Below are 576,716 nucleotides of genomic sequence, written 5' to 3'. Positions count from 1 at the left end.
ATGATATACAAATAGACTTATTTATTCACAAGGAAAGATGACCACAATAGGTTAAGAGGAAAAAAAAACCAGATCTGAAAGCAATATGTAAAGTAAGACCATGTTTTTGTAAAAATAAATGTGCGTATACACCCTTATGCTTATATATAACACTGAAAAAGTCTAAAAGAACAGAGAATAAACATAATTATCTCATGATGAGATTATGGTGACTTTTTGTATTTTCCATATATCATAATTTTCTTAGAAATGACAAATAGTGTATTTATTACAATGAAAGAAGTAAAATATTGAAAATATTCTGATATGTCCAGGCCTAGTCTCACATGAGCCAGGGTGGCTCCACAACTGTATTTAGGATTTCATTCACAGTAGACAGTGGCAGTGCTACTGTGTCCATATTTTTAGATCAATATTATTTCTCTTTTCCTAAAAGTTCTCAATAAACTTACCTACAAATTCTAAACAGTGGGGAAAGGCTTAAGTAATTTTCATTTTTACACATTATCATAAGACAGACAATTTAGGAGTTCCCGTCGTGGCTCAGTGGTTAACGAATCCGACTAGGAACCATGAGGTTGTGGGTTCGGTCCCTGGCCTTGCTCAGTGGGTTGACGATCTGGCATTGCCATGAGCTGTGGTATAGGTTGCAGACATGGCTCGGATTCCGCGTTGCTGTGGCTCTGGCATAGGCCTGCGGCTACAGCTCCGATTCAACCCCTAGGAACCTCCATATGCCGTGGATGCGGCCCTAGAAAAGGCAAAAAGACAAAAGAAAAAAGAAAAAAGAAAGACAATTTAAAAGTTATAGAAACTAAAAATTCTTGCAGGAGGGCCCACATCAATATTCAACAACAGAGCAGGGGAGAGAGATGAATAAATGTGACACTGCAAGATGTGTTGGAGCATAGAGGAGGGCTCCTCAGAAGGTGCTCCACCTGGACCTGTGGGCCTTGCCCCCTCCCCCATTCCTTGGGGATTCCTGGGAAAACTCAGGGACTGAGGCCTCCTGAAGGAAGAGCATGTCTTGAAGTACTTTCTGATACAGACCTGAAACAGAGAAGCGACAGGGACACCACACCCAAATAAGCCTCATTCTACTGACACTTCATAGATAGTTCACACACATTATCATCTGAATAACTTCCTCTGCCACGTGGTTTGGAAGGCTATGCCTGGATGCAGTGCAGAGTGAAGGATCTCTCCCCACCTGGACGCCTGATATATGGAGGTTGCTGGATGCCCTGTAGTACAGACAGATAGGCTTTCCATCTATAGACCAGAGAGCAAGTCCAGGGGAAGTAACAACTCTTGATTTGGAATCTTCATCTTTCTCTCTTCTTGTAACATACACACACTATATTCTGCAAAATGGATGTACTGTAGCCTATGCTTATTCATGAGAGTTTCTCTAATTACTGCAAAATCCCAGATGTAAATCTTACTGCTGCCTGGGTGATTATATTAAAAAGCTTCCACACTCTTTGTGCAGTTTCTCACATTGACATTAGCGGTTCATTAATATTAAAGAGACCTGCAACACCGTGAGTATTAGCTAATCACACTGAAGACTACCTTTAGAATTTGTCAAGCACAGACCTGGCTTCTACTTTTACAGCTTGACGTACTCGATAGGCTGATCTGACTATTTTTAAAACTATCAATCGCATTTTGACAAGAAGAAAATTGTCTGCTTTAAGATGCATATTTTAGCCAAGGTGAATAGCACCAGAGAGTAATATAATTCGAATTGCTGTTTCTGAGAAATAAAACATAGCAAATACGTATTCTGTTCAGTTCTCCAGACTCTTGGACCAACTTTTGTATGTCCTCTGGAAGAGTCCGTGTAAGGTGACAGCACAGAGAATGCCCACCATCCATCAGGTGCCATGTAGCTCTGCTGCTCTCCCTTCCACTGGTGCAGGTCCATTTAACATGTGCCTGAACATTCCTGTGCATGTGGAGTTGTATCTATGATCCCCCATTTGGTCACATCCAGGGACCTTCAGAAATTAACAGAAGAACGTCAAAGTCAGAGTGTAGAGTGTATCTTTGTATTGTCAATTTCATCCTCTGATTACTGCACATATAGAGAAAGGACTTTAAAGATTTCTCAGTCAATTCATAGTATTTACTATGTGAGAGACCACTGCTCTCATCGCCAATAAGAAATCAACCATTACCTAATGTCTGCTTCATAAGAAGCGTCCTGCTGGACCCTGTGGGAAGATCAAAAAGGCCGAGAGAGAACCTGCTTGCAGGCCCCTATAGCTTAGTTGAGAGACAAGAGAGATGCTGGGCCCATATTAGCAGAAGACCTGGGTGGATGGTGTCTGTGGACATCAGGACAGGCTTTGTAAGGGTAATAGATCTTGTAAGATATTAAGCAAAGAGACCAAATGTTGGTGTTATCTTACACTGTTTAACTCTCCCTGAGCCTTAGTTTCCCTAACTTCCAGGAAGCAATTCCCCTGTGTAATACAGCCAGTAAGTCAAGAGCCAGGACTCAGATCCTCACTCCAAAGTCAGAATGCCTTCATTATTTGGAAAAACGGGGCTTTCAAAAGAAACACGCTGCCTGTAGCATCCTTATTTACTTTATAACAGGAGGGATTATAAAAGGATTTAATCCTCCATAAAATGTCAATGTTAAGTACCGATTGATAACAGATAATGTTCAGCACAAGCGCAATAGCAAAATCTGTGAAGAAGAAAGTTTTATAAAGTTTGTTTTAAAATTTTACCCTAGGAGTTCCCATTGTGGCTCAGTGGAAACGAATCTGACTAGTATACACGAGGACGTAGGTTCAATCCCTGGCTGTGGGTTAAGCATCCAGCATTGCCGTGAGCTGTGGTGTAGGTTGCAGACACCGCTCAGATCTGGGGTTGCTGTGGCTGTGGTGAAGGCCAGCAGCTACAGCTTTGATTGAACGCCTAGCCTGGGAAACTCCATATGGCGCAGGTGTGGCCCTAAAAAGACAAAAAAAAAAACTTAAAACTTTCCCCTAATGTGCTTGTCTCTTTAATTCTTATAGTTTATGTTTAAGGTTAATTCTTACCATTATTTTAAGGCCTTTAATTTAAAAACAAAAAATTTATGAGTTTAGAAACATTTGTCTAATTTCTGATATTTTAAGACTGCTTTATTAGCTGGTGTTATAGCCCTGGTCTTCTGGAAGGCATAGTCCAGGGCAAGGATTAAGTTGCTAAAAGTTTATTTGAGAAGTAGGAGCCCAGGGAAGTGAGTAGAAAGGGTAAAGGAGAGAGAAGAACATGATGGAAAGCATTACTCACTGGCTACAGCTCCACGTCTGGCTCTGGGCCCAACTTCTCCAGAGATTATATAAGTAGGATGTGCCCTGGGAGGTGTCCACACACCAGACAAAGGATTGGGGGTTTTTAGTCCACCTCCTCCCATCTCTCTTTTCCCTTTGAGAAAGGTCCCCCTCTCGTTAGAGGCTAACTTCCCTGAATTTTAGGGTTGCAGCAATCAACCCCTCAGTGGATCCTCAGATTCTATGTAGCCCTGGAGTGACTGCCAGCCATGCTCCCTGCAGTGTGATATTTCATCCAAGTCCAAAAGTGGAGCGCCAGCCAGTGCAGGAGACAAGGCAGTAGCTTGGAAAGTTTGCAAGATTTGTGTCCAATAGAGATGGTTTACACAACATAGCTTTAATTTCTCATAGCACCTCTCATAATATTGAACATATCTTTTAAACAGTAAGTACTCAGTAGCTATAGATTCAATCTCATAAAAAGTATAAGTCACCCTTGGGTTTACTGGTGTCAATCACCAAAACTTCAGGTTCAATATCTGTACCAGGCAGAATAACAGTCCCCCAAGATGCCCTTGTCCTGATCCCCAGAATCTGTGAATACGTTACCTTACACAGCAAAGGGTATTTTGCAGATGTGATTCAGGTTAAGATGGGAAGGTTATCCTGGATTGCCTAGATGAGGTCAGTCTTATCACAAGGGGCCTTAAAAAGTGTGACAGGGAGGCAGAAGTTAGGTGAAAATGTTATGGTGTAAATACTCAACCTGCCTTCGCTGCTTTGAAGGTAAAGGGAGGGGCCACCAGCCAAGGAGTGGAAGCAGCCACTAGAAGCTAGAAAAGAGAAGGACACAGACCCTACCCAGGGCCTCCAAAAAGAAACCTAGCCCTGCTGACACCTCAATTCTAGCCCAATGAGACATGACAGATTTCTGACCTACAGGGCTATAAGATAACAAAATATGTTGTTTAAGCTGCTACATTTGTGTTAACTTGTTATGGGACCAATAAAACACTAATACAGTGTCTGGGAGGGGGAAATCAGGCACTTTATTTGGGGCTGTTCTGTCCTTCCATCACAAACCTTAGTTCATGCTCATCATATGATCACTTCCTTCAAGAAATATGACTTAAATGGGTATGTTTTTATGTGATTTAGCTTTTATAACCTTTATAATTAGTTGGAAAAGTAACCTGTTATAATGTTTTATAGTGCAAATTAAAAACCATCTTCATTAATAGAAGGAGCTGTAGTAGGTGAACTTCTGAGATGGTGAAAGAGCCATAAGGGCCAGAAGTAAAAGAAAACTTGCAAATAGCATCATTTTTGGTCCGATGTATTAAATCTTGAAGAAAGGATACTTTCTGGGGGGCAAAGCAAGGAGGGAATTTGGTACAAGTAGATCCGACCCAATGTAAGAAACAATTTTCTGAAAAATGGAGCTCCACATACCAGAAACAAACTTAGGAGATGGCAGTTGTTCAAACACAGCTGATAAATATTTGAGAGATATTGTTACCAAAAGTTGAGTCCGATTGCTTTCCTCTCTAAAGCCAGTAAAGAGGCAAACTTGGTGGAAAAGAAAGATTGCTTTATTCCAGAGGCTGGCAACCAAGGGGAGAGGGCAGACTCCAAAGGCTGACTCCACCCAATGACAATCAGCGGGCAGGACCTTTTAAAGGAGAGTTTCCAAGGTGTATAGGCAGAGGGAAGGGGCTACATGCAGAAACGGCACAATTGGCTCAGACAGTCATTTTGAAATTGTCATGTGGTGGTCTGATAAGTGTCATCTTGATTGTTTTAAGTACAACGGGTCTTCAGTTCCAGGGTCCGTTTGTTCCCATTTCTTTGAGATCAGTTCTTGAAATTGCAGCAGCTTATGCCATGGCTACAGTCTGGTCATGATGTAGTTAACTTCTTCCTCCTGGGGGGTTTCAGTATCTATAAGGCAGCTCACAGGCTATGGCTCAGAATACTATGTAAAGCCCTTGAAAAGGAACTAAAGGTCCTTAAGTTTGCTTAATGACTAAGCTATTATTATTTGGTCTTGTTTGAGTGTTTTCCTTTGCTTCTGTACTTTCTCATTTCTATGATTATTCTTTGACTAAAGTTTTTCTACAGACAAAAGGCAAGGCAAAGGATATGGGGGGAAGGAACATAGGGTCCTGCTCTGTTTCAGTATGGTCAAGGAAATTCAAGCTTCCAGTGGGTTATTGGGCCGGATGACTTTTATCATTCTCCCAACCTTGAAATCTTGTGATTAATCTCGGAAATAATTTATTCATGATCCAAAAAGGAGAAAGACAGAAAAACCGAACCTAGATACCATGAATATGTCTACAGTAAAATGCACAAAGAGAGAATAAAAAGTCAAGCTGAGATAAGAAGAAAAAGGAAACTCTAAAATGAAATGCCTATCACACCCGTCATAGCTGGAAAAACATATTAAGATTGATTCCTTTGCAGTATCTCTCTAAAAGAAAAACAACAAAAAAAATGTGCCATATTCTTGGGATTACAGAGACATTGTTAAAATAAAGAAACAGTAGTAGAGAAGATTCAAAATATCAAAGAGCTGTGTATACAAAAAAGACAAACATGACAAAGAGGAGATGGATGGCATTAACGATGATGGATGACACAATATTTTATAAGAGAAATGATGATATTAGAGTTCTGGCTGACAAAAGGAAACGGTTTTGGCAAAACTTGCCATATGGACAAAAATAATTCAAAGATAATTCTTATACATGATAACATGTTATGAAGTGCATTTTAGGATAGGTTTTCCGAAAATTGTGAAAGATACAGATGACAAGACCATTGATCGCAAGAGATTTTAATTGACCAGAGATTGTTGAAAGGCTGTGCTATAGAAAAAATTAAGGAAAATCTGTTTCCTAAATGTTCTGAAATATGTTTACAGCCTTACATAAATTATTGAGCAGTCAAACATCCTCAAAGCACAGTCACGTTTTCGTCCTTGGAAATGAGTCTAATGTGTGACGAGGGCTGGAGTTGAGCTGCTGTAAAGTGATTCCAGCCTGTCAACATTTACAGTCTAATGGGCTTCATGGGATTAAGATGTGGCTCAAAGTTTGACATCACTAACCTCTTTATGTCTCATCTTTTTCTCTATGTAATAAAGGGTCTAAGTGTTTCTTACGGGCCCAGAGTAGAAGGTAATTGTTGTTGGTAAGGGCCATATAATATTCTGTTGATCCCAATCTAATTTTTTTAACTTAAGCCTCTCTGTGATAATTTATGCTCACATCTTTTTTTTTTTTTTTTTTTTTTTTCCTGTTTTTAGGACTACACTCGCAGCATATGGAAGTTCCCAGGCTGGGGGTCAAATCTGAGCTACAGCTGCTGGCCTACGCACAGCCACAGCGATTCAGGATCAGAGCCATGTCTGTGACCTACACCACAGGTCATGACAACACTGGATCCCCAACCCACTGAGCGAGGGCAGAGATTGAACCCGCATCCTCATGGGTACTAATCAGATTAGTTTCCACTGCACCACAACCACCTATGTTCATGTCTTTAAACTTCCACTTATAATCATTTGAAACATCCCTCTTTCTTCCACACTCAAACTTACTAATTCTTTGGCCTGATCTTATATTTCACAGATTATTTTTAAGGCCCCATCTAGTAACTGTACTCTAACCTGAAGTTGTTTTCTATTTCATTTATTCCATCACTCACGATTAGTTCAATAGTCTCTGGACCACAAGTAAACCTTTGAATATGTATCAGTTCTCTATTGCTGCAAAACAAGCGTGAGAAAGGGGCCTGCAATGAGGTGAGAGTGTAATAGGGAAAAACAAATATGATTCCATATTGGGTCCATTTCTTTAAATTTTGCATTCTGTTGCTTTGGCTACATATTAATCTTTAAAGGGATGTTGCCTATAGCTTAAAGTATACAAAATGGCCCATCTCTGGAAACCCTGCCTCTAGTGCCTGAAGTTAAGCTAAAATACCTTTATTTAGCTCTCAGGAAATATCTGACAAGGCCCACACATGACTGACTGCAGGAAAGAAATTAACATATCCCCTCTGGAGTCTGGCCGAAACTAAGAAATATTTGCAACAATTATTGTCTTTTTTATTTACCTCCACACCTCCTCTTCTTTGTGCTATAAAAGAACTTACCATCCACGTCTGCACACGATGGCTCTTCAGAACGCTACTACCATCTTCTGGGTCTGCTGGCTTTCCAAATAAGATCGCTATTCCTTGCCCCAACAACTCATCTCTCAATTTATTGGCCTGCAAGAGCTCGGAGGCCAGGTTCCTTGAAAGTCTGCAGAGGCCAGATTCCAACCCTGAGCCCCACCCTTTACTCCTCATCCCCACTCCAGCACTAAGAGCACCATTGGGGTGTTTTATACCTAGGCAGGCGGTGGGCTTCTTTATAAAGAAATTGCATTAACCATCTGGGAAAGCTAAGGCTACGGGTGTGCACATTGGAGCTAAGTTTCTGCCACACAAACCCTCTGAGATAAGTTCCTTCATTATCCCCACACTACAGATGGGGGGCCTGATGAGGCAAAGTAAGCTGTCACTTGGCCAAAATCACAAGGCAAGTCAGGGGCAGAGAAGCACAGGCAGGATTGGAGCACAGGCAGCGAAAGACAGACATTAAACCATCCCTTGAGAGTGTGGGAGGGGTCATGAACAAGTACAGGTGGTGTGGACTCAAGGCACAGGGGTCAACCCAGTGTGGAGAGCCAGGAGAGGCAAATTTGCTCTCATTTCTCCTTGCCAGTTGTCCTTTTTAAGTCTCGCCAGGAGTGCTCCCCTCTGCTCTGACAGATTTGTTCAGCTATAACCAAAGGTCCGGTGTGGTCCAGGAAAATATCCCTTAATGTGTCTCGATTTGTAGCTCAAACCTTTTCTCCCTGGTCAGTACTTGATGGATTTCCTCCTCGTTAAACTACCATCTTCTTTACTTGCTTTCAGTTTCTTAATGTCTATTTATTTAGCTTATCTCTATAAAATTAGTAACACTTGATGGTACTGCTTCATATTACTTATTTGCTACTAATTGCCAGGAGAATGTGACGCCCAAGGCACACTGCAGTCAGCCTGATCAGAAATGCATGCACACAAGTTGGGGGGGTGGGGAGTGGGAGGAGAGAGCTATTGCATCCTTAGAGCCAGTTTCCTTTCCCTTCAGTCATTTTTTTTCTCCCCTCTAACTAATCCTTTGCATTGTTAAGAGGCTTTGACTAAAGGTTTATAGATCTTGAGTTGCCTGTGGTCAGTTCAGCAGATTTTATGGCAAATGCAATTTATTTTCTTTTTCTCCTAATAATCAGGAAATAACACAAGAAATGAATAATTAAAAGTTTCTAAGAGCAAATCCTGCTGTTAAAAGATATGAGGCTAAGAAACATGAGACGTTCATAATATCTTTTCAAGGAAAAACAGCTACCCATACTGAAAAAAAATGTGCTTGCAAAGAAAACCTACAGAAGGAGTACAAGTAAAAATCACAATTATCCCTGACTTAAATACACTAATTTTAAATTCAGAAACAAGCACGGATTCATACAAAATATCTATTGTAAAAACATCTCCAGCATAAGCATTTCAGCATAAGGAATGTCATTTTCCATCAAGCTTTGAAGTGGATGTATTCTCTTCCTAACTGCTATGCAGAGAGAGAAAAGGCTGTTTTCTGCAGGGGAAACAGGTGTGGCCTGGATTGTAACCTGTGGGCCCATTTCTGAGGTTTTAGCACGTGTGATCTGGAAAGCCCTGAGTTAATAGTTAGGGAAACATGGGTTCCGGTTGTATGTGAGTCAGTAATTACTAAACAACTTCAGTGGTTAATGTTTATGGGCCTCAGTCTCTTCATCTGTAAAGTGAAACCATGTATTCATTTTAAAAATTGTATTGAAGTATAGTTGATTTACAATGTCATGTTAATTTCAGATGTACAGGACATGGCACAGTGATTTAGTTATACATATATGCATACACACATACATCTTTTTCAGATTCTTGTCCATTATAGTTTATTATAAAATACTGAGTATAATTCCCTGTGCTATACAGTACATTCTTGTTGATTATCTGTTTTATATATAGTAATATGTGTATGCTAATCCCAAACTCCTAATTTATTCCTCCCCCTCCTTTCATCTTTGGTAGCCATAGTTTTCTGTCTGTGGTCTATTTCTGTGTTGTAGATAACTTCATTTGTATTTTTTTAGATGATCTGTGAGGCCCATTCCAGCTACAAACCTGATTATCCAATCAAAGCAGAGCCCTACTCTTAGGACCTCATTTGACCCAGTTACCTCCTTAGAGGCCCTTTCTCCACATACAGCCACACTGAGGGGTTAGAGCTTCAACATATGAGTTTGGGAGTGGGGGAGGAACACAGTCAGTCTATAACAGATAGATGACTGACAGACAAATAGATGACAGATCCACCACGTCTGTCCCTTCTCCACCTGCTGACCCCTCATCTCTGTTCTAGCCTCAGCATAGCCCTCACTCATTTGTGAAACCTTCCTTGACCACCTTTTCCTATGGGACCCTCCCCTGTTCCTCCACCTGCTTCTTGGATGGATTACTCACACTGTATTGATGGATGTGGCCAGTTACCGGTTACTGGCTCTGCGTCCTCTTCCAGTCAGTGAGCTCTTTGAATAAAGAGGTGCTTGCTCATTATTTAGCCCTATCCTCAGCACAAGTTAAATACTCACTGAACATTCTGTGATCAAATGAATGAAAAGACATGGGTCTCAGAATTAGTCAAGGCCTGTGTATCCTCCTTTTACTGCTATTTCTTAGCAGGGTGACCTTGAGCTAATATTGTTTTTTGGATGAGGATTGAGAAAAGCATGCATAGAAGTGCCCAGCACTGGACCTGGTGTATTTTAAGAGCACATTCTCTTCTCCAAAGAGAAATGGAAATCTGAAATTGCATTAATCAACAAATAGTATTGAATACCAAGAAAAAAGTACAAAGATTAATTCTTTGTTAAGTTTATGAAAAGTAAACAGGATGTATTCTCAGGCGCTGTGGCTAATCTAGAGGGAGACAGAATTTCGTATTTGATACTTTGAAGAATTGTGCTAGTTTTTTGCCTGAAGAAATAGTTGCTATACATACAACAAGGATGAACTTGAAGTTAAAAGGAGTTAAAAGCACTCTAAAGAATCAGTATTTCTTGTTACCAGTTAACTTAGCCAATTGAGGCACAGCCTGAAGGAGTCTTTTAATGGAGTTAACTAAAAAAGTCCCAGGCAACATTTTTAAATGCTTGTAAGAAGGAACATCCCAAAGGGACAGATTTTTAAACACTTAAGGGTATATGAATGCGCAGAGTGCAAATGAGGTAGGGATCTGGCAACCATCCAGCACAGTAAGTTCTCGGCTGCAGAAGCAACCCCTGAACCAGCAGAGAGCGGGCCTTCCTGACAGAGTGCCCCGGTGCTTCACCACTACACCTCCCAGTGCTGACTTAGCTCCCTGTTACAGAGGCCAGAAACCCTCTCTGGTTAATTCAGACAGCAAGTGGATGTTTGGAAGAATCTATAGGAAGCCCAGAGAAGTGGGATCAAGCAAGGAACAAAGCAGGGAAAGGCACAGCCTAGACTCTACCACCAATACCTCCTTGGATGGCCACCACTGGACCCTGGCCACTGGCCCACCTGGACTCTAGGCTCTGCCTCAACTAATGTCTAACGTCTCTTCGAGCCTTTCCCTCAAGAATCAGCAGTGCTCTTAGGAAGCAATTAGTGGTTATTTTCAGCAACATCTACTTGCTGCCTGGGGTTCTGGCTTCCACAGATAAAAAGACAGGAAACATTTTCCCTTTGCAGGGAGGAAGGGATCATGTCTCCTATCTATTTTGGGAATCCCTCAAAATTTAAAGGCTAACTGTCCATTGAAGGTCCTGTTATGTGCCTGTTTTACAGTTAAGGAGACTTGCCAGGAGAACACAGAAAGTGGTGGAGGGGCACCTCACACCTACACTGTACACTTTTCATTGCACTCACTGACTAATCAAGTTTTATTTTCTTAATTGATTAAATTTATCAGCTTGCTGCCAGATTGTTTTCATTGTTCTGTAAGTACATTGCCTGGGATTTATAATTGTTACAGTTCTTCTAGCCACTTAACTGCTTTTATTTTCCCTTTTAAAGGCATTTCCAGGTACAACAAAATCTGAGAGCCTGCATCTTCTTTATCCAAAAAAAGAAAAAGAAAAAAAAAAAATCACAGTGGGTCCCTTCATGGCCCAGTGGTTAATGAACCCAACTAGGATCCATGAGGTTGTGGGTTCGATCCCTGGCCTCACTCAGTGGGTTAAGGATCTGGTGTTGCCATGAGCTGTTGTGTATGTCGCAGTTGCAGCTCAGATCCTGCATTGCTATGGCTGTGATGTAGGCCAGCAGCTGTAGCTCTGATTCAGTCCCTAGCCTGAGACTGTCCATATACTGTGGGTGTGGCCCTACAAAGAAACAAACAAACGAAAAAATCCCAGGGTCAATACCCTCAAGTTGTTACTGAACCAAACTTGGGTCCTGCACAAAGTAAAACCAATATACTGACAAAGGGTTTTTAGTGAAGAAAAGTACAGCATTTATTGCAGGGTACCAAGCAAGGAGTCCAGGGAGCTAGTGCTCAAAAAGCCCAAACTCTCCCATTGGTTTCAGGGAAGCATCTTTAAAAGCCAGGTGAGGGAGGGGGGTTGCAGGGTATGTGATCAGCTTGTGCACAGTTCTCTGATTGGCTCATGGTGAGGTAACAGGTGGTGTCACAGGGGTTAACATTATCTATCTTCAGGCTCCAGTAGGTCTGGGATCTATGCACTCATGGTCATCAGGCAGTTAACATCTTCCGTTTGTGGTGGGGGGGATCTTAGCATCTGTAAAACAACTCAGGAAATGTGCATCAGATACTGTTAGCTAGGAGTACCCATCGTGGCACAGTGGTTAACGAATCTAACTAGGAACCATGAGGTTGCAGGTTTGATCCCTGGCCTTGTTCAGTGGGTTAAGGATCCGGCATTGCCGTGAGCTGCGGTGTAGGTTGCAGACGTGGCTCGGATCCCACGTTGCTCTGGCTCTGGTGTAGGCCGGCAGCAACAGCTCCGATTAGACCCCTAGCCTGGAAACCTCCATATGCTGCGAGAGCAGCCCAAGAAATGTCAAAAAGACAAAAAAAAAAAAAAAGATACTGTTATCTAGGTATATCAGGAAGGAGCTACAGTGATATCGCCTTAGACATAATCATTTTCATAGTGAAGATGAAAGCAGTTAGAAACTATAAGACGTTTTACAAGCATGAGTATATTGTAAGCCACTGATTTTTACAATGGTAGTTATTCTGATGTGTAACCATCCCATTTACAAGTTCTAAGGAACAAAAATTGTGTATAATACTTGTTTTTGCTAAGAGGTCAAGATATGTTCATTGGTACTTATTTAGGAAAGCAGAGGAGGTCATTTCCACTTGAGCAAAGTTTTTCTTTAATGAATCAAAGTCAACAATACTAAAGGTTTTGAATGATTCTAATTTCTCACATATTAGTTAATTCTATCAAACAACAAATAGTTCCCAGGTGGCTGCTATAGTCCAGCCACAGACGCAGCACCAAGGAACACAAAGCAGTGGAGAGTACTGGCCTTCCCCCAGGAAACTGATCCTTAAGTTGTGGAGACAAATTTGGTGCACTTGAAACAAACAGAAAGCAAGATAAGACAAAAGAGAATTTATGCTGAGTGCTGTGCTGTAGATAACGTAAGACTTTAGGAAAGTAGAAATAGAGGAAGACTTTATCAACACACAGGCTACTTTATGCACATGGACCTACAAGATATGCATAAATTGGTGTTTTCATGATTTAAGTATACATAGCATTCAGTTAGTGACTCAAATAGGGTGGACATTAAAATAATGCATGCATAAGAGGTGGGCGTGCATTTGAACAGAGTATGTGGGCAGGAGGATGTGGAGAGTGTCTGATCTTTTGACTGTAGATTAGAGAGCAGCACACTGAGAGGTTTAGTACAGTGTGACCAATTCCATGTGTACAGAGCTCTCACAAAACCTCATTGTTAAAGTCTCAAATGCATCCCAAGTATCTTATTTGTTTTTGTTTTGGGAATCTCAGAGTTAAACATATTTGAGCTCAAGTATTTTTAAAATATAAAGTTGCAAGTGAATTTAAAGCTAGAATCTCTTAAAGTTGTTAGAGGCAGAAGCAAATGTACATTTTCTCTAGGGAAATGTAACAACATCCTAAGTGTCAAATTTTTCTACAGTTTTGCTAATACAGTGCCTAGAACCTCAATCAAATGTAACCAAGCAGTACATATGTTCACCAAATTATATTTACCAAAGATATTCTTAGCCACACTGCTGTTTAAAACCTCAAACCTCAAACTATAAACAATGCTAAATATATTGTGGCATAGGAATTCCTGTTGTGGCTTAGTGGTAACAAATCCAGCTATAATCCATGAGGATGCAGGTTCAATCCCTGGCCTCGCTCAGTGGGTTAAGGGATTGAATTGCTGTGGCTGTGGGCATAGGCTGGCAGCTGCAGGTTCAATTCGATCTCTAGCCTGGGAACTTCCACAAGCTGTTGGTGCAGCCCTAAAAAAATTAAATAAATAAATAAATTGTGGCATAAACACAATAGAATACTTAATAGCAGTGGCAATGAACAAGCCGCAGCTGTTACATGAAATAGTGTGGATTAAGCTCACAAAAATAATGTTAAGTGAAAAAAACCAAAACGCAAAATAATACACACATTTCATATAAAGTCCAAAAATCAGGCAAAAACTCACCTATGCTATGACATGACAGGCATGTCCTTGGGTGGGTGAAGGGGGAGAAAAGAAAAAGGTGGTTTCTAGAAAGCTTCAAAAAGGGCTTCTGGAGTGTGGGTAATGATGTTTTTTGATTTAGGGAAAAATTACATAAATGTGCTTAGTTTTTCAAAATTTATCATGCTGTATGCTTATATGTGAACTTTTTTGTTTAAGTAGCATACTTCAATAAAATGTTTAAATGAGGTGTATGAGAGCATAAGTGATTAAAGTATGATTAAAACCCTGAAAAAAGAAGAAAAATATTTATACCCACAGAGGCCCCAACCAAATATTTTTGTTATCAGACATAGACTTTATTTTATTTATTTATTTATTTATTTTTGTCTTTTTGTCTTTTCTAGGGCCACTTCCCATGGCACATGGAGGCTCCCAGGCTAGGGGTCTAATCGGAGCTATAGATGCTGGCCTACGCCAGAGCCACAGCAATGTGGGATCTGAGCCACGTCTGCAACCTACACCACGGCTCATGGCAATGCCAGATCCTTAACCCACTGATCAAGGCCAGGGATCGAACCCACAACCTCATGGTTTCTAGTCGGATTCGTTAACCACTGTGCCACAATGGGAACTCCATCAGATGTAGACTTTAAAATGGTTCAGGTTTAATGTTGAAAGAGATAAAAATAAAATTGAGGATTTTTGTGGAGTCCTGAAAACTGTACAAAGAAGAACAAAATGAGAATTCTACCCTGAAAAATACAAAAACCAAAATAAAGCATTCAATTCATGGATTTAGCAGAAGATTCAACACAGATGTATAAAGAATTAGTGAACTGGTAAATAAATAAGAAGAAATTATTCAGCATAAACCATGGAAACTCAAAAAAAGATGAAAAATACAGAAGAGAGGGAGAGACATAGGGATACAGTGAGAATTTCTAGCATAGGTGTCTATGGAGTACTATTAGAAGACAGAGAGTAGGTTAAAAATTGTATTTGAGGAGGTGATAACTAAGAGGTTATTCTAAAATTTATTAAAAACATCAAGCCTGAGAAAATATTCATAAGGTTGATGTCAGAGAATGTTTTGCCTATGTTCTCAGCCAGGAGTTTGATGGTGTCTTGTCTTATATGTAAGTCTTTTAGCCATTTTAAGTTTATTTTAGTGCATGGTGTGAGGGTGTGTTCTAGTTTCACTGATGTGCATGCAGCTGTCCAGGTTTCCCAGCAATACTTACTGAAAAGACTGTATTTTTCCCATTTTATATTCTTGCCTCCTTTGTCACCTAATTGACCATAGGTGTCTGAGTTTATTTCTGGGTTCTCTATTCTGTTCCATTGGTCTATATGTCTGTTTTGGCAATGTTCAACATCCCTGATTATCAGAGAAATGAAAATCAAAACTACCACGAGATACCACCTCACACCAGTCAGAATGGCCATCAGTAAGAAGTCCACAAGTAACAAATGCTGGAGGCGGTGTGGAGAAAAGGGAGCCCTCCTACACTGTTGGTGGGAATGTAAGCTGGTACAACCACTGTGGAGATCAGTATGGAGGTACCTTAGAAAGCTATCCATAGAACTACCATATGACCCAGGAATCTCACTCTTGGGCATATATCTGGATAAAACTTTCCTTAAAAAAGACACATGCCCCCACATGTTCATTGCAGCTCTATTCACAATAGCCAAGACATGGAAACAACCCAAATGTGCATTGACAGATGATTGGATTAGGAAGATGTGGTATATATACACAATGGAGTACTACTCAGCCATAAAAAGAACGAAATAGTGCCATTTTCAGCAACTTGGATGGAACTGGAGACTCATACTGAGTGAAGTAAGTCAGAAAGAGAAAGACAAATACCATATGATATCACTTATATCTGGAATCTAATATATGGCACAAATGAACCTTTCTATAGAGAAGAAAATCATGGACTTGCAGAGTATAGACTTGTGGTTGCCAAGGGGGAGGAGGAGGGAGTGGGGTGGTTGGGGAGCTTGGGGTTAATAGATGCAAACTATTGCTTTTGGGATGGATTAGCAATGAGATCGAGCTGTGTAGCACTGGAAACTGTGTCTGGTCACTTGTGATGGAGCATGATAATGTGCAAAAATAGAATATATACATGTATGTGTGGCTGGGTCTCCATGCTGTACAGTAGAAAATAAAAATTGTATTGGGAAAATAACCTTTTAAAAAAAGAACCATCAAGCCAAGGGAGTTCCTTGCGGCTCAGCTATAACAATCCCAACTAGTATCCATGTGGATACAGGTTCAATTCGTGGCCTCACTCAGGCTGGTGTTGCTGTGAGCTGTGGTATAGGTCACAGATGTGGCTCTGATCCTGGATGCTATGGCTGTGGCGTCACAGCCTGGGAATTTCCATATGTTGTGTGTACAGCCCTAAAAAGCTAAAACAACAAGAACAACAACAAAAATCAAGCCAAAAACTCAAAAGCCCTACAATTTCCAAACAGGATAAACGACAACAACATTTCATCACATCCTAATAAAACTGCCAGAGAAAATTCCTAAAAATAGCCAAAGAGAAAAGACTGATTAGCTTCAAATAAACCACAATTAGACTGACAGTTTAGTTCTTAACATAAGAACAAACAATAGAAGCTAGAATTAAATGAAATAATGCATTTAAGCACTAGAAGGAAATAAGTGCTAACCTATAATTCTATGTACCATAAGAATAGTAAATGTAAATTTAAAAATATGTTCAAAGATCTACAGACACATTCTTCAGGCACAGAGATGTTCCCAATGAAAGATCACGGATATAAGAAGATGTAAAAAGCAATGTAAAAAGAATAATGGACAAAAAATTAATTAGATATTTTTCAAAAAAAGAAGCCACAAAAAGCAACACATGGCCTCAAAGGGCTCTGGTGGGGTAGGACTCCTCTCTTCTTCCTTGCTTCTGTCCTCATGGATAGAGCGGGTAAATTCTCTCAAATTCCCCTTTCTCATCCTCAGGGTTGTACTGCTGTAGACTGTCGGAAAAGTTCTCCATCAAACGGTCAAATGTGTATCCAAGAAACATCTCAGTCTCTAGAATGGTTCAAGGCAGTTCCAGGTCAAAGACCCCAAATAAAAGTGATTTCCAGAGGGAACAAGTCAATATCTCTGACATTCAGCCCCTTTTGGGGGAGCAGATGTGAGCAACAACATCATCTGCCTCCAAGCAGCATTTATTTCATTCCAGCCACTGAATCACTGGGGAGGAAACTGCCAGTGAAGTGAAGATAATGATGATGCCCAAGAAGCCCATCAAGCCAGGCGCCAAAACCTCCCCCAAGACATTGGTTTTCTTGAGCAGGTCCAGTGAGACCTGTGCCTCACACAGCTGGTTCTCCTCACACTGCAGCCCAGCATCCAGTACCAGCTGTTGTGCTTTGAATTCCCCATATTCCTTCCAGTATTCCTTTTCCTCCTAGTTCAGCATTTCAGTTTTTACCTAAATTTCTCAAAACTGCCTGTCAATTTTTTATGTTTCATTTCCACCACCTCCAGTTGTTGAATCAGCCTTGCTCTCTCCACTCCATCCACAGATGCTAACTTTCCCACTCATTCCTAAGTGTCTTGATTTCCAAAAAATATTTATAACTCTGATACTTATCTTCAACGACAAGAAACCAGGTGTCTTCTAAAATGTTAGCACTCCTCATAAGGGGATTATTCACATCTCTTTGACTTCATAGGAAGTCAGATGATATCCCCAGGAACATTCAAAGTGGAACTGAGATATCAAGGATGCATTCTTCTCTGATTACAGTGAAGCTGCTGAGAAGTATCCAGGCATCATCCCCCATCCGCATCTCAGATGGGTCATCCAAGGCCAGATCCCATAGGCACTGGGCTTCTCCCTGGAGTTAGACCCCTCTACCCAGGAGTTAGGGTCAACCTCCAGGGCCTTCTCTAGCTTTTCCTGTACCACACTGAACCGCTCCTGACAGATGCTAACCTCAGGCTCCTGACACCAGCATCCAGTTTCAGTGGCCGGCATAGCACTGGCAAATGCCATGAGCACAGGACAAGACAGACTACTAGATAACTACTACCTCATTTTGACCCCAAGCCTCCTCTGGTTCTTTATTCCAGATCTTTTATCTCCCCTTTTAAAACAGCAATCATCTAGAACCTTAATCTTACAAATATTATCTTAACCGTCTCCCTTAAAACTAGCAGGGCTTGACTTCCCTGGTGTGTAACAGTTAAGAATTTGACATTGTCACTACTATGGCTCAGGTTCAATCCCTGGTATGGGGAACTTCCACATGCCAAGAGTGCAGCCCAAAAAATTCTTATGTTGAAAAAAAAAAGAAGAAGAAGAGGCAGCTAGCAATGCTTTCCTAGTTCTGCACTATTATGCCCTCCTCTGTGCCTTCTAATCCAGGATCTTTCTTTTTTTTTTTTTTTTTTTTTTTGGTTCTATTTATTTTTATTTTTTTAATCACATCTGTAGTTGTATAATGATCATAACAATCCAGTTTCACAGGATTTCCATCCCACAGCCCAAGCACATTGCCCACCCCTCAAATTGTCTCCTCCGGAGACCATAAGTTTTTCAATGTCTGTGAGTCAGCATCTGTTCTGCAAAGTTCAGTCTGTCCTTTTTTCAGATTCCACATGTCAGTGAAAGCATTTGATGTTGGTGTCTCATTGTATGGCTGACTTCACTTAGCATGATAATTTCTAGGTCCATCCATGTTGCTGCAAATGCCATCATTTCATTCCTTTTTGTGACTGAGTAATATTCCATTGTGTATATGTACCACATCTTCTGGATCCACTCCTCTGTTGATGGACATTTAGGTTGTTTCCATGTCTTGGCTATTGCAAATAGTGCTGCAATGAACATCAGAGTACATGTGTTTTCACGAGTCGTGGTTTTCTCTGGATAGATGCCCAGGAGTGGGATTGGAATCTTTCTAAAAGGGAAATCTGATTCTGATCATTTCGCTGCCCCTAAAACTTTCTTTGAATCTCTTTTGTGAAACAGAATGATCTTATTTCTGAAATGGACATCTGTGCTGGCACTCCCAGCATCTGCCTGCTCAGTGTCCTCAGGTTCAAGTCCAGTTTTTATCATTCAGGCCCCTACTTTCCTGTCCAGCCCCATCTCTTATCATGCTTGACTTCTCCACTCACAGCCTCCTCTTCTCCACATCTCATCTAGGCAGAAGTTATTCAAAGACTCCACACTATTCCATCAATCTGGAACACTGTTTCTTCTCCTCAGCCTGGCTAACTTCCACTTATCCTTAACTTAGATATCACTTCCTCCAGGAAGTCTTCCCTGCCCTCCAAATCTACTTTAAGGCAAATAAGCATACTGTACCTCCTTTAACACACTGATTTTTTAATGGATTTTTTCTTTTTTTAATTTAAGTATAGTTGATTTACAATGGTATGTTAGTTTCAGCGAAGTGATTTGGAGATATACACACACAGGTATACACACACAAGCTTAGTTTCAGGTTACAGCAAAGTGATTCAGTTACATGTATATACATATCCTTTTTTATATTCTTTTCCTTTATAGGTCATAACAAGATATTGAATGTAGTTCCTTGTGCTTTACAGTAGGTCCTTGTTGGTTATCTATTTTATATATAGTAGTATGTAAATTTTAATCCCAAACTCCTAATTTTTCCTCCCCTTCCCCTTTGGTAACCATGTTTATTTTCTATGTCTGTGAGTCTATTTCTGTTTTGTAAATAAGTTCATTTGTATCTTTTTTTAGATTCTAGATATAAGTGAAATCATATGATATCATGCTCTTTCTCTGACTTACTTCACTTAGTACCATAATCTCTATCAGGTGGAATCCCACCTAAAAAGGAACCATGTGTTCCTTATAAGAGAGCTTAGGAAATAGCAAAGTAAGTTCCTAGTATTTCTTGAATTTATAATGCAGCACACAATTTTCCCATCTTCCATAGGAGATAAGTGTGCTCCTGTTGTATTTTGCTCATAAGAAGTCTTGCTTATATTTATATATAGAAAGTCATCAGAAAAAAATAATTGCCCCTAAATGTCCTAAGTTCCATGTCTATATTAAGGCCTACTTGTCTCAGCTCTTTAAGAACCGGAAGCTAAACATAATATTCACTTAATAAGTACGTGGTGTATTCACTAAATATATAGCATTTTTAGCTTAATGATGGTGTTCAGGTTTTCCTACACCCTAATTCATCTGCTGCTCTGCGATCTGACAGTTTATTCTTTGTGTGTACTTACATAGGAACTGAAGTGCTCTGAGGAGCATACATTACCCTCATTTTAAAGAGTTAGATAATGAAGGACCCAACTTGGGTCAGAGCCCAAACTTGGGTCAGAGCCCAAATGTTTCCATTTTGGTGAGAACATTTCCTTATCTTCTGGTAGGTCCTAATGAAACGTTATGTTTAGATGCCTCTGAGTGGCTCTTATAGACTATCCTACGTACCTCCTATTTCCTTGCTTTAGTTGAAAGAATGTCCTCAATTGAATTGTGATGAATAGCAACCCAAGATTGGTTTCCATAGAACAAAATAATAAGACCTCAAGTGAAAACACTTCCCTTTGTTATCCTATGTCGTGGCAGGTGTTACTAAAACTCTTTGGTTTCCATTTAAATAAGATGCTAATTTATGCCTTTACATAATTTTTATGAGAAAATAATAACCCTAGAATTTTCGAGATCATTTTCTAATCTGTGGTTTAATATTTGCATACTTGAAATGCTATTTTGCTTCCAGTATCTGTTTCCAGATATGCTATCAAGCCCAGTTTTAAATAATAAAAGAATACGTCCATCTTTTTTTTTTTTGCTTTTTTTTTTTTTTAATGGGTACACCCTCAGCATATGGAAGTTCCCAGGCTAGGGGTTGAATCAGAGCTACAGGTGCCGGCCTATGCCACAACCACATGCAGGATCTGAGCCACATCTGTGACTGACACCACAGCTCATGGCAATGCGAGATCCTTAACCCACTGAGCGAGGTCAGGAATCAAACCCTCATCCTCGTGGACACTAGTTGGGTTCATTACCGCTGAGCCACAATGGGAACTCCCTGTCCATTTTATTTTGTGATTTTTATTTTTTCCATTATAGTTGATTTACAGTGTTCTGTCAATTTCTACTGTATAGCAAAGCAACCCAGTCATATATATATATATGTATATATATTCTTTTTCTCACATTATCCTCCATCATGTTCCATCACAAGTGACTGGATATACTTCTCTGTGCTATACAGCAGGATCTCATTGCTTATCGACACCCATGCAATAGTTTGCATCTATTAACCCCAGATTTCCTGTCTGTTCTTTTTCATAGAAGCAAATTCCAGTTCTTGCTCAGTAACCATCTTAGAAGACCTGAAATACAGTCAATGAAAATAGATTAGTCATTTTGGCATTTATTTTTATACACAAGTAGAAATGTTTGAGAATTTCTTCCTTGAAAACATAACTGAGTTTTTTTTTTTTTTCTACATAAAACAGGAGATTTATGAGTCAGTAGGAAATATAAACTGACTGCATAATACTGATGGGCTCTGTCCAGATTGTCAAATATTACAAAATGAGATCTGTTCACACAATAGTTTAGCGTAATATTTAAGGACAAAATAGGAGTTCCCGCCCTGGCGCAGCAAAACAAATCCTACTAGGAACCATGAGGTTGTGTGTTTGATCCCTGGCCTTGCCCTGGGGGTTAAGGACTTGGCATTGCCAAGAGCTATGGTGTAGGCTGCAGATGCGGCTTGGATCTGACATTGCTGTGCCTGTGGCGTAGGCCAACAGCAACAGCTCTGATTAGACCCCTAGCCTGGGAACCTCCATATGCCGCAGGTACAGCCCTAAAAAAACAAAAGACAAAAAAAAAATACAAAATATATACGATATGCTTTATATTATATATGTATTTTATCACATACTCAATAAGGAATGCTGAGGTGCTTAATCCATCCAATAAAATTACAAATAAAAATTTTACATTTCTTTGTTGGTCAATATACAGAGTTCTGAAGGTGGATCTTGAACTCGGAATGATAAATCAGTTTTTGAGGAAAGCCACATAGTCGGTGAGTCTGGCTAACTAATCATAATCACCTCGTGCATATACCACATGCCTGGCACTCTGAGATTTTTTTTTTTAATTTCTGAATTTATTTGGATAATCAAAGGGTGAAAAAAAAACTACTAGATTTTTCAATATTTATTATTACAACAGTGACTCAATATATTAATCTGAGGTTTTGGTTTCACCAAGACAAAAGGAAACAAACCTCAGTTTCTGTCTATCCATTGAATCTATATCCCCCAATGTCAGTTGCCCTCAGTTTCTTTAAAAGGGTAAAAAGGAAGCCTTGAGGGCTAGAAGCCAAGGAAAGCTATATATTGAAAAGCAAAAGTTGGGTAAAAAGATAATTGAAAAATGAAAGAAAAATTAAAACTGTGACATTCACCAACAACCAGAAAATATAGGATTTTTTTGTTTGTTTTGCTTTTTAGGGCCGCAGGTGCGGTGTATGGAAGTTCCTAGGCTAGGGGTCAAGTTGGAGATGCAGCTGCTGGCCAATGCCACAGCCACAGCAACGCCAGATCCTTGGCCCACTAAGCAAGGCCAGGGACTGAACCCACATCCTCATGGATACTAGTCGGATTTGTTGCCACTGCGCCACAACGGGAATTCCCAATCTAGTTCATTTTATTTCTGAAACTTTTCAGTTTGATCTCAAGTACTTGGCTATAAAGTCATTTTGACACTTTATGACTAAAGACTAAAACTTCAAATCTACATCCTTTTATATTAAATCGGAGCAACACAAATTGAGCTCTGACTGAATTTGCCATTTATATCACACCTTTTCAGAATTTTGAATATCCATAATGACCATATTTGAAGGGAGAGTGTGTAAATTAAAAAGTTAATAGTATTTTACCATTCCAAGTTCTCATTTGCCCCCTGAGATAAGGAGGCAGGGATTTCACCAATTTACAAATGGAAAATCTAGAGCGCCCAGAGACCTGCTTACTGTTTTACCAAAGGTCACGCCATCTGTGACAAAGCCAGGCCCAGAAAGCCACATTAGTCTTCCCACTCACATATATTTTCTACTCACTCCCAGGTTTTGGCTTATCATCTTCCTTCAGGTTTCAACACACTTCAGTGCACATTTAATGATGATAAAAACATATGCCATCTTGATAAATAAAAATGCACTATGGCTTTGCTCAGACAACCAGGTCCTTTCAGTGTTTGTGAATCTCCTCTCTCCTCTGCTCCCTGCAGAAGAGGGAGGTATTTAATACCAATCAAATATGCATTTAATACCTCTCACTAATGCTGGGCCATCTGTTACCAGTTCTGTTCAACTTACATTTCTAAACGAATTTTCTTTAATACCTGATTTGTACACCATTTCAGAGCTCATATTTATTCACCATCATCTTAGAAATATAATTCTAAGTTTATCCATACTACAACATAGGAGCTTGCTTGATATATCAAATTTATTTTTTTTAATTTATTTTTTTTATTTTCCCACTGTACAGCAAGGGGGTCAAGTTATCCTTACATGTATACATTACAATTACATTTTTTCCCCACCCTTTGTTCTGTTGCAACGTGAGTGTCTGGACATAGTTCTCAATGCTATTCAGCAGGATCTCCTTGTAAATCTATTCTAAGTTGTGTCTAATAAGCCCAAGCTCCCAATCCCTCCCACTCCCTCCCCCTCCCATCAGGCAGCCACAAGTCTCTTCTCCAAGTCTATGATTTTCTTTTCTGAGGAGATGTTCATTTGTGCTGGATATTAGATTCCAGTTATAAGAGATATCATATGGTATTTGTCTTTGTCTTTCTGGCTCATTTCGCTCAGTATAAGATTCTCTAGTTCCATCCATGTTGCTGCAAATGACATTATGTCGTTCCTTTTTATGGCTGAGTAGTATTCCATTGTGTATATATACCACCTCTTCCGAATCCAATCATCTGTCAATGCACATTTGGGTTGTTTCCACGTCCTGGCTATTGTGAATAGTGCTGCAATGAATATGCAGGTGCACGTGCCTCTTTTAAGTAGAGTTTTGTCCGGATAGATGCCCAAGAGTGGGATTGCAGAGTCATATTGAAGTTCTATGTATAGATTTCTAAGGTATCTCCAAACTGTTCTCCATAGTGGCTGTACCAGCTTACATTCCCACCAGCAGTGCAGGAGGGTTCCCTTTTCTCCACACCCCCTCCAGCACTAGTTATTTGTGGATTTATTAATGATGGCCATTCTGACTGGTGTGAGGTGATATCTCATGGTAGTTTTGATTTGCATTTCTCTTATAATCAACGATGTTGAGCATTTTTTCATGTGTTTGCTGGCTATCTGTAGATATATCAAATTTAGATCATTATCTAGGCAAAAAGACTCTCACTTTTCAAGAGGAGATGAAGGGAGAGGTTTAGAGAAAATTGAAAAGTGAGAAGGGACCCAATTAGTCTGTGGAATTAATTGAGAGATGAAATGAGAAACAAGTCCCTTCCTCCCAATGTCTTTAATATCGCTCTTTCATTACCAACTATCTCCTTTAATAGTTTGAGTCACTGGTGCCTGCCTTTCCTCATTTGCTTATTATTTCTCTAACTTCTATGTCCTTTTACATTGTATCACCCCTTGTTGTTTCCTCATCCTTATTAAACATTTGCTTATACTATCATTTAATATCAATTAATGATGACTTGGTTGGAAGGAAATACTTTGACTAATCTCTGAAGGCTGAAGCTGACCTCAAATCTCACCTCTAATGTGAAACCATTCCTATTACCTAGCTCACAAGGAGACACACTGACACATCCCTTAAGGGGGCCTGAATGTGCAAAAAAGTACAAGAGACCAGGAGAGAAAATTTCTTTCCAAGTTGCACCAAAAAGGGCAGGGAGCAAGAGCCAGGAAGATGGTGAAAGGATGAGGACTCTTTGATTTGACCCCTCCTTGCAACCCCTCAATTCTCAGAAGAGTTACTAAAATGAATGCAATGTTGGAAATCAATGTTATCAATTAAAGGACTGGGCTTTGCACCCAAAGGAGTGTGGCCAGGACTGAGGCAGCATCTCTGGACACTGTGGGACTGAGAAGGAATGGGGAGAAACACAAAGAATGCAGCCAATATCGGGGGGGGAGGCTTTGGGTGGGCCTCAAAAGCTCTGAAGATCTGGGCTGGGGCCAGGTGCAAGCCACTTTCCTGGAGAGCCAGCCACTGCACAGCATAGCTGCTATTGTCAACCAGTATTAGCCCTATGCCTCTCCATCATTTGTCCCTAACCATCTCTGTCTCCTCTGTCTTGGAAGCACAAAACTCAAATGCACCTATTGACACTCCACACACCTTTCTGCCTTGAACTTTCAAACAACAGTGTGAGAGGGTCCTTCCAAATGTGGGAAAAGGTCAGGGAAGAATAAGGAAGATAAAGGCAACACTGTGAATATTACTGTCTACTCAACATTATTTTTAAGTAATAATTTAAAGTACTTTGAAGACTTGCATATGTTTTCAGGAAAAACATTTATATATAATTTCTATATATGATTATATACTATATACATATACACACACATATACACACATACATACATATATATACACATATATATAGTAGATAAATATACCTGCAAAGAAAATGCCCTTTGAATTATCACTTATGACTAAAGAAGGAATGAAATATAGTAGATAGACATTCCACAGTAGCCTCAGAGTGCTCCCCGCCTCCCTGACCTTCTAATTGTTTCCATCCACTGGCTCTTACTGAGGACAATGGCCCTGTCACTTCACACATATGTAGGACTACGTTCTAAACTGCATGACCTGGTGCCTTGGCCAAGATGGTTAGACCAAAAAGACACCAGGTAAAGGGCAATTAGTCTATAAGTATCCCAGCCACCTAGAAAGGAGACTGATATGAAAATTCTTCCTAAATTAATCAAGGAAAGAAAGAAAATGGGGATTAGATGGACCTATCAGAGGCCCTCCTATAATAATCCAAATTTAATGACAGGACGAAAGTTGGGCAGTAGATAGAGGCAAATAGAAATGGCAGCACACAGGAACAGAAGGCAGTATGCAGACTTCAGCTGTAAAGAAAAGATACCTAACAGAAAAAAGGTCAAATGGGTGTGCAAAAGAAGGATGAGTAAAATCCTATAGGGCAAACTAAGTGGCAATGTGTTCAGTGAGTCTTCTTTCTAAACTTGTCTTCAACTCTTTCCCACAGATCATGTAATATTCTGAGTGGTAATTTGCTCCTGCTTTTTAAGTACACATTCTGAGGAAGTGGAGGAGTAGGTATACATGGACAAATGAATGAGAGCTCAGACATTTCCTTTAGAAAATGAACAGTTTGTTTAATTATTTCCTTTGCTACCGTTAATCTTCTTCACAGGGAAACAAAAACCCTTATTTGAACGTTTCTGAATGGCTAAAATTTGAAATCAGATGCTTTGGACCTACTTAGTTTTCTATGACGATGCCCATGTGCTACACAGTAAAAAGGATATGTTTGCCCAAAATTGAATTATTGTTCCTACATTCAGCTTATCATCTCCCTTGAAGATTTCATAAGTTGCTCCTGCAATATTATTGAGTGTTCAAAGTTTAAGGATAAAGCTGACATTTTCTTGTCCATGTGGTGCAGCCTGCTCCTCCTTCCAGCTGTGGATTCTTATCCTGGGAATCGAATTTACTTTACCGATCCTTATTGAGCACTCCTATATGTAAGATATCCTGCTCAGTGCTCTGGAGAACTTTGCCAAACTCACCTGGTTTTAAGAATCAGCCAGAGCACTTATTTAAAAAAAAAAAAAAATTCCAGAGGTCCAATCCAAACGCACTGAATCAGAATTTCCAGATTGCAAGGGCCCCAGGTTATTCTGATCCCCGAGGGGGCTGGAATGTTTCAAAGGATGGAAGGGCAAGTACAGAGTCCGTTTCAAGGATGGAAAGAATAAGCTATGTCTGAAAGCTTCGACTTAGGACCGAGGAAGGAGATCCTCTGTGGCGGGAGCGGGTGTTAGGATGAAAGTATCACAAGTAGGTTAATGGATTTCTAATGGCCGACACTGGCTTCACTACACATATGCAGGCAACAGCAGGTACACATGTGAAAAAGCATGAGATTTGCCTGGAAAATCCAGAGGTGGTCCAGCCTAACCGGACTTCAAGATTGAGTTTGGCATAGCATGGCGGAGTATTGACTCAAGGCAGAAAAGCCAGAGTACCAAGGAGAAAAGTACCTTACCATGCAGGGGAGTAATGTGATTCACTATTTCTTAGAAATATGACTCTGCCAGAGGTAATTAGAAGAGTTTGAAGTAATATAAGTCAGTAAACCAGATGCCCTAGAAGGATCTCCTTCCAAAGGACCAGGGGACAGGTAACGAAGGGTGGTGAGGGTGGACTGGAAAGACCATCATTTATGAGTGGTCCCTGGAGCAGTGCTGGTACCTCATCTTCACTGTCCTATTTCTTTTTCTATACAAATGTATTCAGCATTCATTCCACACTTGATCTTAGCCAAAAGGCCAAGAAGTGATCAACATTCATTTCAGAAATACTCAGGGAGCACTCACCGTGAGCCAGACACTTTGTATAGCCTTGGGACCCCTGCTTTTACCTGCTTGCAGACAGGCTACAATGCAGACAGAAGAAAAACCAGCAAGCACAGCACCAGAGCAGGGTCAGCGGTTAGGAGAGGAAAAGCAGCACCTTATGCCAGTCCTGCTGTGGATGTACCGCGTGAGCATTCTCTGCTCTTGACGGTCAGTATGGAGAATACCTTCCTTTTTTCTATGATCCTATTAGTCTCAGTCCACCGAAGCTGAAATTTAAGAGAGACGGCTCACCAGACCTAACCTTGGAGAAAGCCTGTGTGGCCTGTGATGTCCCTAGACCAGACACCACTGTCCTCAGACCCCAGTTTGTAAGGGCTGCTGCTTCCTTGGCCTGCCCACACTGGGCTCCTGTTAGCCACAATTTTGTTTAATTCCCATGATCCAGACACCTTTCTGAACCACACATGAATGGGTTTTTCATCCCAGTCTTAAAAACAGTCCAACACAAAAGGTGATGACCGAGAGCTAGTTGAACTCTACTTTTCATGGAAAATGTTAAATGTACTGAAAGCCTGTATGTGTGGATATAAATACACACCCAGAGTAACCACACCCAGTGTTTCACCACAGGCAGGAGAGTGTAGTGTTCCAGTCCTGCCAATCAGAGCACTAGTGATCCCTGAGCTTGAGTTACTGCTGACCTTGCATAAACAAGCTAAGGACGCATTTTGGGTCAGTATTGTTTAGTACCATTATTGTGCACAGCTCAGCAGGGTTCTCCCCGCCACAACAGTGCCAAGCACCATCCTTTTTCATTGGAGAAGACTGGCTATCCACACAACATCCTCAGTCTCTGCACGCTGTTGTTCGGATCTCCATCCTTCTAGACTTGATCTCTGCCTGTAGGAACAGATGCTTCAAAAAGACGCCCTCAAGCTGCCTGGTGCAAAATACCTAATAGTGTCTTCTGTGTCCCTGCTCCTGCCATGGTGTGTGTGGAAAGCAAGAGCCTCCAGGCCCTGGAAGTCCCAGCCTCCTGTGTCACCACAGGAAGTGTCCTCCACTGTAGCAGCCAAAGTGAAAAGCAAGTGCACTGAAACCTAGCCAGTCCTTGTGAACACCTGGATTAGACATAGAGTTGAGGAAACAAAGTAGTTAAGGGGACCTAATAATTCTATTAAGTGGAAGAAAACCACCCTCTGTTGAATTATTTAGAGATTTTTTTTCCTCTTTTTACTTTCCTACACGGTTCAAATTTTTAATTTGTCTTCATAATGAATATATTGTTTTAAAGAAACAGACTGTGTTAAAGGGGTATATATTGATTTTTGCATAAATATACTTGAAATTTATGGAAGAAGATGCAAGAAACCAATAACATGATTGTCTATGGAGAGAGGAGCTGGGTAGATGGAACACAGTGCAGGGTGGGAGGTGGATTCACTGCATACCTTCTTGTGTCTTTTGGGTTTTGAACCATGTAAATATATTAAGTGGTAAAAAAAATTAAATTAAAAATCAAATCATTAGGTAAATAGGAGGGTAATGGGGAGAGAACATTTGGACATTCATTCAGCACACACCATTGACTATTCATGCCAAGCACTTCCCTAGATGCCAGGGACATAAAGATAAATTCAACAGTGGCTGTTTCCCCAGCCCACAATAACTCCAACTTGGAGATGATGCTTCCATAGTGCCATTTTCTTTTTTTGCCATTTGAAAACCAGTGAAGAAAAAGCCTCAGAGGATTTTGACACCCCTGGTAGATAGAGAAATATCCATGCTTTCCCTTCAAAGCTAATTTCCCTGGTTAAAGGCAACTTGGCCTTGCAAAATTAGGCTAGCTTCTTCATGACTAAAGAGGCATCTAGGATTGTATGAAGAGCCTGGCTTGGGCCATCAGATAGGATTTGAGTTAGACTCTCAAATTTTTCCCCCACTCTTCCCTGAGTGACTCTGTGTAAGTTACTCCATGCTTCTAAGCCTCCTATTGTCCACAGAATAAAAATTCTTATGATACCCAGCTCATGAAGTTGTTGTAAGGATTAAATTTCAAAAATCTGCCAAGTTACTATTATTGTTATCTGGAGAGGAATCTTGGCTTTTCAACAATAAAACAAGTCTACTCAAAATCTCTCACCAAGGTTTTTTTTAAAGAAAACAGGATTCCATTCCTGCTGGCAGATTCCTCTCCAAGCTGCCTATTTTTTTCTGTCTATGTCTTTTTGCTCCCCAAAATGAACATTTGGCTGAAAGCTTAGCCAGAACGCAGAATGGCTCCCAGGGAGAGGGGGGCATCTTCCAAAAATCCATGATAAATATCCTTCAGCTTTCTAACTCCACAGGCTTAGGTCCTACTTCATAGCCAGGGCCTGGAGCATTAACCTTTTTGGCAGCTTCAAGCCACACACTGTGCAGAAATCAATTTCTCTGGGGGAAATATAATACGCATTGCAGCATGTCAAAAACCATGATTTTTATGCATCTTCTGCAAGGCATTTTTTTTTGTACTTTAACTTAATATTTTAAAAAGTTGAAAAAAATAAAATAAAAAGTTTTAGTGCCATGGAATAAGTCCATGAAATAAGAGATGGATACGTTTCACTATATACCAAAAAGGAGCACATCTGCATAGCAAAAGAAATAAATTGAGGGAAATGTTTACCACTAATATTCAAAGCTAATCTTTCTAAAATATAAAGAGCTCCCATAAATTGAAAAGAAAGAAATCCAATCAAGTAAAAAAAGGCAGACAATTTGAACAGACCATTCACAAAAAAGGAAATGCAAATAACTCTTAACAACAAAGAAAGTAGCAACCTAACCTAATATATCAATTTTTATTTAAGATATTGGCAAAAAAAAAAAAATACGAAAGTTTGATAACACATGCTGCTGAGGCTGTGAGGAAATAGTCACCCTAACCTATCACAGTTGGACTGTGAATTGGGAAAATCTCTATGGAGAGCGATTTGGCAGTATCAATCCAAATAAAGATGCATATACCTTTGATCCAGCAACTCCACTTTGGGGAACTTATCCTCCAGATATATTTGGATGCCACTGAAATTATGTACAAACAGCATTATTCATTCATTACTGTTTGTAATACAAAAGATTAGAAGCAACCCAGATGCCCATCAGTAGGGGATAGATGAAGTAAAGAAATTATGGTACACAATAGAATACTGGGAAGCTGTATCAATAGACAGATAGATATTATAATTTTAAAAAAGAAAGTTCTCTGGGTACCATTATGGAAAGAACTACTATATATTTTCTGGTGAAAATAGTGAAATTTTGGAGTCTGTCTTCTCTGCTACCTTCTTTTTTTTTTTAGGGCCGCACCTGCAGCATACAGAAGTTCTTAGGCTAGGGGTCGTATCAGAGCTGCAGCTGCCAGCCTACACCATAGCCACAGCAACATGGGATTCGAGCTGCATCTGCAGCCTACAACACAGCTCATGGCAACAGCGGATCCTTAACCCACTGAATGAGGCCAGGGATCAAACCCACATCCTCATGGATACCAGTTGGGTTTGTTACCACTGAGCCACAACAGGAACACTTCTTTGCTACCGTTTATGTTAACAAATTGACATCCAATAAAAGCCAATATTAGCATTTGCTTGGATGTACACATAAAGTCTCTGAAAGAATATATATTGCAACTAACAGCAGTGATTAGGCAGGAGCATGTAGGAACAGAGTAGATCAGGGCAAGGATGGGAGGAGAGAAACTGAACTTTTTTTTTTTTTATATTTTTTGACTTTTCAACCCACAGGAGCTAAATTTTCCCTTGGAATATTCTTTCACTCTTTTCACAAATTATGTTCAAAGATAACCCCACATGCCCACTGTGGGTGCCTGCTAGAAAGACCACTGAAGTTGAAGGGGAACAATCACTGAAGTTGAAGGGGAGCAACCACTAAAGTTGCTCCCCTTGGATCAAGGCCAGTCACCTTATTAGAGAAACAGTTTCAGAAGTAGGAGATGGTGTGACCATCCTTTTGTCCCTGCTGGCATATGCAGCCCTGTTGAAGCCACTCTCCCTTTCTTTGTGATGAGAACTGTCTGAGGATTAAAGGCTGGGGGCTTACATCGGCACACTGAATGTCTGAAGGGACCATTTCTGAGGGCATCACATGACCACAAGTGTGTCATTTGTAGACAATGTGACTGGAAACAAGGGGTGTGTCATTCCTTAGAAGATTCTGTAACATTCTGAATATCCTTTAATAACCCTCCAGTTTTAGTGTCAGAGTGAATTTAACATCAGTTCTTTCCCATGATTAAAACTTTTTTTTTTAATCTATGGGCTTATCAGGGATATGTGAGTGAGGAATTAAGAATCTGAACTCTGCAGCCAAACTGCCTGGGTCCAAAGCTGGCTTGACTTCTCCATGCCTATGTGACTTTGGCTAAGTTCCATTTTTCCTCTGGGCCTCAGTTTCCCCACATGCATAACAAGGACCACAGTGTCATGATCTCATAAGATTCCCACGAGGATTTATCAGAAGTCTCAGAAGGCAGCCTGGACATCAGGAGCTGCAGGGAACACTTCCTGTGCACAATAGGATTCAAGGTCAGCCCAGAACTGACACAACCAGAGCAAAAGGAACTCAACCCTGAAGGAACACACGATTCTAATTATATACCCTCCTTGTGCTCATAGTGACGAAAAGATTCACTTACTTCCTAAAAAGATGTAACATCTGATCAGAATCTACTACTTAAAGCAAAATCACTTACCTTCCTAAAGCAGTATCACTTCCTGCATCCTAGAAATGTCACCACGGGTCAGGTTTGAACTGGAGAGCAGAAGGGCCAGAGTACAGGAGATTCAAAACAGTAATGAGTTCACCGTCTTTTCATCCTCGTGCCCTGGTATACAGACTGGATGGGGACCTAAAATACCTTTCCACTTTGGAGCCAGAGAAACTAAAAGGAGAATCTAGCTGCGGGGGTGGAAGATGCTCAGCTTTCCCACCTTCATGTGCGGGGTGAACTCTGGAATTGTCAACACTGCAAGCTGGGAATTGCTAGGCTTGCTGACTGCCCATGAAAAACAATGGAAGGCCATCTTTTCTTGGGCCTTATAAAAGACACGAAATCCTGCCTGCTACTTTCCACTAATATTAATTATTCTTAAATGCCACCTGTAATTTTTACTGTTACAAATGTTCCAGAGGTGATGCTATTATACCTGAATTCTAACATAAGTCTAGCCAAACAATTGTATTAAAGTTGCATAGTAACACAATGAATAAAGATATATTCATACCAATATGTATAATTACAAAAGAATTTGCAGACAAGCCTGAATGTCATTTGGAATGCATAGCAACTTCAGAGACTAACGTCTTGGAGTGAACCCTGGCACTTTACGTGATGCTAATGGAAAACCATGTAGGTGATTCCACATCCTGTTATATATTGAGGTCAGTAATCAGGGACAGCATCGAAATCAAGTAAGTGGTTTTTAAATTATTGTGTAGGAAGATATTATTTAGATTTACTATGCTTAGATTTTCTGATCAATTAACAGGTCATGACCAAGCAGAGCTTACATTATTCCAAGTGCCGCAATGAACGATTTCCCTCATTAATAAAATGCACCCATCCTAAGTTCATTCAAGCAGCTGTTGCATTTATCATACTTATATTTACAAATGACGATAATGATCACATAATGTTGTTATTATCACTTTTTGGAAAGGATCCAGGATTTGTTTTCTTCGAACTCCTGTGGGCCCTTCCATTTCAAATATAAAATACATAAAATATTTAGTGTGTTTCAATTGAGGAGTGGAAGTACATTTCACCAATTATTTAGATGTAATAAATATACAATAAGCCAGACATAGAAGCTCAGTCCTTTCAAGTCCCATTTATCACAATAGACTATCATAGGAAAGATTAAGATTCAAAGTTGGGGGAAACTGACTTGCTATTACACTTTCTAATAGCTGGGGTGAATATTTTCAAACACTTTAGACAGATTCAAACACAAATGAATTTATGTTACATCGTAATTCTGGAACCTAAGTATGGTTTACTGCTCACCTGCACTTCCTCGCCACTCAACAGCCACTTTTGTTTACATCTTGTGGACTAAGCCTGAGTCAGATGATTCCACATCTTGAGAATTTCAACTCCATCATAGTCCATTTCACTGGAAACTAGAAATGTATCCCAACACAATAGGCCTCATCATCATCAACTCACCACATCACTGACATCTCTACAGCACAAAACATTTCCTCTTTAAACTAAAACAAATGCTGATGATAATGGGGCAGTCAGAATTCAAAACTTCTTTCTATGTCTTAAATAACTACATCTTGCATAGCCTTAAATTACATTGTGATATGTTTTTACACATACAGTGTAAAAAAATAGCTTTATCATAGAAATGTATCAATTCAAGAAGAGGGGAAAGAAAGGTTAAAGTGTTTATTTGGATGAAGCAGAGGTTGGTGACGAAAGAATCACACAATCCCTACTGGAATTAACATGATATAAATTCCTCCCCGGGTGGGGCCGTCTCTCTTCCTTGCACTTTTTTCTCCCCTTAGGCCCCTCAACCACCAGCAGAGAGTTCTTTCATACTCTTCCATATGTTCAGGCAGCTGTTCAAGACAGATTATTTTGGATTTATTGATTTCTTTATAAATTAATCACTCTGCAACAAGAATATAGCAAATTAAATTATCCTATCCATATAGGCTTCTGTGAAAGAAAAAAATTACATACACAGACACACAAAAGCATTCCTCCCTCTCCCTAGAGCCTCCTTCCCATAGCATATGAATTATTTATGATTCTGTATCAGTCAAGACACTTCAATAATGAAAATGCCCAAGCAATGGTATTTACAAAAGTTTTTTATGGTCATTGTTTTCACTAAAATGGTTTTGCTAAGGTGGTTTTTGATCCTTGTATATGTAGTGCACTATAAAAATCTCTATTTTAAGACTTACTAACATAAGACACTAAATATATATGTAGCTTTAACTCAACAAGACAGTATTTTTGGGAGATGGTCAGAGCATTATAGCTTTTCCAAAAAACAACTCATTAAAGCTGATTTTTAGAACCCAAGCTACAGATGAAATTTGTTTACTCATCACTTATTCAAGACAGGAACATTGTCTTAAGACTAGTAATTAAGCAGTTACTTCTTCAGTTTGTGCACTGAATATTTTATTATTCAAATTTATTATCAGTCTTATTGTTTTAGTTGCAATAATAAAGGATCCAAATCAAATAAGCTGATGCCAGCATAGAGGAAGCAGATGAACTTGGGAAGCAATACAGGATGTTACATCCCTTGTATGAGAGAGATGGGGTAAAAAGTGGTGGGTTCCTGTTGTCATTGTGGTTCCTCTATGGACTCTAACACATCTTTAAAAGCTACTCCCTAAGAAAAGTATATCAGCTGTCTTGTGATCATTTGAGGTACAAGGAGTGAGAAAAAAAAATACATCCAGAAGAAAAAAATTGGGGTTTGCTTCATGTTGTTTCAGGGCACAACCCAAAATGTGCAAAGATGAAAAATAGTGACATTAAAATAATGGCATCACATGTGATTTGAGACTCAACTCTTACTTTGACATTCAAAATGGGCAGATGCACACTTTTTACTGATTTTATTCAATTCTTATTAAAGTTACTTTGAGTGCTAATCTATTACCAATCCTATGTTCCTGTTTATACTGAATATGTTATATCACAAGACCCTGTTGAGCTATAGAAATCCAAAATGGTATAGTAAGGTTGCCCATACACAGGAAAGAAAGCTGTGGAAAGAACTTGCAAAACAGGATGTCAAGACCATTTGAAGAGTTATTTTGCTGGCTATCTATACCTACATATTGTTCATTGATCGTCGAGGAATAGTGAATGCTCTTGGCAGGAAATTTAATATTCTACATGATGCCGATGAAATACCTATGAATTCTTAGACATAGCCCCTCCTTCTCCATGCACTGACCACCCCCCCCCCCGCCTCTGCAAGCATAAAGGAGACCACAAAGGCATATAGAGTGTGTTCATACATACACAGAAACAGGGGACTTCAGGCAGGCTGGTTGGTTCATTTGTTGGTTGGATGAATTTTAAGTAAAATATTTTCCCTCCTATATAGAAACTTGTCAGTAAAGTCTCCAGATAGGAAATGTTAATCATCACATGGAAGAAAAAGCCACCAGCTTAAATATCCTTTCTGTATGGAGCAGGTCACCTAACTTCTTAGGGCCTTAGGTGCTTTGATTAAAATGAGGAACTGAACTCTATAGTCTGTAAACTTCCCTCCAGCTCTGCAGTTCTAAATCTAGATCTATTACCTCCTTAGCACAAGACCTAAAAGGTCTGAATTCTCTTGTAACTGATTTCTCATTTTACACCCAGACCAGAGCGTGTGACTGTGAGTGTTATAAAGAGCCACTTGGGTCCTAGAAGTTACAACTAAGCTCTGCTTTAGAGATAAGCAAAGGGGCTCAAAAAGGACTTCCTTTAATTATCTGAGGCTATGATAATTTCCAAGAATCTACATTCATCAGAGCACATATTGGAAAATAGGGCTTCCTACTTTCCAGATGGCACAGAGGGTGATTGGGGAATAGTTCTAGAGAATAATGCAAGTTATGCTCAAATGGGGCCCTTTCAAAGGAGGGGGGACAAAGTAATATTTTTCCTCAATTATAGCTCTCTGTGCCAATTCCTGTATTTTACATACCACAAGGATGCAAATGATCCTTTAGGGAGGAATGTTATCAAGCATATTGGAAAGAAAGGATCACAAGGCTGGGGTAAAGACTAGCTATTTTAATAATACAAGGGGCCAATTGCTTATTCTTTGGAGAGTGACTATAGCAAGCAATTAAATTCCTAAAGCCTCAATAAAATGAATGTTGATTACACCTAAGAATCTGTAATAAAACAGAAACAACTTCTTTTTTCCCAGCATATAATTTCAAGCTTGTGGCTTAGGTATTATATATGTTTATTTTCTATTTTTATAAAATAAGACTAGTTTTCAGTTATTAGCAAGAAAAATTAAAATCCTGGTTTTAAGAGAATCATCTTCAAAGATGGTAAATTTCTTCTGAAACAGTTGTAGTTTTGTTTTCTATCATCCAAGTCTTAATGTTCTCAAAACATGGGCAGGACTTTTACTTTACCTAATGTTCCAAGTCAGAATTTCTACACTTGGGCCCTAAAGCAGGCACATAGGAAACTTTAATTTCATTACAGGGATCTAAGCATTCTGCAGTTTCCATGGCTCAAAAATGTAAGATAGAATACTTGCTCTTTCATACCACTCCTTCCAAAAATGTCTTTTGCGTGACATTCCAAATTAGGCCTTGGAAATCTAACTGGGTACTTTTGAAAATGAAAATACGCTTTATGAGACCAGAGATTGTAGATAAAGAACAATTACCGCAATCCTAAGAAATCCTAAAAAGCCCAGGGTAGGAGTTCCTGTCGTGGTGCAATGGTTAACGAATCCGACTAGGAACCATGAGGTTGCGGGTTCGGTCCCTGCCCTTGCTCAGTGGGTTGAGGATCTGGCGTTGCTGTGAGCTGTGGTGTAGGTCGCAGATGCGGCTCGGATCCTGCGTTGCTGTGGCTCTGGCGTAGGCCGGTGGCTAGGGCTCCAGTTAGACCCCTAGCCTGGGAACCTCCACATGCCATGGGAGCGGCCTAAGAAACGGCAAAAAGACAAAAAAAAAAAAAAAAAGCCAGGGGTATTCTTCTATTAACTTACTGGCTGAGGTTGAAAAGAACATTTGCCAGCTAAATCTCCAAAGTCAATGCCCAAAATCTGGACGTGTGAAGGAGAAGCTTTAATGTCCCCTGAGCAGTGCTGAATATAGTGAGTGGCCCACACGGGGGCTCAAGAGAGAGTGAGTTTTGAAGAAGGCAGGGAAATGGTTTGGTTTGATCTGAGCTTTTATTAATGTCAACATGGTCTCTGTGATTGCTAGTTTCAGTCTGGATATTATCTTTTAAGAATCTTTTGCTGAGCAGTACAAAAATGCGATAATACACAAAAGACTTCGCAGTGCTAATAGTATTCAGTGCGAGTCTTGTTACTTTGCAGTGTTGTAGGGGAGGGTGTTCAGAGACTTTTATATGTATTAGCTCTTCCATTTTCAAAACTCTATGAGGTGGATAGGAAGGATACTCTCACTTTTGTTTTACAGATAAGGATGGTGAGGTGCACAGGGTTAAGAAACCAGCTCCAAGAGACAGGGTTAGAAATTAGTTGACCAGAAGGCCCACCCAAGCTCCTGTTCCCATCCCCAAATGCTTCTTACTACCCTTCCCTTCTGCAGAGTTTCTCAAAGGGTCATTCTCATCTTCCTTAGGGGGAAAAAAAAAAAAAACCTCCAAAAGAAACAACGTATCAAGTGTGCAAAAATCTAAGATTGGAACATCAAAGATTCTGACTCCCTTTCATTGAAAGCTATTTGTCTGAAAAGTCTCTTGGACTCTCTTTCCAGTGACCTGATCCAAATAACGTGAGAATCACTGTTCTGTTTCCCAGTATCATGGTCTGTCATTTTTCATTTTGAAAGCTTTTTTCCATGGTCAGGTACAGGCCATGGTGGTAAATAAATTATGTATTTGTCTGTGTCTGCTTAAAGGTGGACCCATTCCATGCGTATCCCAGCAGCTCATTACCCAAGAGAGACAAGAGTGTTGGTGGCTTGTATGACCTCCTTTTCCAGATGCACTGCAGTCCGGCTAACCCTTTAGCTCTCTGAGCCATCTCATGGTGAGGCCAGCTCAGAGCACAGGGTGCCTGCGAGCTGGCTGTGTTAGACAGCTGCATTCTGCCTGAGCCTCTGCAGGCCAGGAAGCCAACAGGTCAGCTCTGTGTGGGTCTGAGCAAATGGCATCTTTGGCAAAGCTGATGGCAGAAACCGGTAATGTGCCTGGTAATTGGTTCCAGCAGGATTTTCTGGGGTAGGTGTCTAATGGTTGAAATAGTTAAGGCTTTCATTTCTCTGTGCTGGTTCCAGCAAGAGCCAGAGCCGTTGGAATCAAAGCTTGCTCTGTATCAAAAGGTGCTCTTTTAGTAACTTATTTTTATCACTTGACATTAGTTTTCAAAGAATGATTCCTTTTACTCTCACCCTTCACATTCTTCCTTTGCTCTTGAAACCTGTTATGCTTTATACCTGAGGACAAAGCAGCTGGAAATAAGAGTCATTTCCATTCTCCCACATCCCTCCCCTTCAGACATAAAACACACAAAAAAGGAAGGCTTCTGTGAGTGAATTGTTGCCACAGGAGTTTGATGGCAATGATTCCCTTGATCACAATTAAAAAAACACAAATAGGGATGTGATGGCAGGCAAGAGTACATGCACACGCACACTCCCGCAAATGCATATGACCTATAAGTAATGTCCTCTGAAATCAGTACGAGGAGATCATAGGTCACTTTTTCAAGGAGAAGAAAAGAGGCTTTCTTAAATGGAGCACTTTCAATAGCTCTTTGACATCCCTGAAGCAGATTTCGTCAAAAAAAAGAGTCAGCCTGAAAGCACCCCCCACCCCTCACTGGCCTGCACAGGCACACACACTCCAAAAACCCTGCTTAATTGTGTGGTGTTAATTCTCTCGCATATTCATAAAAATCATTGTCCTATTCAGGGAATTTTCCCTGCTCCATTAATTTCTGTGTGTCAAAGCTAAAAGGGAACAGTTCTACCATCTTGTTCTTCACATGGGAACCCACATGCATATGGGGCGGGATGACTTTGCCAAGGCCCCGTGAAGGTGACGACTACGCTTTGCATCTCAGCCCAGTCTACCTTTTGGGAACCAGAGTCTGAAATGTTTCATTCCTTCCACAGGTACTTACTGGCCAATACTATGGGACCCTAGAGAGGGCCGAGGGGAAAATATGAAAAGAATAGGTAAGTACTAGTCCTTAGGGGTTGCCCAGTTCTTAATCGTTTTTGTATTTAAAGAGAGACACTAAGTAACAAATATTTTGTGTAAGATGAAAATGTTAAAGTTATATTTTTTCCTATTTTTGTTAATGTTAGAGAAAACTAACATGTAATATCCACATAGATACCACCCCTAGTGTAGACACTTGTAACAAAATAAATGTCTTAGAAGGCTAAAAAAGAATAAGTTTATGGTATTGTAGAGAGTTTTCAGAAATTTTTCGAAAAAAATAGTCCATTTTGCAGCAACATGGATGGACTTAGAGATTATCCTACTAAGTGAAGTCAGTCAAAGACAAATATCACATGATATTACTTATATGTGGAATCTAAAATATGATACAAATGAACTGATTTTCAAAACAGAAACAAACTTACCGCCAAAAAACAAACAAATTTATGGGTGACAAAGGGGGAAGGAATAAATTAGGAGTTTAGGATAAACAGATACACACTACTATACACAAAATTAGTAAACAACAAAGTCCTACATGTTGCACAAGGAGCTATATTCAATATTTTATAATAACCTATAGTCAAAGAAAATATGAAAAATAATATATATGTATAATTGAATCACTTTGCTGTATACCAGAAACTAACACAATATTGTAAATTAATTATGCTTTTATTTTAGAAAATATTGCACGCATTCAATTTGTATTCATATATGTTTATGAATCTAATGCTAAATTATAAGCATTCAAATATCTTCCATTTCATAACCAAATTATATCATAAATATATGGACATAAAATATTAATGCATTTAGCTTCCCCAGGTTCTTTCCTGCTCTAATGTTCGGAAAGGTAGAATGCATTGGGCCCATTAAATTTAGAGGAAAATCTACAGGTACCACGTTTTTGTTTCTCCTCTCTTCTTTTGTGTTTCTAAAGTCCTGTATGAATAGAGAGACATTCTCTCACTGTTATAGGTAATGCCAGACACCTTGAAAATTGAGCACCCATGTTTTTCCACCAGTGGAGTCAGGTTTGAAAGACTTGTCTTGTGACTTACTTCCCTTTTCTTCCGTGCACTCCACTTTTGATCATCTGTAGTCTCAGCCTCACTTTTGAGTGGCCCTGGGTTCAGTGAGACAGGCAAAGCATTAAATTCAAAACAGTAACAGAATCTGAATAGGCCTTGGGTGACTGACACATCACCTGAGGATGCAATCTATTTCACTGGGGGAAAAAAATGCCACTCGTTCTATCTCCGGGCTCTTTGAAGGTTTTTCCCATGAATAAAATCTGTCTGCTGAGTACCTGTGATAGCTGGTGACCCACAGCAGAAGCTGGCATATGGATGCCTTTTCTCCTGGATATGCTTTGCTTTTTTTTCTCCTTCTCACTGTCGTGGCCCTTCAACAACCCCACAGCTTTTCCTTTTTAATTAGAACAATAGTAACAGTGACCAGTATTAAATATTTTCTATGTGCCAGCACTGTGATAAACACTGCATTTCACTAAAACTGCACAAATGTATAAGGTAAATATTTGTATCCTAGTTTAGACAAGTGCTTTGGTAACTTAACTGATGTCCTATTAATAACAAGGTAGGGAGTCCAGATTCTAATGTCCTATGCACATAATCACTAGGCTTACCCCATAGTGATAGCTAAAGCTTTTCTAGGTTTTTCACACCAACTTTAAATCCCAAATTGGCTTTCCACTGTCACTGAGCCCTGCTTTAAGGCTGCCTCATCCATCCAGTGGGCTCAGTGTATTGTTAAATGATGTAAGGAAAGTCCAATTAATTTTAGAGAAAATCCTGGGACAGTTTTCTCTTGTTCTTTAACAAATTACCGCAAATTTAGCGGCTTACAACAATACACATTTACTATCTCACCATTTCCAGGGGTCAGCCATTAGTGCAAGTTAGTTGGGTCCACTGGTCAGGGTCTCCTAAGGCTAAACTCAAGATGTCAGCTAGAGATGTCCAGCTAGAGTCTGGACTAGAAAGAGTTTCTTCCAAGCACCTGCAGGTTGTTGGAAGAACTCATTTCCTAGTGGTTGTGGGACTGAGGTCCCATTGCCCTGCTGGCTGTCAGCCAGAGAATATGCTCAGCTCCTAGAAGCTGCCCTCAGCTCCTTGCCACATGCCTCCCCATCTCATCAGAGAGCACATCCCTCACAGAAACTCCACCTAGCACAGCAATCACAGCTTATTTCTTAATATAGTCCATTGTTCTCTTCCTTTATTTGAAGAACCAAAAATATTAAGAATGAAATTCAACCGTAATGGAACTTATGTTCCATTATGTTATGTTTTTTATTTCAAGTTAAATTTCAAAGAATGGATTTTAGAAGCCTAGCCTATCAAGGTATTTCCCAAGTTCAAAAAATGGTACTATTGCCCCCCTGATACAGCTAACTATGAGATAAATTGCTAAGGTGTTTCTAAATAAACTTCTTCAAATAAAAAAGAATTGGAAAAATGCTTTGAAGACCTAAAGTCCCAAATGTATCTAATGTGTTTGATCTACATACATTCAATTTGAGAAAGTGTTAGCAAACTTAATTCAAAAAATGGAAAGTGTATAAACTGGGAGGTAGGGACCCTGGATTTTAGTTCTGATTCTTACTGGTTACCTTAGCTGTAAACTGAAAGGGTTAATTTAGACAGGTTCCAGGGGGTTAATGCAAATTATCTCTTTGGGATGCATGGTGTGCCACTGGCCCCCAGCTGCCAGGCCAACATTCTTCTTACTCTAGTCTTCTTTGTCAATGGGAATGATCCTCAGCCAACATGACAGAACAGCTGTTAGGAGAGACTACAGGCTTGACGAAGACACAGAGATTGTCAGACAGCTTCTAGCTGCTTTAGGTGGGCTTAAGTCTTGGGTCCTGATGAATTATGTCCCAGAACGTGGGAAGACCCACAGATAAAGTCCCTGACCCACAGCCTGGGCTTAGTGCCTGAAGATGGGCAAAAATTGTTTTGGTTTTTGTCAAAACTAGAAACTCTATAAAATGCAGGCATTCATCCTACAAACTGCAGCTAAACTATAAGATCAATTCTCAAAAGGAAACCTGGGTTACAGGGAACCACTGTAGATTCATGTAAGAATAAGTATTGATTGGCTGACCATATTTCCCGTGCAAACTGGGTTTCTAGACTGATAAGGAAAGGAGATAATAGTGCAAATCTTGCATCTGTGTAACAAGAATTCCCAGAGGGATTTGGGGTGAATCTAGATGGGGGGGTGGCAGAGAGTCAAAGGAAAAAAACGGGGAAAGACAGGAACAGGAAGGCAGGCCTTAGCAGAAATGAAGCCGGGGCGGGGGGTGGACCTCAGACCTGGGGAAAGCGCTAAAGAGCTTCTCTGCAGAGAATACACCCTGAGGCAGCCAGCACAGACCCCAGAGAGCACCCCCAGGTGGCCCCACGTCCTGGCGGCGGAAACACAGGAGGGGTCTTCATAGATGAAGGATGGAGATGTCCGACCCACCCTGGCTTGGGGTACACAGGGCTCTGGAGAACAGCGGGCTACAGGGATGGGACAAGCAGAGTCAGGGGCTGTGGTTGCCATGCCTGGAGGCCAGGATGCAGACAGCACCTAGTGCCCCACCTGGGCTCCAGGGAGTTGTTTCTGGGCATAAGGGAAGAATAGAACCCCTTTTTTGGTCAATTTTAAGAAGATTCACACATTCTCATTACTCCCTCCAGGAAGTGTAAAACTATTCTACTGAGGTTCAGATGCCCCTCTGCCTGGGGTTGAACCCCTACTCTTCTATTTGCCATCTGACCTCATGCACATGTCTTACTTCCCCTAAGCCTCACACTGATGTACCTTTCTCCGCAACAGGGATGATGGGAGGATTCAATGACATTTACCCATGCTTAATAAATATCAGACGTCACTAATACACCAGCTCAAGCTGATAGTGCCTGAGGAAATTATGACAAAGTCTCTCTCATTAAATTTGTAGACAAGATGGAGAAATGAGGAAGAGGCAGAAACATGATTTTATGGCTTGTAACTGGTTAAGCAACAAAACAAAAGCCTACAAATTAATTCAAGAATATCAGTCTGAAGAATTTGTAAATTACCCAAGACCTCCTAGGAGTCTTCAAAGTGTTCCCCAACTGCAGGTTCTTGCTTTGATGCTTAGAAACAAATAAAATGACAAGCAATTCCATAGAGTTGCCTTTTTATAGTCTCTGAAGTTACTTACAGTAAATTGCTAAATTTGAAATTTGCAAACCAAAATGAGCCCATTATTAAGATAACTGAGGAAGCTAACTCCTCATTCTCCAAGAGGCCTGTCCTAGGAACCAGATAACACTGAGCTGAACTGGGTTGTTTGCACCCCCCAGGCACAGAGGCAAACCTCAGAAACAGGCATTTTTATTCTAGCATCATCAGGCATATCCTGACTTGGTAGTTTTCAAGTGCTGCTGTATGTGGCATTCACTGATATAACACATCCCATCACATGTGAACAAAGGCCGGAATCTGAGTCTCTCACTTCATTCATCTTCTCACCTCCATCTTAGTGCATCTTCAGTTGATAGGATCACTAAGAATGTCCCCACAATGCTGCATGGTTCCATCTCTGAAATGTAAACTCTTCCTACCACGCCATTTCTCCATCCAGATTTCTCCTCTCTTGCTCCCTTGTCCTGGGGGCCCCTAAAAACCTCCATTTCCTCCCAGTAGAACACACCTCCTTATCTGTGCCATCCTCTCCACCTAACACAGGTTCCCCATCCCCCTCTCCATCCACTCTTTCACTGTATCAGTTGCCTGTGGCTGCTATAACAAATCACCACAAAGTTGCAGGCTGAGGAAGACAGACTTTATTCTCTCACAGTTCTGGAGTCAAAAGTCTGAAATCAAGGCACCCTCCAGAGGCTCTGGGCGAGAACTACTCAGTGCCCTTCTCCAAGTTTCTGGCAGCTGCAGGCCTTCCTTGATCCGTAGCCACATCATCCTAGTCTCTGTCTCCACCTTCACGCTGCCTTCCCCTCTGTGTATCAAAGTCTCCCCAGACCCTCTCTTACAAGGATAAGTGTGAAGACACTTAGGACTCATCTGGAAAAATCCAGGCTAAGCATCTCCTTTCAAGACCCTTAACCACATCCTTTACTATATAAGGTGATATTCATGGATTTCAGGAATTGGGGAGTGAATATACCTTTAGGGAGCTTTTTTATTTTATTTTTTTGAAGTGCAAAAGTTTTTAATTTTGACTTTAAAAATCCAATATATCTATGTTTTCTTTTGTTCCTCAATGCTCTTGGTGTCATATCTAAGACTCCTTTACCAAATATAAGGTCATGAAGAATTGACCCTATGTTTTCCTATAAGATTTTTATAGTTGCAGTTCTAATAGTTAGGTCTTTGATCCATTTTCAGCCAACTTTTGTATATGGCATAATATAAGGGTCCAACTTCATGCTTTTGCCTTTAGCTATCCAGTTGTCCCAGCATTTGTTGAAAAGAACATTCTTCCCCGTTGAATGGTCTTGACACCTTTATCAAAAGTCATTTGAGCATTAAATATATGAGTTTATTTCTTTTTTTTTTTTTTTTTTTTTTTTTGCTTTCTAGGGCTGCACCTGCAGCATATGGAAATTCCCAGGCTAGGGATCCAATTGGAGCTATAGCTGCTGGCATGCACCACAGCCACAGCAATGCAGGATTCTTAACCCACTGAGTGAGGCCAGGGATTGAATCTGCAATCTCATGGTTCCTAGTTGGATTCATTTCCACTGCGCCAAGATGAGAACTCCAAAGATTCTTTTTTTTTTTTTTTTTGGCTTTTTAGGGCCACACTTGTGGCATATGGAGGTTCCCAGGCTAGGGGTCTAATCAGAGCTTTTGCTGCTGGCCTATACCAGAGCCACAGCAACGTCAGATCTGTGACCTATACCACAGCTCATGGCAATGCCAGATCCTTAACCCATGGAGTGAGGCCAGGGGTCGAACCTGCAACCTCATGGTTCCTCGTCGGATTGGTTTCTGCTGCGCCACGACAAGAACTCCAAAGATTCTTGATATGATTTCAATTTTCTTTTTTTTTATTTTTTAAATTTTTTTAATTGCTATTTCCCCAATTTTTTTTCTACTGTACAGCATGGAGACCCAGTTACACATACATGTATACATTCTTTTTTCTCCCATTCTCATGCTCCATCATAAGTGACTAGACATAGTTCCCGTGCTACACAGCAGGATCTCATTGCTTATCCATTCCAAAAGCAATAGTTTGCACCTCTTAACCCCAAGGTTTCAATCCATCCCACTCCCTCCACTTCCCCCTTGGAAACCACAAGTCTATTCTCCCAGTCCATGATTTTATTTTCTGTGCAAAGGTTCATTTGTGCTATATATTAGATTCCATATATAAGTGATATCATATGATATTTGTCTTTCTCTTTCTGACTTAACTTCACTCAGGATGAGAGTCTCTAGTTCCATCCATGTTGCTGAAAATGGCATTATTTTGTTCTTTTGTTCTTTTGTATGGCTGAGTAGTACACCATTGTGTATATATACCACATCTTCCTAATCCAATCATCTGTCAATGCACATTTGGGTTGTTTCCATGTCTTGGCTATTGTGAATAGAGCTGCAATGAACATGTGGGGGCATGTGTCTTTTTTAAGGAAAGTTTTATCCAGATATATGCCCAAGAGTGAGATTCCTAGGTCATATGGTAGTTCTATGGATAGCTTTCTAAGGTATCTCCATACTGATCTCCACAGTGGTTGTACCAGCTTACATTCCCACCAACAGTGTAGGAGGGCTCCCTTTTCTCCACACCGCCTCCAGCATTTGTTACTTGTGGACTTCTTACTGATGGCCATTCTGACTGGTGTGAGGTGGTATCTCGTGGTAATTTTGATTTGCATTTCTCTAATAATCAGGGATGTTGAGCATTTTTTTTCATGTGCTTGTTGGCCTTCTGTACATCTTCCTTGGAGAAATGTCTATTCAGCTCTTTTGCCCATTTTTCCATTGGGTTGTTGGCTTTTTTGCTGTTGAGTTGTCTAAGTTGCCTGTATATTTTAGAGATTAAGCCCTTGCCAGTTGCTTCATTTGAAACTATTTTCTTCCATTTTGTAAGTTGTCTTTTTGTTTTCTTTTTGGTTTCCTTTGCTGTGCAAAAGCTTGTCAGTTTGATTAGGTCCCATTGGTTGATTTTTGCTTTTATTTCTGTTACTTTGGGAGACTGACCTGAGAAAACATTTGTAAGGCTGATGTCAGAGAATGTTTTGCCTATGTTCTCTTCCAGGAGTTTGATGGTGTCTTGTCTTATATTTAAGTCTTCAAGCCATTTTGAGTTTATTTTGGTGCATGGTGCAAAGGCATGTTCCAGTTTCATTGATTTGCATGCAGCTGTCCAGGTTTCCCAGCAATACTTGCTGAAAAAACTGTATTTTTCCCATTTTATGTTCTTGCCTCCTTTGTCAAAAATTAATTGATCATGGGCATCTGGGTTTATTTCTGGGTTCTCTATTCTGTTTCATTGGTCTGTATGTCTGTTTTAGTACCGGTACCACACTCTCTTGATGACTGTGGCTTTGTAATATTGCCTGAAGTCTGAGAGAGTTATGCCTCCTGCTGGGAATACACTTGACCAAGGGGGTAAAAAACTTATATGCCAGGAACTATAAAATAATAATCAAGGAAATTAAAGAAGATGTAAAGAAATGGAAAGATATTCCATGCTCCTGGGTTGGAAAAATTAATATTGTAAAAATGGCCATACTACCCAAAGCAATCCACAGATTCAATGCAATCCCTATCAAATTACCCATGACATTTTTCACAGAACTAGAACAAACAATCCCAAATTTTATATGGAACCACAAAAGACCCAGAATTGCCAAAGCAATTCTGAGGAACAATTTTCTTAAACTTACTGAGGCTTGATTTGTGGCGCAGAATGTGATCTATCCTAGAGAATGTTCCATGTGCACTTGAGAAGAATGTGCATTTTGCTGCTTTCCAATGGAATGTTCTATAAATATCTATTAAGTCCATCTGGTCCAATGCATCATTTAAGGCCTGTGTTCCTTGTTGATTTTCTGTCTGGATGATCTGTTCATTGCTATAAGTTTGTGTTAGAGTCCTCCACTATTATTGTGTTATTGCTGATTTCTCTTTTTATGGCTGTTAGCAGTTGCCTTATATATTGAGATGCTCCTATGCTGGGTACATGTAGGAAATTATTTTTTAACAGCTTACTACACTTACCAATATTCTCAACTCCTTTGCCTCCCTGGTCCTTTTCTGCTGTCCAGTGAAGAGTCAACCTTCTTATCCACACCTGGGCAGCTGCTGGACAAATTACACTCCCCCAGCCAGATGCCACTGGAAATTCCCAGTCTCCAATCCAGGAAATCAGATTTGTCACCCTCCCTTCTAGATGAGGCCACACCATGGAGTCAAGTCTAGTGTTGTAAATGGGCAAAAACAAGGACTTGGATTCAGGTCGAAGTTATGTATCCTTTAATTTATTTCAACAAGTAGTGCAAAAACTGCAAACAAGGTCAGACACAGTCCCTACCTCCTTCCTTTTGTCTCATGGAGGTAGACCAGAAGTATTGTGTCTTAACAGCTAGGTAGAGAGAGAAGGCCGTGGAGGTCCAGGACAAAAGGACTGTGGGCTCACCCCCTTTCATGTGCCTGATTCAGTCAGGCTCAGAACAACCTATATTACAGTGTTAAGCTGTATAAAACCTTCCCAAGAGCTGTGTTACTTGTCACAGGGTCTGGCAGGTCTCCCCCTAGAGGCTTCCCACACCTACTTAGCAGAGTGTACAGCGCTTTTCCATTGTCCTCAGAATAAAATTCAAGCTGCTTAGTGCGAAGACATCAGATTCCACTTAGGCCTCTTCTTTCATTTCCCAGGACTCTCGACCAATAATCCTCAAGTGCTTAGAGTCCCAAGCATTCACTTTTCTCTCTTGCACTTGCTAATCTTCCTGCCTTCCATCACCCCTTAGGAGCCAGGTCAGCTCCAAGTCTTCCCAGAACCACCCCCAGCCCCCTGCTTCTCCTCCAGCCCCACCGCCCCATCACCACTACCGCCAGCAGGTGGAGGTGCCCCTCCTCTGTCTGACTCCAGCTTTCTTCATGCCACTTTCTGATGAACCAAAGTCATAGTGTCTGACACATAATGAGAGCTCAATCATACTGAATGTATACATCAGTATCATTTCATCAATGTGAATCACCTCTAGGCTTTATTTTTAGTTTTTATTGAAATATAGTTGGTTTACAATATTGTGTTAGTTTCAGGTGTACAGCACAGTGATTCAGTTATACGTATATACATACAGAAATATTCCTTTCTAGATTCTTTTCCATTAGAGGTTATTATGAGATTGGCTTTAGAACCTAGAGTTCTTCACTGTCCATGCAAAATGAAATATCAGGAATGGTAGGTAGGTGTTAAGTCACTCCCCACCCCCCAGTACTCTGCACTAGTCAGGCTAGCCATGATATTCCACATGTGGTTACCACCCTTCAAGGAGGGAGTGGATCCTGGGGCACATCTGGTGAAGCCCAAACAGAACATCAAAAGGCTGGAAACCAGAAAGCTAAGGAGAAGCTGGTGATGCTTACCTTGGAGAAGGGAATGTCAGGAGCTGCCTCCATGAAGGCAAATTTCAAATACTAGAGACAGTGCTAGGAGGTTCCAATGGAACAGAACCATGTTTCAGAAACTCCACCAGTCAGAGATGAAAGGGGCTGTTTTCCTTAGAACAGGAGAGGGGGATTCATGGGCCTGGACATGTGAGCATCACAGGGCACTCAGACTAGAGGTTTTCTTTTTCCTTTTTTTTTTTTTTTTTGTCTTTTTAGGGCCACACTTGCAGCATATGGAGGATCCCAGGCTAGGGGTCAAATCTGAGCTATAGCCACTGGCCTACACCATAGCCACAGCAATGCCACATCCAAGCTATGTCTGCAACCTACACCACAGCTCACGGCTATGCCAGAGCCTTAACCCACTGATCAAGGCCAGGGATTGAACCTGTGCCCTCATGGATACTAGTCAGATTCATTTCTGTTGAGTCATGATAGGAACTCCTAGAGGTTTTCTACAGACTCTACCACCCTGACATTCCAAGATTCAAATTACTTAGCACATCGGGCATCTGCTGCTTAGCAGCTCTGGAACAGCCTGGCTCTTCCCAGCTCTGTGGGTGGGCTCTGCACTGAGGAAGGCCCCCCAGCCTGGCCTATCTCTGCTACTTGAGTGTGGACATTCCAGGCAAATCTTTCAGGATGATTGGATTTCTTCTCCCTTCCAACTATCTGTCAGTGATTACAAAATTATATATTTTGCTTTGTAAGACTGTGACAAACTGCGTTAAAAGTTATGCAAAAAAAAAAAAAAAATGAACAAAGAGCAGCTACTTATTTTCCTAAGAAACCTTAGAGTAAGATTCTGGCCACTTTCTCAGCTGATATCATGCTTGCTTGTTTGTATATAACGTTATCATTATTTTCCAGCTGACATGTTTGATTTATGGTTCTTCATATCTTTGAAGTAATGCACTTGGTAATTATAGTCACTCTATTGATTTTCATAAAGCTAATTTTTTTTTGCTGCAAACCACGTCTAGAGCCAGTGAATCACATACTCTCCATCTCCAGCTGCTTGGGTGATCATATAAATACTCAAATAGGGCTTGCTGCCATCTTTGGACACTGTTTACTCGATCTTTAAATTCTATACCCTTAAATTCCTTAATGAATCTATCAGTTCCTAATTGTGTGTTACTAACCAATTCATACAGCCTTGCTTTGACTATTTCCAGTATTTTATGTGTTGAAGGAAAAAGATGTTGCAATAAAAATGGACTAAAGAAGGAATTAACTTACCTTCTGAAAAAACACATGCAGTTATTATTTTATGAAAGGAAGATCAAAACTGCTAAGAAAATGATACAAACAGACATAACATTTAATCTCTGAGAGAAGCCATAGTCCTTGCTCGAGATGAATTTTCCCAGTGTATTTCAAAGGCAGTCAGCTGCTGGGTTTGGTCTCTATTTATGCATGTATGTGTTGCCCTCTAAGGCTTACCGACAGATTCAAACATGCTGTCATCCATGCTTAATGGGTGTGGTGTACCTGCTGCTCTTTGCCCCACAGTTTGCTTAGCTCACCACGTTGAAAACACAGCTTTGTGGACCAGACAGCGAGGTCCATCCATCAGTACCATTATGAAGGTGCAGAGTCTGGACCCTGCCTGACCTGTACCAGGCTCCACGCCATCAGCTTTGCCAACACATGCTAATCTGTTTTGCCTTTCAATGCCCCAGAACAGCCCTGCAACAGAAGTCAAGGAATGGGCTTCACCTCCGGCTTCACCTCCAACTCCCCCAAGGACCAGCTGGGTTATAACGGTCAAGGCAGGCTTCCTTCAACCACTGCCTCCCCACCTCACCAGATGGCTCTGAGAACCCAGGAATACAGATGAGAAAAGCCCTCTGTAAGTAATAAGACACTGATCCCACCTGCAGGCAGGGAGTTTATCATCCAAGGTGATGGGGGGAGATACTTCTCACTGAGCCTGGTAGGAAAAGGGCTGTGCTGTGCAGGGGAGAATTCACATGTAAACACACATAGGTCCATGTTAAGTCCACAGGAATTTCATGTCATTTAAATATGGATTAAACATGGGACCTTCACAAGCCCAGAATGGGCATCTCCCCAGATTGTACTAATGACAATTACAGGGATACACACACAGCTACGCACAATCAGAATCACAGAAGAGGAGGGACTGGGAGGGCACGTGCTCCAGGTGAGCACACCAGCCTGGTCACACTGCGTCAGGGGATTGTATACTGGCCACTTCTCACACTTGCTGGGAACACTGTGAGGACAATGACTGTGTCTTTCCTACTTACTCACCCACAGCCCCTCGCCAGTGCAGTTTCCTAGGCTGCCAGTGAGCAGAATCACATGACTCTGTGTCCAGTGAAACTAAGAGGTGTATGTACATCCAAACTATAATCTTTTGTTTTCACACCTTCAAAGAGTCTACTTATACCTTTATTCACTTCAATATGTATGACTCCATCACCAGTTAAAAATATTTCTGTGGACAAAGCACTCTATGTTCCCATTTATTGGTCCATAAAGATGAAAGCATGTAAAAAATAATGTCACAGATGTGAAAACTGATAGATATTTCGACCCCAAACTATAATCTTAAGGGAAAGGAAGCTAAATGCAATGCAAGTCAGACAGGGAACTGGGAGATGCAGACAAACATCCAGGCCCATGAAGATGGCAGATCCCCAGCCCCATCTACACCCCCATCCCCAGACCCTCTCACAGTGGGGCTAAGAATTCACATGTTAAAAGCTCCCTTAGTTGAACATAAGTTGGTGCAACTGCTGCGGAGAAGAGTATAGAGGATGCAGATTCCTCAAAAACTATAGTTTCCATATAACACAACAATTCCACTCCTGGTCATATATCTAGAGAAAACCATAACTTGAAAAGAAGCAGGCATCCCAGTGTTCATTGCAGCATTATTTACAATTGCCAAGACATGGAAATAACTTAAATGTCCGAATGGATAAAGAAGTTATGATGTGTATATATATGTTACTCAACCATTAAAAAGAATGAAATAATGCCATTTGCAGCAATGTGGATGGACCTAGAAATTATCATACTAAATGAATTAAGCTAGACAAAGGCATATAGCATATGCTATCACTTATATGTGGAATCTAAAATATGACACAAATAAACTTATTTACAAAACAGAAACAGACTTATAGACATAAAGAATAGACTCGTGGTTGCCAAGGGGGAGGAGGAGCTGGGGAGGGAAGGATGGGAAGTTTGGGGTTAGCAGAGGCAAAGTAATATGTATAAAATGGATAAACAACAAGGTCCTAGTGTATAGCACAGTGAACTGTATTCAATGTCCTGTGGGAAATCATAATGGAAAAGAAAAACAAATGAAAAAGTCAGTAAAAGTTTATTGGTCATTCTTAGAGACCCGGAGGTTGAGAAGCATGCTGTTGTGGCCAGTCTCCAAATGCCTCATAGCCAGTTTAGTGAAGTGAGCACAGAAGAGAAAAAGACCTGGGTCTGAGGACAGCTTCCACTTCCTCAGGAGCACAACAGTGGGTGAGTCATTTAGCTGAGGTGGGAATGACAAAGCTATCCTCACAGGGGTGTTAAAAAGGGCAAAGAGGAAGAGGCATGTCAAAGGGCTGCATAAACGACAAGAATCCACCCAAGGATGGGTGCAGCTGCATTTGTCATTGTTGGGTGACGGCTGCCTGAACCCTCAGACACTGGCTGGCAGAAAAAGAAGACCTCGGATCGCAGCTCCAGGGTGTGGGAGGGCAGCCAGGTGAAATGATCTTGCAGCTGTGGGACAGCCCCTGCTGATCCTCCCATTTACAGGCTCTCCTCTGATGTCTAGTATCAAGATCGGGGCCTTCTCATTAGCATTTCATTTAAAAGATAGGATCCTGCCTTAATATAACATTCATAGCATGTATTTACTAAGTACTACTTGCCAGACACTTTATGTACATTACCTAATTTGCTCCTCCAAAAACCCAATGAGGTAGTGGTATTGGCATCTTGACCCCCTTTTTATAGAAGAAATTGAGGCACAGACAAATGAACTTGCCCCAAATCAAGTATTTAGGCTGGAACCCAGGCATCCTGACCCAGAGCCCAAGCTCATTAGAACTGCATTGCCCACTCATCAGAGGACAGTGCAGAAGGCGTCCTGGCTCCTGCCTTTCCTGTCTCCTCTGAGACCCACAGACAACCGAGGCACTGAGGGACAGGACCTAGACTTCTACCAGCCTGGTCAGCATTCCTCCCACCACACTGAGCTGACAGCTCCCACTGTGCAACCTTTTAAAATTTTTTTTCCTTTTAAATTTAGAGTGTAGTTATCTACAGAAGTAATAAAAACATAGCCTTGATTGTATTAGTCTCAGTTTAGGAAACCAGTGATGTGCATTCACATAAGAAAATTACTAGAGAACCATTATGAGTTTTGCAGCTAGAATGTCATACCTTGAGTGCAAGAAATGCATGGAGTATAAGCCTCTAGATGAAGTGAGCTGGGAATGGAAAACGGACTGGCCGTTTCCCAAGGAGAAAGCTACAAACTCTTCTATTGCTAGATATAAAAATACAGACCTTTTAGATCCCATAGCTCCCTATCTAATTAGGTTTCTCAAGAGTGACTAAAAGTACCAACACATTCTCTTGCTTTTAAAGGGCGAGGTTTTGTTCATCATCACTGATTAATACCCAGAGGCCTAACTCATAGTCTTACCTAGCAGGCAGTGTTGGTGACACAGATGGCAAGGGGCTGAACCACAACAACAGAGGCAAGCCTGGGAGGTGGAAAGGAGCCAGACATGCGCCCAGGATTAGACCATTCCAACAGCAAAGTAAGACTCCAATAGACAAGTTTTTCCAAGTTTTGGGCAAGTCAAGGTGGCAGTTCTTCTTCTCTAAAATATCATCTAAAAGCAATAAGGACTGTGAGAGACAGAAATGCAAATTCTATCTTCAGTGAAAGATATTGAAGTAAGTGGCACCATCTGCCAGGCAATGTCAACAGGAAGGTGGGTACAGGAGAGTGGAAGGGGCTTACCTAATTTGGCACAAAGGAAAACTAGAGAAGGTGGGAGTGAGTAAAGCCTCATACAGAGAGTCTGGAAACACAGGAAACAGTGGGTCAGTGAGATAGGATGAAGAGACACTAAAACAATTCACACATATAATTCTATAACTTAAGGAGAATTCCCGAAACACGGTGCCATGAAAATGTTGCCATAAGACAAATGAGGTTGTGGGCAAATATATCAGCATGAATTCATAAACGTATTAAGAAGCAACTGCCAGGATAAAAGGGGAGCTCAGAGCAGAGCCAGGACTCAGATGAAGCCTGGAGAGATGGCAGAAGGAGTAGCAGCATCCAGGAGAGAAGAGAAAAACAAAATCATTACCAAAATGAGGCCACAGCAGGAGCAGCCCAAAAGATAACAAGGCTCTACTAAAATCACCAACATGGACGTGGAGGACAGGTTTGAGAAACATAAGCAAATAAAATGGAAATGAAGAGTTAAAAATAATTACAAATAATAAACAGAAATTTTTAAAAGTAGATCTAACATGGTTCTCTCTTTTAAATGAAATAATAGAACAGGAAAGATACAATTCAAGACACTTTTTGAAAACAAAAGCTAGATTTGAACCTGCATTTGAAGATATACCCCATATTCCAAGGAAAAAAAAATTCAACAAAACCATGAGCACTGTGACATAGCCTGGAAATGTGATTATACTAAAGAGACAATGAATGAATTGTGTGGACCTCTATGTAAAACATTCAATTCATCTACCAAAGGAAAAAAAATATTTTGACTTGAGACACTAGAAAATAGTATAATATTCCAAAGCCCCAAAAGTTACTAAGAAAAGAACACATGACCCAAGAATTTATACTCAACATGTTATCGTTCAAGTATAAAAAGAAAAAATTCCCAGAGGATATAGCTTCCACAAGCATCTCTTGAAGATATTATTACAGGACAGCTTTTAGCCAAAAAAAAAGAGGATGACAAAACTACAACGGATAGACTGGCAGTAAGTCCTAAATATATCTGTAGGAATAAAACTAAAACAAATGTAGGGATTATGGTTGGAGAACAGAATTGAAATTCTATAAATAAGGACAATATTACTACGATATAATTAATAAAATTTAGGAGGAAAAGAACCAAATGGTGAGAGATAAAGTAGTACACTGAATGGTGAGAGATAAAGTAGTACACTGAATTCCTCATCTTTTACAGATAGGGATAAAAACAGCAATTAAAGATGTTGAACCAATAGGAAAAGGTATGTAAGGGTAAACATGTCATCAGCATAAAAGGTGGTGGAAGCAAAAAAAGAAAGAATGGAGAAAATGGAAATAGAGTAATTTCATCATTTCTCACAAAGATAAAAAATTGAAGATTAAAAATTAACCCCTTTGGCAAACTAGGCATAGAAGGGAGATTCCTTAATCTCACTAAAACTATATACAGAAAAAAATACATAGCAAATATACTTTATCCTAGAATGTTAAAAACATTACCTTTGGGATTAAGAACCAGGGATGCCTACTATCACCACTTCTATTAGACTTCTTCTAGAGACATTAGGATTGGAAAGGATGAAACAAGTCTGCCATTATTTGCAAATGATATACTTCTCTACACAGATAACACAGAAGAATGTACACCCTTGCTAGGTACTGAGCCACTATTAAGAAGTCAAACATGGGAGCTCCCTTTGTGGCTCAGGGGAAACGAACCCGACTAGTATCCATAAGGACCAGTGTTTGATCTCTGGCTCTACTCAATGGGCTAAAGATCCGGCGTTGCCATGAGCTGTGGTGTAGGTTGCAGATGGGACTCAGAATCCATGTTGCTGTGGCTACTGGTAGGTCGGCAGCTGCAGCTCCAACTTGACCCCTAGCCTGGGAACTTCCATATGCTGCGAGGGCAGCCCTAAAAAGCAAAAAAAAAAAGTCAACGCTTTTCTACTCATCAGCCACAATTAGTTGGAAATGGTTTCTAAAGCAACAAAATACAAATTATTTAAGGAAAAGTCTGAATGTGTGAAAGCCCATCTTGAAAATTTATAAATTTTATTTTAAAGCAGTAAAGTAACATACATATGTTATTGGGTAGGAAGACTCAATAAAGACGGCAGTCCTTTCCCAATTGATCTATAGATTAACTGCAATTCCAACCAAAACCCAAGCAGGATTTTTTGAAGACTTGATAGAGTCTCAAATTTCTATGGAAGAACAAGGCACCCAAAGAGGAATAAAGTGGAGGAACTGGTCCCACGAGATATGAAAATTCATGAAACTATAGAAATTAAGACCATGCAGCATTGAGCATGGTCTTAATTTAGCAAATATACTTTGTCCTAAAATGTTAAAAGACAGGTCCAGACAGGTTGACCAGGAAGATGGAAGGGAGCACAGAGCAGATCCACACATACATGAAAACTTGAGCTATGATAGAGAGCTGAAAATCTATGGGAAAAGGAGGACTATTCAATAAACTGCACAGTAAAAAGTAATGGGCCAATTATTTATTCATAAAGTAAATACGAAATGGGATTCCTACCTCTCACTATATAAAAATTTAATTTTAAGCACATCAAAGACTTCATTATGAAAGACAGAACTGTAACATTTTTTGTTTTGTTTTGTTTTTTTAAGGCTGTACCTGTGACATATGGAAGTTTCCAGGCTAGAGGTCAAATCCGAGCCACAGCTACTGGCCTATACCATAGGCACAGCGACACCAGATCCAAGCCACGTCTGCAACCAACACCATAGCTCAAGGCAATGGCAGATCCTTAAGCCACTGAGCAGGGCCAGGGATTCAACTCATAACCTTATGGATGACAGTCAGGTTTGTTACCACTGAGCCACAACAGGGACTCCAGAACTGCAACACTTAGAAGGTTGTATAAGACTCTACCTTTTTTACATTAGAACAAGAAAGCATTTCATAAATATAAAAGGAATGAATCAAAAAGTTCAGTGTTGATAAGATTAAACAAATATAAAGTTAAGAACTTTGTTCATGGAACGATATCATAAGGAGATTAGAAAGATAAGTCACAAAGTTAGGAATGATTTTTACAACACATCTACTTCACAAAGAACTAGTATCAGAACATTAAAAGAAAAAAAAAAAAAAGACAACCCAATAGAAATTGGGAAAAAGACACAGCTGGCATTTCATCAGTGAAGAACCAACAATGGACCATGGGCATGCGAAAAAAATGTTCAACCTTATTAGTGGTTGGAGAAATGCAAATTAAAACCACTCTGAAACATCATTCCCCTTCACCTACTGGAATAGGTTAGTAATCTGAGAGTACTAAGCACTGGCGAGGAGGCAGAAGGCCACCCCACAGATGGACACTACATCATGAATTCAAATATAGCTGCACTCCACAATCCACTCATAGGTAAAGATTCTAGGAAAATTGTTTGTCCCCTGTCAGAGCGGCAGAGAGCCATAAGTTCAAAGATCCACAGACTTTTATACATGGCTGCAGAAGCATAAACTGATACAACCTGCATGGAGAGAAATTGGTGCATCTATTTCTAAATTAAAATGTTACATTCTCTTAGAGCTTGCTTTTCCACATCTAAAAAATATTCATAAATGTGTGAAATTATGTGCAAGAAAGAAGTTCAGCAATGTCTGAAATATCAAAATATTAGAAATAATCTAAATGTCTTTCAAAGAATACAGTAAATGACTATGAGGCCCTTAAAAAGAATAATTGAGCCCAATGGTTACTGATATGGAAGAATCTCCAAGATATATTCCTAAGTGAAAAATGAGATGCACACACTTCATGTGAGTTTTTAAAAACATGAAAAACATACATGTGTGTGTGTTTGTGACTGTATATGTTTACACATTTACATGTGCATGTGTGTGTGTATACACACAACCATAAAATATCTATGGAAGTACATATGAAAAGATAATTAAGAAACTAACTTCAGGGATAAGTCCAAGTGAGTCAAAGGCAAGGTTTAAAGGGAGGTTCACTTTTGAGTGCATGCCCTTTCATATCTTTTGAATTTTGTGCAATGTGCATTTACAACCTAGCCAAAAAAAAATTTTTAAAAATAAAGCAGTCATTGGTTAAGGTGGACCCTAGAGTCTGGAATCGAGGGATCAGTACAGGGGAGGAGCACAGCTGCTCCTCTAGGTCAGACCCAGGTAGGAGGACAACAGGGGAAGATGCAGACAGCAAATGGCAGGGCCAGCACAAGTCTACAAGGATAAGGAACTCACACTGCACTTCGAGGAGAAGCCAGATGCCAACTGTTGTGACCCTGGGCACAAGCCTCATTCAAGTTCTTGGTACTGAGACAACACATGGTCTTAATAAGGATGCTTTCATGTGCTGCCAGGACCAGGGGGCAAGGCTCCACCTGTAGATAGCCAGGGATACTGGTGGAGAAAGCTAGGATAGGCCAGCTGAACAGGAAAGGAAGAAACAGGAAACTGGCCATTCCACAGGCTGCAGGGGCCAGTTACAGAGTTTCCAGGGCCCACTGCAAAGTGAAAATGAGGGTCCCTTGGAGTTCCCCAGTGGCTTGGGGGATTAAGGATTCTGCATTGTCACTACTGTGGTGCAGGTTCAATCCCTGGCCCGGGAACTTGCAGGTGCTACAGGCATGGCCCCAAAACAAAACAAGAACAAATAAAACAAGGACTCCCTGCGTGTAGAGGAAGAAATGACCTTCACTGTCTTTTATTTTAAAAAAATCAAAAAAAGAAAGAAAATGAAGGTCCCTTGTTCAAAAGGCAGAGGGAAATCATAAAGCTTTTTGCTCCCACACTTTCTCTCTTGATTTGTCATGGTGCTTTATATATGCTATGTAATGTCATTCTAAGCAAAGAAAAATTAAAATTTTAAATTACTGGCATTCATTTTACTATCCATCTTTATATCACGTGATGCCAGTTTAAATGCAAATAGAAAAGCATTTAACTCATTTGCTGAATCACTGAAATCACCCAATTCATATTTTATAGCTCATGCATGCATATGTATTTTGTTCTCACCAGAACAGTGGAAATGCCACATAAAATTAACTCAACTGTTTTATTTATTAACATGCATATATTCCATCAACACTCTTTACCTTCAGCTTCTTGATGAGTAAGGAAGCACTCAAAGGAAAGGAGCTGTGGGTCACCCAGTACCTCCCTCTCCTTGTGTCGTTAGTACAGCTGTGAGTGGTTGGCTAACACAAGGAAGTGACATGAGGGAGAAGGGTACACTTGGGTTTGTTGGTCCTTCGTGGACCTGCCAGTGCCTTCTTTCTGGGCTTGAAGCACTTTCTGGTTCGCTTCTTGGGGCCGGAAGCATCCTCATGTGCTCTGTCAGATGCAGACCACACTCACCTGCTATTCTTTGACTCCCAAAACCCCACATATATGGGCCTCCAGAATTCTCTGCTTCTGGTGTATCACCAACATGGCATGCAGGGGGACCAGGACCCACCCAACAAAAAACAAGTTCAGAGTTGTTTTTTTTTTTTTTTTTGTCTTTTTAGGGCTGCACCTGCAGCATATGGATGTTACCAGGCTAGGGGTTCAATCGGAGCTATAGCCGCAGGCCTACACCAGAACCACAGCAACACAGGATCCAAGCCATGTCTGCAGCCTACACCACAGCTCACAGCAATGCCGGATCCTTAACCCACTGAGCGAGGCCAGGGATCAAACCCATGTCCTCATGGATGCCAGTCGGTTTTGTTAACCACTGAGCCAAAATGGGAACTCCCCAGAGATAAAATTATTAAGAATTTCCTGATAATGACAGTGTTACTGAAAGTGGGGTCCAGTTTCTCACCACTCAAAAGCCAGTACTCAAGAGGCAAGGTTGGAGGAAAAAAAATTGTCTTTATTCTGTAGGTGGACACCTGGGGGGAGAGGGCTGACTCACGTCCTAAGGCTGACTCTCCACACTGACAACCAGTGGACAAGATATTCATAGGTGGAAGGAGGGGGCTACATGTAGAACAGCACAGTCAGCTCTGAGTCATGTTAAAATCAGTCATGCAGTGGTCTGACCAGATTCATCTTGACTGTAAGTACAGTTAGTCTTCAGTTCCAGGGTCAGTTTGTTCCCATTTCCTTGAGGGCGGTTCTCAGAATTGTGGCAGCTTATGTCATGGCTACAATCTGGCCATCATGTAGTTAACCTCTTCCACCTGGTAGGGATTTCTGTCTCTACAAGACAGCTCACAGGACATGGCTCTGAATATTATCTACAATCCTTGAGGAGGAACTAAAGATCCTTCACTTTGCTTAATGACTAAACTATTATTATTTTGTCTTGCTTGACTGCTTTCCTTTCTCACTTCTCTGATTAAACTTATTCTTTGGCTAAAGTTTCCTACAGATAAAAGGCAAGCAGAGACCACAGGGTCCTGCTCTGTTTCAACAGCAGGGCTCTGAACCGAGCAGTGGGCCCTTAGGAGCGCTGGGCCCGGAGCAAAAGCACAGGTGGCCAGGCCATGAAGCCAGCCCTCCATCCAGGAATTTGCTATTAAAACAGAAAATCAGGATACACAAAGCTGGCTCTCCCTTGCTGGCATTTCTCTTATTTATTTAAAATCATAATAAATGTCTAGGAGGTACATTATTAGAGTTGTCATATCAAAAATGTCCAAATGACAAGCATTATGTCATAAAATTTGGTTTTCCAAGGTCCTATTTTTCAGTTCATTATCATCCTGTCTCTGCATGAGAGAACAGAATATCTTCTGAGGGTCCTTGGTGACATTGCTACTGAATTCTTATGATTATTAATGCAGGATATGGAAATTTCCCTTCAAGAATTAAGAATGAATTCTTAAGTCTGGAATTATTCTTCAGGGAATAAATTCCAGTTGATGGACTCTGGGGTTAGTGCACACTGGGCTCAGAGGCATACCTGCTCTTTGTCAATCAGCAGTTTGTGGAGAATGTCCTTGGTTTGCTCTTCATCATGGGTTTTGGGGTGTAACTGAGACCACACAGCTGGAAGAAGATGTTTCAACTGTTGTAATATCTATTTACTGAGAGCTTTTCAAAATATAGTGACTTCCAATTGTCCCAGAACCAATGTCAGCTCTAGTATAGAAAGTGACCAGATGTGCATTTCAAATTTACTGGGCCAGGGATCAAATCCATGCCACAGCTGTGACCCAAGCCACCGCAGAGACAACACCGTATCCTTAACTATATGCCACAACGGGAATTCCTCTTCCTTTTTGATAAGCTGTATTGGGTGCAGCTTACAGAAGACACCTTCTATAGGTGTCTATAGAAAGTGTCCTTGTAAGTGAACTGAGGCAAGCCACCCAACTTCTCAAGTGTAAAGAGGCTGATAACAATAGTATCTAGCTTATGAGCTTTGTGTGATTCAAAGATATGAAAAACGTAGCCCAGCGCTTGTGCAGATGAAGTGTTCCTGTTTGCTATTATTTATTAGCTGTTGTTCTACTCATGGTAACCTGCTCATGTCAGTCATGTTAGAGGAAGAGATGGTGACAGCAACCCACATGCTCCCCTCTGGCCACCCTGCTTCTGTCCTGATGGAATTGGAAATAGACCCATACTTATAAGGCCAATCAATTTTTAATACATACTAAGCAGTTTGGTATAATTATTTAGTTATTTTTTGAGAAAGCTATTTACTATTAGTATGACCATTTGATAAATTAGGGAACAGAGAGATTATATAACCAGCCACTGTCACACAGCTAGCTAGTGGCAGGGCCAGTCTTCAATGCGAGATAGACAGCACCAAGAATTTATAATCTTAACTCAGTATGCTGTTCTGCTTATGTAACAAGTGTTTCATTATTGAGTCAACATTATAAAATCCTGGGAAAGTTTATAATTAAATGTATAAATGGTGACATAAATCAAACCTATAGTGTTAATATTCTGAGCTATGTTTGGGGGAATTAGTAAATATTTGGTGTTTTTAAATATTTATGATATTTAATGACAGAATAATCAATAGATAAGCCTAAAGACAACTAGATTAATAATTTTTAATTGAAAAGTAAAAGAGAAACTGGCTAAGATTTTAAGTAGTTTGGCAACACTAAAGAGAAATTAAGATGAGGTAGAAATACTGAGAGGCACAGATGGTAGGAATGGTCCAGCCCAGTGTGGAGGGGTGTTTTAGCAGTTATTGTTAGCACGTCGGTACATAATGATAATAAAAAGCAGACTAATAAACATTTTATTGGTTTTATTATTGTTTTTAAATTCTCTACAGATAATGTACTTCTTTATTGTCTGTATCCAGAGCAGGCCACATTTACCAGCCCTATTACTATGCCACTGCTTAAGACTCCCCATGTTTATAAATTTAAGGGTTTTTTGTTTGTTTGCTTGTTCGTTTTTGCTTTTTAGGGCTGTACATGCAGTATATGGAATTTTTCAGCCTAGCGGTCAAATGGGAGCTGCAGCTGCCAGGCCTTACGCTACAGCCACAACAATGTCAGATCCTAGCCACAGGTGCAACCTACACCACAGCTCATGGCAGTGCCAGATCCTTAACACATTGAGCAAGGCCAGGGATTGAACCCACATCCTCAGGGATACTACTTGGGTTTGTTACCCCTAAGCCACAACAGGAACTCCATAAAATTTTAGATTTATGAGATTTATTTAGGTATTTGATATGGTTTGTTTATAGACAAATGAATTCCTTAAAGAAAATAAGGAACCCTGGATTTATAAATGAAACAGAGCACATAAGATTAAGTTGTTATATTACAGTTTATAATAAGAAATATATATCTGATCTTTTTCCCTATTCTGTCACAGATCTCTAAAACCCTGGAATTTTCTAAGAGTGCTATAAAAGTGTCATTTTCTGCATTAATGAGGTGACTTTTGAACTGTCCTTGGGTCTCCTAGGGATGGGGGCTGTTCACCAGAGGAAACAACCAGGTGATTAGAGGGTTGAAACTTTCATTCCCACCCTTGACCTTCTGGGAAAGGGGCAATCGAGTTCTATTGGCAATGGCCAATGATTTAATGAATCCTGCCTGTGTAACAAAACCCTATAAAAACCCAAAAGGATGGCCCTGAGAGCTTCTGGGTTGGTGAACCTATAATGGGAGCTGGAAGATGGCTGCCTTGAGAGGACATGGGAACCAGCGCCTTGCCCCATGCATCTCTTCCATCTGACTGTTCCTGAGTTATAAGCTGGTGATCTAGTAAGTTAACTGTTTCTCTTAGTTCTGCGAGCCCTTCTAGAAATTAATCGAATCCAAGGCGGAGGTGATGGTTGGAATCTCTGATCTACTGGTCTTTAGTCAGAAGCAGAGGTGACAACCTGGGCTGACAACCAGCATCTGAAGGGTGCGGGGAAAAGGGAGCAGTATTGTGAGACTGAGCCCTTAAACTGTGGAATTGGATGCTATCTCAGAACTGAGTTGAATTGTAGGATGCCTGCTGGTGTAGGAGCATTTCTTGGTGGTGTCGAGACACCTCCCACACACATCCCACATCCTAATTGGTGGGCAAGTGATTGTTAAAATTTGATAGACTTATAAACAGAAAGCTAAGACTTATGAGCTGAACCCAAAGGCCTAAGGAACAGTGATGTACACGCTTTCTCATGTGCCAGGCCTTTTCTAAGTGTTTTTCACACATGACTCCTGTATTCCTTACAACTCCTGATTAGTATTCCCAGTTTAGAGAAGTGGAAACAGACTCAGCTGGGGATAATAATGACATCTATACTGGGTTGTAGGGGAAAGTAAATGAGTAGATGTCTACAAGGACAAGGCACTAGTTCAAAGGTTGGAGTTAGTAAGTGGTACCCAGCTGAAACTCAAACACAGCATCTGTCTCCTGAGTCTAAGCTCTTGAATTTTTTAATTCATAATTTTAATTATATTGAATATTAATTTGAAATGCCAAAATGGTCCCTGAAAAATCTTAGCTGTGCATAAAAGCCATCCTCAAAAACACCAATGATGCCAGAAAGCACATGGATAATGGCAACCCCCAATGTAAGAGGTTATTGTTATGGAAAAAGAAATTTCTTTGAGGTTGAATTGATTGAGGTTGAATAACTCACCTTAAGGTCAACCCCCTACTAACAGGCCCAGTATTGCATCTCGAGTCCATCTAACGCTGAAGGCAGTCCTTTCAACCAGGCTGACAGAGGCCTAGCAACTTGCCGGCAGTGTGGTCCACAGACCAGCAGCACTGAAGCATCACTTGACAGCTCACTAGAGATGCAGATTCTCAGGCCCCAGAAAGAATCTGAATCTGCATTTTAACAATATCCCTAGGTGATTCCCATGTACTTCGAACCAAAAAGCTGTGCTCTTATTAACCTGACTTCTAGCTTCCAGCTCTTTGGAATTTCCTAGGCCTCTGAACACAGCTAATTTACATTCCAGTGGTATTTTCTACTTAGACATCCTAGCCAAAGGGCAGAAAGATAGCCAATTGGTGGGTGTCAGAAAAAAGAGGCAGGAAATAAAAGAGGAGAGATGATTTTGAAGTACCTATGAATGTTTCAACTAAAAACCTCTTTAAATCATTCACTTTGTTATCATTTCAAGAGTCCTTGTCTTATCTCCCCAATCATATTTTAAGCGTATTATAAGTACTGTGTATGTGAGTAGTAGGTTGAGTAAATTTTTTTAAGTAGCCCTGATTATGTGAACTCTGATCTCCACTGGCTCTGCTGAAATAGAAGAGAAAAGGAAAATGGGAGTCTTATCTTCTTATGGCTTAATAGTTTTTTCTTTTTTTAATTGAAGTATAATTGATTTACAGTGTTGTATTAATTTCTTTTGTATAGCAAAGTGATTCAGTTATACATACGTATATTCTTTTTCATAGTCTTTTTCATTATGGTTTATTCCAGGATGTTGAATATAGTTTCCTGTGCTGTACAGTAGGACCTTTTAGTCTATGTTTTATATATAGTAGTGTGTATATTTTAATCCCAAACTCCTAATTTATCACTACCCCCTTCCCCTTTGGCAACCATAAGTGTGTTTTCTAAATCTGTGTATTTGTTATCTGTTTCCTAAATAAGTCCTTTTGTATTATTTTTTTAGATTCCATATATAAGTGATATCATATGATATTTGTCTTTGACTTATGATACTCTCTAGGTCCATCCATCTTGCTGCAAAGGCATTATTTCATTCTTTTTTATGTATGAATAATATTCCTGTGTGTGTGTGTGTGTGTGTGTGTGTGTCTGTGTACACACACATGCCACATCTTTATTCTGTCAATGGACATTTAGGTTGCTTCCTCTTAGCCATTGTAAATAGTGCTTCAGTGAACACTGAGGTGCATGTATCTTTTCAAATTAGAATTTCCTCTGGATATATATACCCAGGAGTGGGATTGCTGGATCATATGGTAGTTCTATTTTTAGTTTTTTAAGGAATCTCCATACTGTTTTTCCATAGTGGCTGCACCAATGCACATTCCCACTCACAGTGTAGGAGGGTTCCCTTTTCTCCACACCCTCTCCATAATTTGTTATTTGTAGACTTTTTGATAATGGCCACTCTGACTGGTGGCACCTCATTGTAGTTTTGATTTGCATTCCTCTAATAAATAGCGATGTTGAGCATATTTTCATGTGTCTTTGTGTGCATGTTTTCTTTGGAGAAACGTCTACTAAGGTCTTCTGCCCTTTTTTCAATTGGGTTGTTTGGGTATTTTGTTGTTATACAAGCTGTTTGTGTATTTTGGAAATTAAGCCCTTTTGGTCACATCGTTTGCAAATCTTTTTTCCCAGTCCATAGGTTGTCTTTTCATTTTGTTGATGTTTTCCTGCTGTTAAAAAAAAAAAAAAAAAGCTTATAAATTTGACTAGGTCTCATTTGTTCATTTGTTTATTTTCGTTTCATTCCTATTGCCTTGGGAGACTGACTTAAAAAACTCCAATGATACAGAGTTTTTCATGATGATAAATGATATGATTTACATTAAATGATATATTTTTGTCATACAATATGATTTACATCAGAAAATGTTTTGCCTATGTTCTCTTCTAGGAGTTTTATGGTGTCGTGTCTTACATTTAAGTCTTTAAGCTATTTTGAGTTTATTTTGTGTATAGTGTGAGAGAGTGTTCTAACTTTATTGATTTACATGTGGCTGTCCAAATTTTCCCAGCACCACTTGCTGAAGAGACTGTCTTTTCCTGGGTGTATGTTTTTCCTCCTTTGTCAAAGATTAATTGACCATATAAGTGTGGCTTTATTTCTGGGTTCTCTATTTCTGTTCCATTGATTCATATATCTGTTTTTGTGCCAATACCATGCTGTTTTGATTAGTGTAGCTTTGACATATTGTCTGAAGTCTGGGAGGGTTAAGCTTATGGCATAAAATTTAAAGCAGGCATATATCATATCAGTCCTGCCACAAGCCATTACTTTCCCTCAGTTTAACACAGATACTGTATTATTCTCATTCATTATTCTTTTCTTTCTTTTCTTTTGGCAATACTTCAGGCTTAACATTACCAAAACTGGATTAATCATTTTTCCTTCAAAAATTGCTCTTTACTTTATAGTATCTCACCTCACACCAAGGCTTCCCATGCAAGGACCCCAGTGTTGCATTGCACACCATTCCCAGCACCTCCTCCTTCACCTTTGACATGCACTACTGTCCCTACTTACAATGACTTCTGCCCCTAAAGTCTTTCTCATTTTGCTCTTGCCTTTTCACCTCGACTACCATGGCCTTAGTGAAGCCCCTCAACGTCCATCCCCTGGACCATTGAAGCAGCCTCTTCGTTGCTTTCTCTGCTTCTGGTTCTCTGTTGAAATAGTAGATGATTTCCTTTCTAGGAAACAAATCTGATCTCTCCACTCTCCTGGAAACCCTCTGAAGTCTCCACACTGCGAAAGTGCCCAGACTCTGCACCCGGCAGCCAAGGCCCTTCAGAAATACCCAGCCTGTAGTGTGGGCCTCCTTCCCATCCCATCCTTGTGCACCCAAATGTTGACCACCACCAGATGTGCCTTCTCACATTATCTCTGCCTCAGAGCCCTCTCCATCAACCAAACTCCTAACATTTATCACACATCTCAGCAGAGAAGTCACAACCTGCTTCTCCACCTTTAAAATAGTGGCCTCCAGACAGACAGCATGGCATGACCTGGAAACTGGTTGTTACTGCAAATTCTTGGAATTCACCACAGACCTACTGAAGCAGAACCATGGGTCACAAAGATCTGTAGTTTAACCAGGTGATTCAGGTACATGGTCAGTTTAAGAACTGCTATAAATAAAGCACTGTGTTCATGCCAGTGGCTGGCCTCAAACTACATTATTATTACATGTGCTGCTTTCTCCCCGCTGCTTGGCCAGGAGTACCTCACATGCTGGGAAACTCATCCTTATTTCCTCAGCATCTGGAATACTTAAGTCTATCAACCACTTCTGCAAATCGAATAAAAATTAAGTTCTCAAATTCCTGGCTTTTTATAGTCCTGTCAATAACACTTTTTTAAAGGCCACTACAATTTTTTTCTCCTGCCACATTTCAGCCTTCCTACATCATCAGATTCTCCATAGATGTCAACTCTGGAAAGGTTGGTTGGACGCCTGCTCTTGTCCCCAGAGAGCAGACTGTGAAATCCCACTTATCGGCTTATCGAGTCAGCCAGGTAGCCCCAACACCAACTCCTCTTCCTTGGCAATGGTCCTTGGAAGCAAGCTTTCTAGAACCTGGCCCTTGCCCAAGGGCTGAGGACTCGATAGTCATTTGTCAGAAATTGCTCCAGGTTGGTTTTAAAGGACAATTGCCACAGGAAAACCTTGTTGAATTCCCAAATATTTCATGTTTTCAGTAAGGAAGAAATCTCATGAAAGATTGACATAGGAGAAAAACAGAACAGCTAAACTGAAAGTGTTTGGTTCTTGTTTCTCTTTTGAGACATATTACACCACAATGGTATTTTAATGTAATTCTAGAGTGTGTTTACATTCCCTAGGGGAGCATCTGGCCCAGGTAGGCCCTTGATAAATAGCTACCAATGGCTGATGCCCCCCCTCCTCGGTCCTAATTATTCCATTTTTTAAGTTAAGTAAGAGAACCCACATGCCATAAATACGCAGTTTTCACATTCTTTTTATGTAAAGAGAATTAATGACCAGCCCCCTTTTGAACTACAAAATGCAAATTCATTTAACGTTTTGTTTAGAATTCCTCAGGCTCCCCAGCCATCACTCTGGAGATTCAGGACTTCCCATCTTTAATGATCTGCTAGCTGAAGCCTGGGGCATAGCTCCTCCTGGGCAACTTCCCAGCACATTGGTTGTTAATAGTAACAGCTGATACACTGCTTCCTGGCTGGGAAATCAGTAGTTCTTTGTTGATTAATAACTGATCTCTCCACCAATCAAAATGCACAGATCAATGCACTGCCCCACTTGGCAGCAACCTCCCTGTGCTCCATGGAGCGAAACTGTTGTTCCTACTCCTGTTCCCTCCCACTCAGATGATGACTGAGGCCCTCCCCAAGGAACAGGAAGGTTGGACCGCACCTGGAATCTGGCTTTCAAATTTCAAAATTTCCAAATGCATTACCCCCCTACTTCCTGTCCACTAGATGGCGCTGCAGACCCACGTCTGTGACAGTTCACTGAGCTTGGAGGAGTGAAAAATACAGGCAGGTGAAATAATGTGGAATGCTTACATTTATGAAAGTCAGTCCTTTCAACATTCTGGCCTGTGCATGTGTCTTGGCAGGTCTTTGAATAAAAGGTCCATCCAGATGAATGGAAATATACAACATGACCATTTATTTATTATACTGGCAACCTGGGCATCCACATCTTCCAAACAAGCACCTCCTGGCACCTCTGTGTGTAAAATAAAGCAGCTGTTTACTCACCACATAGCAATGAATGTGCTTGCTAAAGAATATACTTTATGACACTGAATATGGAAGAGAATGTTCTTTGATCTTCTGAGGCACTGCTCAGTAAAATCAGTGGTTTGTCAGACCTCAGACTCATTCTTGTTCTAGTATCCTGACACCAAGTATAAAATTAGTAGGAATTTAGTCAGAGGTAAGACTTTGTGTTTCCAGTAATCACCTTTTCCTTATGACTAAAGGTCAAATTCATGGTAGAATCCCAGTTATTCAAGGAAATCTTGGGATTTCTTTGGACTATAAAAGAACTTCCCCTCTGGTTATTGCTACTCACATTTGGCTAAGGGAAGAGGGGAAGATTAGCTTGTAAATGTGGCTTATTTGAAGAGCAATCTGAATCCTCTTCTGTTAAAAGGCTAATTGTGTTTTTCAGTTGCGTGCTTTCTCTTGGTGGCCCTGAGAGCCTCACTCTGCAGTAACATAAATCAAGTGTGTTTGGCTTGGAGGCAGCCATCAGCTTCCTGTCCACATGACAGAATGGAGTTAACCTCATCTGCAAGTGGCCATCCTCTTCTCACTGATTTTGAATTGTTTGGTTAACTTGCTCTGGGAAGGAGTATCAATAATTCAGCATTAGCGGGCTGGCATGTCACCTTGACAGATGGAAACAGCGACAGAGCCATCGATTCCAGGGCAGTAGAGAAATCTCCTCTCCAGCTCAGCTCTGTGGGATGAGTGAGAAGGAGGGATGGTTCCAGCCCAGTCAGGAAAGCCTGTCCAGGACCTCAGGACCACAGCCAAATATGCACCTGCACTGGTATGTGCTTTCTCCTCCTGGAGAGAGATGAACAGACCTGAGGGGGACCTGAGCACCTGAAGGAGCATCCCAAAAAAAGCTCTGAGCCCAGGACCACCCCTCAGCCTCTGATCAGACCCTCTGGGGCGGGTGCCTAAGTGGTGAACAGGAAGGAAAGGGGAGGGTATATCAAGAGAGGAGAGATGGTAAAAGAAAAGCATGGGCTTTTCATCCTCCCCTGGTTTGTCCCTGCTTGTGAAGGTGAGCGACCAGCAGTGCCATCAGCTTGGCATGCCTCTCTAGTGGCTGAGAGCCTTAAAAAAATGTGCAATGAAAAAGGTGGGTTCACCAATGTGATTGAAATAAACCTATTCCTGTTTTTTGCTCTATGTTTCAGCCCTCTTTGGATTCGTACAAATGAATAACTCCATAAAGACTCTAATCACACCATGTAGTGTTTCTGTTCTTCATCTTCCAAAATAGTGTCTTTGAAAGTGATTAGAAACATATGGGTATGAATATATTTCTGTTTAAAAAAAACGAAAATGTTATTGTTGACGAAAGTGTTGTCCATTCTGGGTGCCTAGAGACAGTTACCTTTGGTTGGTTCCTCTAGGTATCTTTGCTGTGTTCCCCGGATCCCCTGCCTGCCTGTGTTCCAGAAATGTATTTGTTTCCAGAACTGCTGCTCTGCCCCAAGCATCCTGTCAATGAGCAGCACCAGTGTGTCCATGTCCTGGGAGTGAGAGCACTAGGGTATAATGAGTGTTTAGCCATTTCATTTCCCCTCAGCTAGAACCATCTCTGAGCCTCCCAAATGAGGTGATCAAGCCTACTGATGATTTGCTTGACACAAAACAGCCTTCTGCCTAATACTAATAACCCACAATTACACAAAGTTTTAAAATTTGGTTAATGTTATCTCGCTTAATCATCACAAAACCCTTTGATAATATGTTGCCTTAAAAAAATGATGAAAACTGGAGCTCCTATCGTGGCTCAGTGGTTAACAAATCCGAATAGGAACCATGAGGTTACGGGTTTGATCCCTGACCTCACTCAGTGGGTTAAGGATCCAGCATTGCTGTGAACTGTGGTATAGGTTGCAGACACAGCTCAGATCCTGCGTTGCTGTGGCTCTGGTGTAGGCCGGCAGCTGCAGCTCCGATTTGACCCCTAGCCTGGGAACCTCCATATGCCGAGGGAGCGGCCCTAGAGAAGGCAAAAAGACAAAAAAAAAAAAAGATGAAAACTAAGGTTCAGTGGAATTCATGATTTGGCTAAAATTTCATGGCTGATAAAAGGCAGGGCCAGGTCATTTGATTCTAAATTCCATGTTCTTTTTCCTGCCTCTCTCTTAATAATGGAATTCACTGGATTAACATTGCTGAGTTAATTACCTGATTGTGTTGGAAGAATAATGGAAATAAATTCCAAATGTCTTGCAAAAATATTGTATAACTCACAAGTCTATGGAGGTTCAACAAGAATAAAGTGGGATCATAGCAGAGTGGAAATAGCATGAGATTTAGGGTATAAAAGCCTGAACTCCAGTCCTTACTACCCACATATAAAGTATTCAACAACCCTGGCCCTTTTTTTTCCTTTATAAAATGAAGATGATAATTCCAAGCAAATACACTTTGAGGATTAGAAATTTTAACAAATATGAAAGAGTGCTCATTATATTTATTGGCTCCTAATAAGTACTATAATTAACTTTAATGTTTTTTTTATTAACTGCAACATCATTATCATAAAAATAGAGATTTAATACAATTTCAGGATAATCTGTGATCTTAAAATGATATGAGAAGGTATAACCATACAGAATAACAGAAAATTGGTCTTTCATCCTCATGGGTGGTAAAGACTGGTCAACTGGCTCTAACAACTTAATGTTTTTCTGTCCTCTGGATCCTGAAAAGTATTTTATTGTCTGTAAAAACATGCAGCCATAGAAACAATTATTTTCAGAAATATGGAGACTCTGGAAGTCATTGGGCAATTTGTTTCCTTAACCGCCTGCCAGTGATACACCAAACTCGGTGTCTGCTTCCCCCTCATCCCTGTCACTGTCGATTACTTTGTACTATATCAGGATTTGGAAAACAGTTAATCAGGTTGGATTGTAGGCAGCCTGGAGTCTGCCTTTGATTTAATCACAAACACAGGCTGCTGCATTCATCAGTTTTCCTTTTATGTAAGCTTCTTCATTATTCTGATGCTTTACCACCAACCATGGCAAATGTGTTTGCTGACTTCCATGTCAGAGACAAGAAATATGATATAAACAGAAGAACCCATGGGAAAGGGCAACCAGAACAAAGGTGTGGAGTGCATTTAAAGATGTAACTTAGCAGAAAATCCAACTAGTCCAAATCCATGAAATCTGTGTAAGAAAATGTGATCCATCAAGAGACAAAAACAGCAATGCCTGTATTCCACCAGAGGGAAGTGTGGTGAAAACATGAGGAAGCGTTTCACAGATGGGCTGAAGATATCAACTGCGGGGAGAAGAACAGATATTGTGCACTTAAAAATGTGTTCAGAGCTTAGAGCCCATTAAGTGTTCTTATCACAAAAAAGGGAGGAGACGAAGATTCTTGGAGGTGATTGGGATGTTTGTTACTTTGATTATCACCTGTGGTGATGGTCATATGAGATAAACATATGCCCAAACTTATGAAATTTTGCACATGAATTATGTGCACTTTTTCTATACCAGTTACCCCTCAATAAAGCTGGGAGGGGAGAGGACATACATTGAGAACTTTAAAAAAAAAAAAAAAAAAAAGGAATGCATGGAGACCATGGCAACATTCTGTTATTAGGCTATGAGGCTTTACAAAATAGAGCTTTCCATTTTTTTATAAGTGAATTTAATGACAGTAACTCTGAGTACATCTACATACGAACCAGGGGACTCGCCATCGCTGATCCTTGCTGAACTGTGGCCACTTCACTGAAAAGGGAGCATGATGCTCTGTTTCCATCCTCAGTGGGCCTCCTGCCCCTGGATATCCCCCTGGTGCTTTAGGGGTACCACTGTCTGTTAACAACAGGGAGTTTTTAGACTTCTAGAGTCCAACCCACCATGTATAAATGTCAGAGCACTTCCTATTAGCACACTGATTATCTCTTGGGACACCCATCTAGGCCTCCTGTCGGCCAGGAAGGTCTAGTTATCTCTACTTAGCCCATAGAGGAATGGTTTTCTAGCAGCCACTGTCCATCACTGTGCTCCTAGGCTGGTCACCCTGAGGGCATCAACCATGCTGTCAAAGTTCAATCATTTTGAAAGAGCCTTTGGAAAAAATTTACCTGACACACACATCTGTCTCACTTTGGTCAAATGGTGCATATAAAGGAGTGGGTGTTCACACATGCCCGTGTATGTGCGTGTGTGATGTTACCAAAACACATTCTTTCAAGTTTGATCTTTACCACATTCTCCTATTTTGAGCCATATCATTCTTCTGCTGAAGAGGAGTTGAGAGCTAGCATTTGTGGCCATTAGAGCATGTTTACTTAGTCCTTGGTCCCTGAAAAGTAGCTCTTATCACCACTACTAATAACTGAGGAAACAGAGGCCCAGGTAGGCACAATGGCTTGGTGGTGAGTGGGGAAGCCCAAATAATGACCTACTCATTTGGGCTTAAAAGCCAATATTCTTTGGACCACACTCCTGAAATTCTGGAGGTGACAAAGTTCAGTTTGGAGGTGTAAGTTTCTTTTTTGTGATTATAGATATATAAAATATATAAAATAATATATGTATGTGGTTATACATATATAAAAAACTATAAAATACTTTTCCTATATAGGAAACTATAAGATATTAAATGGATTTCCCTGTGCTATACAGTAGGTCCTTGTTGGTTATCTCCTTTATATATAGTAGTGTGTATCTCTTAATTTATCCCTCTCCCCTCCCCTTTGGTAACCATATATTTGTTTTCTATGCCTGTGTGTCTATTTTGCATATAAATTTATTTATATCATTTTCTTTAGATTCCATATATAAGCAATAGCAGATTATATGTGTCTTTCTCTCTCTGATTTACTTCACTTAGTACGATAATCTGTAGGGCCATCCATGTTGCTGCAAATGGCATTACTTCCTACTTTTCGTGGCTGAGTAGTATTCCATTATATATGTATCATATCTCTTTTACCCATTCATCTGTCAATGGACATTTAGGTTGCTTCCAGGTCTTGACTATTGTAAATAGTGCTGCAATGAACATTGGAGTGCATGTATCTTTTCAAATTATGGTATTCTCTAGATAATATGCCCAGGAATGGGATTGCGGGATTATATGGCAACTCTAATCTCTATTCTTGGTTTCTTAAGGAACCTCCACACTGTTCTCAGTGGTGGTTGTACCACTTTACATTCCCACCAACAGTGTAAGAGGGCTCCCTTTTCACCACACCCTCTCCAGCATTCATTATTTGTAGACTTTTTGATAATGGCCATTCTGATCAGTGTGAGATGATACCTCACTGTAGTTTTGATTTGCATTTCTCTAATAATTAGCAATCTTGAGCATATTTTCATGTGCCTTTTGGCTACCTGTATGTCTTCTTTGGATGGAGGTATAAGTTCTGATACTGTGTATTTTTGAAATGAATTAAATTCCTTTATAATCATTCCTTATATTTCAAAGATGTCATATTAATAGGGACTTTGGTGTCTATATAGTTCAATGTCATTTCTTTTTGTAACAATACTTCCTTGGTTTCCATTTATCTTATATGGCTTATACAGTGTTACTTATATCCTTTTATCTGAATTAACTAACAGGAAAACCCAAAGTAATTCTTAGCAATCTAAGTGATTGTTTGTCATTAAAAATGCAAGCTGTCAAAAACCATACCCAAATCTGAGCAGACCCTGCTAACTTCACCATTCCTTTACCTTCTGAGTTGCCACAAAACATTTATCCCATTAGGTTTTCCCACTAGTGAAGAAAAAGGGAGAACCCTTTTTTTTCCTTTGCCATTATCAATGTCTCATTACAGAAAAGGAAAATATCAAACAGATTTGGTAGGGTAGTAGCTTTTATAAAAGGATGTAGGGCACTGAGTTTATCAGGCAGAACAAAGAACTTTAACAAAAGCAAAAGACTGGGGAACAAAGAATGCATTCTGATTAAACACACATTATTCACTAGCTCAGCTCAAGTCTGCTATTAACCCCCATGAAGGCCTTTCAAATGACACACCTGGAAATGAATGAAAAGAAACATTCTCTAAAGATGACATCCACTTTTTAAATCAAGGCAAATGTTTAAAATAAAATATTAAATTGTCCCAGGCATCAATCAGTGCTTTTTTCAGTGCTTACTTACTGTCTATGCATGACATGAACATGGCAACACCTTTTGGAGGGAAGCTGTGAAAAAAAAAAATTTTGACATGGTTGAATATGTTTTGCTGCAAACACAGACATACTCAGAGGCAGTTAGCTATAGAACTTACAGATTGTTAAGGCATATTTTCTTCTTCCTTAAACAGTAAAAGAGTAGTAAACATTCTTTTCAGAGACATGACCTCAGGTGTAATAAACCTAGCTTCTCCAAAAAGGCAAGACATGATAATATCCCTACAACATATGTCTCATTTACCTTGGAAAATACATAAATCCCATGTATTTATTATCATTAGAATGTTGTATTTGGATAAATAACATATTAGGGAAAGATGATCACTGAGAAGATAAAACATCAGCATAAACACAGTACAAGCAGGCATACTCACTCTAGAAAGAGATCTGCCCATCTGTCTGGAGAACAGTCTAATTCAAAAAGATACATGCACCCCAATATTCATTGCAGCACTGTTTATGATAGCCAAGACATGGAAGCATCCTACATGTCCATTGACAGCTGAATGAATAAAGAAGATGTGGTTTAGATGTACAATGGAATATTATTCAGCCATAAAAAGAATTAAATAATGTAATTTGCAGAAATATTCCATGTTGGACCTAGAGATTGTGATATTAAATGAGATAACTCAGCAGAGTCATATCTCATATGACATCACTCATGTGGAATCTAAAAAAAATGATACAGGAGTTCCCGTCATGGTGCAGTGGTTAACGAATCCAACTAGGAACCATGAGGTTGCGGGTTCGATCCCTGCCCTTGCTCAGTGGGTTGACGATCCGGCGTTGCCGTGAGCTGTGGTGTAGGTTGCAGACGTGTCTCGGATCCCGTGTTGCTATGGCTCTGGAATAGGCCGGTGGCTACAGCTCCGATTGGACCCCTAGCCTGGGAACCTCCACATGTCGTGGGAGCGGCCCAAGAAATAGCAAAAAGACAAAAAAAAAAAATGATACAAATGAAGTTATCTACAACACAGAAATAGACTCACAGACATAGAAAACAAATTTATGGTTATCAAAAGGGAAAGGAGGGGGAGGGGTAAATTAGGAGTTTGGGATTAACATATACAAACTACTATTTGTAAAATAGATAACCAACAAGGATCTACTGTGCAGCAGAGGGAACTATACTCAGTATCTTATAGTAACCCCTAATGGAAAAGAATCTAAAAAAGATAGATATATGTATATATGTATGTATAACTGAATCACTTTCCTGTACACCTGAAACAAACACAGCAGTGTAAATCAAAGATATTTCAGTGAAATTTTTTTAAAAAAGAAAACAATTATGACTACCTTATCAACCTCAATTAAGAGGAAATAAGTTTATGTTTTAAATATGAATTAAAAATGTAGTTAAAATTATGAAACATTCAAAAAGGAATGAGGTCTGTCCAACAGGTATGCACCCCTCTGCCTTGGAAACCTTTTCTTGACCTCTCATATTGTTGTGATAGACTTTGGTCTCTGTATATTGTGTTTGGTTCTCAGCGATGACCTTCATTGCCGTATTGTGTTATTCTTAGCTTTCTGTATGTTAGGATGTCTTGACATCTTAATGAACCCCTCCGCCTGGGGAGAGATTGCCCTCCCAGGGTGGCCAGTTCTTAGAGCAAAGAGCCCAGTAGGGAGCAGATCCTTGACATGCAAACCAGTCACTCCAGAGCCCACCTCCTCTCTCTGGCCCACACACCCCTGCCTTCATCATCCCAGGGCCAGGTACCAGGCAAGTAGACATATCCTTGTTGTCCTCTTGTCATCCTGCTCCTGATCACTCTGTTGCCTTTCCCACACAGCCCTGCATGTGTGTATCTCTTGCCTCTACGACCTGCGTGTCTAACAATCTTCATTTTCCTGGGCTCTCTTCCATCTCCTCCTATGGCTGCCCCGGACTGACCATCATCTCATGACAAATTAGAAAATAGATGCTGATAAAGTATGTAAGCAGATTTCCCTACGTGACCATATTCATCTAATTGAAGATTTAGCTCTTCTCTCTGTCCCAGTGGTTGCCATCTCTCAAGATGTCGACTCCCCAGCCAAAGGCCCAGCACCACACGTTCACCCACATGCCCAAACCAGCGAGATCTCACACTCACAAAACAGACACTGTCCCCCTATCCCTCATGACATCAAATTTCCTGCCTTCTGAAACCTAGGAAGTCCTCAAGATCCCCACCTTCAAGCTTACTAAATTGTTTTACACAATGCAAAGGGTATGCAGAAGCAGCTTCCAATCCCATCTTATAGAATTTGCTCACCCTTCAGGGGCCCCTCCTACTTTATCTGGAATATGTAGGGATGTGGGGGATCATTGCAAATGTCAGGTGCCCAACCACCTCTCCATCCAGTGTTCAGCTGAAATGTCCTTCGTGGTTGGAGACTAAAGGTCCTCACTGGGATCCAATTATCCTATACGTCGGCAAACAAGATTCCTTTTTGTTTGTTTGTTTGTTTGTTTGTTTTTTGTCTTTTTGCTATTTCTTGGGCCGCTCCCACGGCATATGGAGGTTCCCAGGGTAGGGGTCGAATCGGAGCTGTAGCTGTAGCCACCGGCCTACGCCAGAGCCACAGCAACGCAGGATCCAAGACACATCTGCAACCTACACCACAGCTCACGGCAACACCGGATCCTTAACCCACTGAGCGAGGGCAGGGACTGAACCTGCAACCTCATGGTTCCTAGTCAGATTCGTTAACCACTGCACCACGACGGGAACTCCCCCACTTTTTTTTTTTTAATCCTCTTCTCCACAACATTAATGTACCGTTTCTTCTAAAATTACATGACTTGCTTAAAGTAAAAATTCCCAAGCAGTATTTTACCGAGTTTTATTCCACTTTAGAAAGGAGTGATCTCATTCCTAACAGTACCGCCTCAGCCCCAAAGCTGTGAATAATAAGATCGTAATCAAAATAATTAATCGGGCAAAATGACCTCAACAAGAAGTGTTTAATTAAATATTTGTGTTTCTTTGTGAGGAAGTGGTAAGGGGGGTTTGGCTTACCGTCAGTCACTCTGAGGAAAAAGAAATGACAAAAAAAACCAAACTGAGAGATTTAATTTCTTTTGTTAGATCAATTTACAATGTGTCCTGGGCTGCAAATGCAGCCTCATCTCTTAAAACATAAATGCCTCAGGAGTTCCCTTGTGGCACAGTGGGTTAAGGACCTGGTGTTGTCACTGCTGTGGCTCCAGTTACTGCTGTGGTGAAGCTTTAAACCCTGACTCAGGAACTTCCACATGCCTCGGATGCAGTGGAAAAAAAAAAAAAAAAGTAAATACCATAAACATCTCTGTTTATGGCCCAACCCAAATAGATGTTCATAGTGACATTCCTGGCCATTACAAGAGCCCTGATTACCTCAGAAAAAAATCAATTATTTTTGGAAGTTCAGTACTTTCCACTCTCTAGGGTCCAACAGCAGCAAGACAAATTTAAAAAGCTGATTAACAAAAATTGAACCAAGCAACCATTTTCTGATTCAGCTGACTTAATTATGGGGTGCACTTGACCAGAATTGCCTCTTTACCAAATTAAGACCAATCAAAATCTTGTCAAAAGTTTATTCCCTCTTAAAAGTATTTTTGTATTGTTCTCAAATGTATCTATCGTATTTGTGCTTTCTTAAATTTGTTTACATATGACCTATCTAGTACCAGAAAAGATGATTACTTATAAAATTCAAGTAACACAACCAAGTAAAATAAATCAAAATAGGCTTTTAAAAACTGAGGCACAGATATAATAAAAGTAGGAAGGTCAAGCTGGGACCAGAAGCGAGAACACACAGTCCCAGGATTGCTGTTCTAACTTTGTAAAAAACTTAATTGTCTTTAAACTTACCCCCAAAGATCAGTAAAACCTTAAATAACTAATTCTAATTCTTATACTAAGGCCACGAAAGACTCAGTGCTTCACACATAAACTTTCATGGTTCTTAAGAACATTAACTTCCTATTTTACAGCATTCTGTTGCTGTGAGTGTCTAGATGTACTGAGGAATATCCATGAGAAACCATCACAAAGCTGTTAAATTAGCCCTTTTGACAAAAGAATCACATCCTAGCTTCCTAACTGAGGTGCTGCTAAATTGGCAATTCCAGTCTCTGTTATGGTAAATTTTGCATTTAATAGTTACAGCGGCTCCCTTTTCATGAAATAATTAATTTATATACAGGGGAGTGAATTGGCTTTGCAGCCCAGAAGTAGTGCAATAAGCAAATGAAGCAAAATGAAACTTGATTATAACAAAACTGATATAGTAGACGACATATTTAATAAAACTCATTGCTCTTCACAGATAAGGAATCCCTAATATAGATGTGTCAAATAAAATGTTAATTGTGCCTCAGGAGAATTATACAATATCTCATCGTTAGTGGAAAAGATAGGAAGACTACATAATTGCTTCATTGAAAAATTAAATAGTATTATCTCCCTTATAAAAAATTATGCCAAGAATCTTAATAACTTCTTAGCCTACCTTTTCAGAAACAGTGTATTTTATTTTTAAGTGGTACAACACAAAGCATCTTAAATAGATGAAATAAGTATTGGAAAACCACTTGAGAGTCATATTTCCAAATGGCAGAACAATTGCTAAATGAATTTACTTATTTCGCATATTTTTCCAGTATGCTGAATCAAATCATTGTAGGGATCAAAAAATTGACTTGAAAAGATGAATTACTCTTCTGGTCTTAACATAAGTTAAGGTTCAAAATGGATTAAAGACCTAAATATAAGACTGGATACTATAAAAAACTTTTAAAGGAAAGCATAGGCCAAACACTCTCTGACAGAAACCACAGCAATATCTTCTCAGATCTACCTCCTAGAGTAATGACAATAAAAACATAAATAAATGGGACCTAATTCAACTTAAAAGTTTCTGCACAGCAAAGGAAACCCTAAACAAAATGAAAAGACAACCCATAGAATGGGAGAAAATATTTGTAAATGAAACAACTGACAAGGGATTAATCTCCAAAATTTATAAACACCTTCTGCAGCTCAATACCGAAAAAAAAAAAAAAAAAAACCAACCCCATCAAAAAATGGATAGAAGTACTAGACAGACATTTCTCCAAAGAAGACATACAGGTGGCAAGAAAAAAAAAAAAAAAAACACAGGAAAAGATGTTCAACATCACTAATTGTTAGAGAAATGCAAATCAAAACCACTAGGAGGTACCAACTTACTCCAGCCAGAATGGCCACCATCAAAAAGTCTACAAACAATAAATGCTGGAGAGGGTGTGGAGAAAAGGAAACCCTCTTACACTGTTGGTGGGAATGTAAATTGGTGCAACCACCATGGAAAACAGTATAGAGATTCCTCAAAAAAATTAAATATGGAGTTACAATTTGATCCAGAAATTCCACTCCTGGCCATCTATCCAGAGAAAACCATGACTCAAAAATATGCATGTACTCCAACGTTCATTGCAGCACTATACAATAGCCAAGACATGGGAATAACCTAAATGTCCATCAACAGAGGAGTGAATAAAGAAGATGTGGTACATATATACAGTGGAATATTTCTCAGCCATAAAAAGGAAATAAATAATGGCATTTGCAGCAACATGGATGGACCTAGAAATTATCATGCTAAGAGAAGTTAGACAGTGAGACACCAATGTCATATGCTATCACTTATATGTGGAATCTAAAAAAAGGACACAATGAACTTTGCAGAACAGATACTGACTCACAGACTTTGAAAAACATATGGTTTCCAAAGGAGACAGGTTTGGGGTGGGGCAACCTGGCTGGGGCTTTGGGATGGAAACACTATAAAATTGGGTTGCGATAATCATTATACAACCAGATATAATAAAAATTCATTGAGTTTAAAAAATAAAATACACAGAAAAAAACATAAGGTTAAATTTTGGATAACCGAAAGTATTTGTTCAAATTTGATCCTGAATTTCATATTCTTATTTTCCAATTAAGTTGGAATTCAGAAATAATTTTTCCTAGAGGTCCATTTTAGTTTATTTGTATCTTAATTTTCCCTAAAAATTATTTGCAGTGATTTGGAAAGGTACATATAATGTTGCAAGATAAAATTTGATGAAGAGGAGTTCCCATCGTGGCTCAGCGGTAATGAACCCAACTAATATCCATGAGGACACAAGTTTGATCCCTGGCCTCGCTCAGTGGGTTAAGGATCTGTCATTGCCATGAACTGTGGTGTAGATGACAGATGCGGTTTGGATCCTGAGTTGCTGTGGCTGTGGTGTAGGCCTGCAGCTACAGCTCCAATTCAACCCCTAGCCTGGAACATTCCATATGCTGCGCATGCAGCCCTAAAAAGACCAAAAAAAAAAAAAAAAAAAAAAATTGATGAGAATGAAGGAAAAGGCAAATAAGAGGAAAGTAGTGTGAAATAAAATTCACATCTTATAGCAAGACAAAAATTTAAACACAAAAAAATTTTCCCTGCCCTTTGGCCTCCTCTCTCCCAGCTATGCACCGTGTATCTGCATTATGTATCCACCAGCCTCTCCCATTGGCAGAAATACTTGCTCAACCATAAAGAGCAACATTCTCTTAGCATTAATGGGACAACTCTGTGAAAGAACAGTCTTTCTTGATCTTTTGAGGGGCCACAATGACGGTTAGATCTGAATTATGTAAACTGTAATATATCATATGATATACAGCCCATATAACTGTGCCTTGACTTATAAGGAGCAGAACAGCTCCCAGAGCTTTCTGATATGCAATTCTTGGGTTATAATCCTCAAATTTGGCTGGAATAAAATTTTCCATTTCTTTCTTCAATCAACGAATTAATTTTTTGTTGATAGCAATATGAAGCCAGAGTAGGGTGCATGCATGGCCACAGATTTGCCTGTAGGGTTTCTAATTAGTTAGTATGTATATTGGACCACATGTCAGAGACTCTTGTGGCCAATTATATTTTCCCAAAATGGACATAGCAGCATTTCCCTCCTGCTTCTCTAGAACTCTGCTCCCGATCAAGAGGTGGAATCTATCCACCCTCTTGGGCCTGGGGGATGACTCTGAGCTGCCCTAACACATGGAAGGCAATAGAAGTGATGCTATGTGATGTCCATGGCCAGGCCATTAAGGAGGATACAACTCCTCCCCAGCTCTCTTTCCCTTTCTTTCTCTCTGGGGATGCTCTCATACTTGGAACCCAGCCACATACAAGGGAATGTGTGTGAGGAATCCAGGCCATATGGAGAAGCCACATACAAGGGTTTCAGTCAATAGCACCAGCTAGGGTCTGAGCCAAAGCCAGCATTATGGAGATGGAGCTCACGGAATATTCCAACCCCTAGCCTTTGGGTCTTCCAGCTGAGACCCAAAACATTGTGGAACAGAGACAAATCACCCCACTGTGCCCTGTTGGAATTCCTGGCCCACAAACTTCATAAGCATAATACATTATCATTTTACACCACTAGGTTTTAGAGCAACTTATTATGTGGCCATAGCCACTGCAGTAGTCCTTTAGAGGAAAACAAATCTGGAGAAGCTCAACCATTGCCCACTCTGAGACACTAGAGACAAATTTCTGTGTGGACCTTCACTGAGCGAACACTGTAATGTAGGGAACAAGGCTCTCAGCAGGGTCTCCCCTTATAATAATCCTCTATTAGGCTGATTGCAGTAAGAGGCAGTGTAGAAATGCAAAGACAGGAAGGGAGCATAAATACAGTTCACACTTACAGCTCTCTGATGGCCTAACCTGCTGCAAAGATGGGTTATGATGGGTAAAGTATGCATTTAGCTGTGACTCAAAGACACTAGTACCAGAGGAGTACCGGGTTTAGTACAGAGGGGTGGAGATGCTGGTGGCTGGGGTAGGTAAGATAAAAGTGGAACAACAAGGAGCCTTTAGTTCCTACTCCTTACTGGCTATTTGAAAATTTTACCCTAATCACGTCCTTACTTTAAAAAAAATTAAGAGTTAATGAGTTTTTGAGTCATGTGAAATACTTCTACTCTTCCGAATTTGTCCCCTTTTTTGGATTTTTTAAAAATAGCCTTACTAATGTATTTGGCCCTTGTCATTTTCTCTCCCTAACAGAGATATTTGGGGATGTATATAATCTTTTTTTCTGTTTGTCATAACCACAGGCATGTTGACCCATATTAGTTGACCCATATTACTAATGTAGTGCTGAATTAATTACCACTATCCTTCAGTTACTGAATTCTGAGAGCTGGCATATGTGTGATGACCAAGGAGTAACCAGGGCATTGTAGAGCTCTGACTGGTTGAATTCCCTGGTGTTCTAATTAGTCAGCATCTCAATCTGTGATGCTTCTTCCCAACGACCAGGTTGTGGTAATAGCCCTTCCAGTAAATGTCATGATGCTGAGTTCATTTTTAATTTTCAGTGGCACGGAAGAGTGTTTATTTGTTCTAAGTAGCTGGCAATGTCTAGTTGCACAGATCCTAAAGATTAATAACAGAGTCTCTCCCTACAAGATAGCAGACACTCTGTCTTTGAATTTATTTTACAACATGTGCACTCCTGTGACTGAGAGAGGAGCAGGTCTAGCTGAGCACCCCAGCCAGGCAATGCCACTAGAGGTGGCCCAGCTGGCTTCATAGGATGTGTGAACTCCGCATCTATCTGGCCATCCCCCATAAGCATCCTCTCTCTCAGCAGAACTGTTGATTCATATAAAGCTTGAAATATACCCCTTGAGAATTTACCTGAAATGCAACTACTCTATGTTACAATTAAGTTCAGAGACCATATTGGCATCTTCTTCCCAAGATGGGATGGGATGGGATGTGGTGCCAATTATGTGAATTTCCATTCCACCTGGGTGACTCGCCATGACCCAGACTGTTAACATGACCCTTGGTAACTGTTCTGGTAAAGGATTTAACCTTACCCAAGGAGATGTTTGGCTTTTGCCTTTGGAGCATGAGAGGTAATCTCTAAACCCTTGGGGTGTTTGCTGATAAAATTGTATTTGTTTATCTGGAGGCTTTGTGCCACACCAACAAGGTGAAGGGAAGATTCAGTCAGTCGTATCAGCTTGACCTCAAGAGGCTGGAGGTTGAGGTCAGCCTTGCAAGTGACCAACCAGGTTTACACGACTGAGCCCTGTAATAATCTGGACACAAAGCCTTGGGTAAGCTTACCTAATTGGCATGAACTGAACTCCATGCGTATGTTCAGTCAACACCAGGAAAGTGACTCCATGAGGAAAGGACAACAGGAGGCCCTGAAATTTGGAACTTTCCAAACTCTGCCCCATGGGCTTCTTCTCTCACTGATTTTAATCTGTATCCTTTAGATCTAATAGACCAGGACTGAGTCTCACTTTCAATGAGTTCTGCGAGTCCTTCTTGTGAAAGATTGGATGAGGGTGGTCTTGGACCCTCAAGTTTGCAATTGGTATGGGAAGTAGGGTAGTTTTGTGGACTGAGATCCTTCTCATGTTGCAACAACAGGAAATCCTGTAACTTTCTTGAACCATATCTCTGGCACTGAGCAAACAATGAAAATGAGCAAGGATTTATTTACAGAGAAGACAAGATAGGAAGAGGCAGTCTGAACCTGCATGCTGAAGAACAGTTCCTCAGTCAGAATCGATAGGACTTCCTGGGGCTGGCAGGAGGTTTCTACAACCAGACTGATCAGAAGGCAACTGAACAGAGCCCATCATGGGGACTATTTTGTGAAAGAACCCACATATCTACTGGAAGAAAAAAATGCCCAAGTTGGAGACTTGGTCTAATCTTAAGGTGCTGTACTCTTCAGAATGCTACCAAAGGGCTGGGAACACCCAGTCCCAGATGCCTGCCAGAATTCTCATGTCTTTCCTAGAACTGCCAAAGCCCAAGGCTTAGACCTGCCCTTCCTTTCCTTTATAGCCTAGTCTTCTGAGAAGGTTTGAGGAGGCCCAGTTTAGATCCTAATTAGTGAAGGAAACTACCCAGTATAGGCAGAACTGAGCTAGTTATTCAGATTTAACTCTTGATCAAACCAATTTCTTAGGAAGAGACGTCATGGAGGGAGTCCTATGCCAAGACTATCATGGCTCTGCCATTGAAGGAAGTGGCCACTGTGAGAATAATGTGTAGAGTCAGGACACACCATAATACCTGAGCTGGCCCTTCTCCATATCTATCCAGGTTCAGCATCAATTGGTCATTGAGTGTCTGTGCATGGAAGTGTGACCTCTCCCCTGCCCATGTGGGTCATGACATCATGGACCAATTTATCCAAATTTCAGTGACTTAAGATACCATAGACCAAGGATTTTAAAATACACAATTGAGATAACTTTAGGAGACATCATAGTTCCCTAAGAACAAACCCATCCATAAAAAGATTTCTACCCACAGATCTCCTGAGACTTGGAGGCATTTTGAAGAAACTGCTCTGAGCATGGTGGGAACTCAGAGCAATGCTTCCTGAACTGTGGTCCCTGGCCCAGCAGCAGCATGAAGGACCTACTCAGATATGCAGACTCCCAAGCCCTCCAGACCTGCTGAATGGGGAACTCTGGAGGTGGGACCAGCCACCTGCATTTTAGCAAGCCCTCCAGCCAGCCAGCTCTGATGCACGCTCAAGTTCAAGCACCATTACCATTGAGGGAATGGGAGGGCCACTGCCAGAGTTGGGGAAAGAGGGGATGGTGAGTGGTTTCACCTCTGTCCCCCGCATCTATTTATCCCACTGACCATTAAAAACTGCTTTAAGAAATGAAGAAAAGTACAACAGAGTAGGAGGAAGGGAAAAATTTAAATAAGATGATAAAGAGAGGGGGTAAATTTAACAAAGAGTAAACAAGAAATCAAGGGCAAAGAGAAGGAAGGAAAACATAAAAGGAGCAAACCTTTTAAAAAGGAAATAAAAAACAGGACAGAGGCAGGAAGCATGAACTGAGAAGAAACAGGCAAATTAAATGAGGTAGAGCTTCAAGTCATGTGCTTGGTTTAGGGAGGCCTGTGCTCACATGGCTGTTCTACTACTTCCTAGTTAAGTGACCTTTCTAGGCCTCAGTTGCCTTATCTATAAAACGGGTGGTATTGCTGTGAGGATTTAATGACATAAGACACGTTTAAAGTGTTTAGCATAGTGACTGATGCATACTAACTATTGAATAAATACTAGTTCTTTTTATTGGAAATAAAAATCTATTGCTAAAACAACAGCATCACTAAACCATGGTAAATGCTGATGTATAGAAAGGCGTATTTATAAGGAGACAAGTTGAAAAGCAGCAGGGAGAGGGGAAGAAGGAAAGACAAGTGAGGAAAATATTAAACCCAGTTGGACCAGATGATTGGGACCCCATAAGGTCTTGGGTGGGGCTGGTTGACCCCCCTGCCTGGCTGCATCCAAGCCCTTTCAGAGGCCTCAGCTGAGATTGCTAACATCCCTTCAGCTGCATCTTGTCTCCTGTCTTGTTTGGGAAGAGAAACTCGCCAGGGCTTGTGCCAGACTGCTCTGACGGAGCAGTTCTGATCTGATTGGTCGGAGACCAAAACTTGGGCCTGTACCTCAAAAGCACCACCAGGCATTGCGTCCCCTCTCTCTTGGTTCACTTCCCACCCCCAGAAGGAATCCAGGTGGCCAGGCAGCCAGCCTAGGCAGGTAAGTCATCTCCCTACCCTCTCTCCAGCTTGCAGTTGGTGGGGAAGGGACTAGTGTTCTTGGAATTTAGCTGGCTTGTTTCCTTACCACCGCCCTGCCCTTCAGCTGTGCCTATGCTGAAGGTCCCCAGATTTCCATGGAGGGGGTGAGGGTCCCTTTTCAAAACTCCCAACCTAGCTGTGTATTAGAGCTCAGCTCCGGAATATCAGTCGTTGCCCAAGTATCAGTACTCATGTGTTTTCATTCTGTTATTTCTTGTGTAATGAGGGAATCCCTAAGAGAGTCAAGCTTTTGGGGGTCCCTTGCCTTAACATGGACAAAATGTCATCCTTATACCTTATAGCCGAGACTGGCTCTTTTGAGAGGGGAGGGGATCCCTGTCCAGGAAAGTCCTGCCCCCTTCAGGAAACAGTTCTCTATCTTTGAAGTTAGCAGCCCAGGCATCAAAGCAGCAGGAGTGCTCAGCTGTGTGCCTGAAAACTTGGGTCATTTACCAGTGCTTGGACTTGAGGCTTTAATTGTTAATACTTATAGGATGCATCTATATGGCGGTTGAGTTCATTCTTTCGATGTTTCTGGAAATTTGTTCATTCATTCAACAGGTATTTATGGAGTGTCATTACAGTGCTGGCTTGTGGGGGCAGGAACCCAATCATAGAGGAGCCTTTTCAAAACTATTTGGGTGTACCTTGATTCACAGAGTCCTTGGGGTGGGGACCTGGTTAATGAGAAGAACATAAGAATTTAATTCCAAATTTTTAGGAATTATTTGGAAGTTCTAACCTTGGGGTCAGAGCTAATGACCTGATTTCATTTCATCCAGCTGCATGCAGGCATTCCTATCTGTGCCTGCAGTGAGGGTACAATAAGAAGTAGTGTTATAAAACCTTACCACCTGGCCTTGTGTGGGTATCCTGGGATTTGTTTAGGTCTGGGACTGTAACTCTGTCCTCTCTCCCCCACATGTATTCATGCATACTTTCCACCTTCCCTTTTCTCTAGCTCAGCATCATTCAATAGGGACATGATGAAGGCCATGGATGTGTTTCAAATTTTCTAGTAGATTAAAACAGTAGAAAGAACAAGTAAAATTAATTTTAATAACATCTTATTGACCCCAGTCCATCCAAAATATTTCAATGCATCATCAATGTCAAAATTAAAAAGATATTTTACATTCTGGTTTTTGCACTAAGACTTTGAAACCCTGTGTGCATTTTACACTTACAGAAGGTCTCAGTTCAAATGAAGGCATTTCAGGTGCTTAAAACCATGTGCGCTGGTCTGTGGCCACTGCTGGACTAGGCAGCCTCGGCCACAGCTCTTTCTGGTTTTCCCCTTTCCTCTCCATCCTCAACTGTCCATCTGCCATGGCTGCTTCTCTTGTGTAACTTATAAAAAACATCTTTCTGTAAGTGTTCAAAAGTTTTTCAAAGGCATTGTTCTTATAACTTGTGTCAGAAACTTAAGATTGCTCATTACCCATCACGATACATAAAGATATATAAAGTGTGTTGGCAGACATTAACAAGGATCACCTTCACAGCAGCCCCCAGAGCAGTCAGAGCTGGCTGGGATTACTTGCTCCTGGCTTAGTCCTTTGGGGCTGCTTTAACAAAATACCATAAAATGGATGGCTTACCAACAGACATTTATATCTCATAGTTGTGGAGGCTAGACGTCTAAGATCAAGGACAGCATGGTCAGGATCTGGAGAAAGCCCTCTTCAGGGTTGTGCACAGCTGGCTTCTCCTTATAGCCTCACTTGTTATTTTTCATTTTTAAATTTTATTGGGGTATAGTTGATTTACAATGTTGTGATAATTCCCGCCACAACAACATGATTCTGTTATTCGGATATACATATCCATTCTTTTTCAGATTATTTTCCCATGTAGGTTATCACAGAATATTGGGGGAAGTCTCCTGTGCTATATAGAAGGGCCCCATTAACCATCCATTTCACATACAGTAGTGTACATATGCCAAACCCAAACCCCCAATCCATTCCTCTCCTCCATGTCCTCTTTTGTAACCATAGTTTGTTTTCAAAGTCTGTGAATCTGTTTCTCTTTTGTAAATAAGTTCATTTGCACCTTTTTTTTTAATTCCACATATACGTGATATCAAATGATGTTTGTCTTTCTCTGTCTGACTTACTTAGTAGGATATCCTTACTTAATGAAGCAAGCTCTTACCTAGCTCTTTATCCCCTGATAAGGGCACTAATCCCATCATGAGAGCTCTTCCCCTCTCACCTCATCCAAATCTAATCATCTCCCCACAGCCCCTCCTGCAGATATCATCATTTAGAGATTTGCTTCAACCTGACTTTGGAGGGGGACACAATCATTCAATCCAGAGCATCTCTCCTGGTAAATTTCTCTAGAAGTAGCAATAATAACACTAGCTAACACACAACACTTACAAAGCACAAGCACTGTTTGAAGTACTCCACTATATCAACAAACAATACGCTAATTAATATTTAAAATTTATGAGACCTTTTTCCCTAAGAGTCAAATGCCCTTGTTAAAAGGGGGATAAAAAAGAACTAATATTCTAAACCCATGCTTTGTATGCTGCATTACATGAGTTACAGACTGTGTAAATACCCCTTCTTCTATTGGCAGCAACAAAGAGAAAATAGGAGTATCAATAAATCCTTAGGCCCCAAAGAGATTACCTTCTCTAAATATTAACTTATCATTTCTATAGTGTTGTACCAATTACTAATAGAATCTCACATGTAGTTGAAGTTAATCCTCATGAAAACCCCCAGGCAGTTCTTGTTTTAAGTTATAAAATGGGAAGGGCCAAAACTTGGACCACCTCCCCTCATCTTCTGACCTCAAGCCTAGGTCTCTTTCTCCTACCAATTTGTGCCTTTGTATAACAATTTTTGTCACTTGATTACTCATTTTTTTGAATGTTTGTAATCAGTCCTATGTAATTGTCACCGACTCACTGCATTTCCAGAGGCCAAAAGTGCACCATATGTGATAATGCTGATCATTATGATAGCAGCAGCCACACTTACTGAATAGTTACCAAGTTATTGTTCTAAGGGTTTGACACCTATCAACTCATTTAATCACAAGGACTTCAAATGCTGAAATAACTTACATTTACAGATCTATTATGCATTTAACTCTTTTACATCTGTGGAGAACAACTATAGCAGAAAGAATGTTGGCTGTGGAATTTTTATTTAAATTGGATTTGAATTCAGTCTCCTATACTTAATTGCTGTATAACCTTTGATAATTTTCTCACTCTCTGTACCAACTCTGCAGGGTTGCTATGTTGAAGTATGTTTGGTGCCTTGAATAGAACCTGCTTAATGATAGTCCCTACATAGCATCTCTTAATTTTTATGAGCAACAGCAGAAGGTGAGTGTTGGTATCATATTCATCAAATGTATAACCAGTAAGTGGATCCAGGCTATGGGTCTCCAGGTTTTGGGTCTCCTTATTCTGAGATAACTTTTTCCTGGGTGCCATGTGCCATCTGCTTGACAAGTTGACCCAGGTCTCAAATGACTTCTAAGCACTGAGGCCACAGGGCTGGCAGATAGCATCCTCACGCTTAGGTTTCTGTGATTTATTACTGCTACCTTCTAAATAATCAAGTGCTACAGAGAGACAGTGCCTTGACTGTGACAGCCCTGACACCCAGATGCTTGGATTTCATGTGGAATTTGAGGGCTTTTGGTTAGGGTTAGCAGAAATGGGACTCTAAGCAATTATATCATCGTTTGGAAGTAATGATTGCACTGGCTTAATTGCATTTTATTTGAATAGAATTCCAAGCACTTTTCGTGAAAAATAATGGACTCAGCATTGCAGCCCTTATGCTATTTCTGCTTCAGAATCAAGAGCTCTTAATGAGCTTCTTTTCTGACTAAATCTATGCGAGTAAATTCTCATACTGAGGCTAGAAACTCCTGATGGGAAGAAGAATAAGGGCACAAACTCCCTTTTTACTTTATTTAAAGGATTCATATTTCTTTTTTTTTTTTGTCTTTTTTTTTTTTTTTTTTTTTTTTTTTGTCTTTTGTCTTTTTGTTGTTGTTGTTGTTGCTATTTCTTGGGCCGCTCCCGCGGCATATGGAGGTTCCCAGGCTAGGGGTTGAATCGGAGCTGTAGCCACTGGCCTACGCCAGAGCCAGAGCAACACGGGATCTGAGCCGCGTCTGCAACCTACACCACAGCTCACGGCAACGCCGGATCATTAACCCACTGAGCAAGGGCAGGGACCGAACCCGCAACCTCATGGTTCCTAGTCGGATTCGTTAACCACTGCGCCACGACGGGAACTCCTAAAGGATTCATATTTCACTTAGAACCCTGAATACATGTTGAATACAGGTCATACTTAATTTGGCAAAAAGAAACAGAGACTAATAGGTGTAGGCACCTCACTTGTCCAACTGTAGGTTCACAAATTAACTTGTTATGAAAATAGAACAAATGAATTCAAGCCAATGGGCCACCATATTTAGAAAAAAATTACGCTTAAAACATTGACCATATTCTATTATTTTATTTCTCATTTTTTTTGGTGGTGGTATGCTCATATATAACTTTTTATCTTCAAGATTAAGATTTACCTTTAAGACGGAAAGAATATCTTATTTAAGAAGATACTGCAAGTTGTCTTTAACCTTGTGCAATGTACTAAATGTTTGTGTCCCCCTCAAATTCATATGATGAAATCTAACGTCCTAATGTGATGTTATTAAGAGGAGGGGGTCTTTGGGTGGTAATTAGGTCACAAGAGTAGATATCTCAAAAATGGAATTGGTTTAAATCTTAAAAGACCTCATCACAAGAAAAACATTGTAACTCTGTATGGTGATAAATGTTAACTAAACTTACTGTCATGACACTTCAAATATATAAAAATATTAAATCATTATGTTATACACCTGAAGCTAATATAATGTTTATATCATTATAATGTCAAGTATACCTCAACTGAAAAAAGGAGTGGGATTAAAACTTTTATAAAAGGGAACTCAGTGAGCTCTCTTGCTCTTGTTCCTCTCATTTGTAAAGATACAATGAGAAACAAGAAGTAGGCTCCCCCTCAATCTGCTGGCACCTTGTTCTTGGACCTCACAGCCTTCAGAATTATGACACATAAATGTTTGTTGTTTAAGCCACTTAATCTCTGCTACTTCAATATAGTAGCCTGATGAGTGGCAAAATGTGCCACCACTGGAGTTCCCGTCGTGGCGCAGTGGTTAACGAATCCGACTAGGAACCATGAGGTTGTGGGTTCGGTCCCTGCCCTTGCTCGGTGGGTTAACGATCCGGCGTTGCCGTGAGCTGTGGTGTAGGTTGCAGACGCGGCTCGGATCCCGCGTTGCTGTGGCTTTGGCATAGGCCGGTGGCTGCAGCTCTGATTCAACCACTAGCCTGGGAACCTCCATATGTTGCAAGAGCGGCCCAAAAAATAGCAAAAAAAAAAAAAAAAAAAAAAAAAAAAGAATGTGCCACCACAAAATATATCCCTTTGGCATAAGGATAATTTTGAGCTAAGGCGCTTGAAAGACAGCAGGTACAAGACAGATGTTCTGATCCTCCCCTTTTCTTTGTGAAAGCAGGAGATAAAGCTCCCCTGTGAAAGATGGGGAGGAAAGAGACAGTCATAATCACCAGAGATGATAAGATGAGGTCAAGAGAATTCTGTAAAAATAGACCTTGTTAAAATAATTTGTATCTTCCTTTAGCCTCCCCATATATTTTATTTTCCACAATGCTACTTCTTTGGGATCATTTCCTTATGAGCAGCGCCATATCACATAAACTTATACACTAGATAAGTTTAATGTTTTTCTCCCATTAATCAGTTTTTTGTCTATTTAATTCTTAAGGTCAGTCAGAGACCTTAGGCTTTGCTTCCCCCACAGTTTCTGGAAAATGAGGATGTGATCTTAAGCAGGGATACCTCACTCCTACTCTTTCCAGAGCCTGTGTGCAAGGTCCTGGGAGAATTGACAAAAACCAGCAGAAGGTAAAAATTCTTAACAAAGCCAGTTCTTCTGAATCTCTGGTATCACTGGTCAAGAGGAAGGTAAAAATTTTCTTCTTGTCTCTTCCTTTCCAAATTTAGATTGGCAGGAGAAAATATTTGTAAAATAATTTTTCTTTGTGTTGTGACTCCTGTGAGTTTGGTTTTGGGTAACCACTGATGATTGATCCTTTCCCTACCAGGGACACCTGTGCTTTCCTCTGTCACGTATGGTACCAGCACAAAAACAGACATATAGATAAATGGAGTAGAGGAGGGGCCTAGAAATAAACCCATGCTTATATGGTCAGTTAATCTAGAAAAAGGAGGCAAGTATGTACAGTGGGATAAGGATTGCTTCTTTAATAAATGGTGCTGGGAAAACTGGACTACCTTTTCATACCATATACAAAATAAATTCAAAATGGATTAAAGACTTAAATGTAGGACCATAAAATACCTAGCGGAGAATATGGGCATTAAGCTCTTTGTCATCAGTCTTAAAAAATACTTGTTTGGATATGTCTACTCAGGAAAGGGAAATAAAAGCAAAAAAAAAAAAAAACAAGAGTTCCCATTGTGTCACAGTGGGAACAAATCTGACTAGTATCCATGAGGAGACAGTTTCAATCACTGGCCTCAATAAGTGGGTCTGGGATCCGGCACTGCCATGAGCTGTGGTGTAGGCTGCAGATGCAGCTCGGATCCAGTGTTGCCGTGACTGTGGCGCAGGCCAGCAACTGTAGCTCCAGTTCAACCCCTAGCCTGGGAACTTCCATATGCCACAGGTGGAGCCCTAAAAAGCCAAAAATAGGAGTTCCCGTTGTGGCACAGTGGTTAACAAATCCGACTAGAAACCATGAGGTTGCGGGTTCCATCCCTGGCCTTGCTCAGTGGGTGGTTGGGGATCCAGCATTGCTGTGAGCTGTGGTGTAGGTTGCAGACGAGGCTCGGATCCTGAGTTGCTGTGGCTCTGGCATAGGCCAGTGGTTATGGCTCCAATTAGACTCCTTCCCTGGGAATCTCCATATGCCGTGGGAGTGGCCCTAGAAAAAGCAAAAAGACAAAAAAAAAAAAAAAAAGCCAAAAATAAATAAATAAAAGCAAAAATAGAAAATGGGACTACATCAAACTAAAAAGATTTTGCACAGTGAGTGAAACATAGAAAGTATGAAAACAGGCATCCTACTGAATGGGAGGATATGTTTGCATTATATATTCAGTAAGAGATTAATATCCAAAATATGCAAAGAATATATTCAACTTAAAAAAAACCCAAAGAACCCAATTTAAAAAGTAGGCAGAGGAGCTGAATAAACATTTTTCTAAAGACACACAGATAGCCAACAAGTCCATGAAGAGATGCTCAACATTGGTAATCATAAGTGAAATGTAAATCAAAACCGCAATGAGACATCACCTCATACCTGTCAGAATGGCCATCATCAAAAAGACAACAGATAACAAGTGTTGGCAAGAATGTAGAGAAAAGGACAAGTTCATGTACTGTTGATGAGATTGTGTAGCTCCTAATGGAGAACCGTATGGAGGGTCCCAAAAAATTAAAAGTAGAACTACCATATGATGCAGAAATTTCATGTTGGGCGAAACACTAACTTGAAAAAAAGTATGTACTCCAGTATTCTTAGCAGCATTATTTACAGTAGCCAAGATATGGAAGCAACCTAAATGTTCATTAAAGGATGAATGGATAAAGAAGGTTATACACACACATGTATGTGCACACACACACAATGGAATATTGCTCAGGCATAAAAACAAAAATGAAATCTTGCCTTTGTGACAGCACATATGGATCTAGAGGGTATCATGCTCAGTGACCTAAATTAGAGAAAGACAAATACTGTCTAATCTCACTTATATGGGGAATTTAAAAAACAAGACAAATGACCAAACAAACAAAAAAAGTCATAAAGTACAGAGAACAAACATGTAGTTGCCAGAGGATAGGTGTGTGTGGGTTGGGCCAAATAGGTGATTAAAAGATACAAACTTCCAGTTATAAATAAGCCAGGAGGCTATAACAGATAGCACAAGGCTTATGATTAATAATATTGTAATAACTTTATATGGGACAGATGGTTACTTGACTTATGTGGTAATAATCGTGTGACATATGTTAAGGTCAAATCACTATGGACTACACCCGAAACTTACACAACATTGTACATCGACTTATTTAAAAGAAGAAGCAACGACGTTTTTCTTATGTATGTTATTTCCCAGTTTTGTCTTTAAAATCTTTTATTGTCACTGTGCTTAGATAGATAAGTAGATATTGCTTTGTAGTGTTTTGTGATCTAAAAAAGTGTTCATACCTTTTTAACATTTTTGGAGAAACTTCACAAAATCAAATTTTAAATGAAGTCTCTATGCTTGGGACTTCCTAGAGGGTCCCTGGAAAATCTCAAAAGATTTTTTTCTCTTTCCTTATAGAGACATTAAACTAATTAGGTTATATGATATGTTAAATTACATGGGAAACATGGTTAAATAAAAGTAATGTTTAACCTTCTTAATATTTGTATGAATATATGCTACTAATATTAGTGTTTCAAAATTGTATAAAATTCCTAAAAATGTCCTTACTATCCATATAGTCAATAATTAATAATTACCATTATTATCTTAAAATGTTAAATACCACAGAAATAACCAAATTTCCTTGCCAATTACACTATAATAAACTCTCATGAGATATTTAACCAGAGCTATTTTTGAGTATTTCGTCATTCACAGATAACTATTTTTCACTCTGATACTTTCTTGGAAACTTTTGCACTTAATTAGGAGTTCCTGTCGTGGCTCAGTGGTTAATGAATCCCACTAGGAACCATGAGGTTGTGGGTTCGATCCCTGGCCTCACTCAGTGGGTTAAGGATCCGGCTGTGAGCCATGGCATAGGTCGCAGATGCAGCTCGGATCTGGCGTTGCTGTGGCTCTGGTGTAGGCTGGCGGCTACAGCTCCGATTAGATCCCTAGCCTGGGAACCTCCATATGCCACTGGTGTGGCCCTAGAAAAGACAAAAAACAAAAACAAAATCTTTTGCACTTAACTATAAACAAAAGCATTTTCGAAGAAATTCATGGAAAGGACTTGAATAAATGTTGTGGTAAATGAGTTTCTTATAACTTTAAAATTATACTGCTGAAATGGGTAAGAATTTCTAGGAAACTAATGATGAAAGAGATTCATAAAATTGCTAACCCAAGATCAAGCAAAATAAGAATTAAATGCTAGAGACTTAATAAACTGATTATATTTTAAAAATTAATTTTAGTTAAAATATTACTAGTTTTTTAACCTTTTGTTTTCCAGATTTAAAAAAATTCATTTTCTCTTTTCTCTTGAACTGTCTACAACTTAAGCTATTTTGTAAATTATACCTTTGTACACAGAATTAAAGCATACCTAACTGATCCTTTTATAATTCAGAAACTCTTATTGATATCCTCATTTTCATAACAACATAGCTGTTTGCACAAGTTTAATAATAATCTGTTCTCCTAGTAACAGGACATAGTTGGAAATATTGTATTACCAAGACACTGACTGGAAGGTCATATTTGAAAATGATATGCATGGAATTAGATATGGCCAAATAGATTTAAGGAACTAAGGTTGACTTTATGGAGACAAAATTATAAAATCTGTTGTAATACCAGCCTGGTACCTTGCTTACAGGGTTCACAGTCTTACAGGCAAGTGAGGAAAATAAATTCCTGGCAGATCCAGAAAATTTAAAATACTTTGGGGACCTCCAAAATAGCAGAATTAAGCCCAGTCTACAGGTACTGCAGGTAAAGGCTGGTGGCAAATACCTGACTTTGCTTATTAACCTCTGTAGGTTTTTAAAAGTCTAATCTGAGATTCCTTTTTATTTTTATTTTAATAAATTTAGATTCATTTATTTTTGTACAATTTTTAAAAACTACTTTCCAGGTACAGTTATTACAAAATATTAGCTATATTAAGCCTAACCTTGAGCCTACCTCTCTAACCTCTATATTGCCCCTCCCCCACCAACTCATAACCACTAGTTTGTTCTGTGAGTCTGATTCTTTTTTGTTATATTTATTAGTTTGTTATATTTTTTAGATTTCAAAAATAAGGGATATCATACATTATTTGTCTTCCTATGTCTAACTTATTTCATTTAGCAAAATGCCCTCCAAGTTCATCCAAGTTACTGCAAATGGCAGAATTTTGTTCTTTTTATGGCTGAGTAGTATTCCATTGTATATGTACACTACATCTTATTTATCCATTCATCTGTTGAAGGACACTTAGGTTGTTTGTTTCCATGTCTTGGCTACTGTAAACAATGCTGCTAGGAACACCAGAGTGCAGGTATCTTTTCAAACTGGTGTTTTTTCTTTTTTCAGATATATACCCAGCAGTAGAATTACTGGGTCATATTGTAGTTCTATTTTTAGTTTTTTGAGAAACCTCCATACTGTTTTCCAAATGGACTGCATTAATTTACATTCCCATCAACAGTGTAGGAAGGTTCCCTTTCTTCCACACTTTTGCCGACATTTGTTATTTGCATTCTTTTTATGATAGCCATTCTGACAGGTGTGAGGCAATGTCTCACTGTGGTTTAGGTTTACATTTCCTTGATGATTAGCGATGTTGAGTATACCTTTTCATGTGCCTGTTGGCCATCTGCATTTCCTCTTTGGAAAAACATCTATTCAGTTCCCCTGCCCATTTTTTAATCAGATTGTTTTAGGTTTTACGATGTTGAGTTGTATGTGCTGTTTATGTTATATTTGATATTAATCCCTTATGTGTCATATCATTGGCAAATATTTTCTCCCATTCAGTAGGTTGTCTTTTTGTTTTGTCAATGGTTTCCTTTTAAGTTCATTAGGTCCCATTTATGTTTGCTTTTGTTTCCTTTGCTTTAGAGGACAGATCCTATATATATATATTGCTGTTTTATGTCAAAGAGTGTTATGCCTATGTTTTATTCTAGGAGTTTTATAGCATCTGGTCTTGCGTTTAGGTCTTTAATCCATTTTGAGTTTATTTTTGTACATGGTATTAGAGAATGTTCTAATTTCATTCTTTTACAAGTAGCTGTCCAGTTTTCCTAGCACTACTTATTGCAAAGGCTGTCTTTTCTCCATTGTATATTCTTGCATCCTTTGTCATAGATTAATTGACCATAAATGGGTTTATTTCTGTGTTCTCTATTCTGTTCCACTGATCTGTGTCTGTTTTTATGCCCATACCATGCTGTTTTGATTACTGTGACTTTGTAATATAGTCTGAAGCCTAAGAGTGTGATCCTCCAGCTCTGTTCTTTCTCAAGATTTCTTTGGCTCTTCAGGGTCTTTTGTGTTTCCACTAAATTTTGAATTTTTTTGTTCTAGTTCTGTGAAAAAATGTCATGGGTATTTTGATAGGAATGGCACTGAATCTGTAGATTGCCTTGGGTAGTATGGTCATTTTAAGGATATTGGTTCTTTCAATCCAAGAACATGGTATATCTTTCCATCTTTTATGTCATTTTCAGTTTCTTTTGCCAATGTTTTACAGTTTTCAGAGAGGTCTTTTGCCTCCTTAGGCAGGTTTATTCCTAGGTATTTTATTCTTATTGATGTGATTATATCCTTAATCTCTCTCTCTGATGCTTCATTGTTAGTGTATAGAAATGCAACTGATTTCTGTATATTAATTTTGTATCCAGCAACTTTACTGAATTCATTGATGAGCTCTCATAGTTTTCTGGTGGTGTCATTAGGATGTTCTGTGTATAGTATCATGTCATCTGCAAACAGTGACAGCTTTATGTCCTTTCCAGTGTGGATTACTTTTATCTCTTTTCCTTCTCTGATTGCCATGGCTAGGATTTCAAAAAATGTTGAATAAAAGTGATGAGACTGTGAAGTTCCCATTGTGGTTCAGTGGATTAAGAACCGACTCAGTGTCCATGAGGATGTGGGTTTGATCCCTGACCTCACTCAATGGGTTAAGGATCTTTCATTGCCACAAGCTGTGGCATAGGTCACAGATGTGGCTCAGATATAGTGTTGCTGTGGCTGTGGTGCAGGTGGACATCCCCAGCTCCAATTAGACTCTAGCTCTGGGAACTTTCATATGCCACAGGTGCGACCCTAAAAAGAAAAAAGTGGTGAGAGTGGACATCCTTGTTGTTCCTGATCTTAGAGGAAATGTTTTTCAGCTTTTCATCATTGAATATGTTAGCCATGGGTTTCTCATATATGGCCTTTATTATGTTAAAGTATTTTCCCTCGATGCCCACTTTCTGGAGAAAATGTTTCATCCATCATAAATGGATGTTGAACTTTATCAAAAGTTTTTTCTGCATCTCTTGAGATGATTATATGGTTTTGTTTTTCAGTTTATTTATGTGGTATCTCACTTTAGTTGATTTATAGATCCTGAAAAATCCTAGCATCCCTGAGATAACTCCTAATTGATCACAGTGTATGATCCTCTCAGTGTATTAATGGGTTCAGTTTGCTAGTATTTTGCTGAGGATCTTGCATCTATGTTCATCAGTGATTTTAGACTGCAGTTTGTGTGTGTATATGATATTTTTTGTCTGGTTTTGGTATCAGGGTGATGGTGGCCTCATAGAATGGGTTTGGAAGTGTTCTTTCCTCTGCAAATTTTTGGAATAGTTTCAGAAGGATCAGTGTTAACTCTTCTCTAAATATTTGGTAGAATTCACCTGTGAAGCCATCTGGTCCTGGACTTCTGTTTATTGGAAGTTTTTAAATTACTTATTCAATTTCATTACTGGTGGTCTATTTCTTCCTGCTTCAGTCTTGGGAAATTGTATCCTTCTAAGAATTTACCCATTTCTTCTAAGTTGTCCATTTTATTGGTGCATAGTTGCTTGCGGTAGTAGTCTCTTATGATCTTTTGTATTTTTGGGGTGCCAGTTGTAACTTTTTCATTTCTGATTTCATTGATTTAGGCCATCTCCCTTTTTCCTCTGATGAATCTTGCTAGAGGTTTATTGATTTGATTTTCTTTATCTTTTCAAAGAACCAGATTTTAGTTTCATTGATCTTTTCTCTTGCCTTTTTTCAGTCTTTATTTCATTTATTTCCTTCCTTCCTTCCTTCCTTTTCTTCATTGTTTTAGCACTGCACACACATCATGAGGTTCCCAGGCTAGGGGTCCAGTCAGAGCTGTAGCCACTAGCTTACACCAGAGCCACAGCAATGTGGGATCTGAGCCTCATCTTCAACCTACACCATGGCTCATGGCAACTCAGGATCATTAACCCACTGAGCAATGCCAGGGATCAAACCCACATCCTCATGGATATTAGGTTCATTAACCACTGAGCCACAACAGGACCTCCGAGAGTTTTCTTATTTCTTGAGGGAAGCTTGTACCACTACAAACTTCCCTCTTAGAACTGCTTTTGCTGCATCACATAGGTTTGGGATCATCGTGTTTTTGTTTTCATTTGTCTCAAGGAATTTTTTAATTTCTTCTTTTTTATTTCTTCAGTGCTCCATTTGTTGTCTAGTAGCATATTGTTTAGCCTCCACATATTTGTGTTTTTGCAGGGTTTTTTCCCTGTAGTTTATTTCTAAACTTATAGCACTGTGATTGGAATAGATGGTTGATATGATTTCAATTTTCTTCAACTTATTGAGATTTATCTTGTGGACTAGCATGTGATCTATCCTGGAGAATGTTAAGTGTGCACTTTAAAAGAATGTGTATTCTGCTGCTTTTGAATGGAATATGTTATTTACGACCTATGTTTCCTTATTGATTTTCTGCCTGAATAATCTGTCCACTGATGAAAGTGGGGTGTTAAAGTCCCCAACTTTATTATATTTGTGTTGCAGTTGATTTTTCCTTTTATGTCTGTTAATATTTGCCTTACATATTGAGGTGCTCCCATATTGTGTACATGTATATTTACAATTGGTATATCTTCTTCTTGGATTTTTTCATTTTTTAATTTTATTACTCAATGAATTTTATTACATTTACAGTTGTACAATGATCATCACAACTCCATTTTATAGCATTTCCATCCCAAATCCTCAGTGCATCCCCCCAGCCCCTAACCTGTCTCATTTGGAAACCATAAGTTTTTCAAAGTCTGTGAGTCAGTGTCTGCAAAGAAGTTCATTGTGTCCTTTTTTTAGATTCTACATATGAGTGAAAGCATTTGATGTTGGTGTCCCACTGTCTGACTGACTTCACTTAGCTTGATAATTCCTAGATAATTCCATCCATGTTGCTGCAAATGTGATTGTTTCTTTCCTTTTATTTTATTTAATTTATTTATTTATTTTGTCTTTTTGCCTTTTCTTCAGCCACTCCCATGGCATACGGAAGTTCCCAGGCTAGAGGTCTAATCAGAGCCATAGCCCTGGCCTACACCAGAGCCACAGCAACTCGGGATCCAAGCCATGTCTGTGACCCACACAACAGCTCATGGCAATGCCAGATCCTCAACCCACTGAGAAAGGCCAGGGATTGAACCCACAACTTCATGGTTCCTAGTTGGATTCATTAACCACTGTGCCACGATGGGAACTCCTATTTCTTTCCTTTAAATGGCTGAGAAATATTTCATTGTGTATATGTACCACATATTGATCCACTCCTCTGTTGATGGACATTTAGGTTATTCCCATGTCTTGGCTATTTTATATAGTGCTGCAATGAACACTGGAGTACATATTTCTTTTCGAGTCATGGCTTTCTCTGGATAGATGCCCAGGAGTGGGAATGCTGGATAAAATGGTAATTCTATTTTTAGTTTTCTGAGGAATCTCCATACTGTTTTCCACAGTGGTTGCACCAATTTACATTCCCACCAACAGTGTAAGAGGGTTCCCTTTTCTCCACACCCTCTCCAGCATTTATTGTTTGTAGACTTTTTGATGATGGCCATTCTGGATGGTATAAGGTGGTACCTCCTAGTGGTTTTGATTTGCATTTCTCTAATAATTAGTGATGTTGAACATCTTTTCATGTGTTTTTTGGCCATCTGTATGTCTTTGGAGAACTGTCTGTTTAGTTCTTCTGCCCATTTTTAAGGGGTTTTTTGGTTTGTTTGTTTGTTTGTTTTTGGTATTGAGCTGCAGAAGGTGTTTATAAATTTTGGAGATTAATCCCTTGTCAGTCGTTTCATTTGCAAATATTTTCTTCCATTCTGTTGTTGGTCTCTTCTTGGATTGAAACCTTGATCACTATGTAGTATACTTTGTCTCTTGTAATGGTCTTTCTTTTAAAGTTGATTTTGTTTAAGTGTTGTTACTTGATCTTTCTTTTGATTTCCACTTACACGGAATACTTTATTCCATCCCCTCACTTTCAGACTGTATAAGTCCCTATATCTGAAGTGAGTCTCTTGTAAGCAGCAAATATGCAAGTCTTATTTTTATATCCATTCAGCCAGACTTTGTCTTTTGATTAGAGCATACAGCCTGTTTGCAGTAAGGTAATTATCAATGTGTATATTCTTCTTGCCATTTTATTAATTGTTTTTGAAAGTCTTTTTTCCTCCTTCCTTCTTTTGTTCTCTTCTATTGTGATTTGATGACTATCTTTAGTGTTATGTTTGGATTCCTTTTTCTTTGTGTCTGTATATCTGTTATAGATTTTTGGCTTATGGTTACCATAGAGTTTTTGTATCACAGTCTATATACATACATACATACATACAAGACTGTTTTAAGTTGCTTATATCTTCATTTCAAATGCATTTTATTATTTTTTGCATTAGAAATTTATTGCATTTAAGAAGAAATACACTATAAAAATTCTATTCTCATGTTCCCTTTTTTAAACATTTTTTATTGAAGTGTAACACATATAGAAAAGTGCACAAAACAAATTTACAGCTAAAGGCATGTTTACGAAGCAAATAATCTTGAAAAATTAATTTTATTGCAGTATAGATGATTTACAGTGTTGTGCTAATTTCTGCTGTACAGAAAAGTGATTTAGATATACATATGTGTTGTATATGTTTCTCTTTCTCACTCACTTCCCTTAGCATGATAATATCTAGGTCCATTTGTGTTGTTGCAAATGACATTATATATTTCATTCTTTTTTATAGCTAAGTAATATTCCATTGTGTGTGGAATATTACATGTCTTCTGTATCCATTCTTTTGTTGATGGACATTTAGGTATTTTCCATGTCTTGGCTATTGTAAATAGTGCTGCTATGAACATTGGGATGCATGAATCTTTTCGAATTATGGTTTTCTCCAGATATGTGTCCAGGAATGGAATTACTGGGTCATATGGTAGTTCCATATTTAATTTTTAAGGACCTCCTCCCCGATACTGTTTCTCATCGTGGCTGCACTAATTTATATTCCTACCAAAAGTGTAGGAAGGTTGGCTTTTCTCCACACCCTCTCAAGCATTTATTTGTTGACTTTTTAATGATGACCATTCTGACTGGATTTGAGGTGATACCTCATTGTAGTTTAGATTTTCATCAAATACATTTTTTAAACTCTGCATTTGTACTCTCGTCCTCTCAAAGTTACCATTTTGATATCATATTTTATATTTCCTTGTTTCAGGTGTCCCTTAACTGCTTATTGTGAATATAGAAGATTCTGGATATAGACAATTTTACTACTTCTGTTTTTTAGCTTTCCTACTATCTCTGTGTGTGGATGATTTCCTACCTTTACTCTATGTTTGCTTTTTACTGATGAGCTTTTTCATTTTATAATTTTCTTGTTTCTGGTTGTAGCATTTTCTTTTTGCCTATAGACATTCCTTTAACAATTGTTGTAAGGCAGCTTGGTGGTGCTGAACTCTTTTAGCTTTTGCTTGTCTGTAAATCTTTAGATTTTGGCATTAAACCTGAAGGAGAGACTTGCTGGTTACAGTACTCTTGGTCGTAGGTTTTTCCATTCATCACTTTAAATATATTGTGCCACTCCCTCTGGCTTGTAAAGTTTTGCTGAAAAATCATCTGATAGCCTTATGAGAGTTTTCTTGTATGTTATTTGTTACATTTACCTTGCTGCTTTTAATATTCTCTATTTATTTTTAATTTTTGTCATTTTGATTTCAATGTATCTTGTTCTTTGGGTTAATCCCATATGGGACTCTCTGCACTTCCTGGACTTGAGTAACTGTTTCTTTCCCCAGTTTAGGAAGGTTTTCAGATATTACATTTTCAATATCTTCTCAAGCCCTACTCTCTCTTTTCTAATTCTGGGGACCCTATAGTATGAATGTTGGTGTGCTTGACATTGTCCCAGAGGTCTCTTGTCCTCATTTCTTTTCATTCTTTTTTCTGTTCAGCAGCAGTGATTCTTTCATCTCACCCACTGATCCATTCCTCTGTATCATTTAGTCTGCTATTGATTCCTCCTGGTGAATTTTAATTTCAGTTATTGTCCTTCATATCTGTTTGATTGTTGCATTTTCTTTTTCTTTCTTTTCTTTTTTTCTTTTTTTGTCTTTTGTCTTTTTAGGGCTGTACTCACAGAAGTTCCCAGGCTAGGGGTTGAATCAGAGCTACAGCTGCTGGCCTACACCATAGCCGCAGCAATGCGGGATCCATGCTACGTCGGCAACCTACACCACAGCTCATGGTAACACTGGATCCTTAACCCACTGAACAGGGCCAGGGATTGAACCTGTGTCCTCATGGATACTAGTTATGTTTGTTAACCACTGAGCCATGATGGGAACTCCTGATTTTTCTTTGTATTTTCTAACTCTTTGTTTAAAACTTCTAACTCCTTACTCTATGCATCTATTCTTCACCCGAGTTTAGTTTTGTTTTGTTTCTCTCTCCTGAGTTCTTTGATCATCTTTACCATCATTACTCTGAACTCTTTCTCTGGTAGATTGCCTGTCTCCATTTTGCTTAGTTATTCTTCTGGAGTTTCATCTTGTTCCTTTGTTTGGAACATATTCCTAGACTCCTACTTCATTTTGTCTAAGTTGCTATTTGTATTTTTATGTATGTGGTAGGCTGGTTACATTCCTTGACCTTAGAGAAGTGGCCTTCTGTAGGAGGCATCATATGCATCCTAGTAGTGCTTTCCCCCTCTCATCACCCAAACTATATGCTCTACGAGTTCCCTCTGTGAGGACTTTGAGGATCCTTCTATTGTGGCAGGCTGACTATCTGGGTATCTGGTAGGCTCTGTTGGCCCCAAACACTGTTGGTTGCTAGGCCCTGCCTTGTTCAATTGCTGCTGGCTGCTATTTAGCAGGGCCTGGTCATATGGTGGCTGGCTGCAGAACCCTCAGAGCCCCAGACTAGTAGTGGCTTACTGGTGGACAGAGTCATGTCCTGAAAACTCTGGGGCTGTTGATGACCCACTGGCAGGTAAAGCCAGATCCTGGGGTTAGTTCCAGAGTACTGACACCCAGGGCTGTTTCCTGGAGTCTGGCTTCAGAGCCCAGGGATCCCAAAGCTCATTTCAGATCATTGGGGTGCAAGGGGTGGGAGGGAGAGAAGCAGTTCCTGACACAGTTGGTATGGGGTCTGGGGTGATGGAAGCTTGCATTGGCCTGCTAGGTACAGGGACAGGACCCAGCTGATTCCAGTGAAGAGTCTAGCGTAATATGGTCAGGCTAGCTCGGCAGCCTGCAAAATTTTAATTTCTTATATCTGGTGTCTATCACCCCCTGGTGGGTGAGGTTGGTCTAGATGCTAGTACAGGCTTCCTGGTGGGACTGGACAGTGCCTGCTTACCGGTGGGTGGAGCTCTGTCTTGGTCCTCTGGTGGGCAGGCCATGTCCAGAGACATGTCTAGAGCTGGCTCTGGGCTCAGGCAGTCTTTAGGGTGGGGCCAGGCCTTGGTGCTGATGAGCCAAAATAACAGCAGTCAGCAGAAGTATTCACATGGTAGAATATTCCCAAATATGGCTACCACTAGTGTCTATGTCCCCAGGGTGAGCCAGAGCTGCACCCCCACCCCCACCTCACCTCCCCAGGAGATTTTGTATGTGATGTTTAAGAGCGAAGTCCCTATTTCCTCCAGTCCTGTGGAATTTCCTAAATTAAGCTCTGCTGGCCTTCATAGCTAAATTCTCTTGGAGATTGTCTTTGTGGTGCAGGACCCCTGAGCTGGAGAGCCTGATGAGGGGCTCAGACCTATCACTCCTCTGGAAGAACTTCTTCAATATAGTTATTTTCCTGTTTGCGGATCATCTTCCTAGGGGTATGGGATTTGGTGATATCATGAATCCACCCCTCTTACCGGTCTCGTTGTGGTTCCTTTTTATTTGGGTAGTTGTAGAAGACCTTTTTCAATAGGTCCCATTATATTTCACTGATGGTTGTTAGGCAGGTAGTTGTGATTTGGGGGTATGCTCATGAAAGGAGGAGCTCAGGGTCTTTCTGCTCTTCCATCTTGGCCACTCTCTCAAGATTCCTTATTAAAACTATTGCAAAGCAGCCTTTAAAATAGCCTATTTGATAAATCACTATTCTTATTGTACTTATGTAAATAATCAAGCCAAGTTTCCTGAGAGTAGACCAAATTAGTCTTGCTTCAATTATCTTTGATAAAATTGAAGGTGATTGCCTGGGGAAAATTCTGTTTCAATAAAAGCCATAATACACTCTTGTGGTTGTTGAATAGTGCCATGTTCACTGACTGAGCTGCTTTTCCTCTTTGAATCTGGCTCCTGCAATTTTGTACATTTTGTACAATAATTAATGTTTCTAATTTTTCTCCCATCCTCTTGACTTTACAGCACTAAAAACTAAAACTGCTTTTTTTTTTTTGAAATCCTGCAAGCCAAAGCTGAATGACTTGATATAAATTTCTAAGAAGTCACCACAACAGATCATATGTAGACAACATTCATGCCTGCTATAGGCCACTTGGAAATTTCACCATGATATATAACACCTGATGCCATCACTAGAGATGGTCAAATTACCAAAAAAAAAAAAAAAAAAAACCATTGAATTCCTACTATCTGTGCTCTCTCTACCATCTAAAGATGCTTCAGGTCTGACATCTAAAAATTGTCCTGACTGACTACCTACTGGACTCAGAAATTGAGTTTATAGTTTGTGTTAAGCATTAACATTCGTTTTTCTTTTGTTTCCTTAGAAATGCTCCTTATTAAATGACTATTACTCCTACTGTACAAAGGCCTAATTTAGATGTTCCCCACCCCACAACTTCCACCTACACCATTTCCTCATGAAATAGGACATAACTGTTTAACTTACTTAGTCTCAGGCCTAAGAGACAGATTCAATGAGATATGGAATAATCTGCCTACCCAGCTTCTGGGTCCAGCAGTCCCATCCTGGTAAACCGACAGCAGTACATAATCACTTATGGAGTTTAACTTTTAATTATGGAGAAACTGAAACTTATAAATAGGCCCAATAATATCAGGAATCCCCATGTGTAATACTCCAGCTTCCACAATTTTCAACTAATGGCCAATTTTGTTTCATTTCCCTCTTCTATTTTACATGCATAAACTACAGTGTTTTAAATACTTTCATCTAGAAGTCCCCATCATGGCTCAGTGGTTAACAAACCCGACTAGTATCCATGAGGACAAGGGTTCAAACCCTGGTCTTACTCAGTGGGCTAAGGATCCTGCATTGCGGTGAACTGTGGTGTAGGTTGCAGATGCTGCTTGGATCCTGTGTTACTGTGGCGTGGCATAGACTGGCAGCTACAGTTCCTATTCAACCCCTATTCTGGGAACTTCCATATGCCTCAGGTGTGGCCCTAAAAAGACAAAATAGTAATAATAAAAATAAAATACTTTCAACTACATTATTTCTTTTGATTCACATGACAACTGCAAAAAGTAGATTATGCAATTTTGCAATAAAGTCCTGTTTCTAATGAATGACCACTTTAATGTAAATGCCAATATTTAAGATGAGGGAAAAAAATATAAAGGATGCCATATACCTTTATAATGTTTTATTAGTTTTTTGTGCATCCTAATTAATTAATAAAGAGAAAATGAGGAACACTGGCATGTTATATCCTCAGCTGTTATTGAAACTAAATGAAATTATTTTTCAATAAAATTGTTAGGATAAATTCCCAATTTCTTTTTTCTTTTTTTTTTTTGTCTTTGGTCTTTTTTAGGGCTCTACCCATGGCACATGGAGGTTCCCAGGCTAGGGGTCAAATTGGATCTATAGCTGCTAACCCATGCCATGGCCACACCAATGCCAGATCTAAATGGCATCTGCAACCTACACCACAACTCACGGCAATGCTGGATCCTTAACCCACTGAGTGAGGCCAGGGATCGAACCTGCATCCTCATGGATCCTAGTCGGGTTTGTTAACCACTGAGACACAACAGGAACTCCCCAATTTCTAGTTTTCTAAAAAAAACCACTTTTACTGAATAAACTCGATCCCAATCCATCCTATAAAAATAGGGTTTTACTGACAAACTACCTAATGTCACATTTGTACATAATAGCTGCAAATGTCTAAAGTTTTAAGAAAGCACTATAATTTAGAATAATTCTAAGGCAAAATGACATTTGAAAAGGATCCAGATGCATTAAAATCAACTAAACCAAACAGGCCATTTAATTTGTGGTTTGGATGTCATTTTTCTGACAGTTATCAATGAAACTGTCATGTATCTCCAGAATTTGGGACCATTAGATTTCTTTTGACACCATTCTTTCACATAATTGTGTCTATTTTAACAAAATATGTGTTCACATGCACGTGGGTACTGATTATCGATATCTTCACATTATGTTATTACTCCCACATGAATTAGTTAATTCTTTTTATAACATGATGTGCATACCCATATTATCAGATATTTACAAATACTTAATTGTAAATATATTTTTTTCTTAATCTCCTTCTGACTTGACTAAGAATATCAAGGATGTCCCCAAATGCTACTTGAGGGTTGATTTACTCACTCTAGCAGAACCACAGGGTCAAAAGTCAAATGGGATCAGTTCTATACCTAGCACTAATTAAGCTGAATTTTTTTTTTGCTGCAGAAGTCACAGTTGCATATTACGCATCATGGCAAAATGAAAATGGTGATTACATTATTTGTTTTTTATTAACTTCCCAGATAAGGGATTTTTTTTTAACCTCTGTTTGTTTATTTGAGAACAACAGCTGAATGCTGAAACTCTGTAGCTGATTCCAGCAATCCAAGGCTTCATTAGTACAGATGGAGCAATGCTCACTTTGTTACACAAATAATTACAGAGATTAAATGAAAGTAAATACCAAGAGGATGTACAGAAGCTCTTAAGTTAGGTAATCATTTTAATCACTCTAGTGACTTTCACCAACCTTCATTATTAGCCATAGATCACGTTTAAATTGTTTTATGTAAGAATATCATAAACAATGTGGAAAAAGTACTATAGCTACCAGTGATTATGCTTCAGAAAAATGGAATTTTCTTCATGCCTCCATTTAAATAAGCTGTTTCCATTCTAGAACTGATAAGTTCTCTAAATATTTTAATAACATGATACATTTTTGCACCTGAAAGTGTTTACCCTGGTTTTGTGCTTCCAATGGACATTCATAACAATTTTTGTATTTTTCTATCTTTGCTCAGATTTGATCATGAAAGATGTTGGTCCACATTTCTGAGTCACTGAAAGAAAAACAATATAGCATATTCAGTTGTTTGAAATAAATGTCACTTGGAATCATGCCATCCTTCTTGTATGACAAGGGGTAACTTGTATTTGGGGTAAATTAATTTCCTTTCTTCCCCTTCCCTTCCCAATTCAGGAAGCCGCCACCATACCCACACTAACACCTTCTCCACAGGTGGGGGCCCTATTTCAGGGCAATCTCATGACCATCATGCAGATCCCCTGGGGTAAGATGTGCTTCAGAGGAAGTGTTACCTCTGTTTACCATTTGTTGACTGAATAATACCAGCTCCTCTACAAAATACTTTAACTTACCCTGTTTAATCCTTACAAGATTTTGATGGAGTATTTTTTATTAATTCCATTTTCCACATGAGGAAACAGGCTTTGAAAAGCTCATTGACTTTCTAAAGTTGCCCAAGCAGCCCAGCTGGGAACTATGATGATGCCAGATGATTGGATGAGGGAAACCTGGGAGCAAACGCTGACTAAGGATAATGGAACAGATGATCCGACCTCCTTGATGTGGATTGCTAGTTAAGAGTTGTATTGTAGGACACCTGTGAATCCTGGGCCACAGTCAACATCTCAAAATTCCAAAATTTGATTTTGAAAGTATCTCATCTCTGAACAGCCCTGGTTGCTGGAAAAGAAGCAATTTGGAAATAGGTTTTATGGTACAGTGGGAATAACCGAGAGCTCCCTATTGAAGAAGGTTGATGAGGCTTTATGTACAATTCTGGAACCACTAGAACTTTATTGTTGCTAAGACACAAGGCATTTCTCTTCAACTACATTAAACAATTCTAACAGGATAAAAGAGACTTCAGAAACCTTTGAAGGGTGGGCAGCATGTGCGCTATTTTCCAATATTTAAGAAAAGCCTCTACTGAATTCCCTCCCCCATCCTTGTCGCTCTGCCTCCAATATGCTGACATTGAATTCCTCCGCGCCCCTGACCCAACGCGTTTTCCCTGAGGTTTCGTTATTTTCAGAAGCCGGTTAAGCTATCCTAGAATACCAGAAGGAGTTTGATGGATTCACTGCTTCCTATGTTTGGGGGACACTGGTCTGCCGATGTAAAGTATGAGTTAATAGTAGGTGATACTGGGAGGTGGAGCAGAAGGTTAGCCCTTCCGAGGATGGCGGACGGGTTTGGATCCAGAAATTTCACTCTCAGCCTTCGGATCAAGAGCTTGGGGAAATTCACAGACGCGCCAAGGTCGGATGCTAGGCAGGAGCGGCCAGGGAAGGGCTGAGAAAACCGGGAGCTGCTGGATGCAGGGGCATCCGCGCCAGAGCGCTCCACGCACCGGCACTCAAGAGTGCGCGATCCGAGAGATTTGTGAAGGGGAGAACAAGACACAGCGAGGGAAGATGGGCTCAGGAATTATTCATTATAGGCTTGGGGGCTGGGGAAGCTTCCCTGCTGTTTTTTCAAGCACCTCCCCAGGACGACGTGTCTAGGGAACCTGGTCGCTCTTCTTTCATTCCAGTACATCAGACAGCCAGGGACTCAGCTAGCAGGGCCGCTCGGATAGGAAAAAAAGAACCCCATACTAAGCGCCTATGTTTACCCGTGTCTGCTAGACGCTGTCATGGTTCCACATGTCATCTACGGTCTATTGGGTTTCCAATGCACCATGTTTACATCCTGGAGGGCCAGCCTTCCGGTGGGGCTATGCAGGCCGCGCGGTGAGGCAGCCACTGGCTAGACCTGGGGCGAGGGAGACCCACGTTCCATTTCCACTTGGCCATTGCCACTGACCTTGGAGAAATCATTTTAAACTTTGAGCCCCAGCTTCCTCATCCAGAAAATGAAGGTGATTCTTCCCAGGCCTCCTTGAAAGGATCGTTCACAAATGTCCCATGCTTTCATCCTTTTATCTCAGTTTGGCGTTCATATTCCTCAGACGGAATACTTTTGATGGCAGTGAAGTGTAAGGAACTGTGACTAAATTCCTGAAGAAAAATGCTAAACATACTCAGCTGGAGTTTTAGGAATTTTCCCGCAATGATCTAACTGCAGTCGGGCAGCAAATGTTCGGATCGATTCTTTCTTCTGGGCCATCTCACATGCCAAACACCCGTGTAGGCACCCCTTGGTCTCCCAAAATTTCTACTGATTTCTGCCTTTTTGTCAGCGCTATTCTGTCCACCCCTAGCACACGAACCCCTGCGGTCAGCAGCCAAAGAAGGTATCCTTTGCCCCCTCTCGCCTCTCTCTTCCTCCCACTCCCCACCCTAGGTCTCCAGAGTTTTCCTCACGTGCATGGGTTTTCCTGGCTGATCACCAAAGACCTTGCAGCATTTCAGAGAGCTAAGAGCGCGCGGAAATGGGCGTGCGAGGATTCCCCCCACCTCCCAGCAGGATTCCTCCTCCCGCTCCCCCTAGGCGGTGCCGCAGCCGCCTCCAGAGCTGGCTCGCTGGGCCGTCAGCATCAGGGCCGGGCCCCCTCCCCGCCTCCCCCTCGCAGCCCCTCTCCGCCAGTAGCAGCGCTGCTGTCTTCCCACAGGAGGACTGGGAGGGAGGACGCCGGAGTCTGCAGCGCCCCCGCCCCTTCGCTTTTTCTTTCTTTCCCGGCTTTGGGATCTTGCTGCCGGTGCCGGGAGAGGTTTGAGAAGAGCAGAGTAGCGCGAGGGACCGGAGTGCAGGCTTCCGCTGCGGCGCGCGGACACAGCTGGGCGCACTACATCCCCGGCGTCGCCTCCGGTCCTTGCTGCCCCGGCTGGGCTGTGACGGAGGAGAGCCCCCGGCTCTGGCCTCCCGCCCTCGAAGGTGCCCCCCGAGAGCGGGTTAGGGGCTCACGGCTGGCGTCCCTTCGCCCGCAGCGCCGCGGGACGGCGCCCAGCTCCCGCTCTTCGGAAAGAGTGCGGCGGGATCCTCGCCTTCCCGACGCGGCCCAACTCCGGGGCCAGCAGCGGGAGTCTGGACCAAGTCCCGCTTCCCGCCGACCACCCGGAGTAGAGACATCAACTACCCACCCGCCTGCACTCGCTGTAGCCCTAGCTCCTTGGCACCTGCGCCAACCCGCCGCTCCCGGCTCCACGCCCTCGCAGCGCCCAGCGACCCCATGGCTTCCTGAGCGCGGGCGCCGCCACGGTCCAAACTGAGCGCTGGGGTCCCCCGGCTCGCCCCAGTCAGGGGCGTCCGAGAGGCTGGGAGAGAGCGCACCATGAAGTCTGTGCTGTTCAGCCGCTTCTTCATCCTCCTGCCCTGGATCCTGATTGTCATCATCATGCTCGACGTGGACACACGCAGGCCCGCGCCCCCGCTCACCCCGGGCCCCTACTTCTCTCCCTACATCGGGGGCCGCGGGGTTTCCCGAATCCCGCTCCGCCGGGGCGGCCCCGGGCGCAGATGGGGGAAGCGCAACGAGTCGCGGCCGCAGCCGCCGCCTGAGCCGCAGCTGCCCACCATCTATGCCATCACGCCCACCTATAGCCGCCCGGTGCAGAAGGCCGAGCTGACCCGCCTGGCCAACACGTTCCGCCAGGTGGCGCAGCTGCATTGGATCCTGGTAGAAGACGCGGCGGCGCGCAGCGAGCTGGTGAGCCGCTTCTTGGCGCGCGCAGGGCTGCCTAGCACGCACCTGCACGTGCCCACGCCGCGGCGGTACAAGCGGCCCGGGCTGCCGCGCGCCACCGAACAACGCAACGCCGGCCTGGCCTGGCTGCGACAGAGGCACGGGAACCAGCGCGCACAGCCTGGCGTGCTCTTCTTCGCCGACGACGACAACACCTACAGTTTGGAGCTTTTCCAGGAGGTAATGGCCGGCGCGTCCCTCCCCCGCCCCGGGGCAGGCGGGAGGGAGGGACCTGGTCCTGCTCTGGCTGCACTTGACCGCGTTCACTCCCGGGGCGCGCTCTCGGGACTCTGCGTGGAGCGCCGGGTAGTTCCCGCTGGCTCCCAGGGGGAAAGTGGTGGGGGAGAACCACTGTGAGTCCAGGAGGGAGTCTCGCGGGGCTTTGCGATTGGTCCGAGGTGGTGGCTTAAGTGTGAGGCGCGGGAGTGATTTCTAGAAACCCAGCTCTGGGCTGGCCGGTGGGGCCCGCCTGCAAGAGAGATTGGGGAGGGACCCAGCGCGTTGGGGGTGCGTTGATGGTCTTCGAGGCCTTTCAGCGCACACCGGTGTGATTCTGAGTCTGGAAGCATATATAGAGGACGGCGGAAATGGACATTGAAAATCAGCTCAGAAACATGTTTTTCTCCTACAGTCGGCTGGCACGGAAATGGTTGTTAGTGAGAACCCAGACTTCCAGGGCGTCCTCCCTCCATCTGTTCCCGCACCCCACAAAGACCCTTCCTGACTAAAGATGACCTCCTTTTCAAGGAAACCCCCTGGCAGCTGGGTTGAGGCTGCCCTGCGGTTCTGTCTTTTCGCAGCCCCAGCCATCTGCTGGAGTGCCCGGTTCCTTTTCCTGGCCCCTCTCTAGGCCCCCTTTGGCCATTCTTGAACCGGGCGGTTGCATCCTGGGGCTCACCGTGAGGTCTTGGGCGCGGCACAGCCCGTGCTGCTGAGATGGCACAGTGTCCCTGGGAGACTACAGGTGCACAGAGCCGGCGGCACGGGGTTAGAACAGGTGTTAGTTTTCAAGGCGGGCATTTTGCAGCCTGAGTATGTGCGTGTGCTTGCGCGTTGCAAATGAGGCTCAGCTGTGTGAGTTTTTTTTTTTTTTTTTAAGTTTCCTTGTTCCTCCTCCACAAATATAGAGGAAAAAATCTTGGATTTTGGGGGCATCCCGTCGAACTGTTGCCTTCCTCTCCCCCAAATTCCTGACCTCTTCCCTCTAAGACTCCATCATCCCTCCCCTTTCCCCAAGTAAACGGGACGATATGTAGGTCTAGAAGTCGCAAATATCCCATGCTTTCATCCTTTTATCTCAGTTTGACTTTCATAACCTCAGGACAGAGCTACTCTCTGTGCTTCCACCTTAATTTTTCTGCCTGTGTGGCCTTTAAAAAAAAACATTTCTTAAGGGCAATTGCTGCCTTCATTTCTATTCATCCTCTCCTGCTTCTTGAATAAAAGGACCAGTAAATTGCTCTCCATCTCTCCTTTTCCATGCTTTCACAATGGAGGGCTTTCTTTCCAGGTTTTTCTCTCAGTCCATGGGCATGGGGGGAAGAGAAGATGAAAGAACAGAAGGTGAGGACAAAAAATTAGTTTTGGCCAGGAGGAAACTATATAGGAAAAAATGCAAAGCTTTCAAGACACTAACATTTTGTGCAGTTGTAAGTATTAAAATATCCAAAATAAACTTAAAAGCCTGTGCAACTATTATTTATGGTAAGGGGCCAAGAATACAATATACCCAACAGAAGTTTTTTTTAGAGCTGAACTCATGGCATATGGAGGTTCCCAGGCTAGGAGTCAAATCAGAGCTGCAGCTGCTGGCCTATGCCACAGCAACATTAGATCTGAGCCTTGTCTGCAACCTACACCGAAGCTCAAGACAATGACGGATCCTTAACCCTCTGAGTGGGGCCAAGGCTCGAACCTGCATCCTTACAGATGCTAGTCAGGTTCGTTACTGCTGAGCCACAATGGGAACTCCAACAGAAGAGATTTTTAAAAGCGTGATACACACCATACACTTGGAATTGAAGTTCTCTAACTCCTAGAGGGTCCTTCCAGATGGGAATTTTAGGACTAATCCCCTTCTCACCCATCACCCCTTCCCCAACAGCATTTTTGGACAGAGTAGGCATCTATCTGTCCACCAGGCATATATATTGGGACATTGAGTTTTCTTTTTTACAGCACATCCTTTTCTTTGCATGGCAAGCAGTATTGAACTCTCTAAAAAGTCAAATTAGTGAAATTTATTCATCCTTAATCTTGTGCATTAATGGGTTGACCTACCCTACACCAATTCTAGGATTAATCATTCCATGTGACTTACAGTCTAAATGTTGCTCTCTTGGAGAAAAGGTAGGGCCAGTTGAAACATCTAATACCTACAGCTCCTTGGGGGAAGGAAAAATGCTGATCAGTGATGCAGTAGGGCTCAGGCATTTATCTCAGCCCTTTATATTGTGCACACACAAATTAGTTTTTAAGTAATTCACAGTACTTCAGGAAAGAATGTCCCCAGTCAGACTTCATCTTTTATTTATGGTGCCGCTAATTTCCATGCTTGATGTTAATGTAGATAAGATAAAAGGAGGAAAATGAAGCAGGTACAAATTAGCTCACTAAGCATTGGCTGCAAATGAAGGAAAGTAAAAGATGAAAGGTCTCCAAATTAAATTAAAGGCGCAACAGGCACTCTGTGTTCAATTATTCCTCCCTGGTCATCAGGATGGAGCTTTCTTCTATACAACTAGCCAGTTTTCAGGCTCCCGAACCGAGCTGTGCCACCAGGAAAGAAATATTTGCATCAAACAATTCTATGTTTAATAGCCAAATCCATTTGCAAATGAAGCTCAGTGTGAATTTTAGGCACAGAAGCTGGACTGCCCATTGGAGAAGTGGTTGGAGTTGTTCAAGTTTCCAGGTCTCCGTGATGACCCTCTCTGTGGCACTGATGGGATTTTGCACTTTAATTCACAGGTAAACCTGCGCACCCCATCGATCTCGTTTTCTGGAGAAGCTTATTTGCCAAGGATTTACACGACTTTCATAAAAGCGACAGCTACAGACAGACGTGACTGTAGCTGGCCACATTTTCAATAACGCTATTGATCAGATTTCTGTTTTTTGCTAGGAAACCTTCCAAGCTTTCTTGAGTTGAAAGCAGAAGCTTTGCCAGGGGAAGCTGCTTTCACCTTGGGAAATCGGTGGAATTGAAAGGTTAAAAACTATCACTTTCCAGGAAAGGAAAAGAAACTTTTAAAAGTTTCACTTTAAATTTAACGAGGTAAGACTGTAACACAAGCCAGCTTTGACACACTTTAGGGGCTCAGGTCAGGGCTTAGTTAATGAGGCTGCATTTGGAAGATGTTCCTGGCAAGCTGTGAACTAGAGAGGGCCTTTGTTTTGACAGACGTTGAGCTGTTTGTGTGCTGGGCAGGCGGAGGGGTGAGGCTTAGTTTCCTCCTGCCCTTTTCTGACCATTTATATGTTCCTTCCTATATTTGCAGCTCATTGGAGGCATAATCCAAAGGATCTTCACATTTGCAGTGTTTGGCACCTCCTTCACTACATAGTATATTCCGAATGTATTTGCTGAAAGGAGGCAGGCGATCTCTCTTTCCTTTTACCCTTGATCCAGTTACTTAAAGTAGGCTAATTATCTTTGCAAAGTAAAGAAACCTCAAAGTTTCTCTTAGGGGTAGCATCCAAAGATGATTTTACCTGAAATGTGCTCCTGGTGTTTTATGTCTTCCCATCTAAAAGTGTATTAACAGTCATGCCGTAAGTCTGATCAAATGTGAGAATTCTGTAAAAATGTGTGTATAAACCTACAGGCAATTTTCTTAGGCAAGCGATGTCAAATCTGCACATTTTCTTTACTCCCCCTAGGTGTATAGTACTTGCGTTATAGCTAAGTTTGGCAGGGTTTTCCATGAACACCAGCAGTTTTCATGTGGATTCTGATATTGTAATGGACCAGAAATAACTATTTGGATTTAAAAGGTATTCTCCTTCTTCCTATTGTCTTTTTTTTTCCCCCTGTCTTTTTGCCTTTTCTAGGGCTGCACCTGCGGCACATGGAGGCTCCCAGGCTAGGGGTCTAATAGGAGCTGTTTCTGCTGGCCTATGCCAGGGCCACAGCAACGCAGGATCCGAGCCGCGTCTGTGACCTACACCACAGCTCATGGCAACGCCAGATCCTTAACCCACTGAGCAAGGCCGGGGATTGAACCTGCAACCTCATGGTTCCTAGTCGGATTTGTTAACCACTGCGCCAGGACGGGAACTCCCATATTGTCTTTTTTTTCCCATCATTCTTCATCCTCCAACCTACTTTTCTCTGATTAGTCTTTCTTATGAATAGACATGAAGACATGTCCCGGTGATTGTTTGGTGCAGTGAATGTGTCTTTTAAGCTTTTAGACTGTTGTCCACTGCTTTTTGGAAACTAGGAGTGTGACTCCATTTTTTTCTGTCTACTCCACTTGCTTCTAAATTGCAGGCTGGTAAATTTTCTCTTGTGTGAAAAGTAATGGAATAGTAATTGCTTCCAAGGCGTTCTCCAAAAGCAAAATAGAACTCAAGTCAGCCTTATTTACTAACTATTCCAGGTGCTCCTCAAGTAGTGGGGTTTTCTGGGTATAGAATTCAATCATGTTCAGATACATCTGTTTAAACCTTTTGGTTTGATCTGCATAAATTAAGATAACATTATTGATATTTGATTTGCAGTGCTATTGAAGCATGAAATTTAAGTTTTGCATGGTGCTCAAATCCCCTCCCCTCCACCACCAAAAAACAAAGTTGTCGTACCAGTTCATAGGTAGGTAAGGCAGGCTACTAAGTAGGTAGGTTTAGAATCCACTTCCAATGCATAGGAATAAACTGCGGTAATCCATTGTTCATACCAGGTAATTTTTGTAAACAACTTTAAATGTTTAAAATATCCTTTACCGTGGATACAAGCAAAATGAGCACTTACTGTGGGTCAGGAACCATATTTAGGATTTTCTGTGTATTAGCTTATTTGATCCTCACCACAGCCCCTGAGGAGAGTTCTAGGACAGCCCCCATTTTCCCCCACCCTGATGCTGATGTTTAGGCATGAGCACATTTCTTTGATGAGTGCAGAACTTTTTTAAAAATGCAGCTAATATAGTCATTAGCCCAGTCTGTATAAGCCGTATCTCCATTTTGTGGAAGAGCTGCAGTAGCAGGAAGTTAACTTAAAAGGGCATGCAGCTTTCCAGAGGCAGGCAACCCTTGCCAATGTCACATTAACTACTAGGTGGTGAAGCTGGACTTGAACATGGGTCTGTTTAACCCCAAAGCTCCCACCTGAGCTCCCCACCAGCCTCCAGCCTCTCTCACAGGGAAGAGGTCTAATCCTTCTCTCCCCACCTTGATCCACAGGGATGCCTTGCTATGGACAAGTGTTCATGGACTTCTCTCTCTCTCTCCCTATTAGCGCTGAAAGCAGGGGCCAACTGATCTTCCAGTTGCTATTTCAATAGCCATATTATCTTAGATACATGACACAGACTGTTATCTGAGTCTCTGTGCAGGGCCTTTCCAGGAACAGCTTCTTTCGGGAACAGAGTCCCTCAACTCCCAAGCTTCCTACAATCCACTCCTTCACTCAACAGATATATTTAATGAACATTCACTAAATGCTGGACACAAGAGACACAGCAGTGAACAGAAGAAAATTGCTCTAAATGCTGAACTATAAGTTAGTTATAAATATTCTTTTCCCCTTGTTCTCCCTGTGGGTGGTCGCTCTAGTAGACAGGTCTACCAGAAAGCTGTACTGTCTCACTTAGTTGGATGCCTCTAAGTCCTCTGCTCCTGAAACCTGGACAGTGTTTCTGGAGGCCGGGAGGGGAGGAGGAGGTAGAGGTGCTTGATCTTCCAAAATTAGTCTGTCCCAGGTGGAGCTGGCAAACTGGGAATTTTAATTACCCACTGGGTTATAACAATGATTCAAGAGACACGAGCTAAATAGAGCTTGTCTCTAAAGGGTCCTGGGAGGAAGTGAGGTGTGAGAGTAAACAGCATCTCAAGGACATTTTAGACTGGGAGGAGGTAGAAGGGTCCTTCTTGTGGGTTATGAGGTGTGAGGCTGGTTTGAGAGTGTGTGAAAGCTCATGGGTGGCATGCTGGGATCTCAGAGCAGGAGCTAAGCCCACTTCCTGCAGGCTGTATTGTTAGTGACTGTTGTTATCCCAGCTCCTGGCATGGACTATTACATGATAGTCTTTCTGGAATGAGTTAATGAATGAGTCGATGTGTCAAAGAGATAGTGTGTTTCAAAGGAGAGGGCAACTCAATAGGAATGAAATGAATCTATTTTTCAAGCACTTGATTAGAAGCAACAACGTGGAAGTTCCCTGGTGGCCTCGCAGTTGAGGACTCGGCAATGTCACTGCTGTGGCGTAGGTTCAGTCCCTGGCCCAGGAACCTCTACATGCTGCAAGCATGGCTTAAAAAAATTGGAAGCAGTAGCTCAATATTTAAGGTCGTTTGCTGGGGTGGGAAGGTTAGGTGTACTCCTCGACCCCGCAGCTATATCCACAGCAGAAGCAGGGAGGATGACTTGACTTCTCTCCCTGTGCCCAGCCCCCTCCAGCCTTGACTGAGACACGAAGGGCAGCAGCTGACTGGCACTTATTGGGAGGTCCACCCTGTGCTGGTTTGTCATTGTTTCAAATATTTCTTAAATTTTCTTACATAAGAACATTGTAAAGCTCATTTCCAGCCAGCCTGGGGAAGATAAAGCTATTGCAAAAGCAGGTATGGGCACAGGCCCCTGGGTGCCTCCTTGGCTGTGTGGACAAAGGGGTTCTCTCCTGTTCCTGTTCTTGCTTCACAAACTGTCATCCAGCTTGATCTCAGACCAGAAGTGTAGTCACAGCTAGGGGTCCCCAACATTTTCTATTCACGTAACTCCTGAAAGAATTTCGTGAAGTTACATACCTTCTAGGATATTTTCAAACTGATATCTAAATTCATTGATACTCTGTATCATTGATGAATATTACTTATTGCTAGAAAGAGGGTTCAGTGTAAGTTTGGTTCCCATTAGGTTAACCTTGTTTATGTAAAGAAGTAAGTAAGATGGAAGGCATTTTCTTCTACCAGGGTTCTTCAGTTTTTTTGAACCCTCAAGCTCTAAGCCAAAAATCATATGTCGATCTCTTAGTAAAAAGGATTTTAATAATCTGTTGATGACATTAATTCTTCAGTTTTGTTGAAGATATAATTAGAAACTCCCTGTCTTCTAAAATGATTTATCACTCCTTCATTGGAAACATTAACTTTCTTTTTTCCCCAGTTTTTAAAGTTTTATTGAAGTATAGTTTGTTTACAATGTTGTGCTAATTTTTGCTGTATAACAAAGTGATTCAGTTATACATATACACATATCCATTCTCTTTCAGATTCTTTTCCCTTCTAGATTATGGTAGAATATTGGGTATCATTCCCTGTGTTATAGAGCAGTTCTCCATGGCCAATCATTTCATACACAACAGTGTGCATATGCCAGTCCCAAACTCCCAACCCATCCCTCCCAGCCACCCAGTCTATCCCCTTCAGTAATTGTAAGTTTCTTTGCAAAGTCTGTGAGTGTTTCTGATTTGTAAGTTCATTTGTATCCTTTTAAAAAAAATTATAGGTGGTGATATCATTAACTTTCTTAATAAAGGTAGCAATATTGATCTCTCTCTTTTTTTTTTTTTTTTGGCCATGCCTATGGCATGCAGAAGTTCCATGGCCTGGAATTGAACCCATGCCAGCAGAAACCTGAGCCACAGCAGTGACAATGCCAGATCCTTAACTGTTAGGCCACCAGGGAACTCCAAGAGGGCAGTGTTTCTAATTACCTTTGCTGGGCCCTAGAGGTTTAACCACAGTGCGATGATACCTTTAATATGATCCAGCATGGGTGTGAAGCTGGAGCAGGGCGACTGAGATGGGCAGAGGAAAGGCAGGACCTGCCCTCCATCCAAGAGGTCCAGTTTAGAGGACCATTTATAGAATTGCCAGGGGCCGGGAACATATCCCCTTAAAACTGTCTGCGCTCACTTACTCTGTGAGACCTGTTTTGGTAGAAAGAGCAGTAAGTTAGGAATTGGGAAATGTGGGCTCCAGGCCTGGTGGAGCCAAAGCCCTCAGGACCTCAGGGGAACTAACTTGACTGCTGGGTTTTGAACCTTGGCTGTGCACTAGGTATTTAGATGTTTAATTTTCTTAATTGCTGTGAGTTTGGAACCACGATGTCCTTTTTACAGCTGAGGAGAAGCCCTAATGTTCAGCTTGCTCACAGCCTGAAGGTGCTGTGTACCACTGTGAGGATGGCATCCAGTGGGTTAGAGGGCTTCCCCCTACCCCCCGCCCAGATGTCTGCTCTCAAGAGTCCAGCCCCAGGAGCTGAGGAGGCTCCAGAAGACAAGATGTCACCAGGCTCCTTGCTGTCGCGCTGCAGGATCCCAACAACCAGCCCGTGGTGGCATGAAGCAGGCCTGCGTGTGGACATGCTGTCTTCTAGATAAACTCGGCATTGCGAGATAAAAATGTCAGTGCCATTTTTAAAGGTCAAGTGACAGTTTGGGGTTATTTCTGTAACTTTGAAAAGTTCCTCTGCTGCGTCTGTTCCCACTGGCCGAAGTGCTAGAGGCATCCTGGGAATGTGTTCCTGCCAGGGGAGCTGCAGCCTTGCTTTGCCTGGGTACCTGCAGCCATCAGATCTGGGGTCCCTCATGCCCTGGCTGTGGCTTATTGCCTCTGGTTCCTTCTGCGCACACTGAAAAGACAGGCTTTGTGACTGTACCTGTTCTGATCTCGCTTTTCCCCTTTGTTTACAGATTTTAAAAAATTTGGAGACAAACATTAAGAAGTCAGGTTGATGATGGTTGTGGTTTCTGTGGGTGATGGTTTGGGGTTTTAACAGCAACCCAGAGTTTCCTCTGAAAACCAGTTGATTGTCCTATAGATTAAAATACAGGTGTTCATTTGGTTGACTCTTGTAAATCCAGTGACGTTTAGAAGTAAATGTCTGTCCTCTGCTTCTTATGTCTCTTTTCCTTCCTTGTGAGGGACCGTGGGGGGGAAACACAAATTGAGTACTCTTGTTATCATTTTTATTGTGGTAAAATATGTACAGCATAACATTTACCATTTTAACCATTTTTAAGTGTGCAGTTCAGTGGCATTAAGTACAACCACTCTGTTATGCAACCATCACCACCATCCATCTGCAGAACCTTTTCATTATCCAAACTGAAACACTAGATCCTTCAAACAGTAACTCCCCATTGCCCTCCCTCCAGCCCCTGGTAACCTCTAGTCTGCTTTCTGTATCCATGAACTGGACTATTCTGGGTACCTCATAAAACGTAGAGTTGTGCAATATTTGTCCTTTTGTTTTTGGCTCATTTCTCTTAACACAGTGTCTTCTAAGTTCAGCCACATTGTGGTATGCATCAAAATTCCATTCCTTTTTAAAGTTGAACACTACTCCATTGTATGTATAGACCAAATGTTGTTTATCCATTCAACCTCCAGTTGGTACTGGGTTGTTTTCCACCTTTTGGCTCTAGTGAATGAATGCTGCCTTGGACGTTCATACACAAATTATGTTTGAGTGTCTGCTTTCAGTTCTTTTCTGTGCACATATACAGGAGTGGAATTGCTGGATCATATGGTAATTCCATGCTGAAATTTTTAAGGAACAGTCATATTTTCCAAAAGGATTTCTTTGTTGTTTATTTTCCATAATAGCCATCCCAAGAAGTCTGATGTGATAACTCAGTGTGGTTTTATTTGCGTTTCCCTAAGGAAACCAAGATGCTGACCATCTTTTCTTGTGCTTACACTATTTGTATATCTTTCTTGGAGACATGTCTATTCATATCCTTTGCCCATTTTTTAAATTGGGTTGTTTGTTGCTGAGTTTTAGGAGTTCTATATATATTCTGGATGTTAATCCTATATTGGATATGTAATTTGCAAATATGTCCTCCCTTTCTGAGGGGTGCTTTTTTATGCTGTTGATAATGGCCTTTGATGCCCCAAAGTTTTGAATTTTTGATGAAGTTCAATTTATTTTTTCTTTCATTGCCTGTGCTTTTGGTGTCATGTCCAAGAAATTGTTGCCAAATTCAAAGTCATAAAGCTTTTCTCCTATTTTCTTCTAATAGTTGTGTAATTTCAGTTCTTTTGTTTAGGTAATTAACGTTGATTCATTTTGAGTTAATTTTTGTACACAATGTTACATAGTGTAACCTGTGGATATCTCAGTTTTTTCCAGCACCATTTGTTGAAAAGACTATCCTTTCCCCATGGAATGGTCTTGGCACCCCTGTTAAAAGTCATTTGATTGTGTGTGTGTGTGTGTGTGTGTGTGTGTGTGTGTGAGAGAGAGAGAGAGAGAGAGAGAGAGAGATTTAATTTCTAAGCTCTTTATTCTGTTCCACTGGTTGATATGTCTGTCTTTAAGCCAATTCCATACTGTTTTGATTAATGTTGCTTTCTAGGAAGTTTTCAAATTGGAAAGTACAGGTCCTTCAACTTTCTTTTTTAAGATTTTTTGGACCATTTGGGCTCCCGTAAGATTCCGTCTGGATTTTAGGGTGGATTTTCCTATTTCTGCAAAAATCATTGGAGTTTTGATAGGGGTTGCGTTGAATTTGCAGATTGCTTTGGGCAATATTGAGATCTTGATAGTATTAAGTCTTTGAATCTACCATCATGTGATATCATTCTATTTATGCCTTCTCTAATTTCTTTCAGTGATATTTTAATAGTTTTCAGTGTACAAATATTTTGCTTCCTTGGTTAGGTTTATTGATTATTTTGTTCTTTTGGATGTTACCTGTTAAGTTTTAATAAGTTAGTTCTGGTCTCTGTCCCATACCTGAAAATGTTATCAGATGCTACTAACAGAACTGAAAAAAAAATCCAGGACTGGACTTTAGGTATACAGAACAGAATAAATAGATTTTTAAAATATGGAACAGCATGGAAAATACAGTGTAAAGATCTATGCCGTGATGCCATTTCTGTATATTTGAAATAGTGCACACAAAGTATTACACATTTCACAAGGACACACACAAATAAGATAATTCAGGGTTTTCTGAGTTGGGTTCCATGCAACAGTGGTATCTGGTGAGACGTTTCTAGGCATGATTTTAAATGACTTGATTCTTACTCACATTCATATTCAAGACTGACCTAAGGCGTGTATCAGAGATTCAACTTGTAAATCCTGAAATACAGAAGTGGGGCATCTCCTAGTCCAGGACTGGATTTGTGGAATTTACTTGGGGCAGTTTTTCCTAGAAAAATAGGTGTCTTTTGTTTCCTAAACAAAGAAGAAAAGGGCTTCCCTGGTGACAGCTCCCTGCGTCTAAGCCACAGTTGGAGAATATGCCCTTGAGCAACACATGGTGATGGTGATGGTGACAGTGTTGACAGCAGACCCTGATACAGCTCTTACTTATGTACCAGAGTCCTCAGTACCTTACACATTTTAACTCATCTAATCTTCAGAACAGCCCTGTGAGATGATACTATGATGTTATCATACACATGTACATTTGTGGAAACCAACCAGCACAGAGAACCTTACTAATGTGCCTGAGACCTCACAGCTAATTAGTGGTGAAATTGAGATTTGAATGCTAAGAGGAGGGGTCCCAGATCCAACTTTTCACTTTGTTTTTTTCTCTGCTGCCCAACTCTAATTCACTTATTTTTTGGTTTCATTTTGCTGCAATATTTCCTGCTTTATTTTTTTCTCTTCTGATTTATTGAAATGAAAACATAGACCTTTAATTTGTCTACCTTTCTTCTTTACTAATATATGCTTAAAGCACTGTTTCAGCTGCATCTCACAAGTGTTATTGCTGAACTTTCATATCTCATTCACTTCAAAATATTTTCTAGTTTTGGAAGTTCCCTTTGTGGCTCACTGGTAAGGAGCCATGAGGGTGTGGGTTTGATCCCTGGCCTTGCTCAGTGGGTTAAAGATCCGATGTTGCTGTGAGCTGTGGCATAGGTCATAGATGAGGCTTGGATCCGTCATTGCTGTGGCTGAGGTGTAGGCCAGCAGCTTTAGCTCTGATTCAACCCCTAGCCTGGGACCTTCCATATGCCCAGGTGTGGCCCTAAAAAGCAAAAGAAAAATAATTTTTTTTTCTAGCTTCTATTGACTTTTTCTTTTTTAAACGGCGACATTACAGCATATGGAAGTTCCTGGGTCAGGGACTGAATCCGAGCTGCAGCTGTGGCAATGCCACATCCTTTAACCCACAGCACCAGGCCAGGGATGAAACTCACACCTCTTTAGCAACCTGAGCCTCTGCAGTTGGATTCTTCTCTCTTTTTTTTTTTTTTTTTTTTTTTTTTTTGCGGGGCGGGCGGGTGGGCGGGCACTCTGAGGCATACAGAGTTCCTGGGCCAGGGATCAGGTCCGAACCTCAGTGTCAGCCTAAGCCAAAGGTGTGGCAATGCGGGACCCCAACCCACTGTGCAGGGCTGGGGAATAGAACCTTTGTCCCAAGATGTTACTGCTCCCATTGCACCACAACAGGAACTTCTGCAGTTGGATTCTTAACCTCCTGCACCATGGAAGGAACACCCTTGACTTTTTTTTTTTTTTTTTTAAGATCTTCTTTAATAATTTTACTAAATAATTCAAAGCATGTTGCTTAAATTCTGAATAGTTATAGTTTTTTTGTTTTTTTAATTTATGGTTCTGGAATTTACCTTGTGGCTCAGCGTGTTAAGAGCCTGACGTAAGTGTCCATGAGCATGCGAGCTTGATCCCTGGCCTGAATCAGTGAGTTAAGGATCCAGCATTGCCATAAGCTGCAGAGTAGGTCACACATGTATCTTGGATCTGGCATTTCTGTGACTGTGGTGTAGGCTGACAGCTGCAGCTCCAGTTCAACCCCTAGCCTGGGATCTTCATTAGCTGCAGGTATGGCCATAAGAAAAAAAATTTCTGGTTCTGATTTCTAGTTTAATTCTTTGTGGTCTGAAAGCATAATCTAGTTTGATTCAATTGAAATTTATGAGATTTGCTTTATATTCCAGCATATGGCTGTTTTGGTGCATGTTCCATGTGGACCTGAAAAGAATGTGTTTTTTTTTTTTATGTTACTGGGCATAGACTTTTATGTTTCAATTAGTTGACTGCTGCTTAAATTCTGTGTCCCTGATGATATTCACTGTGCTTACTATATCAACTACAAAGAGAACTGTGTTAAAATTTCTATGACAGTGAAATTTTCTTCCTCCTTTTAGATTTATTTTTTGCTTCATGTATTTCAAGCTATGATATTTGATGCATACATCTTTAGATTTGTTATTTTTTTGTAATGAATTGACACTTTTGTCATTATGACTTGTTCCTCATTATCTCTGGTAATCTCTTTGTCTTGAAAGCTACTTTGCCTGATATTAATATAGCCACAGTAGCTTTAATATGCTTAAAGTTTACATGGTATTCCTTTTTCTATCCTTTTACTGTTATCCTCTCTCTGTTCTTATATTTAAAGTGTGTCTGTTGTAAATAGCAAAATGTTGGTCCTTGTTTCTTTTTTTAACCACTATTTATTTTTATTTATTTAAAAAAAATGTAGGAGTTCCTGTCCTGGCTCAGCGGAAACAAATCTAATTAGCATCCATTAGGATGCAGGTTCAATCCCTGGCCTTGTTTCATGGGGTTAAGGATCCAGTGTTGCTGTGAGCTGGGGTGTAGTTTGTAGACACGGCTCGCAACCTGCATTGCTATGGTGTAGGCCAGCAGCTACAGCTCTGATTTGACCTCTAGCCTGGGAACCTTCATATGCCATGGGTGTGGCCCTAAAAATACAAAAAGACCAAAAAAAATTTATATTATAGTTGATGTACATTGTTCTGTCAATTTCTGCTAAGCAGCAAAGTGTTGGTCCTTGTTTATTTATCCATTTTCTTATCTGACACTCTTCTCCCAAGTTAAGGACTTAACAGTCTGTAAATAAAGCCTTATTTAAATAACCCCTGTTGTGAATCTTATATGAGCAAACAGCCTCTGGATTTTGTTGTGGACTGGACTTTCTGAATTAGGTTTCCTTTTAAGATTCACCTATATCTTTACTTTGGAGTATCCAGTAACTTCGTAAAATAACCTTTTACTGAGGCTACAAAGAGTCTTCTTTTTACTCTAGGGAATATTTTATCATATTTCTCCTTTTAAATACTTTCTGAGAGGGCTTAATTACTTCTGTAATCTTAGAGGCTTCCCTCCCTCTTCCTCTTTTATTCACTTGTCACATATTCTGTATATTTTTTTCCACCAGGAGAACCTGAAATTTTTTTCTTTTCCTTAGAATTCAGGTACAGAGGTAGAGTTGATCATACCTCTTAGTCCTAACCTGCTATAAACATTGTCTTATGCAAGTGTCCTCTCTTGTTCTGTTGTTTATTTCCTGTTATCCTTATCATCAGGCATCTATTCTATTTGTACATGCTATGGGCTATTTCATTTCTATGTACCCTTATTAAATGTATAGTGTTTGCATGCAGCATTTTAAATGTATATAAATGGCATTGTAGAATATATTTTTTCCATTTTTCCCTGCTGTATCATGTTTTAAAGATGTATTTTTATTGTTGTATGCATCTCTAATCCATTGCTGCTAACTGCGAAGCTTTTTTTGTTTTCAAATAGGAATTCTTGTAAATGCTCTATTTATTTGGGAAATTGGAATTTGTCATGAGGTCTTTGCTGTATTGATCATCCTAGCACTCTAGTGCTTTATTAATTGGCAAAGACAATTAAACTCCAAACCTGCTGCTAAGAGACTATTTAGCCAACGAAACTAGCAACGTGGAAAGTTCCCACTTTCTTGTGAATTAGGTCCAGATAAATGTGAGTGTTGTGCAGAGATGACCAGCACCTCCAGCTCCTGGACCAACTCCCCAAGGAAAGTGCTCCTGCTGCTCCTGGTCCCCCTTCCACTCAGGTTCACATCTTTGTTAGATGCCTAAGGTTTATCTTCATAAAAGCATACCACACTTTGCCCTGGTTCAACAATTAAAGCTTTTATAACCCTGAGCCAAACTAACAGCCCCAAAGAGCTACATGAGGGAGCTCTTGTCAGGGAACCTCACTTTGGGCGCAAATGTGAAGAATCCTATGTGTTCTTAAGACTTCTAGTCCAAGAACATGGCAAGTGTGACAAACACAAAACTTTTAGCTACAAGTTACAAAACCTCAACTTAAACAATTTCAAAAAATGGGCTTAAATGATAAGCACGTAGGAGTTCCCATCATGGCTCAGTGGAAGCAAATCTGACTAGTAACCGTGAGGACGCAGGTTCGATCCCTGGCCTCGCTCAGTGGGTTAAGGATCTGGCATTGCCGTGAGCTGTGGTGTAGTTCACAGATGCAGCTTGGATCTGGTTTTGCTGTGGCTATAGTATAGGCTACTGGCTACAGCTCCGATTCAACCCCTATCCTGGGAACCTCCATATCCTGGGGTACAGCCCTAAAAAGACCAAAAAAAAAAAAAGATAAGAATATATATTGTCTCACTTTATTAACTAAGTACTTAATTCTGGCTACTACAGCAGACAGACTGACATCTGAGAAGCTCAATACAGTAAAAGCTTATTGGTGGTTCTGCAAAGTGTGCTGTGGCTTAGTTACTCTAATAGGTCAGGCTGGTGACTCAGACACCCCACTGCTTCTGTCTTGTCACAGCGCCATCCACTAACACATGGTTTGTAAAATCACCCTGGTAAGGGAGGAGGGCTGGTTGCTCCAGTTATTTTTAAGGACCAGAGAGGGAACTGACTTATTTCTGCCTGTGTTCCCCAGCCCCAAGTCAGTCATATGACTGCAAGGGCTGCTAAGACAGAGTCTTCCTTTGAGCCTGGGAAGAGAAACTGTGGGAACAGGAGCTGCATTCCCTCATCAGGAAGTCCAAATGGAGAGCAGGTGACAGGGATGGCTGATTTAGAAACCCAGTGGTGTCATCAAGGCCCCACAATCCCACCTCTCTGCATGCTGCTATCCTCAGAATGTCTGCTTTGTGTGTCACCTCTTCTCCTCTTGGTTATGACATGGCTGCCACAGTTCCAGCCATCACATCAAGACATGGCTATGTGCTGAGTTCCTTTGGAGTAGGGATAACCTTTCCAGAAGCAACCCAGTACGCTTTCTCTGAAGACCAGCACTGCCAACATTCAAACTAATCACTGACAAGTTAGAATTTTGCTCCTGCTTTTGGGAAAGGGTCAGCCTCTCCTCACTCATGTTTAGGGGAGGGATTAGAGAAGGCTGGTCACTGCTGAGTTAAACCGAAGCTCAGCTGGTGAAGAATAGGAGAGAGTAGGTATAGAGCGTGCAACCAGCAGTACTTGCCTCAGTCAGTCTCTGTCCTCTTTCACATCATTTCCATCCTTAGTGAAGGTGGTGATTTTCTTCATGTGGTTCCTACACTGTGCTCAGTAGCATTACTTACCTGCCCTTACTGTAGTGGCGCTATTTTCTATGATGTTTGCTGGTTTATGGGGAAGCTATTTGTTACCACTCACCATTGTTCAATTTTTTTTTTAATCTTTTTTTTTTTCCCACTGTACAGCAAGGGGGTCAGGTTATCCTTACATGTATACATTACAATTACATTTTTTCACCCACCCTTTCTTCTGTTGCAACATGAGTATCTAGACAAAGTTCTCAATGCTATTCAGCAGGATCTCCTTGTAGATCTATTCTAAGTTGTGTCTGATAACCCCAAGCTCCCAATCCCTCCCACTCCCTCCCCCTCCCATCAGGCAGCCACAAGTCTCTTCTCCAAGTCCATGATTTTCTTTTCTGAGGAGATGTTCATTTGTGCTGGATATTAGATTCCAGTTATAAGTGACATCATATGGTATTTGTCTTTGTCTTTCTGACTCATTTCACTCAGGATGAGATTCTCTAGTTCCATCCATGTTGCTGCAAATGGCATTATGTTGTTCTTTTTTATGGCTGAGTAGTATTCCATTGTGTAAATATACCACCTCTTCCGAATCCAATCATCTGTCAATGGACATTTTGGTTGTTTCCATGTCCTGGCTATTGTGAATAGAGCTGCAATGAACATGCGGGTGCATGTGTCTCTCTTAAGTAGAGTTTTGTCCGGATAGATGCCCAAGAGTGGGATTGCAGGGTCATATGGAAGTTCTATGTATAGATTTCAAAGGTATCTCCAAACTGTTCTCCATAGTGGCTGTACCAGTTTACATTCCCACCAGCAGTGCAGGAGGGTTCCCTTTTCTCCACACCCCCTCCAGCACTTGTTATTTGTGGATTTATGAATGATGGCCATTCTGACTGGTGTGAGGTGGTATCTCATGGTAGTTTTGATTTGCATTTCTCTTATAATCAGCAATGTTGAGCATTTTTTCATGTGTTTGTTGGCCATCTGTATATCTTCTTTGGAGAAATGTCTATTCAGGTCTTTTGCCCATTTTTCCATTGATTGATTGTTTTTTTTGCTGTTGGGTTATATAAGTTGTTTATATATTCTAGAGATTAAGCCCTTGTCGGTTGCATCATTTGAAACTGTTTTCTCCCATTCTGTAAGTTGTCTTTTTGCTTTCTTTTTGGTTTCCTTTGCTGTGCAAAAGCTTTTCAGTTTGATGAGGTCCCATGGGTTTATTTTTGCTCTAATTTCTATTGCTTTGGGAGACTGACCTGAGAAAATACTCATGATGTTGCTGTCTTCTCAGAAGAGAGTGTTTTGCCTATGTTTTCTTCTAGGAGTTTGATGGTGTCCTGTCGTATATTTAAGTCTTTCAGCCATTTGGAGTTTACTTTTGTGCATGGAGTGAGGGTGTGTTCTTGTTTCATTGCTTTGCATGCAGCTGTCCAGGTTTCCCAGCAATGCTTGCTGAATAGACTTTCTTTTTCCCATTTTATGTTCTTGCCTCTCTTGTCAAAGATTAATTGACCATAGGTGTCAGGGTTTATTTCTGGATTCTCTATTCTGTTCCATTGGTCTGTCTGTCTGTTTTGATACCAATACCACACTGTTTTGATGACTGTGGCTTTGTAGTATTTCTTGAAGTCTGGGAGAGTTATGCCTCCTGCTTGGTTTTTGTTTCTCAGGATTGCTTTGGCGATTCTGGGTCTTTTGTTGTTCCATATAAATGTTTGGATTGTTTGTTCTAGTTCTGTGAAAAATATCATGGGTAATTTGATAGGGATTGCATTGAATCTGTAGATTGCTTTGGGTAGGATGGCCATTTTTACAATATTGATTTTTCCAATCCAGGAACATGGAATATCTTTCCATTTCTTTACATCTTCTTTGACTTCTTTGATTAAAGTTTTATAGTTCTCGGCATATAGGTCCTTTACCTCCTTGGTCAGGTGTATTCCGAGGTATTTGATTTTGTGAGGTGCAATTTCAAAAGGTATTGTGTTTTTGTATTCCTTTTCTAATATTTTATTGCTGGTATACAGAAATGCAACTGACTTCTGAATGTTAATCTTATACCCTGCTACTTTGCTGAATTTATTAATCAGTTCAAGTAGTTTTGGGGTTAAGTCTTTAGGGTTTTCTAGGTATAGTATCATGTCATCTGCATACAGTGACAGTTTTATCTCTTCTCTTCCTATATGGATGCCTTTTATTTCTTTTGTTTGTCTAATTGCTGTGGCTAAGACTCCCAAAACTATGTTGAAGAGCAGTGGTGAGAGTGGGCATCCCTGTCTTGTTCCAGATTTGAGTGAGAAGGCTTTCAGTTTTTCCCCATTGAGTATTATATTTACTGTGGGTTTATCATAAACGGCTTTGATTATATTCAGGAATGTTCCCTCTATACCCACTTTGGCGAGGGTCTTGATCATGAATGGATGTTGGACTTTGTCAAATGCTTTTTCTGCGTCTATTGAGATGATCATATGATTTTTGACTTTTCTTTTGTTAATGTGGTGTATGATGCTGATTGATTTGCGTATGTTGAACCATCCTTGTGAACCTGGGATGAACCCAACCTGGTCATGGTGTATAATTTTTTTGGTATGTTGTTGGATTCGGTTGGCTAAGATTTTGTTGAGAATTTTTGCATCTATATTCATCAATGATATTGGGCGATAGTTTTCTTTTTTGGTGGTATCTCTGTCTGGTTTTGGAATGAGGGTGATGGTGGCATCATAGAATGTCTTTGGGAGTATTCCTTCTTCTTCAACCTTTTGAAAGAGTTTAAGGAGGATGGGCACCAATTCCTCTTTATGTGTTTGATAAAATTCACCTGTGAAGCCATCTGGTCCTGGACTTTTATTTGCAGGGAGTGATTTTATGACCTCTTCAATTTCATTTCTAGTGATGGGTCTGTTCAGTTGGTCTGTTTCTACTTGATTCAGTTTTGGCAGGCTGTAAGATTCTAGAAAATTGTCCATTTCTTCCAGATTGTCAAACTTGTTGCCGTATAGTTGTTCATAGTATTCTCTTACGGTTTTTTGTATTTCTGCTGTATCTGTTGTGATTTCTCCTTTTTCATTTATAATTTTGGTTATTTGGGTTCTTTCTCTCCTCTTTTTAGTGAGTCTGGCCAGGGGTTTATCAATTTTGTTCACCTTTTCAAAGAACCAGCTCTTGGTTTTATTAATTTTCTCTATTGTTTTTTGAGTCTCTATTTTATTGATTTCTTCTTTGATCTTTATAATTTCCTTCCTTCTGCTGACTTTAGGACTTTTTTGTTCTTCTTTTTCTAATTCATTTAGGTGGAGGGTTAAGTTGTCAATTTGGGATCTTTCTTCTCATTGTTCAATTTTAATGTCTGTGTATCTCTGTAACCTTCCTTATATCCTATTTGGAGTAATATTAAATGTTAATTAAATGCTAGGAAAGAAACCCAGAGGTGTAAGGATCTTAAATGGAACAGGGGACAGGATTGAAGAGTAAGAATGCAGAGAATATTTTATTATGTTCCATTTCAATGAAAAGAGAGTTTATATCTCATTGCCTGGGGGATAAGTGGGATTGTGTGTCTTTTTCACAACTCTTTTTAAGACAGTGCTGTGTGTGACAGGAGAGGTGTGATCTCTTTAATGTCCCAGAATGTTATACCTCATGCTGAAACTGGATGGTGTATAAACCACATCTTTAAGAATATCTGATTTAAGGACCTCTTTTCTCTAGTATTCTCCCTGAGAAGAATGGGAGATGGGGAGTTGGTTTTCATACGGAGAAATTAACAAACAAATGAAAGAATTTTAATTTCCTCACATACTCATAGTACTGAGCAAGCCAGGGTTAGTCCTTGTTCAGGAAAATAGTTTGAATATGGCCAAGACACAGCTGTAGCGGACTCTGCCCCTCCTGTACAGGGGTTGAAAAGTCCAGTATATGCCCTCAGTATCTACACACACACACACACAGGACCGCAAGACATGTTCTGAGACCATGTTCATTTTTTAATGTTTCAAGTCAGCATCATTAATTCACAACTTTTTTGAAGTGTGAATTAGCTTCTTTGTATCTGAGTCTGTCTGTTACTTGAAAAGGCTAGTGGACTAGTGAGACCAGACATCAGCTTTAGGTTGGAGCTATGGATGCTCACGCTGAGTGAACTGTACATTTGAACACTTCTTTTATGTGGTGGACACACTGCCCAGAGGGGAGCGATATGCTGTCGGCCATTAAAGAACTCGGGACTCTTAAAACAGGGTGGGGAATGAGTAGCAAAAGGAGCAAATTTTAAAGGGGGGATGACTACTTAGAATATTGAAACATATTACCATGCTAATTTGTAGAAACTTTCTACAAACCTAACCATATGTTGAGCTTTTTTCCTTTTTTCAGTTACTATTGACTTTTAAAAAAAATTGTACAATTTTTAAAGGTTGCATTCCATTTACAGTTATTACAAAATACTGGCTATATTCCCTTATTGTACAATACATCCTTGCAGCCTGTCTTAAACCCAATAGTTCATACCTCCCACTCCCCAACCCTCCTGTCCCACCCCACCCTCCAGTGGTAACCCCAAGTTCATTCTCTATACCAGTGGGTCTGCTGCTTTTTGTTTTATTCTCTAGTTTGTTGTATTTTTTAGACTACACATAATACCATATGGTATTTGTCTTTTTCTTCCAGTATTTGTCTTTCTCTGACTTATTTCATTCAGCATAATGCCCTCCAAGTGCATCCATGTTCTTGCAAATGGCAAAATTCCATTCTTTTTTATGGCTGAGTAGTATTCCATTGTGTATATGTACCACATCTTCTTTATCCATTCATCTTTTGATGGACACTTAGGTTGCTTCCATAACTTATACATTTGATTGTATATAAAGTTTTCCTTTTTGATATCCAAATAAGGAATGCCATGGTTGTTGGCAATTAATTGTGTTTATATTTTCAGTGACTATCAAGCATATAGGTCTATACAAAGAATAGTGGAATAGATGAAGCTTATTTCAATTTTTTTTGAAGGAATATATCTTAACATTGATGGCAGAAGAGAGGATGGACTCATGGGGTGGGGGGCTCCAGAGTAGCAGCCCTTGTATCTCCTTGCCCAGTGTTGTCACAGTAGCATTATACTCTTAGACTAGCATTCTTTTCTTCAATGGTGCCTACTTACCTAGAATCCTTGAGGAAAATAGACATTTAAACAGTTACAGATTTGGCTATGTTAAGTCCCCATAGACAAAAGAAAAAGTCATCTGTTTCCTCTTTAACATACCCAAGCCAAACCTTTTTTAGCGAGAACACCACAGAGATGATATTCTCTTCCTCCTCCTGCATCCAGTGAGGTGGCACAAATGGTCAGATCATTGTATGGATGGTGATGCCAAGCTGGACCATGTGGCCAGGGTAGGGACTGCCAGATCTCTCCGTGGTAAAGGCACATTTTTCTTTTGTAATTAATAGGTAGCCCATACACTGATACTCTGAGACAGTGTGAATATCTTGTTTCCCAATGACTTTTACCCAAGAGTTACAGCATCCAGTGATGATTCTTGCTTGAATTACTTATTGCTGTACCTTGGGGGGTATCAAATGGTGCTTTTCCTATTATGTCCTTCCTTTTGCACTTACTAGCTGGTATTCTCCTTAAAGAACAGCTTCTCTCACACACTGCCCTCAGCCTATAACCATAGACCTTGGGGTCCTTTTCTCCCCTAAGTGTGTTTTAATCTATCAATGTCAATCTTTTTTGCCTTGCCCACCTCACTTGGAAGTTCCCAGGCCAGGGATGGAACCCATGCCATGCAGTGACAACACAATATCCTTAACTGCTCAGCCACTGGGGAACTCCCATTGTCATCCATTTTCTTTATTCTGTTCCACCAGTTTGTCTTCCAACTTGCTTATTCATTCTTCTGCCTCTTGTATTCTGCTATTGGTTCCTTTTAGTGAATTTTTATTTCAGTTATTGTGTTTTTTTCATCTCTGCTTGTTTAATCTTTAAATCTTATATTTCTTTGTTGAATGTTTCTTGTAATTTATTGATATTTGCCTCCAGGTTTTTTTTTTTTTTTTTTTTCTGAGGTCTTGGATCATCTTTACTATTGTGAAAGTCTTTCAGGTAGGTTGCTTATCTCTAGTTCACTTAGCTGTTTTTCTGGGGTTTTGTCTGGATCCTTCTTCTGGCTCATATTTCTCTGCCTTTCCATTTTGTCCAGCTTTCCCTGTGGTCTCTTTTTTGCAGGCTACAGGGTTGTGGACTCTCTTGCTTCTGGTGTCTGCCCCCTTGTGGGTAAAGTTGGTACAGGAGCTTGTTTCAGGATGGTACCTGCCCACTGGTAGGTGGAGCTGATTCTTATCCCTCTGGGGGGACTTTGTCTCTGGGTGTGATTAGAGATGGCCCTGTGCCTGAGAGGACTTTAGGCACCCTGGCTGCTGATTGGTGAGACTGCGTTGCAGCCCTGTTTGTTGCTTGGCCTGGGGCTTCTTAGCCTTGATGAGTGGGGCCAGATTTTTCCAAAGTATCAGCCTCTAGGGGAGTTCACACCCATGATTATTGCTTGGACCTCCGCCTCCAATGTCCTGCCCCCACAGCAAGCCATCCCCCTGCCTTCCCAGGAGACATTCCAAGACCTGCAGGGTGGTCTGACCCAAATTTTTATGGCATCCCTGCTTTTCCCTGGGACCCAATGCACATGAAACCCTGTGTATGCCCTCCAAGAATGGAGTCTGTTTCCCCCAGTCCTCGCTGGCCTTCAGTGCCAAATGCACAAGCCCCGCTGGCCTTCAATGCCAAATGCTCTGGGGGCTCCTCTTCCCAATGCCAGACCTCCCAGACTGGGGCACCTGACATATGCCTTGGAGAACCTCTGCAGTGTAGTTATTTTGCCAGTCTGTGTGTTGCCCACCTGGTGGGTACGGATGGTGTTGTTTATATTGCAGAAGCATCCCTCCTACCATCTCAATGTGGCTTCTTCTTTGTCTTTGGGTATAGGATATCTTTTTTGGTAGCTTCTGGTCTATTTTCTTGGTGGTTTTTTAGCAAATGTAATTTTGGTGTTTTTGTGAGAGGAGGTGAGCTTGAGTCTCCTGGGCCATCTTGTCTCTGACTCCAGTGTCATTCTTTTTCATGCCAAATTGCTCACAGCTTAGCCAGCAGCCTGTCAGACCAGCTTCTGTCTTTACTGTTGATCTTTTGAGCACTTCTTTGCTTTTTTGGTGTGAAACATTCTGAACTCATCTTACAGTTTCCCCATGCCAGACCTGCAACCAGCCAGTTCTCTGAGGAGCCCTGGTTCCCTTTAGTGGAGAATGGTATTTGCAAACCAAGATCTAGAGATTTATTGCTAGTGGGGTGTTAATATTTCTAGGCCCTTTAATCATGAGTTCATCTGAAAAGCTACTAATTTTGTCTTTATTTTGTCTTTAAGTCAGCTCTATTGAGGTGTACTTTACCTGTAATAAAATGTACTCATTTCAAGTGTAGCATTTGCTGCATTTTACACACATACCCTTTTGTATGTATCACCTTCCATAGCTGTTTACAGTCCGTTTTTACCACATGTGGCCTCTAACCTGCTTTCCATCACTGAAAATGAGTGCCAGAGTTTTGTGGAAGCGGGGGAATACAGTATGTAGCCTTTCATCTGGTTTCTTTCACTCAGCATTATGTTTTTGAGATTCATAATGTTGTTATGAATATCAGTAGTTTACTGTCTTACTGCTGACTAGTAATCCATTGTTCGACTGTATCATAATTTGTTTATCTGTTTATAAGTTGATGTACGTTTTCTGCCTTAATGGCTGTTGTGGATAAAGCTGACATGCCATGTAGGTACAGGTTTTTGGATGGACATAATGCTTTCATTTCTCTTGGGTGAATACTTAGAAATGGAATTACTGAGTCATTGTAAGGATATGTGTTAACTTTATAAGAAACTTGCCAGTTGTTTTCCAAAGTGGTCGTATCATTTTACACTCCACCAGAATGTTATTCTACCTCTGCATTAACACTTGGTATTGGCACTCTTAATTTTTGCCATTCTAGTGGGTGTGCAATGGTGTGTGATTGTGGCTATGACTTCTATAATGACTGAGGATATAGAACATTTTTTCATGTGCTACTAGATCATTCATTGTTTGTTGATGAAATGTCTATTCAAATCTTTGTCCAATTTTTAAACTGGCCACAGTGCTTGTGCTTTAGGCATTTTAAAATTGACCTATAAGAGTTCTGTATAATTTGAATACAAAATCTTCTGTCACATTTATGTACTGGATATTTTCTCTGAGGTGGTGACTTAACTTTGAAATTTTATATCTTTTGTAGAATAGGAAATTTTCATTTTGATGAAGTCTGATTTGTCCTTGTTTTAGGGTTCATATTTTTGGACCTTTCTAAGGAATCTTTGTCTACCCTAAGACCACAAAGAATTTCTTTTATATATTTTCTTCCACAAATTCTATAACATCAGCTTTTGCATTTATGTCCCTGATTCCATTTTGAGTTAATTTTTATGAATATTGTGAGATATAGGGGTTGAAGTTATCTCTTCCTTCCCTTCCTCCCTCCCTCCCTCCTTCCTAGAAGTCTTTTTGTTCCAGCACAGTTAAAGATTGTCCTTTCCCCAACTGAGTTATCTTGACATCTGAGTTAAAAAAAAAAAAAAAAAAAAAAAAAACCAGCCATCTGTGAAGAACTGTTTTTGAACTGTCGAATCTCTTCCATGTATCTACGCTGATACTACACTGTCTTGATGGCTGTGGCTTTATGATAAGCAGAGCCCAGCCGGCTCCCCCCAGACGTTCCAAATGAGGATTCACAAATTCATATGCCTTCAAGCACATAACATAATTAAGCGAAGCTGGCCATGTGTAAGCAGTGTTCCTTTTTCTGTGTTAAAACATAAAGGGCTGAAACTTCAACCTTATTAATTTTCATTTAGTAAGGTTTTTAATTATGTCCCTTGCCCATCTTTTTCTCATGGTCCTTATTATTTCTCACGGCGTCTTTTAGACACGTTTTGCATATTAAACATACAGGAACAGTCCTCATTTCTATCTATACAACAACGTCTCCTCCCTGTTTGCTTGAAATGCATGGCCTCTTCGGTCCGTTTTTCAGTTTCTCACTTTGGACAGAGGCACATCCCCCATGACCAGCACAGTCATGTGAAAGAGTCATGTGAAAGTCATGGGAAAGAATCGTATGTAAACTCAGCTTTGGGGCTGTCAAGGGGTATGGTAGGGGCTCTGCAGGGAACAGGGGACGGGGGGCGCTGCTGATAAACACATGGCCTCAGGATGCCCCCGTTGCCATAAAGGAAGGCCAGCCTAGTGTACCAAATTTTCAGAGGCCAGAAATATCTGGATTTTTCACACATCTCTGTTTAAAAGGCAGAAACTCTTTGTACACCAAACCAAACTTTCATATGGGGCCACATATGGTCAGATGCTCCAGCCGTGACCTCTGGTCTGCACAATAAATAAGGGCAGAGAAAATGAGTGGAAAAAATGACCCCAAGCTTGGAGTTCCCATCATGGTACAGTGGTTAACGAATCCGACTAGGAACCATGAGGTTGCAGGTTTAATCCCTGGCCTTGCTCAGTGGGTTAAGGATCCGGCGTTGCCGTGAGCTGTGGTGTAGGTTGCAGACGCGGCTCGGATCCCACGTTGCTGTGGCTCTGGCGTAGGCCGGAGGCTACAGCTCCAATTCAACCCCTAGCCTGGGAACCTCCATATGCTGCAAGAGCGGCCCTAAAAAAGGCAAAAAAGACAAAAAAAAAAAAAAGACCCCAAGCTAGAGAATAAGTCTGCATCATAACCTGATAGGGCAGGAAGTGAAGGAATAGTCACCTTAGGCACTTTGAAATGGGATTTTTTTTTTAAACAATAGACTTTATTTTTAATATTGTTTTAGATTTACAGAAAAACTGAGAAAATACTAGAAAGTTCCCGTACACCCCACACCAACTCTCCCCTCTTGTTAACAAGGTACTTTGGTATGTGACGTGTGTTCTAATGAATGAATCAATATTAACTAAAGTCTCTTCTTTATTCACATGTCCTTAGTTTTTACCCAGTGTCATCCTTCTGTTCCAGAATCCTATTCTGGGTACACACCACATTTAGTCATCCTGCCTCCATAGGTTCCTCTCTGGCTGTGATGGTTTCCCCAGTTTTCCTCGATGACCTTGACAGTTTTGGTCAGGTGTAATGTGGTAGCACACCACTCTACTGGATTTTTTTCTGAGGTTTTTCTCACAACTAGAATGCAGTTACAGGTTTGGGGGAAGAAAAGTGCTCTTTTCATGATGTTGGGTTCAGACATACTACCAACATTATAGCTCAGATTGCTCTGACCCCTGGGAGCTCTTTCGATGGGCCATGCTCTTTTGACAGACGTCCATCAATGTGGACTTCTGTGGGATCTTTGTTTTTAAACACCTCCTTGCTTTCTGGCACCAAAAGATGATTTAGGCTCATCTTGCATATTTCCCTTCCCTGTCCTAGGATGAGCCATTTCTCCCAGGAGTCCTGGTTCCTTTTATTAGAGAATGGTCTTAAAAAAGAGCTCAGACGTCAAGTGCCACTTTCATTTCAGCACAGCATATGAAGGGGACGGTACTGTCAACGTGGCTTATCACTGAGGATGCTGACTGTGGTCCTCCAGCAGGGGTAAGCTGGTCGGGTTTCTTCACTGTAAAGTTTCTTCCATCCTGTTCTCTTTAGCAGGAAATTGCTATGCAGCCTACACCCTAGGAATGGGGTGTTAGCTCTCCCTGCTTGGGTGGGAGGAGGCTTACCTCGTACATAATTTATATAGTCCCCATCTGCTTACTTATTCAAACTTTTGTTTACATGCTTTGGTTGTATTCATGTTCAGCATTTATTTTATACTTTCGTTTGTAATCTAATTTTGTTGCTCAGATTGTCCCAGTTCTTGCCATTTGTTAGACTCCCATGTGGTTTTTTTATATGCCCCCATCAGCATGCATTTTGCAGGGCTTATTTGTGTGTTTTTGAGTGCTTCCTTCCTTTCTGGCTCTAAAGATACACCAGGATCATCTTGTGTATTTTCTGCTCCAATCTTAGAGTCAGCTACTTCTCCAAGTAATCTGGTTCCCTTTATTGGAGTATGGAATTAGGAACCAAGATCCGGTGGTACGTGCCTCCTCGTTACTGGAGTTTCACGGCTTCTAGGCCCTCCAGCTGACAGAGCAAGGAACTGTATATTAACCAGCGTATGCACACACAGCTATATATAACCACCTCTGTTTTAAGCTAAACATGAGTTCTTCCTTGAGGTCTCCAACTCTAATCTATAACTATGTGGATCATGCTAAATGTTTCTGTTGCTTTGTCTGTAAATTCCTCACTCCAAGAGTCAGAAACCTGGTACCCAGCAGTCGCTTGTTCAAAATGGGTCTGTTTTTACTAAGAATGTGATGAAATGCTCCTGACTAGGGCCTGGCGCCCTTGAGTTTCTTTCTTCCTTGGAAGTTTGGTCTTCCTCTCTGCAGTGGCCAGTGCTTCTCAAGCTTTAGGCTTAGCTCAGGTCCATGTCCTCACAGAGGCTTTAGCAGGTCCCAGGTCTGTTAGATTCTCTGTAACATGCCTCTTGGTACCATCTGCTTCCCTGAAAGCCCTTATCAGCATTGATTCTGAGTAGCTCAGGTCTCAGTTGGTTGTGTAACTGCCTTTTTTTTTTTTTTTGTCTTTTTTTTGGGGGGTGGAGGGGACGCACCCATAACATATGGAAGTTCTCAGGCTAGAGGTCAAATCGGAGCTGCAGTTACCAGCCTACACCACAGCCACAGCAACACTAGATCCAAGCCACGTCTATGACCTACACTGCAGCTCATGGTAACACTGGATCCTTAACCCACTGAGTGAGGCTGGGGATTGAACCTGCATCCTCATGGATACTAGTCAGGTTCCCAGCCACAATGGGAATTCCTGTTGTGTTACTGATTTTTCTTTCCTAGGACATTGGCTTTGTAGGCAAGGACCTTGTGTGCCTTGCCCAGAGGCTAGCACTGGGCACATGCTAGGTATGTGATCAGTATTTAGTGAGAAGATAGAAGAAGTATGCAAGAATGTTAAATGTGATCCTCTCAGTCTTCTACCCAGTGACACAGGAGAAGGGTTGAGATTATAATGTTAGGGACGTTTCTGCTTTCTCAAATTCTTAGCTCCTTTAAGTAATTGGCTTATGCACCTTAGAAGTTCATGCCGTGGGAGTGGTGGTGTATGAAAATCAAAATTGGCCAAAAAATAAAAAGATGCAGGGCAGGGTACAGTTCTGTGAAGTGAGTAGCACTGAGCCAGGTAACAATTAGTTGAAGGAAATGTATGGTGAATCATTAGGGAGCAGATGCTAATTAGGGAGAGAAAGCAGATGTTAATTTTCAAACTTCTTCCAAAGAAAATGTAGGGGTGTATTGGATCATGTAAATGTAGCTTCGGTGTTTTAAGTATCAGATGTTTATGCATAATGGTATTGGAAAGGACTTTCAGCTCCAAGTCATCACTCTTGTATTTATGCATCATATTTGCGCTGCTCTTTCCTTTCTGTCTTTAGTTCATTATATCCTGCATTTAGGGGAATTTTTTTTTGTTTTTGGTATGGGGTGTTTTTTTGCCACTGAAATTAGTTTAAAAAGCAGGATACGGGGTGTAAAATTATTGTAATTCTGCTCCTTGAGGCTGCCTATAGCATTTTACATTTCATAAGATCAAGAATGTTGTTCCTTTCCCTGTAGAAAAAATAAAACAAGATTTCACCTACTGGTAGGTCTTCAAGGAAGCTAAAGGCATTTGTTTAACTTTTCCTGCTTTACTCTAAGGACATTCTGATGATCACATATGTATGATCTCTGAAGTGTTCCAGTCCCTGGAGCTGGCTGCTAGCTAGAGAGGGGCCAAAGCGATGCAGCCTGAAGCTGCAGGGAAGACAGTTGGCTAAAGAGACAGGAGCTTGTTGAGGGTAAGGTTCCCAGACATGGGAGCACATGATAGTTGCCTGCCTCCCTCCTTTCCTGGAGAAGATGATGCAAATAACAAACACTGAGTGCCCTGGGCAGTCTAAAAGGCATTTAGCCGGAAGGGGGGGTGGAGATTGTACCCATGTATCTTGTGGGCCTTTTAGCCATTTATTTGGTCTGCTGGTGATTTGGGCTGGTAGCTGGGAAAGCCCTGTTCCCATGGTTGGGGATCATGGCAGGAGGAGTTGATGACAGAGTATGACTCCAGGGTTAAAGAAATAGGAAGAGAATGCCTTAGGGAGCCAGCCCTGTTCTAATATTGTGGGTCTTACAAATGTGTGAATTGCTTACTGTTTCTCTTAGTATCCAGTGCTGTGCTCCTCCTTGTTGGGCTAGAGCTGACACCAGGCACCTGACATCGTCCCTGTTATATAACTGCTATTTTGTGCAAAGAAAGTACCAAAGCTTTTCAATGTTGAGAATCATTTAGTTATAGGAAAGTGCTTTTACATCCCCTCCTCTCAGAAAAGAAGGCGGCTGTAGAGGAATTCTTACAAAGCATAGATTGAGTGAAAAGGACATAGAATGAAGCACAGCTCCCAGGGGTGAAGTGAAGACATTGTGTAAATAGCTATGCTGTTTTCCTTCAAAATGTCTGGCACACTCTTTGTGGTGCAAGGGTTGTGTGATGAGGGGCCGTGTGTCTGCCCCTGTGATGACAATACCCACACGGAATCTCAGACCAGTGCGTACATGGCAAGGTCATATGAGCTTTCTGAAGTTTTAAACCACAGCCGTCTTTAGGTATCCACCAGGAATTGGTTCCAGAACCTGCTGCAGATGCCAAAAATCTAAGGATGCACAAGTTCCATCCTAGGACCCCATGTCTGCAGATTCAACCAACTGCAGATCCATTGTTTAAAGGATGTGGAACCTGATGATATCACAGGCTGACTGTATTTAAACAAGAAACTTTAAAAAATCTAGTGTACTTGGAAATCTAATCCATCCACATCCCCTGCATATAGTCACTGCTTCTCCTTTAACATTTCCACCCTCTGAAAAATTAAAACATGAATAAATGTCAGCTCTGAGCTGCTTTAGAAATTTGGAGTGTACTGGGAAGTTCCTGTCATGGCTCAATTGGTAACAAACCCGACTAAGATCCATGAGGATGTGTGTTTAGTAACTGCTCTCCTTAAGTGGGTTAAGGATTTGGCGTTGCTGTGAGCTGTGGTATAGGTCGCAGATGCAACCTCCTAACCTGTCTCTTTTGGAAACTGTATGTTTTTCAAAGTCTGTGAGTCAGTATCTGTTCTGCAAAGAAGTTCATTGTGTCTTTTTTTTACATTCCACATATAAGTGATAGCATATGACATTGGTGTCTCATTGTCTAACTTTACTTAGCATGATAATTTCTAGGTCCATCCATGTTGCTGAAATGCCATTATTTCATTCCTTTTTATGGCTGAGTAACATTCCATTGTATATATGTACCACATCTTCTTTATCCACTCCTCTGTTGATGGGCATTTAGGTCACTTCCATGTCTTGGCTACTGTATATAGTGCTACAGTGAACATTGGAGTACATGTATCTTTTCTCTGGATAGATGGCCATGAGTGGGACTGCTGGATCAAATGGTAATTATATTTTTAATTTTTTGAGGAATCTCCATACTCTTTTCCATAGTGGTTGCACCAGTTTACATTCCCACCAACAGTGTAGGAGGATTCCCCCTTCTGTACACCCTCTCCAGCATTTATATTTTGTAGACATTTTGATGATGGCCATTCTGGTTGGCGTAAGGTGGTACCTCATAGTAGTTTTGATTTGCATTTCTCTAATAATTAGTGTGATGTTGAACATTTTTTCACGTGTTTTTTGACCATCTGTATGTCTTCTTTGGAGAAATGTCTGTTTAGATCTTCCCATTTTTGATGGGGTTGTTATTTTTGTTTGTTTTTTTGATATTGAGCTGCAGGAAGTGTTTATAAATCTTGGAGATTAATCCCTTGTCAGTTGCTTCATTAGCAGATATTTTCTCCCATTCTGTGGGTTGTCTTTTTTTTTTTTTTACTTAGGATTTCCTTTGCTGGGCAAAAACTTTTAAGTTTAATTAAGTCCCATTTGTTCATTTTTGTTTTTATTTTCATTACTCTGGGAGGTGGATCTGAGAAGATACTGCTGTGGTTTATGGCAGACAGTGGTTTGGCCTGTGTTTTCCTCCAAGAGTTTTATAGTATCTGATCTTATATTTAGGTCTTTTATCCATTGTGAGTTTATTTTTGTGTATGATGTTAGGAAGTGTCCTAATTTCATTCTATATGTAGCTGTCCAGTTTTCCCAGCACCATTTATTTTTTATTTTATTTTATTTTTTTGGTCTTTTGTCTTTTGTTGTTGTTGTTGCTCTTTCTTGGGCCACTCCCACGGCATATGGAGGTTCCCAGGCTAGGGGTTGAATCGGAGCTGGAGCCACCAGCCTACGCCAGAGCCACAGCAACGTGGGATCCAAGCCGCGTCTGCAACCTACACCACAGCTCACGGCAACGCCGGATCGTTAACCCACTGAGCAAAGGCAGGGACCGAACCCGCAACCTCATGGTTCCTAGTCGGATTCGTTAACCATTGCGCCACGACGGGAACTCCCAGCACCATTTATTGAAGGGGCTGTCTTTTCTCCATTTTATATTCTTGCCTCCTTTGTCATAGATTAGTTGGCTGTAGTGCGTGGGTTTAATACTGGGCTTTCTATCCTGTTCCACTGATTGGTGTTTCTGTTTTTGTGCCAGTACCATATGGTTTTGATGACTGTGGCTTCGTAGTATAATCTGAAGTCAGGGAGCCTGATTCCTCCAGCTCCATTTTTCTTTCTCAGGATGGCTTTGGTTATTATGGGTCTTTTGTGCTTCCAAACTATAAGATATTTTATTCTAGTTTTGTGAAAAATGTCCTTGGTAATTTGATAATGATTGCATTGAATCTATACATTGACTTGGATAGGACAGTCATTTTTACACTATTGATTCTTCCAATCCAAGAGCATAGTATGTCTTTCCATCTGTTTGAGTCATCTTTGATTTCTTTCATCAGTGTCTTATAGTTTTCAGAGTACAAGTCTTTTTTCTCTTTAGGTAAGTTTATTCCTAGGGGTTTTGTTTGTTTGTTTGTTTGTTTTGATGCAATGGTAAATGGGATAGTTTTCCTAATTTCTCTTTCTGATCTTTTGTTGTTAGCATATAGAAATGCAGTCAATTTCTGTGTATTAATTTTGTATCCTGCAACTTTACCAAATTCATTGATGAACTCTAACAGTTTTCCGATAGTGTCTTTAGGATTTTCTAGGTATAATGGCATCCGCAAACTGTGATAGTTTTACTTCTTCCTTTCCAATTTGGATTCCTTTTATTTTTTTCTTCTCTCATTGCTGTGGCTAGGACTTCCAAAATCATGTTGAATAGTAATGGCAAGAGTGGACAGCCTTGTCTTGCTTCTGATCTTAGCAGCATTCTTTCAGCTTTCACCATTGAGAATGATGTTAGCTGTGGGTTTGTCATATATAGCCTTTATTATGTTGAGATAGGTTCCTTCTATGCCCAATTTCTGGAGTGTTTTTATAATCAGAAATTGGTGTTGGATTTTGTCAAAAGCTTTTTCTGCATCTATTGAGAGGATCGTATGGTTTTTATTCTTCAGTTTGTTAATGTGATGTATCACACTGATTGACTTGCAGATATTGAAAAATCCTTGCATCCCTGGGATAAATTCCACTTGATCATGGTGTACAATCCTTTTAATGTATTGTTGGATTTGGCTTGCAGATATTTTGTTGAGGATTTTTGCATCTATGTTCATCAGTGTTATTGGCCTGTGATTTTCTTTTTTGTGGTGTCTTTGGTTTTGGTATGTGTGATTGATGCGGGCCTCATAAAATGAGTTTGAAAGTGTTCCTTCCTCTGCAATTTTTTGGAATAGTTTTAGAAGGATAGATGTTAGCACTTTTCTAAATGTTTGATAGAATTCACCTGTGAAGCCATATGGTCCTGGACTTTTGTTTGCTGGGAGTTTTTTAGTCACAGTTTCAATTTCAGTACTTGTGTTTGGCTCTTTCATCTTTTCTATTTTGTCTTGGTTTAGTCTTGAAAGATTGTCCATTTCTTCTAGGTTTTCCATTTTGTTGTCATATAGTTGCTTGTAGTAGTCTCTTATGATTCCTTGTATTTCTGTGATGTCTTTTGTAACTCCTCCTTTTTCATTTCTGATTTTATTGATTCGAGTCCTCTCTCTTTTTTTCTTAATGAGTCTGGCTAAGGGTTTATGAATTTTGTTGATTTTTTTCAAAGAACTAACTTTTTGTTTCATTGATCTTTTCTATGGTTTTCTTCATTTCTGTTTCATTTATTTCTACTCTGATCTTTATGATTTCTTTCCTCCTACTAACTTTAGGTCTTGTCTGTTCTTTTCTCTCTAGTTGCTTTAGGTGTAAAGTTAGATTGTTTGTTTGAGCTTTTTCTTGTTCCTGAGGTAGATTGTATTGCTATAAACTTCCCTCTTAGAACTACTTTTGCTGCATCCCATAGGTTTTGGAGTGTTGTGTCTTTGTTTTCATTTGCTTTTAGGTATTTTTAAAATTCTTCTTTGATTTCTTGAGTGATCCTTTGGTTGCTTAGTAGCATGTGCTTAGTCTCCATGTGCTTGTGGTTTTTTTGCAGTTTTTTTCTTATTGTTGATTTCTAGTTGTATAGCATTATCCTCAGAAAAGATGCTTGATATGATTTCAATTTTCTTAAGTTTACCAAGGCTTGATTAGTGGCCCAGATATGATCAATCCTAGAGAATGTTCTGTGTGCACTTGAGAAGAATGTGTATTCTGCTTTTGGATGGAATGTTCTATAAATACCTATTAAGTCCATCTGGTCTAATGCATCATTTAAGGCCTATGTTTCCATGTTGCTTTTCTATCTGGGTGATCTTTCCATTGCTCTAAGTGGGGTGCTAAAGTTCCCCACTATTATTATTGTCAGTTTCTCCTTTTAAGGTTGTTAGCAGTTGCCTTATATATTGAGGTGAATCTATGTCGGGTGTGTATATATTTACAATTGTTATAACTTCTTCTTGGATCGATCCTTTGATCATTATGTAATTCCTTCTTTGTCCCTTTGATAATTATGTAATGTCCTTCTTTGTCTCTTATAAATAGTATTTTTTATTTTAAGGTTACTTTGTCTGATATGAGTATTGCTACTCCAGCTTTCTTTTGATTCCCGTTTGCATGGAATATTTTCTTCCATCCTCTCACTTTCAATTTGTGTGTATCCCTAGAAATGAAGTGGTTCTCTTGAAGACAGTATATATATGGGTCTTATTTTCGTATCCATTCAGCCAGTCTATTTCCTTTGGTTGGGGCATTTAGTCCATTTGCGTTTAAGGTAATTATTGATATGTATGTTCCTTTTGCCATTTTATTAACTGTTTCGGATTTTTTTGTTGTTGTTCTTTTTGCTTCCCTTCTCTTGTTCTCTTCCCTTGTGGTTTGATGACTATCTTTAGTGTTGTATTTGGATTGCTTTTTTTTAAATTTATTTTATTTATTTATTTATTTTGACTTTTTTGTCTTTTTAAGGATGCACCCATGGCATATGGAGGTTTCCAGGCTAGGGATACAACTGGAGCTGTAATTGCTGGCCTACACCACAGCCACAGCCACAGCAATGCCAGATCCGAGCTGCATCTGCAACCTACACCACAGCTCATGGCAATGCCAGATCTTTAACCCACTGAGCGAGGCCCAGGATTGAACCTGCAACCTCATAGTTCCTAGTTGGATTCATTTCCACTGCGCCATGACAGGAACTCCTGGATTGCTTTTTCTTATTCATGTGTGTATCTATTGCAGATTTTTGGTTTGCAGTTACCTTGAAGTTTTGATATGAGTCTATATATACATACAAGACTGTTTTAAGTTGTTGCTCTCTTAATCAAAAGTACATCTCCAGTGTGCTGCATTTGTACCCTCCTCGTCTCATGATTTCTGATCTTTGTAGCATATTTGTGTGTGGATGATTTCCTACATTTACTATATGTATGCTTTTACTGGCGAGCCTTGTCATTTGTAATATTTTAGTTTCTAGTTGTGGCCTTTTCTTTTCCACCTAGAGAAGCTGCTTTAGTATTTGTTGTAAAGCTGGTTTTGTGGTGCTGAAGTCTCTTAGCTTTTGCTTTTTTGTTAAGCTTTTGATTTCTCCTTCAAATCTGAATGAGAGCTTTTCTGGGTAGAGTAATCTTGGTTGGAGGTTTTTTCCCTTTTATCACTTTAAGTATATCATGTCACTCCCTTCTGGCCTGCAGAGTTTCTGCTGAAAAAAAATCTGCCTTATGGGGGTTCCCTTGTATGTTACTTGTTTCTTTTCCCTAACTGCTCTCAGTATTTTCTCTTTGTCTTTAATTTTGGTCAGTTTGATTGATATGTGTCTCAGGGTGTTCCTCCTTGGGTTTACTTTATGTGGTATTCATTGTGCTTCCTGGATTTGAGTGAGTGATTCCTTCCCCAGTTATGGAAGTTTTTGGCCATTATCTCTTCATATTTTCTCTGGCTCCTTCTCTCTATCTTCTTCTGGCACCCCATAATATGGTTGTTTATGTGTTTAACATTGTCCTAGAGTTCTCTTAGACTGTATTCATTTCTTTTCAATCTTTCTTTCTCTTTTCTGTTCTGCATCAGTGATTTCCACTAGTTTGACCTCTGCCTTGCTTATTCGTTCTTCTGCCTCCTGTATTCTGCTGTTGGTTGCTTCTAATGAATTTTTTATTTCAATTATTTTATTTTGCATCTCTGCTTACTTAATCCTTAAATTTTCTATTTCTTTGCTCAGTGTTTCTTGTAATTTATCAATGTTTTCCTCCAGTGTCTTTCCAAAATCTTGAATCATCTTTACTATCATCAGTCTAAAGTCCTTTTTTGTGGAGGTTGGTAATCTCCAGACCACTTTTCTTTTTTTCTCTGTTTTTTTTTTTTTTTTTCCTTGCTCCCTTATCTGGGTCATAATTCTCTGCCTTTTCATTTTGTATAGATTTTTGGTGTGTTCTCCTTTTTGCAGATAATAGAGATGTAGCCTCTCTTGTTTCCGATGTTTGCCCCCCTTGTGGCTGAAGTTGATGTGGGGGGCTTATTGTAGGTTTCCTGATGGAAGGGACTGGTGCCTGCCCACTGGTAGGTGGAGCTGATTCTTATCTCTCTGGTGATTGGTCTTTGTCTCTGGGTAAGATTAAATGTGGCTGTGTGCCTGGGGTGGGGGTGGGTCTTTAGACAGCCTGTTTGCTGGTGGGTGGGGAGCTGTGTTCCCACCCAGATTATTGTTTGACCTGGGGCTTCTCAGCCTTGATGGGTGGGGCTAGATTTTTCCAAAATGGCTACCTCTAGAGGAGCGCACACTGATGATTATTCCCAAGACCTTTGCATCCCTTTCCCCCACAACAAGTCACAGTCACCCCTTGTTTTCCCAGGAAATCCTCTTAAGGACTGCAGTCAGGCCTGACCCAGATTGCTATGGATTCTCTGCTTTGCAGAGATTGGGACCCAGTGCACATGAAAGCCAATGTGTGCCTTTCAAGAATGGTGTCTCCATTTCCCCTGGTCCTGTGGAGCTCCTACACACAAGCCCCACTGACCCTCAACACCAAATGCTCTGGGGGCTCCTTCTCCCAATGCCAGATTCCCAGGCATGGGGACCTGATGTGGGACTCAAAATTCTCACTCCCGTAGGTGAGTCTCTGTATTATAGTTACTTTCCAGTCTGTGGGCTACCCATCCAGTGGGTGTGGAGTTGCTTATATCCTGTAATCGCCCCTCTTACTGTCTTGATATAGTCTCCTCTTTGTCTTCTGGAGTAGAATATGTTTTTTGATAGTTTGTAGTCTCTTTCATTGAAAGTTGTTCAGCAGTTGGTTGTAACTTTGTTGCTTTTATAAGAGAAGGTGAGCTCTAGTCCTTCTACTCTGCCATCTTAATCCCTCTGCTCACCAGTTTTTCAGATTTAAAAATTTAGTGCCTCAGGATAAAGCAGTTTAGGAGCTGAAAACAAAAAATTATTGTTATTTTAAACAGATCTCCGAAAAAGCACACAGCACTATTTTCAGTGCCTTATTAGATATAAGACCATTCTGTCATTGTAAGAAAAATACAGATTAGATTCAGTTTGGTTCCTTAGTATGTTTGGCATATTTGAGATAAAGCAAAAATTGAAATATTTTCATTGTCTTCATTGTGAGAAGGAACAGGGGGCTGAGGCAGAATGAGTTGAGGAAAGGGCTGTATTTTTGTGAAAATTTTAGTGAATTTTCTGAATTTTTTTTCCACCTATGAAGAAGACCTGTGACACAAAACCATTAACTGTTAAAACTGATTCAAAATTAAATCTCCAAAACATTGCTGAGAGAAATTAAAGATCTAAATAAATGGAGCGAGAGATCATGTTCACAGATGGGAAGACTTGACATTGTAAAGATGTCAGTTCTCACTGAATTGATACATAGATTCAGTGCATACCAATCAAAATGTGCCAGAATTTACAGATTGACTCTGAAAGTCATAGGTAAACACTCAAAATAACTCTGATAAGGAACAACAGATATGGAGGACTCATACTACCTGTTACAACAGTTGTAATAAAACCGCATAAATCAAGACACTGTGGTATCAGCATTGAGATCACCAGATGGACCAGTGGATCAGAGGAGAGTGTCCAGGTAAACTCACACACATGTGGCCACTGACCTACAAAGGCACAAAGGCAGTTCAGTTGTTCCAGGGCAGTTAGATACAGTTGGAATGGTTGGATACCCATATGCAAGGAAAAAAAAGAATTTCAATTGGTATATTCACAAATTAATTCAGAATAGATCATGATCTAAATATATGACCTAAATATATAATTAATTTTAGAAATGAGGAGAAAACTACAGGTTAGGATACACTATTCTCAGATACGATACCAAAAGCATGATTCATGAAAGAGTAAAAGGATAAATTGGACTTCATCAACATTAAATGCTTCTGTCCTTCAAAAGACACTATTATGAAGATGAAAAGAGGAGACACAGATGAGAGGAAAATATTTATAAGTCACATATCTGAGAAAAGACTTGCATGCAGAATATTTCAGTAACAAAAAAACAGTAGAAAAGAAAGAAACAATTTTAAACGCAGGTAAAAGGTGTGAACAAATATTTCACCAAGGAAGCAATACAAATGGCATATAAACACATGAAAAGATATTCAGCATAATTAGTCATTAGAAAAATGCAAATTAAAACCACTAATACCTATTAGAATGGCTAAAATGAAAGCCTAACTATACTAAGTGTTGATGAGGCAGTGGAGTAACTGGAACTGTCATACACTGCTGGTGGGAATGTAAGATGGCACAACCACTTTGGAAAATAATTTGGCAGTTTCTTAAAAAATTAAAAGTACACCTGCCATGTGATCTAGGCATTCTACTCTTAGACATTTTTCCAAAAATAATGAAGTCTGCATAAATATGTACACAGATGTTCATAGCAGCTTAATCTGTAATGTCCAAAGACAGATGTTCATCAACAGGTAAATGGATTTTTTTAAAAAACCCAAAACTATGGCATATCCATTCAATAGAATACTACTTAGCAATGTGAAGGAATGAACTGTTGATATACATTGTAGCATGGCCGGAAATCCATATGGTTATGCTGAATGAAAGAAGCCCATTTTTTATTTTTTATTTATTTTATTTATTTATTTATTTATTTATTTTGTCTTTTTGCTATTTCTTGGGCCGCTCCCGTGGCATATGGAGGTTCCCAGGCTAGGGGTCGAATTGGAGCTGTAGCCACCGGCCTACGCCAGAGCCACAGAAATGCAGGATCCGAGCCGCATCTGCAACCTACACCACAGCTCACGGCAACGCTGGATCGTTAACCCACTGAGCAAGGGCGGGGACCGAACCCGCAACCTCATGGTTCCTAGTCGGATTCGTTAACCACTGCGCCACGACGGGAACTCCAGAAGCCCATTTTTTAAAAACTGTATACTGTAAGATTCCATTCATATAAAATTTGGTGAAATGCAAACTAATATATAGAGACAGAAAGGGGATCAATGATTGCCTAGGAGTAGGGGATGTGGAAAGTGTGAGAAGCATGGATTTTTTAAAGATCACAAGGAAGCTTTGGGAGTGATGGATGTGTTTATCATCTTCATTTGGGCCATGGGTTCGTGGTGATTGGTGTATGTCAAAGTGTATGAAATTTCGCCCTTGAAAAAGTGTGTTTTATCCTTTCAGGAGTCCCTAAGACTGCCACATGTTTGATGATTTACTAAGACCCCCTAGTACCCAGCATGTGGTTGTGCTCATGGTTAGGATGCATTACCATGACACAGTAAGGATCTGTAGCCAGATCAGTGAGATGAGACAGCGAGTAAGGATCTGTAAAGACAGTTAAAAAAAAAAAAATTAATGTATCTGTAAGTAAAAAAAGAAAAAAGGATCTGTAAAAAAAAAAAAAAAAAAGTAAGGATTTGTAAAGGCAGTAGAAAAAGGATCTGTAAAGTAAAGACAATAAAAAAAAGAGTTTAAAAAAAGTTTTTAAAAAAAAAGATGGTAAAAAAAGAATCTGTAGGAGTTCCTGTCATGGCGCAGTGGTTAACAAATCCAACTAGGAACCATGAGGATGCGGGTTCGACCCCTGGCCTTGCTCAGTGGGTTAAGGATCTGGCATTGCTGTGAGCTGTGGTGTAGATCGCAGACGTGCTCGGATCCCGTGTTGCCCTGGCTCTGGTGTAGGCCGGCAGCAACAGCTCTGATTGGACACCTAGCCTGGGAACCTCCATATGCCAGAGCAGCCCTAGAAAAAGCAAAAAGACAAAAAAAAAAAAAAAAAAAAAAAAAAAAAAGAAAGAAAGAAAGAAAAAAAAGAATCTGTAAAGTCAAGACAGTAAAGAAAGGATCTGTGGGAGTTCCCATTGTGGCTTGGCGGAAATGAACCTGACTAGTAACCATGAGGATGCGGGTTCTATCCCTGGCCTTGCTCAGTGGATTGGGGATCTGGCATTGCTGTGAGTTGTGGTGTAGATTGTAGGCATGGCTTGAATCTGGTGTTGCTGTGGCCAGTGGCTGCAACTCCAATTCAACCCCTAGCCTGGGAACTTCCACATGCTGACAAAAATAAAGTGGGGGCGTGGGGGCGGGGGGGTGAGATCTGTAACTACAGTGTAAAAAAAAAAAAAAAAAAACTCTAAGACAGAAAAGACAGTTAGTAAGGACCCGTAGCCAGATCAGTGAGAAAAGACAGGACGAAGGGTCTGGGGGAATCCACATGGGGCTTTCTGTGTCCTCTCCCTTCCATGAAGGGACTTCCGAGCACACCTTTCCTCCAGCAGCAAAACTAACCACGGAGGTATGGTTGTTATGCCACTGAAACCCATTCAGGTTCAGGGTGTTTATTGGAGGCTGGTCACACAGGCACCTTCTGCCCTCTAGTATTTCACATTCCCAAAAGGAAAACATATTTAGTGGCCCCAGCAGGCAAAACAACCTTGTCAGCAAGGGAACTGCTTCAAAAGCCAGATCACACTCAGGACTTCTAACCCTTTTCTGCAGTTACATCTCAGCACTTTTTAAAAATTATCATTCAAGTGAATATGAGCTAGCACAAGACCGTGGTGATTTATTGAAGTGATAGTCTACAAAAATAGTAATTTCAGATTTGTGTAAGACCAATAGAGTGGAATCTTCATTACCTGGATTGCTTCATACTCTAAAATCATCTCTGGGGTGAGGTGGGGGTATGGGAGTTCCCTTGTGGCTCAGTGGGTTAAGTATCCAGCATTGTCACCGCAGCAGCTCGGGTTGCTGCTGTGGTACAGGTTCAATCTCTGGCCCCGATCTTTCAAGTGCCGTGGGCATGGCCAAAAAAAATATACAGAGCCTCCCTGGAGTGAGGTGGGGTGGTAATAAAGAAGTAGAATTGGGGTACTTGGCAAATGGGAGCTTTGAGTTATTTTCATTATTTAATAATGTGATTTTACACTGGAATTGTATTTTGAAAAATCTTTCCCAAGTATATAATTTTTCTTCCTTGTATTAAAAAATTCCTTGATGATAATCATTATTTTAGTCATCGGTTAATTGACCATGACCGAATTCTGTAGCAAATAAAAGCTAAAGCCTTGGTGTTGGAAGTATAATGACCTCCACAGTGGGCCCCCCTGCTACAGCTGTGTGGTTTATGTCCTGCCCAAGGGCGCCTCCAGCTGGAAAGAGGAGGAGAGCTGAAATCCAGCCTGTATTTTGATGGTCAAGCCAGGGCCCCAGCACAAATATGTCTGCCCAAGAAAGGGGCACATCTTTCTAGTTTGCACAGAGGTACCACATGGGCTGATTCTGGCCGCAGCACGTGCCCTGGAAGGAGTTGATGGTGGTAGTTCTCTCCCAAAGTGCTGCCCCCTATTGGCCAGCTTTGTTGTGACCATCCTTTTCCCTTAAAAAAAAATCCAGAAGGTAACTTTCAGTTGAGGGCTGTCCTTAACTGGAACTCCCCCAAGTACAAGAGCGTCTCCTAGGGGAGGACCAGGGAGTCTAGCTGCCTCCATGGGGCCTTTCCTCTCTGGTGTGGTCCTACTCCCTTTGAAAGGCAGATGAATTTAGGAACATGTGTCTTTAGGAGAATGCCTGGTGTCTGTTCTGTATTTGGCTCCTGTTATTAATGTCCCTGGCCATGATGTCTCTGTGTTTGTAACAATTTAAAAAATAAAATCAGAGAAAGGCCACTCCTGTGGCATCTCCGTGTGAAATTGGGTAATATTTCCTAAGGGGGCAGTAAACCTCCTTATGTCCAGAGGAACCAAGTATTGTTTATGATCCACTTTGAGACAAATAGACAATATTTGACAGTCACAACTTAGCTTCACATAAGTGATGTTCAGACACTGACAACTTTATCTCTCAGCTATGGGCGTCTGGCCGAGTCTGACAGCACGCAGCAGTGGACCTGGGCAGCCCAACAGAGGTGAACTGGGTTATGCTCTGTCAGCAGAGGGGGTCTCTTTGGAAATTTTCACCTTTTGTAAATCTATACCCCCCTCATTTCTTCCATGTGGCTCACCTTCCTTCCCTCCCTTTAAGCTCTTTCCCCTAAGGAACCTTAAACCACATCTTTCTCCCCTCTTTATAGATGCGAACTACACGCAAGGTCTCTGTGTGGCCAGTGGGTCTGGTTGGTGGACGCCGCTATGAACGTCCATTGGTGGAAAACGGCAAAGTCGTCGGCTGGTACACAGGCTGGAGAGCAGACAGACCTTTTGCTATCGACATGGCAGGTAAGGCATGTGGGTGGGTCATCCTGCTGGCTTTCCCATGCACTAGAGGCAGGGCGCTCTGAAAAATTGCTTTGGCTAAAACCTGGGTGGTGGTATTTCAGCAAGTGAACTGTTTAACTAAATCTTCAAAGGCGGCCTTTTGGTTGATTCAAGGAGAATGGGATTTTTGGGGTGATTAGAAAATGCTCATTCCATTCCATTTTGTCACCTGTCCACACCACCCTTTACCCAGCAAATGTTGATGTGCTGGCTGGTGAGGAGTTGAGTTGTGGGAACCAGAGCTGCCCCCCCCCCCCAGGCCCTGTGGCCTGTCTCTTTCCAGGTCTTGTTCTGCAAGTCCATTTGGTTATAATATATTACATGCTTATTGATAAATTTAATAGTGATAAGGTATAGGTAAGCTCATCATTTTAGTGCTTATTGATCCATTTAATAGCTAATACATAATATCAGATGACTGGTTTTTCCACCATGTATTAATGTTGAGTATAATAGCTGTCTTTTAAAGTTCTTGTCCTCTGACCAATTGAATAAAACCTGTAATAGATCACAGATTCTAAAATGCTGCTTTATCTTAAAGTGACTCATTTTCTGAGAGTTATATGAAATGATGGTTGTGATAACTGTGGAAGGATGCAGTTTGAAACATGAAGCTTGAAAGCAAGAAAAAAACATCTAGAAGATGAAGGCAGAAAAGCTTCAAAATTGATCTCATCCATCTTCAGCTCTGAAACAGAGCTCTGTCAGCCTATGCTTGGCCAAACTTTTGTGTGTGTTTCCCAGCTGCAATCAGAATCACTATGCTCAGAATTCTGATGGGATGGAGGCTATGTTCTGAACTGGATTCATTGCTTTTATTCTGACAATAGTTTACATTTGAGGGAGCAAGGTTATGAAGAGGGAATAAGAAGTGCTGGGAATCTTTGTGGAGGTCCAGTCAGCTACCCTGCATCATGGGAGAGGACAGATTAGGATATTTTAACTCAACACTTAACAGCATTTCTTGAGTGCCAACTTTGTGCGATCCTGTGTCATGGTCTCTAATCAAAGGTCAGTCTAGATCTCTGATCTCTCCTGCATCCCCTCTCTGTATCCTGACCTCTCTCTCTTCCAACCCAAGCCTTGCTCCTTAGTCCCCAGTTCTTGCAGCCCCACAGCTGAGCTAGCATCTCTACCAACACATCTTCCTGAAAACAGAGAGGCAGGTCAGCTATACTGGAAGGTCCCAGGGATTCTCAAAAGAGTCATCTCCTCAACCAAGACTGAGTTTATGGCTCTGAAAATAACAGGGCTGACTATAATGTGTCTTTTGAGAATCCAGTTTTTTGCTGCTTAGAAGTATTAGTTGAGCACAAAACTAGAGGAGCATTGAGGCAAAATCTTGTTCTCTTAGTTTCCTTGAATAGAATGAGGCAGTGGCATGAATGAGCACTGAGGTCTTCTCTGATACATCCTTCCTTTCCCTGGATTCCCACCTTGGGAAGCTCAAAAGAAAGTCCACATCTCTGGCTTCTAAGTGAGGATACGACTGCTAAAGTAGCCAGCTGGGAGATGTTTGGTCCTTTCCTTTCCCAGAGCCTTGCCAGAACTCCTCAGGAGTTTTAAGTCTCCCACATGGGATCTCTACCCTTCACCCTGCAAGACTGTTTCAAGGTGGGATATGTGGATAAATCTTCCTGGATTTTGCTATAAGAACTTGATATAGATGATCACGTATCCAGTAGACCCACTGAGTATTTTGCTTTGTTCTCCCCAGAATTTAGCTCCAAATACATATACCTAAAATTCAAGAAAGGCATGTGGGTTTTGTGAATTAGACCTGGCTGGTGATAAAATATTTGATACTCTTACAATGCCAAAATCTCTGGGAAACTTTTCTCCATGACATGACTGAAATTTGTATTTTTCTTAGCATTTTAATATATTTTCAAGGCATAATATAAGAGCGATCATAAAATATGAATGATTTGCTTATTTTTTATTAACTATCCTTATTTTAAATAGGAATAGAATTTCTATCTCAAAGAAAAAATCTTTTGAAACATTGAATTATTTTCTTCACACATGAATTTGCTTGGTAAATTAGTTTTCAGTAAATTATTGATATTTTTTGGAATGCTTTAAGAGTGATTTGGTTCATCTAGATAAAGATCTGAGTTTGTTCTCATTCTAAAACTTGAAATTTCACAATTTTGTTTAGATTCTGTATGATTCATTTATTCTTAGTGGGAAAAGAGAGAAGACTTGTTGGATGTTTATATACAAATGGTACTTCCCACCTTGTTTTCAAGGGACACACATAGATACACTCACCATCTCTAGAAGTTTGATCCCTGGCCCAGGAACATTCATATGCCATGGATGCAACCCCCCACACACACCAAAAAAAAAAAAAAAATCACTTCCAATGAATAGACACATTAAGATTGAATGTGAGAGTATGGAAAAAGGTATTCCATATAAACGGAGATGAAAAGCAGGGATGGCAGTAGTTATATCAGCTAAAACACTTTAAAACAGAGACTGTAACAAGTGAGGAAAGATATTATATAGTGATAAAGGATCAATCCAACAAGAAGATATAACAGTTGTAAATATGTATGCACCAATTATAAGAGTACCTAAATGGAGTTCCCGTCGTGGCGCAGTGGTTAACGAATCCGACTAGGAACCATGAGGTTGTGGGTTCGGTCCCTGCCCTTGCTCAGTGGGTTAACGATCCGGCGTTGCTGTGAGCTGTGGTGTAGGTTGCAGACGCGGCTCGGATCCCGCGTTGCTGTGGCTCTGGCGTAGGCCAGTGGCTGCAGCTCCGATTCGACCCCTAGCCTGGGAACCTCCATATGCCGCGGGAGCGGCCCAAGAAATAGCAACAACAACAACAAAAGACCAAAAAGACAAAAAAAAAAAAAAAAAAAAAAAAAAAGAGTACCTAAATGCAGAAAGTAAATATTAACAAACACAAAGGGACAAATTGGTAGTAATACAATATTAGTAGAGACTTTAACATCCTACTTACAGACTGATCATCTGGACAGAAAATCAAAACAGAAAACTGGCTTTAAATGACAGTAGATGGGATGAATAGATACATAGAGAACATGTCATTCAAAAACAGAACACATTCCATTTGAGTGTACACAAAACATTCTACAGGATAGATCACACAATAGCCACAAAATAAGTCTCAGTATATTTAAGAAATTAAAATCAGGATTTCCCATCATGGGTCAGTGGCAATGAGCCCAATTAGTATCCATGAGGACACGGGTTCAATCTCTGGCTTCATTCACTGCATTAAACGATTTGGTGTTAAAATGAACTGTGGTGGAGGTTGCAGACATGGCTCAGATCTGGTGTTCCTCTGGCCGTGGTGTAGGCCAGCAGCTGCAGCTCAAATTCAACTCCTAGCCTGGGAATTTCTATATGCTGAAGGTGCAGTCATAAAAAGCAAAAAAAGAAAGAAAGAAATGAAAATCATATCAAACATCTTATCTGACCATGGTGGTTTGAGACTAGAAATCAAGCACAAGAAAAAAATGCAAAAAAAAAAACAAAAAACAAAACAAACAAAAAACCATGTAGAAGCTAAACAGCATGCTACTAAACAACAAATAGGTTTTGAAAAAAAAATCATGGAGGAAATTTAAAAAAATACCTGAAGACAAATAAAAATGGAAACATAAAGTACCAAGATCTATGGGACATAGCAAAAGCAGTTCAAGAGGGAAGATCAGAGAGATACAGGCCCACCTCAGGAAATAAGAAAATTGTTAAACAACCTAACATTTCACCTTGAGGAGCTACGAAAAGAACGAACAAAACCCAAAGTTAGTCAAAGGAAAGAAATCATACAAATCAGAGTGGAAATAAATAGAGACTAAAAAAAAGAAAGAAAACATCAATGAAATTAAGAATGGTACTTTGAAAAGATAAGCAAATTGAAAAGCTGTAGCCAAACTCATCAAGAAAACATACCAGGGGATCAAATAAATACAATCAGAACTGAAAGAGGAGATGTTACAACCAACATCCACAGAAATACAGAGGATTGTATGACATTACTAAAAAAAGTTATATGCCAATAAAATGGACAACCTAAAAGAGATGGACAAATTCCTAAAAATGTACAATCTCTCAAGACTGAATCAGGAAGAAATAGAAAGTATGAACAGACCAATTACCTCTAATAAACTTGAATCACTAAGTTAAAAACTCTCAACAAACAAAAGTTTAGAATCAAACCATTTCATAGGTGAATTCTACCAAAAATTTAAAGAGGGCTAACACCTATTCTTCTCAGACTATTCCAAAATTGTGCTTCCTGATTCATCATGTGAGGCCAGCAGCACTCTGATACCAGACAAAGACACCAGAAACACCACACATACTCAGAAAAATTTTTCAGGCCAGTGTTACTGATGGATATAGATGCAAAAATCCTCAACAAAATATTAGCAAACTGAATTCAACAATACATTAAAGTGATCATACATCCTGATCAAATGAGATTTATCCCAGGTATGCAAGGATGGTTCAGTATCTGCAAGTCAATCAGTGTGACACACCACATTAACTAAATAATAAAAATCTTATCTTAGTAGATGCAGAAGAAGCTTTTGAAAAAATTCAACATTCATCTATGATAAAAAACACTCTCAACAAAGTTGTAGAAGGCATAGGAGAAACATACCTCAATATAGTGATGGTCATATATGACAAAAACACAGCCATTATACTAAACAGTGGAAGGTTTAAAGCATTTCCTCTAAGATGAGTAAGACAAGGATGGCCACACTCATCAACATCGTATTAGAAGTCCTAGCCATAGCAGTCAGACAAGAAATAAAAGGTCTTCAAATTGGAAGGGAAGAAGTAAAACTGTGTTACTGTTTGCAAATGACATAAAAAATCCTAGAGATGCCATCAAAAAACTATTAGAAATAATAAATGAATTCAGTAAATTTCCAGTACACAAAATTAACTGTTGCATTTCTACATGTTAATAATGAACTATCAGAAGCAGAAATTAGGAAAAAATACCATTTACAAGTGCATCAAAAGGAATAAATTGCCTAGGAATAAATATAACCAAAGAGATAAAAGTCTTATACTCTGAAAACTATAAGAGATTGATGATAGAAATTGAAAACAACACAGACTACTGGAAAAATATGCTGTGTTCATGTGTCAGAGGAATTAATGTTGTTAAAATCTGTAGACTGTCTACAGATTTAATATAACCCCTATCAAAGAACTAATAGCATTTTTCACAAGAGAATACTAAAATTTATATGGAACCACAAAAGACCCCAAATAGCTAAAGCAGTCTTGATAAAGCAGAACAAATATGAAAGTATCATGATCCTTGATTTTTTACTGTGTTACAAAACTACAGTCATCGAAATGGCATAATATTGGCAGAAAAATGGATCTGTAGATCAGTGGAACAATAAAGGAGAGCCTAGAAAAAAATACTTATATAGTTAATTAATAGCAAAGGAGTCAAAATATACAATAACATACAAATCATTAAATGATTTTGGGAAAACTGGGCAGCTACATGACAAAAGAATGAAACTGGACTACTTTTTTATACCGTATATAAAAATAAACTCAAAGTGGATTAAAGACAAACATATGGCCTGAAAACATGAAACTAAAAGAAAACATAGGCAGTGTGCTCTTTGACATCAGTCGTAACAATATGTTTTTGGATCTGTCTCCTGAGGTAAGGGGAAAAAAAAAATGAATGACTGGGACTACATCAAACTAAAGAGCTTTTGCACAGTGAAGAGAAATATCAAGAAAATGAAAAGGCAGCCTACTGAAAGGGTGAAGATAGTTGCAGATGATTTGTTGGATGAGGGGTTAATATCCAAAAGAAACAAAGGAAAGAAAAAAACGGATTAAAAAATAAGCAGAGGACCTGAATAGACTTTTTTTTTTCAAAGAAGACATACAAATAGCCACCAGATCCATGAAAAGGCAGTCAGTATCACTAATCATTGGGGAAATGCAAATCAAAACCACGATGAGCTATCACCTTCCACCTGTCAAAAGACAACAGGTAGCTAGTGTTGGTGAGGCTGTGGAGAAACGGGACCCCTTGTGCACTGTTGGTAGCAATATAAATTGGTGTACCCTCTGCAGAAAACAGTATAGAGATTTCTCAAAAAATTAAAAATAGAACTGTCATGTGATCCAATAGTTTTACTTCTGGATATTTACCTGAAGAAAACAAAAATGCTAATGCCAAAGGATATATGGTCCCCAATGTTTATAGCAGCACTATTTACAACAGCTAAAATATAGAAACAACAGAAGTGTCCGTCAAAAGATGAGTGGATAAAGAAGAGTGTGTGTCTGTGTATGTGTACACAATGGAATATTATTCAACTATAAAAACAAAAATGCCATCTTGCCTTTGTGATAGCATGTATGGATATAGAGGGTATTGTGTTAAATAAGTTATAGACAAATACCATATGATCTCACTTATATGTGGAATCTAAACAAAACAAAACAGAACAAAATGAAAACATCTTGATAGATACAGAGAACATACCGGTTGTTACCAAAGGGATGGGGTGGGAGGTGGCAAAATAAATGAGGGGGATTAAAAGATACAGTTCTTGGAGTTCCTGTCGTGGCAGAGCAGTTAACGAATCTGACTAGGAACCATGAGGTTGTGGGTTTGATCCCTGGCCTTGCTCAGTGGGTTAAGGATCTGGCATTGCTGCAACCTGTGGTGTAGGTTGCAGATGTGCCTCGGATCTGGCGTTGCTGTGGCTGTGGAATAGGCTGGCGGCTGTAGCTCTGATGGGACCCCTAGCCTGGGAACCTTCATATGCCGTGGATGCAGCCCTAAAAATTAAAAAATATAAATAAATAAAAGTATAATTCTCTAGTTATATAAGCCATAGGAATGTAATATACAGCATAAGGAATATGGTCAATAGTGTAATAACTTTGGGGACAAATGGTTACTAGGCCTAGATCATGGTCATTTCATAATTTATGCAAATCTCAAATCATTATGTGGTACACCTGAAACTATCATCACATTGTACATCAACTACATTTCAAAAAATTTTTTATTAAAATTGATTTACAATGGTCCATCAATTTCTGCTGTACAGTGAAGTGACCCAGTTTTATATATATATATATATATATATATACACACACACACACAATTATTTCTCTCACATTATTCTCCATCATGTTACATCACAAGTAATTAAATATAATTCCCTGTGCTACACAGCAGAATATCATTGCTTATCCCCTCCAAATGATACAGTTTGCATACTAACCCCGAACTCCCAGTCCATTCTGCTCCCTCCCCTTCCCTCTTGGTAGCCATAAGTCTGTTCTCCATGTCTGTAAATTTGTTTCTTTTCTGTAGATAAGTTCGTTTGTGCCATATATTATATTCCAGATATGTGATATCATATGGTATTTGTCTTTCTCTTTTCAACTTACTTCACTTGATATGAGAATCTCTAGTTCCATCCATATTGCTGCAAATGGCATTAGTTTGCTGTTTTTCGTGGCCAAGTAGTATTCCATTGTGTATATGTACCACATCTTAATCCATTCATCTGTCGATGGACGTTTAGGTTGTTTCCATGTCTTGGCTATTGTGAATAGTGCTGCAATAAACATAGGGGTGCATTTATCTTTTTGAATGAAAGTTTTGTCCATATATATGCCCAAGAGTGGGAATGCTGGGTCATTTGGTAGTTCTATGTTTAGTTTTCTGAGGTACTGCCATACCATTTTCCATAGTGGTTGTACCAATTTACCTTCCCACTAAGTGTGTAGATGGGTTCCCTTTTCTCCATATCCTCTCCAGTATTTGTTATTTATAGACTTATTAATGATGGCTGTTCTGACATGTGCAAGGTGGTACCTCACTGTAGTTTTGAATCAGTGATGTTGAGCATTTTCTCATGTGCCTCTTGGCCATCTGTATGACTTCTTTGGAGAAATGTCTATTCAGGCCTTTTGCCCATTTTTCAATTGGGTTGTAAAAATGATTTTTTTTTTAAAGAAACTAAAAAAATCCAATGTATTTCTTAAAAAAAAAAAAAAAAAAAAAAACACCATGAACTTAAAGAGCCCATATGTAGCATTTCCACATCTCTCTTGCTTTGACGGATTGAGAATACATTCAGTAGAAGCCCCTCAGAGTCTGCCCTGTTTATATTTCTGTGAAGCCACAGCCTAGCCCCTCCTCAGAAGCTTATTTGCATGTCAGACATTGGAATTGGAACACTTGTGAGACCTGTGAGGGCAGGGACCGTATCTGTTTGTTCATCACTGTATATCTGTGTTATAAGCTCAAATATGTACAGGGACTGGCTAAAAATACCAAGTGAATGAAGTTATTGGGTAGGAAAAAGGTAACAGTTGGCAGTGGAAGTGGTAGGGAGTGGTAGGGACCCACCAGCTGAAGCCTGCTGCGGACAGCTGGTTATCTCCTGCCTGGCAGCATTCTGATTTTTCTAGAAAAGTCAGAGACCTGGATTTTTATAGGAGACCTCCATTCGTCTTCTTTGTGGCTAAGTTTTTCAAATACTTTGCTAGGAAATACCACAAATCCTTGAGGTCTATCCAGATCACAAATTACCTTTATTTATGCTCAGTGTCAGTTACAGGGCAGACCCTAATAGCAATAAAACTGCCCAGACAAGTGCTATGTACCAGACACTGTTCTAGACACTTGACATGTATTGACTCATTTCATCCTCACAACCACCTTGGGAAATAGGTATTATTACTCCCCCTCATATTCCATGTGAAGGCAGTGAAAAACCAAGATGTTAGGGAACCTTCCCAAGGCCACACAGTAAGTCATGGAGCCAGGATCCAGTTGAAGTGGTCCAGCTCCAGATTTGGTGCCGATAAGCTTTGTGTTCCAGTTCCTGAAAGACAAAGGCGCCAACATGCACAGGCAGACATGGTGTATAAGGAGTAGGAACGAGCCAGATTTTATGTAACCAAAGAGTCTGGTTGAAACAGGTATCCCCAGAGATGTTCCTCTGAGCAGTGAAGATGGACACCACTTCTACCTCACTTCTGCCATATTTCTGAGGTCTGGGGTAACCACTGTCCTGGTTAACTTGACCTTCTGTCCCTTTTAGCACATGTCCGGGATTTTTAATCTTTTAAAGTTTTAGAATTTTATTAAAAATAGTTTTTTAATGGAATTTTATAGTGTTTTAAATACTTATGGTCAAAAAATGTTAATGTAATTTATTCTTAGTACTCTCTTTTACTTCTCAAGAGGTGTCTTTGAATAGTTTTTTTGTGGTCACTCTCCCAAGTGCCCAGCAGAGTGCCTGGTACATGGCAGTCAGTCAGCCACTGTTTGAACTTATCCAAAAAGTGTTAATTAAATTGTGGATAGTAGTTATTTTATTGGAATAGTGATGCATTAAGATGAAAATAATGTCTTATCAATTGCCTTTGTACCATGTTGCTGGGTCTTTGATGGGAGCGTTGTTGGTCTCAGGTTTTAATCTTTTTAGAAAAGAACACAAGTACAATGAAAAAAATTTTAACTTTTCCTTGTATATTATTTTTGAGACTCATAGCATTTCTGTTAAATTTTAATCTTTAAATATACATACAGAAAATTATTTTTTCAAATAGCCTATTGAGGCTATTACCGTTAACAGCCTATTGAGGCTATTAATATCACCATTACTTTTTAACTATCATGCAGGAAGACAACCAAAGAGACTACCTACCTCCCATCTTGTGTGTACAAAAAGCCATTTGCTTCGGATATTTTTCTATGTGAAAATCATATGGACTTCTATAAATATTGTTTGTAACGGAATTCTATATTTGTAAATTATAATGTGAACTGGAACAGATTTTTTTTTCCTAAGAAAGTACACTGAATGCTGGAAATCACATGAAATAAACTTTTAAGTGGGATTTAAAAAAAAAGATTATACGTATTTCTTTAAAAAAAAAAAAAAAGAAAAGAAAAGAAACATGAGCTTAAAGAAGCTCATGTACAGCATTTCCACAGTTGTCTTGCTTTGAGGGATTGAGCATACATTCAGTAGAAGCCCCTAAGGGTCTGTCTGTCCTGTTTATATTTCTACAAAGCCACAGCCTAGCCCCTCCCCAGAAGCTTATTTGCATATCAGACATCAGAACTGGAACATTTCATGTCCTTCATGGAGTCTGACTCTCTGTCTGTCTTTATTTTTCTATACTGAACATTGCAGATGCTAGTTTTGCTCTGAGATGAGGAATCGTGGTTCTGAGATTTCCTCGCACGCACAATGGTAGTGGCGGAAGTGATTATTTCTCTTGTGTTGGGACATAATTTTAAAAAATTCTAGTGATTACTACTGAAAAAAGAATTAAGATACTCACCCACAGGATGGAAAGAATGCATCAGAGACAGCCCTTGGCCTGGCTGTGGCATGCAATTGGCTTCTGCAGTTGATCAGTGGCCACTCTGCTCATCCAACACAGGGAGACCTGGGAGTATCTCTATGGTCTGAGCCTCAAGCTTTAATTCCTACACCTCAGGCATCTGGTCACTGGCTAGTTCTTAGTGCCGAAAAGCAAGGCAGTCCCCCCAAAGTTTTTAGCTCTTCAGAGTTCCCATCGTGGCTCAGCAGAAATGAATCTAATCTGTATCCATGAGGATGCAGGTTTGATCCCTGGCCTTATTCAGTGGGTTAAGGATCCAGCATTGCCGTGAGCTTGTGGTGTAGGTCTCAGACGTGGCTTGGATCCCATGTTGCTGTTGCTGTGGTTGTGGTGTAGGCCGGCGGCTACAGCTCCGATTTGACCCCCAGCCTGGGAACCTCCATGTGCTGTGGGTATGGCCCTAAAAAGACAAACAACAACAACAACAACAAATTTTTAGCTCTGTTTTTGAAGTCAGGGAATTACTTTCAAGTGACAGACTCACTTTGGCCACTTCCAAGTTTTCAATAAGTACTATCGATTGAAAGGAACTGAGCTTGGGGTAATCTTCAACCTTGCTAGGAGGTGTAGATTTGATCAAATTCAGAACTTAAGGCTGAGGTACTTATTTTAAGTTTTCAACATGTGAAACATTTTGCATGTAACTTATTCTTAGCTCTGGAGGCATGCCCTTCTTGAAGTATATAAAGTTCCCAGTTGAGTCCCTGGCACACAGTAGGGGCTTTATTCAGGTAAAAATCCAACTGGGCATCCTGTAGTTCAGCTCTGGCACTAACCGTCCAGAGCTGGCACAGACCAAGTTACAGGGTATGGTCTCCAACCAAACTGCGCTTCCTTTAGACATCAGCACCACTTTGGGGGTCCCAGGACATCTGCATTTCTAACCTGTGGGCTATAAATTTGACATTTATGTGGTTGTGTGGTTACCTTTACCCTTTGGTAACCATAAACTTGTTTTCTGTATCTGTGGATCTATGTCTATTTTGTAAATAAGTTCATTTGTATCATTTTTTTTTTGATTCCACATATAAGCAGTATCATGTGATATTTATCTTTCTCTGACTTATTTCACTTAGTATAATGATCTCTTGGTCCACCCATGTTGCTGCAAATGGCATTATTTCATTCTTTTTTATGGCTGAGTAATATTCCATTGTTTATATGTACCAGTCTTCTTTGCCCATTCCTCTGTCAATGGACATGGAGGGTATTTCCATGCCTTGGCTGTTGTAAATAGTGCATACTAGAAATTACACGAAATAAACTTCAAGTGGAACAAAATAAGTGAACATTGTGGTGCAGGTATCTCTTCAAATTAGAGTTTTTATCTTTTCCATATGTATGTCCAGGAGTGGGATTGCTGGATCATATGGTAATTCTTTTTTTAGTGTTTCAAGGAACCTACACATTGCTCTCCACAGTGGTTGCATCAACCTATAGTCCCACCAACAGTGTAGGAGGGTTCCATTTTCTTTATACCCTCTCTAGCATTTATTTATGTAGACTTTTTGATGGTGGCCGTTTTGATTGGTGTGAGATGAAATTTCAATGTAGTTTTGATTTGCATTTCTCTAATAAGCAATGTTGAGCATGTTTTCATGTGCCTTTTGGCCATCTGCATGTCTTCTTTGGAGAAATATCTGTTTAGATCTTCTGTCCATTTTTTCATTGGGTTGTTTGCTTTTGTTGATATTGAGCTGCATAAACTGTTTATGTATTTTGGGGATTAACCCTTTGTCAGTCACATCATTTGCAAATACTTTTCCCCATTCTATAAATTGTCTTTTGATTTTGTTTATGATTTCCTTTGCTGCACAAAAGCTTTTAAGTCTAATCAGGACCCATTTGTTTATTTTTGGTTTTATTTCCATTACTCTAGGTGATGGATCCAAAAAGATATTGCTGTGGTTTATGTCAGAATGTTCTGCCTGTTTGCCTCTAAAAGTCTTATAGTATCTGGTATTATATCTAGGTCTTTAGTCCATTTTTAGTTTATTTTTGTGTATGGTGTTAGAGAATGTTACAATTCCATTCTTTTATAGGTAGCTGTCCAGTTTTCCTAGAACCACTTACTGAAGATACTGTCTTTTCTCCACTGTATATTATTGCTTCCTTTGCCATAGGCTAATTGACCATAGGTGCATGGGTACATTTCTGGGCTCTCTATCCTGTTCCATTGATCAATGTGTCTGTTTTTGTGCCTGCAGCTTTATAGTATAGTGTGAAGTCAGAGCATGGTTCACCCTACTGATGCATTTATTTCTGCTGACTTGTAGCTTCTCCATACCTTACAGCTCATCACAGATTCTAATTGGTAGTAGTTTCCAGTCTCTGGAGACACAAAGGGCCCTTTGAAAGCAGGAAAGTGAAGCAATCACACCCATGATTTAGAGGAGACCTTCAGGGGAATAGAGTGGACAGTGGGCACAGCGGTGGGGTGGGAGCCACCTGAGAAGCAGGAGGCTGGCTATTCTTTCTAAGAATGTGGCAGAATTGAGAAGGGCAGAGAGGTGGCAGCAGTTTCAAGAGGCAGGAAAACTTTCTTTTTCCTTTAACAATAGAGTAGAAGTTGAAGTTTTGAGATACAGAAGGTAAGTGTTGAAAGTCCCCAAGGAATGGAAGTGACGGGGACTGAGTATCTTATATGGAAGAGTTCACCTGGGCAGAATCACTCCTTCCTCCCAAGTGAAGAGATGGGATGGACAAGAAAAGACCTGGGAGTCTGGAGGGCCAGAGGGCCGAGTATTGGAGGCCAGGCATCTGCCATGGTCAACAGAGCAGAAGTGACAAGGGACTGAGTTGCACAGAGGCGAGTCAGGGTGCAGGGCCTGCTACCTGGAAGTGCACATCCAGCAAAAAGCACGGGAGTGACAGTACATAACTGACTCCATTGAGACGGAAGATGAGGTGCAAGTGAACAGTTTGGGTTTACATTTAAAGGGCTGTTGCGAGAGGTGGCCATGAGGGGTGCCTTCCACATGGACCAGATCACGGCAGCACGGTCACTGTGGGGTGAGAACCACAAACCCCCTGGGGTGTGGCTCTACGGGAAAGGGAGCTGGAAGGCAGATTGTAAAGACTCATCTCCGTGGCCACTGGAGTATCTATAGAATGTAGAATGTTCTGAGCAGGGACTGGAGCATGGCAGCCGAGCTGAGCCTGGAGGCTGCTGTCAAATCAGCCCCAGCGCAGGATGCTGAGGCAGAGGTAGGGCCTCAGGAGACCACGGGAGGTCTCAGGGACAGCTGTCGGGGACTTCGAAAGTTGTAACCAGCCATTTCAGATTCTGCTCTCCGGTCAGCAGAAATTTAGATCTTTTTTTTAACACTGTTGAATGGTGTGGTGGTAATGGAGAGAGTCAGTTTAATTTGGGGTTGTTTTAATTGGTGTAATCTATTGTGTTATCCTTTGGGTTGTAACTTCTGTGCAGAAGATGATCGTAATATTCTGGGTGATCGTAATATTCTTGGGTGATCGTAATATTCTGTTGACCAGATACCAGTTATTTTATTTTATTTTATTTTATTTTATTTATTTATTTATTTATTTATGTCTGTCTGTCTGTCTGTCTGTCTTTTTGCTATTTCTTGGGCTGCTCCCGCGGCATATGGAGGTTCCCAGGCTAGGGGTCCAATCGGAGCTGTAGCCACCGGCCTACGCCAGAGCCACAGCAACGCGGGATCCGAGCCACGTCTGCAACCTACACCACAGCTCACGGCAACGCCGGATCGTTAACCCACTGAGCCAGGGCAGGGACCGAACCCGCAACCTCATGGTTCCTAGTTGGATTCGTTAACCACTGCGCCATGACAGGAACTCCAATACCAGTTATTTTAAAACAGGAACCATGTATTAAGGGAAATAATATCCCATTCCTGGACTAAAGTTTATGGGTGGTCCTGGAGGGCTATGGAGTTTGGAAGGGCTGCAGATAAGGGGAAAGAGACCTGGGGCCCTGCACTGCTCCCTGTGGCCCCTGCTGGGCTCTGGGGAAGCAGCAGGGTGGAGGGGAGCACTCAGGAGGACAGAGTGGATGCCTGCAGGCCCCTGCTTCTGTGCTCCTGGGGTGATGGCCTCCTTCCCTGCTCAACAAACACGCACAAAGCCTCCCCCAGCACTGCTCCATCTCCAGCACATCCTACCCCAGCCTTGGGGCCTGTACATCACCCAGGCCCAGGGTGTTCTTTCCTGATTCAGCCCTGCAAGCCTTTTGGTTCTCAGCTTCAAGGTCACGCTCTCACAGAAGCCTTCACCAGCACCCAGATGGCTTTCCCTCCCCCATTTATAAACTCCCAAGCTTCTGCTGCAGAGCACTTCCTGCAGTGGTGCTACCTCTTCAACTGTGACTGTGGAATGCAGCCTCTGCAGGGCAGAAGCCTCTGCTTCCTGGTCTCTGCTCCATCCTCTATCCTGGGTCTTGCAGTGGGCTGAGGAATGCCCTGCACCAGGCTCTCTGCAGCACTGCCTGCTTCAGACCTTTTTAAACAAGGGGTCATGGGGGGACAGGGGGGCAGATATCTCTGCAGATAAGCACCCTGCAGGACCTCCTTTCTCTGGGCACTTGTTGATTTGGGTTAATTTAGTTGGCAAACTTTCTTGGTAGATAGCATAATAATAAACTTAGGCCCAGCTCAGATCCAATGACCAACCAGGCCAAATGAGTGTAGCCATAATTGACAGTTTTATTTGCTCTGTGAATATAAATACTGCAAGAAAATGGGGAGAAAAACCTTCTTGCCACTTTGGATCCATTTGTAATTGGCGGTTTTCAATGCATAAATTTTTTTGTACAAAACAGATAAAATTATTGAGTGTTCTCAGTAGAGGGACTCGGTGAGTCCCGTGGGAACTTTTGGTGCAGGATCTGGGGCTCCGACATGGACTTTGCCCCTAGGTCCATGTAGCGTGGCTGTCCCTGCAGTGGCGAGCAGGATCTCTGGGAGACCATTGAGGGAGCCAGTCTTGACAGCGGGCAGAAAGGGTGGGGATGGGGGCAGAGGTGAGGGCAGTGGGAAGCCATCTGTTTCTCGTCCATCTCCAGACTCCTGAGGGGCATCTTCTGCAGACTTGCAAGCACTTGCTGGCTGCAGTGGCGTGCTCAGTGCTGTCCACATACACCATGGCTGTCTGGGCAGAGGTGGGTGTTGGGGGGAAGGAGCACCTGTGTTCTTATAATAGGGTCCTTTCCTGGAGTGGCTGGGGATGGGTGGCATGTTGAGGCCGGGGGAGGGGCTGTGGCTACAGGGGAAGAGGGCAATGGGGCTTCCAGGGCCCTATTCCCCACTTCAAATGTATTATTCTAATTTCCCATATTATTTTCCTATATTATTCTTTATTTCAGTGGAATAAAGCTTTCATTTAAGACTAAGGCTTTTGAAAACCGTAACTTTTTCCGGATAGCAGAGTTAATAATTACTGTGTACGGAGCACTTACCAGGCAGCAGGCATTCTCAGACGCTCATGTGCTTTCTTATTGAATCCTCACCCCACTCAGTTCACATTATTGTCCTCATTTAAATATAATGAAATAGAGACCTAGACAGGCTGAGGAACTTGTGCAAGGTTGCACAGTGATTAAATGGTAGAACTGGGGTTCAAACTCAGGTCCAGAGATGGCCATCCCACAGGGCTTGGAATCCCATCTTACCTGCTTGCAGCCAAAGGACCCTGGATGTCTGAGCCTCTGCTGTCTTCCTCTGCACATCAGAGGACGTGGAATTCTTCATAGAATAAGACATCCTACAGGTCACAGCACGGCAGACACCCAGTGAGTGGGCTATCTGGTAACCAGGAAGCAGGATGCACCCAGCGTGGCAGATGTGGAACTGTTTATGGTAGCATTGGACCCCAGCAGGCGGCCTGGGGACGTGTGCTGACTCAGGACCCCATTGGGCACAAGCAGGCTGTGCCTCTGGGTCTCCTCACCCATAGATTAAGGACCAGACTGCCTGCTTTGGGGAACATGCTGAGATTAAGAGGAGAAGAGATATATGCAGTTCCTGCTGTCCTGTGAAGATTTCAATCTGCACCTGTGCATGTGTTTCAGATCAGCCTTGAAGGCAGTACTCCTTGCTTAGGGCTTTTAAGGAACTGCTTTTCTCCCCTGGCTTGTGGACCTGGACTTACTATCATTCAGCGACTTAGCTCAGTATGCAAGCTAGCAAGTTGAGAGAAATATAGGCCCTAAACTTTAGAGAGAGGGGTCAACAGGAAAAAAAAAATCGTTTAAAAATTTAGAAGCAGATATGTGTTCATTTTTGTAATTTCCCAGTTGAAAAACTAAGCAAACAAAAAGCATTTGAACTTTCAAAAGAAACTGCCCCCTTTGTGAGATGTAGGTTTGCAAAGTGGTGTAGTTTCTCAGCTCACTTGCTGTGAAGAGGAAACACTGTTCTCTGTCCAAATTGCTCACAGCTCCTGGGGAAGGATTTACAAGATGATTCTCATGTTTTCTAATCAAGTCCCAAGAGGATGGAGTAATGTCCCTTTTACCACTCTGACTTTCCTAAGAGCCCCTAGGAGAGCATCCAGATACAATTTTTACCTGGAATCTGTTAAAGACGTAGATGGTTTATTAGTGGAAGTAGGAATTAAGGACTGTTGCTCTGCGCTGATGGCTTGCTGGGACTGGCTTCAGAGGTTAAAGACAGCTGGCATTTTTCCTCCACCCCAGACCCTCTCATCTCAAAATCTCAGCCACCAGGTCAGGGAGCATTGCCCTAAGCTGGTGAGCCTGGGGGAACGATAGGTGGCATACTTCACCCTGCAGCTGACGTCACCATCTTCTCATGTTTGCCTGACTAGTTTCTGGTTGCCCCTGCAGACCCATTAGTGCTGCTGGAATCAATTCCCCTGGGAAGTTCTTCCTGGTTTTCCCCCAGTGCAGGTGCCAGATGTGCCTGGCCTTCAGAGCCCTGCACTTACATGCTTGTCCTAGAGGTGGCACTCGCGTGGGAACTGCTGCCCCGCCCCCTCAGTCCACTTGGGGCCTTGCAGGGAAGGGGCCATAGGTCTCTCTGCTGCCTCTCCAGATGTGACACCATCCCTGATAGTTGTAGCTTCAGTTAAGTTCTGCTGGATTCATGAGTAATGTCTTCCTTTTCTATTTTACGGATTATCAAAATTAAAAATTATACAGCTTTTTTATTCTTTCTGAGACCACATTGCCATTATCTTTTTTAAAATTTTTAAAAGTTTTATTGTTTAACAAAGTTGTGGTAATTTCTGCTGTATAAAAAATGATTGAGTTATACACCTATCCATTCTTTTTTAGATTCTTTTCCCATGTAGGTTATCACAGAATTTTGAGTAGAGTTCCCTACTACTACCCAACAGCAGGTCCCCATTGACCATACATTCCATATACAGTAATGTGCATATGCCAAACCCAACCCCTGAATCCATCCTTTCCTTCCACCTGACCCCTTTGGTAACCATAAATTTGTTTTCAAAAATCTGTGAGTCTGTTTCTGCTTTGTAAATAAGTTCATTTGTATCATTTTTTTTAGATTCCACATATAAATGATATTTGTCTTTCTCTTGTCTGATTTACTTCACTGAGTATGATAATCTCTAGATCCATCCATGTTGCTGCAATGGCATTATTCTATTCTTTTCATGGCTAAGTAATATTCCGTTGTATATAAGTACCACATCTTCTTTATCCACTCCTGGGTCGATGGACATTTAGGTTGGTTCCATGTCTTGGCTGCTATAAATAGGGCTACAGTGAACAAGGGTACATGTATCTTTTCAAATTGTAGTTTTCTCTAGGTATATGCCCAGGAGGGGGATTGCTGAATCATAAAGTAGATCTATTTTTAGTTTTTTGAGGAACCCCCATACTGTTTTCCATAGTGGTTATATGAATTTATGTTCCCACCAACAATGTAGGAGGCGTCCCTTTTCTTCACACCCTCTCCAGCATTTATATTTGTAGACTTTTTGATTCTGAATGGTGTGAGGTGATAGCTCATTGTAGTTTTGATTTGTATTGTTCTAATAATTAGCAGTGTTGAGCACCTTTTCATATGTTTTATGGCCATCTGTCATCTTTGGAGAAACATCTTTTTAGATCTTCTGCCCACTTTTTGATTGGGTTTGTTTTTTGATATGGAGCTGCATGAGCTGTTTGTATATTTTGGAGATTAATCCCATGTCAGTCACTTCATTTCCAAATATTTCCTCCCATTCTGTGGATTATTTTTTCGTTTTGTTTATGGTTTCCTTTGCTACGCAAAAGCTTTTAGGTCTACTTAGGGCCAATTTGTTTATTTTTGGTTATTTTTATTACCTTAGGAGGTGGATCCAAAAAGATTTTGCTGTGGTATATGTCAAAGTGTGTTCTGCCTGTTTTCCTCTGCCCTTACATTTAGGTCTTTAATCCATTTTGAGTTTATTTTTGTGTATGTTGTAAGAGAATATTCTAATTTCATTCGTTTATAGGTAGAGGTCCAGTTTTCCAAGCACCACTTATTGAAGAGGTTGTCTTTTCTCCATTGTATATTCTTCCCTCCTTTGTGGTAGATTAGTTGCTATAGGTGCTTAGGTTTACTTCTGGTCTCTCTGTCCTGTTCCACTTATCTATATTTCTGTTTCTGTGTCAGTACCATACTGTTTTGATAACTTTAGCTTTGTAGTATGGTCTGAAGTCAGGGAGCCTGATTCCCCCAGCTTCATTTTTCTTTCCCAGAATTGCTTTGGCTATTGGGAGTCTTTTGTGTTTCCATACAAATTTTAAAATTATTTATTCTATTTCTTTGAAAAATGCTGTTGATAATTTGATAGGGAGTGCACTGAATCTGTGGATTGCCTTACGTAGTAGAGTCAATGACAATATTGATTGACAATATTGATTCTTCCAGTCTAAGAACAAAGTGTATCTTTCCATCTGTTTGTGTCATCTTCATTTTCTTCCAACAATGCCTTCTAGTTTTTAGAGTACAGGTCTTTTGCCTACTTAGGTAGGTTTATTCCTAGGTATTTTATTCTTTTGATGGAGTGGTAAATGGAATTGTTTCCTTAATTTCTACCTGATCTTTCATTGTTAGTATATAGAAATTCGAGATTTCTGTGAATTAATTTTGTATCCTGCAACTTTACCAAATCCATTGATGAGCTCTAGTAGTCTTCTGATGGCATCTTTAGGATTTTCTTTGTATAGTATCATGTCACCTGCAAACCGCAAAGTTTTGCTTTTTCTTTGCCAATTTGGATTCTTTTTTTTTTTTCTTTTCTGATTGCCATGGCTAGACTTCTGAAACCATATTGAATAAAAGTGGGGAAAGTGACACTTTTCTTGTTCTTTTCAGCTCTTCACCATTGAGAATGATATTATCTGTGTGTTTGTAATATATATGGCCTTTATTATGTTGAGATAAGTTCCCTCTATGCCTTCTTTCAGGAGGCTTTTTATGATAAATGACTGTTGGATTCTATCTAAAGCTTTTTCTGCATCTATTGAGATGATCATATGGTTTTTATTCTTCAGTTTGTTAATGTGCTGTATCATATTGATTTGTGGATATTGAAAAATCCTTGCATCCCTGGGATAAATCCCACTTTATCATGGTGTAAGATCCTTTTAACATATTGCTGGATTTAGTTGGCTAGTATTTTATTAAGGATTTTGCATCCACATTTATCAGTGATAGTGGCCTGTAATTTTCTTTGTGATATCTTTGTCTGGTCTTGGTATCAGGGTGATGGCGGCCTCATAGAATGAGTTTGGGTGTGTTCCTCTCTGAAATTTCTTGGAGTACTCTCAAAAGGATAGGTGTTAACTCTTCTCCAAATATTTGATAGAATTCACTTGTGAAGCCATCTGGTCCTGGACTTTTGTTTTTTTGGAACTTTTAAAATCAGTTTCAATTGTGATTGGTCTGTTCCTATTTTCTACTTTAGTCAGTCTTGGGAGATTGTACGTTGCTAAGAATTTGTTCATTTCTTCTAGGTTGTCCATTTTATTGGCATAATTGCTTGTAGTAGTCTCGTATGAAACTTTGTATTTCCATGGTATCAGTTGTAACCTCTCTGTTTTCATTTCTAGTTTTATTGCTTTGAGTCTTCTCCCTTTTTTTCTTGATGAGTCTAGCTAAAGGTTTATCAATTTTGTTGATCTTTTCAAGGAAGCAGCTTTTAATTTCACTGATCTTTTGTTTTTGTTGTCTCTATTTCATTTATTTCTGCTCTGATCTTTATGATTTCTTTCCTTCTACTAATTTTGGGTTTTGTTCTTTTTCCTCTAGTAGCTATAGGTGTAAGGTTAGGTTGTTTATTTGAGATTTTTCTTGTGTCCTGAGGTAAGCTTGTATTGCTATAAACTTTTCTCTTAGAACTATTTTTGCTGCTTCCCATAGGTTTTGGATTGTTGTGTATTCATTTTCATTTGTCTCTAGGTATTTTTAATTTCCTCTTTGATATCTTTAGTGGTCCATTGGTTGTTCAGTAGCATATTGTTTAGTCTTCATGTGTTTGTGGGTTGTTTTTTTTTTTTTGCCGTTTTTTTCCCCCATTGTTGATTTCTAGTATGTAGTTGATTTCTAATCTTACAGCAACTGTGTCAGGAAAGATGCTTGACATGATTACAGTTTTTTTAAATTTATTGTGACTTGATTTGTGGCCCAGAATGTTATCTTTCCTGGAGAATGTTCCATGTGCATTTGAGAAGAATGTGTATTCTGCTGCTTTTGGATGGAATGTTCTATAAATATAAGTTAAGTCTATTTAGTCTAATGTGTCATTTAAAGCCTTATTACCTTTTAAATTTTCTGTATGGATGATCTGTCATTGCTGTAAGTGGGGTGTTAAAGTTACTGTTACTGTGTGATTGTTGATTTCTCCTTTTATGGCAGTTAGCAGTTGCCTTATATATTGAAGTACTCCTGCATTGGGTGAATATACATTTACAGTTGTGATGTCTTCTTGGATTGATACTTTGATCATTATGTAGTGTCTTTCTTTGTCTCTTGTAACCTTCTTTATTTTAAAGTATTTTGTCTGATATGAGTATTGCTATTCCAACTTTCTTTTGATGTCTATTTGCCTGGAATACCTTTTTATATCCTCTCACTTTCACTCTGTATGTGACCCTAGATCTGAAGGGGTCTCTTGTAGTCAGCATATGTACCAGTCCTGTTTTGTATCCGTTCTGCCAGTTTATGTCTTTGAGTGGAGCAATTAGTTTACATTTAAGTTAATTATTGAATTATGTTCTTATTACCATTTTGTTAATTCTTTTGGATTTGTTTTTGTTCGACTTCTTTTCCTCTTTTGTTCTCTTGTGGTTTGATCACTACCTTAATGTTGTGTTTGGGTTGCATTTTCTTATTTGTGTGTTTATTATAGACTTTCGGTTTGCAGCTACCATGAGGGTTTTGTTTTTGTTTTGGGGGGTTTTTTTTTGTTTGTGTCTGCTTTTTAGGGCCACACCTGCAGTAGTGTAAGTTCTCAGGCTAGGGGTTGAATTGGAGTGGTAGCCACTGGCCTGTGCCATAGCCCCAGCAACACCAGATCTGAGCCACATCTGTGACCTACACCACAGCTCATGGCAACACCAGATCCTTAACCCACTGAGCAGAGCCAGGGATTGAACCCGTGTCCTCATGGATACTAGTCAGATTCGTTGCTGCTGAGCCACAACAGGAACTCCCACAAGGTTTTGGTATAACAGTCTATATGTATACAAAATTAAGTTGCTCATGTTAATTTCAAATGTCTTTCCAATATCCTGTAGCCATATTCTCCTCTTCTCATGATTGCTGCTTTTGATATCAAATTTGTGTGTGGATGATCTCCTACTTTTACTCTGTTTGCCTTTATTGGTGAGCCTTCTCATTTGTAATTTTTCTTGTTTCTAGTTTCCTTTTCTTTTCTACCTAGAAAAGTTCCTTTAGCATTTCTTGTAAAGCTTATTTGGTGGTGGTAAATTCTCTTAGCTTTTGCTTGTCTGTAAAATTTTTGATTTTTCCGTTGAATCTGAATGAGAGCTTTGCTGGGTGGAGTATTATTTGTTGTAGGCTTTTCCTTTTCATCATTTTAAATGTATCATGCCACTCTCTTCTGCTCTGCAGAGTTTTGCTTTAAAAAATCAGCTGATAACTTTATGGGAGTTCCCTTGTATGTTATTTGTTGCTTTTAATATTTTCTCCTTGTCTTTAATTTTGGTCAGTTTGATTAATATGTATCTCAAAATTTACTTTATATGGGATTTGCTGTGCTTCCTGGACTTGAATTAGTGTTTCCTTTCCCATGTTAGAGAATTTTTGGCTGTTATCTTTTCACGTATTTTCTCAGAACTTTCTCTCTGTCTTCTCCTTCTGGGACCCCCATAATGTCAATGTTGCTGCATTTAATGTTGTCCCAGAGATCTCTTTTAGACTGTCCTCATTTCTTTTCATTCCTTTTTCTTTATTCTTTTCTGCTTCAGTGATTTCCACTAGCCCATCCTCCATCTCACTTATTCATAGGCCTCATGTATTCTGTTATTGATTTATGCTAGTGTATTTTTTTATTTCCCCAATACATTATTTTTTTTCTATTGTACAGCATGGTGACCCAGTTGCACATACATGTATGCATTCTTTTTTCTCCCATTATCATGCTCCATCATAAGTGACTAGACATAGTTCCCAGTGCTACACAGCAGGATCTCATTGCTTATCCATTCCAAAGGCAGTGGTCTGCATCTATTAACCCCAAGGTCTCAATCCATCCCACTCCCTCCCCTTCCCCATTGGCAACCACAAGTCTTTTCTCCAAGTCCATGATTTTATTTTCTGTGGAAAGGTTCATTTGTGCCATATATTAGATTCCAGATATAAGTGATATCATATGGTATTTGTCTTTCTCTTTCTGACTTCACTCAGGATGAGAGTCTCTAGTTCCATCCGTGTTGCTGAAAATGGCATTATTTTGTTCTTTTGTATGGCTGAGTAGTATTCCATTGTGTATATATACCACATCTTCCTAATCCAATCATCTGTCAATGCACATTTGGGTTGGCTATTGTGAATAGAGCTGCAATGAACATGTGGGGGCATGTGTCTTTTTTAAGGAAAGTTTTGTCCAGATATATGCCCAAGAGTGAGATTCCTGGGTCATATGGTAGTTCTACGTATAGATTTCTAAGGTACCTCCATAGTGGTTGTACCAGCTTACATTCCCACCAACGATACAGGAGGGTTCCCTTTTCTTCACACCACCTCCAGCATTTGTTATTTGTGGACTTCTTACTGATGGCCATTCTGACTGGTGTGAGGTGGTATCTCATGGTAGTTTTGATTTGCATTTCTCTAATAATCAGGGATGTTGAGCATTTTTTTCATGTGCTTGTTGGCCTTCTGTACATCTTCCTTGGAGAAATGTCTATTCAGGTCGTCTTTTGCCCATTTTTCCATTGGGTTGTTGGCTTTTTTGCTGTTGAGTTGTCTAAGTTGCCTGTATATTTTAGAGATTAAGCCCTTGCCAGTTGCTTCATTTGAAACTATTTTCTTCCATTTTGTAAGTTGTCTTTTTGTTTTCTTTTTGGTTTCCTTTGCTGTGCAAAAGCTTGTCAGTTTGATTAGGTCCCATTGGTTGATTTTTGCTTTTATTTCTGTTACTTTGGGAGACTGACCTGAGAAAACATTTGTAAGGCTGATGTCAGAGAATGTTTTGCCTATGTTCTCTTCCAGGAGTTTGATGGTGTCTTGTCTTATATTTAAGTCTTCAAGCCATTTTGAGTTTATTTTGGTGCATGGTGCAAAGGCATGTTCCAGTTTCATTGATTTGCATGCAGCTGTCCAGGTTTCCCAGCAATACTTGCTGAAAAGACTGTATTTTTCCCATTTTATGTTCTTGCCTTCTTTGTCTGACCATAGGTGTTGGGGTTTATTTCTGGGTTCTCTATTCTCTTCCATTGGTCTGTATGTCTGTTTTGGTACCAGTACCACACTCTCTTGATGACTGTGGCTTTGTCATATTGCCTGAAGTCTGGAAGAGTTATGCCTCCTGCTTGGTTTTTGTTCCTCAGATTGCTTTGGCAATTCTGGGTCTTTTGTGGTTCCATATAAATTTTGGGATTCTAGTTCTGTGAAAAATGTCATGGGTAATTTGATAGGGATTGCATCGAATCTGTAGGTTGCTTTGGGTAGTATGGTCATTTTTACAATATTAATTTTTCCAACCCAAGAGCATGGAATATCTTTCCATTTCTTTACATCTTCTTTAATTTCCTTGATTAATATTTTATAGTTCTCAGCATATAAGTCTTTTACCTCTTTGGTCAGGTGTATTCCCAAGTATTTGATTTTTTGGGGTACAATTTTAAAAGGTATTGTATTTTTGTATTCCTTTTCTAATATTTCATTGTTAGTATACAGAAATGTGACTGATTTCTGAATGTTAATCTTATATCCTGCTACTTTTCTGAATTTGTTGATCAGTTCGAGTAGTTTTTGGGTTGAGTCCTTAGGTTTTTCTATATATAGTATCATGTCATCTGTGTACAGACAGTTTTACCTCTTCTCTTCCTATTTGGATGCCTTTTATTTCTTTTGTTTGTCTGATTGCTGTGGCTAGGATTCCAATACTATGTTGAATAACAGTGGTGAGAATGGGCATCCTTGTCTTGTTCCAGATTTGAGTGAGAAGGCTTTCATTTTTTCTCCTTTGAGTATTATATTTGCTGTGGGTTTTTCGTAAATGGCTTTGATTATGTTAAGGTATATTCCCTCTATACCCACTTTGGTAAGAGTTTTGATCATGAATGGATGTTGGACTTTGTCAAATGCTTTTTCTGCATCTATTGAGATGATCGTGTGGTTTTTTACTTTCCTTTTGTTAATGTGGTGTATAACATTGATTGATTTGCCTATGTTGAACCATCCTTGTGAACCTGGGATGAATCACATTTGGTCATGGTGTACGATCTTTCTTATATGTTGTTGGATTTGGATGGTTAAAATTTTGTTGAGAATTTTTGCATCTGTATTCATTGAAGATATTGGCCTATAGTTTTCTTTTTTTGGTGGTATCTTTGGTTTTGGAATTAGGGTGGTGGTGGCATCGTAGAATGTCTTTGGGAGTGTTCCTTCTTCCTCAACCTTTTGAAAAAGTTTAAGGAGCATGGGTGTAAGTTCCTCTTTGTATGTTTGGTAGAATTCACCTGTGAAGCCATCTTGTCCTGGACTTCTATCTGTAGGGAGTGTTTTTATGACATATTCAATTTCATTTCTCGTGATTGGTCTGTTCAGTTGATCTATTTCTTCTTGATTCAGTTTTGGCAGGCTGTAAGTCTCTAGGAAGTTGTCCGTTTCTTCTAGGTTTGTTAGCATACAGTTGTTCATAGTATTCTCTCATGGTTTTTTATATTTCTGTATCATCTGTTGTGACTTCTCCTTTTTCATTTCTTATTTTGTTTAGTTGGGTTTTTTTCTCTCCTCTTCTTAGTGAGTCTAGCCAGAGGTTTGTCAATTTTGTTTACCTTTTCAAAGAACCAGATCTTGGTTTTTTTTTTATTTTTTCTGTCATTTTTTTAGTCTCTAATTTATTGATTTCCTCTTGATGTTTATGATTTCCTTCCTTCTGCTGGCTTTAGGTTTTGTTTGTTTTTCTAATTCATTTAGGTGGTGGGTTAAGTTGTTGATTTGTTTCTATTTTGATGAAGGCCTGTATTGCTATGAATTTCCCCCTAAGCACTGCTTTTGTGGCATCCCATGGATTTTGAGTGGTTGTGTCTTCATTATCATTTGTCTTGAGATATTTTTAAATTTCCTCCTTGATTTCCTCGTTGGCCCATTGGCTTTTTAGTAGCATGTTGTTTAGTCTCCATGTAGTAAGTTTTTCTCATTTCTTTTCCTGTGGTTGATTTCTAGTTTCATGCCATTGTGGTCAGAGAAGATACTTGAAATAATTTCTATACTCTTAAATTTGTTGAGGTTAGCTTTGTGCCCCAGTATGTGATAAGTTCTTGAGAATGTTCCATGTGCACTTGAGAAGAATGTATATTCTGATTTTTTTGGATGTAATGTCCTGAAAATGTCAATTAAGTCTAACTTTTCTATTGTGTCCTTTAGGATCTCCATTGCCTTATTGATTTTCTATCTAGAAGATCTGTCCATTGGTGTGAGTGGGGTGTTAAAGTCTCCTATTATGATTCTATTCCCATCAATTTCTCCTTTTATGTCTGTTAGTATTTGTTGTAGATATCTGGGTGCTCCTATATTAGGGGCATATATATTTATGATTGTAATATCCTCTTCTTGAATGGATCCTTTAACCATTAAATAATGTCCTCCTTTGTCTTCCTTTATGGTCTTTGTTTTAAAGTCTGTTTTGTCTGTTATGAGTACTGCAACTCTTGCTTTCCTGTATTGTCCATTGGAATGAAATATCTTTTCCCATCCCCTCACTTTCAATCTATATGTGTCCTTTGCCCTAAGGTGAGTTTCTTGTATACAGCATATTGAAGGTTTTTGATTTTTTATCCAATCTACCACTCTGTGTCTTTCGATTGGAGCATTCAGTCCATTGACATTTAAGGAGATTATTGATAGATATGTATTTATTGCTATTTTAAATCTTGTTTTCCCATTCTATGTTTCTCTTTTCCTTTTTTTGGTTTGATGGTTTCCATTTATTTTATGCTTCAGTACTTTCAGTTTTTTCAATGTGATGTTCAGTTTTGATTTGTGGTTGCCCTGTTTTTTAAGTATGTTAACCCCTGCCTATATCTGCTTGCTTTAGCCTGATAATCATATAGGCTCAAACACATCATTAAAATAAAAAAAAAGAATCTATATTTTCTAACTTTCCTTTTAAGATTTTTATGTCTTTTTTTTTTAACATCTTTAGATCTGTATGCTGCCTTATTTAAGTGACTACTTTCCAATTGTGGTTTCCTCCATCCTAATTCTTATTATTTTTTTTTTAATTTAGAGAAGTCCTTTCAGTATTTCTTTCAGAATGGGTTTAGTATTGCTGTACTCTTTTATTTAGCTTTTGCTCGTTGGAGAAATTCTTTATGTCCCCTTCTATTTAAAATTATATTCTTGCTGGATAGAGTATTCTAGGTTGCACGTTTTTTTCCTTTTAGCACTATAAATATCTCTTGCCAGTCCCTTCTGCCTGTTATGTTTCTGTAGAGAAATCAGCTGATAGCCTTATAGGGGTTCCCTTATAATTAATGCTTTGCTTTTCTTTTGGTGCCTTTAGAATCCTCTCTATCTTTTACCATTTTTATTATAATATGTCTTGTTGTGGGCCTATTTGGGTTCAACTTGTTTGGCAGTGTCTGTGCTTCCTGTATCTTGATATCAGTATCCTTTAGATATGGAAAGTTTTCAGCCATAATTTCTTCAAATATATTTTCAATCCCCTTTTCTTTTTCTTCTCCTTCTGAAATTCCTATTATGCATAGATTGGCCTGCTTTATATTATCTCATAGGTCTCTTATATTGCTTTCATGTTTTTTTCATTTGGTTTTCTGTCTGCTGTCCTGATTGGGTGATTTCCATTATTCTATCATCCACTTCACTAATTCATTCCTCTGCATTATTCATTCTGCTCATTATTGCCTTTAGCTCAGTTTGCATCTCTGCAAGTGAATTTTGTATTTTTTCTTGGCTCCTCCTTATATTTTCTAGTTCCTTTCTAAAGGAATCTGCATTACTGGTCATATCCTTTCTTAATTCCTTCAGTATTTTCATTATCTCCCTTTTGAACCCAATGTCTGTCAGACTGCAGAGGTCTGTTTCATTGTTGACTGCTTTAGGTAAATTCTCTTGTTGCTTTAACTGGGAATGGTTTCTGAGCTTCTTCATCTTGCTTGTGTTTTTCTTTTTCTGTGACTTTGGGTAAGCCAAACTGTAGGCTTGTAAGGCTATTTCTATGCAAGAATACCCCTTTGTATTTTGGGGGGATTAGTGTTTATTTTTGGTGTAGGAGTTTGAATATTTGCTGTCTCTTTTTTCAGTGTGAGCAGGCTGTTATCCCCAGGATGCTCAGTGTGTTTTCAGGGAGAAGGAGGCAGTGGGTAGGGCCAGCAGTCAGTGGCCCTGACCCAACAGCAAGAAAGGTGGCACAGGCTACTCCTAGTTGCAGGGCCCTGGGAAGTGGTAATGAGCTCTAGGCAGATCTACATACAAGGTGACCAGAGCATTTGGCAGTAGCAGCAGCAGGGTGTGTGAGTTCCCAGGGGACTGAGAGCAACAACAGCTTGTGTTTGATTGCAGTGCCCTCCTCTGAGGTGATTGGAATCACAGGTGGTGCCTGTTTAGGGACCCCTAGTGTTACCGGGCCATGACTGTCTCTAGGGTCAGTGATAACTGTGGTGGTTTGCCCCTGCCACCTGTAGACCATGCATGAAGCAACCTGTCTCACTTAGCCCACATAGGAGGTGCTGTACAGGCTGCTCCTAGTTGCAGCTTCCTTGGAAGTGACAGAGATCAGGCATGTGGGTACTGCCCAGAGCATTTGGCAGTGGCAGCAGCAGGGCGGGTGTATTCCCAGGGAGACTAGAGCATCAACAGATGGTGTTCAGTCACAGTGCCCTCCTGTGTGGTGCCTTTGAGGTGAATGGGGCTGCAAGTGGTGTCTGTTCACAGACCCCTAGAGGTGGCGAGCCACTCCCACCTTTGGAGCCAGAGATAACTGCAGTGTTTGCTCCCCGCCTCCTGTAGACCATACCTGAAGCTCCTTGTCCTGCTCAGCCCCCACAGGAGGTGCTGCACATGCTGCTCCTAGTTGCAGGTTCCTGGGAAGGGACAGTGATCACACATCTGGGCACTGTCCAGAGTGTTTGGCAGTGGCAGAAGCAGGGCGGGTGTGCTCCCACAGGAGTGAGAGCAACAACAGGTGGTGTTCTGTCACAATGTCCTTCTCTGTGGTGCCTTTTGAGGTGGTTGGGGCTGTGAGTGATTTTTATTCAGGTATCCCCAGTGGCAGTGAGCCATGCCCACCTCTGGAATCAGGGATAACTGCAGTGGTTTGCCCCTGCCAACTGCAGACCATGCAAGACTCACCCTGTCCCACTTAGCCCATGCAGGAGGTGCCACACCAGCTGCTCCTAGTTGTAGGGTCTTAGGAAGGAACAATGAGCAAGTGTCTGGGCACCACCCAAAGCATTTGGTAGTGGCAGCTGCAGGGCAGGTGTGTTCCCCGGGGAGTGAGAGCAATAGCATATAGTGCTTGGTTGCAGTGCCTGCCTTTTTTTTTTCTTGCCAACCCCTGAGGTGACTGGGGTCGCAGGTGGATTCCACTCACAGGCCGCCAGTTGTAGCAAGCCATGCCTCCCTCTGGCCTCTGAGACAACCATGGTCTTTCCCTGCCACCTGTAGATTGTGCAAGAGGCACCACATCACACTTAGCCCCCTGATGCCGTTAGCCCACACAAGAGGTGTCTGGCCGCCGGTAGCCTGCACAAGAAGTGCCCTGTCTCCCCTAAATGAGCAAGAGGCTTCTTGCCTCCTGTAGCCTGCTCCAGAGCTGCCCCGCCCTCCGAGAGCCCACAGGTGTGCACACGCATTAGAGCACCAGGAGTTTCCTATGGCGGTCCCCTCCTCCTCCTCTCACCCTCCCCAGCCACAGTGGCTTGCCTCTCCTGTGGGTCCGGACCTTCTCCCGGGTTCCCTCTGCCATGGCATTCCCCTCCTCAGCCCATGCATACCACTCCCTGCCTGTGGCACACTGTTCCATAGCCCCTCAGGCTGTCCCCACACAGCCAGCCCCAGTCCTCTCCCCAGGACTGACTTCCAGAGCCTAAATCTCAGCACCCAGCCCCTGCCCAAGCGTCTCAGGCTGTGGTGTCCGTGCCGGTGGTTTAGATGATCTGTGTGGCTCTGACTCTGCTTTGCTGTTCTCAGTCCCGCTGCTGCGCCTTTCTCAGCAACTCTGAGGTCTCTCCAATTCAGCTGATCTGTCAGTTAGGCGGCTTCCCAGGGTGTGGGTTCCTTTTCTCCTTCACATCTCCCTCTCAGGAATGCTAGTCCCGTCCTGATTCCTTTTCTCTCTCTCTCTTTTCTTTCGTTGTACCCAGTTAGGTCAAGAGTTTCTTGCCCTTTTTGGAGGTTTAAGTTCTTCTACCAGCATCCAGTTGATGTTCTGTGCAAGTCGTTTTACATGTAGATGTGTTTTTTTGATGTGTTTGTGGGAGAAGGTGAGCGCGACCTCGTACTCCTCCACCATCTTGCTCCGTCCCCTCTAGTGTGTTTTTCATTTCAGTTATTGTTCATCTCTCTTTGTTCTTTGAAACTATTTCTTTGTTAAACATATTTTGTAACTTCTAGATCTTTGCCTCTTCTTTTTTTCCTGAAACATTGGATCATCCTTACTATCATTACTCTAAGGTCTTTTGCATGTAGGTTGCCAATCTCCACTTCACATAGTTGTTCTTCTGGGGTTTTATCTTGTTCCTTCATCTGGGCATTTCTCTGCTGTTTCATTCTTTCAGGCTTTCTGTGTTTGCGCTCTCTTTTCTGCAGGCTGCAGGGTTGTAGCCCCTCTTGCTTCTGGTGGCTTCCCCCTGGTGAGTGAAGTTGGTCCAGGGATTTGCACCAGATTCCTTTTGGAACAGTGGCTGCCCACTGGTACAAAAGCACCCCTCCTCCTGTCTCATTGTGGCTTATTCTTTGTCTTCAGGTTTAGGATATGTTCTTTGGTAATTTCCAGTCTATTTTCTGGATGGTTTTCAGTAGTTGGTTGTGATTTTGGTGTTTTCAATAAGAGGTGAGCACCAGTCCTACTCTGCTGTCTTGTCTCTTACCCTTCTCCCCCTCTCTTAATTGTGAGGGTTTTTTTGTTGTTGTTGTTGTCTTTTTAGGGCCACACTAGCGACATATGGAGGTTCCAGGCTAGGGGTTGAATCGGAGCTGTAGCTGCCAGCCTATGCCAGAGCCACAGCAACACCCGATCCGAGCTGTGGCTACAACCTACACCACAGCTCATGGCAACACCAGATCCTTACCCATGGAGTGAGGCCAGGGATCAAACCCGCAACCTCATGGTTCCTAGTCAGATTCATTTCCTCTGCGCCATGATGGGAACTCCACATTTTTTTTTTAAGGGGGAGAATATTGAGCTCTACTCCAGAGAGCTCCTTAAGGAGGGTTTCGTTCAGTGGTTCTCAGTTTGGCTACACATCAGAATGACCTGAACACCCTTGAAAAATTACCCAGACCTAGGCTCCATTGATGATCAGTTAAACCATCACTTCTGGGTATGGGCCTGGTATTGGGGTGTGTCTTAAGTCTTGAGGTGATTATCAGTGTAGCCAGAGATCAGAACGCTGACGTAGGTGGTCAGAGGTTACATATCCTTCCTCTGGTTCATTCTAGTCCCTTCTGTAAGCATGGCCCCTCCCATGCCACCCACTGAGTCAGTTCTTGGTGTTTCAGGCAGGATACCCCAAGCTACGAAAGGTTGGAGAATGCTTAAAAAAATTATTTCCTTAGAAAACACTTTCATTGGTCAAGGAAGAAGAGACCTGAGCCCAGGAGAGTAGTTTTTAAAATCTTACCAACTGAAAAGCACCATTAACAATATAAAGACTGCCCCTATTCACTGGGAATGCAAGTTTAATTTTTTTATTGTGGTAAAATATGCATAAAAATTACCATTTTAACCATGTTTAAGTATCCAGAGGCATCAAGTACATTCGCATGTTGTGCACTGATTAGCACTGTCTGTCTCCTCACAAACAGAAACTCTGGACCCATTTATCAACAGGAAAAAAAAGCACAACTAAAAGTTGAGAATTATGTTTCAAGGAAATTTTTGAGGACTATAGCCCAGGAATAAGCCTCTTAGATAGCTCTGAGGAATTGCCCCAAAGAGTTAAGTTGAATTGTTTGCAGATGCCAAGTCTGGATGGAAAATATTAGTTTTCTAGTTTTTAATAGATATAATTGACCTTGACATTATATTCCTTTCAGATGTATAACAATGATTTTTGTGTATATTACAAAATGATCATCATAATAATTCTACTTAACTTCCATCACCCTGCATAGTTGCAGTATTTTTTCTTCTTGTGAAGGGAACTTTTAAATGGCTATTCTATTAGCAAGTTTCAAATATACAATATTATTAACTATAGTCGTCATGTTGTACATTACATCCTTAAGACTTATATACTTGCAATTGGAAAGTTATACCTTTTGACCACCGTCATTTGTTTAGCTCACCCTCCACGTCCTACTTCTGTTTTCTCTTTCAGTTTGATTTTTTTTTTTTTTTTTTAAGGATTCACATATAGAAAATAATGAGGGAGTTCCCGTCATGGCTCAGCAGTTAACGAATCCAACTAGGAACCATGAGGTTGCAGGTTCAATCCCTGGCCTTGCTCAGTGGGTTAAGGATCTGGCATTGCCGTGAGCTGTGGTATAGGTTACAGACGGATCCTGCGTTGCTGTGGCTCTGGTGTAGGCCAGCAGCTACAGCTCTGATTAGACCCTTAGCCTTGGAACCTCCATATGCTGCAGAAGCAGCCCTAGAAAAGGCAAAATGACAAAAAAAAAAAATAATGATAGCATATAGTATTTATCTTTCTCAGGCTTAACTACACTAAGCATAATGCTGTCAATGTCCATCCGTGTTCCTGCAAAATGCAATTTTGTTTCTTTTTAATGGTTGAATAATATTCCATTATATGTATATACATACACCACATCTTCTTTATCCATTCATGTTTAGGTGAACACTTAGGTTGCTTCTGTGTCTTGACTGTTATAAGTAATAGTGCAGTGAACAGGGAGTGCATATATATTTTCAAATTAATGTTTTCATTTTCTTATAAATACCCAGAAGTGGAATTGCTAGATTATATGGCAGTTCTATTTTTAATTTTTCGAGGAACATTTATACCAATTTACATTCCCACTAGCAGTGTATGAGGGTTCCCTTTTCTCCTTATCCTTGTCAACATGTATTTCTTTTCTTTTTGATAATAATAACTATAACAGGTTTTAACTTGTGTTTTCCTAATGATTAGTGATGTTGAGCACCTTTTCATGTTCCTGTTGGCCATCTGTATGTCTTCTCTGGAAAAAATGTCTGTTCAGCTCCTATGCCCAGATTGTTTTTTTATTTCTGTTTTATGAGTTCTTTATATCTTTTGGATATTAACCCTTTTACAGTATATATGATTTGCCTTTACCTTTTGTTGATGATTTCCTTTGCTGTGCAGATTTTAGTTTGATGTAGTCCCACTTATTTATTTTTGCTTTTGTTCTTATGGTACCATATCAAAACAAACAAACAAACAAAAAACCCAAAAAACCTATTGCCAAGATCTATGTCAAGGACCTTACTACCTATGTTTTCATCTAGGAATTTTATGGTTTCAGGTCTTATGTTCAAGTCTATTCCATTTGGAGTTAATTTTGTTTGTGATATAAGATAATGGTCCAGTCTCATTCTTTTGCATGTGGCTGTCCATTTTTATCACTTATTAAAGAGACTGTCCTTTCCTCATTGTATTTTCTTGGGTCCTTTGTAGTAAATTAATTGGACATATACACGAGGATTTATCTTTGGGCTCTCTGTTCCATTTCATTGATCTGTGTGTCTGTATTGATGCCAGTCTCATACTGTTTGATTACTATAGCTTTGTAATATAGTTTGAAATCAGACAGTGTGACTCCTCCAGTTTCATTCTTCTTTCTCAGAATTGCTTTGGCTATTCAGAGTCTGGTGTGGTTTTATAAAAATTTTAGGATTGTTGTTCTGTTTGTGAAAAATGCCATTAGAATTTTGATGGGGATCGTATTGAATCTGTAGATTGCATAGAATGGAAATTTTAACAGTATTAATTTTTTCAATTTATGAGCATGAAATATCTTGCCATTTGTGTTGTTTTCAGTTACTTTCATCATTGTCTTACAGTTTTTTTTTTTTTTTTTTTTTGTCTTTTTGCCATTTCTTTGGGCCGCTCCCGTGGCATATGGAGGTTCCCAGGCTAGGGGTCGAATCGGAGCTGTGGCCACCGGCCTACGCCAGAGCCATATCAACGCTGGATCCGAGCCGCGTCTGCAACCTACACCACAGCTCACGGCAACGCCGGATCGTTAACCCACTGAGCAAGGGCAGGGACCGAACCCGCAACCTCATGGTTCCTAGTCGGATTCGTTAACCACTGCGCCACGACAGGAACTCCGTCTTACAGTTTTTAGTGTACAAATCTTTTACCTTCTTGGTAATGTTTCTAGGTATTTTATTCCTTTTGATGTAGTTTTTTCTTAATTTCTGTTTATGATAGTTTGTTATTAGTGTATAGAAATGCAACAGATTGCTATATATTGAGTTTGAATCCTGCCATTTATTGAATTTGTTTATTCTAACAGTTTTTTGTGGCATCTTTAGGATTTTCTCTATAGTAATTTCATGTCATCTGCAAATAGTGACAGTTTAACTTCTTCCTTTGCAATCTGCATGCCTTTTATTTCTTGCCTGATTGCCCTGGCTAGGACTTCCAGTACTGTGTTGAATAACAGTGGCATTCTTGTTTTGTTTGTAATGTTAGAGGTAAACTTTCAGCTTTTTACCAATGAGTATGATGTTAGCTGTGGGCTTGTCATATATGGCCTTTATTATGTTGAAGTACATTCTCTTTATTTACTTTGTTGAAAGTTTTGTCATAAATGGATGTTGAATTTTGTCAAAAAGCTTTTTCTGCATCTATTGAGATGACCATAGTGATTCTTATTTTTCATTGTGTTATTGTGGTGGGTCACACTGATTTTCAGATGTTGAGTCATCCTTGCATCCCTGGAATAAATCCAGCTTGATCATGGTGTATGATCTCAAAGTGTATTGTTGGATTGAATATGCTAATATTTTGTTGATGTTTTTGTATCTGTGTTCATCAAGGATATTGGCCTGTAATTTTCTTTTCCAGTGGCATCCTTCTCTGGTTATGATATCATGGTGATGCCTCATAAAATACATTTGGAAATAGTTCCTCCTTTTTCATTTTTTTTGGAAGAGTTTGAGAAGGGTAGATATTAATTCTTTTAAAATGTCTGCCAGAAGTCACCAATGAAACTGACTGGTCCTAGGCTTTTTGTTTGTTAGATTACTGATTCAATCTTCTGCTTATAATCAGTCCATTCAGATTTTCTGTTTCTCCATAATTCAGTCTTAGTAGATTGTATGTTTTTTGGAATTTATCCATTTCTTCTAGGTCGTCCAGTTGGTTGGTGTATATCTATTTTTAGTAGCCTCTTGTGAGTCTTTGTATTTTGCGACATCAGTTTTACTATGTCCTCTTTCATTTCTGATTTTATTTGGGTCTTTGCTCTTTTCTACTGGTGAGTCTAGGTATAAAAGTTTGTTAATTGTGTTTACCTTTTCAAAGAACTAGATCTTATTTATCTCTTCTGTTGGGCTTTTTTAAAGTCTCTATTTCATTGATTTCTATGTTGATCTTTGTTATTTCCTTCCATCTGCCAACTTTTGGCTTCGTTTGTTCTTTTCCAGTTCTCTTGGGGTATAAAGTTAAATTGAGATCTTTTTTATTTATTGATACAGGCATTTATATCTATGAACTTTCCTCTCAGAACATCTTTTGATGCATCTCATTAGTTTAGGTTTTGCATTTCCACTTTCGTTTATCTCAAGTATATAATAGATATGTATTATATATACTTATATTTTATAAATATATTTGATTTTATTGGCCTAGAGTTGACTTACAATGCTGTGTTAGTTTCAGATGTACAGCAAAGTGAATCAGTTATATATATCCATTCCTTTTCAGATTCTTTTCCCACATAGGTCACTAGAGTATTGATAGATTTCCCTGCGCTATAGAGTAGGTCCTTGTTTCTCATCGATTCTATATATAGTAGTGTGTGTATGTATGTCAGTCCCAACCTCCAAATTTATCTCTCCCCTCCTCAGCGTTTCCTGTTTGGTAACTACGGGTTTGGTTTGAAATCTTTGAGTCTGTTCTGTTTTGTGAAAAAGTTCTTTTTGTCATTTTTATTAGATTTCACATATTAGTGATCTCATATAATAATTGCCTTTCTTTGTCTTACTTTAATTAGTATGATAATTTTTTAGGTCCATCCATGTTGCCAAAAATGGCAGTATTTTGTTCTTTTTTATGGATGAGTAGTATTCCACTGTATATATGTACCACATCTTTATTCTTTGTTGGTAGACATTTAGGTTTTTCCATGTCTTGGGTATTTTAAATAGTGCTGCAGTGAACATTGGGGTGCATATATCTTTTTGAATTATGATTTTCTCTGGGTATATGTCTAGGAGCAGTATTGCTAGATCATATGGTAGTTCTCTTATTTAGTTTTTTTTTTTTTTAAAGACTCTTCATACTGTTCTCCATAGTGGTTGTACCAATTTATGTTCCCACCAGCAGTGTAGGAGGATTCCCTTTTCTCCACACCCTCTCTGGCATTTATTCTTTGTAGACTTTTTGATGATGGCCATTCTGACTGCTGTGGAGTGATACCTAATTGTAGTTTTGATTTGCATTTCTCTGGTAATTTGTAATGTTGAGCATTTTTTCATGTGTTCTTTGGCCATCTTCTGTATGTCTTTGGAGAAATGTCTGTTTAGATCTTCTGATAATTTTATAAATCAGGTTTTTTTTTGTTAAGTTGTATGAGTTGTTTGTATATTTTAGAGATTACTCCATTGTCAGTCGGATCATTTACAAAGATTTCCTCCCATTCTGTGGGTTGTGTTTTCATTTTGTTTATGATTTCCTTTGCTATGAAAAAGCTTTTAAGTCTACTTAGGTTCCATTTGTTTCTTTTTGTTTTTATTTTCATTACTCCAGGAGGTGGATTCAAGAAGATATTGTTGTGGTTTATGTCAAAGAGTGTTCTTCCTATTTTCCTTGAAGAGTTTTATAGTATCAAGACTTAAATTTAGGTCTTTAATTCATTTTGAGTTTATTTTTATGTATGATGTTAGAGAATGTTCTGACTTCCTTATTTTAAATATAGCTGTCCAGTGTTCCCAGAAACTGGACTTTCTTTTCTTTGAAGAGACTTTCTTTTCTTCACTGTATATTTTTGTCTCCCTTGTCGTAGATTAGTTGAGCATAGGTTGATGGATTTATTTCTGGGCGCTCTCTCCTATTCTATTGATTTATATTTCTAGTGATAGTACCATACTGTTTTGATAACAGTAGCTTTGTAATATCATTTTAAGCCAGGGAGCCTGATTCCTCCAGCTCCATTTTTGTTTCTCAGGATTGCTTTGGCTACTGGGGATCTTTTGTGTTTCCATACAAATTTTAAAATTATTTGTTCTAGTTCTGTGAAAAAATGCCATTGGCAATTTGATAGGAATTGCATCAACTCATATATTGTCTTGGATAGTCTAGCCATTTTGACAATATTGATTCTTCCAGTCCAAGAACACAGTATATCTTTCCATCTATTTATGTCATCTTTGATTTCCTTCATCAGTGTCTTATAGTTTTCAGAGTACAGGTCTTTTGCCTCCTTATGTAGGCTTTTTCCTAGGTATTTTATTCTCTTGATGAGATTGTAAATGGAATTGTTTCCTTAATTTCTCTTTCTGATCCTTCATTGTCAGTTGTAGAAAAGCAAGAGATTTTGTGTAATAATTTTGTATCCTGCAACTTTACTGAATTTATTGATGAGCTGTTCTTGAGTTTTCTGATCGCATCTTTAGGATTTTCTATGATATAGTATTATGTTATCTGCAAAAAGTGATGGGTCTACTTCTTTGCCAATTTGGATTCCTTTTATTTTTCTTGTCTCATTGCTGTGGCTAGGACTTCCAAAGTGAAGTTGAATAGAAGTGGTGAGAATGGACCTCCTGATCTTAGCAGAAATTCTTTCAGCTTTTTGCAATAAGAATAATGTTAGCTGTGGATTTATCATATGTGGCCTTTATTATATTGAGGTAGGTTCCCTTATGCCCACTTTCTGGAGAGTTTTTATCATAAATGGGTATTGAATTTTGTCAAAAGCTTTTTCCAAATCTATTGAGGTGATCATATGGTTTTTATTCTTCCATTTGTTAATGTGGTGTATCACAGTGATTGATTTGCAGATACTGAAGAATCCTTACATCCCTGAGATAAATCCCACTTGATCATGGTGTATGATCTCGAAGTATTTTAATTCCTCAGCAGTTGTCCATTTTTACCCTTTATGCCCTATGTTACTATAGCTTCTTCTTCCATGCCTATCCACATCAAAGGATTTTAATGGGATTTGGAAAGAGAAAGGAAGTGACATCATTGGTATTGGCAGAGTAAGGACCTTTGAATATTCTGAGCTATATAAAAACAATGAGAATACAGCAAGAATTGTCAAAATCAACTTTTTCAAAACTGTGGAAATTAATCCACAGTGTGCATCAGTCTGGAGAGTATTTATTTGAGAAAAATGGGTAAGTCTTGGTAAGAACAATGAGTATTGCATTGTTTCAACTTTCCCTATTCCTACCCATTCTCCCCAGCTCCACAGTATCCTTAAAAACCAAGAGCCTTACAGTCATGGCAAAAATCAATACCTGCTGATCCTAGCATTCACTGGGAGGAAATAACAAGGTTGTAACTCATTTGAAGCTCTACTCTAAGAGAACTGCAATTATTTGACATAATGGTTCTCTAGAAAATCCTGTTCACAAAACTTTCTTTTTATGACCTCACTCAGACCTCACCCAGGGCAAATGGCCTTTTTCCTGGGGGCATTTTTTCAGAAACAAAAATCAAACACAAATCCCTCAAAATAAAATCAAAACAAAGCAAGATAAATAAAAATGGGAATAAAAACAAAATAACGATTTTTACCATCAAGCTCCCTGAAGCAATGATAATAGTCATGGCAAACATTAAGCTAAGCCATATATAGAAAAAGTTGGGGAAATGTTTTATTCCATAAGAGGCTTCAAAAAAGTCTGACTTATTACTGGAATTCTAGGAGGTCGTATGTATGTGTAGTTCTGTGTTCATGCCCAGAGATGTGCATGTGCTTAAGAAAAATGTTTTAAGGCCCTGAGTTCCCATCTCTAACTGATTGAGCCACTGTGCAAGTAGGAAGTGATGAAGGTTAAGGCAGAGTTGTAAGATGCTTGGCTGAGTGTTGAAAACAGGCCCAGCATGCACACAGAGCCCCATGGCAAAGACTAGGAGCTTCTTTGGTTCCAGGAATTTAAGGAAATGTGTCCAATATTTAACTGACCTCTAAGCTAACAGGGAAGAGACTTCAGTGGCTACATAGCAAAGTATACAGACTTTACAAAATTAGCTTAAGTAAAAATTAGTAACAACATGTGCTAGAGAGGTGAGACTATCTGATTCCCAGAGTTGCCACATTTGATTACTTTAAATGTTTGGTTTTCAATAAGAAATTATAGGACATGCAAAGAAATAAGCCTGACCAATACACAAGTTAATAGAAATTGTCACTGAGAAGGTCCAGACATTAGACTTACTAGACAAATACTTTCAACTAGCTATTTTAAATATATCCAATCAACTAAAAGAAACCATGTCTGAACAACTAAAGGAAAATATGAGAATGATTTCTCATCAAATAGGGGGTTTGATGAGAGGTAGAATTTAAATTAAATAATTTAAAAAGTAAAAGAGAACCTAGTAGAAAAGGTGGAGTTGAAAAGTATAATAATGAAAATGCAAAATTTACTGGTGGGGGGTGGTCAAAGCAGATTTGAGCAGATCAGTGTACTGTAAAGATAGGTCAGTTGAGTTTGAAGAACAGAAAAGAAAAAAGAAAAATTAACAGATCTTCAGGGACCTATGGGTCAAGAGTACAAACATATGCATACTGTGAGCCCCAGAAAAGTAACGGCTAGAAAGAACATTTGGAGAAAAATGGTCTTCCCCAATTTGTATGAAAAGCATTATTCTACACATCCAAGTAGGTTAATGGACTCTAAGTAGGACAAAGAGAGACCCCACCTAGATACATCATATTCAAACAGTTGAAAGACAATGATGAAGAGACTCTTGAGAGCATCAAAGAGAAGTGACATATCAATAAGATTAATAGCTGATTGCTCACAGGAACCATGGAAGCCAGAAGGCAGTGGTTTGACATATTTAAAATTCTGGAAGGAAAAAACCTGTCAACCAACAATGCTATGTCTAGTGAAATTATCTCTCAAAAATGGAGAAATTAAGATATTTCCAATATACAAATTTCAAGAAAATTCATTGCTAGCAAATATATTCTATAAGAAATACTATAGGGAGTCTTTGAGGCCAAAGTGAAAAGTCACTAGACAGTAACTCTAATACACATGAAAAAAAAAAGTGCAGCAGTAAAAGTAATCCTATAGATAAATTCAAAAGACAGTATTAATGAAGTTTTTACCTGTAACTCTTTTTTTCCCTTTTCTGATTTAAAAGACAGCTACATAAAATGATAATTAGGAGTCTGGGTTGAGAGACAATGTTTATAGATGTAATTTCTATAATAATAGCACAAAAGAAGGGAGAAAATGGAGTTATTTAGGAGCAAAATTCTTATATACCAATGAAATTAACTCTGCATTAATCTGAAACAAGATTGTTAGAAGTTAAGATGCTAATTGTAATCCCCAGGGCAACAGCTAAGTAAATAACTCCAAAACCTATTGTAAAAGAATGACAAATTGGAGTTCCTCTGTGACTTAGTTAAAGACCCAGCATTGTAACTGCTGTGACTCCGGATGCTGCTGTGGTGTGGGTTTGAGTCCTGGCTCAGGAACTTCCATGTGCTGTGGGTGCAGCCAAAAAGACAAAAAAAAAAAAAAAAAAAAAAAAAGGAATTATGAATAGCAACGTTACACTAGAAAATACCTGCTTAATGCGAAAGAAGATGGTAATGGACAAACAGAAGAATGAAAACACATTGAAAACAAATCACAAACTGGCAGATGTAAATCTTAATTTATCAGTAATTACATTACATGTAAGTGGATTAAATAGTCCAAAAGGCAGATGGGCAGAATGGGTAGAAAAATATCCAACTAGATCGTATTATATACAAGGCAAATATTTTAGATTCAGAGAAACAGATTGAAAAAACAAAGGAATGGAAGAAGACATAATTAAATAAGAAATCCCCCCAAAAGAGCTGGAGTGGCTATATGAATAACATACAAAATAGACTTTACGACAAAAATTGTTACTAGTGACAAAAAAGGTTGTATTATAATGATAAAAGGCAATCTAGGAGTTCCCGACATGGCTCAGTGGTTAACGAATCCGACTGGGAACCATGAGGTTGCAGGTTCGATCCCTGGCCTTGCTCACTGGGTTGAGGCACCAGCGTTGCCATGAGCTGTGGTGTGGGTTGCAGACATGGCTTGGATCCCGCGTTGCTGTGGCTCTGGCATAGGCCAGTGGCTACAGCTCCGATTAGACCCCTAGCCTGGGAACCTCCATATGCCGCGGGAGCGGCCCAAGAAATGACAAAAAGACAAAAAGACAGAAAAAAAAAAAAAAGGCAATCTATCAAGAAACTGAAATAATTATAAATGTATAATATCTTAAAATGGAGACCTAAAATACGTAAAGCAAAAACAACAGAAGTGAAGGGAGAAATAGTTCAATGATAATAGCTACAAATATCAACTCATTCATCTCTTAATAACAGAATAAGCTAGATAGAATAGCTGGAATAGAAGACTTGAAAAGCACTATAAACCAACTAGACTTTAATATCTATAGAACATTTCACGCAACAGTGAAATACACATTCTTTTCAAATGCACAATTGAATATTCTCTAGGATAGACCACATTGTGTTAGGTCTTAAGTCATAAATAAAAATAAACAAAGTATGGTTTTAGGCCACACTGGCAGGAAATCAGAAATCAATTCCAGAAAGGAGTTTGTGGAATTCAGAAACATGTAGAAATTAAATGGCCCATTCCTAATTAAACAAGAAACCAGAAGAGAAATTGGAAAATACTTTGAGATGAATGAAAATGGAAACAGGAATACTAAAACCTATAGAGTGGACTCAACAAGTGCTTAGAGGAAAATTTATAGCTGCAAATACCTCTGTTAAAAAGAAAAAAGATCTCAAACCAATTACCTAATTATTTACCAGGAGAAACCAGAAACATTAGAACAAACTAAACCCAAAATAAGCAGCAGGGAAGAAGTAAAATTAGAGGAAAAATAAATGATATAGAGAATAGAAAAGCAATAGAGCATATCAGCAAAACCAAAAGTCTTATTTAGAAGCATAAAGAGTTGGCAGTTTTTTAGTTAGACTGCCCAGGAAAAAAGAGAAGCCTTGTATTACATTAGAAGATAATGTTATTGATTAGAAAATTTATTAATATTACTAAAATGACAGTAATCTGCAAATTTATCTAAAGATTCAGTGCAGCTCCTATCAAAATTTTGGCTGCTCTTTTTGCAGAAATAGACATGGTGATCCTAAAATTCATATGGGAAAGCAAGGGGCTCAACAGCCAAATGATCTTGAAAAAGAACAAAGGTGGAAGACTTACACTTAACATAACCCCTTATGTGGCAGAGGCACCCAGAGCCTCAACTCCCTTGCCACCTTCTATGCTCTCTTGCGGCTTAGAGCTCATGACTCAGGCAACCCTGGAAGCAGTGGAGGTGCCCACCTTCCCAGAGCCCCAAGCTGTGATGCTAGTGACAACAGTAATACTGGCAACAGCAAAGCAACATGCCCCCAAGGACACAAACAGCAAGGAGGGCACCAAAAGACATGGCACAGGCAGGGGAGGGTGACGTATTCAAGGTACTGAAAGATAAAAACTGTCAGCCAAGAATACTCTATTAGCAAAGGAGAAATAAAGTCTTCCCCAGACAAACAAAAAACTGAGGAAGTTCATCATCACTAGATACACTTTATAAGAAATATTGAAAAGAAGTTTTCTAGGAGTTCCTGTCATGGCTCAGAGGAAATGAATCTGACTAGTATCCATGAGGATGTGGGTTTGATCCCTGGTCTCACTCAGCGGGTTAAGGATCCCATGTTGCTGTGGCTGTGGTGTAGGCCAGTGGTTATAGCTCCAATTCAACCCCTAGCCTGAGACCTTCCATATGTTATGGGTGCAGCCCTAAAAAGACAAAAAGAAAAAAAAAACTTTTTCTACCTGAAATGAAAAGGCCAGTATACAGGAAGCTTTGAATATGATGATAAATAGAAAATAGCAACTCTGTATTACAATAGGTTGTTAGACAATTATAGCATGCAGGTTAAAGGCAAAAAGCTATAAAATAACTATTTCAATTTGGTCACAAATTCACAACATAAAAAAGGGATAGTTTGAGACAACAAAAACATAAAAGGGGAAGAGAAAAAGGGTGGAATTGCATAGGCAAAGGAGGATAAGATGCTATCAGAAGAAAAAGGACCTAATTTGTTCTTTTTGTTTACTGTTTGTTGTTTGTTTGTTTTAGGGCTGCAGGTGTGGCATATGGAAGTTCCCTAGGGGTCAAACCTGCATCCTCATGGATACTTACAGGGTTTGTTACTGCTGAGACACAATGGGTGCTCCGAAAGGACTTTAATGTATAAGACGTTTTCTAAAATTCTCATAACCACAAAACATGAATGTAGAACAGAGATACAACACATAAAAAAGGAGGACCTGAGAAAAACGTCATAGAAAACTACCAAATTAAAATGGCAGACAAACACAAGGACAAAGAAGCAATGGAGATATGGAGCAACTTGAAACAAAAGATAAAATGGCAGAACTGAGTCCTCATTTATCAGTTACCCTATATGTCAGTGAAGTGAATTCACCAATCAAAAGACACAGAGTAGGGAGTTCCCATTGCAGTGCAGTGGAAACAAATCAGAGTAGTATCCATGAGGATGCAGGTTCGATCCCTGGCCTCATTTAGTGGGTTGGGGATCTGGCGTTGCTGTGAGCTGTGGTGTAGGTCGCAGACGTGGCTCCATCCTGCGTTGCTATGCTATGGCGTAGGCTGGCAGCTGTGGCTCTAATTCGACCCCTAGCCAGAGAACTTCCATATGCTTCAGATGTGGCCCTTAAAAAAAAAAAAAGACACAGAGTAGATGACTGGATTAAAATTTGTTGCCTCTCAGAGACTCATCTCAGCTCTGAAGACAGAGGTTCAAGGTGATTGGATGGAAGATGATACTCTAGGAAAATGGCGGCTGAAAGAAACCAGGTGTAGCCATACTCATGTCAGACAAAATATACTTCAACCCAAAAGGGTAACAAGTGACAAAGATGCTAAGGATATAATGATAAAGGAGACAATTCATCAAGAAAACATAATAGTTAATAATGTATGTTCACCTAACATTTAGGAGCACCAAAAAATATAAAGCAATTATTAACAAACCTAAAGGGAGACATTGACAGCAACACAGTAATAGCAGGGACATTAACACTCCAGTTACATCAGTGGATAGATCATCCTTACAGAAAGTCAACAAAGAAACAGTGGCCTTAAGTGTAATATTAGACCAGATGGCTTAATAGATTTATACAGAACATTCCATCCAAATGCAGTGGAAGACATATTCTTCTCAAGTACACATAGAACATTCTCAAGGAGACAGCATATGCTGGGATACAAAATAAGTCTCAATTATTTAAGAAGACAGAAATCATAACAAGCATCTCTTCTGACCACAGTGGTATGATACGAGAAATTATGAAAAGCAACCTGGAAAAATCCCAAATATATAGAAACTGCTTAATACGCTACTGGGTAACTCTTGGGTCAATGAGGAAATCAAAGGAGAAATTTTAAAAATATCTCAAGAGATATGAAAATAACATACCAAAATCTAAGGTATGCAAGCAAAAGTGGTACTAAGGTGGAAATTTACAGCAATATAGACCTACATCAAGAAACAAGAAAAATCTCAAACAATCTAACCTTACACTTAAAGGAACTAGAAAAAGAACAAGCAAAGCCCAAAGTGAGTATAATAAAGAGCAGACTGGAAATCAATACGGAAGTTCCCGTCGTGGCGCAGTGGTTAACGAATCCGACTAGGAACCATGAGGTTGCAGGTTCGGTCCCTGCCCTTGCTCAGTGGGTTAAGGATCCGGCATTGCCGTGAGCTGTGGTGTAGGTTGCAGACGCGGCTCAGATCCTGCGTTGCTGTGGCTCTGGCGTAGGCCGGTGGCTCCAGCTCCGATTCAACCCCTAGCCTGGAAACCTCCATATGCCGCGGGAGCGGCCCAAGAAATAGCTAAAAAGACAAAAAATAGAAATCAATACGGACTAAAAAGACAATAGAAGAGATTAAGAAACTAAGAGCTGGCTCTTTGAAAATGTAAAAAAAAAAAAATTTTGAAAATGACAAACCTTTAAAAACCATTATTAAAAAACCATTTAAAAAATGACAAAACTTACAGGGAAAAAAAAAAGGAGGCTCAGTAAGATAAAATTAGGAATGATAAGAGGGAAAATTGCAAAGGATACCACAGAAATACAAAAGGTTTTAAGTGAATACTATGAATAGCTACATGCGAACAAATTGGACAACCTAGAAGAAATGAATTCTTAGAATCATACCACCTTTCCAAGACTAAGTCACGAAGAAGTAGAAAATATGAACAAACCAATCACTGGTACGGAGATAGAACCAGGTATCAAAAACCTCTCTAAAAACAAGTCCAGGCTCAAATGCTGTAACAGGAGAATTTCACTAAAAATTCAAAGATTTAATACCTGTACTTCTCAAATTCTTCCAAACACCTTGAAGAATAAGGAATGCTTCATAACTCATTTTATGAGGCCACCATTACCCTGATACCAAAGAAATACAAAAAAAGAAAATCACAGGCCAATATGAATGCAAAAAAATATTAGCAAATTGAATATAATACAGTACATGCAAAAATATGTGCAATAGATGCAAAAATGTTAGATGCAAAATATATTAGCAAATTGAATATAATACAATATTAGCAAATTGAATATAATACATTAAAAAGATCATATACCATAATCAAGTGGGATGTATTCCAGGGATGCAAAAATGGTTCAACACCTCCAAATTAATCAATATGATAAACTACACTAACAAAATGAAAGATAAAGATCATATCACCTCAACAGATGCTGAAAAAGCATTTGACAAAATTCAACATCCATTTATGATAAATATTCTCAATAAAATAGGTACAGAAGGAACATATTTCAACTTAATAAAAGCTATATATGACAGACCCACATCTCACATTACATTCCACTGTGAAAAACTGAAAGCTGTCCCTCTTTAAGATCAGGAACAAGAAAAGGATGCCCAGTCTTGCCACTCTTACTAATATAGTATTGGAAGTACTAGCAGAACAGTCAAGAAAGGAAGGAAGGGAAGGATGGAGGGAGGAAGGAAGGGAAAAGAAAAGGCGTGCAAATTGGAAAGAAGTGAAACTCACTATTTATAGATGATATGATATTATAAACATAGAACCCTAAAAATGCCACCAAAAAAACCATTAGAAATAATAGCCGAATACAGTAAAGTTGTAAGGTACAAAATTAATATATAAAAATCTCTTATGTTTCTATACACTAATGAACTGTCAGAGAAAGTAAGAAATGCCATTTATGGAGTTCCTGTTGTGGTTCAGGGGAAACGAACCCGACTAGTATCCATGAGGACACAGGTTCGATCCCTGGCCTTGCTCAGTGGGTTAAGGATCTGGCGTTGCCAGGAGCTGTGGTGTGGCTCAGATCTAGTGTTGCTATTGCTGTGGTGTAGGACAGTGGCTACAGTTCCAGTTCAACCCCTAGCCTGGGAACCTCCATATGCCGTAGGTGCAGCCCTAAGAATACCAATAAAAAAAGAAAAAGGAAAAAAAAAGAAATGCCATTTGTAATTTCAACAAAAAGAAAAAAGTACCTAGGAATAAATTTAACTGAGGTGAAAGACCTGTACACTGCAAGCTATAAGACAATGGCAAAAGAAAAGAGAAAAAAAAAAAAAAGACAATGGCGAAAGAAATTGTAGAAGACAACAAAAATGTAGAGTTAATCTATGCTCAATCACTCATTGGAAAAATTAACACTGTTAAAATGTCCATATCACCTAGAGCAATCCACAGATTCATTATAATCTGTCAAAATACCAATGACATTTCTCATAGAAATAGAAAAATCCTAAAATTTATATGGCATCACAAAAGATCTCTAATAGTCAAAATTGTGAGGCCAAAAGGAGCTGGAGCTATCACACCCCTTGATTTCAAATTGGCAGAAAAATAGACACAGATAAATGGAACAGAACTGAGAGCCCAGAAATAAACCCACATGTAAGTGGACATTAATTTATGACAGAGGAACAAAGAACATGCAATGGAAGAAGGACAGTCTACTCAATAGTGTTGGGAAGACTGGACAACCACATGCAAAAAAAAAAAAAAAATGAAACTAGACCACTATCTTAGACCATACACAAAGTCTACCCAAAATGGATTAAAGACTTGAATGTAAGATCTGAAACCAAAACACTCCAAAATGAAACATAGGCAGTATACTTTTTAAGTCAACTTTAGCAATATATTCCTGGATATGTTTCTTCAGGCAAGAGAAACCAAAGCAAAAATAAATAATTGGGATTACATCAAACTAGAAAGCTTCTGCACAGCAAAGGAAACCATCAACAAATGAAATGACTGCCTACCAAATGGAAGATGGTATTTTTAAATCATTTATCTGATAAGGGGGTAACATCCAGTATATATAAAGAACTTATATAACTCAAGAACAAAAACAAACACCCTGATTAAAAACTGGGCAGAAAATCTGAACACTTTTCCAAAGTAGACACACAGATGGCCAAAAAGCATATGAAAAGATGTCCATCACTGATTATTAAGGAAATGCAAATCAAAACCACAATGAGATATCACCTATTATTTAAAAAAAAAAAGATCAAGAAATAATGTGTTAGAGTGTGGAGAAAAGGGAACCCTCTTACACTGTTGGTGGGAATGTAAACTGATACAGCTGCTATGGAAATTAGTATGAGATTCCTAAGAAATTAAGAATGATTAATTTTCTAGCTATTCCACTTCTGGGTACTTATCCAAAGAATAGGATAACACTAATTTGGAAAGATATATGCCCCCCTATGTCCACTGCAGCATTGTTTACAATAGCCAAGATGTAGAAATAGCCTAAGGGCCCCTCAGTGGATGAATGTGGTACATCTATAAATGGACTACTACTCAGACATTAAAAAAAAAAAAGGGAGTTCCCGTCGTGGCGCAGTGGTTAACGAATCCGACTAGGAACCATGAGGTTGCGGGTTCGGTCCCTGCCCTTGCTCAGTGGGTTAAGGATCCGGCGTTGCCGTGAGCTGTGGTGTAGGTTGCAGACGCGGCTCGGATCCCGCGTTGCTGTGGCTCTGGCGTAGGCCAGTGGCTGCAGCTCCGATTCGACCCCTAGCCTGGGAACCTCCATATGCCGCGGGAGCGGCCCAAAGAAATAGCAAAAAGACCAAAAAAAAAAAAAAAGGAAACCCTGTCATTTGTGACTTGGATGAACCTTGAGGGTTATTATGCAAAGTGAAATAAATCAGTGAAAGACAAATACGATATGACTTCACTTGTTCAGAATCTAAAACAAATGAACTAAACAAAAACACAGTAGCGGCTACTAGAAGGGAGGGTAGATAGGGGGTGGCCAGTGGGTGAAGAGGGTCAGCTTTTAGTGATGAGCACACTGTAGTGCATACGGATGTTGAAACATAATTGTTGTACACATGAAACTTGTTATAAACCAGTGTTACCTCAGTAAAAAGATGAATTTTAAAAACGTTTAGTGCTTCTAAAAATAATCTTTCACATAAGAACTGCTTTAGAGGTATCTCAAATTTTGATGTCGTTTTTGTTTTCATTCAGTTTACTTTTTTTTCATTTCTTTATTCGTATGTTATCTAGAATTATGTTGTTTAGTTCCCAAATATCTGGAGATTTTCCAGGTATCTTTATACTGTTGATTTCTATTTTAATTTTACTGTGGTTAGAGATATACTTTGTATAGTTGGAATTCTTTTAAATGTATTGAGACTTGATTTATGACCCAGACAATAGCCTATCTTAATAGTGTTCCAAGTGCACTCAAATGTGGATTCTGCTGCGTTGGGTAGAGTGTTTGGTAAATGTCAGACCAAGTTGGTTGATGGTGTTAAGTCTTAAAAATCCTTACTGGAGGTTCCCGTTGTGGCTCAGCAGTAACGAGCCCGACTAGTATCCATGAGGATGCAGGTTCGATCCCTGGCCTCATTCAGTATGTTAAGGATTCAGTGTTGCTGTGTGCTGTGGTGTAGGTCGCAGACATAGCTCAGGTCCTGCGTTTCTGTGATTGTAGGCTTAGGTCAGCAGCTATAGCCCCAATTGGACCAGTAGCCTGGGAATCTCCATATGCCCCAGGTGTGCTCTTAAAAAAAAAAAAAAAAAAAAAAAAAAGCAAAAAACAAATCCTTATTGATTTTTCAAATTTGGAAAAATTTCACGTTACTTCTTCAAATATTTTTCTGTCCCCTACTCCCACGTTTCATTCTGTTCCCATGTCTCGTGTGTGCACGTGTGTATGTTGGTGTTTTCCCTTTTTTGTTTCCTTTCGGTGGTTTCTGCTGTTTACTATCTTTTACTGTTTACTGATCTTTTATTCTGCAGTGTCTTTTTTTTTTTTTTTTTTTTTTTTTTTTTAACAGCCACTCCTGCATATGGCTAGGGGTTGAATTAGAGCTGCAACTGCAGCCTACGCCACAGCCGCGGTAACAGTGGATCCAAGCCACATCTATGACCTATGCCATAGCTTGTGGCAGTGCCAGATCCTTAACCCACTGAGCAAGGCCAGGGATGGAATCCATGTCCTCACAGATGCTAGTCAGGTTCTTAACCCGCTGAACCACAACAGGAACTCCTATTCTGCAGTGTCTTACTGGTTTTTAATCTCATCCAGTGTATTTTTTTGGCTTTTAATCCCATCCAGCTGAGCCCAGAGTGGGCTCAATTTAGGTCTTTTAAAAATCTTCCATATTCCTACTTAACATGTTCAACCTTTCCCTAGGTTTTTGTCTTAAGCGCATTTATGTTTTAATGTCCTCGTTCTCGTACTTCTATCATCTGTGTCATTTCTGCTTAGTTTTCATTATGGGATTATAATTTCCTGCTTCTTAGTACATTGGTCATTTTTATATCTTAGGCATTTTAAATTCTGTTGCTAAGTACTAGAAAAACTATATACATATATATAGTGTTTAGTTATTTATATGATTGCATTTATATATATAAAATGTGTAGCAGGCATTTATTTTACATATGTATATACACACATAATTATACACACATGGGTGTGTATATGTGAGTATAATTATATGCTTGAATTATATATATATATATTTATTTACTTTTGGGTTTTTGGGGGGATACAATTAAGTTACTTAGAAATATTTTGGGAGTTCCCGTCGTGGCGCAGTGGCTAACGAATCCGACTAGGAACCATGAGGTTGCGGGTTCGGTCCCTGCCCTTGCTCAGTGGGTTAACGATCCGGCGTTGCCGTGAGCTGTGGTGTAGGTTGCAGACGCGGCTCGGATCCTGCGTTGATGTGGCTCTGGTGTAGGCCGGTGGCTACAGCTTCGATTGGACCCCTAGCCTGGGAACCTCCAAATGGTGCGGGAGCGGTCCAAGAAATAGCAAAAAGACAAAAAAAAAAAAAATTTTTTTTTGATTCTTTCTTGGCTTATTTCTAAAGTTTGTTAGGCAAAACCAGATAAGCCTTAATTCCATGGCTGCTCTGACCATGGACTGCTGCTGTCCAAGCATGTTTACAGGTGTCCCACTGCAGCCCCACCTTGATGGGCACCAGTGCTTGACTCTCCAGCTTCTCTCCAGTGGTTCCTTTCTTGCCCCAGAGAGTCTCACAAGCATTTGCTGATCAGACGAGGTGGGCCCGAGGAGAGCCCTCTACAGACAGCAAAGCTCTCCGCTCTCCAGTTGATGTCCTGTCAGTTCCAGCTGTCTTGGCCGCCCCAAGTTCCCGATTGTGCTCCTGAGTTTGAGGAGACTGCAGAGCTGTGTGTTCCCCTCCCAGAGGAATAGCCCGGAAACACACATCAGGCTGGAAAGTGGGGCGACACTAGGGCTCACATTTCTCTCTTTTCAGGGTTTTCTGTCCTGTGGTGCCTCTTTGTCAATATGTAGAAACTATTTTTTCAAATATCTTGTCTGATTTTTAGTTATTTAAGACAATAGGGAAAAACCAGTCCTTGTTGCTTCTGCATCGTAAGTAGAAATGGCTTTGATGGACTATGAAGAGCACTTGTTCATCAGGAAGCATACACAGAGGTGGCTCAGTCCTTCTGACTGGGAGGGAACATGTCTCCACCCCTACCCCACTCCACTCGAGGAAACCAGGAGGTCCTGCCTTCACAGCCATAACCAGTGTTCATTTGCGTTTTATTTTTTACACAACTGGCCAGGACAGAGGCTCCTAGTACCTCAAAATCTTCTGAAAACACCTTTAAAGCTAAATTAGTTTCACTGGAAAAAGGGAAGGGTAAATGTAATACTTGAGGCATAAATGCTTGGAAAATGAAGAAAACTCGATACCCATCTTAGGTTGGAAGCAATGGTTTAGAAGCTAAAGGCTCCTTGCCTGCTTTCAGAGGCAGGATTTTTTTTTTTTTTTTTTTTGTCTTTCTGTCTTTGCTATTTCTTGGGCCACTCCCGCACCATATGGAGGTTCCCAGGCTAGGGGTCCAATCGGAGCTGTAGCCACCGGCCTACACCAGAGCCAGGGCAACATAGGATCCGAGCCGCGTCTGCAACCTACACCACAGCTCACAGCAATGCCGGATCATTAACCCACCGAGCAAGGGCAGGGACCGAACCCGCAACCTCATGGTTCCTAGTCGGATTAACCACTGCGCCACGATGGGAACTCCAGAGGCAGGATTCTTAAGCTCCAATTTCACAGCGGGTCAGATGACTCCCCAGAAGGCAACTAGTGCTCAGCCTGGTTATCATGTGGGTTCTGCATTGTCAGCTGTGACCCACTTTCCTTGCAGAGCTCAGGGAGCGTTCTGGAGAAGAAAGTGGAGGGAGGCAGTGGGGAGCATCTGAATTATCCCCTCTCTCTTTTGTATTATATGAGCCAGCTGCCCGCTCAATCCCTCTCTGCAGGCTGCTGGCCTCCTAGGGGCAACCTATTCTCCAGTGAAGCCAGGAAAGGGCCTTGCAGCAAAACAGCATGTAGCTTCATAACTGGCTGTCAGCTTCACCTGAAGTGGTAGATTTTTGCCATGCAACTGCTTACAGAGCTAGAAGGATATCCCAAGCCAAAGAAAAGCAAGAAGATGCTCTTACTCTGAATCCTTCAGTGGTCACGATGATCAATGTGTCAGTCTTGGGGAAGAATGAAGGAAATCAGATCACAAGTGGCTTCACATAATTTTCTCAATGACTTCTGCAGTTTGGATCCTGTTGTTTTATGAGAATGGGGAAATAAAACCAGTACCTTAAGCAATGTGAAAAATATACCAGGAGCTTCAGTGTGACTGAAAAGGGCAGACTCTCAATTAGAAGAAAAAGATGAAGCTTATTTATAAGCACATGAAAAAACCCAGAAATCTTTTGATCCTAAAATCAGAGTTTATCTATTAGAAGTCACTTTCTTGTATTAATTTGAACCTTTGGCCTTTTATATTTATTTATTTATTTATTATTTATTTATTTATTTTTGAGCCCCTTGGCTGTTGGAGCTATATTTGAGGAAGGCTTCAGACTTGTTGGCAAAGTCAGGTGAAATGCGAGTGGCCTAGAACTCTCACGAACCTTTTCCTATCATCACTGTCTTCCAGTCATACATGGTGGCTAATACCACCTCCCCTCATAATGGTATTTATAGGTGTTTGTATTTATATATTTTAGGGTTCATTGAACAGCACTTTGCAGTTAGTGCAGACTTTCCATTCACTATTTTTTTTTTAATGGTCATAAAAACAGTATATAGAAGTTCCCAGGCTGGGGATCAAACCCACACCTCCACAGCAACCCAAGCCATTGCAGTCAGATTCTTAATCCACTGTACCACGGCATTCACTGATTTTATATTGGACACAAGGTGAGGAGCTGTCACTCCTCTCTTGCAGATGAAGAAATTGGGAAGTTTCAGAAACAAAGTTTAAGTGCCTTGGCGGGTTCTCAGCTGCAAGGGCCCATGAAAAACAAAAGCCTGCTAATTCTGAATTCTGCCAGAATGTGCTGCCCACTCCAGGACTGGTGGGGATAGGAGTAGAGTCCTGAAGATAATCTTCTGTAGTCTCTGTTCTGCCTCACTCAGCACCTGCTGTACCAAGTTGTCTGCAGGTAGCTTATTGGTGAGAAGTGCTTGGAGGCAGCAGAGTCAAGAAACATGGGGCTGGTTCAGACTGGCATCTGGGGAGGTTAGGGGACGCTGGCTGTGGTCTGCCCACAGTTCCCCCAGTACAGACAGGTATCATTTGGGGTTTTTTTTTTTTTTTTTTTTTTTGCTACCTATACTTTTGCAAAAAGAAGCATAAATCAACTCAGTTAATGTAGGGAAGGGCAAAATGTTGCTAAGAAATGTTCCTGGAGATTGGTCCTCATAACTTTGGAAGGGTGTCTAGCTTTACAGTGTCCGCTTAAGTCATTCCGAGCAGAGGTCCAGGGCTCCAGACTTTAAAAATAATTACGATAGTGGTGACAGCTGCTTGCTGAGATGGCTTGTGGAATACTTAACGGCTAAGCCTTTAACACACAGTTTGTTAAATTCAGATTAAATAGTAATGATTTTTTATAAGACCAAACCATTCAAGGAAATTAACACTAATTTGTTTCCTTGAAAAATGAAATATAAGAAACAAATTTATCAAATGGCCCGGTATCTCCTGTACTGACTTCCAAATCCTCTACCCTTTTTAGATGGAATCAAATTGGAAACTTATACCAAATGACCAGAGTAGCTAATTGACTTCTGTTCTTCAGTCTTCTAAACCCAAGGTCCATCAAGCAGTGCTGGTTTTAGTAAAGTACACACGTGGGCCCTCAGACCCAGGGACAGTTAGGGTGTGTGGTTCTTAGTTATTCCCAGAGTGTCAAACATAGAGACTTGGGTGTTATGACCTCTATGAAACAGCAGCTTATAAAACACACCCTTTATTATCGATAGACTCGACTTCGTATTTTACAGCAGACCCACCTGACCCTTCATGCACACACCTCGATCACAGCACCAAACGTACTGTATTGTAATGATGGGTTTTCCTTTTGAGATATGATACAGGCAATGCTTCTGTTAAACTTTGGGAACCAAGACATGGCATACGGTAGGTATTTTAAAACCTGTTTCTGATGTGACCAAAATTATATAGAAAAAAAGAGAATACACCAATATTTTAAAGACTTTTTTTTTTTTTTAACTTTTCACAAAGGATTTGCTGTAAGCCTTCAAGTCATCTTGTCCAACCCAAAAGCTGTATTTAAGCGTCGTGGATCCCAGCCAGGGATGCAGGAATCTGACTTTCTAAAGCAGATCACAACAGTCGAAGAACTGGAACCGAAAGCCAATAACTGCACCAAGGTATTCCTTTTCCGTGTGCCCCTGCCCCTGCCCCTGCCGTGTCCACATGGAGAGCATGGCTACCCACCAGGCTTCCTCCCCTCAGGTCCTCGTGTGGCACACTCGGACAGAGAAGGTTAACCTAGCCAACGAGCCCAAGTACCGCCTGGACACAGTGAGGATCGAGGTATAAATTGAAGCCACCACGGGTGCCGCAGACGGCGTGGACGCAGAGGAGAACAGGTGAGGGCAGGCTGTGGGCACCCAGGTACCGTCCGCTCTGCTCAGCACAGCAGCCAGATCACCACCTGCTGGACACCTGCTTACAGAGAGCTGGTCAGTTCCCAGAAGCTAAGTGGATGGTACAAAATGTATGCTCTTGTCCCCATTTGTTTTGCATGTTCCCCCATATAACCACCTGGAAGGTCTTCGCGCGGTACAGCTAATGGCACCGCAGGGTACCATTCTGAGAATCTTAAGATGCTTTTCTCCCCATTTGGCCTTATTATACTTGGTGGAACTGAACAGGTTTTACAGATGACAAGTATTTTGTCAACTACACATTTCCAATTCTGAAGTAATTTTTGTAAAACTGGTGGCAGTATATACATCATAGGAAATAAAACCCACAAAAAACCGGTCTATGGATTCATCCGTTTAATATAGGGATATAACATCTGTCAGTACTAGGCACCATAAAATGTAAACACAATTACCATCATGGACCTGGATACACCTTCAAGGACTGAAGTGGCTTGTTTAGTTACCCTGTTTGCATCGAGTGCACAGAAGGTCTTCATGTTAGCACTGTGTGGACACAGGAAGAGAGCCAAACTCTGAGAGAGGCAGGTACAAAACCTGACTTCTTTGAACATTTGCTAAACTAAGTTTTGTAGTGACATCCAGGTTTATCTTCCTTTCACTAGCCACGTTCCCTGTTAAGCACATCATAACAACAGCACAGTAAAGTGACTGATGGAATAAAAGAATCTGGCTACACATGGGAGCAGTGCTCAGTGACACACTTACATTCTATTTATATGATTAAACATTTGATCATACAGTACCTTCCTACAGGATTACTGGCTAATTTGGGGGTGGGGTTATACTGTTAGAAGTATTACTAACATGATAACTACTGCCCTTATATGCAAACGTTAGAGCTACAGTTGCATCGAGAGTGAAACCCATTATGCAGGTTGACTGAGCAGCTTCTCAGATAAGGTGTCTATGACATCATGGGAGTTACGGGCAAAGGCGCCCTTGATATGAAATGGTTTCTCAACCTGCTTTTCACCACATCAAATTTAATCAGCACAGACCAACACGGTCGATCAGATAATTCTTAATATGAACAAATGAGGGGAAAAAAATATGTACATGAATGAACAGGGGAGCTGGATGCGTTGCAGCAAGAAGGCCGCGGGCGCCCTGGAGGAGGTGCTGCGTGCTCACTTCCACAGCTGTGTGCTGAGCGTCTGACCCGACGAGCTCCCTGCCCAGCCCGCTGTGGTGCTGGGGGGCTGGCCGAGGGCCCCCGCGGGGGCCGTGCTGCCCAAGCTCAGGCCAGACATTTGCTGGTTCACCTGTGAACATATAAAAGGTTTCCTTCACTTTCAATTCTTGTATCTTTTGACACTGTTATATATTTTATGTTACTCTATTTTATTATAAGCTGCCTTTATTTGACATTGATTTAGTCAGAGAGGTACTAAGGTTGAACAGTAATTCTAAGTATTTTTCATCTGTGTGAAAAGTAGTCTGAACCCTGGGGTAAAAGCAGACGACCACACAATGCTTTTTCTACAGAAAGCAAACAGCTACTATGCTACTTGGTCTTTATTTTCTTCCACTTTTTCACCATAAAGTGATCTTAAATCCCATTTTCTGGACAATTTCTTGTCCCCTAAAGATGTACCAAAGCAATCTTTGAATTTGTATCTGGATATACCAAGTATGCTATTCTAACTTTCAACTATACTAGGATAGACTACTTTAACTATTAAGGACTAAGACAATGCTTCAAAGTAAAATACTCCAAAATTATTAACTATATATATGATGGCAATTACTCTGCTTTTATTAAAACCTTAAATGCCTCTACATACCTTCTAAATATTAAACAAGGTTAAAGAACATTTTTTCTTTTGCTTATCTGCCAACCACATAAACATCTAAAGTTAATTTTCATTATATAAGGTTTAAGAGTACATGTATTTTTCTTCCAGACTGGAGTCATGTATGTACATAAGCATCTTAACACTTCTTCTATGGTACTCTTACTTCTAAGATTGATGATAAATGAGGGAAAGGCAAGAAGATCACCACAAAGTAGAGGGGATTCAAAACCTACTATTGCTCAGGGCTGGATTGTATTAGTAAAGTTCATTTTGTTTGTAACTTTTCAAAGACACTAATATTAACCACATCACTGATGGGGCCTAAGTGTCTGGAGGGCAGCTAACTTTTTCCTAGGTACTAAAGGCTGTTTTGAGAAGATGCCACTGAGGGAGTATTGGAGAACAACATCCCCCTTCGGGCTGCCTGGAAGTAAAGCAGTGTTAATTCCTTACCGGTTCGTAGCACCCCAGCCTGAGTTGCATGTGCTTAAGCACTCTGGCTGCACAAAAGCTGACATTCAATACTTACAATTTCTGAGATGCCCAGAAAGCAGAGACTGATGTCATGCAGATATTCCTTTAAATAGTGATAGTAAAAATAACCTGGAACACTCATAGTGGTTTTGCTGATGTCAGTTAGAAATCCCTATATACTATTCCCTGAATGCTGACTGGAACAGAAATCAAGGTCACTAAAATACTAGAGAAATCAAATAGGAAGTATACCAAGAAGAAGAGTTGGGGCATGAACCTAAGTCTGAGGGCCTCTGTCTGTGGAGCCAGAGGGGAATCAGGATGGATCTCAAAGACCTAATACTAAAACTTTGTCTCCTGGCTCTAACTCGGGTAGAAGAGTTTCTAATGTGAAGGGGTATCTGACACAACTATGGACTTGTTCTTATCTTACAGGAATTCTTGAACTAGTGGGTATTCTTTTTAAACATAAATGTGATTATAAGATTAAGAAGGAAATACAACTTTACATTTTTGATCCAAAGCACTTTTTATAAATCCATGGTCAATAAGCCATCCATGGAGAATAGTCTAGCTCTCTCAAATAATAGTGCTTTGAGAAAAATTTTTATAATTTGTGAAAGTTACCAAAAATCCCCCAAATTATTAGTGAAAATAGGGTGGTCTATAAAAACACTCCACCAGGAAGCTGGGTTAAAGCCTGGTGCTTCAAAGATATCCATGGTAATTTCTAGCTGTTACAGATTAAGGATATTCACCATTATAGCTGTGTTATAATCTGAAATGAAAAAAGGCTTAACATTTCTCTACAGAATATTCTAAATACAGGAACAATGACCACTCATTTGTCTATTCAGTTTTGACCTCTTATTATCTCTACTCAATTATTTCTGCTAGATTGTTAGATTTAAATACAAATAAAACCATTTAGAAAACAAATCTGGCTTCTTAGGATTTTGGAGCAGCTGGAGAGAAAACGACCCCTACCTGTGAGAGATTCCACTGGGGCTGCTGTGCTGGCGGCAGGCCAAACTTGCTCTGGGGTGCACCCATCTGTCCCACCATTCCTCCGGGGGGGCCAACCACACCTGGGGGAAGCGGCAACACTCCAGTCTGTGCGTTTCCCATGAAGCCGTTGGGCATGGGCATGCCAGCCATCATGCCTGCGCTCTGTCCCATCATGTTTCCCACAAGGCCGGGAGCTGCAGGCACAGGCACGCCCATGGATGGAAAGCCTTGAAATGCAGTCGGTGCTTGTGAGGTAAACGGTATATTTGTGGGTCCCATAAATACTCCTGTATCATAAACACCATTGAGAGAAGATGAACGAAGGAAAAAGGGCTACTGTAAACAGCTGCGCTCACTTCTATAAGCACAGAAAAAGGATGACTATCTTTCTGAGCAGCAAAAATTTTAATTGTGCTCTAGCTGCTCCCACTGCTCAGACCAGTTCACATCTACACCCTCAGAGCTGGTTGCTTCCAGAATGAAGACAAATCAGTTATGAACCTGAGCAGATTTAATGAGAATAAAAAGATCTTGTGCAATAGCTACATAAAATATCCATTGTGAAGACCAAACTACACAGCATGAGATTGTGTTTCTACTGATTTGCACCACTGGTCTCATTACCAAATAAACAAGTCAGAGTTGACTGTGTCTGGTTTTTATGGAAGCAGCTGGGATGTCATGTAATTTCAACTCATAAGTAAAATGCAGCCCATTATTTCAGAGGAAATGGTCTGACAGATTAAAACTGTAAATAAATCTTAACAGTGCTAGTATTTATAATTATTGAAAACTCAAAAGCTTTTTTTGATTTCATGTGACAGTTCAAACTGTTTGCATAAAAAAATACCCATACCACAGTTATAAACGTTATGCAAATAAATTTTTCAAAAATAATCCATGTCCTATAAAGCTTGCGAAATGATATTAACTGGCATATGCCCAGCTTGTTGTTATTAAAAGAATAAAGTTTTTTGCATCCTGTATGTGCTTTTTAATCCTAATGCTCCATTCATTTCAGTTTTGTAGTTGTGTAAACTGCAACAAGAGCACTTGTTACACAGGGCAAACAGGGAAGAAATATAATTGACATTATGTAGCAACAAAGGATACATTCTAGTAATGTCATTGCAATTCACTGAAAGCAGACTTCAAAATGCATTATTACCAGGAGCACTCTGCTGCTGGAGAGTCCCTGTGCCATACAGAGATAAGATGGAGTCTTTGGAGAGTTGTTTCTTTGCCACCTCTTCTGACTTTGTAGTTTGCTCAGTGAACAGATCCAAATCCCCAGATGTCACTGTAGACAGAGGAGCAGCTGCTGGTACAGAGGACGTCCCCTGAGACAGATACCAAAACAAGCTGTTGAATTCAGCATACTAAAACATAGCTCATCCATTACTTGAAACCCAAATGAAGTTATGAAATTAGAAATTAAACAATTGTAGAAGGTAAAAATGGTAACATTAAAGGGAATCATTTACAAGCCCAAGAAGCAAAGTCAACATCTAAGATAAAAGTACATTTCCGAGTTTAAAATCTGCTAACGTAAAAGCAGCAGATGAAACTTCCTCCCTGATAACTGTGCTTGTGCTGGACTGATACGGCTTTTGCCCATCTCATCCTGACCACAGTGGGTTCAACAATAGGTATGTGGTGATGCCTTGGGTATCACCATCCTGGGAGATGCTCAGGCATCTCCTGCAGCAATTACTGCTTCAAAGGAACTGGTATCCCTTGGAATAAAGAACATTTCTGCAACTACAGCAGACCAAGAGAGTGCTGCAATAACTCATTTTGTCGTCTTTGGGGGAAAAAAAAAAAGTTTTTGAAGAGCTATATTGTGATATTTTTATGAACCTCATCTTGTCTGCTTTAACCACAGCATTAGAATGCTTCCAGTCTACTCAGAAATAAGGTACAGCAAAACTTCAACCACCTACACTCTCACCCATATCTTGTATTCCACTTGTGGATGGGGTAAATGAACACAAAAACAAGAATTTTCACTTAATCTCCAGTATCCTGCACACAGACACTATTAGTCACAAGCGACTAATACTTGGACAGTGCTCACATGGCCAGTTGTCTATTCCAGGGGTGGGGGTGGGTGGTGTGCATGTGCTCCATCTGCCAGCACTACAGCTCCAAGGTTAAATATTCACTTGCACTGTATATTGGGAATTGACTTAGATATGAAGTGTTTCAAAGAATTCTATGAAGACTAGTAAAAACAGGGTAAGAGTCCTCAAACTCTAGAATAAGGTCAGCAGCAAGAAGTTAAATCATGTATAATCATGTATATGGTTTGGCTTTAATTTTTAAAAATTCAAATATTTAATGTCTGTTAAAAAACCTTCCAACAAATTCAATCCAAGCGTTATGCTCACAGACTAAAACAATATTTTGAATCTATTATGATGAATTAGTAAGAATTTTAGGACAGGGGGGAAAAGCCACATGATTTTGCAAAGGATCTGATACATGTAAGAAATCAGACATGATGGAATACCAAATAGAACAGTGTGCTTGAATAAAATCTATCTGAACTCCCAGTGAAGGAGCAGAAGAGCAGAGGCTGAGAGCGTGGAAGCCCCCTGCGGGACCAGAGGTCTGCCTGCCCTCACCACGGGGCCCTTGGCCAGTACACAACCTCCCCGTGAGCGCGCTCCTTTGTGGATGGGGCTTTACATGAAAGCAGGGTGAAGCACACAGGGTTTACTATTAAAGCTGCCAGGTAACAAAGCAACCCCCTTCCCAAGTGATCTTTCGTCATGTAGAGTTCCGTTCAATCTAAGATCTTGCTCAAAACCCTGGGGTCTATTCCCTGTGGAGGAGATATAACCTCAAGAAAACCTAAAGTGCTTGGAAGAGCCATCACTCCAGTCTCAACCGAGTGCTCTAGACACGGATGTTTCCTCTGATGAGTACCTGCCTCCACACGAACAGTCTGACCAAGCAGCATGGCTAGAAGTGCTCACATGGCTGCCTGTCTCTTAGGGGGGTGGGGTGTGTATATGTATGTTCCACTTGCCAGCACAACTCCAAGGTTAAAGGACAGCTTCTGCCCATCAGTGTACACTTTCGGAGGCTGCAGGACCCCTAACCAAAGGCCCCCTGGCTGTCTGGGGTCTTAGGGCTGAACCAAGGACAGCCCACAGCACTTGAGTAAGTAGGGCCAGGTACTGTGGGTGTATGTATATTATAGACAGATCAGGAAAAGGATGGCCTCTTTGTGTCACCTTTGGGGACAATGAAATGCCTCCCCTTTACCCCCAGTTCACATGTCCTCTCCAATCAGCTGAGTGTGTCCAACCCCTCAGGGAAGACTGCACAGCCAGGTACGAAATCAGATAATGACATCAGTCCAGCGCATACTCACACAAGTGGGAAAGCTTTTACTGGAATTTGTATGACACTCACAAAATAAAATGAGGAGTGAAAGAAGAAAGGGTTCAGAGTAACTCCTGCTGGGGTCCATTCAATTTCACGTAATAAAACCTCACCAAAATTAGTAAATTATGTGCCAGTGTGTGCAGAAAATGTGTACTTCAACCCACCCTCCCCTGACTTTCAAAGACATTATTTTGAAAACAGTTTAGATGGAAGGTAGTTCTGTTCACCCAATTATTTCAGAGGGCTCAATAAAACGGACACGATTTTGGTCCAAATAAATGGTTCCAGAAAAAGAATTAGGTGTGACTTTTAAAAACTGCTCTGCTGTCTTCTCAGTTACGATGCAGAATGCCTGAAGCATGAAGGCCGGAGCAGCCCCTCATGAATGAGGAGCTGCACCCACAGTTTTCCATGAGAGAAATGTCACTGTTGCACTCACTGCCCTGACTCTGAACAAAGCACGGAGGTAACTGAGGCCTCAGATCTGGGGCTTTTCCTCCAGGCTGCCTGCAAATAAGCCCTCATACCCTTGGAATCTAAAGAATCTAGCAGATGAGCTGGCCTCACCAGAACGCTCCACCAATAGAAATTGCTTTTTATGCTCACATTGTCAAATATCCTAAATACTTCTTTTTATAACCACAATATTAGCATTAGAATTTTTTTTACCATCACAGGCATACCCCATGCCCACACACTTTCACAAGGTAATTAATGTTAATTGAAACAACAGTAGCAATACTTAGTCCTTCTTCATATGTGCTGGGGGAGGGAGAAGGGGCAAAGCCATAAAATACAGCTATCTTCTCTGAAAATAAACAGTAATGCTGCAGATAATCTGGATAAAGATCCACTTAAACTAATGATTCTTAAGAAATCTATTGGCTCAACTCTAGTGTTAATTATGCAATGACTATCATTATGACAATAAATATAATCTAATAAAAACATGTATAATTAGTCATCTTTATAAGACAAAGCATAGGTTCTTGCTAAAGCTTTCCATCCAAACAATTCCATTTGGCTCAGTTTTTCTAGAGAAAAGCAAATACTTCACCTCAAAAATTATGCTGAATTAATAGTAAACTCATTGCTTATCTGTAAATTTAAAGTAGAATCTTAAGTTGTATGCTTAAGAGTAACCTACAGTCCTAAAACTTTATACATTTCACCTTAAAGATAAATACTGCATGGTATCAGTTATATATGGAATCTTAAAAAAAAAAAAAAAAAAAGTTCAACTCATAGAAACAGAGCAGAATGGTAGCTACCAGGGCCTGGGGAGTGGAAGAAATATAAAGGTAGAAATGTTCAGTTATAAGATGAATAAGATCTGAGGATCTAATGTATAACAGAATAGCTATAGATGATTATACTGTACAGTATACCTGAAATTGGATCAAAGCAGATTTTAAGCATTCTCGCAAAAAAAAAAAAAAAGTAACTGTGAGATGACAGATGTGCCAATTACCTTGACGGTAGGTAATTTTCACAATACATATATCAACTCATTACATTATATGCTTTAGATATAATTTTATTTTTCAATTATACCTCAATAAAGCTGAAAAAATACTTAAAATATTTAACAATTTACAATTCTAAAAAAGGAATAAAGGCAAAAAAGAAATTTTATATCATGTCAAGAAGGCAAGTCAAAATTTCTTTACTCATTTTTTTTTTTTTTTTTTGCTTTTTAGGGTAGCACCTGCAGTAAGTTCCCAGGCTAGCGATTAAATCAGAGCTACAGCTGCGGGCCTACACCATGGCCACAGAAATGCCAGATCCGAGCTACATCTTTGACCTACACCACAGATCATGGCAATGCCAGATCTTTAACCCACTGAGCAAGGCCAGGGATCGAACCTGCATTCTCATGGATACTAGTCAGGTTCATTACTGCTGACCCACAACGGGAACTCCCAACTGATACTTTTTAAAAAATTCCAATCATTAATATTATTTTCTAAATAGTTTTTAGAAAGTCATTAAAATAAAAAAAGAAATGTAGGTCTTAAGGCTAAAAAAATATTCTATCTTCAAAAAAAGAGTATGAGTACTGACTGAGTTTGCTACAATTTCTTGTTCTTCATTTTCCTGCAACCAGAAGGAAACACTATCTGGGGGATGCCAAAATAGAGCACAAGAAAAGAACTACTGGCTCCCAGACGATGTTTATACATTCACAGTTTAAAAACCTCTTAAGTAAGTATCCTTGTTGATCACAATCAAGGTTGAAATTGTCTGAGTTTTCCCAGACAACTAAACACTGTCTAAAGCAAGGGGTTCGAAAACTTTAGACAGTGATTATTTAGGCTTTGTGGGTCATACAATGACGCAACCACTCAATTTACTTTTGTAGAGTGAAGGCAGCCACAGACAATGTGTCCATAAACTGTAGTGGCTGTGTTCCAATAAATCTTTATTGGCAAAAACAAGCTGCAGGCTAAGTAAGTTTGTCAATTCAAGGCCTAAAGATCAAGAGGCTTTCAAATCCGAAACAATTCAAAATTAAAACTTCGTAACTTCCCAAAAAGAAAATAAACAGTGATCCTGTAAAACCACATTCTTACCACATACCTGACCTGGGGGCATGACAGTTGTGGGTAAGGGATTAGAAATCATGGGTCCAAAGATGTCCAGATCATCATTCAGGGCTGGCACCGTGGCTGTGTTCCCATTTGTCACTGGTGCTTCGGCAGGCCCATCTGAAAAGAAATTCTTGTCTTAATGATTATAGCATCTCTTAAGTTAATTGAAACATGGCATTATTTTAAAAATTGGATTTCCCTTCTGGCACAGAGGGTTAAGGATCTGGTGCTGTCACTGCAGCAACTTAGGTCACTGCTATGGCATGGTTTCAATCCCTGGCCTAGGAACTTCCACATGCCTCAGACTTAGCCAAAAAAATAAATACATAAATAAATAATGTATGGTTAAAAGTTCAAAAAGTTAAAATATATGCCTTCTACCCCACACTCTCTCCTCTTTCCCAAAGAAACCACTTCCAGTTTTATTCTCACAGAAATATCCTTTAACCCTCTAGTTTCTAAGTATATATACAAACTCCTTTTTTTTTTTTTTTTTTTTGTCTTTTTGCCATTTCTTGGGCCACTCCCGCACCATATGGAGGTTCCCAGGCTAGGGGTCGAATCGGAGCTGTAGCCACCGGCCTACACCACAGCCACAGCAACTCAGGATCCGAGCTGCATCTGCAGCCTATACCACAGCACACGGCGACGCCGGATCCTTAACCCACTGAGCAAGGGCAGGGACCGAACCCACAACCTCATGGTTCCTAGTCAGATTCGTTAACCACTGCGCCACGATGGGAACTCCCTATCAGAAACTTCTATTTAAACAATTCACAACCTCATTTGATCTCTCTTTGCTATGTCACACACTCCTCAGGGGTAAATCAGGCATCTTCTAAAACTTCATCAAGGAAGGGGATGGATGTCTTGTCAGCATAGGTACTCAAATATTTGACAAATTTAATGGAAGACCTACCATGTTCTGGGTATTTATATCACACCCACAGAAACTCACAGGTTTCTTCTCTTTTTCGAAGTATAATTATAGAAATTAGTATCTTTTGTTTCTCTAAGTTTCAGTGAAAAATTAAGTTCAATGAATAAACAGTCACAAGAAAATATTCTTTACTACTTAATTTATAAAAGTGTGTATGACACCCATAAAGTGTTTGGGAGAGACCAACTACAAATATTTTCAGTTACTTTTCAGTGATATTACATTATCAGAACCATAAGAATAATCAGTATATATCTTTATGTGTTAGGTATGTTATATCTCTATCAAGCATTGCAAACAACTTAAAGGTAAAGCAGTAAAATAATGCAAATGTTATTACTAATTTATAATATATGGAATTATATATATGTTAATATTAATATTTTATAAAAATATAAAATATTTTTATATAATATATAGAATTTTAAGCTCACAAAAACTGACATAAAATATGACTCACAAAATGAAAGTTTTTTCCATTTCTACCTCATTCAAAATGGCAATATTCATTTTGAAGTTAAACCTCTTTGAAGAACTTTTACACTTTCCGGTCCTTGCCACACTCTGCTTACCTGGTGTGAGGTACATCACGTAAATATGAATCAAAAATAAAGTATTTTGGAGTTCCCGTCGTGGCGCAGTGGTTAACGAATCCGACTAGGAACCATGAGGTTGTGGGTTCGATCCCTGCCCTTGCTCAGTGGGTTAAGGATCCGGCGTTGCCGTGAGCTGTGGTGTAGGTCACAGACGCGGCTCAGATCCTGCATTGCTGTGGCTCTGGCGTAGGCCTGTGGCTCCGGCTCCAATTAGACCCCTAGCCTGGGAACCTCCATATGCCGCGGGAGCGGCCCAAGAAATGGCAAAAAGACAAAAAATAAAAAAATAAAGTATTTTAGAAGGACAGGGTATCTACATTAAAAATATAACTAAAAGGAGTTCCCGTCGTGGCGCAGTGGTTAACGAATCTGACTAGGAACCATGAGGTTGCGGGTTCGGTCCCTGCCCTGGCTCAGTGGGTTAACGATCCGGTGTTGCCGTGAGCTGTGGTGTAGGTTGCAGACGTGGCTCGGATCCCGCGTTGCTGTGGCTCTGGCGTAGGCCGGTGGCTACAGCTCCGATTCAGCCCCTAGCCTGGGAACCTCCATATGCCACGGGAGCGGCCCAAGAAATAGCAACAACAACAACAACAGCAAAAGACAAAAGACAAAATAAATAAATAAATAAATAAATAAAGGAACATCTTCTTTGTGGTATTCACAACAACTCAGTAAAGAAACTCAAACAGGGATTTCCTGTTGTGGCTACGTGGAAAGGAATCTGACTAGTAACCATGAGGATGCGAGTTCGATCCCTGGCCTTGTTCAGTGGATTAAGGATCTGGCGTTGCCGTGAGCTGTGGTGTAGGTCACAGACACAGCTTGGATCCCATGTGGCTATGGTGTAGGCCGGCAGCTGTAGTTCTGATTGGACCCCTAGCCTCAGAACTTCCATATGCTGTAGGTGTGGCCCTAAAAAGAAAAAAAAAAAAAAGAAAGAAACCAGGCAAAGTGTATTCTTTAAAAAAAGAAAAAACCCTCAAATAACAATGCCACGTAAGCCAGTGGGGCTTTAACCCATACACTGTACAGCTGAGGACCAGGAAAACCACCTCATCAAACAGACTTGTGCAATTTTATGACATGAATAAAGAAGCACTTTATTAGCAAAAAATATGACTATATTACATGCAACTTAAACTCACAAAGAGAAGTACATGTCCTCCAAAACAAACCACAACTGAAAGAAACAAAAGTAAAAAGAAAAAAATGGGAGTTCCCACCATGGTTCAGTGGTAACAAACCCGACTAGTATCCATGAGGATCCCTGGCTTTCTCAGTGGGTTAAGGATCCAGCATTGCTGTGAGCTGTGGTGTAGACCGCAGATGAAGTTCAGATCCCATGTTGCTGTGGTGTAGACTGACAGCTATAGCTCAGATTCAACCCCCTAGCTTGTTAATTTCCATATGCCACAGGTACAGCCCTTAAAAAAAAAAAAAAAAAATGACAAGTTGAATGTAACTATTTATAGTTTTTCAGTAAAACATTTTCCCTGTTTAGACAACCCACAGAATAAGAGAAAAATAGCTGCAAATGAAGCGACCAACAAGGGATTGATCTCCGAACTATACAAATAGCTCATGGAGCTCAACATCAGAAAAACAAACCCAAAAGTTGAAAAAGGTGAGAATCTGAGTTCACTGAAATTTACAAGTTCTGTTTTTCAAAAGATACCATTAAGAAAATAAAAAGATGGAGTTCCCATAGTGGCTCAGTGGTTAATGAACCCGATTAGCATCCATGAGGACCAGGTGAGCTGTGGTGTAGGTCGCAGATGAGCCTGTATCCCGTATTGCTGTGGCACAGGCCAGCAGCTACAGCTCTGATTTAACCCCTAGCCTGGGAACCTCCATGTGCTGTAGGTATGGCCCTAAAAAGCCAAAAAAAAAGAGAGAGAGAGATGAGAAAAGAACAAGGCAGAAGGCATAACCCTCCCAGATTTCAGGCAGTAGTACAAAGCTACAGTAAACTTAACAGTGTGGTGTGGTCACAAAAACAGACATATGGATCAGTGGAACAGAATAGAAAACCCAGAAATAAACCCAGACACCTACTGTCAATAAATTTTTATCAAAGGAGGCAACAATATACAATGGAGAAAAGATAATCTTGAACTTCATTCAGCAAGTGGTGCTGGAAAAGTTGGACAGTTGCATGCAAATCAATGAAGTCAGAACACACCCTCATACCATACACAAAAATAAACTCAAAGATTTAAATATAAGACATGACACTATAAAACTCCTAGAAGAGAACACAGGCAGAACATTCTCTGACATAAATTGTACCAATGTTTTCTTAGGTCAGACTCCCAAGGCAAAAAAATAAAAGCAAAAATTTAAAAATGGGATATAATCATACTTACAAGATTTTGTACAGCAAAAGAAACCATAAACAAAAAAAGACAACCTATGGACAGGGAGGAAATATTCGCAAACAATGCGACCAATGAGGGCTTAATATCCAAAATATACACATAGCTATACTGTTCAAGTATTTTGGAAATTATACAAACCCAATCAAAAAATGGTCATAAGTTCTAAATAGAAATTTCTTTTCAGATTCACCTCCTTAGAGTAATGAAAATAAAAACAAAGATTTTGCACAGCAAAGGAAATAAAATGAAAAGACAACTTACAGAATGGGAGAAAATATTTGCAAATGAAGTGACTGACAAGGGATTAATCTCCAAAATATACAAACAATTCATATAGCTCAACAACAAAAAACCCAGTCAAAAATAAGCAAAAGTTCTAAAAAGACATTTCTCCAAAGAAGACATACATATGGCCAAAAAAAAAAAACCACATGAAAAGATGTTCAACATCATTAATTATTATTAGAGAGATACAAATCAAAACTACTATAAGGTACCTACCACCTCATACCAGCTAGAATGGCCATCATCAAGAAGTCTACAAATAATAAATGCTGTAGAGGGTGGGGGGGAAAGGGAAGCCTCCTACACTGTTGGGAATGTAAATTGGTGCAGCCACTATGGAAAACAGTATAGAGGTTCCTTAAACTAAAAATGGAAGGACCAGATGATTCAGCAATCCCACTCCCAGGAATATACCTAGAGAAAACTATAATTTAAAAAGATACATGCACCCCAATGTTCACTGTAGCACTACTTACAAGAGCCAAGATATGGAAGCAACCTAAATGTCAATCAACAGATGAATAGATAAAGGTATACTATAGCATTTATGCATATATAACAGAATATTTGCGGCAACATGGATGGACTTAGGAGATTATCATACTAAGTACAAAAAAGATATCCTATGCTGTCATTTATATGGGGAATCTTAAAAAATGATACAAATGAACTCATTTATAAAACAGAAACAGACTCCCAGACATAGAAAACAAACTTGTAGCTACCAAAGGGGATAGGGGGTTGGGAAAGGCATACACGCACTGTGGTATATGGAACGACTGGCCAACAGGGAGCTGCTGCATAACACAGGGAGCTCTACCCAATATTCTGTAATAATCTGTATCAGCTACACTTCAATAAAAATTTTTAAAAAAGCAAATGAAAAGATATTAAAATATCAAAAATTATTAGAGAAATTCAAATCAACACTACAATGATGTATCACCTCACATTCAAAAGTCTACAAGTAACAAAGGCTGTGAGAGGGTGTGGAGCAAAGGGATCCTCCCTACGCTGTTGCTGGGAATTTAAATTGGTGTAACCACTATGGTGAACAGCATGTAAGTTTCTTTAAAAAAAAAAAAAAAACTAAAAAAACTAAAAATAGGAGTTCTTGTTGTGCCTCAGTGGGTTAAGAACCTGACACAATGCCTGTAAGGATGCAGGTTTGATCTCTGGCCTCGCTGGATGGGTTACGGATCCAGCATTGCCACAGATGCAGCCTGGATCCAGTACTATTGTAGCTATGGCACAAGCTGGCAACTGCAGCTCCAATTCTCGACCCCTAGCCTGGGAACTTCCACATGCTTCAGGTATAGCCCTTAAAAAAACAAAACAAAACAAAACAAAAAAGGAGTAGGAGTTCTTGCTGTGGCACCGTGGGTTAAGATTCTGACCACAGTGGTTCAGGCTATTGCATCAGTGCAGGTTCGATCCCTGGCCTGGCACAGTGGGTTAAAGGACCCAGCATTGCCACAGCTGTGGCATAAGTCACAGCTGCAGCTCAGATTCAATCCCTGGCCTGGGAACTTCCATTTGCTGCAGGTGTGGCTATTAAAAAAAAAAAAAAAAAAACTAAAAAGAGAGCGAGAGCTACCACATGATCCAGCAATCCCACTGCTGGACATACATCCAGAGAAAATTCTATTTCAAAAAGATACATGCACCCCAATGTTTACTGCAGCACTGTTTACAATAGCCAAGACATAGAAGCAATGTAAAAGTCCATCAACAGAGGCATGGATAAAGAAGATGTGTTATACATATATACAATGGAGTATTACTCAGCCATAAAAAGAATGGCAAAATGCCATTTGCAGCAACAGAGTTGGACCCAGAAATCATACTAAGACAGAGAAAGATAAGTATATGATATCGCTTATATGTGAAATCTAAAAAAATGATAAAAATGAACTTATTTACCAAATAGAGTCACACAAAACAAACTTACGGTTTCCAAAGAGGAAAGATGAGGGGGAGGGATACGTTAGGAGTTTGGGGTTAACACAAACAAACTACTTTATATAAAATAGATAATCAATAAAGACCTACTGTACAGCACAGGGAATGTACTAAATATTCTGTAATAACCTATATGGGAAAAGAATCTGAAAAAGAGTGGATATATGTATAACTGAATCACTTTTCTGTATACCTGAAACTAATATAATATTGTAAATCGCCTATACTCCAATATAACATAAAAATTAAATTTGAAAAATTTTCCTGTTTCTGGGAGTTCCCATTATGGCACACTGGAAACAAATCTGCCTTGGAACCATGAGGTTGCAGGTTCGAGCCCTGGCCTCGCTCAGTGGGTTAAGGATCCGACACTGCCATGAGCTGTGGTGTAGGCCTCAGATGAGGCTTGGATCTGGCATTGCTGTGGCGTAGGCCAGCAGCTGAAGCTCTGATTCGAGCCCTAGCCTGGGAACCTCCATATGCTGCAGGTGTGGCCCTAAAAAGCAAAAAAAAAAAAAAAAATCCTGTTTGACATGATAGCAAACACTAACAATTAGGACAAATTTATTTAAAAAACCTTAAGCATGAGATAATATTAACATTATTATTGTTATTAATTACTACTATTTTGGGTGAATTGAGCAAATGTTCTCAATTGATTTTTTTTACCACTGGACACGCCAATTTATACAACACCAGTGAACTCAGGATGAGGTGTGTGAAAGTACAGTAGTAAGTAGAGGCTCATATACTACAGGCAAATAACCTATTTTCATTACTTATATAAACTGTACATCTTTTAGAAATTCTAAGTCTGTTCTAAGTGGTATATTATACTCCACTAAGAATACTAACTTACTTATGCTTTCAAATGTAAACCTTATTCAATATCTAGTAGTACATTACCTGACCTATAAAACAACATGTGGCACTTTATTTGGTTTTCAAAGTCTTATTTTACCTTTCACACCCTCAGATCACATATGTGACTAATAACAGCCAACACTCAGAATAGTGCTGGTTTTGTGTCAAGCCTAAAAAAATACAAATAAACATGTAAATACATGAATACACTTGTTTCATCTTTATAAGACACTATGAGAGAGGTACATTTAATTACCCTCCTTCACAGATGGCAAAAAATGTTAAACTTGTCCAGTGTCACAAAGCTAAAACAATGTCTTAGACTGTAATCTTAAATACAGTTTTTAGTATAAAAGCAACATACTCGTAAAAAAAATGTAAACCTTGCAAAAATTAGCTTTTTAAACCTCACCATGGTATGATGGTTGCACAAAAATGTGAATGTATTTTATGCCACTAAACTGTACACTTAAAAATGATTAAAATGGTAAATTTTATCTTAGGTGTATTTCACCCAACAAAAAGCCCCTACCATTCATTTTCAATGTTTATAAACATATTAAAAAATGCTTAAAACAGTGTATATATAAAAATAGTTTTAAGTAAAACTGTGTACGTTATGTGGGGGAGGTAGATTTTATGCACCTATAATAACTTATTCAATCCATGATTCACTGCTGGCATTCAGATAGTTTCCAGGCTCCCATGATTGCAAAAACAGAGCAGTAGCCATCCACAAGTCCTTAATGTAACGTGTGCACAGCTCATTTCCTTCACTGTAAGATAACAGGACTTGTTTCCACCACTGCAAACAGCTCCATTGTCTCCTCCATTAAAAAGTATGTATTTAAAAACTGGCCTTCTGAAATCTCAGAAAGTCATTCCACACAAACAACAAAGCTGGGCTTCTTTTGTAATCACCCACCACAACTGGCAGAGCTGCCATGAAAATCAACTTATCTTAGCCCAAGGGCTTTGGAATCCTTTAGAGTGAGACAGAGGAAGCAGCTGCTTAGGAACCACGATCTCCGTGGCAAGACTGACACTATTTTCAAGTGTCTGGGAAGGTTTTCTCTTAGCTCCAAGAACCTAAAGTGAGGAACTCTTTCCCACGACTGACCGAGGTTTCCTTCTGCCCAGCCTCATGGTGAACACCTACCTACAACCTACCTGCCCTCTTTTCTCTCTCCCTCAGTCTTCTCCCCATTCAGTCCCCTAACACAACTGATTAAAACTCCCATCAACTTTCCATTTTACTAAAGAGGCCAGGCATTCACAGAATTGTTGAAAAACAAATCCTCAGCCTAAATGAAAATTTCTCAGCCTTGCGTAATCAGTACAAATTCCCAGTGGGTTCTCCCACTGGATTTCAATGTTTGCTAATATGACTTATTACATTTGGCTTGCTAAACACCTTCTAAGGACTGTTTCAATTCATTTTGAAACACATTTTTTGATTTTCAGTATTTGAAAAGGACAGCTAAAGACCAGTTTTGTTACCACTGTCATAAGCATCACCTGCTTCCTGGACTTTTTAGAAGGATGTTTTACATGTTGTCCTTTCTGTCTCCATGAAAGAGGGGAAGGGCATCTCCTTCCATAATCTCCATTTATAGAAACTGGGGCACGGAGAGATTAGACTCGCTCAATGTCACTTCCCGACCTAAGTAGTAAAACCTTTAGAACAAAGTTTTCTGACCTCTAGACTACTGAATGCTCTTTTCTTTAAGCCACATTTTATCAAAAGTCACATAATTATAGCTGTACATAATTATAAAGAAATCACTTAAAACTCTGAAAATTAAAAGCTACCTTTAAATAGTTATAATTAATTGTACTAAGTTGGAGAAGCAGTGAATAAACAGTTCAGAAACCTTTCCACACCACCCTCCCCATCATCCCCCACCCCACTGGCCACCTGCCAAGCTCAGCATCTTCTCAGCCTATAATGAGAGAACCAAGTGGTGTGGTCATCATCGAGGAGCACACTGGACCGGAGGTGGGGGGGCGGTGAGTGTGAAATGCAGTCAGCCCCAGGGCACAAACAAGTGGTAGCTCAAGGCAGCCTTTTTCATCAAGTGCCCAGTAGTAGCATGGTTTGCTGATTAAAGAAAAGCTGATGGGCTACAAAAGCCATAAAATACCAGGATGTTAAAACAGTTTTCCAGATAAATATGTAAGAATGTAGAGAAAAGTCTTTTTCTAATTAAATGACTTAAATACTGTAAATCACTACAATTTAAGAAAAAATAATTAAATCCACATTAGTTACATGTCGTGTATACAGACATGTGCCCCCACCCTACACACCCAGACAAATGGAAACCTCCTCTTCCAGGCAGAGAAAGCCAAGGACCAGGCACACAGTGCCTCCATGGGAAAAGTGGATGTCTATACAAACAACTCATCAGGATTCACCACAGGCAGCACCTCTGCTAGTGCCAGGTTCCTTGCCAGCTGCAAAAGGGTGGCGGGTGCAGCCACATGCAGCAGGAGGAGGCAGCCCCCTTTCATCAGTATGCAGAAACAGTAGCTTGTGGACAATAAAAGTAATGGGAGCGCCAGAGTACAAGAAAAGCCTAAGGCAAATGGAAGAAATTTAGCTGGGGACAACATCATAAAGAACCCCTTGAGAAGGTAATGAGCAAACAAAAGAAATTAGGACAATGCAGTAAAACAAAGAAGGAGTTTCAATCTTAAAGGCAAGATATCAAGCCTACAGTTAGTTGCTTGTGGATATCTATTTTCTATGTTACCTTAAGATTCCAGGCTTGGAGTTCCCATTGTGGCTCAGTGGTTAATGAACCCGACTAGTATCCATGAGGATGCAGGTTCAGTTCCTGGCCTCGCTCAGTGGATTAAGGATCCAGCATTGCCATGAACTGGGGTGCAGGTTGCAGACGCAGCTTAGATCCTGCATTGCTGTGGCGGTGGTGTAGGCTGGCAGCTGCGGCTCCAATTTGACCCCTAGCCTAGGAACCTCCGTATGCTGCGGATGCAGCCCTAAAAAGACAAAAGACAAATAAATAAATAAATAAATAAATAAATAAATTTTACAAAAAGATTTCAGACTGATGTTTTATTTGAAATCTCAGGTGGTAGCTGGTAGCTGACTGATTTACACTGCACACATACCAGAAATTTACAAGAAAAGATTCAACGTTTTAGGCTAAAGAAAACAAGTAGTTAAAAATCAGTGCTACCTCGCACATGAACAGAAGGCATGCCCAGCATGCAGTGACTGGCCTGCTGCACATCCTGACACTGATAGATGCTTAAAAAGAAGGTAGCATTTCACTATGACAAAGTCGTGAAGGCCAGCCTCTATCATCTAGAAATCTTCAATGCAGCTGTCGATTCTGTTAACTGTGACTGTACCAGAACTCATCTAACACCAAAAATAAAAATGAGTAAAGGTACACAAAGTATTTAAGCAATATTCAGTGTCTTCTTGGCCCATCCCAAGAGACTTTGAATGATAACTTATAAACTGAAAGGAAATAAGAATGTAACACTTTGGACTTTAATAACACATTTTTTAATGATTTTTATTTTTTCCATTATGGTTGGTTTACAGTGTTCTGTCAATTTTCTGCTGTACAGCAAAATGACCCAGTCACACATACATATATACATTCTTTTTCTCACATTATCCTCCATTATGTTCCATCACAAGTGACTAGATATAGTTCCCTGTGCTACACAGCAGGATCTCATTGCTTATCCACTTGAAATGCAATTGTTTGCATCTATAAACCCTAGATTTCCAGTCCATCCCACTCCCTCCCCACCTCCCTGGCAACCACAAGTTTGTTCTCCAAGTCCATGAGTTTATAATACTAATATTTTTCAGTTCTATTACCAGGTACACTGACCACTGCTTTACATATATCTAAAGTATCTCCGTTTAATCCTCACATTACCTCAAGAGAGTTTTTAAATAGTAAGACCAGGATTTCAACAGAAGTCCGGTGGCAGACCTGGAAAACTCAGCTGCTATACCCATTCTGAGAAGCTTTTTCCTGGTTCCCCCCAAACAGAAACAGTGTTCCTTCCTCACCCAAGGTTAAAACAGGCTCTGGGGCATCTGCCCACCTCCCTAGAAGAGGGCAATGAGGGCAGGGCTGGCCTCCCGCCCAGCCAGGCCACCATCCTGAAGGACTCCTGAGCCCCGGAAAGGCAGCACCACAGCACTGCAGCCACACCACCCACAGCCAGCCACCAGGCCTCCTGACTTCTCCAATTCCAACTCCAACAGCTATAAAGGCCCTAGCCAAGGGCCTTACTCATTTCATTTTTAGTTCCTAATGGCATCTGAGCAGGCTTAGTCTGACAGGCCTGCCCAGGATGCCACACCGTGGCCCCAGGGATACAGCCTAGAGCCCAGTCCACGCTCTCTTGTCCTCTCCCAGACAGCACTGGTGGCTGCCTCCTTAATTAGCGCCTGGCACACAGCTGGGGCTCAGCAAGTGGCTGATGAACTGAAACGCCTTCTGAACACAGACGATTAGAAGATGTCTTAGTGACAGCAGACCCATGGGGAAAAGATAGGGAAGCAATACTACTTCTTTTGGGAGAAGAAGGCAAATAATGACCCTAATTCTGAAAAGCACCAGTGCTCTGGTTCCAAATCCCTCTTAGTCTCTGCTCTACTCTGCCACCCTCTGGCTCAAACAGCTGTTCTCCTACAAATCTCTTTTCAGTCCAAGTTCTCCTAGAGACCCTGCAACCGCTGGGTCCATTCCCTTGCACTCCTCTAGCTGTCCTCACAGCCACAGTTTGCACACCCCAGTCTGCCTCGGACACAACAGCTTCCTGCCCAGAATCCCTGCCCCAGGCTCCTCTCTCTAGGCCACAGGGCGGCGGCAAGGTAGGATTCTCTCTCTAAAGCAGAACCTCATTCCCATGCGTGACTCTGTCCAGAGGAGACCAGAGCAGCAGCTTGGTTCCCACTCCTCTCCCACGGCTCTATTCTCCATATGCTGTCACAGCCCCTGGCAGGTCCTCCAAAGCACTCTGCTCAGGAAGATGCAGACAGAATTGAAATCACAAGATGCTCTACAGAGGTAAGGCACAGTGAGCTGGTTTATCATGGGAGCTGCTTATCTTTCCCAGAGGTCACTCACTCTAAAGATGACCTCCAGGACACAGGAGATTTTGCTTGGTATAAATTTTCACAGTACAAAAAACTCATCTGCTCCTCCTCTGACTAGCAGCAGCAAGAAAATTAATCCCACAATTGAAGAAAAGAAAATGTAAATTGTGAATGTTGCATTCTACCAGATTTCAAACTTCACTTCCATAACCAGCTCTCTTCCATAATCACACTCTTCCCTGAGTTCTCTGTCTTCTTGTACCCAGACTGCGACTTGTACACACCCCGCCTGATGCACACACAGAGCTGCATTCTCTGGTATTTACTAGAGTTCCATGAACTCTGTTGGAGCTCAATAAATATTAACTGAATTCCTCCTTTACTTGAATGTCAGAGGCATTAGATCTGGTCATGATCTATTTGCACAAATAATGAAAAATGTCAAAGAGCAGCATGAGATTTCGTGTATTACTAATCTAGGTTAAAGCAGATAAGAATATGATAAGAGGATGTTAATGTTTTTCATTACTGTTTTTGACTGAGCGTGAACATTCAGCCTTGAGTACACCCTTGCTACAGTGAAAACTGCCAAGTCTAATTCTTCATCGATAACTACTGTGGCATCATGCTAAAAAGGAATGAATGTAAAGTGGAAACAGCACTGATTAAAGAGGCTGCTTCCATGAGATGCAGTTGTGCTCTCCTTAATGGCAAAACTTCTTCTTAAAGCTTTATTATAAATTTTCACATTACTCAGAGAACCCTTTTTATTTTCTACTCAAGGAATTTAAAGGTTTTTCCTTAAGAAAATGTGACTTGGAATTCCTCTGTATTAAAATACACACTTGCTTTATGAAATGAAATAAACTCCCATATATGTTACTTTGTAAATTCAAGTCACAAATGTTCCTTTGAACCATAGCAAAAATTTCAAGCTTCACACTGTTTTCAAATGCTTAAAAAAGATGCCCAAGAGTTAAATGGAGCTATTCAATTTTAATTTTTAGTTAATTTTTCTTACTGTTAAATAGGTGGTAGCTAAGCTAATTTACTAAAATGATTCAAGTGGCCTTAAAAGTTGGTCTGAACCATTCCTGCAATCTGGCTGACTTCAGAACAGGGAGATGCCACTCTAAGCGGGCATTACAGTACTGCAAGGAGCCTAGCAGTGTCTTTCAGGGGACACACACACACTGATTCAGAGCTGCCATCTGAAATTGCTGAGAAGTGGTATAAAAGGAGTAAACTCCAAAGAACTCACTGGTTTTTTGTTTGTTTGTTTTTGTCTTTTTGCCTTTTCTAGGGCCACTCCAGCAGCATGTGGAGGTTCCCAGGCTAGGGGTCCAATCGAAGCTGTAGCCACTGGCCTACACCAGAGCCACAGCAACACGGGATCTGAGCCATGTCTGCAACCTACACCACAGCTCATGGCAACGCCGGATCCTCAACCCACTGAGCAAGGGCAGGGACCGAACCCGCAACCTCATGGTTCCTAGTCGGATTCGTTAACCACTGTGCCATGATGGGAACTCCTGTATTTTTTTTTTAAATGATGTATATATGTATATAATTTAAAATATATTTGATAGGTACCTCAAATACTTCTGTACCACTTTATAACCTCGAAAGACAACTACCTAAATAGGATTCAAACTGTATAAAACATGTTTTTCTAAATATTTAACACAGTGACAAGTTAGATTTCTTTGAGGCCACCCGCTTTCCTCAGTGTTTCTATGGAGCAGCAAGTCCTCCACAGGCCCTACGACCCGTTTCCATCAGGAGCCCCAGGCTGCTCAGCACAATCTGGACATCTCCTCCACACGCGCAGACAAACGACAGTTTACTGCCTCTAACGTCAATGCGGCCACCTCTCTACTTGACAAATGGGTCTAGTGTCTGTTTTGTTGGCCACAATGTTACCTGATAGTCTTAGATTTTCATTTTCTATCAGAGCTCAACATAGTGTAATAGTTAAGGATGTGGATCTGGCTCTGTAATCTACTAACTCTGACTTTGGGCAACTTAACCTCTCTGTGCCTTAGGTTTCTTCAATTGTACAATGAAAACAGTGACAGTTCACCAACTTGAGGGCTGTTGCAAAGATTCAATGAATAAATATCTATAAACACTCAAAACAGTGCCTGGTACACAGTATGCACTATCTCAGTGTTTCTTAAAGTAATAATAATTAATACTTGAGTCAAGTCACACAGGTGCTTCTTGCTGACAAAGCCAGACTCGCCCTCCAGAAGCTAAACGTTGTTTCCTAGCCTCTCCTGCAACTAGAGAGATGTCATATAATCCAATTCTGGCCAGGGGGACGCTGAGAACTCTGCTGAGGGTAGTTTTCTGGGAAACATTTCCCTCCTGAGAAAAGAGGCTTATGAAGAGAAACCATGGTCTGGATGTGGTCCTGTGAAGCTGAGGTGCTGGGAGCTGCACCACCTACATGCTGACGGCAAGGATGAGGATGTGGAGAAGGAAGAAGAGCCTGGCTCCTGGCCTCAGTATTCATCTGAGCTGCCAGGCCTCCAAATTTCTCAACCAGTGCAATCATTAAACATCCCCCATGTGAGCCACTTTCAGGCTCAGTTACTTGCAGTCAGAAGTCACCTCACATACAGGTTATCTGGACTCCTTCAAACATCTGAGCACCCTCTATCCGCTGTCCTGTCCTGTTGTTGGCACAGTTCCTGGAAATCCCAGGCTGCTGCAGCACCACTGCCAAGCTGTGCCACTTGCTGACTGCCCCAGTCTGAGAGAGCACTGTGCCCTCCTCCACCTATTTCTTTTTTTTCTTTTTCTTTTACAGCTGTACCTGTGGCATGTGGAAGTTCCCAGGCTAGGGGCTGAATTGGAGCTGCAACTGCAGGCCTGCACCACAGCCAGGGCAATGCCAGATCTGAGGCACATCATCAGCAAACTACAACATATCTTTGGCAATCCCGGATCCCTAACCCACTGAGCAAAGCCAGGGATCAAACCTGCATCCTCACTGACACTATGTCAGGTTCTTAACCTGCCGAGCCACAACGGGAATTCCCCTCCTCCACCTGTTTCTAGGGCCATTTTTCCAAGCCGCCTGTCTGTTGCCCTCTGCTGCTGGGACTCAGGACCATGTGCAAGCAGCTGTCTGCAGTCAGTTCTCTCCCAGCAAAGTATCAACCACCTGCATGTTCTCTCACCACAGGTATGACCACACAAAATAAAACCAATTCTGTCCAGAGGAGGTTATTCAAAAGGGACACAGAAAAGCAAGAGAATTCGAGAAGATGACTCAGTCATTACGATTATTTAGGGAAGTTTGTCTGGCTAGTGAAAGGTCAACTGTAGATGCTGAAGCTGTCCATAAGTTGCTGACTTTGATTGAGGAATTATAGGCTACACTGGAAGCTTTAAGTTCACTTTTGACAAAGGTGGTAAATTCAGACAATACATTATGATCTAATAAACTTTATTTTTTAAAAATGAAAAAAAAAACACCCAATTCTGAAGATGTCCTATTGAAAAGGGTAGTAACCGTCTGTAATCGTACACTGAACAGAAATGATACAAATTTTTATTAAGTTTTAAATCATATCTGAAAAACATAATAGACTATACAATTACTTTGGGCACTTGTGCTAGATAGAGCACTCCTCTTCCTCACCCCTCCCTGGAAAGAATGGCATGCACACAAGCACACAGACTTCCCAGGGATCTGTTCACTGCATGGTTCCTGGGCCACTGATGTGTCCAGGGCTGGGCTATGCATGCACTGAGTTAGCTCAGTCACAAACTTGTTTTATTTTATTACTGTGTGGACTTTGAAACAGAAGTTTTCCTGTAGGGATTTCTGCTTTAAAGGTAACTGGAGAGGGAGGGAGAGTGAGCGGGATGGCCTGGGAATCTGGGGTTAACTGATGCAAACTATTGCCTTTGGAGTGGATAAACAATGAGATCCTGCTGTATAGAACAGGGAACTACATCTAGTCACTTACGATGGAGCATGATGGATAATGTGAGAAAAAGAATGTATACATATTCGGGATTGAGTCACTTTGCTGTAGAGCAGAAACTGACAGAGCACTGTAAACCAACTGGTTTCAGTGTTGGTTATAATGGAAAAAATAAAAATTAAAAAAAAAAAGAAAAGAAAAAAGGCAACTGCATAAAACTGAATTATTTGTTGTACAGCAGAAATCATCGCAACATTGTAAATCAAATATGTTTCAATAAAACTTGTAAAAATGAAAAAAGTTAACTAGAGCGCTTTCTGTGTTTTATCCTTTGTTTCTGTGCAGAAAAAAAGTTTTTTAATTTATTTTATGGCCACACCGTGGCATATGGAAATTCCCAGGCCAGGGACTGATTCTGAGCCGCAGCTGCGACCTACGCCTGATCTTTATGCTATTGCCTTCAGAGACTCACAGATGACTGAGTGAGTGAGTCAGTGAGTGAGTGAAAGAAAGAAATGTTAACTGCTGCCAGCCACAGCTATCACAGAAACTGATACCAGAGAGAGGTGATGCCTTCGAGACTGGGTGGCAGAAGACAGGGAAACACTGATAAGAGCTTGTAAAGTGGAGACATGAGATGTGATGGTGAAACAACCAGAAGGTAGAAAAACCAAATGAATTTCTAGCAGAGATGCACCAGAAATTGGCAGAGAGTTTACTGACGTCAGATGTCAAGCTCTAAGAGTTATGACTACACAGAGTACTATGGCAACAGCTGAGTAACTGCAGCCAGTCACTCCATCTGCCCCCCCACACCCCATCTGCTCCCTGATATTCAGGAAATCACTAAAGTAAATTTTCTTGTCCCAAATTAGCAGATTGATCTGCTTGTTCTACAAGTTCATTCCCAAAGAGTAACATCTGATAATTTCCACTGGTCAGGCTCTATTTTTAATATATACGCAGAACCTGACTACACTTCTTTTAACTCCCAACATCACCACTTGCCCTAAGCTATCATCCCCTCTCTCCTGTTTTACTGTAATACTTTGCTCACTGGTCTCCCTGACTCCAGCCCTGCCTTGCTACAATCTATTCTTAACATAGTAGTTAGAAAATTCTTCAAAAACTCAAGTCAGATGAGGTACTTCTTTGCTCAAATCCCTCTAATATGTTTCTAGGACACTCAGAGTAAAAGCTGAAGTGTGTCACAGTGTGCCAGCCTCTCTGGTCACTACGCTCTCCAGACCACCACCTATCTCATCCCTCTGGAGCCACACGTGTTACTGACACATGGCTGAGTGTCCCACTTCCTCTGGTCTTTGCGCAGTGAGCCCCTCAAAGCCTCCACCCTATTTAAAATTATAACCACTCTGTTTTATCTTACTTTTGTTTTTTTAGGGCAGCACCCAAGGCATACAGAGGTTCCCAAGTTAGGGGTCAAATTGGAGCTATAACTGCCAGCCCAGGATCTGAGCTGTGCCTGCAACCTACACCACAACTCACAGCAACGCCAGATCCTTAACCCACTAAGCGAGGCCAGGGATTGAACCCTCGTCCTCATGGATACTAGTCAGGGTTCGTTACTGCTAAGCCACGACAGAAACTCCATAACCACTATATTCATCTATAGCACTTACATACATGACCCATGATACAGTTTACTTAATTGATTCTTCACTGTTTCCCCAGACAGAGTGAAAGCTCCAATGCCTGGTATTTTCATCTGTCCTCTTTCATACCTATGTCCCTAGTGCCTACCATGATGCCTGGGCACTTCATGAATGAGTCTGCAGGGTAAGAGTCAGGTCAAGTTTATATCTCACATTTCTAAGTTATACACTGATAAACCACGCAGGCACTTAGACTGGAAAGAAAATGCTGCAGTGCAGACAAATATGCCTATACCCTTAGTAAGATATCTTCTTCCTTTGGTAATAAGTCTTTTTTCTTTTCTCTCATTTACAGCACAGAAAACAAAACACAGAAATTATGAGGACTATATTTCATCATAATTATATTTAGAGCCTTTGGACTGAGCCCTATTTTCAAAATTACAAGTTTTTTTTTATTATTTTTCTAATATATCACTTATTTTCACCACCATAGAAGATTTTTACCTATAGGAAGTGTATCTGCATGATATACCAGCTTCCTAAAAAATGAATAAAACATTCCATTGTAATTCTTTTTTTTTTTTAAGGGCAGCACTCAAGGCATATGGAATTTCCCAGGCTAAGGGCTGAATGAGAGCTGTAGCTGTCAGCCTACACCACAGCCACAGCAACTCCAGATCTCTGACCCACTGAGCGAGGCGAGGGATCAAACCCACAACCTCATGGATACTAACTGGGTTCGTTACCGCTGAGCCACGATGGGAACTCCTCAATTGTAATTCTTAAAACAGAAAACAATCTACTCAAGAAGAACAAAGATTAATTTTTAGAAAAGCAGTATATGAAGTTTCACTCTACCCTTCAACTATCTTTCACTCTTTTGCTTTAATTGTTCATCTTTCTCTAAACTACAAAAAAAAGTTCTAAATTAATTATTGAAGGCTCAGATATTACTAAAAATGACAACTTATCAAGCTATTTTAGAAGGAAGAGAAGGAAAAATAAAGCTGACAACATTTGTAGATAAGGACAGTACAAGCACTCCCTGCATCGAAGCCAGTTGACCTACCAGGCAGACAACATGTATCTGTCAGCCATGAGAACTTAGGCAACATTAAATTAAAATGAGCTCTTCTTATTGTCATCAGACATATAAAATGAATCTAGCCACTAGATCTAGGTTTGAAATGTTTTGCTTTCGTTGACCAAATTAAAGTTTACTTTAAAATAGCACATTTTACAGTAAGGCTACTCAATTATTTTGCCAAGGAAACCTCCCCACCGCAATGAAACTAAATAAAGGCGTGGGGGTGGGAGGAAAAAGAGAATCTATTCTTCATTTTAAATGTTGAAGTGTCACAGTCCACCAAGCCTTTGAAGATGACTTTGATATCTCCTCTTTCCCCAAGGACTCATTACTTGTACTTCTGTGAAGGCAGTGCTGACAGATACTAGCTCCCTCATTAAAGACTTCCTTTTTTGTGAGAACTCAGCAAACTCATCATACCATTTTCAAATCCAGCTCACAGGTATCTATTGGCATACAAATGATAAAGCCACTGTATTCACTTCAAGTAAAGGTTTCAACTGATTTGTAACCCTAAGAGTGACTTATATTTTTTATTACTTACCAAGTCCTAAAAGATCAACAGTGGGCTCTGCAGCTTTTTTAGGGCTGGTACTTTTTTTAGGCTCCAATTGCTGATCTTCTTTCTTCTGCAGCTTTAAAGTAAATAATCAGATGTATTACTTTTTTTTTTTTTTTTTACATAAAGCAACCAGGACTTTTAAGCCCCAATTAATTACAGATATTTTCGATAAAGTTAGTGTAATGTAGCATATGAAACATAGTTATAGAAATAAAGCAGAGAGCATTTATTTGTTATAAAAAAAAAACTAGCAAACACGATCATTGAACTTGAAATAATACACTGTACATATTAGGCCCCCAACAGAGAATATACAAATTTAATCTTAATGTAATTGTTTTCAAGCATGTAATAAATCCTTTATGTGAACATCCCACACTTCAGAGTACTTGCCCACCCCAGCTGACGGGGCCTGTGAACAGAGGTTGGGCATGCCCTGGGGTCTCTATGAGCAAATTAGCTGCACCTCCTTCTGTGGCACCACTGGCCCACAGGACACCCTTTGCTGATGGCAGGTTATCTAGCAAACAGGCAGACCTCATTGTACTGCACTTCCCTATAAGGTGCTTCACGGCTAGCACAGTGCTTACAGATCAATGGTATATGGTGACATGAGTGGAATGAGACTACTGGCACCATTTTCCCCCACAGCATTTGCTCACTTTGTGTCTCTGTGTCACATTCTGGCATTCTCACAATATTTCAAACTTTTCACTATTATTTATTATTTATTATGGTGAGCTGTCATCAGTGACCTTTGATGTTACTCTGTAATTATTTTGAGGCACCATGAACCACATCAATATAAGACTGTCAACTTAAACCTTTTGTGTGATCTGAGTGCTCCACTGACCGGTGGTCTACAGTCTCTCTCCCCCTCCTCAGGCCTCCCTCTTCCCTGAGACACAGCAATACTGAAATCAGGCCAATTAATAACCTTACAGGGGACTCTAAGTGTTAATGGAAAGGAACAGTCCCATGTCTCTCACTTTAAATCAAAAGCTGAAAATGATTAAGCTTAGTGAAGAAGACATGCCAAAAGCCAAGACAGGACAAAAATAGGCCTTTTGCACTAAAGAGCCAAGTTGTGAATGCAAAAAAATAAATAAAAGTTATTGAAGGAAGTTAAAAGTGCTACTCCAATAAACACATAAACGGTAAGAAAGTGAAAACAGTCTTAGTGCTGATACAGAAAAGGTTTTAGTGGCCTGGATAGAAGATCAAACCAGCTAGACCATTGCCTTACATACAAGTCTAATCCAGAGCAAGACCCTAACTCCCTTCAGTCGTATGAAGTGTGAGAGAGGTGGGAAGATACAGAAATTTGAAGCCAGCAGATATTGGTTCACGAGGTTTAAGGAAAGACACTTTCTTGGTAACATCAAAGTACAAGGTAAAACAGAGAGCGCTGATGTAGAAGCTGCAGCAAGTTCTCTAGAAGGTTGAGCTAAGATAATTAAAGATAGATACACGAGCAATAGATTTTCACTGTAGATGAAACAGTCTTCCACTGGAAGAAGATGCCATCTAGGACTTTCATAGCTAGAGAGGAGAAGTCAATACCTGGTTTCAAAGCTTCAAAGGACAGGCTGACTCTCTTGTTAGGGGCTAACACAGTTAGCAATTGTAAATTAAAGACAAATCCTCATTTACCATCCCCCAAACCCCTAGGACTCTTAAGAAGTATGCTAAATCTACTCTGCCTATGCTGTATAAATGGAACAAAAACAGCCTGCATGACAGCACATCTGTTTACAACATGATGTATTGAATATTTTACACCTTGTACTGCTCAGAAAAAAAGATTCCTTTCAAAATGTTACTGCTCATTGACGATGTACTTGTTCTGCCAAGAGCTCTGATGGAGATGTCCAACAAGATACGCCTGGTAACATAACACCCATTTTGCAGGCCATGGATCAAGGAGTCATTTTGACTTTCAAGTTTTACTCTTCAAGAAATATATTTCCTGGAGTTCCTGTCATGGCTCAGTGGAAACGAATCTGACTGGCACCCATGAGGACACATGTTTGATCCCTGGCCTTGATCAGTGGGTTAAGAATCCAGTGTTGCTGTGAGCTGTGGTGTAGGTCACAGATGCAGCTTGGATCCTGTGTTGCTGTGGCTGTGGCGTAGGCCGGCGGCTACAGCTCAGATTCAACCCCTAGCCTGGGAACCTCCATATGCTGTGGGTACAGCCCTAAAAAGACAAAAAAGAGAAAAGAAACATTATTTCCTAACACTACAGCTGCCATAGTGATTCTTCTGATAGATCTGGGCAAGGCCAGTTGAAAATCTTCTGGAAAGGATTCACCATCCTAAATGCTATGATAAACATTCATGATTCATGGGAAGAGGTCCAAATATCCACCTTCACAAGAGTTTGGAGGAAGCTCAAATCCTCATGGATGACTCTGAGGGGTTCAAGATTTCAGTGGAGGAAGTAACTGCACATGTAGTGGAAAAAGTAAGAGAACTAAAATGAGAAGTGGAACCTGATGATGTAACAGAATCGTTGCAATCTCATGAAAAAATTTAAAGGATAAAGAGATGATTCTTATGGATCAGCAAAGACAGTGGTTTCTTAAGAAACCACTCAAGATCTTAAGATGGAATCCACTCCTAGTAAAGACGCTGAGAAGACAACAAAGGATTTAGGTTATGACATAAACTTAGTTGATAAAACAGCAAAAGAGTTTGAGAGGATTTACTCCAATTTTAAAAGTCCCACTGTGGGTAAAATGTTGTCAAACTGCCTCACACTGTACAGCAAAATGGTTTGTGAAGAGTCAATCAATGCAGCAAAATTCATTTTTTTCTTATTTTAAGAAATTTCCTAGCAATCTCAACCATTTGCAACCACCACCCTTATGATCAGCTAGTAGCCATCAACATCGAGACAAGACCCTCCACCAGCAAAAAGATTATAACACACTGAAGGCTCAGATGATGGTGAGCACTTTAGCAATCAAGTTTTTAAAATTAAATACAGTGCTTTTTTATTGTACACTTAACAGACTACAGTATACTGTAAACATGACCTTTATATGCACTGGGAAACCAAAACATTCACGTGACTTGCTTCACTGCAATATTTGCTTTACTGCAGTGGTCTGGAACCCAACTTTCAGTATCTCCAAGGTATGCCTATATGGTCTCCTCATGAGTCCACACTATCAGCTGCATTTTAAATATAATATTTTTCTAGTTCTCAGGAGCTCAACAGAAACTATCTTGCTCGTTTTCACTTATACAAAAAAAAAAAAATGCTGGGCAGGACAGGATGCAAAGACCTACATCTACTGGATTCTCAACTTGAAAGCCTAGCCCTCTTTTTTTTTTTAGATTGTCTGATGTAAAATGTTATATTGAACCATAAAATAATGGTTCAATATTTCTGTATATTGAGATATAATCACCACAGTAAGTCTAGTTAACATTCACCACCAGTATTGTTACACAAATATTTTAATGTGTGAAAACTTTTAGAATCTACTCTTATAAACTTCCAAATATACAATATAGTATTATTAACTATTCACCATGTTGTACATGACATCCCCATAGATTACTTATTTTATAACTCCAAGTTTCTACTTTTTAACTCCCTTAGCCCATTTCACCCACCTCCCACCCTCACCCTTGTTTCTGACAACCACCAGTATGTTTTCTGTGTCCATGAGCTTGGTTTTTGTTTATTTAAGAGTCCACATATAAGTGAGATCATAGGTACCTGTCTTTCCGTTTGACCTATTAGCATAACATGATCAAAGTCCATCCATGTTGTTGCAAATGGCATGGTTTCATTATTTTTTATGGCTGAATAATGTTCCATTGACTATATAGCATACCTCTCTTAAACCAAGAAAATAAAATATTCTATGCATTCACTCATTCATTTCTCAAACCATTCTTACAAGGTCATTTCTTCAACCAGCTAAAGAATTCATAACTTGGAGTTCCTGTTATGGCTTAGTGGGTTAAGAACCCAACTAGTATTCTTGAGGATGAGGATTTGATCCCTGTCCTCGATCAGTGCATTAAGGATCCAGCATTGTCGAAAGCTGTGGCACAGGTTACAGATGCGGCTTGGATCCAGTGTTGTTGTGGCTGTGGTATAGGCCAGCAGTTGCAGCTCCAATTCGACCCCTAGCCTGGGAATTTCCATATGCTGCAGATGTGGCCCTAAAAAGAAGAAAAAAAAGAATTCCTGGAGTTCCCGTCATGGCTCAGTGGTTAATGAACCCGACTAGCATCCATGAGGATGCAGGTTCTATCCCTGGCCTCAGTCAGTGGGTTAAGAATCTGGCATTTCCTTGAGCTGTGGTGTAGGTCGAAGAGACGGCTCAGATCCTGTGTTGCTGTGGCTCTGGCGCAGGCCAACGGCTGCAGCTCTGATTCGACCCCTAGCCTGGGAACCTCCATATTGCTGCAGGTGCAGCCCTAAAAAGACAAAAAAAAAAAAAAAGAATTCCTAACTTAGTTGTTATATGAGTTCATTTTTTGTTAGCTATACAAATACATAAATTTTTAAGAACTACCCTTACTTGTATTTGGTCATTACTGTCTCTCTCAATCATTTTTTAAACTAATTAGCCTACCATTAAAAGTACCAATTCTTTAATAACATTCTCAAATACATAATTATCAGCCTGTAACTATATATAATTCTCAGATTAACATAATCTATTTCACATTCTCGAACCTCCAATATAGGCAAGATTTTGCTAAGCAAAATCATTTCAAAGAAAGCACAGATTGTAGTCACAAAGCAAGCAATAATTTTCAACTGAATATTTAAACTGATAGACATACCTTCCTTTTTTTAAACAAAAAACAGGACAATCTGTGTTACTACAAACACTCAAATCTGGAAGAGAATTGGGGGATTAAATGGCCACAAGCACACAAACTTCAAATGCTCCTCGGCTGGCTCCTGGCAGCTTCCTGGAGCAGGTTTTCCCTGATCGTTACCCCTGGCTATAATACTCAGATATACTTATCTGTAAGTGTCATATGTTTAGTAGGCACTTAAAAATCTAATTCCTGGAGTTCCTGTTATGGCGCAGCAGAAACAAATCTAACTAGTATCCATGAGGATGCAAGTTCAATCCCTGGCCTCACTGAGTGGGCCAGGAATCCAGTGTTGCTGTGAGCTGTGGTGTAGGTCACAGATGTGGCTTGGATCTGGGGTTGCTGTGGCTGTGGCATAGGCCAGCAGCTGTAGCTCTAATTTGACCCCTAGCCTGGTAACTTCTATATGCCGAGGGTGCGGCCCTATAAAGCAAATAGATAAATAAATAAAAATCTAAGTCCTGCTTTAACTTAAAATCAGAAAGGCTTAAAGTCAAAAATAAACTTAGATAATTTGGCCAGACTCATTCATTCTGTATAGAACACAGAATCTGCAAAGGGATAGAGTAACTAAAATTTACTTTCTGTCTCTCGATTTAGAATGATTTCTTTGGTTTATTATTTCACTGATTCTTCTTCCATGGAAAGAAAGCAAAGGACAAATCTATGAGGGATTCCTTCCTATTCACTTTCCACAGTCCAAGAACACAGAACCTCTTCAGGCTTAAATTACTTCTTTTTAAAAATTCACATTCAAATTCTGGTTATGAGTTATAACTTATAAACTAACTACCTTTCATACTGCTAGATATGAACTTATCTCTTTAATCTTTGCAAAGGGGAGAAAAGGCCAATTCAAACAATGTAGAGATCCTCTCATAACCCCAACTCCCACCCCCAGAAATGCCACAGACAATCTGGATAACATCTTTCCTTTCAGAAGTTACACATCTCTAAGTGTCCTAAGAGTTTCTCTTCCTCAGATTTTGATTTCAACACAGTTTAAATGGGTGTTTATCAACCATTTCCATAGGAAACTATATAACAGAAAAACATGTCAATGGGCGTGTAGGATAAAGAGAAATGTGGAAGCAAGAAGAAGGAAATAACCTAAACAGAGTTCATCAAACTGCAGATGCAGCCCACTACTGACTTTTGAAATACATTTTATGGACAACAATTAGATTTTTTTTTTGACATTAAAAAAAATGAAGTAGAACAGAAAAGAGAGTTCACTGCACAAAGAAATGATGAACTGTTTTTGCACATTTGTGTACACATGTGAGTGCATGAAGACCAGATAATGTAAAACTTATTTCTTACCACAGTCACGGGCTGAGAAACACTGTTCTAAAGGTGGTCTGCTCCTTTGCTTTGACAATGGGTTAACTTACATGAGGGAGGAATGTCTGTGCCTTAAACCTTACCAACTCTTACTCCAAATAGAGTTGGCTTCTCTAGAGGGATTTCAATAATTCAGACATGAATTACCCTGATAGTTGGCATCTCATAGACTGTCTCACAAATCAAAAAGGACAAAAGAGCTGATCATTTTAAAAACTGTTTTGCATCCCTTCAGTCTCAAATCTTGCTGAGGCAGGATCATGAACACTCAGATGAATGGCAGAGACCATTCTCCTATAACTTTATAGGAATTCAAGTACTGCCTTATATACATAAGTGAGAGTTACAAAGACTGAATTCAGAAGATGCTCTTCTTTGCCTGTAAAGGTAAACATAAATTAACTTCATTGTCTTTATTTTAAAACAGTTTAAAGTTTGAGGTCAGATGTACCAAAGCACCTACATAGGTAAGAAATCTTCCTGAAATTATAGCCAGAATAATACTTAACCTTTTAGAGTTAAATATCCATAAAATGATTTTAATTTTCTATTCAATTTCTTTGAGACTTTCCAATAACTAAAAATTAATTCTCAGCCATGTTTTTAATTATTTTTATAGATCTTTCTGTAAAATGACAGGAAAAAGCATTTATTTTCCTAGTCTTAGGTAAGCAATAATGTCCAAAAAGTATAGACCTAGGAGATTTCTTAAACATTTGCTTACATATTAAAATTACAACGGTTCAAAAGGTCTCTAAAACAATCCTCTAAATTCTTTAAATTAGGTAATCCTCTAAAACAACGACAGACTCAAATTTTTTTTTTTAATTGTATGGCAGTACCCGATGAATATGGAAATTCCTGGGCCAGGGAATGAATCTGAGCCACAGCTGCAAGCTATGCTGAGCTGCAGCAATGCTGGATCCTTTAACCCACTGTACCAGGCCAGGGATTGAACCCACACCTCTGCAGAGATCCAAACCCCTGCAGACAGATTCTTAACCCACTGTGCCACAGTGGGAACTCCTAGACTCAATGTTTTTAAAAACACAAACTAAAAGTATCTAGGTATTGCATTTTATTCCACTGTAACATATATTTAAACCCAATACCATCAGAAACAAGTTGAGAGGCAAAGCCTATTTGAAAAAGATACTACTTCCAGCCATTAAACTGTGCCCACCACTGTGGCCACCCAATCCTACTGTAGTCTAAAAGCTGACAAGACACCTACTCAGTGTTGACTTAGGAGGAAACTAATGGGAAGGCTTCAGATACTGGACTATGAAGAAACAGACAAAACAATCTCCTTTCTCTACCACATTGTATAATCCAGCATTGCAAAGAAGAAACATTTAAAATGATCAATCCTATCTCAAGAAGTACAGAAGCTGATGTTACATTTAGAATGCATAAGCAATGAGGTCCTGCTGTACAGCACAGGGAACTATATCCAACCACTTATGATAAAATATGATAGAAGATAATATGAGAAAAAGAATGTATACATATGTATGACTGGGTCTCTTTGCTGTATGACAGAAACTGACAGAACACTGTAAATCAACTATAACAATTTTTAAAAAAAGAAGGGAGTTAACAAAATAGTTTTCTTGCATTATAGTATCCATAGCAACAAGGCAATGTGACAGCCTTTAAATAGCCTTGATTTATCATGAAGAGAGTGGCATCCTGAGTTCATCCAGAAAATCCTGTCTAATGGCCACACTGAAGTTTGCTAAAGTCTACTTAGTTTCTACAGCTAAACTTGTCATTACCTATCTTTACATAAGAATTTATACGTATATGAAAAACCAGGTTAGTGTCAAAGAACTACAAAATTGGATTCTCACAATGTATTCCAGTTAAACACAAACAGATAAACAAACAGATGTGTTAACATATTACGTCTTCCTGAGCAAGCTCTTGTGAAGTAGAAAAATCTCCAAGAACAAATATCAGACCTAATTATAACACAGGAAGTCCTATTTATTAAATAGTATCAGGATACAAAGACAGTAAAGCTCAAACAAAAATACTTATACACAAACTATTAATTTGACCTTTTGTTCTTATACTGCACGTTAGTAATTAGTTTTAGTATTATTAATATTAGTATTAATTAGTATATTAGTAACTAGAATTAGAATTATCTGTTATACCTTGCAAAGAATGACAAGATAAAATTGAGATATCCGAAATAAAGCTATCATATAAACTACAAAATTTCTTAAAGATTTTAGAAGACTTAAGAATGAAAATACGGAGTTCCCGTCGTGGCGCAGTGGTTAACGAATCCGACTAGGAACCATGAGGTTGTGGGTTCGGTCCCTGCCCTTGCTCAGTGGGTTAACGATCCGGCGTTGCCGTGAGCTGTGGTGTAGGTTGCAGACGCGGCTCGGATCCCGCGTTGCTGTGGCTCTGGCGTAGGCCGGTGGCTACAGCTCCGATTCAACCCCTAGCCTGGGAACCTCCATATGCCGCGGGAGCAGCCCAAGAAATAGCAACAACAACAACAACAACAATAACAACAACAACAAAAAAAAGACAAAAAAAAAAAAAAAAGAATGAAAATACTATTGTATTGTTTGCACGTGGGGACAGGGATGGAACAGTGTGAGAACAGTAAGTCAAGACCTTGACAAACACATTTTCCCTGCTTACGACTATCACCCTTTTGATAGTCCATACTCAGCTCAAACATGTCAAGCAGCAAGTCATTCCACCTTATTTAAGTTTTTAATTTTTTTGGCTACACCCACAGCAAGTGGAAGTTCCTGGGCCAGGGATCAAACCCGTGCCACAGTTGTGACCTGCACTCCAGCTGTGACAACACTGGATCCTTAGGCCACTGCACCACGTGGGAACTTCCATACAATCACTCCACTTTAACTTCTCCTGCTACAAAAACATCACATACGGAATTTGCCTTTTAATAAGTGAAGAATGCAGTCAGCTGCCAATGGACAAATCAGGCAATCTATAATTTATTAAACAAACTTTCGCAACAAGCAAGAACAAAGGTCTACTTAGAGCAATATTATAAAATGTAATTTCCTTAGATTCATATTAAGCAGACGTCTCATATTAAAATTATTAAAGCCTGTGTTAGCAAAAGCTTCACCAGTCTTTTTGTAACTCATAAAACCACAGCACAGAATATAAATGAATTAAAACTGCTTAATTTCCAACTCCTAAATTTGTTATCATTTCCTACCCCTTTAAATATATAAATAAGAGCTGAGTCTCTAGAATGGGATTCACTATTCTTTAGTTGATCAATTAACGTAAATAACAGGGTTACTATGTAAAGACAAAGAAGTTACATAACTTTCTAAGGTCTAGACAGAAGTATTAGAATTCTTCTTTAAGAAAATTTAAGACTACATCTCAAATTATGCCTTTATTAGTTTGTCTATAATCAGTTTCCTTTAACATTCGTAGACTCACACTACTAGATGGAACAAAAACACTACATTCAATTCTCTCATTTTAAAGTTAAGGATATTAAAGCAATGTAAAGGCCGTGATATTTATGTTGAGGTCTGAAGGGAAGACAGGAAGGAGTCTCATAGGTAGGAGTATGTAAAGGCACCACGTGGGAGGGTGGGAAGGAAGCGGACTTAACTGCCTGGCCTGTGAGTCTAAGTTTAAGGAACGCAAATCTGAAAATGTCAGCTGGGCCATACTGTACCAGGACCTAAACAGCCCATAGGAGCTGGTAATCAGACAGGCTGTGAATTTAGACACTCCTCCTAGGGAAGAGCTCTGTGCCTGTGCCCACGAACAGCACCGAGAGGAGAGAGTGACCAGTGCCCTTGCAGGCACGGCATGCAGCTGCCACACGATTAGAGCGAAGCTTAGGAGGATGAACATGGATCCACTGCCTCAGCACAACCTGAAACCTGAAATACATTTTCCAACAAGCAATGCAACAACACACAATTTCCAAAGTACCACCTCATTTGGGTGCCTTGAAATCTTAGTAGGATTTAACCTGCACTAAAAATTTATGAATGATGAGTTACTAAGAGCTGCTGGGTTGTATATCATCACATAGTCTACTCTTAGGTAGAAACAGAATTAAAAGACTATGGAGTTCTTGTCGTGGCTGAGTGGTTAACAAATTCGACTAGGAACCATGAGGTTGCGGGTTCCATCCCTGGCCTTGCTCAGTGGGTTGGGGATCCGGTGTTGCCGTGAGCTGTGGTGTGGGTTGCTAACGTGGCTCGGATCCTGCGTTGCTGTGGCTCTGGCGTAGGCCAGTGGCTACAGCTCCAATTGGACCCCTAGCCTGGGAACCTCCATATGCTGAGGGAGCGGCCCAAGAAAAAAAAAAAGACTGTATCATCCATGTCATTCACATGCTAAAGCCACTCAACTGCATAAGGGCAATAATTAATACATATCACCATCTTACACTCCTACTCTATTCTGATAGCTGTAATTACTGTATGTTTGATGTGTGTGCTCTTACAACCAAATTATATACAACCTGAGAAGTAAATCTTGCACATAACTCTTGTTTATTCCTCAAATCTTTTGTTTTATTTACTTGGAAACTTGTTAAAGTTTCCCTTTTTCTTTACCATTCTTTGTAATACACATACAGACCTTTTTCACATTAGACCTGTCAATACACAGGGTATTCTAGTTTTGAATTTAACACTTTTTAAATTTTTTATTTTTATGGCCACACCTGAAGCACATGGAAGTTTCCAGGCTAGGGGTTGAATCCAGCTGCAGCTGAGGCCTATCCCACAGCCAGGACAATACCAGATCTGAGCTGCAAGCTGCAACTCACAGCTTGCAGCAATGCTGGATCCATAACCCATGGAGCGAAGCCAGGGATCAAACCCCTACACCCACAAAGTCAGGTCCTTAACCCACTAATCCACAGCAGGAACTCCCTTAGCATTCTTTCTTAAATTGTCTTTTAAGGGTTCAATTTGGAACTGTAATCTACATTTGATTTCCTTTTAGTAAATGGCTTTTACATTTGATTTCCTTTTAGTAAATGGCTCTCATAAAATTACAATTCCAAATATTTCCCTGGGCTGGATAATTAGCAAAGATTTATACACATTTCAGAATAGGAGGGGACCGTGCGAGACATTTACTCAATTCATTATGTGTGAAACACCACCAGTGGCCATCTCATGAATTTTACACGACCCCTCTAGAATTCTCTCTGGAAAATTCCCTAGTAGTATGGAATCATTGGATATAATTCTACGTTTAGACAATCTAAATATTAAGAGTTTCCTCTTCAGATAACCTGTAACACCTACCTACTTTCCTCTATTGCCCCATGACACTGCCCTACAGAAGAGAAGTGAACGCTGTCAGCAGCCAGAGCAGACCACTACTTTACAACAAAGCTCCTGTCATCCAAAACTCCCTGACCTTTTCTTCTGTGCTCTATATTCAGGGCAGTTGAGGTTACGCTGAATTTATTTCAGAATTTTTCTGTTACCCAGTTTGGTGGTATTTCATGTTTAAGATTTTCTGAGGAATTTATTCTATCATACAATATCTTAAATAATCTTTGTTGCCTGGTCATTCGAAGATTTGAATGACACTGATACATTCAGTTAAAAAAAAAAAATGCTGAAAAGAATGAAGTCCAGGACTGAACCCTGAAGAATACAGCAAACCGCTCCCCCTACCCCCATCCCCGTGCCTCAATACTGACATAAGTTCTCCTGGACTTCTCTGGGCACAACTGTCCATCCAACTCACAATCCATCTCCAACCTGCTCATCAGGCCCACCTGTCAACATGTGGACCAGGAGATCTAAGAATCTTGACCAATAAGCTTAGTCTGAAAGAAACTATTCTTAAGCAACTCATACAGGCAAATAATGAATGCTGCTAGAACTTTGAAAAAAAAAGAAGGAAAATATTAACAAGAAAATCCCCTTTGAATCTGCACAGAATTCATATCAGGGAGTTTCCTCTGCGACTCTGCAGTAATGACCCTGACTAGTATCCATAAGGCCAGGGTATGATCCCTGGCCTCTCTCAGTGGGTCAGGGATCAAGCACTGCCGTGAGCTGTGGTGCAGGCTGCAGATGTGGCTCAGGTCCCATATTGCTGTGGCTGTGGTGTAGGCTGGCAGCTGCAGCTCTGATTAGACTCTAGCCTGGGAACTTGCATATGCCACAGGTATGGCCCTAAAAAGCAAAAAAACCCAAAAAACAAAAAAAGCACATGGGTATACAAAGTTTCTCAATGCTCAACACAAACATCAAGTGCCTACATGGGTATGAGTTCCCTTAAAATAATATTGTGCAGGATTTTTGTGAGAATTAAAAAAATAGAGTCCTTTTCACAGTAGCTGGTGCAAAACAAGTGTTTCAAAACTGGTAGTTGGGAGTTCCTGTTATGGCTCAGTGGAAATGAATCCAACTAGCATCAGTGAGGATGTGGGTTTGATCCCTGACCTCGCTCATTGCGTCACTGATCTGGTGTTGCTGTGAGCTATAGTGTAGACTGCAGATGCAGCTTGGATCCCTCATTGCTGTGGCTGTGGTGTAGGCTGGCAACTGTAGCTCCAATGCAACCTGCAGCCTGGGAACTCCCATACGCCGAAGGTGCACCCCTCAAAAGCAAAAGCAAAAACAAAAACAAAAACTGACAGCTGGTGGTGGCACCTTTTATAAATATGTGATAGCATCTGTAAGCACTAGGAACACAAAGATGAGTAAACATGGTTCCTAATATTACAAAGTTTGTATCTAATCAAGCAAATGGACACAAACATAATTCCAGATCAGTGTGGATCATTGCAATGATGGCATTAAAATAAAATAAATGACATTCTCTGCAAGCTCAGAGGAGTGGCCTGCTGAGGCTCAGTGTGTGAATGATGTGTTATAAGAGAATGACTCTCTGTCCCAGTCTGCTCTGGATAAATGCACTTAATGCTTGTGATTTTAACTTAACGGCTAACAGTGCCTGCTTTCGTTAGTATCCAGTGCCTCCTAAGTATCCAGTCTGGAACACCCATCCCAGGTTTTCAGAGGAGGAAAAAGAAGGCAGTTCCTGATAATTACCACTTAACTATTTTTTTTTTTTTTTAAATAGCCTCAGATTTTATTCAGGTTCTCTTTCTGCTATTTGGTTTAGAAGAACCACATTTGTTTCTCTAGGCATTGTTCTTTAAAGCCTGATGCCAGAGGCAGGAGCTCATTTTCCAGAAAATCTCATGATTTCTAATTCAATCCAGGGAGATTTATTTTTATTTATTTATTTTATTGTTATTTCCCCAATACATTTTTTTTCCTATTGTACAGCATAGTGACCCAGTTACACATACATGTATACATTCTTTTTTCTCACATTCTCATGCTCCGTCATAAGTGACTAGACATAGTTCTCGGTGTGTAACTATTAACACAAGTATAAAAGAAAAAAATAAAAGTATAAAATTAAAAAATTAAAACGGCACTAGTGCTAAACACTCACAGAAGGCTGCTTTCCAGTTGGGGCTTCCCTCATTGTGACCTATTGCAAGTCACAAGGGTCTGGAAGGAAGGAAAGCAAGAAGAGAGAGAGAAAGAAAGAAAAAGAGAAAGAAAGAGAGAGAAAGAAAGAAAAAGAAAGAAAGCAAGCCAGAGAGAGAAAGGAAGGAAGGAAGGAGGAAAAGAAAAACATTAGCCAACACCAAGTTTTAAAACCAGCTTGGACACTTCCTGCTTAAGTGACCTCAAGCAAGTCACTTAATATCTCTGAGCAGCATTGATTTATGAATGCAACTCACACAGTAACCTGAGCCCCACAAGAGGTGTGATACTCTGATGTCACATTCAGCAATTCTTCACTGTATCTTTGTGCACACACAGCAGGACAAGGGAATAGAGACAGGATGTACCCACGATGCTCCAGCCAAGGACTGCAGGCACTGACAGCCTTATTTCCTTCCATCCACAACTTACTTCAAAGCAGAAGGTGGTAATGGCTCCTCCCTATCCTCTCTTATGCAGCCAGCCATTTACTGCGAAACAAGGACAGGGGAGGAAAGAGAAGGGCCCATCCATCAGATAATCACGGTAGTATAAACAGAATATGTATGGATCAAGAAGTGAAGCCTCGAGTTCCCATTGCAGCTCAGGAGGTTAAGAACCCAACTAGTATCCACACGGATAAGGATTCAGTCCCTGGCCTTGTTCAGTGGGCTAAGGATCTGGCGTTGCTGTGAGCTGTGGTATAGATCACAGATGTGGCTCAGATCTGTCATTGCTGTGGCTGTGGTGTAGGCCGGCAGTGGCAGCTCCGAGTTGACCCCTAGCCTGGGAGCTTCCATATGTCAAAGGCGCAGCTCTAAAAAGCAAAAAAAAAAGTGAAGCGAAGACAGCGCAGTGAGTTCTGTGCACTTTTCCTACGACCAGCTGGGACATCTCCCTAAGTAAGAAAATACAAAAAAAAAATTCCAAGCAACTAAAAAATAACTGCACACATATGCAGCTGAGGCAATCATGACCATCAAGATACAAAAAGGTCACAAACCACCTGATACTACTGAGCAGCAAAAGCAGGGTGCTGGTCATGACCTCTGCACACAGCACCAAGAGGGTGGGCTGACCGCCTGAACTGCGCCCCCCCACTCCACCCAGTAATGCATCCTCATCTTAATCAACCCCACTGAAGGGACCAGGCTACCCTTAACCCCAGGAGAAAGCAAGGGTACCTATTTCTTGTTTCTGCTCCCTGAAGCCCCAATAAAGCTTTGCCTGAATTTCTCATCTGGCCTCCTCTATCCCCTCGAAAGCAAGAAAGAGATCTCCCTACACCAGGATAAAAAGCAGTTAGGAAATTCAAGGCTAAGAAAGTCGCATAAACAAACTTTGTTACTACATCAGTCTGTTACTCCAAGCAGAAGACTCTTTTAATTTAAATCTTCACAAGTAATTGTTTCTTTATCTAAAAATGATATATTAACAGTCTGCTTTGGTCACTTGGGTCTCATTTCTATGAGACTTCTGTGCATATGAATTAAATTGGCTGTTTTCCTCCTGTTCATCTGAGTCCATTCTCTTTTGAAAGCTGGGCCAACCTGGAGGTTTCCTCCATTTGGGAGTGGAAGTAGAATTTTAGACTACATCTCCTCTGACTTTCTGTCCGTGTGACCATAGCTTATTTGTTGTTTGTGTTTTGTGTGTATCATTTGGAGATGAGCCATTCATGGTCCATTCTCTTTCTGGAGGCAGGCTGCTCTGGAGGCCTCCGTCTGGGAATGAAGTGGAATTTCTGGGCTACTCCTTGTTTGTGTGTGTGTTGTAGTACCTGCATTGGTCAGTTGAGACGTCTTTGGTAACGGAGTTCAAATGTGACGACACCAGGTATCATTCTCTATTGCACTGGGTTTCGCTTGTGAAGGAGCATTGGTTGGGGCTTTCTCTCTGCAATGGATGGGGATCTCCCTTTTTTGGTGCTAGAGACCTGTGATCCTGCGAGACCGTTTTGCATTGCATCTGTTTGATATTTGATATTACCTGCCATGATAATCAGAGCTCTATTCCATTTGATAGAACCCCCTAGGGTACGTTTTGTAAAACTGGAAGATCTTTAGTATGCTTCTAGAAAGAGAGAGAGATTTTTTTTTAACACTGCATGACCACTATATTGTTTAGACTCTGGAGAAAATTGGTTAAGATGAAACTATTGAAATTGCAAAACTGGTTCTTTTTGCATATGCAATCAGAGAGAGCTGGCTTGATGACTTCACCCAGGTGTAACAGAAGTAAAATCTTATTTTATCTACAAATTTGTTAACAAGAAAAATAACTTGGTATGATGAAATTTTGTGAGTGAATTAAACGCAAACAAGAAAAAAGTGTTTAGGTAAACTCTACAGGAATAACTATGCTTTAAAAATGTCCATCTAAAACAGTGTCTCCAGATTTTGGAAAAAAACTGCCTCTTGGTTTTCACTAGAAAATTAAGGTTTTTGAGAGCTGAGGAATCTAATCTAAATATATAATTAAAGCTACTAAAAGTGATAAAGGAAACATTCCACTATATTTTAGGAAAATAGCATATATGTTTTGAGTAGAAAAGGAATTTTCATGTATCTCAGGCTGAGATTAGATTAAATTTAATTGGGTAAATGGATTTCGTTATTAAAAGCAGACTGGTACAGGGCTAGATTTGGTTCCTCTCTGCTAAAAGTTTATTTAGAACCTGCCTGGTTGGTCGACAGTAAGCCTCCTCAGGTTACACAGTATGAATAAATGTTATTAATATAGATATTCTAGAAATTATATAATGTTTCTATAATTTAAATATGTCCAGGTATAAACGTTATAATTTTAATTATTTTTAAATGTTGTATGTCACCGCAACTTGGATAAGCTTTCAAGAAGCACTGTGATCAGATCTTTAATCTTTTTTTCTTTTCAGTCTTTAATAGAGAGTTAAGCTGATGCTTTGCAAAAGCGCCACATTTTCAAGAAGGACCTTTTTCAAAAACAGGTTTCTGATAGGTTTTAAGTCATAATGCTAAAACTAGGTAAGATATTTTGAAAGTCTAGTGAAAACTCTGATTTCATAGAACTGTTGGTAAGAGGGATTGATTATGTAAGACTGAGTAAATTGATGAATAAGGTGATGATTTATGGTTTTGCCTGAGATATTACTGCTTTTTGATCTGTTTTTTCCAGATGTGGGGAAATCTTTCCCCTCGGGTTAGTTGTAACTTGCAGTAGTTTGGTGGATTATGCCTTTGTGGGCAAAGTTAAAGCATTTGTCTTTTCTCTCTACCTAACCTCTCCAAAGACTGGAAACTCTTAAATTCCCAACGCTGTTTTCAGATAAAACAGGAAGGCCACCTTCTAATAGGTGTAAAACAGAAAAACAAAAACAAAAACAAAACCCTCAAGTTATTCTGGGGACCTCAATAAAAGGGATGAATCCACCCAAACTTGTAAGATGAAATCTGACAATTTCAGACTGGCATGGCTGTCCTGGCCCATGAGTGAGGCTTTTTAAAAATTTCAGTCTGAGATTCCTTATGAAAAAACTTCCAGCACAACCCATATAAAAGTATAAATTACGATTAATTGGACTCATTCTGAAAACAAACTAATCTTAGTTTGGCTGTATTTGATTTTAAAATGAGGATATTTTTAGAGAGAAAGACCATTTCAATGGATACCAAATTCTGATTCTGTTCACTGAGGTCTGCATATACTATTTAAGGCCCACCTCCCAGATGAGTTCCTTCATTATAGGTTGAGAAGCGTGAGTCAACCTAATTCTTTAACCTTGTTCAGGAGAACAGCATAGGAATCTAGCATAGCTAAGACACAATCAGAAAGTTAACAGACAGGTATGAGAACTAGAACCAAATGCATAAGTCCCATTACAAATTAGACAACAGAGTTAAGTCTGGTTCAATAATTGTAGATAAATAAGGAAAGAAAATTGTGCTCTTTACCAAAGATTCTAAGAAATATTCCCAGCCCAAGGCTGATCACTTCCATTTGACAATCACCCCCCACAGCCCCAGTTCAGCAGCAAGTAGAGAAGTCATCGCCCCATTTCCTAAAAGACTGTGGAATGGACAATGACAGTGGGAAACTGTAGTAGGAAACAACAAATGTGAAATGGACAATGACAGTGGGAAACTGTAGTAGGAAACAGCAAATCTGATTCCATATTAGATTCACTTCTTTCAGGTGAACCTTTGTAGAGCTTATACATAATGGTCCATCTCAGGGAACCCTGCCCCCATGCTTGGTTGTTAAAAATAATTTTGTTCTTATTTGTTCTTATCTGGAACATTCTGACCCAGACCACCTGTAAATGGCTGCAGGAAAGGAGAAATCAACACACCCTCTCTGAAACCAGGAGATATCTGCAACAACTTAAGACTTCCATTGCCTGTTTTTTACAAAATTTTTGTTTCTTGCATTAACAAATGTTTGACTGAGGCTCTGATAATACATAGTTCCATATAAGATATTAATGGTGACATCTGCTTTGGCCATTGAGAGAAATGCATTTAGAAGTAAAAACGGAGTAGCTCTGCCAGACTCAGATACCACCAGCCACTCTCAAAGCAGTGTCTGCTGGTAAAACTGAGCAGGAACCTATGGGTACCTCTGGCAAATTTATGATTAATGTCTTTATCTTAACTTTTTTTGTTTTGTTTTGTTTTGCTTTTTAGGGCACCTGCATCGTATGGAAATTCCCAGGCTAGGGGTCGAATCAGAACTACAGCTGCTGACCACAGCCATAGCCACAGCAATGCAAGATCCGAGTCACATCTGCAACCTACACCACAGCTCATGGCAACACCAGATCCCTGACCCACTGAGCAAGGCCAGGGGATCAAACCCACAATCTCATGGATACTAGTTGGATTCGTTTCTGCTGCGCCACAAGGGGAACTCTACCTATTTATCTGAACTTTTATTCCTTTTCTTGTCTAACATTTGTTCTCCTCAAGATTAAGTAGTGTCAGAGAAAAGGGGGGAACTGTAACTGTGCAGGTCCTTCCCCCATATCCTCTGTTTTAGCTCCTCTCTTAAGTACAGCATGTATTTTGTTGGTGACCTGACCTCTATGGACAGCTGTAAGAACAAAGGATTTCTGCACCAAGAAGCTTGCAACAAACAACCAAGCCCCTCCCTCATCTTGTCTTTAAATATGCTTTGCAATTTTGGTTTGGGCAGTTTGGGATATTCTGGGAGCATGAGCCACCCTTTTCCTTGCATGGCCATGCAATAAATCTTTCTCTGCTCCAGACTCTGACATTTTGGGTTGTTTCGGTCTCACTGAGCATCTGGCACATGGACTTGCACTAACATGATGGGCTCATCAGTAGACTGAACATGGCTGAGGAAAGGACCTCTATATTTAAGGGTATGTCAGCAGAAATTTCTGGTATGAAAAAGACTGAAAAAAAAAAAAAAAGGAAATATCAAAGTGGGACAACTATCGAAGGTATAACATACACATACTGAGAGTTCCAGAAAGAAAGGACTGAGAAAAAAGGAACAGAAAAAATATTTGAAATCATAATGACCAAGAATTTCTAAAAATTAAAGGTGGGCATCAAACCACAGATCTAGAAAGGACAGGGAACACTTAGCAAGATAAATGCTTAAACAAAACAAAACCAACAAACAAAACACAAAACCTTACACTGAGGCGCATATCATTTTCAAACTACACAAAATCAAGGATAAAGAGTCTTGAAAGAAGGCAGACGGGGCAGGGTAGCTCAGTTAAGAGGCTTCAGAGGACAAGGTCTGAGGAGCTCGGCATCATCCTAAGTGCAAGGGGAAGACACTGGGAGGAACATGATCTGATTTACATTAAAAGAGACAAATCAGAGGAAAAGGAAGACCGTTTAGGAGGCTACTGCAGAGACCCGGGGAGGGGGGTGGATAACGGTGGCTTGATGTAGGTCAGAAGCAGGGAGGATGGAGAGGGGCAGCCACTAGGATTTACTGATGGAAGGAGGTGTCAGAGATGCAGAGGAAAGAAGGAATTACGGCAGCTCTGACTTTTGCCTCATGCAACCCAGTGAGCTGATGAGTGATGTGGTTTCATGAGATGGGGGGGTGGAGGGCAGCACACAGAGAAGGATCAAGAATTCTGTCCTGGCCATGCTCAAGCCTAAGACATCTGCCATGTGGGGTTGACATAAAGGCCACTGAACACAACATCTACAGTCCTGAGCTGGGTCAAGCCCATATACAGATTTGGGGGCCACTGGTATATCCAGGACAGTGAAGCTATGGAGAGAGTGTAGAAGAAGGGAGCCAGCATGGAGCTGGGGAATGACATCTTGGGCCCTGGCAGAAGAGACAGCCAACAAAAGACACTTAGAAGGAACAGGCAATGAAGTGAGAATAAAACCAGGAGAGTAGGGCTCATGGACACCAAGACAGGAACATGCTAGAAGGAAGAGGAAGTGGCCACCTGTACCGAAAACTGATGAGAAGAAAGAAAATTGGAAAATCCACTGGACTTGGCAACACAGAGGTAACAGGTGACCTGGATGTGAGGAGTTTGTCAGGATGGAGATGTAAACAAGTGAAATAGGATGCAATAAGGAGAAAACCTTGAGTAAGAAAATGTAAAAAACGATCCTTTCAAAAAAGGTGCTGGCTAGAGGTGATCACAGTTGGAGATAATAAGATATATAAGGAAAAAACTGAGGACGCTGGGCAGGGGATGAGGGTGGCATGAAAGCACCCTGAGGCTGACCCACTGGTGGGAGAATCGGGGTTACCTGAAGAACTCCGGTCTTCTCAGATGCATGAGTATAACCTCAACTGAAATAAGATATGTAATATGTTCACAGAGAAGAGAAAGCATGAAATAACTCTTTGGAAAACTAGTAAGCAAACATCCCAGAAAAGATAAAAGTGTGAGTGGATGGTGAGGCAACACTCATGCACCTGTGAGCTCTGCAGCTGTGAAATGGAAGTGAGGCCAGGCACAGCCAGCCTGCTCACCCGTGGGCGGCGGACAGGCCCGACAGGACAGCCAAGGCAATGGAGCAGAACGAGACCACAGGTCTGTTCAGTCAGGAGCACTCGTTAAATCTTTCTATTTTGAAGCACATCTTCAGCAACTTGATCTCTCCTTTGGTTGCTAACCGGCTAACTTTTATCAATCCCTCACTGGACAGCGGCACTGCCCGCCATGAGAGCAGCTTTCCAACAACATTATCTGCATGGGATCTTTTCACACCATGACTCGATGCAGTGACTGGACAGAGGAAACTGTTCCACAAGAAACTCCTAGCTAAGATGGCTGGTATACATTGCAAACATCAGAAAAGAGGGATGGCAGAAAAGTGGCACTGAAAGATCATATAACATTAAAGCAGATGAACCAGAAAACAAAAACACACCAATCACCTCCTTTGCTCCCTTCAAGGAATATTTGGGTCAGGAAGAGGGAATGACCACAAAGAAGGGACTGTACAATGAGCCTCACACCCAGGCTTGTAGGGTCTGACTAGTTTCTACGGAAGGAAAGAGTGGAGGCAGGGATGTGGGAGACACCAGCGGGAGGAGACAAAAGGCTTCCTCAACTTTCTCCCAGACTATAAGCTCCCAGTGGGTACTTAAATTTTTCTGGTGTCATCTTTGCACCACAAATGCTAAAAAATAGGACTCGTCAAGTAAAAGATGCTCAATAAATGTGTAATGAACCTAAAACACCTGTACAAAGATATAGAAGGATTAATGGTCCCAGAAAAAGCTACTACAGATAGGCCCTAAACCACCTTCCTTCCTAGAGATTCTTAGAAATGACCTCCTTCCATCAGGTAGACTGGCTCCTGACCTATCAAGTTGCCAGAATGAGAGCAAGGAGGCAGTACCAAGAAGATCAGTTTCCCAAGAGCAAATCACAACTAAGGACATTTGATAGACGGTAAGCTATAAAGGGCTGGAATTCTTGTCTAATTTGTTTACTGCTGATCCCATGAGCCTATCCCAGTGTCTGTCACAGCACAAGCACCCCTCACACATTTGTTGAATAATCTGGGGGGTTTATCTTCAGGACTGGGTAAGTGAGCGGCCCATCCAAAAATGCTTATAAACTATGATTTCTGAATTACCATTTTACAATTAAATTTTAATCACAAATACTGAGGTCTGGGAGTTCCTGTTGTAGCTCAGTGGTAACAAACCTGACTAGTATCCATGAAGAAGTGGGTTTAATCCCTGGCCTCGTTCAGTGCGTTAAGAATGTGGCATTGCCGTGAGCTGTGGAGTAGGTTCTAGACACGGCTCTGATCCTGCATCTCTGTGGCTGTGGCATAGGCCAGCAGCTGCACCTCCAACTGAACCCCTAGCCCGGGAACCCCATATGGCACAGATGTGGCCCTGAAAAGCAAAGACAAAAATGAAAAACAAAACATTGAGCTCTTTCTGACTCCAAAGTCCCTATTCTTTTCAGTGTACTGTGTTGCCATTATTTAGCAGAGATGGTATGCTGAATCACTCCAAGACCACTCGTACTAGAAAACCGTGCCTCAGATATAAACAGCTTGCTACTTCCTGATGGGTATCAGCAGTTAAGTTAATCCACAGCAGATATTCATGGGAAGACAAGACAACAGTGACCTCCTTTTTAGAAAGACCTGCTCTGCCAATAAGTGACCCTGGGTAAATTTCACTCTCTGAATCTTTATTTCACCTTTGTATAAAGACTTATGAAAACTGTCTAGGCTTTCTGTGAGAATTAACTGGCACACAAAAAAATGCTGCACAACACAAGGCACTTAGAAACTGAGTTAGCCCCTGGACATTTTTCCACTTTTGGCTGTAATTGTAATACACTGAGAGGCCATACATAGTTCAGAGCAAATACTCTGAAGGTAGGACATTCAGATTCAGATCTCAATTTGGCTACTTAATAGCTATGTGACCATGAATAAATTACCAAAGCTATGTCTGTCAGGTTCTCATCAGTAAATGAGGATAAGAATAATGCCAAGCTCGGAGTTCCTGTCGTGGCTCAGTGGCTGACAAATCCCATGGGTTTGCAGGTTCGATCCCTGGCCTTGCTCAGTGGGTTGAGGATCCGGCATTGCCATGTGGGTTGCAGACGCAGCTCAGATCCCGCGTTGCTGTGGCTCTGGTGTGGGCCGGCGGCTACAGCTCCGATTAGACCCCTAGCCTGGGAATCTCTATGTGCCGTGGGAGCGGACCTAGAGAAGGCAGGAAGACAAAAAAAAAAAAAAAAAAAAAAGAATAATGTCAAGCTCATGGGGTTGTGAGGGCTATGAAATAATACACATGGAAGGCTCAGAGCAAGGCCTATGATAGTTAGGAACCCAGCAAGCACTGACTATCTGTATTACTGTCAATGACCCATCAAATCTAATTGTGGATCCCTCCAAGTTGGCTGTAACATTCTTAAGCACAGTCTTTAACTTAGTAAAAATACCTTTCATCAAAGCATTTATTGAGGGAGTATTTCTCTTTTTTTCTATTTAAGGAAATTTTTAATTTACTGTAAGGGACTGTAACGCCTACATGCTTACTGACCAAAGTTTTCCTTTCTTTCATTAAATACAAAATGAAAGCTTTGCACACAAAGTAATTGGATTTCTCCCCTTTTTATTGCCTCACTTGCAATAAAGCTTTAAATGATTGCAAAAACATTTGAGAAATTCCATGAAGAAAAAAAAAATGTTTCCAATTTACTATGAGCCTGTAACAGAACCTAAAATATAGGTTTTGGCCACAATTTTATAAATTCTTTATCATCTCAGTCACTTTAATAATGAGTAAGTATTAAAAAGCTATTGCAACTTCAGCTGGTTCTTTTTTCTCTTAGCATACAGTTATTTAATGAACAAAATAAGGTTACTATCATCTTGATACTGCTTTCTATAAAACAATAATTTTTATTTTAGTTATCCAATACTTTGTTAAACTAGGTAAAACAGTAAGAAAGGACCAAACAGTCTTAGCTGAAAGAACAGTAGTAGTCACAACTGTTTCAAGCTAGTTAAATTATTTACTCATTAAAAGGTAACCTCTCAACTGCCATGACAATATGTACACTTAGTTAGCACCAACCAATAAAAATACTAGGTTCTATACACATAGCAGATTCTTCTTCTTAAATGACAATACTAAGTTTTGGTGAAAAATGCAGTGCAACTGCAGCTATCATACAATACTAAAGAGAATATAAATTGGTACAATCACTTTGGAAAACTCTTTGGTGGGAAGACTAAAGCTGGACATATAATATACATACTTTTTCACCCAACATTTCCCCTCTCAGGTATGTAACCAATGAGTCACATGCATGTTTACCAAAAGACATGTACAAGAATGTTCACTGCAGCTTTAGTCATGAAAGTCCTAAATCAAAAACTACTTGTGTCAACCATCATTAGAATGGAAAAATTAAGTATGGCATACTGACAGCAGAATAATACTTAGCAATAAGAAAAGAACACACAACTGTGGATTAATCTCACTGACACAATGATAAGCATTAGACACTATAATGAAGCAGGACCCCATGGGGCCTTCCTGAGACAGACCCCTCCCCCACGTCCTCTGTCTGCCTATTGTTTGTAGAAAGGCTATGGTCTTCCAGGCTTCCCCTTTGTCACAAAAGCCCAGTTCAAGAATTAATGATTGAAAGGACATGGACATGTAGTAGCAGCTGAGCCAGGAGAACTGGTACAGTTTAAACAGTAAATCAGCCACATGGCTGTCACAGAGTCTTTAGCTCCTCTCTGAAGTACCTGGATAACACATTGCCTGAGTTGTTTTATAGATACTAAAGCCCACACCAAATAGAAGAAGTTAATTACCTCTGCTGATAAATCCAATAGATATTGGTTGTTTTTGGTAAATTATTATTTGGTGTATATCTTTCTCTCAATCAAAGGCAGGTATCCTTTAAATTATTTTTTATGCTTTTATTCATAACATTCTATAGGCAACATGGCTCCAGAATTTCATCCCTACTCACATAACCCCAGCTTCAAATACATGATAAAATATTAATTTCAAAACCGAAAGGTTAGTTAGGCTTAGAACTGAGGTAAACATCTTTCAGGAGGAGAACTCGAACAGAAAGGCAAAGAAAAGAGTGAAACTGAAGCCACTGTCCCACAGAGTCCTGTGGACAGGGAGCACAGAGCAACAGGGAATCCTGGGTCCAGTTTGTTGCTTGAAACCGGGGCTAATACAAAATGGTCTGAAGTAGAGGAGAGGCATATAACTGCCAACTCAGCAGAATGTTCATTTTTTTGCCAGCAGCATTTAATTGTAAGTAACAATATAAATGGCACCCTATTTCAGAATTTTAGAAATGTTAAATATTGTTCTAATATGTTGAACAGTATTTAACATTCTGTTCCAAAAAAATCTGTATCACAAACATGCCCTGTTAGCAGTCCATTTAACTCTCAGTTTATCAGGATAAACAGTTCCCACCATTTACCATCTAGGTCTAAGAAATCCTTTTAATTTTTTTTTCCCCCAGTCATTTTACGCTTAAAGGGAGAGTGAGAAACTCCATTAAAATTTTGATGAACTAAAACATAAAAAATTCAAATTTTTAATTCCACGTTTCTGTTTTTGACAGCACATACACCTGAAATGGGCAACAGTCTCTGAATGAGACACATACGAACATGAGCTTATTTGTTTTGTAAATACTGATTCCAGATTTTGAATATCTTCCTAATAAATTATTGCTTCTGGTTTTCTTACTCTTGCATCATTAAAACATGAAACTTTTAAAACTCTAACAGCTCATAATTTTGTTGATGAGAGAATGACTATTTCTTTGCTAACTGCAACAACAAAAACATACTGCAAGAAAAAAATAAGGTATATAACATGGGTGAATCTTAAAAATATTATGCTAAGTGAAAGCAGCAAGCCAAAAATACCACATTACATGACACCGATTATATGAAATGCTCAGAACAGGCAAATTCATGCAGACAGAAAGATTAGTGGTTCCCATTGGGAGTGATGGCTAACGGCTATGGGATTTCTTCTGGGGGTGATGAAAGTATTCTAAAGTTGACTGTGGTGATGATCGTGCAACTGTAATAATATACTAAAACCCACTGAATTGTACATGTTAATGGGTGAATTTTATAATATGTGAATGGTATTTCCATGAAGCTGTTATTTAAAAGATAACATGGTAGAAAACTTTACAATTGGAAAATGCTATTAGCATGGTTTTTCCACAAACTGGAAATAAAAAGACTACCGTGGGAGTTCCCTCTGTGGTGCAGCAAATTAAGAATCTGACTGCAGCACTACAGTGTGGAAGCAGGGGTTTGATTCCTAACCTGGAACAGGGGGTTAAAGGATCTGGTGCTGCTACAGCTGCAGCTCAGATTTAATTCCTGGCCAAAAACCACATGCTGCAGGTGCAGCCATTTAAAAAAAAAAAAAAGACTATCATGATTACACTTATCAGTAAATATTCCACCCAGCCTGAGGAATGCCAACAGCCTACGAGACAGTCTTCCATGACCACAGTTCTAGTGTCCTCCAGCCTAGCTCCTCTTCTTCCTCTGAAAGGATGGAAAGCCAGGGAGGAAGAAAGAGAAGACTGAGGGAAGCAGGTCTGAAACAAACTCTCCACCTCAGCATCCTACTCCCAGATTAAAGAATATTTCCTGAACGCTAGGTCCTAAAAGCGATCTCTATTATAACCCTCCTCTGTCACTGTTGGCAAATACATCTGCATATGGCAAAACAGGATAATGTGAAAACCACAGCTACAGGCTTTCACTGTAAACAAGATTTGAGTGTACCCTCCCCATTTTTAATGTACTAGCATATTTTAAAATAGGATTTAAGAGGGGGAATGAAAATAATGGAGAAATGGGGATGTAAAGAAATACCCGCTGCCAATGGTTCTTGAGCAGCAGGGTCCCTAATCTAACAAGGTCACCACTGGGTATTCAGTTTAAGGACTTATTTTTTCAGCTTAAAAAACAGTTAACTATGGAGTTCTAAATTCAATTCCACAATGTCCTTGATTTGCTACTACTAGTAACAACTTTTTTTCCATCAAATGACAGGTAGAGAGAGTCAACAATTTAAATTTGAGAAACAGTATGTTACATATGGAGTGACACTGAGTACCCTTAGTACCTACACTGTAATAAAATACCCTTTTCAATTAAAAGGCATCAGGGCTCCCTAGCAAAATGGACAATTACAGGTCTGTGGCAGGCAATGTACAAGATAAGCTTAAAACAATTACCATACCAAATATCAAGGATGATATCTGGTATACTATCCTACTCCCACAGCTGTATCACAAAGAGACACAGGAGCCAATGTGAAGAGGCATTCCATCAGAGGATAATAACTGCAATGGATAGAAACATACTATACGTGTTTAAATTCATGAATTATAAAAACCTTTACTGGGCACAACCAGAGGATGCCAATGCATCAACTCATTATTTTGAAAATTGGTGAATAAAGGAAAAGAATCAAGCTGCCTCTCCTATATGAACTACCAGGTAACGAAAACTAGCAGAAATATTTCAACCATTAAATGAAAACAAAATAACAGAATTAGGAAATCACCATTTTGCAGGCCCTGATGACTTGCTAGAAAGAGGTAATGAGGTAAATCGGCTAAGATCAAGAGATGGGAAATGGCTAGACATCATGTGCCTCTTGATGGGAAAAAAAAAAAAAAAAAGAACCTTTTCAATGGCGGTAGAGACTTTAATGCAGAGGTCTGATTGAAGAGGACAAGGCCCAATTTTCCAAAAGTATGGATAAGAGCTTGCAGAAAAGTGGGAAATCCAACACTCTATCACTGCAAGAAACCACAATTATACAAACCACTTTAAACCTCTAGTGAAACTGAGTTCCCTGCATGAGTTTATGATTAATCATGATGATTAATAATCTCTCTATCCCAAATTTTACTTCCTTTCCTGTCCCCTCTGACCTCGATCCCGTGGTAACTAAACACTAATCAACCAGTCAGATGACTAAACTGCTACTGTTGATAACACTAGTAATGACTAAAATTCCTGTTGTAGATATCATCATTAACCTTGCGCTAACAGGTCCGCAAGCAAATCATGGACAACTTGGCCAGAGAATCATAAATCAGACAAATCATGACCCTCAAACTATGACTAAGAAATGTCACAAGACAACAGTTAATCCCAGCTTTTTTTGTTCTTGCCCTTTAAAAACATTCAGCAACTGAGATACCAAGTGGAGTGGACCTGAGGCTAGCCCCCACCCCTTGGTGGGCGCCCTATAATAAATGCTTACTTTGCTACAAACTCTTGCTGTCAGAGTCTGGCTTTCTGTGCCCTGGGCTCTTGCTGATAACTCTAGAGAGATCAGAAAGAAGATAAACAGAAATCAAGCAGATTTTCCCCCAGATGTTTCAAATCAATTACAAAGAAAAGATTGCTTCCCCTTCTATCAGTCAGTTTCATAAATGTAAAGTTTACAATGCCATAGCAACATGAACCTAAGGTGCAATAAGAAAAAACCGGGACACTGGACCAGTCTCAGTAGAGTCAAAGAAGTTTGACTTCAAAAAGATTGATGGTTAAGAAGTATAGTAAATGCTACTGCATCTTTTCAATGCATTTCATCTCTGTTAAGAGTCTATGTGTTAAATATACAAAATCTGGGGGCTCATCCCAGACCTGCTAAATCAAAATAAGTAGGAGTGGAAGAATTCTTATATAGTTTGAAAACTATTGCTTCTGGGAATGCGGTCCTGTCACTAAAACCTATCTATTGGTTGAGGGGAGAGATGGAATTGGAAGAATTTGTTAGATTCAATGCAATGTCTGTAGATCACCAATATATGTGAAACACATTTGCTAGAATTCCTTGAAAAAATAAGTAAATCCATATTTATCATTAAAATCAAACTACTAAATTATTAAACTCTTTACCAATACAATGCTATAAGTTTAAAGTCTAATGATCAGTTAAAATGTCTTTCGGGAGATAAAATACAGAGAGTTGGCATAATAATGTCATTTTACACTTTTGGTTAACATAAAGTTGATTGTGGTAATTACCTAACAACACACTAATGTATTTTATTGGTAAAAAACCTTATATGCATTTGAAATGATTCTATATACATTTTCATATGAAGGCAGGATTTGGGGTTTATTACCGTGTTCCTGGTGCTGCGTATACAGTGATGGCTTAATAAAATTTGTTGAGTGAATAAATGAATGAATCTGAGACAACAGCCTCTTGGAGTTTGACAAGGCTATTTGCTAAAATGCCAAGTAAAATGTATGAAACTAAAATGTTTCTCAGCCATTCTTCTACAAGAAGCAGAGATCTAGATGTACAGACAGCACTTTACATCAAGTCTCAATTTTCTCTTGCCTGGACTACAGCTTATTAGCCCCTCCTCCCTCTGACACATCACCTCCAACCAGGACATCATCTTACTAAACCACAACTCAAATCAATATGCTCCCCTATTCAAAACCAGCGATCTAGTGTTTGTCAGAAAACTTAAGGTTCTCTCAGTCTTATCTTGGTTGTCTCACACTCATTTGCTGTGCTAACTCTAGTTAAACTGAACCTGTCATTACTGTCGAACTAGGCTTGACAATGTCAATCATCTCCTAGTGCTACTCACTCCACCATGTCAGCCCCCTTCCTGGCCTTCTTTCAAATTCATGTCAAATGTAAACACCTCTGTGAAACTCTTCTTAACACACCAACGCGTTCTCTCTTACTCCTCTAAAGCATCACCCCTACACCTCTCCAGCTGCACTGCACCAGCCTTTGCTAAAGTTATTTTTTACCTCATCCCCTTTCAATCAGTTGCTCTTTCTCAATTTGAAGATTCTTGAGGGCAAGCTCTGTCCTCATTATTTTTATCTTCCTTCCAAACCTTTAGTGTGCCCTGTACACTGCCAGCATCCAACAGTTGTTACACTCAATCCCAATTATTTCTTCCCAGGAATCTTCAATAGACGTCTCGCCCTCTCTCTCTTTCTAACCCCCTCCCCCAACTCTGCCCTTCATATCTGTTTCTCTCTCTCCCTCCCCACCTCCCAAAACACACACACAAACACCTGGTTACAAAATGGTAGTAGTATTTAATCTACTCAAAGGCAACCAAACTATCAGGTCAAACCCCTCCTACAGTTACTTTTATCAGCCTTACATTTAAAATCACAAAATACCGCAACAGCTGGAACAGCAAGACCCTGGTCCTACAGCATGCTTTATATGGTCAAGAGAGGTGGGTGAGGACTGAGAAGTCAGATGGTATACTCAGGGAACTGAATTCAGGCAAACTGAAGCAATAAGATATAAGACATGGGGCACAAAGGAAGATGCTAATGGCATCTGATCAAATCTGTGCAGCCTATGAGGCTAAAAGGAAAAGCATCCAATGATGAAACGTCTGGAGAGCACTGGGCAAAGAGACTGCACAGGGGCCTAATGTTCTTCACAATCACCGCTCTCAGAGTCCTCATCAGACTCTAAGAAGGTTCACACCAGACAGTCAGTGAAATGGTGAACTTCTCATAATTCACACCTAAGAACTATTCTGGATACTTCTGAAGCAATCCCTCAAGACTGCTTATCACGGCTACCAGAAATGGAAAGGAGTCCCTAACTATTTCTCTAGATCCACAGCGCAGAATGTGAAATGCAGCCATACCAACACAGCCAGGCTGCTAGCAGGAGGCCACAATCCCAGGCAAGAGAGGACTCTAAGAGACAGAGAACAGCCATTTCTGGAAGGCAGCAAGGCAGAGAGAACCAACTCCCAAGGCCACAGGTACCTTTCTTGTACATGGGTGGGGACTTTTCAAGAACAGCACAGATGCCTCCCACATGAGTGAACAAACAACCTCTTCTCTCATCACTGTGCATTTTTAACTTTCTGGTCAGATTTTACTGCTTTTAAGTCAAATGTCACTAGACGAATTAAGGGACAAAGAATGCAAAGAAAATTTATTCAAGTTAAATAAGAAACAGGTTTTGAAACTACCCAGATCTACATATGAAGAAACTGGAGTTCAGAGTGCTCAGATATTTAGTAAATAGCAGATAATGGGATTAAAGTCTTCTTATCACTTCTAGGTTCTACCATCTTTACCTTCTAGTAGTTTGTTAATATTTTGCAAAAGACTTTGTAGAAGTCCACATTCTTTGACTTAGCAATTCCAGTTTTAAAAACTGATCCTATTATCACTTAATCAGTACTACCTTGACTATATATACAGATTTTCCTTGTTCAAAAAAGAAAATTTTAATAATAAAGAGAAGATAAATGTTGATACATAATGGAATGGAATTCTTTATGGAATGTTATTAAAGATAGAAAAACAGGGAGTTCTGTCATGGCTCAGTGGTTAACAAATCCAACTAGTATCCATGAGGATGCGAGTTTGATCCCTGGCCTTGCTCAGTGGGTCAAGGATCCAGTGTTGCCATGAGCTGTGATGTAGGTCACAGATGCGGCTTGGATCTGGTGTTGCTGTGGCTGTGGCACAGGCTGGCAGCTACAGCTCCAATTCGAACCCTAGCCTGGGAACTTCCATAAGCCGTGGGTGCAGCCCTAAAAAGACAAAAAATTAAAAAGATAGAACATATGAATATTTATCAATAAGAAGGGATAGTCAAGATATATTGTTATATGACTTAGAAGCAGAGCAGGTTACAAAGTAATACATATAGTATGATTCCATGTGGATACATTTGTTTTCATGAGAAACAATCTGGAAGGATGAACATCAAAATGTTAGTGATAATTTTTCTAAGTGGTTAAATTTGTGGAAATTTTTTGTTTATGCATGTTTTCTAACTTCTTAAAAACACACATGGTTTGGGCATTATGGGGAGGTAGAAGGGAGATACTATTAAAAATCCGCTAAGGAGTTCCCACTGTGGCACAGTGGGTTAAGAATCCAACCACAGTGGCTTGGGTGCCGCCTAAGTACAGATTTGATCCCTGGCCCGGGCAGTAGGTTAAAGGATCTGGCATTGCTGCAGCTGTAGCTCAGATTCAATCCCTGGCCCAGGAACTTCCATAACTGTGGGTGTGGTCTCCCCCACCAAAAAAAAATTCACTAGGTTTCTATCTACCCAAGTCTCCTGGTTGAAGAACAAAAAACTATAAATTCACTGGACAGGACAGATGATTTTCTTTTTTACTTAAGAGTAGCACTGTGGGAGTCCCCGATGTGGCTCAGTGGTTTATGAATCTGACTGGGAACCATAAGGTTGCGGGTTCGATCCCTAGCCTTGCTCAAAGGGTTAAGGATCCGGCAACGCTGTGAGCTGTGCTGTAGGTCGCAGATGCAGCTTGGATCTGGCATTGCTATGGCTCTGGCGTAGGCCGGCGGTTACAGCTCTGATTGGACCCCTAGCCTGGGAACTTCCATATGCCGCGGGAGCGGCCCTAGAAATGGCCAAAAGACAAAAAAAAAAAAAAAAAAAAAAAAAAAAAGAGTAGCACTGTGATCTTTTCTTTTTCAGAGAGAAAGATTTACCTTAAAAAAGAAACCTAAGAGCTGAATAAAGTTGTCAATAGGAACTAGCAATCTATATCCTAATAAAACTTGGACAACAAAGCAGCAGAACCAAAATGCTTTCTAAGCCTAATGTACAGTTATGTTGAACATATTTCTTTAAATCTACAAACAAAAGATTTTTATTAAACTAATTTCCAATGTCAGATTTTAAGCTGGAAATGAAATGATTTGTGGAAAACACAAAGAATCTTCCTACTCGTTTATAAAAGTGCTCTGTAAGATATCTGCTTTGCTTACTCACCTAGACCATATGTTTCCATGATTTCTACGAAAGTATTACTTACTGGAAATAACTTATTCTCAAATGTACACATGGATCACATGAAATGTTTATTGAGTCTAAATTACAGAGAGCCTGATGGCTGCATAAACGTCTCTGTCAGACTGTGAAGCAACATTACCTATCCATAATACAACATCTGGCAATGAGCCACTTAGCTAACTTTAATGATTTACTAAGAACAATTTATATGATTTAAAACTGGTTGCTTACTTTTACATGGCTGTCTTAAAACTTCAAGTTCAGGGGATTTGCAACTGTACCTATTGCTTATATTGGAAGGTTAGACCACTTACATTTATCAAGCAAAAATGTATTTTTAAAATTTTTATCAACATAATGGAGTTCCAGTCATGGCTCAGTGGTAATGAACCCAACTAGTACATATGAGGACAGGTTCAGTCACTGGCCTTGCTCGGTGGGTTGGGTATCGGGCATTGCCATGAGCTGTGGTGTAGGTTGCAGACATGGTCTGGATCCTGAGCTGCTGGGCTGTGGTGTAAACAAGCGGCTATAGCTCCAATTCAACCCTTGGCCTGGGAACTTTCATATGCCCTGGGTATGGCCCTAAACAGACGATCAATCAAAGTTTTATTAACATAAAAGGTTTGTTCAAAAAGCAACTCAGCTGGTTGTTTTTGTTTCTTTCACAACTAGTTAAAAAAATCATTATTCATCTATGGCATCTTCAAGATTTGAATACTTGTCATATCTTGAGATCAATTTTTTGATGACAGTGAGTATAATCCAAAGTAGAGGGGTAAAAAAATAGAGGCCTTCTCTTTTCCACAGCATCATTGTTTCTCCACCTTCTGTCCTGGAATTTTTATTCCACACTGAGACATAGAGTGAACTGATTTCCTTTCCTAAATTTCAAGAAGCTAGTGGAAAGTATTTGCAAAAAAAAAAAAAAAAAGAGTTTTTAAACCTTACATTAAAAAAATTACCACGCATACTTTGGGGACCACATGCTACTCACAGCAATCTCTTAAAATCTTTTGCTTATTTGTATATTTTATTTTTTCCTACACAAAATACGTAATACTTAGTAAAGAAATAGTAGGAGTTCCCTAGTGGCTCAGATGGTTAAGGATCTGGTATTTGTCACTGCCGTGGCTCTGGTCTGATCCTTGGCTTGGGAACTACGGCATGCTGCAGGCGGGCCAAAAAAAAAAGAGAGAAAAGTTTGAATATTAAAAGAATTTTAATTTCATAAAAACATAAAAATATTCTGAGACAGGTGCATAATTACCTTCTAAACTATCATTATAATTACCCCAAAGAGACTTTAAGTCTAAGAAAAAAAAAAAATCTTTACTTTGATAGAATAATCTAAATTTTTCTGTTAATATACCCACTGGATACAAAACCAGTGATGCCTTGGAGTTCCCATCATGGCACAGTAGAAATGAATCTGACTAGGAATCACGACGTTGCCGGTTCAATCCCTGGCTTCGCTCAGTGGGTTAAGAATCCAGCGTTGCCATGAGCTGTGGTGTAGGTTGCAGACATGGCCCAGATCTGGCATTGCTGTGGCATAGGCTAGCAGCTGTAGCTCCGATTAGACACCTAACCGGGAACCTCCATACACCACGGGTGTGGTTCTAAAAGGAAAAAAAAAAACAAAAAAAAACTGATGCCTTTTCACTTGTATAGACATATACCTAAACAGATATCCCTAATACCTTAAAGTAAGCCAGTTCTCATGAGTTATATATATATACACACATATATATAAGAGAAATAGCTTACATTAGGAATTACTGAATATTTTGTTCCTAAATTAGACTTTGTGTTTTAACAGGAAAAACAGCTGATTAAAACAGAACAGCAACTAAGGTGGGCAAGAAACTAGTCTAAAATAACAGAGAAAATTCACTGAATAAAAAGCAAGTTTGTGGAGGTGCGAATGCTACTATTAAGGATATAGTTAGATGATTTTAGGAATCTGCCCCTATGTTCAGCAGGTGGAATAAGTAATTCTAAATTTAAAACTTATTTATTACCATAAGGATCTCTAGAGATCTTAGATCATCTAGGCAGAACTTATCATTTAATAAATAAATTCTCAGCTGTGGGAGGCAGTGAGGGGAGGGTCTCAACAAACTTGGCCACCTGTTTTTGTAAATAAAATTTTATTGGAATGCATTCATTTACTGTTTTTGTGCTATAAAGAAAAGTGGAATAGTTGTGAAAGACCTTATTACAATCTACAGCCTAAAAAATTTACTATCTGGTTCTTTACAGAAAGATGTTTGCTGATTCCTACATTAAAGGTTTCTTAATATACAACTCAGAAGCTTCAGAACTTAATACATAATAAACCATACTGTAATAAACCATATTGTAATAAACAGCAAAAAAACCAGAACCACTACTGTGGTTATTACCTTAAATTACCTCAGTTAGGTTTAATTTCCCCATCCCAAGAACTATTTGTCCATTTCCCATGTTTTGATACACACATCTTTAAGAAAAGAAAAACCCTAAAAGTTAGAACTTTCCAAAGGAGAAATCAAGGTGTGCCTATTTAAGCTGAGAGAGAAGTCACATATATTCCTTTAATAGAGTACTTCTCATCTACATGAATGTATTTATAGATAAACCTAAACTAAGTGAATTAGAAATGTCAGATATTCAGAGATAAACCTAAACTAAGTGAATTAGAAATGTCAGATATTCTATGTTGTTAGACAAATGTATGACAGAATATTTTAGGAAAAGTCACAATTTTCCAGCAGAATATCTACACCACAACAAAGAGATATGGATTTAAATGTCAGAGGCATCTTGCCTTATTAACCTCTTGATCCATTAAATTTTGGGGTTTTACTTTTCTCCTCCCAGGAAACAAAGTAAGCCTGGCTCCAGCTAACCACATCAGTAATAGATGGTCACACAACAAAAAAATATAAACCTCCGTGAGACTTAAGTACAAAGTACAATTTAAACAAAAGTAGTAGACTGCTCAGTTTGCTCAGGGCAAACAAGTTTATTTACAGAAGGAAGAACTTCCTACCAGAAGCTAACAGATCAGTAAAAATTATGAATTCATTAGTTAGGACAGTATAGGATGAGATTATACATAAAACACTCTGTTCTTTTTTAGGGAAGCCTGGACTGTTCATCATAAAATGATATAGAATGTAAAACAGGACCAATAATCACAATAAGAAATGAACTTGAGCACATGTATTTCAAATCAAAACTCACACTCTCACACACACACACACACACACACACACACACACACACACGCAACCTGGGACTTAAATCAGCAGACAACCTGGATTCAAACCCAGGTTAGCACTGAGCAAGTCATGTTTTAGTGACTCAGGAGTCCGCCAGAATTTCATTTACTTCTTTATAAAGTAAGGGATTTGGACTAGAGAGGTAAAGACTCCCTCCAACCCTCCAATTAACATACTTCTAAGTAACCGTTTATTAACTCACTGCTGCATGTCAAAAACCATGCTCATGGCTTTAATTATCTGTAGAAATAAGTGGACCTAAAGAATTATTCTAGAAAAAATAATCCCTATCGAGCATCATTCTTTTAAACACATGAAGAGATATGCCATGGAGTTTAGTCTTTAAAAAAAGAAATAAAATCCTATTTTTCCAAACCAGACTTCATAAACTCTCTAACTAAATAGGTAACATAAGGCAAAGCATATACTCTGTCTCATTCTTGGTCCCTGCACCTCCAACAATAAACTACAGTTTCTATAAGGAATAAAGATAATATATACAGGTGAAAAGCTGAAAACTTTCCCTTTGATGTCAGGAATAAGACAAGGATGCCCTCTAACACAATCCACAAACCAGAAATTTAAAAAGCAATAGAATTACCCAGAGAAATTATCTATCTACAAATACACAACTGGTAAAGAACTAGTGTCCTCTACATATGTGTATATGTGTGCACAGAATGTTACAAATCAATGAGGAGAAGGGAAGCAGCCCCATTTAAAAATAAGCAAAAGATCTGAATCAGAATTCCAAAAGGGGAAATCTAAATGGGCAATAAACATATGAAAAGGCACTGGGGCTCATTAGTATTACAGGAAATAGATATTTAAAACAAAATGAGATATCATTATATTCATCAGATTGCAAAAGATAAAATTTCTTACCATACCAAAAGTTGTAAAGGATGTACCGTGACCAGAATGCAGTTGTTACATATTTTGAAAAATAGTTTGATATTATCTAATAAAGTTCAAGATACAGGCACTTTATGACACAATAATTCCACTCCTAAGTACATCCTATAGGAACATGCTTAGATACATGTACAAGTGTTCACGGAAGCACTATTTATAATACCTAAAGACTTGGACATACCCTACTTGAGAAGAAAAAGAGGAGGCCACATCAAGAGGTAGGAGGGGCGATTTCACGATATAAACAACCCCATGCCTCCCGGATGGGAAGCTCCACAGACTGAAAACTAACTGGTTCACAGAGACTCACCTACAGGAGTGAGAGGTCTGAGCCTCACATCAAACCCTCAAGTGTGGGGATCCAGCACTGGGAGAAAGAGCCCCTGGAGCATCTGGCATTGAAGGCCAGTGGGGCTTGTGCACAGGAGCTCCACAGGACTGGGGGAAACGGAGACCCCATCCTTAAAAAGCGCACACAGACTTTCATCTGCACTGGGTCCCAGGGCAGAGAGAGGTCTCCATAGGAATCTGGGTCAAACCTGACTGCAGCTCTTGGAGGACATCTTGGGAAAACAGGGGTGAATGGGGCTTGTGAGGGAAGAACACTGAAGGCAAAGCTCTTGGGAATATTCAGCAGCTGCCTTTCTCTGGAGGTGGCCATCTTGGGAAAATCTGGCCCCACCTGTCAGTCAGCACTGAGAAGCCCCAGGGCAAACAACAATCCAGGTGGGATCACAGCCCCACCCCTCAGTAAACAGGCTACCTAAAGACCCCTTAGGCACACAGCTGCCTCTAATCCCATCCAGAGACTAAGCCCCACCCACCAGAGGGATCAGAATCAGCACCACCTACCAGGGGGCAGGCATCAGCCCCTCCCATCAGAAAGCCTACACCAAGCCCCCATACTGACTTCAGCCACAAGGGGGGGCAGACACCAGAAGTAAAAGAGGCTACAACCCTATTATCTGTCAAAAGGTCACCACACCAAAAACCTATAAAAATGAAAAGACAGAGAACTATAACTCAGATGAGGGAGAAAGGAAAAACCCCAGAAAAACAGCTAAGCCATGAGGAGATTCTCAGCCTCCAGGAAAAAGACTTTAGACTGTTGATGCTGAAGATGATGCAAGACATTGGAAATAAACTAGAGGCAAAGATGGATAACTTACAGGAAACACTGACCAAAGAGATACAAGTAATAAAACTTCAACAAGAAGAGATGCAAAATACAATAACTGAAATTAAAAATTCACTAGAAGCATCTAACAGTAGAATATAGGAGGCAGAAGAACGAATAAGTGAGGTGGAGGACAGATTAGTGGAAATTACGGATGCAGAACAGAAAAGAGAAAAAAGATTGAAAACAAATGAAGAGAGTCTCTGGGACAACGTGAAATGCACCAACATCCGTATTACAGCGGTGCCAGAAGGAAAAGAAAGAGAGGGAAGGGGACAGGAAAAATATTCCAAGAGATAATGGCCGAAAACTTCCCTAACATAGGAAAAGAACTACCCTCTCAAATATAGGAAGCACAACAAGTATATAAAATAAACCCAAAGAGGAATACACCAAGACACATATTAATCAAACTAACCAATATTAAAAACAAAGAGAAAATCTTGAAAGCAGCTAGGGAAAAGAAACAAGTAACATACAAGGGAACCCCAATAAGGTTATCAGCAGATTTTTCAGCAGAAACTCTGCAGGCCAGAAGGCAGTGGCATGATATACTTAACGTGATGAAAGGAAAAACCTCCAACCAAGATTAATCTACCCAGCAAGGCTCTCATTCAGATTTGAAGGAGAAATCAAAACCTTCACAGATAAGCAAAAGCTGAGAGAATTCAGCAACACTCAACCAGCCTTACAACAAATACTAAAGGAACTTCTCCAGGCAGAAAAGAAAAGACAGCAACAGGAAACAAAAATGCCACAAATGACAAGGCTCACCAGTAAAGGTATATATACAGTAAAGATACGAAATCATTCATGCACAATTATACCACCAAAATCAGAAATCATGAGAAGAGGTGGGTACAAATGCAGGACACTGGGGATGAACTTGTAATTAAGAGACCAACAACTTAAAACAATCTCATATACATATAGACTCATATCAAATCTTCAGAATAACTGCAAACCAAAAATCTACAGTTGATACACAAACAAGGAATCTCTGGAGAAGAAATATATCTCATAGTAAATAAATAAGTGTGTAATCCACCATGAAGGGGGTCATTTGACATCATTCTTGGAATGCTGAAGTCTTCTTAGATCTGGATTCTGATTTCCTCTTTATCAAAGAATTTATGATAATTATAATTAAATAATGCAACTGTACAATTAAATAATATAGTTCTACAATTGTATTATTAATAACCATTTCTCTCCATGGTACAATGTAAGGTCTATAATGTCTTGTTTATCGCATCACCTAGAATGGTGTAATGCCTATATTGAAGAATCAATAAGATGTAACAAATTGTGAGGACATATTTATATAGTTACACTGTTTTTTAACCAATTTACACATTTTATATTTTACTTATTTTCAGAGGGTGTATTATTTTTGTTATTATTACCAGTTAAGTTATTCTTTTTATTATGCTATATAAAATATTTAATGGTATATAAGGCTTTCTTCTTTATAAATTTTAGTTGCATAATATACACAATTTTAATATAATGCTAATTTTTAAAGAAAAATTGAAATGCAATAGATAATACTAAATAGTAAAGATGAAAGCCATACAAAATGGGATAAAGTATAGAATAAATTTCCTATTTGTCTCAGCATATTTTCCATTCCACTTCTCCAGAGGGAGTCACTTAATCTCTTTCTTAAGATCCATGATATAATAATCTGTGTGAATGTAATTGTGTTTAAATATTTGTATTTTATCCTCTAAAAAAAAATTTAAAAAAAGACTTGGACATAATCCAAGTGTACATCAACAATAGGATGGATAAAGTAACGAACAAATATACAATGAAACAGTACGTAACAATTAACTGAGTAAATTATACCTACATACAACATGACTGACACCAAAAAATGTTGACTAAAAAAGGAAAACACTAAAGAATATTTGTGGTATCATTTCATGCAAAGAAGGTAAATGTATTTCTAAAATGCAAGGAAATGATTATCTCTGGGGAGTGATTTCAATGGGAAGAATAATGTGGTGCAGCTTCTGGGGTGCTGGCCATGTTCTGTTTCTTGATTCGACAAGGAATACATGGATGGTCACTTTGGATGTAAGTGGACACACACCACCGTACATGCAAGCCATACACCTACACAGCTCCTGGCAGATAACAAACAGCCAATAAAGCCCACTTACTTACGAAGATGACATTCTGACCAATGCAGTACTTTTCACAGCTATTACCACTATTTTCTCCTCTGTAGAGTATGCTTGTCCCTTGAAAATATCAGCTCAGAGAGAACATAAAAAAAACTGCACAGGGAACTACATCTAATCACTTGTGATGGAACACGATAGAAGATAAGACAAATAATGTACATATATGCATAACTGGGTCACTTTGCTACACAGCAGAAACTGACAAAACACTGTAAATCAAATACATTAAAAAATATTTGGGAGTTCCCATCGTGGCTCAGCAGAAATGAATCTGAATAGCATCCATGAGGATGCAGGTTCAATACCTGGCCTTACTCAGTGGGTTAAGGATCCAGCATTGCCATGAGCTGTGGTGTAGGTTGCAGACGCAGCTCAGATCCTGTGTTGGTGTGGCTGTGGTGTAGGCTGGCAGCCGCAGCTCTGATTTGACCCCTGGCCTCAGAACCTCCATGTGCCACAGGTGCGGCCCTAAAAAGACAAAAAAAAAAAAAAAAAATTTTTTTCTAAATGGCTCCTATGTGAATGAAGTAAAGCTTATTTGTGCTACTGTTCTTTCAGTTTTCCCCACTGTTATACTTTTAAATAGATCTTCCTTCTTATATACCCTACACTAACTACCCTGACCCCGAAATTCTGACAGGAACTAAAGTTTTTCCCTCTAGGTGATTATTCCTTCACCAAAGTTCCCATCATCATCAGCAGTAGCCCTGATCCCCTGAGGGCTAAGCAAGAATAACAGATGAGCTGCGAACTGAGTTTAAATGCTCACACCCTGAACGGCTCTTCTCAAGACCACAGTCCAGAGACTCAGTTCTCAGATAACTGTGGCAACCCCTTTTCAGAGTAGGCAACAGAGGCAGGCATTCATATGTAAGGTCAAATGCTCACTGTATTTTGACGGTAAAATATTTTTTAAAGAGAAAAAGTAAACATGTTTTTAAAATGGTTAATTTTATATCTTGCCAAGAAAAAACAGTAAGGCATTAAGCTCTTGGTTATTTCCAATTTTTGGAAACAATAATAAAACCTACTAATGATTTTTAAATTCTTTTATAATCAAACAGAAAAGTGTAAGAGATTTCACGTATAGCCTCTTACTGACGTATGCTAAAGAGTAAGTTACCAGAGCAGAATTAAAGCTATTGAGGTGATCAGGTTATAATTACCAACTTAATCACTCCTTTTTAAAAGTTTTATAATATTTAACATATAAATTTAATTTCGTGAAAGGTAAGAATCTAATTCAGTAAGCAATCATTAAACAAATAGTGATATTTAAAGAAATTAACATCAATTAAAAGGTATTTTAAAAATACATAAAAAATTCTACTTAGCAAGAGTTGTACAGTCTTTGCTATCTAACAAATTAATCATTAATAAATTGCAGTTTATTATTCTGTATGACCTTGGGATCAAAACATAACAGGAATTATGTGAGGAAAGACATCAACAAATCAATGCACATATATTTATCCTAAACATCTATAAACACTCAAGAAATGTAGAAATACAAAGAAACATAAGACTTAGTCCCCATGTGAGTGATATATAATCTCAGGAAACAAAACATGTATGCATTTGTGCTACACAAAGAAATACATCTAACAATACAATTAAATAAGGTAGGAAGTAATAAAATCAAGTGTATGACAATGACACCAGAATTTTGAGGAAGGGAGAGGGCATCTCTAGTTGGGATGTCTAGAGAAGCTTCATGGAAGAGGTGGAATGAGTAAGCTTAGATAATAGATGGGAGAGGAAAGGATATTCTTGGCAAGGCAATTCAGTGAACGGAAAGATGGCAAGTTATGTTTAGGTGACTGGTATGAAAAATGGAGAGCAACTGCTAGGAAGGTAGGTGAAGGGTTAGATACTGGATGGTTTTAATTGCTACATAAAGGACTACGAAGTCTTCAGATACTTAGCACATCTTAAACACTGAAGGCATGTTCATAATTCTGAAAGTAGAGATCGTTCTAATCAATACAACAGAAAAAGAACCAGGAAATACTGACTTTGTACTCTTTAAATGGATACACTTTGTAGCATGTAATTTACGCTTTCATAAAGTCGATTATTAAAATTTCAACAATTAAAATCAAGGACTCTCCCTTTACTGACAATTCCTGTACCATGCTTCCAGTCTTGGATGATGAAATGCATTCAAAGTTAAGCCACCAATCCTTTTACAAAAATTTAATGTTTTGTCTACCTCTAGGAGGCCTAATCAAAATCTCTCCTGCTAATCAATGCAAAATAATCTTCTAAGAGAACACTTCTGAACTGCTGCTCGCAGTCTTTACTCCAAAAAGGAATCAATCTAGACTTTAAGGTTCTATACAATTTGAGCTCCACCTACCATTTTGGTTTTCCTTTTAAAAACTTCTTATACAAAGCCATATGTCTTCCTTCAAATGCCACTACTATTTTCTAAACATGCATTGTCTATTTCCGGTTTCCATGTCCTTGAAGTGTTCTCTCCACAGATTACACTCCTGCTTCATACCTTAATCCACCTATACTCCAATATCCAGCTCAAGTGCTAATCTTGTGCATGAAGGCCCTTGCAGGTATGACCTTTTCATCCTCTAAACTTTTGCTAAAGTCTGATTATGCATGAAAGCTAAAAACACCACTCTTCATCTCATGAATGATACTTGCCCTTGAGGAACTCACATGAACCCACACCCACACATATAGAACTGATTACAAATCAGAGAGGACAAGCCAGATGGACATGCTTATTTAGCACACAGCAGTCACCCAACAAATAGTTGTTCAAAGAATGATGACTTGTACAGCATGAATATTCCCTAAGTCGTTCATATATAATTATACAAATAAGGTCATAATCTTTGTAGATTGAAGAAAAAAAGAAAATTTACCTTTTCAGTTGTAAGAGGTTTCACAGACTTCTCTGGCTCCTTTTCTCTCTTTTTCTCTTCCTTTTTTTTTTCCTTTTCTTTCTAAAACATAGCCAGAAGCTTTGATAAGTTTACTTTTCAAAAAACAGCAGCTCTTAAAATGTTCATTTTACTAGTTTGAGTCATCTGAAAAGGGTGCAAATATTCAGTGATGACAATATCCAGTGATACTGAGATATAAAGTAAAATTCATATTCTCATTGAGGAACATGTAGATAACAATAAAGAATAGTTTTCTGTTAAAAAATTAAGACATAAGTGAGATAATTTAGAACTCCTTTGATATTGTAGAGTTTGTTTAAAACAAATGAGACCTCTATACAATGAATTCTCACTGCATTTTCACATAAGATTAGGCTTCCTAATAGTAACCATAATGCTGAAATTTGAATTAGAAGAAAAAGTAAACTGAGGGAACAGAATTCTTTATCACATAGGTGGAGATTACAACATGGAAACATGAGGAGAAAGGGTAAAGTCACTTTAATTTTTTAAAGTAACAGAAAACATTTTCAGTCTGTTACCAGAGTGTTGTGATTTTTCAAAGGGCAAATACCATAATTTTTTCATGAAAAAAATGTTGAAGATAGCGCTAGCTGACTAGTCAGAGTATTTAATCCAAGTCACTCTAGGTAAAATATAATGGTATTATAGCACTCACAATTTGCATTTCTAAGAAGGACGAAATAGGATATAATAATAAAAAAAAATTAAGAGCCATAAATAGGATATAATAATAAAAAAAAATTAAGAGCCATAAAATTAAGGGCCAAAAAAAAGGAAAGGGAAACAAAGATTAAACAAAGAGTATTCATAAGTCTTGTAAAGGGGAAAGATGCCTAGAAATCTAGAATCAGATGATAATGCAACTGGCAGCAAAGATGAAAAGATAAATTGGTGAGCCTAAGAAAGTATAATAAAAAATACACACACTTAGTCATAAGGACTACGGGCTGCATTTACTCCTGTGACTTTAAAATGGTGTTTGACACAACTTCTCTCAAAAAATAGAATATATATGGAGGAGTTCCCATCGTGACTCAGTGGTTAACGAATCCGACTAGGAACCATGAGGTTGCAGGTTCGATCCCTGGCCTTGCACAGTGGGTTAAGGATCCGTCGTTGCTGTGAGCTGTGGTGTAGGTTGCAGACGCGGCTCGGATCCCACTTTGCTGTGGCTCTGGTGTAGGCCGGAGGCTACACCTCCAATTAGACCCCTAGCCTGGGAACCTCCATATGCCGCAGGAGTGGCCCAAGAAATGGCAAAAAGACAGAAAAAAAAAAAAAAAATAGAATATAACCAAAGTTCCTATGAGCCCAAGCCTGTGATCTGTACCTTACTAATTTAACTTTTAGTCTGAAAAAAATATAATTACTCTCATTTTATAAATGGAGAGACAAACTCTCAGGAAAGTAACACAGAGCTAACAGCAGCAATGCTGAGGGACTGCAGAGCCCAGATTCTCAAGTGCCATGCACAGAGCACTACTGTTTACCACTGCAGTTCCCCTTCCATATGGTTAACGGCTAATACTTACAGAAACCTTCCCATGTGCCAGAACTATCTGACTCACTTAAATCCCCACAACTTTCTGAGGTAAGTAATATCAATGGCATTTCATAAATGAAAACATAAATGAGATGTGCAAAAATCCTTCATATACTATAAAAGCTTTCCATACATCATTTGTCAAGTTTAGGGAGGAAAACAAGTGAACATTCTCGCTAATGTGCTGGATGAACTGTTCGGGAACCTTTCAAAGCTCTTAATTCTTTCTCAAGGAAGTTACCAATTGTCATGAGACGGGTAAGAAGCCTGCCTTTCTAATTGCTATGACTGGTGGGCACATCTGAAATCACCAAAAATAACTGATTTGGTTGCCTGTGTTTGATCAAGAGAGAGCTTGATTTGATCCTCTTGAACACTGGAATTTCAGCTGTCAAAATATGGCTGTAATCTATTCTGATTCCAACAGTGGGATTATAACACAGGCTTTGAAGTAACACTAAAAACACGGGCTCTAAACTCAGATCATACAGTTTGACCCACAGATGACTCCCATCTTCAGAATCAAAAGCTGCTGAAAGATCAAAGAGCACTGTGAGAACCTACGTTGTTTTAAACTATTTTCTCAGCAAGAGTAAAATACAGTGGTGTCTGGTATAATAAAATAGTAGTTTCTGAAACTTGATGACTATACATTCAAATGATACAGTGAAACAGGAGACCTCCTGCATAAGAAAACTGGAATAAATGTTCAAGTACTCTAAGACAGAGAAAAGTACAAATTGTATTCATTATAATCAAACTACATGTGACTGATTTAATTAAAGATATGGTCTATAGCCTCAAATTTTTTATAATGTACTCATCTTTATACTCTACCATATGTATGTATTTATTTATGAAGCACTATATTATATATATATTATAAAACATACATAAAAATTGAAATTTTAAAAGGACAAGGAAAAGAGCAGGAATAGACACTGTAAAGGATTGCCTTGAGTGCTCCCTAATGTTCAGTGCTATTAGATACCATTATTGAGCTAGATGAATGAGACCACTGTTTTCTAAGACGTGGTGGCAGGAACCACACAGGACAAATATGTAATCTGAGGGTTTCCACCCTTTGAGCCAGGTACCACTGACATCCTCCACTTTCTCACAGCAACCTCCACCCTCTTATGGTGTTTCTTCTCTGGGCCTGCCCACTGACCCCTGATAGCTACAATACCCTAACCACCCCAGTCTGTCCAGCTCCAACCTTGTACTTCATGTTCCAAACTGTTCCACAATGTCTCCTCTGAAACCCACCTCACCCTGCTAACTCTCAAATTCAAGTGTGCCCTGATTTCCTTTCTCATGGCTCTCCTGTTCCACTAACAGGATATCACACTCTCCCTGGACTTCCCGAGTCTCTTCCCCTCTTTCTCTTCCTCTGCACCCCTGGCCCGTTCTCCAACCTGGATCTTTCCTCTGGCCTATAGACCTGTATATCCAACCACCTACCAGATACCCAGATGTTCTACAGTCACCTCACACTCAACATACACAACTTTTAATTCAGCCCCCTCTCAGTTCTCTCCTCAAACCTGCTCCTCCTCCTCAGCTTGGATCCTTTTCTCACTGGACAGCACCATCATCGCTGAGATGCTCTAGCCTGAAACTGAGGGTCACCAAGGCTCCCCAAAGCACCTCCATAGTTCACTGATTACAAGAGTCGAGGGAATCCATCCTCTGGAGACCTCTTAAAACTACAGTCTCCTTTTCACTCCTGCTGCCTCCATGTTACACGCTCCCATCATTTTACTCATAGAACAGTGCAACAGGTTCTCGAGCCTTTTCCACATCCGAGTCTGTGGAGGAAAATATTAGGACATGAAAATCGGACGCTGATAATCCTACTACACTTAAATCTCATGAAAGTGCCAGGGCCTTAAGAACAAAGCCCAAACTCATCAGCAGGCCACGGGAAGGTTCCTCTTTCACTTCTTTCCCCTTCCGACAGTGTCCCAGCCATGCCATTCTACCTGCACATCCCCAATCCTGGTTTGCCCAGGCTTTTTTCAAAAGATGCTTTCTCTACTTGGAATGCATCTTAGTCCTCACAGTTAGTGTTTATTAAGGGTTTAAGATGCATCAAAAGTGTGCCTCCTGTATTAATAGCAGCACAGTGAGGATGTGCCAATCATAGCACACACGTTATATTGCATTAGAAACCTTTGTAAAGTCATCTGTTTTCTGCTGTTAGGTGTAAGCTTCTCCGAGGCAGGGAGATACCTTATTTGTGTTTATATCCCCATGTTTAGCACATATTTACCAAGCAGCAGACACAGAAAAATTGTTAGCTGAAAGGATAACTCAAACTAATTCATTAAGGTCATTATAACAACAGAGACAAAGAGTGAAAATTTTTAAATCTTCAAATATTTGTAGGGACTTTAAAAGTCCCTAATGGCAGTATCATGCACCCTAACCACTCCTACCCCCCAACACATTCTAACAATTATCGCTAATGATTCTATACTCATACACTGTACCTATATGATGGTTATTATTACTTAAAAAGAAACTTGAAATTAACTTTCTTCAAGTGCTTATAACAACAGAGTACAGAAAGAAAACATTTTTAATCAAAAACTTTTCTAGTAAATCAAACAATTCAAGAACAACTATTTAAAGTTCCTTTAAGCCTAAAATAGCAGTGGAAACAACAAAAAACTAGTTGTTAAATGCTGAGATATACCTATGGTACCAATAAAATAGGCATTCTGAAATACAGTCTTTTAATCTCCCCTGTGGGATAGGAAAGTATTCTTAAAACTGTTGTATTTAACATGTTCAGTACTGGAGCCCATTTAAAACATAAACAACTATTATAGCACCTCAAATGATGGTGCATTTACCATTGAGCACTAGGCAATGCGGCCAGCTAAAACACTACCATACCTCCAATTTGTTTTTCTCAACAGCAGCTTGTAGAGAAGGAGAGGATACCAAAGGCTGAAGAGGAGCATCAGATGAGGAAATCTGTGGAATGCAGATGGAAAGTCAGGAGAAAAAAACAAAAAGAAGGTAATCAGAATGGAAAGGCACAGGAAAGAAACAAATACTCATGTATTTCTGAGATATAGGAGCACTTAGGTGTAGGCAGACGAAAATAATACACAGAGTGTTGCTTTAATACCTTCATGTGGAGGAGTTCCCATTGTGGCGCAGTGGTTAACGGATCCGACTAGGAACCATGAGGTTGAAGGTTCGGTCCCTGGCCTTGCTCAGTGGGTTAAGGATCTGGCGTTGCCGTGAGCTGTGGTATAGGTCGCAGACGTGGCTCGGATCCTGTGTTGCTGTGGCTCTGGCGTAGGCCAGTGGCTACAGCTCTGATTCGACCCCTAGCCTGGGAACCTCCATATGGTGCAAGAGCGGCCCAAGAAACAGCAAAAAGACAAAAAAAAAAAAAAAAAAAAAAAAACTTTCATGTGGAATTTCTCAAAGTAAAAAGTATTCGCTATAGAATAAGTGCATGATTTAAAGTGGATTTCACCATGACACAGAATTTAAAATGTACTCAGACAACATACCCCAAAAGTATTTGAAAAACAATGAAGCTTCTCTGACAGTTCTCTTTCCATCAATGTTATTGCTGAAGTACTCATGCCATGAAGCAAGAAGATACATGGTCTAAGTGTTAGGAGAGCATGAATGAGTCCTCATCTTTACTAACCATAGCTATTTCAGAAATGGAAAATAAAACAGCTGAAATAGTAAAAGTTAATTACAGTTTTAATCAACTGTTTAAGAAAACAGAAAAAAGGCTGGGAGCAAAAAGGATGGATTAATGCAGTATAAGAACTGAGCAGCAGACTTATCGTAAAGCCATGCATGCACACACTTCCTTCTTTCAGATCTGTGTGTACAAACACTCTCTCCAGGGCTGCATGGGCTGAATTACCCCAGAGCACTGCGAGACAGCTCTCTATGCAGCAAAGGCAATTTATACAGGAAGATGATTTCCTTGAAAAGCCTTTTCACACATCTTCCTATCCAATTTCTATATGCATAGTTGATCACTTTAATGGCGGCATTATCTTCCTGCTCTTTTTACTGCCAAAATATAACTGAAATACATTTACAAAATGTGTAATACATCTTTGGAGCCATAAAACTGACATCTCTATATTGCCCTACCATATCAATAGTGCCATGAGGAATTTTTAAGAATAAAAGGTGCTATTACAAAGAAAGGTTATTATACAATGTCGAAATAACATTGTGAGATGACAAATCTTCATTCAATCTGCTTGTCATTATGTTAGTTATGGCTGTAATTCTTGAATTACAACCCAAGACCATAATATTTAAGGGGCTTTTCCCTGACACACTGTTTGTTAGCTCTGTTAAAAGTATGCAAACTAACTATTCAGTGACTACTAATGGAAATTACACATAGAAGAAAATATTTTAAAAAGACAAACTGTGCCTCAAAGCCTGGCTTGAAAGCTGGTTTATCCCACCGGATATTTACTTGCTAGAGCTCTTTTACTGCCACTTTATGCAGAAAACAAGAGATTAGAAATAGCATGTAAAATCACTTAAGATGACAACCTACATCATAAAGACCTTTTGCCCAAACTCATGTAAAAGGTGAACATAGGAGTTCCCATCGTGGCGCAGTGGTTAACGAATCTGACTAGGAACCATAAGGTTGCGGGTTTGGTCCCTGTCCTTGCTCAGCGGGTTAACGATCCGGCGCTGCCGTGAGCTGTGGTGTAGGCTGCGGACGCGGCTCGGATCCCGCATTGCTGTGGCTCTGGTGTAGGCCGGCAGCTACAGCTCCGATTCGACCCCTAGCCTGGGAACCTCCATATGCCGCGGGAGCAGCCCAAGAAATAGCAAAAAGACAAAAAAAAAAAAAAAAAAGATGAACATAAAAATATAAAAGGGGAATGAGAGCATTTGATATGTCAAGTGTTACCAATTCAAGACAATTCATTGTAAAAGTGCTTGTTCTTTTAAGAAGATGATAAATTGATTTGACAATTTTTAAAATGCAGAAGGAGCAATATAAAATTATTCAATAGGGGTTCCCATTGTGGTGCAGTGGAAATGAGCCTGACTAGTATCCACAAGGACATGGGTTTGACCCCTAGCCTCGCTTAGTGGGTCAAGGATCTGGCATTGCCGTGAGCTGTGCTATAAATCACAGATGCAGCTTGGATCCTGCGTTGCTGTTGCTGTGGTGCAGGCCGGCAGCTGTAGCTTTGATTCAACCCCTAGCCTGTAAACTTCCACATGCTACGAGTGCAGCCCTAAGAAGCAAAACATAAATAAATAAATAATTTTTTAAAAATTATTCCATAAATATCAGTCATTTAAAGCTTTTTAATGCCAAAAAAAAAAAAAAAAAAAAAAAGCATCAATACCATGTTCCAGCTAGGAACAATCAGAGACACTTGTCCAGTAGGCAAGATATTTGAAGTCAATTGGAGGAGTTCCCAGGTAGACTAGTGGTTAAGATTTGGCATTGTCACTGCTGTGGCTCAGGTTCGATCCCTGGCCTGGAAACCTCCACATGCTTCGGGGGAGGTCAATTTCCATCTTAATCAAATTAAATAAAGGAAATAACATACAAAAGGAAAAAGTCAACTGGCAAATCGACAAGTGAATGTGTAACTGTGGTATACTCATAAATCAAATTACTGTCTACTAATAAAAAATGAACACTAGTCTACTAGTACACATGGAAACAGGAAGGAATTTCAGAAACATGCTGAAAGAAGAAAGACACAAAAGAGTAAACAGTTTATGACACTATTTATATGAAACTCGAGCAAAGACAACTGCAATCTACAGTGATGAAAGGCAGATCAGTGGCCGCTTGGGCCTGGGGTGGGTAGCAAGAGGCACAAAGGGATGTCCTGGAGTGAAAGAAAGGTTCTACATGCCAACTGTGGTAATAGTCACACAGGGGTACTTAATTTCCAAAACTCATTGAATTACAACTTAAACTGTCTTTTATTGTACGTAAATTGTACCTCAAAAAGATTGATTTTTTAAAAGTCAATGAGCAGTGTAAGATCCATTAGGTGAGCAAGGAATGAACAGAGGTCTACACATGGACCCAACCAAACCCTAAGACCCCCCACCTGCTCCCATGCTCCCCAACCTGGCAACCAATGTCTAGCTACACTCAACTGCTCTGATGCTAGCTCTCTAGTCTGTTGCTCTGGCCTCCAGGATCTCTGCTTCTGCTGTTTCCTCTGCCAGAAGTACCCACACTTGTAGTAGTGCCCAGCTGTCCTTTCACTCTGAGTTGATGCTGCCTCCTCCAGGAGGTATCCCTTCATCCTTCAGTCTAATCTAAGGAGCCACTGTAGGTGCTTCCAAGGACCCATCTACAACACTTTCCTCTTGTAGACATTACCATGTGAGGTCCAGTAAAGACGTAATTACTTAACAGTAGTCTCTGTTTATTTTATCTTTTTGCCATTTCTAGGGCCGCTCCCACGGCATATGGAGGTTCCCAGGCTAGGTGTCTAATCGGAGCTGTAGCCGCCGGCCTACACCACAGCCACAGCAACGTGGGATCCGAGCCGCGTCTACAACCTACACCACAGATCACGGGAATACCGGATCTTTAACCCACTGAGCAAGGCCAGGGATCGAACACACAACCTCATGGTTCCTAGTCGGATTTGTTAACCACTGAGCCACAAGGGGAACTCCCAGTATTCTCTGTTTAAATGAAGTCCTCTGAGACAGACATTGTTTCCATTACCCATCTTTAGCATCAGGCATTCAACAAGTCTCCATAAAAAAAAAAAAAAAATTATGAGGAAAAGAAAAGAGGAGGATGAAAGCCTCTCAGAGGCAGAACCAAAAGGAGGCTCAATGTCAGTAGTTACAACCGTCCTCTGAAGGTACACTGGCTGGCTGACATACTTTTCTGAAATCTCACACAAGTTATCTGGACTTACTGTTAAATTCAAAATTTATTTTGTAACTAGATGATAGTTCTGTTCCACCGGATTCCAGTACTTTTATATAGAGGACAAGACTTTGAATGTTCTTTCAATGTTCCTCTACCCCCTATCTTCTCCAGGCCACCACTCTATCTATGAGAGAACATTGAGTGGAAACCCAGTAGATTTTTGTCAGGAATAAATGAGTCACAGTCCTTTCTCCAGTTATTCTTAAGCCCAGAGGTTCTTCTCTAGGCCACCAACAAAGAAACTGATGCAAAGAAACTCCAGAGCAATCTAAGTATACACACTCACTACAAAAAGAAAACTCATCAGGCAAAACAGGTTTCCAACTAGCACGTTCCAGGATAAAGTGAGCAAATATACTTTGAAAAAGTATCAAGTACTTAAAAAATACCAGTATGAACATTCGAAGGTCATAAGCCAAGATATTCATCTATCTTTTCAAGAAAAGATGACTTTTTTTCTGTTTTGTTTTTTTTTTTTTTTTTAGCCACATCCACAGCATACGAAAGTTTGTGGGCCTAGGATGGAATCTGAGCCACAACTGTGACCCACACCACAGCTGCAGCAATGATGAATCCTTAACCCACTGTGCCAGGACGGGGATCAAACCTGTGCTGCCACAGATCATTAACCCACTGTGACAAAGAGGGAACGCTGATCACATTATTTTCTTGAAAACTTTTTTCTTTTTACTATTACCCTTTTTAACAGAATAATGTTACAATAAAAATCTGGTGCTCCAAACATTGAAAAATAACTTAGGGATTAATTTTAAGCAACATATTGCTTCAAAACCATTTTGGAAATCCTTGGATATGTTTTCTAAGTGGAGATTTTATCATTGCAATTCTCAAATGGCTGTCTCAGGAGCTTTCAATATACTGTGAAGCTAAAGTTTTATAGGAGTCAAGAAATCATTTGAAATTATCATTTCCAAAGTCAATTACATCCCACAGCATGCATTAAATACAAAAGCTGAAAATACACTTAATGAACTAATAAACAAATCATACAAAAGAAACCATCAATTAAACTCATCAGAAGGAGAGTTAAAGACTTTAACAAACTTAACTAAGTAACTATACCACCAAATATGTAGAAGCCTGAATTTTAAAATGCTCATTTTGAAATCATTGGATAAGTCACTAAGAAATGTAGAATTCCAGAAAAAAATTCAAATGGAAGTCCTTTAACTGTCACATCAGTCACCTGGCAGTCCGTAACGAAAGGGCTGACTACAACGTGGTGATATTAACCAAACAGAACTCAAGTCTTAGAGTGAAGTCTGAATATTCACGTTTCTCAACTTTCCACCTGCTCAGGGGCCTTTACGCTTGCTTCCCTCCTTTCTTCCTGCAACATGATCATCACAGTAGCTTCTATTTAGTAAACACGTATGTGCCAGGCACTCTACTAAACATGCAGTATGTGGTTTACCTTATTTAACACTTATCTTACTTAACACTTATAAGAATACTATCCAAAATAGTTACCACGTGAGTTCCCATAGTGGCTAAGTGGTTAACGAACCAAACTAGGATCTGTGATGATGCGGGTTCAATCCCTGGCCTCGCTCAGTGGGTTAAGGATCCAGCATTGCCATGAGCTATGGTATAGGTCACAGACTTGGCTCAGATCTGGCATTTCTGTGGCACAGGCTGGCAGCTATAGCTCCAATTCGACCCCTAGCCTGGGAACCTCCATATGCTGCAGATGTGTCCCTCAAAAGACAAAAAAAAAAAAAAAAAATTGATACCATGGCCATACCTATCCCACAGAAGAGAAACTAAAATTGTAACAAAAAGAAGTAACAGTAATAACAAAAATCAAGTTGTACCTGTGTTATTTAACACTAATCTTAACTCACCACCTAATCATTCATCATCTAAGTTTCTTACCCCTGTCTTGAAGGACATCTAAAATTTATTGTAGGAGTTCCCTTGCAATGCAGCACATTAAGGATATTTGGCTTTGTTATTGCAGTGGCTCAGGCCGCTGCTGTGGTGAGAGTTTTGATCCCTGGCCTGGAAATTTCCACATGCTGTGGGCATGGCCAAAAAATAGAAGAATTTTAAAAGTGTATTGCAATTCACACTGTCTTAAAATTATTGCTCATTTACCTTAATGAAATATATAAGCATTAGTTTATTACAAAGAGAGCTTAAAAGAATTACTAGTGCAAGCTCATTTTTACTATAATACAACACAGAAACATTGTTTCCACAACATTTTCTAAACTGGAATACTGGATTTAATTGTACTTTTGTTATACTGAATACTAGCCTTTATACATATGTGTGTATATATACATACATACACACATATAAAACGAGAAAATTCTGTTTTAAAAATTTTATATAATACTTGGTTATAAAAAACTTAATAGGGCAAGTGATAATAATGGTAATTTCATTTGAAATTCACAATGCAGAACTAAAACCAGTGCTGCAAAAACTTAAGTATGTACTCAAATTGAGTTCATGAAGTTATTTGTGAAGGATGAAAAGTAGCAAAGGAGGCAAGAAATATATATAGAAGATTAACAAGAATAAGTGAGTGCTCATTTTAAAATCATCAATTCCCAATGACTATCAGCCATTTTTCCAAGACTAAACTGAGAAGTTAAGGGTCAGGATAAAATAGATTGAGTTACCTATACATTTCACTGGTTCAGCAGATTTTCTTTTTGATTATTACTACGGCAAATGAATCATGTGAGTATGGAAATATGTGGTGGAGGAAGGGAGAGAGGAGGCTGGACAGAGAAAAGCTCCTGAAGGAAAAGAGGCAACAATAAGGCAGAGCTCAGCCTCATCTGCTCAAGGCCTGTGAGATCTCCTAAGAACTCCCTTTCTCAGTGTCTGCAGCTGCGATTCACTACTGATTAAGGGGAGTGAGGGGCCAAAAGACAGGCTAAAGTACTTTCTGTACTCAAAGTTTTTCAAATGCCCCCTATCACTCATTCAATTAAGGAACAGCCAGAGAAGGCAGATTCATTCAGCATAACCCTGGTAGGAAAATTCTAAGATGGCCATCAAAATTCCCACTCCCTGGTTTACACACCCTGTATTTAAAAGGATTTCTTAAAATTTCATAAGAAAATATATTTTAAAATTAGCCCTTTTTTCCCCATAATGACATAAGTAAACTTATTTACAGACATAAGTATCATTCTCAATACGGTCAATTTTTATCAATCTTTTAAAAAAGATTTACTGTATATGTAGCTCAAACTCTGTCAAGGGTATCTGTGCTCCAAAAAAATACATTAATCATACTTTCAACATTTTTTTAAAAGATTTTTTATGGTAAAGGACAATACAATAAAATATCCTTCCTGGAGTTCCCGTCGTGGAGCAGTGGTTAACGAATCCGACTAGGAACCATGAGGTTGCGGGTTCGGTCCCTGCCCTTGCTCAGTGGGTTAACGATCCGGCGTTGCCGTGAGCTGTGGTGTAGGTTGCAGACGCGGCTCGGATCCTGAGTTGCTGTGGCTCTGGCGTAGGCCGGGAGCTACAGCTCCGATTGGACCCCTAGCCTGGGAACCTCCATATGCCGTGGAAGCGGCCCAAGAAATAGCAAAAAGACAAAAAAAATATATCCTTCCTTTGTTAGCATCTGACTGAATTTTTTAGTGTCTTAGTATATTTAGTATATTCTCCACATGGACTGAAAATGAAAACCAGTTTATATACAAAATGAGATGAAAGCATTGTCTTTCAATTACTTAAACATAAAATTAACTGGCTTATAGCTTTATTATTAATCTAGGGATCAAGGACCAAAAAAAAAAAAATGACTGCAACATTAAAGACATTTAGCCTTAAACGGAATTAACTAGGGAGGGAAAACTTTAAAAAAAAAGACACACACACAAAGAACAGTGATATAGCATATTTGATCACTACAGGAAGGTGTCACCTATTAGGTATCAAGTGCTTGATATTAACCAAGTAAGATGTCATGTTTTAATAAACTTATCTGGACAGATCCACCAAAGCCGTTAGAGGAGGGTAGATTTGCCTTTTTCATTTATTTCCAAAGTCTAGTAAAATAATTTTCTCTTTCCCCATTTTTCAATTAGTGGCTTTATCTTTATGCCAATTTCATAAAATTAATTAAATTCCAGTTATGCAGTTATTACACTCTCACCTAGAATATGCTTTTTTGTTGTTGTTGTTGTTGTTTTTGTCTTCTTGTCTTTTTAGGGCCGCACCTGCAGCATATGGAAGTTTCCAGGCCAGGGGTTGAATCAGAGCTGCAGCTGCCAGCTTACCACAGCCACAGCAGCTCGGTATCGGAGCTGAGTCTATGACCTACAGCACAGCTCACGGCAACACCAGGTCCTTAACCCAGTGAGTGAAGCCAGGGATTGAACCTATGCCATCATGGATACTAGTGGAGTTCATTACCGCTGAGCCACAATGGGAACTCCAGAATGTGTTCCTTTCTGAATCAAGAGTTCTGCTTATGAGAGCTCATTAATATTATGTGACAAAAATTTCAATATGCGAATATTTTAAAGTATGTAATGCATTTTTATAAAAAATAAATTGAGCTATACCATATGCTAAAAGTCCAAAATCTATTCAACTTCAATTGATGATAGAGATGAAGATTTTACTTACATTTGAAATAGCTATAGCATTTTTATCGTAGTATTTCTTCTTTTCATATTTATCTCTGATGAAAAATTCCACTGCTCTGAAAACAAGTAACTTAAGGAAAAGCATGAGTTCAGTGACATATGCACTCCCCCTTTATTCATTCCTCATCACAAAGCCTAGACTCTCAATTTTCCTACTCCTCGGTCTATACTTTCCTCATACACTGTTTCTGCAACTGAATTCTGTAACCTACTTCTTTTTCTGCCAAAGAGTCTGTCTCTTTCAGGAAATTTTCCCCATTCAACAGAACTATTTATCCCAATTCTAAAAAGAAAAGTAACCACATTTCTTTAACCCACCACACTCCTCAGCCCGCCACACCCACTCCACTCTAAATTCAACTAAAGTTAATTTTGGATTTTCACTATAAGAAACTAATACCTGTGTAGCAACCGCAGCATACCAGACCCTGTGTGCTGGCCACAGTTTTTTTCTTAACCCTTCCTCAACGCAGTAATGTGCAGATTATAATTTCCACATCACAGGTGAAGAATCAGCAAACTTGGAAAAACTAAACAATTGTGATTTCAAGACATGTCCTTTCTCACCATACATGGCTGCCTCTGACTGTATCAGAGAGGATTCCCTGTGTATTAGAAGAATGAAGGCCATTTTTTCCTGCAAAGCTTTTAGAAATGAAGAAGTCAAGAAACCAAAGTTAGTACCATTTAATATCCTGAAGTTGGCTGAACTAGCCTTACCTGTTGGGAGAGTAAGTCACTTCTAGTGAGGTTCAAAAGCTCTTGAGTTATTTGATGCAGACCCCCTCTTCCAGTCAACCACTCCCTTATCATATTCCACTAAAATGGTACTTGCTTCCATCAGGGACCTATATATATATAAATATATTCATGAATATATATATGAATTTATTGTGGTAGTTAATTTACAGTGTTGTGCTAGTTTTGGGTGTACAGAAAAGTGATTCAGGTATATATATATATGTATGTATAAGCGTACACACACATACACACACTCATTCTTTTTCAGAGTCTTTCCCCATATAGGTTATTTCAGAAAATTAAGTAGTTTCTCTTACTATACAGTATGTCCTTGTTGGTTATCTATTTTATATATAGTAGTGATGTATATGTTAATCCCAAACTCCTAATTTATCTCTCCCCACCAGCTTTCCCCTTTGGTAACCGTTTTTGTTTTCAAAACCTGTGAATCTGTTTCTGTTTTGTGAATAAGATCATCTGTATCATTTTTAAAATTAGACTCCACATATAGTGATATCATGTGTTATTTGTCTTTGTCTGACTTATTTCACTTAGTATGTAAATCTTCTAGGTTCATCCATGTCACTGCAAATGGCATTATTACATTCTATTTATGGCTGAGTAATATCCCATTGTATAATATACCACATCTTCATTCATTTCTCTGCTGATGGACACTTAGCTTGCTTCCATGTCCTAGCTATTGTAAATAGCACTGTAATGACCACTGGGATGCATGTGTATTTTGGAATTGTTTTCTCTGGGTATCTTCCCAGGAATGGGATTGCCAGATCATAATTTTTTTATTATAGTTGATTTATAATATTCTGTCAATTTCTGCTGTACAGAAAAGTAACCCTTTTTTAAGGAACCTCCAGTGTTCTCACTCCACAGCAATTATACCAATTTACATTCCCACCAACAGTGAAGGAGGGTTCCCGTCTCTCCACACCCTCTCCAGCATTTACTGATTATAGACCTTTTGATGATGGCCATTCTGAATGGTGTGAGGTTAATACCTCGATGTAGTTTTGATTTGCATTTCTCTATTAGTAATGTTGAGCATCTTTTCATGTGCTTTTTGGCCATCTGTCTTCTTTGAAGAAAAGTCAATTTTAGATCTTCTGCCATTTTTTGATTGGGTTGTTTTCTTTTATATAAAGCATGAAATGTTTGTATATTTTGGAGATTAACCCTTTGTATGTTGCTTCATTTGCAAATATTTTCTCCCATTTTCCGGGTTATCTTTTCATTTTGTTTACAGTTTCCTTGTTGTGTAAAAGCTTTTAAGTTTAATTAGGTCTCATTTGTTTATCTTTGTTTTTATTTTCATTACTCTAGGAGGTGGATCCTAAAAGATACTGCTACAATTTATGTCAGAGTTCTGTCTGTTTACCTCTGAGAGTTTTATAGTATCTGGCCTTACATTTAAGGTCTTTAACAAATTTTGAGTTTATTTTTGTGTATGGTGTTAAAGAACGTTGTATTCTCATTCTTTTACATGTAGCTGTTCAGTTTTCCCAGCACTAATTACTGAAGAGACTGTCTTTCTCCACTGTATATTCTTGCCGCCTTTTTCACAGATTGACTATAGGTGTATGGGTTTATTTCTGGGCTTTCTATCCTGTTCTATTGAGCTATGAGTCAGTACCATACTGTTTTGATGACTGTAGCTTTATAGGATAGGCTGAAGTCAGAGAGCCTGATTCCTTCACCTCTGTTTTTCTTCCTCAGGATTGCTTTGGCTTTTCGGGGTCTTCTCTGTTTCCATACAAATTTTAAAATTCTTTGTTCTAGTTCTGTGAAAAATGCCACCAGTCATTTGATAGGGATTGCAATGAATCTGCAGAGTACAGTCATCCTGACAATACTGATTCTTCCAATCCAAGAACATGGTATATCTTTCCATCTTTTTGTATCAGCTTCAACTTCTCTCATCAGCATCTAGAGTTTTCAGAGTACAAGTCTTTTTGCCTCTTTAGGTAGATTTATTCTAGGCATTTTATTCTTTTGATGTAATAGTAAACGGGCTTGTTTTCTTAATTTCTCCTTCTGATCTTTCATTGTTAGCATATAGGAATGCAAGAGATTTCTGTGTATTAATTTTGTATCCTGCAACTTTACCAAATTCACTGAGGAGCTCTAGCAGTTTTCTGGTAGCATCTTTAGGATTTTCTATGTAGAGTATAATGTCATCCGCAAATAATGTCAACTGCAAACAGTAATGGTTTTACTTCTTCTTTTCCAATTTGGATTCCTTTTATTTCTTTTTGTTCTCTGACTCATCAGGGATTCTTAACTTTTTTTATTTTTTAATAACATAAGCCCCTTTGATAGTCAACTAAAACTTGTGGACTCTTTTCTGAGACAGTGATTTTAAATGCATAAAGTAAAATAAACAGAATCACAAAGGAAATGAAATACACTAAAATACAATCTCTGTGGATCCCAGGTTAAAATATCCTTCCCTTCAAAGAAAGGCCTGAAGCAGTAAAACATTACATTTTCAGTCAATAACTCCTATTAGAAGTTAAAAAAGCTCCTTAAATTGACATTTGAGACAATAGGTAATAGAAAGAGCTGAATACCATTACACAGTAGATATTAAAAGAAAGCACTTAAAGGCAGCAGGAAAGGCAAGTAAGAAAGACAAGAAATCTAAACATTCAATTTATTAAGTAGGCTGAATAACTGAAAATCATTTTTAAAGACATCTTTCTATAAATTTGAGTATTTACAAGGCACTTTATATTATCTCCTTTTCTCCTCTTAACCTATAAGGTAGGTGCCATTTTATAGCTAAAACCAGGCACAGAAAGTTTAAGACATTCTCTGGTGTTTTACGATCAAAGGGAAAGATGTGATTTGAAACCAAGAATGTCTGACATACACCTTTTCAGAATGTCACCGGTCATCACAAGTTCATTTGTGAATCAGTCATTTAATTTCTGCTAATGAAAATAAATGCTTTAAAATCTAGAGAGGAATGTCAAATGTGGAGGGCACCTATTTTCAAAGTAGACTTGGAAATCCTCTCAAGTGTAAGGCTGATTATTAAGATATGTGAACATTTTGGCAGTCAATACCAAAAAATTACCAAAACACACTATAATTTGCATAAAATGCAATGTTATTTTATTTCAATTATTTCATAAGTAAATGGCTAAATGTTAAGTTTACACAACTGTAGAAATTCATGTTCAGTATCACAATTTTTTAATATTTTTCACAGGAAAAGTGAAACAATCCAAAAAGTTGGCCCTTTGGATGAGATGTATGAATGTGTATGTTAATGAGTAATTTTCATTATAGGGACAACTATTTACTTCCACAAAAGAGAAAACAAAATTCCAGAGGATGTGAAATACATTTACTGTTTTAAAAAAATTGTATAATATTTTAAAACAGTCATTACATTTACTTTTAGATATAAATATTATATAACATATAATATGCATATAGTTATTTCTTAACTAAAAAAAATTTGGAAATCTAAATTCTTAAAGTATAATTTTCAAGTTTAAATACTTGGGAGGAGAATAACATGATGTTGTTCCTTCTAAAAGAAACAATAGTCTATTTTGGATATCGTTTAAAGTATACTATACGTTAAAGCTTGAAAAGACTTTGATACTCTCATTTAAGTAATGTTTATGACCAAGGAAAGATCACTGTGTATCACCAAAAATTACTATTAAAGAGAAAACTCATTAAGACTGAAAATACAGTATGGAGTTCCCGCTGTGGCACACGAATTAAGAACATGACTATAGTGGCTCGGGTCCATTGCAGAGGAGCAGGTTGGATCCCCAGCCCAGTGCAGTGGGTTAAAGGATCTGGTACTGCTGCAACTGCAGCTTGGATTCAATCCCTGGCCTGGGGACTTCCATATGCTGTGGGCATGGCCATAAAAAAATAAAAGTACAGTATATAAAATAATTTAACCACCACTATAAAACTAAAGTATAGAAAACTATGATGGTTTTATACATACCAAATTTGAACAAGGCAAACATTTTAAGTATATGATCTTTTGGAGTAAAAAATAATACTAATGTCTGATGAAATGATATGTGTGAATTTTCAGAAATAACAGATATTTGCAAAATCTTAATTTATACTTAACATATTTCATATAAATAATTCAAATATAACTGATCCGGTTTGTGCTTATGATAAACAAAAAACTCTCTCAGAAACTAAGCATTAAGTAATTCTTAAAAATATATATGAGATGAAAGTTGATGTTTTTCAAGGATATAAAGGATATAAAAAAATTTAAATAAGGCATGACAACATACTAGCACATTCCAAATTATTAACATAAAACAGTACTTTTGAAAAAGCAAACAAAGCACATCACAAAGTGTTTAAAAAGACTTGGGAGTCACCTGTCTAAGAACATAATACATGTACCACATGGTTCTTATACATTTTTGTACAAAGTCCCCAATGCAAGTCAATTCTTCATTGTTAATTCATCTAAAGAAACAACATTTTAGTCCAAGGGTCAGCAAATTTTTTCTTAAGGGGTCATATAGTAAAATATTTTAGGTTTTATGGGACAACTGGCCTATGTTGCAACTACTCACTTCTGCATTTGTAGCTACAAAGCAGCATAGAAAACTTACAAATGAATGGGTGTAGCTTAGCTATGTTCTAGTAAAACTTTACTTACAAAACAAGAAGTTGGCTAGTGGGCCTATAGTCACTGATTTCTGAATTCTTTTCTGACACCAGAGGGGAAAAAAAAACCGCCAAACTGGATTTTTAGAGGGTCTCTGTATCTGCAAACTGTCTAGACAATGTAAGGGATTTTCAAGGGAAATCTGACAATAATTTTGCATCATATGCTAACTGTAGCACTAATTCTCAAATAAGATGTTCTCAATTGTACACCCTTATTTCTAGGTACTTGTTATTTAAGTGGAAGTTACTGTGACCCTGAAGCTGATCTCTTGAACCCATACCTAGCAGGATATGAAAAAAACAATAATACTCCTCCATCTCACAAAGCTGTTGAAAGCACTGGGGAAAATATACATAAAGTACTCAAGCATGTACCTAATAAACAGCAAGCATTCAATAAATGTACTTTTTCTTTTTATATAACTTGGTGTCTCAGTTTCCTCACTTTTAAAATGGTGCTAACACTAGAATTCACTCCCCGGGATTCCTATTAGAATTACACAAGTTAGTGTAAGTTAAGAACTAAGAACAATGTGTGCACAGAGTACTATTTAACTTGTAGCTTTCACGATCAATCGGCGTCTTCTGACAGGCAGATCTTTTAAACATAGGGTCCACATTAGAGGAGGAGACAGACAAGTACTGTGTTATGAGCTACGATGGTTTGCCTATCATCAAGTTTAAACAGACAAGCAAATAAGAAACATCAATGAAAGAACCAATATATTTGGAGATCAGGAAATACTTCTCTTAATTTTCCATCTCCAGACGCCATATGAGACAAAAGGACTTAATTACACTGACAAAGATCAATGATAGAATTGCTCCCAAAACCAGATATAAAACAGTAATATTTTCAGCAAATCAAGGAATATATTAAAAACAATTCAAGGAGTTCCCGTCGTGGTTCAGTGGTTAATGAATCCAACTAGGTACCATGAGATTGTGGGTTCGATGGGTTAGGGATCCGGCGTTGTGCTCAGTGGGTTAAGGATCCGGCGTTGCCATGAGCTGTGGTGTAGGTTGCAGACGCAGCTTGGATCCCTGTTGCTGTGGCTCTGGCGTAGGCTGGCGGCTACAGCTCCGATTTGACCCCTAGCCTGGGAACCTCCATGTGCCGTGGGAGCGGCCCAAGAAATAGCAAAAAGACAAAAAAAAAAAAAAAAAAAATCAAGTTTAGGTGGCTGATTTGGGATTTAGTAAACAAACCACAAACTACCCCAGAATATTCCCCATGTCTATGGTTACAAAACATTTCATACAGTACCCTTTACTGTCACAATCCTCAAAACTAACAGAGAGTAACAGTAGTCCAAAAAATGTTAATAATACTGTGTTTTATCTTTTCACATGTATTTATTTGCATTTGAAGATAACTTCCTTTCTTTAAAAATGCCATTTAAAAGACAATTAAATTAATACTATTCCCAAGAACAAAATCTTCTAGCTCCAGACACACACCACTGACAGCGGTAAAATTTTCAAAAGCTCCAAGGGGAACTGCTGATTAGCTTTGGTGCACAACAGACTTCATGGAACTGAAGTAATTAAAGTTTTTAGATAAGATGAAATATCCTAATAATGAAAAGCTTAATGTAAAGCTTTATCACTTGTCATGCACTAGTACAAGCAGCCTATAATTAACCACATCCCACATGAGAAATTACACTCTTACAGCAGCTTTTGCCTAACTTTTGTAAACTGTAAAGCTTTTAAAAGTGACAAATCTTGTTAAGAATGCAGTGAAGTTCCATATTAGGGAGTTTTACTCAGTTTGGTTCTACTTGCCTCTAGGGATGAGACAACTGTAGTTAAATCAATACAAGTGTAGAGATTGCTTTTCAAAGAGCATTGAGCTTCAGACTGATTCATGAAATAAAGAAAGGGGACTGGTTTTCTTAGTTTCTCTAATAAAAGCTCCAAATCACAATGTTTCATAATTAAAAGAAGGGATAAAAGTGATGTAGCTGGGATAACTAAGGTAAAAAAATTTTTTGAAGACTACATATAGTATTACATTAGATACAGAAGCTGGTCTCGTGGTCCAAGAGATGTCATTTCATACTCTTATCACTAGTAGTCATCTATCTTAAATTTGTTTAGACAAAATCTCTCTTTAAATGGTTTCTGACAACCTTATATTATCTTTTTGTAAACAGCAGGTCTATACCTCATGTGAATATGACCATAATTTGCAAATGCTTTACAAGTAACATTTAGCTTGAAAAGTCAAATAAACATGTTTGAACTAACAAAAGCAAAGACATGTATAATCCAAGAGCCTGACCTGAAGCATACTAGGTACTCAGTGACATCTTCACCTAACTTTACAATCTTAGGACTCAAATGTGACAAAACGGACTTTACTCACCCTCATTACTAAGTACTATCAAGTGTCCTACAGGAGGAAGGTCTGGAGGTTTTAAGAAGTTTCTTAACAGCTCTTTGAGCATCCCACCCTCTGCCTACCAAAAATAAAAAATAGTATGCTCTGAGTTGTTTTTCAAATTAAAACAATGTACATAAAACGTCAAGCTCCGTGGTTGGCACAGAGCAAACCCTTATCAGGCAGGAAAACTGCTGCAATTGTTGCTTCCGACATTCTATCTTCATTGTAAAAGGTCAAGGACTTACTGTACCTGAGCCCAGTTTACTATGAAAATCTCACCTCTCCTGCAATGTTTAGCTAAGGACCAAATATTTAAGGACATATCGGCAGAAGATACCAGAAGAACTCAGTACCTGGGTAATCCTCTACTTCTCTTAGGTTCACCATAAAATGGTAAGATGGTAATCTTACAAAATGGTATTCCTACCAACGTGCACAAATGGTGAAAACACGAGGACACCAAGGTACTGCCTCCCTGGATATCTTCAAGGCTCTGTCAAAAACAACAAGGAATCACGCTGATGAATTAAATATCCTGGAAAACACCTGCATCCATCAGGTACCACATAAAGGATACTACCCCAACTTGAATAACCTCAAGTAATTTACCCAAAGTCCCAAAGACTCAATTCACACCAAACCAACTCCCCACCCACACATACACACAAACTTCCAGAAAAGAGAGATTCTTCAATTTGAGGGATTATATGTCAACTCAGGCTTGGGAGTGAGGAGCAGAAAAAGGAATAACCGTACAACAAACAAGCAGTTGGTAACAACATCCTCAAACATGCTTTGTCTGCTCTGCAGTATTTCCTTCTACTACGCTCTGTTCCTCAGGGTTCTGCCCTATGCCCTCATCTTTCAGAGAAAGAAAACAGCATTCCCAAAATTCTTAATGAAACCCAAAAAGAGAATAAATGACCACTGCCCTAGATAAATATAACTTTACCGTTTTTCTGTTACCTACAAGTAAGTAACTCTCAAATCTACATTTTATTTCCTGCTTTCTTATAGGATCCAGACTCCTGTTTTTATGTATGTGTCCAAGAGACACCTCATCCTTCCAAAGTAATGCTTCACTGTCTTCAACTTGTAACACTTAAACCCTCACCTGGCACTGATTCCTTTCCCTGATGAATAAGTTTACCTCACTCATAGAGCCTAAGCCAAGCCAAGATCAGGGGTCATCTCAGAGTCTTCCCTGCAAAGAAAGCCAGTCTTAACCTAACCCAGCTGCTCCTGCTTTCCTGCTTCTTTCCAACCTCTGAATCCCCATCTGCCCATTCTCTTCCTTACTGCTCATCTACATTTCAGGACTGTACTGGCTCCCATATGACCTCTCTGACTCCACGATCTCTTCTGACTCATCTTCCTCATAGGAGAAATTTACGTTTCTACTACTTCTTCTGCTTCAAAACCCTTTATGGCTTTTCAAATTCTTCAACCATCTGAGCCAGTAAAATGAGGTCCGTCCTGCTCTATGACAGTGAAAACCCTTTACAATCTGGAAGATGAGCTTCTGCCGCTTGCTCCATAAGACTTCAATCTTGTCACATCAAAACTTTAAAATGTCATATGTCCTCACACCTTCATACTTCTGCTCACACAATTTTTTATGCCTGAAATGTACACCCACTCTTACCCTAAGAGCTTGCTATAATAAAAATAGCCTTGGACATCAGATTGTTAAATTTGTGGAAGGAGGTGGGGGAAGCAGAAACAGAAAAGGCCAAGTACTAACTTCCTGAATATAACTGAAAAGGTTTCTATACAAATATGAAATATATATATATATATAATTATATATAATGGCCTTGTATCTGTGTGAGAAAAGATCAACTTTTTTCATTATTTCATCATACAGACTGTTTTAGTATAAATGGGTAATACATAACTGAGCTTTAAGAAACTACATTACACAAACATCACCTCTAGATAAAATCACAAATATCTACAATTAGATAATCTTTTGATAAGCTACTTTCTCAGACTCCAATATGAGTTTGCGAAATACTGTAAAATCAAATGATTTATTTTAAACGTGAAAAACATCCTGACTAAAATAAAATGCCTAGGAGAAAATATTCTATTCATTCATTAGGGCATATGTGAAAAGCAAACACAGTTGTGTGACCTATGACATAGATGAAAGGTCAGCACTAATTAGTCTAAACTACTCCAGCACATCCATTTCCACTAAGTATGTGATTTGTCCGATAATGTATAAATGCCAAATTGCTTCACATAAGCATAATTACTACATAAAAGTGATTAGAGGAAACCCCTCTTAAATTATTTTTTAAAAATACACAAGATGTTCACAAATCAAATCTCTAATAATAGTCTCAAATAATAAACAACATCTATTCTCCAATCAAGAGTTGGAGATCAATCAAGAAGAATCAGTTATATTTTACACTTAAAATAACTACCTAAAAATACTATATATATATATCATGTATTGCCAGTTCTATTAAAAGAGTACCACATACAAAGCACAGCGCACAGCAACTCAATTTCTATTTTTAATGAACACTATGATAAAACTTGCATCTTAAACATAAGCAGTTAAAAATACGACTATAAATATGAGCTAAATCTTTTAAAACCCAGAATAAAGAAATTTTTAAAGGATACTGATCTGTCTGTGGTCTTCGAAAGTTCTCTGGAAGATTGGCTTCATATAGTAGTCTTGCTTTAGTATTTCCCATATCTTGCATGCACTAAAAAAAAAAATTAAGCATTTTCATTACTCATATTAAACCTAAAAAGCAATTCCTATACATATATATACACATACACACGTACATATAAATACCATTTATCATTTCCCATATATATATATATATGTATATATATTCTTTTTAGAAAAACTTTTTTTTTAGGGCCACACCTAGAGCATATAAAAGTTCCCAGGCTAGGGTTCAGATTGGAGCTGCAGATGCTGGCCTATACCATAGACATGCAGGATCCGAGCCTCTTATGCAACCTACACCACAGCTCACAGCAAAGCTGGATCCTTAACCCACTGAGTGAGGCCAGGGATTGAACCCTCATCCTCAGGGATACTAGTCAGGTTCGTAACCCGCTGAGCCACAGCGGGAACTCCCTAATTCTTGTTTTAAACTTCAAAAAAACTCTGAGGTTTTTCTGATTTGCAACCAAGATCACAACAGAGAGCAGTTAGAGAGAAATAGCACTGCCCTAGAACTCTACAAAAGTGGACTCATTTCTTTGAGGATATTAACCGCTAAGATTCTGCTAAAAGCTATGAACCTTCTCTCCACTAAAAAAAAAAAAAAAAATCCTGTGCCTAATGGACATACTTTACATACAAGTTCAGGAGTTCATAGGACTCTCCCTAAAGGCTATCAACCTCAAGAGTAAAATACACTGCTAAGGAGGCATAAGATAATTAAACTGGTTGAAATGATTATTAAGTTTCACTATCATCTATGAGTAAGGCCTAAACAAATAGTACTTCCAGGATATTCTATTACTTTAGAGACTAAACTAGCATTTATAAATAAAACATAATTCTATTACTGTTTTAAATCATTTTCAAAGAGTTTAATTAAGTTCCTTAAAATGTTTTAACTGGTTGAGAGATCTACTTTTATAATTCTTTTCTCCCCCCAATTTCCTAAACACACACCCCAACATCCCTAGAAGATAATGCACAGCATAAAAGATTACCAAATGTTGGCCTTGAGTTGTAGCCCTCAAGTGTACACAGAAACATCTTCCCTCAGATATAAAGTACAGTGACTTTTCAACCAACTGAGTTTTAAGGTCTGCAAAATACTAATATACACTCATTTCTGGATATCTATACCACCCTACCTCAACGTAAGTATTCTCTCAAGGTAAAAGAGGTTTCTAAGTTATTCCTTTACAGATAAAGTGAAATAATAAAGGGCTGGGAAACATAAGGAATAGTAAAGAGGGAAAAAAATGAAAGGTTTTCTGTTATTCAGCTCTGCAGAGAAAAGAGTAGGTCAGAGGGCTCTATTACATCATGAGGCATACTAGCATGAAGTCAGTGTGCAGATAGCTAATAAGTAATTCTGAGAGTGGGGAGAAGAGCTGAGATATTTTAAGTAAAGCTCACCCTTCCTGAAAAAGAAAAAAAATGTTTTCCATCTCAAGCATTCAACTGATGCTGCATCTTTGTGCAGTGGTAGGAATTTAGAGATAGAGATGATCAAGACATGTAATCATAAAGGCATTAAACATTTGAAAAGAACCAGACCAAGAACAAAATGTCTCTTAGTTTGCATCATATCTGCAATGAAGCAAAAAGCAACTTAGACACAGCTCACATAAACTATGAAAATAAGAAAATCTGAAGTTTCTCACAGCAAACAAGAGTAAATTTTTTTTAATTTAGTAAGACCAGAAACAGTATCTGCTCTACATGCCATAACTCACTGATCCAAAGTTACATTTTTCTTCATATTATAACATTCATGAAGCAGAAATGCATCTCTTAATTGGTGGTATCTTATAATCATGTTTTTCTAAGCAGTCCATAAAATAGAGGTCCTTCTTAAATCATCAATATTATCTTACATTCAATAAATGACTCCATACATTTTATACATTCTCTTGATTTAATAATAGGTGACTAATATTTTATTTTGGAAAAAGTAAAAAATAATTAGGAATGATGCATATATATTCATTACACCAAATTATTTCATTTTGTTCTAGGGATGCTGTCCATCACAATTAGAAAAAAAAGAGGTATAAAAACCTGAAGGGGAGAAGTGATGTAAAATAATGAGCCATTTCTACAGGAGACTACTGCCAAAAAGTGACTGGAACGCAGGTACATTGTGTGTGTGTGTGTGTGTCTGTCTGTCTGTCTGTCTGTCTGTCCGTCCGTCCATCCGTCCATCTGTCTGTCTGTCTGTGAGTGTCTACGTTAGCTGGGGTTGGGGGAAACAAGGATCAATACCATGACAGATGTAGAGAGATCACATTGTATGGAATAAGAAGATACTAGTAAGCTCAGATAATTTCTAAGTTTCTAAAATCCAGAACAGAGTAGGCTGGAAGGAAAGCCTACAATGAAGGTCAGTGGAGATGAAACTGGTCCAGCAAACCAGATATGGTTGGAGCAGGGAAACAAAAGGAGTTGGCCTTTGAGGAGGCGACACAGGTGTGGAACAAACTAGCTGTCCTGAGAGTTTCAAGACACGATAGGTAAGGGCCCTATAGAATACAGGAAAATTTATTCTGCTGGCCCTAAAGAACAAACTCTGGTAAAAGGCAGAAGAAAATAATGAAAATGGCCTAAATAGATACAATAGCAAACAAGAGCCTCAATACTCTACATATACAAATAATCTATAGCATTATAAACTGGAAATATTATATATAATATATAAATTACATCTATATTATAATCTATAAATTGCTTATATGTGCCATTTTAAACTTTAAAGACCCTAATTTTAGATGAGTACCCTAATTTGACAGGAAAGGAAAGTGAACTTGCAAAATGTTAAGTATCAGGCCCAGATTATCGTCTCCTTGAGTATTTAATTCCTGACCAAACCAGCATCAGCCATCAGTAGTCTGCTATCTTAGGTTGCATTCAATTGGACTGGGACTATACCATGTGGGGCTTATGAAGCCCAGGCTCTTTGCTTTAGAGGTTTGGTTTTCATTTTACACACGAGCAAACAAGCACAAAAGAGGTTCTCTACTGGGTTAGGAACTAAAGAATCATTACACAGTTGAGACTAGGATCAAGTCTGTTCAGTCTCAATCCTTACCACCATACACCAGCTAATAAAAATAAGTACCCAGGAAAATTCACCACAAAATAGACAAATACTGTAAGTGTTGCCTCTGTTATTAAAACATCATTCCTTGGAGTTCCCATTGTGACTCAGCAGAAACGAACCTGACTGGTATCCATGAGGACACAGGTTCGATCCCTGGCCTCGCTCAGTGGGTTAAGGATCCGGCACTGCCATGAGCTGTGGTAAGGGTGACAGACGAGGTTTGGATCCTGTGTTGCTGCAGCTGTATCATAGGCTGGCAGCTACAACTCCAATTTGACCCCTAGCTCTGGAACCTCCATATGCCTCAGGTGCAGCCTTAAAAAGACCTTTGGGGGGGGGGGGGCGCGTACCCATTGCATATGGAAGTTCCCAGGCTAGGGGTCTAATTGGAGCTATAGCTGCCAACCTACACCATAGCCACAGCAATGGCAGCTTGGGATCCAAGCCACATCTGCAACCTACACCACAGATCATGGCAATGCCAGATCCCTGACCCACTGAGCAAGGCCAGGGATCAAACCCGAATCCTAACGGATACTAGTAGGTTAGCTTCCCTGCACCACAAAGGGAACTCCTCATTCTATTATTAAAACAGTATTCCTTTTCTTTTAGGGTCTCTCATCCAAAACGTCTTAGCGAAATGCACTGACTGTTAGAAAGGAGACCTTTAACTGCTTATTTTTTGGCAATTTATCACTTAACTTTCCACAGCTGGGATGAGAGATGATTACCCCCAAAAAAGGGGGAGGGGGAATAATAAAGGGCACATATTGTTTTAAAAGAAAATTAATTATGGCGTTCCCGTCGTGGCATAGTGGTTAATGAATCCGACTAGGAACCATGAGGTTGCGGGTTCGATCCCTGCCCTTGCTCAGTGGGTTAGGGATCCGGCATTGCCGTGAGCTGTGGTGTAGGCTGCAGACGCAGCTCGGATCCCCGAGTTGCTGTGGCTCTGGTGTAGGCTGGCGGCTACAGCTCTGATTTGACCCCTAGCCTGAGAACCTCCACATGCCGCGGGAGCAGCCCAAGAAATGGCAAAAAGACAAAAAAGAGAAAAAAAGAAAAAAAAAAAGAAAATTAATTATGTATTAAGTTTTTTAACCACGAGACTTAAGTTACAGGTAATGAACTATCTACCTTAACTCCTAGCACCCAGTTCCTAGGAATCAAGTCAGATGCTACAATACTATGCACCATTCTAAAACTCTTAAAATTTCCAAATCTATCTTAACTTCTCCAATAGGAGGGATATGTGTAAGGCAATTAAACAGACTGCTAAAAATTCAAAGATCACACCAATTTTGAAAATTCTTTGGCTTTAGAGAAGTCATATCATTTTTCGTTAATTTTTTTCTCTTTTTCTCATACCTCACATATTAAAAAAAGGAGGAAGGGCACCCTTAACTACTTAACGTCAAAGTTTCTATTAAGTTTTTAAAAATATTTTAAAATACTTATTTACTTAACTATAGTTTATCTCAAAATTAGATTTATCAGGAATTCCTGTTGTGGCTCAGTGGAAATGAACCTGACAAGTACCCATAAGGATGCAGGTTTGAATCCTGGCCTCGCTCACTGGGTTAAGGATCTGGCATTGCCATGAGCTGCAGTGCAGGTCACAGATGTGGCTCAAATCTGGTGTTGCTGTCACTGTGGCATAGGCCAGAAGCTACAGCTCTGGTTCGACCCCCAGCCTAGGAATATCCATATGCCGTGGGTGCAGCCCTAAAAAGACAAAAAAAAAAATGTTTTTAAATAAAAAATTTTAAAAATAAAAACAAGTCGAGCATCCAGTGAGCAGAAATGTATTGACATACTTGACAAACAATTGTAAGAATATACTAAACACAAAATCAAAAACAAAGTTAATATTCATTTTTACTTTAATAAAAATAATATATATTAATATATTGAGGAATAAATGAAATGTGTACTTTGCAGTTATAATAAATGCCATCTAGGTAGAACATACTTTAAAATTAGTATTATTTACTATTCCTATTAAATTCAGTCTGTCCTGATTTTATACATTTTATGATCCTAGAAAGATGAATTTTATATTGTACTTTTTGATCAAAAGATCTTCATCCAAAATCATCACCAGCATAATCGCAAAGCAAAGCATCATCTGGAAATGGTAGAATAAAACACACCTAAGAATTTCAAGCTTGTGGTTGCCAATGGGGAAGGATGGATTGGGAATTTGGGGTTAATAGATGCAACCTATTGCTTTTGGAACGGATAAGCAATGAGATCCTGCTGTAGAGCACTGGGAACTATATCTAATCACTTATGATGGAGCATGATAATGTGAGAAAAAAGAATGTATACATGTATGTGTGAATGGGTCACCTTGCTGTACAGCAGAAAATTGACAGAACACTAAACCAGCTATAATGGAAAAAACAAAAATCAATATCAAAAAAAAGAATTTCAAAACCTACTATTAAAAGTATTTGTCCTCATCAACCCATAACCTGTATTTTTAGTTTCTCCACACAATCCAGTACATATAAAAACAACTACCCAAAGCCTTGCACATCATTTGAGATTTAATTTTTAAAAATATTACTGGAATCAAAATGCTGGCAAGCATCTATAGGCTAACACACTGTCATTACACTCAAACATAGATGAAGCATTTCTATTTCTGAAACTTTCTAAATAGACAACATATCACTCAGTCTTAGATTTTGCACTAAAAAAACTAAAACTTATATTCTAAAAGAGTTCTATTTTTATTTATTTTTGCTTTTTAGGGCTACACCTGCAGCATATAGAGGTCCCTAGGCTAACAGCTAAATGGAGCTGCAGTTGTCACAGCCACAGCAACACCAAATCCAAGCAGCATCTGCAACCTAGACTTACACCACAGTTCATGGCAATGCTGGATCCTTAACGCAATGAGAGAGGACAGGGATCAAACGTGCATCCTCATAGATATTAGCTGGGTTGATAATCTACTGAACCACAATGGAAGCTCCAAGACTCCTAAATTTCTTATGTTTTACAGAGACTGAAGAGAACAGAGGCTGTCAATTTAAAGTTTTAATTGGCACTGGTTTATTGGATTTGTGTAATTTAAAAAACATGCCAAAAAAAACTAAAAAAATAATTTTAAAATGTGGGAATAGATTTTTTAAAAGGCAAAATCAATAAGTAAGCAAATGTAATAGGAAATTTTATTTTAATGTAACACTACTATATACATGCTTTTTTTAAAATCACTGTTTCATGTCAATGATGCATCTCCAGTGAAAAAATATAGTAATTAAGCAGTACACAAAAACAATTTTACTGAAAAAGGGGTCGTGAAATAAATTTAAAGATAAAAGGCAATAAAAACAAATAGAAACAAAGTGTACCCAAGTCACTGTCACCATCAGGAAATAACAATAAAAGGCAAGATAAATTACAGGCCACCTGAAGTTCCAAGTTAATGACTCATTCTCCTGAGAATAAAATATGTCCATTTTTTTCTTTTCTTTAATCTTCCAAAATCCTGGAAAGCAGCACTCTTTGGGGAATCCAGCTAAATGACACAACTACTTCAAGATATGCCTTCTATTTGTTCTAGCCCAACTAAAGCCAAACCCGGCCGCCAGTCCAGAGTCTGGGCCTGTGTTTAAGGGAAAGGGAGCCCTCGCCCTCCACTCTCCTTCACCCTTGGGCATCCTCCCCTTTTTCTCAGGGCCTTCCCCCCATCTGTCCCTGTAGTGCTTCCTGCATTCTCCCTCAGATACTAAGAAGTACCTGGGGAACAACCAGTTATTATCAAACTTAAATCCACACTAATTTATTATTTCAGGAAACTATCTGCATAGTTTTCATAAATGTTTGTGTGTTCTGACTTGCTCTTCAGGGTTTAGTGACTATTTTTAAAAATGGAAAAAGTGGAAAAAAGAATAACTACTACAAAATAAATGAACGAGATTACTAATTGCTTTGTTGCAAATGATTAGGTCACAATGTGACAATTAGATCTAAATTTGCGACAGTAAAAATGTAAAACACTGAAATAATCAATAGAATCTCACACACTGATTTGTAATGGAAGAATGTTACACACCTATATTACAACTAGAGGAAAAAAGGTAAAAAACTATGTGAAGTTAAAACACTTCTACCCATTTTCTGAGAAATGGATGGGGGGAAAGTAAACTCAGAATATTGCATAAGGGTATGAAAACTGCTAAAAATGTACACCACCTTTACATTTGTATATATGCCTAAAATACTTCAGGAAGAATATATAAGAACTGAAAAATATGGTTGCTCTTACAGAGGGAAACTGGATGACTGAGGGACAAAAATGGGAGGGAGACCACTCATTTTATACCCTGTGTACCCCCTGACATTTGCACTACGTCCAGATATTTCCCATTCCTAATACAATAAAATAGAGGGGGCTATATTAATGCTGCATTGTTCCTACATGAAATAACTATCCAGAGGAAGTATAGCCAGGGTACACAAGCAGCATACGAATCAGAGCAAGGAGGCCTCCTCTCACCAGTGCCCTCTACCCCTACTGAGAGAATACGGTCTGCTGATGATCAAAGAGGTTATGAATCAAATAAAATTAATACATTTTTTAAAATCCCACCCAAGAATATCTTATACTCAAAATATAAATATGACATTTATTTACCTTGGCTTTTCCTTGAATCATCTTCATAAAAAAAAAAAAAAAAAAAAACAGTACTGTTGCTAAAGACTACGTCATTGAAATTTCAATGTATTTGTTTTTGCTTCTTAACATTTCAGTGTATTTGGGAGTTCCCGTCGTGGCTCAGTGGTTAACAAATCTGACTAGGAACCATGGGGTTGCGGGTTCCATCCCTGGCCTTGCTCAGTGGGTTAAGGATCCGGTGTTGCCGTGAGCTGTGGTGTAGGTTGCAGACGCGGCTCGGATCCCGCGTTGCTGTGGCTCTGGCGTAGGCTGGCAGCTACAGCTCCGATTAGACCCCTCAGCTCCGATTAGACCCCTAGCCTAGGAACCTCCATATGCCGCAGGAGCGGCCCAAAGAAATAGCAAAAAAAAAAAAAAAAAAAAAAAAAACATTTCAGTGTATTTGGTTTTGTGTGGGAGAGGGAACACTACTTGCTCTACTATTTTCTATTCATTAAAAGTTTTAGGACACAAAGACTAAAGCTTCAAACTGCCTTAGCTGAACATATGTTTTTATTTAAAAAAAAAAAAAAAAGGCTCTTAATTAAAAAGAGAAAATGAATATTTGTAGTCCCTGCATAAATTCTTCACATCAGTGACTCACCTCTACTACCACTTGAAATTTTCCAGAATAGTTCTCTATCTTCCTCTCAAAAGCCAGCAGGATTTCTTGCATATAGGAGCAAGCTTTTCAGGACTGGTTTCAAGATCTTTTGGGTTCCAGCTGCTGGAAAAGAAGGGCCACCATTTTTGGTCTCAGGAACTCTTTGGAAATACTTAATACAGAGTCCATTCCTTCAGTTTTCATGAAACTGTGTTTTAGGGGAGTTGTTTTCTGTTTTAACTGTTGTTTTTAAGAGCAAAGTAAGTAAACCACACATATTTAAAAATTAAAAATTTTACATGATAATGCGGAATTAAAGGTACCACTTTTCTTATTTTTCACAATTTCTAAATATTTTCACATCTTGATTTATATGTTGTAGCATTTGCCAGATGCTGTAACAAGAGAATGAATTCTTTTTTTAAGCAATAAAATTAAACACTGTTATGACAAAACTGGAAAAGTTTCACATTACAGTCTTTTGTCATCTCTACTTACTAGGAAATTCATAGCATTTGAAGTCCAGAAATAAACCACTACTTTCAAACAAGGTACTTAAGGCCCAGCTCAGGGGTCATCTGGACTCTTGCCTCTTCTGTCAGAAGTCTTAGTGATTCTAACTTCAGTACATTTTGTAGGCTTTCCCTGTTAATCAACCTCACCATCACTACAAGACCCATTGCACTGGCCACTGCAGGACCAAGCCCATGGGATCTATGTTCTTACAGAAACATAACATTCGATTTCAATTCTTCAACTCAGAACACGTTAAGAGTCCTATCCCCAGCCCTACCACGCAGAGGATCAAGGCCTCACCAGCACCTGCCTGCAAATTTCACCTTACCTTCTAAGATACACGACTACACCCAATAACTACTTTACTTTCTCAAATACAACATACTTTTTTCTCTATCTTTCTGCCTAGAAAGGCCTCTGCACATTGTAGTGTATTTTTAGAAATTAATAAATAAAGGATGCTATCAAAAGAGTAATGAGACATTTAAAAATATCTTTAGAACTTACCATATCATTATATACTGGTAAATTTTTTTTTTTTTAAGGCGCTACTACCAAGTAGCTCAAAATGGCCCGTCATTTAGCTAACCCAGCTTAAACCAGAGCCCAGGTCTAGAGTTCCAGGGGGAGCCTTCAATCAATCCGCTATCCTCTCTCATTTCATATTCACACAAAGCAGGAAGAGAATCAATCATACCTCTAAAATGCTATGTGCAATGAAATCAATAACTGTGTTTCCAGATGATCCATTCACTGCCACCTGATCATTTCCTACCTAATATATAGCACTCTATACAGGATATAAGCCCTTATCTTTAAATAGTTTGTGATTCCTTTAGTTATACTCTCTTGGTCCCACCTAGATTGGGCAGTATGGAATTAAGAGCATTAAATAAGTGACTTCCACTAAGTAACAGCTCACCATCTTGTTCACTGTATTGACCCAAGAATTATAGCCAGTCACTACGAAAAGAGAATTCTAAAAACTATTACTGATATTTTTAAAAGTTTAAACTTAAAAACAATAAAAGCAAAAGAAGCACACAATCTTGAATATTCAAATTCAAAATAAACATGACCTTTTCCCCCAATGGATTGTTTAAATGCAAACCTATTAAACTTCACAGATTGAATTTTGTGACAGATAGTACCACATTTCTTTCTCCACTTCACTCTGCATGTGTAGGTAATACATAAACCCAACATTGTGGTAGCACCTGGCTCTGCCTCTTTAAGGACACATTTAATGATGCTGGCAAGGAGTTGGCATAAGTTAAATCTCAGTCAACTTAAAAAGTTAACTATGTACGTGAAGCCACAATTTGAGAAATTCCATCAGTTTGATGGAATTATAATGAGCAGTTCTCCCACAAAATAAGAAAAAAGTTGTACGACCTGACCTGGGTTTCTTGAATAAATGTGTACCAAGAATTATATGCACTGAGAGCTTATTACATGTCTGGGTCTACAAAGCACTATGGAAATTTATCTAAGGGGCAAAACTTTGAGAGGTTAAACAATGTTCTAACACATACAGGTCAAATGGGGTTAAATCATGGAATGCTGCAAATCGGCTTTTTTAATGGGTATTTTATTTTATTAAATATCACTTGTGGGAATTCTATAACAGCAGTGACAGTTTTTGAAGACCGCATGATGCCTGCAGCTAATGAGGGCTCAGGTGGATCTGAGAACACCAACACTATGACATACAAACTGGAAACTGAAGCACATGAAGCTGAAAGGGATTTTTATCCAATCCAACAGCAAGTAAGTACAAGCTGGGAGTGGAGAGGAAGCAAGCTGCCATAAGGAACCACCACACCTCCCTTCCAACATAGGGCCCCAGGGTGAGTAGAAACTCCTGGGAAATGATTCAAAATGGAGCAGCAGAGGATAATAGAGATAAAGGAAGAGAAGGTCCAGGATCAAAGAAGGAGAAGAGAACAGAGCAAGAAAATCTCAGGAAACAAGTGGCCTTAATTTTTTTTAAACATTATGTGAAAATAACTGAAGATTAGAGGTCTGCAAAATTAGAAAAGCTATCTTGAATATCAATTCCTTTTAAAGGTAATGAAAAACCAATGCCACACAAAAATAACCAACAGAAAACAAAGTCAAATCTCACACAAAGTTATCAGAAGAAGAGAATAAGAAGTAGAGCAATGTCTGTAACACTGAAGCCATACAAATATGTCCAGAAAACAGATCAAAACCATAACCTACTAATTTAGGACAAGCTAAAAGCAAAGCTGTATACACAAGATATGAAAGAATATGTAAAATGAGTTCAAGGAGGAGTTCCCGTCATGGCATGGCAGAAACAAATCCGACTAGGAACCGTGAAGTTGCAGGTTTGATCCCTGGCCTTGCTCAGTGGATTAAGGATCCAGCGTTGCCATGAGCTGTGGTGTATGTCGCAGACACGGCTTAGATCTGGCATTGCTGTGGCTGTGGTGTAGGCTGGTGGCTTCAGCTTTGATTAGACCCCTAGCCTGGGAACCTCCATATGCCATGGGTGTGGCCCTAAAAAGACAAAAGACAAAAAAAAAAAAAAAAAGAGTTCAAGGACATGCAATGTTATGAAAAATAACTATATCAGAAATCAGACATATGCAGAATTAAAATGAAAACTCAGGAAAGAATTAGAAATAAAAGAAAAATATTTCAGAAATGAAGATGAAGTTAAATAGAAGATGAGAACAAATAAACACAGCAAATAGTGGTCTAAAAAAACTGGAGACGTAAAAGAAGAAAAAAACATTAATGAAAAGAAAAGAAATGACAAAGATCTAAGAGAAAGCGACACATAATAGAGTCAGGCAATGAAGAACCAACACCTGTGTAAGAGAGTCATTGAAAAAGGAAACTCATATTTTAAAGTTTGTTTGGAAGCACAAAAGACCCAGAATAACCAAAGACATCCTGGAAAAGAAAAATGGAGCTGGAGGAATCAGGCTCCCGGACTTTAGACTATACAACAAAGCAACAGTCATCAAAACCATATGGTACTGGCACAAAGATAGAAATATAGATCAGTGGACAGGATAGAAAGCCCAGAATTCAACCCACACACCTACGGCCAACTCATCTATGACAAAGGAGGCAAGAATATACAATGGAGAAAGGACAGCTTGTTCAATAAGTGGTGCTGGGAAAAGTGGACAGCCACATGGAAAAGAATGAAATTAGAACACTCCCTAACACCATACACAAAAATAACCTCAAAATGGATTAAAGACCTAGATATAAGACCAGACACTATAAATCTCTTTGAGGAGGAGTTCCCATCGTGGCTCAGTGGTTAAAGTATCCAACTAGGAAGCATGGGGTTGCGGGTTCCATCCCTGGCCTTGCTCAGTGGGTTAAGGATCCGGTGTTGCCGTGAGCTGTGGTGTAGGTTGCAGATGCAGCTCGGATCCCGCGTTGCTGTGGCTCTGGTGTAGGCCAGAGGCTACAGCTCCCATTCGACCCCTAGCCTGGGAACCTCCATATGCCTCGGGAGCGGCCCTAGAAATGGCAAAAAGACAAAAAAAAAAAAAAAAAAAAAAAAAACTCTTAGGAGAAAACAGGCCAAACACTCTCTGACATAAATGACAACAACATCTCCGATCCACCTCTCAGAGTACTGACCACAAAAACAAAAATAAACAAATGGAACCTAATCAAACTTCGAAGTTTCTGCACAGCAAAGGAAACCCTAAACAAAACAAAAAGACAAGCCACAGAATGGGAGAAAATCTTTGCAAATGAATCAATGGACAAGAGATTAATCTCCAAAATTTATAAACAACTTCTGCAGCTCCATACCAAAAAAAACAAACAACCCCATCCAAAAATGGGCAGAAGATCGAAACAGACAGTTCTCCAAAGAAGACATACAGATGGCCAAAAAACACATGAAAAGATGTTCAACATCACTCATTATTAGAGAAATGCACATCAAAACCACTATGAGGTACCACTTTAAACCAGCCAGAATGGCCATCATCTGAAAGTCTACAAACAATAAGTGCTGGAGAGGGTGTGGAGAAAAGGGAGCCCTCTTACACTGTTGGTGGGAATGTAAATTGGTGCAACCACTGTGGAAAGCAGTATGGAGAAAACTCAGAAAACTCAACATAGAACTACCATTTGATCCAGCAATCCCACTCCTGGGCATCTAGCCAGAGAAAACCATGACTCGCAAAGACACATGTACTCCAATGTTCATGGCAGCACTATATACAATAGCCAAAACATGGACACAACCTAAATGTCCATCAACAGAGGACTGGATCAATATGTGGTACATACACACAATGGAATTTTACTCAGCTAATGGAAAGAAACAATGGCATTTGCAGCAACATGTATGGACCCAGAAATTACAATGAGAAGTGAAGTCAGTCAGATGGTGAGACACCAACATCAAATACTACCACTTACATGTGGAATCTAAAAAAAGGACACAGTGAACTTTTTTGCAGAACAGATACTGACTCACAAACTTTGAAAAACTTATGGTTTCCAAATGAGACAGATTGGGGGGGGGGGGGATGGGCTGGGGGTTTGGGATGGAAATGCTGTAAAATCGGGTTGTGATGATCAATGTAATAAAATTCATTGAGTAATTAAAAAATACATACATAAATGTGATCCCCCCCAAAAAAACCCTGCCTTTCCTTAGTGATGAAAGGACAAGAGTATGCTACCTAAAGTTGGAATATGTCGCCACATTCCAGTTTGCTCTTTTTCTGTAAACCTCAAAGCATTTCACAGCCCGTGATAATTACAGTTATTTCTGTACTCCTCAGACAAGATGATGTAAAAATAGGTATCCAAAAAAAAAAAAAAAGTTGTCTGCTCTTAAAAAAACAAACCAAAAAAAAAAAAAAAAAAAAAAAAGAAAGAAAAAAATGTCATGAAATCTGCCACCAGTTACTACAGAGATGTTAAAAACACTGCCTTATATGAAATGTTCAAAAAGCTCTGGTTCCTTGATGGAACAAATAAGTTTTCTCAAAGGATCTCCAAAATACATAAAGTTTCATACTTCATTTTATACTCTAGCCAGCAAAAAGTTTACTGCAAAGTAAAACCAGTAGAAATAATCATTTTTACATTAACAATTTAACCTTAAGGATTGGAAAGTATGATGCTAAGAATATAAGGCTGTCACAATGGGAAAACGGCAAGCCCTTAAAATTACAAATTTATTTCTAAAAAGCTAAGCCACTAGAAACAAGACCAAATCAGGCATGATTTGGAACATTTGCTTCCAAATCTTACACCCTAAGAATCAAGAACACCCCTGTACAGAAGGGAAGGGTGTTTATTCTTAGTCTTTACCCAGGCTCCCTCTACTGACAGGAAGGCAAAATAGACTGGAATTATACTCGCAAATTTCATCAGCACAAGGAAAAGGAATTTATTTTTTTAAATATTTTAAAATCAATATTTTAAATTTAAAAAAGGTTAAAAACTGACTTTACTATAGAACCAAGATGAAATAAACATGAGAACTGACAACTCCAATAATACTCTAATTTTATATGCAGCATGTGCCACATTTCAATATACTACTTTTTTGTCTTTTTAGGGCTGAGCCCAAAGCATATGGAGGTTCATCAGAGTCGAATCAGAGCTGCAGCTGCTGGCCTACACCACAGCCACAGCAACATGGGATCCAAGCCACGTCTGTGACTTACACCACAGCTCATGGAAGTGCCGGATCCTTAACCCACTGAGCAAGGCCAGGAATTGAACCTGCATCCTCATGGATGCTAGTCAGATCCATTTCCGCTGAGCCACGAGGGGAACTCCTCAATATACTACTTTTCCATGTTAATCCTTAGATGTAAGAAGGATTAAAGTTTTGTGGGGGGTTTTTAATGGAAATTCCCAGGCTAGGGGTAGAATGAGAGCTGCAGCTGCCAGCCTACATACCCCACAGTCACAGCAACTTGGGATCTGAGCCACATCTGCAACCTACACCACAGCTCACAGCAATGCCAGATCCTTAACCCATTGCATGAGGCCATGGATCAAACCCACGTCCTCAAGGATACTAGTCAGGTTCACAACTCACTGAGCCACAACCGGAACTCCAGAAGGATTAAAGACTTTATTTTAAATATTTTTAATAATCTCTCGGCAGGGAAATGTTTACCTGAATCTGTTCTGGTGTCCATTGGTCTAGGTTGACTGACTTGACCCTGGATATATGAACCCCAAGATTCCTATGGATGCCAGCACATCGGATGCAAATAAACACACCAATATTCCAGGAAGCCCATCGAGGACCTAATTATGGAGAAGGAACAAAGAAAAGCTAATATTAAAAACTCAAACAAATACCGTAATAGCATATAATAAGCATTCTGGTTCTTTATATAATTGTAATGGAGGGTTATAGAACCTACGTGCTCAAATTTTCAAAGAGCACAGCAGTAGCTTGCTAGGAAGACATGTGTCCTGGCTGTGCTAAAAGGTTATAAAATCAACCTTCAAGAACCTTAAGTGGTTTACCAACTAGCTTTCCAAGGAACTTCCCTCCAAATCTAAGAATTTAAAACTAATTTATGTGAACAGTTTTTTTTCACTCAACATATTTGAACCAAGAGTAGTAATATCCCAAAGTAAAAAGTAAACTCTTTATTAAATTTGTAAGGTACTGCTTAAAAGATAACCAACAAGTAAAAATCAAGGAGTTTGCTTTTTTAGGGCCACACTTGTGGCACATGGAAGTTCCCAGGCTAGGGTCCAATCGGAGCTGTATATGCAGGCCTACACCACAGCCATAGCAATAAGGGATCCAAGCCACATCTTCAAACTATACCACAGTTCATGGCAGCACCGGATCCTTAACACTGAGCAAGACCAGGGATCGAAACTTCATCCTCATGGATACTAGTCAGGTTTGTTACCGCTGAGCCATGATGGGAAGTCCCAAAGAGATTTTTTGTTGTTGTTGTCTTTTTTTGTCCTTTTAGGGCCGCACCAGTGGCATATGGAGGTTCCCAGACTAGGGGTCTAATTGCAGCTGTAGCCACCAGCCTACGCCAGAGCCACAGCAACACAGGACCCAAGCCATGTCTGCGACCTACACCACAGTTCATGGCAACGCCAGATCCTTAACCCACTGAGCATGCCAGGGATTGAACCCACAACCTCATCGTTCCTAGTCTGATTCGTTAACCACTGTGCCAGGATGGGAACTCCCCAAAGAGATTTTTTTAAACATATAAATTAATAAGAAACAGACAACCAACCTAAACAAAAAAAATGGACAGAAAGATATGAAAGACTACAATAACCTCCATTTTGCAGTCAACATATGGGGATTTTTTTTCCCCCTCATTTTTGGCCACTCCACAGCACATGGAATTCCCCAGCCAGGGATCAGATCCAAGCCACGGTTGCAACTTACACTGCTGGACCCTTTAACCCACTGTGCTGAGCCAGGGATCAAACCTGTGTCCTGGCACTGCAGAGATGCTGCTTATCCTGTTGAGCCACAGCAGAAACTCCAGGAAAAATTTTTTTAATCAATTAACACTAACTGTAGAATGAAAAATGACAAGGACTGCCTCAAGAAGTCTTATATTAATACAAATAAATCTCAGATACAACCCTGAGATAATGAACCAAGGTATGCTATAAAATGTTAGTTCATGCTCAAAAAATTCTAAAAAATACTGTAGAGAAACTCACCTAAGTATGTAAGAATACAAGTCTTGGCTACATTATTCTTTACTACCTTTGAAGTAATGAAGATATATTATTTCCTGATAATTTTAAATATTCTTATGATTACCTTCAGATATTACTTGTAAAATAGAAAATAAAAACAGTATCTGGAAATTATTTCAAATCTTCAGAAGCTTATATATAACAGGTTTCTATAAATCACTTGATTATGAAAAAATATGTATAGTAAGAGATAAAAAACATGCTTTTTTAAAAAAAATTAGGCTTCTGTTTAAGTACATACTTTTTTATCTAACGGCGCAAGTTAATCTGCAAAATAACATTGAGGCCAATAAATACAATGTAATAAAACTAAATATACCCCCCAAATTCCTTAGGAAGTAGGTTATGCATATACAATTTATGCCGAAGCATCTTGCTTTTAAATTTGAGAAATAACACCTCTAAACTGACAAACATCTGGAACATGCACTATTTAAATAAGTTTGACTGTTGGTAGTGTCAAATGAGTTAAAGGCCAAAAGAGGTCAAAAGTTACTGCCAATTCTGCTACTTTTGAGCTGTAAAAATTACACTGGACTAATGACAAACTGAGCAACAAGGTGTCACCTGTTGGTCTCACCTGTTTTATAATGGCTGCCCCCAATACATAGGTGAGACATGCATGGAAAATGTTTTCAAAGCTTTAAAGAACTACTCTAGTGCAAGTTACTGTTGCGTTAAGAAATTTTGAAAATCGAAATACAGTACTTTTCTTTCTCTAGAGAAGTTCCTACATTGATCTATAAAACAACCATATCTTAACTTTCCTCAAAAGTAACTCCCAGAAGGGCAGTGGGTTCCAAGAATGATGAAAAAAACAGATTTTCAACACCCTCCAAGTGTGGCTTCATTTTTGTTGGTAAAATAGAATGATTCCTCTTAGAGTATCTGCTAGACTCTCAGCCAAATACCAATGAAGACTCTATAGCACAGTTTGCCTGATGCAAACACTATGAGTGAACTAATCAGCAAGCATCATGTGTGTAATGGAATGGCAACTGTCCATGCAGGTAAAGAGCTGTGGTATCCACTATATTGGTGCAGTTTTATAATAACAAAAGATGTTAAAGGGATTAAGCATTTTATATGCATTAAACATATAAAAGCACTGTACAAGAATAATTATGGCAATAATAGAAAAAATGGCTATATAGCTATAGAGCAAAAGCTAGATATATTTAAATTTTAGATGATGTCTAGGCCTTATTAAGGTTATAGAAACCATTTTATTGATTCCTACAAAGAAAAGACAAATTTTGTTATCACTTATGGGAAACCTTAGCTCCAACCCTTTTTACCAATTGAAATAAAAATGTCGTATTTTCAATGTATTTTTCTTTGGAACATAATTATCATAACTGAACAATGGAGTTAAGAACCCCCCAAAATAAGACTTTTAAAACCCTAACCGAAATTACAAATGGGCTGACCACTCTATAAAATTAGCCACCTAAATTTACCTAAAATTGCCGTAATAGCTGCTGCTGGGATTAGCCATTGTGGTACATCAGAAACAAATTCAACTACTATCCATGAGAATGCGGGTTTGATCCCTGGCCTTGCTCAGTGGGCTAAGTATCTGGTGTTGGTGTGAGCTGTGGTGTGGGTCGCGGACACAGCTCAGATCATGCATTATTGCTGTGGCTGTGGTGCAGGCAGGCAGCTACAGCTCCAATTCAACCCCTAAGGGGGAAACTTCTATGCCATGGGTTTGGCCCTACGAAGCAAAAAAAAAAAAAAAAAAAAAAAAAGCTGTTGCTGGAGTTCCCATTGTGGCTCAGTGGTAACAAACATGACTTGTATCCATGAGGATGCAGGTTTGATCCCTGGCCCTGCTCAGTGCGTTAAGGATCAGGCGTTTCCACGGGCTGCAGTGTAGGTTACAGACTCGGCTTGCATCTGTTGTTGCTGTTGTGCAGGCCAGCAGCTGCAGCTCTAATTCAACCCCTAGCCAGAGAACCTTCATATGTTGTGGGTGTGGCCCTGGAAAAAAAAAAAGAGAGAGAGAGAGCAGTTTCTCAGCACGGTAGCCATTCAATTATCAGTATGAAAATCTTCATTTTCATTTGCCAAACTATTCAATAAGTACTTTCCAAATCTGTGTGAAGCAAATGGTTTAAAAGACCAAGGACACAATGATAAAAGTTAAGCTCTCAGATTCAGGAGGCCAACCCAAGTATAAACAGGTATAACATTTAAAAAACAGTGTGACTCACAGATACAGAGAATAGACTTGTGGTTGCTAAGAAGGAAAGAATGGTTTGGACTGGGAGCTTATAGTTGGTAGATGCAAACTGTTAACATTTAGAATGGATAAGCAATGAGGTCCTACTGTACAGCACAAGGAACTATATCCAAATTCTTGGGGTAGACCATAAAGGAAGATAATACAAGAAAAAGAATGTTTATAGATGTATGACTGGGTCACTTTGCTGTACAGGAGAGATTTGCACAACACTGCAAATCTCTATACTTTAATTTTAAAATTTTTTAGTTGAAAAAAATAATTCGGTGAAATCTGTTCAAATGAATCCTTCCACCAGACAATTTATTCACACACACACATGTGCTCATATATATGTTTATCAATTTATATTCACGTACACATGTATCTATGTACACACATACACTCAAACATACACAACACACTCTACAGCAGTATTTTAAGCAGCAGGTCACAATTCATTAATTTAACCTCAATGAGTATTTATGTTTAGAAGGAAAAAAGATATGAGTGCATCTACACAAAGGGTTAAATATAACTCTGTCAGGAGTTCCTGTCATGGTGCAATGGTTAACGAATCCGACAAGGAACCATGAGGGTGCAGGTTCGAAACCTGGCCTTGCTCAGTGGGTTAAGGATCTGGCGTTGCTGCAGCCGTGGCTTAGGTTGCACCACAGCCACAGCAACTCGGGATCCAAGCCGCGTCTTCGACCTACACCACAACTCATGGCAAGTTCACCATGGCATTCCCACTCACACACAACCTTTCCTGACTTCCTGCCTTTACTGAGTTGCCCCCTCTGCTCAGAATGAATGGGGGCCTGCTGTCCAGAGCACAATCTGTCTACTCAAGGACTTCTGTAACCACTCCAGCTAAAGCTGCCTTCCCCTGCTACTCTTCACAATTTATAACACAACAATCTCCTCTGAAGTTTACATAAAAATCTTAAGGTAAACAAATAGACAAATACAAACAGATTAAACACCAAGAGATAAACAGCTGGAGGGTTTAGTTATTCCAGCAGCTAAGTCTAAAACTAAAATAAAGAGTTGCACAGTCAGTTCCAGATTGGTGTCTCTCAAACTCCAACGTGCATGCACATCCCCAGGGATGTGATGAAAATGCAGATTCTAACTCAAGTCGCCCTAGACCATCCAGGTAGCCTGAGACTCTGCAATCCTAACAAGAAACCTATGATTCCCATGCTGTCCTCCACTGACCGCATGTAGAACAGCAAGATTCCAGATTATATTCTTTGTACAACACATCTCATAGATAAAAATAGTCCTTCTGCTGCTGATAGCATCTACTTTCATTTGCCTGTATGGATTCTATCCTTTTCTTCTCACCCTTATGCTTTTGTTGTCTCAAATTTTCCCTTTTTGTGTTGTGACTTTGTTATCAAATTGAAGTAGCTATAGTTATTTTTACTGCTTTCTTCCTTTTAAACTTTATGCTATAATTGTTTAACAATCTATTGTGATAGTCACAATTTTCTGATTCTGTCTGTTTACCATCTTACTCAAAGTTTTGTGTACTTTCACCTTTCCATTTCATGTAGAAGAGTGCCTTCCTACCTTTCTTGTGAGGCAGGTCTAGTAGTGATGAACTTCCTCAGCTTTTGTTTGTTTGGAAAAGCCTTTATCTCTCCTTAGTATCTGAAGGGAAACTCTGCTGAATATTCTTAGTTGACAGTTTTTATCTTTCAGTATTTTGAGAATGTCACTCCACCCCCTCCCAGACTGTAGTTTTTGCTGAGAAATCTGCTAAGAGTCTAAATGAGATTTCTTGGTAGGTAACCATCCTTTTTTCCCCGGGCTGCTTTAAACTTCATTGTCACTGACTTTCGGTGGTTTTAATGTAACATGTCTTAGAAAGGTCTTTTTGCATTGAGATAATTAGGTGTTCTCTTAGCTTCATGGGCTTGTATATCCAGTTTCTTCTCCAGGTTTGTGAAGTTCTCAGCTATTATTTCTTAACGAAATAAAGCAATCTCTGCTCCCTCTCTTCTCTGTGTGGGAGAGCTACTACCCTAAAACTGCCTTTCCTAGGAGGATAGCTCTTGCAGAATTTTTTTTAAATTTCTTAACTTTTTAAACTCTTATTTTTCTTTCCTCTTCTACCTGTATCATTTCTACGTTTGTCTTCCAGCTCACTAATTCTCCCTTCTGCATGGTTTGCTCTATTTCCAATGCCTTCTAAGTTGTTCCTCATCTCCCTTATTGAGTTCTTCAGCTTCAGAATTTCTGTTTGGTCCTTTTTTAGAGCTTCACTCTCTTTAGTAAAGTATTCCTTCTATTCACTTTGTCCTGAGCTCCATGAACTGCCTTTCTGGTTTACTTGTAGCTCATTGAATTTCTTCATGACAGCTATTCTGAATTCTGTATCAGATTGCAATATTCTATGACTTTACGTTTGGTATCTAGAGATTTGTCATTTTTTGTGTGTGATGCCTTGTTTCCATGGTTTTTCATGGCACTTGATGAGCTGTCCCTCTACCAATGGATTTGAAGTAGTAAACATCTTACCTCTTTAAAGTTTTTTAACTTGATTCTAATATTCAATAGGTTGGTAATTTGAGGCTATTCTTTTGTATTCCAGAAGGTGGCACTATATCACCAGGTTTAGGTTTCTCTTTCCTCAGATAACATTTGAGTGCACTGTCCACCCTCCACCACCTCAGTGAGAGCAGTCACCTGGTGCCCTCCATGACACCGTTTATGCCTTCAGAGTTGCAGATGCCCTGATGCTCCTGCTGTTGGCTATCACCAGGTGTCCCCTATGGCTCCAGGATGGCAGTACCTCTACTTCGTTCCACCTTGTCCAGGTTGAGCTCTCAGGGAGGGAGGGGGTGGCCCTGGGGGTGCCTCTCCAGCACCTGGGATTGTCAGCTGTGTGAGGCCGCCAGGGTCACAGGTGCCACACATGACTGGAGGAAAAGGGTCACAGACCCCGCCCCCCCCCACTGCTACTCAGCTCCCAGTGGCATGGGCGCTGCTGCAGTCAGGTGGCTAGAGTTGTGTGTGTTGCCTTCCCTGCGCTACGGGGTTCTGTGGGGCTGCTGGCTCAGTCCCTCTGGCTGGTGGTCCAGGATCATATGCACCAGTTCTGCCTCCTCTGTGTGTTCTAGGCCAACCACCTTTAGACCTACAGATATAAGGAACCTCCCCCATCCCCGCATCCTGGTGTGCTGAGAAGAGGAACCTGTGTTGAGCTACGGATGTTTTACTGGTTGTTGATGGAAGTGGTGATTTGGGGGGGCGGGGTAAAGGGAAGGTCTCACGCTGCCATGATGGTGATGTCCTCTGATTCTACACTATTTTTGACAATCTTCCACTCAAGGATACAGCATGCTTCCTGAGTTGCTTTAATCATTCTTACTGAGTATGTGGCTTAACTGTGAAAATTTCTTTTAACAAGCTAAGAAGCAAAACTGCTAAGGAAAAAAAAATCCAGGTCTATTTAGAATTCAATTATTGGGTAATTTTAAGTTATCCATATCACCACTTCACTAAACACAACATAAATGAGGTAGCACCAACTCAATATTAGTAAGTACATAATCACAATCAAATGAAAACAAAGCTCTGGTAACAGAACAGAGGACAGTTTTTGGCCTCACTAATGTTAGCACTTTGACTCATATCCATCATCAGTGAACATCTGGAATACACTAAGAATCCAAACATTCCCCATTAAAAGACTGGTAAGTGTGCCAACTGTAGAATGGAAATGAACAAACGTGAAAATCACCAGGAAGAACAGACAAGACTTAGTGACAAGGAGACAGTGTTGAGGGAGTAGGCAGAGACCAAGATGCCTGCAAGGTAATTCTGCCTTAAATCTGAGATTTAAAGCATAAAGGTCCTTGTAGAGTCAGAAAGCTTTGCTGAAATCTGTTGAGTGCTTTAAATAACAGTGACACATTGAGATAAAAATGTCCAGCAAGCCATTAGGAATATAAGACTAAAGTTCAATCTGGAGATATATATAAGCATCTTCTTCGAGGTGACAGTTGCAGCCTGAAGAATAAAAAGAGCAAAAAGCAGAATACTAAGTCTTAGGGAGAAAATGAAATGCAGAGCAAAATCAGCGAAGGCCAAAGTTTTAAAGAAAAAAATCGTCAATGTCTCAAAACTTTCAGAGTCAAGAAGAATGGGGCTAGCTCAGAACATCTGGGTATGTTAACTGAGAGGGCACAGGTAACCACATAGAGATGAGGCAGGGAAAGAGGGAGAGGATTCATTCATTCCTAAGTCCATTAACCAGGCTGGGAGGAAAGGAATTTACCCATGCTGAATTCTACTCTTTCATCATTTCAGTCTCCAACTCCAAACCTTTAATCCATCTATAATCTTGATCTTTCTTAAATCAACTTTATTTTGCACTACTCCAATTTATGCACTCAGGGAGCCAACCAGATAAATCAGCCATCAGGACACACTCATTGCTTGTCCTCAAATACGGCCCAAGTATCCAGTCCTGAAGCTCTCCTATACACCATTTCCCTTGCCTAGAATGTTCTGCTTGTGACCACACAAATCCTACCTCATTTCCAAGGCTTAACTAGAGACCTATTTTCCCCATAAAGCTTTTACTTATGACTCCATACCTCCATTCTCCTTTCCTATAAATGTCTACAGCCCATGATGGCTTGTCTCACACAATATGCCACAACACATACCTGCTATTTTCTTATTTGTAAGTACTCATGTCTAATAAAGTAAATGGTAAGGTTCTCACTAGGAAGGCTCTATATGGCCTGCATCACCTACAGTAAGGTAACAGGTCTAGATAAGGGAACAGGGAGCATAATAAAAATCTAGTAAGTCTGGAGTTCCTGTCGGGGCTCAGTGGTTAATGAACCTGACTAGTATCCATGAGGATGCGGGTTTGATCCCTGGCCTCGCTCAGTGAGTAAAGGATCCAGTGTTGCTGTGAGCTGTGGTGTTGGCTACAGCTCCAATTCAGCCCCTAGCCTAGGAACCTCCATATGCCTTGAGTGTGGCCCCAAAAAGACCAAAGACTAAATAAATAAATAAATAAATCTGCTAAGTCTGAAGACTTAGTCAAATGCACAGGTTCTGTGATACCTGAAACAATCTGTTTACTTTAAAATGGAAACAAAAGCAAAAACTGTTGAGGCCAGAACTGTTCTTTTCAGGATCTTTTTACCATTCTTCCTTTTAATTGGGTGGGGGGGGGAGCCTCTAGGTTTTAGCTAGAAACACAGCTTCCCAGGTAGAGACTAATTCCCCAGCGTTCCCAGAAAAAAAGTATAGCCACATGACCAAGTTCTGGCCAGTGGAATGTGAGCTGAAATTATGCTCTGCCATTAATCAGACTGGGCCTGTGTTCTCCTTGCCTCTTCCCCTTTTCCATTAGCTGAGAGGATGGTAAGAGGTGAACCTACTACACTGGATCTAAATATGAAAGCCTCATGTTAGAGAGGACAGCACTACCCTATCCACAATGGACCATTCATCTCCAGGTTAATGGTAAGGAGAAATAAACTTCTATCCTGTTGAGCCCATAATATTTTGGGGTCTTTTTGTTATGGCAGCTAAGACTGTCATCTACCTAATTCAATGTGTATTACATTTGCATGTTGGTGGAAGTAATTAGAACGTGGCATCTGATCCAAAATTCTAGAAGAAGAATTTAACAATAATAAAGCATATTATCATTGAACCTTAGTTTGCTACATTCAATTTAAAACCACCAGATATGCATTAAGTATCTATTTCCATCAAGGTATTAAATGAAGAAGACAAAACAGAGATCCTGTCTTCAAGGAGCTTTCAATCTAGTAAGTCATTCAATGGTTATAGCCTAAGTGAAAATGATGGGGAATCTGGAAAGGAAAAGATAAATGTAGGCCAGGGATATTATGACAGGAGTTACAGAGACAGTGGTATCTGAGGCAATTACTGAAACATAAGCCCAGTTATAGCAAGTAAGGTCTGGACAAGGTGTAAGGACAAAAGCCATTCTGGGTAACATGAACAGTGCCCCGCCCACTCTGAAGAGTTTCAGCTGTGCTGGAATGCTGTAGCCAAAACCTAGCTGCGAGTGCAGCCATAAAACAGCAAAAACAAACTTTAAAAAACCCAAACACAATACCTACAAGACTGCAGTGCCTGATTACTGCTAAGTTTATTTAAACACTGATTTGATTTTTTTTTTTTTTAGGTTGTGATATATATGCACCTAAAATTTGTATAGCACAAGGGACTACTAACTTTCAGATAGAGATCAAAGACAGTTTTAAGACACAGAAATTCTGTATAAAGTAGAAAAATGAAGTTTTACTGAATGATACACCATTATATACCTAAACAATGTAAAAACATAGTATATATCTAAAAAAAGAACAGGAATTTTACTGAGAACTCATTAATCTTGCCTTGTAGATCTCATACCATTTGAGAAGTAAGAGGAAATTTTATGCTCTTCTGAGAAGAAACTTCTCTCAAGTTTCTGATTACCGTGACAGACTAGCAAACAGAAAAGCTTCTTTGAATTTTTTATAAATAGAAAATAGCATACAACGAGGAACAGAGAATACAACACTAACTGCTAATGTAATTTCCTTTTAAGACATAGTCTTTCAATAAAGCCTTCTCCAATTCCCCCACCACTTATTAAATAACATTTTATCACAGTGATTTACATTTAATTGTTTCAGCTATTTCTTCTGTGACAGTGATCTCTTTGAGCATAGGGACTTCATTTTATTGATCTCTGCATACTCTGTAGCCAGCACAATATCCAGTATAAAATGTAGGCAGTCTCTAGCTTATAAATGATACCTAAGGCCTTGAGCCACCTCACTTACTAATGCCAAAATACACAGGAAAGTATTTTCAGAGGAAACTAACATCTTACTGAATATGTAGACATTATTCACTATATTTCCACTATATTTCACTATCCTATGAGGTAGATAATATTACCACATCATTTTCAGGACTGAGACTGAGAAATTTAGTCAAAAGAAAGGAAAAATGCTAGAAAGTGAGTGGGAGAGAGAGAGAACTAAGACTGCCAGAATGCACCTGTGAATACTACCTCCTAATATGATAATCCTATCTTTCCAAGCAAACTAATTTCATCTCTCCAAAAGTACCACTCCTTCCCACATTATTATCAGTTCCCTTTCTCTCTTTCCTCATAATACACAAGATTAGAGGCAGTAAGCACTGGATTTGGTTTGGTTTTATTTGTAGGAGAAGGAAACTGAAAAGCATAGAGAATTTTGAACAAGGAAGAAGAGAGGAGAGTAGAGCAAGACCATTTGGGACGTAAAAGGTAATATGGCAGCATGGCAGTGGATTCCCAGGGAAAGGGAAACACACCAAGCAGTGAGAGGATCCTAAAGAGAAACTATCTAAACGAAAATACATCCAAGACCAAGCCTGAAACAAGGAAGAAGCCCTCTCTCTTTCATTAAAGGAGGCCTGTTGTTCTTTACCCAAGAGCACTGACTCCTTTCACTACTCACAGTCAAGTTAAGTTATGGGCTAGGTAGGTCTCCTTGAGGACTATCAAGAGATCCAGCAACAACACACGAGGACATGTTTTCCGCATTGTGAACAATTACGAACTTGCAAAAAGACATACACTGGGGTGAGGGAGAAAGGAGAGGGAGGATTACTGTAAATAAGCATGAAGGATCTATTTGTAATGACAGAAATAGTCTAAAATTTGATAGTGATGCTAGCTGTAAAACTCTGTTAATATACTAAAAAAATCACTGAATAAGGGAATTTTATAGCATGTAAATTATACCTTAATAAGGCTGCTTTAAAAAAAAACCTCATACATTTCTTTAAATGTGGAAATGAAATATCATACATCCCTTTTACTGCTTTTTCTTTACCAGAAAAGAAAGAATGGCAGGCAGAAGAAGAAGCAGTAGATCGAAGCTGAGAAGACACTAGCTGAGGTCAGGATGTGGGGTCCCGGCAGATAGACAGAAAGGAAGGCCAAGAAGTCCTGGATGCAGATCACATTAAAACAGTTTCATAATTAAAACCAGAAGCTGCATTAATACTATTTCAACAACAGTTATTTTAAAGCACCAGTTCTTCCCAACACACATACTCAATAGAATATTTTACTTTTTTCCCCTTTTAAAAATTATTTTTATACAATTTTTAAAGATTACACTCCATTTACAGTTATTACAAAATACTGGCTATGTTCCCCATGCTGTAAAATACATCCTTAAGCCTATTTTATACCAAAAGTTTATACTGTATCTCCCACTCCTCCACCTCTATTTTGCCCCTCTTCTCCACACACTGGTAACCACTAGTTTGTTCTCTACATCTGTGAGTCTGATTTTTTGTTTTATTCACTAGTTTGTTGTATTTTTTAGATTCCACATACAAGTGATATCATACAATATTTGTCTTTGTCTAATTTCACTTGCCCTCCAAGTCTATCCATGTCACTATGAATGGCAAATTGTCCCTCTTTTTATGCCTGAGTAATATTCCTGTGTGTGTGTGTGTGTGTGTACCACTCCTTCTTTATTCATTCATCTGTTGATGGACATTTAGGTTGCATCCATATCTTGGCTACTGTAAATAGTACTGCTATGAACACTGGTGAGCATATATCTTTTTAAATTAGTGGGTTTTTTTCAGATATACACCAAAGACTGGAATTGCTGGATCAAAAGATAGATCTATTTTTAGTTTTTTGAGAAATTTCCATACTGTTTTCCATAGTGGCTGCACCAATTTGCATTCCTACCAACACTGTACAAGGGTTCCCTTTTCTCCACATCCTCCCCAACATTAGTTATTTGTGTTCTTTTTGATGATAGCCATTATGACAAGTGTGAGGCAGTTTCTTACAGTGGTTTTGATGTGCCTCTCCCTGGTGATTAGTGGTGTTGAGTATCTTTTCATGTAGCTGCTGGCCATCTGCATTTCCTCTTTGGAAAAATGTCTATTCAGTTCTTCTGCTCATTTTTCTTTTATTTTTTTTTTTTTTGTCTTTTTTTGCTATTTCTTTGGGCCGCTCCCGCGGCATATGGAGGTTCCCAGGATAGGGGTCGAATCGGAGCTATAGCCGCCAGCCTACGCCAGAGCCACAGCAAAGCGGGATCCGAGCTGCATCTGCGACCTACACCACAGCTCACGGCAACACCGGATCATTAACCCACTGAGCAAGGCCAGGGATTGAACCCGCAACCTCATGGTTCCTAGTCAGATTCGTTAACCACTGAGCCACGACGGGAACTCCTCTTCTGCTCATTTTTTAATCAGGTTGTTTGGGGGATTTTCTGATGTAGAATTGTATGAATTGTTGAAATATTAATATGACTTGTTGGATATTAATCCCTTATGGGTCAAATTTTTTGCAAACATCTTCTCCCATTCAGTAGGCTGTCCTTTTATTTTGTTGATGGTTCCTTTGCTGTGCAAAAGCTCTTAAATTTAATTAGGTCTCATTTGTTTACTTTTATTCCTTTACAAGACAGATCTAAAAAAACATTGCTATGATTTATGTCAAAGAATGTTCTGTCTATGCTTTCCTTTACTAAATATTTTAACACACAATATTTTGCTAAGAAGAAAATAAAATATTCTTTAAAATATCCTTTTTTAAAAATCCGAAAGTAACATATCTTGGTGTGATTACTTGTTTCAGTTGGTCTACCTCAAACTCACATTTTCCTGTAAAGTGGCATCAGTAATGCTAAAACATGACAAGTAGGGATAACATCTGACATGGTTTCTCCATGACCTTCCAAGATTCAAAAGAATCCTTATGGGAGTTCCTGTTGTGGCGCAGTGGTTAACGAATCCGACTAGAAACCATGAGGTTGCAGGTTCAATCTCTGGCCTTACACAGTGGGTTAACGATCCGGTGTTGCCGTGAGCTGTGGTGTAGGTCGCAGATGCGGCTCGGATCCCGCATTGCTGTGGCTCTGGCATAGGCTGGCAGCTACAGCCCCGATTGGACCCCTAGCCTGGGAACCTCCATATGCCGTGGGAGTAGACCAAGAAATGGCAAAAAGACAAAAAATTTAAAAAAAAGAATCCTTACAATGTGACCAGAAGAAAAATTTTACATGCTTTTTTTTTGGTTGCACCTGTGGCATATGGAAGTTACCGGGCCAGCAACTGAATCCAAGCCACAGCTGCAAACTATGTCATAGCTTCAGCAATGCCAGGTCCTTAACTCAAGCCTGGGGCTGAAGATCAAACCTGTGCTATCACAAAGAGAACACTAGACCCTTAGCCATTGTGCCACAGCAGGAATTCCCCACATGCTATTTTAATCAATCATTTCCTGAAGGCTAGAATATGAAGCACATTCTACAAGCCAAGCCAAGGGAGTATGATCACTTAAAAATGAGTTCACAGCAATTTCCTATCTTAGGTAATTAATTTCTTCTCCTAAAATTTGTCTGAAATAAGACTGATAATAAATAGGAAAAAAAAAAAAAGGGTGTTTTGGTTTTTTTGTCTTTTGGGGCCACACCTGTAGCACATGGAGTTTCCCAGTTTAGGGGTCAAATCAGAGCTGAAGCTGCCGGCCTACACCACAGCCCACGGCAACACCAAATCCTTAACTCACTGATCGAGGCCAAGGATCAAATCTGCATCCTCATGGATGCTAGTCAGATTCATTTCTGCTGAGCCACAACGGGAACTCTGGTTTTTTGTATTTTTAAAAAGAACTGACCTTTGATACACTTGTAGCCATCATTCTTCAGTATCTAAATTTGGTTAAGAATCTTACTCAGAACTATACCAGTAACAGAACAGAAAATTAAGCTTTTGAAATAAAAGTCCTTGAATAAAAAAAAAAAATTCTACTCAGAAAGATGACATTTAAGTTGTAATATTTAAATAATTCCCTCAGATTGCTTTTTTTTTAAAAAAAAAAAAAAAGTCTTTTACACTCAGAACAGCAGCACATGCATTTATCCGACAAGTATTTAATGAGTGAGTAACATTTCAAGACTCTGATGATTCAATGGTGAACAAAACACATCAATTCCTACCCTCTTGAAGTTTACAGTCCAGTGGAAGGTGGTACACAACAAACAAACATGTAAAAGTGACAGTGTGTCAATGGCAGTAAATACCATGGAGAAAAATTAAGGAAAAATGGACAAGGAGTAGAGGTGGAAATGGGCAAGGTAAAGGCCATTGATATTTGGTTGGGAGACGTATTTGACCAGAGACCTGAGTGCTGGGAATGCAGGAAAAACTAGGAATGCAGTTTTTCTATCAGGCACTGGAAGGACTTGTCACAGGGCAAAAACAAAAAGGAATCTTCTCCCAATTCTTTCCAAAATGGCAAGTCTAATTGCAGGATACAGGGCAGACAAATATACTCACAGAAGTCTGTGTACATTAATAATCTTAAGAAAGCTGGCTATGTTTACAAATGCTGATTTCGACTTAAAGGTTTGCTTATTTATGTGACACTACCCTACATTCTTATTTGTTGAGCCTGGTAATTCAAAAATTTACCCCTGACATTACTGGGATGATTGGTGAAATCTGAACTACAGATTAGGTTATAGTATTGTATCAATGATAATTTGCTGGTTTTAATAACTGTGCTATGGTTATGTAAGAAAATTCCTTGTGTTTTGAAGATAAATACTGAAGTATTAAGGGAACAGGAGCACTATGTATATCGTACTCTCAAATAGTTCAGGAGAAAACAATGTTTGTTCATAAAGAAAAAAAAGAAGAAATGTGGTAAAATGTTAACATTTGAGTGCTAGAAAAACGGTGGGGGAGAGTACTGCATTAATACTTGCCTTAATTTCATTATATGTTTTCATTTACAGAAATGAATAATTACAGTAGTAGAACATTTGTGCATGACCATTCAACAGACAAGTGTAATAAAAATAAAGAAAAAAAGTATCCCTGTATTTATACTTCTCTAAACATCAGTTTCTTCTCTGAAAATAAAAACACCACCATATCCCATATTCAAATGATCGCTATGAACACTAAATAGCAAAATATATATGAAAACACTCAGTATCTAGAAATCATTTTTGTAAGACTAACATGTCCTTTTCTCTGTATCCCCCACACACCTTTTCTTGCTAATTTCATTCACTACTATTAGAGGCCATGATTTTTACTTCAAAATGTGCAATTTCCTTAACTGTGCTATTTCAACAACTATATGATATAAAGTAATATCTTAAGGAGAAATAGTATATCAAAGGTATACATTAATAATGAGATAATTCTCAAGAGGAAAAGCACCAAAAAGTGTTTTTTATAATTGAGAAAATGTGGTATATCTCCATCACCGATCTCTTCTCTAAGCATCAGAATCTTAAAAACCAACTTGGATACCAGAGCATCATCAATTACACATGTCTATGATGGAATGCATCTCTCCACTTAGCCCCTTCCTCCCTACCCTCCCCACTTCTCCCTGTGTCTGTCCACCTCCCACCACCTCATAAAAACACACAGCTCTTCCTGATTCCCTTAATTCAGTCGGGGGCAACACTATCCACCTAATGACTTAAAGGGAGAAAGAAAGAAGCCATTCTTACTCCTCTCTTTCATCATCCATTCAGTCAAACACTACTACAATGTCTTGGGAAGTAACTTCCTAGCTCCAAACATTGCTTCCTAGATTTATGAACCCATCATATTAAGTTTAATACCCCTAAGCATCACTTACAAGGCACTTCAGCTTCATCTATTTCCCTAGCCTCATCTTTTCCTTGATCCACTTCTGTTAGGAATCTTATTTTTAAGATTTCCCCTAACCACTTAATAATTACATTTTGGCTTTATCTTCTGGTTTTGTTAATTCTTCTGTTTCTTCCTAAAGTTTCTAGCAGTATAAACTTTCTGAAAACCTCAAAAAGATCTATGTACACATTCTGCAGCAGAGGCAAAATTAGAAAATTCACTAATTCAAAATCCTTGTTAAAAGAATACCACTAAGGAAAATGGATTTTAGTTACCAGAATACAAGACTAGTCTGGGCCTAGGGGCAAAAGCAAATGAGGCAACAGGAATCAATTTAGTCTCAAGAATCTCCTTAAAAATTTAAAACTGAAGTAGGGCTATACCCAGTTACCACTCAACAAAGAAATTTAAGTTGAAATGGGAGAAGACTGTACATTTATTTACCCTATTAGCACTGACCAAGGAAAAAACAGAAATACTGGAAAGAGAGTTCATGGAGAAGAGGGAGCAATAAAAAAATATTCTGCTTTAGTCATTTATTTTATAAAATCTGCTCTCTGAAAATCAGCAAGTGTCAAGTTAATCTTTTTCTTTCCCAATAACACTGAAATAGACATATTAGATAAACTTTTTAAAAATTAGTATATTCTAAAAATCCTCAAGTATTTAATCTTTTAAGATGTACCCAGGAAAAATGAGAATCAACACCTACATATTTCTTTCTAGTTTATTAAAATAAAAAGTCCCATTTCTATTTAAATGGAGTAGCCAGAAACATATTCACCTAAAAATATGACTTGAATATATGTTAGATTTACACATGTTTAATGTTAGGTTTTAGGTGTCTATTTTCAAGCTTTTTAAAATGCCAAAATAGGAGTTCCTGTCGTGGCGCAGCGGAAACAAATCCGACTAGGAACCGTGAGGTTGCAGGTTCAAGCCCTGGCCCGCTCAGTGGGTTAAGGATCTGTGTTGCAGTGAGCTGTGGTGTAGTTGGCAAACACAGCTTGAATCTGGCGTTCCTATGGCCCTGGCATAGGCCGGCAGCTACAGCTCTGATTAGACCCTTGCCTGGGAACCTCCATATGCCACGGGTGCAGCCCTAAAAAAGGACAGAAAGACCGGAAAAAAAAAAAAAAAAAAAAAAAAAGAGGAGTTCCCGTCGTGGCGCAGTGGTTAATGAATCCGACTAGGAACCATGAGGTTGCGGGTTCGGTCCCTGCCCTTGCTCAGTGGGTTAAGGATCCGGCGTTGCTGTGAGCTGTGGTGTAGGTTGCAGATGCAGCTCGGATCCCGCGTTGCTGTGGCTCTGGTGTAGGCCGGTGGCTACAGCTCCGATTCAACCCCTAGCCTGGGAACCTCCATATGCCACAGGAGCGGCCCAAGAAATAACAACAACAAAAGACAAAAGACAAAAAAAAAAAAAAAAAAAAAGAGAGTAAAGTGTTAAAGAATAGATCCTAAGTTCTTATGACAAGGAAATATGGACATATAGTTTGTATCTAAATGAGATGATGGATGTTAATTAAACTTATTGTGGTAATCATTCCTCAGTACGTGTTGCAAAACAAATCATTACGGTGGACAACCTAAACTTGCACAGTGGGGTATATCAATTATATAATAAAACTGAAGAAAATTTCACTTACCATTCCTTTTAACTTAAAAAAAAGGTTTAATATAGGAGTTCCCATCATGGTGCAGTGGAAACAAATCTGACTAGGAACCATGAGGTTGTGGATTCGATCCCTGGCCCTGCTCAGTGGGTTAAGGATCCGGCATTGCCATGACCTGTGGTGTAGGTCCCAGACGCTACTCAGATCTGACACTTCTGTGGCTGTGGTGTAGGCCGGTGGCTACCGCTCCGATTCAACCCCTAGCCTGGGAATCTCCATATGCTGCAAGTGCGGCCCTAAAAAGACACAAAAAGAAAGAAAAAAAAGAAAGGTTTAATATAAATTTTTATTTGGTATTAATAATTTTAAGTTCAACATCCTTTTATTATCAAAATAATAAATCATATGTCCTGTCATAGATAATTCATGAAAATTCTAGAGAGTGGCTACAACTGGACACATTTAGAAATGAAGTTTTATTCATTTTGTCAAATTAAAATCGAGCTCAAAATGTTGCATATTTACATGATAAAAATACAACAAAATCTGAGAAATCTAAATTCCAGTACAACATAACTGGAACAAAGTTACTCTAATAGCATCAAAATTTAACCTATAACAAAAGAAATGATCAATGTCAAAGGTAGCTAATAAAAACCAACTACTAGTAAGATCATAGGAAAACTCGGAACAAGGGAGGACAAATATATTTGATAAAATACAAACTGCTAGGTTCTTAGTTCTCAATTTTATTCTAATTCCAGAAGATTAAATTCCAGAAAATACCTTTAGCACTGGTTTATTGAACATACCCTAGGCTGATACGTTAACAACTCAGTTATTCTAATTTTTCTCTCATTTCTGAATTCTAAGCTCATTATTATTAGTTTATACATTCATGCCAAAATTCTAACAATATTCCTAACATAAAATAATTCAGAAAATGGTATAGACATCTTAATTTTGATTAACAGTGGGCGCCATCTGGCGGTACAACAAAGATTTAAAATCTTTGTTGTAAAGATTTAAAAACTTTAAACTTTTAAAACTTTTTTAAAGATTTAAAAACTTTTTTCCATTTATTATTCCAAGGGCACTTATTAAATTTATAAGCTTATATAATTGTTTTAAATTTTAATTATAAAACTATTCCAAGTGTACAGAAAAGCAAATAGGTTGCAGTGCAATTTGACCAATAATATGAACCCATTTAAATCTCTATTTTTAAACAGAACCTACAATAATTTACCAGAACATCCACAGAATAGCAAACAAAAGTTTCTCTCAGCAACAGTTTAATATGCTGTCTGGTCCACATGAAACCATGAGGAACGGCAAGTTCAAAACATGTTATCAGTAAACATAATCTTCACTAAAAACAGAGAACTAGTTCACTAGCTTTAACTTAAAATGAAATTTCACTTGTGATGATTGTTGTACAACTATAAATGTAATAAAATTGAGTAATAAAAAATTCACTTGGAAAAAATACTTTTTAAAATACAAAACCTGATTTTTTTTCTTTCTGCTGCCAAAATACATGTTGGTAGTTAAAATAAAGAGGGTGCAGGCATGAAAGAACAAAGAAGCCAAAAGTTGTATTTTATATAGTCACAGAGTAAATACAGCATAGTTGTCAAGAGCAGAGACTTTTCAGACTGTGGATAACGACTGATTATACGTCATATCTATGCTGAGGTAAGCATTACAGTAAGAACAAAAGTGTGTGCAACATTACAGTAAAAGGGAATATTATTCAAGAAATGTTTCTTTCTGTAATATATACTTATGAACTGACTACACATGTAAAATGTTTTTTCTCAGTGTGTCTCAGAGACAAAAAGTTTAAGGCCACTGGTGACTACCATTCCACTGTGTGAGCCTGAACTTTATGACTTCTGAGTTTAAGCTTTAGCTTCTCTATCTGTGAAATGGTGCTGAAAATAGAAGCTTGACAACGGTTGGAGAACACATCAAATGAGACTACCTGCATGAAACATAGTATCTGACATACAGTAAGCTCTTGATAAGTATTAATTTTTAATTAATATATAGCTTAATTAAATATGCTAGGTATTATTACCCTCTGGAGACTGGCTTAATAGTTAAGATTTTTAATTTTAACGTAAGATCACTTGGATCACATAAAGACAAAAACACCAAAGCAATAAACCCCAACAATAAGTGTTTCTTAAAGAAATCAAAATAAGATCCACCAACTTTGTTGTCAAAATCTTGACCTACCACCGGGCCAAGATCTGAACAGAATGATATGGTCTGGTGCCTTTGTTTCCCTTTGGGTGTTTCTATTTATATCATTATCTAAAACTTTTAAGCTTTTTCTCTCCCTACCAAGTGTCGTCTTTCTTCCCCATTCAGGCCTTCGTTCCTTGGTAAAAATGCCAAACTGCCATACTTCACATGATCATAGTGGACCTGGAATTCATGAAGAGTTACTCACTGAACACAGCATAACAATTCTTCTACAGACACCAACCAGACACTTGTGGCCATGGAACTACAGACAAAATAGATGACTTCTCTAAATGTCATTTCCCACAACCATCAAAAAGGACAACTTCATCTACACCTTTTAGGATCCCCTGAAATTTAAGCATCTATCACAGAGTGAACTATGTTATGTCAACTATAGTCCCCTTTACTGACACTCCTTAAACATTTCAAGTAATAGAATGTTATCATCTTGCAGCCTACTCCAATCATATACAAATATACCTATTAGAAAATCCTCTCATATACTAACATGAAAAATGCCACAAGTTCAAAGGAGGAAAAGATCAGGATGAACTGAAAGAGTTGGAGACAGTTTCATTCAAAGGCAAGCTTCATATGTATCTTTGAAGTGGGCCTGGAAAGATGGGTGAGATTTAGATGAGCAGAAAAGGCTTAGAAGGTTAATTGCTCACTCACTTATTCACTGACTTATCATTATCAAATATGTACTGAATGCTTATTATATGCTAAGAACTTTCTAGATGCTGAGGATCCAGTAGAGAAATAGAACAAATGAAAGTCCCTGCCCTCATAAACTATATAGTGCAGTGGAACAAGAGAAAGAGACAAACAAGTTATGTTTGTGACATCAGACTGTGATGAAGGGTATGGAGGAAAAATAATTCAGTAGAGATGGAAACTAGTGCTTAGAAAAAAGCACTTAGAAAAAAGATGAGATGCCATTTTAAATAAAATGGTCAGGAACACAATACTGATAAAGTGGCATTTGAGTAGAGTCCCAAAGCAAAGAGACAGGCAGAGAGACACCTGAGGAAAGGATACAGATGGAAAAAACAAGCACAAAGGCCGTAAGGTTATTCTAGTAAGATAAAAACCACATACACATGCAGAGGTGGAAGCACACAGTATCTCTGGTCAATAGCACCTAACAAAAACAGAGGATGATGGTATAAGTGAAAATAGAGGCTGAAGACACTGCAGAGCCTGGACTCCCATATCTGATTTTATGTTATGAGCAACAAGAAGTCACTGAACAGTTATGAACCGGCCAGTGAAAGGAACGAAATCACAGCTTAAGAAAACACATGAATACTTGATTATTCAGAGTTTGCAATCATTTTTTATTTTTTTTATTAACAAAAAGTAACCTGTTTTTTCTTCACCTTCTTCAGACGTTGGCTCAATTAATATCAATGTTCAGCTTTAAGTGAAAAACTTTATTTAAATAATCAGCGTCTTTATATTTTAAATACATATAGTTTATATATTAAAACTAGAGCCTTAAAAAAAAGGGGGGGCTTTAAAAGAAAAGCCTTGGAGGTCCCATGGTGGCTCAGAAGAAACGAATCTGACTAGCACCCATGGGAATGCAGGTTCAATCCCCAGCTTCCATCAGTGGGTTAAGGATCCAGCGTTGCCGTGAGCTGTGGCGTAGGTCGCAAACACGGCTCTGATCTGGTGTTGCTGTGGCTGTGGCATAGGTCAGCAGCTACAGCTCTGATTCGACCTCTAGCCTGGGAACCTCCATATGCCGCAGATGTGGCCCTAAAAAGACAAAAAGAAAAGAGAAGCCTTGATATGGGGCAAGCAGAAACTATTGATATATTCTATTAGCTATGAAGTTCCACTACTTTCTAGTCTTTCAAGTGCACAAATAAAGGAGAAGGTTGATTAAGCCCACTTCATGCCTTTGCTACCAGTAATAAATTAAACACTGATATATCAAGATTTCAACAAATATCACTGTGGAATATATTAGTCTGTTTGCATTTTTAGCTGAAGAATCAATGCAAAGACTAAGCCAAATTCTGTACCAGTCTTAGAATAGCAAGCTATAATTACATACATAAACACATGTTTTCCATAGTACAAAATAGAATAAGATGATTTCTGAAACATGAAATATTTAATAATATGCTACAGAATATAATCAAACGTTTTAATTTGACTTGAAAAAAAATCTGTGATATCAACAGTCAGCAAAGTAACATCAAATTTATATATGAAGACACATCATAAGAGTTTTCCTCTACAGTTCATTCAGCCTTTAGAGAATGAAAAGGACTGGGTTGGTGGATCTTTGTCTGTAGAGGCAGGCTTGGAGGTGGAGCCAGCAGAGCAGCAGCACCTACAGTTCTGACATTTTTTCCTGTATTGTATCAGGAGCTCTAAGTATAACATGCAAACAAATGCTCGGAATAAATTCAATACAATTACTCTCTTCAAAGAAGCTAGGAAAAGTTATAGTTTCAATAAAAAGAAGCAAAAGTTTAAAACATAATTTCCTTTTTGTGCCCCTTTTAACACTGAAACACTACACTGAGTTCTGTTTCTAACCAATATGAGGGAATGAACCCTGATTTCACCCTCCAGACTGAAAAAACCTTAAAAACTAAACAAACCATATAAAACAATATTCCTGAAGAGGCTGGGAATCAAGAGATGGAAAACAAAGCTCTTACTGCCTGGAGAAAGGGCATGCCATGGCCCAGGAAGATAAATCCAGGAGCAGCCCAGTGGTCTCCCAAATTGCAGCGATGGAGCTAGGAATCCAGAGAGACCAGGGTGGCCAGATTTCATAAGGCAGAGTACAAAAGAAGAAAGGGATGCACACAGAGACCTCCTTAGGTCTATAAAAGGTCACCTTCAAATATACAATCAAGTACTAATTAATGCACAAGTGTAAGGAAACCACACAAGGCAGGGAAAGAACAACCCAAGCAGTTAGTGGGAATAATCGTAAAGCTGAAAATAGTCAGAAACAGTGTCTGTGCCCATCAGCCTGATCAGAGACCCTCATCATTCATGGAGCATCAGATAAGGAATTGAAAAAATTTTGCCTCATTAGAGGGGAAAACTAACTCCAGAATAAAATGCTCCTCTAGCTTCACCTAACAAAGCTTAAAAGTAAGCTCTAAAGGGTCAGATGATTTCCAAACAACTGAGTCAAAGGAAAAAAGAAAAAGCATTGCAAATATTTATAGAAATACCAAAAAAAAATCCAAAACCAAAAAGCAAAATCCACAATATCTAGCTTCCAGTAAAAAATTACAAGGCATGCTAGAAGCAGGAAAATACTATCTATGAAGAGGAGAAAACTCAATCAATTGAAACTGACCCCAAAATTACATTATGATAGGCTTAGTAGGTAAAAACATTAAAAACATTATAATTATCTATGCCTTCCATATGTCCATGAAGCTTCAGAAAAAAGTGAACAAGTTACACAGAGGCATGGAATGGGATAAGGAGAAGAAAAAAAAAAAATGTGTGTGTGTGTATCAAACTGCAAGAGATGCAAACTACAGTGCCTGAAATAAATACCCTGAAGAGAATTAAGAGAAGATTAGACAACACAGAAAAATAAAAATTAAAGAATCTGAAGTCAAGAGTTCCAGTTGTGGGTCATACGGTAGTTCTATATTTAGTTTTCTGAGGTCCCTCCATATTGTTTTCCATAGTGGTTGTACCAATTTACATTCCCACAAACAGCGTAGGAGGGTTCCCTTTTCTCCACACCCTCTCCAGCATTGTTATTTGTAGACTTATTCATGATTGCCATTCTGACTGGTGTGAGCTGGTATCTACCATTTGACCCAGCAATTCCACTCTTGGGGACATATCCAGACAAAACTTTCCTTGATAAAGACACATGTATGTTTATCACAGCACTATTCACAATAGCCAAGACATGGAAACAACCTAAATGTCCCTTGACAGATGATTGGCTTAAGAAGATGTGGTACATATACACAATGGAATACTACTCAATCATAAAAAAGAACAAAATAACGCCATTTGCAGCAACATGGATAGAACTAGAGACTCTAATACTAAGTGAGGTAAGTCAAAAAGAGAAAGACAAATACCATGGTATCACTTATATCTGGAATTTAATATGTAGCATAAATAATCCTTTCCATAGAAAAGAAACTCATGCACTTGGGAAACAGAATTGTGGTTGCCAAGGGGAGGGGGAGGGAGTGGTGTGGACTGGGAATCTGGGGTCAAGAGATGAAAACTATTGCCCTTGGATAAGCAATGGGATCCTGCTGCATAGCACTGAGAACTCTATCCAGTCACTTATGACGGCGCATGATAGAGGATAATGTGAGAAGAAGAATGTATATATGTTATGTGTGGCTAGGTCACTTTGCAGTACAGTAGAAAGTTGACAGAACACTGTAAACCAAGTATAAGGGAAAAAATTAAAATCATTAAAAAAAAAAAAAAAAAGAGTTCCAGTTGTGGCTCAGTGGGTTACAAACCCAACAGTGTCTGTGAGGATGCAGGTTCAATGCCTGGCCTGGCTCAGTGGGTTAAGCATCTGGCATTGCTGCAAGCTGCAACAATTTCAGCAGCCTAATTAACTTATAATTGGCATCCCTGAATCAGGAGAGGAAGGTGACAGAAAAAAATATTTTAAGAATAAATAACTGCTGAAATGTTTCCAAATTTTGTAAGCTACAGAACCAAGAATCTCAAAGAACTCCAAACTCAAGAAAACTTGAAAAAAAAAAAAAATCATCCAGAGGTACATTATAATGTAATTGCTTAAAACTACAGATGAATTGAAAAACCTTGAAAGTAGCTGGGGGTTGGGAGGATAAAGACATATTATGCACAAAGGAACAAATTTAATAATGACAGCCTTCTCACCAGAAAACAGCGAAACACTTTAAAAGTACTTAAAGTAGGAGTTCCCACTGAGGCACAGTGGATTAAGAACCCAACTGCTGTGGCTCACACAGCTACAGTGGAGTTCACCAAAAACTTACACACAAATGTACAGCTTTATTTGCACTGGTCAAAAACTAGAAACAGCCTAGAGGCCCTTCAACGAGTGAACGATTATACAAACTATGGTACATACGTACCATAAAATTCTACTTCTTAATAAAATAAAAACTATTAATACAGGCAACAACCTGAATGAATCTCCAAAGAATTACACTGAGCAAATAAAGCCAATCCCAAAGTATCAGACTTTCCGTTCATATAACATTTTTGCAATGACAAAATTTGAAAAGTGGAAAATAAACAATGTTTGACAGAGGTCAGGGATGTTTGTAAAAAGGTGTGTGCCTACAAAAGGGCAACATAAGAGATCCTAGTGGTACTGGAATTGTATAGCATACACACACAGCAGTGCAAGTAACACTGCAGAAATCACAGTAATATTGATAATTATATCAATATCCAAGCTTTGCAAGATGTAGTTTTGCAAGATGTTGCCATTAGAGGAATCCGGGTACAATGCCTATTTCCTCAAACAACCAATATACATTATGATTCACACTGTCGCAAAGTCTTAGTTTCTCTATATATGACCTGATTTATAGCTTACATTCCACCCCAAACACACACCAAAAGGAGAAAGAAGCTATCACCTCAATGAAATGGCACAGAGAAAATATGACCATTATTTTTAACCTAACTTTAATCTTCAAAACAGAAAAAGAAAACACTAGACATGCTCAATGCTCTACATTGAGCAAACTGTACTGTAACCACCTGGCAGTAAAAATGCAGTAAATTACATGGTACAAAAAAAAAAAAACTTAATAAACTAAAAATCCTACTAAACATTCCCTCAGTTAACCGGGGTTCTTTATTGATAAACTTTTATGTGAAAAGGGTACATGCTAAAGAAAGAAATTCAGGAGTTCCCGTCGTGGCGCAGTGGTTAACGAATCCGACTAGGAACCATGAGGTTGCGGGTTCGGTCCCTGCCCTTGCTCAGTGGGTTAACGATCCGGCGTTGCCGTGAGCTGTGGTGTAGGTTGCAGACGCGGCTCGGATCCCGCGTTGCTGTGGCTCTGGCGTAGGCCAGTGGCTACAGCTCCGATTCAACCCCTAGCCTGGGAACCTCCATATGCCGCGGGAGCGGCCCAAGAAATAGCAACAACAACAATAACAACAATAACAACAACAACAAAAGACAAAAAAAAAAAAAAAAAAAAAAGAAAGAAATTCACTGCAAATTTAAGGTCAATGATTACTTCAGGAAAACGATAATCCTTGTTATTTAAAATTTAAAACTAGAACAGCACTATCAACTAACTTTCTGAGATACAAAAATATTCTTTAACCTGCACTGCCCAACACAGTAACTATGTGCCCTAAGTGTGGCTTTGGGGTATTAAAACGTGGCTAGTGGGACTAAGGAACTGAATATTCAACTTCAGTTAAAGTTTATGACTAGTGGCTACCACACTGGACAGAGCAGATCTAGAAATTACAAAACAATATGAAAACAGTCATCAGTGTATAGTAGAGTAGGTCACATTTCTCACTACCAGCCTTTGGGGCAGAATACTTCACTGTGCAGAACTGCCATAAGGAGAATATATTCCTTTCAAACAATAATGGTATTTTCTTCCCCAAATTTGAGTTTTGGCTACTCTTGATATTACAGGGTATCATTTCATTCAAAGAAATGACAGAAGCTACTGAGTTGGAGTTCCCGTTGTGGCGCAGTGGTTAACAAATCCGACTAGGAACCATGAGGTTGCAGGTTCGGTCCCTGCCCTTGCTCAGTGGGTTAACAATCCGGCGTTGCCGTTAGCTGTGGTGTAGGTTGCAGATGCGGCTTGGATCCCGCGTTGCTGTGGCTCTGGCGTAGGCCAGTGGCTGCAGCTCCGATTAGACCCCTAGCCTGGGAACCTCCATATGCCACGGGAGCGGCCCAAAGAAATAGCAAAAAGCCAAAAAGCCAAAAAAAAAAGAAGCTACTAAGTTGAGAGCAATAATAAAATTTCACCAGCAGAGGGCAGATATGTTACAAACACCACATTTTCTGCCAATTTAAATGTTTACAAGTCCAACTGAATCCAAAGACACTAGTACACTCACTTACACAAAAGTAATTAGACTTCTTGAAGTAAGAGAGAAAATGTGCTAAAAGAAATGTGTATTTTTGGAGCTCCTGCTGTGGTGCAACAGGATCGGCAATGTCTTGGGAGCCATCAGGCACAGGTTCCATCCCTGGCTGGGCACAGTGGGTTAGGGATGCAGAGCTGCCACAGCTGCGGCTTAGGTGGTGACTGTGGCTCCAGATCTGATCCCTGGCCCAGGAGTTCCATTTTTGGCAGGGCAGGCAAAAATGACAAAAACAAAAACAAACCCCCACACAAAGTATATTTTTCAAAAATAAACTGACGGGTCTCCCCTCAAAAAAGTTTTGTCAATTTTATCAATTAACCCCTAATTCCTCAAACAAAACAACCCTTACAAATAAAATGGAAACCGCGCCTTATTTTCAAAGTCATTTACAGTCATATTGACAATATTCCTTGGGCTAAAAAAAAATTCTAGGAGTTCCCGTCGTGGCGCAGTGGTTAACGAATCCGACTAGGAACCATGAGGTTGCGGGTTCGGTCCCTGCCCTTGCTCAGTGGGTTAACGATCTGGCGTTGCCGTGAGCTGTGGTGTAGGTCACAGACTCGGCTTGGATCCCGCGTTGCTGTGGCTCTGGCGTAGGCCAGTGGCTGCAGCTCCGATTAGACCCCTAGCCTGGGAACCTCCATATGCCGAGGGAGTGGCCCAAGAAAAGGCAAAAAAAAATATTCGAAACCATTTTCCTCGCAGAGTATAAAAGCTGTCAGAATCCATGGGAAAATAAAGCATCCAATTCGAAAGTAAAGTAAAATGCAGAAAACACAAAACACTGAAATTTGGCAAGAAATGGCCAAGGTCTGCCTGAGGACATGCTGAGATTCACGTCTTCACTATAGGCAGTGCACAGAGGCTTCAGGCAGCTGGAGCTCAGCCTCACCATGAACTCTCTCAGCAGAGCTTTAGATCATTTTCACATCTGCCAAGTTCAAGTGCCCTTTACAGCCCCTGCCCTCCCTCCCTGAAGCCCCTCTCCTAGGCTCCTAGCACCCACAGGCCCAGCAGTTGCTCCCGCCTCCCTGCTGTCCTGGCCCTCCAGCCTGCCCTGCAAACACCTAACGCCCTGCCAGCAAGGGGCTCCACACAGGTGACTCCGGGTCAGTAGCCCTGCACCAATCCCCTTCCCTGGATTCCTGCCCAGTACCCAGAGCTGCCACCAGAAGGTAGAAAGCACAAGCACTAAGCATCTACACAAAGCCCCACCAGCTTCTCCCTCCCCAGAGTAAGTGTCTCCCTCCCCCTCCAAATCTGGTTCTATTCTTCCTCAAAAACTTCCTCCTGTGATTTTTACTCTCTCTTGGTGCTAATGGCCTGCTTGCTCCCTTAAGGCAAAGGCTCCTACAGGGCAGGCAGGGCTTCTGTTTTATGCCTCCTACTACTGTCTGCTCTAGGGGACCAGGAGATAAAGAGTAAAAAATGAAGAAAGGCAACTACCTTCTTTTCCTGAGCCTTCCATAAAATACTCCTGCGTAGGGATAGAGACTGCTAAATCTCACTGTTTACCAGACAAAATATAATACACTCTTCCTTCAAAGTAGTAAAATGACTATGAGTGCTAAAGAAAAAACCCAAAAATAACAAGCAAGATCTGATATAATTATCAAACCCTTACTCATTTATGAAATCCTTACCTTGTGCCAGACATTTCTTCACAAACCCTAAGTTAATCCTCACAACCTTGCGACACAGGTATCACCATTTTACATGTAGTGACACTGAGGCTTAAATGTTTAAATACCACACTCAGAAGGAAGGAGTGGAGGGAAAGAGAAGAGAGAGGGAAGGAAGGAAGAAAAAGAAAAATCTACAAATAAAGCATTCCTGTGCCATTTTTTTTTCAAATTTTGATTTACTTGGCAAAAAAAGTTAAACTGGTAATCATTTAAGGGTTCACTAGTCATCAGGATGGTACAAAAGAAGAAAATGAAATGAAACTTAATTTTAACAATTCAATAACCCTTTTTACCTGACTGTCCTAACGTTTAAACATTGTCAAACCTATTTCTTACTTTTTTTTTTATTTAGCAGCCAAAATTCAGCTTAAAAATTCTAAAGTTTGGAGTTCCTGTCGTGGCTCAGCAATTAGCGAACCCGACCAGCATCCATGAGGACACGGGTTCAATCCCTGGCCTCGCTCAGTAGGTTATGGATTCAGCATTGTAGACTCAGCTCAGATCCCACCTTGCTGTGGTCTGGTGTAGGCTGGAGGCTACAGTTCTGATTGGACCCCTAACCTGGGAACCACCAAGTGTCATGGGTATGGCCCTAAAAGACCAAAAAAAAAAAAATTTCAAAAGTTTGAACAAGCATACTAAAGCTTTCCTTTATTTTGCTTCTTTTATATTCTATAAATTTCTTTGCAAAATTTTTCTCTCAAGCAGAAAGATATTCACTATTTACAACTCCCTCTTTTAAACTTATTTTTGATACTATTTACAGATTTCATGAGGTAACACTTGCTTTGTGTTAACACAGCAGCACCAACAAATAGCATTCCAAGTTTTAAAGCATGTCTGAATTATTGCTATTGCCAAATCTGTGTTTAAATAAGCTGGTTAAGTAAATACTTAATATGTAATCTCATTACTCACTCTACTAACTTTTTAAATATTTTGTCATCACATGGACATGGTTTGGTTAAGCATGAAAACCCAGAATTTACCTCCCTTCTCCTTGTGTACCATGGCCAAATTTAAAGATAATAAAAGAACTGAAAAGCTGAGATACCTTTTGGAAAGGTTAAGGGTAACAATTCACCTGTATGGAAACCCTTCTGTTGCTCTAGACTCACAAAGCAGAAACAGTGGTTAACTCCCATGTTCTCTCACTGTGGAGCTTGAAGCAAGGCATTTATTCTACTAATTAGATAATTAATGTCTAAGAGAAAATTAGACCAGATACCTGACAGGTCTGTTCTATCCCTAAACTTTCTGTAATTCCATCGTTACCAAAAAATATAGATCAGAGACTGAAAATCTGTCCAAAGTGTTCACAGGTTTCTAGAATCTGTGGGTGAATGGTGAGGATACCACCAAACTCAGAAGAATGAATGTAGTCTGAAATGACCCAATGATTGCTCAAGAGAAGAATGTGAAAATGACAGCCAACCCCAGACCCAAAATGAAGGAGCAAACCATAAAAGGACAAAACTAACCAATAAGCATATTTTAAATGTTCAATCTTAAGAGTGTTAAGAAAATGCAAAACGAAACAGTGTAAACAGTGTGATACCATTTTCACCAACTACACTTAATGAAACTTTTCAAGAACATGAGTGCCAAGTAACAGTCTGGGTGCAGAGGGTCAGCCAGTCTTTTTTTTTTTTTTTTTTTGGTCTTTTTGTCTTTTCTAGGGTGGCAACAAGGGATCTGAGCCACATCTTCGACCTACACCACAGCTCACAGCAACACAGGATCCTTAACCCATTGAGCAAGACCAGGGATCGAACCCGCAACCTCATGGTTTCTAGTCGGATTCACTAACCACTGAGCCACGACAGGAACTCCATTTTTTTTTGGGGGGGGGGGTCAGCCAGTCTTTACGCTACTGGTGGGGAGACAAAGTGGCCCCCACCCCAGCAGGCTCTCACCTGCCACACTCCAACCTTCCACATTATGAGATCTAGACTAAGGAAATTCATGAGCTTTGTGTGCACACAAAGCTTTGACAGCATGACTGTCTATAACCATAAAAGTGAGAAAGCGAACACCCATCAGTAAGGGGAGAGATTAGTTTAAAATACTTTTAAATTACTGCAAAATACCTAATTTTACTCTACTTTCTGCAAAGTACTCTATGCAGAATAATCTTAAATCTCCTACAATGCCCTCTACTCTTAGTCTCAGCAGATAACTTCACCTAACTGTCCCCTCACACTTAAGATATTTCTCTCTCTCCTTCCTCATAAACTGAACCACATTCTTCCTAATTTTTTTCTCCTGTCCAAAGCTCACCATTTCATCTGTGTTTTGAATCAAAATTTCCCCTAAATCTTTCATTAATATATTAACTATATATTTGCCACACATCCTCCCTAGAGAATATGCATGCTCTTAGCCATGAAGAAGGAACCCCTCCTTGCTGTCCCTGCAGCCCTCCTGCCTCCAAGCCAAAATGACCAGAGGCAGGCATGTGGCCCAGGTTGGGCCAGGTCATCTCACCCAGGAATGGGAATTATGACCCAAAGAAAGAGACAACCACCTACAGGAAGCCAAATAAGCAGGTCACACAGATTTAGGAGCTGCTGAGGGATAGGCAAACAAGTGAATACTTAAGGGAAGGAGTCAGAAAAGGATGAAGCAGGAAAGAGAGATACAGAGAGCCAAAGACTGAGACAGGAAAATGGTGGCCCAAGGACTTTCTAGTTTTTTCCAGGTTAAGCTGTGGATGCGCTTCTCATTCTGAAATCAACTAAAAAAGAAAGAAGCTGCACAGATTTTAGACTTTATTGATTTGCTCATCCAACCTCCACTCCACCCTATTTCTGGGTGTACCAGAGGAGAGAAAGCTTAAAAAGCTCTATTTCTCAGATTCCTCTACAGTCAGATGTCTGTATGAGAATTAGTTTCTACTAATTAGACACGTTCATGCAATATCAGAAAGCAAAAGTGAGGTGGAGTCTATCTTGCTGTCCTTTTTGGCTGTTTTCTGCAAGAAAACCAGATCAAAGCATGTTCTAGCCTCTAGTCTAGGCCTGGGTGAGATGACGAGGTTCAGACATGGATTGACGGCAAGACCCCAAGTTCCAGTGCCAGCTTACATGTGCTGTGAGGCAGCTGGAGCTCTCTAACTTCGGGACCACAGCTAACTTTGTGTTTTCTTACATTCAACAATCCAGTGACGGACTCTGGGTGAGTGGCTCCCTGGCAGGTCAGTTCTGCTGTAATCTGGGACCAACTCTTCTGACCCTTCTAGGGCTTTCACAAGCACCTAATTTCCAGTATTAAGCATTTCTGCCAATACCCCGGAGTGCTGAAGTTCTACTAAAACAACCTCAACTTAAACATATAAGAAGAATACCTGATTATGGTATTCAAAACAAATAGCTTTTATAAATCTGACTAAACAAAGTTTCACATAAGCTAAATTTTTTTTAACTTTTTAACCTTTTTTTTTTTTACTTTTTTTTAACTTTTTAAAAAAAAGTTAGAAAAAGAGGAATACTGGGCAAAGTCATAGTGACTATCATCAAACACTTAATATACTGCCTGAAATACTGCTAAGACCACCGAGATATATTAGTTTTTCATATTCTGCTTGCATTGTGGTTCAGCTCTCATAGATAATGTCTTAAATTGGCAGCATATATTATTCTTGTGCCAAGCACGCTTCTACTCTTCCTCAGTCATTTATTCATTCAAAAAATATTTACATAAGCAGGAAAGAGTCAGAGATACAGACAGCCAAAGACTGAGACAAGGAAAACGGTGGCCCAAGGACTTTGGGCCAGGAAGTATCCTAGGCACTGAACAAGAAAGACAAAAATCTCTGATTTCATACACTCTAGAAAGGCAGATGAATATTAACCAAAATAAATATACATCTGAATGAGGACCTAACCTAACCTTGATGCAGAGGCCCAGCCATATGCACATCTGGAAGAACATTCCACGGAGAGAGAATATCAAGCCTGAAAGCACAGAGGCAGAAAACTGGTTAGTGCATTCAGAAGCAAAGAGGGCAAGGTGGACCACTCTAAGGGCTTTGCCTGTTACTCTGACTGACAAAAATAATGGAGGGCTTCAGGTAACAGCAACAACATGACTTGACTTTTTAAAGATCATTCTGTTGTTGTTGTTGATGTTCTTGAAAAACAGGATGATAAAGTAAAGTTAGAAAAACATTACTACATTTTCTTTTTTATTTTGTTTTGGGTTGTTTCTTTTGTTGTTGTTGTTGTTTTGGTGGGTTTTTTTTTTTTTTTTTGCTTTTTAGGGCCACACCCAAGGCATATGGAAGTTCCCAGGCTGGGGTCGAACTGGAGCTGAAGCTGCAGCTGGTTAGAACAGACCATAGTAGTCAAAAATAAAGCTGGAAAACCACTGTAGTTAACATGGGGACAATCCCAAAGTTTTGGAGCTGAAGAGGAGGGTAAGATGGGGAGAACTGTCCAAGGAGCAGGCCTAGAGGAGGAAGATGAAGAATTAAGATGTGTTAATTTGGAGCTGCTGAATGAACAACAACATGCAATTGGATATACCAATAGAGTTGTGGAATGAGGTTTTTTGGTGTCAAGATATGTATCTGGGAGTCATCAACTTACAGTCAATAATTAAAAACAAGAGTTTCCGCTGTGGCACCCATTTTGGGAGCACTGGGACACAGGTTTGATCCTCTGCCGGTGCAGTGGGTTAAGGATCTGGTGTTGCCGCAACTGCGGCTTGGGTCCCAACTGTAGCTCGGATCTGATCCCTGGCCTGGGAACTCCATATGCTGCAGGATAGCCAAAAAAGGGAGAAAAAAGACAAGACCAGATGAGATGGCAAGAGAGTGAACAGAAACAGAAGCTAAGAAGTTCAAAAATTGAGTCATGTGGGGCAAGCCTCCCTCCTCCTCTGATAAGAAAAATACCAATGCCCAATACTAGTTTGCTTGAGTTAATTCCAGTTCTTTTTCTACCCATCTTACAATCAAAGTTCTTAAATACAGAAAGTCTTGGGGTGAGGATTCACACAGTGCCTTGCACAACTTCAATTGGTATGGCAACTAGCAGTTGTACCTTACACACAATAGGTGCTCAGAAAATATATGAGACATTACGAATACTTCTAAAGCCCCTGGATAAAATCCAAGTTAGAAATTAGCATTAGAGATTCTGGTGTATTTTCAGGTTTGTTGTAGTTCTTTTCAGATGTTCTTGAAAAACAGGATGATGAAGTAAAGTTAGAAAAACATTACTACATTTTCTTTTTTATTCTGTTTTGGGTTGTTTCTTTTGTTGTTGTTGTTGTTTTGGTGGGGTTTTTGTTTTTGTTTTTTTTGTTTTTTTTTTTTTTGCTTTTTAGGGCCACACCCAAGGCATATGGAAGTTCCCAGGCTGGGGTCGAACTGGAGCTGAAGCTGCAGGCCTAAACCACAGCAACAGCAACGCAGGATCCAAGCTGCATCTGTGACCTACACCACAGCTCATGACAACACCGGATCCTTAACCCACTAAGCAAGGCCAGGGATCAAACCCAAATCTTCATGGATAATAGTCGAGTTTGTTTCCACAAGGGGAACTCCCATTACTACATTTTCAAATGTTTTATTAACAACAGCTAGACAGTACTTAAACAGCTCCATGGTAATCTTTTTCTGATTCAGCATCTTAAAATGAGTAGGCTCTACCATAAAGAGCCAATAGCTAATTTAATTACTCCTTAATCACTCTGTCTTTGTAAAATAATTTGAAGGGTTTTTTTTTAAGTTCTCTTGGTATATTTACACAGACTCTGAACATGTTCAGAATAGCTGATATAGTTGAAAAACAGTCATTCAGTACAAGATCTCACAAACATCCAGATACATACCATCAGTCAAGACTAGCTAACAAATATATAATGTAGTCTTTTAACTAAAAATAGTAAGTATAGGAGTTCCCGTCGTGGCACAGTGGTTAACGAATCCGACTAGGAACCATGAGGTTGCGGGTTCGGTCCCTGCCCTTGCTCAGTGGGCTAATGATCCGGCGTTGCCGTTAGCTGTGGTGTTGGTTGCAGACACGGCTCGGATCCTGCGTTGCTGTGGCTCTGGTGTAGGCCGGTGGCTACAGCTCCGATTCGACCCCTAGCCTGGGAACCTCCATATGCCGAGGGAGCGGCCCAAGAAATAGCAAAAAAAAAAAAAAAAAAAAAAAAGTAAATATAGACCAATACGATATGAACATTTTGTAAGCCCAGAAGGGTCCTCCTTATTTGTTGGTGGCTTATTCACGTTTATACCTTAGGCATAAAAACTAGAATATTTCCCTTAATTACCAAAAGTTTTCAAATACAGAAATACACAAAGAACAGTCCATTGCCCAGTTTCAACAATTATTAATATTTCTCATCTTTTGTAAGTGATGAAGTATTTTTTTGGCCATGCCCGCATCAAGTGGAAGTTCTTTTTTTTTTTTTTTTGTCTTTTGTTGTTGTTGTTGTTGTTGTTGTTGCTATTTCTTGGGCCGCTCCCGCGGCATAAGGAGGTTCCCAGGCTAGGGGTCCAATCGGAGCTGTAGCCACCGGCCTACGCCAGAGCCACAGCAACGCGGGATCCGAGCCGCGTCTGCAACCTACACCACAGCTCGCGGCAACGCCAGATCGTTAACCCACTGAGCAAGGGCAGGGACCGAACCCGCAACCTCATGGTTCCTAGTTGGATTCGTTAACCACTGCGCCACGACGAGAACTCCAAGTGGAAGTTCTTAGGCCAAAGGCACTGCAGTGACAATGCTGGATCCTTAACCCACTGCACCACAAGAGAACTCTCATATTGAAGTATCTTAAAGTAATTTCAGATAAGAGACATCACCCCTAAATACTTCAGAATGAATCTTAAAAATATGTATTCTCTCCATAACCACAATCACCACGTATCTCAAATTAACAGTAAGTTCTCAATGTCATCTAACACTCAGTACGTATTCTACCTCCTAAACTATGTCTCCAAAAAGAATTTTTTTGTAAAGGTCTTTTTCAAAACATTTTCCTCTCAAGAACCACGTACTGCGTTTGATTATGTCCCTTAAGCGCCTTTCAGTTTAGAAGAGTCCCCACTCCAAACTTTTTAAAAATCACTGACTTGGTAAAGAGATACTAAACTCAGATTTAATATACGGAACTACAACCTCCATTCAAAATATTTTCAGGGGAAATACGTCTGTGATCAGTATAATGCTCCTTACTTCTGAAAATAACTTGAATATAAATATTCAAAGTGTACCATCAAGATTAAAGCTAAGCTGATGGTTCTGATCTAAAGATTTGTTATTTGGCTGTGGCATAACGGTAAGTATTATTTGGGTCTGATATTCTCCCTCTACAACAACTTTTAGACTAAAAGAATTTAGTATAGATCTGATGTGAACAAATAAGTCTATTCAATCTGAACATATAGTAACTTTAGCCATTTATACACTAAGTTATATATACATATGTGTTTTACACATTCATTTAAACATGCAAGTATTTTTATGTGTTTTCCCAATTACATTTATATCTCACAAGGTGTGGGCTAGCAGCCTGTTACCATACTTCAAATATCCGACAGCATTTTCACTATGAAACTTAAGAACTTCAACTTTTTTTTTTAGTATGTTTTGTAATTTTTTTTTTTTTTTTTTTTTTTTTTTTTGGTCTTTCTGTCTTTTCTAGGGCCACACCCACAGCATGTGGAGGTTCCCAGACTAGGGATCAAATCGGAGCTGTAGCCACCGGCCTACGCCAGAGCCACAACAACGCCAGATTCGAGCCTCGTCTGCAACCTACACCACAGCTCATGGCAACGCCAGATCCTTAACCCACTGATTGAGGCCAGGGATCGAACCCGCAAACTCATGGTTCCTAGTCAGATTCGTTAACCACTGAGCCATGATGGGAACTCCAAGTATGCCTTGTAATCTTTTCTTGAAAGCTGGACATGATGTCCTATGTAAAAGAAACTGCTATAAACAGACCTTGGTATCATGGTGATGAAGTTTGGGGGAGTGGGAGGGTTCTACTGTCCTGTGATTAGATTTCAGTTTTCCATCCAGTCTCTGCCTCTGTATGTGAACTTCGCAAATCTTTTCAGTTTTTGCCCTCCCTTCCTTCAGTTGGACAGAGTGGCTAGATTAGGCAGGAGTTAGGATTTCCCTTCTCTCAAAGGGAGAGAAGGCTAGGAATAGGTATTTCCCTTCCCTGAGATCAGTTAAATAGTTTCTCCTGAGGGCCTACCTTGCTAAAAAACAAAAAAACTCTGGTGCATTTCAAAATGGTTCTTTCCAGTCTCTTCTGCCAGAAGCACTAGGAGCTTTTCTCCCCTATCTACTTGTGCTGAGCTCCTGGGGATAAAACTCACAAAAGTGTGGGACCTGCCCCGTGACTGAGTCCCCCTTGAGTAAGCCTCTAACAACTGCTCAATTACATTTTGGGTTTTCCCAGCTCAGTACTGGTTCCCACAGAGCTGTGACTAAAGTTGTGATTCTCTAAATTTACCCACCTATGCAATTCTGGGGACAGCAGTTTGCCCTGTGTGACCTCGTTTCTCTGACAGAATAAAAAGAGTTGCTGATTGTTTAGTTTGCTCAGCTTTTTTCTTGTCAAGATGAAGACCTGAAGCTCCTTCCAGTCTTGAAGCTAGACCAGAATCCGGAAGTCTCCTTAACCTTTTTTTTTTAAAAACAGAAAAACATTTATTTTAGGTAAAAACCACTGTTTCCTGTTGTTTATCGGCATACTCTAATGAATAAATTAAAAACAGTCAAAAGTATAATTGCCTAAATGTGGGACAAGAGATAAAAGCCCAAAAAAGAAAGCAATCACCTAATAACCTTGTCTTATCTATGAAAGTGAAATCATTGTCTTCACTAAAAAACAAATTCCAAATAACAACTAATTTTCAGTAAAGAGAGGAAAAACTGCTCCTGTACAAAAGTTGAGCAGACTCTCCACAGGAGGAAAAACACTTATTTTAATCTGACAATATGGGAGAAGTAAGAGCAGCAGTAGACTACTGATCCTTGCTTATAAAAAAATTATTTAATGAAAACAGAAAAGGAAACTATGTTACAAAGAGAAAGTATCTGTATCAAATATTTGGATAGAATTTATCTTTTACTTCCTATAGTAACCACATCAAAAAAATCCTCATAGTCAATTGCATTTAAAAATCAATTACATTTTTATGTTATATAAAATTCAAAAAATTTTCATAATAATGAAACTTAGCCAAATCAAGAGGAAGAAGTAGTTTTCTTACATCTGAAACCTTGGACAATTCTCTTAAAAAAGTAATTGGAAGGAAAAAGAAAGCAAAAATATGTTGCCTTTTTTTTTTTTTTTTTTTTTTGGTCTTTTCTACGGCCACACCTGTGGCATATAGAGGTTCCCAGGCTAGGGGTCTAATGGGAGCTGTAGTTGCTGGTCTACACCACAACCACAGCAACGAGAGACCTGAGCCACGTCTGCAACCCACACCACAGCTCATGGCAATGGCAAATCCCCAACCCACTGAGTGAAGCCAGGGATCTAACCCACAACCTCATGGTTCCTAGTAGGATTTATTAACCACTGAGCCACAACAAGAACTCCTGCTGCTTTATTTTTAAAATTCAGTTATCGAGGCCACTTATAAAATGTGCATACAGAACTATCTCTTCAACTTTTTTTTTTTTTTTTTGGTCTTTTTGTCCTTTTAGGGCCACACCTGTGGCATATAGAGGTTCCCAGGCTAGGGGTCTAATCAGAGCTGTAGTCACTGACCTATGCCACAGCAATGCCAGATCTGAGCCTCGTCTGCAACCTATACCAGAGCTCAGGGCAATGCCGGATCCTTAACCCACTGAGTAAGGCTAGGGATCGAACCTGCAACCTCATAGTTTCCTAGTCAGATTCATTTCGGCTGCACCATGACGGGAACTCCTCAACATTTTTTTTTGATGGCTGCACCAATGGCATATGGAAGTTCCTGAGCCAAGGATCAAATCAGAGCTGCAACTGCAATCTACCCTAGCGGTAGCAATGGGTATTGCCAGATCCTTTAATCCACTGAGCGGGTCAGGGACTGAACCAAGCTGAACTGAGCCAAAGTGGGGCAATCAGATTCTGCTGCAGTTGGATTCTTAACTCATCGAGCCACAGCAGGAACTCCACAATCTCAAAATTTGTTATCTATATGTTAACAAGACTGCCCTAACTTTTTAAATGTGTTGCAAAATGTCTCCCTCAGTATCCAAGCTTTCATTCCTACACATGTGAATTACTCTGAAATCCATCCAGGTGGGAAGCAGTGTCAGAACAGCTTTCTTATTGAATTTTGGGGGAAAAAAGGATGAAATGAGATAAAATAAAATGCATTTTTTTCATGTGTATCTTTTTAGGGCCGCACCCACAACATATGGAAGTTCCCAGGCTAGGGGCTGAATTGGAGCTGTAGCCACTGGCCTATACCCACAGTTCACAGCAACACCACATCATTTAACCCACTGAGTGAAGCCAGGGATCCAACCCAAGTCCTCATGGATACCAGTCAGGTTCATTACTGCTGAACCACAAATGGAGACTCCTAAAATGAAATTAAAAAAAAAAAGAAAGAAAGAAAGAAAGAAATGTGGATTGTCAACCTTCCTACCACTAGAATATTCACTCCAGACTCTGTCACCTCAAAACCAGGAGCCCCTTTAAGCTTTGAGAGAAATTCAAATCATAATAAGTAACCTGGGACCCTTTCACAGGAGGTCTTCAGTTTCTGAGGTTGTCTTCTAGCTTAGTAAACTACTTGATGGCAGGACAGTGCCCTCTCATATCTTTTCCTGTTTCAGAAAGTAAAGTTAGATTACATCTACATTAATCATGTATCTGATGCAGCTTCTTGAAATTTGTTGAAAAAATTAACTTGTTGTACATATACAGAATTCCCCTGTCATAGATTTGGAAAGATTCTCTGATTTTAATGTCTTTCTACTTTGCAAAAATAAGTTATTGCTCTATTAATATGCCCTTCCAGCATCTACACTTTGTAATCAGAGGGTTTTTCCTCAAGTTTATGTTTTCCTTAATAATTCTTTTCCATTGTTGAATAAAGTGTTTTTAATCTATTTTTATACAACTACAATTGGTAATTTTTATTTCAAGTCCCAACTGTCTGTTGCTGGTAGTTAATTTTTCTATAATCATCTTGATTCTTGCAACTTTGATAAACTTGATTATTGGTTCAAATACCTTTTTTAAAATGAATTTCTAAGGATTTTCTACATAACTGGTGCTGTTGCAGAGTTTTGTTAAGTGACTCCCGTGTGCACATATTTTAAAAGTACAAGAGAGTAGTGTATTTAAACTTTATCGATTTCACCATCCTGTGCCCTCTTGAGTACATCCAAAGCAGTACCTATTACAAAAATCTAGGTTCAATACACAACCTTTATCACAAACCCACTTGTGTTAAGAAGAAAAATGGCCCCCAAAGAAGTCCAATACCTGGACCTGTAAATATGTTACCTTTCATGGCAAAAGAAACTTTACAAGTATAATTAAGTTAAGGACATTTAGATGGTATTCTCCTGAATTACCTGGGTAAATTCAATGTAATCACAGCAATGATGGAAGAGAAAAGCAGAGAGAGAGAGAGATCTGAAGATGACACACTGAAGATGGAGGAAGAGGCCATGAGGCAAACACCTCAGTGAGGTCTAGAAACTAGAAAAGATAATGAGACAGATTCTCTCCTAGTGCCTCCAGAAGAAATACCTTTGATTTCACCTCAGTAAGACTCATTTGGACTTTAACCTACAGAACTATAAGAGGATAAATTTATGTCACTAAGTTTGTGATAATCTGTAGTATAGGCAATAGAAAATTAATATGCCAGTGATGGTCACTTCACTTAAATAAACATACTTCTGCTACCTTTTTGGCACCATGAACCATCACCACCCTACACCAAAAGCAACTTTCAAGAGTAGAAATGAACTAAAAAATGTCTAGAACACACACACACACACACACAAATATTACTCAGCCATAAAAAAGAATGAAACATTGCCACTTGCAGCACATGGAGAGACGTAGAGAATATTATACTTAGTGAAGTATGTCAGACAAGGACAAATAATATTATGATATGACTTATATATGGAATCTTAAAACATAATACAAATGAATCTATATGCAAAACAGAAAGAGACTAATTCAAAACCACAGAAAACAAACTTACAGTAACCAAAGGAGAAAAGGGGTAGGGGTGAGGAGGATAAATTAGAGGAGCATGGGATTAACAGACTACTACACAAAAAACAGATAAACAACAAGGATTTACTGTATAGCAGAGGAAATTACAGTCATTATCTTATAATCACCTATAATGGAAAATAATCTGAAAAAAATGTATATGTGTAACAGAATCACTTTGTTGTAAATATTGTAAATCAACTATACTTCAACTAGAAAAAAAGTCCAAACTGAATCATAACTTTTTTATAAATTTTCTTATATTGGAAGATAAGGCTATCCTAAATATGACTTCCTACGGAATTTTAAAAACTCCTTTTATTTTCTTTTAAAGTTCGGATTCAAGCTGATGACTGGTCCTTGAAATGCATTCTTTACAAAAGATCAATGGCAGACATCTGAGGATCTGCCATCAATCATTCTTAGAAGCCAATCACTTGGATCTCTTATAAAATGAAGACCAAAAATTGTTGGAGGGTGGTGCTGGTGAAGGGGCACCGACAATGGAGGATTACTAGAAAGCTTATAATTCTCTCCCCTTTAGACCCTCAAAGTCCTCGCATTTACCACCTGAAATATATATGAACATGAAATCAGCACATATTTCCAATAGCACCTACCTAATGTGTTTTAAGTAAAATTATTTTCAAAAAATCATTTCCATATGATTCTATAGCTAAATGGCATTTAGCATTAACATAACTCCACCGATGGAGTGGCTACAGCTCCGATTGGACCCCTAGCCTGGGAACCTCCATATGCGGCCCAAGAAATAGCAAAAAGACAAAAAAAAAAAAAAAGCAAAAAAAGACTTAAAATCTTAAGGAAAAAATACTGACGTTAATAAATATACACAAATGATTTGAAAATGTAGTACACCTATAGGTCTTTTCCTGAAAATGATTAATCAAAACATACCCTGACTTCAGTAGTTAATTAGAAGAGGCAGCAATTTCTCAGATTTTACTCTACTCTAAGAAAGCATTAAAATGAAAAAGTTTCACACAAAAGGACTTTTCAACCAGTGAGGAATATGCCTTTTAGTTATATGACATGCCTTGAGATAATTAAAAATAATGGAGTTCCCGTGGCTCAGTGGTTAGTGAACCCGACTAGCATCCATGAGGACACAGGTTCAATCCCTGGCTTCACTCAGTGGGTTAAGGATCTGGCATTGACCGGCGTTGCCATGAGCTGTGGTGTAGGTCTCAGACATGGTTCGGATGCCACGGTGCTGTGGCTGTGGTGTAGGCCGGTGACCAGAGCTCTGATTGGGCCTCTAGCCTGAGAACCTCCATATGCCACAAGTGCAGCCCCAAAACAAAACAAAAAACAGGTATATTTCCTCAGCAAGACCTAAGTCATCAGTGAAAATCCTTAAAAAGTATAAAGGTTTGATCATAATCCAAAGTTCAATAAGATCCTAAAATTACATTTTATACTCTCACTAATAATTATATACCTTCAATAACAGAATTTTTTTAATTAACAATAGTTAATACTGACTCAGATGTGACAAGAGGTAGGGAATTTAGGAAACAACACAGACCATAATGGAAATAAAATAAATCTTTGCTGTAAGGCTCAGGAAGGACAGGGACTTCAGGTCACCAATCAAATCAGAGGCAAAGCTTAGGCTCAAATCTAGCTTTATTACCTTAACCCAGGACAATGCTTTTCAATTCTATCATGTTATTTCTATGGTACAGGTGGATGACCAGGACTTGACCTAACGACATAACAGCACAAACAGAAAACAAAGAAGTAATATTGAAGACCCCTTTCCAAACAAAAACACTAAAGGACTCATCTGATGATTCAATCAATTTGTATAACAGTTTAGTGATCAGAAAAAAAAAACTGATTTTGTTTAAATCGGCATTTTGAAGTTATGATGGTTCCGCTTAAATGCAAAGAGATAAAGTAAAACAAAGACACTGACTACATTTGTCTTTTTTTTTTTTTTTTTTTTTGCCATTTCTTGGGCCACTCCCGCGGCATATGGAGGTTCCCAGGCTAGGGGTCGAATGGGAGCTGTAGCCGCTGGCCTATACCACAGCCACAGCACCTCGGAATCCGAGCCGCATCTGCAACCTATAGCACAGCTCACAGCAACGCTGGATCCTTAACCCACTGAGCAAGACCAGGGACCGAACCAAAACCTCATGGTTCCTACTCGGATTCGTTAACCACTGCACCAGGATGGGAACTCCCAACACTGACTACATTTGAATACATCTGGAAGTACCTTAAGTTAGCTTGAAGGTGATAATCTCTTCCCCAAAACAACCTCTTCTATCACAAATTTCAACTACAAAATTATTATATCTTTCATGCACTGAAAGATATAACAACATACACTTTGCACCTAGATTTCTTGCGTTCAAAATCTTGACTCTAGAATCCAAATTCCCACCTCCAACTCATCTTGGTTAAACCAGAATTTCCTCTAATGCTCACACCTGCTCCTCTGGGCTGTACCCTTGCTAGCAGGCTGGGTTCTAAAGCTAGCTGATACATACTAAAACTCTGATATGTTCTGTACAATATACTGGATGAAAATACGTATTATCAATTACATTGGAAGATTCCCCAGAAGTTCAGGAGAATCAGGCACAAACATGCAGGTGTCCCCTTCCACTGGAGGTGCACTGAATAAGCTTCTCAGCAATGAGTTCTGATAACAGGTGTGAAATGTTGCCAATCAGGGAAGCTCATTAGAGACTCAGTGCCTAGGGGTTTTTAAGGGGGCTTGCCTTGAACATATGCAAATTCCAGAAGCCCAAAAGGAAAGCAGGTGTTCAGCATAAACCACACTGTTTGTACACACAGTTTAGGTACAGTGTCTGACTCTTATCACTTAGGGTGGTGAGACCCTTCCCAAAGCCAAGCTCCAGACAAGGGCCAAACTCACAATCAGTCCTATCTCCAACAGACTAGTAGCCTTTAAAATGGACCTTCTCTACCTGTTCCTTGATTCAGTCCCTGCTCCCAGAAATATGCCTAAAATACATAGTAGCCATCAAAAAAAATTTAATGAACAAACTCCTGGCTTTACCATTTCCTAGCTGTATAACCTTAGGAAAGTTACATAAGTTTTGTGTGCCTCAATTTCCTCACTTGTAAGACAGAATATTACCTACCTCAAAAGATTGTTTTGAGAGTTAATTACATATGTTAATTAATATGTGTAAAATATATGCTCCATCAGTGCCTGGCAAGGAAGCACTATATAATTTATTTGTATATATGTCATATTATATGGGGGTTTTTTTTGGAACTTTCAACCTTACAGTTCTACCTTCTCCAAGTCACACTGAGCTCTCCCATTACTAAATTTTTAATCATTCTATAGTCTACACATAGATTAGAATTTAACATCTATTGAGATCCCCAACTAGTTTGTGGACTATATCCAAAACTTTTTAGCACACTTGACAGTATTTGACATGATACTTAATCTTTTTAGTGCCCAGAACATAGTGACTTATAACAAAATTATGTCTGTTAAATCGACTCTTTATAGTAGTCAAAGGCAGTTGGCACTTGATAATAATTACAACTGAAACAAAATAACCTCCAAGTTTCTTTGATATTCTATGGAAAAATGGAGAGAAAAATGAGTTAACTCTAGCCAGTGAAGACTAGTAGTAGTAATAGCAGTAACAGCAGGAGAAGGAAAATACTTGTGTTTAAAATGTATGTAATTACAATGTCAAATATTTGAATTTGCCTTATAGAAAACATGGGGTTCAAATCCATATAGGTCAACGAGGGGGATATATAGATATAGATATTTAGATACGGTATAGCAGGGAATAGGACATATACATTTACCTATTAATGAAATCAAGTAATGAAAGAACATTTTAATCTTAAAAAAAAGGAGGGGACAACATGCAGCCAACATTATAAACTGATAAACCAGAGAGACCCATGGTTTCCATTCCAGCTCTAACACCAGAACTCTGTGCATAATCATCAGGGAAAACCTCGGGATCAGCAGAATTATGAGACTGGACCTGTCAAACTGAAGTTTAGCATTTTGAGGGAAATTTTAGATTGGCAGATCTCCTTAGATGAATTATAATCAGACTTCTGTTTACAAGAATTCATTCTACAAACATCGACATCACCAAAATCACCAGTTCAAGGTGAACTTTACTTTTTAGTAAGAATTACTCTGAGATTTCAGAATTCTTATATAAACCTATGTTAAAGTAACACTTAATGAAAAATGTTCTCGACCTTCAACTGCCTTCAACTTTGGGTTTGGGTCTTACGATCTCCCATTTCACATTTTTAATTTCTGAAGAAATTAGGTTGTTAAAAGACTCCCTTGAAGGAAGGTACTGGGCATAAATTAGGTCTGCCAATTATCTGCACATGGAAGGCACAAGTGCAGCAAAGGTCATTTTTCTACAGTCAGGGAACTGACAAAAATGTCTAATAGACGCTGAATAAAATGGCTGTAGCAATCTCAGTCCTGGTTCTCTGATCAATTCATGAGTGAGAAGCAGTGGTGGCAATGGCAACAGTATGGGGCCTTGAGACCAGAAGTACAGTAGCAGTCCTGAATTTTGTTCCTCCAGCCCTTTCAATGCTGTTGAATGTAAGCAGCCTGTTCCTTAAGAGAAATATATGGTCACTGCAGTGGCTCTGTTTCCTGCCCTATCCACTGACTTAGAATACATTCACACTGGAGAGTTTAGGTCCTCTCCCACTCTAGCTTGGGCTACTGTTTTAACCAGGTGATTGTCAGCTTTCTCTCAACACTCCAGCTCTTCCTCTGACCTGTCATCACCAAATCTGATCATGCTTAAAGATAGTTTACCCCAAAAAAGGGCCATATGGAGACCTCTCATGTTCTTCAATGTACCTGACCCTTCGTATGTGCAGCTGACCATGTCATTCAGATCCTTCTTCATCTGGTAAAGCCACACTGCACCTTCAGAACCCAGCTCAAAAGAGACTGCTTCTGTGAACCTTTTCCCCACAGGGTCACACCACCTGAGTGCTCCCAAATATGCGCTCACTTCCATATGCCCTGTTGCTGGCCCTCAGCTTTATGCTCATTCACATCCATTCAATTTTGAGATACCTGCTTACTTGCTGAGTTGCATTTACCTACTACACAATGTGCTGAGGGCTGGAGAGACAAGCCAAAACCAGACAGACAGGTCTCTTCCCTCTTACAGCTATAGTCCAACAGCGATATAGATTTCCCAATAATTCCCCAAACAATACTTAATTACAATTGTGGTAAGTGTAATAAAAAAAACCCAGGGTGCATCTTACATGTATAAATGTAAGCCTAATCTAATCTGGGAAGATCAGGGACAATCATTTTCCTTGAAACATTTAAGCAGAAATGGGAAGATAGGTAAACTAATCAGGCAAAAAACTGTTGAGAGCTTCCCAGGCAGAAGAAAAAGCACGTGCAGAAGAATGCTAGAGAAAGCATTCTAGGAACTGTGAGGAAAAGCAAGGGACAGAAGTCAGGGTGCAAGGAGAATAGCAGCCCAAAGTAAGTGAAAAGGGAGGTACTTCTTACAACCACAGTTCCAACACTTGGTGCAGTGTTTTGGAATTATCCATTTGTAAAACTGCAGTCCTCACTAAACAAACTTTTTCAGTCCACTAATCTTATACACTGCTTAAGAGTGTCCTCAAGTCAAGATGTGTGGAGTGAGGAAGAAAGTGTTTAATCAGAGCCAAGGCTTACCTTTCCATACCAGACAGTCTCCAAGGTTCAAAATCTTCTGCTCTGATCACCCCAAAATTTACTGGGCAACAAACACATTCTCAAGTCACCTTAAATGTGCTCAAAATTATAGCAAGTATTAACCATGGCTGAAACTTAAACACTAAAAATTAAACTTTAAGTTGGCAAGGGGCCCAAAATCCTCACTGCTCCATAAAGTGCCACCAACTAATAACCAAGAATAGTGCTTTAAAACTCCCACAAGTCACAAATGAGGGCAAGGAGAGGAAGGGCAGCACCATCTGCCTGTTTTCTCCACAGTCACCCAACAGACTTGCTGAGTAGGATCAAGAGCAAGAAACTGGCACCCATGCCACCCTTTTCTCCTTCCTTACTTCCCAAATACTATCCAATCAGGAAGCACACACTAGTGACTCAGTAAGAAAATGTCAAAATCCAAGTGACACCTCCACCAGCTATTATAAGGCAACAGAATAGGGTAATCTCTGGCCCTAAATTTTAGTTCTGATATAAAAAGCAGTGGAGAAGGCACTCTTTTTAAGAAAGAGCATTAAGTAAATTAGGAAATAGCTTCAAAATGAATGAAAAGGGAGTTCCCATTGTAGCTCACCAGGTTAAGAACCTGACGAGTATCAACCTGACGACTGATGTGGGTTCAATCCCTGACCTCGCTCAGTGGGTTAAAGATCTGGCGCTGCCACAAGCTGTGGCTTAGGTCGCAGATGTGGCCTGGATCCACTGTTGCAGCCGCTATGGTGTAGGCAGGCAGCTGCAGCTCCAATTCAACTGCTAGCCTGGGAATTTCCATATGCCACAATTGCGGCCACAAAAAAAAAAAAAAAAAAAAGCATGAAAAGCTTGATGTAGTTTATCAAACAATGATGAAAACATTAATACATATATACATTATGAAAGCACTTTATAATAACTGAGCTGTAAAATAAGACCTTTAGTTTTTTAGGTTTTGGGGGGTTTTTTGGGGTTTTTTGTGGCATCGGTGGTATGTAAAAGTTCCTAGTACAGGAAATCTGTGCCAAAGCTGTAACCAGAGCCAAAGCAGTGACAACGCTGGATCCTTAACCTGCTGAGCCACAAGGAAATTCTAGTGTGTCTTTTAAAAGTACACTTAATCAGAATTTCACTACCTACATTTACCATGTCATCTGGCATACATAAAAGATCCAAAATCATATAATAAGCCAAGAACCCTAAGAGAGCTCCCTAATGGAGCTGAATCATATCAAAGACTCAAAAAGTTTACAAAATGTTTAATCATATCAACTGCACAATCATGTCTTTTTTCCTAGTATTCCAACTATGATATCATCTCTCATTAAACCAATAAGTGGCTTTAACTGTGATATTTTTTCCTAAAAGATCAAGATAAAACAGTGAAATAATTTAGAAGATCATTTTAACATTATTCTTGACATACTAGCAACAGAAAAAAAAAAAAAAAAAGACCCCTGTAAATCATGACTGTGTAGTTCATGCCCTTCATTCATCCTTGAACTCTTGATACTATTCTCTTCTCTCTCACTTCCTCCACTTCTCAAAAACGAACAAACCCACAAAAGACCAACCATAACCAAAATAAAAAAGACATTCATTCAAAAAAAAGACATTTCAATACATATCTATGATCTCAGTGGCAATATAACTAGTGAGCACAACTAATGCTCCCTAGTCCTCAGACATAGTAAAATTTTTATCCTAATCTCCTGATTCTCCTCTCACCTCAAAAAAAGTAAACAGAAATGTCAACATATGGTAAATAATGGCTTTTTTTAAAACATAAATTATTTTAAGATGCATTAGTGAAAATCTGATTTTATAAAGTACTTTTGCGGGGGAGAAAAATAAACAGAATTATTTTTCAATTATTTCGATACATAAAGGAAAGTAATTACTGAAACGGTTATTCAATTTTTAATTAACAGAGATAATACTTACTAGTACCTCTATTTAACTATGTTACTTATCACTTAAAATGCATACTATAGGAGCTCCTGCTGTGGCACAGAGGGTTAAGAATCTGACTGCAGCAGCTTGGGTCCCTGCAGAGGTGGGGGTTCTATTCCTGGCCCGTGAGCAGCAGGTTAAAGGATCCTGCACTGCCACACTTGTGGCAGAGGTCGTAGGTGCAGCTCAGATTCAATCCCTGGCCCAGGAACTGCCATACACCACAGGTGTGGCTGTTAAAAAAAATTCACACTATATAAGGTCAGTTTCTTTCTTTTTTTTTTTTTTTGGCCTTTTAAAGGCCCACTTTCCAGTGTTTTACTAGTGAAGTATGAGTGAGCAACTGAGCATCAAAACAGAACAATATTCCCCCAAAACCCCGCAGGATCAATAAAATATCAGGTAGACGATTACTACTACAATAATCAGGCATTTTCAACTGAACACGTGAAAGATTACACAGAATAAACAGAAAGCTGGCCCAATCAACTTACTCTGATACTGAAAAGTGTTTCATAAAATGGTCTAGTTTTATTACGCCCACATGGTCTTCCAGTAACCCAGTACTTGTTAGATAGTGAAGTAATTTGCCAAATCTGTGTGGCTTAGTCTAATCAAACATTACCAGCCAACTGAAACGTGACTCATTTATACAATACTGAGGAAAAACTGTAAAGGTTCAGGAAAAGCCTAGGTCAAATAGTGAGAAATCTTAAATTACATTACCGAAGATTGATTGCTGCTTTAGAGAACCATGGATTTCTCACCGAATAAACCTATACACCAATTTACAAATAAGCCAGATTCTTTTCCTAACAGTATGAGAAGTTTGTTTTAAAATATTTAAAACATATTTCCCATGAGACATTAAATATACATCAGATCTCCCAACTCAAAACGTATAGGCTAAAAATAGTGTATCTATTTCAAAGGTTGAGGCAGAATTCCTCCAACTAAAGAAACTAAAATTAGTTTCTTCTCATCTCTGGATCTTTAAAAAGCACCTTCAACGTTTGTTGGGCACACAAACCAGGGTCCACATACATCTACAACCCTCCAAACTGGCTAGTCACAGAAAATCTAATTATTAAAATCTTCAGGAACTAAAGTCCACTGTCCAAGAGACTCAAATAATGAAATTCCTTTTCATTCCGGCTAAAACCCAGATTAAAGCGTACTACAAATGATGATCATCACCACCACCCCCCCGTTTTATTCCGGAAATTCCAACCCACCAACAAGGACCCCCACACTCTTTTTCAAGAAGCAGAGTAAAAGACCTGCACGAGCCGCCAGGTGGGCAGGGAGAGAGGCTCCACCTGGGGCGCCGGGCATCCGAGCCGGACAGGAGGACGCGGTCCCCGTCCCCGCGCGGCCCCACCCACGGAGACACCTGCCAGCCCGCCCGCTCTGATCGCGCCCGGGAGGTCGCGGCACCGCCCGCCCGCGGGCGCCGGCTCGGCCAGGTAGGGGGCCAGAGGACCGATCCAGCCGCCTCCGAAGGTCACCGGCCTCCGGGGCCCCGGGGCGCCGTCGCGCTACCTTTGGCCTCGCAGTCGGCGCAGTACTTGTTGTCCTCCTCCCTCAGCAGCTTGGACAAGATGAGCTGGTGCTGCTCGTTCAGCTTCTGAGCCTTCTCCCGGCACGAGCGCGTCGCCATCTCGGCAGCGGGGCGGACACAGGCTGGAGCCGCGCAGCAGGACGCACCTGGCGCCGCCGGGGCCGCGCGGACTCAGCCGGGAAGCGGCGGCTGCTGCTGGAACAGGAGGGGCAGGGGCGGCGGCGGCGGCGGCGGCGGCGGCGCCGACGTGTCCCGCCTCCTCGCCGGGCCGGCCCCGCACGCACCGCCGAGCCGGCGATGGGGAGGGGTCGGGCCAAAGCTTCCGGGCGGCGCCGCCGGAAGCAACGCGTGCGGGGCGCGCTGCGCATGCGCCGCTCTTCACTACTGGAAACCGACCCGCCAGGTCCTTCCGCTCAGAGCCTGCGTCCGAGGTGCTTCCGGGGCGGTACCTTGCGCTGCCCGCGGTGGGCTTCCTCTTCACTTTTTCGGTGAGGAGTTTCGGCTCCAACACGCTAAAATAAGACCTTCTCCAGGAGGCGACTTTCATTTAATACCTTGACATTGTAAAGGCAGAGATAATAGTGATTGGGTGGATTCTTCATTCATTCAATGTTTATTCACCGGCCCCCTTGAAAGAGGCTCTGGCCTAGAAGAGAGACCACGTACGATGAAACAGGCAAACCACCTCTCACATTGTAGGAGAGAAAAAAGAGTTTGGCCGTGACATGTACCGAGGGCCAGCATTTACTGAGTGACCCCTCTGTGCTCTGAGCTATTAACTCGCTGAACGCTTACACAAACCTTGGTACTATTGTCCTCTTTAAACAGACGAGGAAGATGAGGCCCGGAGGAGTTAGGTAGCTTGCCAGGTAACGGAGCTACTCAGTGGATAGGTTGACATTCAAGTCCAGAGCGGTCTGGCTCCAGAGTCTAAAACGCTAGGCAACAAGGTCCTCCCTAGGAGGGTAAGGAGTGGCCAAGGAACCAAGGGCCCCTGCGGTATCACTTTAACAGGAAGCTCTCTGAGTGACCTTTAATGCAAGAAAAACAACACTAGGGAAAGAAGACTCTTGATAGAACTTCTTAATCCAGACCCATGGACTTTGAACTCTGGGTAAGGAAATCTGAATGTTTTGGAGTGTTGTGGCTAATAAGCAATTTTCTAATGTAGGGTTTATGCAATCAGAGTAAACAGCCTTTGCCTGTGGTGGGGCAGATGCTAAGAAAGGCACTGGGCAGGAATTTGTATGTTACAAGGCCAATTTCTATCCTATATCCTGCAGAAAGTTTACCCCCATGCTGACCTAGCCCGTTCTTGGCACAGAGTTCCAAAAATCTGTGGAATTAAATTGAATGGTGATGTCGGTGTGGAGGCTGAGCACATTAGCTAATTAGAGCTCTAACAAATAACTAGGAGGATGTCAGGGTGGGTGCCAATAAACAAACAAAAACCCATCATGTGGGATGTGGGAGGTAGAACTTATGAGCCCTGTCTTGAAAGCAGGCTTGATTTGGGGGGGGGGGGGAGGCTAGGGAGGGAGATGTTGAGCAAAGCAGCACACACACACAAACACAAAGACTTCGCATACTTGGAAAACAACCTAAAGGACAAAGGTACTACTTAGAACAAGTGAGAGACAAGGCTAGATAAGTCAAATGTAACAGGATTGAAGAAGGCTTGAGAAACCAAAGCAATCTGACCTTAATCCAAATGTCAATTAAAAAAAAAAAGAAGTAGCTTTTTCGGCTAGGAGAGGAGCATAGGAGAAAAAAAGGGAGGGGGGATGTTTGGGGAAAGTTAGTTCAACAGTAACCAGTTAATAAACATTATTTTCTAATGGTTTTTCCCCCAGAAAATTCCCTCACTGCAAGGATTCAAAAAAAGAGAAGCTTACCACCAAGAAATTATGTCCTTGATGGATTGAAGGGGCACGACAACATCTACTAAAAATATAACACATGCCACATATATACTTTTAAATTTTCTAATAGCTATATTTAAAAATAGAAAAAGGAACAGGTGAAAAAAATTTTCTTTTCAGTTATACCTGCAGCATATGGAAGTTCTTGGGCCAGGGATTGAATCTGAGCTGCAGTTGCGATTTATGCCACAGCTGCAGCAACAATGGATCCTCAACCTACTGCATCAGGCCAGGGATGGAACTGCCACCTCCATAGAGACAAGCTGGATCATTAATCCACTGCACCACAGCAAGAGCTCCCAGAATTAATTTTAATAGTACATTTTATTTAACCCATTGTATCCAAAATGTTATCATTTCAACATGTAATATAAAAACTTATTAGTAAGACATTTTACATTCTCTTTTTCGTATTGTCTTCAATATAAATCCAGAGTGTATTCTATACTGTGGCTCATTTAGACTTAGACTAGCTGCACTTCAAGGGGTTCAGCAGCCACATGTGACTTTAAGACCACATTATTGAATAGTGCTGCTTTAGAAAGTCAGCCTGGAGACATTAAAAATCTAAGTTGAAGTTCACTATTTCATGTGTAGGAGGAGGAACAGAAGACACTGATAGCAAGAACAGAATTGCATTCACTGATCAATATTTATTAAACAACTTCAGTTCTCTGATCATTAGAAGCTTACAGTCTATCTAGTGTGAGATATAAACATGTGGATAGAAAAATTAAGAGCCACATTGTAAAGCCTGCAGCAAATATAAAATGCACTGGTAGCCTGGAAGAACTGGGGAAGGGGTCACCAAGCCAGTGATGCTTAAACTTGGGTTTAACAGTTGTAGGCATTTTTCAAGTGACTAGGGGTAGAGAGGAAGGAACAGTTTGAAATAAAATAGTCTGGACTTCTGAAAGTGTATGGCATGTGCTAGAAGCAGTGAGACTGAGAGAGATATACGTGCAGAAAATGTGAAGGCTGAAAAGAAATCAAGGAGAATTGGGGCCAGAAAGTTAAGAGCTTCGTAGCCAAACAACATAGCTGGAATTTTTCCCTCTGGGCATATAAAGCCAACAAGCCTTTACACAGAAAAGAGACCTGATTAGCTTTGTTTTCTGTAACCTTTGTGGCAAGCTGGAGAAAAGGGTGGGGGGAAATGTTAGCGGAGAACAGATTACAGACAAGGCTGCAATAACTATCCAAAGAAGATATGCTGAGAACTTATTTTAAGCCAGTAGCATAGAGTTTGGAAGAGACAGAATCAAATGATGTTTTAAAATTAGAAGCAGCAAGATTTGGCAGCTGACTGTATGTAAGGATTGAGAAAAAGGAGGTGAGAACAACACTGAAGTTTCTAAATCCTGAGACAGGTAATCGGTGATGCCATTAAGCCAAATTAAAATAGAAGGGACACGCAGGAGCGGCCCAATAAATAGCAAAAAGACAATAAATAAATAAACAAAATAGAAGGGACAACACAGATTTGGGGTTGGAGGAGGAAAGGTGTTTGCTTGAGGCCATGTTAAGTTTAAGGTGACCATAGGGGGAGGTCCTATTGTGGCACAGCAGAAATGAATCTGACTAGTAACTATGAGGATGCGCGCTTGATCCCTGGCCTCACTCAATGGGAAAGGGATCTAGCATTGCCGTGAGCTGTAGTGTAAGTCTCAGATGCGGCTTGGATCTGGTTTTGCTATGCCTGTGGCGTAGGCCAGCAGCTACACCTCTGATTGACCCCTAGCCTGGAAACTTCCATATACTGCAGGTAGGGCCCTAAAAAGAAAAAAAATAAATAAAGTGGCTATAGGACATCCAGCTCCAAACGTATGTCTAATGGGGCATTTGTAGCTATTCCTGGGGCTCACATTTAGAGAGAAGCTGGTGCTGGTCATTGGAAGTCATCTGCATTTAAATGGCCCCAGAGCCATAGGGTAGATGAGATTTCTGGGCAGAAAGTGTGTAGACAAAAAAGAGCCCCATGGGCAAGACACTGGAGATTGCCAGCTAAATGAGGAGTGGACAGAGAAAGGTGAACTGTTGAAGAGAGAGGGGCCAGGAAGAGAACCAGAAGCAATGGGCGGAGGGGTTCCTGAGAAGTAAAGGTGAACACAAAAGCCAGCTGCTCCAGAAAAGTCACTTCTTTCCATTCTAGGCAACACATACAGCATGTAGTCATAGCTCTGTATCGTCCACTGTTTTCCTGCATAACTGGCCACTAGCCAGGAACAGGAGAAGAGAAATCAAATGCCAAGTTTCCCCAGCGACTGTGGTTGTCTGGTGTTTCAATAAAATGTTGAGAAGGGGGTGAGGGTGGTTACAAGGAAAGAAGGCAATGTAGGTCCATAGCATGTGGAGTGTAAGGGAAGGGAAGTGCCTAAGCAGTGTGCGTGGGGGTGGGGGGTCTGGGGGAGCAGGAACAGCAGAATAACCAAGGATCCTTGGAGGCCAGAGGTGACTAGATGCCCTTAGGAAATGGATTCTAACTGCTAAAGAAGACTGTGCCTAATGACAGCTCTCAGGGCGGAACAGTAACTTGTATTGATGGATGCTTAGTGGTGGGAGTGAGGTTGAAGTTTCGTTTCTGCAGACTCTTAGAGAAGAAGGTCCTTTTCAGGCCTAAAATTCTGTTTCCAGTTAGAGGGGGAAAAAGGAGAAACAGGTTTAGAGCATTTGAACATAATGAAGCCAGCATTCTACGGAGGATGTAGTGAGAGAGGGAAAGTGGGAGGGTGGGGGAGTGAAAGAACAGTCTGTGTGGAGTAACACCAGAGGGAGCCCTGTGAGGGTGGAGGTGGAATATCTGCTGGAAGCAGCAGATACGGAGCTGTGAGAATGGTGATAATAGGAATAAGAGCCACTGCACATTGGTAATTTGAGGTAAATCTTATACTCTATTCATATTTGAAAACATCAACCAGGATGGGCTAATTCATGTTGAGTAAAAAATAACCCCAAAATCCTCATGACCTCAAACAACATGGTGATGCTACATGTGCCCTAGGTTGGTGAGGACACTGCTCCACATTGCCCTTATCAGGGACCAGACTGTGAGGGTCTCTGTCATCTTTCGGGGGGAAGGCAAGAAAGTGATGGTCTTACAGGCTTCTCCCCAGGAATGACACATGTCTGCGTCTGCTTCCACTCTCAACCCACTGGCCAAACCAAGTACGTGAGCCCTCCTGATACCAGGGAGACCAATAGTACAAGCCTAACCTACAAGGAAAAATGCAAATATCATTGACTAGTCCAGAAACTGGAACTAGGTGATCATGAGGACTTTGTTGAAAGTTGCCTAGGTAGCACAGCATGTGTTCCCTGGTAGCACAGCATGTTAAAGATCCAGCATCATCATTGCAGAATCTTGGGTCACTGCTGTGGCATGGGTTCAATCCCTGGCCCAGGAATTTTCACATGCCACCAGTACAGCCAAAGAAGAAAAAGAAAAAATAAGTAGCATAACTGGCCTTTGCCATCTGGTCTTTTTGGCATTAAGGTCCTGTTCTTGTCATAGCCATGCTACCTACCCCCTGAAGTGGAAAGCAGAGTAGAGTAAGTTAGATCCAGCAATGACCAGAGTTAAAGAGAGGCTGAGCATACTGAGACAAGAGGAAACACACACAGTGATACATAAATAAACACGACATATATACCACAAAGAGAGGCAACTCAGGAAAAACCTAGATTTTATTTCCGTTTTGTATCAGTGTTAAACAAGTTACATTAGCATATTTGTGGCTCCTATAGTTGGCCTACCCCATGTGTGGCATGCTCTCCATTCAGGTTTAAGGAAGAGTGGACTCTCTTCAGCATGGGGAGTGGTCTGTGTTGCAGGTGTGTGACTTCCAGATGCTTCTTCTCTATCCTCCTCCAGAAGTGAGTTATTTCCAAATGCGAGGGATTGAGAGAGAAAGAGCCTAGAACATCACACTGCTCAGTGTAGGAAAACATAACCTCCAAGTTCTTATGCCTCATCTTTTCACCCCTTTCCAGAGACACTGAAATTTTTTAGTGCCATATGAACATCTGGCTTCCCCAGTCACAAAAAGCCAGTTATGGTGCCAAATGAGGATACCCAAGTCCTGCAGTCCCTGGTTGGAGAAAGTGTCATCGACCCATGTGCACACCTGAAGGCCAGTCCCACCAGCCACTGGCCAGTCCCACCAGCCACTGGCCAGTCCCACCAGCATTCTGCCAGGAGCACTGGCCCAGTACACCTGTGGGGCATAGCCAGTCCTGGAGTTGGGGTTTCAGCAACTAAGCCTGTGTTCTTCTAAGCACTTTCTTGAAGCAGAACTAACAACTCTTTAAGAACAGTTTCCAGAACCTGCACTTTCCCTTTACCTTCTACACTGGCCAGTCCCACCAGCATTCTGCCAGGAGCACTGGCTGCTCCTTGTGTTCATTTCTTCATCCATTCAACAGTGTATTTTGGTGTTTCTTCTGTTTCAGGCACTGTGCTGGGTACTAGGGATAAAAATTAGTAAACAAAACAGTCATAGCTTGGAGATCCCCAGAGGACCCACCACCACCACTAATGTACATGGGAAGCCTGTAATAAATGTTTGCTGAATGAACACATGAGAATATAAAATTGAACATAGGAGCTTGTGTGTGAAAACATACATTTTCTAGAAGCAAAATTAAAAAACAAGTTTTTGGGGGTTCCCCAGTGGCTGAGTGGGTTAAGTATCCAGCGTTGTCACTGTTGTGGCTTGGATTCGATCCCTGGCCCAGGAACTTCCACATGCTGTGGGCACAACCAAAAAACAGAAGAAAAGAAACATAACTTTTCAAGTAACTTTTAAAAAAGGGAATCTAATACACAAAAACATGTTTGAATTACTCTTAATTCACTTCTGGTCTTGGTCAAGTTATAGTTTTTCTTTTTCCGCAGTTAAAATTAGATTTTACAGAGTTTTGGCATCTCAACCTAAAAGAATTTTAAGTAATCAGAAATGCACAAGTCGACTTCAAGATCTTTTTGTTTGTTTGTTTTTTTAGGACCGCATCCGCAGCATATGGAAGTTTCCAGGCTAGGGGTTGAATCGGAGCTGTAGTTGCTGGCCTACACCACAGCCACAGCAATGCCGGATCATAGCCTCATCTGCGACCTGCACTACAGCTCACAGCAACACTGGATCCTTAACCCACTGAGCAAGTACAGGGATCAAAACTGCATCCTTTTGGCTGCGAGTCAGATTCATTTTCTGCTGAGCCATGATGGGAACTCCCAACTTCAAGATTTTAAACAATCACAGCAACAATAATGAAGCTGATCCGAATGAGTTATAATCAGGTACTCTGCTTTCACATAGTTGGCTTTGGCTATGATATAAATCAACCAAGCCTGGCTATCTGAGGGAAGACTGAAAGATAAGTAAATGAGGGAAACGTCATCCTGTTAAGAAGGAGACATAATTTCAGGTTGAAAGCTGTATGGTCCACCTTTGTAAAGGCATACTGGGCATTTACTGGTTTTGTCCTCCCAGAATCCAGTCCCACCTCTTCCAGTATCAGTGCCCCAATTTTCCTTTGGGGAACTATCCCCTTCCTCTATTGAATCCAGTTTTGAAGAAGGGATTGTCAGCCAAGGTCCCTGCACCTTCCGTGGGCATGTGACCAAATTTGGCCATTCAGATATTTTCATCTTGTAAGCTGAGCTGAGAGTAACTAAAAGACAGAAACAACTGGAGATGATCCATCCTTGTGGAGGTCTATTCATGTCCTTGACCCTGACCAATTAATCCTTACAGCTGCTGTACTTCTGTCCTTGCTGAAGACTGGTTCTTTAGCTTTACTGTGGATTCTCTAACACAATAATTCCTCCAACACATTCCTCTTTTGTTATATATAAAAATTCAAGCTAAAACTGATTTATGAAGAGCACAAAAATTATTGATTATGAGCTCTGCACCATTTGGTGGAAGTGGAGGGTGTGTGTCCCTGAAGAACTCAGCTTTTTTCAAACCAGTGCCACAGTAGCAACCCAAGCTGCTGCAGTGACAACTCCAGATCCATAACATGCTTTCCCACAAGAGAACTCCAAGAACTCAGCTTCTTTTCCTGGTCTTTAAAGGAACCCATTCCCTTTCTTCCAGGTATTTGATGTTTGGTAACATTGGTGGGGTGAAATATTTTATACATGAAATTTTCTGTTGTTCTCATTCTTTTTTTTTTTCTTTTGGTCTTTTTAGGGCCACACTAGCAGCATATGGAGGTTCCCAGGCTAGAGGTCGAATCGGAGCTACAGCTGTCACCCTACACCACAGCCACAGCAATGCAGGATCCGAGCCAAGTCTGCAACCTACACCACAGTTCACTGCAAAGCTGGATCCTTAACACACTGAGCAAGGCCAGGGATCAAACCCACAACCTCATGGTTCCTAGTCGGATTCGTTTCCACTGTGCCACTCCTGTGAACTCCTGTTGTTCTCATTATTGACCTTCTTACCAAAATGGTGCATATCATGTCAGTAATTTTAAACCAAAAGTAGCATTATTTCTTAGGACAAAGGGAAAGGAAATAGGCATAGGTTTATTTTTAATTGTTTAAAAATATTATTTATCCTTTACCACCTTAGGATTGGCAGAGATTTCTTAGGACACAAGATGTACTGACTGTAAAAGAAAAAAATTGAAAACCTGAGATCATTAAAATTTACGTGTTCTGCTCTTCAAAAGATACCATTAAGAAAATGAAAAGATGGGACTTCCCATTGGAGCTTGGCAGAAACAAACCCAACTAGTATCCATGAGGACTCAGGTTCAATCCCTGGCCTTGCTCAGTGGGTTAAGGATCTGGCATTGCCTCAAGCTCTGGTGTAGATCACATATGTGGCTCAAATCTGGCATTGCTGTGGTGTAGGTGGGCAGCTACAACTCTGATTCGACCCCTAGCCTGGGATATTCCATATGCTGCAGCCCTAAATAAAATAAAATAAAATAAAGGAAAGAAAAAGATGCAAAAAGAACAAAGCAGGAGACATAACCCTCTTAGACCTCAGACAATGCTACAAAGCTATGGTCATCAAAAGAGCATGGTATTGGCACAAAAACAGACATATGGATCAATGGAACTAAATAAAGAGCCCAGAAATGAACTTTGACAGAAGAGGTCATTTAATCATTGACAAAAGAGGCAAGGGTATACAATGGAGAAAAGAGAGTCTCTTCAGCAAGTGATTCTGGGAAAGCTGAATAGCTGCATATAAATCAATGAAGTTAGAACACACCCTCAAACCATACACAAAAATAAAATCAAAATGGCTTAAAGACTTAAACATAAGACATGACACCATAAGACTAGAAAAGAACAGAGGCAGAACATTTTCTGACACAAATCATACCAATGATTTCTTAGGTCAATCTCCCAAGGCAATAGAAAGAAAAACAAAGATAAACCAATGGGACCAGATCAAACTCACAAGCTTTTGTACAGCAAAAGAAACTATCGAGAGAATTGGAGTTCCCTTGGTGGCTCAGTGGTTAATGAATCCGACTAGGAACCATGAGGTTGTGGGTTCGATCCCTGGCTTTGCTCAGTGGGTTAAGGATCCAGCGTTGCTGTGAGCTGTGGTGTAGGTTGCAGACAAGGCTTGAATCTGGCGTTGTTGTGGCTCTGGCATAGGCCGGTGGCTATAGCTCCAGTTCAACCTCTAGCCTGGAAACCTCCATATGCTGTGGGAGTGGCCCTAGAAAAGACAAAAACAAAACAAAACAAAACAAAAACAAACAAAAAAAGAAACTATCGAGAAAATAAAAAACAACCTATGGAATAGGAGAAAATATTTTCAAATGTTGTAACTAATGAGGGATTAATTTCCAAAATATACAAACAACTCATAAACTTAATACCAAAAAAAAGAAAAAAGCAGCTGTAGCTCTGATTTGACCCCTAGCCTGGGAGCCTCCATATGCCACAGGTGCAGCCCTGAAAAAAAAAAGAAAAAAAACAAACACAAAACAATTGATAAATAGGCAGAGGATCCAAATAGACATTTCTCCAAAGAAGATATACAAATGACCAACAGGCATATGAAAAGATGGTCAACATCAGTAGTTCTTAGAGAAATAAAAATCAAAACTACAACAAGGTACCACCTCACACCAGTCCAAATGGCCGTCATTAAAATGCTCCAAATAACAAATGCTGGAGAGGGTGTGGAGAAAAGGGAACCCTCCTACACTGTTGGTAGGACTATAAATTTGTGAAACCACTTTGGAGAACAGTCTGGAGCGTCCTTAAAAAACTAAAATTAGAACTACCATATGATCCAGAAATCTCATTCCTGGGAATATATCGGGAACAAACTATAATTTGACCATATATATAAATCCCAATGTTCATTGTATCACTATTTACAATAGCCAAGACAGGAGAGCAACCTAAATGTCCATCCATAGAGGAATGGATAAAAAAGATGTTGTACATATATACAATGGAATATTACTCAGCCATAAAAAATAATTAAATAATGCCATTTGCAGCAATGTGGATGGACCTACAGATTATCATACTAAGTGTAGTCAGACAGAAAAAGACATATATCATATGATATCACTTACATGTGGAATCTAATAAAAAAAGATGCAAAATGACTTATTTACAAAAAAGAAACAGACTCACAGACATAGGAAACAAACATCTCATCACCAAAAGGGAAAGGTGGGGAGGAGGGATAAAATAGGAGTTTGGGATTAACATACACACCACTATACATATATAACAGATAATAAACACGGACCTACTATATGGTACAGGGAACTCTACTCAATATGCTGTAATAACCTATATGGGAAAAGAATCTAAAAAAGAATGGATAAGAGTTCCCATCATGGCTCAGTGGTTAATGAATTTGACTAGTGTCCAAAGGTTTGATCCCCGGCCTTGCTCCGTGGGTTAAGGATCCACCATATACATGAGCTGAGTCTAGGTCACAGACACAGCTCAGGTCTGGCTATGGTGTAGGCCAGCAGCTACAGCTCTGATTCGACCCCTAGCCTGGGAACTCCCTTTTGCTGTGGGTACAGCCCTAAAAAGATAAAAAAAGACCAAAAAAAAAGAATGGATATATGTATAACCAAATTACTGTGCTTTACAACTAAATCTAACACAACATTTTAAATCAACTATATTTTGATATAAAATAAAAATTAAATTAAAAATAAATCAGTTTAAAAAAGAATATGAAAAATGTATATACATGTATGATTGAATCACTTTGCGGTACAGCAGAAATTAACACATTGTAAATCAACTAGACTTCAATAAAATACACTTTTTAAAAAAGAAAAGGCACTGTACACAATAAACTTATACAATGTTTAAGGTAAACATTATACAATATGTCAGTTATATTTCAAAAAAGCTGATAAAAAAGGAAATATAAACTTTGAAAAATATATTTTAAAAAAGAACATAAAAAGCCAAGCTATAGATTTGGAGAAAATATGTATAATGCATGATAAATACAAAGGACTTATTTCAAAACTATATAAGGAACCACTGTGAAGTAAAAGTAAAAAGACAACTCATTTAAATGGCAAAATTCTTAAAGAGACAGGTCAAAAAAGAAGATACATGAATGACCAATAAGCATGTGAATGTGTTCAATATCCTTAGTCATTAAGGAAATGGTTTTTTTGGGGGTTTTTTTTTGTTTTTTTTTTTTTGTTTTTTTGTCTTTGTTGTTGCTATTTCTTGGGCCGCTCCCGCGGCATATGGAGGTTCCCAGGCCAGGGGACGAATCGGAGCTGTAGCCACCGGCCTACACCAGAGCCACAGCAACGCGGGATCCGAGCCGCGTCTGCAACCTACACCACAGCTCATGGCAACGCCGGATCGTTAACCCACTGAGCAAGGGCAGGGACCGAACCCGCAACCTCATGGTTCCTAGTCGGATTCGTTAACCACTGCGCCACGACGAGAACTCCCAGTCTTTTTAATTTTATTCATTCTGGTGTGTGTAAAATGTATCTCACTGTAGTTTTTATTAACATTTCCTGGAGTTCCCGTCGTGGCGCAGTGGTTAACGAATCCGACTAGGAACCATGAGGTTGCGGGTTCGGTCCCTGCCCTTGCTCAGTGGGTTAACGATCCGGCGTTGCCGTGAGCTGTGGTGTAGGTTGCAGACGCGGCTCGGATCCAGCGTTGCTGTAGCTCTGGCGTAGGCCGGTGGCTACAGCTCCGATTCGACCCCTAGCCTGGGAACCTCCATATGCCGCAGGAGCAGCCCAAGAAATAGCAACAACAACAACAACAAGACAAAAAAAAGACAAAAGACAAAAAAAAAGAAAAAAAAAAAAGACTGGCAATACCAAATACTAAGTAGGTTGCAAAGCAAATGGCATGCTGTTGCTGGTGGGAATATGGAATGTTATATCCATTTTTAAAAACAATTTGTCAGATAAAGTTAAACATACACGTCTCCTTTGACCCAGCGATTTCACTCTGAGAGAAATGAAAAAATACATTCGTTGGGAGTTCCTGAGTGGCTCAATGGGCTAAGGATCCAGCATGATCACTGCTGTGGCTCCTCCCTGAGCCCCATAAAAACTCCTCCTCATTTCATTTAGGACTCAGAGCTCTGGCCACGGAGGAGCAGAGCTTCGGATCCACCACTGAGGTCACGGAGGTCATGCTTCTTCCAGGCTGCTGCCCATGACTGCGCAGGGACACCAGTGGGGAGAGGAGGGCACCACTGTGAGACAAGAGATGCCTAACTTGCAACACTCCCAACTCTCCCAGAACTTGGCTGCTATCTAAGCCTCTTCCTGCCGCATCCTCCTTCCTCACCCCACCCTGTCATGGAGGTAGACTCACATGCCACATTCTCTATTCCCCTCCCCTTTACTCTTTACAGGTATTCTCCCTGATAAACATCTTTCATGTCTAATCTTATTTTAGCATCTGCTTCTGGGAGAGCTCCAATATATAACAGCCTTCTGGCCATAACTGTCATTTCAGTCTTTATTCCAAGAGTTATGGGAAGTTGTTGGAGTGTTTCAAACTCAGGACTGACATGATCCCACTTATGTCTGAGAAACAAGGATTCTTGGCAGCAGGGTAGGGAAGAGATTGGATGCAGGGAGAGCAGCCAGGAATCTGTGGCAGAAGTCCGGATGGGATGGTTACATCTGGATTGGCGTGGTGGTTATGGAGGTGGTAGGAAGTGGGGGGATTTGAGAAGTATTAAGAATGTAAAGTCAACAATGGACAATAGTGGCAGTATGGAAGAAGGAGGTTTCAGCAATGACCCTGAAGTGAGTATGTTCTGGAGATGTAATATGCAACAAGATGATTCTAATTAACAGTATTGTGTTGTATATTTGAAATTTACTAAGATGGTAGATTTTAAATTTTATCACCACAAAAAAGAAAGGAAGAAAGAAATTGGGAACTAAGTGAGGTGATAGATAAGTTAATTATGCTAGATGATGGTGAACATTTCAAAATGTATTCATATACAAATCATCTACTTGTACCTGTAAATATATACAATTTTTAATTGTCAATTATATCCCAAAGCTAGGGGAGGGGGAAGAATGACTCTGAGACTTCTGTCTTGTGCAGCTGGGTTCATGGAACTATTCACTGAGCGAGGCAGCACGACAACAGGAGAATGTTTTAGGGTGGTCGTGAGTATGAGTGCATTTGAAATACTCAGAGGGAACCGTCAGGCAGCCAGTAGGACATCTGAGTCTGGAGTTTAGGGACAAGGTCTGAGTTGGAGGTATAAACTTGTGGTTGAAAGTATCTAAGTGCAGATCCATCACTACATTTAAAAAGCTGTGGAAGTGGATGAAATCACATAAGGGAGAACTGAGTGAAAACAGGAGGGCCTAGACTGAGCCTTGAGGGATAAATATTTCCTGAGTATTAATATAAGCTAAGCATGATGAACTCAGGTGACCAAGAAGGAAGAGCCAGAGAGATAGAAGAAAAGCTTTCATCTGATTCACATATTTGTTTTGGAGTAACAAACTACTGCAAAATCTAGTAGCTCAAAACAACCATCGTTTTACTGCTCACAAGTCCATGGCTCAGTGACTGCTGGTCTCAGCTGGGTGGTTCTGCTGTCTCACCTGAGGTCACTCATGCAGCTCTAATCATTGAGCACCTCAACTGGGATGGCTAGTCCAAGATGGCCTCACTTACCTGTCGGGTGCTTGGCTGGGCTGGCTGGGCTGGCTGGGCTGGCTGGGCTGGCCAGGCCTCTCTCTTCAGGGGTTTTCCCTGTCTCTCCCCTGGAGTACCCTAGCCTAGGGATTGCTCACATGGCAAAGGCAGCATTCCAAAAGGACAAACCCTGATGCACAAAAGTCATACTGGCCCATATTCTATCACATATCTGAGCTCAGCTTCAATGTGGGAAAAGAAAGAGGAGGAAATCTTTACCCATATGAAAGCACAGATGCTGGGGCAGTGGTTCCTTGGGAGTCAAGGAGGGTAACAATCTAGTCCTCTGCTGAAAACCTATGATGAGTCCTTATTTCCCACCAAGGCCAGTCTAAGTGGGTTACCACACCAGGATGCTACTTACTGTTCTCTCCAGTCAGGCTAGGTCTCTCCTTCTGCTTCATTCTTGCTACAACCTCTCCACATCCCAGCCTTCTCCGTACCCCATCTTTCAGGCCCATTTCAGCTGCCACATGTTTGCTCATTTTATTCTCTAAGGCTGTAACCCTCCCTCTCCTATGGTCCGTCAGCAGCAGCACCTCTAATTCTAAATTCAGTTTCCTCCTTAGACTCCTCCTGCTTCATGGTGTTCAACCTCCAAAGGAAAGGCCTGTAGATGGATTTTGGTCCTAGCCTCTAACTTGAAAAATAAATGAAGACATCTGTGAAAACAAGAGGTCAAGGTTCCTGTTATCTCTTGCCTCAACCTGTAAAACTGTGTAAAATCGTGTAGTTGAGTGATACTGATTACGAAGGCACAATTTCCAGCAGTGATAAAGATCATGAGCTTTGTTCACACACAACAATCACACAGTAACACCGTGGCTGGTGGGAAGTAATTTGACAAGAAGACCACCAAACTAGAGTTTCTCAGTATGTGATTTTTTAAATAAAAATAGATTCCATCCCAATCAGCCTACAATGCTAATTAGTCCCTTTTCAAATATCGTAAATGGATGGTCAATCTCATTTTAGAAAACCAGCTATTTTGTGGAACTCGTGGGAAGAAAAAGAAAAAAATAAGTTTACTCCACCAAGCTATTTTCCGTGGGCCCAGGAGACAGCAGGCATCTTAGTGAGGCACGTAACATAGAATTTTCTTCAGACACATCTGAAGCTCTCTAATCAGCCAGATCCTGTTGTGGGAGTAAATTAATTCCTAATACAAGCAAGGCATTTGCAAAACGCTTTAACTCTTTCAAGTCTCCTAACCACAAAATCAATACCCTGGAACAGCCAGTATGACTAGATGGAATTGAATAGAGGGAGAGTGAAATATTCCTAGTTGAGTTTGGTCATTTGGGAAAATCCAAATATGCTTCAAATGACCTATTTACATTAAAATAGTTTAGAGGTGACAGAAAACAGCTTGTTCTGTCTGTCAGGGATCCTCGCCTCTTCCCAGCACAAGTTCTCTCCTGCAGTGATGAACTCATCTCTCACGCAGTGCCTGAATCTTTGGCTTTCCTCCCTGCTAACAAATTCTCAGGCAATTCAATTGTGAGGCTGTTCACAAGTGAACAGAAAATAAGTTCATGAAGGTAATTTCCTGTGAGGTTAGCCTTAGTGTTTTCTCTCCTTCCAAGAATAATTTTTTTCTATGCACTATGGTCTTAGTAACTAAGATTCAAATAGGTCAGTGACTCATATTTTCGTGTGTTTGTTAAAAAGGGGAGGAAAGGAGGGACAGGTAGCAAAATGGAATATGATTAAATTTAGTTTAATTTTAGAAATATTTTAACTGGAATGAAATTCAATGAGAAATCTTTAGGTAAGTAGTTATGTAAATCTATCAAAAAGTTGAAAACAACCTAAATGCCCAATGATAAGTAAATGAATAAAAAACATGTATGCCAGAGCAACACAATGGGCAATCATATAAATATTAAAATGATTCTTATGAATAATCTATAACATGTAACTATATGATCACAATTACATTCTAACTCATTTGCTAGCAAAAATCTGTTAAGAAAGCACATCAGAATGACAACAGTGGTAGATTTTGAAAGAAATACCTGTGAGTAATCTTTTTCTCTTTATGACAAAATTCTTGAATTTTCAACAAATAACATATGCCAATTTTATAATCTGGAAAGTTCTTTTGTAAACAAAAATACATTTTTAAAATTCATATTTTATAGATTATTTACTAAAACTAAACTTAATGATGATAGTACCTATAAAGGCTTTATAATTTACATATTTTCTTTTTGGCCACACCTGCAGCATATGGAAGTTCCCAGGCCAGGGATCGAATCCATACCACAGCAGTAACTGGAGCTGATGCAGTGAAAATGCCGGTCCTTAACCCACTGAGCCACAAAAGAACTCCTGAACAACATTTCTACATTTAGTCTCCCTGGTCTATACTAGTTGAGACCTTAACATATCCCTGATTTCAAGTTGAGCTAATTGTATTACACTTTTCACAGCATATAAAAAGCAGCCAATGTTTTGGTAGAAATAGGATAATATCCAAATGTAATTTTCTTTATGACTGGTTGTAAAAATGAATATCATAGGTGTAGTAATAAAAAAAATCTTATAGAAATTATCATATTGAAAGTATTTTAAAGCCCTAAGACAAAGCACTCCATTCCCAGACTGGCTCCCCATATAGTATCTTAAACCTTTAAAACTCTTCCAGGAGCCAACACTAAGAAACCACTCTACTTCCACCAGCCCACGACCCCCATTTTCTTGCCTCCAACTTTTCGGGAGAAAAAAAGAAATTGAGGGAGTTCCCTTGTGGCTCAGTGGGTTAAGGATCTGGCATTGTCACTGCCATGGCTCTGGCTACTGCTGTGGCATGGGTTTGATCCCTTACTCGAGAACTTCCACATGACAAGAGTGCAGCCAAAAAAAAAAAAAAAAAAAAAAAGAAAGAAAAAAAAAAAAAGAAATTGATATACAATGAACTCCTCATCATCCAACCTGTTACCCTGGTTCAGTTACATGATTTGCAGGCTTCAATACAAAATGAAAATGCAGTACCCCTAATTTTAAAAAGAAAGAAAAAAGTGCAGTTACAGGCACTAAAATATAAAGATTTTTTTTTCTTTAAAAATGTTTTATTAATTACAATATATATTAGGATAATAGTGACATGAATAAAACATAAACTTCCAAATTGCAAAATAATATCTTGGTTATTATAACTGTATATAGTATAATAACAATGTTTCATAATGTGACATTCTAATCACAAGATAATTCTGCCTTAATCTTCTACAAGTTCATTTATTCGGTTCACACAATTTTTACTTTCAGCCACTTTGTTTTCAATTAATATAAGTGAAAGCAACATCAGTTGCTCTTTCAAATCCAAGATTGCAAATAATTCTTAATAATTTTTCATTTTGTGAATGATCTTTCTGCTGATACAACTATGATAGGGGGTCTTAAGTGTATTTTGCAGACTATGACAGCATTGAGATAAATTTCTTTCCTCCTTTTTATGCCTGCACCTGCAGTATATGGAAGTTACCAGGCTAGGGGTCAAATGGGAGCTGCAGTTGCAGGCCTATGCCACAACCAAGGCAATGCTGGATTCTTAACCCACCTTAGCCGGGGATTGAACTGCATCCTCATAGAGACAATGTCGGGTTCTTAACCCACTGAGCCATGACAGGAATTCTGAGATAAATTTCTGATAAATTATTTTGAAATATAATTATAAGTACATATACACCTGATGATTTGGGGGAACAATTTTTCTAAAAAGATTTAACTCCTCATACAAATCAGTTTGTGTTAAGTTTTAACTTAATTTAATTTAATTTCTTTTTTGGCCAACCTGTGGCATATAGAACTTCCTGGGACAGAGATCAGATCCAAGCTACAGCTGTAACCTATGCCACAGCTGGCACAACACTGGATTCTTAACCCACTGTGCCAGGCTGGAGATTGAACCTGCATCTTGGCACTGGAGAGATGCCACCAATCCCATCATGCCACAGCAGTGACAACATTGGGTCCTTAACCACTAGGCCACCTGGGAACTCCAAGTTCAACTTATTTCAACTTCAGCTATGTTCTGTAGTCTTTGGTAGTGGGCATTGACAAAATGAATGAATGATTGAACCTTTGCATTTTAAAACTATGGATGATCGCTGTTCTCTACTTTAAGTTTTCTAATTTTTTCTGTATTTTCCAATATGTCAATAAAAAAGTATTTCTTTGGAACCAGGAAAATTTGAACACATTTAATTTTAAAATAACAAGTTGTATATTAAAAATATACTTTTTTTTTTTTTGGTGCACCCATATCATGTGGAAATTCCTGCACCAGGGACTGAACCCAAGCCACAGCAGTAACCCAAACCATAGCAGTGACAATGCCAACTCCTTAACCACTAGGCACTAGGGAACTCTGAAACATACATTCTTAATAAATAGGAGATCTGGTTTTAGAGCCAACTATGATACTTCTCAACCGCATAAACTTAGGAAACTTCTTTAGCCTTTTTGGATCTCACTGCTAAAAGGCAGAAAATATCTTGAGATCCCTTGTGGCTCTAAGAGCTTTAATTAAAATTCTTCCAAAAGTAACTATATTTAACCTGACACAGCAATGTTCAGGATTGAGACAGTGAGGGGAGAGTTAAAATGTGATCATAGGCCACTTTCTTTTACTTTTTTTTTTCTTTTGCATGATATTGGACAAATTATTTTAAAACCTTGACTTCTTTATCCTTACCTATTATTGGTAAATTGTAATATCTCCCCTCATATAGAGATTTCTTGGGTATCATAGAGTAAATACACATGTTAAGTGGAGTCTTAGTCACCATCACTTCTTAGCGGCACCACTATGGGAGCAGACATGAAGCTGCCCTTCACTTAAGGGTTAAAGGAAGTGGGTGAGAGGGAGATGTCAACAGATGGTTGGACTATTGCATGATGCACTTACAAAGAAAAATAGGGCTCAGACTCAGAAGGCGTAAGTGCTGAGGGTAGTGAGAAAGGTTTCCCAGAAGAAAAACTGAGAACGTAAGGAAGGATGAGGGAAAAATAGAACTTGCTGGAGGAGGATACTCCACGCAGAGAAAACCTTTACCAACATAAAACATCACTGTGGGTTCAAGGAAACATAAGCAATTTAGTATTATTAGAGTATGGTGAGGAGGAGCATTCAGAGGTAAGATCAGAACCCTCCGAGGTGGTTTGTTTCTTTTCTTTTCTTTTCTTTCTTTTTTCTTTTTTTTTTTTTTTTTTTTAGGGCCCCATCCACAGCATATGGAAGTTCCCAGGCTAGGGGTCCAATGAGAGCTGTAGCTGCTGTCCTACACCACAGGCACAACAATGCAGGATCTGAGCTGCGTCTTCGACCTACACCAGAATTCATGCAACGCTGGACCCCTAACCCAATGATCAAGGCCAGGGATCAAACCCGCATCCTCATGGATACTAGTCAGATTTGTTTCTGCTGCGCCACAATGGGAACTCCCTCTCAGAGGTGGTTTATTCCAAATTCCAGCTCAATTCTAGACTCTATAGCCACACTTTCCAGTAGGATCACCCCTACACCCATGAGGATGTTTAATTATAATTACTTAAAATAGTCCAGTTCCTCAGACACATGAGTCTTGTTCAAGGGCTCTTTTCCCCATGGGGCTAGTGGCTACCCTCTTAACAGAGTTAGGATATACCCATCCCTGCACGAAGTTCCATTAGACAGCACTGCCCTGAGTGTCCCTAACAGATGGCCCCTCATCTTGTGCCTGAATGGTGGGAATGGCCACTTGCCAAGACTGCATATTCCACTCTCAGGTGAGTCTATTTGCTAGAACATAATTTTTTTTTTTTTGACTGCACCCACAGCACATAGGTATTCTCAGGCCAGGGATCAATCCCGTACCACAGCAGTGACGTTGGATCCTTAATTTTCTGTGCCGCCAGAAAACTACTTTCCCCTTTTATTTAAAGAACATAATTTTAAATAATTTAACCCATAACATACTTCCTTTTGATTTCTGCACATGGATCCTAGTTCTACAGTTAAGTATAACCCAAGATTCTTCCAGCTAGTGGCTCTTTGTCTAAGTTCAGACTATTGTCCCATCTCCCTCTCTTGTTCTCTGCCTCAGGTCAACCTTCCCAAACGCCTTCTGTGCTTCTTCCTGTGGCTGTTTGCAGATTCCTTCTGTTCTGGCAGCTCCTCTCCGTTTTCCTCCCAGATTATGTTCCCCAAATTGAACTCTTTATCTTAGTTGTGGTTTGATCAGTGGAAAACAGAACTACTACTTTCCTGTGCTTCAAGCACTTTATTCCCATATATGGAACTGAAATTTATTTTGCCTTTTGGTTTTTGTAAGCATCTGTCATTCTGCTGTGCATGATAAGCTCACTGGCCACTACTGTCCAGTCCCTGCTTTTTTTTTTTTTTTTTTTTCTTTTTTCTTTATAAGGCCACGCCTGCAGCATACGGAAGCTCCCGGGCTGGGGTCAAACTGGAGCCACAGCTGGGAGCTACGCCACAGCCACCAGCAACATCGGATCCAATCCACATCTGCAACCTGTGCTGTAGCTTGCAGTAACACAGGATACTTAACACACTGAGCAAGGCCAGGGATCACACCTGCATCTTCACGGAGACAACACTGGGTCCTTAACCCACTGAGCCTCAGTGAGAACTTCAGTGCCCACTTCCTTTTTTTTCTTTTTTCTCCATTTTTTTATTACTATTTCCTCCATTTTATTCCATGATTTACAATGTTCTGTCAATTTCTTCTGTACAGCAGAGTAATCCAGTTTTACATATATATATATGTATATATATATATATATATATACATACATTCTTTTTCTTGCATTATCCTCCATCATATTCCATCACAAGTGGTTAGATATAGTTCACTGTGCTATACAGCAGGACCTCATTGCTTATCCACTCCATATGCAATAGTTTGTATCTACTAACCCAAAACTCCCAGTCCATCCCACTCCTTCCCATCTCCCCTTTGGCAACCACAAGTCTGTTAGCTATGTCCATGAGTTTGTTTCTTTTCTGTAGATAGGTTCATTTATGGCATATATTAGATTCCAGATATAAGTGATATCATGTAGTATTTGTCTTCCTCTTTCTGATTTACTTCACTTAATGTGAGAGTCTCTAGTTCCATCCATGTTGCTGCAAATGGCCTTATTTTGTTTTTTAGGGCCGCATCCACAGCATATGGAGGTTCCCAGGCTAGGGGTGTAATTGGAGCTGTTGCTATCGGCCTATGCCAGAGCCACAGCAATACCAGATCCGAGCCATGTCTTCGACCTACACCATAGTTCATGGCAACACTGGATCCTTAACCCACTGAACAAGGCCAGGGATCGAACCCACAACCTCAAGGGTCCTAGTCAGATTCATTTCCGCTGCGCCACAATGGGAAGTCCCATATCACACCTTAATTCATTCATCTGTTGAAGGACATTTAGGTTGCTTCCATGTCTTGGCTATTGTGAATAGGGCTGCAATGAACATAGGGATGCATGTATCTTTCCTCTCTCTCTTTTTTTTTTTTTTTTGTCTTTTTAGGGCCCAACCCATGGCATATGGAGGTTCCCAGGTATGGGTTGAATCCAAGCTGCAGCCGCTGGCCTATGCCACAGCCACAGCAATGAGGAATCCAAGCCACGTCTGTGACCTACACCATAGTTCATGGCAATGCTGGAACCTTAACCCACTGAGCGAGGCCAGGGATTGAACCTGTGTCTTCAAGGATGCTAGTCAGATTCGTTTCCACTGAGTCATGACGGGAACTCTACATGTATCTTTTTAAATGAAAGTTTTATCCAGCTATATGCCCAGGAGTGGGATTGCTGGATCATATGGTAGTTCTATATTTAGTTTTCTGAGGTTCCTCCATACTGTTTCATAGTGGTTGTACCAATTTACATTCCTACCAGTAGTGTAGGAGGATTCCCTTTTCTCCACACCCACTTCAGCATTTGTTATTGATAGACTTTCCAATAATAGCTATTCTGACCAGCATGAAATGGTACCTCATTGTAGTTTTGATTTGCGTTTCTCTAATAACTAGTGATGTTGAGCATTTTTTCATGTCCCTGTTGGCCATCTGTATGTGTTCTTTGGAGAAATGTTTGTTCAGGCTTTCTGCCCATTTTTCAATTGGGTTGTTTGTTTTTTTGCTGTTGAGTTGTATGAGTCGTTTATATATTTTGAAAATTAAGCCTTCATTGGCCACAACATTTGCAAATATTTTCTCCCATTCCATAGGCTGTCTTCCGTTTTGTTGATGGTTTCCTTTGCTATACAAAGCTTGTAAGTTTGATTAGGTCCTTTTGGTTTATTTTTGTTTTTCTTTCTATTGCCTTGGGGGACTAACCCAGGAAAACATTTGCACGGTTGACGTCAGAGAATGTTTTGCCTATGTTCTCTTCTAGGAGTTTTATACATGGTGTCTTGTCTTATGTTTAAGTCTTTAAGCCATTTTGAGTTTATTTTTGTGCATGGTGTGAGGGTGTGTTCATTGTTTTACATGAGGCTGTCCAGTTTTTCCATCACCACTTGCTGAAGGGACTGTCTTTTCCCCATTTTATATTCTTGCCTCCTTTGTTGAAGATTAATTGATCCTAGGTGTCTGGGTTGATTTCTGGGTTCTCTATTCTGTTTCTTTGGTCTGCATGTCTGTTTTTATACCAGTACCACACTGTCTTGATTACTGCAGCTTTGTAATAGTGTCTGAAGTCTAAGAGAGTTATGCCTCCTGCTTGGTTTTTGTTCTTTAGGATTGCTTTGGCAATTCTGGATCTTTTATGGTTCCATGTAAATTTTTGGATTGTTTGTTCTAGTTCTGTGAAAAATGTCATGGGTAATTTGATAGGGATTGTACTGAATCTGTAGATTTCTTTGGGTAGTGTGGCCAGTTTAACAATCCCGCTTTCTTTTTTAACACAAGTTCTTTTTCTACTAAGTTTTTCTAAGCCTGCATCAGACAAGTAACATTTTTTTGTAAACCTGTTTAATTTCTTGTTGCTGATGAAATTCTGTTACATACTCAAGGGGAAAAGGAGCAGAGAGGAGTGATAAAACTCAGAGAGGTGGAGTTCCCATCGTGGCGCAATGGTTAACGAATCTGACTAGGAACCATGAGGTTGCAGGTTCGATCCCTAGCCTTGCTCAGTGGGTTAAGGATCCAGCGTTGCCCTGAGCTGTGGTGTAGGTCACAGACGTGGCTCAGATTCCCATGTTGCTGTTGCTGTGGTTGTGGTGTAGGCCGGCAGCTACAGTTCCGATTAGACCCCTAGCCTGGGAACTTCCATGTGCCGCGGGAGCAGTCCTAGAAAAGGCAAAAAGACAAAAAAAGAAAAAAAAAAGAAAAAAGAAAGCCTCAGAGAGGTAAAAAATAATTAAGAAATATCTTATGCGTTATTATTAAAGTTGTCTCATAAAAACATTACATCAGATATAAAAGAAAATATAAAAAGAGAAACGATAACCTTTGACATAATATGGTAATAAAATTTCCTATTGAAAATGGACTGACAATAAACTGTTTTTTTCCAATACATGACTTTTAAATCCTTCTTAATGCATGTGCTGAATTATTACACAATACCTTTTGCCATACTAATACCTCCTTATGGCAGAAAAGCTTTGGTTCATCTTTGGAGACACAGGTTTATGTGTGAACGTGTGCTTGCAAATTGCACTGGAAGGCACACAAGTGGCCCCATTCCTGCCTCTAAGCAAGGCCCTCAAGAACTGCCCAGGTCAGCTCTAATCTACCTGCAGTCGTTACCTTATTGAGGAAAAATTCCCTTCATTTTTTTCCTATGGGATCACATGTGGGAGGCGCCTTCCCAACTGTTAATCTGGGTTCTGACTTATTAAAACTGCCTTTTGATTCCTACTCGTCTTTACCTGCCTTTGAAATGATAATTTTCCCAAAGCAAGAAAATGTAGCGGGATGTTTGCCACGACAATGGTGAGCCTCTGAGATCCAGGTAATTTCAGTTCCTCCAATCTCAGCCAGAGTATTTCTACCCTATTCCATGATGCTCAAATCGGGGGTCTGACAAACAGATTCCTCTTGAGTATTCCACTATGGTTTCGGTTTACATACATTAGTGAGCAGTGTGTCCCCACATGCTCTGAGCCAGTGGGGCCACAGTGGCTGTCTTCTCAGAGAACTCTGGAAAGCCAACAGTTGAACAGCGGGCTATCCTTTTTGGAGTGTTTTCAGTATATGACCTACTAATATATGCGCTAGTAGTGAAAAGATACATAATCTCTTAGACTTTATCAGCCTGTCCATAACCACTCCCTCACTGGATCCCTACAACCCCTCAGAAGACCCTCAGTGGGTCAGAAGTGACTCCTCCTTCCATGAGAAGAACTTCAGATTGCAGGAGACCACGTGATCTGCTCAAGGCCACATAGAAAGTAAGAGGTAAGCCAGGATCCAAAGAGTCTGCTGCAACCAGCAAGTTGCTTTCCACTCCACCACGATGGCTTCTCTGCCCTGGGGAAGGTGGCATTCATCTAAAACCTTCCCACAGATTTCAAGAAACTTGGCCTTTGTAGACTATTCACTTCGTCTTAGGAAAGAAATAACCAAACTTACTCTATGGTATATTCTAATATCCAAGCCTCTGATGACAAAATTGAACACACGATTTATAAAATATGCAGCAGTACCTAAATCTCAAATCACATTAACCATTTTCTAATGTTCACACCTCAATATACAATGGATTCTTGAGGATTCTCTACTGAATGGTGTAATGCATAATGATGATATAATGGAATTTTGGATCTGGGATTTTCATTTTTTTAAAACCTTTTAAAATTGGCTTTTTAGTTGAAAAGGTAATACATGCTGCATATGGGGATAATTCGAATAGGGTAAGAAGGTATGTGCCTTCATGTATATGGGTATACCTTTATACTTTCTTAGTCTATTTGAACTATCCTATCCTATTTCAATATTTGAAAAAAAATTTTTTTTTAAATGTCCTCAGCCTAGAGCTCCAATTCCCCAATCCTCCTCCCCAGAACAAAGACAGATCCTCCCAGAGACTGTGCAGGCACACAGACAACAACTGCAAATGGGAGCACGCTGTACACACTGTCCTGTATCTTGCATTTTTTTTACTTAACAATGTGTCTGGGAGGCTGTTCCTTAGCAGTGCACTATTTTCCAGGGCTACATTCATAGTATTCCACACTACGATTTATCCCACTAGTCCTAAAGCAGAATTTGGGGGTAGGGAACTTTATCCAGTCTTTTGCTATTATAAACAAAACTGTAATCACAACCTTACATACATCTTAAAAAGGTGGGATTGCTGGGCCAGTGTGTATGCATTTTTTATGGGACCCTTTTATCATTGTAAAGTGACCCTTGTCCAATTTAATGTTTTTTCCTATAAATCCAACCTTGTCTGATATTAATAATGAGGTCTCTATTTTTCTTTTTGTGTGAATTTGTTTGCTATATCTTTGACTATTGTTTTACTTTCAAACTCACTTTTTTAAATGTGTGTGTCCTATTTGGTGCTTACTTTTAGGTTTTGCTTTGTAATTTAAACGGATATTTTTTATCTTTTAATAAAGTACGTCTATTTTACTTTAGTTCTGTCATCCAATTTTGTGATGTTTTCAGGTTTGTGTTTTTTTGTGAGTTGTTTTTTTTTTGTTTTGTTTTGTTTTGTTTTTGTCTTTTTAGGACTGCAACTTCAGCATTTGCAGGTTCCTAGGCCAGGTCTAATCGGAGCTATAGCTGGCAGCCTACACCACAGCCATAGCAATGGCGGATCCAAGCCACATCTGTGACCTACAACACAGCTCATTGCAATACCGGATAGCTGACCCATTGAGCAAAGCCAGGGATTGAACCTGAATCCTCATGTATACTAGCTGGATTGTTTCCACTGGGCCACAATGAGAACTTCCTGAGTTACTTTTTAATATATCATACAAGGGTTAGGTACACCTTTATTCTTTTGCATGTGGATATACAGTTGTCCCAGCACAATTTCTTGAAAATATTATTCTTCCTCCATTGAATTGCCTTGCTACTCTTGTCAAAAATCAATTGACCATGTGAGGGTTTATTTCTGGACCCTCAACTCTATTCCAAAGATCTATATGTTTATCTTTATGCTATTACTAATCTTGATTACTGCAGCTTTAGTAAGATTTGAAATCAGGACACACAGATCTTCCAAATTTGTTTTGTGTTATTTTTAGTTGTTTTGGCTAGTTTGGGCCTCTTGTATTTTCATTGGAATTTTGCAATTGGCTTATCGATTTATTCAAAAAAGGCAGATGATATTTTGATAGAGTTTATACTGAAACTATAGGTCAATTTGGGGAATATTGCCATAACATTAAATCATCCAATGCATGAAAAGAGGGTATCTTTCTACTAGTTCAGGTTTTCCTTAATGTCCTTCCCTCTCTCTCTCTCTTTTTTTTTTTTTTGCTTTTTTAGGGCTGCACCCGTGGCATACGGAAGTTCCCAGGCTAGGGATCCAATTGGAGCTGCAGCTGCCAGCCTACACCACAGCCACAGCAATCCTGTAGGATCCAAGCCACGTCAGTGACCTACAATGCCACAGCAATGCCAGATCCTTAACCCATTCAGCAAAACCAGGGATCAAACCTGAATCCTTATGGATACTAGCTGGGTTCCTTACTGCTGAGCCACAGTGAGAACTCCCAGGTTTTCCTTAATTTCTATCAACAATCTTTTGTAGTTCTCAGAAAAGTTTTCATTTCCTTTCAAAAATTTATTCAATAAGTACTATATTCTCTTTGATGCTATTGTAAGTGAAATTGTCGTCTTGATGTCATTTTTATTTGTTCATTGCCAACATAAAAATAGCTGATTTTTGTATATTGATCCTGTAGCCTTCAACCTTGCCAAACTTGTTTATTAGTTCTCATAGTTTTTTAGATTCCTTCAAATTTTTTTATGTACATGATCATAGCATCAACAGAGATAATTGTATGTCTTACTTTCCAATATGGATGCCTTTTTATCTTTTTCTCACTTAGTTGCCCTGCCTAGAACTTCCAGTGTGATATTGAATAGAAGTGGCAAAGCCAACATGCTGGTCTCAGTCCTGATCTTAGGGGGAAAGCATTCAGTCTTTCACCATGAAGTATGATATTAGCTGGGGCTTTCATAGATTAACACTAAACTATTAGGGATGACAGGCATCATGTCTTCAATTTGCTCGCTCAAAGGGTACAGAAAAGGCAATAATGATATGTGTATACACATGCGTATGGGGAGAGAGATAGCAGAGAGTGACTAAGATAAGGTCAATGTGGTAAAATGTTTACACCAGAAAATTCCAGAGAGCCACTTTTTAGTCTGTTTTTCCTGCGCCCTTTTTTTCAAACTGAAAGAGATTACTGGGTGCCTTTTATCCATTCAGACATGTAAGTCATGGGTTTGACAGCCACAACCTTGGTCTAATCCTTGCTGCAAACTCAGTACTTCTCTTATTTTCATCTTTTGTTATTTGGAGTTGAGTAGAAGTTGCCTCTTTCAATGCTACAAGTTCTTAATTTCTAGATTATTTATTCCATTTTGCTGCTTAAAATCTAGTCAGTCATTTCTGACTCCATCTATTTTGTGGTAACTGGTGAAGTGCAACAAATATTGACCAATATCTTCCCCTAAAACTGCATGTCCAGAGGCACATCATTCGTCTTCTAAGTTATCAGAGGCAAAAGAATATTTTGCCACAGCCTAACATGGATCACCATTTATCTTCAAAATATTTCATATTTGGCCAGTGGGAGCCCTCTGGTTGTGTGTGTTTTCTTTTTTTTTTTTTTTTTTCTTTTTCTTTTTTTTTTTTTTTTAGGACCATACCCAAGGCATATGGAGGTTCCCAGGCTAGGGGTTGAATCAGAGCTGCAGCTGCTGGCCTATGCCACAGCCACAGCCACGCCAGATCTGAGATGCATCTGTGACATACACCACAGTTCATGGCAACGGTGGATCCTTAACCCACCGAAGGAGGCCAGGGATCAAACCTGCATCCTCATGGATACTAGTCATATTCATTTCTGCGGAGCCATGACAGGAACTCCAGACCTCTGTTTTGAAGCTGGCTCCTGTGTCCTTTTGCTTATTCTTTGAACACAGACTTACTTTCCAACAAAACTAGATATTCCAGGCTTATCTGAGAGTAAATTCCTCCTCGGTTTTAAGACTATTACACACACACACACACACACACACACACACACACACACACACACACACGTATAAAGCCTAACCAAACTGCTTTGAATGTGTGTATTATATATTCATATGTATTACTAATATGGAAATACTCAAATGGACTCCTTTTTTTAACTCTAAGAAAATGTGTACAAACCCAGTAAAAGTAATAGCCTATTTTTATTTTTACATTAGTATATCCAGTTTTCAAGCTAATGTTACCAACTCTCACAAACTGAGATTAATTCTGCTTGGAGTTAATGAATGTATCGGTTTGGACTGATAATTCGGTGTTCAAATTTGATCTACAAAACGTATTAATGAATGCTCATGAAAGCATAGTTTCCAAACTGTGCAGAAATAAGCCACTCTACATAGCAGTTTTGCAACAAATAAATATGTCAGTCTTTCATCTGAAAAGGGCTATTTCATAATTACAGGAAAAATTCAGTAAATGAGAACCCAGTCCAATTGCTGCAGGGTCCATAGGTCAGCCAGCCTCTTAGGGTCAAGTCTTTACCAGCTTTCTTCAGTCAGCTCTCTGCCCCTGGGGTTGAACAGCTGAGGAAGGAGGCCTGAAGCCAAGGAGGCTGCTTTGATGGGTCGTGTCACTTTATCCTTTCCCTGGAGGGAGGGAGACTCCCCATGAGATCCTGTGCTGCCCATATTCACCCTCTCTGAACCTGTTTCCCTATCTGTGAAATAAGAGAACAAAAAACATGGATTCTCTCATTCCAGGTGCCAAGTTCTATGACTCCTGTACGTTAACGTTCCTTATTTCCTTAAGACTGTCCAACTTGGAGTTCTCGTTGTGGCACAGTGGGATAAGAACCTGACTGTAGTGGCTCAGGTAGCTTCAGAGGCATGGGTTCAATCCCTGGCCCTGGTGCAGTGGGTTAAAGAATCTAGCATTACCACAGCTGTGGCTCAGATTCAATCCCTGACCCAGGAGCTTCCATATGCTGCAGATATGGCCATTAAAAAAAAAAAAAGACTGTCCACCTTGATCAGAAATCTTATCTTCCCTGCCCCAAATTTGATGAACCTGAACTCCTGGCTTGCAGGAACAGAATAGAGAATCCACGTGTTACTTATGTTCTTATTTAGTTACACCTGTTTCTCAAGAGACTCTGAAGCAATGTTTCATGAACGGAAGTATAAATATAAATGATTGAATTTACTAATGATTTTCATCTGCTTTGGCTGTTTGGGATTATAATGCATAGGCAGGGCCCAGTTCTGATGGAGAGCTGGTGGTGGCCCTGGGGAAGGAGGGAAGGCAACTCCAGGCCCCTGCTAGAAGAGGGTTGCTCCCCACAGTCTGGCCCCACTGCTGACATCTCCACCTGGCCAGCCTGGGCACAGCGGACACTGTTCCTGCAACACGGATGAGATGGAGGTCCACAAGGATGTTGAACAAAGCCAAGATCCTATGTGAGTCAGGGAGTCTGTCCAACTTTGGGGTCGCCACTTTGAAGCTGACAGTGGTGCTCCCTCTACACAGATGCACATTCATCCTGGAAGGGAGAACAGCCCTGAGGAAAGGCAGTCACATGGGGAAGCTCGTGAACATGCCATTCTCCATCCCACCAGCATGCATCCCCCATCATCAGCCAGCGCCCATTCGTTCTACCATCAGGATGTGCAGGTTGAAAGGAGGAATGGAAACATTTGCCCTATATAGTTACCATCAAAGTCCCCATGGGGAATGAGGGCTGATCCTCAAGTCTGATCAGCTATTTCTCAGGAATGGGAACAATGAGCAGATTGGCACCAATGACATCTTTTAGAGTGCTTTTGTATGATTATCTTGAACACTTTGTATAATGACTTTTCACCCTGTTACCAACTTGACCTAAGAAAAATGTAATAAGTACACCAGGGTTTTTGTTTTTGATTTTCTTAGTAGTAGTTAAATAAAGGAAAATGGATGGTTTGCAAAAAAAAAAAAAAAGTTACCAATGTGTAATTTAGTTTGTATCAATACTTTTTTTTTTTTTTTTTTTGCTGTTTTTTTGCTGTTTTGTGGCCACACCCACAGCATATGGAAGTTCCAAGCCAGGGATCAAATTCGAGCAGCAGGTGTGACCTATATCACAGCTTTGGCAATGCCAGATCCTTAACCCACTGTGCTGGGCCAGGGATGGAATCCTCGCCTCAGCAACCACCCAAGCCACCATAGAGACAACACCAGATCCTTAACCTGCTGCGCCAGAGTAGGAATTCCTTGTATCAGTACTTTTAAAACTAAGAAGTAATTGACAAACTTGATGGAAGTGACTTGTAATTCTGGGTGTGAGTATGACCCCCACTCCATGCCCTCCAGAGGCAGTGGGTGGCATGAGGGAATTCAGGCTGGCAGTGCCACCCACATGCTAGAGGCAAGGATGGCAGAATAGGGCAAGTAAGCAGAGAATGCCACTCAACTGCTTCCCTTTAAGTTCCATAAATAGTTAAGAAAGCAAGTAGGCTTGTAGAGAATTTTGAAATTGAGGCTAGCAACTCACTTCTGAAGTTAAGAAGACATCTGCTTGACTATCAGTTTCATCTGCATTACTTGTGAATCTTTGAAATGGCTAAATTTGGAGGAAAATATTCTATTAGTGATCTACCATCTACTACTCCAATAAACAAGTTCAAACTGTGAATCTGCTTTTCTACGTTAGTGACATTTTTTTATTTTGTTTTTTAAACAATTTTATTATAGTTTATTTACAATGTTCTGTCCATTTTTGCTGTACAGCAAAGTGTCCCAGTCATACATGTCTTTATACATCCTTTTTCTCACGTTACCATCTGTCATGCTCTATCCCAAGTGATCGGATATAGTTTTCTTTGCTATACAATAGGACCTCACTGCTTATCCATTCTAAATGTAATAGTTTGCATCTACTAACCCCAAAATCTCAGTCCACCTCACTCCCTCCCCCTCTTCTTTGGCAAATGCAAGTCTGATCTCCATGTCTATGAGACTGTTTCTATTCTGTAGATAGTTAATCTATGCCATATTTTGGATCCCACATGTAAGTGATATCATATGGTATTTGTCTTTCTCTTTCTTACTTCACTTAGTATGAGAATCTCCAGTTGCATCCATGTTGCTGCAGATGGCATTATCTTGTCAATTTTATGGCTGAGTAGTATTCCATTGTGTATATATACCTCATCTTCTTAATCCATTCATTTATTTTTGGATATTTAGGTTGTTTCCATGTCCTGGCTATTGTGAATAGTGTTGCAATGACCATCTGGGTACATGTATCTTTGTCGTTGTTTTTTGGTCTTTTTAGGGCTGCACCTACGTCATACGGAGGTTCCCAGGCTAGGGGTCACAGCAACGCCAGATCTGAGCTGCATCTGTGACTTACACCACAGCTCACAGCAACACTGGTCCTTAACCCACTGAGCGAGGCTAGGGATCAAACCTGTGCCTTCATGGATGCTAGTCAGATTCATTTCCACTGAGCCACGATGGGAACTCCTACATGTAACTTTTTGAATCAAAGTTTTATCCAGATATATGTCCAGGAGTGGGATTGCTGGATCACATGATAGTTCTCTATTTGGTTTTCTGAGGTACCTCCATACTGTTCCATAGTAATTGTACTAATTTACATTCCCGCCAGCAGTGTAGGAGGGCACCCTTTTCTCCACAACCTCTCCAGAATTTGTTATTTGTAGACTTATTAATGATGGCCATTCTGACTGGTGTGAGGTGGTAGCTCATTGCAGTTAGTGACATTTTAAACTTAGTTTTAAAATAAGCAATGAGGTCAGGTGGGAGGAGGTTCTGAGCACTGATGGGAGGTTGGGAAGCTTCAGTCTTGGCCCCGGGCTTCTGAAGCCTTGGGAAGCCAGTGGAAGTGGCGGAGGTGGGGATGGCCCAGGGAGTGTAGAGAGTACCAAGGTCAAGTGCAATCATCTGTCCCTGGGCTGCACTGGATCACAAATTAAAAGAAACATTTTCTACATATAAAATTTAATAAATAAAAAATAAATTGACTTTCTCTTTGCAAAATGATCCTGATTCAGATGGCTAAAACTGCCTTAATGATTATCTCTTAAGGGAGGGTGAAGGGCAATTTCTTACAGACCCATCTTCTCACTGTTTTAAAGGAGAATTTTTTAAAAAGAATTCAACGAATAAAATGGTTCAGCAATTTTGATGATAATTTGTTGTATTATCAAATACAAGCAATAATGCTTTTACATATTTTGTGATTTTATAAATATAGTTTGCCCATTGTTGCCTTATTTCTTGGATTTTTTTCCTCTGTGCAACTGGGTGAAGATGCTTTGATTACAGAGCAGTGTACAGAGGTTTCCATTTTGTCTCTGAGTGGGAGGATGCTATTTATGGGATTCAAAAAAACTGCAGACAGACTTTAGTTTTTAAACTAAGGAAAAATCAGAGTGGCGCTATCTCAAATGAATTTATGCAGAAATGGGGCATTTCTTTGATTTTTATATAACTGGAAGGAAAAAAATGCAGCTCCCATAGTCTCAATCCTTAGGGACTGACTCTGAGGAGGAAGACGTTTTTTCTTTCCCTTTCCTGCTGCTTATAGGGTCTGATGGGGGAAAATGTTCCTCTCACACATTTTATATAGGATGTGATAAAGAAAAACTGACATTGCAAAATGTTTTATTATTAAGCTAGCTGACCATGAGTAAGTGGCACTTTTGAGTAGGAAGTGACCTTAGGTTTTTGGGGGGGGGGGTTTTGCTTTTTTTTTGGCCTATGTGTATTGAAGCCACAAAAGTTTCTAATAGCAAAGTAAAAGGAAAGTATCCTAAATGTAGAACACCAGGAAATGAAAGAATAAAGAACTTGGAGAGAAAAAGCAGCCAGTGGAAGTGGCAGAGGTGGGGATGGCCCAGGGAGTGTGGAGAGCACCAAGGTCAAGTGCAATCATCTGAAAGCACCCCCCCCCCCGCATCTACCCACCTAAAGAAATTCAAGCAGTCTTATTATTTGGGGTTGGGGGGTTGGTGTGCAGAGGGGTAGGTCCCTCCTGAAGGTAAGTGTCTCTAAATGCTTACACAATATGGACATTTGGGGAGGGGCCTCTGGTCTTTAATTGGCTGATGCTGAGAACAATTAGCACTTTGTGAGCTTGCTAGGCCTATTCAAAGGCTGGTGGTGCCCTCTCCATATCAGGCCTAGTACAGGTATCTTGTGCTGTTGTTACAGGGTGAATTGTGCCCCAGAAAGAGACGTACTGAGGTCCTAACCCTTGGTATCTCAGAATGTGACCCCATGTGGAAAAAGGATCATCGCAGATTAATTTGCCAAGATGAAATCATACTGCAGGAGTCATAGCCAACATTACTGGTGTTACAAGAAGATGGCCATGTGAGAGCAGAGGCAAACAATAAGGATGCTACGTGATGACAAAGGCAGAGACTGGAGTTGTGTACCAGCAAGTCAGGAGTCGAGAAGGATTGCCAGCATTCCACCAGAAGCTAGGATGAGGCAAGGAAGGGTTTTACTCTTTGGGTTTCAGAGTGAGCATGGGTCTGCTAACATCTGGATTTTAGACTTCTAGCCTCCAGAACTATGAGAACATAAATTCTTAGTGTTTTAAGCCAATAAGTGATGCCTTGTTACAGTAGCTCCAGAAAACAAATACAGCCCTCAAGGCTGTGGACTTGGTATTTAGTACTGTATCTTCACTTCATCCCCTTATGGGTGGTTTCTACCTGGCTGCTGCTTGGGGGTGGGGTACGAATGGGCCAATCCAAAGCCTGGGTCCTCCTCCCCTTTCCTTCAGAGGTGGTCCAGTTTAGGCCCCCTCAAAGAGCCTGAATCAAAACAGCTATTTACTTCCCTGGTAGAGTAAGAGAAGTCAGACCTTAAAAACAATACTGGCTTCTCCTTACTGGATTGGTGTAAGATATAGAGAAATTATTCTCCCCTGGTGAGGCCACCATAGTTAAAGGAAACCAATAACATAAGAACAAAGCTCCATGGATTTTTTCCTTAATAATTTGTCACATTAGTGTGCAATTGCTCCTTGTCCTGTGCTACCCAAATACAACCTCAGCTATTCCACACCCTCAGGGAAAGACGGGCATGAACAACAGAGGGCTAAGGGCACCTGAGGTGCAGGGATGTACAGCCCTCTCTTATCACCCTCCGTGTGCAGTAGCCATGACACCTGATCCCCGGGTGGGCAGGCCATGAGCCACAGGAGGGTGCCCAGTGGCCCAGTGGTCAGGAGGACACCTCTGCAGCCAGAAGTAAGTCACGCATTGTCCTGAGGCACACCCCTTCTCCCAAACACACTAGTGTGAGAAGGGGGCATTCACTTGGGTTACATTTACATTTAAAGGTAGACAAGGAACTATCTGAAAGACATTATGTTGACTATTTGGAACTAGAGATTTACTTAAGGAATAGAATAGCCCCAAAGAGTTTAGCTGACACTTTCCTAAAGGAAAAGAAATAGAAATAGAATCAAAGAGAACCAACCCAATAATAATTTTCCTGAATGTAAAATATGATGAAACTTTTTAACATATTTTCCAAAATTTGTGAAATCATTGTCTTTAAGAGTAGGCTATAAAACTGAGGAATGGAGAACTAGTGGGTTAGCATCATACTTACAACAGGATGTTTAAACTCCATGTAATTATGAGTGTTTTACGTCTAAAATATATACCCTGAAATAATGAATATAGGCACAATCTTCCTGCACTTAAGGTGCAACAACACCTTAAAGAACAGGACCATTTTTTCATTTTGCAGTGAAGATCAGTTCTTTCTTTCTCAGAGAAGAAAGATTTTAAAAGTCCATTGACTTTTCAGTACTTTAGCTCTGGGCTGGTGCATCCTTCATGCTGACAGTCCCCCAACCCCATTATGGCCCTCAGCTGGACAGGCTGCTCAACCAGGGACCCATTCTCTGAGATTCTCTGAAATAGGCTTAACTCTTCTATATAAAAATTACTCATTCAGTCTGAAGTTGTTTGCCATAAAATATCTCTGAGGGGAGAAAAAATATGTGTAAGGGTATAATGAAACAAAATTAATAACTGTGGATAAATACTGATCACTGTTAAACTTAGGTGATGGGTACATGGGGGATACATTATGCCATTCTTTCTACTTTTGTGTATTTTGAAAATTCCCATAATAAAAGCTGAAGCAACAATAACAAAGATGGCATATTGGGTATCTTTCCACAGGAGACTGCTTAATGCCCAGTGGCAATGAGTACACCAAAAGTAATGAACACCTAATGAACTACACATGCTAACATGCCCCTTAAACCTTTTAACTGTGACAACTGTGCATCTAGAGGGCCTTTGTAAGTGACTCTAATGTGAGAAGTATCGTTAAGTGTTGTGGGGAAAAGAAAGTCTTCTGAGAGGACTTAAATTCAATCATGATATGTAGGTTTTGAATTGGTTCTGAATGTATCCTGAAAAATTTATCTAGTACTCACATTTTGAAGAAAAATAGGAAACATCTTGCATTTCAATGACCAAAATAGCTCTGACATTTCACACCCAAGCATCTTTTTAATGACCTGAGCCAAGGGTGGTGACAAGGCCTGCCTGATTGCCTTAAGTGGGGGTGGCATGTGGGGTGGAGGGCTTGGCAGACCATCAGCAGCAGCTCATCTCCCCACTTAAGTCACCATCTAAGTCGGGAGGCTTTATGCCAGAAGAGGAGCTTTGTTTTGGCAGAGTATCTGAAAATGTCAGCATTATTCTTTTTTGAAACTATTTCTGCCTTTTATATTTTAATTATTCTAAATTTTGGAAAGTATCCAAACACAGTAAAGAGTTTTTATTGTTATTTTGGCACTTGCTGAAACTGATTCCCACTTCTAGTAATTCTTTTTAGATTTCCTCAATAAAGATTAAATGCAAATAATATGGGCAGTTTAAATGAATTTAAAGGTTCTAAAAAGTAACTGGGATCAGCCTTATATAGCCTGAAGTTCATTTGCAAAAAATGAGGACAATGCCTTGTGGCTCAGCTTATACCCTTATAAAAATTATGTTAAGACCAGGACTGGTCTCAGACATTTTAACATCTTAACTATTGCCTTCCTTAACCACCGCCTACCTTTTCTTTTTTTTTTTTTTTCCTTTTTTTTTTTCCTTTTTTTTTTTTTTTTTCTTTTCCCACTGTACAGCAAGGGGGTCAGGTTATCCTTACATGTATACATTACAATTACATTTTCCCCCCACCCTTTCTTCTGTTGCAACATGAGTATCTAGACATAGTTCTCAATGCTATTCAGCAGGATCTCCTTATAAATCTATTCTAAGTTGTGTCTGATAAGCCCAAGCTCCCGATCCCTCCCACTCCCTCCCCCTCCCATCAGGCAACCACAAGTCTCTTCTCCAAGTCCATGATTTTCTTTTCTGAGGAGATGTTCATTTGTGCTGGATATTAGATTCCAGTTATAAGTGATATCATGTGGTATTTGTCTTTGTCTTTCTGGCTCATTTCACTCAGTATGAGATTCTCTAGTTCCATCCATGTTGTTGCAAATGGCATTATGTCATTCTTTTTTATGGCTGAGTAGTATTCCATTGTGTATATATACCACTTCTTCCGAATCCAATCATCTGTCGATGGACATTTGGGTTGTTTCCATGTCCTGGCTATTGTGAATAGTGCTGCAATGAACATGCGGGTGCATGTGTCTCTTTTAAGTAGAGTTTTGTCCGGATAGATGCCCAAGAGTGGGATTGCGGGGTCATATGGAAGTTCTATGGATAGATTTCTAAGGTATCTCCAAACTGTTCTCCATAGTGGCTGTACCAGTTTACATTCCCATCAACAGTGCAGGAGGGTTCCCTTTTCTCCACACCCCCTCCAGCACTTGTTATTTGTGTATTTATTAATGATGGCCATTCTGACTGGTGTGAGGTGATATCTCATGGTAGTTTTGATTTGCATTTCTCTTATAATCAGCGATGTTGAGCATTTTTTCATGTGTTTGTTGGCCATCTGTATATCTTCTTTGGCGCCTACCTTTTCTAATCACATGCCCTTGCAACCTAAGTGGAACTTTCTGCCATCTCATATAACATTAGAAATCTTAAAAGATTCCAAATCTTTTAGTATTTTGGGTGGTTTAAAGAAAAATGCATTATTAGTACATAAGTAAATTCCTGAAAGAGTTTTTAGAGCAATTTAAAGTTGACTTAGGATAATTTTATCTCACTGGAGGTACCCAACCGGTCTAATTCTAGAATATTCGGCCAGGTAGCTTATTAGAGTAGAGGGGACAAACCTACCATCTGGGCAGTAAGTGACACCAGGCTATAGGCTGTTGAAGGAAGTCCAGTCCAGCAGGCTTATTAGCACAGCACACAAACATGTCACAATAAATAGTAGGTGGAAATTCACACACATGTGGGCCCACAGGGAAGGAGAGTCACTGTAAAGTAACAGGAAGAGTAACAGGAGTGTTGGAAACTTGGTACTTTTTTTCTTTTTTTGGTCTCTTTTTGGGAAGGTTTTTGATGTTCTCTTTATTCCTGATAGAGCGTAAATTCATGATGACCTGGAATCAATATTGTTGGGCTTCTTTAGTCTGGCAATATATCCTTTGATTCTGCTAAACTGTCTTATATTGATTCTTTAATAATCTTCCCTCAGTTTCTTTTTCTGCCTTTCTGGGAGTCCTATCAGTCAGCTGTGGTAGGGACTGCCATGTGGGTGGGGGCCAAGCAATACACATGCAGAAAGCAGCAGATTATACACAGAGAAATGGAGAAGTAGAGTCTAGTAACAATATAGGACATGACTGGTCTATTTACAGATAAATCCAGACAGTCAGGGTTCAATTGTAGGAAAGAGGAATCTCTCCAGCTACTCTAAAGAGAAAGTAATGTAAGTGCTGACATTTCTGGAAGGGCTAGGTGGGCAGAGTCTAGACTGAACTTCTAGGAAGGATGCTAAGATAAGATGTCCAAACTGGCTTCTGGTGGGGGTAGCTCTCTGCTGCCACAGCAGGGAAGGTGAGAAATCACATCTTCACCTGGAACTGTTCAGCAGCACCCCAGCAGTCAGGAATCAGGATGTCACCACAGCCACGCCTCCTGACCCCACAACACTAGCGACCATACACTGAAATGTGGACGGAGCCAGTCCCCACAACTGCACCAGCAGCTGTAAGAGCCAGCGCAGGACCACAGCCCTTTATGCCCCCTTGCAAATCCCATCATTGTGCACCTGACTGGCAGGACTTAACCTACAATCAAACCCTCACTAGAAATGTAGTTTTGCAAATTCTAATCCCTAAAGAATAGAAAATCTTGGAGTTCCCATCGTGGCGCAGTGGTTAACGAATCTGACTGGGAACCATGAGGTTGCGGGTTCGATCCCTGCCCTTGCTCAGTGGGTTAAGGATCTGGCATTGCCGTGAGCTGTAGTGTAGATTGCAGACACAGCTCGGATCCTACGTTGCTGTGGCTCTAGCGTAGGCCGGTGGCTACAACTCCGATTAGACCCCCTAGCCTGGGAAACTCCATATACCGTGGGAGCGGCCCAAGAAATGGCAAAAAAAAAAAAAAAAAAAAAAAAGAATAGAAAATCTTCCTGGGACATTGGACCACAGGACGGGGGCCAAGTCACCACAACCACCATAGCAAGACTGCAGAAGGACAGGGCCACAGGCATTCAGCGTTAACTGACAGGGTAAGCAGTAAGGTCAAAAACAGTTTTGTTTAAGAGAAGGGCATTTCATGTCTCTAATTTATACCTAGATTCATTCCACAAAGGACTGGAGAAAGAAGAAATGTGATGGTAGAGAAAGGAAGGGTGCAGTCCAGAAATAAATAAAACTATAAAATAAGATCTGGATGTTTTTGCCCTGTTGAAGTCTTTGGAACGTAGGTGTGGACAATGGTAGAGGGCTGTGACTCATAAAAAAGGGTTCAGATTTGATATGGAACAACCCACTCATAAGTTCTGAGACCTCTGACCAACAGAATGAAAATGAGAGGATAGTTATCAAGATAAAATCTTCTGTGAGCTTTTTTTAAAAATAAGGGATCATCTAAGTCAATGACATAGGGATAAGACAAAATATGAAATTCTTCTGGTAAGCCAAAGAATTCAATGTTATATATTTATTTTTTTATTTTTCTGTCTTTTTAGGGCCACACCCGAGGCATATGGAGGTTCCTAAGCTAGGGGTCAAATCGGCGCCATAGCTGCCAGCCTATGCCACAGCCACAGCGACACGGGATCCGAGCTGCATCTGCAACCTACATCACAGCTCATGGCAATATCGGATCCTTAACCCACTGAGCAAGGCCAGGGATCGAAAACCTGTGTCCTCATGGATGCTAGTCATTTTCGCTGAGCCATGACAAGAACCCCAATGTTATATATCTTTAAAGTTGTAGATGCCAGTTTGAATACAGTGACCTCCTGGGCCAAGGAATACACAATATTTTAACACAACAGTTACAGTCCACAATCTATAACATCTCAGTTTATAAATTCAGATTTTTCCAGAGGCTACTTCAAAAGCCTACAGAGACACTTTCCTAGTTTTTTCCTCGTGCATTTTTCAGCTTCCAATATTCTTTTATACGTTGTTTCTAAAAGATCCTTTGATTTTCATCTTCCCACACCTGCATCAACAAAAAACTCCTTTTCAATGCATCCATGACTCCTTTTTATCAGCAAGAGCTAAGAGCAGTGCTTGTGGTCTCAAGGCTTCAGACAAGATTCCACTTGCTACAACTAGGTTAGAAATACAGGACCTAAATATATCTGAATGGTATTTTAAAAGAATATAGGCTGTTACTAAATTTTAAGCAAATTTCATGTAACTTATTTTCATATTCATTAACCAAGGCTATGTAAAAGGCATAAAAATAAATTCTAGGCTCAAATGTCCATTCTTTATGGAAGCATTCCTCAAATGAGCAGGAAGAGACATTTAACATGTTTTAGGGATTATCTGTCCAAAAGCTCTTGAAACCATCTCTACAGCTCCATGGTGTGGGACCTGCCTTGCCCACCCAGAACTCAGAAAAATCACACCTCCCAGCCTCCACTTGGGCACAGACATCTGACTTTGGTGCCCACCACAGACAACAAATGACGTAGACATGGGTTGGAGGAGGGAAAAGAAAGCCACCAGGATTTCATTTTGCCGGTGTGGTCGGCGGCAGCCTCAGAGGTCCTGGGGTCTGTGGCAACAGTGGTGGCAGCTTCCTGCCTACAGAGCTGCAGCTGCTTTCATGCCCCAGCTCCCTTCTCTAGCCGGCGCTATCCTGGAGTTCTGAATGTTGGTTTTGGAGGCGCAGTCTGTTCTGCTAGCCCTTCTAAGGAGTCTGTATTTAGTCCCTCCCTTCTGATTTACATCAGCTTACTAGCTGCTGAAAGTGTGGTCCAAGGACTCTGAGGGACCTGGAGACCCTTTCAGGGGGTCTTTGAGATACTCCTTCTTCCAACACAAATCTGCTTTTCTTCTTTATACTGCAATCAAAACATCACAACAGACTGAATGCAGAAAATGATATGAGAATATGGTTGCTTGCTATTAAGTTAGACATTAGGAGTTCCCGTCGTGGCACAGTGGTTAACGAATCCGACTAGGAACCATGAGATTGCGGGTTCGGTCCCTGCCCTTGCTCAGTGGGTTAATGATCCGGCGTTGCCGTGAGCTGTGGTGTAGGTTGCAGACGCGGCTCGGATCCCATGTTGCTGTGGCCGCTGGCGTAGGCCAGCGGCTACAGCTCTGATTGGACCCCTAGCCTGGGAACCTCCATATGCCGCGGGAGCGGCCCAAAGAAATAGCAAAAAGACAAAACAAAACAAAACAAAACAAAAGTTAGACATTAAAGAGAATTACAAAAATATAAAAGATCACTTAAATTTTTTTTGGAAAAGTTATTTTAGTTCTCGAAAAAATATTTTATGGTAACATGTGATAGGTTTATTATTGGGTTATTTTAAAATGAATTAAATATTTTAAAGATTGCTCAGCTTTCGTTCCTAATATAGTACTGATAGATAAAACACAAATGAACAGAAGTTTTCTGGGGTCCTACACCATTTAGGGTCCTTAAAATATTTTAGAATATAAAAGGACCTTAAGAGTGAAAAGTTAATAGCCACTGAAATAGAGTAGATCCTATATTTATCTAAAAACCTTGAATAGTAGAGAAGGCTAGTTTTTCTTTACTTCTCAGATTTGGGTGATTAGAGAAGTTTAGAGAGAATCCAGGGTATCACCCCTCCCACCAAGGAGAAGAAAAGGACAGGGAGGTACATAAGCAGCCTATGTGAGAACCAAGGTCCAGAGACAACAGGAGTGTCAGAGAGGTACTGCTTTCTACAGGTGAAACATCTAAAAAGGAAGAGTTAGAGCAAAGTGCCCAGAGGACACAGAACTGATATTGAATACTAATTAATCACAAATATCTTTGTTTTAGGGCCGCACTCATGGCATATGGACGTTCCCAGGCTAGCAGTCGAATCAGAGCATACACCACAGCCAGGGCAATGCTGGATCCGAGCCTCGTCTGCAACCTCCACCACGGCTCATGGCAATGCTGGATCCTTAACACACTGAGTGAGGCCAGGGATCAAACCTGCCTCCTCATGTATACTAGTCAGGTTCATTAACCACTGAGCCATGACAGGAACTCTCTAATCACAAATATCTTACATTTACACATACCCTCATATTCATGGGCTTATTCAACAATCTTTAAAAGTCCAGGCTTAGGGAAGTCAGAGGCAGCCTTGGTTCCAGTGGCTGTACAGAGGGATGCCCACCAAGAATGCTCCTCTTGGGCCAAGGATGGCTTTAGGACTTTTCTATGTCCAGGAATCTTAACCATATCAGCCTGCTCACTCCATACCATCTTGGTCAATGTCTAGGAAGGCTGATATATGGCAAGGTCAGAAGACATTTGATCAGAGAAATGTTTAACTTAATTAACAAATACCTCACCGAGCCAGTTTAGATTTAAAGGGTGAGAATTCAGGTCTCTGAAGAGCCACCTAGTACAAAAACCTGGAAGCGACTGTCTCATCAAACCTAGGAAGCCACCTTTGGCTTGGCTGAAGCACAGGCACCTGTACTATACCTAGTTTTTTGGAACTATTTTCATGGGCAGATCACTCCACCATACTTTATGCCTGGATGGAAGGAGCTCTTTCATGCATCACCACATACACAGGGCCTAGCAGACTATCTGGCATGTGACAGACAAATAGCCACTGACTGAGTCAAAGAACCAACTGAATGAATGAACCTGTCAGCCACTGTTCATATTATGTCCCTTCTTAATTGATCAGTATTTCTTAACTAATACAGGACACTGCCATTCTTATCCTGTACTTAAAAAATCAGTGTCCTATTCTGAAATTATCATTAAAATTGCTGATGCATCATTAATAATTACTATTACAAAGCTAGCTGACTATGAACTATTCATACAATGAACATTTGTTATTTACTAGCAGAAATGCCTTTAGGCTTGTTCTTAAAAGTTTAACAGTAAGTAATACTATATTTTGACTTATGGTTATAGCAACATCAAAGTAAGGAAATGCTGGACATAATTAAACTCCACTGAAATACTTAATATGTACAAGGCCCAAACCATGGTGCCTTGTACATAAACATTCAACCCATAACTTCCCAGAAATCCCCAATGTAACATTAAAGTGTTTAAATTACACTAGAAAAAGCCACAAACTTTGTGTGACATTTTCTGAAAATATGTCTCTAAGCTGTACTTTTAAAATTATCCATGTTAGTTTGGGTTCTCTGAGAAACAGACGCTAACATCGGATTAAAAGTAAAAGAGATTTACTGGGGTGACATTTGTCAACTATAAATGGGGGAGTAGGCAGAGTCTGACACCTATGAAGGGGAGAGGGAAGAAAGGAGGGGAGGGTAGAGAGTCTCAGACAGCAGCACAGTCCTAAGGAAATTCTGCGCAGACCAAGGAGGAATATCTGAGCCAATGTCATCCATCACTGTAGCCCCACTGCATGGCTTCATCAGCAACACAGTGGTGGGTCCCAGGGGGCAGCAGCTGGGGTGCTCCTCCTGCTTCCCACAGGAGGAGATCTGAATGGTGTATTTCCATTGCCGCCACATCATCTTTTGTGTCTTCAGGTTCTTTCATTAATATTTAGTGGACATAAAGACTGTAAATGTTATGTCACCAAATTTTATCTCTAATATTTGATAGCTGTCCTGAAACATGCTGCTTTTCTTTCTTTCTTTTTTTTTTTTAGCTTTTTTGGCCTTCCTGCAGCATATGGAGCTCCTGTGCCAGGGATAAGAGCCGAGCCACAGTTTTGACCTGAGCTGCAGGTGTTGCAATTCTGGATCCTTAACCCACTGTGCCCAGCCAGGGATGGAACCTGCATCCCAGCCCTCCCAAGATACCACTGATCCCATTGTGCCGCAGTGGGAACTCCTAAAACAAGTTACTTCTAATGGAGGTTAAGGATTCTATTATTTTAATGCAACACTTTGTTGTAACATTTTATATTAGATTTTGAAGTATAAAAGTTGTTTTTTCTTTATCTCATATCATAATGATTAGTGTGGAACACAAGCAAAACTATACAACATTAAATAACAAACATAAATTAATATTAACAAAATAATTTAACATAGTATTTCTGGAATGTTAACTTGGTGAAAACTAATTGGATGCTGACTAAATTTTAGAATAATTTTCACAGGAATGTGGTTACTACACAGCAGCATACGCAGTAACTGCGATGAGAAGAACAAATGTTAAATGTTAACTAAAAAAAGACAACTGATGTAAGGATGCCTTACAGAGTCGCAGCATTCCCATCTCACTATCATATCAGTCCAGCTCTGTAAACTGGACTTGATTTTTCCTGGCCCAGTTATCCAAAGACCACAGATAGGAGCTTTTGAGTCATCAAAGCTGATGACAGTGGCCCACTCAACCCCCTGCTCTGCATGTTAGTTCTCTGTACCTGAATTTATGTTTAACAAACCAATATATACTTCAGCTCAGTTTGCCCCTGCAAATTATCACTAATTTTCCAACTAATGATTTTTTATTTTTATTTATCTGTTTATTTTTAAGGCTACAGGTGCGGCATATGGAAGTTCCCAGGCTAGAGGTAGAATCGGAGATACAGCTGCTGGCCTACACCATAGCCACAGCAATGCCAAATCTGAGCCTACACTGCATCCTACACTGCAGCTAATGGCAATGCCAGATCCTTAACCCACTGAGCGAGGCCAGATAACAAACCCGTGAGCTCATGGGTACTAGTTGGGTTTGTTTCCACTGACCAACGATTGGAACTCCCCAACTAATGATTTTTTTTAAATGTTATATTCACGTAAAACAATTTCAACTCAAGTATTTCAACTATCACTTTCTTAATCTCACCCCACCCCCCAGCCCCAGGCAATCGAGAGACTTAGAAAAATACATTTATGATTTAGGGATAGATAGCACTTAATGAGAGGTATGTGCTATGCACTGCTTCAAATGGTTTACATGTATTTGCTCATTTAATCTTCTTAACTGCCCTATGGGGTGGAATTAGTATTCTCTCCAATTTACATGTAAGAATACTGAAGCAATGAGAAGTTAAATAACTTACCCAAGGTCACACAGCTAGTAAGTAGCAGAGTGGGATCTGAACCCAAGTAATCTGGCTCCAGAGTTAAAGATGTTCTGCTGTTACTATGGCCTTACCAAACTATAACACACTAATTAAGTCACATTGAAAAAGCCACTGTTGGTATTCCCATTCTGGCTCAGCAGTTAATGAACCTGACTAGTATCCATGAGGACATGGGTTCGATCCCTGGCCTCACTCAGTGGGTTAAGGACCCGGCATTGCCATGAGCTGTGGTATAGGTCACAGACACGACTCAGATCCCTCGTTGCTGTGGCTGTGGCATAGGCTGGCAGGTACAGCTCCAATACTACCCCTAGCCTGGGAACCTCCATGCTGAGGGTGTGGTCCTAAAAAGACCAAAAAAAAAAAAAAAAAAAAAAAAGCCACTGTTACCTAGCATATGGCAATAAAATAATTTTTTAAAAAGTTGTTTTATTTACACTTGTATCTTATAAGCAATTAATTTAAAATGAAACATGATGAGATAAAAGTTCACAGCTCTAATCATCACTTAAAAACCCCAATACATTTAAATTAAAATTAATGTGCTAATATAGAAATATTTCTTCTTCCCTAATTTATAGCAGCATATTTTCTTCCAAAGCTATCATATATATTTTTAAATACATTTAGAAATTAGATGACTTAAAGGATATACAGAAAGAAAATAATCAAGTTAACTCAGATGTACACAATCTGAAAAAGATACTAAATTTAAATAAAGTGTGGTTTAAAAATCAATACAGCGTCCTTTTCGCTCCCAATCTCCATATCGGGTAGGTTCTGGGCCCCTGGGTCCACCTTTTTCCTTGGTAATAGGATTAACATCATCTGGAAATTCTAAAGGAAGACAGAAGATGTAAAACAAATGCAGTCAGTGGTGATGGGAAAAGCATCATGGTCAATTCCGAGGGAGAGCTGACAATTAACAGGATAGATGCCACTAATGAGGTTACTACTATGCAATCTTTAAAAGAACTCTAAACATGGTTCTTTTCCCCCAGTTTGAGTTTTCCACTTTAGGATACATTTTCATATCCAATCAACTTACTGCCTACAGTAATGACTTGGAATTCTGAGAGCAGCTCCCAGACCCTGATCTGGGGAGTGGCTGCTTATGTGCTGCTGGGTTAAAACAGGAGGTGGGTGCAGAGAGTACAGAGTACAGATCCACAGGGTTTGCAAGGTTTTCAAACAAGATTACTTTGAGGATGACATTGACTCAATGCCTTATTTTTCTTATCAGTGAAATGGAGACAACCATCATACCTGCTTTACTACTTGACAAATAAAGAAATGCATGTAAAGGGTCTAGCACAGTGGCAGGTACTAAGAATGCTCTATTAATTTCAGCTATGACAATTATTATTCTTCATCACATGGTTTTGGCTTCGGCAAGTGGTTAGATGAAATGGCCATTGATGCACCTAAGAGCGGTTTATGCATTAACGGGAACATCCATTTTGAGTCAGACCCAATTCTGAGGACTTTATACATATTAACTCTTTTAATCCTCATAATAATCCTTTAGGAAAAGGAAAAGTACTGTCTCCATTTTATAGATGAGAAAAATGAAACAAAGAGCTCAAGGTGGCACAATTACTAAGTGGTGAAAATGAGCTTGAATTCACATATTCTGGCTGCAGTCTTGCTCTCTGCCCATCCACTGTACTGACTTGTTTATGGAAAGAACAGGAGAGGAATCAGCTATTAGAAAGAATCCCAATTCTTAAACAATGTCTATTTATTCATTCTTTCATTCATTCATTCAATTTTATTGAATACAGTTGATTTACAGTATTATATTAGTTTCAGGTGTACAGTATAGTGATTCAGCATTTTTATAGATTATACTTCATTAAAAATTATTACAAGATAAAACCTCTTAGTTAATTCTCTGTGCTATACAATATATCTTCAATGCTTATCTAATTTATAGAGTGGTTTGTATCTTTTAATTCAATACCCCTATCTTAGCCCTCCCGATTTCCCTCTCCCTACTAGTAACATGTTAGTTTTATGAGTCTGTTGCTGTTTTGCTATATATATTATTCTTTTACTTTTTAGGTTCCACATATAAGTGATAAAATAGAGAATTTGTTTTACTTCATCTGACTTTTTTCACTAAGCATAATATTCTCAAGGACCACCCACAATGTTACGAATAGCAGATTTCATTCTTTTTCATGGCTAGCTAGTAATATTCCATGTGCACAGATGCACTCCATCTTCTTTATCCATTCACCTGTCGATGGACACTTAAGGTTGCTTCCACATCATGGCTACTGTAAATAATGCTGCTATGAACATTGGGGTGCATGTATCTTTTCAAATTAGAGATTTCATTTTCTTTGGATATATACACAGGAGTGAAACTGATGCACCACATGAGAGTTCTATTTTCAGTTTTTTGAGGAACCTCTACACTGTTTTCCATTGTGGTTGCACCAATTTACATTGGGAATCGACATCTTCCCCAACATTTGCTATTTGTAGAGTTTTTGATAACAGCTATTCTGACTGGTGTGAGGTAATAGGTCATTGTTGGCTTAATTTGCAATTGTCTAAGAATTAGCAATGTTGAACATCTTTTTTTTTTTTTGTCTTTTTTTTTTTGCTATTTCTTGGGCCACTCCCGTGGCATATGGAGGTTCCCAGGCTAGGGGTCGAATCAGAGCTGTAGCCACCGGCCTACGCCAGAGCCACAGCAACTCGGGTTCCGAGCCACACCTGCGACCTACACCATAGGTCACGGCAACGTCGGATCGTTAACACGCTGAGCAGGGGCAGGGACCGAACCCACAACCTCATGGTTCCCAGTCGGATTCGTTAACCACTGCGCCACGACGGGAACTCCAACATCTTTTTATGTTTAGCCAACTGTATGTCTTCTTTGAAAAAGATGCAGTAATCAAAACAGGATGGTACCAGCACAAAAACAGACACATAGATCAATGGAATAGAACAGTAAATCCATGCACCTACAGTCAATTAATCTACAACAAAGGAAGCAAGAATTGAGTTCCCTTGCATCTCAGTGGGTTGAGGATCTAGCATTGTCACTGCTGTAGCTCTGGGTACCAGAGGTGAGAGATAGTCATTTAAGTTCAAACACTGTCTAAAAGATACATTTTTTTACTCCTTTCCTGTACATTTTTAATTTTTGATCTTGTATTTTACATCATCATGTTTATCCCTTAACTATTACTGTAGTTATAGTTGCTTTTACACTTTTTGTTTGTTTGTTTGTTTTAATCTTTGTACTGGCTTACACTTAAGGTTGATCCTCAGTTCTTACTATATATTTGCCTTTCCTAACAGGATTTCCCCTTTCCTATGGCTTCTTTTCCACTTAGTGAAATCCCTTCAACATTTCCTCTAGGGTGAAAGAAAGGAAGAAAGAAGGAAGGAAGGAAAAGAAAGAAAGAAGGAAGGAAGGAAGGAAGGAGAGAGAGGGAGAGGGAGAGAGAGAGAGGGAGAGAGAGAAAGAAAGAAAGAAAGAAAGAAAGAAAGAAAGAAAGAAAGAAGAAGAGAGAGAGAGAAAGAAAATTTCTTTGAGGGTTAAATCTGGTATTGATGAACTCTTAGTTTTTGCTTATTTGAAGCACTCATTTGCTCATTCTATTCTGCTCCCTCTGGCCTGCACAGTTTCTGCAGAGAAATCTGCTGATAAATTTATAGGGATTTCCTTGAATGTGACTTTTTCTCTTGCTGCCTTTAGAATTCTCTTTAACTTCTGTCATTTTAATTTGTCTTGGTGTGGGTCTGTTTCATCTCATTGGGACTCTGTGCTTTCTGTACCTGGTTATCTGTTTCTATCTTCAGATTATGGATGTTTTCAGTCATCATTTCCTCATATGTATATATATTTTGTCTTTTTAGGGCTGCACCTGCTACATGTGAAGGTTCCCAGGCTAGGGGTTGAATTGGAGCTGTAGCCACTTTTAAAACGAGTCATTTTTATTATATGCAGATTATACTTTAAGAAAGCAGATTAAAACAATCTCTATCTAAGAACACTCAATGCTTTCCTCACTGTTTACTGCAAAAAGCCCATACACCATAACCTGGTACTTCAGGGCTTCTCAGATTTGAACCAATTCTACTTTTCTAGCCTTATATTCTATTAATTCACCAGAGACGCTTTATGCTGCAGCCCAAGAGGCCCATTAGCTGATTTGCATGTGTCACATTCCCCAGCCTCTTTTCTTTTGACCATTCCTTTCTCTCTTTTATTGAAACACCTCCCCACCACTCCTTATCTACTCACCACAATTTATTTTTCCTTTAGACCTCACCTCAAATGTTATCTCTTTTGTCTACCTTTCCTTGACCCTTTTCTATGTATTGTATCTCCCATGTCAGTTACCACATAATATCCTGTTCATAGTTATTTATGTATCCTATTTTCCTATCCTTATTCACCTTTCCATCAAACAAGGTGCCTAGCTGCAAACAATCATATCATCTTCAAAACAAAACCTACTCTCTGCAAAGGTACAACCTATATATTTTCCTTAGAATGAGGTATGTACTAGGGGAAGGGAGACAAGACTAAAAGGCAGACAAGAGGGAAGACGACAGACTTGTCATGGGTAGGATGGGTAAGAGGAGGTGAATTTGAGAGATGTGAGGAGGGTAGAAGCAACAAGACTTGGTTAGTGATTGGATCTAGGACACAGGAAGAGGCAGGAGGAAAGGATTACCCCCACATTTCAGGCTTGGGGATGTAGTAGATAGGGTAGAGAGGTGAGAGGGAACCAAAAAGACGATGATGAATATAGTTTTAGATTATTAATTTTGAGATATGTTTAGAACATGCAAGCAAAGACCCTATAGTTATAGATAGGAGAAGATCAGGAGAGAGGTCTGACTAGAGGTATTATTGTGTGAATCACCAACATATATGCGATACTTCAGATCATCTCAGGAAGATATGAGCTCTCTGTAGGAATGCTTACGGGGCTCAAGACAGAGGCCTGGCAAATACCTACATGTGAGAGTTGAGCAGAGGCAGAGGAGCTTAAAAAAGAGCCCAGGGTTGTTTAGATAAAACGAAGATTGAAAAACAATGACTAAAAAATTAAGATGGGTGCCTAACACCAAGTGAAATAGATGATTACCTTTTGAAATATGCTTTTTTCCTCTTTTTTTTGGTATTAAATATATATAATGTTTATCATCTTAACCATTTTTAAGTGGCATTAAATACATGAATTCAGTGGCATTAAATACATTCACAATGCTACAACAACTTTTTTAAAGTCTCCATCATCTTGGTTGGTTGATCCGTTTATTAGATTGGGCTTGGTAAAGTCCTATAAACTGAAATATGTAAATAATAAGCAAATCCCAAAAGCTTTTATATTCCAGAAAGAGTTCCAGACACAGGTCCCCGTATCCTCTACTGGTATCTTCTTTGCCTAGGATGCTTCACTACATAGATGAGGTAGCTCTTATGAAACTGGAAAAATCAGATGAGAAGGGCACTCTTGCCAAAGTTCAAATGGTATGTTTACATTTATGCTGTATGAAATGTTATATTTTGAATAGCTAATACTTGTACATGTTCACAATTCACAGGTACAAAAGACTACAGAATGAAAATAAAGCTCCCAAAGCCTTAAGCTATAGCCTAATTTTACATATATTGAATACAAAATAATGTTTAGTCTATCACCCCACCTCCCTCATAAAACCTCTTTACTCCCCAAACCTCCCCTTCTCTTTCGCCAACCATGTGGCTACAGCGAGAACAACCAAGTTCACCTATGACCCCGGCCAGGGCCTGCTCTGGTTGATTTGGCCATGGCCACCTGACTGAAGCTGGGCAAATGAACTCTCTTCTTAAGGAACTTGAAATTAGAACTAAGAAACTGTATTTTTAGTCTGGTTGTTCTTTTAAACTGAGTAGCGGCTAGGAGCAGTAACTTTCTTTTTTTTTAGGGCTGTCCCTGCAGCATATGGGAGTTCCCAAGCTAGGGGTCAAATCGGAACTGCAGCTGCTGGCTTATGCCACAGCAATGCCAGATCCTAGCTGCATCTGGGATCTTCACTTCAGCTTGCAGCAACACTGGATCTTTAACCCATTGAGCAAGGCCATCCAACTTCAGGGATGATAGTTGTGTTCTTAACCTGCTGAGCTACAACAGAAACACCCTAGGAGCAGTAACTTTCTGACCAATGGACTCAGAAGGAAGTCTGGAAACAGAAAATAATGAAGAGTAGTGATCAGGGACATGAGAATGAGGGAGAACATCCCGGTTTCCAGACAGTGCTTAGTCCTGAGACCCCGGCCTTCTTCCAAGGCCCAGAAACGTTACTGCCCTAGGGAGCCTCACCTGTCCCCTGAACCTTAATAACAACCTATTCTACCCTCTGCTTAAACTTGCTCAACTAAGTTTCTGTTATTTGCATCAAAGTAGGTCTTAATTCATATATTTTGTCATGTGACCAATGAGTTAACATCAATCAATCGATCAAACATAATCATTGCTAGAGGCCTGAAATCTTTTTTTTTTAAACCCATCCCACATTGATGGTCAATATGGTAATTTTATTCATTGTTAATGATGGATTATAAACAATAACATGCTGGAGTTCCCGTTGTGGCGCAGTGGTTAACGAATCCGACTAGGAACCATGAGGTTGCGGGTTCGGTCCCTGCCCTTGCTCAGTGGGTTAATGATCCGGCGTTGCCGTGAGCTGTGGTGTAGGTTGCAGATGCAGCTCGGATCCCGCGTTGCTGTGGCTCTGGTGTAGGCCGGTGGCTACAGCTCCGATTCAACCCCTGGCCTGGGAACCTCCATATGCCGCGGGAGCGGCCCAAGAAATAGCAACAACAACAACAACAACAACAACAACAAAAAAGAAATAAACAATAACATGCTTCCTTCATTTTTTTTTCTCAATATCTAAAACACTTTATTTGAGAACTCAAAAATTAAGAGAGAAGCTTCACTATACTCACTTGTCAGTGGTTCCTTCTCTAAATTGGAATCTTCTGGTGCATCAAAACGACCTTCTGGTAACTTTGGCTTCTTAAGGGGTTGTTTGATTTGTTCAGATTTCTCTCCTTGAGAACTCATTTTCCTCAAAGGATAACATAGCAGAGGTGATCCTAGCAGAGTAAAAACAGTGAAAAAATAGGACCTGTTCATTTATTCTGCTCCAAAATTTGATACTTTCGCTGATTCAAGCTTCCACATTTATATTTATCAAAGTTAAAATGTATAAAAGGACATTCACTGACAATTCTTCCATCTGTCCCAATCTTTCAGCCAGCCAGTTCTCTTCCTTGGAGGCAACCAATGCTATCAGTTTGAAAAGAAGTTAGTCAACCATTATCAAAATTGTAAAAACTTATATATAAAATACGTATTCCTGTCTGAAGCAATGCCAAAATATCAGGGATCAGATCATTAAAAGTAACTAAGTAGTAGGAACATTTCAATGACAATATTTAGTATTTAAATCTCTAGAAGTTACAAGGAACTGTATTTAATAATCTTATATTTAAATCCTAATCATGGTCTTTCTTCTGCCAATTAAACTTTTAAACATGTGTTGGGTATCTGCAATGTCTAAACGAGTTCACTTTCTCTCTAGGTTATAATGAAAAAGGTAAACTTGGAGTATTATGAAAGTTATACCACCCTTCTTCAGATAAAGTTCAATAAGGGCAAAACCACTCTGAGAAATGACCTCAGGGCTGGGGCCTTCCAACTTCCTGAAGGAATGGCTTTAGAGACAGATAGAGATGGGTACAAGTTCTGGTCACACCACTGTGGCAAGCAGAATAACAGTCCCAAAAGAGAGTGAGAAGCTACTCTCTGGAACCTATATGTAGGTTAGGTCACAAGATGAAGGAGAGTTAGGTAGCAGATGGAACTGTGGTTGCTACTCAGATGAAAGACTTTCCTGGGTTACCTGGTCCATCCACTGTAATCACAAAGGCCCTTAAAGAGGAAGAGAGAATCTGAGAGATGGTGATGTAAGACAGACTTGGCAATGTTGTTGGCCTTAAAGACAGAGGAAAGGGGCAACAAGTCAAGGAAACTGGGCAGCCTCTGGAAGCTGGAAAAGGGAGGAAAGAGACTTTCCCCTATAGCCTCTGAAGGAAAGACAACCCTAACACTTTGGTTCCAGCCCAGAGAGACCCACATCAGATTTTTCACCTCCAGGTATAAAACCTATTTAGAAGTGCACTGTATTTACAAGTACATTATAAGCAAGAAGATGACCTTCTAAAAGAACAATAAAAGCAAATGAAAGAGAGTGAATCACCAATAAAAAATAAAAACAACTTTTCAACACCTGTTTTGGCAACCTCAGAAATCAGACATGCTAAAACGCTACAGCCATAAAGAATCTAGAAAGGTTAAAAAAAAAAAAAAAAGACAAAACATTTCTAAATCAGAGGAAGAATCTTTAAGAAAGTAAATAATGATAAACTATCAAAGCAGCCTAGTAAGATAAATGCTACATAACTTGTGTCCTTCTCCCCTACAGCCTGGGGTACAGAGCTCTCAGGATATCAGAGAGGGGCCAGTCTTTGGAGCCTAAGCTGAATACATAGCCATTAGAGGCCAGGACTAGGGGAAGCTCATTCAGAAAATGTGAAAAGTGAGTGAGCTGGAAGACTTTAAAATGTGCACACAGGAGTTCCCGTTATGGCTCAGTGGGTTGAGAACACTACATAGTGTCCATGAGAACATGGTTTGATCCCTGGCCTTGCTCAGTGGGTTAAGGATCCAACGCTGCTGTGAGCTGTGGCATAGTTTGCAAATGCAGCTTGGATCTGGCCTTGTTGTGGCTGGGGCATAGGCTGGCAGCTGCAGGTCAGATTCAACCCCTAGCCTGGAAACTTTGATATGCTGCAGATGCAGCCTGAAAAGAGAAAAAAGAAAATAAATAAAATATGCATATAAACCAGTTGGGGTGGTGGTAGAAGACAGAGTCAGAAGATAGAGCTGTGAGAAAACGACATATCCATTGAAACTACCTTTCAAAAGCAGGAGAGAAATAAAACCAGATTCTCAGATTGAAAATAAACTATATATTTAAAAAAAAAACAAAACAAAACACTGAGAAACCATCACAAAGCACTGTCACCAAAGGGAACTTCTAAACAATGTACTTTAAGAGATCAATCCAAGAAGTGAAGTTTAGATAGAAACAGAAAGTAAAAATTTTGCATATTGGAGCTCCCATTGTGGCTCAGTGGTTAATGAATCTGACTAGGAATCATGAGGTTGTGGGTTCGATCCCTGCCCTTGCTCAGTGGGTTAAGGATCTGGCATTGCCATGAGCTGTGGTGTAGGTCGCAGACGTGGCTTGGATCCCAAGTTGCTGTGGTTCTGGCGTAGGCTGGCGGCTACAGCTCCGATTAGACCCCTCCTGGGAACATCCATAAGCCACGAGTGCAGCCCTAGAAAAGACAAAAAAAAAAATTGCATATTGACTATATAAAACTGTAACAGTAACACTGATTTGTGCTACCATACAATCTCACCCTAACATATACCTGAGAATACAAACATCCCTCAAAGGCTGAACAACAAAGATGGAGGGCAAGTAAATTCATAGCATTTTTAAGCCCTGTATTGTTTAGGAAGAGAAGAAAGATACTAACTTTTGACTTCCTTAAGCATGCATTTAGACTTCATGGTTAACAAATAAAAGGCAATATGTATCTTCAAAGCCAGCAGAGGGGGAAAAAAAACTGAAAGAACATTGAATTCAAGCAAAGTATGATGAAAGTGCAAAAAACAGAATGGTAGAAATAAAGCCAATTTTTTTTTTTTTTTTTTTTTTTGTCTTTTTGCCATTTCTTGGGCCGCTCCAGCGGCATATGGAGGTTCCCAGGCTAGGGGTCTAATCAGAGCTGCAGCCACCGGCCTACGCCAGAGCCACAGCAACGCGTGATCCGAGCCGCGTCTGCAATCTACACCACAGCTCGTGGCAACGCCGGATCCTTAACCCACTGAGCAAGGGCAGGGATCGAACCCGCAACCTCATGGTTCCTAGTCGGATTCGTTAACCACTGCACCACGACAGGAACTCCCGAAATAAAGCCAATTTGATCAGTAACTATAATAATAAATGTATTGAACTCTCCAGTTAAAAGGTATAGACTGTCAGGCTTCAAAACAGAAACCCACCAAAATCTGGGAGTTCCCATCATGGCTCAGTGGTTAACGAACCTGATTAGCATCCATGAGGGCACAGGTTCGATCCCTGGCCTCACTCAGAAGGTTAAGGATCTGGCGTTGCCATTAGCTGTGGTGTAGGTTGCAGGCATGGCTCAGATCCTGTGTTGCTGTGGCTGTGGCTACAGCTCCAAGTGGACCCCTAGCCTGAAAACTTCCATGTGCCTCGGGTGTGGTCTTAAAAAGACAGAAAACCCCACCAAAATCTAGCTGTATGCTTTTTTTATGAACAGAATCATTACCATGTTTCAAAAAAAGGACCAGTGTTGTGGACTGAAGGTTTATGTCCCTGCAAAATTCATATGTTGACTCTCTATCCCCTGATGCAATAATATTAGGAGATGGGGCCTTTAGGAGGCAAGTAGGTCATGAGGGTGGAGCCCTCATAGAAGGATTAGTGACCTTTTAAGAAGTGATATGAGAGCTTGTAGGGTCTTCTGCTGGCTGCCACATGAGGAGTCAATGGGAAGACAGTAATCTGCAAACCAGAAAGCTCGCATCAGAGACCAGATGTGCTGGCATTTTGATCTTGGACCTCCCAGCCTCTGTATCTGTGAAAAACAAATATCTGATGTTTAAGCCACCTACTGTATGGTTGTAGCCTGACCTAAGACAGGCTGGTGAGATGCACTATTTCCAGGTTTCCTAAAAAAGGGGTGGGTGGGGGGGAACCCACAGAAAATGGAAAGAAAATAATAACAGTAAGAGAAGAAAATAACAAAAGATGTAAAACTAAGAAAAGCAACAAAACCAAAGTTGGTTCTCTTAAAAGACTAAAACTACTGTGAAGTCTTTGGTAAGGCTAGTATGAAAAAATGAAAACAAAAACAAGGAGTTCCCGTCGTGGCGCAGTGGTTAACGAATCTGACTGGGAACCATGAGGTTGTGGGTTCAGTCCCTGCCCTTGCTCAGTGGGTTAACGACCTGGCGTTGCCGTGAGCTGTGGTGTAGGTTGCAGATGCGGCTCGGATCTTGAGTTGCTGTGGCTCTGGCATAGGCCGGTGGCTACAGCTCCGATTGGACCCCTAGCCTGGGAACCTCCGTATGCCGCGGGAGCAGCCCAAGAAATAGCAAAAAGACAGAAAAAAAAAAGACAAAAAAAAAAAAAAAACCAAAATGCAAAAAACAACATAAGGCAAGATAAATAAGAAAAACAGTATATAGCTATAGAGAAAGCAAAAATTAAAAAAAAAAAACAGGAATTTTATGCCTATGTATTGAATGTTTACAGAATGAGTAATTTTCTAGAAAAACTTAACTTATCAAAACTGACTTGGAAGTTCCCGTTTGTGGTTTAGCAGGTTAAGAACATGACATAGTGTACATGAGGATGTGCATTAGATCCCTGGTTGTGTCTTAGATCCCTGGCCTTGCTCAGTGGTTTAAGGACCTGGTGTTGCCACAGGCAGCAGCATAGGTCACAGATGTGGCTCGGGTCTGATGTTGCTATGGCTATGACAGAGACCTGCAGATGCAGCTCCAACTTAACCCCTGGGCCAGGAACTTCCAAATGCTGCAGGTGCAGCCATAAAAAGAAAAAGAAAAAAGAAAAAAACAAAAAACAAAAAACTGACAAGAGAAATACCACAATTATCAATAGAAAAATTAAACCAGTAATTTAAAATCTTCCCTCAAAGAAATGAGGAGGTCTAGATAGTTTTACAGGCAGGTTGTAGTAAACATTCAAGGAATGAATAATTTCAATCTTAGGAAAAAAAAAATCTTGGCGTTCCCATTGTGGCTCAGTGGTAATGAACCCAACTAGTATCCATGAGGATGAGGGTTTGATCCCTGGCCCTGCTCAGTGAGTTAAGGATCCATTGTTGCCATGAGCTGCAGTGTAGGTCACAGACTCAACTCAAATCTGGCATTGTGGCTGTGGTACAGGCCAGCAGCTACAGCTCCAACTGGACCCCTAGCCTGGGAATTTCCATGTGCCATGCGTGCGGCCCTAAAAAAAAAAAGTTCAACAAAGAAAAGGATGAGAACATTCTTGAATTCTTTGTAAGAGGCTGGAATAACCTTAATTTCAAAACTAGAAAAGCAAATTGCAAGACAGGAAAGTTACAGGCCCATTTCTAAACAAAATATTATCATACCAAATCCAATATTATATTAAAAATATAATCATTGTGATCAATTTGAATATTTTCTAGTAATGAGTGACTCAGCACTAGAAAAATCCATAATTCACCAATCCACCAGATTAAAGGAGAAGAATGATATAATCACCCGAATGAGATGAAGAAAAATGAATTAAGTAAATTTCAAGATCTGTTCAGTCTTAAAAAACAGATAACTACATACACACCTCCCCCAATAAATCCTTCTAGAAATAACAGGTGACTTTATTAACCTAATAAAAGGCACATCTACAGATAATATTACATGATACAATATGAACATATTCTCTTTACAACTATGCACAAGCTAAGATACCTATCACCACAGTACTAGAAATCTGATGAGCATAGACAGAAAAACAAGAGAAAAAAAAAAAAGATATAGGAGTTCCCGTTGGGGCTTAGTGGTAACGAATGTGACTAGTATCCATGAGGACATGGGTTCAATCCCTGGCCCTGCTCAGTGGGTTAAGGATCCAGTGAGGCAGTGAGCTGTGGTGTAGGTTGCCGACGAGGCTTGAATCTGGTGTTGCTTTGACTGTGGTGCAGGCTGGCAGCTGCAGCTCCAATTTGAGCCCTAGCCTGGGAACCTCCACATGCTATGGGTGCAGCCCTAAAAAGCAAAAAAAAAAAAAAAAAAAGAAGAAAAGAAAAAGAAAAAGAAAAAAGAAAAGAAAAGAAAAAGATACAAAGATTGGAAAGGAAGAAACTAGATTTTTATTATTTATACGTAATATTTGTGTCTATCTAACACAGCACCACCCCCACCAAAATCTGCAAATAATAAATATTTAAATTAATAATTTAACCAGCTTACTGGATACAAAATCAATAAATAAGTCAATTGTGTTTTTATACATCTCAAGATGCCTTCTCAGTTTGGTAAGCACTTTTCATTTCCTCTATCCTCAACAGAGCTGCCACTTACATGACAAAAAAACGTAGTGTTCAAATATATGTAAAGAATATAAATATGTGGAGTTCCCGTCGTGGCGCAGTGGTTAACGAATCCGACTAGAAACCACGAGGTCTCGGGTTCAATCCCTGGCCTTGCTCAGTGGGTTAAGGATCCGGCATTGCCGTGAGCTGTGGTGAAGTTCGCAGATGCGGCTTGGATCCTGCATTGCTGTGGCTGTGGCGTAGGCCGTCAGCTACAGCTCCGATTAGACCCCTAGCCTGGGAACCTCCATGTGCCTCGGGAGCGGCCCTAGAAAAGGCAAAAAGACAAAAAAAAAAAAAAAAAAAAAAAGAAGGAATATAATATGAAAGACAAGGAACCCAATAAAAAAATGAAGAGATATTTTGCCAAAAAAAGAGCTAAAAACTTTTAAAAGATATTCAACTTCTCTAACCAGAGAAACAAAATCATAATACAACTTCAATACTCTATAGGCAGATAAAAATTAAATTTTCTGATATCAAGTGTTGGCAAATATGTGGAGCAACAGAAACTCTAATATACTCCTGGAAGAAGTATAAATTGCCAGTAGAAATGGAAAATGCCTTTACAACTTGGTATCACATTGTAAAACTGGATCAGGCCTATACCATGTGTTCCAGGAACTCAACCCCTGGTGCAAGTACATCCACAATGTACACAAGATGTGTAGCAGCCAATCCTGGGGTCTAGAATTACACAAATGTTCTCAGCGGGAAGGAGAAAGGAAAAATGTATGGTATGTGAATACCTACAACATCATATATCAATATGGACAAATCTAAAAATAGTGGTTGAAAAAGGCAAGTATAATAATACAAATGATATGAAGCCATTTCCATTAAGATCAAAAACACAGTTACACAATTGCCTCAGGAAGCACACAGATAGCTGGTTGGCAATGGAAATATTCTATTTCTTAAGTTGGAGAATGGGTTCATAAGTGTCGGCTTTGCTTCTTACACGTGTTACATAAATTTTGGTATCAAATACTTCATTATTAAGGTTTTAACACTACTGAAAAAGGGATTTTGAATGAAAACACAAATCTTCACACAGTTACTACCTTGCGGTTTGGATAAGACTTGTACTTTCTATATTATCCATTTCTGGACCATTTACAATTTTTTACAACAAAGAAGTAGTTTGGGGAGAAGTGATTTCAGAAAGGAAAACTGCATAGGAATCAGGGGCACATTAGGATGAAGGCCAGAACTGTTTTCAACTTACTATGCTTAGCATACTTTGTGAGTTAAGTCTTTAATAGTGTGAGAAACTTTTCAGAAAAAAATGAGTTTTTAAAAATGCTGAGTTACATTCCGTGGTCGCAGCCAAAAAAAAAAAAAAGCGCCCTTTAAAAAAAAAAAACGTTTTACTGAAAGCATGCATATTTTCTGTAATTAATTCCCACCATCTAATTTTTATTATACTTATTTACCTTCTCCATAATCCCGCACTTCTCCACTTTAAAAAAGATACTGTAAACTGCCATTATGTCCTTTTCGACGTAAATTAAGTAAGTAAAGGACGACTCTCATTGCCAAAGAGCCTCCTTTTCCATGCTTTTCACAAGCTTCAGACATAGCGCGCCCCCAGATAACCAGAAACGTTTGCTTCCCTTTCGAACCCAGAGCCATGGTCAGCGGGAAGCAGCTGTCCGGCGGGGCGGGCTCTGGGGACCCTCCAGCTCCACATCCAACCCGAGCTCCGGCGGGGAAGAGCCTGCCCAGAGCAGAGGCGAGAGGCCCCTAGCCGGACAGACAAGATCGCAGCTCCTGGGCCCCCGAGCCCGGGACAAGCGCAGCTACCCAGCCGGACGCCCTAGCCTTTGCGACCCCGCCCGCGACCTTGGCCCCGGAACTGGGCGCCTTACTTGCCGCTCTCCACGCTGTGACTGGGACACGACCCAGCAACAAAGTAAAGCACGACACTGGCATAACGTCCCTCCCACAGCCTCCGAGACTGCACAAACAGGAGATGAAGGCCGAGGTGTGCTCCCGGCAAGCACCGCGTGAGGGATGGACCGCCCGTGGGGCGGGGCCTGTGTACGCCGTGGGGCGGGACCTCCGTGGCCCGCTCCAGGAATCCATCGAAGGCCCTGGACTGGGCTATCTGCTGAAAAACGGCGGGTGTGGAGCGGCTCAACCTTCTCACGAAGAACAACCCAAACTGCCCTGAACCCCGTGTTGTTTAAGACCCCAAATCATGGCTGAAGCTGGATGAGGGGATGACTCCATTTGTTGCTCTTAATCTGAGGCGAAGATCGTTGTTCACTTCCCCCAAGTTGGGCACCTTCTACTCCTCTGTTCCTGTAATAGGCTTCTTTCTGGCAGTCCTCCCTTTTTACATTTTAAAATCTCTGCTTGTTCAGTGAACTCTTGAGTTCGTCAGTTCTGACCCACTGACTGGGTGACCTGGAAGATGAGGTTTTGAGTGAAGCGTAGAGCAAGAGAAGTCTCTCCATCTGGTCCAGCTGCCTGGAAGTAGCGCCACGCATCCACCCTCATGGTCCAGCGGCTCCAGTGCTGTTCCCAGCACATGTGGCAGATCAGGAGGCTTCAAGGAACCTATGGAAGTCTATACAGAACCACAGTGGGAGTTCCCGTCATGTTGAAGTGGTTAACGAATCCGACTAGGAACCATGAGGTTGAGGGTTCGATCCCTGGCCTTGCTCAGTGAGTCGATGATCCGGAGTTGCCATGAGCTGTGGTGTAGGTTGCAGACGCGGATTGGATCCCGCATTGCTGTGGCTCTGGCGTAGGTGTCTATGGCTCCGATTAGACCCCTAGCCTGGGAATCTCCATATGGCCGCGCGAGAGCGGCCCTAGAAAAGACAAAACAAAAAACAAACAAACAAACAAAAAAAAAAACCCACAGTGGAGTGCCTAGAATTTTTTATTTTTATTTTTAAGGAAAGTTCTTGGCTAGCTAAGAACTGCTGATGTCTGGCCAAGCAACATCAGGTAGACAGGCAATCTGAGTTTCTCATCAAGAACCAGGAGTCATTTGGTCCTCCTAGATAAGGAGTCCTTTCAGTAGGAGGAAGTGATATATACAGAACAGGGCCAGGGCCAAAACCCAAGCAATCTTCATTAGCATTAGTTTGGTAGATCTCAAACACACACACACTTCACCCTTAGTTCATACAGACTGTCTTGAGATCCTGTGACAAGTTGGCTGAGGGAAAAATTCAAACCTAGATAACGGAGGACTTTGTACAATATACTGACCAGCTGGCAAATGACTGATTTGGCATTTTCAGCACCATTTAACAGAGGCCCTCAAGGAACAGCAGAGAGAAAAAGGATCCTCCCGGAGGCAGAACTTCATCTTATACTCTTTGCCTAGGAAGAGATAGAGCTTGAGATACAGATCTGCATCCTTTCATGGGCACTGGTTTAGTCAAACAGTCAGTCAGGGACTGGGAAAATGTAGAGATTTTGGAATAGTTTTTGGAACAGGTCCTCTCCAAATAACCCCAAAGCATAAGAATACTTGGGTCTCGGAGCTCCTGTCGTGGCCCAGTGGAAACAAATCTGATTAGTATCCTTGAGGACACAGATTTGATCCCTGGCCTCGCTCAGAGGGTTAAGGATCCGATGTTGCCATGAGCTGTGGTGTAGGTTGCAGATGTGGCTTGGACTCCGAGGTTGCTGTGGCTGTGGGATAGGCCAGCAGCTGCAGCTCAGATTCGACCCCTAGCCTGGGAAACTCCATATGCCGCATGGGTGTGGCCCCCAAAAGACCAAAAAAAAAAAAAAAAAAAAAAAAAGAATATTTGGGTACCAATGAATGCTCAAAAGAAGGCTCCCGTTGTAAAAAGGTCCTAATCAGAACAAGATTACTGTATGTTATCTATTGCTGCCTATCATACCAATATTTTGTAGCTTAAAACAATAAAGAATCTATTCTCTCACAGCTTTTGTGTATCTGAAATCCAGGAGCACAAAAAACCCAGGATGCTTCTGGCTCCAGTATCAAATGAGGTTTCCAGTCTCACATAGAGGCATGAGTAGGGGAGCATCTGCTTTCAAACTTAAGCAGATGATTATTGGCAGGATTCAGTTCCTTGTGGGCTTTTGGACTGAAGGCCTCCTTCAGTTCCGTGCTATGTGGGCTTCTCCAGAGTTGAGCTCACAAAATGGCAGCTGTATTTCCACACAATGAACAAACGAGAACAAGGGAGACTGCTTAAGATTAAAGCCACAGTTTTGTAATCTGATCTCAGAAGAGATGTCTATCACTTTTGTTGAATTCCATCATGAGAAGAGAATGAGCAGATCCAGTCCACCTCAAATGGAAGGGGATCACCGAAGGCATTTTAGAGGTTGCCTACCACAATGACCACTCTGTAGGCATTGGTCAGCCTCCTCCCCTCCCTACAGCTGTGTTTGCTCAGTGCCGCCACTAAGAAGGGAGCCGTGGTGGTGTGGAGACCTGCCAGTATTTTTAACATAGTCTTTTTCCCTGCTAAGAGTGATGGATTAGCACCACTACTTGCAGTGACCAGCCTGATCCCCTGATAGAGTACTGTATAGCCTGAGTGGCAAGTTTGATTATAAGAGGACCCTACTGAAATGAAGTAGCAATTTGTTCTGTAAGAATAGACAATTATGTGTCTTTTTTTTTTTTTTTCTTTTCTTTTGCTTTTTAGGGTTGTACCCGTAGCATACGGAAGTTCCCAGGCTAGGGGTTGAATTGGAGCTATAGCTGGCAGCCTACACCACAGCCCCAGCAACACCAGATCCAAGCCATGTTTGCAACCTACACCACAGTTCGTGGCAATGCCAGATCTTAGCCCAGTGAGCAAGGCCAGGGATTGAACCCACATTCTCATGGATATTAGGTTTGTAACCCACCGAGCCACAATGGGAACTCCCAACTTATGCTTCTTTTACACACTCCACCTGTGGACTTACTGGATGCCTTGTATACTGTACACTTTACACACACAACATTACTTCTTACCAAAGAACTCACTGATGCCTGTGGGATTAACTAGCCTTACATCACATATTCCATCAGACCAGAGGCAAGTCTGATAGGACAGCCCTGTTAAAGGTTTACTTTGGAACCAGATGAGAAAATATACTTTGGGTTGCTGTCCTAAAGGATTTGGCATATACCCCCAAATGAGTTAACAGTATTCAGTGTTATCTGCGGACAGAATAACAGGGTCCAAGGAGTAGCAAAGGGATGGACACCTTGGTGTTCTGACACCTTGCCCATGTGTTTCACTTCCCATTGTGGGGAGACAGTCCACCATGGGTCCCAAGTGTCTCTGCATGTATTGCTGAGTATGCCAGCTGCAACTGTTTTCCTGATGCAGGGCAGTTTCTGTAGCTAGTCATGTGTGTATCTATGTAGGTCAAGGCAACCCCAGCATTACTACCACTTAACTGCTGCTCTTCTGTGGGAAAGAACTGGCCTGTTTGCCGCCTGGTCAAAAACTGCTTGGCCCTCAGCCCTGCATTGTGTATACATGTGTCACATGGCCCTGTGTCAATGTGGGAATTGATGCTCTGGGAAGTGGTGCAAATATACTGACACTTCAGCTACTACTTTACTGTAATAGTCTCATTTCTAGTCCAGGAGTCTCTTGTCTCCATGTGTCCATGAACCTGTAGCAAGACTACAAGCAGATACAATATCAGACCTTTCACTGCTCCAGCCATCTACAGTTCCAGATTCTGCCGGCACACCAATTTTTGTACTCAGAGTTGGGTATAAAGGGACACAGTGTTTTTTGTGAACTGGAAGTTGGGATTGCCACCTGGCCATCTTTAGGCCATGCCCCTAGGTAAGGAGTTAGAAAAAGTGGTTCTGGTGCTGGCTGTAGTGATGGGCCCTGATGACCATGGGGAAAAGGGAGTAAGGAGAGGACTCTGACTAGAAGATGGGACCTCGTCTCCTGGAATACCTCCTCACAATATTGTGTCGAATTGTAAACCATAAGCAAAGACTATTGCAGCCGCACAGAGGCAGGACCACTCAAGCCTCAGATTCTTGGTCACAGAGGAGGTAAGGAAATCTGGTCAGTTGAAGTGCTGAGCAAACACAGAGGAAAGAGGGAATAAGTGGCAGTGGTGACAAGTCAAGATCATCTAGCCTCAAGAACTGAGGGCTATATTTGCCAAAGTTTTTTTTTTTTTTTTTTTTTTAATAACAGAGAGTTTTGGGACATTAACCATGCTGCTACCTATATCTTACCCTGGAGATTCTGCTTCAGGTGGTCTGTCATGTGGTCCTGGAGTTCACCAAAGGAACTTGCAAATCACTACTCTAGCTATATTTTTTTCCTTATTGGCTTATGCATGTGCTTATACAGTTAATTTATCTTTCCTACCTATAACAGTACTATTATTATGCGTAGGGATGGTTGTGGGGAAGTCACAATTTTGTCTGTGGATTGCAAACTACTGAGACAAGATCATTACAAATGGAGAAATGGACATAATACCAAGATCCTGACTTGAAACTGGATAAGGGTTAATAGTATTATGTTAGGAAGAAGCATTTTAAAAGATATGTAAATACGACATTTGCAGATGTGGGAAAGACAAAGAGATGGACTATAGTAGACCTCAGATATGTTTTTCTATTTCTATTTAGTGCTCAGTCATTAAACCCATTCCATATGTTTGGTGAATTCTAGTAGGAGAAATGGTCCCATCTTAGACTGGGGAAGCTGAGAAAATCAGACATCAGACTTTGAAAGAGTCAGACTTTTGAGAAAGTCAGACTTTGAATCTGGAATGAGTAATGCAAATAAGTGGAGTGTTTGGAATCTAGTTTTCAGAGGCATCCCTGCCAGCAGAAACATACACAAACCTCTAGCTCCCCTGGAGTCAGAACTTGGCTATAATTTTGATCACTAGCCTTCTTTGGTTTCTGTTTTCCAAGAGTAGTTCTCTAGCTTTCCACCAATTCTGTAAACTACCTCTACTCTTCCAATAAATTCTTTTTCTGTTTAAGTTAATCACAGTGATTGTTGTTGCTTGGACCCAGAATTCTTCCTGGTATAAACTTTAATAAGTCAATTATACTGTTTCTGATGATGATTTCCTCTCTTCCTTGGACTCCCACTCCACTTCTGTATTCTGTAATTTGGAGGTGAAGAGCTTAAGATAGTTTCCCTGGTAAATCAGAAGTTAACTCTGTTAGACTTGAAACCATGATGGGTTTTTAAAACTGTGTTAAAAAACAACCAACAACCAATCAACCAACTATGATCATAAAGCAATTTTCCCTTAAATACAATTATATGATTATGAGTAAGAATGAATACTCTGATAAACCTGGAGGATTACTGAGACTTAGAAGAAGGTGAGCTTTTTTTTTTTTAACTTAAAAAATATACAGTAACTGTATTGGGCAATGTATTAACTTAAAAAAAAAAAGGAAAGAAAGAAAGAAAGAAAAGAAAAAAAGATGGTATTTCAAATTCAGGACCAAGGCATGTGAGGATGAAAAATATGTATAGCAAAAATACTTGGTGAATAATGCATATATTTACATTTTCCAGTTACAATGCACTTGGTATATTATTGCTTAGTCAATTCATTAAATTTTCATGAACTTTTAAAAAAGTAAAGTATTATGGAACACAATAATGAGATCTCTTTTAACTACACTTAATATATGCAAATGATGTAAATTACAAAAATACTTTACAAAGGCTATAAGTTAGACAATCACGCTAGTCTATAAAGTTAATTAACAGAGTCTATTCAATTATAAATATATACCTCTAGTATTCTGAAAATAAGGAAGTGTTTTAGCTGTTCCTCCAGATAGTCATTTGCTCATTTATTAACAGCAGAAGCAATAACACAATGCTAAAAATAAACATGCATCAATTTTACAACACATACTTACAAAAACCTTCTGTCCATTACAACTGGCAAATGGAAATAGACTTTCTATCTATCCTTAGTGCATTATTATATTCACAAGTAAAACAGGAAAGGAAAATAGTGAATTTAATGCTGTTCAGCACCTTGAATAAAGTCAAAAGACTTAATAGCTATATATATCAAAACATTTGCATCTGTATCACGAAACATGTAAAGCTATTTTGTTCCATTTTAAACATGAACTATTTTATTTACATTACTCTTCAATTCAACAAATTTTAACCATATTTAAAAATTATCTGAATTCATAAAAGTATTTCATAAATTTCAACATTTAGTTATTATATATATACAAGGAAGTCCATGAAAAAAGTTAATGTAGTCAGAAAGTTCAAGCAACATTACCAAATTTAGCAAAACTGCAACCAAATCAAGGCAGAGGGCATTCAAACATTCAAAAATCTCTAGATGCTGCTAACATGAACATAAAAAGTTCCAGTAATAAAATTCAATATGAGAAATAATGTTGAAGTTACCAGTAGAAAATATATTTTAATAGGCATGACATATGTTTACTAGCAACAGTAATAATGATTTTTTAATAGAAAACTTTTATAACATTGTCATATATGAACCACCTCGTTTGAGAGGGCAAAAGAGTTGATTTCAAAAAATATATTTTAGCAGCCATAGTTTTATTTCCAGTTAAAACATAGTAAAATGTTAAAAGTAAAATTTATAATTAACTAAATAATACCCCAATACTAGAAAATTTAAAATCCCAAGCTACTCCAGCAATAATGGCCTCTAGTATGATGTGTCTGATATAAGGACTGTGGAAAGCCAATAATAAACAATCAGACATACATATGGGCTTAAGGTTTCACTGAAATACTTATGTAGCAAAATATATGAAAAAGTAATAGAAAAGTAAAAAGATAAAATTAAAAAAATATTGCACAGCCACATTACCTAGAAAGTAAAGTTGATGTTTTAAAAAGCTCTAAACATGGATGATATAAATGATCTTCCAATATAAAAAGGTATAAATATTTCTTAGAACTTATCAGCATCTACAGTTTAATATAATACATTATTTGAATCATTGTTGAATGAGGTAATTGTCAAGTCTCTAATAATGTTTTTATCCTACTGGAAATATTTGAGGGCGGCAACCAGGAAGAATTTCTCTAAAAATATTTCCGAATCAAGAACAGCTATATGTGCAGCTCTCCCAATGAGTGAATCGGCTGTATTGGGCAATGCATTGATGACATTGTAGCGAACCAAATTACAGTCCTTGCTTTGCAGAACTGGGCGAAGCAAGTTGTGAATCATTTCTGAATAAATCTGTCCTATGGAACAAACAGAAAATACGAAAATCAGTTCACATGAATGACTGGAAAAAAATTCTATGACAACTTTTATGTAATTTATAAAATTAGTTATATTATTTCCATTTAAAGCAGAAAAATGTCTTTTAAAAGGTTTTCGTCTGGAATATAATTTTTGAGACTGTTTTAGAGAAAATACAACCATATTATTGAGCCAAGTAAAATAACAAATTTATTATATATTATTGTCAACTTGATGTTTTAAATTAAAAGAATGAATACAACAGAACAAACAGTATTCTTCAATATTAAGTCACTCATGACTTACAATGAAATAAAATACCCATGCGGAGAAATTCTGATTAGTCAAAATTTAAAACTCCAGTCTAGAGCAAGTACTTTAAAAAAGTTTCCATGGCAGTCAACATTATTTCATATATTTCCAAATTATTTTGAGAAAGAAGAGAAACTTCCCATAATCGGAGGAACAATGTGAGTTTGGCTCAAAGATCAAAAATAATTTTTTATTTTTTTCTTGGTCTGCATGTTCTGCATGTTTATTTAATGCTTGGTTCTGCCTTTTTTTTTTTTTTTGCTTTTTAGGCCCGTACCCACAGCATATGGAGGTTCCCAGGCGAGGGGTCAAATCTGAGTTGTAGCTTCAGGTCTATACCACAGCCACAGCAACACAGGATTGGAGCCACGTCTGTGACCTATATACCATAGCTCATGGCAATGCCGGATCTTTAACCCACTGAGTAAGATTCATTTCTGCTGCACCATGACAGGAACTCCCCTCCTTAGTTAAATTTAATCCTAGGTATTTTACTGTTTTTGATGTGATTTTATCTGGATTATCTTCTTTTCTTTTTTCTTTTTCTTTTTTGGCTGCCTTATGGCATATGGAGATACTGGGCCAGGGATGAGATCCAAGCTGGAGTTGCAACCTAAGCCGCAGCTGCGGCAACACTGGATCCTTAACCACTGTGCGGGGAAGGGGAATTGAAACTGTCCTAACACTCTCAAGATGCTGTCAATCCCGTTATGCCACAGCTGGAACTCCTTGCTTTTGCTTTCTCATACTATATTTAGTGTATAAAAAAGCAACATTAATCTTCTATCTTGCAACTTTACTGAATTCATTTATTCTAATATTTTTTTTGTGGAGACTTAGATTTTTATATATACAGTATCATGTCATCTGCAATAGTGACAGTTTTACTTCTTCCCTTCCAATTTATATTTCTTTTTATTTCTGATTTATTTCTTTTCTGTCTGATTGCTGTGGGTAGGACTTTCAATACTGTTTGAATAAAAGTGAGAGTGGACCTCCTTGGTTTATTCCTAATCTTAGAGGAAATGCTCTCAGCTTTTTACCGTAAGTACAAAGTTAGCTGTGGGTTTTTCATAAATGACCTCTATTATATTTATATATGTTCCCTCTATATTCACTGTATTGACAGTTTTTATCATGAATGGGTGTTGAATTTTGTCAAATGCTTTTTATGCATCTATTGAGATGATTATGTGATTTTTATCCTTTGTTTTGTTAATGTGGTGTGTCATATCAATGGATTTGCAGATACTTAACCATCTTTTTTGCATCTCACTTTTGATGTATGATCCCTTTAATGTATTACTGAATTTGGTTAATATTTTGTTGAGGATTTTTGCTTTTATTTTCATTAGTGATAATGATTTATAGTTTTCTTTTTTTCATAGTGCCCTTGTATGCTTATGGTATCAAAGTGATGCTGGCATTGTAGAATGAGTTTGTAGGTCTTTTCATCTTCAATTTTTTGGAATAGTTTGAGGATAGTTGTTAACACATCCTTAAATTTTTGGCAGAATTCACCAATGAAGCTGTGTGGTGCTGGGCTTTTGTTTGTCGGGAGATTTTTTATTTTACTGATTAAATTTCATTTTGTTAATCATATGTTCATATCTGCTATTCCTTTCTAATTTTTTGCGGGGGTGGGGCCATGTCTGCAGCACATGGAATCTCCTGGCCAAGGACTGAACCCGTGCCACAGCAGTGACCCAAGCCACTGAAATGACAACACCAGATGCTTAACCCACTGTGCCACAGGAAAACTCCTTTCCTAATTTCTTTCTGCTTCGGTCTTTGGAGATTTTACATTTCTGGAAATGCATTAATTTCTTCTAGGTTGTCCATTTTATTGGTGTATAATTATTCACAGTGGTCTCTTATGATTCTTGTATTTTTGTGGTGTCAGGTGTTACAACTATTCCTCTTCCATTTCTGATTTTATTTATTTGGGTCTGCTTGCTGCATCTTTGACTAAAAGTAAGGTACAGTGCAACATGCAGCATGACAATTACTGCAATCACCAACCCCAATAATCCAGAAGAAATTAAAGTATGGATTATTTTGAGGCAGTAAAATGGAAAAGCATTTGTAATTAGATGAAAAAATGATTTTAAAAGAACTACTATTGTTTTGGCAGGAGAAAAAAAAAGGAAGAAAAATGGTGGAAAGATAGCTATTACTATCCTGTGGAAAACAAACCAAAAGGAAGGAGAAGGACAGGAGAAAGGCGGAACATGACTTTGAGAAAAATCTGGGAGAAGAGTTCCCATTGTGGCTCAGCAGGTTAAGAACCTGAGTAGTATCCATGAGGATGTGGGTTTGATTCCTGCTTCCACTCAGTGGGTTAAAGATCCGGCATTGTTGCAAGCTATGGTATAGGTCACAGATGTGGCTTGGATCTAGTGTTGCTGTGGCTGTGATATGGGGTTGGTAGCTGAAGCTCTGACTTGAGCCCTAGCCTTGAAAGTTCCATATGCCAGGGGAGTGGCCCTAAAAAGACCAAAAAAGAAAAAACTGGGAGAAACTCATGTGTAGATGAAGCTCTTGGAAACACTTCTAATTTATTTGTTACCTGACTGTTTGTCCTTTAAAGCCGTTTTGCACATTTCAATGCGGGCAGAATGATAAGGAACATAGCGATCTTGCAGAGACCCCACTAGTACAACATTTCTGAAATAATGAAGCCCTGTGAAGAAAAAATACTGAATTAGAATGCAATAATTAACCATATTTAAAATAACTTATTAGTATTATATCAAGTCCATAAATTTGATATCCTCAGTAGCATTAAGTTTATGGCTTTTAAAATACCTGATGAATTTTTTCTCCAGATTTCTATATATGCTCCACAACCTCCCCAGTTTCATTGTATGCAGTTTACTTGCTGATAGAAGAAATGTGTGTTTGTACTGTGTGAAAGCAAGGATTGTGGTGTGGGGTTAAGAGAGAGACCGGACATGGTGGACAAAGTCTATGGGAGCTATTTCATGACGTTCTTACTCTTCAAAGGACATTGATTGAAATTTAGAATTATTTCCCAAAGTAACAAAAGTACACTCTTCCATAAAAACAAACACTCTATATGAAATAATTTAAAACTGACTTTTTACTTTATGTTTTTATTTGACTCTTGCCTAATATTACATATATTTTCTCCTCATTTAAGCATGATGTCAAGAGGATAAATGCTTTGATTTTTCCAATAATAATAATGAATTTTGTGACCCATCTAACAGATTTCTGTTAGGTCTATTTAATTTTATTTCTCAGTAAATTAAGTGAATTTAGGGCTTGCACCCCTGGGATACTTTGCTAAATAACTCATTTAAGCACTGAAACCATATTCTTGACCTTTTTAATAACAGTAATGTTCTAATTTTACTATTTGGCTCAGACTAGCAAATACAAAAATCAAAATTTTATGTATTTCAATAAGATACAGGAGTTTCTGTTGTGGCTCAGCAGAAAATGAATTTGACTAGTATCCATGAGGATGCAGTTCGATCCCTGACCTCGCTCAGTGACTTAAGGATTTGCCGTTGTGGTGAGCTATGGTGTAGGTTGCAGACATGGCTCAGATCTGGTATTGCTGTGGCTATGCTGTAGGCCAGCGGCTACAGCTCTGATTAGATCCCTAGCCTGAGAACCTCCATGTGCCATGGGTGGGGCCCTAAAAAAAAAAAAAAGGACAAAATAAATAAACGAGTAAATAAATAAATAAGATACCAATCAATAATTGCAACACATTAGAAATGAATGTGCAGTACACAGAATTTTGTTCTGGAATGTTCCAGAATAAAATTTTGATACTTTCTGTGCACTGAAATTCAGATTCTTAGAGACAGGCTAACTGTGGGGACTACAGTGGACCCAGAATATGGGAGGCCATCATAGGAGCTCCTTTTCTTCTTGGAACTTAAGGATCCTAATAATGAGTCATATTTAGAAGGACATAACAATCAGGCCAAACTGGATATACCCTCAATGCCAAATATAACATCATTCCCTCCTTTTTCCAGTGAGAAAATAATACTTTCTGGCACCTGGATGTATACAATTCTGGAGATGTAAGTGAAACAATAGAATGTCTACAATAAGAATTAACTCAGTTGTACAAACATGTTTAAAACTATATTCTAGAAAGATATTAAGAAGAACTCATTTCCCTCCCCCTTCATTCTCACATTTCATGAGACATATTCATTCTCCTTTTGGCATCATTTGATTCCAATGTCTTCATCGGTACTCTTGGGAAGCATCTATATGTTCTCGAGCAGAAGTCTTTTAACTGGTATACACTTACCCCCATGGGTAATTTAAGACTCTCCATGATGTAGATAGGCATTTATGCCTTTAAGAAAACTGATTTCCAGATCCCAACTTCCATATGGGTGCTTTTCTAAAAATGACTTTTCATTCTCCTACTCTACAAGAGAAAGATTTCTCCAATTTGTTTCCATTCTTCTTAAAGTGTATGGCCCTGGGGTATACAAATCTCTGGGAGAACCAAGCAAAATATGAATGAAGTCTTACTTTCTCTCACAAAAAGTAACGTTGATATGACCAACTCAAAAAATGCATGAAACCAGTCATGGAACAGCACAGTTGGCTTTTCCATCTATCTAAAAAGTATCTATCTGTGTTCTTCTATAAGAACCACTGAGCCATGATGGGAACTCCTAAAAATACATTTTAAATTCAGTAATTATTTTATTTTTTTATGTTTCTTTTTTCTTTTGTTTTGTGCTTTTTAGGATCGCACATGTGGCATACAGATGTTCCCAGGCTAGGGGTGGGATTGGCGCTGAAGCTGCCGGATTACACCACAACCATAGCAACGCCAGATCCAAGCCATGTCTGAGATCTACACCACATCCTTAACTCACTGAGCAAGGCCAGGGATTGAACCTGCATCCTCATGGATACTAGAGGATTCATTTCCACTGAACCACAACAGGAATTCCGGTAATTATTTTAATAATATTTTTCAACAACATATTACTGACATTGTGCTTCTGTATGGAAGGTTTGCTTTTTGTATTAGCCAAGAACAAAGTTAAATAGACTACGAATCTCTTGAATCTTCTGGTTTCAATTCCTGTGCAGCAGTGTTGGCTAGAGGGTGGAAACTGAAAGAGAAACATGGCAGCTGCCCAGAGGCACGATGTAAGGGAATTATGGATACACTTCATCTAAGCTGGAATCCAGCTGATAGAGACACCTAAGGTCTGTACCTGGGAGCCTCATAGAGGAGGTTGCACTGACTGCACCTGCTTAAAGGTGGCCTGGTCCACTGGCCTCTCAGTTATCACCTCCCTCAGCCTGAGGTGACTAATTCTTGGTTGAAAAATTACCTCTAACTTGGGAGAGTAACAAGATTTCTCCATCTATAGAATGAGATAATTTAACTAGAAAGTTTCTAAATGTTGTAGTTATTTTTCAGGATTACCAAGAAAAAGATTCAAGTAAATGTTCATTACTTTTCCGGATGTATAATTACATGATTTGCGTATGAACAAACATACTAATGGTGACTTTCATCTTCATTATCTTAGTCTCCCTGATACTTCTGGCTGCTCATTTTTTCTGAAAAATTTAGGAAGTTTTAAAGCAATTCATATCGACTTATTTCTGTTTACTTTTTGGAACAGGCCAAAATAACAGGCCACCATCAGTTCAGTGGTTCAGAACTGATGATTTTGCATCCCAAGGAACATTTAGCAGTGTCTGGAGACAATTCTGTCTCTCGAAAGCAGGGTAGGGCATAGGAAGTGCTTAGCAGCGCAAGCACTACTGGCATATAGCAGGTGAAGGCTTACAATGCACAGGAAGGTCCCCCCATCAGTGACTCTGCAGCCCAGAATATCAACAGTGCTGTGCTTTCTAAAGGGACATGTTCTATGTAATATTCTTACTTTTACTCAGTTATTTTAAATACATTTGAAAGAATTTGCTTCCTTAAATAATATTAGCTGATGCTGATTCTTTTCCACACTTTCAGAAACAAAAAACAAATGTTAATTACAAATCAAGTCATACCTATTATTAAACACCTCTGTAATCTGCTGCAAGAAAAGTGTATCTTGTACCATGGCAGCCCAGCAGGAGACTGCTTTAATTGTTATATTTTCCTTGTCAGAATTCAACAGCTGGGAAAGAGATTCTAAGTAGATGTTTTTAGGAAGATCTTAAAATACAGATATTTTGGGGGTTCCCATCATGGCTTTATAGTGAACACCTACTAGTGAGAACTATAGTAAATATAGCAAAGGGAGTGGGAAAGGGTTGTCATGACAGATTCTGCTTAAAGAAAAAAGGTTAAGATACATAAAAATGACTGACATGAGGATAGCTATAATGAGTGTGATAAAACAAGTTCATATATAATGTTATAGCAGGTCAGAGATAATCTCAACAATCTTGTGATGTGGTATGCAAAGAAGTGGGGTCAATCAAAGATGACAACGAGGTATTTCAAAGCAAGTAATTTAAAGAATAGAATACTATTTTAAAAGGCCAAAAGAAGAGGAAGCAAAAGGAGAAAATATTCAAGGAAAGCTTTGGATAGCAGGTGGTGCTGTAGTTTAACTTTAGAAGATGAAGAGATTAGTTCTGAAGAGTATTAGTTCTAAAAAGATGGGCATACCCAAGAGGAGGAGTGGTAGTGCAAAAGCATCATGAAGAGAAGAAGTGCAAACATGTGAGACAGGAGACTGTAGCACAGGGCATGTGTGTAAAGAGGCAGTGCAGAGCACATAAAAGAACCAGGAACCAGACTGTAAAGAGTTTGATACACCAAACCATGGAATCTGAACTTCACCCTGAAAACTACAGGGTACTCTGTAAGATTTATAAACGGGAGCAATATGGTCTGATTTCATTTTTTAAAAAACTATTTCATCTATTAAGAAAGTGAGACTGGGGAGAAGAGGGCACTCAGGAGGCACGGTAACCAGTTTGGAGGCCACAGCAATACTCTACGTAAAAGTACTGAAAGCTGAACCAAGGTGGTGGTGAAGAAAGGAAAGAGAAGCCTCCATTAGCTACTAAGAAGGCGGGATGTTTCAGGGCTGGGTAACTCAGCAAATGTGGGGAAAGAGACAAAGAGGAGTCTAGAACAACTTCTAAGTTTCTGGCTGGGCAGATCCAAAGAAGTAAATCTGAAGGGAAAGAAAAGCTCTCTGAAAACACTGCATTTAAGGTGCCCAGGAAAGATTTAGGTAAATATATTCAGTAGGCAGGTGGGCATATAAGGCTAAGTATGCTAGTGTTTGTAGGTTAAAAAAAAAAAAAGGGAAGTAGAAAAGTCCTTGCTTGATGGCCTTGACTTTCAGATAGAATAGGAAGCAGAGTCATTTTTGGTGAAGGCAGCAATGGTAGTTTAAAGTCTGAGGAAGAACTGGAAAAGCTTTAAAGGGAATGAATAGGAACCCATGGATCCTCAGTGGAACCGACGTGCAGGTCTGTGTGTCCTGAGTGGTAGTGCTCAATAAGCCAGGTAAAGAAACAGGATTAAGTTTAGAAGATGAAGAGATTAGTTCTGAAGAGTATTAGTTCTAAAAAGATGGCTATGATAGAAATTTGTTAGATGGCTATGATATAAAACAAGGGACAATAATGTACGAATAATGAAAGTGACAATTCCTAGAGTCTGAGATATCAGGAAGGGAATGAACACAGGAGGCATAGGGTAATCTTAAGAAGATGGAGTAGTGATCTTAAATGAGTGTAAAAAGCAGATGAGATAAGGGAGTGAAGGAGAAAGGACAGGATATTACAGTGATGGAATGGAATACTGATTGAATTTTCAGGGGTGGAGTATAGCTATGGGTCTGGGTTCAAAATCAAAGAGGAATGGAAGGCTACCAGAGTTGAGACAGGCTGTGTAATGCCTGATGGATCATCTGAAGGGTTAGCTCATCAAATTACCAAAAATAATGCCTGGATTGACTACTAAGATAAAAAAAAATTCTTTTCCTAATCATAACTATGTAATAAACATTTGTCAATGAACTCTTATCAAAGTTCTCACTGAATATGTAAGGAGGGACCAGGAGGCCTTTACATCAAAGGAGACTTGACCACAGAAGAGCTAGGACCTGTACAGGCCTCATAGGAAGCAGGTGCACATGACAGTGGAGGGTAAGGACTATGGTTGGAATGGAAAGTAAGAGGACCATCTCCCTCACTCATCCTCTGTGAGCAGGAAATCTGGCTGCTTCTACATCGGGGGGTGCTAAGTATGGCCCGTGTGATCTGGACTGCTGCTTATTTTTGTTTTGGTAAATAAAGTTTTTTCAAAACACAGCCACACTCATTAGTTTATGTATTGTCTTTAGCTTTTTTTGTATGTGTGTGCTAGGATATGTTGAGTACTTACAACTGAGATCATATGGCCCACAAAGCCAAAATGTTTACTATCTAGCCCTTTAAAGAAGTTTGCCACCTTCCACTCTGTAGCCAGGGGGAGTAGGGAGGTGGGGACAGGTTGGGGAATATCCAGGTTTCAGTTATGGCTCCCCTTTCAGCAAAAAGTGGAGATAACATTCTTCGGAGAAGATAAAAATGAGAGCCATCTATTCTCCTCAAATGGAGACTTCAAAGGACACAATGGAATGTGTGTCCTTTAGAATGTGCTGGGAAGACACAAGTGTAACGATGACTCAGGGAGAGATGATAAGGTCAGAGGTGAGGTCACTTAGGAGAATGAGAATGGTAAAGGACCAGACAGGGACTTCAGGGAGTAAAAGCTCAGAAAACACATGCAAGATGGGGAATACATTTAATAATTGGTTAATGAGAGATGAATTACAAGATTCATCTAGTCATGAGAACTTGTAGAAAGTAGAGCTATTAATAGTTTTGTTTCTGACATTTTCCAGAAATGCTTCTTAATAGCCTTGGAATAGGAAAAACAAACAAACAAAAAAACCCCAAACACACACACACACACACACACACACACACATGCATATCAATTTAAAACAGGGGCTAAGGATTGGGGTTGGGGGCAGGATGGAGACATTCCAAGGCATAGTTCAAAAACTATCTTATAACTAGTATGAATTATAAATGCTAAAATTTAAAGATAATTTCAAAGCAGCTGTGCAGCTCATAAAAAATAAATACAATCATGTAAAAAAATTAAACCATGCTATCAATTACTTAGTTGTAATACTGAATCTGCTGGTTCATTATTAAGAAATTACAATTGATTGATTTTTTTTTTTTTTTTTGTCTTTTGTCTTTTTAGAGCCATACCGGCGGCCTATGGAGGCTCCCAGGTTGGGGTAGAATCAGAGCTGTAGCAGAGGCTAGGGGTAGAATCAGAGCTGTAGCAGAGGCTGGGGGTAGAATCAGAGCTGTAGCGGCCGGCCTATGCCACAGCCACACAACTTGGGATCTAAGCCACATCTGCGACCTACACCACAGCTCAAGGCAATGCCAGATCCTTAACCCACTGAGCAAGGCCAGGGATCAAACCTGTGTCCTTATGGATACTAGGTGGGCTCCTTAACCACTGAGCCACAATGGGAACTCCTGACTGATAGTTTTTCAATCAGCAGAAAAAATGCTGATAATTTATTAGCTAAAGCCTTACTTTAAAAAAGGTTTTCAAGTGAATGTGTTAAAAACTGTTGCTATAAATGTATATATACTTACCTGCTTTATTACTAAGCTTGTATAAGAAAGTTTGGCGAGGGTCTGAATGGTCTCGACATGTCAACTGCAAAAGAGAACCTGATTTTTTCCATTTCTGCATAAACCACAGACCTAGAGAATTATAAAAGATATGTGATATGTGGGAGTTATAAACTAGATATATACAGAATCATACGCCAAGGTTATAACATCCCTCGAATTAGCATTTTGTTGGCAAATAAAAAATATATTGCAAAATATTTCCATTTTCTGATAACAAACATAAACATACAAAACACATAGGTTAATGATGGGTTAACAGTGGTTAATAGACAGCTTGCCTTTTCTTTTCTTTTTCCTTTTCACAGCCACATTTGTGGCATATGAAGGTTCCCAGGCTAGGGGTCAAATTGGAGCTACAGCCTATGCCACAGCAATACCAGATCCTTAACCTGCTGAGCAAGGCCAGGGATGGAACCTGCATCCTCGTGGAGATAACATGGGGTCCTTAAACCAATGAGCCAAAATGGGAACTCCAGCCTTGCCTTTTCTATCTCATTCAGTAATGAAATAGATAATGGTCTAAGAAGAACAAATTTAGGAAAACTGTACCTTTAGATATACTTGTTCAAATTATAATGAGGCCGAGGAGGGTAAAACTTCAAACATTAGTAGATCACATGCCCAAGCACTGAGGCTTCATAGACAATAGTAGTTCAGTAACAGTAGACCAACTGGATAAGGATCAACTCTTAGAATGAACTGGATAATACTGTCTAGTAACAGCTGAATATAATTTAAGTTTCATTATTTAATTATATGTCTTTTTATTATCAGTTATCTACATTTAAACTCATCTTCCCCTTAAATGAAGGCTCAATCATTCTAGAGCAGGTTTTCAAGATTGTAGACTATTTATTTCTACTTTTGTTGATTCTAATATTGCAGGGGAAGAAAAGAGAAAAAGCCCTTTATTTGGTTAAAGCTGCTAATTGTAAGCCTATCCGGGGAAAAGTTTAATGAAGAAAGAAATTCAAAGTAGTACATCTTATTTATATTGAGTTCTATTTTGTAGTAGCTATGGATTTCATTTTTCTCATGGCCTCTTTTAGAAACTAAAAATCTCCAACCAGCTAGATTTTGAATACCACCATTTGAAATGGGATACAGAGGAAAATAGTATGGTTTATTTGCCAATGAAAGAAGTGGAGGAGGAAATGTAAATAAGAATTTCAAGGCTTTGGACTCGACTCATCTGTGGCTTCCTAGGGCAAAATCTGGACCGACAAAGAAGAATCAGATGAAGATGATCTGTTTTAAAACGTGAGGTGATTATTTTAAGTGATGGTCTTATTGAGCCCAAGACCTTTTTTTTTTTTTTTGCTTTTCAGGGCCTCACATGTGGCATATGCAAGTTCCCATGCTACTTGATTTGATACTGAGGGTAAATCAGAGCTACTGCTACCAGCCTATGCCATAGATCCGAGCTGCATCTGTGACCTACACCACAGCTCATGGCAATGATGGATCCTTAACCCACTGAGCGAGGCCAGGGATCAAACCCACATCCTCATGGATACGAGTGGGCTTCGTTAACACTGAGGCACAATGGGAACGCCCCCAAAAATTTCTTACCTGTATTAACAAGAGCACTGCTATTGTAGAGTGTACCAAGGTGAGGTCCAGAAAGTGACAGAAAGGTATGAAGTTTGTTGAGGTAATATCTAAACCGTGGCCTTGTAAGCACTGAACGGATTATTAAATTGCCCAATGAATGTCCAATAAAGCTGTAAGAGAAAAAAAATTACATTTCTCCCATAGTATTAGTTTTAAAAACAAAAATTAAAGCTGCTATCATCTACATAGATGTGAAATACTAAGAATTAAAAATTTTCTAACATGTTTTAAAACTTTGGCTCAAAACTTTGAAATAATATATCTTATATTTTGATAGAAAAACTGTGAGAATGTAGCAAAAAAATTCTTTAAAAAGTATTGACTACGTTGACTAGATGATAAATTTGCCTCTTTAGATACACACACCAATTATTTACTGTCAAGTCATGATTTAAACCAAAATAATGAAACTACTATAAGGATGATTTAGGAGAACTTATATACCAATTTCTCTTATTCTCTGGTCCACATTCCAAAGTGAGAAAGTTCTTTGACTAAGTACTTTCAAGACACAGGAAAAATATGCGTATTTTCCTACTGTGTGTTTAAGATTATACCAAAAGCTGCTGTATAGCATAGGGAACGGTATCTAATCATTTGTAATGGAACATGATGGAGGATAATGTGAGAAAAGGAATGTATATATATGTATAACTGGGTCACAGCAGAAATTGACAGAACATTGTAAATCAACTATAATAACAAATTCTTAAAAGATTATATCAAAAGAATAGCTAATATTTATAAAGCATTTCACTTTTTTTTTTTTGTCTCTTTGCTATTTCTTGGGCCGCTCCTGTGGCATATGGAGGTTCCCAGGCTAGGGGTCCAATCAGAGCCGTAGCCACCGGCCTATGCCAGAGCCAGAGCAACTCAAGATCTGAGCCGCGTCTGCAAACTACACCACAGCTCACGGCAACGCCAGATCCTTAACCCACTGAGCAAGGGCAGGGACCGAACCCGCAACCTCATGGTTCCTAGTCAGATTTGTTAACCACTGAGCCACGACGGGAACTCCCATTTCACTTTTATTAAGGCAGTTTACATCAAATGAGCCTTTTTGCTTACCACTATTTTATTTTCATTTATTTATTTATTTACTTATTTATTTATTTATTTATTTAATTTTCTTGTCTTCTTAGGGCCGCACCCATGACATACGGAAGTTCCTAGGCTAGGGTAAATCAGAGCTGCAGCTGCCGGCCCACACTACAGCCATAGTAACATGGGATCTGAGCTACGATTGAGACCTACACTGCAGCTCATGGCAATGCCAGATCCTCAACCCACTGAGCAGGGCCAGGGATTGAACCCACATCTGTATGGATACTAGTCAGGTTTGTTACTGTTGAGCTACAATGGAAACCTCTGCCTACCTCTATAAATAACAGTTTATGAATCTCTGAAGATAGTTAATAGTAAAAGAAATGATCTTGAAAGCTGTCTTAACACTGGTTTACAGATACAACCAGTGAGAAGCTGACAAACTTTCCTCCCGAGCTGAATGAAGTTCCTGAAGCTGGGATGTAAGTTTTGATAAGAGTCTTCAGTGATGGAGTTCCCGTCGTCGTGGCTCAGTGGTTAACAAATCCGACTAGGAACCATGAGGTTGTGGGTTTGATCCCTGGCCTTGCTCAGTGGGTTAAGGATCCAGCACTGCCGTGAGCTGTGGTGTAGGCTGTAGACGCAGCTTGGATCCCAAGTTGCTCCGGCTCTGGCGTAGGCCGGTGGCTACAGCTCCGATTCAACCCCTAGTCGGAAGCGGCCCTAGAAAAGGCAAAAAGACAAAAAAAAAAAAAAAAAAAAGGGTTCTCAATGAACCAGATCAAGCTTTAGGATAATCGTTGATTATACGTGACAATCTATCCTAAAAGAGGGCATATTTTGTGGATGAATGAAAAAACTGAAATAATACATTTTCTCATCATAAAATAATAAAAGGAATACAAGCTGACTATAGAAAATTTGGTAAACAGATTAAACTCCTTAAATGAAGAGAATTATTAGAATAAGAAAACGTCTTCCCTCACCCCCAACATATTCGGATCTCCACCGTATTTTAAGGAGAATTCGTTTTTAAAAAATGATTTCAAATAAAAAGGTCCCTCTTCTTCATCCTTGCTCTACCTCAAACTGGAAACAAAGTCTATAAAAGCCTATAGTATAAGGAGCCAGCTTCTTCCTCTAATCTAACTGGGATATTAAATAGTCTGTTTCTTCTCTTTTTCTGCAGCAGGAAGACTAATTGTGTCTTTTTCTTTAATTCTTATTAGACCAGAAGAAACAAATCCTTTTCTCTCTCCAATCTCTGTTCATAACACCTGATTAAATAATGAGCCATATTGGCTTGATCAACATCTCCTGTTCCCGGAAAACTGACCTTCAAAGTACAGTCATGAAACTTTGAAAGTATTTTCACTTTTTCATTTGTTTATAATTATCCATTTCCCTATAACCTTTCTCTTTGGTAACAGCTTTATTGAGACACAATTCACTTACCATACAATTTACCCATTTAAAGTGTACAATTCAGAATTCTCTTGTGATACAGCAAGTTAAGGATCTGGCATTGTCACTGCAGAGGCTCAGGTTGCTGCTGTGGCGCAGGTTTGATCCCTGGCCCAGGAACTTCCACATGCTGATGGTGTGGCTGAAAAATAAAAACAAAACAAAAAGTGTATAATGAGATGGTTTTTAGTATATTTACAGAGCAGTGCAGTCATCGCTACAAGAAATTTTATTTTATTTTACTTACTATTATTTTGGGCCACCCTGGTGGCATGCAGAAATTCCCAGACCAGAGACTGAACTTGAGCCACAGCAGTGACAATGCCAAATTCTTAATCACTAGGCCACTAGGGAACCCCCCCAAAAGAAATTTTTGAACGCTTCACCCCCTTAAAAAGAAACCTTACATTCTTTAGCTATCAACCCCCATCTCCCACTTCCTTCAGCCCTAAGCAATCACTGACCCACTTCTGTCTCAATAATTTTGCAATACTAGACAACTAGACAATTCATATAAATGGAGTCTTATAATGTGTGGCCTTTCCCTAAAATCTTTAAAATTTTTCTTTTCTCTTTAAACTAATTTGAGTTGTGGTCACCTATATTTCAAGACAGGACAACAAAATTACCAGAAATTCTGTATAATTTTCTATAATTCATAGAGATATAAAAATAAACTATGTAATAATATGGAGGTTACCTTATTTTTGAGACTGTTAGACTATATATCTGAATATATTGTATTATCTCATCCAGAAGGCGATCAGTCATGCTATCAAAATCAGCAAAAGTATCATTCTAAACAAAAGCAAAATAGATACAATATATACTGAGTATGTACAATTACAAGAGAAACTAAATATAAACATATTTTTAATTTAGGTACTAGAAATACAGTTAAAGTTCAGTGTTCTTCATCTCCTCAGAAAAGAAAATCATGGACTTGGAGAAAAGACTTGTGGCTGCCTGATGGGAGGGGGAGGGAGTGGGAGGGATCCGGAGCTTGGGCTTATCAGACACAATTTAGAATAGATTTACAAGGAGATCCTGCTGAATAGCACTGAGAACTTTGTCTAGATACTCATGTTGCAACAGAAGAAAGGGTGGGGAAAAAAAATGTAATTGTAATGTATACATGTAAGGATAACTTGATCCCCTTGCTGTACAGTGGGGGAAAAAAAAAAAAAAAAAGATCAGCGTTCTTTAGAGAAGTTGGGAAATGTAACATTCATTATATTAAAATGAGCAGTGTGAATTTCTAGGAAAAAAAATGTCCAGTGTCCTTAATTACATTTCATTTAGTTAACTGTTTAGCTCACTATCAGCAATGAGGATAAAGTTATTTACTGTGGTGTAATTAATGAAATACTTGCATAGAAATGTGAAATTCTAGAAATTTTATACATGCAAAGAGCTCATAAATCCAACTGTGAATCATTTCCACTTCCTTAAGATATGTATTAATGTTAAAGTCCATAGAAATCAGAAAAATTATTTCTGCTACTACAGGTATTTTGTAGAAAACAAATATTTAGGTAGAAAATAATAGAAAAATGTGTGCTAACACTGGAAATACATTGCCATTCTGTATGTACCTGATTTCTCTCAGACATAAGAAAATCAATTCTTCCTCCAGGCAGTCCAAGTTCAATATAAGTTTTTACTAATCGGAGATCAGCACTGTTACCTAGAAAATAAAGAAAATGAAAATTACATCTAAAGGATGAGATAAAGTTAAAGGTATAATGTGCATCCTCATATCTTGTTGCAGTTCTTGAAGACAAGCATATGGCCTAAGACTTTAAAATAGAGTCTTTGGGTTTTTTTTTTTTTTTTTTGTCTTTTTGCCTTTTTTCTAGAGCCACTCCTGCGGCATATGGAGGTTCCCGGGCTAGGGGTCTAATCGGAGCTGTAGCCACCGGCCTACGCCAGAGCCACAGCAACTCAGGATCCGAGCCGCATCTGTAACCTACACCACAGCTCAGGGCAACGCCAGATCCCTAACCCACTAAGCAAGGCCAGGGATCAAACCCGCAACCTCATGGCTCCTAGTTGGATTCGTTAACCACTGTGCCACAATGGGAACTCCGAGTTCTTGGTTTTTATTTCAAAGCTGATCTCCACTAGCCAAACAGTATCTTCCAAAAGTCTGTTTCTTCAGAGGTTTTGGTCACACTGATGCTCTTTCACTTTTCCACTTAATGGCATATTGATTTAACTGCCCGAACACACTCTGGGGAGTTCTCATTGTGGCTCAGGAGAAACGAATCTGACTAGTACACATGAGGACACAGGTTTGATGCCTGGCCTCACGAAGTGGGTTAAAGTATCTGGTGTTGCCTTCAGCTGTGGTACAGGTCACAGACACGGCTTGGATATGGTGGGGCTGTGGCATAGGCCAGCAGTTGTAGCACTGATTTGACTCCTAGCACAGAAACTTCCATATGCTGCAGATGTGGTCCTAAAAAGCAACTCTGGTGACTGCTGGCTACAGTAGCTGTAAATGACTGAATTACTCTTTACCATCAGCACTCCAGATGATCATTTAACCAACCCTGAACACATTTTAGGTTTAGATTTAATCTGCTGACTATCCTTTGGTGGTACTGGGTCAAACGAACAGAAATAAAAATCCATTTAAATAATCTAAGGTATTTAATTACTAACCTAAAAGATATCTATAAATATAAAATATTTATAGCAGACATATATTAAAATAATTATTACCTTTAAAAATTAGTTTAGTAGCTTTGCAGTTAATTCCTTTGGCTTATTTAGAAATACAAACATGTCATTACCAATTGCTGAATTTTTACTTTACCCTTCCACTATTTGTTTCTTTTAGCTATGTTATGCAGAGAGAATTAACTGTTTTACTCTTGATTTTGTAAGAAATACCTCTAGCATCTATTAGGTATATGCTTTCCATGGGCTAGAAATATATGTGCCTGATCACATTAATGAACTAGACTAGTGCTATTTAAGGCTTAAGTCTGATGCTTAGTTGTCATAATTGGGAATGGATATTGAATTTTATCAACACTTCTTACTTGATTTGCTGATGAAGTATATTTTATTAATATATTTCTTTACATTTACCTCTCTTTGCATTCTCCGAATTAAATCCTATTTGTTGTAGTTATTTCAATGTATTGATTCTACTTGCTAGAGGATTTGGGGGGGCCATTTATTTACTCATTTATTTTCTATAATATTCCTGGAGTTCTATTACTTAATATTGGTCTGCTGTTTTGTTGGAGCATGAGTGTTATATCTTTTTCAGATTTAACAACAAAGAACAAAAGAGACTACATCCTATCTTTTTTCCCCCATTATTCTGGACCAATTTATACAACATAGGGATAATGTATTCCTTGAAAATTTCAAAGAGGAATTTCGCCAGAGATTCTACTGGGCCAAGAAGTTTTTCTTGGAGGATTATTCTTTGAATTTCTTTTTCTTTTTGGCTACACCTATGGAATGTGGATGTTCCCAGGCCAGAGATGGAACTTGCACCACAGCAGTGACCCAAGCTGCTGCGGTGACGATGTTGGATCCTTAACTCTCTGTGCTACAAGAGAACACCTGAAAACTTTATTAGCAGGGGAAAGAGGTTAGTATTAGAGGTATTTTATTTCTTCAGAGTCAGGGTTTTCCTTTCTTTTTTTTTTTTTTTTTAAGAAAATCTTCCAATTTCATGAGAATTTACTAGTTTAAACCTACGTGTTTAGCACTTTCATAATCCATAAAATCTTTTGTCAATTTGTTATTATAGAATCACATTATAATACAGTAATACTCTGCTAGTCTAGAGATACTTGGCATCTTTTAACGCAATTCCTAAGAAAAAGAGTCCACTGAGTAAGCAAAACAGCTGTCATAAAGGCATAGCCAGGTATTAATAATTTAAATTATAGCCTAATTAATAGGTGAATCTTTAATTGATAGGTAGTGATTTTTCTTGTCCACAAAGTTTAAAATATCAAACTAACAGAGACAGACAGAATGACTGCATGAGGTGACAGCTGACAAAAATAACAATGAGAAGACAGAAAAATCTGAAGTTAAAATGAATAAAATGTTGGCACATGGATGTCAATCCCATGGAAATTTACTTAAAAAGAAATCTAACATTATACTCAGCAAAATCAAGTATATCTCTGTTTTAGGATATATTTAAATTTAATTAATTTTATCAATTTAGAAATCTTTTTTCAGTTCAAAGATTAAATAAAACTCAACGAGATCTACTAGGAAAAGAGAACACTGAGCTGCCGCGGATTACACGATTTGACATGACATACCATCTAGGCCATGCACACACACAATGAGATGCACTCCATCTTCGGAACTGTCCTCCTCCTCCACACTGAAATAAGGGACTGAGGATGCCAGCAGAGGAACCTCACTGTACATGAATCCAGGGAGTTTAAGGTGCTTCAGTTCTTCTTTTGCCTGAAGGAAGCTGAAGCAAAATATTATGGAAGATACTCTTTACTAAGGATTATATTTGGTTTTTAAAACAAGATAATCTGCTGAATTTAGAAAATTGAAGAAGAGGAAACCCAGAAATATTTGGTTTTAAAATAATGAAAATGTGGGATCATCTAAATGATTTAGAAAACTGATTTTATTTACTATTTTTAGTACATATTCTGACCAAATGCAACGAATATTTAAAACATGACATCACTTTAAAATATTTTCTTAAACTTGAAATCCACTAAGAAAATATTAAGAATGGAGTTATGCCTTCCATAGAATTGTATATCATGAGCATAGCAAAGCTGTGCACAGGATCAGCATCAGACTGAACAGAGGACAGTCTGATGCTGATCCTGTGATTGAATCTCACCTTCTTTGCTCCTTTTGATCCAACATAGAAGAAGGAGCTATTCTACAAAGTGTACCAGTGAGAATGGCAGGTATATCATTGAGTAGATTTGGTTATTGCTGTTTTTCTAAAAATACCAATAAGAAGGAACAGAACTAAGAGGGGGATGTGAATGAACAAAATTGGTGGCATACACATTTAAAGATGAGCAAGAAATCTAATCAAGTTGAGGACTGAGAACATCAGCAACTGTTAACTATTTTAACATTATATCATTTGGACTGGTAAAAGTAAAACCCAAAGAAACTGATGAACACTAAACTTAGTGAGATACTGGGGTGGGTGAAGACTACAGACCACTGCTTTTATTAATAATGCAGAGAGTCTGAGGTGACAGGAGGAGGTGTAACCTTCAGCTTTCTAGAATATTAGAAATTCTTCAATAATCCAATTTTACCGTGCTGGGGTCACTAGCTGTAGGCACCATGGATTTTACGTGTATACATAATTTGGAAACTTAAAAAATCTACAGTAGATATGACATTTCACTCCAGGGATTATAATTCCATCTGAAGAAAGGTAGTAGAGTATTTTGAAAACCAGTGCCATGCTGGTAAACCTATGTCATCCTCAAATTTTTATGTGATTTCTTTCACTGGCCCATGAAATTTCAATTCTGGACCCACTGACTTAGCTGAGGCAATCTGGGTCTGGTAGCTTCTAGCAATTACCTAATATTGTCTTTATTTGCTAGATGTACTTACAAAACCTAACTTTTGTCTGGGAGTTGATGGGGTAAAATGGAGGTGTTGATAGGGGATAAAAAAGGTTTTAAACTCAACCATTTCATACTTCTAACATAAAACTACCAATAGAAAATTTTAGCAACGTAGAGCCGAGAGAATGGAAAATCACACAGGGAACTACAGGTCTGTCTGTCAAATAGCATACTGAGTTCATGTCCCATCTCAGATAGCTAATCAAAGAAGCACTTTCTATACTATAGAAACCAGAGAACATGAAATATGTATGTTACCAGAGAAATATATATACACACACACACATACATATATGTTCTCTTTATGTATTTAGTAGCACATGCTATTGTGCTCCATTACTTACGCTTGTATTTGAGGTTTTGGTGAATTTTCATACCAGGAAACTGATGACGTGAAGCTGTAAGAAGTGCTGCTTGGCTGCTTTGTAATGGCATCACATTTACTCTTAGAAGAATACTTAACACTACAAGGAGACTCTCGGGGTGCAGATGGGAAGGACAGACAACCAGAAGTACAGACAGTTGGCATAGTTATACCATCCCTCAGATAGTCACTGTTAATTTTTTCGGATTTGATAAGTCTTTCCTCTTCTAGGGCATCTCTGTCTATACAGTGAGCATTTCCTGTTCCATCCAGAGCTGAATAATCTGTCTCTTCATAATACCCATTTTGAACCATTTGTTGATCCTGCTCTTCCTCCTCCTCATCTTTACCCTGTTCCTGCTGAAGATTACTAATTTCTTTTTCAGAAATTTCTTTCTGAGGGCTAACTGAATTGCTGTAGCTAATAGCATATGTGTCAGAAATATCCGTACTGCTTTGGCAGCCAAAATAATCTTCCACAAGCCCTTGCTTTACCATATCAGGACTGGCTGAAAAAGGCTCACTTGTACCCAGGTGAGTTTCATTTTTAACTGTAAGGGCTTCTGAATATATTTGTTTGAGATTTAATGCATCACTATTTTTTCTTTCCACAGTTCTGTCTTCACTAACTTCTGTACTGGTAGAAACGGAACCTGAAACAACACAAGGGGAGCCTAAAGAAACCAGTTTTGAATTTAATATAATTTCAGTCCCTGCAGAGTTACTAGATTTATTAGGACTCTGGGAGTCTTTACACATAGTGTCCAAGTTAGGTTTGGAGTTGAAACTACTTTTCACATCACTGGAAGTATCTTCATCTGAAAAAACAAATTGTAAAGGGTCTTTAGTGCTTGGATTTAAGGAATGAACTGCTATAGTTTCATTGTCCAACTGCTGTGAAAATACAACACTCTGCTGTTGCAAAATAATACTTGACTTTTTCCTATCGTCACCTTTGGGCACATCAATTGTTCCTACATTTAATACAGTTTTGCTGTCACTTAGGTGGCATTCGGGTACAACAGATTTCTTAGGGTTCTCATCAGGTGACAGCTCATCGTCAGAAGGAAGAGAGTTTATGGATGTTAAAGATGACTGGATCTCACTGAAAGCACTTGTACTCTCAGTACAATGACTGCCTAATGAAAACTTTACATTACAGTCAGGTTTCATCAAAAGCTGAGGAAATAACCTTTCATTATTGTAAAGACCTTGCCCTTGCACAGTTTCAAAGACTGCTTCAGGGTTTGGATGTGTTGCAACAGAGCTTGGTTCACTTTCCACACCTGAATCTGAGAACCGAGATGAGGTACACGTGGCATTACCATCCGGTAACCTAATTGTGTCTCCACTCACTGCAACATGATAATCTCTTGTAGAAGAAGCAGGCTGATTACTTCTTAACTTAGCTAAAGATTCTCCAATTGCACGACACTTTGCTTCCTGAAAAGCTTCCTTTTCAAGTGTTATTTCTATAGATTTAGATTTACCGTTAGATTCTAAGGACTCAAAGTTGGGTAGCTGTAAATTATCCACAAAAATTTCATCTTGTTGAAGCTCTGTCCAAGGTCCTACTTTAACAGTGATCTTCTCCCCACTGAGAGGATCTTTATTACAGGATTTGACTTGAATTGTTTTAGCTCCTGAAGTGGGGGCTGTTTGATGATCATGGCAGTCGTCTGATGAACTTCTGGGTACCACATTGTATTCCACTTGTGCAATTTCACTATCGTCCTGGGACATATCAAGTTTACCTGAAATGGACAAATTTGCACAAAGATTTAGGCTGCCCGAGTTCAAAGGGTCAAACAGGTCTGGTTGCATATTTTCAATATCTGGAGACTTTTGTTCAGTTCTCTCTGTATTAGTTGGCAAATAGCTAGCTTCCTTTTGACTTGTCTGTCTGATGTGGGTCTTTAGGTCAAAATTATATCCACATATTGTGGCATCCAGACCTTCCTTCTGACTATGTGAAGGATTGCCTTCAAAGCACTTAGAAAGATCATTTGATGCTGTACTTTTCAAACATTTGTAGCCTACCAAAACCACAGAATCCTTAGAGTTTTGTTTTATTAATTTTTTTGTGTTTTCAGGTTTCATTGTTTTCATGAGTTTAGTAACCTTAACTCTGGATTTAATTGATTCTTCATTCTTTCCTTTTAGAGACTTTGTTAGCTGCTTTTCACCTTCTGTATACCAAACACTGGAGGCCCCAGCAGGTCTGACTTTCAACTCTGGGCTGGAAAGTCCAGCTATAGAGCTTTCTTCAGTGTCATATTTATCCATTCTAGTGGACTCTGATCTCTGAAGATTCTGAATTCCCATCCAGGGTGCATCTAAGTCTTTTATCCAAAGAAAAAGAAATTCAGGTTTAAAACAAGATGTGAGAACTCATATAATTAAAACCACTTTTTCTGACTATAACTTTCTAATATCCTCAAAAATTAAAAAAAACCAGAGTGGGGAAAACAGCCCCACGTTAAGGAATGGCTTTTATGTATACTAGGTAGAATATACTGAAAATGACACACACACTACACATTTTAGTTAGATTACACTTACCTTCAGTAACTGAATCTAAATACCTATCTTCAAAGATTATAGGTAATGAATTGAGATCTCCATCTAATTCACTACATTCAATGGGCAGGGGTGGAAGAGAGCTGCAGAAGGAAGTGTTTTTGATAGCGGTGCACATCTGGAGATGACTCTGAGCACTGAAAAATATTTCTTAAGTCAGACTGCAATTTGAGAACCACACCTAGTTCCACTTTATAGACTCCTTATGGCCCATCCCTTCATCAAATTTGTGCGCCCCCTCAAGACACCACCTCCTTATCAAAGAGCTCCTTGGTCAGAGATAAAAACTGGTAGAATTAAAATTATGGTTTCTTGACAAAAATTATTGACTTACAAAATTGTGATTTATTAATAAATTATTTAAGTTCCATGATATTCTTCTACACTTTTAAATGTTATTTCAAAGTGAGTTATCTGTGCTTAATGTCTGAACTTCCTAATTAGCTGAGAAAGAGAAGAAAGACCAAAAGCTCAAATGCCTGCTACCAATCTGATGATAATGTTGAGGAAAAAATGTTCTATTGCTACGGCTGTACTTATCACATATTGATGAACACAATTAACAACTACTTAAAGCAAGGTGTATAACTTCCTAATACAAAACAGCTTTTAAAAAAAAGCCCTTTCTTATGGAAAATTTCAAACAAATCAAAGTACACAGGATAGCAAAATAAGCATCATCACTCAGCTTGGACAATGAACATTTTCCCCTTCTTTTTTCGTCTGCATTTCTAGTCACTACCTACCCCACACTCTGTTATCATTTACAGTTTGAGGTATAGTTTACATGCACTGAAATATACAAGTCTTAGCTGTATGAGTTTGACAAATGGACACATGATACAGGATATTTCCATCTGTTCAGAGAGAACTCTTGTGTCTCTCCAGTCAAATTCCAGCCCAAGTCAACACCAAAACAACCAATGCTCTGTTTACTTGAGTTTTACCTGTTCTAGAACTTCATATAAACAGAATCATATATTATTTACTCTTTCATGCTTGGCTTCTTTCACTCAGCATTAAGTCCTTAAACCATTCTTTAAAGCCAAAGAAAACCAGATGTAAATATACTCAGTAAGAAAATGGAAGACATCTATTCTGGATGTTTTAACTGTAAATCTTTCACATAACAGAAGGCAGTGCCAGTCAGACCAGAGTGAAAATCTGGAATGCATAATGATAAATATATGAGATTCTGGCCTGTGGAAATAAAGATACAACAAGATGGCCAAACGGAAGGCTGGAGCCAGGACTATATAGGACCCTCCAAGGGTATCAGATCTGCTGTGGGGAAGGGCAATATGTGCAATACACTTCTCTATGCAAGGTAGGGGTTTTTCATGAAGTAATTCACGAGATTAAACCCAATTTGATCAAATAGACAGGAGATTTCTGAAGTTCAAGTTCTCCTAATTTTATTGATTGTAAATATTGTATATCTTGTCACTGATAAATTCTGAGATGGTATCTTATGTAAAAGGAAATAAAATCATTTAAATTTTGGATTTATGCTACTCACTGAAGTTCCTCGTATGCAATGGCAGCCTCTCTTGGATGTTCAAAACAAAAAAATGCCTCAGAAAATCTGCGCACCTGCAAAATTCCAAAAGGGAGTATGAATAACGTGGTACATTTAAAAAGTCAATCAGGAATGGACTGGGAGTTTGGAATTGGCATATGCACACTATTGTACATGGAATGGGTGGTCAACAGGGACTGCTGTGGAGCACAGGGAACTTTACCCAATATTCTGTGATAACCTACATCAGAAAGAAAATCTGAAAAAGAATGGTTATGTGTATATGTATAACTGAATTATTTTGTTGTACAGCAGAAATTATCACAACATTGTAAATCAACTATACTCCAGTAAAACTTTACAAAATGAAAAAAAAAAATGAAGTCAATCAGGAATTGGATGGAAAAGGAAGAAATCCCCTCCATAGCCACCCTGTGAGCATGAATCTCCCTTTTCGGTATTGCTAAAGCACTGTATTTTGGTACTGTATGAGGTAAAAGAAAGAATAGAAACAGAATAAAAAATTTTGGTTTACATTATGGATCCACCATTTATCCTCCTTGAAGACAGGAACTCTGTCTGTCTTATTTACCAAAATATCACCCATATCAAGAACAGTGCCCAGCACCTGGAGAAATAGTAGAATCAGCTAGCATCCCCCCTGTGCTGTGCGCCAGGTATCCCAGGACATGCCAGCTGAACTGACAGATGTGCTCACTGGCACTGTGACTGTAGAATTTTATCTTTCAGCCTTGGTGTCTCACTTTCAATACACTTAATTCTTATTCTACACAGGGGGTTATTAGAAAGAATGAACAAGATAATGTATTTGACATTAATATTTTATCTGAAAAGTGTATATAAACTATGATAATTACCACTATAGCATTCACCACAATTTTCCTTAAAATAATTGTGTATGTGAATTGTCTTCCCTCTTAATGTATAACATTCTTTACAGTAGGAACATTCTTTACAGTAGGAACTATGTACCTAAATACGTCTTGGTCTGTTACAGAAGTACTTGGTAAATACTAGTCAAATCTAGCTGAATATTTCTTCCATTGTATTTGTAATGTGACCCTTTTGTTTCTAATTTTGCAAGCTTCATTAGCTGTTGGAGCACTATGAAGCAACAGGAAGGAACTGGATATTTTGTTTGCTGAGTATGTGGAGGAGAGATTATATTTTGACATCATATTACATCTAAGATTTTTTTCTAAAGCAAAATACAATTTGCGATTCTCTCTCTTTTTTTTTTTTTTTTTTTTCTTGCCTTCTCTAGGGCTGCTCCCGCAGTATATGGAGGTTCCCTGGCTAGGGGTCGAATCGGAGCTGTAGCCACCAGCCTACGCCAGAGCCACAGCAACATGGGATCTGAGCCATGTCTGCAACCTACACCACAGCTCATGGCAATGCCAGATCCTTAACCCACCGAGCAAGGGTAGGGATGGAACCCGCAACCTCATGGTTCCTAGTCAGATTCGTTAACCACTGAGACACGATGGGAACTCCTAGGATTCTTTCATTTTAAATGTACAACGAATGAGGAAATGTTTTATTCACCATCACAAGATCTAGCCAGTTGAATCTGTGGCTTACAGTGGATGAGGGAGAAGGGGAGAGGATGGTAGGAGGCATCTGCAGGAAGGATGCAACTTGGGTCTTTACTTTCAAATCCTGTCTGATTGCCTCTTCATCCTCTCTAACCCTAAGGGAGAGATGAGGAAAACTATCTGCCTATCTGTCTACCTGTTAGAGATGTTTTCCTCGAGGGCTATAAAGTATGAAGAAATGCAGCCTGAAGTCACCTCGATTCCGCAGCTGCGGCTGGGTCTACCGATTCCTAAAATAAGAACTATCACTTCTTAACAGTGTCCTATCAGGTTCTACGCTAAGGTTATTTTCATTTTTTAACTTAAACCATATTAAAAACCCTATGAAATGGATATATCTTCATTTAATACATGAAGAAACAGAGGTAAATTACTTGGCCAAAATAACACAGCCAGCACATGATGTTACATGGGATTCAAATAAAGAGCTGAGAAAATATCAAATCTTGGGCTCTAACCACTTACCTCTTCCCTTTTGCACTGAGACTCTCTGTTACTAGAAAGTCTTTCCTTTCCTCTCTGCACTCAGATGAGGTTCTCTTTCTAAATTTTCTCCTGTGATGATTTTTGTGCAGTAGTAATATGTAATGAGTAGGGCTGTTTGCTGTGTGGCCATAACTAAGACATCACTGCCACCTGATGGCAGCACAGCCTAATTTTGGGCATAAAGCATACAAAGGGAAAAAAAAATTTTATTACTAACGATGGAAATCTGCCTAAGCCTTGCAAAAGAGGAAATAAATAGCATCAAATTAAATCTTATAAATAGATAATAAGCTCTCAGAAAGTACTTCTACTTTATGAAGGATATAGTTTAATATATTAAGGCTCATTAATATAGTTCTAATGAAGAACTATCAGCTCGAGTAGTTTTAGAAATGCATGCTTCTTAAAAATGCAAATGTCATAATGTTTTGAATAGATAACACATCATTGTAAAGCAATCTTTAAGTGCAGAAGGAGGGCTTTACAAACTATTTCTAACTCTTTCCCTCTTCTAGAGCATGGAAAGCACCAATACAGTTGAACATTTTAGGATCTTAAACTCTCAGAAGTTAATAGGAATGACTGACTCTCTACCATTGTTACTGGAAAGTAGTGGTTACATGCTATAATCTGGGGTCCTGCTGATCCATGAGGGAGCTTTAAAGGGCAAATTCAAAAAGGTGCTCCTTCTGCAGGCAGATGCAACCTGACTCTAGGGAAGACAGGCCAAGTTTCAGTTCCCACTCTCTGTAGCAAATGCTCTTACTCAGGGAAAAGCCTAACCCTTTTAATCACTTGGAGGATTTTAAAACAATTACCCATGCCTAGGCCTCATTTAGCATTGGTAACCTTTAAAGTTCATTGAGGGATTCTAATGTACAGTCAATGCTGAAAAGCACTATTTAACCTGTACTTAGACCATGACAGAGAAATTGATAGTGGATTTACCCTACTGAAAACAACTTACAAAACTGGACAAGATACATGGGGCAACTGTTTCAAGCACTGAAGAATATTCACTAGACATGCAAAGAAGCAGGAAAATGAACTTAAAATCAAGAGATGAAAACAGCAGAAAAAGTCTCCAAGATAACCCAGGTGTTAAAATTAGCAGGCAAGTACTTTTCTTTTTTCTTTTTAATATAATCATTAGACAAGATTTTTAGAGCAGTTTTAGGTTTAGAAAAAAACTGGTCAGAAAGTATAGCATGTTTCAATTACACCCCAAACCCCCAAGTTTCTCCTATTATTTACATCTTGTATTACTGTGATGCATTTGTTATAACTAATGGATCAATAATGATGCATTATTATTAACTAACACCTGTCATTTACACTAAAGTTCACCCTTGGTGTTGTGTATCATATGGAATTTGACAAATGTATAATGACACAATATACAATATGATAGAACAGAGAACAGATTCATGTCCTCAAAAATCTATGCTCCACCTTCTTGACTCTCCCAATACCCCAGAGACCCTGGCAACCACTGATCATTTATCTATAGTTTTCTCTTTCCCAGAATGTCACAGAGTCGGAATCATATAATAAGTAACACTTTACTTAGCAATGACATAATTTTCAAAGTTACTCTAAGTCCTTTTATGGTTTGACAGCTCACTTCTTTTTATAACTGAAGAGTATTTCATTGTATAGATACACAACAGTTTGTCTATGATGATGAAGGACATGCTGGTTCCTTCTAAGTTCAGGCAATTATGAAAAAATCTGCTATAAATATATGTGTGCAGGTTTTGGAGCAGACCTAAATTATCAGCTAATTTGGATACATACCAAAGAGCATGATAATTGGATTATAATGTAAGGGTATGTTTAGATTTGTATGAAACTGCCAAAGTTTCTGTACCATTTTGCATTCCCAACAGCAATGAACTACAGTTCCTATTGCTTCACATTCTGACCAATATTTTATGTTCAGTGTTTTTTACTTTAGCCATTCTTATAGGTGTGTACTGTATCTCATTACTGTTTTAATTTGCAACTCCCTAATAATGTATGATGAATTGAGTATTTTCCTTTCCCCAAGTGAAAGGCTAGAGAAGGGATGGAGTTGGGTTCCCCAGGTCAGTTAGGCTCTAGAAAGATAGTTTCTGAGGAGGAAGGTCTTGTTAAGGATAGAATACTCCAGACTTCTGTTGTGGCAGAGCAGAAGTGAATCTGACTAGCAAGGCTAGGAACCATGAGATCGGGGGTTCAATCCCTGGCCTCGATCAGTGGGTTAAGGATCTGGCACTGCCATGAGCTGTGGTGTAGGTTGCAGAGACAGCTCAGATCTGGCATTGCTATGGCTGTGGCACAGGCCAGCAGCTGCAGCTCTGATTAGACCCCTAGCCTGGGAACCTCTATATGCTATGCATACAGCCCTAAAGAGCAAAAAAAAAAAAAAAAAGATAGAATGCTCTGTGTATATCTACAAGTGGTTATTTCTCCCCCACTCTCCGGATGAGGGGACTTTTCTCATCTTCCCTACGAGAATCTCATGGGGTTTCCGGAGGTAAAACTCATAAAAGTGTGGGTGTCACTAAAACTGAGTCATGCCAGAGTTATTAACTCAAGCTTGTCCACATTGAGCCTCCAGAAATTTGTCTATTATATTTTAAGTTTTACTCCCCTGGTACTAGCTCCTGGTGATTTCTGTTCATGGACTGGTTTCGGTTTTAGTAAGATGTGATTCTCTATAACTGGCTATTTATCTCTCCAATTTGGGAGGCAGGAGTTTGTCCTGTGACCTCAACTCTCTAATGAAGCAAAAAAAAGTACTGATATTTAGTTCGTTTAACATTTTTCAAGTTGTTAGAATGGGAGTGATAAAGGCTAACCTCTTGCTAGCCAGATCAGAAAGCAGAGGTCCAGAAAAATAATTTTAAGTGGTAATTATAAACTGCCCAAGGGCTGAAAGAAGCTGGTCATAATGAATGAAGAGATGAGGAACTTCAGCAGAAAAAACGATTAAAAATAGAATGGAAACTTTTGAACTAAATGGGAATTTTGAATATTATAAAGTATAACATCTGAAATGAAAATTTCACTAGATGAAAAAAAGAGAATTTTACTAGATGAGATTTACCAGCAGATAAGATAGTACAGAAATGAGCTGGTGAATTCAAAGATAGAATAACAGAAATTATTCACTCTGAAGGGCACAGAGAATACTAAAAGACAAAAGAATATCAAATAGTGTATCATAAGTGAAAAATATCAGAGTTCCCGTGGCGCAGTGGTTAACGAATCCAACTAGGAACCATGAGGTTGCAGGTTATATCCCTGGCCTTGCTCCGTGGGTTAAGGATCTGGCATTGCCGTGAGCTGTGGTGTAGGTCACAGACGCAGCTTGGATCCTGTGTTGCTGTGGCTCTGACATAGGCTGGTGGCTGCAGCTCTGATTAGACTCCTAGCCTGGAACTTCCATACGCTGCAGGAGCGGGCCCTAGAGAAAGCAAAAAGACCAAAAAAAAAAAAAAAAAAAACACCACTCTGCAGATTTGAGAATCCAAGAAAATCATAAGCAAGAGAAATATAAAGAAAACAAGGTATATCACAGTCACACTGCTGAAAACTAAAGATGAAGAGAAAATCATAACAGCTGCTAGAGGGAAACAACAATAGAAATGACAACTGATTTCTCATCTGAGATTATGGAGGATAGATGCTAATGGTATGTCTTTAAAATAGTGAAATAGGAAAGAAAAAATCAATCCAGAACATTGATTAAACAACCCAATCAATCAATCTGACCTAATTTTAGTTACATAAAATACTATATACATAAGTTAAGCAGAGCCATTGAGTATAAAGTCAACATGCAAAATTCAATTGTATGTCTGAATTCTTGTAACAACAATTTAAAAAGTAAAATTAGGAGTTCCCATTGTGGCTCAGCAGTAATGACCAGTCTAGTATCCATGAGGATACAGGTTTGATACCTGGTCCCACTCAGTGGGTTAAGGATCCAGTGTTGCCATGAGTTGCAGTGTAGGTTGCAGCTGCAAAGAGGATCTGGTATTGCTGTGGCTGTGGCTGTAACTGGCAGCTGCAACTCTGATTCAACCCCTAACCTGGGAACTTCCATATGCCGTGGGTGCAGCCTTAGAAAAGAAAAAAAAAAAAAAAAAATTAAAAGACCATTTACAACAGCATAAAATAATATAAAAAGCTTATAAATAAATTTTAGGCACTGAAAACTATAAAACCCTTCTGAGAGAAATGAAAGAAAACCCAAGAGTAAATGGGAAGCTGTACTATGTCATCAGATTTGCTCACTACAATTAAGGGGAAAATTCTTTCTAAATTGATCTATAGATTTTATTTAATGTAAAATAAAATCCCAGCAGGAATTTTTAAAGTGAAAACTTTATAAGCTGATTTTAAATTCATATTAAAATGCAAGGGATCTGGAATAGCCATAACAATCTCAAAAAAAGAAGAAAAAAAATCTAAGGGTTTTAGCTACTTGACTGCAAGACTTATTACCTCACCACAATCAAGATACTGTGGTATTAACACAGAGATATTCAACAGAACAATGGAACAAAAAAGAATGCCAAGAAATAGACATAAATCTATAAGTCAGTTGATTTTCAACAAAGATGCTAAGGCTATTCAATAAAGAATAGAATTCAAAATAAATGATGCTGGAGCAACTGAATAGACAAGTCAAAAATGGATCTTGACTTCTACATCTTATATGGCATTCAAAAATTTACTCAAGGAGTTCCTTCTGTAGCTCAGCAGGTTAAGAACCCAACATAGTCTCCATGAAGATGTGAGTCTGATTCCTGGCCTTGCTCAATGGATTAAGGATCTAGCGTTGCTGCAAGCTGCAGTGTAGGTCACAGATGCAGCTCCAATCTGGTGTTGCTGTGGCTGTGGCACAGACCTACAGCTGCAGCTTCAGTTGAACCCCCCAGCCTGGGAACTTTCATATGCTGCAGGTGTGACCATAAAAATAAGAAAAGGAAAAAAAAAATTTACTGAAAAGAGACCATGGACCCAAAAATGTAAAAGAGATAATTCTAATGCTTCTAGAAGCAAACAAAGGATAATATTTTCATAACCTTGGAATAGACAAAGATTTCTTAGGACACAAAAAGCACCAAACATGAAAGAAAAAAAATTGTACTTAAACTTCTCATCAAAACACGCTATGGAGAAAACAAAAATACAAACTTAAGACTAGGGAAAAAATTTTAATACGTATATTTGACAATGAACTTGTAACCAGAATATATAAATATTCCTAATAAGTCAACAGTAAAAAGATAACCTAATTTAATACTTTTCAAAATTGAATTAAAAATCAAAATGATCCATATCAATTATAAGTCAATAATCAAAGGATAATTTAGCATATTATCTGAATTCAAAACAAAAAATTGAATTAAAAACTGAATTCATAATAAAAAATCTCAATATCATTAGTCATCAGAGAAATTCAAAATAAAAGCATAATTAGGTATCAGCTCACACCTATTGTAGTGGCTAAAATTAAAGATGGACAACACCAAATAACGCAAGTACATGAAACAACTGTATTCTCATATAGTTTAATGGGAATTTAAAACTGTATGGCCATTTTGGAAAAAATAATTAGGTTTTTTTAATAAAGTTAAAAGGTAAATGTATTCTCTGATGAAGCAATTCCTTTCCTATGTGTTTATAAAACTGAAATAGAAACCTATGTTCACAAAAAAAAAATCATAGAAGAATGTTTATAGTATCTTTATCCATATTAGCTCAAACATGAAAACAAACCCAATCATCTACAGGAGAAAAGAAAAATAAGCTCTGGTATACCACACAATGGAGTAGTAATCAGCAACAAAAAGAAATAAATTATTGACAGATACAACAATATGGATGAATCTTTTTTTTTTTTTTTTTTTTTTTTTGCTGTGCCTGTGGCATTTAGAAGTTCTTGGGCCACAGCAGTGACCAAAGTCACTGCAGTGACACTGATGGATCCTTAACCTGCTGTGCCAAAAGGGAACTCCCAGTTGAATCTAAAAAATTATGTTGAGTGAAACAAGTCAGAAACAGAAAGAGTAAATGCCCCTGAGTAATTTACATGGCCCTTAAATAGAAATAAAATTAAGTTATGGCAAGAGAGGAATTCCTGTTGTGGCAGAGTGGTTAATGATCCTGACTAGGAACCATGGGGTTACAGGTTTGATCCTTAGCCTTGCTCAGTGGGTTAAGGATCCAGAGTTGCCGTAAGCTGTGGTGTAGATCACAGACATGGCTTGGATCCTGCGTTGCTGTGGCTGTGGTGTAGGCCGGCAGTTGCCGCTCTTGTTAGACCCCCTTGCCTGGGAACCTCCATATGCCATGGGTGAGGCCCTAAAAAAAAAAAAAAAAAAAAAAAAGGCAAAAAAAAATATGGTGAGAGAAATCAGAACAGGGATTGCTTACGGAGCAGTGGCAGCTGACTGAAAAGAAGCACAAGATAATCTTCTGAAGTAATAGAAATAGGACTATTTATTGACTAGGGTGTTACTGACATGGGTGAACTGATTTGTCAAAACTCATTTTTTTTAAAAAAATTGAAGTATAGTTGACTTACAATACACTGTCAGTTTCAGCTATACAGCAAAGTGATTCACAGTCTTTTCCACTATAGGTTATTAAGATAATGAATATAGTTCCTTGTGATATATAGCAAGATCTTGTTGATTATCTATTTTATGTATAGTAGTTTATATCTGTTAATCCTATACTCCTAATTTACCTCTCCCTTCCCTCCCTTTCTCTTTTGGTAACCATAAATTTGTTTCCTATGTCTGTGAGTCTGTTTCTGTTTTGTTAACAGATTGATTTGTATTATGTTTTAGATTCCACATATAAATGATATCATATATTTGTCTTTGCCTGACTTCTCTTAATATGAAAATCTCTAGGTCCATTCCAGTTGCTGTAACTGGTATTGTTTCATTATTTCTTAAGCCTGAGTAACGTTCCATTGTATATACATAACACATCTTTCCCCCCCTTTAAAAAAATTAAAGTACAGTCAATTTACAATGTTGTGCCAATTTCTGCTGTATATAACACATCATCTTAAACCAATCTCTAGTGATGGGCATTTGGGTTGTTTCCATGTCTTGGCTCATTAAAACCCACTTGAGTGCACACTTAAAACTTGTGCATTTCAATCCAGCAATCCCACTTCTAGGCCATCTAGCCAGAGAAAACCATGACTTGAAAAGATACATGTACTCCAATGTTCATGGCAACACTATATACAATAGCCAAGACATGGAAACAATCTAAATGTCCATCAATAGAGGAGTGGATAAAGAAGATGTGGTATATATTCACAATGGAATATTACTCAGCCATTAAAAGGAAAGAAATAATGGCATTTGTAGCATTTGTAGCAACATGGATGGACCTAGAAATTATCATGCTAAGTGAAGTCAGTCAGTGAGACACCAACATCATATGCTATCACTTACATGTGGAATCTAAAAAAAGGACACAATGATCTTCTTCGCAGAACAGATACTGACTCACAGATTTTGAACAACTTATGGTTTCCAAATGAGACAGGTTGGGGGTGGAGGATGCACTGGGGGTTTGGGATGGAAATGCTATAAAACCGTGTTGTGATGATCATTGCACAACTATAAATGTAATAAAGTTCATTGAGTAATTAAAAAAAATTTGTGCATTTCATTTTACCTCAATAAAATAAAAATAAATCTTTACTACTCAATAAACACATGTGTTCTAAAACCTGACAGGCTAGCATAATATTCATGTTCTACTCCACTATGTCCTTGCCCAGCTCTCAGCTGTGTAGTTTATAAGACTGTGTTTTGCTTACCCTGGAAGCTGGTCTACTTGCTTATTTCACTTTGATCAAGGACAAATGTGATTGCTAGGTTTCATAGGTCACATAATTCTAACTCTCTAGGATCTTACTTCTCAAGAAGATTGAATTTATAGTTATCCTCACTTATGTTCAAGTGTTTTGGGATACAGCCCTTTTTAAATCCATGGATAACTCTTCTGCAAAAGATTTTATCTCAAGCCATTTGTGCAACACTAAGCCTTTTTAAAATTAATTTGGCAAGGGTATATTTGTGATCCCTGAAACATAACAATTTATTATATTGGTTTTTAGAGGATCCTTACAAAGCTTGTTCACATTGACATTCAATATTTGCCAGCGTAAATTCCAATCTCCAGGGGTAATGACTAAATGTGTGCACATATCTCTGACTTCCTTTTTTACTGGTTTTGTCAGGTAACCTCTAAAGTCTTCTTAAACACTATCACTGATGGAGGTGTTCCAACCTGACATGCCTTCTCTAAGTGTCTCTCAAAATGGTGACAAAAGCTTGAGGGACTCCTCCCCTGAGTATTCTGTTTTGCCAAGTCCTTTAAAGTCACTCAGGAGGCTTTTTCTTTCATTTGCCACTAGGCTTCACACACCCCTAATCTTTGACTTTATTTCCTGTTATCTTGAAAACAACTGATTTCCCTCTTATTTTGTGTTCAAATTAAAGTGAAGAGACTACATGACATGAAAATGTTTGTGAGAACTTGAAAAGAAAGTAATGTCCTTTTTTGCAGAATAATTTTTTGAGGGTGAAAAAAAACCTCATCTTACATTAAAAGTATATATGCCACTACTGATTAAAGACACCAAAATTTATTCTCTTTGATTTCTTTTCACCAGTTCAGTAGTTAAACAGAAGAGGCAGATATTAGATTTTATGCCTGGTTTTCAAAACATGTTAACAATGAAAATTTAGGAAGCCTGTATTAGAGTTTATAAAATTTATATCTATCTCCTGAATAAAGTTTCTGTGCTAATTATAAAGAATATGAATTAAAAAAATCATACATATACAGCAGACATGAGTCTACTGTAAATACATTAAGTAAATTTAGATTAAAAAAAATCTTTCCTTCTTGCCATGCATATTTTTTCCCCATTGCATGTAATAATGATCCCAAGAAAAGCATCTATAATCAATTTTCTCTCAAAGAAGGATTATGTTGTATTATTAAAATTTTACCATGAAAATAACTGTTGAATACATATGTTTTAACATATAAGACCCTTATAATGGAAAAAAAAATAAGTTCAAGACTTTTCCTCCTGTCCTAATGTCCTGTGCATCTAATAATATCATCAAGAGAGCAAAAAGGCAGCCCATAGAATAGAGGAAAATATTTGAAAATCATATATAAGGTTTCCAGAAATATATATAGAACTCTTGCAACTCAACAACAAAAAGATGCCAATGCCCCAAATGCCCAATTTAAAAATGGGCAAAGGACTCTGAACACATGTTTCATTGAATAGCATATCTCAAAGAAAATATACAAAGAGACAAGAAGCACATGGTAAGACACTCAGTGTCACTGGTCAGTGAAATAAAACCACAGCGAAACACCACTTTGCAACCCACCACATCAGCCATAATAAAAGTAACAAAACCCAGAAAATAACAAGTGTTTGTAAGGATGGGGGGAAACTTAAACCTTGTACATTGCTGGGGAAAAACAGTCTGAAGGTTCTTCAAAAAGTTAAACACAGAATCACCACACAGCCCAGAATTCCACTCCTAGGTTTATACTCGAACCGAAAACAGGTATTCAAATAAATGTATACAAATGCTCACAGCAGCACTATTCAAAGCAGTCAAAAGGTGTAAACCACCCAAATGTCCATCAATGGACAACCAGACAAATAATGGGATATATCCATACAATGGAAATCTAGTCCTAAAAAGGAATGAGAGACTGGTCCACACTATAACGTGGATGAACCATGTGATAGGAACCAAACGAAAACTCACAGGTTACATGACTACATTTAAATGAAACATCCAGAATGAGGTAAATCAGACTGCATTTCTCAGGAGACAGGGGGAGGGGGAAATGGGTAGTGACTGCTTAATGCATACAGGATTTCCTTTTGGGGTGATGAAAATGTCTAGAACTAGATAATGAAACCAGACTAGAAAGTGAACTAGATAGAGATCATGATGGTTGCACAACATTGTGAAGGTACTAAATGCTACCAAATTGTATATATTAAAATGGTTAATGGTTAATTTATGCTACGTAAAATTTACATCAAAGAAACCAAAAAATCACCAAACCCATCGTTTCAAAAATTCAATCTTAGAAAACAGTTATTTACAGACATTGTATTACATATCACTTATGCTTTTGATCACCCTTTTGATGGTGCTATCAAGAAACGATGTTTTGATTTCCTAGCTATCAGATCATCTGTGGTACGTTTAGTGTTCCATAGTATTTATTTTTTATTTTATTTCATTTTTTTCTTTTTAGGGCCACACCTGTGGCATATGAAAGTTCCCAGGCTAGGGAAGACATACTCTTCATATCCAACTTGAAAAAAGATCTAAAACCATATTTTGCATGACAAGATGATCACTGAAAATTATGTGTGAGATTATATTTCTTTATTAGAAAATTTTATTGAAATAGTTGATTTACAATGCTGTGCTGAGATTATACTTCTTTTTATTTATAAAATATGAATAGCAACAGCAAACCAGTATCATAATGGACAGCGTTACAATGTTACAAGTTTGGACTATTTTGTTTGAAGGCTTAACTTACTTCATTTTTGATATTTTGCAAATGTATGGTAAACAGATGAAACATGGAAGATCACATCTGCATCTCCTGTGTGGGTTCCCATCCCCTCTCCTCCATGAACAAGCCATGTGACTTTGGACAGGTTATTTAACTTTTTTAACTTCATTATTTCTTTTGTAAAATAAGAATTATATAACATGTAGATCCCTTTATGGCTCAGTAGGTTAAGGATCTGATGTTGTCTCTGTGAGGATGCAGGTTCAATCCTGGGTTAAGGATCCAGTGTTGCTGTGGCCTGGTGTAGGCCGCAGCTGCACCTCAGATTCGACCCCTAGCCTAGGAACTTCCATATGCAGCAGGTGTGGCTGTAAAAAAAAAAAAAAAAAAAAAAAAAAATACCAATTTTAAAAAATAAACTTTTCATGGGATTATTTTGATAATTAAATTAGTTAAGAGTAGTAAAGCAATTAGATAGTACCTGGCATGATAATTGTTATATGCACATTTGTTAAGTAAAAATACATAAATACATTGTCATGGTCCTTCCATGAACATTCTATGGGGAAAACTCCCAAAACTTTATTTCTCCAAGAGCACAAGAATGTATTCTACATAACCACAAAGGTAAAACAGCTCTGCCTTCTTCCAATTTTTAGGTGAATCCTTTGGCTTATGGTCAGTGGTCTCGAGAGAATCTATAACTTCAATAAAAGATTAGTAACAAACCTGTTAGTATGAACTTAAATAAAAACATAAAAAGTCAACTACAAGGTAGGAGAGATTCTGGTCAAAGAAAATACGGGTCAGACTTATGAGAGAAAGATGGGAACAACTCTGAAATTAAAACAGAAATGCCAAAACAGGGCACAGGAATCTGCATATAATAAGAATGTCCAATGAAGATTTTAAAAAAATATTCTTAAAGACTCCCTTTTTAAAAAAAAATAAAGCAGTTTTAGGTTCACACCAAAAGTGAGAGCTACAGAGATCTGTGAAAAAAAAATTTAAAACGTCTCTAATTCTAGTGGCTGTAAAGTTTAAAATATTATTTTTCAAAGCCTTGTACGGTAAAAGACTGGTTTTACACTTCAAGGAAAGGCTTATTAATATCAAGAGTTTAAATGAGTAATATCATAGAATATGAAGTAAATGAATAGAAGAAACACTGTATCAACCTGGATTTCTTTGCATCAGATTAGAACCACAAATATTAGCACATATTTAGCAAAGCCATAGGGTTACTACAATGTTTGTTTTCAACAAGATTAAAAGGTCAAAATTAGTTTTCTTCTTGCTAAGGAATTCTGTTTTCTGCATCCCCATAAGACATACTTCATTCACCCGAAAATGCATAAAACACAGTTAAAACTTCTGATGCTTGTATTTCCTAGGCATTGCACAGAACATACTTATACTAAAAATTATTTGTTGTTTATCTGAAATTCAAATTCAAACTTAAGCATTCTGTATTTTACCTGGCAACTTGAGGTATTACTGGGCATAACAGAACTAAAGATTTATTCAAGTTGTCTCTGAAAGAATGCCAAATCAACTGTTATTCTGTCTAACTCCACCAGCCCTAAGGAGAGCTTATTCAGGCAGAATAAAGTCTGCAATGTTAGCTCAAAGCACAAAGCCTGGCCCTCCAGGTCTGTAAACTGAACATATTGATCTTCCCTCTTTTTTTTTTTTTTTTGGCTTTTTGCCATTTATTGGGCCGCTCCCACAGCATATGGAGGTTCCCAGGCTAGAGGTCTAATTGGAGCTATAGCCGCCAACCTACGCTAGAGCCACAGCAACACGGGATCCGAGCCACGTCTGTGACCCACACCACAGCTCATGGCAACGCTGGATCCTTAACACACTGAGCAAGGCCAGGGATCAAACCCACAAATGGTTCCTAGTAGGATTCGTTTCCTCTGCGCCAAGATGGGAACTCCCACAATAAATTTTAAATACACTATCTTTGATGTTACAGGAGGAAGCACTGTAACGCAAAAGGCATCTCTGGAAGCAAGAGCAACAAAGATCACTAAAACTGTTGAGAGAATAAACTGCTGTGAAGAGTTTTCCATAGGACACTGCTTAGAGACAATTCTCCAAGTTCTCTTAAATTTCTGCAAGTCTTTGAGCAGAGGCACTGACATCTTTGTTCCAGACTCTCTTTTCAAGGATATTTACAGTGGTAGATAGAAATATGGCTCCCTTTGGTGCAAGGGGCAGGTTTGTTTACACCCATGGTTGATAAAGCTTCCCTTTGCAGCAAAGCAGGGACACTTACCATCCATTATGAAATATTTGGGATTTCTAAGCTCAGAGTTTTCCTCCTGTCATGCATCCACTGACATGAACCTGGTCTTCCTCATGTTAGGTATGGAAAGTGGGGCTCAAGGAACCAATGAAAATGCTAACACTTCAGACACAACCTAGAATAGATTTACAAGGAGATCCTGCTGAATAGCATTGAGAACTATGTCTAGATACTCATGTCGCAACAGAAGAAAGGGTGGGGGAAAAAACTGTAACTGCAATGTATACATCTAAGGATAACCTGACCCCCTTGCTGTACAGTGGGAAAATAAAAAAAAAATTATATATAAAAAAAAAGAAAATGCTAACACTTGTGTTATTGCTGTTAGTAATGAAGTCTTTTGTTTCTGATCCCATATTTTTGCAAGCATCCAAGAATCAATCTATGGTAGGCTAACTTACTAGCTTTTAAGTAAGTAGGGCAAAATCTCAGCTCCATTACAATTCTTCACACATGGAAAACTCATTATAACTTCAATTTATCTTTGCTTTTTAATGTTATTTTGCTTGAGAATCCCATTTCCCAGTTTGAAACAACATTTTTCACTTGATATGAAATATCTTTTAATGTTTTTTCCCCACACCTGTATTGAGAGATAAATGACATATAACATTGTCTATGTTTAAGGTGTGGATGTGTTGATATGATACATTTACACATCATAAAATGATTACCATCTTTGCATTAGCTGACACCTCCATCACATCACATAATTACCATTTCTTTTTTGTGGTGAAAACATCTTTTCAGTGGTAATATCTACTCTCTTAGCAACTTTCAAGTATATGACATCGTACTGTTAACTACAAACATCGTACTATACATGAGATTCCCCAGAAATTATTTCTCTTATTGTCTCTGAAAACCAGACATTAAAGCCTTCAACCTTTCACTGTTGAGTACGTCAGCTGTGGGCTTGTCATACATGGCCTTTATTATGTTGAAGCATGTACCGTCTATACCCAAACTGTTGAGGGTTTTTAATCACGAAAGAATATTTTGTCAGATTTTTTTTGTGCATCTACTGAGATGAGCACATGATTTTTCTTTTTTATTCTTTTTTTTTTTTTTTTTTTTGTCTTTTTGTCTTTTGTCTTTGTTGTTGTTGTTGTTGCTATTTCTTGGGCCGCTCCCGCGGCACATGGAGGTTCCCAGGCCAGGGGTCGAATCGGAGCTGTAGCCACCGGCCTACGCCAGAGCCACAGCAACGCGGGATCCGAGCCGCGTCTGCAACCTACACCACAGCTCACGGCAACGCCGGATCGTTAACCCACTGAGCAAGGGCAGGGACCGAACCCTCAACCTCATGGTTCCTAGTCAGATTCGTTAACCACTGTGCCATGACGGGAACTCCTTCTTTTTTATTCTAATGATATGGTGTATCATATTTACTAATTTGTAGATGTTGAATCATCCTCGCATCCCAGGGATAAATCCCACATGATCAGAGTGTATAATTCTTTTGAATTCAGCTTGCTAATATTTTGTTAAGAATTCGTGCATCTATAATCATCAGGGATACTGGATTCTAGTTTCCTTTTCTTATAGTGTCCTTACCTGGCTTTGATATCAGAGCAATGATGGCATCATAAAGTGAGTTTGGAAGTGTTTCCTCTTTAATTTCTTAGAAGAGTTTGAAAAGGACTGGCATTAATTCTTTAAATGTTTGGGAGAATTCACCAATGAAGCCATCTTTTCCTGGGTTTTTCTTTGTTTGGAAACTAATGATCACTGATTCAATCTCCTTATTCACTATTGGTCTGTTTAGATTTTCTGTTTCTTCATGATTCAGTTTGGGTAGGTGTTATGCTTCTAAGAAATTTCCTAGAAAATCTAAATTTCCTAGGTTATCCCATTTGTTGGCAGATAATTGTTTATAGTATTCTCTTATGATCCCTTTTACGTCTGTGTATCTACCGTAATGTCTTCTTTTTCATTTCTGACTTTGTTTACATGTTCTTTTTTTCCTTAGCCTAGTAAAAGTTTATCAGTTTAAGAAATCTTTTCTAAAAAAATTGGATCTTAGTTTTGTTGATTTTTTCTATTGGTTTTCTGGACTCTATTTCATTTATATCCACTCTGATGTTTTTTCTTTTCCTTCTTCTAATTTTAGGCTTTGTTCTTTTTCTAGTTCCTTGAGGTGAAGGTTATTTATTTGAGGTTTTTGACCCATGGGTTGTTTAGGAGTATTGTTTAATTTCCACATATTTGTGAATTTTCCAGACTGCCACAAGTTCATTTTTCTACTTTCATACCACTGTGGTCAGAAAAGTTAACGTGGTATGACTCCCACCTTTTAAAATTTGTTAAGACTTGATTTTTGACCTATCATGTGATCTATCCTGGAGAATGTTCTGTGTGCACCTGAGAAAAATTTTTCTTCTACTGCTTTTGGATGGAATGTTTTCTCTATGTTTGTTAGGCCTATTTGGTCAAAGTATGGTTTAAATCAAATGTTCCTTATTGATTTTCTGCATGGATGATCAATCAATTATTGAAAGTGGGAAAGTAAAGTCCCCAACTTTACTGGTTTTTTCTTCTTCCTTCAGATCTGTTAGTATTTGCTTAATATATTTATGTGTTCCAACGCTGGGTAGATATATATTTACAGTTGTTAGATCCTGATGAACTGACCTGTTATCCTTATATCATGATCTTGTCTCTTGTTGCCATTTCACGTTAAAGTCTATGTCGTATGACAGAAATACAGCTATCCCTGTTCTCCTTTGGTTTCCACTTGCATGGAATATCTTTTTCCATCGTTTCACTTGGACCTCATGTATCTCCTTAAAGATTAAATGAGTCTCTTATAGGCAGCATATACTTGGTTCTTCTTTTCTTAAAAACCCATTCAGTCATTCTATGACTTTTGATTGGAGAATTCAATCCATTTACATTTAGAACAATTACTGACATGTCAGAGCTTAATAATGCTATCTTACTGTTTTCTGGATGTTTTGTAGTTTCCCTGTTCCTTTCTTCCTCTCTTGCAGCCTGCCTTTGTGAAATGATTTTTCTGTAGTAGTTTCTCTTTGATTCTCTTCCCTTTAACTTTTTGTGATATCTTTTACTGCAGCTTTTTGCTTTGTGGTTACCATAAGGCTTACATAAAACACCATGTAGATGTAACAGTTTATTTTATACTGTTAACTTCAATTTCATTCAAAAACTACCCTTCTTTTCCCTCCTTTGTGTTTACGATGTCACAATTTACCCTTTTTATGTTATATATCCATTAACAAACTACTGTAGCTATAGTCATTTTTAATAATCTTGTGCTTTAACCTTTATACTAGGCTAAGTGGTTAACACCACTATATTACTACATTTGAGTACTCTGAATTTGATTACTTACCCCTCCCTTTTTTTTTTGGCTGCACCTGTGACATGCAGAAGTTTCTGGGCTAGGGATTGAACACCCGCCATAGCAGTGACCCAAGCTGCTGCAGTGACAACACCAGATCCTTAACCTGCTGTGCCACAAGAGAAGTGCTTTGATTACTTATCTTTACTAGTATGTTGTATCTCTTCATATGTCTTCATGTTATAATTAGCATCCTTTCATTTCAGCTTGAGAACACTTTTCTGCATTTCTCTTAAGGCAGGCCTAGTTTGTCAGATATAAGTCTTTACTTCTCCTTCTTTTCTGTAGGATAATGTTGCCAGATAGAATATTCTTGGTTGACAGTCTTTTTCTCTTAGCACTTTGAAAATATCCCACTCTCTTTTGGTTTGTAAGGTAGAAAACTGATAGCCTTATGGGGCAGTGGGGAAGTTCCCTTGTAGGTTACAATCTTTTTTTTCTTGCTGCTTTTAAGATGTCTTCTCTTTGACTTTTGACAATTTTATTTTATTGTGTCTTGGAGAGAATCTCTTTAGGTTTAGTTGGTTTGGTGGCCTATGTGCTTTATGTATTTGGATATCCAAATCTCTTCACAGATTTGGAAAGTCTCAGCAATTATTTCTTTAAATAAACTTTCTGCCCCTTTCCCCTCTTCTCCTTCTGGAACACCAGTAATTCACAAATTGTTTCTTTTGACAGTATTCCATAGATTAGACAGGTTTCTTCACTCTTTTTCATAAATGTACTTTGTTTTCCTCTGACTAGATAATTTCAAAGCTCCTATCCTTTATCACAGATTCTTTTGCTTCGTCCATTCAGCTGTGAATGCTCTTATTGCATTTATCATTTCATTCACTGAATTACTCAGCTCCAGAATTTCTGACTCTTTTTATGATTTCTATGTCTTTGCTATGCTTCCTCTTATGATGTTTGTGTACTGCTTTCCTGATTTCACTGAATTGACTTTCTCTGTTTTCTTATAACTCATTGAGTTTCCTTAAAATAACTATTTTGAATTCTTTATTGAGGAAATCATAGATCTCCATGTTTTGGGGTTTGGTTCTTGGAAGATTATTGTAATCCTTTGCTGATGTCATGTTTCCTTGATTTTTCATGATCTTTGGAGTTCTGAATTACTACCTTCACATTTGAAGCAGCAATCACCTCCTGCAGGATTTACTAACTATCTTTGGGACAGAAATACCCTCCTTCAGTCCTATCAGAGGTTCTGAGTCTTTCATAGATCTTCTATGGCTACACCTGCTCCACATGTCTTGCTTCCCACTGTGGCAGGATTCTCAAGCTTGTATTCCTTCTCTCCATTCTGCAGTGCACCAGGCTGAGTACTGTCAGTCTATCTTTTGTTTCCCCAAAGTGGTGCTATTGATCAGGTTGTGGTCTCTCCCTGGCCTGCAGATACATGTCTGCCAAAGCCTGTGCTTGCTGCTGCCTTCAGGAGTACACACAGGGAGCTGAATGCAGAGTCAGGGGCTGTGTAGGTAAGGCATGTGGGATGCTGGAGGTACCCATGGCCAGCTGTGGGGGATCCATAAATGAGGCCTTCCCAAAAGCTCATGGACAGGCTTTTTGATGGAATCTGCAATGTGGTGAGTAGAATCTGTGTTCCTATGATGTCTTCTGAGAATCTCATCTACTGCTCCCCGGTCTTTCCACACTCTGCCATCATAGTCTCGAATCAGTACTCTGTGTGGGGCAGGTAACCTGCACAGTGGGGAGCCAGGTACTCGTCCATCTGCTCTCCCTTTCCCTGCAGGAGAAATCACAGGCCGAGCAGGATTTTCTGGGACAAGCTATGCCACCCTGGGGGAGAAGTGATGTAAATGAAGACAAACTGTCCACTTGCTGAAACTCGAGTGTACCCAAACTTGGATTATTTTTGCTCCAGTGGAGTGCTGAATTTCTCCCTTGGCAACCTGGACTTCCACAGAGGCTCTCTTGATTGGGGTGACTCAGGTCAGTGTACTTAGGGGCTCCAGAACTGTACCTGAGAGGAGCCACTTCCCTGCCCACAGCAGGATTTAGGATTATATGCATAACACCTAATGCACAGGCAGGAGAGATGCCCCTCCTTGGGTGGATGGTACTGGACCCCACAATTCCCACAAAGTCACTTTTGTTCACAGATGGATGCCACATTTTTGCTGTTGTAGGGAGGACAAAAGTAAGGTAAATGTTATGCTGCTGTGAAGCTAATGTCAGTCACCCTTTCAACTTTTTAATTAGTATGGGGCACTTGGAACCACTCACATAACAATAGTTTCCATGCTTTAAAGTGAATGTGTATGCCATGTGAATTCAAAAATTACGGATAACAATTTTCTAAGAACCTGAAAATCTGCCCTTTCTGAATCTGATATTGAATAATATGGCTGAATTAATACTGAACTGACTCACTAAACTGTTCAAGTATAGATTTACATTTCCTCTTTTTATTCCAACTATTTGCTTCACCACCTGCTTTCATCCCAACAGAAAGAGACTCCATATCACGGGCTCACTTCTGTGACTCAGCTTAGTTGTACTGAGATACAGACAGCCTATAAATTTTATTAAGCCATGTATGTCTCTGTACAATGAGTGACCCTTGGACTACTTGGTTACTACAGGCTTAGCAGTGTATTCTTAGTATATCAACGTACTTTATGAGCAAAGTTCCTGTTGAATTGTATAAGGAAGTCAAAAGGACGTAATATACCTCCATTTCCACAATTTCCTTGCTACATAGCAGGGCAGGGTAAGGCTTATTATCCCTGGTTAAGTAACATTAGGGCACTTTCTCACTGTGCCTTAATTAACCCTCTTTGAGTCCTTTAGGAGTTAAATAGGCCTTATCTTGATATCTGGAATGAGGTGAGAAAAGGGAAGCTCTAAGTAAAGTTTTAGTTTATTTCTGATATTTTAGTTTTTTATAAAAATAATTTTTGTTTTGGCCTCCCTTCTTTGCCCCATTTTTTTTTTTCAAAGTTGTGTTCACCAGCTATTTTCTGACTCCTGAAGCTTACCTTCTTATTTCTATTTCACCTAAGACAAGCCCTCACCATAAAATATGCTACAAAGTTGCCTCTGATCCCTGCTATCACTCTCTTCTCTATTTTGGGAAGCAGCATATCAAGTGGTGAAGAACAGACTACTGCGCCATACTACCTGGGTTTGAATCCCATCTCTGCCACTTCCTAACTGATAACAATAAATAAAAACAAATTCATGGAGTTCCCATGTGGCTAAGTGGATTAAGTATCTGACTAGTACCCATGAGGATGCCAGTTTGATCCTTGGCCTCAGTGGATTAAGGTTCTGGCATTGCCACAGGCTGTGGTGTAGATTGGAGATGCATCTTGGATCCAGTGTTGCTGTGGCTGTGGCACAGGCCTCAGCTGAAGCTCTGATTTGACCCCTAGCCTGGGAACTTCCACATGCTGCAGGTATGGCCATAAAGAGAAAAAAAAAAAAAAGAATAAATTCATAATAAGAGAGATTTTAATACATTTTTCTTGGTAGTTGACAGCTGTAGCGGCCCTAAACTCATTACAAATATGAAAAAATTTGAACAAAATGACTTATAAACTTAACCTAGCAGACATATTTAGAACACTTAACCCAGCACCCTGAAGGGTACACATTCATGCTACAGGTAAAGCAAGTCTCAAAAAATTAAAGTACTGACATCACACATACTGTTTCCTAACCACAACGAAGGTATGGTTATTAAAAACAAGAAGACAACTAGGAAATTGTTGTATATGGAAATAAAGAAACATTCTCCTGCATATGAAGGCTTTTTGGTTAGCAAGACAGAGACAGGCACAGGACAGCTCAGTCTGGGTGGGGTTTTTTATAAGGATATATTCAGCTAAGTAAGGACATCCAGGGAACTGACCCTGTAGCCAAACAGCCTGTTCTTGGAAATTGAAATGCTATTCATTGCCATTTAGGAGAGAACAAAGAGACTAATATCCTTAGATCACTCAAGAGGCTACTGTTTTGGAAATAAGTATCTGTCGTTCCCTTTCCTTGTGGCTCCTCCATCACGGTGTTCCTCTCTCTCTGCTCTCTCTATTTTATTCTGACCCTATTTATTGTTATCCCTACCTTAAAATAATGTTTACTCATGGTTTCTACGGTCTCATGGCTTTTGCCCATAACCTTGTCTCTCTTGGTTTCTGAAAATGTTTACTAACTGTGTCTCTTATGTTTATTACCTGTGTCTCTTATGTTTACTACCTGTGTCTCTTATGTGTTCCATGTTTGAATTACTCAAGGGAAATGATCTGAACACTTAAGTCAGTCATTCTTCTAACACAAAATGTCCCAAGTCAGCAGAGTTTACATGCAGAAGGCGACTTCAAAAATCACTAATTCTCCTTATGTCAATGCTACAGATGACTGCCTTGGGGCTAAGTGCCAATTTCTAACTCAGAACTACAGGGCCACTTGATACAAAACATGGCAGCTTACGAATAAGAACTGCTTTTAGTACTTTATTTATGAAGAAGATTAAATTTCTTGGGCAGACACTCAATTTCTTGGACTTCTAAGCAAGAAAAGAATGACAATAGCTAAATTTGAGATCATATATCCCAAGTGTACCTGTTAATGGTTTTGTTTACATATGTTGTATTAATTCAAACATTTATATGCAATAGATGTTAGGTTCCCAAATTGTTATAGTAGGCTGAGAGATTTTCCACTTGGGGTGGTATGCATATAAAGTAGTTCCTGTGGCATCTTGTCATTGACTAGTATATTGTTTCTGTTGATACACAGAAATGAATGAACAGATGTATTTGTTATTTTAGGTGCTAATGGGAAAAAGAATCTCTTCTAAATAACCCTGAATCAAAGAATAAACTGCTCACAAAAATTAGAAAATACTAAGAACTGAAAGGTAAAAAAATACAACATATCAAGACTTGTGGAATGCAACTGAAGCACTAGAAGTACTTAGAAACTTGTAAACCTAAATGTATATAATAGAAAAGAAGAAATGCTACAAGTAATAAGTTAAGCATCTACTTATATTAAAAATGAAAGAGAGGAACACTACAGATACTACAGATGTTAAAAAAAATAACTGAAGGATGCTATGAATAATTTAAGACCATAAATCAATAAATTTAGACAAACAAACTCCTGGAAAAATATAATTTACCAAAACTGGTTGAAAAATAAATAAAATGTAGTATTCCCACTAATATTGTATCATCTAAATCTAATCATAAGGAAACATAATACAAACCCAAATTGAAGAATGGTACACAAAATTACTGGCCAACTACTTTGCCTTTAAAAAAAAGACAAATTCATGAAAGACAAAGAAAATATAAGGAACTATTTGAGATTAATAAACTATTAATAGCTTATTAATGGTAACTATTATTAATAAACTATTAGTTATAATAACTAAACTATTTGAGTCTAAGGAGTTTAAAGGGATATAACTGAATGCAATGTGTGAACCTGAGATGAATCTGGAAATAGCTGTCACACAGGACATTAAGACAAATGACAAGATTTAAAAATGAATCGTGCAGAAGATATCACTACTGTATCAATATTAAATTTCCTAAAGTTGATCACTGTACTGTGGTCAAGAGAATACCTTCATTCTTAGTCAATACATTCTTTAAGATTTATGGAAAAAAAGCATGATATCTGTAACTATCAAATGGTCCAGGAAAAAAACATGTATGTGTGTGTATATTTATATGTGTACCTATCCAGAAAAAGAAGGAATGATGAAACAAATACACCAAAATGGTAACTTGTGATTCTTTCAAAGAGTATATAGTAACATGCTGTACTATTTCTGTAATTCTTCTGTAAGTTCTCTATTATATTTTAGAAATAAAACATGATTTTGTCTTTCATGTTTATCTTCAATTAACTTAGAACTGAATTTTATATAATTTTTTTCTACATGGATACCTAATTGTCCCAACATCATTTATGCAAATTTTACCTTTTCTTTGCTGATCTGCATATATTATGTATTCACATATGCATATGTCTATGTCTGGCTTTTCTCTTCTGTTCTGTCTACACTAAAATTAAGATCTCTAGTTCATCAAAAGATAGCATGAAGATAGTAAAAAAAAAAAAAAAAGCCATGAAATAAGAGATTTATAAAACATATAACAAAGGATAATTATTTAGAATATATAAAAAACTACTACACATCAATAAGAAAAACAAAAGTAATCCTACAGAAAAATGGGTAATTTGAACAGGCAGTTCACAAACAGGAAATCTATGTAGCCGATAATCACACAAAATAGTGCTTTACTTATACTAAGCCATCAGAAAAATGCAAACTAGAACCAAAATGGTATATTATTTTACATCTATCTTGGTAAAATTTTTAAAAGTCTGCCAATAATGGACTTCCTGTTGTGACTCAGTGGAAACAAATCTGACTAGTATCCACCCCATGACCTTGCTCAGTGGATTACGGATCTGGCATTGCCATGAACTGTGGTGTAGGTCGAAGACAAAATTTGGATCTCGTGTTGCTGTGGCTGTGGTATAGGCCAGCAGCTATAGCTCTGATAAAACCCCTAGCTTGGGAACCTCCATATGTGTGGGTGCAAAAAGTGTGCCAATATCAAAAGTTGGGAAAACTGTGGAGTAACAAGAACTCTTATACAGTGCTGGTGGGAGTGAAAACTGATACCACTTTGGAAAACAGTGTAGCATTAGCTAACAGAATTGAAGTTATTCATATCCTATGACATAGCAATTTCCTTTACAGGTACATATGTCATAGAAACTGGTATGCCAGGAAATATGTGCAGAATATGCAGAGCAATTTGGTTAGCAGTAGCTATAAGTCAGAAGTAATCTAAATGTCCATCAAAAGTAGAATGGATAAACAAAATCATGGGTATATTCAAATGGAAATACATCACAGCAATGAAAATGAGCAATCTACAACTATGAAAAAAACAGATTAATCTCACAAACAAAATCTTGAGTAAAAGAAGCAATATACAAAAGAATACACACTGTATGAATTCATTTATACAGAATTCAGTAACAGGCTAAATAACTACTGGGCAGAAACAATTTCTATTATTTAGTGTTCATACATAGTTGTTAAAACTAAAGACAGCCAATGCTCCAGTTGCCCTGTCCTTCATGTCAACCAGAGTCCAGTTTGTCTGTTTTATATGTACTCTGCTCAAATAAGTTTTCATTTAAAGGAAAAATAAACAGCCCAAAACTCCAAAAAACAAAAACCAAAACCAAAAAAACCTAAAAGACAAAGAACTTATCACAAAAGATGACAGTGATTCCTTCTAAACTTCATGGAGGAAATAGAAATTGGAAAAAAAATACACAGAATACTTCTGTGGTGTTGACAATTTTCAATTTTGTGATCTGGATGATAGTTAAAAGGGTATGTTCTTTTAACAATTTGTTAAAATGTGCATGTTTTATGCACTTTTCTGATTTTGATTGTATGTTGTGGTTTATAATTAAGGAAAGAAAAACAAAAAATAGGAAAAAAGAAAATAAACATGGGGAGTTCCCTTAGTGGCTCAGAGGTTAACAAACCTGACTAGGATCCATGAGGATGCAGGTTTAATCCCTGGCCTCACTCATTGGGTAGGGATCTGGTGTTTCTGTGAGTTATGGTGTAGGCCAACAGCTATAGCTCCAATGTGACCCCCTAGCCTGGGAAACTCCATATGCCGTGAGTGCAGCCCTAAAATAGCAAAAATAAATAAATACATAAAAAATAAACATGATTTTTTATGGAATAACTAGTAGGCATGAAAATTAGTGTGGTTACAGAGTATCTAAGGAGATAAGATGGGAAAGACAGTCAAAGATTCAATATCTCAAAGCCTCTTGATATAACTTTGTACAAAAATTTCTGCATAATCCATACTAGACCTATAACAAACATGTACATCTACATTACTCTCCAAGTCCTGCCAAGTTCATAACATGTGTCTCTAACTGAGGTGAGGGAAGGAGACAGGAAGGGAGGCAAGTGTAACATTGAAGAGAGATATTCTGTCTTAGTCTGAGATGGCTCTTTAGTTCTGGCTTCTGTTCCTAATAAGTCTTGGCTGTTCTTGAGTTCCAAGGACTGTCCTTTATGATACTTTTCCTATTTTATTTACATATATGTGGTTTTCTTTTTTTCAATTTTATTGGGAGTATAGTTGACTTAAAATGTTGTGTTGGTTTCAGGTGTGCAGCAAAATGAATCAGTTATACATATATCCATTCTATTTCAGATTCTTTTCCCATATAGGTCAGGTGGTTTTTCTTACTAGCAGGGATATAACTGAGCCAGGTCATGTACTCAACTGTATTATTCTGTTATTAACTTTAGAAATCAAATAATAAGAATAAATGTCTCTTTTCTGATTTAAGAGCATATTAGGTAAAAAGTAGGCTTTTTATTTATAAGAAATTTCCAAATATAAATGATAACACTCATTAAAATGCCCTAACACTACTTTTTTTTAACAACTTACCCTCAAGGTATGGTGCTCTTGTGCTAATAATAGCCTTAGCTCTTCATGTAGTGTTATAGCTTCCAGAAACTGTCCCCATAAAGCCATTAGAAGTGAGCACAGTTGGGCAAGATTCATATTTATAAGTTCTGCCAGTTCATCAGGATTTTCTATTTTCTGAAATGACAAGAAAAAAACACTTTACTGCTCTCTGAGAATTACCATATCTAATATATTATTGAGAATATTAATATAAAGGCAAATTTTTAGTTTAAAAAAAGTGCATGCACCTGCATATGAAGTGTGGAGACCAACTGATCAATGGCTTTTTCTGACAGTTACTATAGCAATTTTCAACCAATATTTCAATATCTGAGGTATCTTGTTACTGGAATATTCAAATCTAGCCTAAAGTTACAAATCAGGATTCTACAGAACATGATCAAATTCAAACACCAAAATACTGAGAACTTTAAACACAATGTACAAATCATGATGAAAGTTATAAAATTTTTGAAAGATGATGAAACCTTAAAATATGATTTTTTCCCTCCAATCATCTAAGTATTAACAGAAATGAGTGATACACTCTCTAAAGCACTGCTTTTCTCTCAGACCTATGTTCCTAGATTTCATTTTGCTTGTGGGTACCCTTTCACAGAGTTGTCAAACATTTCTTTCCTTTTCTAACAATTCATTCATCCAGTATTTACTGAGCACACTTTACAAGCTAGGGTCTATATTCTATAGATACCAAGATTAATATGAGAAGCTCACAGTCTAAAGAGGGAAGAAAAGTGGGTAAAAAATTAAAATAAAATACAATATCATGAGTGTTCTAACAGTGGTATTAAATTATCCCATTTATTTAAATATTCGCTTGCCGATGATAGAAGTTAAGAGCACTGAATGAAATGAAGAATCTTCTAAAAGGCATTTGGTTTTCTTGAATTGATAAGATGAATAATAAAAGACTCTAAATCAGAATGATGTTTCTCTTTGGACAGACATTTTTACCATGAGAACAGGCTTTTCTTTAATCCATTGAGGCAGCAGTCAGTTTTCAGGCACAGAATACCATGATGCAAAAGCCTGACTTCAAACACTAGTAACACTAGGAAATCTACTTTAAGTTTACACATAGGTGCTGATACCATTTTCCGACCATAAAGAAGGGAGAAGTCGTCTACTCAGATGGAAGCTGACAGGCACTCCCATAGTATCCTATCCTTTACCACCTACCCACCAAGGATGGCTATATTTATATCTCTGAATCTCATCTCTCCTGAGCTCCATACCCATTATCTACTGGATGACTGTACTTGGACATGACATTAGTGACTTTTTTTTAAAGAAAACAAGTATTTTAATCATGGGGAAAGCCATTAGGATAGCATATAAAATTGTCTAGGGAGTTCCCTTCCTTGCTCAGCAGTTAACAAACCCAACTAGGATCCATGAAGATGAGGGTCCAATCCCTGGCATTGCTGAGTAGATTAAGGATCCCATGTTGCTGTGAGCTGTGGTGCAGGTCACAGACAAGGCTTGGATCCCATGTTGCTGTGGGTGTGGTGTAGGATGGCAGCTGTAGCTCTGATTCCACCCCTAGCCTGGTAACTTCCATACGTCATGGGTGCGGCCCCAAAAAGCAAAAAAAAAAAAGTCCATTCTGCTTATTTCAAGTCCTCAGTTTAATTTACATACAGAAATACATCCCGAAGCCAAATATTTATTTTTGTCTGATTCATGTCTCTGACTTCTTCCATTAACATAGCTAAACAAGAGTGAAATACACAGTGATCTTAAAATAGTCAAAACATTTCTTTCCACGGGAAAAAAATAAGTCTATTCAATTTAATCATAAGAACTAGTGGAAATACGGTCTGAAACAAAAACTGAACTCTTGAAATTAAACAAATTTTCATTTCTAAACAATATCACTTTACAAAATATGTAAGTTTAAGTGATGCTTCAAAAATTTGTTCACGAGTTCCTGTTGTGGCTCAATGGTAATGAACTCGACGAGTATCCATGAGGGTGTGGGTTAGATCCCTGGCCTCACTCAGTGGGTTAAGGTTCCGGCACTGCCCTGAGGTAGGTCGTAGTTGCAGCTCAGATCCCACATTGCTGTGGCTGTGTTATAGGTTGGTAGCTGCAGCTCCAATTTGACCCCTATCCTAGGAATTTCCATATGCCGTAGGTGCAGCCCTAAAAGGACAAAAGAAAAATTGTACAGAAATTATCTGAGTGAATATAAGAAAAAGCACACTTTTGATCAGTTGATTGTCTTTGCTATTCATTTAAATGCAGAATAATATATATTTTAAAGGTAATCTAACTTCACACTCAAGTCAAATGTCATTTGATCAACTAAGTTGTGGTTCGACATAGATCAACAATTTTATTTTTGCATTTTAGAAGAATAAATAATTTTCTTTGAGAAAAGTATTTAGAAAAGGAAACAGAATCCACTTAAATAGCTCAGTAATGTAAATTTTAAAAATCCAAGTACCTTAACTTCTTCACATAATTCAGTAAGTCGAGCTTCTACATCCATTTCCTCTGAAAGGAGTAAAGAGTAATTAGAGGAGGTATTTCAACGTTAGATCCAAAAACTATTTTTGAAATTATATAAATAAATTATCTTAAAAAAACCAGAAGGGTGTGAATATCTGGACTATATTAAATGAATTAAACTTCAATGTAATATATTTTCATAAACACATTAATCATGCAGGAAATGTGACAATTATTAAATTCTATGTATTGATAACAGGCATACCTCAAAGATACCACGGCTCGGTTCCACTGCAATAGAGTGAATAGTGCAATAAGGCGAGTCACATGAATTTTTTGGTTTCCCAGTGCGAATGAAAGTTATGTTTATACTATACTGTAGTCTATTAAGGGTGCAATAACATTATGTCTAAAAAACAATGTACATACCTTCATTAAAAAATACTTTGTTGCTAAAAAATGCTAACCATCATCTGAGCCCTCAATGAGTTTTAACCTTAGCCAAGAGTATCATAACGATATCTGATCATAGATCACTGTAACAAATAATAACGAAAAAGCTCGAAATATTGTGAGAATTACCAAAATGAGATGCATAGACAAGAAATAAGCAAATGCTGTTGGAAAAATGGTTCCAACAGACTTGCTTGGCATAGGGTTGCCACAAACCTTCAGTCTGTGAAAAAGGCAGTACCTGTGAAGTGCAATAAAGTGAGGCATGCTGTATTAAATAGAGGGTTTCAGTTCTTTAAGAGGCTAACGCTACCAAGGAAATATTGACTGTATAATTAAAGTAACTTGCACAACTGCATCACAGAAAAGATAAAGCATGTAACTAGACGTTATTGAATTTCACTTGTTATAAATTCCAGTAATCTTAGTATTTTGTATTACATATGTACATGTTTTGCTTTTTATAAAATCTATTCCTAAAAAGTTCAAGTCAAAATAATTTTTATAACCAGAACATATTTAAAACATATCTGAATATACGGTATTTAATGAAAATGAATGACAAAATTATTAAGAAAAGGTAAGTTCATGTTTTAGTTTAATAAATTCCATTTTCTATAAGACAGTCTGAAACTGTGGCATTTTTTTTCCCCATATAAGTGTAGTTTTTTTTTTGTTTGTTTGTTTGCTTTTTTAGGGCCGCACCTGCGGCAAATGGAGGTTCCCAGGCCACGGGTCGAATCTGAGCCTCCAGCCTCCAGCCTACACCACAGCCACAGCAACGCCAGATCCCAGCCACGTCTGCAACCCACACCACAGCTCACAGCGACACCGGATCCTTAATCCACTGACAGAGGCCAGAGGTCAAACCTGCGTCCTCATGGATGCTGGTCAGATTGGTTTCTGCAGTGCCATGACGGGAACTCCACCCTAGCTTATTTAATGTGTGCCATAACCATTTATAAAGGGGGGGGGTTTACAGATTAATTTAAAATTAAAATAGTAATATTTATAAGGGAATACAGAAATTAAGAGAATAGAAAGATTTATTGTTTTTTGCAGGGAAAGAATTTCACTAAAATCTAAAACATCATGTTTAGATATACTTAATTTTTATTCAGAAATCAAATTTAAATGAATTCTCCTAAGAGAACTCCGATGGCACAGTTGTGATCACACCAAATTCCACAATTTTGTTGCTGTAAGGAAGTTTAACTGATCATTGTCACATAAAGGCAAGAATACATTCTGTGACATCCTTGAATTCATTCATCAGCTTACTATCTCATATGGTACACTGAATGTTTATTACTTGATACAAAGAACGATAAACATTTAAATTTGATAAAATAGGCAGTTACAATGATGTGGTAAATACAACCAAGTTATGATGAGAACAGCAAATACTCTGTTGGTAACCAAAACTGGTAGGACACACAAATGTTTTGCAATTTACAAACTATATAAATAATATATATATAAATATGTCAAAATATATATAAATAATATATAAATAATAATATCTAATGTACCAAGAAATAAACTGCAAATTGGTCAACTGATAACTAAAGACACCTGCTGATATTTCACAAATCATTTCACTATCAGATAAATCACTGGCTCCTAATATTAGATTTTCCAAAATTAAAAAGGAAAACTCTATAGTGGACCCTGTATTAAAATCATAACTTCTATATGCCATCATACATTTTTACATCACTCATGTGTTTTCCTGTGACAGAAGAAAATCAGTAAAACTGGTCTTGGTAGGCATATCCTACCTGTGAATTTTTTTTTTTTTAATGAAAATAAAACTTTACTACCAAAATCTTGATCTTGGACTTCTCGCCTTCAGAACTGTGAGAAAATAAAACTTCTGTTGTTTAAGCAAGAAAAAAGGAAATAAATAAACCTTTAAAACTCTGAGTTTTGATACATTTTCCTTATCTTTTCATATAACAATCCAAATGCAGAAACTAGTATGTTTATTTGCATTATGGCTTGTGGGAACCACTTCAATGCAAGCATCTTAAAGAATGTTTAAACATCTTTCAGCTGAAATTATTTCAAAATCATTTAGGATTTTAAACTGAGTTTAATTAATTTTTCTTTTAAAAATATCTATACAATTTTATAGAAATGTATAAATGTGATTATTTTCTTACTCTTTTTTTTTTTTTTTTTTTTTTTGGTCTTTTTGCCATTTCTTGGGCCGCTCCCGTGGCATATGGAGGTTCCCAGGCTAGGAGTCCAATCAGAGCTGTAGCCGCCGGCCTACACTGCAGCCACAGCAACGCGGGACCTGAGCTGCATCTGCAACCTACACCACAGCTCACAGCAACGCCGGATCCTTAACCCACTGAGTAAGGCCAGGGATCGAACCTGCAACCTCATGGTTCCTAGTCAGATTCACTAACCACTGAGCCACGACGGGAACTCCTTTCTTATATTTTTTAAAACTCAGTGCCTCCTGCTAATTAATACAAGGTGGCAGCCTAGAACATATCCTTTCAGATTTTAAAATATATACATATATGAGATCTGGAGTCACTGTTCTACTGAAATAGATTATATTTTACATAATTTCTGCAACTTGCTATTTTTCTCTCAGGAGTACTCCATGAAAATCTGATATGCGGCCCTAAAGCATTTTTAATGGCTGCATAATATTCCTTGGTATAGATACCTCATAATTTCTTTCATATTCTGTTCTTTGCTGAATGATGGGCATTTATGTTTGCTTTCAGTGTTTTGCCACTACTAACAATACTGTGATAAACATGCATATATATATACTGTGACATACTGGTACTCATTTCAGTGCTAGAGAGGAACAAAAATGGAGATGCTAGATCAAAGTATAGATGTATCTTAAATTTATTTTTTAAATATATCTGCCCAATTATCATCTATTCATTCATTCAAAAGGTAGTTATAGCATAGAACAGATAATGACCAAAATAATGCAAGGAGTTAAGGACTGAAATATCCTGAAAAAAGCATTATTTAACGTACTTCATTATGTTTTAGTTTTGAATCAAGTCTTTTCCCAAAGATGTCTCAACCAAAAACTGGGGACTTATTATATAAGCAGCATTCTTTAAAATTATTTATTAGGATGCTCACATGTAAACAGGCAGGCAGTACAATAGTAAATGAAAAGTATATTTTTATTGCTAAAAAGAACACTAAAACATGTCATAAAGGACCATAATTTCACACTGTGAATTCTTTAATTTTACAGTTACTTAATGAGAATATAAAATTATATTTCAAAATTATGACCATAAATAAATATTCAATCTTCCTTCTTTCCTAATAAGGTAAGGTTCTCTCTTAATAATTTTAGTGAAAACTATCCCAATTTAATATTTCTGAGCTAGTTTTCATCACAGAAATGTGGAGAAAAATTTTGGTTCCTTAATTTCCTTTTGTCCATACTTTTGAAAACTGAGAAACACTGTGATTTTTTTTTCTTTTTCTTTCTTTCTTCCCGCACCTACAGCATATGGAAGTTCCCAGGCTAGACGTCAGATCAGAGCTGCAGCTGCTGGCCTACGACACAGCCATAGCCATAGCAACACAGGATCCAAGCCACGTCTGCGACCTCCACCACAGCCCATGGCACGTTGGATCCTTAACCCGCTGAGTGAGGCCAGGAATCAAACCCACATCTTCATGAATACTAATCAGGTTCGTTACTGCTAAGCCACAACGGGAACTCCCAAATACGGTGATCTGATTTTTTACTTCTACAGCTTTTCATAATTTAAAAAAGTGTAACTGTGATGTTTTATTCAACACCAAGTAAAAAGTTTTAATATACTAATGGAAGGATAATAAATTAAGCACTATTGCTATTCATGAACAAAAGTCTAAAAATGTCAATAAGATGATGAGATCAGAATATTTCCTTTGAAATATATAACATCTGGATAGCGGTGATTTGATATTACTGTGTTTTGCTTTTAAAATTTAGAGTAATAACACTATAAACCAGCTATAATGGAAAAAATAAAAATCATTATAAAAATAATTTAAAAATTTAGAATAAAAAATGAATGCAAATTTACTCAACAACCAAAACCATATACTAAAGATGTTTCTCTTCTTTATTTCTATAGTGTATGAAATGAGTTTCAGTTTTTAAACCACATTTTATTATCATTAGCCCTACTCAAAGAGAAACTGACTTTGAACAAATTTAAGGCTATATCATTAAATCAACCAATTATGGCAATGAACATGGTTTCCAAAAAGCTTTCTTAATAGGAACTCTGAAAAGAATATGGAAAAAACCAAAGAAATCTTTGCATTTAACATTCCCAGTTTTTTAAAAAACAACTTCAATATTAAAATTAAGAATTAACCAAAGCTTATCTATAAACCAAACTGATTCTAAAAGTTCTTTAAAAAGGGTGGTAGGAACATACTATGTTAATAAATACATATTTATGAAATTTGACACTAATTTAAAGCAAAGTTTCATACTAATTAAAAGGGATTATTTACTTAGCCTATTTGTAAACGTACCTAGACAGGTGTCTTTCTGAGTTGGTGGCTGTTTTCTTCTCAGAAGGCGCTCATAAAGGACCTGCATGTTGGCCTTGGCTAGTTATAAGGATTGCACACAGCACTAGTTACTATACTCCTTTCACAATAAAATTTACTAGAATTTTCCAACTTGTTATTAATAGATGTAGTTTTGATCTGATAGTGCAGTTAGATTAGAACACTAGAGCAGAATCTTTTAGTTAATTAGCTTATTAAAATTATAAATGATGTACATTCAAGTTTACATTACTTTGTTCTTTTTGTTTCATTTTTCTATTTAAATGCATGTGCAACTCTACCTTTCATAATCCAACATTACTTTTAGGTTTTAATTTCTTGTATTCAGAGTTTTAGAGTTGGCAGGGATCTCAGATATCAGCTAGGTCAACACCCTGCTTTTACAAGTTTAGATGCTGGGGCCCAGAAAGGTTACATGACTTGCTAAAGCCTAGATTCCAGAATTCATGACTCCCATTTTCAGTAAGAATTCCTTGCACCAAAACAATATTTAACTGCATGACAAAAAAAAAAAAAAAAAAAAAAAATGTACATCATTCATCTATGAGAAAAGAAAAAGACAAAGGCAGAACGGAATTCAAGGCATTATTTTTAAAAAGGGAATAGAGTTTAGATACACTTTTCAAAGCATGGTGGAAATTAAGACTTTTAAATGTATACTTATTTGAAAAATCAAGAAAAGTGCTAAATAGTAGAAGGAAATAAAATACATCCTCTAATCAAGAACTACTTTTTAAAAATGTGCTAAAACTAGTAAATATGATGTTTAGTCAACAGTGTTTTAGAGAAATATTATCTAGTGCCTACAATTTTGCTAGGTTAAAAATAAACAATGTTAATAGTTCAGAAGATGCAATGGTTTTATTCTGAATAGTTAATAATATTTCAGATATTTCCCTAGAAGATGTGTTCAAGAATAAACTAAAATTCACAGTATAAATAATAATGAAAAGTTTGAGAATATCACAAAGATTTACTGATATTTACTGAAGATGAATCTTGATTTAAACTTCCTAGGAAACTACTATAAAATATGTGCTGATGCCTATGTGCTTTTCAAGTAACAACAAAAACTGTTTTGGGCTATTTCATTCATCCATTCAACAACTATATTTTCAGTAAATACTATGTGTAAGGTACTAATAATTTTATTTTATCACTATTATTTGCTTATCTAAAGCTGAAGTCTGGGTTTGCTTTAGAATTTTATTTTATGATAAAATATTTTAAGCAAATAATTTGGAATATAGTTGATATTCACTTAGTAAGTGACTCCTGAAATAAAATATAAGGGCTTTTTTTTGTCTTTTGGGGGCCACACTTGCAGCATACGGAAGTTCCCAGGCTATGGGCTGAACTGGAGCTGTAGTTGCCAACCAATGCCACAGCTGCAATGCGGGATCCTTAACCCACAGAGCGAGGCCAAGGATTGAACCCACATTCTCATGGATACTAGTGAGATTATTAACACGCTGAGCCATGATGGAAACTCCATAAGGGCTCTTTTAATTACGATATTTTCTACATGTTAAGCCCAAACTAATATACATGCCATTAAAGCCTTCCTTACCTGAAAGAAAGCTAAAAATCTTCTAAATAAATGAATTATCATACTGAAGTCAGATAAATTAGTAATAAAGTGCTTATACGGTCTAAGCTATTTGAAATAAATCTTTGCCTTTGAAAAGCAACACTTGCTTTCTTTAAACATCATTTCCTTTTGTAGAGAAATTTTTTTTTCTAAATTAAAAAGTGGTTCAGGTATTTTTTCACTTGGAAATAATAAGTGTTAAAACTGAAAATTATATGCAGGTGGACATCTTCCTTGTGCAGGGATTTATACGCTCATCTCACATAGGGCTCTCTGTATTAAAACCACAAGAATCCCATCTCACAGGGGGAGTTTCTTCTGCCTACCTCAATGCTGAACTGATTACTTATTAAGGGAATACGGGGAGGTCAAAGCTCTTTAAAGACAGAAACCTACTCCTTCCTCAGCACCATGCTCAGTACCTGACAGGAGGTGTACATAAAAAGCCCAAGAGGATTCCACCTTTATGAAGTCTTTTTCACAGAGCTTCCTCACACCCTCTGCTTTCCTTCCTAACTCATTCATGGCATCTGGATCCTTTCAAACCACCTATTCTTAGAATGGAAACTATTTTGTATATATAGTCCCAGTTATATAGAAGTTACTCTTATATAGTAAGTGACAGAAATGGCTGCAAACATGCACTCTTAAGCACTACAAGCTAATGCCTCCATGAATCTGACTACAGCATTATACACTGAAACTATTAACCCATTTTCTTATAGAAACATCATTACACATGCTTCTAAGTATCACACCACTACCTTTATAACTTTTCAGAAACATGGTATTGTCCTTCACTGATATTACTGTCTAGTAATTTTGCAGTCTGATCATTAAACCTAAATTAACCTAAATTTATAATATAATTCTCTTAAGAAAATGCGTTTGAATTCCAAAGAACCAAATTAAAAAATATATGGGAGTATAACTTTTTCACTAATAGAGGATAAGTGATAACCTAAATTAGGTCTATTTATAAACAATTCTTTCATTTTCAAAAAAGAACATTTTCAATGGTTTATATTTGAGTCAGTAGTCTCATAAAGGACTTTCCTAAGGGAAATAGAAGGATTCTAAGTATATGAAACAGCAAGGAAAAAGAATATATCAGAGAATATTAATCAAAAGATTTCCATACTATTATTTCTGTCTTAAGGAAGAATACATGAGCAAAAAAGAACAAACATTTCCTGTTGCTTATAAATCTGGCGATACACTAGAATTCTTACTTTTTTTCTTTTTTTTTAATGTGTGGTATGAGTGGCATATGAAAGTTCCCAGGCTAGGGGTTGAACAGGAGCTGCAGCTGCTGGCCCATACCACAGCAACACGGGATCTAAGCTGTTTTCTGCAAGCTAAACCACAGCTCATGGTAACACTGGATACTTAACCCACTGAGTGGAGCCAGGGATCAAACCTGCAATCTCATCAATACTAGTCAGGTTTGTTACTGCTGAGCCACAACAGGAACTCCCAGGGATTCTTGAATTAAGCATTCTAAACACTCAACTGAGTAACATCTGTTCCCAGGCAACTCAATAAAGTGTGAACTGCACTACTATATATAAAATAGTTAGATAACAAGGACCTACTGTATAGCACAAGGTAATCTACCTACTCAATACTGTGTAATAACTTATATGACAAAAGAATCTGAAAAGGAATGGATATATGTGTATGTATAACTGATTTACTCTGCTGTATACCTGAAACTAATACAACTTTCTAAATCAACTATACTCCAATAAAATTTATTAAAAAAAAAAAGTTATGAACTGACTGGACTAAATAATGGAATTAATTGAACCCACTGGGGTAGCTGCTGATAGGCAGTGGCACAATATCGAGCATTTCCTCACAGCTGAATTTAAGTGAGGTACAAATCATTTTACTCACTCTCTTATGCTTATTTTATTATCCCCAAAATAGGTAATTAAAAATGGGCTAAAGAGTCTCAAACTCAAGAATTATTTCCAGTAACAGTGACTATTTTTGATAGTATATCAATATTGTTAAAAGACTGAGATCCTTGAAGAACAACAAAGAAATAAGAATGATTAGGCAAAATTTTAAAGGTATTTCTGATTTAAGTATGTAATGACAAAAATAATTTATTTCAGATATACTTTAAATGTGCTTTTAATGATAAGCTATTAGCTGAGATTTCAAAATAAAAGCTTATAAAACTATTATAAAATGCCTGAGTAAAAAATTTTACAAATCTCTTTATCTTCTGTGAAGTGATATAAGTATTCTGCAAACTGTATGTGGTATACAAAGTCAAGATCAACATGTTTTTTATTACGTATTAAAACACATATGCATACATAGCTGGACTAAAACTGAAGACTGAGTTTTAAAAAAATTATTTAAATAATTTTCAAAATGTTAAAACTGAGTGATGTTATTTTCCTTTTTTTTTTGTCTTTTTGCCATTTCTAGGGCCACACCTGGGGCATATGGAGGTTCCCAGGCTAGGGGTCTAATTGGAGCTGTTGCTGCCAGCCTATGCCAGAGCCAGAGCAACGCCAGATTCGAGCTGCGTCTGAGACCTACACCACAGCTCACGGCAACGCTGGATCCTTAACCCACTGAGCAAGGCCAGGGATGGAATCCGCAATCTCATGATTCCTAGTTGGATTCGTTTCCGCTGTGCCATGATGGGAACTTCCAGTAATTTTATTTTCTTAAGTGAAAAAAAGAAGTAAGATCTGAGAGCACTTAAAACCAAATATATATATTAAAGGTCCCAAATACCTATAATCTGCTTAGAAAGTTAAATATTTGGAAGTATGGAATTAATTTATCTTATTTGATCTATCTAATTTATCTTCCCTATCAAATAATTCTGTATGTAAATAAGATTTCTTTTTTAGTATGCTTTCTGGTTATAGTCTAAGAGAAGTAGTATATTGACATACTGTTAAGAAAAACCTATCAAATGACTCATTTCAAACTTGTCATCAAGAAATTATTTCTCAGAATCATAAAATGTTCTTAATTGTAAAAGTAATTATCAAAGATTGAAAAAGATGGAATTGAGAGAGAAGTAAAAGTGAAGCGCATAAACCTCGTTTTAATATAGAAACTATGGCCAAGCTGACAACTAGCAAGATAAGAATGAAGAGAGTGTCTTGAAGCAGAGGTCTGGCTACTTTCAACATACCCAGTTCTAGTTTCTGACAAGAGGGAAGCTCTTCGGTTACCGTAATGAAGTAGCTGTGCAGCCCCTTGAAGGCCAGCAGCAGAGTGGCACAGAGGGTGTAGTGGAAATGGTAGGCATGATGCAGGAAGGCGTCTGCAATGACAAAGCTGCAGCCCTAGACAAGGAGTACATTTGGGACACAGTGTTAGGAACCAAGAATCTAAGAATAGTGCATGTGAAACTTAGAAACACAGAGGATCTAGTAATTACAGTTATTCTAAAACATGTGAGATACCTACCAATATTTTAGGGAACTGTTCTTGTTCATACAAGCAATTTAAACACAGGAAATATGACTCTAGTAATTTCAGTTACATTGGACTTTTAAAACAAGCAGACTAAATTATGATTTTTGAAAATGTGAATTCCAATTAAATTGACAGAGGGACACTGTTTTTATAGAATGAATGCCCTTTCTTTTAGGGGAGAAAGGGCTATACTCAAACCACGGCAAACTGGGTATCAACTCTGGCAATGGTTCTTTATGGGCTCCTTTGGAATGATTCTACCAGTTCTGTTAAGGGAGCAAGAGGTGACAATAACAAGTTACAAAAGACCCTGGCTGTCAAAGATCTCTATTCATTAGGTCTTGTAAAATCCTGGAGTCAGGTTCATTTTCATAATTAACAATGGGAACCAATCTATTTGTTAAGATTATATTAATTAGATCTGTAAGTTATTGAGCTCAAATAATAGAAGAACGATCACATTAACAGATATAACAATTAAAAGAACCATTTCACTTGAAACAAAAGAGAAAAGTGGATTTATAAACATATCAGTTCTTACATCTGGTGATAACTGTTTTGTGTAGTTAATACCAAAGACCACACTTTCAAGAGTAGGAATCACAGAATCTTTGTTTTGCGCTGGTGCATTTCTATTTAACCAAGTAGTCTTCACAGGGCGAGGAAAGCTGGGGGAACAAGTACCACATTATTATTGTCATAATAGACTATTAAGAAATGTTTACAAAAGAAAATCTTAGAGGAATAGAGTAAAAAGCAAGGGCTTTGCAAGGTTATGACTTCTATAGTATTCTTAAATGACTTTATAATTTCTTCTTTTATAATGTGAATTATTATGAAAAGACACAATATAAAAAAAATTAGATTAGATGCTTGAGATTATTTCTGTAGGATTGGGCTTCAGGGAGTCTCAAAGGATTCTAAAGATAAGACACGGTGGGATTCAGAAGGTCAAGCTTTAATTTGGAAATATTTAACTGTCAGAACTAGTTACCAAGTTCATAAAGTTAATCAAATACAGTTGCTACTTACAGAAATAAAGGGCTCCCTCTTAAAAGTAGAAAAAGAAAAATAGCAGAATCTACTCATTGCCTCTATTTCTCAAAAACAAGATATTTCCTTTCTCTTCACTCAAAGTCTACAAACTATATTAAGATAATTTTAGTAAGTGCTCCAAGGCACCATCTCAATCACATTTTATATAAATTACTGCTGCTGGTGTTAACATTACATTTAATATACCATAAGTTGTATAGAGTGAGAAGTATGTATTCCGTTTGAATGTTTAAAAATCATACACAATTTTTTCTGATATAAAGTAATGGCTAATTTTAAGAAGGCTAAAGCATTTGACTGTTTTGGCAGTTGGGCAAAAGGGAAAAGACAGGAAAGTAAATCAAATTTGCCACAAGCAGAGAGCAGCTTTCATTTGCAAAATCAATTTGCTTTGCAAAAATGAAATATCTACATCCTAGCAAAGAAGTATGTCAATGGTATATTCCACCTGCTATGATGTGTTTCTCAGAATTGAGTTATAGAAGTCATACTTAGAAAAATCAAATATAAAAAACAAGTTATGTGAAAACAGTCAAAGAAAGAAATCCTGACCCCAGTTATTTTAACTCCTTTTTTAAATTTTTAAAATTTTTTTTTATCTTATTTGGCCACATCCACAGCATGTGGAAGTTCCTGGGCCAGGGATCAAACCTGCGCCACAGCAGCGACCCAAGCTGCTGTAGCAACAATGCCAGATTCCTTAACCCACTGTGCCACAAGAGAAACTCCTAAAATTCCTTTTTTTAAAAAACTCCCCAGTTACTTTAAATAATTGATCTAATGTCTATAGCTGAGTTGATTTAAGAAGACAATCTTGGAGCTCCCACTGTGGTGCAACAGGATTGGTGGCATCTTGGAAGCACTGGGACAAGAGTTCAATCCCCAGCCTGGTACAGTGGGTTAAGGATCTGGCATTGCTGCAGCTTCAGTTTAGGTGGAGACTGAGGCTTGGATCTGATCCCTGACCCACGAGCTCCACCCATAACAAAACTTCAGGAAAAACCTGTATTTATAGAAGCAAAAATAATGAGGAATATTACCCTTAACAGGACCCCTCTACTAGCATGCCACCAGCAAAAAGCTTTCCTTCCCTTTTCCTCTTGTTTATTGGCATGGAAAGGCAGGGGAATGTGCTGCTTCTTTTAGGGCACAGTTCTAGCAGCAAGAGAGGGGATATCAGAGCTCAAGGCCAGTAACAGGAAGAACAGCAACCTCTGCCATTGCAGCACCTCTCCTCATTCTCTTCCCATCACTAACCAGAGCCAACAGTTAATCCTCTTGGCTTCTGATTCTGAGCCAAAAATGTCTTCTCCTTCCAGTAAACGGTCTCTAGCAGATGAGCTGTCTCTTTCACCTACTAGTCTGTGGCAAAAACTGCTGCATTGCAAGAGGAAGCACACATTTAACTCACCAGGATTAGTGCTGTATCACTATTCTACTTAATCAGCAACATTAATAACCTGAGCTAACCTCTATGAACTATTCTCACACTTTTTCAGAAAAGAGACTAAGCTGTTGCTATTTTAAAAAAGGAACGGTTGAAATAGTTTGAAATTACAAAAATAAGAGATTCAGAAAACTTCAGAAATGTATTTCATAAACAAATTAAAAATTTTAACATTAAAACCTAAAATGCAAATTATATGGAATACTGTATACTTATTTGAAAGTTTTATTTAAAAAAAACACACTTTAATCAACAATTACAATTACTTTGACGTCTATAATAAAATAATGTATAATAATAGCAATACTTTTCATTTACAAAAGTTATAGCAAGCCATCAGAGGTCTAAGAGGCAAAACAAAAAATTGTAAAACAACTAGTTACAGATCTCACTATCGAATAAGGAAGGCAAAGTAAGTCATTAGCAGAAACAGACTTACTTCTTCCTGGCCCTGTGCTCTAGAAGAGATCATGGGACAATATAGGGACGAGTTCTCACAAATTTTATAGCAATGTAAAGATATGCAACAGGAGGCTCTTACTTGGGGGAAGTATCTTAAATTTTGTTGATTTTCTATAAATTCTGAGGGCAATTCTACAAAATCACCTGCTTAGTTTTCTGATAGATCAGTTTAACATCAAAAACTTAAGCATCATCCCTAATATCACCTGCAAGAATAAGATTTGTATCAGAAATTGTAAAGTAGTTCAGAAATCAAGTCAATCTGGAGTCTTTTCATTATTGATTACTGATTTTAAAAGTGTCTATTGCCCTTGCCACAAGAATGATGTCTTACTGTAAAAACTGAAGAGATTGAATTGTATTCTTTCATTAATGAAAAGACAATCCATCTCCCCATGGAAGTTAGCAGAAAAAACAATTATCCCAATGCATTTACTAAGATCCAGAATATTATGTACCTTTAGGCTAAAAAAAAGGTTTATTTAGTAAAGATCCATAAAATTGATTAATAACTTAGAAAATAAGAATTACTGTATAACATAGATTTAAGAAGATAAAATTAGTTCATCTAAAGAAAAAAGACAAAAAAAACAATGAAAAATGAATATGGTTTTCCAGAGGATGAATAATTACAGTATAGCATTGCATAAAAATTCAAGTGTAGACTAAACAATGCTGAATGGTTATTTCCAGTTTGCATTATTTTTCTTGGTCAGTTTATTTGACAAAGACTGATCCATGTTTTTGTAATTAAAAAGTTATCTCTCTAATGGTCCCATGCTCTTAAATTTTATTAAGTGAATACTTTATAAAATGAAAATATTTATTAAATGTGAATTTAGAAATTCCTTGCTATTTCAGTTATCTTTATCAAAGTATCTTTTTATCATAAAAATAAAAGACCTTATATTAATAAGGACCAGGGAACTGGTTAAATTTACCTTATTAGTGGCTGGTGTAGTGCAACCAATGATGCATGGACTGTAACAGACACAACAGAGAGATGGAAGTAATCAAACATGACATTGACATGGTGATGAAGGCCTCTGTGGAGGCTAAAGTGCAGCTTTAATATTCGGCTACTTATTAGTTGCAAGGCGTTCAGATCATCTGCCCTATAAAAAGCAGCACATTTGCATGTTAGCATGGAAATTTAGTAAAGGTCACCATTTTGTAGAGTAGTTTAAACAATTGAAACATTTAATTACTTAATTACTTTTTAAAAACAGAATGAGAATAATTTTTAAAGCAACACATTTACATTAGATAGCAATATGAAATCTAACAATAAGAAAATAACTAGATCTTATTTAGTTTTCTAACTATAACTTCCATGTTAATGAACTGTTTTTCACTAATGTCCCTATAAAAGGAGTCCTTTTTGATACTTTAAGAAATACCCTCACATTAAAATTTTACTCCATAGGGAAAACTGTTTATAATAAAGTTGCAGCACAATTTAGGTCAAATTCTATTATGATAAATCCCAAAAGGTGTTTAAAGCTATTTTATGGTACAAAATTTTTAGACGTTGCTCAAAAATAAACAAATATTTGGCATGTATCTTATTACAGATAGTCTGTCATTATATTTACATACACAAAACCTGAAACAATGTCATGAAAATGATGTCCAAATATGTACATGTATTTTTTTAACCAATATGTACATTATAATTACCTACAGCTAATGAACTATTTACTCATTTCAGCTTACTTCACTTTGAGATTTCTGACTTGATTTAAAAAAGAATCTCTCAAGGAATTCTTTGTAATAAACAATTATTACAGAGGAGCAGGAGTGACCATGTAAAAAATTCTTATTCTTCCATGGTAGTAAAGAGGACATCTCACAATCAGACCTTTGAGTAATGTGACTGCTTAGACATTTATCCTACATGCAGTCTTAATTTCACGCAATTTCAAGTAGTATTTCTATAGGTAGATTTGAAATGAAAAAACTCTACAAATGTAAAACAGTAACATGGATCTCTGATTCTTGTTTTTGTCTAGATACTCATGTTGCAACAGAAGAAAGGGTGGGGGAAAAATATAATTGTAATGTATACATGTAAGGATAACCTGACCCCCTTGCTGTACAGTGGGAAAATAAAAAAAAAGAAAAAAAAAGAAAAAAAATGATTCTTGTTTTAAATGAATACGAGTACAGTTTGTTCCTAAAACATATTGCTACACACCTAGATATGCAGGCAAGTTCAGGGGAGGCAGTTCTAAAGCCTCCTCATGGACTCTAGAAACAAGTGTTATGTCTAAGAGTCTTCAGTCTTGATAACTCTCTGAATATCAAGAGAGTCCTACTTGAAGATGGCATCACTCATGCCACTAAGAAAGACTAGCAAGTGATACAGTGGAATAGAGCTCATTTAGGCAGTGATATTGTATCAACAGTGCAATCTCTCATGTTTCTTCAACTTGTATGATTTTGCTACCTTGACCTCATGGAATCGGCATGGGCTCAAAAGGTAGGCCTGACCATTCTTAAAAGATTCTTCCAGAAAGTAGAAGAAGTTCAAAATAAATAAGAAGGGGTAGGCTGGGTTCTAAGAAGAAAATGGAGACTCTAACATAGATGGACAACAGTCATGAGTAACTAAAGGTTTTTAATTGTTTGAATAGCCTACTTACGAATAATCTCCATCTGTGAAGTGTAGATCCAAGCATAAGAGGAAATTCATTTCCTCAAGGGTTTCTTCAATCTGGAGAGAAATTATACTATGAGATGCCTTTTGAATATTATATATAAAGTTAAAAATATACCTTAAGGCTTTACAAGAAATACTTATCTAAATGTATACAAATACATGTTTACCTTTTTTTCATCCAACAACATTTTAACTTTGAAGATCATGACATCATTTAAAACAACTTCCTCATTTTTATATAGAATTTGAAATGTTTTACTGCAAATCAGAGAATCATGAACTGAAGCTGGAAAGGCTAAAGCCATACCTAAAAGAGATAATAAATGTAACTGACAGGTTAAAGGCAAAATACAATGTAATTAATACTTTTACTTTAATATGTTATACATCTGATTATATTTCTCCAATGCCATTACTTTATACAGCAGTATTAAAGCATTTCTGAAAGTTTTTTAATTACTATGATAAAAAAATAAATAAATAAGTATAACCATTATGAACACTTACACATCTTAATCTGAGAAAGTAAATGAGGAAATCTCAAGGTAGGTATTTTAAGGGTGAACTATTGATCCGTACACCACAGAAGAAAGCAATTTAGTTTTCTAAAGCTGCGTAGTAAAGACTCTGGTTGACTTTTGACCTGACTTTGGGGAAGTAACTTCTAAACCCTTGGAACCAAGAATCTGGTTGGCTTTTGTCCCCACTTCCTGAAAGCTGGCCTCTAAATCCTTAGAATTTCCTGGTGACAGGAGAATAAGAGTTCTCTGTTATTCACGGTTGCCCAGACAGTTCATGACAAGGAGCTAACGCAGGACTGGGACTGGCCACACTCATACAACCAGCCATGTGATTGGAAAGTTGGGGTTTTGAGCTACATGCAGGAATCCCAAACTCCAAGGAGGGGAAGGGGGGCCACAGACTGAGCCATGTAGAGACCGAGTCACGTGGGTGATGATTCAATCAATCATGACTATATAATGAAATACACTTAGGCTTAGGTGAGTTTCTTTGGTAATGCTCTCTATATTGTCACATACAGGATTTCTGGGTGGATAATGCATCCTGACTCCTTGGGGAGAGAACAACAGAAGCATCACAAATCTGGGACCCTCCTAGACTTTGTCCTGTACATCTGCTTTTTTTGTTTGTTTGTTTTCCCCATGCATCTCTTCCCTTGAGTGTCCCTGATTTGTAACCCTTGGCTATAATAAAACTTAAATATAAGTAGAGTGTCTTCCAGAGTTCTGTGAGATATTCTAGTGAGTTATTGAACCTGAGGGGGTAATGGGAACTCCCAATTTGGAGTCATTGGTAAGAAGTGAGGGTAGCTTGTGGATCCTCAAGTTGCAGCTGGTCTGAAGTTGAGAGCAGTCTCACAGAAAACTGTGTCTACCTGTGAAGTGTGATCTACCTCTGGGTTACTGATGTTAGGTCATTCCAACAGCCCACTTGCTGTCAGATTACTCTACCCTCCAGAAACAACTCAATGATGGAAGCAGTCGAAGAAACTGGAGATGTTTAAGCTAGAGAAAATCTCTGCAGGCAGGGAGCCCAGAGTGTGATGCCAGAGTCCACCTGGAGTAAGGAGGGTGTCCACATGGAGGGTGTGTGATGTATGGGCCTGTGCAGGTAAGGAGGGCAGCCTGGAATGAAACAGCAGAACCCAAGCAGGGTGAGGAGGGCTATCTGGATAGAGCAAGTACTGGGAGCCCAAATAAGAACAGAGGTGCAACCACATGGGAGGGTACCTAAGGCTGAGGGGCTGGAACCCAAATGAGGGGAGGAGGGTGTCCTGGCAGAGGGGCAGCCTGGTACAGGGATGAGAGAAAGTTCTATCTGAGGGTGAAGGTGAGTGTGAGCAGCAGCAGCCTGATACACTCTAAAAAAGCCCAAGCGGGGTGAAGAGGATGTCCTACAGGGAAGTGAGCTGGCATGAGGTGCTGAAGCCCAAGAGGTGTTCGGAGAGTATCCATGAAGGAGAGGGTACTTTTCCCATTTGGTTAGGCCCCTACATAGTCAGACTCACTGCTATGTCACACAAGAGTCTGACTATGTAAGGGCCTAACCGAATGTGAAAATATACTAAGGGCAATGAGAGCCAGGCTTCTTGGTGAAACCTTTCAGAGAAAGGATGTATACAGATATAGGAAATACAAATATAGGATGAATCAATCAGAAATACTGATGTGAACCCATGGTTTTACTATACGTTTAGATAAAGAAAAACTCAGAGTTCCCATCGTGGCTCAGTGGTTAATGAATCCGAATAGGAACCATGAGGTTGTGGGTTCAATCCCTGGCCTCGCTCAGTGGGTTAAGGATCTGGCGTTGCCGTGAGCTGTGGTGTAGGTCGCAGACATGGCTTGGATCCCTCATTGCTGTGGCCCTGGTGTAGGCCGGCGGCTACAGCTCCGATTAGACCCCTAGCCTGGGAACCTCCATGTGCCGCAGGAGCAGCCCCAGAAATGGCAAAAAGACAAAAAAAAAAAAAAAAAAGAAAGAAAAACTGGTGTAAATCTGCACATGTATGCATAAATACATATGTGTACTCACTAGCTCTGTCCACTCAAAGGGCCTGAGAACACAGTCCCCAATACCAGTTTCTAATACTATTCACCACTAAAAGGAACCAGGGGTTTTGGAGAAATGGTTGACTCCAGAGCTAAGGCACGTATAGTCTGGACCATTTCTTCACACTAGAGATTAAGTGCTAAAAGAGTGAAGGGACGTATCACAAGGAAAAAGAAGCTAGCTTAAAGAGGTTACCCCTGGTCATTATTTGGGATAAACTGCACATCAAAATAAATTATGGGAGTTCCCGTTGTGGCTCAGTGGTCAACAAAACCGACTAGGAACCATGAGGTTGCAGGTTCGATCCCTGGCCTTGCTCAGTGGGTTAAGGATCCGGCATTGCCGTGAGCTGTGGTGTAGGTTGCAGTTGCGGCTCGGATCCCCCATTGCTGTGGCTCTGGGCATAGGCTAGCAGCTACAGCTCTGATTCAACCCCTAGCCTGGGAAGTAAATTTTTTTTTTTTTTTTTTTTTTTTTTGTCTTTTAGGGCCGTACCCGCGGCATATGGAGGTTCCCAGGCTAGGGGTCCATTTGGAACTGTAGCCGCTGGCCTACACCAGAGCCGATTCTGCAACCTACATGACAGCTCACGGCAATGCCAGATCCTTAACCCACTGAGCAAGGCCAGGGATCAAACCCAAGTCCTCATGGATGCTAGTCGGATTCATTAACCACTGAGCCACAACGGGAACTCCGTGGAAGTAAATTTTTAACACACTTAGATAAGGCAAAATTAGAACTTGTTGCCTCAAACAGTGGTGGTTATGCTACAGCTCTTCCCTGAGGATGCTGCTCCAGCATGGCCCTCTTGAGTGGGGCTGTTTCCTCTTCCACACTCCCTCTCCCACAGCCTGGGGCTCTCGCTGCCCACTGATGCTCTCAGACATCCTCTGTCTCTCCTCCCTAAAACGACCTCCCCAGCACTTCTCAGTGCCACATCATCAGACAGCACCACTCACAAGCTCACTCGTCCGCAGTTACTACAGACCCATGGAAACCCTTATTTCTTGAAGGCTCTATTTCTTAATTCAAGATTACTTCCCCCCAAACAACTGTAGCCATCACTCTCGGTGATAAGTCTCCAATCCTTGACCTCCCAGCTTCCTTTGCTCCTCTCCTTCGGTGTTCTTCCCTCCCAACCCTGCTTGATCCTTAGTCCTGTGTTGTTGTCCACTAGATTTTACATGAGCAACATCTGCAACCCCTCTTCAACTTAAATTCCAGTTAACATCCTCTCTCACACCCTCACCTTTCCTTCCAGTTCATTCTAAGCCCACCAGCACAACAATCCTTAGACTGTATTTAGGAATAGAGTCCATAACTGCTTCTGTTCTTCATTGCCTTCTGTTTCCTCTCAAGTCCTCACTCCCATCCTTGCCCAACTTACACTCCGTGATCCACCATTACCACTCGCCCTTGTACATATCCTATTAAGGACATATACTTTACTTCCTTTGTCATGTTTGCCTGTATAAACCTCAACCTTTATAAATCCAACACTCTGCCTAATCCATGCTTGCATCCACAAGGTGAATGAGGATGGGAAAAACACAAACTCTTCTGATGGACTAGATTTTAAATTCATGATCACAAACCTTACACAGGCCCTTAGTGCTGCCAAGCAATCACACTGCACTTTCTGAATCCATTCTCTCTCCACATTCCTAGATAACTATTTCATAAATTATTTTCTCTCCTCAAACTTAGCCTTCACTCTCAAAGGACAAGTTTGGTTCCTATGTCATAAGGAGATAAAATAATCAGGGAAGCTCTCTAACCCCATCTGCAGATATACCTGGACAAACAGCCCCCTCCTCTGTTCCTCTTACCAGCAAACACCTCGGAAGATTCTTTGACATGTAATAGTTCCACTTCATTTCCTCCTGTTCTTTCTTTAGCCCATTTTATGATGGCTGGCCTTCAAGATGCCCACCCCTCCATCACTCTCACCTCCTACCATTCACATCCTTGTGTACCCTTCCCACAAAGTCCCAAGATGGATCTGTGTGAACACACTATAACCTCTTGAGACCCTGAGCCAGAAGTAAGCACTAAAACAACTTCTATAAGAAACTGTGAGATGTCTGTTGTTTTAAACTAAGCTTGGGGGTAAACAGAACTACAAATGAATGGAACAGGATAGAAAGCCCAGAAATACACCCACATACCCATGGTCAATTAATGTACGACAAAGAAGGCAAAAACATACATGGAGAGAAGACACTCTCTTCAATAAGTGGTGCTGGGTAAGACAGCTACATGTAAAAGAATGAAATTAGAACATTCCCTAACTCCATGTACAAAAATAAACTCAAAATGGATTAAAGACCTAAATGTAAAACCAGATACTATAAAACTCCTAGAGGAAAACTAGGCAGAACACTCTCTGATATATATTGCAACAATATCTTTTTGGATCCTCCTCCTAGAGTAAGAAATAAAAACAAAAATGAACAAATGGGACCTAATTAAACTTAAAAGCATTATACCGCAAAGGAAACCACCAGCAAAATGAAAAGACACCCTACAGAATGGGAGAAAATATTTGTAAATGATGTGACTAACAAGGGATTCATCTTCAAAATATACAAACAGTTCAATATCAAAAAACAAACAACCCGATAAAAAAGTAGCACAGGATCTAAACAGACAATTCTTTGGCTATCATTAATAAGTCTTCAAATAACAAATGCTGGAAGAGATTGTGGAGAAAACAGAACCCCCTCATACACTGTTGGTGGGAATATAGACTGGTCCAACCACTATGGAAAACAGTATGGAGGTACCTCAGAAAACTAAATATAGAACTACCATGTGATCCAGCAATTCCACTGCTGGGCATATACCTGGACAAAATTTTCATTGAAAAAGACACATGCACCCCTATGTTCACTGCAGCACTATTCACAATAGCCAAGACACAGAAACGACCCAGATGTCCATCAATAGATGAATGGATTAAGATGTGGTATATATACACAATGGAATACTACTCAGCCATCAAAAAGAACAAAATAATGCCATTTGCAGCAACATGGATGGAACAGAGACTCTCATACTAAGTGAAGTAAGTAAGAAAGAGAAAGACAAATACCATTATGATATCACTTACATCTGGAATCTAATATATGGCACAAATGAACCTATCTACAGAAAAGAAACAAACTCATGGACATGGAGAGCAGACTTGTGGTTGCCAAGAGGGGATGGACTGGGAGTTTAGGGTTAGTAGATGCAAACTATTGCATTTGGAATGGATAAGTGATGAGGTCCTACTGTGTAGCACAGGGAACTATATCTAGTCACCTATGATGCAACATGATGGAAGATAATATGAGAAAAAGAATGTACATATTTATAACTGAATCACTCTGCTGTAGAGCAGAAATTGACAGAACACTGTATATCAACCATAATAAAGATTTTTTAAAAAGAGACAATTCTCGGAGTTGCCGTCATGGTGTAGCGCAAACATATCAGACTAGGAACCATGAAGTTGTAGGTTTGATCCATAGCCTTGCTCAGTGGGTTAGGGATCTGGCATTGCTGCAGCTGTGGTGTAGGCCAGCAGCTGTAGCTCTGATTAGACCCCTAGCCTGAGAACCTCCATATGCTGTGGGTGCAGCCCTAAAAAAAGCAAAAAAAAAAGAGACAATTCTCCAAAGAAGATATACGGATGGCCAAAAAGCACATGAAAAGATGCTTAACATCACTAATTATTAAAGAAATGCAAATCAAAACTACAATGAGGTATTACCTCATACCAGTCAGAATGTCCATCATCAAAAAGTCTACAAATGAAAAATGTTGGAAAGGGTGTGGAGAAAAAGAAACCCTCCTACACTACTGATGGGAATATAAACTGGTACAATCACTATGGAGAACAGTATGGAGGTTCCTTAAAAAGCTAAAAATAGAGCTATCATATGATCCTTCAGTCCCACTCCTGGGCATAAATCTGGAGAAAATCATAATTTGAAAAGATACATGCACTCCAATGTTCACTGAAGCACTATTTACAATAGTCAAGACATGGAAGTAACCTAAATGTCCATAGACAGAGGAGTGGATAAAGCAGTTGTGGTATATAAATACAATGTAATATTACTCTGATAAAAAGGATGAAATAATGCCATTTGCAGAAAAACAGATGGACCTAGAGATTATCATACTAAGTAAGCCAAAGACAAATATCATACGATATCATTTATATATGGAATCTAAAAAAATGATACAAACGAACCTATAAACAAAGCAGAAACAGACCCACATACCTAGAAAACAAACTTACAGTTACCGGGGGTGGGGGGGAGATAAATTAGGAGTTTGGAATTAATATATACACACTACTATATATAAAAGAGATAACCAAAAAGGACCTACTGTATAGCACAGGGAACTCTACTCAATATCTTGTAATAACCAATAATGGAAAAGAATCCAGAAAAAACATATAACTGAATCACTGTTTACTTGAAACTAACATGACACTGTAAATTAGCTATACTTTATTTAAAAAAATGTTAAATAGAAATAAAAAGTTAAAAAAAATTTGGGGGTAAATTCTTATATGACAGTAATTAATCCACACTTAACTAGACTTTGGCCCATGGAACTACAATTATCAAGACTACAAATGATTTCTGCTTTACAAAATGTGATAATCAATTCCTAGACCTTGTCTTACTTGACTTATAATCAGCATCTGATACAGTTATGCATTCTCTCATTCTTGAAACATTTCTGTAATCTGACTTCCTGAACATCGTACTTTCCTGGTTTTGCTCCTATGTTCATGGGCCATCTACTTTTGGTCACGTTTTTGCTGTTTTTTTTCTTAACCAACAAGAAACACAGCATAGTGGTTAAGAACAGATTCTGGAACAAAGTGGCAGGGTTGAAATTCAGGCCTGGCACTTATTAGCTGTAACACAATCTTTACTAATTTTTCTGTCTTCTATGTCCCACATCCAAACCTTTACCAAATCCCATTAGCTCTACATACAAGCTATACATATTCAGTATAAACTGAGTGTAAGTGATAGAAATGCTCAAACAAAAACAAAGAACACTAATGTTAGGAGTGCCCTGACCAGGGTTCTATAGCACAGGATAAGAAGTTGTACACAAAACAAATTATCCTTCCAGTGTTGCTGTGAGTTGTGGTGCAGGTTGCAGATGCATCTCAGATCTGGTGTTCTGTGGCTGTGGCAGAGACCAGCAGCTTCAGCTCTGATTTGACTCCTAGCCTGGGAACTTCCATATGCTGTGGGTGCAGCCCTAAAAAGACAAAAACAAACAAAAAACAAAAATGAATTATACTAAATTGCTCTGGAATGACAACAGTTAACCCTCTCCAAGAGTCACCTACATTCTTGATTAATATCAAAACTTGATGTAACCTGTTACATTTAGAATGGATAAAAAACAACATCCTACTGTTTTGCCCAAGGAACTCCTGGGATATACATGTATAATTTCTGTACAGCAGAAATTGGCATAACATTGTAAATAAACTATACTTTAATTTAAAAAAAATTATTATTGATTGGAAAAAAAGCCCCCAAAACAAAAACAAAAACAAGTCATCACTACTTAAAGCTTTTAAAAAGATGTACCAATGACTTACAGATAATAAACTCTTAAATTTCACTGTCAAACCAGGAGCAAATGGCAAAAGGTGTGCAAGTTCCTCCTAATCATTCATTCATTCAGTCACCCAATCAACAAATACATATTCCTGAATGCCTATTACAATAGCTATTATTATAATAGATAATCCATAAATAGGCCCCTAATAGGCACTTTCTAGGTATTAGAAATAAACAGCAAAATTAAAGAGATAAAAAAAAAATCTCTGATATTTTAGAGCTTACATCCTAATGGGAGGGGTGATAGAGAATAAAAATTGTAAATTAAGAAAAGTGATACAGCATGTTTGAAGGTAGTTAAGTTCTGTGGAGAAAAACAGAGAAGAAAGAAGGTGATAAAGGTGGCAAATTGAAACAGAAACATCAGGTGATGCTTAATCAAGAAGGTAACCTCTTAGCAAAGACCAGAAGAGGGATTCCTATATCCTCTCCCCACTACATGCCGCAAGGTGGCTGCTCTACCTTACCTTAGAAGTCTGGAGGATTATTCAGCATAAAGGAACAAGATATAACAAAGGGTGGGTTAGGGCTAGAGTTAGGGTTGGAATTAGGGTTAGGATTATAGATAGAGTCACTATCTGTTCTCCCAAAGCTCTCCATTATAGCAACATCCTTGAAAAGATGGTCTGGAAACAAAATCCTTTCAGCATTTTTGTTCTTAAGATGTACAGAAACTGATAAACCATGCAGAATGATTTTCAATGACATACAGGGTAAAATCTTAGATTCTTTGCAGTTCTTTACATGGGGAATCTGACCAAGTCAATATGTCTGTAATAGATCTATTATGTAAATTTATTTTATTAGATAAGATCTGTAGACACCAACTTCAGATTTCTCAGCAATCAGCTTGCCAACATCACCCTAATATGAAGCTCAGAGACAAGTCCCTTGTACCTACTCTGACCTCCCAATCAGCCTCCTTTCAGTCATGTGAAAGGGACTATCAGATATCCCAAGAAAACTGCTAATGTGCAAGTTAGAAACCAAAACAGCAACTTATAGAGAAAAATAAAACTCAAAAAAAAAACTATCAGTACTGTTCTTAGAGAAAAGACATTCACAAAATTAGCAATTGTTGCTAAAACAAAGTCAGAGAACAAACGGACACTTAAATTTTAAAAGAAAAAATGGAGTGAGAGGGAGAGAGGAAAAGGAGGAGGGAAAAGAGAAGAGATAAGGGGAGAGGGAGAAAGAGAAAAGCAAAAAAAAAAATCTCAAAAAAGGGGTGAAAGTTGAAGAAATAACCTAGTAAATACAGTGACAAGATGGAAATGGAAATAAAGGAGAAGAAAAAAACTAAAAACTAATAGAGACAGTGAAGATGATCCACCATCTAAATGACAGAGGTTCCATAAAGGACAGAAAAAACAGATCAGAGAAAATGATGGGCAAAATAAGATTTTCTGGAACTGAAGTACATATCTTTTCCAGATTAAAAGGGCCCAACGAGGACTCAGAGACAAGAGGTCCATCATAATATGCCATTAGAGCAATAGAATCAAAGAAGATTTTACAAGATTTTTGAAAGGAGAAAAGGGTCACATATGAAGGACAGCAACCAGATTATAGCTTTGGAACTCTCAACAGCAATGCTGCCAACCAAAAGACAATGGAGCGATATTCTCAAAATTCTGAAGAATTTTGATCTAGAATTCTACACTTAGCTAAGCTTTCAAACAAGGATAAGAGCAGAATAAAGACGTTTTTAGACATTACAGGTTTCAAGATAATTATTTTCTATGCCACTTTCCCCCAAAAGATATTGGAGAATAGGCTCTACCAAAATGAGGGTAAACCAAGAGACAAAATAGGTGTTAAGCAACAAGAGATGCAGTGCAGAAGGGAGGCAGAGGGAATCCCTAGGAAGAAGGTGAAGGAAGAGGTCCTCTATCTTAGGTATAGGGGTCATTGATCAAGATGGGATCAGTGTGCCTCAACAGACAGGTACATTTAGGTCCATCCTGAAAGACCTCTGTGGCCATGGTGTAGTTTTTTTAACCTAAGGATAGATCGAAAGCTTAGCTAGATTCTTTTTAGTTCTTGTTCTGTTTGACTTGACAGTACTTGCTTCTGCCCTACTGCCTAGCCTGTGAGGACTTTCTCTTCACCTCAAGGAAGTTTTCTGCTTTGACCAACTCCTAAGAGTTGAAGGAAGGAAAACAATTCTAAGTTTAGATGCAAATCAGCCTATTCTATACGTTGGATATTCAATAGCCCATCACATTACAACCTTTGCAGAAATCCTGGATGTGGTGAGCTCGAGGTTTCACACAATTTACTCCTGACCTTGCCCTTTAACTTTCCTCAAGGGATCTTGAAACCTTTCCATATAGAGAAGCATACCATAACCCAGAGACTGCTCAGCTTTCCTATGGAAGCCTTCTTTTAACAGTGGTGTTAATGCAGCTTTCCCTCACAACTGAGTTTGTGCTTTCTAAGCAGTTTTTCCAAATTCAACCAGATACTACTTCCTTGGCATATACTCCCAGGCAATAAAACTATAAGCATAACAAAAGAATAATTAACACAAAAGTTAGGAGGGGTATACAGGAAGCTTTTATGTTACTAGTAATATTTCAGTTTTTAAATGAAGGGTAAGGTATTCAGGTCTTTAATTTACCATTTAATAAAATGCTGTTTTACACGATGCTTTTTAAATGTTTTTCAAAAAAAGGTTTGATACATTTCACAATAAATTTTAAATGTTCAGGGTAAAGGTACTCTGTGCCATGCATTGTTCTAAGTAGACAAGGCCAAATCAAACCAAACCAATCCAATCACTTTCCCTGCCCTCATCTAACTCTGTAAATTACATGTGCACTAAGTTTTACAGAGAAGGAGACAGTGCTGTGTGGCATCTCGTAAGATGAGGGTTAACTTCATCTGTGGAGTCAGGGAAGACTTTGGTGACACTGTAGCATTTGAGTTGAAATACCATGAAAAAGTTAGTTAAATGATGATGGAAAGGAAGAGAATTTCAGGAGGAAAGAAACTTTTTGAAGGCAAGGTCCATGTCTCCTATATTTCTTACTTCATTCAGTATTAGGTACACAGCACTTGTGGAGAAACTGGAACCCATGCACACTGTTGGTGGGAATGTAAAATGTTGTAGCTGCTATGGAAAGCAGTATGGAGGTTCCTCAAAAAACTAAAAATAGAACTACCATAGGATCCAGCAACCCCATTTTTGGGTATTTATACAATAGAATTGAAAACAGGATTTTGAAAACATATCTGCACTCCCATGTTCACTGCAGTCTTAATTCACACTAGCCAAGAGGTGGAAACAACCTAAATGTCCAATGGTTGGATGGACAAAGAAAATGAAGTATAAGATGGAATATTTCAGCCTTAAAAAAGAAGGAAATCCTGTCATATGCTACCACATGGATGAATCATGAGGACTTACGCTAAGTGAAACAGGTCAAATACTGCATGATTCTACTTTTGTGAGGTATCTAAAATAGTCATTCATTGAAGCAGTAAGTAGAATAGTGGTTGCCAGGGGCCAGGAGTTGGAAGAAATGAGGAGTTTCTGTTCTATGGTATAGAGTTTCAGTCACACAAGGTAAAAAAGTTCTGGAGCTCTGCAGCACCACAATACCATACTGAACACTTAACTTAGATTTCATGTTGTGCTTTTTACCCCCCACCACTCCCACAAAAAAAGAATGAGTGCTTTACTCTAGAGTGTTAAAAACCCATGGCAATTTATTTTGAAAAAATCCTTGAGGCTTCTGTCCTAAGGTTAACATTAATTTTCTTGACATTCTCACTGAGGCCTGGGATGCCCAGCTGATCTGGATTACAGACTTTTAATGTATTCCTCTCTTCTGGCCCACCTCTCACTTTCCTTATTCTGCTATTCCTGTCTGTAATCTCTGGGGAAAATTGTCCTGAAAAGGCAGTTCAGCTCCCACTTATTTTTCTGTCTTTCAAAAACTCACTGAAATGTTTTTCTGTTCTTTCTTCTTATACTTCTCTATTGCTATTACCAAGAATCTTAGAAATAAGAAGAACCAGGAGTTCCCGTCGTGGTGCAGTGGTTGGCGAATCCGACTAGGAACCATGAGGTTGCGGGTTCGATCCCTGCCCTTGCTCAGTGGGTTAACGATCCGGCGTTGCCGTGGGCTGTGGTGTAGACTGCAGACGTGGCTCGGATCTTGCGTTGCTGTGGCTCTGGTGTAGGCCGGTGGCTGCAGCTCCGATTCGACCCCTAGCCTGGGAACCTCCATATGCCGCTGGAGCGGCCCAAGAAATGGCAAAAAGACAATAAATAAATAAACAGAAAAGAAAAAATATATATTAAAAAAAAAAAAGAAATAAGAAGAACCAGACATATGCGTATACTCCAATGTCTTGAATTGAAAACCCTCTCTGCTTTTTAATACTCACTAGATAATAACCTTCCATGAGGTTAGGAACCACGTAAGTAGTTTTTACTGCTTTAGTTTAGAAGCGAGGGTCACATCTTACTCAGCAAGTATTTGTTGAATAAATGAACTTTCATCTAACTTCTTAATTTAGTGCTCTATTTCCTTGTTGAAATGATTCTATTTTCACTTCGCCTATCAGGTATCTACTAACCCAAACATCAAACTTAACACTTTGACAGTCTTGTGATAAAGGCCTGCAAGTACTTCCATTAAATCATGATAATTTGTATTTTATTCCTATCACCATCTTTCTGCATCTCCATTTCCTTTGGTTAAACAGCTAGCATTGGTATCTCTTATCTATTCTGTGAACAAGTGAGAATTCATTCAACAATAATTTGTCTCTAAAGTATCAGGAACTAAGAGATAGGAACATAAATAAGAACAGTGCTCTTATTTTCAGAGTTCCCAATCTAGTATAAATGGAAACATTTAAGCAAATAATTGCAGTACAATGTGATAATCTCCTAATTCCCTGTTTCCGGAGGCCAAAGAAAATGGTAATTATCACTACCTCTTAAACCAGGGAAAAAGAAAATGAATGCCAGTGACAGAAGCAAGCTGTGGATCCAAAAAGAGAAAGTGGGGACTTGTGATGCCAAATAGACTCAAGTTTCATAATCTATGCAAAGTTTATCACAAGATCTAACTTTATGGTGAGTTTTCCATTTACATTTGTTGAAATTATTCAGTTACTAATAACAGTAATGGATTAAGGATCCGGCGTTGCTGTGGCTGTGGTGTAGGCCTGCGGCTATAGTTCAATTTGACCCCTAGCCTGGGAACTTCCATATACTGCAGGTGCAGCCCTAAAAAGACAAAAGAAAAAAATAAAAAAAAGAAAACCGTTTGTCAAATACAAACAGCTGGAAATTTCCTTCATGTTCAATCAGGACTGAGTTCTTATTAGCCCAAATGTTTATCTAGTTGTGAAGCTTTTATTAAGTGAAGAATAAACTTTTTAGTAATAAGACTTTCCCCACATATTACTGCTTGAATTTTTGTGCAATTTCCCTTTCCTTCTCCTCATAAATAGCAGTCTTTCTAAAGAACTAAAGAGACTTTTTTTTTCCCCAAAGAGGATGCTAAAATGGCCAACAGTCAGATGAAAAATTGCTCAATGAGATGAATCACAAGGGAAATTCAAATCAAAACCACAAGAAGTTACCATCTCAAATCTGTTATTATGGCCTTCATCAAGAAGAAAAGAAACAACAGGTGCTGGCAACAGTGTGGCGAAAAGGGAAACCTCACACGATGTTGGTGGGAATGTAAGTTGGTCCGACCACTGTGGAAAATGGAGGTTCCTCAAAAATTAAAAATAAATCTGCCATACAATTCCACTTCTGGTATATAGCCAAAGGCAAAGGAAATGGGATTATGAGGAGATACAGGCACCCGTGTTTACTGCAGCACTAGTCACAACAGTCAAGATACAGAAACAATCTCAATGCCTATCAATGGATGAACGTACAAAAAAGATGTGGTATATACATACACAAAGGAATATTATTCAGCCACAGGAAAGAAGGATATCCTACCATTTGTGACAACATGGATGGATCCTGAGCACATTATGCTAAGTGAAATAAGTTGGACAGAAAAAGACAAATACTGTATTATGTCACTTATATGTGGAATCTAAAAAAAGTCAAACTTATAAAGAACAGAGAATAGTGAGTACCAGGGGATGGGGGGTAGGAAGAGAGGACTGATGTCGCTTAAGGATACAAACTTGTAATGAGTAATAAATGAGCCACAGAGATCTAATGCACAGTAGAATGAATATAGATAACAATACTGTACTACAATTATATAATGTGATAAATATCACTACGATGGCAATCACAGTACAATATATAAATGTATAAAGTTACAGGTTATAAAATTTATGCGTACATGTATTCAATAAAAGTGTCAAATTTATTCAGTAAAAAAGAAAAAATATCCCAGTAAGTAAATGCCACTGCTATTTGCTTGAAAGCTTGTGCAACTAGTAAACTAGTTCAAACATACATGTGCAGTTAACTTTTACACTTATCACAGAATACCCACACCGGTAGGGAAGAGCTATCTCACTGGGGAAGAAAAACCCCAAAGGTGGCTCTAAAATGGGCAGACCACATCAATCAGCTCTCCTGTGTACAAGCAAGGTCAATGCTTAAGAACCAAGAAGGGAAGGCATACAAATGGCTCTAGTCAGCTCTCTCTTCAGGGACTGTCCTTCCTGACATCAGGCTTGTGCTGAGATCCTAAAGTCACCTTATTTCCACTTTTTAACATCTCGGGCAATTTAAGACAGAAAGAGAAGGCAGGACAAAAGAACCCAATATTTACTGAGGAATATACCAGACCTCTTTACCTAATTTTCTCATTTAATTTTCAGAAACTCACTGTAAGACAGGGATTATTTCCATTTCACTGATTAGGAAAGGCTCAGAGAAACTGAATAATTTACTTAAGACCATACAGATAGTAAATGGCAGAACAAGATTTGAAACTGGTTATGTCTTAATTCAAATACTGCTTAAGCTAGTTTTATAGGAATAGAAATGGAAGCCTAGGTACCCAGATTTCCCTCAGATGTTATAAAGACAAGGGTCTTCTGTGAGGTCTCTTCCTCCCTTTAGTTTTCCCTTCTTGCCCTTGGTCATCCTAGTTCATGCTTCTCATCCAAGAAATAGTTTTATTGATTTTGTAAAAAAATTTTAAACTTACATGTTAAAATGAGATGTTACCCATATGCTTAATTACTATGTTACACAACATAAATTACGTAAATTATAGGAAAACAGCAAATTAACTTTAATATTAATATGTTTCAGATCTTTACAACATTAAGTGATTCACAAATAGTATAGTAAATGAGTAAAAACTTGACTGCTTCTTATTCTTTCTTATAACACCAGAAGATACATATATACATATATATGACCCTTTGCAATCTGCTATAAACTTACCGTAAAGCAGGCTACATATTTCACAGATGAGAAGGTGAAACTCACAGAGGTTAAGTAAGTTTTCCAAAGTAACATAAAAAGAAGCTGGTATCCTGACTCCAAGTCACTACTTTGTTAACCACACCAAAGCTGCATCTTTGAATCTACAACTACCAAAGAACTATCTATGATCAACCCATAACTATCTCTGTAGCACAAGTGACCCAAAGCAATACCAGAACAGTAACTAGGCATGCCTTATCTTGCCAGAAATTTAAGGTCTTCCGTCCTTTTTTTTTTTTTAACCCATACCCACAGAAGTTACCAGGCCAGGGAATCAAACCTACACCATAGCAGCAACCCAAACTGGGACAAGACTGGATGCTTAACCTGCTGCACCACAAGAGAACTCCAAAATCCTCCTTCTTTATGTTTGGTAGTCACTTCAATTTTATAGATCCTTTACCTCTTGTGTTACAATAAAAATGCAAATACTGTTTACTTCTTTTCAACATTTGGAATAAACCCACAGACAAAACACCTAAGATTTAACTACAGTTACAAATCAGAATATCAATGTTAGCAACCTTGATAATATAAAACGAATGATATATCTAACAGGTTGGAAGGTGGAAAGAGGAAATTTGAAAAAAGAATTAATACTGTGTATATCCTGACAAAATTAAGGATCTGTCATATTTGCTGAAATAGGAAATGGAATCTTAAATATATTATTTGAAGCTAGACTAATGACCAAAGAGAAATGTGGGGATAAAATCTTTTAAATAAATCTCTTTTTTAATTTTTATTTTTTTAAATGTTTTGGTCTTTTTACAATTTTTTTGTCTTTTTAGGGCCACACCCATGGCATATGGAGGTTCCCGGGCTAGGACTCCAATCGGAGCTGTAGCTGCCGGCCTACACCACAGCCACAGCAATGTGGGATCCAAGCTGAGTCTGTGACATACACCATGGCTCATGGCACCGCCAGATCCTTAACCCACTGAGCAAGGCCAGGGATTAAACCCACATCCTCATGGGTTCATTAACCACTGAGCCTCAACAGGTACTCCCTTAAATAAATCTCTTCTAAAAAGTAGGGGGAGAGGAAGGAGGAAGTAGTGTGAGATAAATTGTCATTTATCATCACAGGAAGTGAATTGTCTGTGCAGAGGAAACCATTAGGACGAGAGAACTAATTAAAAGTGAGTGCATCAAACAGAAACAGACACACAGATATAAGAGAACAGACTTGCATTTGCCAAGGGGGTGCGGGTAGGGAGTAGGATGGACTGGGAGTTTGAGGTTAGCAGATGCAAGCTATTACATTTAGAATGGATAAGCAACGAGGTCCTGCTATATATAGCACAGGGAACTATATCCAGTCTCTTGGGATAGACCATGATGGAAGATAATATAAGAAAAGGAATGTATAAATAGATAGACAGATAGATAGATAGATATAAATAGATATATATATGACTGGGTCACTTTGCTGTACAGTAGAAATTAGCATAACATTATAAATCAATAATACTTTAATTTTAAAAATCCAACTAAAAAAAAAAAGCTAGTGCATCTAGAGAATGAGCTATGGTTTTCACTCCCAATCACTCTGTATTAACAGATATTTTAACTATTTGCCTATATTATTTGCATCAAAATTTTTTTCAGAGAAAAGAGATGGATAGATAGTAAAAAGCAAATAAAACAACATTTCTTTTAAAAAATACTATCACTATTAGAAATGGGGAGTTGTTATTTCAACTTTTTATCTCAACTGTACATAGTTTTCTAACATTTCAAATTGGGGCCAGCCTCCCACAAGCAGTAATGACTTCTCTGTTGTAGAAATCTCTGAATGCACTGTTATTATTACATTTTCTACAGCCCCTATTTATGGGCTGTAAACTCATTGTCTTTCATGACTGATGTTATCAGAGATGACAGCTATGTCCTGACTCAAACCTCTCACTGTCAGTATAATCTTGTGCTGGAAATAATTTAAATGTGTTGTAATAAGCTGTATAATACCATCTAATTTCCAACCCATCTAACCTGCCCTACTCCAACTCATGAACAAAATCACTATTTTTTCTCTTCTTCCTAAAGGTCTTCCAGAAATATACACAAGGTGTTGGATTTATGGTAAAATATAGTGCTGGAAAGAAACGGTCTTTTGAGATGAAAGTACAAACCAAAATTGGAAGAAAAATAGGCATATAATAATAAAAAGTACAGAGAAAATTCAAGACCTTGGAAGAAAAAGTGAACTGCTAAGGAACAGAAATAAAAAAAGAATTAACATAAAGATATTTATGTTATCAAGGATGAGTCTAGAAATCAATTATACATATTTATTAAAATAAAGTCAGCCATAAATGCAGAGGAGTAATTTCTAGAAGCAAAAAGTTTTGGAAGAATATCTTTTCCTAACAAATATTTCCTTACTAATATTAAAAAGGTACATACACTCCAGGAACTATTAAACACTATTTTAAAATGAAACAAATCTTGGGGGAAGAAGGATGTAAAAAGAAAAAAGACTGGAATAAACTGGCTGCCTTTCTTTGCTCTTGGTTTTTCAGATTGCTGTGAGGAAACTCACCTTGACTCAACTTCATTTTGGATTTACTATACTTCTGAGCCTCTAATAAGTCACCACTCTCCATCAACCACTACTGTCTATACTTTTCATATGAACTAAGCATTCAACACACCAGGCTTATCCTGGGGTACTCTGGCAGGAAATACCATTAGGATACCAGACTCACACTGTCATGGAGACTTCAGAAGCTGTGGAACACTATACACACGTGAAAGGTAGACATTCTGGGGATGGTACTGGGCAGGAAAAGCAGTACCCTCATAATTCATTCAGGGTCACTCTTTTGTAAAAGTATGTTGATGACTTTGTGTACCATAAATGAGAAAAACAAGATATTCTAAACTCAAGAAAAATAAAATACACTGGTACAACATTTGGAATAAAAATGACCTTGTGTAATCATATTAGGCACTATATTTCAGGCACAACAAATAAAAGTTTGCCATTTTTTTTAAAAAGCAAGAAAAAGTGTTTGGAATCCCCATCGTGGCGCAGCGGAAATGAATCTGACTAGCATCCATGAGGTTGCAGGTTTGATCCCTGCCCTTGCTCAGGGGGTAAAGGATCTGGCATTGCCGTGAGCTGTGCTGTACATCGCAGGCATGGCTCAGATCCTGCAATGCTGTGGCTGTAGTGTAGGCTGACAACTATAGCCGCAATTGGACCTCTAGCCTGGGAAACTCCATATGCTGTGGATGTGGCCCTAAAAAGCCAAAAAAAAGTGAGAAAAAGTGTGAGATAAATTTTACATATATTTTCTTCTTTCCAAATTCTAGTTATTGTGTTTGCCATTTAGCTGCTATAACTGGACTAACAACTATGCAACATCTTAAAAATTTTCTGGTATAATACTATAAAAATACATACATAATGTTTTCACTATAAGCTAAAATTACATATCATGGAAGTCTATTGTTTTCTAAACCCAGGCTTCTCTTTTAAAGACTGGTGTTTGCCATAAAGAATTTATTTTTACAAGATACTTCCTTTACAAAACTAATAAACTGTCAAACCATGGACATTTCACACGGTCTACAATAACTGACAGTTAATAGTATCAGAAACTAAAAAGTGAACTGGTAAACAACAATGACTAAATATAGACTATATTATAATCAATAAAAACCAAAACCACAGTGACTAAGAAAAGGCACCTAGAAAGAGGGTATTTATTTGAATATTTCTGAAACATCGTTATAATATCTAAATAATATTACTTTGCAAATACATGTAATATTTCTGCCTTATAAGACCAGGAAAGATCTCAAACAACATAACCTTACACCTCAAGGAACTAGAATAAGAACAACTAAGCCCAAAGTTAGCAGAAGGAAGGGAATAACAAAGATAAGAGTGGAAATAAACAGAGGCTATAAAGACAACAGAAAAGATCAACACAAGTGAGTAGATGTTATGAAAGTATAAACAAAATTGACAATCCTTTAGCTGAACTAAGAAAAAAGATGACTCAAATAAAGATGTATTCCAATTTTAAGAAGTTTTCAAAACTATGAAGTAGAAAGGCTGATGTCTATAGAGTTGCCAGATACATCAACGAATATTTGAAAAACATTTTTTTAAAAGTTATAAGTAAAATATAACATAGAAATGCAAGGAGTAAGAGGCTATGATGAACAATTACTGCCCCAAAATTAAATAACTTAGAAGAAATGGATAAATTTCTAGAGACATACACCTTACCAAACTGAATTAAGAAAAAATAGAAAATCGGCAGACCAATGATAAGTAAGGTGATTGACTCAGTAGTCATCTCAATAGATGCAGAAAAAGCATTTGACAAAGTTCAACATCCATTCATGATCAAGACCCTCGCCAAAGTGGGTATAGAGGGAACATTCCTGAATATAATCAAAGCCATTTATGATAAACCCACAGCAAATATAATCCTCAATGGGGAAAAACTGAAAGCCTTCTCACTCAAATCTGGAACAAGACAGGGATGCCCACTCTCACCACTGCTCTTCAACATAGTTTTGGAAGTCTTAGCCACAGCAATTAGACAAACAAAAGAAATCAAAGGCATCCATATAGGAAGAGAAGAGATCAAACTGTCACTGTATGCAGATGACATGATTCTATACCTAGAAAACCCTAAGGACTCAACCCCAAAACTCCTTGAACTGATTAATAAATTCAGCAAAGTGGCAGGATATAAGATTAACATTCAGAAGTCAGTTGCATTTCTGTATACCAGCAATGAAGCATTAGAAAAGGAATACAAAAATACGATACCTTTTAAAATTGTACCTCACAAAATCAAATACCTCGGAATACACCTAACCAAAGAGGTAAAGGACCTATATGCCGAGAACTATAAAACCTTAATCAAAGAAATCAAAGAAGATGTAAAAAAATGGAAAGATATTCCATGTTCCTGGATTGGAAAAATCAATATTGTGAAAATGGCCATCCTACCCAAAGCAATCTACAGATTCAATGCAATCCCTATCAAATTACCCATGACATTTTTCACAGAACTAGAACAAACAATCCAAACATTTATATGGAACAACAAAAGACCCAGAATCGCCAAAGCAATCCTGAGAAACAAAAACCAAGCAGGAGGCATAACTCTCCCAGACTTCAAGAAATACTACAAAGCCACAGTCATCAAAACAGTGTGGTACTGGTATCAAAACAGACAGACAGACCAATGGAACAGAATAGAGAATCTGGAAATTAACCCTGACACCTATGGTCAATTAATCTTTGACAAGGGAGGCAAGAACATCAAATGGGAAAAGGAAAGTCTATTCAGCAAGCATTGCTGGGAAACCTGGACAGCTGTATGCAAAGCAATGAAACTAGAACACACCCTCACACCATGCACAAAAATAAACTCCAAATGGCTGAAAGACTTAAATATACGACAGGACACCATCAAACTCCTAGAAGAAAACATAGGCAAAACACTCTCTGACATCAACATCATGAATATTTTCTCAGGTCAGTCTCCCAAAGCAATAGAAACTAGAGCAAAAATAAACCCATGGGACCTCATCAAACTGAAAAGCTTTTGCACAGCAAAGGAAACCCAAAAGAAAACAAAAAGACAACTTACAGAATGGGAGAAAATAGTTTCAAATGATGCAACTGACAAGGGCTTAATCTCTAGAATATACAAGCAACTTATACAACTCAACAGCAAAAAAACCAATCAATCAATGGAAAAATGGGCAAAAGACCTGAATAGACATTTCTCCAAAGAAGATATACAGATGGCCAACAAACACATGAAAAAATGCTCAACATCGCTGATTATAAGAGAAATGCAAATCAAAACTACCATGAGATACCACCTCACACCAGTCAGAATGGCCATCATTAATAAATCCACAAATAACAAGTGCTGGAGGGGCTGTGGAGAAAAGGGAACCCTCCTGCACTGTTGGTGGGAATGTAAACTGGTACAGCCACTATGGAGAACAGTTTGGAGATACCTTAGAAATCTATACATAGAACTTCCATATGACCCTGCAATCCCACTCTTGGGCATCTATCCGGACAAAGCTCTACTTAAAAGAGACACATGCACCCGCATGTTCATTGCAGCACTATTCACAATAGCCAGGACATGGAAACAATCCAAATGTCCATCGACAGAGGATTGGATTCGGAAGATGTGGTATATATACACGATGGAATACTACTCAGCCATAAAAAAGGATGACATCATGCCATTTGCAGCAACATGGATGGAACTAGAGAATCTCATACTGAGTGAAATGAGCCAGAAAGACAAAGACAAATACCATATGACATCACTTATAACTGGAATCTAATATCCAGCACAAATGAACATCTCCTCAGAAAAGAAAATCAATCATGGACTTGGAGAAGAGACTTGTGGTTGCCTGATGGGAGGGGGAGGGAGTGGGAGGGATCGGGAGCTTGGGCTTATCAGTCACAACGTAGAATAGATTTACAAGGAGATCCCGCTGAATAGCATTGAGAACTATGTCTAGATACTCATGTTGCAACAGAAGAAATGGTGGGGGAAAAACTGTAATTGTAATGTATACATGTAAGGATAACCTGACCCCCTTGCTGTACAGTGGGAAAATAAAATTTAATAAAAAAAAAAAAAAAAAAAAAAAAAAAAAAAAACTCTCAAAAAATAATAGTTCAGGACAGACAGCTTCACAGGTGAATTCTACTAAACATTTTAAGAAGAATTAATATCAACCCTCAAACTCTTCCAAAAACTAAGAAGAAACATTTTCAAATTTATTTTACAAGCCCAGTATTACCCTGACATAGAAGCCAGACAAGATACTATAAGAAAAGAAAATTACAGGTCAATAGCTCTGATGAACATAGATACAAAAATCCTCAACAAAATACTAGCAAACCAAATTCAAGAATGCATTAAAAGGATCATACATTGTGATCAAGTGAGATTTATCCCTGGGATGGAAAGATGGTTTGACCATCTTTGGAAATCAATAAAACATGATATACCACAATAACAAAATGAAGATAAAGGAAGGATAAAATGAAGGATAAGAGTAAAAGAAAAAAATACGATCATCTCAACAGATGCAGAAAAGTTATTTGACAGAATTAAATATACTTTCCATGATAAAAGTCTTAATAAATTAAGTACAGAAGGAAGGTACCTCTACATAATAAAGGCCATTTATGACAAGCCCACAGCCAACATCATTCTAGGTAAAAAGCTGAGTATTCTTCTCAAGACAGGAACAAGAAAGGGATGCCCACTCTCACCACTACTGTTCAACATAGTACTAGACGTCCTAGCCACAACAATTGGCAAGAAAAGGAAATTAAAGGCATTCAAGTAGGAAAGAAGAAATAAAATCATCTCTGTGTGCAGATGACCTGATCTTATACAAAGAAAACCCTAAAATCTCGACCAAAAAGCTCTTAGAACTAATCAATGAATTTAGCAAAATTGCAGGACACAAAAATGAATGTACAAAAATCAGCTGCAAAAAAAGTCAACTGCATTTCTATACACTAACAATGAACTACTTGAAAGAGAAATCAAGAAAAAATACCATTTATAATATCATTCAAAACAATAAAATCCTCAGAAATACATTTAACAGAAGATGAAAGACTGCACACTTAAAACTATGATACTGAGGAAAGAAACTGAAGAAGACACAAATAAATGGGAAGATAACCTGTGTTCTTGGACTGAATTAATATTGTTAAAATGTCCATACCATCTCAAGTGATCTGCAGATTCAGTATAATCTCTATCAAAATTTCAATGGCATTTTTTATAGGAACAGAAAAAAAATATTCTAAAATTTGTATGAGACCACAAAAGTTTCTGAATAGTGAAAGCAATCTTAAGAACAAAAGAACAGGTGTTCTGGAGTTCTCATTTTGGGTCAGCAGGTTAAGAATCTGACTAATAGCCATGAGGATGGGGCTTGATCCCAGGCCCTGCTCAATAGGTTAAGGATCCAGAGTTGCCTCAAGCTGCAGTAAAATGGTCGTGAACGTGGCTCAGATCTGGCATTGCCCAGCACCTGCAACTCTGCCCAGCACCTGCAACTCTGATTCAATCACTAGCCTGGGAAATTCCATATGCTGCAGGTGTGGTCCTAAAAAGCAAAAAAAAACCCCACAAACAAACAAACAAAAACAAAACAAAACAAAACAAAAAACCCAAAGAACAAGAGTTCCCTGATGAGTAGGTTAAGGATCCAGTGTTATCACTGCTGGGGACAAGTTCAATCCCTGGCCCAGGAACTTCCACATGCTGCAAGTGGTACAGGCAAAAAAAAAAAAAAAAAAAAAAAAAAGAAGGAGAAGAAAGCTAAAGGCATCACACTACTTGATTTCAAACCATATTGCAAGACTACCACAATCAAAATGGTATGGGGCCAGCATAAAAACAGGCACATAGATCCATGGAACAAAAAGGAGAGCCCAGAAATAAGTCCACACATATGCTCAACTAATATCTGACAAGGTGCCAAGAATACATAATGAAGAAAAGATAGTGTCTTCAATAAATGGTCCTGGGAAAACAATAATATCTATAAGCAAAAGAATGAGACTGGAACTTATTTTATATCACTCACAAAAATTAATTCAAAATGGATTAGATTTTTTTTTTTTCTTTTTCTTTTTAGGGCTGCACCCATGAGGCAGATGGAGGTTCCTGGGCTAGGGGTCAAATTGTGGCTACAGCTGTCAGTCTACACTACAGCCTCAGCAATGCCAGATTCAGCTGTGTCTGCAACCTACACCACAGCTCAGGGCAATGCCAGATCCTTAACCCACTAAGCAGGGCCAGGGATTGAACCCACGTCCTCATGAATAGTAGTCAGGTTCGTTACCACTGAGCCATGACGGGAACTTCCAAAATGGATAAAATTTATATTTAAGACCTGAAAACACAAAGCTCCCAGAAGAAAATACAGGGGAAAAAGTTCCTTGGCATTGGTCTTGGCAACAATTATTTGGATTTGACATCAAAGCAAAAGCAAAAATAAACAGGTGGGACTACAAACTAAAGGGTTTCTGCACAGCAGAGGACACCATCAACAGAAGAAAAAACACCTTACTAAATGGGAGAAACTATTTGCAAGTCATATATCTGATAGAGGTTAATATCCAAAATATTTAAAGAATTATACAACTCAATAGCAAAAAAAAAAAAAAAAAAAACAACCACACAAATAAGCAATCTGACTTAAAAATGGGCTGAGGAATGGAAGAGACATTTTTTTCCAAAGAAGACATACAAACGGCCAACAAGAACAAGAAATGGTGCTCAACATTACTTATCATTAGGAAAATGTAAATCAAAAGCACCAAGAGATATCACTTTACACCTGTTAGAAAGACTATTATCAAAAAGTCCAAAGATAACAGTATGTTGGCCAGCATGTAGAGAAAAGGGAACACTCGTGCACTGTTGGGAATATAAATTGATATAATCACTATGGAAACAATATGGAGGATCCTCAAAAAATTAAAAATAGAACTTCCATATGATCCAGCAATCCCAATCCTGGATATATATTTGAAAGAAATGAAATCAGTTATCTCAAAAGAAAAACCTGCACTCCCATTTTCATTGGAGCTTTACTCACAATAGTCAAGACATGGAAATAACTCAAGCATCTCCCAATGGATGAATGGATAAAGAAAATGTGGTATGTGCATGCGCACAGACACACAGACACACACACACACACAAACAAACACACACAGGAATATTACTCTGCCACAAAAAAGATGGAAATCCTGTCCTCTGCAGCGATATGGATGAACCTGGAAGGCCTTATATTACATGGAATAAGTCAGACAGAGAAAGACATATACTGGATGGTTTCATTTATATGTGTAAACAAAACAAACAAAAACGACAATTTCATAGAAACAGACAAGAAGAGCAGTTGCCAGGGGCTGAGGTTGTGGGAGAAAGGGGAAGAAATGTATGTCAATGAGTACAAACTTTTAGTTATAATAAAAATAAGTTCTGGAGTTCCCGTCGTGGCGCAGTGGTTAACGAATCCAACTAGGAACCATGAGGTTGTGGGTTCGGTCCCTGCCCTGGCTCAGTGGGTTAACGATCCGGCGTTGCCGTGAGCTGTGGTGTAGGTTGCAGACGCGGCTCGGATCCCGCGTTGCTGTGGCTCTGGCGTAGGCTGGTGGCTGCAGCTCGGATTTGACCCCTAGCCTGGGAACCTCCATATGCCGCGGGAGCGGCCCAAGAAATAGCAACAACAACAACAACAAACACACACACACACAAAAAAAAAAGACAAAAAAATAAAATAAAAAAAAAAAAAGTTCTGAGGATCGAATGCACATCATGGTGACTATAGCTAGTAATAAAGTATTGTATACTTGAAATTTGTTATAAACAAATCCTAAGCCTTACCTATACCCACAAACACACACAAACTATGTGGGAGGACTGACATGCTATCTTGACCACGGCAATTACTTCACACTATATCTGCGTGACATATCACATAGCACACTTTAAATATAGACAATTATAATCTTCCCATTATTCCTTGACAATGCTGAAAAAATACGTAAATAAAAAGGTGGCAACATTAGGAGATACAATAGAGGAAGACATTTAGTCTACTACATTAAGGAAAGAAGTTCAGAAAGAGATACCAATCTATCATGTAACATCAGTTAATTTATTTCCTAGAAAGTAGACTTACAAAAGACCTACTGATAATAAACACATACTTTAACATGTATAACAGGCCAAGAAGAAAATTTATTTTTTCCTTTTAAAAGAATGTACAGGGAGTTCCTGTTGTGGCTCAGCAGTTAGCGAACCCAACTAGCAGCCATGAGGACGCGGATTTGATCCCTGGCCTTGCTCAGTGGGTTAAGGATCTGGCATTGCCGTGAGTTGTGGTGTAGGTCACAGATGTGGCTTGGATCCTGAGTTGCTGTGGCTGTGGTGTAGGCCGGTGGTTTCAGCTTCAACTAGGTCCCTAGCCTGGAAACCTCCATATGCCGTGGGTGCGGCCCTAAAAAGACAAAAGACAAATAAATAAATAAAAGAATGTACATGGTTTTGGTCATAAGCCGAAGGTCTCCCTGAGCATTTTGACAGTCTTCAGAAAGATAGAGTAAACTCTCCATTAGGTACAATTAATTAAAATTTAACATGAACTAGCATCTTAGTATCCACGGTATGCTAAGAAAGTTAATCCTAGACACTTCTAATTCTCTGAATACAATTTTAAATTTCAAAAATGAACAATTATGGGAGTTCCCATCGTGGCCCAGCGGTTAACAACTCTGACTAGGAACCATGAAGTTGCAGGTTCGATCACTGGCCTCGCTCAGTGGGTTGAGGATCTGGCATTGCCGTGAGCTGTGGTGTAAGGCTGCAGATGTGGTTCGGATTCTGCACTGCTGCGGCTCTGGCGTAGACCAGTGACTACAGCTTGGATTAGACCCCTAGCCTGGGAACCTCCATATGCTGTAGGAGCAGCCCTAGGAAAGACAAAAAAAAAAAAAAAAACAACAATTATGTTCAACACAGTTTTAAAATTAGGTGTATTTTATTATTTTATAATGCTTTGAAAACGAGTAATTCATATTAGAAATATATATAACTCTAGTGTGTTTCATTAGCCATTTCAATTTCTAACTGCATAAACTAAAACAGACTATAGGAGTTCCCGTTGTGGCGCAGTGGTTAACAAATCCGACTAGGAACCATGAGGTTGCGGGTTCGGTCCCTGCCCTGGCTCAGTGGGTTAACGATCCGGCGTTGCCGTGAGCTGTGGTGTAGGTTGCAGACGCGGCTCGGATCCCGCGTTGCTGTGGCTCTGGCGTAGGCTGGTGGCTGCAGCTCGGATTTGACCCCTAGCCTGGGAACCTCCATATGCCGCGGGAGCGGCCCAAGAAATAGCAACAACAACAACAACAAAAGACAAAAGACAAAAAAATAAAAAAATAAAAAAAAAAATAAAACAGACTATAATGTTTCAGAAAAGCTGAAAAAATGCCCAATGGTTATGTCAGAGCCACTAGTATTAGCTCAAACACTTTAATGCTAGTGTGTCTCTTTAGAATATGAGTAAATAAAAGTTTCTATAATGTATCTATTTAATACTTTCTGCTCCTTTCTTTTCTAATTAAAATAGTTAAGGAAAAATAGTGGTTGAAAGATATTCTCAAGATTCATACTATAAAAGTTTATAATAAAACACTTTTGCAATCATATGTAAAACTATGTATTCATAATCACTGTTAAGTTACATATTACATGATATAATTGACACCATCCCTACTTGTTTGTTTTCATGGAAATTTCACATACATTCTTTTACTCACTCATCCTAAGGAACCTAAGATGGAGACAAGGAACCTGTAATCAAGCTTGTTTTACTGAGGCCTCGAATAACAGGTATGATATTGATGTTATTTGGCATCTGATATTTGTAATTAAAAGAAAAATCATTATTGGTCATTATAATGTTGCTTCAAATTTTATTTTAAAAAGTTGACAATATTCCTTGGCTTACCTGCTGCATGTAACAAACTAGCTTCTACTCTGTGGGGAACTCTTGGTGGAATTTTCATAGATGCACGAATCTGGTAAAAACTAAAGCAAAAGAGAAAAGAAGTTACTTCAAAATGTTTTAAAAATGCCCAATGCCCCAACTTCTATATATTTAAATGTGTTAAAATAATAAAGGTGTTCTCCTTATATCAGTCTCCTCTAGTATTTACTACTGGTGGAAAACAACGTATCAGATCTACAGATCAAATATTAACATGGCATAAAACTCAAAGGGAAGTAGGCATGTATAAAGATGAAAGAAACAGATAAAAAATATACATGCTACTTCCCACTTTAAATAAGAGATATCAATCACAGGAGTTATTAAGACATCTAAGAGTTTCACTGCTTAATTTATTCATTTTTTTTCTTTTAAAAGATAATATAAATTATTCTTAAGCATAATTTTGAGAAAATACAATTAATAATAAATGGTTTCTAAAAATTGGTTCCATAATATAAATGACAAAATAAAGATATATATTTGGCTTAAAGAATTCAGAATTTTTTCAAGGTGAAAGCTACTTATTTATGGACTTTTATTTGCTTATTCTATAAGATTAAAAATACATACATTATTTTTTCAACATTTTTTTCTTTTAAATTTTATGGCCACACCAGAAGCATGTGGAAGTTCCTCAGCCAGGGACTGAACCTGAGCCACAGATACAACATATACCGCAGGTGTGAAAATGCCAGGTCACTTAACCCACTGCACTAGGCCAGGGATCAAACCCAAGCTGCTGCAGTCGAATTCTTAACCCATTGCGCCATGGCAGTAACTCCCTTCAAAAACTACTTTTAAGAGTATCACTCATTAATAATAAAAGTTCAAATAAAAAAGAATTCAAGGAGTTCCCATCATGGCTCAGTGGTTAACGAATCTGACTAGGAACCGAGAGGTTGCGGGTTCAATCCCTGGCCTTGCTCAGTGGGTTAAGGACCTGGTGTTGCTGTGAGCAGTGGAGTAGGTCACAGACAGACATGGCTCGGATCCCCCATTGCTGTGGCTGTGGCGTAGGCCGGTGGCTACAGCTCTGATTGGACCCCTAGCCTGGGAACCTCCATATGTCGCGGGAGCGGCCCAAGAAATGGCAAAAAGACAAAAAGACAAAAAAAAAAAAAAAAAAAGACACGCACACACACAAAAAGAATTACAAGGTAAAAGCATTAAAATAAAATATGCTTGTGTTTTAACATCATTACATACGGGTTTGTGTATAGAAAGGAATATACAATATACATGTATCTACACCCATACCCACACACACGGTTATTAAAAGCTAAATCGAGATTACAGATTAGGCCTTGAGGGTCACCATCACTACTGAAGGCCCTGCAACCAGAAATACCCTGGGCTCTCACCTCCCTTTAGGTCCTCACCATGGCCAAAGGCCTGGCAACCAGTGACTAGCTACAGATGCTGCCCATTGCTCCCACCTCCCTGGAAGCATGCAAAGCACCTGCACACACCCTATCAAGGAGATAATGGCCTGTACATATTGAGGAAGAGACAGCAAAAATCCAAACCAAAAGCAGCCCTAACACCAAAAAAAAAAAAAAAAAAAAAAAAAAAAGAAGAGTAAGCCCTCACAAGCTACCCAAGGATGTTCCTGCATATAAACAGCACTCAAAGACTATGCAGATAATCATTTTCAATCAACTCACAGAATAAGAAAAATACAAGCAAAATGAAGAAGCACAGGAACCATTCTCAGTTAAAATAATAGGAGAAACCCCCTGAAGGGGCAATTAATGAAACAGACCTTTGCACTCTAACAGATGAAAGTTTAAAAAGGAGGTAATGAAATCCGACTAGGAACCATGAGGTTGCAGGTTCAGTCCCTGCGCTTGCTCAGTGGGTTAAGGATCCGACATTGCCGTGAGCTGTGGTGTAGGTTGCAGATGCAGCTCGGACCATGCGTTGCTGTGGCTCTGGCGTAGGCTGGTGGCTACAGCTCTGATTAGACCCCTAGCCTGGGAACCTCCATATGCCACGGGAGCGACCCAAGAAATAACAAAAAGACAAAAAAAAAAAAAAAAAATAGAAAATACTGAAGGAATTAAGAACATATATTAATAGTAATACAGATTACTTTAAAAATAAACTAGATGGGTTAAGGATCTGGCATTGCCATGAGCTGTGGTGTAGGTCGCAGACACGGCTTGGATCCCGCGTTGCTGTGGCTCTGGCGTAGGCTGGCAGCTACAGCTCCGATTAGACCCCTAGCCTGGGAACCTCCATATGCCGCGAGAGCGGCCCAAGAAATGGCAAAAAGACAAAAAAATAAATAAATAAATAAAAATAAAAATAAACTAGAAAGAGGAGTTCCCATCGTTGCTCAGTGGTTACCAAATTCGACTGGGAACCATGAGGTTGCAGGTTCGATCCCTGGCCTTGCTCAGTGGGTTAAGGATCCGGTATTGCCATGAGCTGTGGAGTAGGTCACAAATGTGGCTCGGATCTCACGTTGCTATGGCTGTGGGATAGGTCAGCAGCTACAGCTCTGATTAGACCCCTAGCCTAGCCTAGGAATCTCCATATGCCATGGTGCAGCCCTAGAAAAGACAAAGAGTCCAAAAAAAAAAAAAAAGAAAAAAGAAAGAAAGAAAGAAAGAAACTAGAAAGATGAGCCAAGAAAAATTAAAAAATTCATTTGCAAAGACAAAAGCAGAAAGGCATTGAACAGTAAAATGAATATACACAATGGAATACTACTAAGCCATGGAAAAGGACAAAATAATGCCATCTGCAGCAACATGGATGGAACTAGAACCTCTCATACTAAGTGAAGTCAGAAAAAGAAAGACAAATACCATATGATATCACTTATTTCAGGAATCTAATATACAGCACAAATAAACCTTTTCACAGAAAAGAAACTCATGGACTTGGAGAACAGACTTGTGGTTGCCGAGGGGGAGGGAGAGGGGTGGACTGAGAATCTGGGGTTAAGAGAGGCAAACTATTACCTTTGGAATAGATAAGCAATGAGATCTTGCTGTACAGCACTGGGAACGCTATCTAGTCCCTTATGATGGAGCATAATGGAGGATAATTTGAGAAAAAGAATGTATATATGTATGTGTGGCTGGGTCACTTTGCTGTACAGTAGAAAATTGACAGAACACTGTAAACCAGCTATAATGGAAAAAATAAAAATCATTTAAAAAATTATGCAAAGGAACGAATAATTGACTAGGAAGATAGGATAATGGGAATTACCCAGTCAGGACAGCAAAAAGAAAACCAAATGAAATAACATGAAAGTAATATAAGAAATATATAGGATAATATAACATGGGTCAATCTGCATAATAGAGATTCCAGTAGGAAAAGAAAAAGAAAAGGTGATTGAAAATGTATTTGCAGAAATTATGGCTAAAACCTTTTCAAATCTAAAGAAGGAAACAGATATCCAGATAAAGAAAGCATAAAGGGCCCCAAATAAGTTGAACCCAAACAGACCTATACCAAGATACATTACAATAATGTTAAAGATAAGGAGAGGATTCTAAAGGCAGCAAGAGAAAAAGAGTTAATTATAAGGGGAACCCACATAAGGCTATCAGCTGATTTCTCTACAGAAACACTACACATCAGAAGAGAGTAGTGAGCTATATTCAAAATTCTAAAAGGGAAAAATGTACAGCCAAGAATACTTACCTAGCAAGATTATCGTCTAAAATATAAGGAGAAACAAAGAATTTCTCAAACAAAAACTAAAAGAATACAGCAATGCTAAGCCCATTCTAAAAGAAATATTGAAAGTTCTCCTCTAAGTAGGAAAGAACTAAGAAGATACATGATGGAGGAAATCACAATTGGAAAGGAATCACTTAAAGAAGCCAGTATACAGGTTAAAAAGAAGCAGAAAACTTATTTGTGAAAGCAATGATAAGCATAAGAAACAGCAAAAGGATAAACAGGAAGATGTAAACAAAAAAAAATCAAAATCATAAAATGTGGGGAAGAAGAGTAAGGAAATCTAAACTCTTTTTTTAAAATGTATTTGAGCCTATGGGACTATCAGTCTAAAGCAAGCAGATATAGAAAAGGATTAACATATGTGAAAAACAGGGCAACCACAAATCAAAATCAAACAGTACCTTCACAAAAACCAAAAAAAGGGACACAAGCATAAAATAAAATCACCCAATGAAAAAAAGAAAAAGAACAAAGGAGAAACAGAATCAACTGAAAAACAAGGTTTAAAATGGCAATTAAATATATATGTATCAATAATTACATGTCAATAGACTGAATGCTCAAATCAAAAGATACAGAATGGCCAACTGGATGAAAAAACAAGACCTATACTATGCTGCTTACAAGAGCAAACCTGCCACCTTAGAGCAAAAGATGGTTCGATATATGCATATCAATCACTGTAATACACAACATTAATAAAAGTCAAAAACCACATGATCATCTCAACAGATGCAGAAAAAGCATTTGACAAAATCCAACGTTGGTTCATGATAAAAACTCTTACCAAAGTGGGTATAGAGGGAATATACCTCAACACAATAAAAGCCATTTATGACAAACCCACAGCCAATACAATCTCAACAGAGAAAAGCAGAAAGCTGTCCCACTAAAATCTGAAATGAGATACCCACTCTCACCACTTTTATTCAACATATTATTGTAAGTCCTAGCCACAGCAATCAGACAAACAAAAGAAATAAAAGGTATCCAAATTAGAAAAGAAGAGGTAAAACTGTCACACATCATACAGACGACATGCTACTACATAGAGAATACCCTAAAGACTCCATAAAAAAACTACTTGAACTGATCAACAAATTCAGCAAGTAGGATACGAGATTAACATTCAGAAATTGGTTGCATTTCTGTATACTAACAATGAAATATTACAAAAAGAACATGAAGAACAATACCTTTTAAAATAGCACCCCAAAAAATTAAATATCTAGGAATAAAACTGATCAAGCAGTGAAAGACTTATGTGCAGAGAACTATAAAACATTAATCAAGGAAATTAAAGAGGATTCAAAGAAACAGAAAACTATCCCATGCTCCTGGAATGGAAGAATTACTATCATTAAAATGACCATACTACCCAAAGAAATCTATATATTTAATGTGATCCCTATCAAATTACCCATGACATTTTTCACAGAACTTGAACAAATGATCCAAAAATGTATATGTAACCATAAAAGACCCAGAATTGCCAAAGCAATCCCATGGACAAAAAAACAAACCAGTTGGCATAAGTCTTCCAGACTTCAGACAATATTACAAAGCTATGGTAATCAAAACAGTGTGGTAATGGCACAAAAACAGACATACAGATCAATGGAAAAGAAAAGAGAGCACAGAAATAAACCCCAGAAACCTATGATCAATTAATCCACAAAAGAGGAAAGAATACAATGTGGGAAAAAGACAGTCTCTTCAGCAAGTGGTACTGGGAAAACTGGACAGCTGAATGTAAATCAATGAAACCAGAACACACCCTCACACCATTCACAAAAATAAACTCAAAATGGCTTAAAGACTGAAACATAAGACAAGACATCATAAAACTCCTAGAAAAGAACATAGGCAAAACATTCTGACATAAATTATACAGATGTTTTCTTAGGTCAGTTTCCCAAGGCAATAGAAATAAAAACAAAAATACACCAATGGGTCCTAATCAAACTTATAAGCTTTTGCACAGCAAAGGAAACCAAAGGAAGGAAGGAGGGAAGGAAAGACAACCTATGGGATGGGAGCAAATAGTTGCAAAGGACACAACCAACAAGGACTTGATCTCCAAAACATACAAACAGCTCACACAACTCAACAACAAAAAAGCAACCCTATCAAAAAATGGGCAGGGAGTTCCCTTTGTGGCTCAGTGGTTAACAAATCCAACTAGAAACCATGAGGTTGTGGGTTCGATCCCTGGCCTTGCTCAGTGGGTTAAAGATCCAGTGTTGCCGTGAACTGTAGTGTAGATTGCAGACGCGGCTCGGATCCTGCGTTGCTGTGGCTCTGGCGTAGGCTGGCGGCTACAGCTCTGATTGGACTCCTAGCCTGGGAATCTCCATGTACCGCGGGAGTGGCCCTAGAAAAGGCAAAAAGACAAAGAGTAATGATACAATATCATTAAATATATAAAAAATCCATCAATTCATATTTGTACAGGCATAATTTGTTTTACTGCTCTTTATTTACAGATTTATTTATTTACAAATTGAAGGTCTGTAGCAACCCTATGTCAATCAAGTCTATTGGTGCCATTTTCTCAAAGAAGCATTTGCTCACCTCGTGTTTCAGTGTCATATTTTGGCAATTCTCACAATATTTCGAACTTTTTCATCATTATTATATTTGTTATGGTGATCTGTTATCAGAGAACATTGACGCTACTCTCGTAACTGTTTGGTGGCACCACGAACCACACAAACATTGTCTTCTAAACTGATCCCCCAACCAACTGCTCCCCCATCTCTCTCCCTCTCCTCAGGACCCCCTATTCCCTGAGACAAATAATACTGAAATTAGCCCAATTGATAACCCTACAATGGCCTCTAAGAGTTCAAGTGTTCAAGAGAAGGGAAGGGCTGGTTGTTCTTCACTTTGATTCAAAAGCGAGAAATGATTAAGAAGGCACATTGAAAGCTGATAGGCAGAAATTTAGGCCTCTAATAGCAAACAGCCAAGTTGTGAAAGCAAAGGAAAAGCCTTAAAGGAAATTAAAAGTGAACACAGAATGATAAGAAAGTAAAACAGTCTACTGCTAATACAAAGAAAGTTTCAGTGGTCTGCAGAGATCAAACCAACTATACCACTCCCTTATGCCAAAGTCGAATCCACAGCCAAGTCTTAACTCTCTTCAATCCTCTTAAAGTTGAAAGAGGTGAAGAAGCTACAGAAGAAACGCTTAAAGCTAGCAGAGGTTAATTCCTGAAGTTTAAGGAAAGAAGCTGACTCCGTAACGTAAAAGTGCAAGGTGAAAAAGCAAGTGCTTATGTAGAAGCTGCAGCATGTTATCCCGAAGATTTAGCTGAGATAATTCAATGTAGATGAAACTGTCTTCTATCAGAAGATGCCACCTAGGACTTTCAAGCTAGTGAGGCTTCAAAACTTCAAAGGACAAGCTGACTCTTACTAGGAGTTAATGCAGCTGGTGACTTGGTGACGATGTTGAAGCTAATGCTTATCTACCATTCTAAAAATCCTAGGGCCCTTAAGAATTATGCTAAACTACTCTGCCTGTGCTCTATAAATGGAACAAACACTGAATAACAGTGAATTTGTTTATAACATAGTTTACTGAATATTTTAAGCCCACTGCTGATACCTACTGGTCAGAAAAAAAGATTTCTTTCAAAATATTACTGCTCATTGACAGTGCACCTGATCCCCCCAGAGTCCTGATGAAGATGGACAATAAAATTCATGTTGTTTTAATGCCTGCTAACACAACATCCATTCTGCAGCCCTTGGATCAAGAAGTCATTTAAGTCTCATTATTTAAGAAAGACATTTCAAAAGGCTATAGCTTCCAGAGATGGTGATTTCCCAAGTGGATCTGTACAGAGTCAATTGAAAACCTTCTGGAAAATCAACATTCCAGATGCCACTAAGAACAGTTGTGATTCCTAAAGAGGTCCAAATATCAACACTTAAAAAATGGGTTCAGAAGAAGTTGATTCCAACCCTCATGGATTACTTTGAGGGGCTGGAGATTTCAGCAGAGGAGGTAACTGCAGATGTGGTAAAAGTAGCAAAATTGGAACTAGAAGTGGAGCCTGAAGATGTTACTAAATTGCTGCAGCCTCATAATAAAACTGTAACTAGATGAGGAGTTGCTTCTTATGGATAGATAAGTAAAGACTGTGGTTTCCTGAGATGGAATCTATTCTTGGTGAAGAGGCTGTCAAGAAAGTTGAAATGACAACAAAGGATTTATAATATTAAACTTAGTTAATAAAGCAGGGGCAGGTTTTGAGAGGATTAACTCCAATTTTACTACTGCAGGTAAAATGCTATCAAATGGCACTGCATGCTACAGAGAAATGGTTTCATGAAAGGAAGAGTCAAAGTGGCAAACTTTTTTGTGTTATTTTGTCATATCACTACTCCAACCTTTAGTGATCATTATCTTGATCAGTCAGCAGCCATCAACACCAAGGCAAAACTCCCCACCAGCCAAAAGACTACAACTCACTGAAGACTCACATGATGGTCAGCATTTTTTTAGCAACAAAGTATTTTTAAATCAATGTATATACTTTTTATTAGGCACAATGCTATTGCACATTTAATTTTTTAGATAACAATATAGATATAGACATAACTTTTACATGCTTTGGAAAACCAAAACTTTCTATAAACTAGTGTACTGCAATATTCTTTATTCGATATTCATTTATTTAAAAAAAATTCTTCCTGTATTACACATACTAAAAAAAGATTGGGTGGGTAATAGGCAAAAAGGGAAGAAAAACCTGTGATAACTGTTGGCTAAATGATAGGTATATGTGTGTTTACTATATTTTCATATGTTTTAAACATTTCATTAAGGAAACAAAAAAAGTGGCCTAAATTGGTATTTCCCACAGACATGAGAAAAGGAAAATCCTCTTAAAGAATAAACCTGAAGATCTTGATAGAAATAAGAACAAGAAAAAAAGAGAGAGAGAAATGCAGGGGAGAAAAAAAGAAGAGGGTACATAGAAAGCATAAAATATAAAATAATGGATGTAAACACAAACATATCAGTATTCACATTAAATGTAAATGGATAAAGACTGCTCTAGAGAATGAAAAAGATAAAATCCCACTGTATGGTGTTTACAGCAGACGAATTTAAAATACAAGAAAAGGGAAAAGCCGCAAATAAAAGAATGATAAAAGATGCATTTTGCAAATGTTAACCAAAAGAAAGTTGATGTTACAATATTAACATTAGACAAAACAGAGTTTAAAGTAAAAAGCATTATTAGGATATAAAGAGCGTCTTTTTGTACTGATAAAAGCTTCAATTTACCAAAAAAGAATTTTTAATTGTGGTTGTCTGTTCTCAAAATATGGAAAGTATATAGTAAGTAGAAAATTATTAGATTTAAAAATTCAAAAGTCTTTCCTTAAACAGGAAAACTTAAAACTACTTTTTAAGTTTTATGATCACAATAATTTTAAATGTGACCATAAACCTTAAAGCATTAATTTTAAATGCTTGTTATCCTTTTCTGTATTTTTTGTTTTTGATGTTGCTAACTTTTCCATTCTTTCATTTGCTATGTTGACTGGTTGACTTGATTTTTTTTTTTGAGAATTATGATTTATTTTTAGGTTGTTAATGCATTTAAAAAATTTTATTGCAGTATAGTTGATTTACAATGTTGTGCCAACTTCCGTACGAGAATTATGGTTTTTTTTCCTTTTAGTGATAACCACATATAATATCTAATTCCATTAGAAAGTAAATAAATTTTTCAAAAACATTAGTACACAGGTACAGGTTTTAGAGAAAGACTTTAAAATTTTTGCTTTTCATTTATATAAGATGCAGAATGTAACAATTACTTCCCCAACCATCATTCTCCTTTTCAATTGTATTAATATATCTGCAGAAATAAACTCACTAATCTGTTCAAAATGGATATAGTTTTAAAAGACTCTAAGATTCAATTTGAAAATATACTTCTTATTTTGAATTATTCCTATATTTTTTTGGCTGTGCCCGAGGCATGAGGAAGTTCCTGGACCAAGGACAGAACCCACATCACAGAAGTAAACAGAGCCACAGAAGTGACAAAGTCAGATCTGTAACCCACTGAACCACCAAGAAACTCCCAATTTCTATCATTTTAATGTTTCAAGGCCAGTCTTCTATTACAATGTCCTTAGAGTTTAAAATTTCTACTCCCTTTCATGTTATTCAAGATCACAAGTAATTTATTCAAAAAGAGTAAGTAAAGAGTATATTTTCTGGGAGTTCCCGTCGTGGCGCAGTGGTTAACGAATCCGACTAGGAACCATGAGGTTGCAGGTTCGGTCCCTGCCCTTGCTCAGTGGGTTAACGATGCGGCATTGCCGTGAGCTGTGGTGTAGGTTGCAGACGTGGCTCGGATCCTGCGTTGCTGTGGCCCTGGCGTAGGCCAAAGGCTACAGCTCCGATTAGACCCCTAGCCTGGGAACCTCCATATGCCGTGGGAGCGGCCCCAAAGAAATAGCAAAAAGACAAAAAATAAATAAATAAATAAATAAAGTTAAAAAAAAAAAGAGTATATTTTCTGAGACTCTGTATTTCCTTAGAATTTCTCCCTACTGTTTTGTTGTTGTTGTTGTTTCGGTTTTTTTAGGGCCATACCCTCAGTACATGGAAATTCCCAGGGTAGGGGTTGAATAGGAGCTACAGCTGCTGGCCTAGGACATCCAAAGCAACTTGGGATCCAAGCCATGTCTGCGACCTACACCACAGCTCATGGCAATGCCAGATCGCCAACCCACTGAGTGAGGCCAGGGATCAAACCCACAATCTCACTGTTACTAGTCGGATTTGTTTCTGCTGTGCCACAATGGGAACTCCTCTCCCTACTGTTACAAAAGACAGAATACTTGAGTCACCATACCTTTCCTGAAAAGCTATGAAGACGCTATTGTATTACTACAGGATCATAAGCAATTTTAAGAAAAAAGTTTGAGAGCAGATTCTTATTTCCTTTTAGGTAAAATCTTTTAAAACTGAGTGTTTACAGAGTTCTTTAATTTTTGAAATATAAACTTTTCACCCCAATACATTAACTTTTAAAAATCCATTCTTTAATGCTGTCAAGAAAAAAATGAGCTTATCTGCTGTTTTTCAAAAGTCTTTATTAAGATCAGAAAAGATCAGGTACCCTCCTTCACTGTTTTTTGGAACGTAAACTGGTACAACCACAATGGAAAACAGTATAGAGGTACCTCAGAAAACTAAATAGAGAACTATCATATGACCCTGTAATCCCACTCTTGGGCAAAAATCCAGACAAAACTTTCACTGCACCCCTATGTTCACTGCAGCAGCATTCACAATAGCCAAGACATGGAAACAACCCAAATGTCCAACAACAGATGAATGGATTAAGATGTGGTACATGTACACAATGGAATATCACTCAGCCATAAAAAAGAACAAAATAAGGTCATTTGCAGCAACATGGATGGAGCTAGAGACCCTCATACTAAGTGAAGTAAGTCAGAAAGAGAAAGACAAATACCATATGGTACCACTTATATATGGAAGCTAATATATGGCACAAATGAACCTATCTACAGAAAAAAACAAACAAACAAACAAACAAGCAAACTCATGGGCATGGAGAACAGACTTGTGGTTGCCAAGGGGGAGGGACAGGGAATGGAATGGGCTGTGAGTCTAAGGTTAGTAGATGCAGCCTATTGCATTTGGAATGGATAAGCAATGAGGTCCTGCTGTGTAACACAGGGAACTATTATCTAGTCACTTGTGATAGAACATGATGAAGGATAATGTGAGAAAAAGAATGTGTGTGTGTATATACATATATGACTGGGTCACTTTGCTGTACAGCAGAAATTGAGAGAATACAACAAATCAACTACAATAAAAATTTTTTTAAAAGGTAAAAATAAAAAACATCAGGAAAGATCTATTCCTACTGTTTATTATCTAGCTGAATTTACTGGTTATCTCTTTGAGAACATCTTATTTATAGGTGGAACTTTGAGAACATTTTATTTATAGGTGGAACTCTTGTACAATCTATGTTAGTCCCTGGGTTAAGTAACATTTGACCCATAAGTAAATGTATCCTTACGCAAACTGCTCCATAACTTACATATGTGCATTGATATGGAAACACATTACTGTATACTTTGTTAATGAGTATACAAATTCCTAAGCTCCATATTTCTTTTCCCATTGGTGTTTGCACTGCATTTAAATCATGTCATTTATGCTTTGATTTTCGAGTAGACATTTCTCATAATAACAACTGTCCTTTAATGGAAAGATTTTCTTCTACTTAATTGAAAACATTAATGTTAAATATTTTTGTTTTCTATAGATTTTTTTCCACAGTTCCCAATTCAATTTCTTCTATTTATTCATACTAAATAGAGAACTATCATATGACCCTGGTGTGGTGAAACACAGGTGTGGTGAAAGACTGTACTGGCTAATTGCTGGGATACCCAAATACTATCAGCTCTGGCACTGACTGTTATGTTCTATCATTAGAGGACATTAGATCCTTGGGGATGCAGACCTTTGTCACACAGGCAACCAACAGCAGACCTACACCATGGCATCGACTTTAAAAAATGAGGTAGAGCACAAAAATGAGAGAAATCTTTATAGTCTAATAATTGATGTAAACTGCTATGAAAAAAACTAACTTCAGAATGCAGAGTGGCTGAGTCATTTAAAGCTGAACAACTGATGAGATTATTAGACAGTATTCTCAGTTCTTACACCTTACTGAAATATAGACAATTTTAGATAGTTTTTGAAGTCCTTAAAGAAAATCTGACATAGTTTCTTATGAGTGCTGATCAGCTCAGCTTATACAATTTGTGAACTTTATATAACATATACTTGACATTATGGACAAGAGATCATTGTTTTCCATCAATACTAATAATCCAAAAATTTATCATGAAATATTCTGACTCTTTTGGCTGACAGTCATTTTTAAATCAAACTATAAAATTCCTATTAATTTAACAACCTCAAATCATAAACAAAAGGGATTTAAGATTATTTTGTTCAGAACTTTTAAAAACTGTTGTATGGAAGCTGACTTCTAGGGCTCTATAGGCTTTTCCTAAGAGGATTTCAACTCTAGGGTTTTGTGATATTACTAAATTTTACGGAAACAATGTCTAAGTCCATATCCTTGCTCTTCTTTAGTTCCAAATCACAACACATTATTTACTTTGCAGTAGTATACCTTATAACAAGGGAATGGTGCTAGAACAACAGTAGGAAAAGTAGTTGTAGCTACAGGCATGTAATTAAACTGTTTTAAGGTAAACCACATACAAAAGAAAATTAAAAATAACAAAGTATTAGTATCGTCATTGTTTCAACTTCCATGCCAGGACATTTCCCTTATTACTTGTTTTATTATCAGCAGTATGATTGATTACTGACTGTCCCTAACACACCTGGAAACAAATCAAACTGTGATAACATTTCACTTGCTTTACAAAAGAATGTTAAAATACCACACTTTGTCAAAGTTCCCATACTTTCTAAATATTTGAAAATACCTAACCTAGCTCATCTGCTTCCTTCTAAAATAAACTCAACTCCATTCTAAAAGCCATTCACTTATATTCCAAAGCTGTGTTCCCTAAAATGTGGTACATACGTAAGTGCATCTCTGTAACATGTTATCAATCTCCAGTGAAACAGAGTAAGTCAACTCTATCTCAGACCACACTATTTTAGCTAGCTTTTTTCATAGCAAGACTTTCTTGCTGAAGACAGCAGTGCATTAATTTACATTCTAGCAAAAGTGCTTCCCCTCTCCTTGAATTATTAACAAACTATATGCAGATGAATACTTTGAAAAGCAATATCCTAAAGAATTCCAGAAAGCAATGTTCTAATAATTTTGCAATGGTCCCAAGGAGAGTAGATTTCCCCTCTGGCTTCATACCTAACTGAAATTGCCACAGCTTCCTTTGAATCCCACTGTCTTATCCTTTATACTGTTGAGAACAGGAGTTTAAAAACCATTTTTTTTTTTGCCTATACATTTGAAAGGCAATATTTCCTCCCTCTTTGGAGCCCTTTTGACAAATGAATTTTGAAGAGTCATTTGGGAAGTCCACTGTCTTGTAATCATGTACTTCTAGTACAACAAACAAATTAAGTTATACTGAGTCCTTATAGTGTTCATTTATAAGACATCCACACACTATTTAATATCATCAAATTTCTCATCAATGCTTAGAGTTTCAATTTTGTTTTCATAGTTTACAAATCCACTAGGGTAAAAAAAAAAAAAAAAGACTAGGCTAAAATAAAAATAAATCTAGTTTTTCTCTAGATCGTTAGACTGTTAGTACCTGGGTTTTTTTGTTTACCATTAAGGAAAAACAATGTAATTATAGTGAAAACAAACATTCCCAGAAATAACAGGTTCTCTTTTTTCTTTTTCTTTCTTTCCCTTTTTTTTTTTTTTTTTTTTGTCTTTTTAGGGCCACACGTGTGGCATATGGAGGTTCCCAGGCTAGGGGTCGAATCACAGCTATAGCCGTAGGCCTACACCACCACCACAGCAACGCAGGATCCAAGCTCTATCTGCACCCTACACCACAGTTCACGGCAACGCCAGATCCTTAACCCAGTGAGAGAGGCCGGGGATCAAACCCGCCTCCTCATAGATACTAGTTCGGTTGGTTAACTGCTGGGCCACGACGGGAACTCCCATGTTCTCTCTCTTCTGTGTCCGCCTAAAGCTTAGGCTCTTCTAATTGGTTGTGCACCATGTTACAACAACAGTGGCAAAATTAAACACTAAACCTTGTGGGCAAACAGGACAAGGACCATCACCAAACATGTACAAGAACTGCTTCCTTATACTCTGCTTCCATTTAATTCTTGCTGAGCAGTGACTCCAGTGCTATTCAGTAAGACGCGTACTGATGTTATTTTTAAAACATCAAAGTATAATATTGCAGCGGACTACAAGCAGACCTTGTTTTATTAGACTTTACTGCACCTTGAAGATAATGTGTTTTTTACAAATTGAAGGTCTATGGCAATGCTGAGTGGAGCGAGTCTTTTGGCGCCATTTTCCCAATAGCACTTGCTCATTTTCTGTGTCACATTTTGGTAATTTTCAAAATATTTCAAACACTTCAATTGTTATTACATTTGCTATGGTCACCTCGTGGTGTGTGATCTTTGATGTTACTCTTGCAAAAAGACTGTGACTCACTCACATGGCTGATACAGTAGTTAGCATTTTCTAGCATTAAAGTATTTTTAAGGTATGCACATTTAACACACTACAGTACAGTGTAAACTTAACTTTTATATGCACTGGGCAACCAAAAATGTCATGTGACACTATTGTGACAATACTTGCTTTACTGCAGTGGTCTGGAGCTGAACTGGTATGCCTGTATTTCAATACTTAAATATTTAAGTTTCTCATTTCAGTCTCCTAAACAGTCATTTCATATATCAGAAAATAAATTGGAAAAGATTTTTTAATTTTATGACCTCATCACAGCATATGGAAGTTTCCCTGGCCACAGACTGAATCCGAACTGCAGCCAATGCCTAAGCCATAGCTATGGCAATGCTGGATCTGTTTAACCCACTGCTGGGTTTAACCGGCTGGGGTGGAACGGGTGCCTCCACAGTAACCTGATCCACTGCAGTCCAATTCTTAGCCCACTGTGCCACAGTGGGAACTCTGGAAAAGATGTTTTTTATTTCCTAACACTTAAATATAAATTTAGGTAAATTTATTTATCAGTTTATCTATCAAAGCTGACAGTTACGTAACATAACACTCCATGTTAACTGACTTATGCAAAGATAGTAAGGATTCAATAAGAAGCATATAAAAACATTGTAAATCACTACACTTCAATTAAAAAAAAAATAAGAGGAGTTCCTGTCGTGGCTCAGCAGAAAAGAATCTGACTAGTATCCATGAGGACATGGGTTTGATCCCTGGCCTTTTTCAGTGGGTTAAGGATCCAGCATTGCTGTGAGCTGTGGTGTAGGTCACAGATACGGCTTGGATCTGGCATTGCTGTGGCTGTGGTGTAGGCCATCAGGTACGGCTCCGATTTGACCTCTAACCTGGGAACCTCCATATGCCACAGGTGTGGCCCTAAGACAAAGACCAAAAAAAAAAAAAAAAGAAAAAAGAAACACAAAGAAAAGATTTAAAAGGTAGGAACTGATAAATCAATAGGAAAAAAGAATAAATTATATCCTTAGAAATATTCTTATAAATAAATGCCAAGCAATGTATCTAAAAGAAATGAACTTCTAATTATTAGATTACTGAAGATTCGTAAAATAGTAAAATTCTTCAAATGTCCTCAATGGATATGGAAACTAGACTGGAATAAAAGAAAATTAAATGGAGATACCTTAGAAATCTATACACAGAACTTCCATATGACCCCGCAATCCCACTCTTGGGCATCTATCCGGACAAAACTCTACTTAAAAGAGACACATGCACCCGCATGTTCATTGCAGCACTATTCACAATAGCCAGGACATGGAAACAACCCAAATGTCCATCAACAGATGATTGGATTCGGAAGACGTGGTATATATACACAATGGAATACTACTCAGCCATAAAAAAGAATGACATAATGCCATTTGCAGCAACATGGATGGAACTAGAGAAACTCATACTGAGTGAAATGAGTCAGAAAGACAAAGGCAAATACCATATGATATCACTTATAACTGGAATCTAATATCCAGCACAAATGAACATCTCCACAGAAAAGAAAATCATGGACTTGGAAAAAAGACTTGTGGCTGCCTGACAGGAGAGGGAGGGAGTGGGAGGGATCGGGTGCTTGGGGTTATCAGACACAGCTTAGAATAGATTTACAAGGAGATCCTGCTGAGTAGCATTGAGAACTATGTCTAGATACTCATACTGCAACAGAACAAAGGGTGGGGGAAAAAAATGTATACATGTAAGGATAACTTGATCCCCTTGCTGTACAGTGGGAAAAAATAAATAAATAAATTTAAAAAAAGAAAATTAAAGAAAGCAACAATTTTCCATACTATGTTTATGATGGCTGACAATGAAATGGAAGAAGAGTTCACACTTAGTCCCTATCACCAGTTCTTTTTTTTTTTTTTTTTCTTTTTAGGGCCACACCTGCTGCATTTGGAAGTTCCCAGGCTATGGGTTGAATGAGAGCTGCAGCTGGAGCCTATGGAGCCACAGCAATGCCAGATCCAAGCTGCATCTGTGACCTACACCATAGCTTGCAGCAATGCCAGATCCTTAACCCACTAAGCAAGGTCAGGGATCAAACCTGCATCCTCATGGATAATAGCTGGATTCTTAACCTGCTGAACCACCATGAGAACTCCAGTCCTTATCACCACTTCTATACCTCTAATTATTTATGAACTGTCTCCAAGTGGATATCTTAACTAAAACTCAGAATACTGAAATGAGCCAATCCTGAGTTCCAAGTAAATATCATTACTTATTTCAGTTTTACTGACACTGTCCAAGTCAGTGTGATTAAAACTTCAGTATTATCTTTTAAATTCCTTTATTAAAAATTCCAAATTTTCAAAAAGCAGAGTAGTGAATCCATATCCCACTGCCCATTTTCCCCAATTAAAAGATTTTGCATATTTGATTCATATGAATTCTTTTTCTTAGCTGAGCTATTTCAAAATAATCCTAGACATCATGCAAATTCACACCTCTATATACACATTTTTAATGCTTTTTATCTGTGTCATCCTCCACATGAAATTGGTCATTTAAATCCTACTCTTTATTCCCCAAAATGCCTGATAAAAATAACAAAAACCAAAAGATGTTAAAGTATGTGGTAGACTGACTTTTTAAATGTCCTCAATTTTTTCAGCCATCCCTGTATCCATGACTCTTGCAATGAGACTCTCATTGAGAAGTGGAGTGTAGCTCCCAACTCCTTAAGTCTGGGCTGGCCTTCAGCTTGGTTTGGGCAGTACCATGTTGCAGAAATGACAATGAGCCAGTTCCAAGCCTAGGTTTTAAAAGGCCTTCTTGCAGTTTCTTTCTTTGGACCCTGCTTCCTCCATGAAAATAAGTTGGAGGATGAGAAATGATAAAGCAGAGGTGAGCACACCCAGGTGAGGCCATTCTACACCAGCTAGCACCCTGTCAGCTGACTGAATTCACAAATAAGCCCAGCTAAGTAGCCTAGTCAGCATGGATCAGTAGAATCATTCTACTGATACACAGATTTGTGAACAAAACTAAATGTTTACTGCTGTGATGCTACTGAGGCTTTCTGTTTGTCATTAGCTGCATTATCCTGGCAATAAATAACTAATGCTGAAATTGTGGCACTGACTTTAAGACCAAAATAACAGTTAAAGTTATAGAGGCAAGAAAAATAATGAGGAAACTAGAAAAGACTTTTAAAAGTGCATGTTTTGTAGTGAGAAACTTTTGCTAAATAAGCTTTTGAACAATAACCTAGAAGAAGTTGGACATTGTACCTAGGAACTTTTGGACTTGAGCAAGCTAATTTCCAGGCAGAATGTCACCTGGTAGTTCCTAGCCAAGTATAATAAGGTTCTGCAAAAAAGAGATGAGGTAAAGAAAGACCTGGTTGTACAAGCAGAATCTAGAGGAAAGAGAGAGGAACTAGGACTTCCTGGGTTGGAAAATAAAACTGCTTTTTACCACCAGTCTCCCTTAAGATTTTCAAAATAAAATGCTGCCATGGACAAAGATCTAATTAAGGGCATGGCTATAAATCCCTTTCTTAAGATCCCCAAAGGAGTTAAGGTGTGTTTAAGTAGACATTCTTATCTTGATATAAGGGCTCCTGGTAAGTTTAAGAGCAGAATCCCACAAGATTCTGATCCCCAAACAGTAGTGATTTATCTAGAGAGTAATCATGGCTCAAAAAACAACTGTAGGCATGGGTTTCAGCTCTTGGAATTGACTATATCAGATATATAGGATACCCATAAAGTTGTAAAATAACTTTTACTGCCAAAGAGCCACCAGCCCAGACCTGGCCTTGCCTTGCAACTTGATTAGCCATCAGAATGTAGTGAAGTAACAAATATGACAATCTAAGGAACCCTGCATCTTCTGCTATATTCCTTGGACTTCTGCCTCTACTATGAGAACAAGCCCAGGCTGTCGTACTGACAATGAGTGACCATGTGGAGCTGAGCAGAGCACAGCTGATTTTGCTTTATCAACAAGATGGCAACACCAAGACAAACAACAGCAGATAAATTCTCTGATCCTACCTACTCCTCTCAGTTATAGCCCTACCACTACCATTCCTAGCACAGAAATTCAGGTTTATATCTTGAGTTATGCAAGTGCCACTGCTCCCTGATCCTCTACTTCTCCTACATGACCATCCATCTAATATCATCGTGTTCTTTATCATGTCAGTAAGTGCTGATTGTAATAAGAGTGACAATTTCATCCTTACTTGGAAACCATCAATGTCTACCCAAATTCCTACTATCAACTCTTCTCCAGACATTAAAAGCCCCTCACAAACATATCCTTTCCTTTCTTTACTATCTTTTCTTCTGCAACTCTACTGGAAAATACCCAATCTCCTATTACTCTTTGAAATAATATGCTCATGTCTGTTTCTGAGGTGTGAGTCATGATACTCTTTCCTACTTACAAGGGTCTTTCACCTATCCTTTGCCTATCAATCTTACCCATACTTTGAGCCTATTGCTCAATAATGTCCTTCCTAACATACCAGTCCAGAAAGATTTCTTTCTGTTCTGATTCCTAGAGCACCTTCTAGATATAGCTTTAGAAGATTCATCATTTTATATTCTTGCTTAGCTATTCTATGCATATATACATTCTACTTTCCCCATACAATGTCAGCTTTTAAAAAGCAAAAATGGGGGGTGGCACAATGGGTTCAGCAGTGTCTCTGGAGCACTGGGATATAGGTTCAATCCCCAGACTGGGTTAAAGGACCCAGCATTACCCCAGCTGGGGCATAGGTCACAGCTGCAGCTCAGATATGATCCCTGGCCTTGGAATTCCATATTCTGGGGTGGGGTGACATGGGAGGTGGCCAAAAAAGGCGGGGAAAAAGCAGAGGCCAGACCTTAATACATTTTCATTAAAGTCCTCTCAATGCTCAGTACAAATTCATAAACACATATTAAATATATCCCCCACTATCATTAAATCCATGTGACTAATTCTCAAATATTTATTTAGAAATAAAATTTCTCTGATAAAAAAACTACTTGAGGAGTTCCTGTCATGGCACAGCAGAAACGAATCTGACTAGAAACCATGGGGTTGCGGGTTTGATCCCTGGCCTTGCTCAGTGGGTTAAGGATCCGGCATTGCCGGGAGCTGTGGTGTAGGTCACAGACGTGGCTCAGATCCTGCAGGGATGTGGCTGTGGCATAGGCCAGCGGCTATAGCTCCAAATAGACCCCTAGCCTGGGAACCTCCACATGCCGCGGGTGTGGCCCTAAAAAGACAAAAAAAAAAAAAACCCAAAAAAACTACTTGAATATAGCTCATTATTTTCCTTATATATGCTGGAACAAAAGTATCCAATTAAATTTAAATGAAAACTGTACAATTTATCTTAAGCAAAATATATAATTTTCACATTAAAATACAAACCCTCTTTGAAATAAATCCACATTGTAGAACTTGTTTAGCTCCACGGAGAATTCTACCATTGCTTGAACTTCTGTCATTTTTAATTGATACTCAGAAGACAAATCTGGCAACAGCACCTTGGTTAAAGAAAAGGAAAAAAAACATATGAAGCACAACAACAAAAATGCCAACTTACAAAAACACTAATATTAAACATATTTCAGAGTATGCCACATAGGCAGGAAATAAAAATGAAACAAGGTAGTTCAGTGTTCCTAACTTAGCGTAACCCAAATGTATAGCACCAGAATCTGTACTTACTAAATATACTTACTAATGAAATACTAAATAGCATTCTCTACCAGCTATGCCTGTTGAATGCTTTTTCTAAGATTTGCTTGCCTTCATTACAACTATGTGATAATAAATAATACAGAAAATCTCTAAAAGTAACTGTTGACTTTATCTATAATACATAAAATAGTACTGGGAGACCCTGGAATTAAGGGCAGATCTGTTTACTATCCTGTGTAATAGAGATCAAGGAGGCATAAGTGAGGCAGGCTTATCACCCATCATAAAATATTTGGGTTCCTTCAATTCAGGGTTCCTCTCCTGTAACACAACCTGCTCTTCCTCAGGCTGCCTCATACTCTAGCTACTACTAACGCTGTGCATTATAAACCATCCTTTTCTCTGAGCCAGAAGTCTCACCTCTTCTGCCCATATCCATGACACAGACTAACTTGTTATATTGAAAGTGTTATAAACTCTCAGACCCTTCACAATTCTTAAACTAGTTCTTCATAGAAATTTGGCAAATATATTGATCTATTATGAATTAAATACAAAAGAAATGCCATATTCTTACCTCTGCTGATCAAAACTTCATTTTAATATTATTAAATAACCAATGTTGTACTTCCAGTCAGTGATACTTGCTAAAAAAATATTGTTCCCCCTATGAGAAAGAAAAAATAACATCTTAAACAAAAAAAGCAGTCATAGAAAGTCCATTTTAAGGAAACCTATACTTCAAGAGTTACTTAATTCTTTTATCTAAAAGATCTGTATCCTCCAAAGGCTTAGAGATAAGTTTTGGTGATTTGTTTTCATTTACAGTTTCACAAATCAACATTTACCATTACATCTTTGTGATGATTCACTTGCATGCACTTCAAAATACAATAATAAACACAGGAGTCCTTTTTTTTTTTTTTTTTTTTTTTTTGCTTTTTAGGGCTGCGCCTGCGGCACATGTAGGTTCCCAGGCTAGGTGTTGAATAGGAGCTACAGACGCCGGCCTATACCACAGCCACAGCCACGCCAGATCTGAACCACATCTTCGACCTACACCACAGCTCACAGCTCCTTTAACCCACTTTACTGAGCATGGCCAGGGATCGAACCTGCATCCTCATGGGTCTTAGTAAGATTCATTAACCACTGAGCCATGCCAGGAACTCCAACACAGGAATACTTTCTTAGTTCAGTAGTTTAGAAACAATCTTCACGAATACCCAGAACAATATAAGCTTATTAATTTGTAAGATGTAAAAGCTTTTTAAAATATGTAACTTCCTCGATAGAGTGATTTCTGAAACTTCACACACACACTCATATACACAGATATATATACACACACGCATATATAGATATATGAAATGTGTGTGTGTACGTGTGTATACACAAACATATGCTATGAGCTATTTAAAATATTCTGACAAAAAAGGTTACATGGACATGCTCTGGATAGTTTTTCTTCCACACTTCAAATACTTACAGCTTAAGTTAAAAATCTTTTGCCCTTGATATAATTATTTTAGGTACCAAAAATATTAGAATAAAGATCACATTCACTCGGGAGTTCCCTTCGTGGCTCAGCAGTTAATGAACCTGACTAGATCTGTGAGGGTGCATGTTCGATTTCTGGCCTTGCTCAGTGGGTTAAGGATCTGGTGTTGCCATGAGCTGTGGAGTACGTCACAGATGTGGCTTGGATCCTGAGTTGCTGTGGCTGTGGATGTGGCCAGCTGTGGATTGGACCCGTAGCCTGGGAACTCCCATATGGTGCAGGTGCACGGCCCTAAAAAGCAAAAAAAAAAAAAAAATCACATTCACTCTTCACAGATTTTTTTTCCTTCTTACCATCATACAGATGTTGAATTTACCACCTTCCATAATTAATATTTTAAACTTTAATAATCATATCAAAAGATTTTACAGTAAGTAATTTTAAGGAGATCAAAACCTTTATATAAGATATTCCCCATTGCACAGAAATAGCCTCTTCTCTAAGACAGCTTCTCCACATTTATTAGAATACATCTATTCTTGTGTGCCGGGTTTAGATTATGTTCTAGTTCTGTTCATCAAGTTTGGTTAAGTTTCTGTGCCTTAACTTACTCAGACATAAAGCAGATACTCATTCATCCAAACGTTTACTGAACACTTACTATAAGCTAGGAAGAGCAATAAGTCAAGGTATAGCTAAGTTGCTGATATTTCAAAGAGCTCAAGCTAGGAAGAGCAATAAGTCAAGGTATAGCTGAGCTGCTGATATTTCAAAGAGCTCACCAGCCACCAGGAAGAGATAAATACATGTAAGTACAGCACAATGGCTAAAACACAGGCTTAGGATTTGATGCCCAGATCCAACATTTTAGTAGTTATCCCTCTCGTGTCTTTATTTCCTTTATGGAACACAGATAGCATCCCTAGCACCTAAATAACTAGGCCTGTTATCTGGGGAAGAAATAAGCATTTTTCTCATTTAAGCCATTTAAATTTTTGGATCCCTATTACAGCAGCCTTTTTCTTAACACAGAAATTAATATCAGAATTAGAATACTTCCATATCAAAATCCTAAAATACCTGGCTCTGCCTTAGTATTTGGGTAGCAGGCAACAGGGAAACAAATACTACCAGAATAATGGTGACCCTTGTTATATAGGAGCAAAACATTTGATAAACTGTTGCCTATAATAACTTACAGAACTAGGTACCCACAAAAAGCACAGAACTTTAGGGAAAATAGATGAAAAGAACAACATTCATGTGTGTCAGTAGTTCTCTGATGCATTTACTCTGGCAAGAACTGGCCAGTTTGCAAGCAAAGATGGAAAGAAACAGGAAATAGAAATGTTAGTCCCTGCAGTCAACTACTTCAATATTTGCATTATCAGGAGATAAGATATGAGTACTTTTCTCAAAGGACTCCTATTAAGACTTCTTTATTTTAAAAAAACCTTTTCATTAAAATACAGTTGATTTACAATCTTGTATTAGTTTCAGTTGCACAGTAAAGTGATTCAGTTATACATATGTATTCTTTCTCAGATTCTTTTCTATTATAGGTTATTACAAGATACTGAATATATTTCCCTGTGCTATGCTATATACAGTAAGGTCCCTGGTGTTTATTTTATATATAGTGCCTAGGAGTGGAATCGCTGGATTATATGATAGTTCTATTTTTAGTTTTTTAAGGAACCTCCATACTGTTCCCCGCAATGGTTGTACCAATTTACATTTTCATCATCAGTGTAGAAGTGTCCCCTTTTCTTCACGCCCTCTCCAGCATTTATTATTTTTGATGATGACCATTCTGACAAGTGTGAGGTGATAGCTCATTCTAGTTTTGATTTGTATTTTTCTAATATTTAGTGATGTGGAGCATCTCTTCATGTGCCTGTCGGTTATCTGTCTGTCTTCTTTGGAGAAATGTCTATTTAAGTCTTCTGCCCATTTTTTGATTAGGTTGCTTGTTTTTCTGTTGTTGAGTTGTGTGAGCTGTTTGTATACTTTGAAGATTAATCCCTTGTCAGTCACATAGTTTAGAAATACTGTTTTCTCATTCTGTTGGTTGTCTTTTTGTTTTGTTTATGGTTTCCCTTGTTATACAAAAGCTTTTAAGTTTAATTAGGTCTTATTTGTTTATTTTTGTTTTTATTTCCATTACTTTAGGAGGTAGATCCAAAAAGATATTGCTGTGATTTATGTCATTGAGTGTTCTGCTTATGTTTTCCTCTAGGAGTTTTATAGTATCTAGTTTTAGATTTAGGTATTTAATCTATTTTATTTCTGTGTGGTGTTAAAGAATGTTCTAATTTCATTCTTTTACATGTAGCTGTTCAGTTTTCCTAGTACCACTTACTAAAAAGACTGCCTTTCCCCCACTGTGTATTCTTGCCTCCTTTGTTGTAAAAAAAGTGCTCATGGGTGTGGGGGTTTATTTCTGGGCTTTTTGTCCAGTTCCATTGATCTATGTGTCTATTTCTGTGCTAGTAACACACTGTTTTGATTACTGTAACTTTGTAGTATAGTCTGAAGACAGGGAGCATGATTCCTCCAGCTCTGCTCTTGTCTCAGGACTGTTTTGGCTATTTGGGGTCTTTTGTGTTTCCATACAAATCTTAAATTTTTTTGTTCTAGAAAACCCAAATATGCTACCAGAAAACTACTAGAACTCATCACTGAATTCAGTAAAGTTGTAGCATACAAAATTAGCACACAGAAATCCCATGCATTCCTATACACTAACAACGAAAGAATAGAAAGAGAAATTAAGGAAACAATCCCATTTACCATCTCACCAAAAAGAATAAAATACCTAGGAATAAACCTACCTAAGGAGGTAAAAAAAGCCCTGTACTCTGAAAACTCTTAAGATGGGGTTGAAAGAAACCGAAGCCAATACAAACAAATGGAAAGATATACCTCATTCTTGGACTAGAAGAATCAATGTCAAAATGACTACACTACCCAAGACAATCTACAGCTTCAATGAAACTTCTATCAAATTATCAATGGAATTTTCCACATAACTTTTAAGACTTCTTGATGAAAGGAAGGAAGGCAGCCCTGTGACTAAGATTACCTTAGGGTACTGCCAACCCATCAGAACCTGCTGTTTTTACTTTAAGACAGTGGCCATTAAAATGAGAGAAAGTGGTGGAAGATTGCATTGAGGGCAATAAATAAGGCAGGCTTAAGAACTACACCAGGGGAGTTCCCGCTGTAATGCAGTGGGTTAAAAATCTGACTGCAGCAGCTTGGGTCACTGCAGAGGCTTGGGTTCAATCCCCAGTCCAGTGTTGGGAACTTCCATATGCCACAGATGTGGCCATTAAGTAAACAAACAAACTACACCAGAAAAGAGTTTTGCTATTGTCACTGGCACACAGAACTGAACGGAGACAAATATAAAAGAATCCTACTATACTTCTAAGAGAAATGAATTTGACTATATAACCTGCAGGATGGCAAGCCTGTAGTAAGAGGGAGCTGACTATGAAAACTACATATCCCTCAAAGTGGAAAAACATTCAATACCAACTCCAGACGTGATCAGAGAGGTTAATTTGAGGAAGAAACACCCAGAGAGCAAAGACAGGGGTCATAGAACATAAACACATGCATTCTCACCAGAAAGCAGAACTAAGCATGTTAGTTGCAACTCCACTGCCAAGGCAAAGGACCCTTAACCATTCCTTCCTAGTATTACTCTCAACCAGAGACCACCATGTATCTTTCACTGTTTGCTTGTCCAAATGGAAAATTTTATTACTCTTTTCTTGTTTCTGATCTACTACTCCAAGTTGGGTGTATGTGCAAGAATTGAGGGAGAAACAAATAACTGTTTTGTCTATAGGTCAGTGGACTTGTGGATCTGACGGAAAGTACTAATCTCTCAACTGGATTATTGCAACAAGAGAATGGCACTTTGGGGAAGGGAGCCGGAGTGTTTTCAACAAGTAGGATGAAGGATACACATGGATATCTAGGTAGCCAAATAGGAAGACTGTGGCAGACTACTCATCATTTCTGTTTTCTTCTTCCTTGCCAAACAGTCATCTAGCCTAAGACTATACTTCCCAACTACCTTCTAGCAAGCGTGGCCAAGTGATCCTCTGCGTGGATTGTAAACTGAAGCAATATATGCAATGTCTGCCTCATTTGTTTAAAAGGAAATTCTTTGCCCTAGACTTCACTGATTCTCTTTTTTACAGGCTGGAATATCTTCTTAATAGTGACCCAGGAGTTCCCGTCGTGGCGCAGTAGGGAGTTCCCGTCGTGGCACAGTGGTTAACGAATCCGACTAGGAACCATGAGGTTGCAGGTTCGGTCCCTGCCCTTGCTCAGTGGGTTAACGATCCGGCGTTGCCGTGAGCTGTGGTGTAGGTTGCAGACGTGGCTCGGATCCCATGTTGTTGTGGCTCTGGCATAGGCCAGCGGCTACAGCTCCGATTAGACCCCTAGCTTGGGAACCTCCATATGCCGCAGAAGCGGCCCAAAGAAATAGCAAAAAGACCAAAAAAAAAAAAAAAAAAATAGTGACCTAGTATTGACCAGACACAAAACCTTCAAGAATGATAAAGCAAAAAGATGGAAAGATTCTGAATTCTGGAATGGTTTCACAGAGCACAGATGATGAATTTATCTAGACTGCTCAGATGTTTATGTCTTATAACTTTGTTACAGCAACTGCACCTAACCTATACTCTAGATAATATATCCCCCCTTTAAGGCTAATTTCAAAGCAACAACCAGATGATCCTTTATATTATATATCATATTAATTATAATTTCATATTATATGTTATGGTCATGTAATACACAATGTTATATAATAGTAATACATATTAGAAAATAATTCAAATCATCTCTCTCTTGTCTGCTCCAAACCCTCAACGGCTTCACACCATGTTCAGCAGTACTGCTTGCAATGGCCTATATGACTACCTAATAGAATATGTATCTTCCAAAGCTTCTCTGACTTCATCTCCTACCAGTTTGCCTACTCCAAATCACACCGTTTCCTTGCTATTCCTCAAACAAGCCAGATTCCTGCTTTAGGGTATTTGCACCGCTTCCACAAAATACTCTTCTCTCCCCAAAATCCACATAACTCACTCCTTTCCTTCCTTCTAGTCTCAGTTCAGATGTTAACTTCTCAAATAGGCTAAAATAGTAACTCTACTCTCCTGACACACCCTATCTCCTTCTTCCTTATTTTTTTCTCAGTACTAATCTCCATCTAAGAAACTAAAGATTTTACTTATTAGTCTTTCTTATTTCTCCCAGTAAGATGTAAACTTCATGAAGGCAGGAAATTCTAACTACTCTATTCACTGCTGTGTCCCCATTGCCTGATACACAGCAGACACTTAATTTAAGATATAAGGATCACTTAATAAATTAAGTATTCCATAAATATTAACTATTATTATTTTTCTCCTATTTAAATCCTACAGACTTGAAGAAAGGAATTATTATACTGATATGCTGAAAACAGACATGCATGAATAAACTTTTAGGATAAAATTCCTTTACCAGTATAAGTCCAAGGTCTGTTAGCAATTTCCTTTTCTTTTCCTCTCATATCCTGCTGTGCTTTTTGTTCTTTGTTGCTGCCTAACTCTCCTCAATTTCATCCCTTTTCACTGATTATTCCCTAATAAAAACATACATATATAGACATACACAGAATACTACTAATAAATCTACTTTTCATTCTCCCCTAAAAAACAAAAAAATATTTTTATTTTTATATCTTGGTAGAAGAAAAAATTCAAAGGTCAAAAGACTAAAGGAAAAGGAGAGCAGGCAAAAGAGAAAGGAAAGAAAAATTCAGAGGACTTTCGGAGTCAAAGGGAATCAGTCTGATCCTCTTCTCACAAACTGGTCTTTTCCAGCATAGGGAGCAACTGCTACTCAGCTCCAGACAATCCTTGCTGGGCCAGAATGATCAGAGGCTTCTAAATATTCAAGTAGAAATTGAAAATTTTTTTCCCTAAAAGTGAAATCTCCTAAATTTTAGATGCTGCCAAATAATTTAAAAACAAATACAGGAGGAATTCCCGTCGTGGCTCAGTGGTTAATGAATCCAACTAGTATCCATGAGGATGCGGGTTCGATCCCTGGCCTTGCTCACTTGGTTAAGAATCCAGCATTGCTGTGAATTGTGGTGTAGGTCACAGATGCAGCTCGGATCCCAAGTTGCTGTGGCTCTGGCGTAGGCTACAGCTCCAGTTAGACCCCTAGCCTGGGAACCTCCATATGCTGCAGGTGCAGCTCTGAAGGACCCAAAAAAAACCCCAAACTAACAAAAAAACAAATACAGGAGTTCCTGTTGTGGCACAGTGGAAATGAATCCAACTAGTAGCCATGAGGTTGTAGGTTCGATCCCTGGCCTCACTCAGTGGGTTAACGATCTGGCATTGCCGTGAGGTGTGGTGTAGGTCTCAGACATGGCTCGGATCCTGCGTTGCCATGGCTGTGGCGTAGGCTGGCAGCTGTAGCTCCAAATGGACCCCTAGCCTGGGAACCTCCATATGCTGTGGGTGTGGCCCTAAAAAGCAAAAAAAAAAAAAAAAAAAAAAAAAAAAACAAAAAGCAAAAAAAACTCGTGTAGTTAAAATCCAATTCATCTACACAGCAAATTCTTCAAAGCTTGCAATCTCTGACTTACACAGATTCTCATGCTACTCAGTGCATCAGGCAAAGGCTCTTTCATGAAACAGGGAAATCCTGGCTTGCCCTCTCTTAAGAATGAAAGAAGCTGGAGAAAGGACTTCTTTCCTTTTATCTAGGAACTCTGCACCACAGAATCTGTTGAGTTTCATGGCCCTCTTGCACAGTTTGTTAGAGAGCTCAGATGTGTCACTTTCACCCAAGCCTCTGAAGCTATGGGACCCTGACTTACCTGAGATTGTTCATTCATTCTGTTCTCCTAGCCCTGGCAAAGTAGCCTAAACAGAACAATTTGAGAGGTCTGTTCAAGAAGAGCTCCTGCCTGGGCCATTTCTTAGTTCTTAAGAAAGAACTTAGCTGAGTAAAGTACAAACCTCAATCCAAAGACATCACAGGGAACCTCCCTCAAACAGGAACTGCTTCTCATACTAAATGAGAAACTTACACCGGAAGGGTTCTCAGATGTAAGGAGGGATTTCTCTGATAATCCAAACTGACAAGGAGAACAATCTGACAACCCCTTGTAAATATCTCAGGAAAAGTCAGCCAACTCTCAAAGAAACAAAGTTCCTATTAATCTGAAAGACACTTTTTTTTTTTTTTTTTTTTTTTTGCTTTTTAGGGCCACACCCGCAACATATGAAGCTCCCAGGGTAGGGGTTGAATTGGAGCTATGGCTGCCAGTCTACACCACAGCCACAGCAAGCAGGATCCAAGCTGAGTGTGACCTACACCACAGCTCATGGCAATGCCGGATCCTTAACCCACTGAGTGAGGCCGGGGATCAAACCCGAATCATCATGGATCCTAGTCGGGTTCATTAACTGCTGAGCCTTGAAGGGAACTCCCTGAAAGACACCCTCGGTCCTCGATAGCTGTTCTGTCCCACATGGTGGCCACTAGCTACACGTGGCTATTGAACCATCAAAAAGGCGACTAGTGTGACTGAGAACTGAATTTTTAACTTTTAATCCATTTACATTTACTTCCAAACACTGAAGCAGTGCAAATATTAAACATAACCTTATTGTTTGGAGAGGACTGTATTTTGCTTTAACTATTAAGAATGTAGTATACTAATTGGAATATGCTGTAAATGTAAAGTACACACTTAGAAAAGACTTGGTACAAAAAAAGAATGTAAATATCTCAATAATTTTTTATATTGATCACATCTTGAAATAATATTTTGGATATGTTTGATAAAATAAAATATACTACAAAATTAATTTTATCAGTTTATTTTTTAAAATGTAACTCCTAGAAAACGTTTATTTACACTTATCTCACGTATTTCTACTGGACATCAGAGTCTCGGAATGACAAGCCATATCCTTAACTGCTTGAGTGCATAGTAACTGCCCCAGAAAAAGCACTGGGTGATGAACACTGGGCCTAGCTTCTCATGCTAGAGGGATGCTCATTCTCATCAGATGAGCTAAGACTCCAATATCCACAAAAGGGAGTCCAGGTGTGGACATCTGAAAAAATGTGTGAGATGCTCCTGCACCACCCACAGAGATCCTAAACAATAGCTAACCATTCTGATCTCAGTCTGAATTTTTGAGTGTTTCAGAAACCTAAAAGAGAACACAGAAATAATCTAAAACTAAAAGGCACAGTTCAGAGATCCCTTAAAATAGACTGGAGACCACAGGGGATGTCCAGATCTTCTTGGAGAAATCAAAGACTAACAGCCTTGACTCTTGAACTATGGACCCAAAACAGATGTCCTGACAATGTTCTTTCTCCTAAAGGTAAAGAGGTTGAACAAACTGGAGATTCTAGACACTCTGTCAACCCAAGAAAGGGACCACTTCTAACAATCATGGAGCCAACAGTTTCAGCTTCTGAATTCTATTCCTAAATTAGCAACCATGGGACAAATGGGTTCAGAGCTGTAATACTACCAAATAATGATGCCCAATTGTATGCAGAAGTGAGGTACTAAAGATACCACGAAAGGCAAAAATCAGCTACAGACTGACTTACTCTTTGAAAGGCTCCATGTTGGCAATCAACAAATGACTTCTCAATGAGTAAAACACATTCACTTTTTCTTCTAGCTTTAGGAAAAAATTCACTGTTTCTTCAGATGAACACTAGATAATGTAGTAAAATTGCATTTAGGGGCCATAGTGTACAAAAATATACACAACTTTAAATGTTCACTCAATGTAGTGAGATGCTCACATTATGACAGACACACAGGAACAGATACCAAATGAAGGAACATCAAATTCAAGCCCAACTAGATGAGGGGCTCATTGTATAACAGATATCTGGGGAATCAGACTGACATCGGGGATCTGGGACTAAGGGAGGGAAGGGCATCTAACATGTACAGTTAAATTTAAGTATGTTAAACAGGAATATCATGGGAACAAAGGAATCCTCCAATCTAGAAGGAGGTTAACTGAATTCATTTAATACTAGGTTAGTCAATTTGGGGTCCATTTTCTTGGGCCTTTTTCCAAGGAACGAGCATGAAGTTCCAAACAGGGGCACCCCTATAAACCTTCAGAATGCTATCCTCATAACCTTGTGAATAATAAAAGATTAGGGAGATGAGTCTCTTGGGAAAGATGCCACCTTACCTAAGTATTACTCACTTGGGGCATAGCAGAACTCCAGTCCACAAGGGTCAGGTCCATAAGTCTGAGCTAATCGTGACCAAGTCACACCATACAGCGATAAACTGAGAACAATCAGCCCATGATGTCTGTCTTAGTCTGGTACCTCCAACCCTGCTGGTATAATTCTGGCCTCCTAAGTTGGTTAAGTCTGTGTTGGCTGGTTCAGTCTAAATATCTGACCTATGGTTTTATTTCTTGATTTTCATCCAGTTCCTTTTTGGAATGGCTGAGGCCTTGACACCCTGCCCAGTTTTGTAAGGTCCTTCTTTCAGGAGCTAAACATGCCAAATCACTGGATATATCCTACTCTAAAACAGCCAAGCCACCTGGCACTCTCCTGACTCTGAAGATCACCACCACTGAGATGGCTTTTAACCTTCTTTATTATGCCTTCACAATTATTTACACACACAACACCCTTTCATCAGTAGCATCTGTCATTTCAAAAAGTGATTCACAATGAAGACGAGATAATAGAATCACTAGAGTAGAGGGGACGCACAAAGTAAGGGAAATCACTGGTTGAGAACCTCTTGCTGCAACTCACCACTCATCAGAATGAACTCCTGAGGGCCAGCCATATACCATACTACACAAATTATAGGAATAGTTAAGAAGAGAATAGAGTACTAAGTTCTTCTCTTCTGGGAAGAGAGTAAAAGGGAGTTCTTTCAAAAGAAACGTAAGTGAAATAACTTGGTAGACAAACTATATTTTGAAAATCTATATGCTGTCCTGTTGATACCAAATATAGACCAAATAGCAATATCAAATACAAACCAAATATAGACAATCGAAACTTTCTGGAACACTTATTATTATACCTGTAGCTTAATGTTACTTCATCTACTTCTCATAAGAATCTGAAAGAGCTATTATTACTCCATTTTACAGGTAAAGAAACTAAGGAGTAAAAAGTTTACATAACTTACCCAAGGTCACACAGTTAAAAAACAATGGAAAAAGGAAAAAAACCTCAAATGTGTCTAACTTCATGGCCTATACTTAAATTTGTATAATTCTAAAGTCCACACTTTAACTATTAGAGAAAATAGATCGTAATACTCATCAGGCCATGAAATAAATATGCCCCTACTAAAAGAAAAGCTGAAATCAGAGTGCAATATTAATGAAAAATTCATTTGATAAATTAACTTTATTCAATTTTCCATGTAACTAACATTATTCCCTAATCATGAAATCTTAAAATTCCTCACATCCACAAATACAAACTCTGAAATTTAAAGGCATTGTTACCTTCTAATTTCTTTAAAATATGGTTTTAAACAGTTGTAGTCTAATAAAAGGGAAATACCTTATTACTCATCTTAGAACTGGAACTTAGATTAAGAAGTACTCTCTGAACATTGGTAATTTTGGATAACTGCATTAAAATGACAGCAAATCCATAGAAAAATAATTTTAAAACATAATTAGAAAGAATGTTAATAACTTCTAAGAGTATTTCAATGGTTGACTTACTACATGAATGAAGTAAAGAAATCCAGAAAGAACTTTTATTGCTCATTATACGACACTTAGTAAAAAAAAAATAATAATTTTTTGGTGGGCTGAACCTGCAGCATATGTAAGTTCCTGGGTCAGGGATCATATCTGAGCCACAGCTGTGACCTATGCCACAGATGCATAAGTCTGTGCCATAGCGGGAGCTCCAGTAAAAGCTTCTTCTGATATTTCATGGAAAATAGGATTTAATTAATTAAAAGTACTTCATATAAACTTTTCAGTTGTATATGCCACAAAACAAATATGCTAGTAACATAATACAGAATGTCTTCTAATGTGTCATGTTAAATACCTTAAAAACCCTGGAATAGTCCAAAGTGCCAAAAACTAGTTTCTCTTTTTAACATAAGAAGAAATTTAGAAAGAACCACAGTCATTATCTATTACCCAATTCAGGGATCTGTCCACTATCCCTGAAAATATTTCACCTTACTAGTTATCTCAACGAAGAACAAAGCTCAGAACCAAAACAGAAAGTATAATCCTCTCTCTGAAAAATATTCAAAGAAACAATGTTTTCTTCACAGCTTATGCTTTCTTGCTTTCTTTAATATACCACGAATTTTGGTAACAGACAGACCTGAATTCTAATTCAGGCTCCCTAAGTCTCAGTTTTCTCACATGGAAATATTTGTAATTCCTGGGTCAAAAAAAAACTTGAAACTTTTATATTTCTATTAAGAAAAAAATGGCTCTTTTTTAAATTTAGTACATCATTGATAACCAAGTATGCAGCTGTTTAAAAAGGGCAATCTTTAAAAATAAAATGGTAAAACCCACTATGAAGTTGTTTCAATCTATTCTGAAAAATCTAGACCTGCCTAACAATTTCTGCTTTCCTAAGCATCCCATTAGGAATGCTCTCTTCTGTTATCACTCTGCTTCTTATTCATATTCATTTTTATCCTTCTTCCTGACAACTCAAGAAAAAAAAAAAAAAAAAAACACAATACTACTCACTTCAGATCTATATGCTCCCACTTCCATCCATTTATTTAAATATACATGTGAGCATATCACAAAACTCATTTTGCCTAAAAAAAAAAAGGGATTCTAAGCATTTCCTTAATTCTTAGAATCAAAGCAAAGGAAATCCTTGCCCTTTCCATCCCCTAAAGAATCCTCCACTCTCAAGGGTCTATATCTACAGCAAATAAAGATAAAAATATAAGACAACAGAAATTTATGGAAGTAACCAAAGACTGTGTAACTCTCATATTTTCAGTGTCAAATTCTGGCAAACATACTGAATGCTGCAGTGTCTGTTTCACTATGTGAACATTAATCTAAGCTACTACATAGTTCACGCACACCCTACTAAACTTTTCAAAGTCTGAAATTAAAAAAGTCTAAATTGCAGTGATCTGGAATTTAAACATTCAATTACATTCTCACAACAGTCTCAGAGAGATTAAAATTAAGTGTTTATATGGTAATTTTTGTCTGTGGCGGCCTTAAGCATGTTTAAATGATTAGGGCTTACTTTGCTTTTGAAAGATTAGTGGTAGCCACCTTTTTACCCACATATAATACATATAATAGGTATATGTATTATGTATACATAAATTATGTGTTTAATGTCTCTACATATAATAGGTAGAGATATCTGAGGTACAGAGGTTAAGTGACTTCTACAAACTGATGTCATGAGTTATAATAGTTTAGATTTTCTGACTTACAGTCCTGTGCCTGCTGTCTACCATGAGTCTTTATTTTAATTTCTAAGAGCACAAAATCGATTTACTATAAATACCCACAAGAATATTTTCACGTTTACTTTTAATGAATAGTTACCAAGAAACAGAAAGACTTGCCTTTGAAATATGGGAAGGCTTCCTTCAGAAGCAGCAGTTATCTCTATTTGCATTGGAAAAATCTTTTTCTTTTTCTTTTTTTTTTTTTTTTGCCTTTTAGAGCCACACCCTCAGCACATGAGGTTCCCAGGCTAGGGGTCAAATGGGAGCTGTAGCTGCTGGCCTACACCACAGCAACATCAGATCCAAGCCTTGTCTGTGACCTACACCACAGCTCACAGCAACGCAGGATCCATAACCCACTAAGCAAGGCCAGGGATTGAACCTGTGTCCTCATGGATGCTAGTCAGATTCGTTAACTGCTGAGCCACAACCAGAACTCTGGAAAAATCATTTTTTAAAAATCTTAAAAGCTGAGGAGTTCATCACCTCCTATCATATGTGATAACTGCGAGTTCTTCCAAAAGAAGTGTGGTTTCATGACATCAGATCCTAAACAGTGTCTTCTGCTTTTACCTTTACTATGACTTCAAGTAAGGAACTACACTTTTATTGTCTTGGTGCTTCCCTTCTGTACAACAGAAACAGAAAAGTTTAATTCCTACCTGACATAGACAATGTAAGGAAGAATTTACTGTTTGTGGACTGCTTTGAGATTCCAGAATGAAGTGCATAATCCAGTTGATCTTCGACCCTGGAAAAAAGGCAAACTTCACTGAGAGTAAATGCTTCAGCAAATGCCGTTAAAATAAGATACTACGACATTATTTACATGGAGAGTTTTTTGGTAAGCCAAATCTTGATCACAATGAAATGGAGGAAAAAACCCTCCACAACTGTTTGGAAAGTCTTTTTTTCCCAATTCAAAAACTGAATATTTCTGTCCTCACATATTTCTCCTTTAGTAGGCACACTAATTCTTTAAGTCAGTAAAAACTGCATGCATTTATTACAGAGAACAGAGACCATCAAGAAAATGATGCAATCAATTGCAAAAGCAATTGTATAAAATCTCAAATTGTTAAATTTCATTTAAGACTAGTTCTTGGACAACCATATTCCTAGAGGACAATAAAATCTCCAAAATTTAACCTTATGTTTGGAGGTCAGCCTTTATGATTTCATCAAGTATATCCCAAAGTTGCTTCCGTTGACATGTCAGGTAAACATAATTCTTAAAAATTAAAGCTTTGATCACTAAGGGTAACAGGTTATTGCTACTGTCACTCTTTTGATGATACGTCTAGTCAGTGAAAAAAGAAAATGAAGAGACTATTAAACTGGAAACTGAACTAGGTATACTGAGTAGATACCTAGTTTAGGTAGAAAGTAAAAGACACTAGTACTTTTCAGAGATTTACCAAAAAGTAAAACGTACTGGAGTTAAGAGGCTCGACCCATGCAAAAGGAAAACAACAACAGTTTTAGAGAGAAAAAAGGTCAAGATTAGAGAGTAGAAATGGATCAGGATGGAAAAAGACGGAAGGCCACCAGAAGTAAAGCGATGACGGAGGGTACCAAGAGAGGTAAGGATTCAAGGAGTGAGGGGGACACAGAATGAACTCTAGCGCAGAGCGATGCTAAAGCAAAGCGCACAGTCAGTAACTAACATCCAAGAACGAAGATGAAGTCCGGAAAGGAAAAAATGAGAAGAGCCCAGGAAGAAATTACAGAGGTGGCAGAGTAAGAAGCCCGGTCGGTGAGGGGAGGAGCGTGGAAAAGGAGCCCACCTAGAGATGCGCCGTGAGAGAGAAGAAATCCAGGGGAGCAAAAAACACCCTGCCTCCCACGGAGGGACCACTGGGGATGAAGGAGCGGAACCACGGACGCGGGCCAAGCGTGAGGATAGGGCAAAGCGCGCGCAGCAAGCGAAGCTTAGGGAGCAGGAGTGAGGGCCGGGAGCAGGGGCGCAGGGGGTCGGCAACAGGGGCGCGGGGGCAGAGGGCAAGGGCTCGGGCCGCGGGGGTGCTGGGGGGCAGGGGGAAAGCAGCTGCTCCGCACAGGGAGAGCGCTCCACACCGCCGTCCCCACCGACCTTCAGCGGCCCGGCGCTCGGCGCCGGCTCCCACCCGGAGCGGCCGCGTGAGGGCCAGAACGGCCGGCGAAGACCGGGCGCAGGAGGCCGCTTCCTACTGGGCCCGCGGGAAGAAGACTGGGGGTCGTGGGATCGGGAGCCGGGGACGCGAGGGCGTCAGGGACTCACCTCTCGCCTGGTTCGGCCTCCTCTACCGCCCGGCGGACAGAGGAGCCCGTGGTCTCGCTGGAAGAAGGCGGCCCCGCCCGGGTCAGCACCATCCCGCCGCGGGCCCCTCACATCGCCATCGCAGCCACCGCAACCGCCACCGCGGAGGAGCCGGCTCGTCACCGCCAGCCGACAATCGGGCCAAGGCGGCCAGCGAGCATGCGCAGTCACCCAGTTCGGCAGCCGGGCCAGCGGCGCTACCTGCGAGCCACAGGTCCCCAGCGCGCGGCCCCGCCCCCCCCAGCCTCCCCTCGCCTCCCTCTCGCCCGTGCCCTCCCCTCTCCAAGCTAGGCCCCGCCCCTCCGGGCCTGCGCCCCGCCCCCCGCTCTCCCCGAGCTCCAGCTGAGATTTCCAGAGCTCTATCTGCCCTGTTCGGCCCCCGGCTCCCAAGTTCCCGCGAGAACGGGAAGTTTGCGTCAATAAACAGCGCGAAGCGCCCAGAAGGGCTGGGCTCCGAGTGTGTGGAGCCTGACCGGGTTCCGCTCCAGGCTCAGGAACCGGGGAAGAAATGCTGAGAGTTCAGCTGTGTTTCTCACCTCCAGCCTGCGATCCGGGATAAAGAGCCTGGCTCCTGCGCTGCTCAGTTTGCAGGAGGAAGGGAAAGAGCAGCTATCGTTTGGGACTCGGTTGCTGCGTCCTTGGAGAGGTGTGGGTGTTGCTATGGTTACTCTTTGGCTATAGCTGCCCTAAAGGGCTGGAGGGCGAAGTGACTCTAGCTCTAGAATTCCGTTAACGGGGCCCATGAAGGATAATCCTTTAGTGATCTACTTCACTCATCCCAATTTCTGAACCCTTTGTGGTGCCCAAAGCTCAGTATGTTACAAAAGCAAAGTTAATGAAAAGAAGAAGGAAGTTGCGGCTGTGGCGTGTGTTTTACAACTGAGGAGGGTGAATACTGTTGAGGGTTGTACAACAATATGAATGTACTTAATGGCACTGAAGTGCACTTTTAAAAGTGGTTAAAAAACGTAAATTTTATGTCATGTATAGTTTACCGCAATAAACTATTGTGGAAGAAAAAAAGCTGTGCATTGATTTGGAAATGATACTGATGCCTTGTATCCTAGACCATTTTGTGGGACGGATTGTGACTATAATTTAACCTCTGATTTTTAACATGGTTGTAAGTGCCCCCCTTATCCTCTGATAATCAGCATATTAGCATTTGCATGACTGGCTTGTTTTCCCAGTTCCTAAACTCATTCTGTTTTTTTAATAGCCAAATAGCATTTTACAATCTTTTCACATAAGGGTTTGAATTGTGGTTTGGATTGTAGCCTCAAAATTGAAAGCCTTTTTCTATTTGTTTAGGTCTACCTTTTTTAGGAAAGTATACTAAATATTCAATTATTTACGTTTCCGTATTTATGCCTTCCCTAAAATTCACCTGTGCCAATATTCCTTTCCTATTAATGCATTCTTTTTGTTCAAATCACATGATTTCAAATTACCTGGTTCAAAAGAATCATCTACATGCCAGACATTGTACTTATCTTGATGGATACCAACATGAATAAAAACAACTTGGGTGGAGTGTTTGCATAACTACCTTATGATGTGATGTGTTCAGTGCACAGATATGCAGCACTGAGAATTACTGGAGCTCAGAGGAGTTTAATTTAGGTTCGGAGAGGTCATGAGTCAAGAAGGATTTCCAGGAAAAAATGATTCCAGATAGTTAATACAATGGGATATATGTGTTTTGGGGGGAGAGAGGATGGATAGAAGGGAAAGGGATCACTTGAACAAAACCATGCAAGGAGGAACCGATTTTTGCACAGAACTACGGTTTAGCAATTTGATGCCACAATTTGGATTTGTGAAGCCAGAGAATCAGGCAAAGATCATATCATGGTGAGCCTTTGAAGGATTTCAAGGAAAGATCAATCCAGCTAGTATTTTTCACTTCCTATTCAGTGTGTGCCAAGCACTGTGGTAGTTGCTAGAATACATTGAGCATTAAGAGTCAGTCCTAACTCAGGGAGTTTACAATCTAGTAGGGGAAGGCAATTCCTCAGATGTCAATAAGTTGTACCAGAGAGTTAAATTTGAGATAGGTAGAAGGTTGTTTGGGAGACCAGAAGGGGAGCTCCTTCTAACTAACCTAGAGGTTTAGATAAGACTTCCTAGAAATGATCCATCAATAGAAGAGAATAAAATAATCTCTTAAAAATTAGAAAAATTATGATATCTCCCAACATGCAGACTGCAGAAGGCATTGATCTAGGTGTCAGGTTACCTGTTTTGAGTTCCAGATCTGCAGTATACTAGGTAATCTGGAGAGTCTCTAGGTCTCAGTTTTCTCTTGTAACCAGAGGATCAGATTATTTTGTGTCTAAAGTATTTTAAAAATTTCATGACTCTACTCTAAATTTACTTCCCATTTATCTTTCCAGGTTTTGAGTCAGCCTTTATGGTGCTAATTACCTTTTTTTTTTTGCTTTTTAGGGCCAAATCTGTGGCATATGGAAGTTCCCAGCCTAGGGGTCGAATCCGAGCTGCTGGCCTACACCACAGTCACAGCAATGCCAGATCCAAGCCACATCTGCAACCTACACTGAAGCTTGTGGCAACGGCAGATCCTTAAC

The 576,716-nt window shown here is 39.1% G+C and overlaps 4 protein-coding genes across 21 annotated transcripts; 1 reads left to right on the top strand and 3 right to left on the bottom strand.

The window, feature by feature from the left end:
* Positions 1–112,177: 112,177 nt before the first annotated feature.
* B3GAT2 (beta-1,3-glucuronyltransferase 2) lies at positions 112,178–215,521 on the top strand. 3 transcript variants are annotated; one of them, XM_003121263.5, is made up of 4 exons: positions 112,178–113,348; positions 155,821–155,965; positions 210,806–210,954; positions 211,040–215,521. In XM_003121263.5, exons 1-4 carry the CDS (start codon positions 112,758–112,760, stop codon positions 211,124–211,126), a joined length of 972 nt encoding a protein of 323 aa, XP_003121311.1. In that variant the 5' UTR covers positions 112,178–112,757; the 3' UTR covers positions 211,127–215,521. The 3 variants fall into 3 exon arrangements, with proteins under 3 accessions (XP_003121311.1, XP_020945147.1, XP_020945150.2); XM_021089488.2 differs by lacking the exons at positions 210,806–210,954; positions 211,040–215,521 and adding an exon at positions 165,699–165,928; XM_021089491.2 differs by lacking the exons at positions 155,821–155,965; positions 210,806–210,954; positions 211,040–215,521 and adding an exon at positions 121,454–122,234.
* On the bottom strand, positions 211,576–372,396 carry SMAP1 (small ArfGAP 1). Of its 7 annotated transcripts, none has more exons than XM_021089472.2 (12): positions 372,155–372,396; positions 321,537–321,670; positions 314,870–314,992; positions 306,436–306,521; positions 295,957–296,032; positions 287,289–287,369; positions 282,797–282,877; positions 239,831–239,921; positions 220,512–220,639; positions 215,704–215,875; positions 214,515–214,822; positions 211,576–212,519 (listed from the first exon to the last, which is right to left on the bottom strand). In XM_021089472.2, exons 3-12 carry the CDS (start codon positions 314,939–314,941, stop codon positions 212,385–212,387), a joined length of 1,230 nt encoding a protein of 409 aa, XP_020945131.1. In that variant the 5' UTR covers positions 314,942–314,992; positions 321,537–321,670; positions 372,155–372,396; the 3' UTR covers positions 211,576–212,384. The 7 variants fall into 7 exon arrangements, with proteins under 7 accessions (XP_020945131.1, XP_005659311.1, XP_084814937.1 ...); XM_005659254.4 differs by having other exon boundaries at positions 314,870–314,989; XM_084958811.1 differs by lacking the exon at positions 287,289–287,369.
* Positions 372,397–417,525: 45,129 nt separating this feature from the next.
* Positions 417,526–432,356, bottom strand: SDHAF4 (succinate dehydrogenase complex assembly factor 4). The gene is made up of 3 exons (XM_084958843.1): positions 432,258–432,356; positions 424,084–424,233; positions 417,526–417,953 (listed from the first exon to the last, which is right to left on the bottom strand). Exons 1-3 carry the CDS (start codon positions 432,319–432,321, stop codon positions 417,844–417,846), a joined length of 324 nt encoding a protein of 107 aa, XP_084814969.1. The 5' UTR covers positions 432,322–432,356; the 3' UTR covers positions 417,526–417,843.
* A 5,517-nt stretch (positions 432,357–437,873) lies between these two features.
* FAM135A (family with sequence similarity 135 member A) lies at positions 437,874–574,359 on the bottom strand. 10 transcript variants are annotated; one of them, XM_084958701.1, is made up of 24 exons: positions 574,090–574,359; positions 572,492–572,580; positions 558,365–558,454; positions 557,515–557,630; positions 537,107–537,186; positions 509,044–509,183; positions 508,860–508,930; positions 507,156–507,329; positions 503,791–503,917; positions 502,963–503,116; positions 498,164–498,241; positions 493,173–493,222; positions 490,682–490,837; positions 463,808–463,881; positions 462,271–462,425; positions 461,199–462,050; positions 459,689–460,526; positions 458,037–458,197; positions 455,328–455,419; positions 454,433–454,530; positions 451,183–451,334; positions 449,569–449,679; positions 442,478–442,591; positions 437,874–439,595 (listed from the first exon to the last, which is right to left on the bottom strand). In XM_084958701.1, the coding sequence occupies exons 4-24, from the start codon at positions 557,589–557,591 to the stop codon at positions 439,390–439,392; spliced, it is 3,960 nt and encodes a 1,319-aa protein (XP_084814827.1). In that variant the 5' UTR covers positions 557,592–557,630; positions 558,365–558,454; positions 572,492–572,580; positions 574,090–574,359; the 3' UTR covers positions 437,874–439,389. The 10 variants fall into 10 exon arrangements, 9 of the variants coding, with proteins under 9 accessions (XP_084814827.1, XP_020945093.1, XP_013848080.1 ...); XM_021089434.2 differs by having other exon boundaries at positions 461,199–461,462; XM_013992626.3 differs by having other exon boundaries at positions 459,689–462,050.
* Positions 574,360–576,716: the final 2,357 nt, after the last annotated feature.

The sequence above is a fragment of the Sus scrofa genome, chromosome 1, assembly GCF_054392235.1.
Source record: "Sus scrofa isolate SSC_HxYL_T2T_F1_AM1 chromosome 1, Sscrofa_HxYL_maternal_Yorkshire_Landrace_v2.0, whole genome shotgun sequence".
NCBI lineage: Eukaryota > Metazoa > Chordata > Mammalia > Artiodactyla > Suidae > Sus > Sus scrofa.
Note: the sequence above shows the minus strand (reverse complement) of the source record. Positions and strands in the feature narration are given on the sequence as shown.

Coding starts and splice junctions, on each gene's coding strand:
- B3GAT2 (XM_003121263.5), top strand. CDS start 112,758: ATGAAGTCTGTGCTGTTCAGCCGCTTCTTCATCCTCCTGCCCTGGATC. Junction 155,966..210,805: donor TTTTGCTATCGACATGGCAG/GTAAGGCATGTG, acceptor CTTTTCACAAAG/GATTTGCTGTAAGCCTTCAA. Junction 210,955..211,039: donor AAGCCAATAACTGCACCAAG/GTATTCCTTTTC, acceptor TCCTCCCCTCAG/GTCCTCGTGTGGCACACTCG.
- SMAP1 (XM_021089445.2), bottom strand. CDS start 372,272: ATGGCGACGCGCTCGTGCCGGGAGAAGGCTCAGAAGCTGAACGAGCAG. Junction 239,922..282,796: donor AACCTCTTACAACTGAAAAG/GTAAATTTTCTT, acceptor TTTACTTTAAAG/CTGCAGAAGAAAGAAGATCA. Junction 220,640..239,830: donor TGTTGATCTTTTAGGACTTG/GTAAGTAATAAA, acceptor ATTTCTTTTCAG/ATGGGCCTGCCGAAGCACCA.
- SDHAF4 (XM_084958843.1), bottom strand. CDS start 432,321: ATGCCAGTGTCGTGCTTTACTTTGTTGCTGGGTCGTGTCCCAGTCACA. Junction 424,234..432,257: donor CACAGCGTGGAGAGCGGCAA/GTAAGGCGCCCA, acceptor TTACTCTGCTAG/GATCACCTCTGCTATGTTAT. Junction 417,954..424,083: donor AGAGAAGGAACCACTGACAA/GTGAGTATAGTG, acceptor GTCTTCCTTTAG/AATTTCCAGATGATGTTAAT.
- FAM135A (XM_013992626.3), bottom strand. CDS start 557,591: ATGACAGAAGTTCAAGCAATGGTAGAATTCTCCGTGGAGCTAAACAAG. Junction 490,838..493,172: donor AATTATGTGAAGAAGTTAAG/GTACTTGGATTT, acceptor TTGTCATTTCAG/AAAATAGAAAATCCTGATGA. Junction 449,680..451,182: donor CAGTGCTCTTGTTAATACAG/GTAAGAAATTTT, acceptor ATAATTCTCTAG/GTCTGTGGTTTATGCAGAAA.